Source organism: Saccopteryx leptura, chromosome 9 (genome assembly GCF_036850995.1).
Source record: "Saccopteryx leptura isolate mSacLep1 chromosome 9, mSacLep1_pri_phased_curated, whole genome shotgun sequence".
Taxonomy (NCBI): domain Eukaryota; kingdom Metazoa; phylum Chordata; class Mammalia; order Chiroptera; family Emballonuridae; genus Saccopteryx; species Saccopteryx leptura.
In genome coordinates, this window is record NC_089511.1 from 72,386,961 (window position 1) to 72,937,943 (window position 550,983).

A 550,983-nucleotide genomic window follows, 5' to 3' on the forward strand; every position below is an offset into this window, starting at 1 on the left:
TCTGCAGCTCCTGGGTCTGCTGGCTTCTGGCTGGGGTTGGCCAAAGGGAGGCCCTAGTGGGAAACCAGAGAGCTGGAAAAGGGAGAAGCCAGGGTACCTCTTCTGCACACTTGGACTTAAGCAGTGTCTCTGGCCATAGTGTCTCTGGTATTTCCAGTTCCCATCAGACAGGTCCCCTGTGGTTCCATCTTCCAGTGCACGACCCAACATGGTAACTCTGCTTCTTCCTTTTGTCCCTCCAGCCTAGGGGGAGTACATCGACTTCTTGCTGTTGCTGAACTCTGGATACCTCTCCATCCTTTGAATTCTCAGCTCTTTCATTGCTGTGTGACCAAAGTCACTTTGAATTCATTATGTCTGTTACACACCCAGAGTGATTCTGTGGGCTGGTTGCACCCTGAGGGACACCCCAGTTCTCATGGTGCTTGGCTCAGAGTGGGCACTCAATAACTGTTTGTGGAATAAAAGTGGTTGCTAAAGGGGTCCTATGAACAGAAGTATGGCGCCCACATCAGAGGAGGCGATGATCTCCCTGAGCTCAGTGCTGTTTTGTTCACATGTAAAATTACTTCAGTTTGGGAGTCATAGTTTAAGAGAGATAGATGGTGGCAAACCAGAAAGAAAAGATTTTAGGATTTGAGAAACTTCAAAGAAAACATGGATTAGTATTTTCATTTTATTTTTTTATTATTTTTTTTTTTAATTTTTTTTTTTTATTCATTTTTTTAGAGAAGAGAGGGAGAGACAGAGAGAGAGAAGGGAGGAGGAGCTGGAAGCATCAACTCCCATATGTGCCTTGACCAGGCAAGCCCAGGGTTTTGAACTGGCGACCTCAGCATTTCCAGGTTGACGCTTTTATCCACTGTGCCACCACAGGTCAGGCAGTATTTTCATTTTATTAATGAAACACATGAGGCCAGGAGAGGTCCAGTGTTCAGCCCAAAGCCATTCAGGAAGAGAGTATTCTATTATTCAGAACCCAGACTCCTACTCATGGTCCCACCATCCTCTCTAAAAATGTGGTTTCCTGAGACCTTTCCTTTCCCTTCAAGCTCCAGACTCTTGTGTTCAATGGGCTACTTAACATCTGCACTTACTCCCTGCACAGGCCTCGCACACTCAGCATGTCCCGAGAGAACCCTTGCTTGACTTCGCATGGGGCCTCCTCCCGAGATCCCGTTTCAGAGAACAGCACTCTGCCCATCCACATCCACAGTCGGAAATCTGGGGTCTCCTTGATACTCGCCTCTATCTCACTCCGGAATCATACTCCCTCTCCTTGTTCTGTACATTTTAAAAATCTCCTGAATGTCCCTTCTCTCCATTTCTGTCTCTAGTCCAGGCCTCTGTCACCTGGAGAGTCAATAGCCTACAGAAAGGTGAGCACCAGGGGGGCATGGGTTTGTGTGCCTTCATTTGTGTGTGTGTGTGTTTTGTTTGCTGATGTATCCTAAGTGTCTAGATTCACAGATGTCAGCCAATCTTTTCTGTAAGGATTCAGATAGTATATGTTTTAGGTTTTGTGCCCATACAGTCTGCTGCAACTCCTTAACCCTGCAGTTGTGGCATGAAAGGAGCCATAGCAGGACGGGCATGTTGGTGTTCCACTAAAACTTCACTTACAGAAATGGGCGGCAGGATGGATTTGACCAGAAGACTGCAATTTGCTGACCCTAGATCTTGAAAAGTTTCTGGCACATAGTAGGTGACAAGTAAATATTTTAAATCAAATTGGTCTCCTCCTATCATTTATTGCCTCCAAATTAAGTTCCCATTTTTTCAAATATAAATTAGATTATGGCAGTCTCACCCCTCTATCTCTACCCCAACTACTTGCTCCAAAGATTCAACTCTTCAAGATCAAGCCCACATTAAAGCCAACATGCCCTAACAGTCTGGCCCTGCTCCCACTCCAGCATCCCAGCTGTTCTGTCTCTCTTCACTTCCTTATATATGCCAGTTCCTTCCCACCACAAGGCCTTGGCATATGCTGTTTCTCCTCCCTAAAACTCCAATCTCTCTCTTTCCATTGCTTATCCTTCAGATTGCAGATCTCACCTCCTCCAAGAAGTCTTCCCGGATCCCCTCAGCCAAGTGCCATTAGAGCACTCTTCTTCCTAGCACTGATCTAGCTGTAATTTTACCTGTTTATGTGTTTTATTGACTAATAATGTCTGGTTCCACTAGAGGAGCTCCATGAGGCACAAGGACCAAGCTTGTTTTCCCCCATGTTCTCAGAACCTATTTCAGTTAGCTCATAGTAGCAACTAAGAATAAATGAATGAGTGGATGAATGAATGAATAGTAGAGAACTGGAGCTTTGAAGTCAGTTTCTAGGTTCAATATCTGACTCTACCATGCAGGCAAGTCGCTCACCTCCTTAAAGCCCATTTTCTTACTGTAAAACCAGAATAAATGATAAGACCTACTAGAAAAACTGAGTTGAGGATAGGTGAGTTGAGGTGGGAAAAGTCTCAGCTCAGAATCTGGCTCCAGGTAGCTATTGTCAATATGCTGACTGCAACAGTGACAGGTCCAGAATTCCTGTCACGTGAGAAATAGTTATGGAAACTCAGAGTCTTTAGCTTGGGAAAGTAAAGCTCAAAGTCAGGGAATGACCCTCTCCAAGTCCCTAAATAGGGCTTCCTCTGAATCTAGCGGTCTAGAAAAGTCATGAAGTTTCCATAACTATAGGTGTGCAAAGAGAAGCTGGGAGACCAATATGCAGGGTGCTGCAGAAGGGTCTATGGCAGGGGTCCCCAAACTTTTTACACAGGGGGGCCAGTTCACTGTCCTCAGACCGTTAGAGGGCTGGACTATAAAAAAAAACTATGAACAAATCCCTATGCACACTGCACATATCTTATTTTAAAGTAAAAAAACAAAACGGGAACAAATACAATATTTAAAATAAAGAACAAGTAAATTTAAATCAACAAACTGACCAGTATTTCAATGGGAACTATGGGCCTGCTTTTGGCTAATGAGATGGTCAATGTGCTCCTCTCACTGACCACCAATGAAAGAGGTGCCCCTTTTGGAAGTGCGGCAGGGGCGGATAAATGGCCTCAGGGGGCCGCCTGCGCCTCCGCAGGCGTAGTTTGGGGACCCCTGGTCTATAGTATGGATGAGAGTAACCTCAAGGGGACTTTCCAATCCGGCGCCCTCCACTTAAAGCACTGGAAGCATTTTGAGCTCCACTGAGCTCCGGAGAAGGCACAGATGGGAGCGCACGACTAGGGTGGGCAACAGCAGCTGTTTGAGGGAAGCGCCGCCAAGCAGCCTCAAGGACTAGAGGGACCTAGCCCCGCTCGACCCTCAGCGACTCAGAGCAGAGAGGGGGCGCTTAAAGCCAACAGATGGCGCAGGCTCACCTAGGCCGTGCTCCTGCTCGCTGGCCCCGGCTTCCCGGGAGCATTTCACCGTTCTGCCAGAGGAGCGGAGCAGGCAGGAGTTGGCCGGGCCTCCACCCCTCTTCGTGCCCTTCTCCGGGACGGCCCGCAGCCCTGAGGGGCACGGCTCCAGCGCGCACCTGGGGCCACCTCCGCGGGCTCGCTCCTTATCCCTTTGGGGGTTTCGTCGAGTTGCCACAGCAGCCGGTGCCATGACATCGACAGAGGGCAGCTTCACCAGCACTGAAATATTCATGCCCTGAGCGCCTGGCCAGGCCCCGCGCCGTTCCCGGGGGTCCGCGGGGGTCCAGTTCTGGGGGCACGCAGGAACAGTGGCGGCCCACGGTGGAGAGGGGTGGGCAGCGAAGGAGCGGCCGGTGGGCAGGGGACTGGGCGAGGCGGGAGGGGAGGGAAGGAGCGTTAGGAGGCGGGGTCTGTGGCGGGGGCGAGCGGGGCGGAGGAAGCGAGGAAAGTTGATCGCGCACTTGAGAGGCGGCAGCGGCTCGAGAGCACCGGGCGCGGGCTGCGGGCGCGATGCTCAGCGAGAAGACGTGTCCGACGGCTACCGGGCGCTGAGCCGGGGGGCGGGGCGCCGGCCCCGGGCATGGGGCGCGGGCGTGCGGGGCCTCGGGACGTTTGCAGAGCGCCTCGCGCGCCTGAAGTTGCAGCCAGCAAGCGGCCAGCGCCCAGCCGACGGCCCAGGGGGACCCCGGAGCGTCCGGCTCGCGGCTGATGAGCCTTCGCGCCGGCAGCGAGACGCGGCGGTGGCCAGCATCCGAGCAGGCGGCCCGTGGGGGCCGATCCGGCGGAGAGCAGAGCCCGCGGCGCGGCGGAGCGCCTCTCTGCACACGCACACGGTACCAAGAGCCGCGCACTGCCCTTCCCCTCCCCGCTCCCCTCGCCTCCACCGCGCCGTTCACCCGCCACGCGGCGCGAAAGTTGAAGCAGTGGGGTCACGACCGCAGCGCTGAACCACTTGTTCCCGGTGCGGCCATCGCCTGCGGCAGACGCCGGGGGCCTCTTTCCACCCCCGGCCCCGGGCTGGGGTGCTGAGCCGGGCTCCGAGCCCGCGGCCAGGCGCACGGCAACTTTGATTGCCGGGAACTCGAATTTCCTCCGCGTCGGCTTTGGGAGTGCAGGCACTCAGTCCGCACTCCAGCCGGGTTCCTAGACCCGGGAACGCTCGAGCGCTCTGCTCTCCCCGCCTCGCGGAGGATTTGGGTTTGGGACGGGGAGAATTTCGGGGATAAAGAGGGCAACAGGACCCGATCCCGTCCACTTCTGCACCCTGGGTCCCCATTTGGACAGTGAAATGGGGTGGGGTGCAGCTCCGCCGCAGATGGGCAATGGCGCTTGAGGGACCTCAAGTCACGTAGCTCTGCCATACCCTCGTCACCTCTCATTGCCCGCAATGGACGGACCCCTGGGGACTCCTGCCACCTCCCCAATTCGGACAGGCTACGGGAAGACGCTCGCCTTGCGGAGCGGGGATCCTTGGGCGTCTCGTGCTTCGCCTTCCCGGTCCCCTGGCGGGTCAGCCACGGGCGGTGCTGGCTGTCCCCGGGATCCTGGGTCTCATCTCCCCTTCAGGTCAGCCCGGGACGCGTGCAGAGCCCGCGCGTTCCAAGGAGGTGGCGGCACTAGCCGGCGGGCTCTTGTCTTGGTCCCTTGCTTCCCCAGAGTGGGCACCTAGAGCCGCTGTCTCTGCTGCAAGCGGAGATCTGGTGCCCTCACCGCTGGTCGCCACCCCACTGTTACCCCAGTGCCTATCCCTGGTGCTGTCAGTGGCCCACGGGAGGTAGGAGGATTAGCCCTTCCCAGTAGTAACACCTCCCCAGTAATCCAGAAAGCAGCACCTGCCTGTACTTTGCTCTCTGAGACAGAGCAGGCACTGACCCTTGCCTTCCAGCCGCTTTGCAAGCACCCCCAACTCAATTTCGATTTTGAAATAAGCTCAAGAGGCACATGAGGATAATGAGTGTGTGTGTGTGTGTGTGTGTGTGTGTGTGTGTGTGTGTGTGTGTGTGGCTGGAGTCAGACCCTTGCATAGGGAAGAATTTGGCTGGGCTTGAAGAGTCTGGTTAGGACCAGGTGCGGAGGTGCTGATGAGTCAGCCAGTGGTGGGGAGAGCTGGCTTGGAGTTACTATTTGGTTCATGGTGTAGGGGTAGGCACGCTGTGGTCAGCACCCATGGGAGTAGGGGACCAGATGTCATTACCCAGGAGGGGCTGGGAGGGGGCCTCTTGGCTAGGGGAATAGGAATGCTTGGTGCTGTTTCCCCGGGGCTGGAGAAGGTCAGAAGGAAGAGTACCTGCATGGCAGGAAGTGCGAGTGTCCTGTGGCCTGGAGAGGTGGCACTACAGAAGTGACTGGTGTGAACCCGGAGGCTCTGCTGTGGGTGGTGGAGGAAAGCAGTGAGTGGGTGGGACACCCAGAACTGGCATCCTGGCCTTATCTGGGCTGGTCTCCCATACACATCTGTCTTGTTCTTTGTGACCCCTAAACAGTGGGGCTGCTCACATCTGCTTACCAAAGGGCTTAATTTGAGGGTTATGTTGGCAGATGGTTGCCTCCCAAATAGTTCCCCACCCCCTGCAGCTACCTTACCTGCAGTTTTACCATTTGAGGTTCATTTCTTTGAGCTTAGTATAAATATTTTAAAAGGCACCTTTCTAAAGCCCTAATTTAAAATGCCCATACTTCTGGAAGATGAAGGTCTGGTGAGGCTTTGCTGCTCCAGCTGTGGCTAGTGGCCATGGAGCATTAGCAGCACTGGGAGCTGGTTGGAAATGCAGATTCTGGTGCCCCACCCAAACCTCCTGAATCAGAAACTGTATTTGCCAGGGTCTTTGAGTGATTCGCTTGCTCAGTGAAGTTTCAGAAACCGTGGTCCACAGTGCCTTCTAGGAAATGAATATTTCACATCCTGTTGGTGTGGAAAGTGTCAGATAGAGAGCAGTGGATAAGAATGGAGGGGTGAGCACGAGACTGGAACTTCTTTTTCTGAATGGTTTTGTTAGGGTTGGGTTAACAGTCTGCTGCTGTCAACCCTCGGGAATACCCCTTGCTAATGCCCGAGGTGCTTGTGTTGGGGATCTTCGAACAGATTCAAGTAGCAGCTCAGCTTTCTGAGCAATTAAAACCTTGCAGTGTATGCTGCATATGGGCTAGTAGGAAGTGGGCAGAGAGGGCGAGGTTCCCGGGATGGCAGATGCTGCTCTGTCTCTTGGATGCCTGGGGCTGGGTGGATGCTTGCCCCTCAAGGGGAAGGGATTGAGTAACTGTCCTCCACATCATCTGACCCTCCCAGGTGGGTGGGTAACTGATTGATAATACCTCTCAGTGGCTATAGGACTTATGCAAAGGGAGCTGCGTAAATGCTAGTTTGAGAGAGCCTGCATATGGAAGGACATCCTAGCTGGCTGGCTATCTCACTTCTGCTACCCTGGGCTCATGGGAGGCCACTAGCCCCAACACAGTAGGATGATGCCTAGGCATGATGACAAGTCACCTGCCTCGTCCTCTGGAAGAATAATGACCACCCTGAAGCCATCAAGGCTGGCTGAGAGCGAGGACCTGAAAGCCTTTGGAGGGATTTGGATTAGAAAACTGATGGGGCCAATGGTATCACAGATAAAAGGTCATGGCATGACTCACACCTCCTAGCCTTGCCAAAGAGGCCTGTTTTTCCCCTAGGCTGGCTTCTTTGCCAGGAAGAGGGTCAACCCCGTCAGAGTGTAGAGTGGCAAGGAGGACCTGTGGGAGTCCATGGATGAGCTGGTCGTGGGCCTTATGAGCAGTGGTGCTGATGTGGCAGCCTTCTTTCACCAATGAGTTAAAAATAACTAGGGTAATAAATGCCTTACTGTTTTCTTGACCCTCAGTTAAAAAAAGAATCTGCCAGGATGCAGAGCAAAGAATAGAGCAGGGCCAAATATAAGCCCATAGGGAGTGGTGGGGACAATAGAGAACTTAAGTGTGCAGGGCCCATATAAAAGGAGCAGCTGTAGGCAAACCCATCTATGTAACTGAGTCAGAATGGTTACTCTAGGACAGGCGTCCCCAAACTACAGCCCGCAGGCTGCGTGTGGCCCCCTGAGGCCATTTTTCCGCCCCATTGCACTTCCGGAAGGGGCACCTCTTTCACTGGTGGTCAGTGAGAGGAGCACTGTATGTGGCGGTGCTGCAAAGCACGAGGTCGCTCACGTACAGTACTACTTCCGGTGATGTGGGGCGCACGCGTCACGGCTCTGGAAGCATGTCATATCACTTGTTACGGCTAGCAGTGACAAATATGGAACCGGACATTGACCATCGCATTAGCCAAAAGCAGGCCCATAGTTCCCATTGAAATACTGGTCAGTTTGTCAATTTAAATTTACTTGTTCTTTTTTTTTTTTTTTTTTTTTGTATTTTTCTGAAGTTGGAAACGGGGAGGCAGTCTGACAGACTCCCGCATGCGCCCGACCGGGATCCACCCGGCACGCCCACCAGGGGGCGATGCTCTGTCCATCTGGGACGTTGCTCTGCTGCAACCAGAGCCATTCTAGCGCCTGAGGCAGAGGCCATGGAGCCATCCTCAGCGCCCGGGCCATCTTTGCTCCAATGGAGCCTCAACTGCAGGAGGGGAAGAGAGAGACAGAGAGGAAGGAGAGGGGGAGGGGTGGAGAAGCACATGGGCGCTTCTCCTGTGTGCCCTGGCCGGGAATCGAACCCGGGACTCCTGCACGCCAGGCTGACACTCTACCACTGAGCCAACCAGCCAGGGCCAAATTTATTTGTTCTTTATTTTAAATATTGTATTCGTTCCCATTTTGTTTTTTTACTTTAAAATAAGATATGTGCAGTGTGCATAGGGATTTGTTCATAGTTTTTTTTATAGTCTGTCCCTCCAACGGTCTGAGGGACAGTGAACTGAGCCCTGTGTAAAAAGTTTGGGGACTCCTGCTCTAGGGTATAGTGACTGGGGCTCAAGGAGTGCTTCTGGAAATTTCTACATCTTGATCTGAATATTGGCAACAGTGGTGAGTGATCACTTGTGAAGAAAAGGATTCAGAAAAATTAAAGCATTTATGGACCATATTTATTTTGAGTCAATATGAAAATAGCTTTCTTGAATCCCATAGGGCAGAAAATGCATATTCTTACCAACTTTATTGGCCAGAATGGTATCAGTGAGAACTTGGCATATTTAAGAAGTAGACACATGGAGACAGCTTTCTATCTAGTTTTTCACTGTGAAATTCAATCTGGCTCTGTGCTGGGGAGTGGGGCGGGCTCCGGCCGCTGGCCCTTGCCGGGCTGTATATTTGGATCTCGGGATTCATGCTTTTGGGGGTCCATCTGACCCCAGCAGTTAAAGTCTGTGTGGCTCATTGTTTTGTCGAGGGGGATGGGAGTATCAGGGATCTGTCCTCAGCCTTAGGGGCATCAGGCTGTGTCACCAAGGATGACACAGCAGGCTCAGGTTTAGCATTTGTATTTTTTACATTTCGTTTCCATAGACTAAAGCTCTATGTAACTGTTGGTTATTGTTATGACCATAAACTCATTACTTTTGTGATTATTGTAAGGCAGCATGGAGGCAGACAGTGCTGGGACTAGACACTAGTTCTTCCGTTTTTGAGCTCCGAAGTCTTGGTCTGGCACGTAACCTTGCCCAGGCCTTAGTTTTCTCATCTGTTAAAGGGGAATAATTTTCAATTACATTGTAGACTTGCTGTGAGCATTAGTAAGATGAAAACTGTAGAAAGCCCTTGGTGTAGTACTGCACACAGTACACATGCATAATGCATAATGTAGCAGCTTTATTATTATTGTCCTTTTGACTGAGTCATGTGTTAGGTACATTGCATTCTAGCAAAGAGGTGAAATCTACTTTGAGAGCTTGACAATCTATAAGTTTATAAATTGAATTCTGTCTGAAGATGCGTATGTGTCATTATGGTTGTGGTTTTTCATTTTGAATTAGTTACTAACAACATTAAAAACAGAATTTTTACATTGAAATCTAGACTTCTGGCATCTGACTAGAATTGGCAACATTAGGTCTATGTTCCCAATCAGCAGTTGTTGGTTGGGGTTGTGTTGTAGTGACCCTTTTTTTTTTTTTTTGTATTTTTCTGAAGCTAGAAACGGGGAGAGACAGTCAGACTCCCGCATGCGCCCGACCGGGATCCACCCTGCACGCCCACCAGGGGGCGATGCTCTGCCCCTCCGGGGCATCGCTCTGTCGCGACCAGAGCCACTCTAGCGCCTGGGGCAGAGGCCAAGGAGCCATCCCCAGTGCCTGGGCCATCTTTGCTCCAGTGGAGCCTCAGCTGCAGGAGGGGAAGAGAGAGACAGAGAGGAAGGAGAGGGGGAGGGGTGGAGAAGCAGATAGGCGCTTCTCCTGTGTGCCCTAGCCAGGAATCGAACCCGGGACTCCTGCATGCCAGGCCGACGCTCTACCACTGAGCCAACCGGCCAGGGCCTAAAAATTCTTTGACAATTACATTAATACAATAAGTTAAAGAGATTTTAAATGAAAGTGGTGAGTTTTCCTGTATGTTTCAACCTGTGTAACTACCACCTGAGTTGAGATGCATTCCCAGCGCCTGTTGGGTCCCTCTGGCCCCTCCCAGGAGTGTCATCCCACAATAACCACTACTCTGCCTCACTCAGACGTCTATCCCACAGGATGCATCTTGCCTGCAGTTCTCCTTTTAGATTTAGCTGCACCAATAGCCTTCAGTTCTCCATTGCTTCCACCATTCCCTCTTGTCTTGCACTTGACCTGCTTTAGTCATTTGCACTACATCCTGGCCCCTTTAGTCACCTGAGTTTGTGACCTCTATTCCAAGGGCTGGAAGGGTCCTTAGAGGCTAGCTAGACCTACCATGTTATAGGTGGGGAAACTGAGGGAGTGGGCTTGTTCTAGGCCCTGTCCCTGGATGAGGTGGGCCTGGGTGGTGGCCAATCAAGGGCAGAGCTCTGCTCTTCCTGCCCCAGCATGAGGTGTGCTCAAGAAGCCAGTATGGCCTTTGTCTCCTGGACCCCAGCAGCCCGTGGCTGTCCTGCAATCACAGTCACCCCGAGCCTCCCGCAGGCTAAGCCTAAGAGGGATGGAGCCTCTTGTGCCTGTGCCTTCCCAGAGAGACGTCTTCCCAGGCAGGCTGTTAGCAGCAGGCACGGCTTTCCTCTTTAGAGGCCATTCTCTATTCGGAGAGGACCTGAGATGCCATTTGTGACAAGGGCCCCCTGCACACCACCTTGATTGTGTCTGTTTCTGAAAGAAGGCTGTAATTTGGGAGCCAGTGAAAGCGAGAGAGGGAGGGAAGTAGAGGAGAGAGCAAGGGAGGAAAGGGAGAGAAAACAAAAGGGGTGGCTAGGACCCTGTCTCGGCATCCATTTGTATCACTGGTCCTGTCCCCAAGAAATGCTGCCTTTTCCTAGCTTCCCCAGGGCTTCGGTCAGGGTGGGCTGGGTCCCCCCAGGGGTTCCTTTGGCTCTGCCCTGCTTCTCTTCTGTTCTTTGCTTACAGAAATAGAAGCCTTGTTTTCCTGCCCCAGGCTTACCCATGGCTTCATTCTCCTCCGGCCCTCTGTATCCTTTCTGCTCTGATCTGCCCTGGCCCTGGAAGGAGGCTGATCTTGACCTTCCCTTTAGGTGCTATGAGAGCCAATACCATCTCCAGGATACCAGTGCTTACAGAACTCAGCCAGGCCTCTGTCTGCCCCTTCTATGGAGGTTGGAGGGTTTGTCTTAGAGCAGGGGTCCCCAAACTACTGCCCGCGGGCCACATGCGGCCCCCTGAGGCCATTTATCCGGCCCCGCTGCACCTCCGATAGGGGCACCTCTTTCATTGGTGGTCAGTGAGAGGAGCACAGGATCCATCCTCATCCTGTGCTCCGGGAGTACTGTATGTGGCGGAGCCACAAAGCGCAGCATGGCTCACGTACAGTACTACTTCCGGTGACATGGGATGCACCCATCACGGCTCCGGAAGCGCATCATATCACCTGTTACGGCTAGCAGTGACAAATATGGAACCGGACACTGACCATCTCATTAGCCAAAAGCAAGCCCATAGTTCCCATTGAAATACTGGTCAGTTTGTTGATTTAAATTTACTTGTTCTTTATTTTAAATATTGTATTTGTTCCCATTTTTTTTTACTTTAAAATAAGATATGTGCTGTGTGCGTAGGGATTTGTTCATAGTTTTTGTTATAGTCCGGCCCTCCAACGGTCTGAGGGACAGTGAACTGGCCCCCTGTGTAAAAAGTTTGGGGACCCCTGTCTTAGAGGGACGTGCTTGGATGGGCTACCACAGGGAAACCAGCACACATGGTCACTGGGGACGAGGTCCTTCCACGCTCATCTCCTTTATGTCTTCGGGTCCCATGTCCACTGTTGGGGCAGCTTTTCATTCAACCATTCAGTCTACCAATAGTGAGCATCACCCATGACCCAGGCTCTACCTGGTTGCTGAGGATTCATGCTGAGGTTTATAGCAGTGCTGTCTAATAGAAATGTAATGTAAGCCACATGCGTAAGATTAAATTTTCTAGTAGCCACTTTAAAAAAGTTAAAGGAAATAGGTGAAGTTATTTTTGATAATGTACTTTATTTATCCCAGTATACCCAAAATATCATGTAATCAACATAACAAATTATTAATGAAATATTTTACATTCTTGCCTGACCTGTGGTGGCGCAGTGGATAAAGCGTTGACCTGGAAATGCTGAGGTCGCCGGTTCGAAACCCTGGGCTGGCCTGGTCAAGGCACATATGGGAGTTGATGCTTCCAGCTCCTCCCCCTTCTCTCTCTCTGTTTCTCTCTCTCCCTCTCTCTCTCCTCTCTAAAAAAAAAATGAATAAATAAAATTAAAAAAAAAAAAAAGAAATATTTTACATTCTTGTTTTGGCATTCAGTCTTTAGAATCTGATGTGTATTATACATTTACAGCATGTCTCAATTTGGACTTGGCATATTTCAAATGCCCAGTGGCCACATGTGACTGGTGGCTACTGTATCGCACTAGTAGAGGGATAAATAATACATAGACATTCAAGGCAATTACAGATGGTCATGAGAGCTGCCTGAGAAAATGGGGGTAATTGACATGCTACCCTGAAAACAGGGAGCTGGGGGAGGCCTCCTGGAGGATGGAAGATGTGGTCCTTCAGCATCTTCCAGCTGGAGCTGGGGAGCGGCAAGGGGAGGGCCCCTACGTCCACAGCAGCCTCCACCAGACACCACGCTTACCCAGCACTGGACACCATATCCCCTCTCCACAAAGGACCTAAGCAGAACTTGGAATGGATGCAGTATATTGGGAACGCATTTTGTGCCTGGCGTGCGTGCATGTGTGGGCTCCCCCATCTTCTCTGCACACTCTCCAGGAGAAAGATAAGGATGGAGTTCCTCTTCCATTGCTTTTTACACTTGGGACTTTTCCACACAGGGATGAAATTGCAGCAACATGGGACATTTGGGGTCATGTGCTCTGGGGAGAGGGTCTGGTCTGTTTAAAGTAGAGGGACTTGGATGCCAAGGAGTGTCGGGTGCTTAGCGGACCTGCAGGCCCCTTTCCTCTCCAGGATGTGGGGTAGGAGGAGGACTGAGAAAAAGTGCCCTTGGGCAGATTGCTCTGAGCCTGGGTAAGTGCCTGTCTCCTGTGCTGTGCCGTCTGGACTTCACCTGTGACTCATCCAGGCCAGGGTCAACGGCAGGTGCCTACAACATCACAGCAGCTGATGTAAGAGAGTGAGGCTGGCTGAGCAGGCACTGTGGCAAGCTGCACATGCTCGTCCTGTCCATAGGAGGCACCACTGCTACCATGCTTAACTGGGTGTTAAGCAGGCATGCAAGATGTGTGTGGCCAGATACTTTGATGTTTCAAAATTATCTAGGAATCCAGATTTTAAAAAAGACAAAATTTTCTTTAAATGTTAGCAACTAATTCAAATATTTAAAAACACCATGAGGCCATTTATTTATTTATCAAATTTTTATTGAGCCCTTACTGTGTGGCAGGCACTGCTGGAGGTGTCTAGGGTCCGTCAGTGGCTCCTGCCCCTGTGGAACATATATCGTAGGGAAAATCCTTTGGCAAGCTGCATATGGGCCATGGATGACCAGTATATGTATGACCTCTGTCATAGACTTAGAGTATGAGGGCTGGCAGTAATAATGGGAAACATTTATTAACCCTTAGTGTGTGCCAGGCCCTGGGGTTAATACATTACATAGTCTCTCACTTAATCCTGAAACAACCCTGTGAGATAGGGACTACAAACACTTGTCTTTTGCACATCTGAAATCTGAGGCACAGAGAGGGTAAGCAGTTTACCCAAAGTCACAGAGGGGAGGTGTAGGGGTAGAAACTGAGTCAAGCAGTCTGACTCCTTAATCTTCACTTTGTTTTTCACCTGGTACCACACTTGGAGGAAGCCAGAGCCACATCCCTGACTGTACAGATGGAAACTGTGTCCAGAAAGGACAAGTGACCCACCTTGGGTCTGCAGAGAGGCAGTGACAGGGCCGGACTTTCAATCCAGGCCTGTCAATTATGTTTAGCGCTGCCTGGACTTCACCTGAGATCGACCCTGGCCTGGGATTGGTCACTCAGGTGCCCGTGGCACCCAGGCACTTAATAAATAAAGCTTGGCAGTGATTTAAGTATTCATGGGAATGAACAAGGGGAACATCTCATCAGCTTAGAAACTACAAGTCATCTACCCTGACCAGGTTGCCCCCATCGGGGAAGGCCACGTACCCCGTGCTCTCTGTACTTGCTTCAACCTGGGGACCCAAGCCAGACCCTTAGTTCTTCCCTCAGGTAAAACCAGGGGGTCAAATGCAATGACTCCTGTAATTTAGTGCCAGGCCTGCACCTTTCCACTGCTGTGGCCCAGGCTGGCCTATGAGCTACCGTCAGTATTTCTGGCCAAGTGACCTCATCCTGGACTCTGAGTCCTGGCCTGAGTAACCTCTCTCATGGAGGACCACAGATTCATTTTGTAGTATTGTCCCCCACTGATTTGAGAGAAGAAATGGGGGGGAAGAGAGCTAGAGAAAGAGAGAGAGAGAGAGAGAGAGAGAGAGAGAGAGAAGCATCAACTGTGGTCCCACTTAGTTCTTTAGTTGTGCCCTCATTGATTGCCTCTAGCACATGCCCTGCCTGGGGATCGAACCTGCAACCTCCGTGCACTGGGATGACGCTCCAACCACTGAGGCACCCGACCAGGGCCATCTTTAGTTGTCTTATGTTGGTGTATGCATGGTAGCCATGAGGCAGGGAGATATGTGTGAATGATGAAGAGACCCATGACAGGTATGTGAGGACTCCAGTTACAGTCCTTGTATTGACTCAAGTGCTTTTATTCTCTGGACCACAGTTTTCTCATCTGTGAAGTATGGGAAAGCCTTCTGGCCAATCCAGTTGATTCAGGAAATAGGGGGGCTCTCTTGAGATATATGACAGTGGTAGGCAAAATGAGTTGTGAGATATACAAATCACAATAAAAAAGAAAATAGATAATGTATGAGTTACTACTATGTAGTATATGTATCACTATGACTTGACCTCTGCAGGATTACAAAGATGTGTGCAGGTAGATATTTAAATAACATGAAAACCCCTAAACCCAACAGCAGTGTCTTTGAAAAGCTTAATGAGTTATGCCCACTCTACAATTTGACACCTATCTTTTGGAGAAGGTGTACAAGTCAACAGATATTTATTAAGCACTCACTGTTTGCAGTGTAGTGTGTAGGGCACAGTAAGGTACAGAGATCAGTAAGCCGCGGCCCTTGTTTTCCATGAACTCTCACACTTAGTCAGAGGGCCACAGTTGGTAGAGCCAATTCAGAATGTGTGTGCGTGTGTGTGTGTGTGTGTGTGTGTGTGTGTGTGTGAGAGAGAGAGAGAGAGAGAGAGAGAGAGAGAGAGAAGCAGGCCCTGAAGCTCCCTTTGGAAATTTCTGCCTCTCGTGCCTGACTCAGCCAAGGTTTTCCTTCTTTGCTCTTCCTCACTGACCCCGAAGCTCTCCCCTACCCCTGAAGTGCTGTGTGGCTGCTGGGGGTGAGTTAGCACAGGGAGGGCTGCATATTAGGAAGGGGGTAAGAAGGGCGTGGGGTGTAAAGAGTGGGGGTTGCCATAGGCTACACGTGCTGGGCTAGCTGACCTGCCAAGCCAAGCCTGTGGGCTGTTGGAAACTGGAGCTCAGGCCAGAAGAAGGGAGCCCATGAATAATACAGCAGGAGGGAGTCTGCTAACTAGGTGACCTCGTTGCACCTGCGTGTTTCACAGCTTCCTGAGGAGCCACTGTGGAGGGCCCGAGTGTCAGAGGGGAATGGGAAAGGCCGGGTGGAGAACAGCACCTCTGTTTTCACCTTACTTCCCTTTCAGCTGTCGGCTCAGAAGCTCTTTGACTACAGCTCTCTCTCCTTCTGGCTTTGACCCAGGTGGCCTTGGCCGTGTCTATGTGTGATCGCGTGCATGCTCACACACAGGTGTACTGAAGCCGGAGCACCTGAGGCACCTTAGCAATGGCTGAGTGTAAACGCGGGGCTCTCGTGCTGTGCTGTACCCCCTAGGCCGGTTTCCAGGTCCGTTTGCTGACCTGGGAGTCAGGCCTGCCTCAGTCTCTAGTGCACATGTGCTGTTGTTACCTTTTGTCAAGGTGGCCCCCTCTCTGGACTGCTCTGGCCACCATGGAAAATGCAGGCTCCTGGGAAAGATCCCAAGACTTTGACCTCTGACAAGGGGAGCACCATTTGATGTAAGTGGGGGGCAGGTAACCCTTGCTTTTTCTTATGCTGTGGTTTTTGTCATTTTAAGTGTTTGTCACTGGAGCCAGGCTACAACAGTCTGGACCTGCACAAAGGAGCCTCTGTACCCCCAAACATCCCCAGAAATCAGACAGTTCTTGGGAAGAGATGAGGGTCTCACTAGGCCAGAGCAAAGGGAGATGGGCTTAAACCGCAGCAGCAGAGCTTAAAGGCAGACCCAAGGAGAAACTGGCTATAAGTGTACAGTGTGTCAGATAAGGGATGTAGTGTGCTGAGATGCTAGAATTCCTGCCCAGGGGAAGCTGGCTCTACCTTCCAAGGAGCTATTTCCAGATGTTGGGAAAACAGCTGTGTTAGGCTTGCTCACCGGTTTCCTGGCTGCAAGCACTTTGCATGATTAGTGTATGAGCACAGGGCAGAGCCACGTGTGTGTAGCCTATGTAAGGCTCTGGGTGCTGTCCTTGGTGCGATTGTCTGCCCACCACCATGAGGGGCCGTTTGGCAGATCACTTGCCCGCCACTCTGAGGGGCTGTTTTGCTGTTTGTTCACCTGCTGCCTTGAGAAGTGGTTTTCCTTGCCTGTTTGCTCATCTGCCATTTGGAGAAACTAGTAAACAGGAATGGCCCAGCGCTTTCCAGCCCCGCAGCCCGCAGTCCCTCTGCCGTCTGCCCGAATACAGTGTGGACCTGAGTGGCCTCTGCAACCAGCATTACACAGACTCCTGGCTTGGGGGTGGGAAACAGAGGGTCCCTGGCCAGTGCCTGGAATGGGACAGGGGCCCTGCCCCTACTTCCTCCTTTGTCCTGAGTGCTGTTAGCAGGAGCTTGACTCCTGAAAGATCTCAGGCCATCTTCCCTAAGGTTGGGAAGGGTCTTTCCATCGAACCCATGCTGTAGCTTCCCCCTGCTTCCCCAGGCTTAAGAGCCCTGGCCCAGTGGCCTGGGACTGCCGGCTATCCTCCGGTCTTAGAACTAGGCCTTCAGAAGGTTATTAACCTCCATATGCACCTCATTCTCTGTCCAGAGACAGACACATCACTTCCCTGGAAGACATGGGGGCATCTCTCCATTTTTGCCTGGTCCATGTGGGTGTGACAAGGGCTCCAGGCACCTGACCATTCAGGATTGAATCCTAGCTCTGATAATCATAGCTGTGTGACCCTAAGCAATTTAATTCATCATTCTGTTCTTCAGTTTTCTCATCTGGAAAATAAGGATGATAACGGTACATACTTCAAAGGGTTACTGGGAGGTTTAAATGAGTTACTGCATGTAAAATGCTTAGAAAAAGAACCTGCCATATTGTGAATGCTCAACAAATGGTGTTATTCATTACTCTCACTAGTAGTTACTATTATGCCTCTGTTATCCTCAGCTCCTGCATTCTTTTTTTTTTTTTTACAGAGGCAGAGATAGACAGGGACAGACAGGAACGGAGAGAGATGAGAAGCATCAATCATCAGTTTCTCGTTGCGCGTTGCGACTTCTTAGTTGTTCATTGATTGCTTTCTCACATGTGCCTTGACCGTGGGCCTTCAGCAGACCGAGTAACCCCCTGCTGGAGCCAGCGACCTTGGGTCCAAGCTGGTGAGCTCTTTGCTCAAGCCAGATGAGCCCGTGCTCAAGCTGGCGATCTAGGGGTCTCAAACCTGGGTCCTTCCGCATCCCAGTCCGACGCTCTATCCACTGTGCCACCACCTGGTCAGGCAGCTCCTGCATTCTTGAGGCTCAGTCTTGCAGGCTGCCTAGAGGGTGGTTAGGAGTAACCATGAGACAGGCTGTGTAGGTTCAAAGGAGAAGGAGGGGGGAAGTGAGCACTCTTGGAAGTCTTCATGGAGAAAGAGGCCCCTTTGCCCAGGGGCTATGGTTTCTTCTATGCCCACAGTGCTCCTGTGGGAGGAGGGCGGGAAGAGAGGTAGGGGTAGTATATAGTTAAGGGCACTGATGGTGCCAATCCAACTGGGACTTCTTAGTCAGCTTTTTAATTGCAGTATAACACATAGAGAAAAACGTGAAAATCATACGTGTACAGCTTGAGTTATCCCAGAGGAACGCTCCCATATAATCACTACCCAAAGCAAGACAAAGAAATGGTCAGAAGCCATCTCCCTGTCATTAGTCCCAAAGGTAACTCCTATCCCGACTTCTAATATCCTACATTTATTTTGTGTGTTTTGAACTTTATAGAAATTGAATTATACAGTGTGTTCTCTTTGTGATGTGTCCTTCCACTCACATTATTTGTGAGAGTTGCAGCTGTCCATTACCGTGTAGTATTCCATTATGCACATATACCACAATTTACCCATTCTATCTTGGATGGACAATTAGTTTTTTTTCAGTTTTTGACTATTACAAAAAAGGCCATCACAAACATTCATTATGTGTTTTTTGGAGTATATATATATGTGCATGCAATTCTGTTGGGTATATTTGACTCTCCTTGTACCAATACAAGCTTTATACTGTAATTACTATCACTTTCTATGTGTGAACTTGCTATCTGGTAGTGTAAATCCTCCAGGTTCATGCTTCACACTTTTGTTTACTTTTGGCACTTTGCTTTTCCATATAAATTTTAGAATCAGCTTTTGAAATTCCACAAAAACCCTGCTGAGATTTGACTGAGTGGATCAAAAGTATGTTATGTCCATTTGAAGAAAATTGACATCTTTTCAATATCAAGTTTCTGATCCATGAACGAGATCTACTCCTCCATTTTCCTAGTTGTTAATAAATTTCAAGAATGCTTTTTGGTTGTCTTTGTAAAGACCTTACGCTTCTTGTATTAGATTGATTTCTATGTGTTTTATGTTTGTCGATACCATTATAAATGATACTTAAAGTTTTTTCATTTCTAGTTATTTGTTTCTAGCATATAGCAGTATAATTGATTTTTTAAATATTGACTTATATCCAACAACCTTGTTAAGTTTATTATTCTGATAGTTTGTCTATAGAACTTTTTAATTTTTACTACATAATCATGTTTTCTATAAATAATAATTTTATGTCTTCCTTTCCAATGCTCATATACTTTTTCTTGCCCTATTGCAATGACTCAGATGTCCAGCATACTATTGCATAGAAGTGGTGATAGTGGTTATCCTTATTTTTATTCTTGTATTGAGGAGAAAGCTTTCAATATCTCACCATAAAATATTACACTTGCTGTAGGTTTTTTGTAGATGTCATTTATCAAGTTAGGGACATTTTTTTCTATTACTTTTTTTTTTCAAAATCAGGTAAAATATGCATACCATAAAAGTAAGCATTTTAACTATTTAATTTCAGGGGAATTAAGTACATTCATGATGTTGTACAACCATCACCACTGTCCATTTCCAAACTTTTGATCATCCCAAACTGAAATTCTGTAAACTCTGTCTGTACCTATTAAACAGTAACTCCCCCTTGCCCTGGCCAGTTGGCTCAGTGGTAGAGCATCGGCCTGGCATGCAGGAGTCCCAGGTTCGATTCCCGGCCAGGGCACACAGGAGAAGCGCCCACCTGCTTCTCCACCCCTCCTTCTCTCCTTCCTCTCTGTCTCTCTTCCCTTCCCACAGCCAAGGCTCCATTGGAGCAAAGTTGGCCCGGGCGCTGGGGATGGCTCTATGGCCTCTGCCTCAGGCGCTAGAATGGCTCTGGTTGCGACAGAGCTGCACCCCAGATGGGTGGAGCATCACTCCCTGGTGGGCGTGCCGGGTGGATCCCGGTCGGGCGCATGCGGGAGTCTGTCTGACTGCCTCCCCATTTCCAGCTTCAGAAAAATACAAAAAAACAAACAAACAAAAAACAACAACAAAAAAAACAAAACAAAAACCAGTAACTCCCACTTTCCTCTCCATTCAGCCCCTGGTCACTGCTATCCTATTTTCTGTTTCTATGAATTTGCCTGTTATAGGTGTCTTGTATAAGTGGAATCATACAACGTTTGCCCTTTTGTGTGTGGCTTATTTCACTTAGCATGTTTTCAGGTCTCATTCATGTTTATCATGTACCAGAATTTCATTCCTTTTTAAGGCTGAATAATATTCAAATTTATGTATATACCATATTTTGTTTATCCAATTATCTGTTGATGAATATTTGGATTGTTTTCACCTTTTGGCTCTTGTCAATAATACTGCTTTGCATATTGGTGTACTTGTATCTGTTTGAGTCCCTGTAATCAGTTCTTTTGAGTATCTTTCTAGAAGTGAAATTCCTGGATCATATAGTATTTCTACATTTAGCTTTTTGAAGAATCATCATAAAAAAATCATCACTGTTTTCTATAATGGCTGCTTGATTGTATATTACCACCAGCATTGCACAAGAGTTTTAATTTCTCCTTATTTTCACCAATACTTGTTATTTTTTAATAATAGCTATTCTAATGGGTATGAAGGGACATTCCATTTTGATGTTGATTTCTATTTCCCCAATGGCTAGTGACGTTGAGTATCTTTTCATGTGTTATTCTCTATCTTTGATGGAGAAATGTCTATTCAAGTCCTTTGCCTATTTTTGAATAGGATTGTTTTATTTTTGTTGTTGAGTTATAAGAATTCTTTAATATGTTCTGGGTATTAATCCCTTATCAGATATATGATTTATAAATATTTTATTCCATTCCATAGGTTGCCATTTCACTTTGTTGATATTGTCCTTTGATGCATATAAGCTTTTAATTTTGATGAAATCTAATTGTTTTTATTATTGTTGTTGCCTGTGCTTTTGTTTTTATAGCCAATAATTCATTGCCAAAACCAATGTTATAAAGATCTTCCCCTAAGAAGTTTATAGTTTTAGTTCTTACATTTAGACTTTGATTTATTTTTAGTTAATTTTTATAGATAGTGAAATTCAGAGTCTAAGTTTATTCTTTTGCATGTGGCTATCCATTTTTCCCAGCACTACTTGTTAAAAAGACTGGCCTTCCTCTATTTATTCCACGGATCTATGTTCCTGTCCTTACCTGCCAGTACCACACTGTTTTGATTAGTATAACTTTGTAAAATTTTCAAAAGCCTGAAGTATGAATCCTCCAATTTTGTTCTTATTTTTCAAGATTGTTTTGGCTATTTGGGGGTCCCTTGAAATTTTATTTAAATCTTATGGTGGATTTTTCTATTTCTACGAAAAACACCACTGGCATTTTGATAGAGATTACATTAAATCTGTAGATTGCTTTTGGTATTATTGTATCTTAACAATATCAAGTATAGTATTTTAACAATCTCAAGTCTTCCAATCCATGAACATGAATGCTTTTCCACCTATGTATGTCTTTTTAAATTTTCTTTCAGCAATGTGTTGTAATTTTTAGTGTACAAGTCATCTGCCCCCATGGTTAAATTTATTTCTAAGTATTTTATTCATTTTGATACTATTATAAAAGAAATTATTTTCTTAATTTTTCTCTTCCAAGTTATAAATTACTGTATTATAGAAATGCAACTTATTTGGGGGGAGGTGTTAATTTTGTATATTATAACACTGCTAGAATTATTTACTAGCTCTAACAGTTTTTTAATGGACTCTTTCAAGTTTTCTACATATAAGATTATATCATCAGTGAATGGAGATAATTTTATTTCTTCCTTCCAACTTGGAATTGAAAATTTATTGCTTATTACTCTGGCTTGAACTTCCAATAATATGTTAAAAGGCAGTAGTAGTAGTGGGCATTCTTGTTTTGTTCCTGACCTTAAGGACATCTTTAGCCACTGAATATGATATTAGTTGTGGGTTTTTATGTATGGCCTCTTCTATTCATTTTTGCTAAAAGTTTTTATGATAAATATATGTGGAATTTTATCAAATGAATTTTTGCATCTATTGAAATGATCATGTAATTTTTTTTTTTCTGTTTATGGTGGTGAATTATATTGATTGATTTTCAAAAGTTAACCAACCTTGTGTTCTTGGAATAAATCTAACTTTGTCATGATGTATTATTATTTTCATAATTCCTTGTCTGCTATTGGAATAGCCACATCAGCTTTCTTTTGATTGTATTTTGCATGGTTTATGTGAATTATTCATATGCCATTTAAGATTTTTTTATCTGTGTTCATGAAAGAAATGGACCTTTTTGTGATATTCTTGTCAGACTGTAGCATCAAGTTGTGAAGTCCTCATAATATGAATTGGATACTGTTCCTTCATTTTCTGTTTCTCTGCAGGAGTTTGGATAAGATTTGTATTATTTTTTCCTTAAATATTTAGGAGAGTTCAATTGAGGAGTCTTGTGAACTTATATTTCTTAGTATAAAGGTTTGTGAGTACATTTCAATCTCTTTAGTAGAATAGGACTATTTATATTTCTATGCTTTTGTGTGTCAGTTTTGGTATGTAAGTGGTATTTTTTGAGGACCTTATCCCATTTTATATAAATCTTTAAATGAATTGGCATAAAGACATTCATAACATCTCCTTTATTGTCCTGTTGTAATCTCTGTGCTTTATAGAATCTGCAGTGTTACTTTCTTTTCCAAACATGATGTTGGTAAGATGTGCCTTCTCATTTTGTTCATTGTCTTGCTGGTCACTGGATTTAGCAATTTTGTTAGTCTTTTCAAAAAAACCATCTTTTAGTTTACTGATTTTTGTCTATTTAATGTTGTTTTTATTTCATTAATTTCTGCTCTTATTGGGAATTTTAAAATTTCCTTCTACTTTCTTTGGGTTTAATTTACTTCTTAAAAATACTTTTTGAGATAAATGCATAAAATATTATTTTTTAGATTTTCTTCTTTTTTAAAATCTGAATTTAAGTCTATAAAATTACCCTAAGCACAAAATTTGTACTATGTCACAATTTTTTTTTTTTTAAATTTCTGAAGTTGGAAATGGGGAGGCAGTCAGACAGACTCCTGCATGTGCCCGACACGGATCCACCCGGCATGCCCACCAGGGGGCGATGCTCTGCCCATCTGGGGTGTCGCTCTGTTGCAACCAGAGCCATTCTAGCACCTAAGGCAGAGGCCGCAGAGCCGTCTTCAGCGCCCGGGCCAACTTTGCTCCAATGGAGCCTTGGCTGCGGGAGGGGAAGAGAGAGACAGAGAGGAAGGAGAGAGGGAGGGGTGGAGAAGCAGATGGGCACTTCTCCTGTGTGCTCTGGCCGGGGATCGAACCCGGGACTCCTGCACGCCAGGCCGACGCTCTACCACTGAGCCAACCTGCCAGGGCCTATGTCACAAATTTTGATGTCATATTTTTATTATTGTATGGTTCAAATATTTTCTATTTTCTGTTGTAGTTTCTGCTTTGATTTATGAATTTGGTTTTGATATTTGAGAAGTGTATTGCTTCATTTCCAAACATTTGGGGATTTTCTCATTTTTTCCATGGTAATTTTTTAGCTTAATCTGCTATGATAAAAGAAATATACTTTGAATGATTTCAATTTTTTGAAGTGCTTTGAAAGGTACTTTATGGCATGGTGGATTTTTATAAATTATCTGTTGCCTCACAAGAATGTTTATTCTGTTATTGTATGCAGTGTTCAATTTTGTCAATGAGGTTAGATGTGTGAATCATGTTGATCAGATGTTGGTATCCTTATTTATCTATTTTCTGCTTTTTCTATCAGTTTCTGGGGAAGGTGTGCTGAAATCTTTCTTTATGATTGTGGATTTGTCTGTTTCTCTTCCTAGTTTTCCCCATTCAAAGTCTCCAACCAATAGAAAAATGGCATTGGAGGGTCACCCAGATTTAAAAAGCCACTTGAATTTGTATGTGGTTTTTAATTCTCCTTATTTTCCCCAGTATTTTATTATAAACATTTTCAAACATGCAGAAAGGCTGGAAGACTTATACAGTGTACAGTGGAACACCCACATAAGCACCCCCAGGATTCTAGAATTTACGTTTTATTGTGTGTCCTTTATCCTCTATCCATCTATCAAACTATTGATATTTGGGGCTGTGTTTCTGAGTTGGTTGTATAACAGTTCCTTTCACCTCTACACACTTTAGCATTAAGTGTATTAAGTGATCATCTCTGCTAACTTTAAAATCAGAAGGGGCGACCTTAAACTTAATTCAGGCATGAGGAGAGCTATTTAGGGGAGAGTGGACAGAAGATGGTGTCATCAGAAGAATTTCACCTGGAAGACCTGGGACCCAGGGTCCCTGTCGTCTGCCCAACTGCAAGGCTGGGGTCTGTCGTGGCCTCTATTGAATGCCTTGCACCCTGCAGCTCAGGGCTGGTGCTTAGAATGGGTTTGTTGAGTGAATGAATGAAGCGTTCCAAAGGGCGGGAGTTTACTGGGTAACTCTGGAAGCCCAAAGCCCTAACAGAGAGTGGAAGTTACTGGAAGCCAGCATGGGGTTATTAAAAGAAGAAATTTATCTTTGTCTTTTTTGAAATACCAAGTAATCTTATTTTTTAAAAATTATTTTTGGGCCTGACCAGGTGGTGGTGCAGTGGATATACTATCGGACTGGGACGCGGAGGACCCAGGTTCAAAACCCTGAGGTCGCCAGATCATCTGGTTTAAGCAAGGCTCACCAGCTTGAGCCCAAATGTTCACTTGGTCTGCTGAAGCCCTCCCGTCAAGGCACATATGAGAAAGCAATCAATGAACAACTAAGGTGTCACAACAAAGAATTGATGCTTCTCATCTCTCTCCCTTCCTATCAGTTTGTCCGTTTCTTCATCTCGCTCTATCATAAATAAATAAATAAATAAATAAATAAATAAATATTTGCGTAAGTAATAATGCACATGTAGAAAATTCAGGAAGCTCAAAATGGAATACCGTGTAATAATCTCTCTAACCTCTCTCCTCCAGCCACCTAAGTTTCCCCCACAGAGGCGGTCAGTTTCCAGTTTCTTCTCAACTCTCAAATAGTCTGTGTATACACATTATGATGATGATGATGTCACTAATAATAATGCTTACTGAGAGCCTATGGTGTGGGAGCTTGTATCCTCAGTATTCTGTATGCATTACCTCATTTGATCTTCGTCACAACCTTATGCGGTAGGTGATTCCTCTCTCCACTTCAGAGGTGCAGAGACGGAGACCCAGGGAGGTTGCATCGCTCAGGCAAGCGCAGATACCGACACAGGTGGTCAGGGTGTGAGTGTAGCCACCTGGCTGCTCTCTTGACGTCTTGCTCTACTCCTTTCACTGTTTCTTGGCACCAGCTGTCAACAGGTGCTCCCACTGGCCAGGCAGCAGGGCCCTTAACAGTGCACCAGCCTGGCTGATGAGGGTGTGAGCTCTGCATTCCTGGAGGGCATTCAACTAAATGACCTCCCCCCAAAAGGCTTCTCCACAAATTACCTGTGTTTGTTTCCCCTGTTTTGGCTTCGGCTGCTCCCCCACCTGTGGGTCTGTCAGTCCTCTCTCTGTCTGTAGAGGTCTCAGGCGCTTATCCTGCTCCCTTGAACCCCGAAAGAGGATTCCTTTTAGCATTTTATAAGGATGAGGTCGGTCCTCCCCTCCGTGTTTGCAGGAAGTTGTGTGAGGCACAGACTGAGCAGTGGGACTGCTCAGTCACAAAGCAAGGCTGTTATCTGTCAGGAATGGTCTTTCTGCGCCTTTCCTGTCCCTGCCTGTCCCCAGGCTTACCTGGCTTGTCTCTGCCCTTCACCGCCACCTGAGGCCTGGCATGGGGAGAACCTGTGTGCCTGGAGAGGTGGGTGGGGGGCATGTGGGAAGGAGCTCAGTAAAATTCTTCACTAGGAACAAATCTCATTTTCAGGAAAGTCTTGACAAAATGAGGCATTAAATTACAATTTTTCGGAGAGCATCGTAATTCTATTGCAGACAGCCCTTCATCATGGAGTCTGAAAGCTGGGAAATACAAAACTCATTAGATTAAAATAAACCACCTACTGCTCTGGAGAAAAGCTTATTTATCAATATCAATTTACTTATGATTACTTTGACCTGCAATTTGTTATTTTTAAGAATTATGATTTGTGTATTGCTCATATAGATGTGAAATATTTTTCTTAAGTTGAATTTTTTTAAAAAAGATATCTTTGTCCTTAGTAAAGGTTATAAAGTGGCTATTGAGGAAGGGAGAGAGGAAGTGTCAGAAAATAAATTTTAAAAGGTTAGGATGGGGGGTGGTGAGGAGGTATGTGTGTGAGGGCTGGGTGGAAGTGGATGTGGACAGAGGGAGCCTGAATAACGTGAAGCTGTTGGGTCTTTAAAGGAGATTCTTGACTCATTAAGGGGAAGGCCATCCTAATGAACCAGCTGTTCAAAGGATGGGATGCGGCCTGTGTAGGTAGTGAGCTTTCCATTGCTGGAGGTATGCAAGTTCAGGTGGAAGGTCACTGAGGAAAGATGTAATGGAGTTAGCAGTCTGGTGAGGAACCAAGTCTTGTCCTCTCCAGCCCTGGTGTTCAGTAGTTCTCTGGGTCTGGAAGGTAGGGCAGTGTGGGGCAGCCCTGCGGCATGTAGAAGAGAGAGCACTGGATTGGGAGTCACAGGACCTCCGTTTTGAATTCACTGGCCCTGGTGCTCCTGACCCCAGGGTCCTAGAGGCAGTGTGTCTTGGGTTCGAAGCCTGCTGCCATTACTTTCTGCTATAGGGTCCCAGTCAAGTTGTGGATACTCCCTGAGCTCCAGAGTCTTCATGTGAATAATGGATCGGTGAGGTCCCTCACAGGCAGTAGTGAGGACTTATAAAGTTATATAGAAAGTCTAGCACATAGTAGGCCCACTCAACACATGTGAACACCTTTCCCACCTCCCTCCTGGGCTTCAGTTCCCTGTCTGCAAAATGGACAGCCTGCTGAAGATTTCCAGGTTTCTTCTAGCTTGAGATTTCTGCCCAGTTTTCAGTGTTCCTGGTGTGAGGGAGGGAGGTGGTAGGAGTTAGCAGCTAGACACCTGGGGCCTTAAGGCCTCCACAGACCTGTCCAGCAGTTTGGGCACCTGCATCCTGGCCACCTGCTCTGATGCAAGTGGTTTTTGTAGCAAAGGATCTGTTATAAGTTCTTCATGTACTTGTTCTGCTTTTGGGAAATTGGATCGCCATTTCATAGATAGGAAAGTGGAGGCCCAGAGAGGAGAGAAAGAGTATGCTCATCTGCTTCCCCCATTGCCTCGTGTCCCCTACCCTTGCCCCCATTTCCCGGGAAGCTCCATGCACAGGTGCAGGGGAGCAGAGGGGGAAGCCTCCAGAATTCTCGGGAGGGTTTGGCATTGGAGCACCCTCACTGTGGTCTGTCTTCGGCAGAAGCAGTTATGTTCTGGTTTCCTTCTCTTCATCTTTCCTTCCTTCCCTTCCATTTACTCTTTTACATTTTTACGCCGAGAAATGTACATTTCAATACCTCCTATGCTGTAACTGTTCCTGGGTTGGGCTCCGAAGCACCCAAGGCGAATAGCTCCAGGCTCTAACTCTCAGGGATCTCAGCATGAGTGAAGGAGAGAGACATGTATGTACGTGTTGTTCATGTGTACACATACAGCATACAAAGAGCTCAGATGAGGGAATGTGTTTGTCAAGGGCACAGTTGGGTGGAAGAAGTCATGCAAAAGCCTAGCTGGTGAAATCAGAGATATTCTAGAGGAGAAGATGGCCCACCTACCTGTGAGAAGGAGGAGGAATTTGCTGTGGGTTTTGTACCCCTACAGAGGCAGTGCTCAGTGACACCCACGTGGTCAACTCCGCATTGCAGCTGGGACTGGGTTTGATTCCCCTCTCGTTCCCTGCCAGTTCTTTGCCTCTAGAGAAGGAAGGCAGAATAAGAAGGCCCTCCTTGGGTGGGCTCCGGTGAAGAGCACATCTAGGCAGAGGTGAGCGATGGACAGGCAGAGAGAGAACCAGCCAGTGGCTCCAAGAGGGCCGTCCGGCCTCTTTGGGTGGGTCTGCTTGCTGGGGAGCAGGCTCAGGGGAGCCAGGAGGGGCTGTGGCAGCTTCGGGGCTCACCTAAACTTCAAATTCCTAGTTCCATCAGTTGTACCGAGGTTCAAGCACTTCAGGGCTTGGGGTTATGAATTTATCCTTTCTGAGATTCAGTTTCACCACCTGAAAAAGGGGGTGATGTTCCCTCCTTCACGGCAACACGAGAGCCAGATGACCTCAAGAGCTGGGCGGCATGGTCGGGCTGGGCGGCACTGCACTGGGCGGGCTGGGCGGTGGCGCTCTGCTCCGCTCTTGACAGGGCAGTGTGGTCTGGGGTTCTTCCCCTTTCCCTCCAGTCCCCATCCTGCCTGCTCCCTCCCAGGGTGGGTGGAGGCTGGTGGCTGTGATTAGTGTGACAACAGTGACATACTATACATGTGTAGCAAGGCATTGCTGTTGCTACTACTGTGGTTCGTGTTTTGTGAACTGCGCAGAAAAGATGGGGGCTGAGAATAGGGCATGGTGAGAGGACATGTGACTCAACTGCATGTTCACCACTTGCTAGGTGAGCTTGCGGGCACTCCCTTTTAATCCTCCTAGCCTCCCTCCCAGAAGGTGCCCTGTTCTCCGTTTGTATGGAGGGGGAACTAAGGCTGAGCAGGCGTCTGACCTGTCACTCCAACCTCCTGGTGGTTCCTTGCAGAATTAACTCTTCCTCCTGCCCTCTGATGGGAGAGCCTCGTGGAAGTCATGTTCCTTACTCAGTTCTTGGTTGAGGGTCCACAGCTCCTTCCCCACCTAGACCCTTTCTCCCTCGGGAGCTATGATATTAATAAGCATAAAAACAATTGAACAGCTTCTCACACAATTATGTGGGGAAAGCTGCTGTCAAAGGCAAAAAGATTTATCTATTTATCACTTAACTTAGAGGGAGAAGTATCCATTTACTGTTAGAGAGCGTGTGCCTTGCCCTTCCTCCTTCTTATTCCCTGGGGTGGGAACACAGCCCCCCATAGTGGGGATTCCCCCCTTCCCCCACTTGGCCTAAAACATCTTTCCTGCTGGCTGATGGGGCTCCGGCTTGGGTCTTCCAGGTACCATAGCCTCAGGCTGTTCAAGCTAGAAGGGCCTCATTATTTATTTGTTCATTCATTTATTTATTGACTGCTGACTGTGCACCTACTATGTGCAGGCTCTGGGCTGGCTGAGGAGGAGCTCTCAGCAAGGTTAGTAAAACCATCATATACACTCAGAGCTTGCATTGCTCATGTCAAGAGCTCTAAAGCAGCATTAGTCACATATTAGGGATCTCAGACAGAGGCTGGAGGGAGTGGTTCTGCCTGGAAGGTTGAGAGGGCCACGGAACTTCAGGATGGGCTCCTCAGGGAAGGTGACATTTGAGTTTCTTCCTGATGATTGTGCCCCATATGGCCAGGTGGGAAGAAGGGTCTCTGCCTTTACCTGGGCAGGTCCAGGTTAAGGCAGGAGCTGTGAAGCCCTAAGTGGCATTTTGCAGACGAGGACACTGAGACCTGGCGAGACCTGGTGCCTTCCTAACTGTGATGGGGCTGAGAACTCCCATTTGTACCTAAGGACCAGAGGAGAGACTGAGCACTGAAGGGGTGTTTCATGAGCCTGGAGAGTGTCATGGAAGGCCTGGAGGAGGGAAGGGTGAACGGGGAGGGAACCAGTTTGGCTGAAATCCCAGTGGACGAGAGAGATACAGAGATGGGAGTGGGAGAGAATGAATGAAATGAGAATGAATGGGTGCTTGGGTCATTAAATTTCAGACATGGGGATGAGGAGCATGGCAGGGGCCTTTGCCCAGGGGTGTGGCTGGCCTGGCTCCCTCTTACCAGTCCCCACCCCAACTCATCTGCCAGGACAGCACTGGCCCTGAACTTTAGGGCTCCTGTGTGGGTGAGACCACAGCAGCAAGTGGAAACCTGAATGCTCTTTCTCTCATGTTCACTCCCTGCGTCCCACCTCCTCCGGATCCTGTGCCAACGAGGCTTTCTGTTCTAGTGACAAGCCCAGACTCTACTGCTGACCCCTGACCAATATTCAGCATCAAATTGATCCTCTTAATGCCAGTTTTCTCATCTGTGAGTCTGTGAAATGGGCATAACATCAGCCTAAGTTTGCAGTCACGTTTGTAGAAAACCTTTGCAGAGTTAAAGTCAGCAGAGAGACGTTCCCTTGGAGTGGCCTCAGCCTCCCCTCCAGTTCCCTTGCCCACCTGCATGGCCCCTGAGCAAATGGTCTTGACGGGTTGGGGTCAGTGTCTGAGAGGCGGAGAAGAGTAGAGCCAGAAATGCCTGGGAAAACCAAGTCCACCTTGCACTTTACAGAGGAGGGCCAGGACTTTCAGAAGGGCCACCCAGCACGTGAATGTGGGGACAGGCTCCAGACCTGGAGTCTTCACTTCCATCATTGACTCCTGGGCTGAAGGTCTGAAAATGGAGAAGGTGGCCTCTGTGCACCATTCCCTTGCCTGTACAATGAGCTACCTAGCCCAGCCTGGCTCGCTATGGGGAATGGACGTCAGGTGCAGTGCAATGGGGCTGGGTAAGGCTGAGCTGCCTCCTGGTAGGAGGTGTGAGGCAGGGCCCAAGGAGGCAAGTGGAAGGGTCTGCACCACAATTGAACTTGGCAGGCTAGCTAGTGTTATTTTGAGAATTTCAGTTTCTACACTAGTTTTATATATTTACTTATAAATTTATTTTAATTTAAAAAAGAAAGCATTATTGAGGTGTAATTTAAATATGATACAACTTACTTAAAGTATAAAATTCAATAGTTATGCTTATACAGTTGTCCTCAGTATCTGTAGGAATTGGTTCCAGGACGCCTGCGGATACCAAAATCCTCAGGTGCTCAAGTCCCTCTTGTAAAACGGCATAGCATTTGCGTATAACCAATGCACAACCTCCTGTACATTTTAAATCATCTCTAGATTACTTATAAGACAATGTAAATGCTATGTAATACAGAGTAAATACTATGTAAATAGTTGTTATTCTGTATTGTTTAGGAAATGGCAAGAAAAAAAGTTTGTACATGTTCAATACAGATGCAGTCAGTCATAGACCTGACTACGGGGTACATGTGAGCAACAATGTAACATTTTTTAAAACTATTTGCCCTCATTGGTTAGTTGAATCTGCATGTGGAAATTTACAGAAAAAACGGAATCATCACCACAGTGTATTTTGGAACGTTTTCATCCTGTCAGAAAGAACCTTCCCCCCCAAAAAAGAAAAAAACCTCTTACCCACTATCACCCCCAGTCCTAAGCAACCCCTAATCTACTTTCTATCTCTATAGGTTTACCTATTCTGGAAGTGTTATATAAATGAACAAATATAATATGGGGTCTTTTGTGATTCTTTGATTTAGCATGAAGTTTTTCAGATTCATCTCTATGGTGGCATGTGTTAGTATTTCATCTTTATGCCCCCAAATATCCCATTGTCTGGCTATCGTGTAGATCCTCAGATAATGTCATTTCACTCAATGTCATTTCGTTATACTGTTGATGAGATGCTGTAGGAGCTTAACTCCTGTTTATATCAATTAGCCTATGGTAAAATTGGTTTCGTTACATGTTTCACTTAAAGTTGTAGAATCTATTGACAATGTTAAGTGAGAACTTACTATACCACATTTTGTTTATCCATTTGTCCATTGATGGACATTTGGGTTGTTTCCACTTTTGGCTATTATGAATAATGCTGATATGAACATAAATGTACAAGTGTTCGTGTAGACATATGTTTTAATTTCTCTTAGGTATATACCTAGAAGTGGAATTGCTGGATTGTATGGTAACTCTTTAATTGTTTGAGGAACAGCCAGTTATTTAAAAGTAGCTGCACCATTTTACATTCCCATCAGCAATGTAGAAAGGAGGGTTTCACCTCCACATTCTCTCCAGCTCTGTTATTATCTATTTGATTAGAACTCTACTACTAACGGTGAAGTGGTATCTCACTGTGTTTTTGATTGACAGTTCCCTGATGACTAATGATGTTGGACATTTTTTTTCATGTGCTTATTTGGCCATTTATACATGTCCTTTGGAGAAATGTCTATTCAGACCCTTTGGCCATTTTTTAAATTGAGTTATTTGTCTTTTTAATATTGAGTTGTAAGAGTTCTTTATATATTCTAGATATAAGTCCCTTATCATATGTATCATTTGCAAATATTTACTCTCATTTCTGTAGGATTGTCTTTTTCCTTTTTGATAGAATCCTTTGAAGCAAAAAAAGTTTTACATTTTAAAGTCCAATTTATCTATTTTTTCTTTTGTTGCTTGTGTGTTGGTATTATATCTAAGGAAACATTGCCAAATCCAAAGTCATAAAGATTCATACCTACTTTTCTTCTGAGAGTTTTATAGTTTTAGCACTTCTATGTAGGTCTTTGATTCATTTTTAGTTAATTTTTGTATATGGAGTGAGGTAGGGTCCAACTTTTTCTTTTGCATGTGGCTGTCCAGTTGTTGCAGTATCATTTGATAAAAAAGACTGCTTTTTCCCAGTTGAATGGTCTTGGCACCCTTGTTGAAGATCAGTTGATCATGGTTTGATTTCTGGTCTCTCAATTGATCTCTATGTCTATCTGTAGGCCAGAACCATGCTGTCTTGATGACTAGAGTGTTTTTAAATGAGATATCTGGGCCCTGGCCAGTTGGCTCAGTGGTAGAGCCTCAGCCTAGCGTGTTTGATTTGTCCTGGGTTTGATTCCCAGTCAGGGCACACAGGAGAAGCGACTCTCTGCTTCCCCACCCCTCCCGCTCTCCCTTCTCTCTCTCTCTCTCTCTCTCTCTCCTCCTCCTCCCCCTGCAGCCATGGCTTGATTGGTTCAAGCGAGTTGGCCTCGGGTGCTGAGGATGGCACAGTGGCCTCCTGGGCCTTGCCTCAGGTACTAAAATAATGGCTCGGTTGCTGAGCAACAGAGCAATGACCCCAGGTGGGCAGACCATTGTGCCCTAGTGGGCTTGCCAGGTGGATCTCTCTCGGGGCGCATGCGGGAGTTTGTCTCTCTGCCTCCCCTCCTCTCACTAAAAAAGAAAAAATATGACCTATCTGTTACTTTATTTAAGCATTATTAGTAACCCAGTGGCATTAGCTTAGAATATACAGAAAAAACAGTAAGGATAAAAGAAAATTATCTCTCTACTCAAAGATATAATAAGGATGCAAACATGTTGTTTTATGATTTCTGTACAGATATATACATATGTGACTTATGGGTTTTTTACAAGATTAGAATACACTATTCATATATATTCTTGTAGCTTGTGTTTTCTAACAATTTGTCGTGAACATTTTTCCTTGTCAATAAATGTTCTCTGAAAAACATGATTTTCTTTGACTACCCATAATCTACTATATGAATGCACTGTAATTTGCTCATGTAAACCTCTATTATTGATTGTTGAGTTGCCTGCTTTTATTGGTATAAACAATGCTGCCATGAACATCCTCACACCAGTATTTGTGCCGTGATTTTGGTGACTTCTTTAGGGAATTGCTAAGTCAAGGGGCATGAATGTTTTAAGGCTATAGTTTTACTGTACCAAATGGCCTTCAGAAAGCTGTGCCATTTATGCTAGAGGAGATTTCCACAAACAAATTACTACATGGAGCAGTCTGATCGAAAAGCAGGAGGATTGTGTGTTTGGCTTTTTAGGGTCTCTTTCTGTTGTCATATTCTAGTTCCTGCATTTGAGGAGGCCGTTGGGGGGAGAGGCAGGCATATTGAGAGATATGCAGAGAAGGTTTTTTGTTTTTTTTTTTAACTTTTTTTTTTTAAGATTTCTTTTTTTTTTTAATTTTTTTTTTTAATTCATTTTAGAGAGAAGAGAGAAAGGGAGAGAGAGAGACAGAGAGGGAGAGAGAGAGGAGAGAGAGACAGAGAGAGAAGGGGGGAGGAGCTGGAAGCATCAACTCCCATATGTGCCTTGACCAGGCAAGCCCAGGGTTTCGAACTGGCGACCTCAGCATTTCCAGGTCGACGCTTTATCCACTGCGCCACCACAGGTCAGGCCAGAGAAGGTCTTTAAAGGGAGCCCGCTCTGCCAGAACTCTCCCCTGGGTCAGCACCTGGCTAGGGGTTTGTGTTCACTCAACCTTCTGTGACTTCAACTAATGGTGTGGGGAGACAAAAGATTACTCTGTACCTACAAAATGTGTTCAGCTCTGTGGAAGGCAAGCACAGGGCGCAGTGAGAGCAAAATAAGGATGACCAACTGTACTGACTCCCTCCTTAGAGGAGGCCCCCTGAGGAGGACATGCTTAAGCTATGTCAGAATAGAGGTTATAATGCAGTGAAGAGGGGATGGTGTGTGTGGTGGCTTGGTGGATTTTCAGTTGGTGGTCCCACGGTGACTGGGCTGGCCCCTGCTGTTCTCTGTGTCCCCTGCTCTACATATGGCTTATTAATTTTTATTTTTTCATAGTAACATGAAGTGAGTGGTGGCCTTTTGTTTTCTGTATTAGTCTAAATTTATATGTAGTGACAAAATCTACCAAATGTGAAATTTGCCATTTTAATAATTTTTTAACATTTTGATTGCAGAAAAAATAGACATAAAATTTCCCATTTTCCCATTTTCGGTGTGTAGCTCAGTGGCCTTAGCACATTCACATTGATGTGTAGCCGTCACCAGCGTCCATCTCCACAACTTGCTCATCTTCCCAAATCGCAGCTCTGTGCCCATTAAACACTAACTCCCCATTCTCTCTCCCCAGAGCCCGGTAAGTGCTCTTCTATTTTCTGTCTCTATGAAGTTGACTGCTCTAGGTAATTCATATAAATGGAACCATAGAGTAGTTGTCCTTTTGTGACTGGCTTATTTCACTTAGTATAATGTCTTTAAGCTTCGTTCATGTTGCAGCATGTGCCAGGCTCATTTTTTAAGTCTAAAATATGTTCCATTGTCGGTATATACTATATTTCGTTTATCCATTTGTCCATTGATGGACATTTGGTTATTGTGAATAATGCTGCTCTAAACATTAGTGTACAAATAACTACTCAAGTCTGTTTTCAATTCTTTTGTGTATGCACCAGAAGTAGAATTGCTGGATCATATGGTAATTCTATGCTTAATATTTTGAGGATTCACCACTCTGTTTTTCATAGTGGCTCTACCATTTTATATTACTACCAGCAGTGAACAAGGCTTCCAATTTTTCCACATCCTTGCCAACAGTTGTTTTATGTTTTTTTTTTTAAATAATAGCCATTCTAATGGGTGTGTAGTGTTATTTTATTGTGATTTTTATTTGCATTTCTCTAATAGCTATTAATGTTGAACATCATTTCATGTGCTTCTTGGCCATTTGTATATCTCCTTCAGAGAAATGTCATTTAAATCCTTTGCCCATTTCTTCCTGACCAGTGGTGGCACAGTGGATAGAGTGTTGACCTGGGACACAGAGGTCCCAGGTTCAAAATCTTGAGGTCTCTGGCTTGAGTGTAGGTCCATCAGCTTGAGGGGGGGGGGTTTACTGGCTTGAGTGAGGGATCATAGACATGACCCCATGGTCACTGGCTTGAGCCTAAAGGGTGCTGGCTTGAGTCCAAGATTGCTGGCTTGAGCAAGGGGTCACTGGCTCTGCTACAGCCCCCTGGTCAAGGCACATATGAGAAGCAATCATTGAATGACTAAAGTGCCACAAGTATGAAGTGATGCTTCTCATCTCTCCCTTCCTCTTTCTCACTCTCATGCAATAAATAAATAAAAATAAGAAATAAATCCTTTGCTCATTTTTGAATCAGATTTTTTTTTGGCTGTTGAGTTTTAGGAATTCTTTATATACTTTAGATATTAATATTTTATAAGATATGTGATTTGCAAATATTTTCTGTGAATTGCTTTTTTACCTGTTGGTAGTATCCTGTGATGTACAAAAGTTTTTCATTTTAATGGGGTAAAATTTATCTGTCTCTTTCTATTGCATGTGCTTTTGGTGTTATATCCAAGAAATTATTGCCAAATTTAACATCATGGTTTCCCTTTATGTTTTCTTACATGGCTATATCAGTCACTTATTGTCTTAATCAAGTTGCATAAAAATTACTGCAATAACTATTTACCTACTCTCACTCATGTGTAGGGTCTGTCGGCTCACTCTCCCTGGGGCATGTTCTTCTCAGGTTAAAGGCAGGAACTCAAAATGTGGTCCCCCTCCACACAGGAGTCATCTTCTGCTAGTGTGGAGATTGGCCTACACTCCCATCGGTCAAAGCAAGTCACATGGCCAAGCCCAGCATAAAGGGTAGACAGCATACTTTGTCCACCATGAGATCCCAGCTGGGGCATACATGTGTAATCTTATGCAGAGTACAGAATTGGGACACAGTGATCAGCCACGGAGATGGCCAAGGGGTGGAAATGAACTCAGAGGCTGAGAGAAGGTAGTGTGCCTGAAATATGCTGATCTGAATGGTAAGGAGGAAAGTGTCACTTCCTGGATACATGAAAGTGTCAGTTAACTGAATTAATCAAAATAATTTAGCAATGGAGGTGAATTTACGGACATGGGATAGGCAAAGACAGGAACCTATTGGAGAAGAAACTGAATTACTTCTGGAAATGTTAACTGTTAGAGGCAGCCAGGAAGAGAAATGGGCAAATGGCTATAAGAGGTAAAGTAGACTTTGCTTGCAAGGAGTTGAGGGTCTCTTGGGAAAAGGATGATGTATGCGTGTCTAACTAACCCATGTAGCTGGGATAGCTGCCTCCAAAAATCTAAGAAGGTAAAGGGAAGCTGAGGATCCCAGTTCCAGCAGGAACCCAGGGTGGCTTCCTGGAAGAAGTGGCTTTAGAACTGCATCTCAGAGATGGAGCCAGATGGTGCTCCAGACAGAGAGAACAAGTGGCCAGAGCACAGAAGGAGAACATAGGTGCTGTGCCTGGCAGTGACCCCAGTAATGGGGAGGGTGCAGATTTCAGCGACGTGCCAGAACTGGGAAAAGTTCTGTTGGCTATTGCCTTGCTGGTAAGTCGGGGGGGGGGGGGCTGTTTGAGAGAGCTGGCCTTGATCAACCCCATTTCCTCCATGCTCTGCTGGGGCTGGGACTCGGGGATCAGGAGCCCCAGCTGCCTTTCCTGGAACTTAAAAAAGAGTGAGTGCCCAGTGTTGGCAAAGATATGGGGACACCAACCCCTTCCTAATTGGTGAGGGGAGCGCAGCTTGATGCAGCCCCTTTGGAGTTTGTCAACAGCTAGAAAAATATGAAGGCACATATGAGAAGCAATCATTGAATGACTAAAGTGCCACAAGTATGAGGTGATGCTTCTCATCTCTCCCTTCCTCTTTCTCACTCTCATGCAATAAATAAATAAAAATAAGAAATAAATCCTTTGCCCATTTTTGAATCAGATTTTTTTTTTGGCTGTTGAGTTTTAGGAATTCTTTATATACTTTAGATATTAATATTTTATAAGATATGTGATTTGCAAATATTTTCTGTGGATTCTTTCTTTCTCCCCTCCTCTTACCAGTACAGTTGGTCATCCTTATTTTGCTCTCACTGCGCCCTGTGCTTGCATAGGGCTCATAATAGCCAAAAGTGGAAACAACCCAAATGTCCATCAATGGACAAATGGATAAACAAAATGTGGTATAGTAAGTTCTCACTTAACATTGTCAATAGATTCTACAACTTTAAGTGAAACATGTAACGAAACCAATTTTACCATAGGCTAATTGATATAAACAGGAGTTAAGCTCCTACAGCATCTCATCAACAGTATAACAAAATGACATTGAGTGAAATGCCATTATCTGAGGATCTACACGATAGCATACAATGGGGTATTTTGGGGGCATAAAGTGCTTGACTACAAATGTAGTCATATGTGTATGTAGACATAGTAACAGAGGATATCCATTGTGGCTTTATTTTTCAAAGGAAAAGATTAAAAACAACCTAAAGGTCCATCAGCAGAGGACCTTTTAAATAAATTATGGTCTCCCCATACAGTAGAACACTCCACAGCTGCTAAAAAGAATGAGGCTGCTCCGTGTATACTGAAATAGAACAGTCTTTGGATATATTGTCATGTGAAAAAGCCAGGAGTAGGATACAATGAATAACATTTGGAGATATATATACATTCTTTTTTTTTTTTTTTTTTTACGGGAAAAAGAAACCTATATGTTATATCCTTATATATACATACAGTACCTGCCTGGCTTACCTGCCCGGCTTACCTGCCCACCCCCACGCACCATCACTCAATGGGAGCTTCCAGGAGGGATCCAGAGGTGGTCATGAGAACAGAATGGCCACAAGGTGGTCTTTTTCCTCCTTTTAGGTTGAGTCCTCCATAGTGACCCTCCATCACAGCAGCCTCTCCACCCAGCAGCCTGCCTCGTGTGGGCTGTGAAGCATGGCCATTGGTGGCTGACAGTGGCTTGTCCATCAGCAGCCCCGATGGTGTCGTCTGCAGGTGCCTCCTTGCATGCATGAACCTCTCTGTGTTTAGTGGTGGTGAATAATCCCCAAATTGTATTTGATTTCTGCAGTGTATTTTTGTATTTCTATTCAAAGTTGAGTGCATCTGATTTTATGGGAATTTATAATGGTTCCAACTAAATTGTGGCACCCTGCGGTGAAAATCTCTCACTGCTGAGGACCTGAACTGCCGCTCAGATGTCCCCTCCTGCCCTTTCCCTCCCTCAGCCCTGTGCCTTGCTGCACCTTTCTGCCTTGCTTGCTGGGACAGAAGGCACTGCCTCTGGCCGGGCAGAGCACACCCTCTGCCCCTGCACCTCCTGTCTGGGCTGCAGAGAAGAGAGTGGTGGGACACAGGGACCGTGAGGGTCCTGCCCCAGGGGTTGACCCAGAACGGGCTGGTTTCCCAGAAGAGGGGTGTGTGCTTTGCTCTAGAAGCAACAAGGAACGAGCTTTCCAGTCCCTGTCCAGGAAACCAGCCTGCGGCGGGCTTCATGTCGGGTTTGGTCTGGCAGTGTTTGGTCAGACCCCTACGGACCAGGAGGAACTTTGCCAGGACCCTGGCATCCTCTAGCCTGGGAAAGGAGTAGGGACAGGAAGGAGGGGCCCCCCAAGATTGGGCTGGGGGACCCAGCTGGGCAGTGGGCATCTGTGGACACCTCACTTGCAGGGGCTCCCAGAGCCCAGTTTGTGTATGTGGCCATTTGAACACACACTGTTCTTTTAAACTGTTAGTTCTTACCAGAGAAAGGAGAGCCCTCAGTACAGGGCTGAGCTCAGACCTGGGGCTCATTTCCAAGGCCATACTTCTAGCCGATGCTGTTGCTCTGGGATCCTCATGGGTGGAGCACAGGGAAGTCTTCCTGGTGATGGGAAGACCTCCTGCTCCCTCTCTGGGAAGGTAGTGTGGCTGGGCTGACAGGGCCCAGAGGCAGGGCCTCTGGCCTGGGACCCACTGCCTGGGATGGAGGAGCCCCCTACCCTTAGAAGGGGTTCAGCATAAGGGTGCGGTTAGCCAGAGAGCCATTGAGGACCTTCCCAGTTCCTCTGGGATTCCGACTTGGGACTGTGGGCTTGGGGATGCTCAGAAGAGTATAGAAAAGAACTTTTTTTTCTTTAAAAAACATATTTATTGAGGTATAATTGATATTTTATTTTTTTATTTTTATTTTTTATTTATTCATTTTAGAGAGGAGAGGGAGAGACAGAGAGAGAGGAGAGACAGAGAGAGAGAAGGGGGGGAGGAGCTGGAAGCATCAACTCCCATATGTGCCTTGACCAGGCAAGCCCAGGGTTTCGAACCGGCGACCTCAACATTTCCAGGTCGACGCTTTATCCACTGCGCCACCACAGGTCAGGCATATATAATTGATATTTTAAAACCTGCACATATTTAATATATACAATTAGATGAATTTCTACCTATGCATTCATCGGTGAAAACCATCACCACAATCAAGGTAATGAACATATCCATCACCTTTATTTTTTTGTTCTTTTTAATAATTTCATTTAGGAAATAATTTAATGGGGTGACTTTGATCAATAGGAATACACAGGTTTCAGGTAAACATTTATATAACATTTGAACTGTTGATTATGTTGTGTACCCATCACCCAAAGTCAGATCATTCACTGTCACTGTATATCTGTCCCTTTTTACCCCACTCCGTAACCAGTTCACTTTTATCTGTGTCCACAAGTCTCAGTTTTATGTCCCACCTATGTGTGAAATCATATAGTTCTTGGCTTTTTCTAATTTACTTATTTCACTCAGTATAATGTTCTCAAGGTCCATCCAATTGTCATAAATGGCGACATGTCATCATTTCTTATGGCTGAGTAGTATTCCATTGTATATATGCACCACATCTTCTTTATCCAGTCCTCTATTGAAGGACACTGTTTTTTTTCATGTCTTGGCCACTGTGAATAATGCTGCGATGAACATGGGGGTGCATGTGTCTTTGCAAACCAATGTTTTCAAGTTTTTTTTTGGTAGATACTCAGTAGAGGGATTGCTATGTCACATGATAATTCTATTCTTAATTTTTTGAGGAACCACCATACTTTCTTCCATAATGGCTGTGCCAGTTTACGTTCCCTCCAGCAGTGAATGAGGGTTCCTTTTTCTCCACGGCCTCTCCAACACTTGTTATCACCTATCTTGTTGATAACAGCCAATCTAATAGGTGTGAGGTGGTATCTCATTGTAGCCTTGATTTGCATTTCTCTAATAGTGAAAATGAGCATCTCTGCATATATCTGTTGGACATTTGTATGTCTTCTTGGGAGAAGTGTCTGTTCAGGTCCTCTCCCCATTTTTTATTTGTATTGTTTGCTTGTTTGTTGCTGAGCTTTGTGAGGTCTTCATATATTTTGGATATTAACACCTTATTGGAGCTGTTGTTAGTAAATATCATCTCCCATTTGGTTGGCTGCCTTTTTGTTTTGTTGTCAGCTTCTTTTGATGTGCAGAAGCTTTTTAGTTTGATACAGTCCTATTTGTTTATTTTTGCCTTTTCTTCCCTTGCCTTTGGGGTCAAAATCATAAAATGTTCTCTATTGCCAATGCCCATAAGTTTAGTACATGTTTTCTTCTATGTAATTTGTTGTTTCAGATCTTATATTTAGGCCTTTGATCCATTTTGAATTAATTTTTATGCAGGGGGACAAGGTGTTGTCAAGTTTTATTCTTTTGCATGTGGCTTTCCAGTTTTCCCAGCACCATTTATTGAAGAGACTTTCTTTTCTCCATTGTGTGTTTTTGGCTACTTTATTGAAGATTATTTGTCCATATATATATGGTTTCATTTCTAGGTTCTCGATTCTGTTCCATTGGTCTGAATGTCTGTTTTTCTGGCAATACCATGCTATTTTGATTATCATGGCTTTATAGTATAATTTGAAGTCAGGCAGCGTGATACCTCTCTGGTTTCATTCTTTTTCCTCAGGATTGCTTTGGCTATTCAGGGTTTTTTATGGTTCCATACAAACCCGGTAATTTTTTGTTCTATTTCTTTAAAAAATGGCATTGGGATTTTAATGGTGATTGCATGAAGTTTGTATACTGCTTTGGGTAATTTAGCCATTTAACTTTGTTGATTCTTTCAATCCATGAATATTTAATGTTTTTCCATTTCATTATGTCTTTTTCAATTTCTTTCAATAATGCTTTGTAGTTTTCAGTATATAGGTCCTTCACATCCTTTGTTAAGTTATTTCTAGATATTTTGTTATTTTGTTGCAATTGTAAAAGAAATTTTTTTTTAAAGTTTCTTTTCTGAAGTTTCATTTTGGCATGTAGGAAAGCTGCAGACTTTTGTATATTGATATTGTACCCTGTGACTTTACTATTGGTTTATTGTTTCTAGTAGTTTTTGGGTAGAGTATTTGAAATTTTCTATATACATGATCATGTCTTCTGCAAAAAGTGATACCTTTACTTCTTTTTTCCTGATATGGATGCCTTTTATTTCTTTCTCTTGCCTGATTGCTCTGGCTAAGACTTTCAGTATTGTGTTGAATAAGAGTGGAGAGAGTGGACAACCTTGTCTTATTCCATGAAATTAGAGAAAAAGCCTTCAACTTTTCACCATTTAGTATGATATTGGCTGATGGGTTGTCACAATGGCCTTTATTATGTTGAGGTACTTTCCTTCTATACCCATTTTATTGAGTGTTTTAAACATAAATGGATATTGTGTCTTACTTTTTATTAAGTGAGAGGCAGGGAGGCAGAGACAGACTCCTGCATGTACCCCAACTGGGATCCACCTGGCAAGCCCCCTGCTGGGCAATGCTCTGCCCATCTGGGGCCACTGCTCTGTTGCTCGGCAACTGAGCTATTTTAGCCCTTGAGGAGAGGCCATGGAACCATCCTTAGTGCCCAGGCCAACTTGCTCAAATCATTTGAGCCATAGCTGCAGGAGGGGAAGAGAGAGAGAGAAGGGATAGAAGGAGGGGTAGAGAAGCAGATAGTTGCTTCTCCTGTGTGCCCTGACTGGGAATTGAACCTGGGACTTCCCACATCGGGAAGCCAAGTGGCCAGAGCTAGATGTTGTGTCTTATCAAAAGTTTTTTCTGCATCTGTTGAGGGAATCATATGATTTTTGTCCTTTGTTTTGTTGATGTGGTGTATTATGTTGATTGATTTACATATATTGAACCATCCTTCTGTTATTGGAATGAATCCCACTTGATTGGGATGTATTATTTTTTTAACAAATTGTTGTATTTGATGTTAGTATTTTGTTTAGGATTTTTGCATCTGTATTTATTACAAATATTGATCTGTAGTTTTCTTTTTTGTGTGTGTTGTGCTTGCTGGGTTTTGGTATCAGAGTCATGTTGGTCTCATAAAATGTGTTAGGCTGTATTGTATCTTCTATTTTTTGAAGGACTTTGAGAAGGATAGGTACCGAATCTTCTTTGAATGTTTAGTAGAATTTATTAGTGTAGCTATTTTGTCCTGGACTTTTCTTTTTGGGCAGAATTTTGATAGTTGTTTCTATTTCTTCTCATCTTATGGGGCTATTTAGGGTTTCCAGTTCTTTGTGACTCAGTCTAGGAAGATTGTATAATTCTAGGAACATATCCATTTCTTCTAAGTTGTTAAATTTGGTGGCATATAATCTTTCATAGTGTTCTACTATGATCCTTTGTATATCTATGATTTCTGTGGTAATTTCTTTCATTTCAGATTTTGTTTATATGATTTCTCTCTCTTTTCACCTTAGTGAGTCTTGCTAAGGGTTTGTCAATTTTATTGATCTTTCAAAGAACCAGCTCTTTGTTGTATTAATTTTTTCTATAGTTCTTTTGTTCTCTATTTCGTTTAGTTCTGCTCTAATTTTTACTGTTTCCTTCTGCTGACTTTGGGTTACCTTTGTTCTTTTTTCTTTTTTTTAGTTCGGAAAGAACTTTCTAATCAGAGTTGTCTGTTCAGAGGCTGCTGGGCTGCTGGCGCTGTTTTGGTTGGGTGGAAATAAGCTAGGCTTCTGGTCGTAAAAAAGTTGGGTGTTTGTTATAGAAAATTTGGAAAATGGAGAAAGTATGTAGAAGATAAAATCAGCTATAACCTCACCACTCAGATAAAACCCTTTTCAGAGAACAGTCCTTTCTGTTCCACCCATTTGCTCATATGCCTGTCCACACACGAGCCTCTGTGTGCCCCCTGTGGCTGTTCCACAGGGGAACTAGTCCCCTGCTGGGTGTCTGGGCTAGTCTACTGTCATAACTGATGTCGCAGTGAACATTTCTGTGGCTTAGTGTCCACACAGGACAGGATGATTTCTGCAGCTAATATTCTGTAAGAGGAATGGATGGGCCACAGAGGTGTCACATTTTGAGGCTCTTCACACAATTTTCAAATATTGATTGATTCTTAGCCAGGTTGCGTCAATTTTAGGGTTTGGGAACCTTGGGAATCTTGTCCCTCTGGTGGCTCTAAGTACCCCTTACATACTGGTGACTCCCACATTTACACCTCCAGCCCCATCTTGGGCTTGGACTCTAGTTGAGGGTCTGTTGTTGTCCTTGGCCATGGCAAAGTCACCATGTCCCAAACTGAACTTCTGGTCTTGCCTCTCATCTGGTTCTACCTGTAGCCTTCTCCCATCCTGGTTAATGGCAACTTCATTCTTCTAGGTGCTTGGGCCAAAATCCTCGGGCTTGGCTCTTTCTAGCACAGCCACATACTCTTCAGTAGGACACTCTCTTAGCTCGACCTTGAAATATGCCCAGAATCTGCCAGGTCCCACGCCCCATAGTCATGTCCCCGCTCCAGCTCCTAGTCATCTTTGGTCCACATCCCTAGAGTGGCCTCTGTACCTCTCTGCCTACTCGCCCTTTGCCCCTACAGTGAGTCCTCAGTTCACTGTAGGCTGGAGAGCTTCTTTAAAACTTGACTCATTAATGTCACTGCTAGGTGTTGAAAACCATAGCTCCCAGTTTACTCACACCGATGGTCTACAGTGACCACCATGGGCCTGTTGTCTCTCTGATCTCATTTCCTGCAGCTCTCCCCACTGTGCACCCTGTTCCAACTATACTGGCCTCCTCCCTGTTTCTCAAGCATGCTAGCACGCTCTTACCTCAGGGCCTTTGCACAGGCTGTCCTCTTTGCTTGGAAGGTGTTTCTCCCAGATATCCATGTGGCTCACTTTCCTGATTCCTCAAGGGTTTGTTCACACGTCACCTTCAGTGATACTCAGACCACCGTGACCCTGCTCCTTTCCTCCTTCCTTAGCACTTATCATCCCGAACACCCCGTGCAATTCGCTCACCCTGTGGAACTGTCTGTGTTCCTCTTTTCCGGGAGTGGCAGCTCCTCCATGGCAATGTCTTCAGTTTGTTTTCTCCTTTACTCTGGTGTGTCGCACAGTGCCTGGCACATTGCAGAATGTCAGGGCAGCTGTGTACAGTGTGGCCAGAAGCAGCTCAGCAGCCCCTGGGTTGTAAGTGGAGCCAGAGCAAGAACAAGACCCGGGATGTCAGGGAAAACCCCGCAGCAGGATGGGCCCACCACTGTGGCCTGGCTATTTTGTTTCTCCCTTTGAAGCTGTGCCATCTCATCTTAGTGTCTGTGCCACCTTGCCTCAAGGTGAGGCTGGAGACTCATGATGGAGTGAAGAGCAGCCCTGCTTCTGGTGGCTCCGGAGGTGGTCCTTGCTAATCTTGCAAAGTTAAGACTGTGTTTGGCTGCCCTTGAATGACAGATGGGAGCACTGAAACAGTGTGATCACCTATGAAGGGGAAAGGAGATGAACAGGCATTTAAGAAGAGAAGTTGGAGTGTCCCTGGCAGTGTCAGAGCCTCAGCCAGCACTGGGGAAAAGAGATGCATTATGCAAGTGTGTGTGTTGTGTGTACATATTCACTTTTTGCAGACATTGATCACGTGTGCATTGTGTTGGGGGTGTGTATTGAGCTCCTGAGGAAGGGGCTGTGCCTGGCCCTTTCATGGATTAGGAAGTGGGGTGGCAGAGTGGGGAGACAGCAGAATGGTGTGATGGAAATAATGTGGGACTTGGTTCTAATCCTAGAATGACCCCTCTGAGTCTTAATTTCCTTATCTGTAAAATGGGGACAATAATATCTATGTCATAGAAATATTTTGAAGGGTTAAATAAAAATAATACCTTCTGACAATCCCCGACCTGTGGGAATTTTCTAGTAAGTTCCCTTCCTTCCTGGTTCCTCTGCAAACTTCCTGCGTACCCAGCAGAACTGCGTGCACCTACTCCCAGGCTATTTCTGGATGATGTTCTTAGCAGATGTTGTTCAAGCCTCATAATATCTGGTTTGAAAGGCAGAGGGCTGAAGATTTTTTTTTCAAGAACACTAAGACATGTCAGATTGTCACTTAATTGTGCTGTGCCTCAGTTTCTCCATTTTTTTTTAATGTGAGGAGGAAAGATAGACTCTTGCACACACCTCGCCTGGGACCCACTGGCAAACCTCTGCGGACAGCAATGCGCTACCCTTGTGGGCATTGCTCTGTACCTGATCCGTTTCCAGCAGCTGAGGCGGAGGCTCCATGGAGCTATCCTTAGTGCCCAGTGCCAACTTGCTTGAACCAATTGGGCCATGGCTGCAGGAGGGGAAGAGAGAGAGAGGAAGAGCAAGAGAAAGGGGAGGGGGAAGGGTGGAGAAGCAGATTATCGCTTCTCCTGTGTGCCCTGAATGGGAATCAAACCTGGGACATCCACACGTCGGGGTTGCTCTTCACCAAGCCAACTAGCCAAGGCCTCAGTTTCTCCATTTGTAAATCAAGGATAATTATGGCATTGCTGGCTAGCTTTTTAGCAGGATATAGGAAAATAATGCAAGATAACAGATGGAAAGTGGTTTGCACATTTAGAAAAAGGTGTCATGCTCAAACCTCACTAGTAGTTAGGGAAATGCAAATTAAAGCCGCAATGCTGTACTATTTTCCAAGCATCCTATTGGCAGCCACTTAAAAGAGGGATCACGTCCAGGTAGGCACAGAGGCCCTTTCATACCCTGCTGGAGGGAGTGGGAACTGCTACAACCTTCCCGGAAGGTAATATGCCAATGGCGAATGTAAGCTTACATACAGCTCCGTGTTGGATTTAATTGACCCAACAATCACACTATTAGAGAATCAAGCTCAAGAGCCATCATAGTTCCTGGGTACTACATTTATCAGGATGTTCACTTCATAAGTTATATAAATAAATGTCCAGTCCCTGGGTTGTGCACCTGAAACTATTATTATATTGTATGTCAAGTCTAATTGAAAAATAAAAATTATTTAAAATATAAAAATAAATAAAAACATAAACCCCTTCCAATAAAAATTTAGGATAAAAGTAAGAGCCATCAGAGTTCCAACACAATTATATGCAGAGATGTGCACTGTGGTGTTGCCTGTGGCGGCAGGAAGCTGGAAGCGTTCAAAGGCCCAGTGGGAGATGTCTGCAACACGAAACATCATACTCTGAACTATTACTTAGCTCTCAAAGAGAAGTGGTGGATTTAGCAGTGTTGACCTAGAGGCTTTTCTGTGAAATTGCGACATGAGAAAAGCACGTTGCTTTTGTGCACGGTGACTCCATTATCCTGAAGCTAAGCAGCGGCCTGCTGCTCCACGCGTGTGTAAGTGAACGTACTTGCCCGGGAGCAGAGGCAGGCCTGGTAGGAAGCAGGCCAGGCCCAACCTACCACTCTGGCCATCAAACCACTTATGTTTGGCTCACAAAAGTTGAATTATTTGCCAACATTTAAAAATTGAATTCATATAAAAAGCCAAATTTCCAGTTTTTCATTGAGAAAAATCAGAGTCTCTGGCCACCGGGGCCCACATTCCCTCTTGGCGAGACACATGAGCAGCTGTCACTTTTGGACAGAGCACATGGCCCCAGAATGGCCTCCGTCCCCAGCCACCCGACATCCTCCTCATTTACAGCAACTGCTGGGCCCCTGTAGAAACTGCAGCTTTTTCCCGGGGGCAGACTGTTGACATTCGGAAACTCAAGGGGGCAGGGATGCAAAGACATGAGGGGGCATTTATCTTTATCGGAATATATCTTAGACCCTTTTATTCTTCAAATGGCTGCTTCATCTCTAGTACTTAGGACATTAAGGATAATATTAGAAGGAAAGCAAAAGGGTGCCATGGGCCATTGCAGTGTATATGGGTGCAGAACCTCTCGGTGGGGTCACTGCCTTGTCCCCTCAGCATGACGTTGACAGAGAGGGGGCCCCCAGGTGTGGAATATGGGGTCTGACCTCCTGGCTTTTCTGAATTCCTTGCTCTTAGATCTTGCAGAGATGGGGAAGAATCTAAAAAAAAATTTTTTTAAATAAAAAGTCCTTCCCTTCAGTTCCTTGCACCTCCCCCTGCCGTCCCTGATGCTGAGCCCCAGCACTAGTCAGGGACCTCTGAGAGGCTCTCGGCCTCCGGGCCCCACCTGTGTACCGGGCTGGGTGATTCCACCCCGGCAAGGTGCCCGGTGTCTGCTCACTGCAGGGTGCTGTGCTGGCTCTCGGTTTGGCCCTGTGGAGGATATAGAGGTGAATGGGCCAGGTCTCTGCCCTGACAGGGCTGACAGTTCATCGGGGGCAGGGGTTAGCTGTTGAGCAGTGTGGGCCCCGCTTAATGTCCCTGCTGGTCACCGGGGAGGCCCGCTCCTGAGGATCACAGCCCTGCTGTAATGGGGTCAGGTCGGCCACGGCCATGGTGAGAGGGAGCAGCCCACCCTTCCCGCCACTCGTAGAGATGGGATCTTGCCTTGCTGAGCCTTGGGTAGGTGGGTCCCAGATCTCCCCAGAGCTTAGCTCTGAGGCCCCACAGTTTCCACTCCAGCTTTCCACAGACTTGTGTGGGGCCCTGGGCATGTCCACTCTCTTTTCTCTGCCTCTTTGGACCCTGTAACTTACTGCCCCCTTTCATAGCTGGTATTTTGGGATAATATGATAAATATAAAAACACAAGAATAAACATGCTTGTTGGGCACTTAAACTGGAGCAAGGTGGGGGTAGTGAGGCTGCCAAGCCCTCTCTTAGCCCCTGTCTTTCTACTCAGCACCCATCTGCTATCCTTGTCCCCAGACTACCCAGGCCCCATCACCCACCCAGATGCTGACCTGGAGAATGGAGGCAGCCGCTCCTCCGACCCCCACGGAGGCCAGAATCTGTCACGATCCATCCCTGTGCCCACTGCTGACCTCACCCATGGCTGAACAGCCAGCCCCACAAGGGCAGAAAGGGCATGTTGCCCCTACCCCTGCCCACTTACTCTCAGGCTGCTGTGTTATGCCCAGGATTGGACTACAATAAAATTCATGATACAGACCCTTCTTTCCCATATCCTCCCCCTTGCCCCCTCCCCCCATTTGAGTTGATTCCCTCTCTTCCTTCTGCCCGGAGCTGCAGGGGTAGGGAGGTGCTAGTGGGCCTTGAAGGACAGACCCGCCACCAGCAGCTTCTCATGCCCCCTTCTTTGTGTCCCCAGGAACCATGAGGTGCCACGTCGCCACCAGCTGCCACGTGGTCTGGCTTTTTGTGCTGATCTCTGGATGCTGGGGTAAGTTCACTCCTTTCCCCATGGCCACCGTGGGAGGCCAGGCTGGAGGGTGTGTGGGCAGCTGTTGGGGTCGGTGCTCTGGGGCCGGAATTGGGAGGGGGCTGTGCTGGGACTTTGGAGACCCCGCCTGGCTGTGTGACTGGGTGCACACTTTCCTCTCTGGGCCTGGGCTGCTTTTGCAGCGCTCATGGGGCTGCAAATACCCATCTCCAGGGCCTGGGACCCTGGAAGGGTGGGGGGATCCTTGAGAAATCCTTGAGCTGTAAGGGAAGGAGACATCTGTGACCATGAACTGTCCTTCTAGGATGCGGGACTGGCCACAGTTTTCCAGCTGTCTTTTGAGCACCTACTGTGTGTGTCTCTGGGGGTGTGGAAGAAACGACTCATCACAAGGAGTTCAGAGTCTAGCGGGTGAGACAGATGCAGGATTTACTCAGATGCAGGGTGGAGACTGGTCATATAGGATGTACGTGGCTCCAGAGAAGCTGGTCAGGGAAAGTGTACTCAGGTCTGTGGAGATGGAGGCACCCAGCCAGAAAGGAGACGTTTAACCTGGGCTTTAAAGACTGAGAGGTCATTTTAAAATAGGGGAGCAGGCAGAAGTGGATCCTGCAGGAGGGAGCAGCTGAGCAAAGGTGCAGAGGTGAGGGGCCTTTCTCTTTGCAGGGAGCCAGCCTCCTTCCCCTGGTCCCTGTGGTAGCTGGGTCAGGACCAGCTCCAGTGCCCACCGAGGAGCCCAAGCAAGGCTGCGGCATTTGCCGCCCCTGGACCGCAGGATCAAACAGTGCTGGTCTGATCGGAAGGAAGGCCAGAACAGCAGGCATAGCTGGTACCATGACCCTGGGGGCAGGGGTGTCCTTGGGGGAGAGCTGTGGGTATGGTGTGCCAGGCGACAGGCACACACAGTCCTGAGGGAGGCAGCTTCTTCTTCCACTCGAGGGACCGAGGCCTCGAAGCAAGCCACAGCACCAAGCTTGCTGGGGTGACGCTGGATCCTGCTGCCTGGAAGTCCCTTGACAGTCCCCTCTCCTGGTCTCCATGCTCGGAGGGATCTTTGCTGGAATGCTCCTGCAATGGGGAGCTCACTGCCATCCAGGCAGCTCAGGATTACGACATAGTCACAGAGACTGTCAGGGGCAAAGCCAGAATGGATCTCAGACCCTCTCTCAATGCCCAGCCCGCATTACAGAAGAGAAACTGGTGCCTTGAGAGCAGCTGGCCCATGTCACTCAAAGCAGGGCTCAGCTGGGCCTCGACTCAGGGCTCTGGTCTTTCACAGGGCTTTTGTTGAGATACTAGTCCTGCCTGCTTCCCCCCGGGAGGCCTCGCTGGGGGCCCCTGGGACCAGTTCTGACTCTCTGGGCTTGCTGGATGGTGGCAGTCAGAACACTTTGCTCAGCCTCCTCAGGGACTCTGTGACCTTGGGCACTCATGCACCTACACTCCTCCCCAAAGAAATAGGTATGTAAAAATAAAGCAGGTGCCCAGTGCCCAGCTGCCTTCCTCCGAAGAGGTGGCAGTGTCCCCTTGAGCATTCAGATGCATCCAGAGTGGGCACAAGGGAGCAGCACAGAGCCAGGACTCCTGGGTTCCCATCCCATTTCTCTGGGGGTCCCTCGGGCAAGTTCCTTAACTTCTTTGTGCTTCACCTTCCTTTTCTGTAAAATAGGGGGGACAGCAGGACCTTGCTCCTGGGTTGTCCAAATGATCAGATGAGTTAATATATACATATCAAGCACTTAGTAATGTCAGGCGAACATAATGTGCGAAATATTATTAGCTCTTGTATTATCAGCTGTATCTTCCTCTAAGGAGAGCAAAATGGGACACAGAAAGCAGGTTAAGTCAGTTGCCTGGGGCCACCCAGCAATTCTGTAGCCAAACCAGCCAGCCATGGTCCAACCTGCCTTACATGTATATGTAAGGGTCTCTCTCTTTTTCTCTCTCTCTCTCTCTCTCTCTCTCTCTCTCTCTCTCCTGGTCCCCATCTGAAACAGCCGATATTGCTCCTTTGTCATGGGGCAGCAGCTGTCCTTCAGGACGGAAGGGCAACATCTCCCATCATGCCCTTTCAATACCTGCCTCCAAGCCCAAGCACTTGTCCTTGTCCCCAGACCATACCACACGCCTCTCTCCTTTGTCTCCAGCTGACCCTCGGCCCCTGTTGATCTCCTCTCCCATCCCTGGCAGTCAGAGATGGGTCAGGCTCAGGGACAAATGTTTCCTAGATGTCAAAACACCCTGCCAGCCTGTCATCGTTCTACCCATCTCTCCTCTGGCCTCAGTGCACTCCTGGGTACTTGTTACTCTTCCCCCGTGGGCTTGTTGGGAAGGCAAGGGGCGGCAGCCTGCGCAGCCCCGCGGAGGCCCTCCGGCTGGCCCGGCTGGGGAGTGTCTGCTGGGTCGTGGGGGCGGTCTCCAGGCACAGGGCATGGGGAGCCCCGACAGGCTGCCCAGCGTCTCCCTGACGTAGGTGTGGTGTGTCCACTGCAGTCCCACCTCACTGGAGGCCTCAGAGCTCCCCACGCAGTGGTTTGCTTCTGGAGGACACAGCCTTCATTGTCTTAAAGGTGGTTTTTAAAAGAAAAAGTGACCTGTCAGCATGCCCCTTTCCCTACCCCCTCCTGCCTGCCCCCTCCCAGTCCCCAGGTGTCACACTGGCAGCCCAAGGCCACCCACCAGGCCTCCAAGGGTGGCAGGTCTAATCCAAGAACACGAGTCCTACTTGGTATGTGGCAGGCGATGCGTGTCCCCTGTGCTCTGCCCAGCTGCCCGTGTAGAGCTCTCAGCAGCTGATTATCGGCAGGTCCTGTAAAATAAAATTTAAAAATGAATGTTGCTGCTGCAGGTGATTTTTTCCTCGCTGGTTTCCCTCCCCACCAGCCCAAGCCTGCCACTGAATCCCCCGGGCCTGCCTGAGCCTTCTGCCTTTGTTCAGTCCAAGCCCCCCAGCAGGGATCAAAAGCATTCCTCTCTGGCTGAGCAGGCAGCCCTGTTATTAATAAAGGCTACTGTTTAGCAAGTGCTTGCTATGTGCCGGAACGGCGCTAAGCGCTTTATATACATATAATCTCATTTAATCCTCAGGACAACCATGATCCTATTATTATCACTCTTTTACATATGAGTAAACTGAGGCACAGGGAGATAGGTTCAAAGCAAAAGCAGAGGCAAGGCCCGTGACCACCAGCCTCTTGCTGAGACTAAGGTGTGTGTGAGCGGCTGCCAGTTCCTGATGTCAAAGGGTGGATGGGGTATGTGCGGATGCATTTGCATAGTTGAGGTGGTCAGGGAGAGCTTCCCGGAGAAGGGGCATCCAAGATGAAACCTGAGGATGAATAGGAAGTTAGCACATGAAGGAAGAAGGAACAGTAGTCCTGTCCAGTAAATGAGAGGCCACAATGTTCAAGGAGCCAGAACTGCATCACCCTGGCTACCTGGCTGGTTCTACCTGGTCCCTGTGAGGAGGCCTCTCAGGCAGGAGGGGAAGTACCCCTTGTCTTCAGCCTTCTATGAGTTGACCTCAGTGTTCTTGAGCCTGGCACAATCTCTGAGGTGGCCCCAGGCTAGCAGAGATGAGGGGAAGGAGGGCTGCACCCCTGCCTACATTCAGGACCCCTGGACGACCCAGCTGGAGCTGCTTACTGCGAGGGCTGCACAATGTTGGCCCCCTGCAAGAAGGATCAGTTCTGCTGGTTGGCAGAGGCCCAGGGAAGTGCCCTCCCCTGCCTCCTTCTGGGTGTTTCCTAGCACCGACACCCAGTTCTCTGGAAACCAACTGCACATCCAATAATTTAATTCTGACACTAACTACCTGAAGTTAGTATCAGATTCCACAGATTTAAGGGTGTAGGCCCCCACTTCAGGAGCCTGTCACAGGTCCCAGGCTACCTGTACTTTTGACCAACTGGCTCTAAATTGGGGGTTCCCATGACCTTTCTTCAGGTTCAATTATCTAGAACAACTCACAGAACTCAGAGGAACACTTACATTCATTGGTGTGGTATAAAGCAGAGGTCCCCAACCTTTTTTGGGCCATGGACTGGTTTAATGTCAGAAGATATTTTCACGGACCAGTCTTTAGGGTGGGACGGATAAATGTATCACGTGACCGAGACAAGCGTCAATAGTGAGTCTTAGACGGATGTAACAGAGGGAATCTGGTCATTTTTTAAAAATAAAACATCGTTCAGACTTAAATATAAATAAAACGGAAATAATGTAAGTTATTTATTCTTTCTCTGCAGACCGGTACCAAATGGCCCATGGACCAGTAGTGGTCCGTGGCCCTGGGGGTTGGGGACCACTGGTGTAGAGCGTACCACTTAGGAACCCCAGAAGGAATAGATGCATTCGAGCGGCATGGAGTGAGGGTGGGTTCGGAGCTTCCATGCCCTCTCCAGGTGTGCCACCTTCCTGGCACGTGCACGTTCACCTCATCTTTGTGGTGACCAGCTCCATCCTGAGGCTTTCTAGGGGCTACACCCCAGATCACCTCATTGGCACAAACTCAGGTGTGGTCAAAAGGGACTCCTTATGATTAACAAAAGACATTCCTATCACTCTAGAACTTCCCAGTGTTTTTGGAACTCTGTACCAGAAACTGGGGACAAACACCAAATATATTTCTTATTATGCCACACTGTGAGAGGGCTCAAGGGACCCATGGAGACAGACTCAGAGTTATTGTGGGGGGATTTCTGGTATCAAGAGGCTTTTGTAGGTGTGAAGTTGCTCAGCCCATGCAGGTATGACCCGACCCCTTCCCATACCGGCCCCTACTCTGAGGAGTCACAGTGATACAGGCTTAACTGTCCCAAGTTGTCATACAGCCTTCCACTTACTGACTGCATGACTTGGTCAAGTTCTTACTTATCCCCATAAACCTCATTTTCCTCAACAGTAATATGGGGCTGTGTATACCCTGCCATCCCATGAGGGTTGATGGCGATGATATAAGTGGTTGGTGCAGATAAGGGGTCCACAGATGGCAGCCATTATTATCATTATCATTATCATTGGCAGAGGGCCTTCTTGATGCCATGCCGTTTCCTGGGCACCAGGGTCACAAAGCAGACTGCCCTTGTCCTGGTCACACTCACATCCCATCTGGAGCTGGGCTGCCCAGTAGAAATACAATGTGAATTACATGTGTGATTTAAATTTTTTCTCAGAACTGCATTAAAAAAGAAATAGGTAAAATTCATTTAAATAATATATTTTACTTAACCCAGTATATCCACAGTATTATCAATTCAACACACAATATAGAAATGAATGAGGCATTTTACACCCCCTTTTTCTTATAAAGTTGTTGAAATTCTGTGGGTACTTTATTTTTCAGCTTATCTCAGTGTGGACCAGGGCTCAGTAGCCACATGTGGCAGGTGGCCTCACTGACTTTATAACCTGACAGCTGTCTGCCTGTCTGCTGGCATTATTTTATTTGCCTTGAGGAAGGTTATGGCACCAGACAGAGATTCAGTACCCACTGCAGCCCCAACAGCAGGAAGCTGGCATGAAGGTACTTGACTGATTCTCTTGTGCTCTTTCAGGTCAGGTGAACCGGCTGCCCTTCTTTATCAACCACTTCTTTGACACGTACCTGCTGATCAGCGAGGACACGCCCGTGGGTGAGTTGGCACAGGCCTGGTGGGCATGCCAAATGGCATGGGGTGGGCGCCTTGCCCCACCCCATGAAGGTGATCTGAGAGACAGATCATCTTCCACCCATTATTGGAACCTCTACCATGACAACTCTGATGGGTGTTCATATGGCTTCTGCTTTGCTGCCTCCAGAAAAGAGGTACTCAGTACTTCCCACAGTGGCTCGTTCAAACAGAGGGGAATTCTAAGCATCAAAGAGTTTATCACATTGAGCCCAAGTTGCTTGACTTTCACGTCTGCATGAGTTTTCTTCTACTAAGTGTTTTTTTATTCTTCCTTGAGAAAATTTGAAGATGGAAGCTATTGTAGACTTTGCTTTATACCTTTTATACTTTTCTGTGATTGTTGCATTGTCTGCATTGGGTATGCCTGTTTTTGTCGTTAGAAAAAAATGAACTAGTTAGGAGGTGATCATGAGCATCCTGGTGTTCTCCTCTTGTCCCTCATCTTGTCCCTCATCTTGTCACCTCGTCACCCAGGCTTGTCCTCATGAGCCCCCTCCCAAGGACCTGGCTCCTACGCCTGTAGCTGGGCATCCTGCATGCATAGGCCTATGGCCTTAGTTCAGCTCTGGGGACCCAGAGGCCTCTCAGGAAATGGGAGTTGAATTGAATGAACTTGTCCACAGCTGTGCTGATGGGAAGGCACTCTTTCCTGTGAGCATGCCTGCAAACAACAATGTCTGGAAAGGTGCCACCCACCTCCACAACACCCTCCTCTGTCCTCTCCTTCTCAGAGGCGTCATTTTAGGGAAAGTGACTGTAATCTGGGGCTTCCGAAACTCCGGTCTGCCCGCTGTGGGTGCAAGGGCGGGGCTTGTGCCAAATATGACGTAGCCCAGGGGTCAGCCTGGTCCATCTTTCTAAAGGTGTATCATTTGTACTTAGAAATGTAGCAGGTGGTTCGGAGAGAGGAGAGGTCTTAAGATATTTACCTAATGGGTAATTTAAAACACTACATAAAACCAAATGTAGGTGTGTGGTAGAGTAGATATAAAATTCTTCTAGGAAAACCTGTGCTTGAAGAGGGAGCCTTAGGCAGGCCCAGGCTCTCCCCTGCTGTTTGTGTGGGCAGGCACACAGCGCTTGGGGGTCTTTTCTGCCACTCTTCACGATGGAGGCTCTTCCGCCCAGGAAGAGCCTGTTGGGGCAGCAGCTGTTTCTGACTGCTGTGGGGATTGACCCCATGGCCCAGACACATTTCCGTTCTAGGGGCTGTGGAGGGAGACCTCTGTGGTCACTCCTTTGGTGACTAGCAGCCCCCACGGTCTGCATTGAGAGGCTGAATTTGGGGCCTAGGATTTGGGGATCTGGGTGTTGAAGGAAGGACTATCTAGGAGAGGGATTGCCTGTCTCTCTGGATGTTTTCCGGAAGCTCTGCTCACCTTCTTGGGGGGAGAGGAGGTGTCTGCAAGCCTCTGGGGACCGTGCCGAGCCCTTTCCTCTCCTCTGGGTTGGACTGGGGGGTGTCTGTGGGCTCCTGGATCATCTGTGGCTCCTCCCTGCACCCAGACGTGGCACGGGGCTGGCCCGGAGCCAGCCGAGGGGGTGCCCAGCACACATGTACAGGAAACCACAGAACGTCAGCAGCATTGGTCACTGCTGGGGCTCTCCTCTTCGCAGCTTTCCCATCATTTCACCAGGGAGATGGGGTGCCGGCTCTGGGCCAAGCCTGGATGCCGTGGACCCAGAGGGGAATTTAGTAAAGGAATAAAGAAATCGGACCTGGCCAGTTGTGGCACAGTGGGTAGAGTGTCAACCTGGGACACTGAGGACCCAGGTTCGAAACCCTAGAGGTCACCGGCTTGAGCGTGGGCTCATCCGGCTTGAGCGCGGGCTCACCCAGCTTGAGCGCGGGCTCACCCAGCTTGAGTGTGGGCTCATCCAGCTTGAGCACGGGGTCACTGGCTTGAGTGTGGGATCATAGACATGACCCCATGGTCACTGGCTTGAGGCCAGAGGTCTCTGGCTTGAAGCCCCCCAAGGTCGCTGGCTTGAGCAAGGAGACACTGGCTCGGCTGGAGCCCCCCAGTCAAGGCATATATGAGAAGAAATCAATGAACAATTAAAGTACTGCAACTATGAGTTGATGCTTCTCATCTCTCACCAAAAAAAGGGGGAGGGGAGAAAGAAAGAAGAAATTGGTGTGGGTAATAGGGGCTGGGCTGGTGAGGAAGGATCATTTCTATGGGGTAGAGCAGTGGCAGGAGGCTGCAAAAGAGGTCTTTGGGAGGTGGTGACAGTTGAGCAGAGTTCTAAAGGAGTCCCTTCCCATTCCTTCACACACTATTTCTTATGGCCAATTTTCATTGATGTCTGTTTTAACCTCATGCCCCTGGAGACCCCTCTTTTATGGAAGAAATACACTTGGGACAGGCAGGCCATTGAGCAGAGGTGTGGCAGCCTCTAACTGACCAGAGCTGCTGGCTCTGGTGCTGGCTTCATCACCTCGTCTGTGACAGCACATTGCCCTGCTTGGACCTGAATGTGGGGTCCTTGGAGGCCTGTGGGGCAGGGAAGGTGATGGGTGGAGTGGGTGAGTATTGCTTTGCCAGTGCTGACAGTGACAGGCTCCAGGCTGGAAGCCTCCAGTGAGCCCTCTAGCAGGCCCTGACTAGCTGCCTTTGGGTTTGGCTCCGGCTCTTGATCGCCTTCTGCAATTGCCGGCATTGATGGGCCTCCGGAAGTAATTCCTGGGACTCAGCCTGTTCAGGCTACACTTGGTGGTCACAGCGGTGGTGTCTATCTGTGCAGTGGGGGTCAGTTGTGGCTCTAGGGGGCTGTGAGAGAGAACTCAGTGAGCTGGAAGCCAGCTCTGTGCATCTCTCTGGGCCCAGGTTAGGTCCTGAGCTGGCCCAGCACCCTCCTGGCCTCCTTTCTTATTGTATCATGAGGGGCCAGCACGTATGTTCCTTGCTGTGTGACCCTGGTCACAGCACCTCCACTCTCTGGCCTTTTACCTCCCAATCTCACCGATGAGATGGCGTTAAAAAGGTGGGACCAATGTCCTTGTTTGGGGCAGCCCAGCTGGTCTCAGATATCTCTGGGTCCTTGACGAGACAAGCCTGGAGATCTCCACTGAATGCTGTCACCTACATGGATGGCTCCGGACAACTCAGAGAGTGAATGGGGACTTACGTGGACATGACAGGGTGCAGGCCTCTGACCAGCAGTGGCCAGGGTAAGAGAGTGTTGAAACAGCTTGTCCCTTTGCCTGCCATGTGGAACGGGGTGGCCTAGAGGCATGACTTTGAAATGTGGCTCTCACTGACCCTTTGCTTTCTGAATCTGTGCTCCAATCTGCAAAATGGGAATGGGGTAACCCCATCTCTGGATTGTTGGAATATTTACATAATATTCTGTTAACTCTAAAGCCTCCATACCTGAAATGTTCTATTGTCATAAAGGCTAGGCTATGGGTGGCCAGGGAGGGCTGGATGGGCTGTCCTCCCAACCATGGTCTTGCAGGGGGGCAGACAGACACATGGATGAGCTGAGTCCAGTGTGGTGGTCAATACCAATGGCCAGAAGGATTACCCAAACCAGTCGGAAAGTGTCAGCTCACGCGAGAAGGAGGCCAGTGCTGTGGGCAGACTAAACTTCCTGCTCTGGGGATGATTATCTCCTAAAGCTTGGACACCCAGTGATGGGAGCCATCACCTTACATGGCAGCTCATTTCTGTGCTGTGAGATAGTTCTGGGAGTGAAACATTCTTCCTGATATTAATATGGAATCTGTCTCCCTGGTACTCCTACTCTTTGACCGCTGTAGCCTTACAGAATAATAATAATGGATCATATGATATACAGTATGGATGTATAATATATATATTATTATAATAATATATATTATTATAATAACATTTATTGAATGCTCAAGGCAGTGTCCTAAGTGTTTTAATTATTTTGCTTTTGAGATTCCATTTAAGAGTTGAAGTAGAGTTTGGCTGTAGGCTCCATCAGTATGTAGTTTCTGTGAATGTGCTCTCCTGGGTTAATGAGCAGGGTGTTTATCCACCCCATACCTTCTGAGTCTTTTCATTTTTAATGCTTTTGCCTCAATCTCTGACAGCGGGCCAGTGGCCCTGTGCCCAGGAGCAGAGTGGGAGGACCCAGCCCGCCATCTGAAACCCCTTGCAGAGGCTTCATGCTCTGTTACTATCTCCTCACCTGTCTCAGGTTCCAGTTCCCTCTGTGTCATGTTAACACTCAGGGCCCCCTTGTCCCTGTGTGTCTCGCTCCAGGTGTACACATCAGTCGTTGTCAGCAAATCCTGGCCTGGGCAGGGCAGAGTAAGGGCAGATCAAGGACTCCATGTCTGGTCTAGTTAGTTGGCATTGCTTACACCTTGGCCCTGGCTATCAGCAGTAAATGGCCACGTGGCACCTTTAGGATAAAAGACAGGTGCTACAAGGGTGTTGCCTCCAGATCATCTCCTGAATCTACTCCAAACACTCCACCAGTATTGCTTAGGTCAAGATCACCAATGACCCCATATGGCTAAGTCAATGGTTAGTTCTCAGGCCCCTGACCTTCCAGCAGTCGATCATTTTCCCCTCAGGATGTCACCCCTGGCTGTTCCTCCTCAGTCTCTCTGGCTGGTTGCTCCTCCTCTCCTGACGTCTTTGCATTGGAGGCGTGGGGCCCACTCCTAGGCCTCCTCTTCACGCCCTCTCTCCCCCGACCTCCTCCAGCGCAGAGCCGTAGGTGCAGTCTGTGTGCTGACGACTCTGAGATGTCCTTCTGCCTGGGCGTCCTTGCAGAGAAGACTCCAGACTCATGTGTTCACCCCGACTCGTTTCCGCTGGGATGTCGGGGGGCTCTCTGCCTTACTGTGTCTAAAGCCAAACTCCTGATCTGCCCCCAGAACACCTGCTGCCCCGGCGGCCTGCCCACCTCATAGGTCACAACTCTGACCTCGTAGTTGCTCAGGCCAGAAGCTTGGGGTCATCCCTCACTCTTCCCTTTCTCCCTCATCTCTTGTCCAGTTCATCTGGACAAGAGTGTGTCCTGTTGGCTCTAGCTTCAAAATATTTCCAGAACCTTCTCGTCTCCCGCCCCTTCCAGTCCTACCCCTAGGGTCCAAGCTGGGATTACCCCAGCAGCCCCTAGTGGTCTCAGTGGTCTCCCTGGGGCAGCTTCTTCTCACCTAGCAGCAGCCGATGATCAAGCAGTTCTTTTTAGCCGGTGACAGAGCCTGTCATGAGGTCTGCTCAGGTCCCCCCTCCCTCTTAGAACAAAAGCCAGCATTCCTAGAAGGCATACGGGCTGTTTGCAGTCTCGCACCTCATCCCACCCCACCCGCCAGCACTTCACTCCAGCCAGGCCGTCTCCTTGCAGGTCCTTGAGCAGGAAGGGCAGGTTCTGGGCCCTCAGCCTTTGCAGGTCCTGCTCCTGCCACTTGGAGCGTGATCAGCTTGTGTTGGGCAGTTAAGTCGGGTCAGAGACCACCACCTCCGAGGCTCTGCAGGCAGGGTTCATATGCTGCTTCCCTCGCCGGTAGTCCCTGGTGGGTGCTGATGTCCCTGTGTTGCTCATCTGTGTCCCCTTGTTGCTCTGTGAATGCTTCCAGATAGGCAGGGCCATATCTGTGTCCCCAGAGCTCAGGCCTGTGCCTGGCTTGTGTCTGGAGCTTGGGTGCTTTGGGGAAGGAGCAGAGTCTGGAGTTTGTGAGCCTGTGGAGGAGTCTTTGAGGCCGGGGCTGGAGATGGCTCCATGCCTGCTTGCCATTCCTCCTGGAGTCTTAGTCCAGACACTCCCCTCCCAACGATGTGTGTCAGCAGTGAACTGCTGGTGACAACAGGGAAGGCTACCCAGGCAGTGGGCCCAGGAGAACTTGTTCCCATATGGCAAAGACACTGTCCATTCCTATGCTTGTAAATGGCAAAGCCTCGCCGTACCAGAGGTCGTGTGTATCACCCCAGCTGCCTGCCAGAGTTCTGTGTGGTGTATTTTCTTGGGACCGTTGGGGTGCTGAGCCCTGGATGGCTCCCAGGGACACAGAAGCAGCAGCATGAAGTCTGGCTTGGAGGCACTGCGCTGACTGAGGAGCTCTGAGAGGGACGGAGCACATCTGGTCTATCTACCTCAGCTGACACCAGTTCTCACAACCGGGGTCCTGCTGGGGGTGATGTCCCTCAGGGCAGGTCATTGAGGTCACTCCTTCTACCCCAATTCTAAACACCCCTGGCCAAAAGCCTCCCAATTGCCTACAGGAAGGAAGGAGCGCTCTTTATCATAGCCTGTCACCCGCCACACCCCGTGGGCACCCTGCTTTCTAGCGTCCTAACACCACACGCTGTCTCACCACTGTGCCTTTGCCCGCACTGTCCCCTTGGCTGGGGAGCCTGGGGAATTCCTACTCCTCTTTCAGGGTGGAGCTCAGATGTCAGCTGCACTGGGAGCCCCGCAGCCCCCCCTGCCTCCCACCCCTGCCTTCTGTCTGCTTTGTGTTCACCTCTGTGAAAGCTCTTAGCGAGTTGTCTTCCTATTTGTATGGAACTCCCCATTGGCTGTTCATTTTTACTTATTACTTTTATTACTATCGACATTACAATTAATTATAATTTTCACATTTATGAATACTATTGGATTGTGAGTGATAATACTAGTGAGTGTTTATTGACTGCCAGCCTCCTGTTGGGGCCTCTGCTAAGCATTTTAAATGCACGGCCTCCTGTGGATCTCCCAGTGACTCTCAGAGAGAGATGTCATCATCTCCATTTCACAGCTGAGCAAGCTGAGCCTCCGTGTCCTCAGTGCCAAGCACAGTGCCTGGCACAGGGGGCTAACCAGATGGTTGGATGAGAAGCAGACTGAACGCAGGAATAAAAGCATGTGTGGACCGGGAATTCCTCGCCGATTCCCCTCCCCTTGTTTACCTGTCCCTCTGCATGCCACCCTAGATGGGTACACATGGAGCCACGTCCCTAGGCAGACCCCCCAGCACTCTCAAAGCATCTTGAGCCACAATTCAGATTATAATGCCCACACTAATCACCTGCACAACTGAATTAGTCTTGTCAGGAGCCATTAAGGCGGGAGCTGGGATTCATTAGGATGGATCGGGCCCAGGCAGCGCCTGGCACTGCTGCCAGTCAGTGCTGATTAATTTCTCTGCAAACTCCATCAATGCCCAGCTGTTTCGTCTGGACCCGGGGAGAGCAATTTTCAGGTGGGCTGACCCTGCATCAGCAGTCTCAGCAGATGGAGGAGCTGTGCCTCCCAGAAGCACGGGGACAGCTCCCCGCTGGGGCGGCACCGGGGGTGCAGGGTGGGAGACTGACGTGAATGGTGGGCTGTGTGGGCGGCAACCACGTGGGGATGGGGTTCTGGAGCAAGTGGAGGTGAATGGGGGTCCGGGAGCTCTCAGTACCTCGTGTGTTGAAAGGGGCTGTCCCTCCTTCCCTGTGCCTTTCTCCCATTGTTTCTATAAAGGGAAGAAATCATCTCTCAGGAGAGGATAGAGGGTGGGAATGACTTTTCTCTTAACCAGGAATTCCTTAGGACTGACACAGGGGACGGGGGCCCATCTCCAGAGCCGTTCCTCAGCAAGGAATTGTAAGGCCAGAGGGACGTGAATGTGAGGAGTCCAGTGGGACCCGGCATGAGCCAGGTGTGTGCTCCGGGCATGGTTGGGATTCCTGCCGGCCACCTCTACAGAGGCAGTATAGCCTGATAGCTAATAACAATGCAAAAATATAGAGTATATTAGATAATAATAAGTGCAAAGGAGAAATGATCATTTTTGGTTGAAGTTCAGGTCAGTGAGAAAGATTAGAGCTGTGACAGCTTGTATTGCCCACCTCACCTTGACCTCCCTGTCCCCAAGGAGCTTCAGAAGGCTATGATGAATCCCCAGGGCCTCCGGATGACCACGGTCTTAATCCTGATGACCACTATCTTACAGATGGCAAAACTGAGGCCCAAGAGGGGGTTTGCTCAAGGGCCCCAGCAAATTACTGTTAGATTCCAGACCGAAGCCTTCCCTGAATTCACACACCAGATCCCAAAGGGATTCAAGTGGGCTCTGCCCGTGCAGGCCTGTGCTGCCTTGGGGCCTGGGGAAGGAGGGTGTCTTGGGTTGTTGAGATAAGTTCATTCTTGAATAAAGGGTTCCAGTTGCCTCACAACTTTTACAATTTAGGGGTAGAGTGCTTAAGGAGGGGAAGTAGGATTAGCCCAGAGGCTCCCTGGGGCTGTGGATATTGGGGCCAGGGGCATGGTTTTAGAGGAAGGAGGTGGTCTAGGGTCTGCTCAGATGGTCAGGTGCTGGGACCCAGAGGCCTGTGGCCCTGGGTCCTCTTCCTTTTGGGAGGTGGGGGGATGACTCACAGGACTCCTAGAGTGTCTGGATGCTTCTGGCCTTGCCTCCCTGCCTTTCCCCAGGACATCATAGGCCCTCCGAGAGGGCCATCCCACAGATTAGCACACTCTTGCCCTCTTGAGGGATCTTATAGATTATAGCCACTCCCAAAAGGCCCTTGCCTGGGCACATCAATAAACCCAGCTGTGGATTGCTCCTCAACACACAGGTGGGGGTGGGGTGGGGGTTTTGGATGCAGTTATAATACACTAATGATAACGATGATATGCCACCTGTCATGCAGGCAGACTGTTCATTATCTGTGCCAGGCTGTGTTAGAGAGCGGGGTGGGGACACGCACATTAAGGATACCTGGGAAAATGATACTGATTTTTCATTACGCCCCTACTCTGTGTCTAGCTAAGCTCTTCCTACACATTGCTTCATTGAATCCTTGCAGGAAACTGAGACAGTGGTCCTCATAACCTCCTTCTACATAGGAGGAAACAGAAGCTCTGGAAGGATAACTTGCACAGGGTCACATATCTTGTATAGCCTGGAAACTGGACTTGAACCTGGTACCACCTGCCTCCAAATCCTGTGCACTTAACCACAACTTTGGGATTCCGTGTGTATGTCATTGCTTTTAAGGAGCCCCCGGGTGGAGTGGGGAAGAAAACCAATGGTAATGCCCAGCAAACCCCAGGCAAGTGGGAGCATGAGCTACAGAACACTGCACATGCTCAGAGAGGAAGGAGTCTGTTCTGGGCACAGGGCGGAGAAGGCTCCAGAGCAGAGTGCATCGAGCGGCTGGATGTTCACAGGCTGAAGCCACAGGGGCATTTCAGAAGGCAACAATAGTGGGGCAAGCGATTTGTGTTATGTTTTGGATGACAGAAATAGGTTGTTGTGGTTAAAAATAATAGTAGGAATTATTTAGTATTCGTGTTTTACTAGTTAGATGACCTGCATGATCTCATTGACTCCTTAACAGCAATGACGGGGAGTCTGTTCTACTATGATCCCTGTGTTACGGTTCAGAGGGATCAAGCTGCCCAGCTCCCACCGCCAAGGCAGGATTTGAATTCCAAAAGTAAAACTCCAACATGCACCACATACTACTACTGTGCTGCCTCTCAGGGTTGTGTGCATGTCTGTCCTCATCCTGTCACCAGGAAAGGGCCTCAGTGACCACGGCTCCACACTGGAGAGACGCTGGGCCAACGGGAAGATGCTCCCAGGGTGGGGAGAGTGGCCCGCACAGCGTGGTCTGAGAGCACAGGCCCAGGACTTGCCCAGGTGTCTGGGTCCCGGGCTGGCTCTGCTCCCACAGTGGTGTTGAGCGTGGGTAGGTCGAGTTCCCTGTGTGGGCTGCTTCCCTACGTTACTGAGAAGAGTCTAGCCTTTGATGTAGTACTACACAGAGTTGGAATTACTGCTGAAAAATGATTAAGGAAAAAGAGACTCAAGTGTGAGATTAGCCAGGTTGCTTGCTCCTGGGCTTGCCGGGCCTTTCCCAGTGACCAGCTGTGTTGTGGTCAGGCAGCAGGCACCTGCTTTGGGGGCTGGCAGACGAGTTTGGCTCATCCATGTCCATGGGTGAGTATGTGCTGAGCTGGCTGCCAACTGGGAACACTTGGGCTCACTGGGAAGCAACCAAAGGTGTGCCTCACAGGACCTGAAAATCCTGCAGCTGCCTGGGGAGATGACAGCAGGCAGAGCAGACAGAGGACATCTAACTCGGAACTTGCCATCACTCTCCTGCCCCGACTATTGTTTACATGGCTCAGGGGACTTATGAGCCTGACTGTCCGACTACGTTTAGCCCGTAATAGGAGGTCAAGTCTTTTGGCCCTGGCCGGTTGGCTCAGTGGTAGAGCTTTGGCCTGGCATGCAGGAGTCCCGGGTTCGATTCCCGGCCAAGGCACACAGGAGAAGCGCCCATCTGCTTCTCCACCCCTCCCCCTCTCCTTCCCTCTGTCTCTCTCTTCCCCTCCCACAGCCAAGGCTCCATTGGAGCAAAGTTGGCCCAGGTGCTGAGGATGGCTCCATGGCCTCTGCCTCAGGCACTAGAATGGCTCTGCTTGCAACTGAGCAACACCCCAGATGGGCAGAGCATCGCCCCCTGGTGGCATGCCGGGTGGATCCTGGTCAGGCGCATGCGGGAGTCTGTCTGACTGCCTCCCCGTTTCCAACTTCAGAAAAATACAAAAATAAATAAATAAATAAATAAATAAATAAATAAAAGGAGGTCAAGTCTTTTTGTCAGCACTTGACCAAGAAAGGATTTGGATACCCAGGAAAGTTGTCTGTTGGTTCAGGATCACCTTGCTGGTCCCTTCACCTGCATGCTTCCTCTTTCCCCTCTCTCCCATCTGTGCAGCGTACACCAGGCACTGGGAGTGGAAGCACATGGTACAGGTCTCATCCAAGCTCTACTACTTATGAGCTCTGTAACCACGGGCACGTCCCTGATCCTCTCTGAGCCTCCTTTTCTTCCCCTGGAAATGTGGACAATCATACTTTCTCAGATGACTTTACAGTGAGCTTTATGGAAGAGCTTTGAAAACTAAATTGCTTTACAAAAAGTGGACATCGCTTTTACTGAGCCATTTGTCCTTAAAGGCCTCCTCTTCCAAGAAGCCCTCTGCTGCATCTTAAGCAAGTATGGACTGTTTCACTGATTACCTATCTTCTCTGTCTCAGTTTACTCATTTGGAAAATGAGAATGATGATCACACTGTGTATACTCATAGACTTGTGATATGCTTGGCACTAATAGATGTTAACTATTATGTTATCCTTGACTAGTGCTTTTCCAACTGGCTGAGAGCAGCTTAGGACAGGAATGATGCCCTGAGTGGCCAAAACCCACTGTGCTCAACATGTGAATATTTGGTGTGGTTTTTATGTGTTACTCTAACAAGGGGCATTTTCACTTTCCAGGTGGAAGAGACTGAGAGGTCCCTGGTCCACCTTTTAGCCTGACCGGGAATCCACTGGGTACAGCTATCTGCAACAAGTAGTGTAGGCGGTAGAGGGCAACTCCCTGTATTTCCAGGCAGTGGGCACCACCTGCCTAGTAATGGGCTGTCTGCCTCCTCCTGCTGCTCCCTATTCACCCTGGTCTGCCTAGAGCTCCGTGGAGTCAGCCTGTCCCTCTTCACATGATGGTTGCCTGGGGTATGAAGCCAGAAGCCTGCCCCGTCGTCTGTTCGCTCTCTGGAGGTCCCCACCTTCCATAGGCAGCCCTCAGACTCCGGATAGACTTTCCTCGCCTCCTCCCTCCCTTTGCTGGGCCAGGCACTACACTGAGTGCTTGTCTTGCTCCTCTCATCCTCAAGCTTCCTGTGAAGAGCTGGTGACTAGGCCCATTTACAGATGAGAAAACTGAGGCCTAGGGAGGTTGTCAGCTGCCACAGAGTTCATCCTTAAGTTGCAGAGCTGGAGTCAAGCCCATGTCTGTCTCCCTCCACAGCCAACACTCTACTCTCCTTGTAGGTGAACAGATCAGAGGAGATGGAGAGAGAACTTCCCAGCCCCAGGGAGGCTTGCCGTCCTCACCTACCCTCTGGCCTCTCTTTTGCTGCCATCGTCTGCCTTAATACAGTGGCTGGAGGGGACAAGACCTCACACTGGGCCTTCCCATCCCCTTGCCTCAGCCACCTCTCTTTGTCCCCACTCAAGGGTCAGGGCATGCTCTTGGACCCTCCTGTCCCAGGCTCACTTGGCAGCAGGACCGTGTGGGGCTGGAGCCCTGACATCTCCTGGATTGATTTGGTCTTTGAGGAGGATAATTCAGGATGAATATGCTGGCGGCTGGCTGGACTGAGGTGGAGGGATTCGTGAGCATTGAACCTACTTCGCCACATCAGCTGCTTTATGAGCTCACAGAGAACCCTATGCTGTGGATAACTCAGCCCTGACAGGCAGGGAGGCAGCGTCTGTCTCCGCATTCCCTAGGTGAACAATACTGATGGGCCCAGGTACCTCGCTCACTCCGTCTGGGTGTCTAGAAGCAGCTTCTGGCCTCATTGCAATGAAGGTCATTGTCCCACACTCCTCATTCATCTTGTGCTGACCCAGACATGGGGTAAGGGCAGTGGTGCGCACCTGGGGGGTCTCCGTGTCCGCCTCTGGCTCCAGGCTGCCTTGGACAGTCCAGGTGGAATGAGAGTGAAGGGGCCAGAGCCTGTGGACAAAGCTCTTTGATCCCTGGCAGCCTGCTGCCCCTGGGGCAGCCCAGCCTTCTCTCTGGGGACACGGGCTCTGCAGGTTGACAGGTTCCTCGGCAGATCAGAGTGGATCTGTGTGTGGTCCAGGGACTCTGTATACTACGGGGGCGGTGTCCTCATGGCATCAGCCTTGCCCAGTGTTGACCCACAAGGACACGAGGTCAGAGGAGCAAAGCCCCTCGTGAGGCCCTGGCAGCTCAGCTCAGCTGCGGGTCCTCGGGAGTCTGTCCTGCTCGGCCCCTCCTGTGGCCCTGCGGTGCTCCAGGGGCGCTCTCGGGTGCAGTCAGGCAGCAGACTATGCTGTCAACTTTCTGAGGGCAGAGACTGTGTCTTAAAGCCTTGCTCCATGGCGTCCCCTGGAGTGTACAGTAGACTGGCAATGAGCACCGGTGGCCGTCCTTCCTCAGTGTCCCCTGTGGAGCCCGGCATGGGGAGTGTAACACAGGTGGCACACTGCTATATGTAATGACTTATATGTGTCTGTCCCAGCCCAGGACCACGTTCTTCCCTGGGCTGTGACAGCCTCAGGTCACGAAGGCCTTTCTGAGGGAAAGGCAGCCGGAGGGAAAATGGGGGCACACTACACACAAGGGACAGCTTGGGGATCGGAGGGCTTGGGTTTCAGGGACTTCCCTGCAGCAGGGTCCAGCGTGATAACTAGCAGTTGGTGCAAAGGAGGGGGAACCAGCACTAGCACCAGCGTGCTGTCATTTTAACACAGTCCAGGTCTCCTCCTCCATCCTCTCTTCTCTATACCCTGTCATGTCATGGGACTCAGAGTATGGCACTGACTTGTCATGAAAGCGACTTACGGACCCTGTGCTGGGTTCCAATGCAGCTGATCCTCACAGTAACCAATAAGAGCCAGTACTGCCCCCACAGTATAGATGACAAAGAGTTAGTGACCTGTCAACAGTCAAAGGACCCATTCAATATCAATGCCAAGGTGAGCCCGACCACCTGACCCCTCAGGGCACACCCGGCTCCATTCCCACTGTGTGTCCTTGAGTAAACTGCCTCAGTTTCCCTATTTTATAAACTGAAGATAACAGGCCTCTCCCAGTGTGATTTTTCCCTCACACCAGTAGGGCAGAACCCCGGGAGGGCTTGTCACACACAGATGGCCGCCCACACACCGAGTTTCCAAGTCAGTAGGTCTGGTCTGGGGCCTGAGGATTTGCATTTCTACAAGCCTCAGGTGCAGCTGCTGGCCTGGGACCCCGCTGTAGGGCCGCAGCCCTGGTGCTGTCTGCCCTGTGGGCGCTGGGCTGGCTGCCCTGGACCTGCCTGACCATCTCGCAGGTCCCCCGCCTAAGACATCTCTGGGGCTCTCTACAGCTCAGCTGGGACTCATCCTCAGGTAACAAATACGTGAATTAGGAGGCAGCCCGAGGAGGCACAGGCCCAGCAGAGCTGAGGGGCCCAGACGCCCAGCATGTCTTGCCCGGCCCCACCTTTTGTGTTTACACGGAGTGGCTGTGCAGAGGCAGACGTAGTTACTCCCTTTGGCCTTCATTAAAAGCTCTGGAGCAGTTGACAGTCAATTAGGGGAAGGGAGCTGCTTCCTTCCTCAGGTGCCCTAACTGCCCCCACCCCACCCCGCGTCCAGGAACTCCTCGTCTGGGAGATGTGGGTCTGGTGGAGGGGTGGGTTCAGGGCCTGAGCAGGGAAGAGGAGGAGGGGGACCCACTGTCTTCACGGTCAGCAGGCTCGTCATTCGTCACCAGCCTTGGCCGAGCCCTCCCAGTGTGGGGTGTGAGGCCAGAGCCATGGAGGAAGGAGCTCTGGCCCTGGGACTGCCCCCCCCCCCCCCCGTGCGGAAGCTTACCCTAGGTCCTTCCCCTCCAGGAGCCCCAGTCCTCTCATCTATAAAACGGGTCTGGCCCCGGTACTTTCCAGAGCTGTTGTGATTGTTGAGTGAAATGATGAATGTGGTGAGCACAGGGCCTAAACTCCATCAGGTGCTCAGGAATGGTAATTCCTCTTCCACCGGGAACCCTCACCTGCCCCTGCCCGCACAGGTGCTTTCTAACAGAGCCTGTACTCCGTCAGGTGCTCAGGGATGGTAATCCTCTTCCACCGGGAAACCTCACCTGCCCCTGCCCGCACAGGTGCTTTCTAACAGAGCCTGTACTCCGTCAGGTGCTCAGGGATGGTAATCCTCTTCCACCGGGAAACCTCACCTGCCCCTGCCCACACAGGTGCTTTCTAACAGAGCCTGTACTCCATCAGGTGCTCAGGAATGGTAATCCTCTTCCACCGGGAAACCCTCACCTGCCCCTGCCGCACAGGTGCTTTCTAACAGGGCCTGTACTCCGTCAGGTGCTCAGGGATGGTAATTCCTCTTCCACCGGGAACCCTCACCTGCCCCTGCCCGCACAGGTGCTTTCTGAGAGCAAAAGTCTGTTTAGATGGTGGCAGCCCAGTGTCTCCCTGAGTCTGGCTCAGGCCCTGCCATATTCTTTGGACATAGGAAAGCAGAAGACACTCATGCCCTGTGGCACCTGCCCTCTGTGCAGGACCTCTGATATCAGAACTTTGGGTCCCTATCAGCCAGTTTAGGAAAACTGAGACATTTACCAGCAGTACTCTCTCTGTCTAAGTGGGCGATAGCCTCATGCGCTGCAGTGAGGCGTGCCGTCCTAGGGGCAATAGACAGAGTTGCTCAGCGCAAGGTGCATTTCACCCTTTACCTTCACAGATTTATTTTTCAACTCTCTCCTGATCTTGTATAAAGCAAATAAACTATTTCATACTTTCACTATAAAAAAGTAACAAGCCCTGGCTGGTTGGCTCAGTGGTAGAGCGTCGGCCTGGCGTGCAGGAGTCCCGGGTTCGATTCCCGGCCAGGGCACACAGGAGAAACGCCCATCTGCTTCTCCACCCCTCCCCCTCTCCTTCCTCTCTGTCTCTCTCTTCCCCTCCCGCAGCCGAGGCTCCATTGGAGCAAAGTTGGCCCGGGCACTGAGGATGGCTCCATGGCCTCTGCCTCAGGCGCTAGAATGGCCCTGGTTGCAATAGAGCAACGCCCCAGATGGGCAGAGCATCGCCCCCTGGTGGGCATGCCGGGTGGATCCCGGTCGGGTGCATGCGGGAGTCTGTCTGACTGCCTCCCCGTTTCCAAACTTCAGAAAAAAAAAGGTAACAAAATAGCTTCATTGATTGTCATGAGGACAAGGGGTGGGGAGAAAAATGTGTATTTTTACAGTTTAGATTATTTACTTTATCGGCTAGAAACATGTCAGTGATGAAAGTGGCATTGCTTTTTAGTTCCAAAGATATAAGTATGTGAGTCTATTTGAGGAGCGGCAGTCAATAAGGAGGCTATGTTCTGGAACTAGACCAGGGGCCACATTGAGAAGACAGGCTGCCTGTGAACCACGGGGTGCTGTCTCTGCTCTACCTGGTCCCTCATTTGGTGAGATGACATGTGGGCTGTGACGTATGACACATGTGGGCTGTGACGTATGACACATGCCCAGTTCAGAGCCTGGCGTACCATCAAGACTGGTTCATCCCAGCCTGCCCTCACCCATTGGCAACAAGTGTTGCCTTTTCCTTTCTGGTTATTTTTTGTCCAGTTCTCTGTCATTAAAAGAATAATGAGAAATGAGACCAGGGTCACCCTCCTTCCTTCCCACCCCAATTCCTCATCCTTGGGAGGTTTCCTTTCTCAGCCCCCTCTCTGGCTCTGGGAGAGGTGGGTAAGTGGCAGAGAAGGTGGACAGAAGGTGGAGGAAATGAGAATTCTCTTACCAGCCAGCTCCCTGCCAGAGTTTTCTAGTCCATAAATCAGGGTGTTGATATGACTAAGCATCGGTGAGAATGAAATCCCCGGGGTGTCCAAGAGCCAGGACCCTTGAGGTCAAAGGTGTCTTTATGTTAGAACTGCTCTGTTTTACCCAAAGTTCTGCTGTGTTCCTCACTTTCTGTCCCTTTGCTTTGGCCAGGGCAGTGTCCTGCCATCAACAGATCAAAACCCGGACCAACTGGGGTCTCTCAGGTTGCCACTTCTCCATGGGGCAGTTGTAGACATGGCCACCCACTGCCCTATCTTGGAGGCTCATTAAAACATTTTAATTTAACCAACATACGTAGTACTTATTCTGCATCAGTAACTGCTATAAGCTCTTTTAATCCTATAGCACCCCTCCCCAAGAAGGGTGCTATTATTATCATTGCTACTTTATAGATGGGGAAACTGAGGCAAAAAGCTGCAGTGACATGCCCAACGTCATATAGCTGGTGAGTGGGGGTGGAGCTGGGATTTGAACTTGGGCAGTATGGCATCAGGAATGAGCCTCTTAACCAGTGTGTTCTGCTACTTCTGAATAAGAGTCATGACTGTCGTAGTCATGGCTTCTATTTATTGAGCATCTCTGAGGTGCCAGGCACTTTATGTACATTATTACATCAAATCTTTGTGATAAACCACCAGGTAGGTATTTATGTCCATATGTAGCAAATGAGGAAACTGAGGCTCAGAGAGAATAATTAACTTGCCCATGGTCACAGAAGTAGTGGACAGAGAAGCAAAACTGAAATCCAGGGCAGCCTGTCAGTGAGTCCCTGCTCATCCTGCTGTGTCTCCTAGATGCTCTGGCTCCAGAGAAAATGGGCCTTCTGAGCCCCACCAGTTACTGGCGATGAGGACTCGTCTCATCCAGAAGCAATTCTGCTCAGCCCCACTGGGTCAGAGTCTCTGCAAAGGACTTGCCTTTCAGTTCTGGGTGATGCCCAGAGTGTAAGGAATTGGGGTCGGGGAGGGGGACGGTAGAGGAGAGGAGAAGAGTGGTCTTAGGGCAGTTGACTAGGACCTCTCTTGGGTAGTTAATTGCTGACCTTGGTCTTGTACCCTACGTGTGCCCCTCACTGGTGACAGCTGGCTCTCCTTGCCAATTAAACTGAAAACTAGTGACAGGAAAGCAAGTTAAAGTGCCTTTCAACCCTGACACTCCTGTATTCAAATCACCTTCCTTCTTGTTCTTCTAACTGTGTCCCATAGAGCTAACGAGAGCTGTCACTGAGGGAGGGCCAACCAGGTGTCGAGACTATGTGCATTATCTTACTCAGTCCTCAGAACCAGCCAGGATGCGGGCACTATGATCATCTCTCCATTCTTTTCCATATAAGATACTTCAAGCACATGGAACAGTATAATGCTCATTATCCAAAACAATGGCCACTAGCCACATGTGGCTATTTAAAGGTACATTAATTACAATTAGATAAAAATATAAAACTCAGTTTCTTACCCACATTGGCCACATGTCGGCTGTTTGGTGGCTGCCTGTGGGAAGTGGCTGCTGTGTGGAGCAGCACAGACAGAAGGTCTCTGTGGTCACTGCAGACTTAGTAGGACAGTGCTGGTGTAGAGTTGCTCAGTTTTCAAATGAGCGCCTGGGTGCCCATAGTCACTCAGCTGGCCACGAGCAGCTCCCCTGGAGACCACCCGGGCTCTGGACCACTGTTCTCCATGCCTGGCCATTATCCCCGCCCTGATGGCAAGAACATTCTCTTCAGGCAGCAGCTTAAGGTACAAAGTACAAAGAGGCAGCATGACCTACTCAAGGTCGAGAGGCTGGAGTTGAGGGGTAGTAGCTACTGAGGGCCCTGAGTCATTGAGTGCCACCCAGCTCTCTGGACCTTAGCTGGGCCAGCTCAGAGCCCAGGGCCCGTGGGCGATATGCCCACTCTTGGCAAGAGGCCGCCCTGCTGGTTATGAATTTTTACAGCTGTTTACGTGATATTGCTTCATCTAGGAATGAAATAACTCTCCCCATGGCCACTATGAATTCTTCACTTCCCTGGGGGAAAAAAAAAAGCCAGCCCCTGTGATTGGAACATTGTCTGCAGTCCTGTCAGGTAGCTGGTGGTGAATGGCAGGTGAGAGAGAGCAAACGGCTGAAAGCCATTACCCTCTTACTCCAGTGGACTTGGAAAAATAGTCATAAATTAGTGCCGTGTGCGGAACAAGGGAGAGAAAGAAACAGAAAAAAATAAAAAAACCCTCCTCTTGGAGAAAGTCGTAATTTTTCTCCCCAGGGTGGGAGGAGTCGGATGTTCAGGAGGTGAAGTCTCAGAAGAGCCTGCACGTCCCCCTGCCTGTGCCACACCCCCGAGTGGAGAACGGCGCAGCCATGGAAGCACCGGGCTGTTCAGTACGGCAGGGGAGCTAGCTTCCCCTCCTCCAGGGCCGCCCCTGCAGTGGGTCCCGTGTGAGTGTGTGTACTGATGCGTCTTTGTGTGGGGTGGTGCCCTGCTTGTGAATACACCTCTCTCCTTGTGGTGTGTGTGTGTGTGTGTGTGCGTGTGTGTGTGTGTGCGTGTGTGTGTGTGTGCGTGTGCACGTGTGTGTACATGGGTCATAGACCACCTTGCAGGCTGGCATCAGGGAAGAGCAAGAGGATAGCTTGTGCCCTGTAGAGAGCATGTGCTCTGGGGCCATTACTTAAAGGACATTGGCTTTCTGTCCTTGTGGTGTCCTCCCCAAAGGTGTTTCTTTGTAGAGGGCAATAGAAGGAGGTGTTAGAAGGGGCTGTGGAGCAAAAGGGGCTCAGCAAGCCCTTTGTGGGCCCCAGAGAAGGGGTGAGATGGATACCCAGATCGGGCTGCTGGAAACAGTCATCCAATCTCAGCATGTTAAGCTTATACACACAAAAGTGTGAACTTGAATAAGAACATTTTGTGGGTGGATAGTGTATCCTGGGGTCCGTAGCTGCATCCAAGTCCTCTGGAAGGCTTGCTAAAACAGCTCGCCGGGCCCGTCCCCAGAGCGTCTGATGCAGCAGGTCTGGGGTAGGGCCCAGGAATTTGCATTTCTCACCAACTTCCAGGGGATGTTGCTGCTGGTCTGGGACCACCCTCCCTTTGAGAACCAATGACGCACGTCTTCAACAAAGTCCTGTACTGAGTCCTTGTACCACAGCCCACGAGGTTGGCGAGGAGGAAGTCGTGCACCGTGAAGAGCACGCAGCAGACTGCTGGGTTCCACAGCCTGACTACTACCTGTTACTACTGTGGGCCCCTAGGCGGTGGCTCAGCCCCTCTGTGCCAGGGCTTCTCATCTGTGAAGTGGGATGATGAGGATATCTAGCACACAGGGGTGGTGTGTGGAAACTGAGTGTACATTAAAAGCTTACAATAGTGCCTGGAACCTAGACAGTACGATGTGTATTGGCTAATGTTATTCTCCCCACTTTGCAGATGAGCAAACTGAGGGTTGGTGGCATTCCAAGGTCACACTGCAAGTTAAGGCAAACCTGGAACGAGAACCCAGGCCTCCTGACTCCTGGCCAGTTCCCCTATGCCCCCCCCCCCCAGGCTAATCAAATTCTCTTTACTGGGGGCCCTTGCTTCCAAATGACCCTGGTTTCCTGGCCCATAAGGTTCATTTCCTGACCCTCCGTTCAGCATGGCGGGAGGCAGACTTGTACTCCTTCCCTCTCAGGAAGTGGGGGTAAAACTAAGTCTGACAGCCAGCTCTGACCTCTGCCCCCACCAGTGTGCGCCCCGATGCCCACCTGTGCCTGGGCCTCCACCGTGCCCAGCACTGCAGCTGCATCACGTTAAAGCCGAACTTGGAACTCACCTGCGACTGGAGCAGGGAAATAGAGGCGTTCTGGATGAGAAGAGTGTGGGGAATATTCAGGCGTGCATGTGAATGTGCACACACACACGCACACATGCCTGTGCAAACACCATCGTGGGTCAGACATCTAAGTGTCCAGGCAGAGGAGGAAGCTTGTCAAGGAGTGGTTTACAGCCAGCTGTCAGCAGCTGTGGACCAGGGCTGATCTTTCCCCTCTGCCTCAGCCTCTGTAACTCACCTTACGCCCTGTAGGACCTTCTGGGGCCCTTCTGTGAGGCAGGATCTTTCTGGCAGGGGAGCAGGGAGGTGCAGAGAGCTGAGCCAGAAGGGCGGGTCCCTGAGACTCCCATTCACCTTGTCTGGGATTGTCCTGAACCTGGGGCTGGAGCAGGTTTGTGGTGTGCCCTGGGCGGAGGGAACCTGCACTGGAAAGGCCGTCTTGGCCCTGGGAAGTGAGACCTTGGGGGAAGTGAGCATCCTCTGAGGGCTTCCCAGTGTGTCCTGAGCACCCACTGTGCTCTGGGGATGCTCAGCAGACCCAGTGGCCCTGGCCTGCCAGGGCTTTCATTGGACTGGGAGGGTCAAATATTTTTCAGCCACCCATGACCACCCAAGCTGGACATGGCTGGTAATTCGGGGCAAGCTGAGAGAGATGGGGGTGGGCACATGAGAAAGTCACACCCCCCAGCATGGGTCCAGGCACTGCAGTCAGGCAGATCCCAAGCTTCTGTGTATGCCCCTGAAGCATGCACAGGGTTCTCGCTGGTCTTTCTTGAGGACGGAGGGAGCCACTGTGTGTGTCTGTGGCGCAGTACACGGCATGGGCACTTGGATGAACACTGCTGGGGCAGATTTTACACAGGAGGGGAGTTGAAGGCAGGTCCTGATGGATGCTGGACAGAGCCTCAACGGGCCGAAATGCCGAGGGAGGGTGATGACTCAGAGGTAGGGGCTGGCCCAGGGTCCTCCTGCTACCTGTCCCCTTGCTGACACTCCACCTGGGGCTGTCACCGAGACTGGCAGGCGGCAGCGGCCACTCCTCCTTGGCCTTCTGATCTCATATCTGTTTCACGTTTAGCACCTTGTGTTCAGCCCTTAGTTCCATATCCATCCTTGCTCCTCCCCAGAAGGGGCTGTTCCCAAGGGAGGGACTGTGACTCCATCATTCTGGTCCCTATTGTCAGCTCAGAGATGAACCCAGATGTTAAACTCGGTTACATTCTCACAAGTATCCCTTTTTCTTTACCTCTTTCTCTCCTCCCTGCTCCATCCCCTCCTTCCTCTCTTCTGTCACTGCTCATCTTTCTTCTCCCAGATGTCTGCATTTTCCACTGGGCCCTGTCTCCCCAGTCCACAGGACCTCTTGGCAATCCATTTGGTGGCGCTGGAGGAAAGGGGGCTGTTGTTGCTCAGAGGGGCTCACTCCTCTAAGGACACTGTCCTCCCCCCAGAGGCATACATCCTGCCCCTGCCAGGCCGCCCAGGCCCCGCACAGAGGCCTCCTGCCCCTGCCAGGCCGCCCAGGCCCCGCACAGAGGCCTCCTGCCCCTGCCAGGCCGCCCAGGCCCCGCACAGAGGCCTCCTGCCCCTGCCAGGCCGCCCAGGCCCCGCACAGAGGCCTCCTTCCCTCCCTCCTTTTTCTTTCTTCTCCTTCATCGTCTAACCTGCATCCTCTATTCTTCACCCTCCATCCAAGAGCTGAGCTCTGTGCTAGGCACTAAGGGAGTTTTCAGTTTATAGTTAATATTAACAGAAGTTTTCAGTCTATTGGGAGCCAAGGCCAACCACCTGAACAGAAAGATTTCAATAGCCCCAGAGTTCAGTAACCTAGAGAATTTGTCATGGGAGTTGCTGAGTCCAAAATATACGATAGTTACAAAGAAGACATTTAGAGAAGGGCTCATCACTGACACAGAGAAATAATAAGGGTAATGACAATGAACAGTTATTGGATGCTTACTCTGAATGGCACTCTTTTGAGACGTTCTGTGTGTTAACCCAATCCCCGTCACAGCCTTCGGTATACAAGCCAGGACTCTGAGGAGCAGTGATGTGTGTCCCAGACTAGTGTCACCCAGGTGAGCGGTGGGGCTGGACAGGACTGGTACGTGGTGAGCACTCCCTGTCACCTTCACGAATGAACGAGGAGGTATGTGGGACAGGTTCCTCCAGGAGGAGGAGGAAGGTCGGACTTCCTGTCCCTCTCCCTCCACCGTCACCCATCCCACCTTCATCTATAGTGTTCGTTTTAAAACAGATCATCGTGACCCTTTCCAGCATGCAACCCTTCCTGGGCGTTCCCTTTTCGTTAGACTAAGCCATGCTGGTCCCTTGGCCTGCAAAGGTCCGTACATCATCCCCTGCCTGTATCTGACTTCCTTTCCTATTATCACCTTCTCCCTGCTCATCAGGTCATTCAGCTTATTCAGCTCATTCAACTTGCCTTTGGTCTTTGTACAATAAAAGCCAAGCATATTTCTACCTCAGGGACTTTGCACTGCTGTTTCCTCTACCTGGAATGTTTTTCCCCTGGGTCTTTTCAGAAGCCTTCCCTGAGCACTCCCTTTAATGTAGCCCACCCTTTCTTCAGTTTACCCTGCTTTGTGTGCATTTAATACCTCACATCTGAAAGTACTTGTTTTTTATATGTGTGTTGTCTGTCTCCCACCCTTCCCCCTCTCCCACCTCTAGCTCCATGAAAGCAGGGACTTAGTCTTTCAAGGCTGTGTCCCTGGTGCCTAGCTGAGGGCCTGACACAAAGCAAGCCCTCAATGGATGTTTATTGAATGAATGAATGTCAGAGTGCACAGATCTCTAGTTTAGAGGAGAAATGACAGTGTTTGGGTACAAGAATACTGTAAGCAGAGTCAGAGAATGGTCTTTGTGCCCAGGGGGATGTCGGTCAGCCGGTCTTGAAGGGAAGGGTTTGAGGTAGGGAGTCATGGTAGAAAAAGATGGTGTGAAAAGACAGGGTCCCAGTATGGGGGATGCTGAAGCCAAATCCTCATCACCTGGACCTGAACCTAGGTAATGGTGAGCCAGGGCTGATACTTGAACAGGATAAATGCTTGGGCATGTCACTCCTTAGCTCAACAACCTTCAGTGGCTCCCACTGCCTGTATATCTGTCCCAGCACTTGGTCTACCAGACCAGGACATTTATAGTTGGCATCAGCACCCTTCCAGCCTGTGTGGGTCCTTGCTTCTCCTAAAAGCATCCCTCATCCTTGCTCGGGACTGCGGTATCGCACAGCTCCAGGAGGCATCATTTGGGCAGTGTGGCTCCAGGAGGCATCATTTGGGCAGTGTGGCTCCAGGAGGCATCATTTGGGCAGTATGGCTCCAGGAGGCATCATTTGGGCAGTGTGGCTCCAGGAGGCATCATTTGGGCAGTGTGGCTCCAGGAGGCATCATTTGGGCAGTGTGGCTCCAGGAGGCATCATTTGGGCAGTGTGGCTTGACTGTAGTTGCCCTGCACTTTTCAGCTCTGCCTTCTGCCCCTGCTATCCCTGCCGAGTTCTTTTCCACAAGATCCTCCCTGATCTATAGCTGGCAGTGGCCTCTGGCTTCCAGGAACCCTCCATGTGTGAGACTCCCACACCCTTCCTCCTTTACAGTGATTTTTGTCCCCTTGCCTGGAACACTGGGTCCGTAGTAAACAGGCTGCCCTACACAGTCACCACACACTTCTACTGCAGGAGCTGGCGGGAGGGTGGGGCGAGGCAGGGAACTCAGCGCTCACACCCTCAGTGCCTCGCCCCCAGAACATTCTCCTCCCATATAGCCCTTGCTGAGGTCCCCTCTGCCTCAGGGGGTTGTCTCCCCTTGTGCTGCCTCTCAGGGATTCTCTTTCCCCTGGGCCCGAGGAAGGCTCCACAGACCCCGGGCCACACAAGGGCCCCGAAGCAGGCTCATGTTCCTCTCATCCTAAAACACAACCCTCCTGGACCCAGTATTTTCCTCCACCAACTCTCCTTTTCCATTCAAGCTCCTTTTAAAACACAAACTGTTCTACAGTGTTGTTGGGGTATAATTAGCATATGAAAAACGATGCCACTTAAATTGTATAACTGGTAATTTTGAGATATGTACCATATTTCCCTATGTATAAGATGTTCCCATGTATTAGACGCACCTTAATTTTTGGGGCACAAAATTTGAAAAAAAGTATTATATAAAGTTATTGAATTCAAGTTTTATTCATCATAAAATTCATACAACTCCTCATCACTGTCGAAACTCCCATCCATTAATTTATCCTTATCTGTGTCTGATGACGAATCACTGTCTTCATATATGGTCCTCAGTTCCATCTATGACATTTGAAATGCCACAACCACTGTATAAGACGCTCCCAGTTTTTAGACCCCAAATTTTTCGAAAAGGGGTGTGTCTTATACACGAGGAAATACGGTATATATCCTTGAAACTGTCACCACAATCAAGATAGCAAACATACCCCTCAACCCCAGTTTTTTCGCACCCCTTAGTAATCTTTCTACCTCCCATGCTCCTGCCCAGATGACCACTGACCAACCTTGTGTTTCTATAGATCAGTTTGAATCTAACAGAATTTTATGTAAATTGAATCATGCCAAGCGTACTCTGTCTTCTCTCACTCAGCATTATTTTGAGATCCGTTCGTTTTGTTGCGTCTGTCAACAGTTCATTCCTCTTTATTGCCGCATTGTATTCCATTGTAAAACTATGCCACTGTTTATCCGTTCACCTGTTGATGGACATTTGGGTTGTTTTCAGTTTGTGGCCATTCCAAATAAGGACATTTGTGTACTTTATATGGATATAATGCTTTCATTTCTCTTGGGAAGGTGTCTAGGAGTAGGATTGCTAAATCTTATCTGTATGTTTAACTTCTTAAGAAACTGCCACGCTGGTTTTCAAAGTGGTGCTCCCATTTCATATTCCCCACAGCCACAGGAGAGTTCCAGCTGCTCTACTCACTAGCACATGGCATGGGAGGTCTTTGTTTTTTAAATGGTAGTAAATATGCATAATATAAAACTTGCCATTTTAAGCATTTTTTAAAGTATGCAACTTAGTGGCATTTATTCACAATGTCATGCAACCATCACCACTACTATTTCCAGAACACTTTCTTCATCCTAAACAGAAACTCTGTACCCTTTTTTTTATTATTATTATTTTATTTTTCCGAAGCTAGAAATGGGGAGAGACAGTCAGACAGACTTCCGGCATGTGCCCGACCGGGATCCACCCGGCACGCCCACCAGGGGGCGCTGCTCTGCCCACCATGGGGGGATGCTCTGCCCCTCCAGGGCGTCGCTCTGCCGTGACCAGAGCCACTCTAGCGCCCGGGGCAGAGGCCAAGGAGCCATCCTCAGCGCCCGGGTCAACTTTGCTCCAATGGAGCCTCAGCTGTGGGAGGGGAAGAGAGAGACAGAGAGGAAGGAGAGGGGGAGGGGTGGAGAAGCAGATGGGCGCTTCTCCTGTGTGCCCTGGCCGGGAATCGAACCCGGGACTTCTGCACACCAGGCCAATGCTCTACCACTGAGCCAACCGGCCAGGGCCAGAAACTCTGTACCCTTTAAACAATAACTCTCCATTCTCCCCTCCCCTCAGCACCTGCCAACCTCTATTATGGAGGTATTTTAAATATTAGTTATTCTACTAGCTGTGTGGTGGTAACTCATTGAGATTTTAATTTGCATTTCCCTAATGACTAATGATGCTGAGCATCTTTTCATGTACTTATTTGCCATCTGTATATCTATTCTGGAGCAGTGGCTATTCAAATCTTTGACCATTTTTGAAAAATGAGTTGTTTGTTTTCTTATTATTAAGTTTTGAGAGTTCTTTTATATTCTGGATGGGAGTCCTTTATCATATGGATGATTTGCAAATATTTTCTAGTCTGTGGCTTGTCTTCATTCTCTCAGCAGTGTCTTTTGAAGAGCAGACGTTTTAATTTTACAGATTGTGCAGCCAGGCTTTCTGCTGGAGTGGTCTTGACCTCCCTCCCCTCCCCTTCTCAGCCCGACCCCTGTGCCACGTTCCCCGGACAGGGCTCACACTGAGGCCAGCCAGTGGCCTTCCCCTTGCTCAGTCTAGCGCACTGTGTTCAGACCTTAGCTCCTGGACTCTCTCCTTGCTGTTTGACCTTGCAGGTAGGTACTCACAACCTGGCTCTTCAGGCGCTTGCTCCTCTCCTTCCTCTGTGATCATCCCTTCTTGCTCTCCTCCTCCGACTCAGCAGTAGCGCTTGCTGGGAAAGTGCCCCCTCCCCCTTTACCTGCGCTCTGTGGTAGGCTCTCTGCCTCCACCTGTGTCATGACCACCCCTAAGCCAGTGAAACCCCGGTCGCCACTGGCAGCCCAGTCGCCTCTGCAGGCTCAGGATGCATACACCCAGCTTTGCCCTGGCAGCTACACTGGTCACATCCCCTGGTGACTCCTTGAACCTGCCTGCCCCTGCTGTTTTCTGCCTCAGCACCTGTTCATACGTCCCTGCTGCTCAGTGTGCCCTTCCTAGCTCCCCTTTCCTCTTTTCTTTCCTCCATCCATCTCATGACGTCTCTCTTCCAGGAAGCCTGCCTGGAGTTCCTTCTTTGTGTTCTGCCCTCTGGCTTCTCATGGCCTGTGATATAGCCTAGCACCTATCACATTACATGGAAATGATCTGTTTATGTGTTTATTCGCTTCACTAGGCAGTAATTGCTTTGAGGGCTGATGCGACTTCTAATTCATGTTCATGTTCCCCACGTCCATAGGTGTGCCTGGAAATGGATCTAGTGTTTTGACCTCAGGTCCATCCTGGCCTTCTCCAGCTCTGCCCTGAATCTGAGGGAGACGTCCCTGGGGGCTGCCTTAATCAGCCTCCTGGCACTGCTGGCTTCCATCGGGGTGTAGACAACGGGAGGCCCCGGAGACTGCGCAGCAAGAAAAGAGAAGCCAGGGTATTTCACCCTCTCATTCTCTCCTCAGGTGGTGGCTCCAGCTCCCACAGGGGGACTAGAGCCCCTAGACTTTGTCTCTTGTCCCTCTGGTGCAGGGCTGCTGTTTCTGATCTCTGGGTCACCCTCCCCTGCTTGGCCTCTTAACTCCTCTGTCACTTGTGTGACCGAATCCTCACACTGGACTGATCTCTCTTCCTGGTTGGACCCTCTCAGACTGTCAGGGAGCTGGGAGCCAGTGCTGAGCTGCTCGCACTGAGGACTGGCCTAGGGATCGAAGGCGTGGACGCATGGCAGACACACTGGTCAAGGCTCAGCTTGCTCTGTCCCCAGCCTTTGGCCCTGAAGGTTCTGCTGGATCCTCCCCAGCTAAGCAGGTCCTGTGTCCTTGTGCTGGGCCCATGGAGGGGGTGGCCAGTGTTGGATTAAGCAGGCTGGCAGTGCCACTGCCTCTGTGCTCCTGGCACGGCCCTTTGTCTGTTAAGCCTACTGAGTGGTGAAAGCCAAAGTAGCCCCAGGTGGTGGGATAATAGCATCTTTAATTGTGCTTGAATGAGATTAACTTCTTATCTGACAGTTTGACATCTTTATTGTTATTAATGCTGGAATAGTGCATTGTTATTTTTATAAACTCCATGGTGGCAAACATTTTCCTTTTATTTGAATTAAAAATAGATGTATCTGTTACTTCTCCTCGTTACTTGGGGCGGGACTCAGGGTACCTAGCTGAGGAGCAGGGACTGGGGTGAAGGGAAGCCACGTTCACCTAGTCACTTCCCAAGGGGCCTGAGAGAAGTCACCAGAACCGTTCACTTGGCAATGACATTAACTGGGCCTGGGCCAGCGAGGCCTCTAGGCCTCCAGTCACTTCCTAGAAGGCAGGGCTGCCCCTGTTTACCCCCAACCCCCATGAGTCAGGCAGAATTATGGGATATAGAGTCTGGAGACTGTCCTAGGATTTTTAGAAATGTCTTAGGGCCCTGGCTGGTTGGCTCAGTGGTAGAGCGTCAACCTGGCATGTGGATATCCTGGATTTGATTCCCAGTCAGGGCACACAGGAGAAGCGACCATCTGTTTTTCTACCCCTCCTCATCCCCCTTCTCTCTGACTCTCTCTCTCTCTTCCTCTCCTGTAGCCATGGCTTAATTGGTTCTAGTGTATCAGCCCCGGGTGTTGAGGATGGCTCTATGGAGGCACTAAAAATAGCTTGGTTGTGAGTATACACTCAGATGGGCAGAGCATTGGCCCCAGATGGGGGTTGCTGGGTGGATCCTGGATGGGGCACATGTGGGAGTCTGTCTAGCTCTCCTCCTCACTTAGAAAAGAATTTAAAAAAATAAGAGGAAGAAGAAGAAAGAAGAAGGAGGAGAAGGGGGGGAAGGAGAAGAAGGTGGAGAAGAAGAAGGAGGAGAAAGAGAAGAAGAAGAAGAGGGAAGAGGAGGAGGAGGAGGAAGAAGAGGAGGAGGAGGAGGAAGAAGAAGAAGAAGAAGAAGGAGGAGGAGGAGGAGGAGGAGGAGGAAGGAAGGAAGGAAGGAAGGAAGGAAGGAAGGAAGGAAGGAAGGAAGGAAGGGGAGGAGGAGGAGGAGGAAGAAGAAGAAGAAGAAGGAGAAGGAGGAGGAGAAGGAGAAGGAGAAGGAGAAGGAGAAGGAGAAGGAGAAGGAGGAGAAGGAGAAGGAGAAGGAGAAGGAGAAGGAGAAGGAGAAGGAGAAGGAGAAGGAGAAGGAGAAGAAAGAAGAAAGAAGAAATGTCTTAGTGTCCCAAATTGAAACTTAGGCTCTCCATAGAACTGATTAAACTGAGATAATGTAAAAAGTAAATAACTGTAAGCACTCTGGAAGATTCCTGGGTCCCCTCTGCTTATTCATTTGCTCATCATAGGTGTGTTGATCACCCAGGTGTTCCTATCTGTGCTGGCCTCCAGGTCATTGTCTCCTTGGAGGATGGGTTGAGGGAAGGCCAGGATAATACAGAGTTCCTGAGCATGGCTCTGGAGTCAGAGTGCCTGGGTTCAAATCCTGCTATACCTGTGTATTCCAGGGGAAGTTACTCAACCATCCTGAGCCTCAGTTTCCTCTTCTGTAAAATCAAGGTAATAGAAGTATTTGCTTTCAGGGATTTTAGAGGCATTAAATACATGTGAAAATATTTAAGACACTGGGGCACATAATAGCCACACAATATTAAAGGTAATTATAGTTGAAGTCTCATTGGCCCTTGTGCTGGCTGTCAAGGGAACTGGTCTGCCAGGCAGTTCCAGTGGTATCTCTGGGATGTCTGCAGAAGAATAGCAGGAGGGTCAGGTGAGCCCTGGGAGGGAATATGCATGGCCCTGCCCTCAGGGCTGAGAGCTGGAGGGACAGTGCCCTGGAGAGTCTTGTGTTCCCTCCCCTTGACCCTTTGCCCACTCCCAGGCCTCCTATCACCTAGACTTGCCCCGTCAATAGTCCTGCTGACAAGGTCGATAATGCCTCTGCCTTGAAGAACTGGCGCCAACATCTTTATCAAAGCCAATATTAATTTTCACTAATTAGGAGCTGCCGCTAATGAGCGTCACAGCTAATTTAGCTCATCTGTAACCCGGGAATGGTGCCGCTCCCTTGCCAGGCTCTGGAGTCCAGGATGCTGGCACCCAGTGTTTTCCACGCCTCTGCGCCGCAGTGCGGGGGTACCAGCTGCCGGGGCAGCCTGCGCTGCCCAGTCCCTGGGCAGCTTGTTTTGCCCAGGGCCCAACACCCACCCCTACACACGCACTCTCTCTCCGGAGTCTCCCAGGTGGAGCCAAAAGGGCAAGTCCCTCAAGGTCAGAGTGTGTACCTGGCAGCCCTGAAACTGAAAGGCTTCCTGTTTCGGAGGTTTGGGCTCTATTCTAATGCCTCTGCCACCTCCCCCAGGAAGCCTTCAGAGACTGCCTCAGCCCAAGGAGTCCTTCATGCTCTTTGAGAGACTAGCCCTCACTAACTAAATATTGGCAACTAATCAAGGCCCATCTATGATAGTATTTGTCAGGTTGCCATTTTCTGGGAGACAGTAGAGCATGATGGTCAGACAATGGGCCCCAAATTCTAACAACTAGTGGCTGGTAGACCAATGCCTCACCTTCCTCTTTGGTAAAATGGGGAAAATAATATATTACTCCCAGGGTCATTGTGACATTAGCTGAGATCATTGCTCTTTCCTGCTGTGGTTCAAGGGTCCACATGCTTATGTCGTGCCTTTTTGTTATGCATTCTTATTTCCCCTTGTGCAGAGTACAGGGCTTTCCTTGGAGCAAGCGTGAGGCAAAGAGCCTTGCCGGCTGGCTAAGCCTGCAGTGTGGCGCCAGTAATAGTCCAGTGACTGAGTGCACTTGGACTCGTATCTCTTCTCTGAGCCTTAGTTTCCCCATCAGAAAATGGGACCGTTGGCTTGGTCAGCCTCTCAGTGCCCTTTAGGCTATTCTATTCTGTGACCCTCCAGGCTCTGGGAAACTATTTGGTGAGTAGATAGATGTTGATCTCTACCCTCCACTGGGAAGACAGAGTGGTGACTTGTTTCCCTCCAGGCACCTTGGGTCAGCTTCTACTTCTCACATGTGTTCTGAGGTCAGACTGTGGTCTGGACTGGGTGACCTCAGAGCAGGGTCGCTTTGCCTGCCAGGCATAGTTCTGTTCCCCTCACCATTTCCCAGACCCAGGCCCTCACTGCCAGAGAGCAGAGAGGTGGTTTGTGTGGTTAGGCTTCGTGCCCATGTTGGTATCCCCAGGAACTGCCCTGGAGCATGCTGGGTTCCCCTGGCACCTTCCAGCCATGTTTGAACACATCTGAGGACCTGGTGTGGAGGGAGGGGGGAGGGAGTGTGTGGCTGAGGGGCTGAGACACTGTTTGGAGAACAACTTCCATTCCTGCTCTGTTTTCCCTGATTCCTTCTGTGAAGCCTGCACTCTTGCTTGGGATGGGGAGGGCCTAGGAAGGTGGGTGAGGACATCTTTTTTGCACTTATCACCTCCGAAAGCGACCTTCAGGCTGAGCCAACTTTGGGGGAAATGCCTTCAGCCGTGACAGATTTGACTATAAATCTTTGCTATTAATGCCTGGTTCCCAAGGTCTGTCATTCTGTATGCCCGCATGACAAGCAAAAACAGTGCATGGCCCATTTGTCACCCAAGGGGTCTCCGCCCCCAGCTGGCTTTACCCGAGGAGGGGTGGCGGGCAGGGGGAGGGTGTATGAAGGAGAAGGAAAAGGGTGGAGAGGATCTGGCCAGCAGCAGGTGAGGATGGCAGCTGGAGGCTTGGAGTCGGGACCTGAGGGGCAGAGGCTGGACTCTCAGGGAGAAAGGCCCTGGCTCCCTCCCTGGGTTCTAGAAGCCGGAAGTGGGCGGCAGCAATGTCAGCCTGTGCGCTGGGGCCTAGGCTTAGCTCTAGCTCCATTATCAGTCTCCTGTGGAGCCTACGCAGGTTGGCCATCCTCTCGGTGTCGGCTTCTGCTCTTCAAAATGAGGGGTGGTGGATGATTCCCGACATTCTTTGCTCTTCTGGCCGTGGACATGGAGTTCCCACCCCCAGAGGTTTGCACGCCTTCAGTGATTGGTTTAATGGGAACTGAGTATAGCTGTGCACAGACAACCACACACACGGCAGGCGACTGTGTGAGAAGCCATGATGGGGAGAAGATGTGTCCCCAACTCCAGTTGGCTTCTCAGGGTTCTCTGGAGAAATTTGGGGCTGTAACAGTCATTTAATGGCCAAAGGGGAAACCACTGACTTGGCTGAGGGGACAGAGGTGGCATCGGGAGGGGACACTGAACAACTTAGAGAGTGTTTGCTAGGCCTTTCTCCTATGTTCTAAAGTTCATTTAGACCTCTATTTTGAAATATATTACATAGACGAGTGTGTAGACACTGACTATATAGGTTAAAGAACTATGATAAAGCAAACGCCTGTGTGAGCTCACCCGGGTGTTGCCAGGACTTCCAGCACTACTCTGCCCATGCCTGCGTGGCTGCTGCCGTCCTTAGGAGTGGGGACCCCCTTCCTCTCAGGGCGCCTTCAGAGTAAGGATGTTCTGCAGAGAGCCTGAAAGGTGCTCTGACAGAGAGGAGCACTGGAAACATTCGGAACACTTTATTTATTTTTCACCTTGAATGAGATGCTCTGTGTAGCATCCCCCAGGGCTGGCCTCTCTTCATCCTCTCTCCCGGGGCTCCCGTCCTACTCGTCTGACCACTTTTCTTGGCCTTCCTCCCTGGCTCTGAATGCGGGTACTGCTCAGGGTGCTGTCTTTAGCCCCCTTCTCCACTCCATCTGCAGCCCCTTTTCTGCTCCTCACCTCTCCCTTGGCTTCCATTGCTACATGAGAGGTCCAGCTTTATAAACCACCTCTGGTTTACCTCTTCTGCCAGAGTTCTAAACTTGTATGTTCCCCTGGACCTCATCTGAGATACTCCTCAGGCACCTCCAACACAGGTCTAAACCAGGATTTGTCTCGAACCTGTCTTCCAAAATTTAGTGAGTGGTTCCAATTGCCTTGGCCAGAACTTTGCAAGTCCAAGTCCCTGTCCCTAAGCCTGTTTGCTAAATAAGTCACTAAGTCTTGCTGTTTCTTCTCTGAAATATCTCATACACACTGCCTCTTCCTTTTTTTTAATGCTGGTCTGTTATCATCTTTGCTTAGCCTGGGATTAGTAAATCTCTAGCATTCATACTATATGTCTCTTAGTCAGTGACTGTGTTAGACATCATTAGTCAATTGTTGTACTTTTTCTTTTCTCAACACAGTGCCCCAGGCAGCCACTACCAATCTATTAGAATTGGTGTATGAGATGAAAGTGATTTGCTTCCATGGCCTGGGTTTTAAAATAACACCCCACCTAGTCTCCTTGCCCTCAGTGTCTATCCATACAAATCTACCTTCAACACGACTGCTAAAGAATATTTTGAAAAGTTCAAATGAAGCTAGGTTACCCTTCCACTTAAAAACCTTCCATATCTACTATTTAATGGGTATAGAGTTTCAGTTTTGCAAGATGAAATGAGTTCTGGAGATGGATGTTAGTGATGGTTGCACAACAATATACCTAATGCTACTAAGCTGTACTCTTAAAAATGGTTAGTTAATCTGGTAAATTTTATGTTATGTTTATTTTACCACAATAAACAAATTGAAGAAAAAAGTGAAATTCTGATGCATGGGTGAAGCTTGAGGACATATATTTAGTAGAATAAGCTAGTCACAAAGGGACAAATAGTCTATGATTTTACTGTTTATATAAGGTACTTAGAATAGTCAGTTGCGTGAAGACAGAAAGTCAGCATGGTTGCCAGGACCTGGGGCGGGGGCAGAATGCGGAGTCACTGTTTAATGGGTACAGTGTCCGTGTGGGATGATGACAGTACAGAGATGATTAGTGCTGATGGCTGCAGACACTGTGCGTGTGCTCACTGCCACCGAACTGTCCACTGAGACGCAGTTGGAGTGGAAAATTTTATGTTGTGTGTGTTTTACCATAGTTGAAAAATACTCTATATACTGCTCACAAAATTAGGGGATGTTTCAAAATGAATATGAAGCGATAAAATATCCCCTCATCTTTGTGAGCAGTGTATATTATTATGTATAATATTGTTCATATATATTCTATATAATATAAAAAAATTCTTCTATAGCTCTCAATTGCCAATAGGATAAAATAATAGCCTCTTAGCATACAGGGCCCTTCATGATCCAGGCCCTGCCTACCTCTCTCAGCTTCTCAGCCTCATCCCCCAGCACTGCGTCGGTGCCCCTCCCCCGTGTCTGCCTTGCCCCCTCCCCCATGTCTGCCTTGCCCCTCCCCCGTGTCTGCCTTGCCCCCTCCCCCATGTCTGCCTTGCCCCCTCCCCCATGTCTGCCTTGCCGGGGGATCTAGGGTTCTATTGACAATCCTGCAACCTCCTGCCTCTTGGCCTTTGCACCCGCATTTCTCTTCACCAGGAACCCTTCCCTCCCCTGCCTCTTGCTACTTCCTCATCCTTCATGGCCACCTTACCCCATCACAGTGAGTTGCCTCTCTGTTCTCCTGGAGTGTCCTGAACACCCTTGCTTACCAGAGCTTGTCACCAGGGTCTGTGTGCAGCTTCGACTGTTTCTGACTTGTCTTGACAATCTCCAGGACCCAGTGCTGTCCCAGGCCCATGTGGTTCTCCAGTGTCTCTGGGATGTTGTTGGAGCAGAGTTTCGGATGCCATGCTTTGCCTCTTCCGTGTTTCTCACCGGTCTCTGACTCCGCTCTCCAGCGGAGGGTCAGCCCATGTTCAGCAGTACGTCAGTAACCCCACTGGCTGAGGGGAAATCTAAGAGCCTATCCCCAAAACTTGAAATATATGTTAAACATTTTTCTATTTTCTAAGAGCTATTTTTCAACAAAGGACCAAAAAATAAGTCCTTTTTATTTTCCTCTCCTTTTTTACTGGAGAGGTCGGGTAGTCAGTGGGCCGGTTTATCTGTCCCGTTGGTTCTTACGTCTGTTCACTGGTCACATGCTTTGGGTTGGGGAAGGGAAGGCAATAGTTCTTTTCTGAGTGTCCACTTGAAGGCAGGGACTTGCAGATATGTTTATTTAGTTCTCAGAACAATGCTAAGAAGCAAGAATGATTGTCCTCATTATATAGATGAGGCTCAGAGAGATTAAGTGCCTTACCCAGTGTCACACAGCAGGCAAGTAAATGAGGCAGGATTCAAACATAGACATGGCTGTCTCCCAGACCTCTTTCCTGGGGTTAGGACCACTTTCCAACCTGCCCACGTGCAGGGAGGGAGGAAGGGAAGGCTGTCGCCTCTGTGCTTGTTCTTCCATCCCCATCTCTCCTCTCTCACACAGTGCTCTGTCTCTCCAGGTGTCTGGGCAGGCTGCAGGGTGGGAGCCTCTGGGGACTGGTCTGAGGAGCAGGGACGGGGGTGAGCCGAGTCCCTTCAGAGAGCAGGACTAGGGGAAGGAGATGAGGCCAGGGGTGAGCCTGCCCTTCTGCAGGGGGACCTTCGTGAGGGGCAGAGTGGATTCGGAGGGACCAGAACAGGTTCTCCTGGGCCAGGAACATGGCCCTGTTCCTGCCGGTGCCAGAAATGCTACCATTAGGATGTCTTTAATATTTTGATTCTTTAAAAGATCAAGTGCTCCTCAGAAGCGTCACTCCTTGAATCGTTATTGGGTCACACTTCAGGTGAGGGCCTGTGGGGGGGGGGCAGCACGTTAGAGAGTGAGGAGCCAGGTGAGGATCAGGGCAGGGGACAGGGATGGGCAGGGAGACCCGAGGGCCTGGACCAGCGTGCAGGTGAGGATCAGGGCAGGGGGCGGGGTGGGCAGGGAGACCCGAGGGCCTGGACCAGCGTGCAGGTGAGGATCAGGGCAGGGGACAGGGATGGGCAGGGAGACCCGAGGGCCTGGACCAGCGTGCAGGTGAGGATCAGGGCAGGGGGCGGGGTGGGCAGGGAGACCCGAGGGCCTGGACCAGCGTGCAGGTGAGGATCAGGGCAGGGGGCGGGGTGGGCAGGGAGACCCGAGGGCCTAGACCAGCGTGCAGGTGAGGATCAGGGCAGGGGACGGGGTGGGCTGGGAGACCCGAGGGCCTGGACCAGCGTGCAGGTGAGGATCAGGGCAGGGGACGGGGTGGGCAGGGAGACCCGAGGGCCTGGACCAGCGTGCAGGTGAGGATCAGGGCAGGGGACAGGGTGGGCAGGGAGACCCGAGGGCCTGGACCAGCGTGCAGGTGAGGGCACCAGAGGCACACATTGCTATGCGAGCAGCATGAGAGGTTCAGAGAAGTCACATGTGAATCCATAGGGCCCGCTCTCGGGGCGTGGCGAACCACTAGTATGACTGAGACCATGTGCTTGTCAGTCTCATCTCAGCGCTTGACACAACAGATTTCTTCTCTTTCACACAAATGCATCTTGGGTGATGCTCTGGGCACCTGGCCTCCACACGGGGGTTCAGTGACCCGGCCTGCCTCAGTCTGTGGCCCTGAAGTGTGGCCTTAGCAAGTCGGTGGCCTTGGCAAGTCGGTGGCCTTGCTAAGTGTCCACCCGTGGCCCTGGTGGCAGCTTCATTTTCTCAGTCAGAGGCCTGGCCCGTGGTCTGTTTGTGAGTACTCTGGCTGCTTCTGGGTGTCTACAGGGCCTAGCACAGCCCGGGTCATGCTTCAAGGCTGGTCTTTGATGAACAGATAGTAAAAGGGAGAAAGTTCTCCCAGAGGGTACAGAGCATCTGGGACAAGTGAACTTGGAGCTTACCTAGAATAGGTCTATGGCAGATGGTCACATTTGGAAGTAAGGAAACAAAGGACGGGGTATGTGTTTTAGGGGGAGAAGGGCCCTCATAGCCCCAGGGAAGGGCAAAGGGCTTGCAAGAGTATCTGAATGGCACCTCTTCCTGGAGTTCACATTAGATAAACTAGTTCTTCGGTCCCCCGGCTGCCCTGGGCCAGGCCCTGACCTGCCACATCCTTTCATTTGGGTGCCTGTCAGCAATTAGTTTGGTCACTACCAGTATCTGTCCAAACAATGGACAATAGGGCCAGGGAGCAAAGCTTTTTAAAATGGGGAGCTGGGAAATCCCTGGAGAGGGCAGAGAGGAGGGAAGGTCTTCTCGACTCAGTTTCTCCTCTGTGTTTTCATCCCAAGCCAAGCTCCAGGGACCAAAGATTCCTCTCACTCTCTCAACTCTGGGGAGGTGGCTGTGGCAGCGACCTCGGGGGCAGCCCTGTGTCTGGCTCTGCACGGGGCCTTGCCAGCAGAGGTAAACCAGCTCCCGCTGCGTGGCAGCGGGTGGGATGCTCTCCCAGGCAGGGAGGGGGGTGCTCTGCATTGTTTGGGGGGCCTGGGGGTGCCTCTTCACTGTTTGGGCAGCTTAGTTGCTGAGTGGTGCGCAGAGAGCCTGGGCTGCTCTTGTTGGGAACTGATAGGAGCGGCAGGAGCTGGCCTGAGTGCCCTTCTCACTCACCGTCCCCCACAGAGCGGGAGCTGGCCTGAGTGCCCTTCTCACTCACCGTCCCCCACAGAGCGGGAGCTGGATCCAGGCCCTTTGGGGGGAGGAGGAGGGGTGCTGGGACCTGGCTGCCCCCACTCTGTGTGCTCCCCACGCCCAAGGCCACATTGCAGCGCCTCTGGGCTTTCAGGCAGGAAGGCCCCTTCCTTCCCTCTCTCCCCCTCTCTCCCTCCTTCTTTCCCTCTGCACTCCTCTGTTTCCTCTAGTACTGAACTTCCAAGTCCAGTCTGACATCAAGGGCCTCAGGTCCCAGAATCGCTGACAGGTCCACCCTCCCATGACATCTTCTCCGGCCCCACGAGAGAAACCTCTCTGTCCTCTTCTCTCAGTCACAGTACTGTTTCCAAGTTGATGCCAGAAATTTGTGGCCCCTTGGAAAGTTTCCTCTCCTCTAAGCTGGGGTGGACCCACAGGCAAGGTAGAGGCTGCCTTCTCCACCCAGGAGGACGTTGTGTGGCGGGACTCCGGGGCTCGGGACATGCAGGCCAGGCCACACCTCAGGGCGGTAGAAGGCAGAGTACCATCCATGCTGCTGGGCTGGCTGTTTATTTTCATTTTTTTATTCTCAAAAGGACCTGGGAGGTGTGGAGGGTGAGGGCTTAGCAGGAACACCCCAGTGCCACTGGGGACACAGGGATAAGCATTTCAACATATCCAGGGAAGCTGAGGGATTAGGTGATTTCAGGTGCCAGTTGAGCAGATTACAACATTTGGGGGCATTGCATTTGGCCCTAAACGTCCTGATGGTTAACCAAAAGGAAACGAACAGGGGGTGTTTCCAGGCAACAGAGAGCGGGCCCATTAATCTAGGGAAACATTTTTTCTTCCTGGGAGGAAATCTCAAGCAGGAATTGATTATGTGGGTCTTAGTGCAAAGGACATTGAGGGGCACAGTCCCCAGTGTCTTCTGCAGCAGTTTCGCACAAGATCTGAAATGCTTCTCAGCGCTGCTCACACGTCCTGGTGTTGACCGTGCACGAAGACAGGACCTAAGGATAAATCACAATGCAAGAGCTGCCCGGCTTCCAGGAGGGGCTGGGGCCTGGCTTTCTGAGAAGTCCCTTGATGCTTGGTAGTCCTTAGGGCTTGGCGACTCACCCTGGCACCACCACCCATTGCGCAGGCTCTGACACCAGACCTTCTCACCTGCCACCGGTGAGGGTCAAGGCGCTTCCTGACTTTCCCAGCACAGGACGTTGCCCGCTGGACAGCTGCTGGCCTGCCGTGGTGCTGGAGCAGGTCCACAGAGAGCCCTCTGGCGGCAGGTCTGAGCTCTATGGGAGGGGAGGGGAGGGAGCACCTGGAGCAACAGCTCTTTATCCGTTGGCACGGGATGTTTCAGTGTTTTAACCTCTGGTGTGGCCATGCAGGGGCATCCCAGCCGGTCCGAGCCCTGCCCCTTCTGTCCCTCTCTGTGCTCTGTTCCCGGCATCCCTCCCAGACCCTGGGACCCAGCACTCTTCTTCGCTTGGGCACTTTCTTCCAGGCACCAGCTCCCACAGCAAGTTTGCCTCAGTAAAGCCCACAAGGGAAGGAGAATCTCCCCGCCTTGCCCTGGGCCTTGTCCTGGGGCCAGTGCCTGGGCTCAGCCCTTTCTGTGGGTTACCTGACTTAATCCTCCCAGCAGTTTGCACGCTGATGTGGTCATCCCACCCAGTCCGCAGGTGAGGGCACTGACGGAGGCTCGGGTTTCCAGTCCAGTCGCTGAGGGAGGTTTGTGTTCACTTACACACCTTACCTGTGTTTCCGTGTTCATGCTCCTGTGCACAAGCATGTGCACACTCAAGCGCAGGTATACGTGCACATGCACACACACACACACACACACACATACACACATACACACACTCTCTCTCTCACATATGCAGTTTCGTGTCCTCCTGCCTGAGCGCCCAGGGGAGGCCCTGGCTCTTGTCCCCCAGCCTGGGCGCTCCTGTACAAGTCACAGTTCTGGGATCCCCTGCTCTCCCACACCTCCCGACTACAGAGCACGGCTGTGGTTTCCCAGGGCCCATACCTGGGTGTGGGGGCCAAGGGCCCACGGCACAGCGGCCCCATCACCCACTGGTGGGAGGCTTAGAGAACAGTCAGGCCGCTCTTAAACATCTCTACACGTCGTCCTCATTAATAACTGTAATGCCAGCATCACTTGCTCTTAAATAGCCTCATTTATCAACAAGCAATTTGCCGTGGCGAGGTGTCAGGGACGCAGATAAGCAGACGGGGCCGAGGTGCTTGTAAGACACCTGCCAAGTATCTTCCCCTCTCCTCCTCCATCTCTAGGGCAGCGGAAGAAGGAGGAGACAGTGGGCAGAAAACTCAGCAAGAGGCATAGTCCAGCCTAGAGAGGGGCTTTCAGAACCACCTCTCTTCCCAGACGCTGAGGAGAGGACCAGTGTGGAGCAGGCGTCAGTGTGGAGCAGGCGTGGCTGCTGGCAAGGGCCTCGCCCCTTCTGGGCCTGAAGGCTTCATGCTGCGTTTATAGGAGGTCCTCTCTCCTAGAGACACGTGCCTGTCTTACAGCTCCTTCAGCTGAGAGCAGGGCTGACAATCAGGTCAGGTCCGGGCCCTGCTCTGCCCCCGCTCGGCAGTGACCTTGGGGATACAGTGGGACCGCCCAGTGTGTCATCTAGAAACATTAGCCGCAGTGGTGTGCATCCTTATATCTGATGTTAAGGGCCCCTTGTGTAAATCCTTTCTGTTAAGTATAAAACCTGCTGTAGGTTTTTGGTATATAGATTCTGTGGAGTTAAGGAAGTTCCCCTCTACTCCTAGTTTGCTGGGTTTTTATTACAAACAGGTGTTGGTCTTATGCATTGATATGCTTCATCTGTAAAAATGGACACCTCGCAGGCATTGTGAGAACTGAATGAATAATTTACACAGATGTTCTGTACACTGTGAAGAGCTGTATTGTTTAGGTGTGTATCTGGCTGCAAGTTACAGAAAATTGGCCGATAGTGGTGTAAGTGATCGGGGCCAGTGTTTTCCGAGTAACGAGGGCTAAAGGTTGGCAGCGGCTGCAGTTGGTTTGTTAGTGGATGAATGACACTATCAGAGACCCAGGCTTTTTCTATCTTTCACCATCCTTCCTGCAGTGACCTTTTGTCCTTAGGCTGCCACAGCTGTAGCCGCCACCACCTCTGCCTCTTCGTTCTGGGAAGAAGCAAGGGAGAAGAAGCCAAAGGCCTTTGCTTTGCCTTGTCTTTGAGAATATGGTCCCACTAGCTGTCAAGCAGGCCTCCTTTATATCTCATGGGCCAGAATCAGCTAATGGGGGTGAGACTGTTTGACTGCTTTAGCTTAATCCTGATTCTGAGGCCAGTGGGATCAAAGGTCCCCACTGGTTGCCTGAACAAACTGAGGTTGTGCGGGCAGAGAAGCAGTAGGTGGAGGGGTGGGCATGGTTGCTAGGTGGCACGGCCTGTTGTCTCTTGGGTGGCAAGAACTGGTTTGGAACCCATTGTGCTAGGGCTGATCTCTTGGCAACCCTGTGTTCTGCTTGCCCCTGTGATGCTCAGAGTTGGTGACAAAGCCACAGAAACAGAAGGTGTCATCTGGGTCTCACTCTGGGATACATGGACTCAGCTGGCACATAAAAAGCCACCAATAAATCTGACTTACCTTCCTGGAGTGCTGATTTTATTTGACATTGGAAAGGAGAAAGAAAATTTTATAGTAAAATAAACATGAATGTATTATGGAGTAGAAAGCAGAGTTTACATAGATTTTCAAGACAGTCCATTGGACTCTAAGTTCCTTGAAGACAAGAGCATGTCTTCCCCATTCAGTTTTATGTAGGCACTCATTGTACATTTACTCAATGAATAAATGAGTGAATTTTTACTTGTAAATAAATAAAATATTAAACATAAGATTTTAAATTAATTTCATTTTTGGAGTTTGCTGTTGTAGGCTAAATATCGCCAGGGTCTCCCAAGATACAAGTTCCCTTTCCCTCAGACTCTAGGGATATTTTGCTGTGAAGCACTGAATTAATATAGTATTTGGTGGAGACTCCAGGTGCTCTGAGAGTATCGAGGAGAAGGAGGCAGAGTGTGGGAATATGAAGGAAGACTTTCTGGAGGAGGTGGGCCTCGAGCTTGGAAAAATGGGATAGGAGAAGGGGATGAGCATGCATGGTGACCCAGAAATGGGAGGAGTGGGGTGCTTTTATAGCCCGGGCCAGCAGAGGATGGGAGAAGAGGACTGAGGTGGTTAAATGGCAGGGACTTGGTTGCTTAAAGTATCTATACTATTAACCAACGTTGAACTACATATCATCTTATACGATGTCTCCAACAGGTTGGGAGTATCGTAGTCCTCATTTTATAGATAGAAAATGGAGGCTCAGTACCTATCCACAGCTACATGGGGAGTAAGGGGCAGCTGAGTTTGAACCTGGCATAGCAATCTCCAACTCTCCTATTCTTGGACCACTTCTCATTGTCATAGGCAGGTTCCCTAGAAACAGACTGAGATGGAGATTTGCATGCAGCAGGTCTATCGGGGTGTGCTGGAGAGAGGGGTGCAGGGTTGGGCAGGCAGAGAAGCAGGGCTGTGCCTCGGCTGATCCTCAGGGGAGCTCAGGGGCTGGATGATCCAGATGGGGGCAGGGAGCCAGGCCTTTGCAGCCTCCATCAGTCACTCACTGGGCACAGACTGTACCGGGAGGGGGCATATCCTTGGTCAAGGCTGTGCTCCATGCCCTCCCCTGTTGGCAGGAGCAGCCTCCTCATCTCCCTAAGGTGTATCTAGAACATATTGTCCCTCCTGCCTAGAATGGTTCTCTCTCCCTGTAGAACTCCAACTTATCCTCCAAGGCCAAGTTCACATATCATTTCCTTTAGTTCTAAAATCTACTGTAAGAAATATAGCAAAGTGCAGGATAATAGATTACCACCTGTGTTTTTAAAAAAGAGAGAGGAATAAAGTATATATAAATGTATATGTATATAAGTATATACACATATTTGCTTGGGTATGTGTAACATACATCTCTGGAAAGATACATTAGAAACAGCAAACAGTGATTGCAAGGTAAGGACTGCGTGGACGGGGGCTTTTATGCCTTTTGAATTTTGAATGATGTAAATTAAATTAATTATTTCATAAAGTAAGATGAATCATATAATTGTTAAAAACACAAAGAAGGAAGAAAGCGTTTCAATCATTTGGTAGGTAGAGCCTAGCTGCTTGCTTTCCTCCACATGGCCCTCCCAGAACTGTAATTAATTCATGGAGCAATTATTTATTTAGACTCCATCTTCACTCCCAGATTGTAAGCTCAGTGAAGGCCGTCTTGTCTGCCATGGTAACCCCGTGCCTAGCACACTCTAACGAGAATTTGAGACTATTCAGTCTTAATCCTTAGGCTGGCTGCTAATTCTCTCTCCTTCACCCACTCTATGCATAAAAACAGCCTGCTTTCTTCCCATTTTTCTTTTTTTTTCTTTCTTTCTTTTTTTTTTTGCTAATTAATGTTCTTTATAATCACTTATACAACCTGCCTAGAGGTCCTTTGCCTAATATATCTATGGGTGGGTCGTTTGCATACATAATATGCAGGAGTCTGCATTTCCTGGGCCATGGTCCCTGGCCCTGTCCGTGCCTTCCTTTAACCTTTGTTTTACTATCCCTGGGTCCCTACCCCATGCCCTGCAAAGCAGCCAGGGTCAGGCTCTTGAGGGAGAGGGAGGATGGACTCCAGACCCATATTTCAGTTAGCCAAGTGCATGGCCCAATAGCAGTGAGTACAGTCATCTTTGGAGGTGGGTCAAGGGAAGGTTCCCCACTCCCCTCACTCAAAAAGGTATCTGGGCTGAGGTGTGGAGGAGAAGGCATTTACAAAGAGAAAGGAGGCGAGGGGTCTCCCAGACAGAGGAGTTTTGGCCTGACCCCTTCTCCTGAGTACAGGAGACTATGAGATTGGGTATAGGGCTCAGAGAAAAAGATGGGACCTCTTCCCTATAGGAATGAGGGCTGGACTGTCTGCCAGTCCTGGGCCTCAGGGACTGCTGGGTTTATCAGCAGTCTTTTTCTAGTGCTGCCCTGGCTGCTTTGACATTTCTTACCTTGTCATTTGATTAGTCATTTGTCTTTCCCAGCTAACAGTATGTACCAGTGAACCACTTGCTGCATTCAGTTCCCACACCTGCTTTATTTGGCCCACACAGGGTTTCTTTAAACATCTGATCGGTTGCCAACATTTAAACATTGGGAGATTTTGCCTCAAAACTTGAATTTCCAGTTTTTGTTGATTGGATCTGTCAACAGTCAGCTAGAATTGAGAAAGCTGCCCCTTTAGAGTCTTTCTTCATCTGTTTTCTACCTCACCTCTAGTGACATTGAGCTTATGACTTTGTTGATTCCTAAAGAGACGAATTAAATCAGGGGTCTCAAACTCGCGGCCCACGGGCCGCATGCGGCCCACCGAACAATTTTGTGTGGCCCGCAGACTAATTGAGACCCCTGAATTAAATAGTCTGAATGGGCCTGACCTGTGGTGGCGCAGTGGATAAAGCGTCGACCTGGAAATGCTGAGGTTGCTGGTTTGAAACCCTGGGCCTGCCTGGTCAAGGCACATATGGGAGTTGATGCTTTCAGCTCCTCCCCCCTTCTCTCTCTTTGTCTCTCTCTCCTCTCTAAAAATGAATAAATAAAATAAAATAAAAATAAATAAATAAATAGTCTGAATGAGTCTTCATTTCATTCTTGTTCTTAATAGGTATTTTTGCCTAATAGATATTTCTAGGTTGGCATTTACTTCTAACTCAGCACATTGAAGACATCAGCCTATTGACTTTGGCATTCATCTGTTGTTGTCATTGAGAAATTAGTTCTCAGTTTAAAAATGTTGGTTCTTTGATGGTAGTCTGTTTTTCTTTTATTTTAAGATATTCCATTTTTCTTTGGTGTTTTGAAGTCTTGCTAGGACTTATCTAGTATGAATTTCTGTTTATTTTTCCAGTTTGGGTTTCATTGGGCTTCTTGAATCTATAGTTTGGAGTCTGATCAATTCTGGAACATGCTCAGCCATTACCTATTCAAATATTGCTTCTGTTCATCCTTTGCTTCTGGAATCTCAGTTAAATACAGGTTAGACCTTTCAATTTTTTCTTCATGCTTCTTAGCCTCTCTGTCATATTTTTCATTTCTAATGATTTATGCTGCATTTTGGACAATTTTTAAAAAATTTTATCTTTCAATTCACCAATTCTCTTTCTGGCCATTTCTAGTCTTCAGTAAAACCAACACATTTGAGACTTTAATGATTATATTTTTATTTCTAGGCACTCTTTGATTCCTTTTTAAATTCCCTTGCTCTTTATTCATATTGTCAAGCCTCTCTTTTGGTTCCAGAAGCACATGTTAGTAAACATATTTTATATTCCACGCCTGATAATTCCAACATCTGACGTGTTTGAGGGACTAATTGTGTTGTCTGTCTTTTCTTAGGTTTCCAGTCGTGGTGTGTTTAGTTTGTATGTTAATTTTGACTGTGAGTTGTTATTTGGCTGGAAGGGGTAGGGGAGGGGTTTTTGAGATCTGAGACCTTTAGTGGGTCACTCCAGAGAGAATTTGTATTTGTTTATATTAAGCATTTAGGCTTACTACTTGTCTGGGAGCATTTGGCTTAAGGATTTGTAGACATACAGGCACTGTGAACTTGGGGCTGCAGATGCCTGTGTAAGCCTTCTTGTGATGTGAATCCCTAAGGGCCATATTCCCCTTTCTGTTCAGCACCACAGTTTCAGAGAAGTGTATATATTTAAGATTCCTGGCTCCCGTGGGAGTACATATTCATGTCTAGTTCACCCTTATACTTGGGGTTCCTGCTTTGGTGGGGGTGGTTTCTGTTGGACTCCCTACCTGAGTGAAGCACAGTGGGCCCTGGGCTTCTCTTCTCTGATCTCTGGGGACTGTGACCATGGAAACTCAGGTTTATTGGTTCAATAACTGACCCTGAGGCATGAACCAGCCTCTCTGGGTTTCTTATTTCACTTAGTATTTGGCCTGAATATTTCTTATCAACTTACATATTTATTTAAGAAATTTTAAAACATTTTATCTGGTATGTTTAGTTGTTTTCCACTTTCAGCTTGATGTAGGTATCTATACCATATTACCGGAATCAGAAACCAAGACCATATAAACTATAGCCTATTTGAGGATAAGGTTTTTTAATATTACGACTTTTCTGATTCTCACCATCTAGTTTTATGTCTGGAACACATAACGTGGTCACATGATAGATATTCCATAAATGTTAATTGAGGAACAAATGAAGCCTGACCAGGTGGTGGCGCAGTAGATAGAGCCTCAGACTGGGATGCGGAGGACCCAGGTTCAAGACCCCGAGGTCGCCAGCTTGAGCGCGGGCTCATCTGGTTTGAGCAAAGATCATCAGCTTGGACCCAAGGTCGCTGGCTCGAACAAGGGGTTACTCGGTCTGCTGTGGCCCCACGGTCAAGGCACATATGAGAAAGCAATCAATGAACAGCTAAGATGCCACAACAAAAAATTGATGCTTCTCATCTCTCTTCATTCCTGTCTGTCCCTATCTGTCCCTCTCTCTAACTCTCTCTCTGTCTCTGTAAAAAAAAAAAAAAGTATAAAAGAGGAACAAATGACTGAGTAGGTGAGTGACTAATGGGTGGATTGGTAGACAGGATGGAAGATCATATTACAGACAAGGAGACAGAGACTAAGTGACTTTCCAACACAATAGTTGATAGCTGAACCAAGGCTACTTGAATGAGTCTTATTAAGGACAACCCGGTATACATTACAGTATTGTTAACTATAGTCACCATGGCTGACTATACTCACCAGACTAACTCTAGTCACATTAAATCCCCAGAACTGACTTATTTTGCATAACTGAGATTTTATACCCTTTGACCAACATCGACCAACCAACCAAAATTTTTGGTGCCATTCAGAAACCCCTGTGGCCAGAGGTCCCAAAGACATGGATTGAGTGTGTGAGATGAGGTGAGGCTGCCAGCCCCTTGGGTCATATGATCACAGCTGGGTTCAGACTTGATGGAGGTCTTCCCAGAGGGTTCCCCTCAGGATGGCTGTGGGGGAGGGGACGTGGGAAAGATTTAATTACTCTGTTTCTGACGGCCCTACAAATCGCTCATCTTAGACAGTACCCCTTCGACAGAAACCGTGCTGGAACTCTCTCTGCCCGTCATCTTTGCCCACTGTGAGGCTACGGGCAGAGGGAGAGGGGGGCTCTGGGAGGAGCCCGGCCCCCTGCCTGGAGGGAGCAGGCTCATGGAGCTCGGGCCTCCTTTCTGGTCCAGGCTGGTGTCTGAGAGGTGCCCCTGTGGACAGGGGCCGCGTGCTCCGTGGTCCAGCTGTGTGTGGTCCTCGGGCATCTTTAGACTTTGCCCCTGTGCTACCTTCCCCCACACCACTGACTCCCCTGCTGCCTGCCCATGACACACCCTAGGGAACATCAGTCACCTTGAGAAGACCTCGAGGTCCCCAATCCAGTAAACAGACTTGCACAGTCTTCAGCACACAGCTGAAGTCCACAAAGTGTCACCCTCCGAACCTGCCCTTACCCTCAGCACTCAGTCACCATTGTGGTGGAGGTTGATTTGACTGAGTTGCTCGTAGAGTAGTTGACTTCTTTTCTGAGTCACAGTCTGTGCCCTTCATTTGTGATGCAATCAGAAATATCACATTTTGTTCTCTGATGTCTTGATATATTCTGTATAATCTGTGGGAGGAAGGAGGCACACCAAAGTTGATGATTAAGGAGAAAGGAATTTTGGAAGAGATAAAGTTAAAAAAATCACTTAATGGTGAGAGAGAGAGAAGGATTTCAGTCCTGCCTCCATCACTATATTTTATGGTACTTCAACCAGCCCCCAGCCATCCCTGAGCCTCCGCGTCCCTATAAGTAACTCAAGGGCACTGCACAGTGTCTGAAGCCCCATCCAATGAAGATATTTCTGTGGTTCCCACTGGAACCAAAGGACCCTCTTCTCCCCTGAAACAAGGGCAGGTCCGGGCCACAATAGCCCAGAGGCCGTTCTCAGGGGCTCCTTGTCCCTCTGTGCAGAAGTCCACATGGTACCACATCAACCCTCGGTGAGGTGGCAAAGAGAAGGCAGCCAGTGCTTCCTGCATTTGCCTGGTGGTGGTGGGAGGTCGCCGGCATCCTCTGACATGCTTTGGTGGGGAAATGGTCTTTTGGGCCCTGGCTTCTCAGCCCCAGGCCCTGTCTGCAGTAAAAGGCAGAGGGACCTAGAAGCGATAAAGTACATGTCCTCTACCTGCCTTTCTAGGCCTCTTGTAGCAGCAGCAGGTTTCAGAAAACAACTTAGAGAAGATCAGCCAGAGAGAGAGAGAACAGAAAGAGCCCAGAGTCTTGCCCACAAGTTCCTAGAAGTGAGTTACACCCATAATGTTCAGAGATGAGGGTACTGAACACCACGGGGTGACAGGTATAGGTGCAACAGTATGTAAGAAGCCAACTTCTGGGCAGTTCCTTGGCTAAATGGCAAGGGGACCCCCTATAGCCCCCCCTCAACTCTTCACTTAATTGAATTCACTTCTACACACCAATGTCTCTCATTTCCACGATGTGGGGCCTGACAGCTTTCAGCTCTGTCTGCAGGGGAGTGGGAAGAAGGAGCCTGATTCAGTGGAAAGAGGACTTACAAGGACTCCTGAAGTTAACTCTCTGCCTAATTCAGCACTCAGCTTTCCCAGTTAAAGAACATCCTTCCAGTCAGGCAGTACTGCAGGCTGGGCACTGAGTAACCCTCTGCCTAATTCAACACTCAGCTTTCCCAGTTAAAGAACATCCTTCCAGTCAGGCAGGTACTGCAGGCTGGGCACTGGGAAACTTGTCTGGCTCTTGCTTTCTTCTCTCTGTCCCTCAAAGACAGAAGACACTCCTTAGGATGGAGTCCTTGGTATGGCTTTTAGCATTATTAGAACCACATTTCTGCAAACTCTAGAACTGTAGCACCTGTGTTTACATGGTGATTCATCACTTCATTCATTTTTTTATTCATGCATTTAATCATTCATGTGTTCAGTAGACACTGACAGAAGGCCTGTGCTGTACCAGGCACCGTGCCAGGCTCTGGGGACACAGTGTGGAGCACAGAGCACAGTCTCTGCATTCAGGGGACTAACAGTCAGATAGAAGAGTCAGACCAGAGCAGCAACTAGTTAGGACACGGGGTGTCTTCAGTTGAGTCTGCTGTGTGGGAATTGAAGCCTTTTGGGGATGTCTGGGATTTATGAAGTGCTTTCTCTTCCGTCGTCTGATTTGACCCTCGTCACAGCCTTCTGAGGCAAGAACAAGGTCACTGAGGTAGTGCAACTTGCTTAGGTTACACAGATGGCAGTGGGAATGGGATCTGGGTCTCTAACTCCCACAGTGGTTGACTCTGGACTCATGACTTACCTGTGCTGAGTCATAGTCTCTCTTCAATGTTAAGAGACGGCGTAGTCCCTACCAGCTCCCGGTGTGGGGGGGTGGCAGTGGAAGACCCGGAATCGGTGGATGTAAAGTTTTTCTATGTCCTGGGCATCATGCACATATTTAGAGTTAGTATAATTATTATAGTAGGTGCTTGGGAATTTACCTGAGTGAAAAGCAGCCCACCTGCCAACCAGCTAAGAAGGCCCATGTTCCCTACTCATGAAACAGTGACTTACAACCTAGCAGAGAGAGGGGCTGAACCACTTGGAGGAATGGTCTCAGACTCTGTACTCATATGTCCCACCACCCCAATCTCAGAGGTTGTGATATGAGAGGTTCTTATATGCTCCTGGGATGAGGACAGCTTATTCAGTCATTTGTTCATTTGCTCATTTATCCATCTATCTACCCATCATCCATGCATGCATCCATTTATCCACCCATCTACCCACCACCCACACATCCACCCACCCATTTACACATCCACCCATCTACACATCTATCCATCCACCCATCTACCCCCACCCACACATCCACCCACCCATTTACACATCCACCCATCCACACATCTATCCATCCACCCATCTACCCACCACCCACACATCCACCCACCCATTTACACATCCACACATCTATCCATCCACCCATCTACCCACCACCCACACATCCACCCACCCACCCACCCATTCACCCATCCACACACCTATCCATTCACCCATCTACCCACCACCCACCCACCCACCCACCCATTCACCCATCCACACACCTATCCATCCACCCATCTACCCACCACCCACACATCCACCCACCCATTTACACATCCACCCATCCACACACCTATCCATCCACCCATCTACCCACCACCCACACATCCACCCACCCATTTACACATCTACACATCTATCCATCCACCCATCTACCCCCACCCACACATCCACCCACCCATTTACACATCCACCCATCCACACACCTATCCATCCACCCATCTACCCACCACCCACACATCCACCCACCCATTTACACATCCACACACCTATCCATTCACCCATCTACCCACCACCCACACATCCACCCACCCACCCACCCATTCACCCATCCACACATCTATCCACCCACCCATCTACCCACCACCCACACATCCACCCACCCACCCACCCATTCATCCACCCATTTACACATCCACCCATCCACACACCTATCCATCCACCCATCTACCCACCACCCACACATCCACCCACCCACCCACCCATTCACCCATCCACCCACCCATTCACCCATCCACACATCTATCCACCCACCCATCTACCCACCACCCACACATCCACCCACCCACCCACCCATTCATCCACCCATTTACACATCCACCCATCCACCCACCCACCCCAAGAAAAGATAGGCCTGAGTAAAAACATTCAGAAAGTTCTTATGTTTCCCCTATTATTTTCTGAACCACTAATGTTCCTTTGAGATTTTCTTGGAAGAAAGGGTTTCTTGGCCAAATATCAATAAATAAATTTGGGGAAAGTTATATCTTCTCTACCACCTTGTAGGGCTTCACAATGCAGGTTAGTGTAATGAAGGCTCCAAGAAGTTTTGCAGGAGAGAACCCTGTTTAAATGTTTTAAAAATGCAATGTTCCCTAGACCTTTTTGACCAAAGGACACTTTTTCACCGAGTACCGTTAGCCTCCAAGGGAATTAATGACTCGTGAAATACACTTTGGGAAGCATTTCTTTAAGCACAAAATCTTTTTTTAATTATAATGACTTGCCTGGAATATTCTTAAGATCTATTATATAGTACCTGCCTTCTTGCATGAGGATGACTCATCACTTAGCACTTTCTTGGCACATCATTGAACACATCACCAGAATAGCTCTTGGTGATGATGCATTGTCATTGACAGGAGCTAGTGAAGGGACTCCGATTATTTTAAGTTCTTACTTTTCAGAGAGTTTTGATCTTTCCCCTTTGTGAGAAAAAGCTGTTGTTTATTACTTCCTGTTATTGTTCATGTATCTACCTGATATTTCTATGAATTGAAGAAACAAAGAAACAATGTAATTGCATGTAAAGTAAGAGTAAATAGGCTCTGAGCAAGCACCTGACCACTTCTCTCTTCTTCATAATGAGCTTGAAATTGAGTGCATAGCTTTTGTAATCATAACTTTTAATCGCTCCGAGCCCTTTGAGGCTAGTTTCCTGCTTTTCATCAGGGTTCTGGATAACTGAGTATATGGGACGTGACCCTTGGAGCTGTTGAGTGTTACTAAACCCCCTGAAAAAAAGAAGGCCTCCTGTGAATCACATGGGGCTGGTACTGAATAAGAACATTATCTTCAGGGTCACACGGTCCTGGTTTGAATCCTAGATCTACTTCTTCCTACCTGTGTGATCTTGAGCAAGTTGTTAAACCTCCCCGAGACTTTATCTCTTCATTTGAGTGTGGGAAGACCTTCCTCACGATTTGTGGTAAATACATATTAAACGAGATTGTGCATGTGAAGTGGTTAACAGGGTGCCCGTCATACAACAGGTGCTCAAGAACTGGTAGTAGTGACAAGGCTGGGACTAGGGTGAGGCCAGGGAGGTACCCAGGGCACAAAGTTAGGGGACACTCTGAGAGTCGTGTAAGTGCAGGGCCAGCATCAAGAGTGAGAGCCACCGCAAGTGCCGCATCCTGGGTGCCTCTCCTATCTCATGCCCTGGCTCGTGGGATGTGTCACCCAGAGCTGCCGCAGAGACTGAGGGCCAGAAAGCCCTGATTGGATGAGAGAGACCCACACTCCCCCAGAGAACCAGCCTTGCCACCTATAACTGCCTTCCTCCCGGAGACTGCAAGTGAGCCTGCTGAGAAGACTGGCCCAAAAGAATAAGGGTGAAGATGGGCTGGGTGGGGGACAAGCCAAGTGTCTCCTGCGTGGGGAAGGGGTTTGTTCACCTGGCATCTGAGTACAGGAATCGCCACAGGCTCCCTTCCTCTCAATCCCTGAGTGGAGACAGGGCCTCTGCCAGCTGGGCTGGACCCTCACTTTCCCATCAAAACTTTTAAAAACACCCCTGACCAGGCAGTGGCATAGTGGATAGAGCATTGGCCTAGGATGCTGAGGACCCAGGTTTGAAACCCCGAGGTCGCTGGCTTGAGCTCGGGCTCACCAGCTTGAGTGTGGGGTCGCCAGCTTGAATGCGGGATCATAGACACGACCCCCTGGATGCCAGCTTGAGCAAGGGGTCACTGGCTTGGCTGAAGCCCCCTGGTCAAGGCATATATGAGAAAGCAATCAATGAACAACTAAGCTGCCACAACTATGAGTCGATACTTCTCATCTCTCTTCCTTCCTGTCTGTCTGTCTCTCTCAATCTCTCATTTAAAAAACAAAGAAAGAAAATAAACTTTTAAAAACACAAACAGGCAAACATGGCATTTGCATAAATCTCATTAGAAAAAGTGCAAGTTTCATAAATCTTGTGATAAATTAGTGTGATATCATTCTCAACGTGATGTATTAATTTTAGGGCAAAATGAATGGAGCTGTGATCACTGTGGGTAATTATGAGCCTCCACAAAGAGGAGGTGATTTCCGGAGGGGCTTCTCCAGCCTCCTTCGCAGAGCTAGGTGGGAGGGAGAGCAGGGGGGAGGGCAGGGGGTCTTCTCACCTGTGTTTCTGGTCTCACCTTTCTGAGTTCCTTCTTTTCTTTCCACTGCAGACAGGTGAAAAGAGGCGGCCTGGCTCTGGCTAAGGGAGGGACAGTGGGGCCCAGGAGGGGAGGGGATTTGAAGTCAGGCATTGAGGTCCAAATTACCTTTGAAAAGAACTTGAAGTGGCCAGGACCTAGACCCATGGCAGCTCTAACCCTGTGTTTCTCAAAGTGATGGCCCTCAGCATTGCCTGGAAACTTGTTAGAAACGCACATTCTGGACCAGCAACTCTGGGAAGGGCTCACGAATCTGCCTTTTAAATAAGCCCTGCTGGTAATTCTGAGGAAGGCTCAAGTCTGAGAACCATCCTCCAGCCCAGCGATGCTCATCTTGGCTGCACATTGTAGTTACTCCTCCAATAACATCATTTCATTGTGTTCTTTCCTTATAATGTTGATGAGATGCCATAGGAACTTAACTCTTGTTTACGTCAATTAGCCGATGGTAACATCGGTTTCATTATAGTTTGCTCAGTTAAAGTCACAGAACCTATCAAAAACTTTAAGAGAAGTCTACTGTATAACAAAATACTGATGTCTGGACCCTGTACTAGACCAATTAATTAAGACAGAATTCTTACATGGTAGCCTGAGTATTTTTATTTGTAGAAATTCCCCAAGTGATGCTTATATGAAATCGAGTTGAGATCCACTGCTTCAAAGCCATGAATTAACTTTTTAAAATATTGATTTGGAACATTTTGGACACAGGAAGAGGCAACAGACCAAATCATTTTTTTTTTCTTTTTCTGACCCACCTGTGGTATTGCCCCAGCTGAATGTGCCTAGGACCACCCATGTATTTGTGGGTGTGGGGTCTTCTGGAGGACTGTTAGGAAGCTGGTCAAGTGAAAATGTCACTTAGAGCAGTGGTTTTCAACCTTTTTCCACTTAAGGTCTGGTGATAATAGAATTATTTCAGGGACTGCTAAGGCAGAAATCACCCTGAGCATAAGTGAATTTGACTAAGATCATTGGATCTATAATCTTCATATAACATCAGGGTGGTTAACTCTTTTGTGGACCAGCACGAAATTTTTGGAGAGCTGGTCCACAGATGGGGGGTGAAAAACACTGCCTTAGACCAATTAATCACAACCTTGGGGTGCGGGACACGGGCACAGGTATTTGAAGCTCCAGGTGATTCCAAAGTGCTGAAAAGTTTGGGAACCACTGACCTGTGGGTTTCCCTACATTACAGTTTCCTGGATTAGTCCTGAAGATGGAAGGGTCCTCGGGGATCATCTTGATCTTCGTTACCAACTTGGGCTGCCCTTGGGGATCTTCTGGGACTTTTGTGTTTGTTTGTTTTTAAAAATTCTGATGCTTGCATCCCTCTTCAGAGATTCGACATCCCTGGTCTGGGGTACAGCTGGGCGTCTGCAGGTGTGACAGTGACACAGGTGCACCTGAAGTGCAGCCAGGCCTGCGACCCGTCAGCTGCAGCAGAAGGAAGTGACGCTGGGAGACAGTGGTCTGTTAGCAGAGGTTGCCCTCCCTGGGGTTGCTCTGGCCCCTGCCACACATTCATTCATGTTCACACTGGAGGCCTGTGACGATGGTGAAGGTCGCATGGCCTCTTTCTGAGCGAGGGGGAGTGTGAGTGGGAACAGGCAGGGTGTGCAAGTGCAGGACAGGAGGGAAGTGCCAGGGCCCCTCTGAGCAGGAGTCAGCACGTGCCTGCGAGTGTTTGGATAATCTCTTTGTGAGCCTTTAATGGCCTGCAGTGCTCTGTTTATTTTAATGATAATGTCAAGTTCAATTTGCCATCATTTTTCCACTTTTCCTTTTGTAAAGTTAATTGAACAGTTCATTGAATTGAAAAGTTTCAGGAGAAGGGAAAAGAATACCCACCCCTCTATTATCACTGTTATTAAATCTGGTAACTACCACTTGGCTCTCCCAGCTCCTGTGACAGGACTTCAGTCCCTGTGGGCCTGGGAGCTACAGCAAGGACTCAGGAAGGTCAAGTAGAGCATTTCAGAGCCTCTTTATTCCTGGCTATCTCAGGCTCAGGTTGCCGTGCCTGAGCACAGGGAGTGTCCAATCTGGCCTGGCCCCTGGCTGCTGGGCCTTCGGAGTGTCCCAACCAGACTGTGAAGCCTGCTGCCAGGCTGAGTCGTCTGTTCCCTTTGCTCCTGCAGTGTCGCTTTGTACACTGTCTGTGTCAAACAGACTCATAACCTTATAGATATTTCAACTGGGTGGGACCTTGATGTGGTGTAGTAGGAAGGACATGGGGAGCTGGGGACCAATCTGAGTCTCCACTCTCCCACCTGTAGCTTTAGCTGGGTGACAGCGGACAAGTCACTGAGCCACCCAGCCCTGCTTTCACCTTTGTGGAAATGAGCTTGTTGACCTCATCAAGAATGCAGATGTGTGGCACACGTACAGCTGCCCCTGTCACTACTCCCACTGGGTGCTGCCATGGACCACAGCATTCTTCCCCCCTGGCTCGGGTGAAGCCTTGGCATCCTTCTCCACACATTGCCCACAGAACTGTGACCGGGGACCAGCATGGGTATATGTCCCACAGCCTGTTTGTCAAGCTTGGATTCTATTCTCCTCAGGACCTCTACGCTTTCACCATTGACATCAGTCCCTCATGGTGTCGGTGAGGAATGGAGGCTCAGAGTGGTGAATGACATGCCCATAATCACCAGGAACTCGTGCCTGAGTGCCAGCCAGTGTCAGCCATGTTAGTCCTATGCCTGACTGCTTCTCTCTGTTAGTAGAGGAATTTTACTCGGGCTGCCTTTCTCTCGAACTTTCTTCTGGGTCTTTTGATCCTATGTCCCAAGTCCTCAACTCCCCACCAAAATGAGGCATACTCATACTGGGGGCGGGGGGGATCACAGGCTGTGAACTAGGTGAACAACGGGAACACATTCTTCATCCATCTGGGTGGGACTAGACCCCAAGCTCATGCTTCCCAATGAAAGGCCAGAGAAAGGCCAGGAAAAGCATGTGGCATAGTGGAAACGGAGCTCTGTACACTGACTGTCAGCTCCAGGAGGACAGGGACTTCTGTCTGTCTTATTCATTGCTGTATCACCGGTGCCTAGAGCAGTGCCCAGGATAGAGCAGGTGCTCAGGCAAGGTTTGCTGAGTAAGTGAAAGACTGTAATGGCAGCATGGGATTCGAAGGATTATTGAACAATCCCAGCTCTGCCATGTGCTAGCTGTGTGACTTCAGACAAGTTACTTAACCTTTCTGTGACTCATTAGATTATAGGGGCTGAGAACACATTGGTGTGTGCTCCTAGGCTCAATGGCCTTGACAGTGATGGTTCTCATTTCTCTGCTGTGCCAGAAGCAGAACAGTATCAGGTTTCTGAGACTCAGGGCCAGGTCCCTCAAATAGTGGTATTTACTGTCTGATATCTCCTCTTGTGCATTAGTAATTTAAAACAACATGTAGCTTCTACTACTCCCACTACCAGAGCCTCTGAGGTTATATCATCCTGTTCTGTTTGTGTCTCCTTCTTCTCTGGTGAATTAGCTTGTCTCCTTGGCCATCTGACACCTGTATGCTCAGGTAAGCCAACCACTTCCCTTCTCTCACTCTCAAGAGAAAATTACCATGTTGCTGGCAGGGGATGAGTGGGCCGTGGAAAGCCAGAATGATTGAGGGGACCCCCCCCCAGTCTCTGACTCAAGAGCACTCACCTTTAGGTCAACTGAGTAACCCAGTGGTCCAGAGCTGCCTAAAACATGGGGGTCTTCATGGGGGTAAGTCTCTGAGGGGCTAGCAGAGGCTGTGTTTAGCTTGGATAAATGGCTTAGTGATCAATGCTGTGAGAGTTGTGGAGGGAACGTGAATTCTGAGTCAGACAGAAGGGTTCAAATCCTTATAATCTACTTCCTAGCTGTGTGACCTTGGGTAGGTCACTTTACCCCTCTGAGCCTCAGTTTTCTCAGTATGTACTGGGGACACTAGCCCTTCTCCATAGGGCCATTGTGAGAAGTAGACGATAGAGAATGAAAACCACAAAGCATGATGCCCAGTGTGTGTGTGGGGCTGGTACAAACCTTCCTCTACCCTCAAAGTTCAAACAGACATAAGACAGATTACATTGGGAACAAAATTTTTGTTGCATCCACAAAAACACTTGTTCTTACCTAATTCGAGTGTGCTGATCTCAAATCTGACATTAGTTTTTCTCTGTAAGCTACAGTTTTCTTGCAATTCAAGATTTTAGGTTTTCATCTTATTGTAAACTTTTCAACATTTAGTTTAACATAATGAAGTAGAATGTCTTCTTAGGCATCATCTTTGTGAAAATATAATAATTTATATAATGCAGTAAATACACTAATACACTAAAAGATATGATTGCATCAGAATTTGTCTACAATTTTGAAATAGAACATATTAAAACACTTATTTTAATCATAAAATTTGCACAAAACTTATTTAAATTCTATTCAGGCAAAAATTTGCATTTGTGTACTTGTTGAGGACAATCTTGTTTGATGCTCCAGCAGTAATCTGCTCATCACTAACAGCTCCGAGATTTTTGGGAAACTTATCAAGTTGATTGTTCAGAAAGTGAATCTTAACGCTCGTGTTACATCCAATGTCGTGGAAAGCCAACAGCATCCTTTGAACCAGAAGTTCATAGTTTTCTGCTTTTTTGTTGCCAAGGAAGTTTTTTGTAACTGCCACAAAAGACTGCCATGCTGCTTTCTCTTCCTTATTCATCTTCCTGGCAAATTCTTTGTCACGTATGAGGGTTCGAATCTGAGGTGCATTGAATACACCTGCTTTTATCTTCTCGAAAGACAAGGCAGGAAAAGCAGAAATAATATATTGAAAGCATTCACTTTCTCTATTCATAGCCTGAACAAACTGCTTCATTAAGCCAAGTTGGATGTAAAGTGGGGGAAAATGATCCTGTCTCAATTAACTACAGGTTCATTCACAATATTTTGCATCCCTACTTCCAGAGTTTCATGTTTCGGCCACTCCTTCTGTGTCTAGTGTTTCTCCCAAGCTCGGCTGTCCCACAAACACAGAAAGCAAGGATACTTTGTGAAACCTCTCTGTTGTCCTAGCAGGAAATTTACCATTTTAAGATCCACACAAATGATCCAGTTATGCTCCTCATACTTCAGAAAGTCGAGGACAATTTTTATGTCATTATAATCTTTTCGCAGATGAAGTGAATAACCAATTGGAATCGCTGCATAAACATTACTGTTGTGTAGGAGAACACATTTCAGACTCCGTTTAGAGCTGTCAAGAAATAGCCGCCATTCTGTTGGACTGTAAGTGGTAACACCTAGCTGGCTGAGAAGACTACTGATATCATGACAGTAAAAAAAGTGTTTGTCTTCGGAAAAAAGTCCACAAAAATTTGTTCACGCTTCCTGAAATGGGATACTTTAGCTCAGGGGTCGGGAATCTTTTTGGCTGAGAGAGCCATGAATGTCACATATTTTAAAATGTAATTCCATGAGAGCCATACAACCACCTGTGTACGTTATGCATTATCCAATAAAAATTTGGTGTTGTCCCAGAGGATAGCTGTGATTGGCTCCAGCCACCTGCAATCATGAACATGAGTGGTAGGAATTGAATGGATTGTAATACATGAGAATGTCTTATATTTTTAACATTATTATTTTTTTTTCTGAAGTTGGAAACGGAAAGCAGTCAGACAGACTCCCGCATGTGCCCGACCGGGATCCACCCGGCACGCCCACCAAGGGGCGATGCTCTGCCCATCCGGGGCGTCGCTCTGCCGCAATCAGAGCCATTCTAGCACCTGAGGCAGAGGCCACAGAGCCATCCTCAGTGCCTGGGCCATCTTTGCTGCAGAAGAGCCTCGGCTGCGGGAGGGGAAGAGAGAGACAGAGAGGAAGGAGAGGGGGAGGGGTGGAGAAGTAGATGGGCGCTTCTCCTGTGTGCCCTGGCCGGGAATCTAACCTGGGACTCCTGCACACCAGGCCGACGCTCTACCACTGAGCCAACCGGCCAGGGCCTACATTATTATTTTTTTTAATTAAAGATTTGTCTGCGAGCCAGATGCAGCCATCAAAAGAGCCACATCTGGTTCGCGAGCCATAGGTTCCCGACCCCTGCTTTAGCTGACCGGTGAAGTACATTCTTTTCTTGAACCCTGGAGACTAATAACTCAGCTGCTTTCTTTGACAGGCCCAAGTCTCTTACTAAGTCATTCAATTAGGGTTGGCTAAACTGCTGAGGGGTTAATGACTGCTTGGCATCAGAAGACCCTTCAGATTCTACAACCATTTCCTCATGCATCTTATCAAAATACATTTGATCACCATGTTTACTTTCTTTGTCCTTAGAAGAAATAAAACCATTGAAAACTGGAACTGGGAGTATCTCAGAGTGTGGGATAAGGTCATATTGCTGAAGGAATATTAGGATATGTGATCATATGCCGTTTTTTCTTGCTGATGTCCTTTTATGGATCAGACAGAAATAACAGTCACTGCTGTGGTCCTTAGGTTCACGCCAAACCATGGGAATACCAAAAGGTATTCTTTTGTATTTCCCTTTTGTCCAGTCACGAAGCATTTCCTCACAATTATGACACACAATATGAGGAGCCCAATTCTTGTCCTGATCGCCAAGGAGAACTTGAAAATAGGCAATATATGCACGTGTCACAAATGATGAAATATTGCGCCTTTGACGTTGAAGTGTGTAACAGCCACATATATAACAGAAGGTGTCAGGACTATTCTTACATTTATGCCTACTCGAAGAAGCTATGATTCGATCTTAAAACAAAATAAGAGGGTGTTTTTATCAGATAATATTTTTTTACATTTAAAAACAACTACAGTTATGTAAAAGTGATGTTTGTAAAACATTAATTGCCTTGTGGTTATGTTCAATCCAAGAGTTGTTGGCTTTTAACTTCCAATTTAAAAACCAATGCATGCCATTAACTATAACAAAAAGAAATTAAAATGTCATAAAAACTAGAGCATGCACCAAAAAACGGATTTCAGATTTGGAATCAGCGGTGCAGAAATATATAGAAACAGTTTTAAAACCTCATGCAACAGGAAATGAAAAAAAAAATTTGTTCCCCAGTGTTAGCAAGAGAGAATAACTGAACTTAATGCATGCATATGTATGGGAATCCTGCCTGCATGAGAGTCAGGGACACCATAGGCAGGAGCAGTTCAGAGACAGGAAGAGGGTTGTAGGTGTGTAAGACTTTCAGAGCGAGGGAGGAGGTAAGGTGCCTTGGGAACTTCAAAGGGTCATTGCAGGATGATAAGAAGAGCAAACGTTTAGTAAATAAAGGTTTTCCCTGCCACATAGGTAGGTCAAAAAGTTATCTGATAATCTCTTATTATGGGAAAGACCCCTAATTTGAGTTCTTCTAGGCAGTTGAGTTTTCTTAAACCTGAAGCTAAAATCACCTGTAGCTCAAAACACTCCTCCTAGCACAGAGAGCATCTTTGGTTGGCTTGTTCTGAAGCCCCACAGGTGTGTCACGAATGGTGGTTTCCTTTCCTTGAACAGTTCATGCTGTATACCCATGTGAACTGAGCTGCAGGAGAGAGGGTATGCAGATGGCCTCTGGCTCTGGAGACAGAGACAGCTCCCTTTATCCGGGGCAAGGGTGTTCAGATGAGAGTGAGGACGCTGGTCAGTGCAGGGCAGGCTTGAGGCTACCTGTCTCTCAGGAGAGAGGGGCCAGGGCCAGGTCTCACTCTGGTTTCCACTAGGAGTGTGTAGACAGGGTCTAGGACACAGAAAAAATATTGGCTCCCCGAGGTCAAACCAAGTTCAAGGTCCAGAGTAACTAGAGGGAAGGAGCCTGACTGAAGGCAGGGGAGCAGGACGAAAGGACCTAGACAAATGAGATTATTCTCAGGAATCAAGGCACTTAACTGGCCTGTCTTATCCCAGAGGGCAGACAGATGAGATGCAGGCTCCAGGGCCAGCCCCGGCTCCGGGAGCTGGCCCCAGGTGAGGGGGAAGGCAGAGCCCCTGGCTCTAAGAGACCAAGGCCAGAGCAGCCAGGCCCCTTCGGACTCGGAGGAGGACGGTGCACTTCCCTCCTGGTGGTGGTGGAGGGTATGTAGCGTCCTGATGCCATGGGGTGGGGGACGGGTTAGTCTCAGAAAGACCTGGTCATAACCCCTGGCCTATAGTCTGCGACTGGGGCTGGGGGCTTGCCATCTGCGGCTCCTTGGCTCAACTACTCACCAATGGGCAGTCCCACCCAGTGGTGGGATTCATACAATTTAACAACTGGTTCTCTTCCCTAACAACCATTTTAAGTATAAAAAAAAAAAAATGTACCGAAAGGTAATTTATTATTTCATGCATTTAATACTTAAATAAGAACAATAAAAGAGGTACACAATATGCTGTGGCACAGATGAATGTTAAAAAAAGAGTAAGGAATGTAAATTTGTGATTTCCACATTGGGCGGCTGCCCAGGTGCCCACCTTAAAGAGAACGCTGATTACAAGTGCCATTTTAACAACTGGTTCACCAAACTCAACAAAAAGTTAGGTATCTGTTCTGCCAAACCAGTGAGAACTGGCTGAGTCCCAGCACTGGTCCCATCTCAAGCAGCCTCTCCCAGCCAGGACGCCTGAGCCGCCCTCTGCAAAACGAGAGGCGTTTTTGTCTTTTTGGTTCTCTCTTTAGCCATACTAGTCCCTGTTTCTAGCTTGCCTGTAGTCTTCTAGCCTGATTATCTCCTTCCAAAATGCCCTGAGCCCAACAGGCACAGAGCTTGGCCCTAGATTCTTGGCCTCTGGATAGGAAAGGACAGCAAATCAGGTCTGATGTGAAGTTCTTTTAGGTCACAGATTGTAAAAGGCTTACTCTCAGATGCCTAATAGGATTGATTAATAGTGACTGCATGCACCCAGTATTGTGAAGGATTCTGAAGTTGGCTATAGACTCAACAGAAAAGGGACCTGTGATTGATTAGAAATGTCTATATGGGCAAAGGAATTAACTACTAGCTGGTTGCCACCAAGAGAGGGGCCATAGTTAATTATGGAGGGATGGGGAAATTTTTCTAGTGTATCCCAGAACAGTCTCCACCTTCAAGAGGTGATGGTCTCTCTCTGCTGTGCAGAGGTACAAACAACGGATCAGGGAGCAAGAGAAGAGATAACTTTGTGATGGAGATGGCATCTGAGCTGTGCATTTAAGGGTGACTGGGATGTGAGAGGCAGTGAGAGGAGGAAGGGCCTTCCAGGCGGAAGGACCAGCAGTGGCGCAGGTGTAGAGACTATGGTGTCTGGAGGGATGAGAGCAGTCTGGCGGGCTGGGCGCGGGGCTGCCCTGAGAAGAAGACTGGCCAGGGATCCGGGGGGTGACAGACGGGAGGAGCACTGGCCGTACTGGTAAGGAATTCAGTTTTAATTCTGCAGGAACTGTGGGGGAGGGGGATCTGAGGGGAGGTGGCACGAAGGTCTGCTTTAAGACGATGCTGCCTCAGGAAGGAGACGTGGTGGATTCTCCTGACCCTTTATTCATTCTGTAGCATCCTCTTTGTGTTTTGGGAAGAAACACAGCTTTCAGCCTTTCTCCACTCAGAAAAATAAGCCTTGCAGTCTGCCCCTGCCCTGCCTCAGTGTCTGGCCCACCCCAAGCCTGGCAGGCAACGACGCCCAGCTTTCCAGGAGCGCACGGCACAGCAATCCCAGCAAATAACAACAATAATAGTAATGACAGTCATCGCGGCGACCAGCATGGGCCCAGCAGGGTTGCAGGGGAAGCTTTGATTGTCCATCCGTTGCCTGGAAGATGGATGTAGCCTGCCTCTCAGGGACTGAGGCCACTGTGGGGAGATGAGTTGTCAATCCTGCACCTCTCAGGGGTGTTTGCAGCCCACTGAGATCTGCATCCCAACCTGGGCCCCTGGACTCCAGGACGGGGTACGCTGTCCCGGGATGGGATATTGGGCCTCCAGATGGGGTGCAGGGCCAGATCCTGAGAGAATGGAGCCCAGCCAGTGCCTGACTATGATTCTGTCCACATCCGAAGCCAAGTGCCCCTGGTTTGAGCATTATTAGGTTTTGATTAGACAGGCTTTTTCCTGTCCATTAGTGTACATAATTAAGAATTAACTTGCTGTACTCTCTCCTCTAGTCATGGCTCAGAGATTTTCATGACTTTTGGAGGCTATCTTCTTCTAACACCTCTAGGCAGTTGGCAGATTTTATTTATTTACCCACTGGCTCTTTATTGAGTACCTCAGGATGCCAGCCCCTATGTTACTTACCATACAACAGGGAACCTGAATGCCAGGCTGCTGCCCCGGGGTCTTGGGGCAGGCAGGCCAAAAGCAAGTGAAGAAACAAGATCAGCTCAGGAAGGAGAGGGCTGTGGAAACAGTAACTCAGGGCGCAGGAACACAGAGTGACTGGACGTCTCTTTAGATAGATTCTGTGTGATCAAGTATTTGAGGAAGGCCTCTCTGAGAAGGTAATTTTTGGCCTGAGAAAGGGTTAATGAACAGCATGGAATGACTGCAGGTTGGAACATTCCTAGCAGAAGGCGCAGCCAGGGCAAAGGCCCTGAGACAGCCACAAACTGTTTAAGAACAGAAAGAAAGCCATAGGAACAAGGCAGATAAGCCTGTGGAACCTGAATGAGAGGCAGTGGGAGGTGTGGTCTTGGGCTAGTTCACTAGGACATGTTTTAAGTTTTTGATTTAAATTTTTTAATTGTGATAAAATACACTGCATGAAATTTACCATTATAACCATTTTTAAGTGTGCAGTTCAGTGAAGTTAGGTACATTCACATTTTTGGACAACCAGTCTCAAAAACTCTTTTCATCTTGTAAAACTGGAACTCTGTGTATATGTTAAACAATTCCCTGTTACCTATTTTCCCTGGTTCTAGCAACCAGCCTTCTATTTTCTGTCTCTTTGGATTCCAGAGAGGTGGAATCATACAGTATTTGTCTTTTTGTGGCTGGCTTATCTCACTTGGCACCATGATGAAGGTTCAGTAATGATTGAGCACATGCCAGAACTTCCCTCCTTTTGAAGGCTGAATAGTATTCCGTTGCATACATATACCACATTTTGATTATTCATTCTTTTTTGAGGGATCCTTGGATTGCTTCCATTTTTTGGCTGTTGTGAATAATGGTGCTATGGAAATAAGTATGCAGCCATTTAAGTTCTTTAAAGTTTCACTTTTCTACCCATGAGGTTAGACCGGGTCTCAGCCTGGACCGGGTTGGCATAGAGTGGAGGGGCTAGCTAGCCTCACCGGGTTCCCTTCCCGGTGAGGGTAGGGAGGCACAAAGCAGAGTCCTCGGGCAGCACTGATTGAGCCAAGAGCCTGAAGACTTAGCTTTTAAATCACCCTGAGGCCTGAAGGGCTTTTCTCTGCTTCTAAAATGTGAGCCGTAAACCAGACTGACTTACAGGCAGTACTCACAGGTCTTATTGTTTATGGCCAGCATCCTTCTGATTGGTTGATGCCTGTGCTGTGCCCATTGTTAAGTATTTGAATACCATCCTGCTATAAACCAGTCCCAGGACTTCCAAGACTGGCTGTGTGGCAGAGTCTCTTGCAGAGAGAGTGGGGGCTACTGTTTAAAAGTTAACACTCTGCACTCCCCTCCACCAGGCAACCAAGTCAGTGGGACCTGCAAGTCCATATTGTAACAAGCTCCCTGGATGGTTCTGATGCCATAATCTTAGGGCGTGTCTTATGTGGGTTCCCCCGGAAGCAGACCTTGTGATGAGGACTCAAGTACAAATAGCTTATTGGGGAGGAAATTCCAAGAAACACAATTGGGGCAGTGAGGACATGAGACAAGGAAGGAAAGGAAGCCATCAAGATGCATTATTGAACAGTCAACAGTGTGAGAAATTAGAGGTGAATCCTGTTGGGGAGACGCTGAGAGCCAGTGTAGACATGACGTCTGAGCTAACCCCTGAGAGGTGAGGGAGCTGGTGTTTATCCCCCATCTCACATAGTCATTCTTTGAGTGCTGCCACCCGGGACATTTCCCTGCCACTTCCGGTCTGTCCTGTGTATGGGAGGAGCAGTCACTGATGGTGAGAATCCGTCAGGCGAGAGTTCTGGGGCTAGCAGTGGGAGGCTGGGTCATGTATGTGATAATGGTACATGCTAAGGCATGGTAAGTGTTATACCAATAGCATCTACTATGTAGTACTGCTCCATCTCTCCCCATACAGGGGGCACCTAGCCCCTGGGAATCATTGAGTGTCCTCCTATGTCCTCATCTGTTGTAGGTAGGAATGCAAATGGTGCAACTGCTGTGGAAAATAATTTGGTGGTTCCACAATGAGTTAAACATAGAATTACCATAAAACTCTGCAATTCCACTCCCAGGTTGATACCCAAAAGAATTGAAAACAAGTGTTCAAATAAAACCTTGTCCACAAATGTTTATAGTAGCGCTATGCACAACCTCTAAAAGGTGGAAACAACCTAAATGGCCATCAACTGATAAATGGATAAACAAAATGGGGTATCTCCACACAGTGGAATGTTAGTCATAAAAAGAGATTATGTGCTGATACGTGCTACCACACGGATGAACCTTGGAAACACGCTGAGTGGAAGAAGCCAGACACAAAGACCCCATATGACTCTATTCTAGGAAATATCCAGACAAGGCAGATTCATGGCAGACAGAAGATTGGTGGCTGCCAGGGGCTAAAAGAGGACAAATGGAGGGTGGCTGCTTCCTTCTGGGGTGATGAAAATGTTCTGGAAACAGATAGTGATGATGCCTGCACCACATTGTGAATGCACCTAATGCCACTGAATTGTACCGTGTAAAATGGCTTAAGTCAGTGGTTTTCAACCTTTTTACAGTGAAAATAGGAGAATTATTTCAGGAACACTAAGGCAGAAATTGCCCTGAGCATAAGTGAATTTGACTAAGGTCATTGGGTCTATAATCATCACACAACATCAGGGTGGTGAACTCTTTGGTCGACCAGCATGAAACTTCTGGCAGACTGGTCTGTGGAAAAACACTGGTTTAAATGATGCATTTTATATGTATTTTACCATAATGAGAAAGAAAGAGAGAAAGGAAAGCAAAGAGATGGACTCTAGCTATTGCATAGGCTAGGCTGCTGGGCGTACTGTGTTTGTCTCAGGTGGGAAATGAGCCCAGAGTGTGGCATGTGTGCACCAGGGCCACACAGTCAGGGATGGCTCTCCCGAGTGGCTGCTTCCATGGGCACTGGGCTGTAGTTGGGCCTCTCATCTTGGCCTCATTTCTGTAGGAATGGTACAGACACAGGCGAAGCCAAAGCCATGCCCAGCTTCTGCAGAGTGGCAGGACAGCGCTGGGTGGGGGAGTATGTGCCCAGCTGGAAAATTGCAGGGTGTCTTGTCTTAAATATAATATTAAATCGGTACCTTTAATTAGTACACTTAGAAAAGGTCACTGGCAATTACCTGGGACACAAAGAAAGCGTGAGCAGGCAGGAGCCCGTGAGAAAGCTGAAAAGGACCATTTTGAGCAGCACATAATTGAGGGGAAAATGGATAAAAATCCAAGAAATTACAGGGTGGGTGACAGCAGCTGATGGCCCCATCCCTGTCCCTCCCAGCACCCCCTTCCTTGGGAGGGCCTGAGATTCAGGCCTCAGAGAGCCGTTTGAGATATTGGGCTGAGTAAGGAAACTTTGGCTGGAAGGCCGTTGTGGCTCTCAGAATCCCATTGGCCAGCCGGGAGCTTGGCCCCACACCCCAGCTGGGCTGGACCCTGAAGGAGGGTGGCAGGTGAGGCGTTCAGTCCAGGGGCTACTATGGACTCATTGCTGCACTGTGGATAAGCAGGGCCCCTGTGGGCCTGTTTCCTCATGTGAATTTCCCCAAGGCATTGGAAATAGCTCAGTCTTCCTCAAACTTTGCCTCTAAAGGACCCTTGAAGGTAACGAAAAGGAAAGATGTATCCCTGAAGTCTGGGGAAGATTGGAAATTCTTTTACAGTTTTAGGTTGTGTCTTTATAAATAAATGTTACACTGTGTTCTCAATATATGTATTTCTGTTTGCTTTAGTATAAAATAATTGCTTTTCATTGAGCAACACAGATGCTCTGGGAAGATGTGCTTGGTTTCTCCATGACCTCACAGTCTGCTCCTTTCTTCCCTGGAAAGAGCACTGTCCTGGGAGTCTGAGGGTCTGAGAGTCTGGAAACCTGAGTTTCCGTCCTGACTCTGTTGCTCACCATTGTACTTCAGGAATACCTTTCGTTTCCCCACCTTAATGTGGGAAGATTGAGCTTCTAAAATGGCCTTTAAGGTTGTTTCAATGCTGTTTCATGATTTTGTTCCTCCTTATCCCGCATGTCACCTCCTCCCATCACCTGGGATGCTGGCCTGTCCTACTCTGCTGCTGTGTGACCATGGAGAGGCTATTGACTCTCTGAGCTTCAACTTCCTAATCTGTAGACTTGGTGTGAAGATGACTACCAAACAGTTGCTGGGAGGATTTGTGAATGGGCTAGCACCGTATCTGACATATGCTAGTCCAATGATTGCTCCATATCTTCCTTTTCCAACTGTTGGGCTGCAGTGAGGGTCTGGTAGGGTAACGTCTATGGAAGTCCTGAATCTTGAGTTCACAGATAAAGTGTTGAGAGATGGAAAGTTACGGAAACAAGCATGGACTCTGGACCCAGAATGCTGGGATTTGAATTCATTCCCTGCCATATGTAACTATGTGGCTGTTGCAAGTTACCTGATCACTCTTTGTTGCCTTGTCTGTTAAATGGGGAGACTGGCAGTAGGGATTGAATTATATAGTACACAGAAATCCTTTAGCCCAGTGTTTGGGGTATGGTTAGTACTCAGAAAGGTTAGCTATCATTGTCATGTTAGAACTGTCCTTTTAAAAGTTCACCTAGGAAAGCTCATTAGTGTTCTTTTCTAGATAACACTCTCAGAGTTTGGAATCCCTCCTTTCTTAGCTTGATCATCGAGAGCTATTCAGTAAATATGACAGTCAGTATTTGCAGAAGAGTGTCCGTCCCATTTCATAGCGTAAACTGAGGCTTTGAAAGAAATGATTTGCCCAAGGCCGTGGTTCTAATTTAACCAGTCCTTTAAGAATCAGATGAAGACTATAGACTGTCTCTGCAGAATATAACACATTATTTACTCTTAACATTTTGCACATTTCCTGGGGGTATGAAGGCCTCCTGAAGCTAAGGTGACCAGCTGATCCAATTGCTCTGGACCTTCTGGTTTTAGTATGTGTTCTGCCTCAGACCCAGACAAGCTGGGGTGGCTGGTTACCCTGAGGCTACCTAGGGAGGCTGCGAACCCCAGGAGATGATACACGATGCTGGGACTTCTTAGGCAGGGCGATAGGCCAGGCGTCCTGATGCCCAGGGCGAACTCTGGCCGGGCTTTATGTCCTGGGAAAGAGTGATACCTCAATCTTTTCCTCGTGAACAAGAACTAGACTTTGTCACCCAGTGCTAGGCTGGAGCTCCTTGAGGCTGGGCCACATCTTCCCACCTCATCACTTTGAATGAATGCCAGGTTTTGCAAAATATTCTGAATTATAAAGGGTGCTTCCATTTGCAAAAGACTGAAATCCAACTCAACTGACTCAGGCAGAAAGAAAACGTGGGGAAGGGTACTGGTTCCTGTAGCTGAGAAGTCTGGAGGATGAATGGAGCCAATATCAGGCACAGCTGGCTGCAGGCCCTCACACCATCAGGAGTCTCTGTCCCTGTACCCTTTGCCTCAGTTTCCCCCTTGTTGGCCTCGTTCTCAGGTGGGCTCTTCCTGTGTGGTGCCAAACACTGCAGCCAGCAGTGCCAATTTTGCAACCCCAGTGGAAGGAGAGCTCCTTTTCCCCGGTTGTGCCAGCAGAAGTCCCAGGGTTAGCTTCAATTGGCTGTCTTGGGCCACATGCTTATCCCTGAGCCAATCATTGTGACCAGGCAGATGGAATGCTCTCATTGGCCAGAGCTGAGTTGTGTACCCACCTTGGAACATAACCACTGAAAGGTTGGGGACCTGTTTTCATTTGAGCCACTAGAAGAAGAGGCTCTCCAAATTAAAATAAAAGGGGGGGGGCAGGTGGAAGTCATAAGTGTCTACTACACATCCAGAACATGGTGAATGATGGTTCCCTGTTACTGGCACGTGCACACTGTGACATGTGGCTAGGGTGGAGGTGGAGAGCCCTGGGTCAGAGCCAAAGATGCACAAGGCCTGCAGTGGTCAGTGACCTGCTGGGGCTCTCTTGGTTGACTGTGCCCTGCTGGGATTCAGCATACTGAGTATGGTTCTGAGCACTGGACCAGCCTCCCATTTTTGCCTTCTGCTTTCTCCCTTGGATACTCCAGGTTCCTCTGTGACACAGTTGCTGGCCCGAGACATGGACAATGACCCGCTGGTGTTTGGAGTGTCTGGTGAGGAGGCGTCCCGCTTCTTTGCTGTGGAGCCTGACACTGGTGTGGTGTGGCTCCGGCAGCCGCTGGACAGAGAGGTATGACCCTGCCCTGACCCCTGCCTCAGTGCTCTCCTGGGGGGGGGCAGACTGTGGGGGAGGAGGTATGGCTGCCCTGAGCCCTGCCTCAGTGCTCTCCTGGGGGGGGGGGGAGACCGTGGGGGAGGAGGTATGGCTGCCCTGAGCCCTGCCTCAGTGCTTTTTTTTGGGGGGGGCAGACTGTGGGGGAGGAGGTATGGCTGCCCTGAGCCCTGCCTCAGTGCTTTCCTGGGGGGGGGCAGACTGTCGGGGAGGAGGTATGGCTGCCCTGAGCCCTGCCTCAGTGCTTTCCTGGGGGGGGAGAGCAGACTGTGGGGGAGGAGGTATGGCTGCCCTGAGCCCTGCCTCAGTGCTTTCCTGGGGGGGGGAGAGCAGACTGTGGGGGAGGAGGTATGACTGCCCTGAGCCCTGCCTCAGTGCTTTCCTGGGGGGGGAGCAGACTGTGGGGGAGGAGGTATGGCTGCCCTGAGCCCTGCCTCAGTGCTTTCCTGGGGGGGGAGCAGACTGTGGGGGAGGAGGTATGGCTGCCCTGAGCCCTGCCTCAGTGCTTTCCTGGGGGGGGCAGACTGTCGGGGAGGAGGTATGGCTGCCCTGAGCCCTGCCTCAGTGCTCTCCTGGGGGGGTGGAGACTGTGGGGGAGGAGGTATGGCTGCCCTGACCCCTGCCTCAGTGCTTTCCTGGGGGGGGGGAGACTGTGGGGGAGGAGGTATGGCTGCCCTGAGCCCTGCCTCAGTGCTTTCCTGGGGGGGGGGGGAGACTGTGGGGGAGGAGGTATGGCTGCCCTGAGCCCTGCCTCAGTGCTTTCCTGGGGGGGGGGGCAGACTGTGGGGGAGGAGGTATGGCTGCCCTGAGCCCTGCCTCAGTGCTTTCCTGGGGGGGGGCAGACTGTGGGGGAGGAGGTATGGCTGCCCTGACCCCTGCCTCAGTGCTCTCCTGGGGGGGGGAGCAGACTGTGGGGGAGGAGGTATGGCTGCCCTGAGCCCTGCCTCAGTGCTTTCCTGGGGGGGGGGGGAGCAGACTGTGGGGGAGGATGGGCATCATCTTTTAGGGGCTTCCTCTGAGGCCCATTCTGACCCTACAGCAGTGTCTACCTGCCTGAATGGTGTCCCTCTTCACAAGCCAGTGCTGATGTTCAGACTTGGAGTTGGAACCGGGTGGTCGGGTATCTCCAAGCCAGGGGCAACATTGTGTAGGAAAGAGGGACAATGATCCTGGGTTCATCCCCTATAGAATGGGGGCTCCATGGGGCATACAAGTCTGCCCCTGCCCCAAACAAATATCCCCTCAAAGGATATTTTTCAGAGATGTAGAAATTGACTCTGTAGCCCTTAGGAAATTAAGGTAAGAACTTGAACAAAACTCCAAACCCTGCTCTCTCCTTACATTTGAGGAAGTGGCCATAGAGGTATTCAGTGACTTGTTCAAGATCACACAACACTTTAAGGACAGAGTTCAGCTTAGAACCCAGAACTCCTCACTTCCAATCTATTGCTCTTTTATGGAAAGAACCCCTATTCTGAACCTGCTTCCCCAGCCCAAGGAGCAATGCTTGCTTTTAGGGAAGGCTTTGGTTGCCCAGTCCCAGACCAGCTCCTGGGGCGATGCTGGAGGCCTCCAGCCCCACGCAGGACTCGGGACTCAGGACCTCAGCACATCTCTCTAACTCTGCCCTCCTCTCTCCCTTTTCTTTCTCTCAGACCAAGTCAGAGTTCACAGTGGAGTTCTCTGTCAGCGACCACCAGGGGGTGAGTATCCTCTGAGCCCCTTCTGCCCTGGGAGGATTGTTCCTGCATCCCTTGGGTGGAGAGAAGCCAGAGGCCAATGCCAAAGCTGACTCCCCACCCTTCTGTTGGCAGGTGATCACACGGAAGGTGAACATTCAGGTCGGGGACGTGAATGACAATGCGCCCACATTCCACAATCAACCCTACAGTGTTCGCATCCCTGAGGTAGGAACTGCTGGGTCACACTAGGGGTACCTGCTGCTGGGAGTGGAGTGAAGAGTCACTGGGGCAAGGGCGTGTCCATGCCCACACCTTGGCTCAAGTACCTGCTCTGGGCAGGTCGAACATGCTGGCACTTCTGTGGGTATGGGCCCGTCTGCTGGTCAAAGAGAGTGGGTTGGTGAGAGTCTCATGCCCAAGAGAGGGCCAACCTTGGATGAACCCCACAGCTCCAGCTGGAATCAGGGGCAAGATAGAGGTTAGGAGGGACAGATGTTACCCCTCTTTTCTTCTATTCCTAGCCAGTGTGGGCCTCAGGCAGGCTGGTTGGAAGCCCCAGGCCTTCCTGCTTTGGTCAGAACAGCAGCCCTTCCCCACCCCCAGAACAGAGGGAGTATGTAGTTCCAGGAAGGGACTTGCTTTCCCTAGTCTAGCGCTCGCCGCTGTTTTCCTGGTCCTTGGCTCCTTTGGGTCATCTGTGTGCTCTGAGTGTGTTTGCATGAGTGCATGCTTGTAAAACCCAGCCATTGCTGGTAACTGAGAAGTACAAATTATTGCATTACAAACGGTTCGTTAATAAACTGGCTGGGGGCTCACCATGGCACCAGGTTTCTCATTGCTGGCTGTCGCTCTCCCAGGTGGCTGATGGCAGTCTTCTGGGCTGGCAGTTAGCAGTTCAGAGACCTTGAAGGTGGTGGGTAAAGAGCGTCCCACCAGACACACCTCAGGCCTGTGTTTTGGGCTCTGGGCACAGCTGAGCTGGGGATGGGGGGACGGGAGTCCCTGGAGGGAAGCGGTTGGCACCATGGCGTTTCAGTCCCCGCCCCTTGGTGTCATAGGTCACTGGATCAGGGAAACTGGAAGAGTCTTTAAAAAATACCTGTTCCGTTGATAGAGGAGAAAGCTGAGGCTCAGAGTGCTGGGGTGATTTGCCCAAGGACACACAGCCCATACTTTGTGCTTCCTGACTCCCGGCACAGCCTCAGATTCCCTCAAGGATGAAGAGACTTTGTTTCATGCTCCTCAAGTTCCTGTTCCTGGCCCTCCTTGCTCAGCTGTGAGCCAGGGGTCCTGTGTTTATGCTGAACAGAGGGAAGTGAGGACAGGTGTGAGGGTGGGGACATACCAGGGCTCCTGTGCCCATCCCCTGGAGGGTCAGGATATAGTTAGGGAGAGCCACAGCCCCAAGCATGGGACATGGTGCCCTGAGCTGTGGCCAGCATGCCTGGGGCTGCAGCTTGGCCCTGGGCCCCCTTCATTTGGAAGCATCCCTAATTAAATTAAGGGTCTCTACGTGCCAGCCTGCACTACAGGTCGGACTCAGAAGCCAAGGGCATGGCTCAGAGTTAATGAGCCTTGGACCCATTGCTCATCTGCCATCCTGGCAGGCATGGCTGCCCTCTGCCTTCCCTCACAGGGGCAGCAGGCTGCAGGGACAGCACGGGGACAGGAGGTGGTAGTCCGCCTCCCCGGCTCTTGGGCTGGGGCCAGGCTTTTCCTCTCTCCCTGCCAGGAGATGCGACCTCCAACACCACCCTGTTAGAATCTCCCGGGATTCTCCACAGATCTCTGCTTCCAAGGAGAGAGCCTCTTCTGTCATTCATTTATTTAACAAATATTTATTGAGTGTCTGCTGCAGTCCTGGCACTGTGCCAGGCCTCACTGCATGAAGACGTGGGAGGCCTGAGGAATGTGTGATGACAGGAACCAAACTAGCAGTAAGAGACCTTAGGCTCAGCCCATGCTCTGCTCCCTGATTGCTGGGTCCGTTTGGCCGTGTCATTTAACCTCTCTGGGCCATTGCCCTTCCTATCTAATAAAAACATAAGACAGGCAAGGATAAAGTGCCCTGTCTCCTGCCCATCTGATGAGGTAAGGGTGTACCGGGAGGGGCCAGCTGCAAGGACATACAGTCCTTGGAGGAAGGCCCGTGTGGTTTACTCTCTCATGTGTAAACATCCCTGGGTCACTTTGCTGGCCTGATACTCGATCACGGATGCTCAGTGTGGCCAGTGGGGATGTGGTGTCAGCTGGATGGAGGTCAGGCCACTCCTGGCCTGAGGTGGCTTGGCACTGACCAGTCCTTGCCTAATGTGGTCACCTGAGCTGGAACTTAGCTGCCTGGCTCAATCCCCAACTGGGGTACCAGGAAAGGACCTGCTGACCCCTGGCCTAGAGTTGAATCAGGGCCTCCTCTTTGCATTGAGGTTACCCTGACAACCCCGAGCACCAATCCTTGAGAAGCTCTATTTGTGGAAGAGGCCTTACAGATTTGAACAGAGTAAGAATGCAAACCAGAGAAACGGGGACACAGTAGAGCCTGCAAAGCATCGGTGCCAAGGGGTTGCCAGTGATCAGAGAAATCTCAGCAGGCTTCTTGGAGGAGGTGGGTTTCAGCAGAATCTTGCCAAGGTGAGCAGTAGAGTTCCTGTGTGTGTCTAGCGGTCAAGACACCTGGGTTCTAGTCCTGATGGTTCCAACAACTGGCCAGGTAAGACTCTACCACTATCACCGTCCCTCCACTGGCTTCAATTCCAATGGCTGCTATACTAGGAAGTTGGACCAGGCCCCCTTCTAGGCTAACATCCACGATCTGAGAGTAAATGCAATCGGGGAAGTGCCTTCTTGTTCCTTGAGGCTTCATTATTCCTTGAGTGACAGCAGAGAAGCTCCAGTATCTGCCTCCTTGCATTCAGCTCCCTTCTTGGCCATCCCAGCCACCTGCGTCTTACCCCTTACCTTCCCAGCCTCCACTGTCCCCAACCATACCGGCCCTAATATGTTGGGTCTGTTGTGCTCAGAACCCAGGGATAGGAGCAGGTTACAAGGAGGCAAGGTCAGTATAAGGATGAACTTTCTAAGTAAGACCCCTCCTTCCACAATCTACTCCCCTGCCCTGCTGAGGATGTACTGAGCTCCCTAGCCCTGGAGTTATGCAAGCAGAAGCAGGAGAACCATGTGTTTCAGAAGCCATTCAATTCTGAGTGTTGAAGAAGTAATGAGTCAGAGGGTCCCCAACACAACCCACCAGAATTTCTGGGAGGACTACAGTCAGTCCCCAGGTATGAACAAGAGAGGTTCTGTAGGTTTGTTCTTAAGTTGAATTTGTATGTAAGTTGAAACAGGTACATTTGCCTATTAAATGCAATTTAGACAGGTGTTTGTCTTAACATAGTATTTATTTTTCACTTTCTGTACATGTAAATACTTAAACACTTTCAAATACACCTTAACAACCTTGGATAGCGCAGAAGATGATGGACTAGTTGGAGAAGATGGGACTGGTGTTAGAGAGTCAGGTTTGATTCTGCACTGGAGTCAGTTTCTTGAATTAGGCATCAGGGAGGTTTGTACAGAGCTCTTTTCTTCCTCATCATAAATGGCCCTGGTGCACCGCGGCCTTCTGTAACTGTACGGTAAACTTTGGTGAACCTCTCTGTATCAGGATCTTGCTCCTCTAACTTTGCCATTCCTGCTTCAACCAGATGAAAAGCATCTAACTCTTTTGTGGAAAACTTTTTTGGTTCTGGAGTTTTGTAGAAAATTTGTAGGTCCCTGTTTTCTTCCCTAAATGCTGTCGTCAGCTGCTCTAGTTCCATGAGGTCTTCATGGGCTAGTTCTTTGCTATGGGAGTTGAGTAACTCTATGATATCGTTTTTGCTGTTATCCAACTGCACTTGATCAATGTAGCCCTTATGGTGCTGCATTCTTAAGTACGAGTTGCACGTTAAGTTGAACGTTTGTAACTCAGGGACTTATTATAGTTAGGATGCATATGTATTCCTGGGTCCCTGCAATTCTGAATCAGTAGTTTGGGGAGAGCCAGCCCAGGAAGCTGCATTTTTCACGAACTTCCCTGGTGACAGTGAGCCCTGGAGGATGACCTCTGTAAGTCCTTCCCACCAAAGGGTTTCTGAGAAGCTCTGGAGCAGCCCATTTTCAGGGAGAACTTTCAGCCTGCCCATAGCTGCCTAGACATGACCCTTGGGGCTCCGTGTCCTCAGGCCTGGAACAGGAGTGAGTGGGAGGCGGGTCAAGGCCAGGCACCGCCCCTCCCCCCGGGAGAGGCTCACCTGCCTGAGTCCCCTCCCCCCGGGAGAGGCTCACCTGCCCAGGTCTGCCCAAGCCAGCCCCTCCCCCTCTGAGAGCCCCTGCCTGGCCTTGGGAGAAGCCAGGCAGTGTGTTTGGGTTTGTTTGTTCTTGATTACCCTCTCTCCTCCCCTTCTCTCCTCCCTAAGCTGTTCTCCGTGTAATTATCCATTTTATCAGGGTGAAAGGCCTGGCAATTCACTTGTCGAAGCCCTAACAAGGCAGCGTGGATGCTTCTCAAGTCTGTAAAGAAAAGGGAAATCCTACTAGAATTGGCAACTTAATTCCCCAAGCCAGCCTCGCCAGACCTCATTAAGTCCCCGTGTATTCATTTCAGGCTAATGGCTGTCATGCTGACTGCTGTTTGATTTGCTGTAATAGACTTTTATGTCGTTCCAATTTGCTCAAACGTGTTTGCCTATGTCTGCGCCCAGCAGTGCTGCTTCAGTACCTCTGTTCTGGGTGCATGCCCACCGTGCTGACCTTCAGTGCTGCCCATCCCGCCCTGTCCCCCTCCCCGAGGGCCATGCCTTCAGCCCTCCAGCTGTGCCCTGGGGAGCTGACCCTGGAGCCAGCACGCTTGGGCTGGAGGATGGGTGTGAGGTGAGCAGTCAGATGATGCCAGATGAGCATTGGACCCATTGGCTTGAATCAAGAAGTCAAGGTGGGTCTTTGGAGTCTCAGGGATGGCCGTGTCCTTGGAGTTCTGACATGTTCAGCCGCCTTAGCTGGGCAGTTGAGGCTTTTATCCATCTGGCCTCAAACTACATTTCCCAACTGCCTTCACTGAATGCTCCTGTCAGCCCAGGTGTTGATGCCATGTATCCGAGCTTGTGTCTGTCTCTTTCTCTCTTTTCTCACACTCTGACACACATACTGTACCATTCTCACAAGTCCTAGAGTGGGTTTTTTTTCTCTCAGCCTAACTCAGTTCTGCCTGTCCTTCAAAGCCCAGATTGATCCATTATGCCCTCATCCACTCAATTATTTTTAAATGAACACAACAAATGTTTGTTGACCAGCTATGGAGTAGGGCCCAGCGATTCTAAGCCGACCTGGACGTGCAGGGTAGAGAAAAAGGACTCTTCCCTTGCCGGTGACCACTGTTACCCTTACGGAAATAAAGCTGGACTGGAAGGAGGCTCCCTGGGTCCCTCCCCAGGGCTTACGGCAGGCAGGTCCTGCGTGGATCTTTGTCATTGGTGGCTTCAGGGGACCAGCCATGAGGTCAGGACGAGGCTGGAAGGGGGGGGGGCTAGAGCTGGATGGGAAGACAGTGGCCTTAGGGACTGAGAGTCCCTGCCTGAGCCTTAGAGCTGGCTGGGGGTAGAGCCAGACCCAGGACCTCAGGCCTCCTGGCCCCCCAGGCTGCATCCTCTCTCCATGGTACTTCATAAACACAAATAAAAGTCCCTTACTCCCTGTACTTCCTTACTAGGGATGGAAAGCAGGGAGAAGAGTATTCTAGGTGATCATTTGTCAATGAAAAAAAAAATGACTTATTTCTAAGATAATAATAATAAGTTGATGTTGTTGTTACTGAGTTTCCTGTGTGCTTAACGCTGTGCTTCTCATGCAGGCACTCAATGAGCCCTAACCACCTCCTCATGAGGGGTCACTCTCTAGTCCCATCCTGCAGAGGGGGACATCAAAGCAGAGAGGTTACTTGCCCAAAGCGAGTCAGGAATGACGCCCGGATTAGGAGACAGGCGTGAGTATGTGCCTGTGGCAGGTAGCTCCACCACTCCTGAATCTCAGCGTGCCCCCTCCTGTGCAGTGAGCATGTGGGGAGCCCTGGAGTGGTGGCCAGGCGAGTCCGAGAGCATGCAGAGATAGACTTGGCCAAACTTATTAGCACCTGCTGTGTCCAACAGCAGTGCCCCCAGCTGCCCTCCTCGAAGCATGCCCTCCAGATACTGAATGATTTATAAACCGCATCCTCAGGTTGCAGCAAGAGGTGGGGAGGGGGTTTGGAGGGCTCCCACTGACTGTGCCCACCATTCCCCCAAGGTGTCAACCCTGCTCATGACAGACCATATTAATTTATTCCTCGGGGCCATGGTGCCCAGTGCCCCCCTCTGCTTCTATAACCACCCGCCTATTGATCTGGAAGAGGAAGACCAATAAATCATCTCAGGGGCTCTGGGCCTGCTGGCCAGGGACAGAGCAGTTTGTTCTAGCGAGCGGCAGCCCCAGGCCATGTTCTGTGTCCTTTATGAGCACCCTGAGGTGCTCTGGTCTCCTCTCACTGTCAGCAAGTGACAGGAAAAATAGCTCCCCCCTCCCAGCAGGTAGGGGCCATAGCCTGCACTGCACGGACTGCAAGCTCTGGGCTTGCAGCAATGGAATGACATGTGCACACGGGCAGAGCAACAGGACCACCTGCTTCGTGCATAGTCTTACGGTGCCATGTGTGTGCGGTGTGTGTGTGTGCGGTGTGCTGGCTGTGCGTGTGTGTGCGGTGTGCTGGCTGTGCGTGTGTGTGTGTGCGGTGTGCTGGCTGTGTGTGTGTGTGTGTGCGGTGTGCTGGCTGTGCGTGTGTGTGCGGTGTGCTGGCTGTGCGTGTGTGTGTGGTGTGGTGGTCGTGGTGTGTGAACTTATTTAAGTACTAGCTTCTCGCTATCTGACTGTTTTCTCTACCTTTCGTTTGTCTTTATGACAACTCTCTAAGTTAGGGAAGAATTATTCTTCCCATTTGAGAAATGAGAAAAGCTGAGGCCAAGACAAGTTTGCCGATGTCTCCACATCCCCAGAGTCAGATATGTGTACAACTAGAGCCATAGTCTTGTTCTTGCTTGTTTTTCAGCATTCTTACATGTGTTTTTTGCTCCAGCCTGCTAGGAATTTTTGAAAAGCTGCAGCAATGAGGCTTTGCCACAGCTTCACCCTGGGCCTCACACACAGGATAGGGGCTGTCACACACCTCATACATCGGCCTGCAGGGCAGGTGGGGAAACTGCACTCAGAGCCCACTGCCCACTCTCTGGAGTGAGGACCACCCTGGTGGTCGGGACCCAGCGTGGGCATAGTGACACCCTGTCCTGTGGCCTTCAGGGTTAGGTCACCCACAGAGACGGCCTCTAGGACTTTGGTCCCTGAATGTGCATACCACATTGCTCATGAGAAACAGGGCGCCCACTCACTGCGGTAGTTGTCTTCCTTCCTGCATGGAAGATTCAACATCTTTCTGCCACCTCCTCGTGGGCCGCAGGTGCTCAGGGGTGAATAAATGGAGTCCCACAAAGCCAAGGCACAAAGAGCTCAGTTCACCCAATCCTCCGAAGCTCCTTGCACCCCCCTCCACTCTGTGGAGTGAAGCCAAGTCCCCCAGGCCCCCCACAACCCCTGCAGCATCTCCTCATTCCATGTCCTTAGGGACACGTGGGAGCAGGAGAGGGAAGGAGCCCAGATGTAATTAAAATTATTATTTTGTTTGAACGGGAACAGTGTTCTTAATTACATCAGTTTCCTCACCGATCCTGTGGGGAGTCTTTGGGGACCCGTATAATTCTATTGCAACGACTGCTGGACCCTCTGCCATGAATACGAAGCAGGGGACTGTGTGTGGAGCCCAGTTCCCCTGCAGTACTGACTCCCTGGCACGGGAAGGGGCACCTTTTGTAGTGCCCCCACCCTCTAAGTAAATGAGCTCTAAGTGGAAGGAGATGACAGCTGCCGGCTAGGAGCTGCCCCCGCTGCATTGTTGGGCTGTCAGCTCCAAGCTCATCCGTTGTCTTCCATCTCTCTCTTAAATGTTCTTCCCCCCCGTGGAGCCTGTTGAAGGAAGAGGGCAGGTTTCCTGCCTGTACCTCTTTTCCTCCTGCCAGTGGGGTCTCCTCAGCCCCTGCGTGGGGGTCCGGCTTAGGACACTGATGGTCAAAGAAGGCTGCACACACAGTCAGGGCCAGCTCCGGCTTTACTGCATGAGGATTCGTGCCACACCTGTGACTGGGGCACCCAGACCCCTACTGCGGCGTGGCATGATGGAGCCACACTAGGCTCCCACGTCAAACTGGGAGGCCATGAGCAAGGTGCTAGCCTCTCAGAGACTCGGTTTCTTCATTTGTAAAACGGGGACACGTTGGGGTTGCTGTGGTTTTACTGGCAGAGCACTGTGTGGAGCACCACACGCCGGGGAGCTGATAAGTATCCCCAGGGTATGAGAGGTTCTTGGAGAACTTTGAGAAAGTTGATTGAAGTCCAAGGAGCTTGACAGGTAGGCTCTGTTGCTGTGGACTGATTGGTTAATATTGGGGTTTTAGTGATCAGGAAGCTTATAGTCCAGTAGGAGACAGGAAACGTGTGAAAAACATGAAATGAGGACATGACAAAGAACAAATTGCAACAAGAGTCACCTGGAAATAACTAGTAATAGGCCGAGAGCATTCCAAATAGTCCTTAAAACCGGCACCAGAAGGGCCATCAAAGTGACTTAATACAACTGCACATTCTATAGAGGTCAACAGAACTTGAGGGGGTAAAGTTTTGCCCAAGGTCCCTAGTAAATCAGTGGCAAATCAGTAAAGACTGCAGGTAATCTAGAATGTTCTCAGGAGAATGGGGTTCTAGAACCCCTGAGGCTGAACCCATCCCTGGTCTAGAGGCACATGCTGTTGCTCCAGGTGAAGCCTGATGTCTAGAATTGAGGTGGGAATGGGAGGTGCTGCCCCCTGGGCTCCTGCAGCCCCTCCAAGCCCACACGCAGTGTCCTGGTGGCTGCCCCTCCATGTAGGGCACAGGACCCACACGAGCATGTCCCTGGCCATCAGCATGCCACTGCCATTTCTCCTGTTTGCAAGGGCTCTGGGCTTTTGTCTTAACCCCTCTACTTACCAGAACAAGTTCAAATATTGTCAAAACAGCTTGGGGACAGGCCTGGCAGCCCCGTAACATCGAGGACCCCCCACAGTTGGCTTGTTTTGATGTGCTTGCAGGCTGCCAGACCCATCTTGTTTTCCACCAGCAGGGGAAGACGAGAGAGACAGAGAGCTCTTGGTTGATGGAATTATTATAATTTCTCTGATTCCTTAGCAGTCTTTAATTACTTTGCAACTTTGTGGTGCTGGGTGGAAGCCGGGAGTGGTTGGGCTCTCCCTCTTTATAATAACCTTAAGTGGAAGCCTCCCATCCGTCTATGAAAAAGCCCACTCTTGTCTCCAGATGTGATAACGCAGCCAAGAGATTTCAGCCAGGCCATAATCACTAGATACAGTGTAATCGTCTCCGCTCACTGTCTTCATCAGTCAGCCAGCCCACCTCCCAGGAACGGGGACAGCCGGCCTCAAAGAGCCGAATGCCCAGTCACATCCTTGTCCAGGAGGGTCACAGGCTCAGGCTGATCCCCTCTCCCAGTCCTGCCCCTGAGAGGGAAATGGCACAGAGGCCTTTGCACTGACCCCTTCCGCTGTAGGTGCCTCGCCCCATTCCCATCGCAAACCCTATATAATATCAAATCCACCCATTCGGATGGCTTTCCTGTCCGTAATCCTCACTATAGGTGCTCACTTTCCTGCCACTGGCCTTTGTTCATGCCGTGCCCTCCCCCAAATTGCTCTCACTCAATCTCACTGCACCATCTTCCTTCCCACCAGTTAGCAAAACCCTAGCCTTCCTTCCTCAGAGCAGGCCAGTGGGACAGGGCCGGGGCTGGTTGTTCCTCTCTGTTCCCATTTTATAGATAAGAAAGTCAAGTGTAGAGAAGTCAGAGGACTTGCCAAGTTATTCCCTTTGGAAGTAACCAGCTGGGACCTAATCCCAGGCCCTTCACTTGGTCTTCTCTCCATTGGGCCTCAGGGCACAAGCCCCCTTCAGTCCCTGCCCGTGGAGCTGCTCCTTATACCACTCCTTCACACTGGCTGCCAAACCTCACTCCCAGGCCACCCTCTGCCTCCTGACCTTGGCCTGGCCTTTCCTCCCTGGAGTGGCCCCAGAACCCCACTGTGGGTAGGAGAGGCCAATGGGACCCAGGTGTTGGGTGTGGAAGCTTCACTGGCTGCCTCAGCCAGGGGCAGTCTCTCGTCTGCTCACCTGTCTGCTCAGCTCTGTGTGTTAGAGTGAGGTGAGCTCTCACCTGGAGAGGGCCAGAACCCCACCATCTGGGGTTGGCAGGCTTAGGTGAGTTCCCTCTCCCTTCCAGGGCTCAGTTTGCCCCTCTGCTAAATGAAACTGTTAGTCCTGGGCCTGCCTACCCATCGTGGGGCTCAAGGACAGTACAGCCAGGAAGGCCTTGAGCTTAAAGCCTCACGCAGATGGGCCAGATGAACCTCTGAGTATTTTTTCCAGTGCCCCTGGTCTGGCTTTGTGTGTGTTTCTTTCCTCTGGGGTGGGGGTCTGTGCCTCACTTAAGCGTACTTACAGAGAAGGGAACAGCACAGGTGTTCAGCTTTATGAGTTACCGCAGAGCGCACACTTGTGCAGCCACACCTGCACCAAGCCACCCCCTGTGATCCTTCCGGCCCCACCCCTCTCCACAGAGGATAACACTGTCCTGGCTACTAAATCCATGGATTACATTTGCCCATTTTCACTTTATTATATACATTCTGGTTGGTTTCTGTTATCACCCAAGCCCCTGGAACTGACAGCCGACTTCCTCTTAGGGGTGACTTCCCACAGTGGTGCATAGTGGTTAGTTTAGTGGTTTAATCTTGGTCTCACTGCTCACATCTTGGAGTCCCTGGGAAACTTCCTGTCTCTGCAAAGAATGGATGTGGTGCTGGTGCAGGGTTGTCACCATGCAGATGGCACGAGACAAGACATGGTGATGCTCGGTCGACAGCCTCCGCATGGTGAGACTGGAGGGACTGTCCCCTGTGAGCGTTACTCTTGACAGCCTCTCTCTGGTCAGGGGTCATCTCTGCAGGTGAATACAGAGCTGCCCAGATGCTGGGACAGGAGGTTGCATGGGGGGAAAGGGAGTCACAGTGGAGTGGGTGAAACATGGGTTGACAGGAAGGGGAAGGGAAAGGGGAAAAAAGAGGGTCCCCTTCCCCATACTTCTCCTTCGATTCTCTCATGAGTCCTTCACGTTGGTTAGAAAAGTATGACTGTTTTCATATTATGTCTGGAGAAATGGGCCCAGAGAGGTTAAGTGACTTGCCCAAGGTCACACAGCTAGCCCCAGATTTTGTCTTCTTTGTACTGCCCCCAAAGTAAGTCCAAATGTATTTTATCCACCAGCATATCCACTAAGGGTTTGGGGCTTACAATAAGTCTGCTGCCTTCAGAGGGGCAGCCCTGGGTCTAGAGAAGGTAGAAGGGGGAAGGTGTCTGGTAGGGACGAGAATTTTTCTGAAGTGACCTTTATTGTGTTTCAACGCCTCCCGCCTCCCACAAAGCTGCAACTCAAATCAGCAACCCAGTGTCAGGCCTGCGAAGGAAAACACAAAAATCTTTAAATGTTTCTGAGCAGCTTGAAGTGACTGGGTTTATGTTTTCCTTTGGCTTTCTTGGTCAGGATTGGGGTATGGCCAGGGCACTGGTGTAGAATAATAAATTCTCCCAAGGACTGTCTTTCTCCCCACCTCCCCAAACCACCAGGTCCCCCAAATTCAGGGGCCCCAGACCTGAAGAAAAAAATCCACCCAGCACAGCCCAAAAGATGGAGATGGAGGGAAATGCAACAGCAGCCACTGGGGCGGAAAGCCCTAAATGGTGTGGAAGTAATGCCTAAAGTGTGCTGGCGATTACAGACATCTCCACGGAGCCGCGCTCCTTGGGCTGCACGGGTCGGTGCCGGTGGCCGTGGGGAAATGAGTAAGTGAGCAAGCCTCAGAGAGCCTGTTAACTGTTGCTGTGCAGATGGGGCAGGTCACTGGTGAGGGGCAGAAGGAGGGTAGACAGGCTCATTCATCCATTCTTCCCTCCATCTATTCATTCGGTTGTGCTGAGTCCCTGTGAGGTACAAGGGATGTTGCTAAAATTTTTCCATCAGATTCTGAGACTGGTGGCCAGAGTCCCACAGGCTGGCAGGGCCTGACCCCACCCCCCTCTCCAGCCTCCTGTGGACTCTGCTTTCTATGCCACAAGGTTTTTGGATAGTCATCCCCTCCCCCCTTTTCATGAACTTCTACATCGCCTGTGGGCTTCCATCCTCCTTTGATCCCTCCAGCTAGTATAAAACAGATCCTTGTATTCTGGACCTTCAGAGTGCCACAGCTACAGTCTTTTTTTAATTTTTTTTTAAGTGAGAGGTGAGGAGGAAGAGACAGACTCCTGCATGCGCCCTGAACCCTGGTTCACCCGGCAAGCCCCGGGATGCTCTGTTTACCTGGAACCACTGCTCTGTTGCTCGACAACCAAGCTATATTAGCACCTGAGGCGAGGCCATAAAGCAGCGGTTCTCAACCTGTGGGTCGCGACCCCGGCGGGGGTCGAACAACCAAAACACAGGGGTCACCTAAAGCCATCGGAAAACCGCTGCCATAGAGCCATCCTCTGTGCCTGGGGCCAACTTTGCTGGAACCATTCGAGCATAGTTGTGGGAGGAGAAGAAAGCGATAGAGAGGGAGAGGTGGAGAAGAAATGCTCGCTTCTCATGTGTTCCCTGACCAGGAATCGATCCCAGGACTTCCACATGCCAAGCAGACACTCTACCACTGGGCCAACCAGCCAGGGCCATAGCTACAATCTTGGGATATAATTACTCACTTCTTTGCAGGACTATCTGTTCCCTGGTCTCTGCAGGGAACAGTGGGCTCCATGAGAGCAGGGACATGTCCGTGTGGCTGTCTTTCCACCACTAGCCCCTCAGGACCTGGTTTTCAGGGGGGACTCAGTAAAGAGTTGTTACACAGTGCAGTTTATAGCAACTGTCTTCAGGTGGCTTCTCCTCCTCCTGTTCTCTGCAGCCTCACTCCTTTCAGAATGAAATCACAGGCCTGGTCCTGGGTGCGCTCTGGTCCCAACGCCCGCTGCTGAAGGCATCTCAAGAGTGCTGGCAAGTCCCCACCTAGCCCCTCCGGGAAGCACCAAGCCCTGTTTCAGCAGTTTGCAGGCAGGCAGCCAGCCTCACTTGGGGCTGCTGGAGAAAAGGGTGCCTTCTAAAGGGGCTGGAGAATGGTAGGCAGAACAGTAGCCCCAAAGATGTCCATGACCTAATCCTGGGAACCTGTTACCATGTTGCCCCATGTGGCAAAGGGACTTTGCAGATGTGGTTAGATTCATTCCTGGGGAGATATCCCAGTTTATCTGTGTGGATCCAAAGTGATCACAAGATCCCTACAGAGGGAGGCAGGAGAGTCAGAGAAGGAGCTGGCATGGAAGCGGAGGTCGGAGAGAGGCTTGCGCTGCTCCGCTGCTGCTCTGGCCAGGGAGGAAGAGGCTTGAGCCAGGGGATGTGGGCAGCCTCTGGAAGCTGGAGAAGGCATGGGGACTGACTCCCCCCGAGCCTCTGCAAGGCACGCAGGCCTGGACCCCTTGACTTTAGTCCAGGAAGACCTATTTTGGACTTTTGGCCTCCCAGAACTATAAGATCATTAACTTGTGTTGTTTTAAGCTACTGAGTTTGTAGTAATTTGAAATAGCAGCAATAGGAAATTGATTACAGGGGTACTTTGAAGGCAGAACAATAGGGGCATGCATCCCACAGGGCACCCCTCCAGCACTTCCACACTCTTTACTCACTCCTTGGGGCCCTTCAGGCAGCAGGATTGGTGCACCCAGAGCTGGGTTCTCTGGTTGTAGGTGTGAGGCTGGTGGTTTTAGGGGATGGTCCATGAGGGCCAACCGTGGCTTGGGAGACCTGGAGCTGGGGAGGGCAGTTGGTTGGGTAGGGGCCCTGCAGAACCAGGAGGGGTGAGGTGGGAAACCACAGAGCTCATGCAGTGGGTGTGGAGAGAGGGAGAACTTGCAGATGAGGGGTGGAGAGTGGTGCTGAAAGATGCTGCATTCAAGAACTGGTTGCCATGGCCATGGCTGGTTGGCTCAGTGAATAGAGCATCTGCCAGGCATGCAGATATCCTGGTTTGATCCCCGGTCAAGGCACACATGAGAAGTGACCATCTGCTTTTCTCCTCCTCCACCTCCCCCTTTTTTTTCGTTTTCTCTTCCCATAGCCAGTAGCTCGGTTGGTCTGAGCATTGGCCTTAGGCACTGAGGATAGCTTTGTTGATTCGAGCATTAGCCCCAGATGGGGGTTGCCAGTTGTTGGGATGCTGGAGCACGAGGCTGGCTCACGTTCTCCCAATCGGCTGTGCTTCCATCTGCCTGGCCAGCTTATATGGGAGTCTATCTCCCCTTCTCTCACTTAAAAAAAAAAAAGAACTGGTTGCCATACAGCTGAAACCCTGGGAGGACCTCCCCGTTGCACAGAGGAGAGCATAGCAGGCACCTTATTGCTGGTGACCTTGCTGGAAAGCTCGGCCTCTTGGCACCAGTCGGCCTAGAGACCAGAGAGAGGAACCTGCTTTGCTTGCCACCAGAGTGGTCCTGGAAGGCAGGAGAGTTGTTCCAATGGCCTGACCCCACCCTCCTTCCTTCCTTCCTTCATTCATTCATTCACTGACTCATTCATCACACATCTCCTGGTGCCTGCTGGGTGCCAAGCCTGTGCTGGGTATTGGGGACACAGAGAAGTGAGACATGGTGCCTGGCCCCCAAGAGATCCTGATTGGGCCCTGCTCACCCACAATGCTGCCCTTTAAAACAGCAGACCAGTACTTGAGGACCCTGGCAGCCACCACCCAAAGCTTGGCCCTCTCTTGGTTGCTGAGGGGTGGAGCATGGCAGTTCACCCATCCCAGCGTTAGTGCTACAGGGAAGCTCGTCCTTGCCCCCACCCACCCCAGTCCTGGCTCCCAAGCCCCTGGTGGCAAGTATCAGTATAAAGCACATCTCCCTCCAGGCAGCAAAATTGGACAAATGAGCTCTAAATGAGCTTGGCAAGTTGGTTTTCTCTTCTGTCCCACTCCTTCCCCACCCGCCCCACAGCAGCCTGGATTCACCTGCTTTCAGTCTGGGGGGAGAAAGGAAGGAGGAACTGATGTGGGTCTGGGGCAAGCAGAGAGGCCTCCCCCGCCTCTGGGTTCCCCATCTGCTTCTCTATACCTGAGGTGGGCGGAGGTCCCACAGGATGGAAAAGGCCCTCCTGCAGGGTTCACTGCATTGCCGAGGAAGAGGCAGGGCACAGGGCCCTTCGGAGGCCCCGTAGGGGCTCAGAGCCCACATCCTCCTTTGCCCTCATGGAAATGTCCTAGCTTCCATTTATGCCATTTTTCTGGTATGCAGCTCCTCCTGGTCCTAAGTTCCAGGATTTATGACCTGATTCAAGATGGGGTTTATGTCTTATAATTCCTTGAACCCATATGGTCTCATGGTACTGGGCGTAGGGAAAACTGAGTAACAATCATAGCGGTAACAGAGACCATAATGTGTTCACTTGTGTACTTTTTATAACTAGTCTGTGATGCAGGCACTGGGATTATCCCCGTTTTTAAGGTGGGGAGTCTGAGGCTCAGAGAGGTTGTCAGTTGCAGAGCTGGGGTGTGAACCCAGGCGGTACACCCTCAGTGTCCCTCTGTGCTACACCTGTTGACAGTGGGTTGAGGGGTTGGACCGAGAGGGTGCTCGTGCCTTGCACATGGAGTGAATGTGCCCTGGATACACAGAGAACCCAGCAGGTAGCAGACCCTTGTGAGAGGGCTACTAGGCTCCTATGGCAGGAGTTCTGGTCTGTGGCTCCTTGTAGCCCTCCTAGATTCCCCTCATGCTCCTCTCCCCAGCTCAGTGCCCAGTGCCATGAGAGAGGGTGGGAATGCCAAACACCACTCCCAGTCCTAGAGAGCCAGGCTGGGCAGCGTGCTCCTGGAGAGACAGCCCTCCCACCCCTGCACCAGTGCACGCACGCCCCTCAGGCGTGACGGCAGCCCTGCCTCCTTCTGTCCCGTGTGTCTCCCTCACGGGTCAGTGCCCTGGAGTGGTAAATCATGAACAAATCGGCCTCAGCCAGCAGGAGGGCAGGAGGACGCAGGGAGGGGATGCTGCCATCAAGGCCGTTAGCACTAAGCTGGCCAGGCAGATGGAAGCACAGCTGATTGGGAGAACGTGAGCCAGCCTCGTGCTCCAGCACTGCTCTGTAGCCCTGTAAGGTGTGACCTGGGATGGGGCACCCACGTGGAACATATGTGCTCACTGAGAATTCACTGAGCGTGCAGGATTCGTGGCATGGACACTTGGTTGTGCCACCACCACCCCCTGCCTGCAAGGAGAACAATTTTCAGATGGGAACAATCACTTCACATGTCGGAGAGTAGAGAGAAGTGGTTTCTGCCTAGATTCTCTGGACTGGAGCAGACCTTGTCCTCCTGTCCCCATGGCAGCAGTGTATCTTAAAGGAATACTAGACTGGGATGCTTCCATATGTCTTTGGGCCTCTCCTTTCTCCCCTCCTTGGCAGTGGGGTTAATATATGGTGGGACTCAAATAATTTAACAACTGATTCTCTGTCCTAATGACCATTTTAAGTATAAAAAAAGATATACCGAAAGGTAGTTTATTATTATTTCATGCATTTACTATGTAAGAACAATAAAAGAGGTATACAAAACTAGATTATAAGTTTTAAAATGTTAATGAAAAAATATTAAATAATATCTGACAAAAACAATAAAACTGTTATTTAAGATATTTCCATATTGCCTCTTAATTGGCATCCTCACTTGCAATTTTTTTCACCTATGGATGGAATGAACATTATTACAGGCTCTTAGAACATGCTGTTTCGCAGATGAACGTTAAAAAACAGTAAGGAATGTAAATTTGTGATTTCCACATTGGGCGGCTGCCCAGGCGCGCACCTTAGAGAGAACCCTGATTTCAAGTGCTATTTTAACAGCCGGTTCGCTGAACTCAACAAAAAATTAGGTATCGGTTCTGCCAAACCAGTTTGAACCAGCTGAATCCCACCACTGGGTTAATAACCTTAGCTCTGGCCAGCTTCCTGGCTAGTCAGGGTTGTTCTGGGAAACAGATGAACCACTGATGAAATGACATGTAAACTAAGATCCAGTTCCCCAGGACGCAGCTGAACTGTGGCCACCAGGCCCTGGCTCTAAGAAGGGTCTGGGTGGCATCTACGGAGCATGGTGCTCTATGGGGCCTCCCAGGACTTGGGGCTCTGTTCTCTCCCCCAAGTTGAGGGTCGTTAGTCCCAATAGTTGATGAGCAGAGGTGGGATGTGTTTGGTAAACCGAGGCCTAGGGTCCCAGGGTCCTGTCTTGGGAGAGGCCCCTTCCCAAAGCCTCACTCGGAGGGCTATGGGGCGAGCAGGCCTGTGCCTTCTGCACGGCTGGCCTTGCAGCTGGCCTGCAGCAGACACGGCTTTTTTGTTTTTGGTTAAAAAGCCTCATTGGAGCGTTATGATATTGGAATGTGAAGGGTAATTGAGCTGAAAGCTATTCTCTTCCTGTGACCAGCGCGATAGGAGTGATTGAGGCGCCTGGGCCTGCGCACCAGCCTGGGAATCCTGATGAAAGGTTTGTGCAGAGAAGGGGGTGGGTGGGTGGAGTGGAGCCAGGCCCCCAGAACCCTTGTTCCCCACCTCGAGGCCCGGCCTGCCCCTTCCCGTGCTGCCCTGGCATCCAGACCTGCCAGGCCAGGCCTCTGCCCACCTGGAGGGGTTGCCAAGGCCCCTGCTGTGCTGAGGATAGTGGATGGTCTGTAATGACAGGTACACGAGGAAGGGCTGGTACTGGACTCAGACAAGCAGAACAGCGATTGCCTGCATCCCCACCCCTCCTCGCTGCGTAGCCTTCTCCTGCGAGGACTCACCTCCTGCCCTGCTCTGCAGAGGGCTCTCTTTCGCTGCTTTCTGCCTCTCCCTCTTCGTGTTCTCCCTGGCCTCTGCCAATGTTTGGACGGCCCCAGTGTTCCTAAGCCATTCTAGTGCACATGTGAATCACCTGAGGATCTTGTTACACTGAAGCTCCTGGTTCAGTAGGCCTGGGGGGGTGGGGCGCTGAGACTCCATTCCTGCCAGGCTCCCACATGGTGCCCATGCTGCTGGTCCTCCCAGCTCTAGGGCCATGGGCCAAGCAAGGTTGTCAGTATAGGGCCTGGCAGTGAGGAGATGCTTAGGGGAACAGTAGCCAGTTTATGAGCAAGGTTGTCCTCTGCGGTTATGCAGGAAGTGTAATGAGCAGGGAGAATGCTAGTGAAACCCAGCCCAAGTGCTGCTTATGAAATGGTGTGCACTGGAGCTGAGTGGCATTGCTGTGTTTTTCTTGGCACAGAGGGATGGTTTGGTCACCAAGCTATGCACTCAGAGGGCAGGATCCACTCTGAAGGGACGTGTTTTCTAATTTTGCACGAAGGCACCGTACAGGCCTTGCTCCCAAACTTAAAGCTATTGCTTTGAGCCTGCTTCCGTATACCCTCACTCCTGCTCCATCACACTTCCCAGTCTCACAGCTTCTCCCGCTGGCATGTGGAAGTCCAATGTGAAGAGAGATCGCATCAGGCTCATGCTTCAAGATTCAGTTTCTCCCTTCCGTTGCTTTAGCCCCATCTGGGTGGGGGATGGACTCAGGCCTTCTGGAGCCCAGAGTCTATGCCAGGTCCTTTCCTCCCTCCTGCCCCCTGCCCCCTGCCCCCTCCTGGCCCGTAGAGCTCAGCTGGAGGGCTTAGGCTAGGACAGGCCCCTCTCTCCCACCCTGGGGTGGGCAGGCCTGCTGCAGGGAGCGGGTATCCTTGAGGAAAGACACTCTGGCCCACTCAAACCCAGACTGTGCCCTCCGCTGCAGCATGTACACACACATGCACACACACCAAACTCAGTCCCTCTGCCTGGCCCATTATTAATTGCCCTGCAGGCTGAGCTGAATGAGCCCCATTAATATGAGCTCTCACGGTTCCAAGGAACTGGGGTTTATGCTGGGGCATTGCACCTTATCTCTCTCGGCCAGGCTGTCCCTGCACAGGACTCCACTGGCATATAACGAGCCCTCCTTGGGGGCTCTGGGCCTGTGTGCCAGGCCCGGCAAGGAGAGTGAGGCACATCTCTTCCCCGGCTTTGCCCCACCGGCTCCCAGCTGAGCCCAGGCCTTCCTCTCACCCCAGTGGTTTCTGAAGGCTGGGCTGGGGCCCTCAGCAGTGGGGACAGAGTCACAGGACCAGCCCTGCAGGCTGCCACGCCCTTTCCCACTCCCCACCCAGCCCGAGTGCCCCTTTCCTCTTCACTCCCCGCCCAGCCTGAGTGCCCCTTTCCTCTTCACTCCCACCCAGCCTGAGTGCCCCTTTCCTCTTCACTCTCCGCCCAGCCTGAGTGCCCCTTTCCTCTTCACTCCCCGCCCAGCCTGAGTGCCCCTTTCCTCCTCACTCCCCGCCCAGCCTGAGTGCCCCTTTCCTCTTCACTCCCCACCCAGCCTGAGTGCCCCTTTCCTCTTCACTCTCCGCCCAGCCTGAGTGCCCCTTTCCTCCTCACTCCCCGCCCAGCCTGAGTGCCCCTTTCCCACTCCCACCCAGCCTGAGCGCCCCTTTCCTCTTCACTCCCCGCCCAGCCTGAGTGCCCCTTTCCTCTTCACTCCCCACCCAGCCCGAGTGCCCCTTTCCTCTTCACTCCCCGCCCAGCCCGAGTGCCCCTTTCCCACTCCCACCCAGCCTGAGCGCCCCTTTCCTCTTCACTCCCCGCCCAGCCCGAGTGCCCCTTTCCCACTCCCGCCCAGCCCGAGTGCCCCTTTCCTCTTCACTCCCCGCCCAGCCTGAGTGCCCCTTTCCCACTCCCGCCCAGCCCGAGTGCCCCTTTCCTCTTCACTCCCCGCCCAGCCCGAGTGCCCCTTTCCCACTCCCGCCCAGCCCGAGTGCCCCTTTCCTCTTCACTCCCCGCCCAGCCCGAGTGCCCCTTTCCCACTCCCGCCCAGCCCGAGTGCCCCTTTCCTCTTCACTCCCCGCCCAGCCTGAGTGCCCCTTTCCCACTCCCGCCCAGCCCGAGTGCCCCTTTCCTCCTCACTCCCCGCCCAGCCCGAGTGCCCCTTTCCCACTCCCACCCAGCCTGAGCGCCCCTTTCCTCTTCACTCCCCGCCCAGCCTGAGCGCCCCTTTCCTCTTCACTCCCCGCCCAGCCTGAGCGCCCCTTTCCTCTTCACTCCCCGCCCAGCCCGAGTGCCCCTTTCCTCTTCACTCCCCGCCCAGCCCGAGTGCCCCTTTCCCACTCCCACCCAGCCTGAGCGCCCCTTTCCTCTTCACTCCCCGCCCAGCCTGAGTGCCCCTTTCCCACTCCCACCCAGCCTGAGCGCCCCTTTCCTCTTCACTCCCCGCCCAGCCTGAGCGCCCCTTTCCTCTTCACTCCCCGCCCAGCCTGAGTGCCCCTTTCCTCTTCACTCCCCGCCCAGCCTGAGTGCCCTTTCCCACTCCCCACCCAGCCCGAGTGCCCCTTTCCTCTTCACTCCCCGCCCAGCCTGAGCGCCCCTTTCCTCTTCACTCCCCGCCCAGCCTGAGTGCCCCTTTCCTCTCCACTCCCCGCCCAGCCTGAGTGCCCCTTTCCTCTTCACTCCCCGCCCAGCCTGAGCGCCCCTTTCCTCTTCACTCCCCGCCCAGCCTGAGCGCCCCTTTCCTCTTCACTCCCCGCCCAGCCTGAGCGCCCCTTTCCCACTCCCCGCCCAGCCTGAGCGCCCCTTTCCTCTTCACTCCCCGCCCAGCCTGAGTGCCCCTTTCCTCTTCACTCCCCGCCCAGCCTGAGTGCCCCTTTCCTCTTCACTCCCCGCCCAGCCTGAGCGCCCCTTTCCTCTTCACTCCCCGCCCAGCCTGAGCGCCCCTTTCCTCTTCACTCCCCGCCCAGCCCGAGTGCCCCTTTCCCACTCCCGCCCAGCCTGAGCGCCCCTTTCCTCTTCACTCCTCACCCAGCCCGAGTGCCCCTTTCCCACTCCCACCCAGCCCGAGTGCCCCTTTCCTCTTCACTCCCCGCCCAGCCTGAGTGCCCCTTTCCTCTTCACTCCCCGCCCAGCCCGAGTGCCCCTTTCCTCCTCACTCCCCGCCCAGCCTGAGTGCCCCTTTCCTCCTCACTCCCCGCCCAGCCTGAGTGCCCCTTTCCTCTTCACTCCCCGCCCAGCCTGAGTGCCCCTTTCCTCTTCACTCCCCGCCCAGCCTGAGTGCCCCTTTCCTCCTCAGACCTGACTTCCCTCATCCCACAGTGTCGCTACACCAAGGACTGCAGTGGTGTTGTCGTCCGTCTTGCCTGGTTGGCCTGTCATCAGTGGGTAGGCGTGCAAGTCTGGGTCTTTGGTGGTCTTGCAGGTGGGCAGAACCATTACATTTTCCCTTCCTCCCGCTTTCCCAAACACCTACCTTCCTGACAGCTGTTCATCTCACACGCCCCTGACTAGGGTTGCCACTCGTGGCCCTGTGACCATAGAAGAGGGAGCAGTCTGAATGCTCATTTTCCCGCCTGTCTTTCCCCTCACTGAATAGAGTAATGTGCACGGTGAATGCTTATTGGACAGCTACTGCTGATCAAGCACATCCCATGTGCCAGGCACTGTGCTCAGCACTTTCTAGGCATCATTTCATGGTTAGACTACCCTTGAGAAGGGTGTGTTCACTCTTCTCATTACGCAGATGAGGAAGCAGAGGCCCAGAGGTGTTCATTGATTGTTTAGTGTCACACAATTGGCTAGCAGACACCACAATATGCACAACAAACATAGTGCCTCTGGACATGTTCCCTGGGGTCCTCCAGGACAAGTTCAGGCATCTCTAAATTGTAAGAAAAGTCTTCCTATTTTGAGCTGGACTGTGCTTGCCTCCCGCTGTGCCCCATGGATCCAGGGTTGGTGGCCGGGATTATGGTCCATCTGGTAGTGCAGTGTGGGAGGTGGCCGTGGGTCGAACCCACTCTCCGGGTCCATTAGCACCAGCATGTGAGCCTTGTAAGGGCTTGTGAGGAACACGAGGACCTCAGAGAGACCCCTTCTTCTCTAGAGCTTCCCCAGCTGTGGACCCTCTAGCTTTTTGTTAAAGCGAATATTCAGGCCACCTGAGCCCTGGCGGTCCTATGCCCACTGTCCCCTCTTCAGGATTCTGAACCCCATTTGTTGGGGGTTCCCAGACTCCATTGGCACTAACACAACTCCAAAATATTGTATTTTTTCCATTCAAAGATGCCCATTTGCCCCTCATTTAAAAATATATGAAACTGAATTAATCTGAATTAGTCGCAAATAGTGAGCACAGTCACCTCACCAGAGTCTGGCTGCTCTGTGCTCCCTAGCTCTGCTGCCCAGCAAGTGACCCAGGGCCTCCGTCCTTGGAACGTCTTCCCAGCCTGGGGGGTAAAGCCGGGCTGAGTGGGGTTTGGGAGCTCAGGCAGCGACTGAGGACCAGGGAGCCTCCAAAGGCCATCACCACCCTGATACTTTTAGCCATAGATGACACCTACATGTGGCACTGTCTGTGCAGGCCACAAGTGCTGCCAGTTTTAACTCCTCCTCTTGACCTGACTCAGCTGCATGGTACCTCAGCACCAGCCCCTTTGGACCAAGATTTTCTTCACCCTCTGACCTCTGAACATTCAGGGCAGAGCCAAATTGGGGAGCAGCACTATAGGTTTTGCATCTGCTCACAGTTTGGCTTTTTAAGGAGTTGAAGAGTTTTGAACTGAACAATCAGAAGAGCCTTAGTCCTCAGGGAGACTGCTAGGCAGCCCCTCTCAGAAGGGGGAGTCCCTCTGAGAGACCCCTGGGATCCACAGTAACGGGCAGAAGAAGCTGCCTGGGCGGCTGGGCTGAGACCCCTCCAGGGCGCTGAGACGTGGGGCACTGAGTAGCGTGAGGCATCAGGACCTTCTGGAGGGAAGCCAGTCGGCCCCCTTCCTCCCTCACCCCACCTTCCTCGAGTTCTCAGGCAGGGAGGTTGTAATTGATGAACTTGTTCCTCTATGGCTGTCACAGGCCTTCAGTTCATTACAGCCCATCTGCCTCTCACTGGGGCCCTCTCCTGCCAGCCTCCGGCTGTGCCGCAGGAGAGAGCACAGCAGCCAGAGCGTCTGGGATCTGCAGTCCTCACGATTACCTTGGAGAGTCCAATCAGGGTAATGGCAGGTCTTCTTCAGAGAACTGAGTGTCAGGACAAGGCTGGTAGAGGGGGTGGAAATGGAGGAGGCACATTAACCGTTACCCTTTGAAATCTGGACGCTGAGGGCCACCGCCAGGCACACCCCACTATGCAGTCCTGCCAACGGGCCCTCTCTGGGGTCCCATTGGAACACCCTGGGGTCTGGACTGAGATTCAGCCAGTCCACCACTATGAATCCCCAACCCTGAGCTCTTCTTACAGTACGCACTGGAGTTCAGATGACTAGCATTAAGTTTGATGGCCAACAAGTACCCATTGTCTCTCTGTGTCCAGCACTGCGCATAGCACTGAGGGGCAACACGCCCTGAGGTTCTGGCATCTGCTGGGGGGTGCGCCAGCTCTTTGTGGAGCGTGGTTTCTGGTATTGCCTACTCAAGATGACACTCAGCAAGGGTGTCCTGAGAGAATGGGTGGAAGAGCAGCACATTGGGCTCTGGAGTCACAAGACCCCTCTCATTCTAGTCCTGTCTCTGCCACCGGTCAGGTGACTATGAGTGTCATTAACTGTGGAACTTCCACTTCCTCATTTGCACAATGAGGATATTACTACCTCCCTGCCCACTGCAGAGGGTTAGACCCTGGTGTGCTGTATTTAGCCTTCAATTTTATGCATAATATTCAACAAATACTTATCGGCTCCTAAGATATGGAAGACACACACATGCAGCACCACCCTGCTCTCCAGGAGCCTCGGTGTAAGGAGGGAGACGCTGACCCACGCTGCTGGACAGGGCACATGCCAGCACTCGCCGGCGCCCCAGAGGCGACAGGCCTGGGTGGCAGAGGCAGCCCCTGCACTCGCTGACGGGCTGAGGGGAGGGGAGGGCTGCTTGGGTGAGGGTCAGCCCGAGGGAAGGCGTGGGAGCCAGAAAGGTCCAGGTACAGAGGAGGATTGAGGTCAGCTGAGACCCAGGTGCAGAAGAAAATATTGGGCCCCTTGTCATTAGAAAAAAGTGTAAATTTGGGGTTTTACAGGCCCTTCAGAAGTTGGGGCCCAGGACATGTACCTGGTGCACCCGCTGTTAAATCCGCCTCTGTCCAGGCGTGCCTGGGGGGAGTAAGAAGAGGGTTTTGGAACAGGCCCACTGGACATAAGGTAAAAACTTAGGTTGACTGGAACCACGTGCTATAAAAGACCTCAAAGGCCCAGGCAGTAGTTTGGACTCTCCTCCCAGGCAGGGAGGAGGGCTGTGGAACCTGGGAGGGGCGCAGTCCTAGCTGAGCCTGTGGGAGGGTTCTCTAGGACTGCAGAGAGCACAGGTGGGGTGGCAGAGCAAGGCGGGCAGGTATTCTCGGCCCCTGCCCTGCCGTCCTCACAAACTGCCTGCACCCATAACCCTGTTTTAGAAGAGGCGTCCTGTCCCACTTCTCATTGCCCGGCGTTATTTTTTCCTGAGGTCTCAGAAAGCATCGCCTTTGCAGCTCCCACTGTCCCTCCTCATTCTCGGTCAGGCTCTGAATTTTAATCATTCTATTTTCTTTACCGATTTTATGATAAATAGCCCAGTGTTTTTGTCGCTTTTCCTAAGTGTGTCAAGCCGTCCCTTGAGGCACTGATGCGTCCCTTCACTCTGAGAGGCCCACTCTCCCTGCCACCCAGACATGTGATTGTTGCCAGATCCCACTGGTTTTCCAAGTGGCCGATACGTCTCCACCCCACCCCAGATCCATAAAATTTAGGGGCAAGTGTCCATCATCTCAGACTGAATCTGGGTCATAAACTGGCTAATAAACTAACCCACAGAGCAGGCCCCCTCAACTCAACCAAGGGGCATCTGTCCTGATTTTATACATTTTCCTGCCACTTCCGCGTCTGGAAGCACTGGCTGCCGTAGCAACCACTGAAGTGCCGTCACTCTGCTGAGCAAGACTTTCCATCTCTGTGAGTCCCCCCAGCGCTGGCGTGGCTGCTGCCCGATCCCAATTCAGTCTTTCCTATTGCTGATACAGAAATGGAATAAGTTTATTTAAACCTCTCTGAGTGGGTACTTTTTAAAAATTGCCTCTTATTCTTAGAGTTCAGAATTATCTTGCCAGCTTGACAAGCATGCCCATCTCTATCCCCCCCCGCCAAATCCTGTTACCACCACCAGCTAGGTCAGAAGCAATAGTTAACCTCATAGGATGGTCAGACCAGGGGACACAAAGTGCTAGAGCCAAGTAACATTTAAAGGTTATTTCCACATCCATCCTGAGGGTGGTAATTGCCACCTGTGCTGGGTGCCTAGGTCAGGGCAGAAATAAACACTACCACAGGCTACTTTGCTTGGAAACAAGGAGTGAGGCTTGGGGGTCTATGGGATTTGCTTTTGCTCTATAATCCAGAATCCCGGAGGTTTCACACCCCCAGTTTAATAGGCAGAGGGAAGAGGTCCATTCAGCCAAGAAAGCCAATAGTTCTGGCCTGATGCCGAAAGAGCCCCCATCTCCCTCCCTGCACAGGTGTCCAGGAGTGGGCCCCTTGGGCTGGGCTCACTCTACTGCCGACCTGTGTCCTCTGGGGCTCTTCAGGGAGCTGTGGCCAACTGCCTGTTCCATGCCCAATCTCTTCCATCCAGACTGCTCATTGCCCTTTTTATGGCTTGGAGCTGGTGGTTTATGGAGCAGGAGAAAGACAGCAGTAGAACTGAAGGAGGGCAGACCAGTTGGAGGCGGGGTGGATGGTGTTTATAACCTCTGGTTAAGCCCAAAGACATTGCATAAATTATGGCCCGTGTCTTCCTTCATCTCCACTTTACATTCCCAATCAGATGGCCGCTATCTGCTAGGAGAGGGGTGAGCTCCAATCCCTCACATGGGAGGTCCAGGCCCCTGCCTTCCTGGGGCTTGTGCCAGGTGGTGAGGAGTCTTTAAAACTGTAGACATCAAGGTGTTGGCTGGCTAGCTCAGTTGTTTAGAGCAGTGGTCCCCAACCTTTTGTGGGCCACAGACCAGTTTAATGTCAGAAAATATTTTCACGGACCTGCCTTTAGGGCGGGACAGATTAATGTATCACATGACCGAGACAAGCGTCAAGAGTGAGTCTTAGATGATGTAACAGAGGGAATCTGGTCATTTTTTAAAAATAAAACATCGTTCAGACTTAAATATAAATAAAACGGAAATAATGTAAGTTATTTATTCTTTCTCTGTGGACCGGTGCCAAATGGCCCACGGACCAGTACCGGTCTGCGGCCCGGGGGTTGGGGACCACTGGTTTAGAGCATTGTCTGGATATACCAAGGTTGTGGGGTTTAATTCCTAGTCAGGGCACATACAAGAATCAACCAATGAATACATAAATAAGTGGAATAATAAACTGATGTTTCTCTCTCTCTCTCTCTCTCTCTCTCTCTTTCTCTCTCTCTCCCTCTCCCACCCCTCCTCTCTAAAATTAAGAAAACAAACAAAAAACCACTACAAGGACCAAGAGCCTGCTGATTTTTCAAGTTGACTCTGACTCACAAGCATCAGGGTTCATGGCATCATAGAAGGCTTTGCCCCACATCCTGGTAGTCCAAGAAAGTTGTCTCATGTTAAGGTCATTTAGTGGGTCTTAAGAAACAGAAAGAAAGTTTTGTTGATGGGCAGATACCCTTCTTTTTTTTTTCTTTTCCAAATGAGAAGAGGGGAGATAGAGAGACAGACTCCCACATGCGCCCTGACCAGGATCCACCTGGCAACCCCTGTCTGGGGCCAATGCTCTGCCCATCTTGGGCCATGCTCACAACCAAGCTATTTTTAGTGCCTGAGGCAGAGGCTCTATGGAGCCATCCTCAACGCCCAGGGCAGATGTGCTTGAACCATTTGAGCCATGGCTGTGGAGGAAGAGAGAGAGAGAGAGAGAGAAAGAGAACAGGGGGAGGGGAAGGGATGGAGAGGCAGATGATCAATTCTCCTGTGTGCCCTGACCAGGGGAATCGAACAGGGACATCCATACGTTGAGCCGACGCTCTACCACTGAGCCAACCAGCCAGTGCTGGCAGACACCCTTCCTAATGGGCATTTATTGTAGTGGAGGAGCTCTGTAGGGTAGGAGTTGACCTGTGTTCTTCCCAGTAGCAGCTTTTGTGTTCCTCATGCCTAGTGGCATTTGCATTGGGGCTGGCTAGCTGGCGAATGCCCTCAGGGCAGGGACTTGGTGAATCAGGCCAGGGCAAAGCTGGGGCCCACACGCACCATTGTGCTCTGGGTACAAGATGATTTATGCCAGGGAAAGGGCATCACATCTCCACTTTGTCATCACCCAGAAGTGCTGACCAGGCAGCTTTCTGCATGTGGCATTGAGTTTGGACACTGCAGAAAGTGCCCATAACCAAAACAGACAATGCCTGTCCCACACAGAGCCATCACCAAGGAAAGAGGACATGCTCTCAGCTGAAGGTCTCAGTCTGCATGTCAAGAGACTGGCTGCCACAGGCTCCCCCTGGCTGCACGGCAGGGGCAAGGCAGGAGGTCAGCTCCCTGGGCCTGGATGTGGCCCCTGCCCTCAGGCACCCCATATCCCCATCACAGGAAAGAGATTCTAAAACAGAAAGACTAAGGGGGGTAGATAATTACTCTGGGGTATAGGCTATGGGTGCTGAGGAGGAGACAGAGAGTGGGGAGACCTGTGAGGTCTGTGGGAGCAGAAGGGCCTCTGCAGAGGAGGACTTGAGGTGCCCTTGAACACAGGGCGAGGTCTGAGCAGATGCTGAGGTGATGAGGAGGCACATGCTAGGAAGCGGGCAGAGGAGCAGTGGTGGGAAGGTGTGATTTGGGCTAGTGAGGAGGAGCTGGTGGGACAGAATCAGCAAAGGCATTCAGGGACGAGGGACAGGTGGGCTGGAAAGGAAGGCCGTGGAGGGCTTTGAACAGCACGCAGAGCATTGGCTCTGATGCAGGGGAAACAGCCTCTGAAGGGTTAGGAGTGGTGGTGGTACTGGAGCAAACCGGCCCATCGCTGTCAATCAGTCACAGAGATGGATCTGAGTGATATAAGAACGTCTTTTATTTAGATTGCTATTCACCTGAGAAGGCAGGGGACTCTCGCCCAAACGAACGGCCTTCCTACTCTCCTGGTGCTGGCTGTTTTATATAGGGTTCAGGGACAAAGCCTGAGCAGTTAGTCACATAACATATGCAGGAGGTGAGGGTTCAGTTGCAGCAATGTCTCCCCAGCAAGTTTTTCTGATGTTGACACAGGCCCAGTTAGCACGGTCCTATCTGGTGTCCTTGGTAAATCTTGAAGACAGCCAGGGTCAGGTGTCTCCCAGGGACGGCCTGGACCTGGCGCCTCTGAGGTCCTCAGCCTTTGGGAATTACCAAAAAAACCCACAAAAAACTCCCTTTTCCGTTAGGAGAAAAAGTAAATATTTAAGATTTGTGAACTAAGTTTCTAATTAATTTATAGGTCGTACTTTTTCACAGTAAATCCTATGGCCAGGCTTTTACAAACAACTATTATGATTTAAACTTGTCTAATCTTCAGCCCCCCCCCCCATGTAAGCTTACACACACACACACACACACACACACACACACACACACACACACATATTCTTGCAAAGATAAACTTTTCACTACATTTCGAAGTAAAGGCCAGGGAGCCATTAAGAGAGAATAGCAAGCAGATGAACTATTTCCTAACCCTTACATATCTCCCATTCATTACAACTAAAAGCTACTATTACCGAAGCCAAATTTCTAACTTTTGGACTCCTGCATCAGTGGCAGGACACAATGAGAGTGGGCTGGAAGACTCCCGAGACAGGAAACGAGTGAGCAAGCCACAGGGACTTGGGTCACAGCTTGAGTCTGGCATGGGGCTGGAGACTCACCTTTGGGCAGGGCAGAATTGAAGACAGTGGGTCATGGAAATCCACCAACAGTAGTCCTTCTACTCCATCCAGACCCCAAACAGGCCCGTGGGGTAAGCTGGGGCATGAGATGTGGCAGAGGGAAAGGTTTTGGGACGAGTGTGAAAGCAAGGCAGAGACGTGGGGAGCTCATGCGGTCCAAGACGGTGCAAGGGACTCATCAAAGAGTGATGGGAGTGGAGGGAGGACCATAGGACATAAAAGGGTGGGCATCTCAGCCAGGCTCCGCACAACACAGGAGTCCCCACTATCTGGGAAGGTGGTTAGTCTGACCTATAAAATTGGGACGAGAGTCAGGACTGTTTGTATATTTGTTTGCATATCCGCTCTTGAAGGTTCCATGTTCCCTGACAGAACCGCTGCAGAAGCCAGTGTTGACCACCCAACTGTCCCCACCCTCCATCCACATCTTCCTGATTTCCACTAGGGCCACAGCTGAGGGCTTTCGGGCAGGAGCAAGTGGCCACTCTTTGGGGCCATCAGCCCCTATTCCCCAAGCAGAAGAGTGGCTCCATTCGCTAATTGATAATGTGTGGAAATAATGGGGTTTCTCCACAACCATTGGTTGGTTATATTTCAGAGTGAAATTGTAAGGAGAAAGTCATTAGTAGCAATAAACACAGCAGAGAGGATTAGTCAGGTGCCTGGCAGAGGACGAGGTGGGGGTGGGGAGTCATCATTTGTGTTTTCGTTAGCTAGCAGAATGTCACCAACCCTCCCTCCCCGCAAAAGAAGTCAAAATTCACAAAAGCACATTAATCCAAAGGATTTTTCTCCTGATGCAAAGGACAATGCAGACAGTAATAGCTTTGCCTCTGCCAAGTGGCTCTTTGTATTTCCTTAAAAACTGAGTATTATCAAGGTAATTTCCACATCCCATCCTTCCTACTTTGCATGCCCCAGAGGAACCCAGTAATGAATGAACTCCACCTGTGCCTCAGGCTTGTCTCTGCTTCCTGCTCATTCCATCAGTCTTGCTTTCTATCTCCCCAGCCCACCCTAGAAAGATCCAGCTGACAGCCATCTCAACCATTGATCCCGTCCCATCCTAGTACCCCAGACTGTTAGCCACCATATAAGGAAACTTTCCTGTGGGCCAGCACTGGGACTGATTTCAAATATCATTCTTTTTCTTCCTCATGACTCTTGAGATGATGGTGTGACTCTTATTCCACAAATGAAGAGACTGCATTCCAGGAAAACTGACATCAACTACTCAAATTCACTCAGCTGGTGTAGGGCAGAGCTGGGCTTCCAACCTGTGGTTTTCCCACCTCATTCTCTACAAAGTGGATGCCCAGTAAGTGTTGGTGATTTCTCCCAGGGCTCTCTTGAGAAGGCAGCATTGTCCTTATCCTGGGTCCTTTTCACAGATAGGAGTAACTGAGACACTGTCTGGGCCAATACTATTATATAGCATATTATATAGCAGGCGGGTGATATAGCAGGCGGGTGAGAAGATGAAGGAGCCTGTATTCCTCCTGCTGGCCCTGCCCCCATGTTGTTCAGGGGAGTAACTGAGAAAGTGATAAGTGAGTTAAAATTTAAATACACTAAGGGTTCCCCCAAAGCTGTAAACTTCTCACTCCCTCCAGCATGCATCTGTAACTTGCCACCAGGTCCCCCAAGGAGCCCTGACAGTGAAGGTCTATGTCAGTCTGGTGCCTAGCTATTTTCGTACTTTGTAGTATAATCACCATCAACTTCCCAGAATTCTGGGGCTTTGGCTGTCAGAATTGGAGAGACCTATCTGACCCACCCCTCACTTGACATTTTGGGAAACTGAGGCCCAGAAAAGGAAAATGACTTGTTCTTGGGCACATGATTGGCAATCATTGGCCTCCCCCCCCCAAAAAAAACCCAATTTCTCTTCTGCTTTTCTGTCATATCCAACATACTTTTTTTCTGATCCTCATTGATCTGATTTCAGCAAAACAAAATAGAAGTCAGGTGCATCGAGACTGTCTGATGCTCAGGTGAATATATTCTGGCAAATGACAGACAGCTACAAGAACTGGCTCCTTGGTGGAGACAGCATTGATGAACTCCTAGGAGTTAGCAATCAATCGTAACTGTTGGTATTTCCTTTAAATGAGCAGATTTGGGTTCTGAAAGTGTACCAGGTGCTTGTGCTTGCCCTGTTCTCACCAAAACCTTGTGAGGTCGGCAGGGTAGGAGTTCTTTACAGTACAGACAAGGAAACTGAGGCTGGAGGCAGTGCTGAGTTCATGTGGTGAAAGGTAAGGAGCAGAAACTGGGAGACATGTGGCACTTGGGTGGACGGTGCCCCAGGCCAGGACTGACTCCTCTCCTGCCTGTCCCACAGGTAGCTTGTAGCTTGGCACTTCATGGCTTCTGGCTCCTGTGAGCAGGAAGTCAACTCCTCAGGATAAAAATCAAGAGCGCCAGCTCAGTGCTCAGAGCCAGAGGAGGGCCACTCTCCCAGGCTCCCTCCATTTCTATGCCTCTCTCTTTCCAGTATCTTCCTTTCCCTGCTCGTGGCTTTGTTTGTGAGACACATGTCAAGCCTGCTGTACTAAATGATGCAAAGCTGGAGACATAACAGCCCCTTTTATCTCTCATTTCAAAACCCAGTTTGTTCCTGCTGTCTCCTGAGGGCTGCACGGCACCCCAGCCTCTCTCCTAGCCCAGAACCCCACCTGCTCCAGGCCCCTCGCACTCCCAGCCTGCACACCCAGCCTCTCTCCTAGCCCAGAACCCCACCTGCTCCAGGCCCCTCGCACTCCCAGCCTGCACACCCAGCCTCTCTCCTAGCCCAGAACCCCACCTGCTCCAGGCCCCTCGCACTCCCAGCCTGCACACCCAGCCTCTCTCCTAGCCCAGAACCCCACCTGCTCCAGGCCCCTCGCACTCCCAGCCTGCACACCCAGCCTCTCTCCTAGCCCAGAACCCCACCTGCTCCAGGCCCCTTGCACTCCCCGCCTCTTGCTCCCCTCCTATCTTTTCCCCTCTTCCCTCTCTTTCCTCCTCCTGTCTCTGTCTCTCCCTCTTTCCTCCTTTCCTCTGTTTATCCCTTGCTCTGATTCCTTCAGCTTCAGTCTCTGTCTCTCTATTCCTTTCCCTCTTTGTGCTTCTCCTGCTTGTCCCCTACTCATCTCCCTTTCCTCTCCTTGGGGACAGGCATGTGTGTTTGCCTTCTTCCTGTTAAATGATAGAAAAACAGGTGCGTCTACAGCCGTACCACCCTGAACGCGCCTGATCTTCTCGGATCTCAGAAGTGTTTGGGTTCTGAAAGTGTACCAGGTGCTTGTGCTTGTCCTGTTCTCACCAAACAGGTACGAAGCAGGGTCGGGCCTGGTTAGTTCTTGAGTGGGAGAAAAGCAGGTGTGCTCGCTGGTGACACGAATGGCAAGGAGCAAGTTGGCTTCATAACCCTTTCTTTGCTGCCTGAATCCTGGCTGGGGAGTCAGGGCCTCTCTTTCAACAGGAAACCCCTGGGTTCTGAGGAGGGGCCCACCCCTCCCCCAGGGCAGACCAGGACTTGCTCCTCTTCGGAGTGTGGAGCACCCATCCACCATCTCAGATGCTGAGTGTTCAGGTGGTGTGACCTTCCTCCTCTCTCCCCACTCCGACAGTCCTGGGCGATGTGGTGGGGCTGGAGAGGGCCGAGACCCCCTGACAGACCAGAGTCCAGGACCCTCCTGGGCTTGTACTGGAACCCACCCCTTAATCAGCCCAGACCCAGGGGCAGAAAGCAGCTCCTTGTCCCCCCCTCCCCCACACCTCACCTGGCTGGTTACTCACGGCATGGTGCTCAGCAGCCTGCAGCCTGCGCAGTGCCTATAATGGGCCAGTTACTTGACCTGGTCATGGAACATGCTGCCCACCCCAGCCTCCCAGGCTCATCGCTGCCGGCCCACAGGGACTGACAGAAGAGCAGGGATTGCTCTGATCCCCCTGTGCAAACCACACCCATGCTGTTGGTAATGACTTCACATGGTCTCCACGACCCCAAGAGGATCCCTGCATATTCCTCCAAGAGACTGGGGGCGGGATTACTCCAGTTCACCCCTTCCCTTTGGACAGAAAACCGGGAGGAAGGCCCTGACCTGGGGCTGGAAAAGGCCCTTTCAGGAAGGAATGCCTCTTACCTTCCCCAAGTTGTGCTGCCTGGGCCCCCAGCCCAGGAGTTCCCAGCTCCCCAGCTTTGTGCTTCTCGAGTTCCCATTTGACTTCCCACGACCTTGGAACTCCCTGGGCTTGGTGATGGCAGGCTGCCATGGGAAGGGCTTGCCCAGGTTGGCACAGCAGACCAGGCTGCTGCTGGCCCTGGGACAAGCTTGTCTCCTTGCCGTCTCTGGGCTGGGTGTATACTTGGGATGAGGATCACCTTCACATACCCCGTTCTTTCCACCCCAAGGCCTGGCTCTTGGAACAACAGGTTATTGGAAAGGAGACCCCACCTAACCCCATCTACCTGGTGGTCAAGAGGAGAAGGATCAGCCCTGCCCAGCCGCCCAGCCCGGAGCCCAGCCTTCCCTTGCACTGGCAGCCAGAGCTCTGCTCCTCCTGCACACAATTCTCATGCAGCTGATGGTCCCCTTGGAAATAGACAGTCATCAGACTCATATGGATCTTTCAAACCCCCTTTTCTCCCTAATAATCCCTCCTCTGGGGCGGTATTGATTCCTAGCTGCCGGCAGCCTCTTGGTATGCCAGGGCCCAGTTTGGGGTGGATAAATCGCTGCGCTGTCATTTTCACACAACAATTACCAGTGCTGATTCCGCTCCTCCCAGCCCCCGCACGGCCACGGGGCACCGCTTATTGGCAACACACTCAAGGCTGGGCCCGCTGGGCAGGGAGCCGAGGCCCCGTGAGCCATGAGGAGGTGGCAGGAGTGGAGACTCGGGGAAGGCAGGCCTGGGACGTGCTGTGGGCTGGAGGGCCGGTGGGAGGCCGGTCCCCAGAGCGTTGGCAGCAGTGGGGGGATCTCTGCACTGCAGACATGGAGGAGGCCCGGGCTGCAGGTGGTGGGGCCAGCATTCACGTGACTGCTCTCGTGCACCTGTGAGGAGTGCTCCCAGCAGGAGTGGCTCTGCCCAGTTTCCTCCCCTAGCTTCTCCACCCCTGGCTGCTCCGTGGGCTCGGGCTCCGAGCTCAGACCCAGCTCAGGCTGTTCCAGCAGAGCTCACCAGAACTGTTCCGTGAAGGGTCTGTGGGCCGTATTTCAGGCTTTGCAGACCACACGGACTCGGTGGCAACGTCTCAGTTCTGCTGTGCCACAAAAGCTGCTATGGACGACACGAGAATGTGTGAGCGTGACTACGTTCCACCATGACTTTATGGTCATTGCAATTTGAATTTTATGTAATTTCACACATCACGAAATATTATTCTTTTGTTTTTCTCCCCCCAAACAGTGAAAAATGTAAAAAGCATTCTTTTTGTACAGCTGTCGGGCTATCCAAAAAGAGGCAGCGACCGCATTTGGCCCATAGGCCGTAGTTTGCTGGCCCAAGTTAAGTTTAAAAAGGGCTGTAAATATTGTCTACTTACCACCCTCCTCCTATCACTTTCCAGAGGAGGAAATCGAGGCTCTGAGAGGAAGCGTGTTGGCCTCATGAAGGAGAAAGGCTCGTTGTAGCTAGAGGTCTCTCAGCGTATGAGGACCTGTTGGGAGCCTCCATTAGCTTCCTTGTGAACAGAGAGGCGCATGGCCTGGTGCAGGGACCTAGTGCACAGGTCCAGGTGGGCGACCAGAGCACCACAGCCTGGGGTTGGATCTCAGCTGTCAGCTCTGTGTGACCTTGGGCAAGTTACTCATTTCTCCGGAGCCTCCGTTTTCCCATATGGAAAATGCAGAAGAGTGGGGTCAAGGATAACATAGTCCCTAAGTTTTTTCCTGTGCTAAGAATAAAGATGAATTTGTGATTGTGATTTTCAACCCTTGTTCCTGTTTTCAGGGTCTTAATGTGCTTAGCGATTCTTGGTCTTAAGGCCTTCCCTCTTCTGCTGGGACTGGAGGTCCAGCCGCCCTGCCTGCCCAGCAGACCTCAGCTCTAGGGCCCTCCCTTCCCATAGTTTTATCCCTGAAACAGCCTTTCGCTGGGCTTTGCAAGGAGGCTGAGCTCAGCAGGCACCCACTGGGGCAGGAGGCGAGGAGATAAGAACAGCTAAGGCCTGGCCACTGACACCTGGCGTGAAATTGAAAAGCACCAGATTCCTGCCTCCACAGCCCGGTGCCCTGAGTGAGAGAGGGCTGGGATGGTGACTGAAACCAAGCCACCCCCTGCCTGGCCGCTGGGCTGGCCTCTGAGCTGCCACACTTCAGCTCCCCTTACCCCTTCTCCAAGCAAAAAAGTGCAGGAAGAGCAGCTACTTCTATGTTTAGCTTCTTTGAGGATGCAATGGAGCCCCTTTCAGTGTGCTTGGAAGGCTGTGGTGGGCCTGGGGCAGTGGTGGGATTCAGATGGTTTGCACCAGTTCAGCCGAACCGATACCTCATTTTTTTGTAGAATTCGGCAAACCAGTTGTTAAAATGGCACTTGTAATCAGGGTTCTCTCTAAGGTGGGCACCTGGGCAGCCGCCCAATGTGGAAATCACAAATTTACATTCCTTACTCTCTTTTAATGTTCATCTGTGCGACAGCGATTCTAAGCACCCGTAGTAATGTTCATTCTGTCCATAGGTGAAAAAAATTGCAACTGAGGACGCCAATCAAGAAGCAATATGGAAATATCTTAAATAACAGTTTTATTCTTTTTTGTCAGGTACTATTTAATATTCCTTCATTAACATTTTAAAACTCTTTCTTATAACATAATCTAGTTTTGTGTGCCTCTTTTATTGTTCTTATTTAAGTATTAAGTGCCTGAAATAATAAACTACCTTTTGGTATATCTTTTTTTATACACACATAGAACAGTCATTAGGGCAGAGAACTGGTGGTTAAATTATTTAAATGCCATCACTGGCCTGGGGGTTTTAGTGGGCCTCGTGGCCTTCTGGTTTTGGAGGGCACGGGAAGTCTCTGGAAAAGGGAGCTGCTGAGTGTGTAGACTTTGCCCTTGTGTCTACCCAGAACATATCAGGACAGCTTGGACACACAGACTCAGACGCTGCTCCTCCAGTGGTCTCATTCAACAGGTGAGGGCACCACGGCCCCAAGGGCATAGAGAATCAGGTGGGGGCCCAGCCTTTGATTCTGGGGACAGGGCTCTCACCTCTTCAGTCCAGCATGATCCAGAATGGGTTACTTTCTGGGCCTCTTGCCCTGCAGATCTCTGTCATCTAAAGAGTCCTGGAAGAAACATTGCTATAGTGGACTTGAGGATAAGGCCCAGAGCAACTCTTTTCTCTTCTTACCCTCACTGTCAAAGCATCCAGAGAGTAGGGCAGATATTGGCAATAACCTCTTCAGGGTGTAGCTTCTGGTGCGAATGGCATCAGAACTACATGCTTATTATGGTTCATACCCAACTGATGCTGCCCATGCTAGGTGAGTGAATACATGCTGAGTGATTTCCGGTAGAAGCACCCAATTCCTCATATACAACAGTGTGAGCAAACAGAAGGGAAGATCACCATTCCACCATTCTTTCAACCAGTAACTTGAATTTTATCACAAATCCTGGCACTTCTTCTGACCACTCTGGCAAGGGAAACGATTCTCTCATCCCATTCGACGGATGGGAAGATAGAGGCCCAGAGGGGTACTCTGATAACCCTCAGGTCCTACAGGAGTTTAGGGGTCAGAGTGGAACTGAACTCCCCACCTAGCATCCTATTCTCAGCCCCCCCCCCCATGCTGGAGGAGGGGAGGGTCCCAAGGCTGTGGGAGCTGTTGCTTCTGTGTAACATGGTTCTTCCAAAAGTGCTGAGTACAGGAAGGCTGAGTGAAGACTAGCAGATATGACACTTAAGCCCCTTAGCTGGGAAAAAGAAAAAAGGTGAGAAGAAGTAAATTGGAGGCGAGAGCAGCCTACATTTTCTGCCCAGGCCACCATCTCTGCTGTGAAGGGCCCGCTCTGCTCTGTGGGCTGGGGGCAGGGCGAGGAGGCAGGCCTCTGCTTTTCCTCAGAGCTGCATTAGATGAAGCTTTTACATCAGAGCTGCATTAGATGAGGCTTTTATTATTCACCTGGCTTTATTATAGCTATTTTTACTCTAAGGTTAGAAGTTAATTTTCCTGTTTTTCACTGAATTCTGGTCTGCATGGCTACCATAGACACAGGCAGGGTGGATACGGGTAGAGGAAAAAAGGGAGGCAGGGGGAGAAATCAAATAGAATAACTTCACCTCATCCAGCGGACCAAGAGAATGGACAGAAAACAGCATTAATAACAGGGGAAGTTTCCAGAGGTGGGAGCAGGCTGGTGAAATCAGGCCTAATCAGCCCTAGCAGGAGGGGTTCCAATCACCCCAGCGCCACCAAGGGCAGGGCAGAGTGGAGAGGCTCTGGCCGGAGTGGAGGGCGGCCGGGGCTGGAGGGAGGGGCAGTCCGGGCCTCCAATCACCCCAGCGCCACCAAGGGCAGGGCAGAGTGGAGAGGCTCTGGCCGGAGTGGAGGGCGGCCGGGGCTGGAGGGAGGGGCAGTCCGGGCCCTGTGAGCAAAGCCTGCCTGCGCCCTGCTCCCATCCCTGCTCTCTGCTGTTGTTGGTGTAGGTGTGCTGGCAGAGAGGTTAACTTGTTAGTGGCCATGTGAAGGAGAGGAGTGACTCATACTCCGGACCCAGGGTCCTGGTGCAGTGCCCCTGGGAAGTATGGCCTGCAACCCCAAACCCCTCCCCTGTTCCAGCATGAACCCATGTCACAGACAAGCCCATGAGGCAAAGAATGTTGGCCACAGATGTCTGGGGGAAGAAGATAGGGCTGCTTTTCCTAACCCTCTACCTTCAAAGGGAGTCGTATCATTTTAAGTTGATTTCTCGGCCAGCCTATCAAATGATGTTCCAATTACTTCCTAGTTTGGGAGTCATTTTATGGCTAGATTTAGAGGTTATGGGGTGGCCTGTGATAGAGTGTGTATCCATTCATGTCTGGGGCAGTATGTGACCTGTGGTCAGCCTGGGGCAAGGGGCAAGGCTACCCCCTCTCGCCGTAGCAGCAGCAGAGAACGAGCCGTATCTGCCTTATAAGCTGCTGCCGCAGGGAAGACTCAAGCCACTAAACAAAGCCGTTAGCCCTAGCGCACCAGATGCAGTGGCTTGAGACGGCACTTTTCACCCCAGCCTTTCCTGGCAATTGATCGTTTAATCTCTTTCATTCCCACCGAAAGGAGGAAAAAGGCTGCGGAGAGGAGAGGTAAGACTGAAGAGGCACGGGTGCCCCCCAGTCGGCCAGCTGTATTGTGTCCAGAAAACCCAGCCACCAGCAGGGGAAGGAGGAGTGACAGGGAGGAGGGTGATGGAGCAGCTGTCCCTGACAGAGGCCAGTGGCCTGGAGAGAAACCCATTAGGCTGTTCTTATCTACCCTTGTGTTTTATTAGAAGTGCCCATGAGTTCACACCTTCTGCTCCCAGGTTGTCACCAGCGAGCGCTCACTGTATCTCCTGGTCAGGGCTGCAGGCAGGTGATCTCTGTTTGCTCCACAGACAAGTCCACAGGGGATCTGGTTTTTATTCTCTACCAGTTTTGTACTTTAGGCTAGTAGGAGTTAGATACCACCTATCATCCTCCTATTCCTTCATTCCATTCATTTCATCCATCCATCCATCCATCCATCCAAGAAATAGTTCTTGAGGGCCTACTGTGTGTCAAGAACTGTTCCCAGAGCTGGGGACTTAGCTAAACAAAACTGACAATGGTCCCTGCTGTTGGCAACTTCCACCTAGTGAGGAAGATGGACAACCCACATGCAAATCTGTGTCTGTGTCGGTGATGTGGGTTGTGGAGAAAAATAAAGCAGCCGACGGACTAGACAGAGCAGGACCTGTGGCAGAAAAGGCCTCGCTGAGGATGTCTGAGCAGGGAGCACGTGGGAGTGAAGCACATGCCCTCAGGGACTACAGCGGTCCAGACAGAGGGCAAAGCGATCGCCGAGGCCACCCTGCACCCTAGAGTGGGGCGCTACAGGACGGCATCTGGGAGTTGTGTACACCAGAGGGAAGCTCCAGAGCCAAAAAGCAGAGGGATTTAGGTTCTTGAATGACTGGGGTGTCCAGCTGGCCTGTCTGGGGACTTCCGGTCCTGCAGCCTCATTTCCCCACTGACCCAATGGCTGTGGCACTCTCAGACGCAGGGCAGGGAAAGCCCAGCTTTCCAGCTTGTATCTCCACCTACTGTCTTATCTCAAAGTCATCCCCTCCTCTCCATCATTGCCATGGCGTGCTCAGAAGTGCCCCTTCTCCATGTTTATTCAGCCAACTGCACCTTGGTCCAAAGTGCTTCCACAGCTCCCTACCTATAGAGCTTTTGCAGACACAAGTGGAAGAAATGGAGAAATTTGTTCATGCTGAAAATATATATCCAATGGCTGCTGTGGGCTAGGCAAAGGGGCACAAGTGAACCGAGGGTCCTACAGTGGGCAAGACGGTCACGGTGTTTTAATGCAGTGTGATAGAGGGAGGCACACTGCTCATAGGGTAGCCCATAGGATGGGCACCCGCCCAGGTTCAGGAATTAGGGAAGGCTTCCTGGAGGAGAGAGAATGAAACTGAGACTGAATATGTGTAGGAGTTTGCCAGTGTGAGCCTTGAACCTAGAATAATGCGTGATGCATATTAGATGCTCACTAGTTATTAGTTGAATGAATGAGGGAATGAGAAAGAATGACCCAGACTGGGGAAGAGCATGAGCAAAGACCAGCAGGAGCTGGTCCAGCAGATGGTGAAGCAGGAAGCCAGAACTCGCGTTCAGCTCCTGCCTGCCTATCACTGATACCCACAGACTTTCTGACGGCATGCCCCAGATGGTACCTGTCAGTGTATCTTCACCACCTGGCAGAGTCTAGAACATACAAGATGCTTGGTTTATGTCTGTCGAAGGACCAAAAAGGAGAAACTTTGGAGCTGGCATTTCCCAACCATCTGGAGAATGGGGAGAGTGCCAAGAGAGGGTGCCCAGAAGATCATGTATTCAACAACTGTTCATTCAGTACACAGCCACTGTATCCCTGGGGGCACAGTGAGCAGAGGCTGATGTGGCCCCTGCCCTCCATGGGCTTACAGTCTAGCTGGGGACAGATGGTCGTCAAAAAGCCACATAATTACATAGTGAGGAATATCTCAGGGGGCTCTGAAAAAATATAACCAAAGGTATGACCCAGACTAGCGATCAAAGAAAGCCCTAGAGGAAATGGGACTTGGTTGGAATGTGAAGGCCGAGTGGACGTTAATTGGGGTGAAGATGAGAAAAGTATTCCGGTGAATGGACAGCACAGGCAAAGGCTCGCAGGCAAAGGGGTACGCAGTTCACTGGGAGGTGGGAAGAAGCCAGAGCGGCTGGAGTGCCAGCAGAGGAGCTGTGGAGGGGAGCTGGGGCCACACAGGGCTGTGACATACGTTCAAATACGTATTTTAAAAGTTCATACCAGCCACCGGGGAGTTCCCATGGCGGGGCCCCACTAGGAGGCACTGCCTGGTCCAGGTGAGAACCGGTGGGGGGCCGGGAGAGACAGGAACAGGAGGATGTTTGAGAGAAGAAATTGCAGGGAGAACTCTGGTTTCTGGCTTAGCGGCTGGATGCAGAGGGAATGCGTTGCTATTCCCAGAGTTGAGTCTAAAGCATTTTTGCAACATCCATGTGGCGATATCAAGTGGGCGGTGGCTTGTTCCCAATCCAGAGGGGCCTCCACTGGAGGTTGTGGGTTCCTGGGCTGCTGCGGCTGGGGTTAAGAAGCAGCTTGGCCTGTCTAACCCCTGTCAGTCATGGTGCTAGAGGAGAGGCTCAGTGGGGTGGGGTCAGTCAGAGGCTGGCCACCGTGTGCCAGCGGGCTTGGAGCCTGTCAGGCGCATGGTGACGGAGTGCGTTTCTCCTCGCTAGAATAGATTTGGGCTCAGCAGTTGGCTGTAAGTGCTTTTTGCCCTGACGTTTGGAAACGAGCGCTGTGGGCAGCGGGAGGGCCGGGATGAGGAGGGAACCCAGGGGACGTGAGCCGCAGCCTGCTGGGGCCTGCTGCTTGCCTGAATAAATACATGTTTACCGGACAGCCACACAGGGGCCTCACATTCCACACTGTCACCCTGCGGGATGGAGCGGGTGACGGTGAGAGAGCAGAGAGGGGAGAGTGTGTCTGTGGTGGTGGTGGCAGGTGATGGCCTGTGGTTTGTGCTCCAAAGCCTAGTGGCCTTGTGTCCTCGGAGGACAGGACTATCTCAAGGCCCAGGTGGATGGACGGAACCTGACAGCTTCTTCCACCTTCCTCGCCTTCCTTCATTTAGCAAAGGTCTCGGTCAGAGGCACCAAGTCTCCTCCAGGTAGGGTCATTAGGAAGCGGGGGAAGCAGAGTCCGGGATAGTGCGGTGGCCGGGGAAGAGGCATATGGAGCCCCTGAGTTGGAGAACCAGAGGAAAATATAGTCCAATGTGTACTTGCAGCCTCCTCGTAGATCTCTGGGGGTGTGACGCCAAGCCTGGCCAAGGAGGACACCGTGTACAAACTGAGAGACACAAAGAAGAAGGAAGAAGTACAGTGCCCAGGGAAGTAATTAGTGGTTGTCATTTCATCTTTTAGGGGAACAAGGGAACAACTTTTGTATAATAAAGATTTTATTTAAGATCAGTATTGAGCCACCCCTTATTAGGTTGTCCCCATGAAGAGCCACTGCCTGTGTCCCATCCGTCGGGTGTAGCCTCAGCCCAGGCAAAGCCCTCTGAGCGTCCTCAGGAAGCCAGCCTTGAGCCGGGCTAGGCCTCCTCCATCTGGGCTCGGGAGAAGTGACAGCCTGCCTGCAATCACCATAATTGATAGCTTGTGAGGCAGAGACAGTAAATAATTGTTCCACAAGTTCAAGAGCAAGCGTAATTAGTACAGTTAACAATCTTAGGTGATTAATTGGTTCATTCAGGACCAGTGTGAATGGGGGAGAACATGAGCAGGCGAGGGGCTGGAGCCCCAGTGGTGCCACAGTGAGGGCTGCAGCCCAGTGCTGGTCAGCCCAGCCTCGCTGTGGGATAGCATCTGATAAACCAGGGGCCTTAACTTCTCAGAAGCAGGACTCCTGGGGGAGGGAGGAGGCAGCTCACAGGGCAGGGGCCAGCAGAGTTTGGCCACATTAGCAAATTCTCAGGGTGGAAAGAGATGATTTTGGTTTCCATTTGTTTCACCTGTTAGTCGAAGGTCAGAAAGCTGTTGTGCATGAGGTCAGACTGGCTGATTCAAGTGGGAGGGAAGAAGCAACTGACACGGAGTTTCAGACTCCCCAGGTTGGAGGGACCCTGGGAGGCCATTTAGCCAGTGTCTTGGCTACTGAGCTGAACTGCTCCTGAGCATCACCGTCAGAGGATACTGGGTCCTATTTTAAAATTTAAAAAAATTTTATTTTTTTTCTGAAGCTGGAATCGGGGAGGCAGTCAGACAGACTCCTGCATGCGCCCAACCGGGATCCACCCAGCACGCCCACCACGGGGCGATGCTCTGCCCCTCCGGGGCGTTGCTCTGTTGTGACCAGAGCCATTCTAGTGCCTGAGGCAGAGGCCATAGAGCCATCCCCAGCGCCCGGGCAAACTTTGCTCCAATGGAGCCTCGGCTGTGGGATGGGAAGAGAGAGACAGAGAGGAAGGAGAGGGGGAGGGGTGGAGAAGCAGATGGGCGCTTCTCCTGTGTGTCCTGGCCGGGAATCGAACCTGGGACTTCCACACGCCAGGCCGATGCTCTACCACTGAGCCAACCGGCCAGGGCCCGATACTGGGTCCTATTTTAAAGTCCTCCAGGGAAAGAGGCCCTAAAACAGGGATAGCAAAAAGCATTCAGCTCACATGCCAAGTTCAATCCATTGATAGCAGCTGCTTAGAGCACTGGGTTGGGAATCCCAAGGCTAAGCCTGGGGAAGAGAGCTGTGTCGCTTAGCATTGTCTGCTCTGAGTGCAGAAGGGAGGAGAGGCAGCCGGCATGCCGAGGATTTACAGATCTAAATGCGCCTGTCACCCAGACCAGTCTGACAGTCTCCTCCAGTGGGTTTCCTGGAGTCTCGCTTGTTGCCCTTGAGAAGCAAAAACAGCCTTGACCTCAACTCCTGGGGACTGAGAGGGTATGAGAAACAACCAGGGTGATGGCTGTAGACCTATCTTGTTGGGGTCTCTTTTTTTCCATTGATTTGACAGAGGGAGAGAGGGGAAGGGGGAATAGGAAGGGAGGGAGAGAGAGAGAGAAGTTGTGCCATTTAGTTTTGCCTCGTTTGCTTCTCATCTGTGCACTGACCAGGGATTGAACCAGCGACCTTGGTGCGCTAGGACAACGCTCTATCCACTGACCCACCCAGCCAGGGCTGAGGACCCTTTCTTACCTGTGCGAGATTATGGCATGAAGCTCTGAGCAGAGGGGTGAGAGTCGTCAGGACAGACCTGTCAGTTCATCCAGGGTAGATCCTGTCTCTGCCAGGGTACTAACCCACCCTGGGCAGGGGGTGGATTCACCCTGCAGAGAGCTGGTGCAGGGAGCTTTGTAGAAGGCAGAGCTTCCTCCCAAGCTTGGCCCTCCCTCACTCAAGCTGTGAATAAATTCACTCTCCCAAAACCCATTTCCTGCTCTTTATAATGGGATGAAGCCTCCAGGACCAAGGTGAGGACTGAAGTGGAGAAAATGGAAAAAAACCCTAGCACAGTGCTGTTCGCTGGACATCTGCATTTTGTCCCCAAGACCTTCTGAGGCTTGGGGTGAAATAGGAAGACCAATCGATGTGGGAAACCTCTCAAGCAAATGGCCAACCTCCACCCCAGGGCTCCTGTTCCTCCCATACCTCCCCCCCACCCATCCTCCGGGACAGACAGTGTGCACTAGGGGTGCTGGATTTGGGGGCCAACCCTAACCACACTCCTGACAGGGGGTCACTAAGCCTGGGGAAGGGCTCTGGGAGAGAAGGAGTTCTCTGGGGGTTGAGGTGGGAGGAAGGAAGGGAGGAAAAGCAGAAACAGAAAAGTCTAGAAAAGGCTCTCCCTCCCAATACCACAGAGCCAGCTCTGCTGCTGCCGCCCCCAGCCGAAGGCAAAGACACACTCATAGCAGAAAACATGTACACATATTTGCAAGCTACAGTACAAACGAGCGGCAAACCTAATGATTCGTGATTATTATTTGAAGGGTCCCACTGTTACAGATTTATTTGTCATTTCTTGTAATAACACCGACGGTAATGAATTCATTTGTATTAATGTGAGTGTCACGCGAACTTCCGTTGAAATTCTGCATTAATTAATGTACCATTAAAACAAAGTGTCGCCCAATTAATATCAAACAGAGGTAAGGCTGCCAGGGTCCTCTTCATCTGGGTTTCATTTGTAATTCATGGTATTGGCACCCTGCTTAATGAAAGTCATTTGCAATTTCTACCCATTGTCTCACCTACTTCCTGGGGGAAGGCCAGTGTGCCCTAGGAGCTGCCAAGCCCTTTCCTTCACTGGTACCCTGGGCCCAGGAGGAGGAAGGGTGGGCAGGATTGTTTCTTGGTAAAAATTGGTCTCCAGATTTAAAACTCTAGGAGAGGCTTAGGAAGACTCTTGAAACTTCCTGACTAGGTTGGTCATCAACTTAAACCACCCAGGGAGCGCATGGAGGCCACTTTCTCTGGGTTCTTTTAGGGAATAGACGTCGATTTGTTTCTTGGTCAAGTCTGGGCTTAACAGATGAGGCCATGGTTGCCCCAGCACAGCCTTCAAGCAGGATGCATCTAGGATTCGGGGTGTCCCTCTTTCCTTGGGGTCAGTCTCATGGTCTCTGTGTGCCAGGACTTCTGGCTGTCACTAAAGCCAGTGGTGGAGCCTATGGGCCTTTGTCTACTGGGCACAGCAAACCAAAGAATTGAACCTCCCGCTCTATTCCGTCCACAACCTCTTTGCTGGGTCCCCCTCGCCAGAGCCTTGGGAATAGATGCTGAATCTCACCACAGCCTTTAGAGCCCTATGACCCCTATTTTGGGACAGTTCTCAAGGGGAACATAACAGGGCACCCTCCCTCCCCAGGTATGTTCCTTGGATGATTGGATCTCCCTGGGCCATCCCCATCTAAGCAGGAGAATGTGAGGCTGCCATTACCTGCCAATAATGAGGTTTGTCACAATGATGGCAACCGCTGCCACCATTACTGTGGATCAGGTACTAGGCTTAGTTGTTTCATAAAGTACTTCACCTAGGACCAACAAAGGCAGGAGGCTGGTGGTTTTATTCCCATCTTACAGATGAGAAAACTGAGGCTCAGAGAGCTTCCATCCTTGCCCAAGGTCACACCAGATTGGAAGAGGGGAGCAGAACAGGCATCTTGAATTGTTGTACTGATGTCCTTCCATCCTTTCACGACCGCTTGAGAACTGGTGAGACAGAGCCACAGGTGTGCAAGGCCTCTGGCCTGCTGGTGCAGGTGCCCTTGTTCTTCTCAGAATGTCCTTCCTCAGCTCAGAGCCCCCTCTCGGTCTGCGCTCTGCAGCACTAGCACAGGGCGAGCACCCGAGGCTGGCGGTGGACACTTGCACCTGCGTTCTGTCCGTATGAGTATGTTACGGATCTCAGCAGGGTGTGAGGCATTAAGAAAAGGAAAGGGAAAGGGAAAGATATTGTCAATATTTGTTTCAGAACATCCTGCCTTTCTTTATATCTTCTGAAGACAGCCCCAAGCCAAGGGGCTGGCTCTGTAGCAAGAGAGCCTTGGAGTACATTTCAGGAAGGACTTACAGTCACACCCCTGTAGAGCAGGAAGGGAATGTGGAGACAATGTCATCCAGTTCCCTCATTTGGCAGGTGAAGACCTAGAGGCTGAAGAGGTTTGTAACTTGTCCAGGATCCCACAGAGATCACACTGATCCAGGTCTTCTGCCCAGAGCCCTTGCTCTTGCACTTCCCCGTGACGTGTGTTCAGGGAGGTACCTTCCATCCTTGTTAGGACAAGGAGGGGGGAGGTCTGCCACCACTGACCATCTGTGTGGCTTCGGTCAAGTCCTGTCCACTCTCTGGGTCTCAGCTTTCTCATCCACAGAACTGGGTGGATGAGTGGCTGGGTGGGCAGTGCCTCTCTGACCTGGCTGTGTGTGAGGATTCCTCTGGGAATTTCAGAAGCACAGAGGCTGGGCAGGCCCCGGCACTGCAATGGTTTAAAAGCTCCCAGGTATTCTCCTGTGCAGCCAGGGAAGTGAAACATGGGGCGGGGGGGACTTCTATAGTCCTTTGTAGTCGTGACAATTCCAGACTCCCTACTATTGACGCTAAAGCCGTGTCCTGAGGCCCCCCAGGCCCAGTAAGTTCCTGCAGCTGTCCTTTCTCTCTCTGCCTGGGTCCTGGGCCCACCAAGCCCCCTCGCTCAGGCCTCACCAGCCCTCAGCTCCCTGCAGCCACATGTGCAGCCTGCCATCCCTGCAGCCTCCACGCTCCAGGTGATGGATGTCACTTACCACAGCACGAGCCCTGAAGGGCCGGTGGCAGTAGCCATGGGGACTGGGGTCTTAGAGGGAAACCCCACTAAGGGTTTACCAGGCCTTACCCACTGCTCATGCCTGCCCAGGCCGCTGCTGTCTCCTCCATCCACCCCTGCGGAATGCACACCCTGGCTGGGGACAAAGGGGCACCCCGGTGGATGGAGCCCAAGGGGCAGAGAAGGAGCGATGAGCTGAAGTTGCATCGCTTGAGCTGTCTTCTTGTTCAGAATCCGTTTATTCATTTTAGCTCCCCATGGATGTAAGCCCCCCCTAAGGAGATTTGCATATTCATTTTGTTTAACATGATTCATCATCATGTGGGGGAATGGATTCAGGGGTTGGGAGATGGAGCCCCACTTACGAGCCATGGAGCTGTGCACAGAGAGCTCAAGGCAGCTTCAGAGTTGCTGCGCACCCAGAGTAGCTCCAGTGGGACAGAGGTTGGGGAACATGCCACGGGGAAGGCTCCCCTGCCCAACCCAGCTGGCCCTGTTCCCTGGGCCTTTTATCCCTGCTGAGAGCAGAGTGAGGGCCTCAGCCTGCACAGACTTCCCCCCCTTCCAGACCTCCCCACCAGAAGTGACATTTGCAAAAGACTGTATAGTTTATAGACCCTTACACCTGCTCCATGAGGTAATACAATATGACAGAGTCTAAGATTTATTGAGCACCTATTATGCCCTAAGCACTTACCATGTGTTAGCTCTTGTAAGCCTCACAATAGCCTCATGAGGCAGGTTTTATTGTGCCCATCACACTATAAGGAAATTGAGGCTGAGAGAGGCTGCCTAACTTCCCTAAAGTGACCGAACAAGTAAGGGGTGGAGCTGAGCCTCAAGCTGCAAATGCCCCCAAAGCTGCCCTTATTGTGTCTATTTTCCTCCCCGTAAAGCAGTGGTTCCCAACCCCCGGGGCCACGGACCGGTACCGGTCCGTGGGCCATTTGGTACCGGTCCGCAGAGAAAGAATAAATAACTTACATTATTTCCATTTTATTTATATTTAAGTCTGAACGATGTTTTATTTTTTAAAAATGACTAGATTCCCTCTGTTACATCCGTCTAAGACTTACTCTTGACCCTTGTCTCGGTCACATGATACATTTATCCGTCCCACCCTAAAGGCCGGTCCATGAAAATATTTTCTGACATTAAACCGGTCCGTGGCCCAAAAAAGGTTGGGGACCACTGCCATAATAATTCTTATAATTGCTCCTAACCATTTTGCTGTTGTTGGAAAGATGAGAAGTGTGCGGTCAGCTCAGCTCATGCTGTGTTGCTCTATAAACATGTGTGGGATGGACGGATGACAGCTCCTAATACTGACTCCGCCACTGCCAGCACCCTCCTGGGGACGACTGACACCTGTAACCTTATGGTTCTGGAACCTCTGGGTGGCCTAAGTCATTCTGTGGCAATGCCCTTAAGCATCGTTAGTAGAATCTGGCACTTAGCCAGAATGACAGGATTCCAATTTTTCCAGGTCACTTGGCTCTACCCTTGCCTCCTGGACCTGGTCCACTTTCCTCACTTATCTCTGAGAACAGTACAGCAGGGGAGTTAACAGCTGGGGCCCTGGAGCAGCTTGCTTGGGTGCAAATCCTGGTGTTCCCGCTTCATATCACATGGCCTGGGACACCTGGAAAACAGGGGCAGTAATAGGGTCTGCTGCACAGACTGTGCTGAGGATTGTACGTCTTGCATAGAAAGTCCTCAGAACAGGGCCTGACACGTAGGAAGTCCTCAGGAGTATGTTATTGCCCTAGATCCAGAAGTCTTTTCTCTTGTTGGTAACATTCTGGGAGACTCAGCGTATCTATTGGTTGCCACTTCCCAGACTCTTTCAAGTCTCCAGACCACCTCCTGCATCCACTGACACTGTTTCTGGCCTGGAGTCAGGAACTGTGTCCTGGAACCCAGCTACCCACTCCAGGGTGGCTTTTTAGAGAGAATCCTTCTACAGGTTCCACCATACCATTTCCTGCTTTTCTTTCTCAGAATACTCTGCCTTTGCAGAAGGTGGTCATTTTTGTTTTGCCATTGGAGTTTGTAAAGTGCTTTTCCACCGTCAACCCATTTCATCTCCCCTGCAGTTCTTTGTGGAAGGCAGTGCAGGGTTTGTTATACTCATTTCCTCAATGGGGAAACTGAGGCGCCAGACATTTGCATTGATGCTTTGTAGCAGCAGAGAAGTCCTTCAAATTGGTATTGAAGAGCCGGAATATGACCCAGAATTTCCAGAGTTGTTTCTGGTTTTTTCTATCAGGTCAGTGTGCAGGATGGGTGATCACCTCTGAATGGATTCTTCCAGAAACTGTTTTCCAAGTCCCTACTGGGGGGAGGAAGGAGGGGAGCTCCCAGAAGCCAATCAAAGTAACTTCTCAGGTAGGGGAAGAGCTGGAGGGTAAGACTGGACAGCTGAGGTCTGGATTCATGCCTCCACTCTGGTCACCCCTCCCATGCCATAATGAGGGGAGTGGGAGCCCAGCCCCTGGGAGAGGGTGAGACTGCCTGACGTTGAAAACGTCATGTCCTGGGGCCAGGGGCCAGCATGGTCCCCAGGGCTGCTCCACCATCTGTCCCTTCCTGTCCTCTTCTCTCTGTGTGTGGCCTGCAGCCAGCTGGGCACTCTCCATGATGCATAATGCCTGCGCTGCCCCACACCCCCGCCCTCAGCTCCTGCAAGTCGGCAAGTGAGAAGGCGGAGATGGTGTGCCTGGGCGAGGCAGGTGCTTGCCAGCCCTGAAATGTGGGTGCTAGGGGACCGTGACACTGGGGGGAGGACCTTGGAACTCTGCTGTCACTCCTTCTACAGGAAGGTCACTGGGCTGGGGTGGGGTTGCTGCAATGAGGAGGGTGAGAAAAATTGCCTGGAATCTTCTTAATCCCCAAATAAGGAGCTGGGTCATTTTACACTTGGGTATCACACCTGGAAAATCAAGCTTCTGAGAAAAGGAAGGGAGTCCCCAGATGTAAGTGCAGGGCAGGAAGAGGGTGGCTCAACCCAAGCCTGGACATGCGTGCCTAGAAACCGGGGGGAGCTGACAGACTCTTCTGGAGAGGGAGGGACGGTCAGTCCCTTTGCTGGCTGATGACACCTGCTCCCCAGGGAAAATAGAATACATTCAGTGGAGAGGACAAGCACCATGAGCAAAGACCTAGAGGTGGACCCCACTCTGGGCGCTGCTATGTAGAACAGTCCAGCAGAAGCCCGGAGTCTTAGTGGGGCAACAAGGAAAGAGGAGTTTGGAGAGAAAAGCTTTGGTCAGACTATGGTGATGTTCAAGGCCCAGGAAACTTTGCCCTGGAGGTACAAGATGAGCCAGCATTAGTGTCTGAGGGTGAATAAGATGGGAGGCGGTGCTATAGGACAGAGACTTCCCAGGGTCAGTTCCAGAGTCAGGGCGGAAAGTGGGGGGCCACTTCAGTGGTCCAGCTGTGGGGATACTTTTTTTTTTCAATTTTTGTATTAATTTTTATCAAAGTCTTATGTGTGAGCTTAGAAGTCAGATAGCAAAGCTGGGCTTTTAAATGGGAACAGCAGTGTCTTGCCTCATCTTCCCCCACTCCCGATTCCTGCCCTGGGACGACCTTGTTCAATCTCTGGTAGTTACCTTTTTGTTTCCAAATCACACGCTTATAAATCCTTCAGTTTGGGACATTATCTACTGACTTGCAGCTATGAAGATGAGCGTTGCCCTTTAGCATCACCTTCTACCTCGTCTTTGCTACATACACACACCCTGCTCTTAGTGGGCTTTACCATCCCCCACCATAATTATATCCCTCCTTTTAGCTCAAACAGCATTTAGTGTGTGCAACTTTATGATTATGTAAGTATTCACAGCTGAGCCTCATAGTGTCCTGTAAATATATTCCCTTTTGTTGTTTCCTCTAGAATTAATATTTCTTTTTTGTTTGTTTGCTTAGAGGTCTACGAATCTATTGCTTATTCCCAAATATTCTCATATAATTAAATACCTCCTCTCAGTATATTAAAAGTATGTTGATTTTTTTTTAAGGCTTAGTTATTTATTTATTTATTTATTTTATTTATTTATTTTTTACAGAGACAGTGAGTCAGAGAGAGGGATAGACAGGGACAGACAGACAGGAACGGAGAGAGATGAGAAGCATCAATCATTAGTTTTGCGTTGCAACACCTTAGTTGTTCATTGATTGCTTTCTCATATGTGCCTTGACCGCTGGCCTTCAGCAGACCAAGTAACCCCTTGCTGGGGCCAGTGACCTTGGGTTCAAGCTGGTGGGCTTTTGCTCAAACCAGATGAGCCCGTGCTCAAGCTGGCAACCTCGGGATCTCGAACCTGGGTCTTCTGCATCCCAGTCCGACGCTCTATCCACTGCGCCACCACCTGGTCAGGCAAAAGTATGTCGATTTTTAATTTCAGTTTGAATTTTCCTGTCAACTTCACCTGGAGCATCCATTCTTCTGCTCCAATCCAAATAGGCTGTGCTCGGGCTCGCTTGCCGTTCTGGAGGCTGAATGGCCTGATGTGGGTGGGCAGGGGGGCGAAAGGCAGGTTCACCCTAAGAGTTCCTTTGTCTCCTATATCAGGTCCCCTGTACACAGGTGTCATATTTTCCTCTTTCTTAGTTTATACCCTCATTTTGGTAGAATACATTCTTCAGTAATTTTCTGGAAAATGATTAATGAAAAAATTTTTTACTTTGTATTTATTCTACATTGTAGAATAAAAAAAAATGTGTTTATTCTACACTCATATTTGTTGACAGTTTGGCTGGGTGTAGAATTCTAGAATGAAAATAGTTTTCCTCATAGTGTGAATTTCTGTATTACTAACCTATAAATACTACTGTTAAGAACTTCAATGCCATTTTGATTCCTGATCCGTTGAATGTAGTCTTTTGTTTTCCCTCTGAAAGTCTCTGCGACTAGGAAAAAAGTTCTTAGTGTTTTGAAACTTCATAGTTTTGCACTGTGGGTCTCTTTTGAACAAGTAGTGGTCTCTTCTGATCTGGAAATGTGTCCTTCTGATATGGGAGATTTTTTTGTACCTTACTTCTTGGCTAATTTTCTCCCGTTCATTTGCTCTGTTTCCTCTCTCTGGAATTCCTCTTAGTTGAGCAATGGATTTTCTGAATTGCTTCTCTAATTTTCTTACCCCCCCCCACTCCCGTTTTCCATCTCTTGAGTTTTGTCCTACTTTCAGAAAAATTTCTTTGACTTTATCTTCCAGCTCTTCTGTTGAGTTTTTCATTTCTAATAGCTCTTCCTTTTCTCTTGGAATGTCTTTATTTCAAAGATGCTATGTCTTATTTCTCTAAGGATATTAAAGATACTTATTGTTGTTATTCTTTTTTACTATCCCCCACACACACCCTGCACACACACACACACACACACACACACACACACACACACACACATACACGCACTCGCAGACAGACACACACACAGAGTCTTTCACATTAGAGGCTCTTATCAAATGTTTCAGGACCCTCAGTTGTCTGTTCATATTAAAGAAGGAGTCCACATTTGGCTGCCCGGAAGCTCGCTGTGTATGGTAGGGCAGGGTAGGATGGGCTTCACTATGGGATGATTATGTGAGGGAACAGCTCTCTTCATGGAAATTCCAACACATGAACGTTGTGTTTTCTCTTGGACCAGTTTTCAGTCTCCTGCCTGGTTGTCGGTCTTCAGGAGGCTGACCAGCTAAAGAGGACTGATAGGGGATAGGAGTGGAAGGGAGATGCAGATTTGCACTAAACCTCCCCTTTTTCTGTGCCTTGTCCAGCTTCCAGTCTGAGTCAAGAGTCTGATTAACTCAGCCCCTCCAGAAAGTAAGCTTCCTGTCTCCTGTAAGAGCTGGAGAGAGCATCTCGGAATCTTACCACTCTTCTTAATGATTTGCAGTCTTCAGTGTTCAGCATCGCATGGTGTCTCCAGTTTCCAAGCTTTTCTGGGGTTTTGAGACACCAGCCTATTGACTTTCCTTTCTCTCCTAAGGCAGTTTTGAGTTCCATCTGTTTTGTTTCCAGGATTTTGTTGACATTTCTCATCTTCTGTTGTCTCTTCTCCTGTTCTTTGTGCCTTGTGGATTTATGCGCTTTTAATTCGCATATTGTCATTTAGTGTCCTGTGGTGAGAAGCTGGGCAGAAACAGAAGTAAATAGATGTGTTCAATCTACCATGTTTAACAGGAAGTCCTGATTCTGTTAAAGCATTCAGTGAGTGCCTTCTATGTTCAGATGACAGTGCTAGCTTTGTAGAGGTGGCCAGGGTAAATGATGAAGAGAAAGGGAATACTTGGGAATGTTGAAGCAAGAAAGAGGGCAAGTCCAAGATCATTCCAGCAGGTGCAGACACTGGCAGACATCAGGAAGTCATGAAGTGAATTAGGTAAGCACTTTGATGAATGTCTTCCTGGGATCCCGAATGGACAGCACACAGCTGGAGGCCGACGAGGAGCAGGGGCTCGGGATTGGGGAGTGCTAAGCTGGCTCCAAGGAGATGTGGATCAGCTGGGGAGGCCAGCCCAACCCACAGAAGTTGCTCAAGCCAAGTCAGGGTCCGTGGGCCTCAGGACCCAGCCTATCAGGACTCCTTCAGCCCAGAGAGCTGGCACCTCCACCTGACAGCCCTCCTGAGCTCTCAGAGCAAACCCAGCACTGTTTAAAGTCCAACACTCATCATCCAAGTAAGAGCAGATTCTGGTCAAAAGAAGGGATGTTGTGATACCATCTCTTCCTGACTTCCCTGCAAAGAGAGGTGCTGGCATATGTGTATGTCTACATGGGGGGCTTTGCACACACAGCTGTGCTCTGTCCCCAGCCAATGGGACCACTGAGACATCCGTTGAGGCCCCGTGGACATCTGCCTCCACCGGTTCTCTTCCTGCACGGTTTCTCTCTTGGGACCCTGCTCTCCGCTGATGCTCATATTTCCATAGACTCCATTTCTCCTCCACCATGAGATAGAATGCCACAGGCTTCTAAAACTTCTTATGAGGGGGTAACCCCCTCCCCAGCGCCTGCCCTGCCCAGCAGGGCCTTGCGTCCAGAGTCCAGTGAAGAGGTGCCTGCTTTGGCACTCAGCGGAAACCAGAGGCTTCTCCCATTTGCCCCAGGCAATCCCTTATCAGAAAGGCCTTCATCTCTAACTTTAACTCTTCTTGTCATAGTGAGAGTATATTTCCTGATCCCAAATGAAAGTATGCAAATTTTTTTGAAATATCTTCTTTCTCCTTAAACTTATGGGGGGCCAAAGCTCCCCATTAACCCTTCTCTGATCTAAGTAACCTGAAGCCCCCAGCCCTTCTGTAAAGGGAAGTGAATGAATCAGCCCCGCGAGAACAGGGACCCTGGGCCTCCTCTCCACTCTCATCTCCAGGGTCTTCAGAGGTGAACTGAATTCGAATCCTGATGCCACCACCACTTGTAAGCTGTGTGACTTTGGACAAGTTGCTTAATTTCTCTGAGGTTCCACTTCCCCTATGTGGGAAAAAGAAGTGTTATGGAGGGTTGGTCCCCTCCCCCCCCCACCTCAGAAACTAGCAGCCCAGCTTCTGAGCAGCAAGAATGCACTGCAGGAGGGTCCGCTCCTCACTGGGATCCACAGAGGTGCCCACACCCTATTGAAACTCTATCTATCAGGAATCTATTAGGAATGCATTTTATAACAGGCTTTTATAATAAGATATTAAAGACTGTGGCGGCATCTAGCAAGCATTCCATAAATATTAATAATGCCTTTAGAGATGGCACCGACAGTGGAAGCGGTGGGGCTGCTGAGGTTTGTCGAGAGCACAGACTCTATCTAGGAGGGTACACCCAAAAGGTGGGAGCTGTGGCTGCATTTCTCCTTTCTCCTAGCTTCCTTTCTCTGATGGCAAATCCTTACACTTCTTTTTTTTGTTCACAACTTTGCCTCTGTAATTTCTTTTTTCCCTTTAAGTTAGTCACTTTCTCCTCACCTTTCTCCTTCCTTCTCTTTTCTCTTACAAACTCTCTCCCCCTCATTCCCACCTCCCCTTTTTTCCCCCGGTTCTGCCCTCTCATCATCCCATCCTAGGTTTCTTTGTCCCCTGTCACCTCCCCTTCCACCCCTTTCCTCGTGGTCCCTGCCCCTGCCCCCCACCCTCCCTCCTGGCCTCTCTCTGTCAGGTTCTCCCTGTCCCGCGGTGCAGAGCGCACCCCCCCACGTGTTCCCGTCAGCACCCCAGCCACCTCTGTAGAAGCCTGGAGTGTAATGTAACTCACACTGCATGTGAGAAGTGAGCTATTTATCATTATTATTAACGAACAAGATCCCTTGCACGGCAGAACTTTCCCAGTCTATTCCCTTGTCACCCCAGGAGTAGCAAAGAGATTTATTTGTCTGTGAATTGCACAGGGTGGCCCATTTACAGCAGGTTCATCAGAAGTGACATGGAGCTTAAATGGGCACTGGAAGAGGCAAGGGCCAGCCCTGTCTGCCATTTGCCTATGGTGGGCTCCTTGCTGAGGGAGCACCTGGGCAGATGCAAGGGTTTGGCAGAGGACGTGCCTCAACACTCTCCCTGACTCCCAGGAAGTGTGAGTGGTGCATTTTGGTAGATTTCCATTGAAGTGGCCCAGAAGCCATGAGGAAGTGGGTGGGACTGGGCAGAGGGCGCCATGAGGAAGGGGCACAGGAAGCAGAGCTGGGGCGGAGCACTGGGCCCAGAAGCCTGCCTCAGAAGCAGGAGTAATCACGCCCCCTGGGGCCTTTCATCCAAAGACCAGCTGCTGCTTTCCAACAAGAAGGTAGACCCTGAACCCGTTTCCACAATGCATATGTAGAGAGAAGTTGCCCTCGAATGGAGCAGCCCTATCCCCAGCTGAAATGTGCCTCTGGCCCTTTCTCCGTGGCCCAGGCCTACCTTGGTGATGTTTCTGTAGACCCTGAACCCCAAGCCCAGACACCAGGGGCATCTTCTCCAGGTAGGCGGGGCCTGGCTCTGTGGGCCGTCCCTCTTTGAGGGCTGTTGTTACTGATTGTGTCACGCCCATGACTGAGCTGTCCCCTCCCACCTCTGCCACCCCCACATGCATGCTGATCTTTGCAGGGACCTGACTGGATTTTTATGTTAAAGAAGACACTTAAAAAGAAGAAGGAGCCAGATTTCATTCATCCAGGACACTTTTTTCTCCCCATTATCATCACCTGAGCCCTCAGCAGTCTGGGCTCAGTGGCCAAGAGCTTTGCTTTCTGCGGCCCAGACTGGGCGTTAAAGGGGCGGGGTCCCAGCACAGGAGGGTGAGGAAGAGCCTGGGCCGGGAGGGCTTTCTCGGGGCTGGATGGATGCATTCTGGGGGCCAGGGGAGAGTAAGACGCTGAGATCCATGGAAATCAGCATGAGCAAAGGCGGTCCCCACACAGGACGGACGGACTAGATCGGGTCTCAGCACCACAGCCAGGGACAGGAAGTGACGTCCAGGCAGGGTGGTCCCCACACAGGAAGGACAGACTAGATCAGGTCTCAGCACCACAGCCAGGGACAGGAAATGACGTCCAGGCAGGGTGGCTCCCAGAACCCCTCGTCCCTGCCTTTCTCCCTCACTATGCTCCATTCTTCTCGTGACGGGCCTCCTCAGCCTGCCATGGCTTCTCTGCCACCCTGAAATCTGTGGCTGTATAGCTTCGGCCTGTTACGGTGCCCACACCAGCCCTAACCAGGTAACAAGAATCTTCTTCTCCAGGTTCCCACAGAAAATTGATTTAACTTTCAAGGCCCCATCTGATTGGGCTATTAGAATCAGGTGGTCACCCCTGGATGAGTCAGAGTGGCTTGGGTCTAAAGTCACTTGGTACAAACTGGCCACCTAGAGCCCTCCTCTTGAGCAGAGAGAGATGAGGGTATAAAAGCATGTTTACTTGGAAGGAAGGTGAGTGGGAGAGGTGGTGGTTGGCATCTCTGGGTGGGGTGACAAAAGCACTTGATTTCCAGTCACAGCTCTGCTGTGAACCACCTGTGACACTTAGAGCAGGCACATTCCTTCATTTTCCCATCTGTAAAATGGCTGACTGGCTAATCCGCAAGGTTCCTTCCAGCTTCCTCATCCAAGCGTTCCCTAAGTTGTGCATGGGCAGGCCTGGCCTCTGCTGTGTTCAGGAGCTTCCTGGGCCTCCAGGCACCCTTCCCACCCCTACATTGGATCTCACCCCCATGTTGGATCCCACTCCCCTCTCACAGACTATCCAAACCCTTGTTGGAGGGTCTCCATAGGTTCCCCCATCCTGACAACCTGACCTTGTGTGCAGCAACCATGAACCACTCAACGAAGGTGTTCTCTCTCTGATTCTTTTTTAAGTGAGAGGAGGGGAGATAGTGAAACAGACTCCTGATGTGCCCTCACCAGGATCCACCCAGCAACCTCTGTCTGGGGCCAATGCTCAAATCAACCAAGCTATTTTTAGAGCCTGAGGCTAACTAGGAACATCTGAGCTAGCCTCAGAGCACAGGGCCACACTCGAACCAATTGAGCCACTGGCTGGGAAAGGGAAAAAAAGAGAAGGGGAAGAGAGAGGGGAAGAGAAGCAGATAGTTGTTTCTCCTGTGTGCCCTGACCAAGAATTGAACCTGGGACATCTGTATACTGGGCCGACACTCTGTCTGCTGAGTCACTGGCCAGGGCCCTCTTTCTGAATTTTAAAATGCCCATTCATCTAAGTTCATGATGAAGACATTAACTGTTTACACTGTTTCTAATACACCCCTCTTTAAACAGGGCTCATCTCAGGCTGCCTGTGAGGTATTTTATTACCGTAATAATAATTACAATGACCATTTATTGAGTATTGCTCAATATTGCTGTGTGCCTGGCTCAGTGAGCTTTTTTTTACATCTTATCTCATGCACTCTTTCTTACAACCCTAGGAGGTAGGTACTGATATCAGCTTCACTTTTACATTTTCTTTTATGTGAGGAAACTGAGCCAAAAGGGAAATTTAACAGCATATGTCTGAGGTCTCCAGCCAGAAAGCAGAAAGGCTGGGACTCAAACTTGGAGTCCACACTCTGAGCCACGAAGTTTTACTGCCTGCGGTATACTTGGAAACCCAGGTGCGCCTGCCCTGTGGAGGAAATCTGCTTGCGTAGACCTGTGAGCACATCTGCACATTTCCATGGAACAGCAGCTGGGTGCTCAGATGTGGTGATTGATGACTGTCCCCTCACACCTCATTTCCCTGACAGAGCATGGCGTCCAGGACCCAAAATGCAGGAAGTCAGCATTCTCTTCTCTCCAATGGCTTGTCCCTTCTAAGAATATGAGTGGCTCTTTGCCAGGCCTATTTAAAACCTTTTCTAAGTTATGCAGAAATTAAATGGGTTTCCACTGCAGGGCATGAAACATAAAAGCCAAGAAGGTCAGACACAAGACCATCCCTTCTTTTTTTTCCTTTTCTTCTGTCTTCTCTTAAATCTTGCTCCTAAATCTTCTGATCAGACGCTCAGAGAGCCTTTGCAGAGGCTGCGCAGTGCAGAGGGGTGAAATGCCCTCTCCTACCGGAGGCAGGGGCCAGAGAGCTGGGTCTCTCGGAAACCGTCCTGGATCTCCTCTGGGCACCAGCTCATGTGGGATGTGTTTGAAATGCCATCTAGTGCCCCACAGAGGGCTGGCTGCCGTGAAATCAGAGCATGCCCTTCCCTCACGTGGCAGGAACCACAGGTCCCAGTGGAGTGTTTTGTTCTGGAGCGTGGGGCTGGCTCCGGCACTGTTGGATCTGGGGGTGGGGGTGGGGAGGGAGAACTGTAAGTCAGCTGAGAACATTATAAAGATCTCGATATGAGTGCCACCGTTGTGGCATGCCTGGGCAGAGGCTGGCCTCTCTGAGCCTGGCACCAGGGGAGTTCAGTCTTAGGCTTTACTCACGGTGGCTCTGGGGATGTAGTTGCAGAGTGCCTATATCCATCAGGGTCCCCCAGGGAACAGTTCAGCTCAGATAGTTCCAGTAAAGGCATTTCAGTGAAGAGACAATGGGTGCTCAGAGGAGGGGTAGGCATGGCTGTGGCATCAGAAGATGCCAACACATCAGAGACTAGCAGCAGTGGGAAACTGGAACTGCCCATGGGGCTGAAGAGGGAAGGGGAGGGGAGGGGAGAGGAGGGGAGGGGAGGGGAGGGGAGGAAAGGGAAGGGAAGGGAAGGGAAGGGAAGGGAAGGGAAGGGAAGGGAAGGGAAGGGAAGGGAAGGGAAGGCGATAGTGCCGCCAGAGGCCACCAGAAGCTGAGCCAGGGAGGAGGGGCTACTGAGCTGGAACTGGGGGAGTGGGGAAGCGATACCCCAAACTATTTCTCTTCCTGACACCTCCCCAAACTCTGAGCTCTAAGCAGCACCTGCCATTGGCAAAAGCCAGCCAGCAAGGGGGCCTGGAATGCAATGAGGCTGCCCTAGAGTGGGCAAGTGGAGGGGAAAGGAGAGGCAGAACAGGGTACTCCGTAGATCTGGGGATTACAGACAAGAAATACCCAGCACAGTATCATTAAAATTCATAGTGCTTCCTGACAACTTTCTGCCCTTGAAGGTGTTCTTGTCTGCAGTCCTTTAGAAGGTGTTCCGACAATAAAATCACAACTGCCATCTTTGAAGTGCTTATTATATGCTGGGAAGTTTACACTCATCAGTTTCTGTACTCTTCGTCCTAACCCTATGAGATTTTATTAACTTCAGTGTACAGAGAGGGGATTAAGGGTTGGAGAGATTAAGTAACTAGTCCAAGGACACACACCGAGGCTGGGGTTTCATCTGAGGTCTGTCCATCCCTGAAACCTCACCCTTGCTGCTCTGCCTCCTTGCACACCTGATTTTCTATTGGAGGGAAAGAGAACATCTGTTTTCCAAGCCACAGAGCAGGGAGAGCAGACCTAACAAAGGAAAAGCACGTCAGAAACCCAGAAGTATGAGGGAGCGTGCTGGGCTTAAGCAGCACAAACAGCTCTACCGCCAGGAAATAGTAAACGGGTAAGAACAGATACTACCCGTGATCTTAGCTAAAAAGCCAAGAAGCCACACCTCCCAGGAAATAACGTGTGAAAGAGGAGACAGGGCCAGACCACGAGGGCCTGCATTCTCTGCAGAGTGGCACTGGGGGTCATGGGTGTTGTGGAGGGAAGGGCCTCCCCTGCCTGCCGCCTGTCCTCAGGGCTGGGGGGGAAGGACAGGGTCTAAGCCTGTCTCCCCTGTCTGCCGCCTGTCCTCAGGGCTGGGGGGGAAGGACAGGGTCTAAGCCTGTCTCCCCTGCCTGCCGCCTGTCCTCAGGGCTGGGGGGGAAGGACAGGGTCTAAGCCTGTCTCCCCTGTCTGCCGCCTGTCCTCAGTGCTGGGTGGGGAGGGACAGGGTCTAAGCCTGTCTCCCCTGTCTGCCGCCTGTCCTCTGGGGGGGAAGGACAGGGTCTAAGCCTGTCTCCCCTGTCTGCCGCCTGTCCTCAGTGCTGGGTGGGGAAGGACAGGGTCTAAGCCTGTCTCCCCTGTCTGCCGCCTGTCCTCAGTGCTGGGTGGGGAGGGACAGGGTCTAAGCCTGTCTCCCCTGTCTGCCGCCTGTCCTCTGGGGGGGAAGGACAGGGTCTAAGCCTGTCTCCCCTGTCTGCCGCCTGTCCTCAGTGCTGGGTGGGGAAGGACAGGGTCTAAGCCTGTCTCCCCTGTCTGCCGCCTGTCCTCAGGGCTGGGGGGGAAGGACAGGGTCTAAGCCTGTCTCCCCTGTCTGCCGCCTGTCCTCAGTGCTGGGTGGGGAGGGACAGGGTCTAAGCCTGTCTCCCCTGTCTGCCGCCTGTCCTCTGGGGGGGAAGGACAGGGTCTAAGCCTGTCTCCCCTGTCTGCCGCCTGTCCTCAGTGCTGGGTGGGGAAGGACAGGGTCTAAGCCTGTCTCCCCTGTCTGCCGCCTGTCTCCAGTGCTGGGTGGGGAGGGACAGGGTCTAAGCCTGTCTCCCCTGTCTGCCGCCTGTCCTCAGTGCTGGGTGGGGAGGGACAGGGTCTAAGCCTGTCTCCCCTGTCTGCCGCCTGTCCTCAGGGCTGGGGGGGAAGGACAGGGTCTAAGCCTGTCTCCCCTGCCTGCCGCCTGTCCTCAGTGCTGGGTGGGGAGGGACAGGGTCTAAGCCTGTCTCCCCTGTCTGCCGCCTGTCCTCAGGGGGGGAAGGACAGGGTCTAAGCCTGTCTCCCCTGTCTGCCGCCTGTCCTCAGGGCTGGGGGGGAAGGACAGGGTCTAAGCCTGTCTCCCCTGTCTGCCGCCTGTCCTCAGTGCTGGGTGGGGAAGGACAGGGTCTAAGCCTGTCTCCCCTGTCTGCCGCCTGTCCTCAGGGCTGGGGGGGAAGGACAGGGTCTAAGCCTGTCTCCCCTGTCTGCCGCCTGTCCTCAGTGCTGGGGGGGAAGGACAGGGTCTAAGCCTGTCCATTGAACCTGACACTCCTCCAGAAACAGTGGCAACTCCTGGCCGTTCCCCCTGGGGGCCCTTTCCAGACCGACTCCACACCTTATTGAGGACACCCTTCCCTCGAGCAGATAGACCTGGAGGCTGACTGTTTGCACGCCCAACCCAGGTCCTCAAAGAAGCTGCTCAAGATAGTGACACAGGGTGCAGGTCATGGCCAGCAGCATGGAGAAGGGGATGCCCTTCTTGAAAAGAGCCCTGCAGGTGTCAGAAGGGACCCAGTCATTGTCCCAGTTTAAAAAAGAGCACAGAGGAGCAGAATCGTTGTGTCTCTCCCCTCAGGGAGCTTAGAGCCCAGTCCCATGGTCCTGCTAGAAGGTGCACACATGCTGGCCGTGGACCTTAGCGTCACACAGAAGAGTCAGGGGAAGAATTGCCATCGATATTTTCGAGAAGCGTTTGGTATAGAGCTTGAGATCATGGGCTAGCCCCGAAGTCAAGGCCTTCCACTTCCTAGCTCTTGTGACCTGGGCAAGTAGCTTGACTTCCCTGAACCTCATCTTCCTTTTTGAAAACTGAGAAATAGCTAGCTACCACCTGGAAAGCTACTTGTCGCAGAGCTGACAGGTGCAGCCCCAGCTCAGGAGCTGGCACATGCTAATCCGTCAACAGGGGCGTCGAGTTTTACCTTATTGTCTCCGCGAAGGGCCTCATTACACTGTCTATCTTCAGCTGTGTTCAGGGCGCACTAAATTATGAATAAATTAACTCACCCAACAGTTAGCAGACAGGGCTTACCAACCAGTCTGGTGGCGGGCACTGCGCTGATGAAAGCTGACCGTTGGGCAGCAGATGCGAACAGATACTCAGAATATAATGTGCTAAGTGCTATTGCAGAGAGATTCCTTCACGTCTTCCTGGGGGATACTCATAAAGTCTGACATGTGCCCAGCACTGTGCTAGGCAAGGCAGATAGAGCCTGTCTTCCGTGGAGCACATGGGCTATAAGGGAAAATAGGCACTGACCATGGAATTACAGCAGAAATGTGGGGGACCGTTAGTATGAACAATGGCGTGGGGGCACCTAGTAGAGACTGCCCTGACCTAAGGGTCTGGAAGATCTTCACGAGGAAGTTGCATTCAACCAGAAACCCCAAATCATAACGGGGCAGGGGCCTATACCCATCGCTTGGCAGAGGCAACCACAGAAGGCTCCCAGGACATGGTAACATTTGAGCAGGCCTTGCGGGCCCCTCTTATGGTGGGCACCATGCCCCAGGGATGGCGTGTGTGTGCCCACCCCAGGGCAAGCCGGGTAGCCTCTGTGCTGCCAGGCAAAGCCCCAGGACCCCTGCCGTATGCCTGTTGCACACGCCTCCCAGCTCCCTGCCCTTGACGCCTCCCGACTGCAGACGCACGGTGTCCTCCAGAGCAGCCCTGGCCCGAGGCTTGGGCAGCCGGGGTGCGCTCAACAGAGGAAGCGAAACTGCCAAGAAACGGGTTTGGGGACTGAAAGGCTCTCATCCAGAACTCCAGGATGAGCAGATCATTTTTGGAACTGGCGCTGTTACAGCCACCAGGAGGCCATCAAAAAAAGGGGGGGAAATAGATACTGCATCTTAAGTTCCTCTGAACCCTCTTAGAATAAAAATGACAAGGCCGCCAGTCTGGTGGCTGCAGGACCGTGGTTAATGGCTTTGGGGGATAGTCACTGATGAAGGCAGCTGCTCTGAGCTCCACTCACCCTTTTATTTGCTTTACCTCACCCCAGGACACACCGGTGGGGACACCCATCTTCATCGTGAACGCCACAGACCCCGACCTGGGTGCAGGAGGTAGCGTCCTCTACTCCTTCCAGCCCCCTTCCCCGTTCTTTGCCATCGACAGCGCCCGTGGCATTGTCACGGTGACCCAGGAGCTGGACTACGAGACCACGCAGGCCTACCAGCTCACCGTCAACGCCACGGTGAGTCGCCGTGCTGGGCCCCAGGCAGCCAGATGTGGCCTCCTCCCACCTTGGGAGAGTGGCAGAACATCGGCCTAGTGCCTGCCACTCGAGGCTCTGTGATCATGATGTGGGTGATAGCAATGGTAATAACAATGGCTGACGTTACTGAGGGTTCATGTTGTGTCGCTGACATTGTGCCGAACACTTAAATGAATTGTCTTTGTTAAACCTCACAAGAGTCCTGACTTATAAGTATTATAAAGATACCTGGTTTACAAATGAGGAAACTGCTGCAGGACAGAAGCCATTCGCTAACTCGCCCATAGCCACCCCGCAGCTGGACTCCAGTGCCCGACGGGTAGCCCCGCAGGACATTCCTAGTGCAGGGCAGCCTCTCACCCTCTGGGACACAGACAGAGGTGGGGCCCCAGCTGGGTCCTGACATTCCTAGTGCAGGGCAGCCTCTCACCCTCTGGGACACAGACAGAGGTGGGGCCCCAGCTGGGTCCTGACATTCCTAGTGCAGGGCAGCCTCCCACCCTCTGGGACACAGACAGAGGTGGGGCCCCAGCTGGGTCCTGACATTCATAGTGCAGGGCAGCCTCTCACTCTCTGGGACACAGACAGAGGTGGGGCCCCAGCTGGGTCCTGACATTCCTAGTGCAGGGCAGCCTCTCACCCTCTGGGACACAGACAGAGGTGGGGCCCCAGCTGGGTCCTGACATTCATAGTGCAGGGCAGCCTCTCACTCTCTGGGACACAGACAGAGGTGGGGCCCCAGCTGGGTCCTGACACCACCCAACACACCAGAGGCAGAGGAGTCCAGGCCACTGCTCTAGAGTGGTGCTACACCGTAGAGAGCACCCGCCTGTGCCAGGATGCCGGTCCTGGGATTCCAGGATGAGTTAGTCAGGAGAGGGAGGCGGGAAAGAACTCGTCATCCCGTTTCACGGCTGATGCTGTCGAGACTCACAGTGATGAGTGTAGAGGAGCAAGGACCAAAATCAGGTTGTCTGATGCCCAGTCCAGTGCTCATGACCAAGAGTCTCTGAGTCTGCAGACCATCACAGCCATTTTCCTTTGTCACCAGCTGTTTGCTAGGGTCTTGGGGACATCCAAGCCATACCTTAAATTTGATCCTACCCCTGCCCTCCCCTCTTTCCCGCCCCTGGTCACTGCCTCCGGGCACAGCTGGAGCCTTCAGCTGGGGGCAAGGAGAGTTGATTTGTTTACAAAGCTCAGGCCAAGAGTGAAACAACTTACTAGAGTCCCTCTTGACCCTCCAGGACCCTTTCGCCTGACACACGGCATCTACTCTTCGGCTCTATGTCACTGCAGTGGGGGCTGCCAGTAGTTCTGGGGGCCCCACTTGGCAGGTCACGGAGGCCAAATCTCTGGGAAAGACACATTGGTTTTGAAAGATGGGCTTCCTGGGCTTGGTCAAGATGCAGTGGCCGCTGGAGAGCCCACTGCAGACAACAAACACCCTCACTCTTGCTTTTTGCCCTGGTTACATGTTAGTTGTCTGGGAGGAGTTGTGTGTTGATATTCACAAAGTTGACTTTAGGGATCAGGGGACTCACAAGGCTCAAAGCTGCTTTGCACATACCTGTGCCCGTCCACGTGCCCCTGCACCCACACATGGATGGTGCCCTCCCCCCACCCTGCACCCACACATGCATGGTGCCCTCCCACCACCCTGCACCCACACATGGATGGTGCTCTCCAACCACCCTGCACCCACACATGCATGGTGCCCTCCGACCACCCTGCACCCACACATGCATGGTGCCCTCCGACCACCCTGCACCCACACATGGATGGTGCCCTCCCACCACTCTGCACCCACACATGGATGGTGCCCTCCCACCACCCTGCACCCACACATGGATGGTGCCCTCCCACCACCCTGCACCCATACATGGATGGTGCCCTCCCACCACTCTGCACCCACACATGGATGGTGCCCTCCCACCACCCTGCACCCACACATGGATGGTGCCCTCCCACCACCCTGCACCCACACATGGATGATGCCCTCCGACCACCCTGCACCCACACATGGATGGTGCCCTCCCACCACCCTGCACCCACACATGGATGGTGCCCTCCGACCACCCTGCACCCACACATGGATGGTGCCCTCCCACCACCCTGCACCCACACATGGATGGTGCCCTCCCACCACCCTGCACCCACACATGGATGGTGCCCTCCCACCACCCTGCACCCACACATGCATGGTGCCCTCCCACCACCCTGCACCCACACATGCATGGTGCCCTCCCACCACCCTGCACCCACACATGGATGGTGCCCTCCCACCACCCTGCACCCACACATGGATGGTGCCCTCCCACCACGCTGCACTCACACATGGATGGTGCCCTCCCACCACCCTCCAGTCGTCCACACCTGGGCCCAGAAACACACAGATGCTTGCTCTCCTTCTCACTGTGAACCTGTTCGTATGGAATAATTGTCACGCACCATAAAAATGGCTGTGGGCAAGTGAGGAAGAGACCAGAACAGCGCACAGGCGTGGATCCGAGGGGTGGGGCCTATGAAGAGGCCTGGGCTCAAGCTAGGATTGTGTATATAACTAAACTGCTGTTAATCTCCCGCCAATCAGGCCTTGAAGTGGGAAAACAGGAGGAGCACAGAACTCCCTTTGGTACTGATGGCTCCCACCCCCCGATTTACAGGCCCCTCTCAGGGCTGGTGCTGTGCCCGTGGCCACTGGGCAGTCCGCCAAGGAGATTCTGCTACATGGCATTGCAGAGAGCAGTGTGGGTCCCGGCCACCCCCGAATTAGTGCCAGGGTGGGAACACATGAGGACTCCCCTGGGGACAAGCTACTGAGAGCCAGTGGCCCCAGAGTGACAGCTGGCAGCCTGGAAAGGTGCCAACCCTGCCAGACAGGCCCACTGTCCTTCCCTTTCTCTAGCTGTGGGTGCAGTGTGGCCTGGGCGTGGGTGTCTGTGGCAGGAGCAGGACTCAAGCCATAGTGAGGGACGGGAGGGCCAGGGCCAGGCTGGACCAAGCCATCTGCCAACAAAAGCCTGGTAATGGCAAATCAGAGCTCCTGGCAACCCCGCCCTAAGAAATCACAGGACTTCCTGCCAGGCCTCCCCCCGGCCCTGTCTGCCTGGTGGCTGTGCACGTCCCTGGCTGAGAGCTGTCACACGGCAGCAGTGGACACCATGGTTTTGGAGCCTGGGAGACTGCCTCCCCTGTGGGCCTTCTCAGCTCCTCCTGCCTCCAGACTGCTCGTCATTGCTGCACCCGCTCTCCATCCTGAAGGCCCTCTGCTCTCTCCTGGCCGCCCCCAAGGACTCTTACGACAACAGCCTTCCTTCTCAAAGGTCCTGCAGCTCTGTCCGTACAGGGCGGGAATAGGCAGTACGTTTGCACTGTTCAGATCACCCCAGACAAACCAAGGCAAGTCTAAGCCGAGGACCCTTGCTCTTCAAATCCCAGCCCAGAGAATTTACAAGCCAAGAGTCCATTGAGGCCATTCTATTGAGCCCTTTCATCTCACAGAGAAGGAAATTGAGGCTCCAAGAGGAAAAAGTACTCATTCAAGGTGACCCCGCAAGTCAGAGACTGAGCTTAGGTTAGGGCCCCAAATCAAGAGAGTTAAGGGACGATTTTTCTGTCAAAAGGACCTGAGTCCTGGCTACACACTTACCAGCTGTGTGACTCTGGATAAGTTACATAACCTTTCTGAGTCTTTGTAAACTCATCTGACTAATGCACACTTAGTACCTACCAAAGCAAATGAGGTGTCTCGCACAGTGCCTGGTATATGACTGTATTAGCATGGAATTGCTATTCTATTAACTATTGTTATTCAGTAGTAGTAGGCTATTTCAGTGGGCTGTGAATTTTACAGTAATAAAATACAGGTTTCCTTTCTTGGTGAACTTTCATAGGACTAAATTTCCAGCTAACGAGGAGAATATAAACATTGCCTGCCTGGCCACAAGGCCTGTGATCTCTCAGGATTCCTTCCTGGAGTTCCCCAAATGTCATAGGCCCTGGAGCTCCCCCTACTGGTTCTACTGGGAGCATTGCTTGATCGGTAAACCCAGAATGCAGAGCAGGGATGCAAGTCCTTGGAGAAGCCCCTTTTGGGCTCCAAGGGCCTTTCTTCTGAGAAACCCGCATTCTAGTCATACCCTTGATGCCCGGGGATAAAAGAGGGGAGGAAGTGGGCATGGAGAGGGGCAGCGGCCCCCTGGCTGAATTTAGGAACAGAACAAAGGACAGTACCATCTCTTACCCCAAGCTAGTCATCCCACCTACCATATATCCAGGGCGGTCAGGCCTTGGGTGGACTGAGGGCAGGAGACTGGGTTCTACTCTGGGCTGGTTTGTGGAATTGATAAACCACCTTCCCCTGGGCCTTGAGGCCCTGTTTGTGCTTTTCTGCACAGGTCAGAGGTCATGGTGGGTTCTTGAATTCTTGAACTTCCACATACTAATGCTCTTCCCTGCAGGAGCACATGTGTACATGCACACACATACATGTCTGTACACATGAGTTTCATGTGTGTGCAGTATGTTGTGTACAAGTGTGCATGTCTACAACCTCACTTAACCTAAAGCTGTGTGTACTTTCATCCTCTAAGGATCAAGACAAGACCCGGCCTCTGTCCACGCTGGCCAACTTGGCCATCATCATCACAGATGTTCAGGACATGGACCCCATCTTCATCAACCTGCCTTACAGCACCAACATCTATGAGCATTCTCCTCCGGTAAGACCCTTCTGGCCCCTGGGCAGGCTCCTCCGTGGCATTTCCTACTCCCCCAGTCCCTGTGCATGGCAGTGATGGGTGTCATAGCACAGGGAAACACCCAAACCCTCCTCACACAACACCTCACCCCACCTCCTCCCCAGAGAGCTCCGAGTGACCAAGAACAGAGACTTGTCAGGGCAAGTGAAGGGGAGCAACACAGAGAGAGTTATGTGGGGTGATGGGGACACCTTTGGAAAACCCATTCTGGGCTGGAGAGCAGCTTTGGACTCAGCCAGGCTCACCGAAACATCAGTGTGGCCCAGCCGTGTGTCCCCAAGGCCAATAAGTCAATCTGCTTCTCTTGCCAACCAGCACTGCCCAAGGTGGCAGCAGCGTGCCCTCCCCTGCAGGCCGCTCTGACCTGGCTCTTCCTCGAGAGCTCACTGCTCCAGCTGCCCTCCCAGATGCCCAGGCTTTAGGTTTCTCAAGTCCGGGTTTTCGAGGGAGACACCTGGTTATCTGTGCTTGTGATTTTTGTGCCCTATCACAAGGTTAGAGATCACCAGCCAGCCTGCACACTGGCTGCTATTGGGCCATGTGTCCACCTCGGTTCAGTCAGTGGTGACTAGGTGTCTTCAAGAACAAAAAACATGCTACTGCCCTCTCAGCTGTGGGCCAGGCAAGCAATGACCTTGCCTGGTAGCCACCTATGCTTTTGTACAACTGGGATAAGCCATCCACTCTGGGCTAACAAATTAGAAAAAGGCAGCTCCTTTAGGCAGATGAAACCCCTGGACAAGCAGCTTAAGGAGCAGCTCTGGTGGAAAGAAAAATGTGCCTTTCTGGCCCTGGCCGGTGGCTCAGTAGATAGAAAGTCGGCCTGGCATGTGGACATCCCGGGTTCAATTCCCAGTCAGGGCACATGGGAGAAGCTACCATCTTCTTCTCCCCCTCTCTCTCCCCTTCTCTCCTTCTCCTCTCACAGCCAGTGGCTCGATTGGTTCAAGAGTGGCCTCAGGCCTGAGGATGACTCCGTTGGAGCACATCAGCCTTAGGAGCTAAAAATAGCTTGGTTGTTTCGAGCACTAGCCCCAGACAGGGGTTGCGGGTTGATCTGGGTCAGGGTGCACGCAGGAGTCTGCCTCACTATCTCCCTTCCTCTCACCTAAAAAAGAAAAAAGTGCCTTTCCTTTTGAGAGGATTCAAGGATTCAGTGGGCTTAGAAGAAAGACATACAGTTTTGAGAGCAGAGTGGGGCACTGACCTGAACAAGTGGACATTCAGGGCCCCACCTGCATAAGTGAGAGGCAGGCTTCCCTGACCAGGCTGCAGACTGTGCCCCTGGGCCACCACAGTCCAGGGAAACCTGACCTCCAGCTTGGAGACTGGGTCTGTCCTGGCTGTCACTCTATGCTTCAGTGTCCAAGTGTGTAATGGTAGCCACTTCCTTCTTGACCCTGAATATGGACAGAGGATCTAACAGGAAGATCCTTTTGGCTTCCTGTGGCAGGTATCTGAAGCTGCTTTGAGGGTTGCGGGGACCACTCAATGCTCCCCACCAAGCCATCTCTTTCTCGGTGGTCTATTTACAGCAGAAGCTCTAGCTTTCAAGGCTGAAGGCTGTGTCCCCCCAAACATCGTTGCTAAGCTCACATCTTCTTGCCCAGGGAGGCTTTCCCTGACTTTTCTGATGAGGCTGGCCCTCCCATATACCCTCTGCCCCTGGAAACCCCCACCTTAGTTCTCAGTGCTCCTAAGCAGCCTGTTAACCTCTGCTTCTCTGATGGACTTAAATATGTCTCAGCAGGGATGTGTCTGCTGTGAGCATGGCACAATAGGGATGCTCAGGAAGAGTTTATGGGATGAAGGAAGGAAGGAAGGAAGGAAGGAAGGAAGGAAGGAAGGAAGGAAGGAAGGAAGGAAGGAACGAATGCCTTGGTCATACCAGCCCTCTCACCCTGCACATCATTTCTCCTGCCTGCTCACCAATTCAAAGACCAAGCATCTGGCCACTTTTCCTAGAATTTTCCCCCGGCTTTATCCTCACTGCCCCACAAACATAGCCATCCCTGTCCCCTCAGCTCTGGTAGAATTGACTCTCCCTGAGCTACATAATTTACCACTAAATTATAGCCACACTGTAATGTTCACTGATGTGTAAGTGGACTACGGTAGAGTCCCCAGTAACCAAAATGCCTGAGTCTCTGGATCTTGTAATAGGCTTCCTGTGGGTCTCCCAGGGCATCATGCCCAGGACCAGATGCAGAGAAGATGGGCAAAGCCAACTCGTCGATTGAAGTGAGGATGTGATGGTGGCTGGGCAGCCGGAGGAACTTGGAGAGGTTTCCTGTGCAGCCACACACTCACCTTGGCCAAATCACACACTCTCCAGATTGCTTCCTCATTGGGAAACGAGGGCTGATAATGTCTCCAGTGGTCCTCTCTCGCCGGAGGGTTTTTAGCACTTGGGGAGAGCACTTAGCAAGTACCAGCATCGCAGACGTTCAATCATGGAGGTTCTGAGTCAGCTAGTCAGCAGTTACGGAAGTTGGAGTGGGTGGGGTCCCATCTTCGGCTTCATCTCAGAATCCTGATAGTTAGCAGGAGACGTGTTGACGATGTGAGTGTTCCCCGAGACCCTCAGGTGTGTTTTCTCTGTCTTTCCTATATTGTAGCTGAGTAATATTGTTTCAGATCTGCATGTTTCTGAATGTTTCTAGTCCTTCATTCTGTGTTCTCTTCTTTTATTAATAACCTAGATACTTACTAAGCCCTTCCAGTGTGCAGAGCCCTGTGCTAGGCCCTCTCCTCTCCAGATAACTCCACGGACCCCTGCCAGGGTGACCGCTCAGGGCAGGCTGACAGGGCCTTTGCCTCCCTTGGCTCCTGCTCCTCTGATACTCAGGTTCTAAGCGTCTGCTATGTTCCCTCTCAGGCTCTGGGACCTGCTGTCTCTTTGCCTTGCCAGGACTGTCCCTACGGGACACTGAAGCCTTCCTTCCTTTCTTCCTTCCTAAGTTGGAGGTTTGGGGCTCTCCTGGGCACTGGCCTGGTCCCCGAGTGCCACAGAGGCCTGTCCATGCCCACACACCTCTGCCCTTCCTCTCTGTCCCCACGCGTGCAGGAGTTCTCCAGTGTCCCTTGCTCTTGCACAGACAGCATTTTCCCGACAGGCCAATTCCCACACACCCAAGCCTGATTTTTCCAGGCTTCGAATTGGTTTCTGTGCCTTGGTTCAGACACTCCATGTTCCTTTGCAGTGTGGAGCCCCGACTGAAGGCAGCACCTCCCAGGCCGGAGCAGGGCTGAGGAGCAGCACCCCCTGTCTCCTGGGTGGGAGGACCCCGGTGTCCCCACTCCCGGCCCGGCCTCCGCTGGCCTGGGGCCTCCATGCAGACCCTTGTCCACTCTCCCTGGCTCCCCATCTTTATCTGCGGCTCCCAGCATGTATGCCTCTCTCTATCAGAGTATCAGGCCAGCATGCCTCATCTAAAGTGTATATATTACCTAATAAAATCCTTCTTATTTGGGATTATTGCATCAAATTTTCATTTCCTCACTCGGGCAGCAGCATGTCGGCCTGCCCGTCAGTGAAGGGCCGATGGAAGGTGAAAAGAGTGGATAAACTGCACAAATTACTGCCAGCCGATGCCTATCGGCCCTTTGACTGGAATTGACTGGAATTAAGAACTGAGAAATAGGATTTTCTGCCTCAGAATCTGCTGTGGCAGCTCCTGTCAGGAGCCCCTTCAGCCCCCACCGGCCTCCTCCCAGAGACGCCTCCCACTCCCGGAACCATGTCCACCGTCCAAGTCCTTAATCCTGTGGCAGTCGGGGCGGGGTGGTCCTAGCTGGGCTGGCGGGAGGGAGGTAGACCAGGACCCCGAGGCCAGGCAGAGCCCGGTCTGGTTCTGGCTTCAGCTGCTCCTGGCCAGCTTCTGTGGGAGGAGGCAGGCCTCAGAGGGAAGGAGAACCACACAGTCCTAGAAAAGTCCCAGCTCCGCCGGACTTTGCCCCGACATCCCTATGGGAACCAAGCCTCATAGGCTCCTAGCTCACCCACCCCTCACCTTGGCACACCCACCCAGGGCCACCCCCACACTGCCTTCATTCCCTGGTCACCCTCACCTCACTTTGTGACCTTAAGCACCTGAACCCTCAGAGACCGCTTCCTCAGAAACACCACGACTGGAGGCTGTGATGAAAAAAGTGAGGGAGCCCATGTTGGGTGCCCAGCATAGTGCTTGGCACATAGTAGGTGCTCAATAAATGCTGGCTTTCCCTCAGAGAATGCCTTATCTCTAGGGTGGGAATTGTTAATCTGGGGTGCTGGGGAGTCTGAATGTGCTAAAATTGTTTGGAACGTCACATGCATTCTGGGAAGAGCCACCTCAGTGTTCATCGTATGCTCACGGTGGGCCCAGGCCCATGAGTAGCATTTAATAGCATTTGCTGTGTCCCAGGCGCCCTCCCCAGTGCTTTACATGTACCTGTTGCTGAGGGATGGGAACTATCATTTTTTAAATTTTTTCTTAAATGGGAAGTGGGGAGGCAGAGAGATAGACTCCCACATGTGCCCTGACTGGGATCCACCCGGCAAGCTCCCTACCGGGCGATGCTTTGCCCATCTGGGGCCGTTGCTCCATTGCTCAGCAACTGAGCTATTTTAGCACCTGAGGTGAGGCCATGGAGCCATCTTCAGTGCCTGGGGCCAGCTTGCTCCAACTGAGCCATGGCTGCAGGAGAAGAGAGAGATAGAGAGAGAGAAGGGAGAGGAGGAGAGTGAAGAAGCAGATGGTCACTTCTCCTGTGTGCCCTGGGAATCGAACCTGGGACATCCATATGCTGGGCCAATGCTCTACCACTGAGCCAACCGGCCAGGGAGGGAACTATTATTACACCCATTTTATAGAAGAGGAAAACAAGGCAGTGAGAGGTTAAGTAACTCAAAGGATTTGTACCAGGCAGTCTAGCAGACCTTGACCCTGTTGATGTAGTATTCTTCACCACAAGGAGTCGGGACCCCACAGGCCCATGTACCTTTCTGGGTCAGGGGAGCCTATTTCCCAAGAGGCCACCTCCTTACAACATGGGTTCTGGTGAAGGAAAGGAGCCCCGGTCAGGGTGAGCCCCATCTCTCAGCCCTCCTGAGCCCTCCCCTTGCTCTCCTGGCCACCCCCGAGTGCACCCAGCTGGGTCTGTCTCAGGAGAGGTGCCCAGGCCCAACCCCCAGTCGGGTGCCCGCTCCAGGTCAGCACAGGCCTGTCTTCTCCGTCTCCTCGTCTTTGCAAATAAGTTTCAGTATATTGAAAATATAATCTGAAACACGATCCATGGGTTCCCGAGAGCCCCCATTCCTCCCTGTTAATTCCTTCTCATAACATTTCTAGTCTTTGTGGCTACACTTGTATTAAAAGCTCAGGGTTTTATTAAAAATGGATTTATTTACCCAAAAAGAGATGAAATCCCAAACTTTGTCAGGAGCCTTTTAGAGCTGACTTTGTGGCATCTCAGGTGTGGCTCTTCCTGGGGAGGCCAGCCTCCTGTCACCTGGGGAGAGCCAGCCTCCCGTCACCTGGGGAGGCCAGCCTCCTGTCACCTGGGGAGAGCCAGCCTCCTGTCACCAGGTCCTGGGTTGACTATGAGACCCCTCCGATCCCTGCTCACCCAGGTGGCTCCAAGCACCCAGGCAGGTGTACCCACTGGCAAGATACACTCAGGGCTGTGGGGGCTGAGGGTTCTCCGGCCACCAAGTCCCCTCTCTGCACAGGCCAGCGATGCCCCCGCCCCAACCCTATCGTCCTTCAGAAGCCAGGAGCAGCCCAGGGACCCTCAGGCCGGAGCACATGTGGAGCCCACACCGTTGGGGCTGTCAGAAAGGGAGTTGTCCTCAAGTCCAGAAAGCCTGTCCTGCAGCCAGAACCTTTGGCCAGAGTCCTATACCCTCAGGGCCTCCCGGGGCAAGTCCAGGCCTCTCCTAAGGGGCGAGTGACCCAGGGTCACAATCTTCCTGGAGGGTAATGTTGGTGGGAAGCAGTGTAGACCTTAAAGTCTAATGCAGTGCTTCCCAAATGACCTCCCACTGATCTCCACGCCTGGGCTATTAACAAGTGTTACATGAACGAATCTGTCTTCAGAACAGTAAGTCTGGGGACCAAGATTAGCAGGTTTCTTTACCACTTTACTACTTCCAGGAGCCAGTGATGCCTATTGCGCATCTCCAAGGGAGGTATGGGCTAGGTATGTCTTCCCAAATCTGACATGAGTAACGTTTATAAAGTGCTGACTCAGGCTATACACATTGCAGCAACCCCTTTCGCAGGTAACCCTTGTTACCTGAACCTGCTGCAGAGGCAGCATCCCCGGAGGGAGCCCAACTACCTGGATTTGAGTCCTGGCTTCGTCGTTCACTTGGAAAGGCTGCTTAACTCCTGTTCCTCAGTTTCCACTTCTGTGCAGTGGGGCTGTCTCGGGTAGTTGTGAGGTGGAATGAGTTAGTGCATAAGAGCATCTGCAGCAGTGACAGGCACAGCGGGAGTGCTTGAGACAGGGCCGCTCTTGCTGCAGTGGCTGCTTCATGGTCGCTGACACAGCGCGGGTCCTCAGAACCCACTTTGTGAGATGCTCATTAATGGCATCTTACTCTGACTTCTTCAGAACAGTCTGCTTCTCCCAGGGGATCTAGCCAGAGCTCCTCTCCCAAGGGGAAGCGGCCCAAAGAAGGGGCCTGACCTGCTTTCTGCGCAGCCTGGGCCTCTGGACCGTGTACGTCTCTCTGTGGGAGTTTCTTCTTCTGGAACATCCTTGCCTCTCAGCCCAGCCTAGAGGTGTCTGACCCGCTGCACAGCCGGGCCCAGGAGGGGGTGGAGAGAGGCTGTGCAGGGCAGCAGGGACTGGGGAGGGGGGGTGGCAGGCGCCCCTCCTGTGTCCTGGCAGTGAGGACAGGAGAATTTGGAGGGGAGGCACCTTGCACCCCACAGTTCCACCCTCCCAGTCAGAGGGCCCATGTCAGGGAACAAGCCTCTCGCCACAGGAGAAAGGTACTCAGGTGGGGATGCAGGGTGCAGCCTGTGGGACTCAGCCTTCAGATGATGAATGGGTGAGAGGCACCAAGGCCACAGGGCCCTCCATTTGCAAGCAGATGTCAGGACTGATATTTCCCTAGGGGACAGGGACACTCTGTCCTGATGTCTAGTATGCAGGGAAAACTGCAGCCTGGGCCAGAGCCTGAGGTGGGCGTTGCATAGTGGGCAGGGTGGCTGGACAATGGCGCGATGGGGCCTGGAGCGCAGAGTGAAGGCTGCTGGGAGCCCGGGGCGACTCAGCACATGGTAGGATCCTCTCATTCATCTGTTCATTTATTCAGCCAAGCACTGATGTTTGAATGTGCCTGTTCAAATAGAGCTCTTCCTAGAGAAAGCAGTGCTTCCAAGTCCCTGCCCGTGCCGTACCTTTTACCTGGGTTACCTTCCTCTTCATTCTCTCTCCCTGGTGAACTCCTGCCCATTCTTTATGACCTCATCCTAAATGTCGCCGTACATATACATACAACCCTTTGCCAGTTCCTCCAAGTGGACATCTGCACTTTGGGGTACATTTCTGTATCTAAGTATCCCCATATGTGTCTAGCAGTGTCTGTGTATATGTCCTTGACCCCATACCACAGACTCTATGCTCCCCAAAAGCAGGGACCCGTGAATCCCTATCCTGGTAGTCCTAGCTCCTGGCCCCTTCTCCTCCAGTGCTACGGGGAAAATAAGTGGGGTGTGGGACAACCATTTGAGGTAGGAACTGCCAGTTGCAGTGCTGGGTGAGGCATGGTTCATAGGGCCATGGTGGCCTCCAGGATTGCCACAGCCATCCATAGAGATAGTTGCTTTCTGGATTTATGATGCCTTCATTTGTAATTAATCAGTGGTATTCTCCTTTACTCAGGTCCTAGTGAAAACAAGACCCCAGGGTTCTTGCTGTTATTCATTATGATGGGGCAAACTGAGACCTGAGAGGTGCAGCAACTTTTCTGAGGTCACACAGCAATTTGATTGGTGACTGAGATAGAGACCAGATCTGTTGTACCCAAACTGGCTGCTCCTCCATCAGCTCTTCTTTCGTGGATGGTTCAAACAAATTATGGGAGATGGGGAGGGGAAGGGAGAATGAGAGTATCATCAAGGTTGGGCCTCTCCGGAGGACACAGGTGTTTGTCTACGGGCCTCAGTGTATGTCCCAGGGACGGGGACAGCTGAGGCCTGAGCACTCAGCCCCGACTTCCTTGACTGACTGGCAGCCGGGCATCCGCCTGGGAGAGAAGCCCCAGCCAGGAAGCTGGGCAACCACACTCAAGTACCTTCTTTCCCTACCAGGGCACAACTGTGCGTGTTATCACCGCCATTGACCAGGATAAAGGACGTCCCAGAGGGATTGGCTACACCATTGTCTCAGGTAAGGCCTAGGCTACTCCTGGTCCCTCGCCACCATAAAAAAGAGCCACTGCAGGAGTGTCAGGCTCTGCGGGTCTGAGGAGAGGTCCAGGGGCATGTAGGAGAGTGATATGAGGGGTCCTGCCCCCCAGGGACAGCTCTGGCCAAAGGACCTGGGAAGGAAGCGGACTGCGTGAGGAGAAGGAAGCAGGGGAGGAGGAGCAGAACTTGGGAGGAGGCTAAGCCATCTGGGGCTGCGTGGGTGATGCTGGCACAGGAGCGTGTGCCAGCTCCTGAGATCTGAGGCATCCGGGCATTTCAGGGCTCTGACCTGGATCATCAGTAACCTCCTCCAGGGCTCTGGGTTTTCTTTGTTTGTCTTTTCCTGATGAAAAGATAGCAGTTTTGACATTGTTTTAGAACAAGTAGGGCTGCAACTTCAGCTAGTTTCATGTTCTTTTCATATTTCTGACCATTAGAAATGTACGTGTCGCCTTGAACATGGCGGGGAAGACCCGTAAGCCCTCCTGTCCCACACTGGGCTCTTGTTGAACGGAGTAATGACTGACTGCAGAGAAGGCTCTGGGCAATGGATTCCCTCACCCAGGCTTCCACCCACAGCCTGGCTGAAGCAGCAGCTCTGTTTGACTGTACAGGGCTGAGTGGCTTAGGAGCACAGAGCCGGGGAGATACCCGTGAGAAGCTGCTCAGTCACAGGCAGATGCTGGTTCTGTCCCTGTCCTCCAACCACCACGCACGCATTGCATTCCTGTTCTGTCCACTAGTCAGTGAAGGGTCAGCCTGGCGCATCTGGGCAGGCCAGACTGGTAGCTGAGAAGATGACAGGCCACAAGGCCAGTGTTGACCCCATCTCTCCTCTCTACCACCCCCGAGGATAGGGAATGGCATTTGGGGGGCATTTTCTCCCTAAAATTCAAAAGACACCACAGCGTAGTGATCAGGAACATAGAAGATGGAGTCGTGAGCATATTGCCTCGGCTGGGTTCCTAGACCTCCTCTTCTCACCCATAAAGTGGAAGCAGTAAGACTACCTACTTCGGTTGGTTCAAAAGTCAGAAGACAATGTATGTAAAGAGCTTAGTTGATGTATGTAAGGTATTTTGTGTTAGCTGTTACTATTATTATTACTGCTCAGAGCTCATAATACCTGAATTTAAAACCCAGGGGTGTGCTGGTAGGAGGCAGACCTCTCACATCCTCGGAAATGCAGGAAATCAGGGGTATTATGGACTCCCTATGATTGGTAGCTGCCGGCATGGTTACTATTGTGCCTCTAAGCCCAAGGTACCCAGGGCCCTGTCAAATGCCAGACCAGCTCACGTGCAGAGCAGTAGCAGTGTGGGTTTGGGCCTGTGCCTCCCCAACTCTGCTTTCCCATTCTAATACCAGCAGAGAGTAACCCTCAACATGTATTCATTGAATGAATGAATGAATGAATGAATGAATATTACTTTAGGATAGTGGGTTTTCAAACTCTAGTAAGCCCAAGAATCATCAGAGGCTCCTATCAAAGATGTAGAATCCTTGGCACTGATAGAAATTCTCATTCTGTAGGGCTGGGGTGGTGACTGGGCATGGTCCGTCCTCGCAGTACCTCAGGCGGTTAGATGCAGGTGGTTCTTAGGCCACGATGTGGGCCAGCCGGTCCCAGGAACCCACTGTGCAGGAGGCAGGGTTCCCTGGGAATTGGGAACTCGTCCAGCGGTCAGAAGAGGAGAGCGGCCCAGGCTACCGCTGGTCTCTATGAATGCTTCAAACTGGGAAGTAAAGCCAGTAGCTCCTGGTGACAAGTACCTGCACTGAAGATGAGAGGGAATACCAGTGAGCCCCATTGATGGAGCTGGGGTGGGAGTTGGCCAGAAGAAGGTAGCACTGGTGCAGGGGAGGGGACCCTGGTGGTGTGGGGGATTGTCTTCTTATCTCATTGCCTCTGGGTGGGGAGCAGAAAGCTAGGGCTTGGCCTGGGGTCAGGGCCAGACCAGAAACTCCTGCAGGGACTCCGGGAAGCCATCCTGTGGGGCACTGGGCCATTCCAGGTCCATCTGGTCTCCAAGTCGACCCTCCCAGATGCCCAGGTCTTCTCCAGCTTTCAAAGATGGCCCCAGCCAGCTCTACTTCCTGACCCCCTTCACTTGGGGCAGGAGGTCAGAGGGTGCAGCTGCTGAGCCTCTGGGGTCTGAGCTGGGCTTGGAGCTTTGAAGCTGGGGGCAGTTTCCTGGGGCAGCATCCTGTGAGTGTCCAGGGTCATACTTTCCTGGACCAAGTTCCAAGTGCAAACAACAGGATGAGAAGGGAGACTCAGGATGTGAAACTAGAGGTAGGGGCTGTGAGACTGGGCAGGAGGTAGAAACTTCTGGGAATTGTGGAACACTTCGCATAGTTTATAGGATTCCCACTGCCAGCACAGATGTGCCTTGGGGGCTTTCAGAAAGGATGACAAATGGGTTTCCTCTCACACGCCAACTTTGATTGATTGGTAATGGCTGCCTGAGAGGACCATGAAGCCAGGCAGACTCAGTGCTGCATTCAGCTGCTAGAACCTGTTATGGGTGTGGAAAGGAGAGGGCTATACTTGTGATATGTATCTGTCATCCTTGAGAAGATGGCACTTGGACCACATCGCAGGGTAGCCTCCATGGTCCTTGTGTTTATCACTATTTGATCCCACCCGAGGCCTTGCAGTTTGAGGAAAAGGCAGTCCTCTTTTTCTTCCCTCCCTATCCTGAGCACCCCGGCTCACCTAATTGCCCACCCACCTGTCCCTGCCTGCCCTCCTCTGCCCTGGGCTGGCGTGGTCTCCCTGTGAGCCAGCCTCCATATGAGCCTACAGTAGTTGATGGGCAGAGTCCCCAGGGGAGCAGGTGGACAGAAGGCTAAGGCTTGGCCCTCTTTACTCCCCTCGGCCAGTGCAGACAGGGATGCAAAGAATACTGTCTGCTGAGGGTCTGGCCTCACACGCCAGAGTCTCTTGCAACGTTAAGTCCCAGTCCTTTTGTGGGATGTTTGGCCAGTTCTTATTTGGCTTGAAGCAAGAAGAAGGGATGCCCACAGGGGCACCTACATGCCGACTGTCCCAAACTGGTCCTAAGTGCCTAGTGGGGCCTGATGCATCCCCAGGTGGTCTGGATCTGTTTTCATTTGAAAGACAGAACTGAGGGCCTCGGGGGCTCCCAGAGCCAGGTAGGAGTCCTTAGGGCCACTGTAGGTGACAAGTCTCTAGGTGCCTCCAGGTCCTGGGTAGGGGGTGGCTCAGTCTGCACACAGAGGGACACAGGCCTGAGCCCACAGCGAGCCATGGCACACAGTTACCTGCTGGCTCCCCGAGGCCTCGTCCCCTCCGGGCTGTTTATCGGCCCTGCAGTGGGGGGATTTATGTGTGCACACCAGTGCTCTCCCCATTACAAATGACCCTCTGTTTTGCCAAGAACAAAGAGGCCTTCAGAGGTAAGTTATGGCTTTATTTCCTTCAATTTGTTCTCAGCCTCTCGTGGCCAACCTGAGATTGAAGAATGACAAGAGTTCTTTCCTGTGGAGGACCTGGCGTGGGCCCCATTCTCTCCCTGGCCTGGGCCTGTCCTGCCACTCTCCAAGGGCATCACTTCCTCTGGGGCCCAGCTAAAACAGGCTCTGCAGCCTCTTCCTCTGGGACTCTGTCCCCAGCAGCCAGCCCAGCCCAGCCCATGGTCTGAGCAGACACCCTCCTTTGCCAAACAGAGATAGTCCTGCTTTGAGGGGCAACCACGCCCCACTTCACAGCAGAGCACTGGACTTGGAGTCCTGAGGTGTGGGTCTAAGGCCCAGCTCTGCCACTTGTAGCAGTGTGGCCGAGCAAGGTCCTCAACCCCTCTTAACACCATAATTCTCATCCAAAGAACAGGATTAATAATCTCCATGACAGATAAGATGGTACCAGAGGGACTCTAAAGGGCCATAAAAAATGAAGCATTATTAATTATCAAGGAAATATCAAGGCCAGGGTCCTTGGGAGTCCTGTTCACTCAGTTCCTCCTTCACTCATTTCAGTAGAGGTATGGTTGGGAGTACAAGGTCTAGGGACCTGTCCAGGGAGGTGACCACTAGCTGTGCTATCTGATACAGTCGCTACTGAGTACTTGAAATGTGGCTAGTCTGAACTAAGAAGTGCTATGACTATAACCCACAGGATGTTGAAGACTTAGTAAGTATGGAAAACAAAATGTAAAATATCTCATTAACAACATTGTTATGTTGAAATGACATTTAGATATACTGAGCTAAATACAACATGTTATTAAAATTAATACATCTTTTGATATGTTCTTTTCATGTGGCCACTAGTGTTTAAAATAACACGCGTGGCTTACATTTTATTTCTATGGGTAGCTCTGTTCCTGAATTAGCCAGTCTTGGCATGCCTTCTACCACCGACCAGCTATGTAACCTGAGCGTCAGTTTTCCAATCTGTAAATGGAGGTAATAATAGCTCATGCCTCACAGAGATGCTCTGAGGATTCAGTGAACTAGGACATCTTAGCACTTAAAAGAATGCCTGAGTTCACAGTAAATGCTCAGCAAATGAGGACTCTTGATAACCACCCACTGTGGATTGAGGGTCTTTGCTGTGCCAAGACCTATGCCAATGTCCTGAGGGCTTGGGGTGGGGGAGGGAGACACCGTATCTGCCTCAGGAACTTCAGTGAGTTGGGGAGACAGACTGCGACGCCCTGGTGGGTGGGAGGCTGTGAAGAGGAGCACAGACTGTGTTGATAATTGTTGACATGGAGGGATGGTTCCCAAGGAGCCTATTAGACGATTCTTCTACTTTTGTGTGTGTTTGAAAATATCCATAATTAGAAGTCAGAAATCATTTATGGGGGGCCATCCCCGGGGTGGGGAGACACACAGAGCTTCTAAGCCACCTACTGATGGGCGAGCTGGAACCAGCTGGGAATAGTGGAGGGAGGGTCTGTTGCAGGCAAAAGAGACAGTGTGGACCAAGCGCGAGAGTAGGAGACAGCACGGCACGTTGAGAGGACTGCAGTAGTTCCACATGGCTAAGCGGAGCGTGCAAGAGAGGCCGTGGGGAGAGGAGGCCACAAGTGGAGGAGGGACTGGCCACGTAGGGTGTGGAACGCCCTGCTCTGACCTTGACCCTGAGGGGGGCAGTGTGGTCAGAGGAGTGTTGTGTGCAGCTCCCTGTGGTCTGACTGGAACCAGCGTGTTGGAGGACTGCAGGAGAGAGCACGCAGGCTGGCGGGAGCTGACCTTTGTGTCCTGTCCCCCAGCGGGCAACACGGGGGGGGGGGGGGCAGAGACAGAGCCATGGAGGGTGAAGAGGCCAAGCTGACTGGGATGTCACTGGCAGGACAGGTGGTGTTGGCATGGGAGGAGCCCAGAGTGGGCCTGCGGTGCTTTTAAAGACCCCTTGGTCAGGGAAGTTGCTTTAATTAAACTTCCAGCTACTGTTTGTTTCAGAGAGGTATCTCTCTCTTCTCACAGGTGACTTAGAGTGAATGATCAAAACTCTCAAAGCATCAGTTTTTCCATCTTTTAATTGGGGCCAGTGCTACCTTTCTCACAGAGTTGGGAAAATAAAACTAACTGAAGCCATTCTGTGAAGCTAGTGGCACTGGGTGAGGGCCCGCCACAGGCCAGCACACAGCGAGCCTTCCACAGGTGCCAGCCGCTTTGCCCTGCCCACCACCCACCAGGGTGGGGGGAGAGCAGCACGTGTCACTCTGCTGGAAGTCTGCATAGCTAGCTGAGGCCAGGCTCGCCCCGGGGGGCCAGGAGCCCATCAGCCCCACCCGGGGGGGCCAGGAGCCCATCAGCCCCACGGGTGCCAGAGCCCCGGATTCTGTCCCGTGTCGGCTCCCACAGGCACCAGACTTCTGGTCTCGTCTCAGTCACCTGTCACAGGGAGCCCGTCTCCCGGAGGCTGGGCAGCAGGGGTTCTCCAGGTGCAGGCCTTGGACCAGCAGCAGCAGCATCACCCAGAAACCTGTCAGACACACAAATGCTCGGCCCCCCATCCCCGGAACTACTGCATCAAGACACACAGGAGGGAGGCTAGAGAACTGTTTTAATAAGCCCTCCAGGTGGTTCTGATGCTGTCTAAATCCTTTTTCCTGTATTGGAAGCGGTCACATTTGCCACAAATACTAGACTGATAAGTTCTGTCATTTGGTTTTCTCCTTGTCTTCATTGATGCTATGGACTCCTCTCTCGTGTCAGAAGGGTCCTCACCACCTGGGGTACGAGGATTTGGTGGACGAGCCCACTGGCACTTCCCACTTCGTCCTGCGGGACAGCCCCCACCTCAGCTGTGACACCACTCCACTGTCCTCTCTGCAGGCTGACGAGACCTAGCCTCTCCCGTCACCTGAGCCTTGCAGCCCACCTCCCTTTCCCCACCTGACCCTGCTTCCCTGGCCTTCTGCAGCTCTGCAACATCTCCCAGGGTGAAGGGAGGGGAACCCCATTATTCGGTGTCTGCTGCTTGCTGGGCACTGGCTGAACATGTCTATTTCTACACTAGTGTGTGAGGGAGACAGTTACTCCACTTTGTAGACAAGGAAAGCAAGGCTGAGAGAGTTTACATAGATTGCCCAAAGGTCACAGCTGCTAAGCAGAAGAGCAGTGATTTGAACCCAAGTCTCTCCGCTCTAAAATACGCCCAGTTTCCATGATAACAATAAATCACAAAGTATGATCCCTGGACCAGCAGCAATCGTGTCACCTGGGAATTATAAGAAATGCAAAATGTTGCACCCTGCCCTCACCCTTCTGGCAGGGCCCAGGGGGAGCTGCTGCTGCTGCTCTGAGGACCATGTTGAAAAGCGCTCGTCTAGAACAGCAGTCGTCTGGAACAGAGAGAGCCATGAACGCCGCATATTTTAAAATGTAATTCCATGAGAGCCATACAACGACCCATGTACATTATGCATTATCCAATAAAAATTTGGTGTTGTCCTAGAGGACAGCTGTGATTGGCTCCAGCCACACGCAACCATTAACATGAGCGGTAGGAATTGAATGGATTGTAATATATGAGAATGTTTTATATTTTTAGTGTTATTATTTTTTTTATTAAAGATTTGTCTGCGAGCCAGATGCAGCCATCAAAAGTGCCACAGGTTCCTGACCCCTGGTCTAGAAGAACACATGTTGTTTAATTAAATTCTTTTTTTTTTTTTAAATAATTTTATTTTTTTAATGGGGCGACATCAATAAATCAATATACATATATTCAAAGATAACAAGTCCAGGTTATCTTGTCGTTCAATTATGTTGCACACCCATCACCCAAAGTCAGATTGTCCTCTGTCACCTTCTATCTAGTTTTCTTTGTGCCCCTCCCCCTTTCCCTCTCCCTCTCCCTCTCCCCTCTCCCCCCGTAACCACCACACTCTTATTAATGTCTCTTAGTTTCACTTTTATGAAGTGAAATAAGAAAATCAGAAAAAACCAGGAACATATGTTGTTAATAGGAGAGAAATCACTCCCAAGGGGAACAAAAATTTGTTCTGAGGGGTAGAAACAGTATCTTACTGTTTTCATTCATAAAGCATAGATAGACGTACAGATGTTGTGTCTGTGGTACTGAAATTTCAGGCAGGCTGAGGGGAAATGGTTAAGAAAAAGTGTCTCAAATGGAGGGGGGAGGGGCACAATGAAGAAAAGGTTGGGAAACATCAGCCTAGAGTAAAGAATAGGTGAGCGGCGTCAGGGCCAAAACCCCTCACCCGCCACGTGACACTGGGGCCTGCCCAGGGATAATGCTCAAGGATGAGCCCTCGCTCGCCACTCTTTGGATTTTACTTTTAGTGCTTGCTACCAAGTGAGGCATACACTGAGTGCTTTGAGGGAAGGCTGCATGTGTGTGAGTGTGTGTGTGATGTATGTGTGAGGGCATGTGTGTGTGAGGGCATGTGTGTGTGTGTGAGAGAGAGAGTATGTGGAGAGAGGGAGAATAATCAGATACAGTCAGACTTGCATATGCCAATAACTGAACCAGGCCCTTGGCCGCAGCCTGGTGGGGGGCAGCTATCACAGGAGACTATCATCTGAAACACATCAAAGCCCTTGTGATTAAGCTGTTTGGCATTTTTCTCTCCCCCAGAGAAGTGAAAACTCAGGAAAAAGCAGACATGCTTTGGATATCTGAGCCGCATGCCAGAGCTCTTGTGGGGTGGCACAGTGGGTGCCTGGGGCCCTGGGAGTTTCAGGGCATCTGGCCGACACAGGGTGGAACAGCGCCTGGCTGGAGCCCAGTGGGGGCCTGGGAGAGGTGAAGGGCAGATCAGAGGGGGGGGGCATTGGCCGAGGGCACAAAAGGGCAGAAGAAGTGGGTTCTCGAGCAGGTCTAGGGACGGGAGGGTGAACATGGGGTCATCAGAGACTCGCCTCATGGCAGTTCTGGATGATTGGAGCAGGAAGCACTGGAGCGAGGGCAGTCTGCTAGTTGGCTGTTGCAGCAGTCTTGGGAGGACAAGAGGGGCCGGTGTGGGGACGCACAGGAGGAAAGTCGGCAGGCTCTGGTGATGCACTGAAAATAGATGGTGCAAGAAAAGGAGGACACAAAGAAGCTTCTATCTTCTGAGTCCGGGTTTTGAGGTTCTGGGGGTGGCCTAGGCAGAAACGGACGTATTCATAAGGAAAGCCAATCTATTTACACCTGTGGCTGGCTAGGCCCATGTCCTCACATGTGCAAGAACTGCCCAATCCCATACCAAGGCAGGCATCACTAACTGACCCCAGCACACTTTCCCACTGAGCCTGGATGGGCCGCCCCAGCAGTTGATGGAGCTGGAACGAATGGATCTGAGGTTTATCCCATTACATCTTATGGCTCTCTCCTTTCCAAAATCTCTAGGGACAGTGAGTGGCTCTGGAGGGTTTTTTATATTTAATTATACAAATACCCTGGCAGAGCTGTCTTCTACCACCATACCTAAGCAACAATGAAATACCACACCGACACTACATTCCTTCTGGTGAGCCACAGGAAAGTCAGCCCTCACTCTGCCCTGGTCTCTCCCTCCTCTCAGCTTCTCTCCTGCTCCCACTCTCTTCTGTGCACGCCCTTGTGATAGCCAGAGAGTCTGTCCTGTGCTCGTCCTTTCTCCTTGGCTCACGCCCTGTTGCTCTTTGTTGGTGGCTGTGGCTTCCCTCTTGCTTCTTTCTCATGAATAACAGTGCTCAGTGGACTTTCAAGAGGTTTCACTGCCACACCAACTAAGACCTCCTTTCTGCTTCTCCTCTCTCCCACACCCTCTCCATGGGCAGGAACCTCTGTCCCCTGCTTGTGACACTGTGTAGCCTCCTGGGTGGCCCATGTACCCCAAGACCTCCCACTTAGGCCCAATCAGAACGTCTTCTGCTACACCTTGGCCCACATCCCCAGTGGGCAGGGAATGGACCTCAGCTCCGCTCAGTGAGCCAGTCCTCTTCCGGTGTGCCTGGGGGTTAGTAGGTAGTCAGGGCCGAGGTTGCTTCTGGGGACTGGGGGGGGGGGGGATTCTAGTTCGTGCCCAGAGATTACCTGGGGAGGAGTTCTAGTCTGGTTTCCCTATGTCAATCAGCATTTATTTTATTTTAAAACTTGGCTCCTTTCCACTTTTTTCTCATCTCTAAAAGTATTGCTTTGTATTGGATTCCCAAGGGGCTTTGAGATCTATGGAGAATTATGAAATTGGCCACAATTTCTTTTGCATTTTCTTTCTCTTAATTTGGCATATTTCGGACACATTGAACTGAGTTACACATAATTCTTGGCTCATGATCAACATTGGTCCATGTGTGGTCTCTTTAGTTTCGTTATTAATTTTAATGCTATTGTGGACACCTGTGAGCCCACCCGTTAATCCCAGAGGTAGACTGTCACCCATACCTTACATGTGGCTGGGCCCCTCCCCCCGCCCATTCCCGTCCTTCTGTCCACATAGTCATATCTTTGAGTCCTGCGTTTTTTCACTCCTTTGCTTTGAAAAACTATTTTGTTATATATATATGGATTACATATTACTTAGATTTAGTTGTCTCTGAACTTTATTTTAAAACTACCATGTCATGCAGATTGTCCTGGGACTTGTGTTTTCTGTTGAATATTGTATATTAAGATTCAGCCATGTTTTTTTGGTGTAGCTATCATTTGTTCATTTTTCTTACTACATATCATTCCACTGTGTGAAAATACCACAGCTAATCCATCTTCCTGTCGATGGGTGTGGGAGTTGATTTTTGCTCTTACAAACTGTGCTGTGAACATCTTGAATGTCTATCTCTGAACACATGTGAGAGTTTGTCCTGGGTTACATACATCATCTCTTACCCCTGTAACAACCCCAAAATGTGGCAGGCTAGAGTCAGTTCACAGAGAAGGAAACTGAAACTCACAAAGCTAATGAAACATGCTTAGGGTCACAGGGCACACAAGTGGTGAGCCCAGGATTCAAATCCAATACATTCAGCTCGAGAAACCAAACGATCTGTGCCAATCCATGGTCAGTGTGCCGGACTGGAACCCTAGGTCTAGGATGTGTTCATTCATTCATTCATTCATTCATTCATTCAATTAGCCAAATATTGAGTGCCTACCGTGTGGCAGGCTCCATGCTGGACACTGAGGACCGACTGTGAAGGGAAAGCCACTATCCTCACTACCCTCACAGAGCTCACATTCGAGTGGGGGGAGAGAGAACAAGCCAGCAAAGGCCGCGTTCGCAGACTGTCAGCAGCTGGAAGGAAACACCAGGGTGAGGAGAGAGTAGTGGGTGAGGAGCATTAGGAAGGGGGGGCGTCAAGGCTGGCTGGGCGACAGACACTTCAGTCACCAGCCTCAGCCTCCCTAGGCTGTGGATGTGGGAGGAGATTTTGTTCCTCTACCTCAGAAAAGGTCTCAGACATTTTGGGGGGACTTTAAACTTGAGATGAGCCCTCCTAAGCAGCTCTGATTCCTAGCTTCCTTTTTCCTCCAACCTGGGCCACTGCTCGGCTTTCAAGGCAGCCCCCCGCCAAGGCTAATCTGAAATAAAAGTTTTTATTTATCTAGCTTGATACCCTGTGCAAGGTTAAATCATACAAGAGAAAAAGCAATAAAAGAGAAAGATTAAGCGTAAGGCGCCGTCTTAGGCATGCCCTTTTGCAATATGGTAACAAAGATATTAAACCTGAAGTCCCCCACAGCCCCACACTGCTGTTTTCCTGTCTCTCTGAGCGGGGCTCAGCTGGAGCAGGAGGGGACACCCTGGGGTTCCCTGCAGGGAGGGTGAGGAAGCAGGGATTTCTACTGGCTCAGCTCATCGGCCGCCTCCTGCCCCAACACAGCTCTGATTCATGACTTCTAGGGGGTAAGGGGGACAAAATAATGTTGACATCTGCACCTACATTTCCATCAGTGTTTCCTGGTCATCAGCATTTATTGTGTGCCTGCTCTGGGCAAGGCACCGTGGGGAGAAAGAGACTGGGAGAAGGCTTAGTCACACCCCCTTCCATAGCCAACCTGGCTCATGTCCGGGTGACCTAGAGCAGGTTATTTCTCCTGTCTGTGCCTCAGTCTTCTCATCTGTAAAATGGGAGTATTAATAGGGTTTAATCTATTAATCTAAAAAATATATGGTCTGGTTGATGACCACATATAAGATACTACGGTTCCTCGGCATGTAGGTGGTAATGGAGTTTTTAAAAATATAAATGTCTCTGGCTCATTCCTGTACTCTGCCTGCAAAACCCATCTTCCACTCTCTGCAAAATCTCCAGGAGTTTCAGGGTCCTCTGTGGGGTGGGGAGGCAGACATTTCCCATGTGCTGTTTAACCGACCTGGTCTTTTGCCCCTGACTACTTGTGGGTGTCCCCTATTCCAAGCCACTGGAGGTAGGTAACTCCCTGGGGCCCCCCCATAGCTGCTGGGATGACCTGGCACCCCCTGGGCACTCCCTGACCCTGGGACAAAATGGACTGTGGGCAGAGACAGGGCCTCCTCTCCCCACCAGCTCCAGCTTGTAGTCCCTTCTCTCTGTGGGGCCCAGACAGGGCCACAGGGGCACCATGCCACCCTTCCCACCCCTATCTCTTTTACAGAACTAATGTTTTAAAGCAATTTAAAACAAAATAGGGAAGGGGCCTTTCTTTTAGCCAAAATGTCAGCCACTGAAAGCCCACCCACCAGTTCACCAGACACATGCAGTATCGGTCCCCAAGCAGAGCCCAACTGCACAAGTAGTTCACCGTAAAAGCCTAAAGCACCAAGAACACACATAGCAAATACTTTGGGAGAGCCACCAAGGCAGTCTCAAGGGATGACTGGAAAGGCCGTGCGGAAGGGCGGAGCTGCCAGCCATGGGGAAGGGTGTGAGCACATATTCAGGGGACCCTTCTTTCCAGCCCTGTTACAGTGTAAGACTCACTGGGAAATCTTCAGCTGCCAGACTGAGGACTGATAATAACATAGCAATAGAAGCTAATACTTCTTGGGCTTAGGAACAGATCAAAATGCTTCCACCTGCAACTCTTTAATTCTCCCCAGTAACCCCATGAGCTTGGTACTACCATTGTTATCCTGTTTTCCCAATTCGCTGGAGTCACATGGCTGATGAGAGATGAGCAGTCTGGCTCCAGAACCCACACTTGTCTAGCGCCTCTGGCCTCTCTCCTCCCTCTGCCCTGGACACTGGGTGGTATTGCCCGGGTTTGGGATTCACCAGGTCCAGCTCTGGGCTCTGCTGTCTTTCTGTGCCCCACCCCCCAGCCTCTTCCTCTGCCTCTCTGTCAAGTGCTCTGCCTGAGTCAATTAACTGCTTGCCCCATTCAAATATTTGACCAATATCCTGGAAACAGAGATTCCAGGGCAGATATTTTTCAGACGTTGATTGAAGTGAACAAACATTCTGGCATAAGAATAATTTATTGCTCATAGCCTTATTCTGCTGGGCCCTGCTCCATCCTGACCCCAGCCCCCAGGGAGTGAGAAAGTGGGGTGGAAGCAGGCTGTGCTGTTTTCCAGCTCACTGCCCCTCCCAGGCCTCCTGCTGCCAGTGCATGAGGGCCCCACTATGAGGACCACATCAGGGAAGCACTTTTGTATCAGTGGAAAGCAGGGTACTCCGCAGCAACGTTCAGCAGAGCAAAGGTTATATTAGGTGGATCCCTGTCAGGGCACATGCAGGGGTCTGTCTCTCATCCTGCCACCTCTCACTTAATAAAAATAAACCAGGGAGGAAGGAAGGGAGGGAGGGAGGGAAGAAGGAAGGGAGGGAGGGAGGGAGGGAGGGAGGGAGGGAGGGAGGGAGAGAGGGAGGGGTGGAGGGAGGGAGGGAGGGAGGGAGGGAGGAAGGAAGGAAGGAAGGAAGGAAGGAAGGAAGGAAGGAAGGAAGGAAGGAAGGAAGGAAGGAGAAAGAAAGAGAAAAGGAAGTTGCTCCTCCGTCTACCCAGCATTGCTGAGTGGCTGGTGCTTTCAGTAAGTCCTCAGAGACCAGGGAGGCCAGAGGGCTAGGGGATGGGACCGGGGCAAGGACAGCAGCTTCACCTGGACACTGACTTCCCAGAGAGATGAGTTTAAGTGACTCATGGGTGGGGCATGAAATGACATTGAATCACACAGTAGGACAGTTCTCCTCCTCAGTTCTCCTTCAGAATTTCTATCACTGTTGGTTCTGTGCAGGAGAAGGTCCGGCCGGGTGCTCGCACCTTTACCACCTCTCATCCTGGCTCCTCACCCCATTTAACACACAGATGACCAGAGCCGTCAGATATGAAGCTGACGCAGCTAAGCTCTACCCACTTGGGCTCATTTTATCTACTTTACAACCACCCTCTATTTTATGGCCAATGAACTGGTTATCCATTGGTTTGTCCTCCCTTAAATATATTTCTTTAAGGATAATGGTTAATAGAATAAATTTAATCAGATTAAAGAAAAATAGTAAATAGTAATAATTCAAGTTGTACACAAATATGGCAAAAATTTGGAGGATGGCACCCAAATGGCCGAAGATTAGGCACAGTTGACACGGGAGCAGCCTGACCTGGGCCTTCCTCACTTCTCTGTAGGACGAGAGGGATGACAGAGCTCACAGGGGTCCCAAGAGTTGTAGTAATATATGGAGGGTGCTCAGAACAGGCCTGGCACCAGGCAAGTCCTCCGGAAACACCAGCCCCCTGTTGAATAGGAGCACATTCATGCAGCGACCTTGAAAATGAGGGAACACTGGTGCCCACAGGGGTGTTATTAGTACTGCTGTTGGGATGAAGGAAGGGAGGTTTAGCAGGGAGGCACTCGGGACGGGGGACCAACAAGAAAGAAGGCCTAGAGGGAGGACTACTCATGAGAGGTCTAAAGGACAGCTGGGTAACCAAGTAGGCTGCCAAAGAGGAAAGGTGGAAGATGATTTGAAGGGCCTTGAGGGTCAAGCTAAGGAATGTGGATAGTTCTTCTCAGGGTGTCTGTGGTTCCTGATGGTTCTTTTCAAGGGCTTCCTATGAGGCTGCAGGGTTTCTGCAGGAATCCAGGGCAGATGTCCTCAGATTCAGGGCTCCTGGGATGAGGCACTGGGACGGTCAGCTCAAGCACACTCCTTTTTTATAGCATCTGTTTCATTTCCTATGACCATGGCAAATAAACAAAAAAAAAAAAACAATCACAAACTCAGTGGCTTCAAACCACAGAAATTTATTCCCTTATGGTTCTGGAGGCCAGAAGTCCAAAATGAGTCTTAAGAGCTAAAACCAAGGAGGCAACAGGGCTGGTTTCTTCTGCGGGATTCAGGGAAGAATTATTCCATGCCTTTTCCAGTCGTGGGGCTGCCAGCATCCAGTGGCTGTGGCTGCATCACCCCAACCTCTCTTTCCCTGGTCACATTACCATCTCCTTTCCTGGAATCAGGCCCCCTCTGCCTGCCTCTTTAAGGTCCTGTGATTACATATAAGGAACAGATAATCTCCCCATTTCAAAGTATTCAATGAATCACAATGTGCACAAATATGGCAAAAATTGGGAGGATGGCACCCAAAATGGCCGAAGATTAGGCACAGTTGACACGGGAGAGGCCTGACCTGGGCCTTCCTCACTTCTCTGTAGGACGAGAGGGATGACAGAGCTCACAGGGGTTCCAAGAGTTGTAGTAATATATGGAGGGTGCTCAGAACAGGCCTGGCACCAGGCAAGTCCTCCGGAAACACCAGCCCCCTCATAAGTCCCTTTTGCCATATAAGGTAACATTCAGAGCTTCCAGGGATTAGGACCCAGGATGTCTTTAATGGCCATTATTCAGTCTACCACAGCATCTTTGCCTCTCTCTGAGCATTTGCCCCCCTATCTCTTTCTACCCCACCAGCTCCCTCGTGTTCTCACCTGGTCCACCGGCTCCCTCGTGTTCTCACCTGGTCCACCAGCTCCCTCGTGTTCTCACCTGGTCCACCAGCTCCCTCGTGTTCACCAGCTCCCTCGTGTTCTCACCTGGCCCACCAGCTCCCTCGTGTTCTCACCTGGTCCACCAGCTCCCTCGTGTTCTCACCTGGCCCACCAGCTCCCTCGTGTTCTCACCTGGCCCACCAGCTCCCTCGTGTTCTCACCTGGCCCACCAGCTCCCTCGTGTTCTCACCCGGTCCACCAGCTCCCTCGTGTTCTCACCTGGTCCACCAGCTCCCTCGTGTTCTCACCTGGTCCACCAGCTCCCTCGTGTTCTCACCTGGTCCACCAGCTCCCTCGTGTTCTCACCCGGCCCACCGGCTCCCTCGTGTTCTCACCCGGTCCACCAGCTCCCTCGTGTTCTCACCTGGCCCACCGGCTCCCTCGTGTTCTCACCTGGTCCACCAGCTCCCTCGTGTTCTCACCTGGCCCACCGGCTCCCTCGTGTTCTCACCTGGCCCACCAGCTCCCTCGTGTTCTCACCTGGTCCACCAGCTCCCTCGTGTTCTCACCTGGTCCACCGGCTCCCTCGTGTTCTCACCCGGTCCACCGGCTCCCTCGTGTTCTCACTTGGCCATATTGCCCCTTCTCCATCACAACCTCCCTTGCTTGAAATGTCCTTGTGTCTCAGCTGTCAATCATCTCCATATGCTAGCTTTCCAATTCCAAGTTTCCCGGAGTGGGTCAGATTGGCCAGCTTATCATTGCAAGTAGAGTCCATAAGTTGTAAGTTGCTTACAGCCTGAGATGGTCTCTCCCCAGGCAGCCTGTACACAGAGGGCAGCAGGGCCTTGAGTGAAGCAGCCCCCAACCCATTTAGAACATTTCTAAAGATAGGCCAGTGGGACAGAATAGTGCTCTTAGAAACAGATCCATGTATAAATATGGGGACTTGATATACAATAAAGGTAGCACTGCAAATCAATAGGGGGGAAATAACTTATTTAGTAGCTGGCAGAAATCCAGGGCAGATGTCCTCAGATTCAGGAAAACTAGCTCAACATGTGGTGAAAAATAAAGCAAGATTCCTACTCTATACCATATATTAAGGTGGACTCCAGATGGATTAAAGTCCTCAATGTGAAAGGTAAACTATAAAGCTCATGAAAAGAAATGTAGGATATATCTTTATGACATTGTAGTAGGAAAGGACTTCTTGGCACCCAAAGAACACAGGCCATAAATGAAAAACGATCTTGCAGCAAAGGATTTCCAATTCAATAGCAATATATAGACAAAGTCAGCAACAGATGACATGTGGCAAGATTTTTGCAATGATTAAAACCAGCTTAGCCTGATATAAGGAATTCTTATAAGTTAATGGAAAAAAGTTGGAAAGGTCAATAGAAAAATAGGCAAACGATATTTACAAAATGGGAAGCCCAGTGACCTGTGGAGATATGTAGAGGTACTAAAACTGACTAGAAATCAGAGAAATGCAAGTGGCCAGGGCCGGGACCAACCTGTTCACACCCCACATGGACACGTAGACCAGGCCTCCAGCTGCCTGTTTTCATGTGGTCTGTGAGCTAAGAACAGACTTGAAGGATGAGTACTTTTGCAGCTGATTTGATGGTAGTAAGCACTGTCTTTCAACACTTAAGTGAAATATTATTCCCTGCCACCAAAATGTCGTTCTTCTCCCTTGTTGACCTGTATGACAAAAAATTGTGCTCAATTACTGTTCTATTTCTAATTTCATCAAAAAGTTCTGCGGAAGATTGTTTTCTCTCTCGTTAAATAAGTATCAACACAATATCCTCTATTTTGCCTCTTGGAGTCTAAAATATTTACTGTTGCCTTTTACTAAAAAGGTTTGCCCACCCCTACTCTAAAGAATACTCTACATCAGTCAGAAGCCATATACTATTAGGTTAAATCATATAAAATCACCACTTTTGAGGTCAAAAATGGTCAAATATCAGTCATTTCATATTATTCAATGTACTAGATGTGCACACAGAAAATAAGATAAATCTTTAAAACCTAGTGTTTCAGTGATGGAATAGAATGGGAAAGCGTGCTACCTGTCTGCAGTAAATATAATCAATAGCAGCTGGCAACTGTAGACACTTAACGACAGTATGTGCACATGCAGAGACATTTAGCAAAGCACAGAATTCGAACTTCTTTAGGAGAAGAGAGCGGGTAAGGTGGAGGGTGTAAAAAGGAAAACCCAACGTTAATAGCACTGACTAACATTTATTGGCTAATTGCCCCCTGCCTGACCCTGCTTTAAGTGATCTGTCACATACATTAACTCACTTACTCCTCACAGCACCCCAGTAAGGAAGGCATGATCATTGTTCCCACTTTATAGATAAAGAAACCGAGCTCAGAGAGGTTAAGTAACTTTCCCAAGGCCACTCAGCTTGTAAATATTAGACCCAGGATTTGAACCCAGGTAATTTAGGATCCAGTTTTGGAGATCAAAGCTGAAGTCCAGTGGGTGACTATAGTTCAAAGGGATGTAGGGTACCCAAGAGATCTGAAAAGCAAACTCCTCTTTTACCTAAACCCTACATTCACTCCATGTCCAGGAAATCCCTGCTGTTTCTTTCCCACCCTGCCTCTCCAGAATTCAGAGCACCTGCCCTAGCCTCTGGCCAGCCTACAGTCACAGTAGCCAAAGAGTTAAGAGGGATGGAGCCTGTCCCTACATTGACTTGACCTGGAGTGATGGGATGTGGCACCCGCAGGACAAAATGACCTTCTAGATGCCCCTTGGGAAATGACTCCCACATTGCTATGCTGAGGCAGCAGCTCAGAGCTTTGCATCAGATAGGTCTGAGTGTAATCCTGGCTTCAGGTTCAACTGCCTAGGAGACCTTGACAGACCACTTTTGTAAATAGAGGTAAAAACACCTGCCTCAAAGAGTGGGCAGTGCACTTAGCACAATGCCTGGCATACGGTAAGCGCTCCGTAAACTATTGTTGTTCCCAGGTTCCTTGACATCACCCAGGGACGTGACTGCTTTTCATTACATCTTCTTGAAAGAAGGGCACTGGGGAAGAGCAGGGAGGAGCTGGCATCCTCCTCCTCACCTAGTCTGCCTGTTTCTCCTTTATCCATCTTTCTGCACCTCTCCCCTCCTGTAAACCTTGTCTTACCACTCACCGCCTCCTACGCCTTTCCTGAGCACCCAGCTTGCATTGCCTGCTCAGCGGATGGGAGCAGGTTGGTCATGCCTGTTCTGTTTCTATGAGGAGGTTCATGCTCACCAGCCAGCTCAGCTTCCATTTTCTCTCTGACCTGCCATCCCATGCCCAGGGCTGTAACTGCTGGGCTTTTGCTGCCTGGTTGGCTCAGGAGTTCACAAGCATCTGCCTCCTTTGCCTCAGTCTCCCCTCGCCATCATGGTGATCACTGAATCCCCTGGAACTCACATATCTCAGGTCCCTGAGATGTGAGCCGCTGAACCCCAAAGGTCTGCTTGGGCCCCAGCCAGTCACCCCCAGAGAGAAGTCATCCTTTCCTGAGGACTCAGGGCCCCTCACCTAAGAATCCACCACCAGGACGATGCTGCAAGGGAGGGATGCAGGTCCCATATCCAGAACCTTCCTTTTATACCCCACCACCTCTGCCCAGAGGCGATCACCTGATAGCCACATTTTCACCATGAAACCCACCCCCAAACATTTGCTATTTTTCCGGGAACCGAAGCCACACCAGCCACCTTCCCTCCGTGGCCTTGTGACACAGGATAGCCCATTGGGGCTTGGCCGGTAGGGAGCCCAGCTCTGGGCAGCCCGCCTGGGACCAGCACTGACTTTCTCTGACTCCAAGAACGGGGCCTCCTGCTTGGCACAGCGTGGGCTCAGCGGGGGAAAGGGCTGCCTCAGGGTGAGAGCAAAGGACAGAAAGCCACTGGGAGCCCACTTCTCTCGCAGCAGTAATTAGTATGACAGGAGAATCACCCCTAGGATGTCATGCAAGGCCTTTTCCAGAAGTGGCATCTTATGTGACAACAGCACTGTTGGTGTCCCCATTCCACAGATGAGGAAACAGACTCACAAAGCTTACATACCAGGAAGGGTCATGCGAGGCCAAGAAGTGGCAGGTCTGTGTGAATCTAAAGTCCACGTGTTTCCCCAGGGCCACCTTGCCTCACTGGATTGTCATGACAACTCTCACGTACAGACCCTGCCTATCTTTTTATAGATGGGTAAAACTGAAGTATAGAGATCTCAAGAAACTCAAGGTCCTATGGTTGGTTAAGTGGTAGACTGGCTTCTGGCCCAGTCTTTATTCTGTCCACTATACAGGAACCTTCCCACCCATATCAGTATGAGGCAGATGGGAGGCCTGGTTTTGGAGGGGTCAAGAAGGGTCAAGTTGCAGAGTGTGGGAATGTAGGTAGACTTGTGTGTTGGGCAGGAGGGACCCATACAGGGCCTTACAGGAGGAGTGAGGTGCTTAGCTGGGATATTCCAGTGCCCACCTGTGCTGCCCCCACCCTGTAGCCTGCCTCCCCCCCGGGGGCACACCTCCATACCACTCAGTGCTTTCTCCTGTGCAGGTTGGGGACCTTCGGTAGCTGAGGTCAGGTCTTTGTTTGAAGGACAGATAATTAATCCCACAAAGTAATCCCAGCACACTTTGGCAGATTTATGGAGATCACCTCTGTCCCAGGAACTCTGCCTTATCATCTTTCATTTCTCAGGCAAAGCGAGTGACGTGTTATATCACAGGCCCCGTGCCAACAGGAATTTCATTTAGGGAGTCTCCAGGTGGAGGGAGATTGATAACACCGGCCTGGCAGGAATGCATGGCAGAGCTGGCGCCAGAGAGGGTGGGGGCAGGACAGGCACCATCACACCTCCCTCCCCTTTGCCCATCTTCATCTTTCTCTACTGGGGGTCCAGTTTCCTGGAGATCCCCTGTCACAGGCTGCAGGAGCCCAGATATTGTCCAGGTCAGACTTCCCAAGTCAGAGGTGAGAAACTCGAGGCCCAGAGTGAGGGAGGTACCTGTTTCTCAGCCTAGCCTTTGGGCTAAGCTGCCTCTGTTCTCTCTCCCATCATTACTGCGTCCCCCTCCTCATCTGCCCTGAAGCTGCCAGGGTGCAGGAAACTGTCACAGTCTGTCACTGGTATGGGCTCCTCAACGCCCCCCAGGGTGGTCCTTGGAACCTGCCTCCCAAAGGAGCTTTTGTGGTTGAGGGCGGGGAGGAGTGGGGGCTGGCAGGGCCTGGGAATGGGCCGTGCAGAGAGGAGGAGGGTACGGGGTCGTCCTGGAGGCCAGGGGTCTCTTCCAGTCTATCGCTCTGCCTCTCACTGGCTGGGCAGTTTAGGGGGCTCTCCTTGTCCCTCTTTGTAACACAAAGAGTTTGAGCCAATTTTATGGTTTAGAAATATTTATCAGGCACCTCTCATGTACCAGTTTCTGGGTATATAGCTGTGAACAAGACAGATAAAGTTGTTGCTCTCGTGGAATTTATAGTTTGGTGAGGAATATTGACAAGTTACTTGCAAGAAAATAAAGTGTGTGTGTGTGTGTGTGTGTGTGTGTGTGTGTGTGTGTAATGATGCATGACTGAGCCCAGGTGGTTGGAGAAGGCCTCTTTGATACGCCACACTTGAGAGGGGCCTGAGCAGCCATGTGGAGCTATGGAGAAAAGACATCCAGGCAGAGAAACAGCATGTACAAAGGCCCTGAGGTAAGAATGAGTTGGATATATTTAAGAAACAGAAAATTAGAAAATGGTTCAATGAAGCTAGAGTGTGGTGGGGAACAGAGGATTAGCGGTAGGCAGTAAGCTCAGAGAGGTGGACAGGGACTGACCATTGAAGGTCTTGTAGACCAGGATGAGGAGGTGGAATGGTTCCATTTGTCCTGAGAAGACATTAATAATGGAGTTGCCTAGATTTGCATCAAGCTTTTCAAAGATCACAGAGAGATCTGCTGGGTGGAGAATGGCTGGAGTGAAGGCAGGGGGAGAGGCAGGGAGAGAGCAAGCAGCAGGAAGGCTGTTGGTGAGCAGGGAGACGATCCGGGATGCTTACCATGCTCTGTCTCAGGCTCAGTCCGTCTGTCTGCCAGCTGCTCACACTCTTCCTCACCACCCCCAGCTGCTTTGGTGACCACCCTTCTCCTTTAGGGGGCCTTGGTCATGATTCCGAGCCCCCTGACCCCCGTTAGCCTGACCTGCTCCTCCCTGCCCAGGACTCTCTCCTGTGTCCCTCCTGCATCCCTCCCACGCCCTCAAGGTAATGCCATCTCGTGGGCTGGCCTCGGAGCTGCTCTTTGCACACACCCCATCACGTCCACATTCCTGCTCCACCCCACCCTTGAGGGCAGGGGGCAGGCTGTGGGCACCCCAGAAGGGAAGGGAGGTCCTGGTCACCTCCCAGAGACTGGGGACAGAATGGCAGCCTGCCGGACCACCCTCTCCAACTTGGCAGTCTCTGTCAACAGGAACTGAGCCCGGTGGGGCCGGCTCCTTCCTGAAGCTCACACCCGGCCACAGTAATTAAAGCCATAAGTCATCTTTCAACAGGGAGCTGCAGGCTCTGGCTGCTGCAGCTGGCATTGCTTGGGGCTTAGTGCTGGGAGGAAGAGTGGGCACATCTGGTCAGAGGTAGGGGGGTCTGAAAATCGAAGATTGCCCTCCGTTCTGATTTCGCTGGGTGGTGCTTGGGCTCTGAGGCTCTACTCATGCCAGGGGCAGTGCCAGGAGCTTCTGCCAGAGACAGAGGGCTCACTTCCTCTTTCCCATGAGTACTGAAAGTCAAGCTTGCAAATCACCCCCAAAAGATGCTATCTGTCTCCAGCAGGTTTCTTTGCTCCCCTTCCAGAAGTATCTACTCACAGGGCTTGGAGTGGGGTGCCACAGGGTGCCCATCCTTTTGGCTATGCTGGGGAGCTTCTCAGAGAAACTGCCCTCCTGCCAAGACAGGAAGGATCTGCAGCCCAGGCCAGTCCTTGTGGTGGAAAAGGACCCCAGGCCATAGCCTGAGGTGGCCCAGTGGGAAGGACAGTGAACTTTGACCTGTGGCCTCTCTTTAAAATAAAAAAAGTAGCCAGAGGCTTTGAAAATATTTTGGTTGCTGATCCTCCTCCCAGGCCAAACAGGCAAGGACTTCTCTCTTTCTCCTGCTCTTGCTTGCTCAGCAGAAGTCCCTGCTGTGTGAGCCAAGGGGACAGGAACGTCCTGGGACACCCCTCCCTGTCTGGCTGTGCTCACTCATCAAGCATTCTGAACGCCCACTTGGTTTGGGGCACTGGGCCAGGGCCTAGGACATAATGTGACATCTGGGACTAATGCTCGAACTGGGAAGATGTGGACATTCTGGAGGCCAAGCTGTCAGGATGAAATGACCACCCATGCCACCCACCCCACACCACACACACCCCTGTCCAGGACCCCTGGGCTTCATCAGATAGGCAGGGCCAGGGTCACTGGCAAATGTGAGAGATTATTCAGAAAAGTACAGAAACTGATATAATACCGCCTATTATGTGTTCACCCTCCCAATAACATTTGTTGACATTTCACTATATTTCCTTCTAATCTTTCCTGCTCTTCTTTGCATTCTTGTTTAAGAATTGAAGCTACAGATGTTGTCATAGGCACTTCTTTAATTTCCAATGACCTCAGATGCTTAGTCTCTGAGGACTGAGTAGAAAGGGCTAAAGCCTCTAATCCTAATGTGGCTTCACAGATGGGGTCTGCGACTTGAATGTGGTCTGTGGTTTTTAGGTGACATTAATATGTATGATAATGACAGGTTTCAGGCATTTCAGAAGTACTTATAAGAGATGTAGACAGTATTTAAGAATGAACAGGAATTTGCTCTAACGACTCCAGAACAAAGTTGGGGGTGAGTTTAAAAGAAAAGGACTGGCAAAATGTTGACGATTGTTGAATCTGGGTACCTGGGACTTCATTGTACTCGTCTCTACATTTGTTATGTATGAAATTTTACATAGTAAAACTTTAGTTTGTGTGGTCCCCAAAGTTGGACCCACCACTGGTCTGGGATGTGCATCTGACTGCGGCTCGCAGGGGCAGCCGGACTGGAGGCTGACTGTCTGGTGCCAGCTCTGCCTTAACTTGCTGTGTGATGTTGGCCAAGTTACTCCCCATCCCTGAACCTCAAGTCTCCAGGGGAGAAAATGGTTGAGCTCCATGGGCCCTAAGCACCTTCCGATTTTCATCTCGGTTCCCAGACATCTAGCTTACATGCTCAGAGCAGCTCTTCTTATACCTTCACCTTCCTCTGTGGGTTTCTCATGCCACCCTTTGCAAAAAGGTTCCTGTGCCAGATATGTTGGAAAGACACATCATCACAACATCCTTGTCCTTGTGCAAATCACAGTGCACATTGTCTTATTGAAGGCTCTGACAAGTCCTGTAGTTAAGAGACCTTTTCAGTGTTTCCTAAATTTATTTGACCACAGAGTTTTTTAAAGTTGGCCTTTCCTTTACTCCATGCATTAAAGTTCTGGGGGTACCCCCTGGGAAACCCTGACCTTCCTGTTTTCAGTTTTGGGGTTCCTGCCCCATAGGACAAATTTGCCATCTTTTGTGGTGAACATGAGATGATTCTGACTCATTTTCAGTAGAACACAAGACGTTTTTGTTGTTTTCCACATAGTCCAGTGGGTTTTGTGCTTAACTAAATCTGTAGTTTTGTCCCTCCGTCATTGCCTCCCTGACCAGAAACATCTGCTTTGATGTTGCACTCTGAGTCACCGACCAGATGTCAGAAAACCCTGCAACATCAGGATACTGCGCTGGGCACAATCTGGGACTTTCCTGGTGGGGCCTTTAAGAAGCAATGTTTCTAGGGAGGAGTGGGAGAAAGAACACTGGCTTTGACACCTAAGGCTGTAGGTTCAAATTTCAGCTCAACTGCTTACCAGCTATGTAACTTAGAACAAATTATTTTGCCTCACCTTAGTTTACTCACCAATGAGGTAATTGTAAGAATTAAGCAGCATGGTGTGTCTTGAGTACCGAGTTTCCCTCCTTCTCCAAAAGAATTTATAATAACTAGTATTTATTGAGCACCTACTATGTGCTGAACTAAAAAGGTGCATTGCCTGCTTTCATCTTCACATCAGCTCTACAAGGTAAGTAGTATCCCTTCCCTTTTATAGCTGAGGAAATGAAAGCCCAGAGAAGGTAGGTAACTTGCTCACAATCACTCAGCTTATAGGAGCGGTGCTGAGATTTTAACCCAGGTTCTAACCACTACGACATCTGCCTCTTTCAAAAAGAACAGAACCAGATGAAGATGTGTTCATTTGTGGAAGCTCAGGAACTACCTGCCTGACCAGTGATTCTTAGTCCTGGGTGTGACCTAGATGGCATGATGCCAGGCCCTTGGCTGGGCACTCACAAATAACCATGGAACCCTAACACTGAGAGTCCATGAAGACGTTTAGGTTCCCTGAAGCCCAGCCCCCCAGTTCCTTCCCTCAGGGCCCCGTCTGGGACTCCCGCTCCTCCCTCCTTATCTGCTTCAGCCAGGGCTTCTAGCTCTGGTTTTGGCTATTTTATATACTGGGGTTTTATGTAAGATTTCTTCTGATGAGAGGATTTTCTACTAAAACAAAGACATTTGAAAACCACTGCCACAGAAAAGCCCCCTCTCCTCTTAAACAGGGAAGGACCCCGAGGCACGGCCGCGCTGAGGGTGGTTTGCAGCCCCCAGGGAGCCTTCAAGGTCAGTCATCTGGGCCAGTTCTGCTAGCTGGTGGCCAGTTTCTATGAAGATAACTGTGTCTGAGGCTGGCTCCCTGAACCTCGTCCGACCACATCTATTTCTGGGCTGCAGAGCCCTGACGGAGCACAATTTGATTCATAAATTACCCAGCTCAAGGTGTGTGTGATGGGCTCTCCTTCACAGATTTGAAAGTCATTCGCTCTGGAACTGGCAGCACTTGGGGCAGAAGGGTATGGGCAGCTTTGGACTGTTGGGACCAGCACTCCCGGAGGGAGAGTGGCAGGGGAGATGGGGAGGACTTGGGGAATTAGGGAGCACTGCTTTGTGCCAGTCCTGCACTCATTGTCTTGTTGAATCCTTCCGACAACCCTAGGAGGCAACTTCTATTATTATCATCCCTGTTTGGCAGGCGAGAAAACTGAGACTCAGCACTGGCCAGTTGGCTCAGCACTAGAGCATCGGCCCAGCATGTGGAAGTCCCAGGTTCAATTCCCAGTCAGGGCACACATGAGAAGCGACCACCTACTTCTCCACCCCTTCCCCTTTTCTCTTTCTCTCCCCACTCCCGCCTCTCACAGCCATGGTTCAATCGAGCAAGTTGGCCCCAGGCACTGAGGATAGCACTAAGGACTGGCCTCAGGAGCTAAAATAGCTCGGTTGTCGAGCAATGAAGCAACGGCCCCAGATGGGCAGAGCATCACCCCCTAGTGGGCTTGCCAGTTGGATCCAAGTCAGGGAGCATACAGGAGTCTGTCTCCCGGCCTCCCCTCCTCTCACTTAATAATACAAAATAAAAAAAAAGGAAAGAAAACCGAGACTCAGGGAGGTGAAGCCACTGGCCTAAAGTCACATGGCTACAAGTAGTCAAGCTAGAATTCGAACTTAGGGCTCTGTGATGCCGAAGTTTCTCCCACATGATAATGATGATGGCAAGACAAAGGAATGGAAAAATGCCCTCTCCAGGAAGCAGTTGGGCTCTGGGAAATAGGAAGGAAGGAAAGGTTCTGGGGTAGCAAGCCTTGCCTTCCCACAGCTCTCACTATACAACCACAACGCGCATCCCAGCCCACCTGCCCACGTTGCCACAGTCTTCTTCATCTAACATGATCCAGCATCAAGGGCCCTGTGAGCAGGACAGGTGTTCTCACTGACAATAAGGAAACTGAGGCTCTGAGAGGCCCACACGTGTGAATCCCATCTCCTGACTTCAGGTTGGGTGCTTTATGAATTCTTCACTCATCTTCTTTACACGTGTCTTTTGTTCTTTCCCTGGGTGGCCAGTCTCCCCACTCAGATGGCTCCCTGGGGCATTGCTCACGTCCCCCCACCTATGCCTGGCACAGAGAGGCCCAGTTTGGGGTAGGTGGTTGCTGGTGCCCCAGTCCAGCACAAGTGCGGAGGAGGGGTGACACCCCGCAGGGTGACAGACAGGGCATACTCTCATTCTGTGCTTCCTTCTCCTTGGGCGTCTGATCACTGAACTCTTTGTTTTCTTAAGTGTCTCCCTTCCTCCTTCCCCCCTCACACTCTCCTTCCAGGACAAGGCCTTTCAGATCATTGAATAGCAAACGCATCTTGTTTGAGGGCTGAGATGGCTTTATCGGAGCCCATAAATCTTCCAGAGCCCTGACTCTCTCTTAAGTGCCAAGCCTTAAATGAGTTATGTGGGCCAGGCCCAGCAGCGGGCAGAACAGGTGGCCCTCTAGGGAACATGGCATACCTCGACTCCCACCTTGGCCCAAGCAGGGGCTTCAGTTGAGGATGGACAAGGGTATTCTGGGTCCACGTGCCCCGGGCCCTGGAGTTAACCAGAATCCCGGCAAGTTAGCAAATGGGTCCCTGAGGGATCCACAGCCCTCTGCTTTCCTTCTTCTCACCTTGCTTACAGGCTCTGGAGTCGGTCAGCTTGGCCTTGAGTCCTGGTTCTGCCACTTACCAGCATTGAACTATAAGCAAATCACTTATTTTATGTGCCTCTGATTTCTCACTTGTAACATGAGAATAACAATAATAATGGGAATAATAGAGATGCGGGTGAGGATGCTCTGCAGATGGCGTTGCCATGAAGAGCAACTGACAAACGCATGGCAAGAGCTTAGAGCCGGGCCTGACACATAGCACACAGTGGGCTCACAGGCAATGGCCCTTGCGATTGCCCCTATGCCCACTTCTATCACTCAGTCCATGTCCCCATCGCCATGGGCTGCCCTCAGCAGGGCTGGGCACCATTTTGGCATGGGTCCTCTTTCTTCATCTAGACTCAATGCCCCTTGGGAGCAGAGACCTCGTCTTACACTACTCAGCCTCTCCAGCACCTTCCAAACTCCTCTTCAAGCAAATCCCTTTCTTTATTCCGGCCGATGTAGCAGTGACCAAGGAGGAAAGGTCCCTGTCCTTGGGGAAATTAACTTCAGCAGATTGTCATTAGTAATAATGGTAACCCTGTAAAGGAAGAATTACTCATTGAAGTGAATTCATTTCCCAACCAGTCTGTATCTAGCTCCAACTTAGAAAACATAGACACATATAATCAAACCTTGGGAATTTGTTTGTGGTAAAATATATATAACAAAAAATTTACCATTTAACATGTATACTTCAGTGGCATTAGCTACAGTCACAATGTTGCACAACCATAACCACCAACTAGTTCTAGAACTTGAGGGATTATTCTTTAAGGGAACTTGTATTAACTTTTTAAAAAAGAAATAATTAAGTCAAATGGGAAAAGTTGAAATGACTCTAGGATAATGGTTCCCAACCAGGGGCGATTTTGTCCCCTGACCCAGGGAACGTTTGGCAATATCTGAAGATGTTTTTGGTTGACACAGCTGGGTAAAGGGGTGTCCTGGTATCTAATGGCTAGAGGTTGGGGATGCTGCTCACACCCTACAGTGCACAGCGCAGTCTCCCTCTGCGGAGGTCAGTCCAGCCCAGGTGTCAGGAGTGCTGAGGCTGAGAACCCCGTTCTAGCGTCACCACTCAGACAGTCTTTAATATGTTGTTAACATTTCATTCCTCATTCTATGCTGGGCATTCAGGCATGGGCAAAAGTAGGTTTACTGCTGTGGGTATGCAAAACACAGGGTTTATTCTGGTATTATCATTTATTAATTGTTGTATTATTTTCCATACCAACATCTGCAAACCTACTTTAGCCCACCCCTGTATTTGTAAACAACAAAAAATGTGTCTTACAGAACTATGGTATTTTGTGACTCCTTTTTAAAATGTCTTAAACATCTGTCTTTTCAAGTCACAAACTTCTCTTCTGCAACATTACATCTAGTGGCTGGCCAAACTTCATGTTATAACTTATTTAACCAATCCCCTCTTGTTGGACATTTAGCTTGCTCCTAACTTTCCTTATTAAACAGCACTGTGTTGAGCATCCTAGTAGGTCCATTTGTGGGCACAGCCATGATTATTCCCTTGGGAGAAATCTCCCCAGTGGCAGAGTAAAGGTTTTCAGGACTTGGGGAAATTCTTATCTGAGCCCTAGCCCCTGGCAATGCCTTGCTGGTCCCCATTACACTGTCCTCAGAAGACCAGAGACCGCCTGCCTAAGGCTCCCTGTTTGCAGGAAGCCAGGTATGGCTGTTTGTGAGGGGCATGGCTTGGCCCTTAACAGCCCTAACATAATAAGCTTTACTATCCTTGGCTACTCAGGTTAATATTTTATAAACTGGAGCCAGTTATTAGCAAATTAATCAGAGTCCAGTATGTGGTCTTGTTAGGCGAGGTAATTGTTTGTTGGTTTAAGTGAGCTTGATGGAAACCGTCGTTCTGTGAAATGCCAGCCAGATGAGCAGACCCCAGTGTGCAGCTACCTGAAGGACTCAAGGTTGTCTCCCCTGACTGGACAGCAATCACTGTAACTACCTGAGCTGTGCTCAGCTCGAGCAAACATCACCGTGGTACACTGGGATGTCTGATAGCCCCAACTGGAATTGCTAACTGGCTGAACCCACTCATGACCCTGGCACAGTGTGACATAAATCACCCAGTGCCATTCTGCCCTGTAGACTTTTACACAGCCTCAGAATGGCCCCCAAGACGTCCTGCTTCAACCCATTCGTTCATTCAAGAGCCATTTGTTAAGCACCTACTTGAGGGAACCCATCCCGCCCCACGGAGGCTCACATTCCAGTGGTGGTGACAACTGAGCAAACACAGGAACAGATGGAAAGAGAGGTTCAGAAACTCCAAGTGCTTTGAAAGAAGGAAAGCAGAACAATGGAGTAGAGAGTGACGGGGTGACAGTGAAACGGCGAGGTTGTTAGGGAGGGCTCCTCTGAGGAGTTGACATTTGAGCTGAGATCTGAATGCAGGGGAGGCACCAGCAAAGATCAGCAGGAAGAGGCTCCAGGTGGCTTCAGGAAAAGCTTGGGGGAGGGGTGGACCTAATCCCCCACCCACCGCGAGGGTCCAACGTGGGGGAGACACACATTCTCAGCCTATGTTCCCGCCCCCATTGAAAGCGAAGGTAACCCACACCGCTGGCTACCATATGTTGATCACAAAGCTGTTGAATGCAGCCCAGCCCAGATGCCACCCAGGATGCTGGCCCCTTTTGTCAGCAGGCAGCTAAGTAACAATTTTTAATTCATAAGCTATCTTCCAAAGCCTGTATCTCAGACTGACTCCCAATTTCCATTAAGTGGTAATGCAGTTCTATACAGACACAATTCTGTAGTCCCACTGGATGGTGTTAGGTGGCTTAGGCTGCACAAGCACTGCTTAATGGGCTCCCCCTGGCGGTGGGGAAAGGAACATCCCAGGGCCTTTGGAAGGACATGAATTCTTTAGCTTGGTGAGAGCTGAGTAGAAGTCCTTGCTCACCCCTCACTGCCTGGGTGACCTAGTGCCAGTCATTCTCTGTGCCTCAGTTTCCTCATCTGGGAAATGGAGGTAATAGGATCTGTCTCCTGGCAGTTTTGTGAAAATTGAAAAAGATATGCGTGCAAGACACTGTGCCAGGCACAATACACATTGGCTGTTGGTAGGAGAGCCTCTCATGACTCATTCTGGAAGAGATGGGCCACAGTTGAGACTCACCTGGTCTGATTTCTCTCCTACTCAGAAAGCAGGCACAACAGGGAAGGAAGGAATGGGGGCCAAAATATGCACGACTGCGCCAAGCATCACAATAGGTTGCTACAATCGGGATCACGCCTGAGCCTCCCCCCGCCCGCCAAGGTGGGAGCTGTTACCCACACTGTACAGCTGAGGAATGGGGCTCAACGGAATCCGAGGTTTGGAAGGGTCTCACAGCTCTCAACGGCAGAGCTGTTGTTGGCACCTCTATCTTTTTCCAATATGTGAGTTTATGCAGAGGCAGTGGTCCCCGCTTGGGTGTTGATGTGATAGGTAGACTCCAGGGGGAGACCATGACTAAGAGAGAGACCACTGGAGGGAGGGAAGGGAGTACGAATGCCACATCTGCTCACTTCCCTGGGGAGGGCCCCTGACCTGGGACCTGAGAGGGCCAGGCGAGGGATCAGGGTGCCACCGGTCAAGTCACCCAGCCTCCTGCCTCCATTCAGGGTTTGCATTTGAGTGGATGAAAGCTGAGGCCCAGAACTCCTACTAGATCATGAGTTCTCTGTGAGCACTGCTTTCTTCTTCTGTCTCCCCCACAGCCCCAGCACAGGCCAGACCGAAAGGATGTCTGTGTGTGCTCATGAACCCTTCCTAACTGCTGTAGAGGGGAAGCAAAAGCAGACCACCCAACAAATACATCATGAGCATTGTTGTGGGTGCCACAGAGCAGGGAAGCAGGAGGCCCCAGCCCTCCTCCTCAATGGCGCAGTGGGTCCCTGGGCATGGAAACAAGAGCAGCCCCTCAGCACGGGGCAGTTCTGAGAGCGCCAGCCCTGTGCTGGGCTCGAAAGAGTGAAAGATGGCACAGCTTCCACGACTGGCTTCCCAAGGCTGGCAACATTGGAGGTAGATCTTGAGGACGGGAGGGCCAAGGTGGGAGCCCTTGGTTTTCCTTTAACTCGGAGGGTAGAGAGAGCAGTCGCTGTTAGCCCAGCAGAGCAGGCAATGCAATTGAAAGTCATCAGCCTGTGTTCTCACACGCACCATCAGCCACTCACTAAACTGCTTTTCACTGAGACCCAGCTCCTCTGTGGGTCAAGATGCTGCTGGCGAGATAACAAGGGGACAAGATGTAGGACTGATGAGATTTGGCAGGGGCCAGGAGGAGGGGAGCCGGGGAAGGGGAGAGCTGCAGCCTCGGAAGGAGGAGGAGGTGGGAGGGTGAGCCCCATGGTCCAAAGAAAGAGCTGCCTCCCTGTTCATAAGCCTGACCATTATCTGCCTGCATCCCTGTCCAGGTCTGTCTCCCACTGCTCCCCTCTGCCCGGACCATCTATCTGTGTGTATAACACAAAAGCCCTTTGCTCGGCTCTGCGGCGCCCTCTAGCCGCCACTCTGCCTTTTCCTGTTCTTTACACCAAACTCCGGGCTGCAGCTCCTGCACCCACTGTCCCCACTTCTGTTCCCCACCGCCCTCCGACCTCCGTCTGACCTAGCTACTATATTTTAATAAATAGGATAAAGAAGATTATGACTTCCCCTCTGCAACCTTTATGCTTTTGCAGACTTGCGTCTCATTCTTTCTTGCAAATCTAAAGAGCACCGACGCCTAAAGCTTCTAGTGGAGGTGGCTGCCCCCCCAAGAGAACCAGCAGGAAGAATAACCTGCTTCTTCTCTTGTGTGAATGCCTTAAGCCATCAGCCCCCAGAAGCCTCAGGACACTCAGGGTGCAGCCCTGTTCCACCCCAGAGCCCCTCACTGCCAAGTATATTCATACACCCAGGACAGCACCTGTCGATCCAGGGGAAGCAGCTGCCCTCCTGCTCAGCAGTGGGGGCTGAGCAGGTGAAAGGCGCCCCTGCTGAGCCTCCCTCAGTCCTCTCTCTGCCTCCTGTCCCCATGGGACTTAGGTAAAGAATGTCAGGAGACCAGAGGGCTGACATGGTGGTATCAGCTTCTAGGGCAGCAGAGAAACGTGTATGTGTGGCTGCCCAGCTCAACGCCCCACAGGGAAGAGAGAATAGTAAGGAGGGAAGGATAAGGAAAGGGAGCAAGGAAGTGTGACCACCGTGAGTGATACAAGAAGCAGAGGCCAGAGCCCCGGGTGCAGTGCTCTGTGGACCTGAAGGTTTTGTACTCGGCCTTGACCTCAGAGCTGCCAGCTTGTACACATGGCCCTTGGTTGTGAGGCTGTCCTGGTAAGAAGATGGGGTTGACTTAGTGTTCCTGCTGAGCAGATAGCTCTATGCACAGGCTTCTTGGGGGGGGGGGGTAGAGGAGGTGAACCACAGTGTTGAGAGTTTCCTATGGGCCAGATACTGTATTAACTCATTTAATCCTCACAGCAACATGGTAACTATTAGTAACTATTGTTACCCCCATTTTACAGACAAGGAAACCAAGGCCCAGATGTGTTAGATAATGTGACCAAGGTCACACAACTAGCAAGTAGAAGAGCCATGATCTGAACCCCTTCAGCCTGCTTCTAGAGGGCATAATCTTGACCATCTCTCTACTCCACTGTGTTGCTCTTGGGAGCTTTAGCTCAGCAAGTATTTATACATTCAATAGTGTAATTATATCATGAATGATGATCTTTACCGTGAGGCTGAAGGCATGAAACTGGCCTGCTTTTCTCTACTGTTCTCTAGCACCTTGCACACAGTAGGTGCTCATTATGAACACAAATGGAGTGAGCTAATCAATCAGTCTTTAACACCTACCCTTGCCCCCTGCCCCTGCCCCAGCCAGCATCCTAGTGAGTGCTGATGTTGCCATGATGACAGTAGGAACATCAGGGAGCCTGTGTCTTACTCTGGTGGCCTTGTCAGTTCTCTGGGCATAACCCTTCTGGCTGTTGGTCCTGGGAGTTAGTTATTTGGCAGGAGTTTGGGAGGTGAATTCCACACAGAGAGATGTATAAAAAAGAAGTGTGTGTGCGCGCACATGTGCGTGTTTGTGTGCGTGTGTATGTGTGTGTGTTAAGGGAGGGTCCCCGTGTTTGAATGTGTACCAGCTGGGGGATATTTGCCTGCAGGTTTGTTGGAGAAGGTGTCTGGGTTGGAGGAGGAGATGTTTTATATCCTGGGAACAGACTCTGGGCTTGATGGGCAGTGTGGTCACCTGTAGCGTGAAGGTGCCGGGTGGGCAGTCCCAGCTGACTGTGCCAGGGTAGACAGCCCTGTTTTCCGAACTAAAAACCAAGCACATTGTTCACCAAGGTCTTCTGGTTTGTGAATGATTTATAGGGAAAATCTTGCAAAGATAAAAATTGAATCACATTTAGTTAAACATTTGATAAGTTCCTTTATTGGGAAGAATAAATTTATATGAAAATCTGGAATGATGGGATGCTGGAGGTGGGAGGTGGGGGGGAGTCCCTGCCTGTGTGTGTGTGGGAGGGGGCTGGGCAGCAGCAGGCCCTGAGGTCTTGCCTCAGGAAGCCCCCCAGCCCAGCATCGGGAGGGGGCTGGGCAGCAGCAGGCCCTGAGGTCTTGCCTCAGGAAGCCCCCCAGCCCAGCATCGGGAGGGGGCTGGGCAGCAGCAGGCCCTGAGGTCTTGCCTCAGGAAGCCCCCCAGCCCAGCATCGGGAGGGGGCTGGGCAGCAGCAGGCCCTGAGGTCTTGCCTCAGGAAGCCCCCCAGCCCAGCATCGGGAGGGGGCTGGGCAGCAGCAGGCCCTGAGGTCTTGCCTCAGGAAGCCCCCCAGCCCAGCATCGGGAGGGGGCTGGGCAGCAGCAGGCCCTGAGGTCTTGCCTCAGGAAGCCCCTCAGCCCAGCATCTAGGGTCTGAGAGGAGCCAGCCCCCCGAAGGGCCCTGCGATGTGTGTGCTTCATCCCAGCTCAGCACTGATCATCTTGTAACACGAATGCGGGGTCGAGGGCTGCATCCCCCACTGGAATGTGTCGCTGAGACATTGTAGGGGCAGTGTGTTGGCTGGCTTAGCTAATGATGGGCAGATAAAGCATACACCCTCTTGTTTCCCAGCAGCAGAACGCCTAGCGAAAGAAACTCCCTGTAGTCATGTGCGGATAAGCCTCCTGGCAGCCCTGTCCTCCTCACGACACAAACAGCAGGAAGGGACCCAGGTCTTTCCATGGCCACAGGAGGAGGCTTTAGGCAAGGGGGAGGCTGGAGTCACATCCCCTCCCTGGCCTGGCCCCATGTCAGAGTCCCCAAAGCCCAGGGTTTGAGAGTGACGAGACCTGACTGGGCCCTGCAGCCATCAGCTGCCCTCCCCACAGTGGTGGGCTGGAAGGACAGGTGGGAGCAGGTCTCCAGCCAGCAAGCAGGAAAACGCGGGCTGCCTTGGTGACCAGCACAGGGTTAGCCAAGAGCAGCCCCTGTCCCAAAGTCTGAAGTTAGAAGAGGAAATTGCCCTCTACTTTTTCTCTACTTAATCTGGGTGATAATACAATCCCCTACTGTGTGCAAATCCCTTTAGAGCTGGGGAAAGGGAGGAACATGGAGATACAGCAGCTTCCACGCTGACCCCAGTGTCTGCCTGTGAGTGTTGAAGGCCTGGCGTTATTCCCTCCTATGGAATCAGTATCTGTCTACTCCCCTTCCCAGTTCTGCCTGCCCTCCAGGACCTAGCTCAGCACTTACTGAGTACTTACTTGGTGCCATGAGCTGTTCCAAGCTGGCATATATACATATTTTTTCCACTTTCACTTAATTCTCATAGCCCTACGAGGTAGCTCCATTACCATCCCCATTGTATAGGTAAGGAAACCAAGGCACAGAGGGGTTAGGTAAGTTGCCCAAGGTCACACAGCTGTACAGTGGTGTAGGCAATCAATGCCACCTCTTCCATGAAGTTTTCCTTGTGTGAACAGCCTCACTCTGTGATGAACTGAGAGATGCTGATTCTTGTTAGTGTCAAAGCTCTCTTACCAGGCTGCAAGTGCTATAGAATCAAAATCCCTGGCCCTCCACAATGCCAAGCACAGGGCCCAGCCCTAGGTGAGTGTGCCAGGGGATTGCTGACTGTGTGAACGAATGGCAGTGAGTGAGTGTGTAGGTGAACCAACACAACAGTTAGTGAGGAAGGGAGAGGAGTGGAATTGGGATTTTTCTCAGGTAAACAGGTCAACTCACAGCCTGGTGGGGAAGGCTCAAGGACAAGTTACAGGGGTCCAGGTGGGCTGGGAGCAGCCATCCTTCAGGAATGTGCTGGCTGCTGGATGTCCAGCACTGGCCAGGGACCTTGAGGAATACTGTAAAAACCCCATCTTCAGGGAGCTTTTAGGCTGGCTGGGAAGATCACATGAACAGAGAAAGCCACGGAAGAACAAACAAAACTGTGGCTGCTGCTCGCAGGAGAGCAGAGGGCAGAGGGGTGAGCAGGAGAGGTGGGGCTGCCCTCTGGGGAGGGGCTGGCACTGGGCGGGGAGGGGAAAGCAGGCCCGGAGCGGAGGTGGCAGGCACGAGCACGAGCACGTGGCTTAGGGGGTCTGGGAAGCCGCCCGAGGGCACAGGGTGCTTATGGGGGATTATAAAATGAGGTCAGAACAGGAGAGAGGGGTGGGATGCAGAGGCCTCCATCTGAGCCAGTGTCATTGTGTATGATTTTTGCTAGTACTCTGAAAACACATTTTAAATTTTAGTTAGTACTTACTTATTCTTAAAATTGAATTATGTTTTAACTTACTTTTATCATAAAAAGAAATTTTACATCATTGCTATAAATAGAAAATTGAAATAGAATAGAATGGAATGGAACAGAGTGGAATGGAATGGAATGGAATATGACCATAAAAAATAAGCACAAAGGAAACAAAACAAGGTTACTGCCTTAGTTCATTGAGGCCACTGTGACAAAATAACAGACTGGGTGGCTTGTAAGCACAGAAACTTCTTTCTCACAGTGCTGGGGTCGGGAGGTCTGAGAGAAGAGTGCCACCACGGAGTGCCATGGGGTCTCTTTTGTAAGATACTCTTCCCATTCATGAAGGCTTCACCTAGCCACCTCCCAAAGGCCCCGACTCCTAGAACCTTTGCTTCAGAGGTGAGAATTTCACTGTATAAATTCTGTGGGGACAAACATTCAGACCATCACATTACTGAGTCCTAGCTGGGAACTGCGCCCTTTGGAGGCTCTGAGTCTGAATCCCACTTTCTGTTTGTTAAAAAGAAAAATAAGCGAGTGTTCAGGAGGTGTTACCAACATGTTAACACCAGACCAAGACTTTCTCCTGGACTCAGCGAGACCTGAAGAAGACTGAACGAGCATGATGTTCTCATTCTGTGATTCAGTGCTGTCTCTTGCCCAGCTGTGCTCTCTGGAACTCCTTACCTTCCTCCTTGAACCAGTCTCCATGACAAATCATCAACTCATCCTTGACACCTGGAGAGGAACTGAGGTCCCAGCCCCACCTCCACCTGCCCTGGGCCCCTGTCACACCCAGAACGTGTCTCTCCCTTGCAGGGAATACCAACAGCATCTTTGCCCTGGACTACATCAGTGGAGCGCTGACCTTGAATGGCCTGCTGGACCGGGAGAACCCGCTGTACAGCCACGGCTTCATCCTGACGGTGAAGGTGAGATCTGGGGACCTCCATCTGGCCGGAGGGGATACCCACGCCGCGGGGCCAGCCTCCAGCCGTGTCCGAGGTGGAGGCGCCCAGGAGGCACGCTGCTTCTGCTCTCTCACCCTGTGCTGATTCCTGGGGCTTGTGCCGAAATGTCTCAGAAGGAGGCCGTGTCAGGGGTCTTGCTGGGCACACACAGTAGGTGCTCATCTCATGGTCCTTACTCTTCTCTGTAATTCCAAGTTCTCTGCTGTAGCTAGCTGAGATTCTTAAATTTACCCCATTTCTGGGTTTTGCCTCATTTCTAATTCTCACGGCTTCTCTGGGGCTATTACCTTGTTAGGAAATGACAGTGCAGTGGGGTGGGCGGCAGCTGCAGGGTCCCCACCCCAGAAGGGATGGTAGAGACGCAATCCTGTGCCCCTGCCTCCTGTAGCCACCTGCCACTCATGACTAGTTTTAATTAAAATCAATGACTCTCTGAGCCATTCGCAAGGAAACCCATTTGGGGCATGGATCCTGCCTGGGCCACAGGGGTCTCCCCAGCCCCCACCATCGATTGAGGGGTGGGGGTGGTGTAAAGCCTGAGGAGAGCGGCAGGGGAAGGAGGGAGCTGGCTGTCGGTACGGGGAGGACACTGCAGTCCAGCCTGGCTCTTAGCTGCCCTCCTTGACCTTGAGAGGGCCGGGAGCAGGGGTGGGTTAAGTGGCCCCCTTTCCCTCACTGGCTCCTTCCACTCTCCCTGATGTGCCTGTGCGGGTCCCCTGGGAGAGGGCATGCGGACACCGCCTTCCCCCCAGCCAGCACCAGTCCAGCGGGCCCCCGTCTGCCCTTCTCTCTATGGAGCGGCAGCTCCCGAGTCCCACTGCAGCCACCAACTCAGTGTGGGACCCTGAGCTCCGTTGTCTATCTTTATATAAAATGTTAGAGTGAGTTTCCAAACTCAGCTGTGAATCCAAATCCCCAGGGGGAGCTAGTGAAACATCCCTAGTCCTGGGCTTCTTGCCCAGAGACACTGGTTCAGAGGTTGGGATGGGAAGGGGTATTTTGGGGCTGGGGGCTCTGATCCAGAGACTAGGCACCCTGGTGTCTGAGTCTTTCTGTCCCTGAGTCTTACCCAGACCCTCACAATGCCTAGCACAGTGCTCAGTCCATTGCAGATGAATTAAGTCTTGATTACCTACTAGCACAAAAATTCTCGGCCTCAGTTTTGTCATCTGCCGAATTGCATAGACTTTCCTTTGCCCCTTGATGAGCCCCCATCTGTCCTGTCCTCCTACTTCACCATAGGGTCTAGAATCCTACTGTCTGAGTTTGACACCTTCTCTGCCTGTGAGCCCTTCGCATGTTACTAAACCTCTCTGAGCCTCAGTGTTCTCATTGGTAAGTGGGGGTCAGTAAAATTGGAATGTTAATGATACACTCTTCCTCCTGGGGCTGTAGTGAGGATGAGATGGGATAATTCACATAAAGCGCCATGTCTATCATTGAGAAAGCCCTGGTAAATGATAGCTATTATTGTGATCACGGCTGCCTTCGTCCTGTAATGCTTGTCCTCTATCTGCAGGGCACAGAGCTGAATGATGACCGCACCCCCTCCGATGCCACAGTCACCACGACCTTCAACATCCTAGTTATTGACATCAATGACAATGCCCCAGAGTTCAACAGCTCCGAGTACAGTGTGGCCATCACTGAGCTGGCGCAGGTCGGCTTTGCCCTCCCCCTCTTCATCCAGGTGGTGGACAAGGACGAGGTGAGTCCCTGGAACATACGGGTCGACCCACCTCCCTGCCTGGGATGTGCAACCCTGGGGAAATCACCAGGTATCTCAGTACTACTAGGTCTGCATCTGTGAAACAGAAACAGACATGGCCACATCCCCTCCCCGGCCATGCTCTGAGGATAAATAAGGCTGCAGAAAAAAGTCTCTAACTTTTAGATTACCCCCATACCCTGCAAAACATGTTTTAGTATACACTTCTAATATGTATCATTTATTTAGAAGCTGGATACAGGATTGTTCTACTAATCTAGTACGTGCACTATAAAACATACACCAAAAATAGACATTTCTACAGGTAGAGGCTTGTGTATAAATGATGACCTTGGAAAAAACTCTTATTCCTGCTTTCAGTATAATAATAACCCCTCCTTTTCCATGTGAAGACCCTAAGTGCCTTCAAGGGGATCTCAGGGCATAAGGAGACTCCAGAGGGGTCTAGGATGCCTGCATCCCTTTGCTGAAGGGCCTGCCTGGCCGAGGCCAGTCTTAAAAAGAAGGGACACAGGCCTCAAGTGAGTAAGAGGTCGAGAGGGACGGGAGGGAGGAGGCTCCAGGGCCAGGCTGCAGCCCCCACGAGCCCTGGCAGGCCCTGTGTCATCGGCCAGGGGCCCAGCCTGGATGAGATAGGCTTCTATGTAGGTGGGACTGGCTCAGCCTCTCTCCTCCCCCAACCCCTGGTCGTGCCCCACCCCCTCTGCCCGTCACAGCCACAGTCATCAACAGCAGAGGTCCCCAACCTTTTTTGGGCCACGGACTGGTTTAATGTCAGAAAATATTTTCACGGACCAGCCTTTAGGGTGGGTCAGATAAATGTATCACGTGACCAAGACAAGCGTCAAGAGTGAGTCTTAGACGGATGTAACAGAGGGAATCTGGTCATTTTTTAAAAATAAAACATCGTTCAGACTTAAATATAAATAAAACAGAAATAATGTAAATTGTTTATTCTTTCTCTGCGGACCGGTACCAAATGGCCCAGGGACCAGTGCCGGTCCGCGGCCCGGGGGTTGGGGACCACTGATCAACAGGACTTGGATTTGTCACCACCGCTCCCTGGGCTGCTCTGCTCAGGAGTTCCGTGGGTTTCCCAGCCTGGCCCCAGGCTCTGCTTCCTCCTCGCTCCTCCTGCCCCTCTCCACCCTGGCTGCTCTGCTCAGGAGTTCCGTGGGTTTCCCAGCCTGAGGCCCTCCTCTGCTGCACTCCTCACTCGGCTCCTGAGCTGGCCTGGCCCCAGGCCCTGCTTCCTCCTCACTCCTCCTGCCCCTCTCCACCCTGGCTGCTCTGCTCAGGAGTTCCCTCGGTTTCCCAGCCTGAGGCCCTCCTCTGCTGCACTCCTCACTCGGCTCCTGAGCTGGCCTGGCCCCAGGCCCTGCTTCCTCCTCACTCCTCCTGCCCCTCTCCACCCTGGCTGCTCTGCAAACTGCCCACTTGCCCACCCAGGACCCCTTCCTCCCACACCCCTCTTGTCTCCTGGCAGCTTCTCCCGATGAGACATGGTCCTGCACAAGAGCGCCGGGCCCCACAGGCAACTTAGTCCCTGTGTGTGTGTGTCTGTGTGTACGTGCACACGTGTGTGTGCGCGTATGCATGTGCACGCCTCCCTCTCCTGCCAAGACGTTTCAGACCCACCTGTCTGCAATAACTAAAGTATGTACTAAGCACCTACTGTTTATAAGGATCTATATTTGGCCCCTTGAGGGAATCCAAGAAGTATAACTTGTGGTCCCTATCCCAAGGACCCAAGGGTGTTAATGCAAATGCCGTATGAACCTTTTAAACATATACAAAAATATAGAAAGGTTAAAAGATGGAGATAAACAGGTTTAACGATAGCGCAAGAGAACGGAGGCACTGGGACCAGTGATGCATGAGTGTGGAAGGGGGTTCCCCAGCTGAGGGATCAGGAAAGGCTCTCTGGGAAGAGGGGAACCAGGGCTGAACCTTGGGGCATCAACCAGATGGAGAAAAGGAGCGCAGGCTGGCCGGTGGGGTGCAGCACCCCAGAGAGGTCCCGGGGGGAAGCCTGTAATGGAGCCAGGGCAGAGGGGGTGGCTCTGGTGACTGATGCAGGTTTGTGTCGGGCTGTGGGAAGGTGCGCTGGGGCACAACCTTGGAGGGCCTGGAAGGGCTTTGAATGCCAAGCCAAGTAATCTGGGTTTGCTTTTGGAGGCAACCCAGAGGAGAGGCAGCTTGTATAGAAGGTCACGGCCTAAGCTCTGGAATCTGACAGGGCCTGTATTCAAGTCCTGCCGTGCCATTTGCTAGTTCTGTGACCGTAGGTGACTCATTGGCCCTTTCTAAGCCTCTCTTCACTCATCTATGTAAAAAAAGATATAAAAGGAAAATATATCCATTACTATTGCAGTAATGATTTTAGTACTGAAACAAGTTTATTTCCCACTCGGACTGCTTGTCTGGCCTGGGCGGGCCGGGGGAGCCGCTCTCTGTAGGCATTCAGGTGCACAGTGTAATTCCACTAGTCCCTGCAGCAGGGAGGAGAGAGCTGGAAGGTTAAGCACCAGCTTCTCTGTGCTTCGTTCCAAAGTGGGCCCATTGGCCAGAACTAGCGGTGTGCCCACGTCGCTGCCAAAACTGCAGTCTGTGGGAAAGCAGCTCTCTGTGTCTGCCGCAGGGGAGACCGACAACGATGGGGAAGGAGGGAGGGGTCCCGTGACTTGCACATAGGACCTGGTGCAGTGCCTGCCGCACACAGGGGGTAGCCAGAGCGGTCCAGGGAGCATCGCCACCAGCAGCGCCCTGCTCACCGGGACTGGCAGGGGAATTTCAAAGTCACCCTGACCCTTTACGTTTTATCTCAGACTCTCTTTGCGGGAAGCCCTGTCTAAAGTGTCTACAGGAATGCTGAGGGGTGTCTGCGTAGTCTGCCTCTAGTGACTGCTACCCACCCAGGCGCTGGCATCAGCATGCCTGCTGTAGATACGCTATCCACGCAGCACTGCCAGGGACCCTTCTGCTGTTTTCCCCAGGGAGTTGGCCACTGTCTCTGACAGTAGAGGACTAGCCTCCTCCCCCAGGGCCCCACTACTCTAGGGCACAGTGAGGGGCAGGAGAGAACGACCCCTGATGAGTGACAGCCCCAAGGCCAGGCTGCCCCACCCTAAGGCTGTTTGGCTCAACCTCCAGCTCCCAATAGAGCTGCACTCAAACCACCCCAGATGTGGTCCTGGGCTGCTTTCTAAATAAGAGGGAAGAATACAGTGCTTTCTAAAGTGCCCTGCTCTTTTTAAATTTCCTTTGTTTTCTCCACTCTCCAAAATTCAAGAAGAAATCGGATTTGAACGTGTAACTGCTCCCAAGGCCCAGGCGTGGGTGCTGAGGGTCAGGCCCCAGGTTCTCAGGCTGGTCTTCAGCCACGTTGCCATCAGGAACAGAAGAGACAGAGCCCCTGGCCCTGGAGCACTGCCCGAGTGTCCAGTATCTGGGGAAAATAAGGAAAACTCAAGAGACATCAGGCAACTTTTGTAAAAGAGATTTTTCTTTTCTTTCTTTTATTTTAGCAAGAGAGAGACAGGAAAAGAGAGAGATGAGAAGCATCAACTTGTAGTTGCATCACTTTAGTTGTTCAGTGATTGCTCCTCATATGTGCCTTGAATGGGGGCTCCAGCCAAACCAATGACCCCGTGCTCTAGCCAGCGACCTTGGACTCGAGTCAGCAACAGAAAGGGGTCATGTCGAGGATCCCGTGCTCGGCCGGCAATCCCGCTGTATGGCCAGTAGTCGCGACCCTCACAACCGCTGCCAGGCAGGTGCAGGTGCAGGTGCCCATTAGATTCGGACAGACGGTAATGAAAATGCGGAGCCAAAAACTGATGGGCCACTCCTTTATTCTAGCCTCACAACCAGCCAGCAAGTAAAACACACAAGGCACCAAAACCCACTCACACATTCTCTGGTTCCACAACCAGGAGAATCTTTTCCAGTTTTCCTAGAATCGAAGGCCCCCCACCAGCTCAGTCACCTCTGGTTCCCCATCTGCACACCTTCTGCCCTCTCTGCACAAACTGGCTTCTCCTTCAGCACCCGGCCGTCTTGGCTGCTTCTCCTCAGCACATTTATTCCTTGCTCTCACTCCGCAAAAACATGGCCTCCTTCTTCTTCCTTCTTCCTCTCTTCTTAAAATTTTTTGGTGTTAAAACCCCTCCTCCAGCACACATTAGCATAACAAAGCCCCTTCCCAAGCAGGAAGGTAATTAGCAGTTTCACCTGGCAGCACCATTCATGTGGGCAGTGGCCATTTTTAACAATAAAAGTGAGCAAAATCAAATAACACAAATTTTACAGACTTATTTACCCAACACCCGCATCCAAGGAGGTGACCTCAGGGTTTCAAACCTGGGACCTCAGTATCTCAGGTTGATGTTCTATACACTGCATCACCACCGGTCAGGCAAGATTTTTTTTTTAATTGTCATATCATCCTGTTTCCTTTTTGATGGGAGAATATGTCTGTTGGGATTTGTGAAGGTGACTCGCTAGATTTGCTAAGTGTGGCAGAAAAATGTATTCATTGAGCAAACTCGGAGGAAGAAAGGGAGCATGAGGAGAAGCGAACTCCCAGTGTCGCTGCTTCTGCAGAACCGTGAGAGTCTCCCTTGCACTCACCATGACTGTGAGTTTGCATTATTAGCATGACGATCTAGTAATATCTGTCTCATGATTAGACTGAATGAGCCCATGCAGGGCAGGTCTTCTTCTGCTCACCAGTGTAGCCCAGTACCACATACCCTGCCTGGCAGTTGGGAGGCACTACAGAAATATGTATTGGTAGAGTTAAAGCATGATTAAAGGATACAGTCTTCCAAACTGATTGTCAGTCAGCCCTCTTGGGTTGAAGCCCAATTCCCGCCAAGTTTGCATACAAAGGTGACCCCAAAAATCCACTGTGGGGCAGTACGGGGTGCTGATGGAAAACAGAAAGGGAAGGAGGAAGCAGTTTAACCTCTCAGTCAGCACTTTGTAGCCATCATTCCTAATTAGGATGCTAATCTAATTCACAAAGACTAGATGATGTCTCCCATCCTCTCCAGATCTAAGCTTCTACTCAGTTTCTTGATGCATCTCAGCCTCTGCCAGATCATCCAAGACAACAAAGGTGCTTGAGAGAGGCCCTCCCTATCTCCCAAGGACTCCGTCCTCACTGTCAAGTTTCTGGGAGTAATTTCTTCTCATTTTCCTAGCTATACAAAACTCACGGAAGCCAGAGAAGGAAGGGATGGGGTGGGCTGAAACCAACAACAACCCATTTGTACTGTGTGACAGTTGAGATGCAAATAGATGGTTGTAATGCAAATCACAAAGAAACATCTCAAGGCGAAGGCCCCAGGAGTCAGCTTTGGTGTGGGAGCTCATCTCTGAGTTTCAAATTAAAGTATGTGGCAGCTCCATCTCCACCCCACCCCCATCCCGTGCCTGGCTGCTGGCGGTCTCTTGTCTCTTCCTTGGAGGTCTGGGAGCCAGGGGAGGCAGACAGCGTACTTGTTCCATATCCTTACCCATCCCTGCCTGCAACTCATTCTCTGTGTTTTCTCCACTTAGTTACTTTCCTCTCCTGATCCTGCCTGTGGCCTTCCCCAGGCCCCCTACAGCTGTTGCAGTGGTTGGAATTTTCTGTGCATTTGTTCCCCAAACCCTATTCTACTCAGAAGTGAGTGGATTATCTGTGCTCTGCATCTGCCTCTGAAGGACTGGGGGAGGAGGCAGGGAATGTGGGAGACCATTCATGCCTCTGGCTGCCTCACAACTTCCAGGGACAGGGCTTGTTTTTAAATACTGCTTTTGCATTATGCACGATTCCTCCCAATCCTGATAGCTACACACTGACAGTCCTCTCACCCGCCTGCCAATCAGAACAAACACCTTTGTGCACATCGAGTCCTCCTTCTCAGGGGTTGGGGGCATTTGATCCTCCTTACCTCTGCTTCATTTCTGACCCACAGCTTCTCAGGATACATTTGCTGTTGCCTTTGAGACGTTTTTTGCAAAGGAATAGGGTTAGAGTGAGGAGTGGGGGCCAATACTCCCCCTCTACCGCCTGGTTCCGACTGCTTCTGGAAATCGGAATAGTTTCAGGATGGCCTTCAGATCTCACTGTCTTGCCTCCCCCGCCCCACTTCCCTGGCACCTTTCTGAAAGACTGTGTTGGAATTTGCACAGGTTGGGGCAGGGGTTGGGGGCTATGCATTCCCTCTACAGACATTACTGTGCACCTCCTCTGTGCCAGACACGGGGAGGCAGTACTGAAGTGTGCTCCCTGACCTCCAGGCACTCTGCGTCATTTCAGTGGGGAAGCAGAGGATTGGGCAGCAGCAGCATTGCCGCTGGAAATGAATGTCAAGAAGTCAATAAACAGGGTGAGTGAGAGGTTAGGGTAGGGGGCTGTCTCTGACTCAGTGGTACAAGAATGCCTTCCAAGGAGGTACCATTGAGCAGGGGTATAGGGTGTGGAGAGGCAGCTGTGGAGAGCTGCAGAGGGAGAACATTCTCATAGCGGGTGCTCCCCTACAAGGGCAGAGGTCCCTGGAAACTGCTGGCATCTTCAGTGAGCAGAAAAGAGGCTCATGGGGCTGGCCAGGGGGAGCTTCAGGGAGCAGTAGAGGTGAGGCTGCAGTCATCAGCAGACACCAGACCAGGCCTTGCCAGCCACAGGAAGGGATTTTTCTGTTACTCTGAGCTCAGGGAGAGCAAGGGAGTTAATATGTTCTGAGTCATCTTTCTTAAGAAGCCGTCTGATTGCTGTGTTAGAAATGGACTGTGCAGGGCCAGGGTTGAGAGCAGGAAAAGGGAGTCAAGTCCCCACACAGAAACTTCCCCACCTAGCCAGCGGTGCTTTCCAGCATCTAACTTGAGGCTCTTTTGCAGTTGAGCCATTTTCTTTTCCAGGTGTTTGCAAGAAGCCAAGAACCCCAAATCCCTTATCCTGAAACCCGAAAAGTCCAATAGGAACTGCCCTCAGAACTCTTCCCAGGAGGACATGGAGTAGCCACCTTGAGTCTTTATGACAGAGGCTCTCCCAAGTGAAATGGGCCCAAGGATTTGAACTCTGACTACAGTATGTGCTGCAGACCTACCCCGCCTGCCCTTGGAGGTGGTAGACAAAACACAGAAGCCAGGTCCCACCTCCGTTCCGAAATCACTCTCAGAGTGATTCCAGGCAAGTCCCATCCCCACCCTGTGCTCAGCGTTCACTCTGGAAAACCATGTGTTGGAGCAGTCATTCTTATGACTCCACATCCGAACACTCTTTTGGTCCAAGAGGACCTGGGTGCAGAGGGGTGGGTGCCACCTGCACTTTCCTCTTCACTCTGCCTGACAGTGGCTCATCCTCCCCTCCCTGAACTTGCTCCAGCTGACTCTGCTCCCCACTAGGGGCCAAGGGGCCTGGCATGGCTGTGGGCCCCTTTCCCTACCAACCTCTCCCAGTCTGTCCACGTGCTTGTTTATTTGGTACCACAGGTTAGGGGGAGAGAGGCAGCTAGAGTGATTAAAAACAGAGACTTTGAAGCCAGACTGCCTGGGTTCAAATCCTGCTTCTGCCACTTCCGATCTGTGTGACCTTAGGGGACTTATGTATCTTCTTTGATTCAGTTTTCTTATCTGCGAAATGGAGACAGTAATGGTATCTGCCTCACGAAGCTCTTAGGAAGATTAAAGGCATTAGTACATGTATGTAGAACAGTGCCTGGCCTATAAAAAGCTCTCTTTAACTTTTAACTATTTTTATTATTCCCAGCCCTGAGAGATATATGTAGTATTGTGTCCTTTTCAAAGAGGTGGAAGTTGAGGCTCAGAGAAGTTAAAGGGCTTCCCAAGGTCACACAGACAGTGGGTCTCAGAGCTTGGCCTTGAACTCAATCCTGTGCTTCCTGCATATATTGTAGGGCTCCCTGTTTGCGACCATGCTTCCCATTCTCCTCAAAGACTTGATTCGCCAGTTGGGTGGGTTCGCATCTCGAGCACTGCTGGTGGGAGGCAGAGGGGGAAGGGAAGGCAAGGGGGGGTGCCTGCACCACAGAGGTGACCGGGGACACGTCTGTCAGGAGATAATTCCTATTTCAGGCAGAACACGATTCATTTGTCTGAGGGGCAAAGGAAAAATAGAGAGAATTACCCACCTCCCCAAGGAGAAAACGTCACCAAATAAATAAATCAAGGCAAGCACAGACTGGAGAAAAGCGTCTTCCGGGATACCGGGTTTATTCGCAGGGTGGGAAGCAGGAGTGGGACGGTGAGAAGGGAGCTGCTGCTCTTGTTCTCCTGCTGGTCTGGGGACTGGCTTACCTCACCCTCGTCTTCCATTCCACATGTGTTCCCGGCCTGTCAGGGAGCCCCGCAGCAACTTTGTGTCTATTTAAATTCATTTACGTATTTGTTTCCGTTAGTCAGTCTGCCCAGACTGTGGCTTCTTTGACTCCGCTCTTCATGGAGCCCTCAAGGTCGTGTGGCTGCAAGGCCAGGGCCCCTCCCAGGCTTCCCTCGGCCCAGGGGCTCTTGACCCAGGATGGGGGTCCACTGAAGCCCCAAGGGGTCCATGAAGCTGGATAGAGAAAACTCTGCATCTCTATTTGTTCTAATCTCTCACTGAACCTGAGCACTCCATTTAATTGTGAAAAATGAAACAAACCAACAGTGGTATTAGAACCTGTGACTTTGACCCCAAGAGAAATTTCAGATATTTTCACATCATATTACAGGTGTCCCAGGGATCTCAGAATGTCATTTACATTCATCACTACTTCGAAATTACAGCATATATTAGACCTGCTGCCAAATCTCACTGTTTAGTGCATTAAAAAGCACATAATTCTACTATACTTTAAAATACTTTGATGACTGTATTTCAAAATAATTAGTTGACTTTGTGGTCCTTCATGTTTTATTTTATACAATTAAAAATGTTATTCTGGGAAGGGGGCCCGCGGGCTTTCCCATACTGGTAGAGGGGTCCATGGTACAAAAAAGGTGAAAACCCTGTTTAATCTCTGTGCCCACTGACGGCCACCCTCCAGCCCAGCTCCCTCCTCAGGCCTCTGCCCCAAGGCTGACACTGCACAGCTCTGAGTGGGGTCCTGGGCCACACCTCCGTGCCAGGCAGGGTTGGGATGGGAGGGGGAGCAGGGAAGCTGTTTGCTACACATCACACATTCTGCTGAGCCGTTTGCCGGTTCTGGCCCCTCCCAGCCACTGTCCCACTGGGCCCCACAGAGCCATCCCCGCATCCCCTCTCAGCAGAGACACAGGAAATGCACATCCCTGCCACCCTAGGGGTAATTCCAGCTGCCTCCGACTCTTCCAGCCTGCCTATGTGACCCAGGGCATGGAACTCTGCTTTCCTATTTCTCCAAAGAAATTCAAACTAGAACCCAAACTTCAGAAGCAGTGAAGAGAGGTGGGGGAGAGTGGGGAGGCTTGGCTGTCAGCACCCATGGATGCAGATGTCGGTTCTTGCATTCTCTTTGGATGTATGATTACCTAACCAGCCAGATCCCTCTTTCCCCTTCATTAGGGAGGTAACTGGGATCTGGCTGGAAGTCACCCACCTCCCACTGAATCACCCAGGAGGCATACGGGAAGTGACCAAAATGCCCTCAACATTCTGTACCTCTCACCCAGTGAAGTAAAGCTGAGAGGAGGTAAGGGGTGAGGGCTCTGGCCCAGGAAGCAAACAAGGCAAGGCGCGAGCAGAAATGGAGATCAGCATTGCCTTACCCCCATTGGCCCACCCAGAGTGCTCACCCTGGCTGCTCCTGTTTCTAAAAGGTTCTCTGGTGGTTCTGTTGCATAACAGGGGTTAAGTGTGCACCCAAAGCAATGTCAGCATAGCTGGTACCTAGAATTTATGGTACCTTTGTTGCCACCCACTTCTGCCCTGGCAGTGGGCAGGGGTCTGTTTGCAAGACCTCTGTGGCCTCACAGCTTCAGCTCACATTTCTAGGGTTTCTCCCGCAAGATTAGGCTCTCCAGGAAAACATCTATCATTTCAAAGCAAAGCTGCTCTGGAAGGGAAGCCTGGTGGAGCAGGAGCCCTGCTTTTTCCATTAATTTCTCCCCAGTTGCCTTCACTGCTGCTCTTATTATGACGATGATGATTATGAGGATTTTTCTGTGCGTGGCTGCATCCTGTGGTGTGATTCCTCTTATCGTGCTAAGCTCCAACCTCCCTGAGGACCAGAGGTGTCCTGGCATGATTCAGACACCTCTTAATTTAGTCTCATTCGTAAATCTAATTAGCATGCTGTTTACAGGCCCCTCGTCTGGCCGGGTGTGAAGCGGCAGGGACGCCCGTCCCTCACTGGCTCCCTGCCCGGTGCCTCTGGCTCAGGCCCCTCCAGCCGCTGGAGGTCGTCGTGCATATGGGATTGGGGGTGGTCGCCTTCCCCGTGCCCACCACCACCCACGCAAGGGAGCAGGACTGGCATGGACGGGAGATAGTGGGGGTTGTTTTATCACGGAATCACACTCCCTAAAAGCAGCGGCTGTTCTTCCCGAGGCCCCCCCTGGGAGCAGAGCAGAACAAACTTCATTCTCTGTCCCTTTTCCTCTCTCCACCACCTCTTGGCTGGTTCGTGTCCACTATGGTGCCCCTCTACCATGGGCACCGGCGAGCCCAATCCCACCCTAGAATGTGTCTTCTTCCTCCCACACTGCCCCGCCTGCTGCACTCACCACCTCTCAGAGTCCCCCTGACAGCCATAGATGGTGTCTGGTTTGTCTCCCTATCAAAGGGTCAGGCTAAGCACAGCTCAACTGGGAGTTGTGCCTAAGGGTCTTACCCCTTCACTGTGACCATGGGCTGTGGAACATCCTAATCAGCAAGTCACAGCGACTGATGAGTCCTGCTGGGCAGCTGTGGTGAAGGCGGGCCACCCAGAAGGGCACAGAGCCTTCCCCCAAAGGCAGCGTCCAGTCCTGCTCTCCTGGGCCCCTGCTGACTCTGTCCCCTAGGAGGGGAGGTCAGTGCAGGGGTACGGGCGGGCGGGAGGGGGTGAGAGAGGCAGAGAGAGGCACTCTGTGTCAGGCAAGGTTTCGTGGGGGTGTTGTCACTCTGTCCATGAAATCCTTCTACCTCTCCAGGCCTGTTTCTCCATCTGTTACCCACTTTATTTAAGAAGGAATTTTCAAAATCAAGGTCGTCACATGTTTACATGGGGGTCAGCTAGTGCCGAGCACGTTTTCCGCTCTTTTGTCCTGACAGGTGCCGAATCTAGTGTCAGCAGGCAGGTGGCGCTGCTCTCCTCACCTGGGCACAGCTAGGCTCAGGGGAACCTCCTACAGGAAGTCACAGAGCAGGACTAAAGCCATAGTGTCTGGTGAGGCACACAGGGCAGTAGGTGCTCTCAGGCCGGGGCCAGGGAAGAGGCAGAGATGCCCTAGGGGGTCTCTTGCATTGAGTGGGAGGTCAGAACTGATCCATTAGTTCATTTGTTCAATAAATATTTATTGAGAAACTACTGTGTTCTAGATATGATTCTAGGTACATACTATTCCTCAGTGAACACAACTCAAGTTCAGCCCTCGGGTAGTTCCAGTGGAGGAAGACTAAAGAAACAAATAAGGAAATAAATGTATAGTGTTGTCAGGTGGTGATGAGAGCCATGGAAAAAATAAAGCAGGGCAAGGGGTTAAGGGAGTACTGGGAAGTGGGAGGGGGTCAGAGGAGCTTCTCTGATAAGATGACATTTGAAGAGAGATCTCAGTGAAGTGGGGACAAGCCATGTGGGTATTTGGAGGAAGAGCATTCTAAGCAGAGGGAACAGCAAGTACAGTGGCTCAGAGGCAGCGGTGTGCCTGTACATCAGTTGAAGAAGAAGAATGAGGAGGCACATAGGCTACAGGAAGTCAAACAGGCTGGGTTTTTATCAGGACTTGGTGTTCATAGGAGTGACAGGATGGTAAGCAAGGAGCAAGTGACTTGATCTGATTGAAGTTTCATAAGTATCCTCTGGGTAAACAACCCAGGTGCCCATCAAATGATGAATGGATAAAACAAAATGTTTTACCTCCACACAGTGGAATATTATTCAGCCATTGTCATAGTGAGGTTCTGGTAGATGCATGCCACCACACGGTGAGCCTGGGAAACATCATGCTTGGTGAAAGGAGCCGAACTCCAAAGCCACATGGTGTATAACTGTGTTGATATGAAATACCCAGAAGAGACAAATCCACAGAGACAGAAATCAGATTAGTGATGGTAGGGACCAGGGGAAGGGAATGAGGAGTGACTGCTTGTGGGTGTGGTTCCTTTGGGAGTGGTGAAAACGTTTAGGATCAGATAAAGGTTGTAGTTACATAATATCATGAATATACTAAAATCCCCTTGATTGTATGCTTTAAGATAGTCAAAATAGTGAATTTTATCTCTAACAAATTTTTTAGAAAGAATGCCCTGGCTGCCCAGGGTGAACAGAGAAGACAGGGCAGGGTCCCGACTCGGAGGGAGGACGGTGACTGGGGGTGCTCCGGGGGAGTGAGAGGGGGTCAGTCCCGGGACCTGTTCTGAAGGGGGAGTCAGGAGGGTTTGCTGAGGCGGAGGGAGGGGGTGGAGTGAGAATGACCACACAGGGTGTTTGACCTGAGCGGTTAGAAAAATGGAGTTCTTACTTCTGAGCAAGTGAAGCAATAGATTTGGTGAAGGGAAGGTGGAGTTCAAAGGTTAGCTTTCAGCATATTATGGGGATATGCTTGGTAGACATCCAAATAGAAGTGCTAGTGAGTGTCCAACAGGCAACTCTGGGGTGGGGGAAGGGCTCCTCATGTGTAGCATTTGATGATTTCTGTGACGTAGATACCCTTATAATGGCCGAACGCCAGCCACTGATGTGACCTCACTTGCTCTCTTAGATTCTGGAAATCTAACAGGAGCCTCTACGGGCCAAGGAGACTCCGGCCACCACTCTGTGGCTCTGGCTAGAGATGGAAATGTGAGCATGGCCAGGCCGGCGTCTGGATTGTATTTAAAGCCTTAGTCTAGCGGGACTCACCTATGAGGAGGGTGTGGGTAGGGCAGAGAGCAGCCCAGGAGCTCCCCACTGTTAGGGGAGATGAGCATGAGCCACAAAGACACTGAGAAGGAGCCGCATGAGGGAGAAGAAAACCAAGAGGGAGCACGGGGTGGGGAGGAGAAGGATTGAGGTAGCGGGAGGACTGCGACTCTTAGCAGTGAAAGGGGAGGACTCAGAAGAGGGAGGAGGCAGCCTGCCCTCACTCCCAGCAATAGTGGGCAATTAGTATTTGAATCTATGTTTACTTTTCTGTTTTCAGCATAATAATTCTTAATTGCCCTCATTAGGGAATGTTCAAATCCCTTAACATTTACAGAGCTGGCCTACCAGGCTTTTTTTTTTTTTAATCCACTTGACCTTCTCTCATCTGCCTTAAAGCCCTCACCAGCACATCCTGGGCTCGGCCCTGAGAGAGACCCTCCACAGCTCTGCGGTCAGTGCATATGCGCTAGCTCGGTCCCGTACCCAGAGGGACAGCACTGTGCCTAGGTGAGCAGGCCACTGAGGGGAAGTGGAAATCAGGGCATCTCAGAGGCATTATCCCGAAAGCAGCTAGTCTCACAGGCTGCATCCTGCGTGATTCCATGACATTCTCAAAAATGCAAAACTATAGTGATGAGGACCAATTGGTAGTGAACAGGGGTTGGGTAGCAGAAGAGTGATTATAGAGGGGTAAAGCAAGGAATTCTTGGGGTTATGGGACTGTTCTGTATCCTGGTTGTGATGGGGGTAAAATGAATCTATCCATGTATTAAAATTCATAGAACTGTAAACCCCAAAATGTCTATTTAACTGCATGTTAATTATAACAATTATAAATTATTGAAGTCCTTTTCAGTAACCCAAACTCCCACCGCCCCAAAAAGAAGTGAAAGGTGCCAGCATAAATAGCAGCACTGGTGGACTGTGAGACTCAGCACCGTCCTTCTGTCACTGTCATCTCATTCCAGGAGTATGTAACACACCCGACTAGAAAGCCAGAGAGGGGGCTGGGGGGGCCTTGAATGCCATAATGAGTTTGAACCTAATTCAGCAGGCAAATGGGAGCCATTGATGGTTCTTGGGCATGAGTGATATCCTCAGTGCTTTCGTTTGATTAATCTGGACACCAGGAGAATGAAGACAGTGACTGAGGGTGATAGCAGACAGAATGAATGGGCAGGGACTGCATGCGGGGTCTGGGGGAAAGGCAGTGGTTGGGACGAGGCTGCAGTTTGGAATCCCAGAGATGGAGTGGCAGGCTAGCGGAGGAAGAGAAGAGGGAGCTGCCACCGTCTACCACCACTCAGCTGGGCAGTAGCCAGGCTCTGCTGGTTTCATTACCTCACTTTAGTTTCTCCTCTGAGGGTCCTGCACTGTTCTTGCTCTCTCTCTCTCTCTCTCTCTCTCTCTCTCCCCCTCTTTCTGTCTCTGTTAGTTTCTCTTTGAATGATTATCTTCTTGCCCTGCTTCCCGCATTTCCTCCTATCTCTGTCTTCTCTCTGATTTTTTCACCCCTACACATTCACAGATACACACATGCCCATTCATTCGTGCATTTATTTCTTTGTCCATTCAACCGTAGTTATTGTGTGGCCTTGGGAGGTGTGGACTGTGTCAAGTGAGAGCGGTGTTTTGCGGGCCTGGACTGGGAGGTGTGGACTGTGTCAAGTGAGAGCGGTGTTTTGCAGGCCTGGACGGCTGTGCCTGTACTAGACTCTGGGGTGCCCAGGGGCAGAGGGACACGTGGGGCTATCACGAGGCACGGTCATCCATCTGCCCAAGCTCAGCACCCTGTCTCAGCCCAGGACCCACTTCTTAGGGCATTTATGGTGTCTTTGTTCACAGGGAAGGGGCCCCAGCTCTGGGCAGAGGGCAAGGAAGGGAAGGGAGATGAAATCACCCACTTTCCCAGGACTCCCCAGGAAATTACCCAGGACTCTTAGGTTCATGACCTCTAAATAGTTGTGAGCTCTGTCCTCCAGGCCTCCTGAAGGCAATGGGACCCCTCATTTTGAAAGGCAGCCCAGAGAGGGCAGACAGTTTACCTGAGGTCAGGACGCGTGCCAGCTGCGGGCTCCCTTCTCTCCTCCCCCTCCAGGCTCTCAGCCCCTCCAGGCCGGGCAGAGGCACAGGGAGAGGTCTGGCTATGGGCCCCTCCAGGCTCTCAGCCCCTCCGGCCGGGCAGAGGCACAGGGAGAGGTCTGGCTATGGGCCCCTCCAGGCTCTCAGCCCCTCCGGCCGGGCAGAGGCACAGGGAGAGGTCTGGCTATGGGCCCCTCCAGGCTCTCAGCCCCTCCGGGCTGGGCAGAGGCACAGGGAGAGGTCTGGCTATGGGCCCCTCCAGGCTCTCAGCCCCTCCCGGCTGGGCAGAGGCACAGGGAGAGGTCTGGCCATGGGCCCCTCCAGGCTCTCAGCCCCTCCGGGCTGGGCAGAGGCACACAGGGAGAGGTCTGGCTATGGGCCCCTCCAGGCTCTCAGCCCCTCCGGGCTGGGCAGAGGCACAGGGAGAGGTCTGGCTATGGGCCCCTCCAGGCTCTCAGCCCCTCCAGGCCGGGCAGAGGCACAGGGAGAGGGCTGGCTAGGGGCCCCTCCAGGCTCTCAGCCCCTCCGGCCGGGCAGAGGCACAGGGAGAGGTCTGGCTAGGGGCCCCTCCAGGCTCTCAGCCCCTCCCGGCCGGGCAGAGGCACAGGGAGAGGGCTGGCTATGGGAGAGGCAGAGGAATACCAAATGGAATTAGCAGCAGGTGGTGTCCCCTCCTGATTTCCATAAGGCGGTTAGATTTCTTTGCCTGGTCACACATTTCTCTCTCTGCGGGAACAGGGAAATAGTTTTAGCATGGTAAGTAGACAGAGCTGGGCAGCTGCTGTATGCAAGGCCCAGCTCCCAGCTCTGCGCCCTGGCCCTCCCTGCTCCTCTGTCAGAGGCCCGGAGGCCTGGACAGAAAACGGAGGGCTGGATGCCCCCTTGGCCAGTCATTGAGACTCATCCTCTTTCTGCAGGGACCCTGTCTCTCAGGTCACACGTTTCTTCCCAGACAGAGTGCCGCAAAGAGAGGGGACAGTTCTGAGCTTGGGACAGACTGGGATGCACACCTTCTCCCCTGCATTTTGTACCTTCCTCCTGGCACCACTAAGTACACATACCCCACTTAGCACCTTGCCCTGACCCCAGCCCAAACTTCAGCAGAATTTGATGGTAGAGTGAAGGAGGGCATTGAATCAGGTATGGGGGTGCGGTCCAAGTTGGCATATGCTGATCAGAATGGCAGGCCTTGAGGTTAGAAAAGTGGCCACTTGTGTTGCAATGGGTGCTTGGGTTACAGAATGGGTCCATGAGGAAGGAATTGTTAAGCTTTCCACTTGGGGTGCCTTTCCAGTAGGGGCAAATGCAGGAGGGAGAAAGGGAAGAAAGAGGGGGGTATGGCCTCACTCCCTTGGGATCTTGCAGGAGGGGGGACATGTTGTCCTAGAATTAAGAGCTCAAGCCTTATAAATCCTACATTGCCCCTTTGTCCTTTGTGTGAATAACCAATCCAGGTGGCCTATGACAGCAGTGGGCCCGGAAAGGTCCCTGTGACCCAGGGCCTTCCACATAAAGCTTGCCACTTGACCATGCCCACAGGCACTGTTAAGGAGAGCTTCGCCTTCCTGTCCAGTCCCCCTAAAGCCACCTGTTTCCATAAGTACCCACGGGCTGATTGCTCTGGAGGTCTAGGGCAAGCCAAAGACCGACTCCTATCAGAAATGGCTATTTGCTTGAGGCAGAAAAATGGAGTCAGAGTTGCCAATTCCAACTCTGGGAGTGGATACAGTTAGCTTTGCTGTATCTGGTGGACACAGGTGACACCTATGACCCCCTCCCAAATGGGACCCACCTAAAGCAATGGCCACCAATGCTGAACAAGAGCCGCTCATCAGCTGTGCACCTGTCCTCACTGGTGAGGACCAGGGTCTGTGTGGGAGCTGTGTGAGGACTGGAGCCCTGCAGTCAGCGCAGCCTTTGGGGAGTACCTATGGGACACGGCCCAGTGTGCTTGGAACTACATGCTGAGAACCCCTTGTTTACCACACAAGTGCATGACCCTCACGCCTGGGCAGTGGTGCCCATTGACCACTGCTAGGCTCTCAGACACAGCTGGTAGAGCTGGGGACCAGCTCTCGTGGTTTGCCTGAGACTCCAGGTTTTAGCACTGTAAGTTCTAGGTCCTGGGAACTCGCTCAGTCCCAGGAAAACTGGGACATTTGGTGCCTCATCATCTCTGATTCTGGCCTGAGAGGTGGCCGCTGCCAGAGTAGAGAAACTGAAGTACTGAAGCAAACAAGCCTGGAATATGGAAGAGATGACAGGGCTAATCTACCACCATGTGACACGGGCTTTGCTGGGGCCCTGGATTTGGGACTCTGCCCTTGAAATGGGGAGAGGCAAGGAGAGAGTCGGGTGGTCATGTATAGCAGGGCTTTGGAAGTGTGAGGTTCCCATAGTGCACTGTGGTGGTGGGCTGCAAATTGGGAAAATAGAATTTGAAAGCACCTGTTTCTCACTTACCTTAATGCAAGTACTCAATGAACCTTATAATTCATTTCCCAGAAGAGCTGGCACCAGCTGACCGGCCAATGGACAAGATCCTTTCTGAGGGTGGGAGGGAAGGAGAGGGAGGCGCACATGTTTAGGTGAGGAGCACCTGCTCACCTCGCACCCCTTCTATAGACACGTCTTCTATACACACATTCGTGGGATGGAACTGACAGCTCCCTAGTATTCTTTCCCCAAAGTGCCAGATGCCAATCGGATTGAATTAGATTTCACAAGGGTTTTTGCAATACATGAAATTCACCAGCAAATTACTCTTAAAGAGGGAAAATCAATCATTTGGAGCAGAGATAAGCTGAAGGCAAGGCAGCCTGGGATTGATCCCGTCTGTGCAGGCGTGTGTGGAATCCAACAGATAACCTGGGGGCGGGGAGGAGTCTGGCAGACAGGCGGAGAGGCGGGGGAAGGAACAGAGAAGCAGACCAGGAGTGGCAGGGGAGGAGAGAGGAAAGAGATGGAGGCAAACAGTGAAGGGGAGAGGAGGAAAAGGAGAAGTGAAAAAAAGGGGGAAAGAGCAAGAAGAGGGATAGAAGTAGGCAAGAAAGAAAAGAAGAGAAGAAATGAGGGAAAGAAGAAGAAGGAAAGACAGAGACGAGAAGGAAAGGGAAAGGAAGGCAAAGGAGAAGACAGGGGGGAGAGGGATCTTGAACCGGAGGTGTGGAAAGCAGTTTGGGAGAGCACAGCAGGCAGTGCTGGGGCCCCACAGAATCACCCAGCTCACACTTCCCACTTTGCAGATCAGGAAACTGAGGCCCAGAGAGAACAGAGAGTTGCCCTGTCATATGGGGATGAATGACAGATCCAAAGAAAACAGGTTCCAGACCTTAGGCCCATGCTGCTCAAGGACCCAAACCACAGAGGGGCTTGGGAAGAGGGTTTAGGTGTGCAAGAGCCTGAAATGGGGTTCAGTTCCTGCACCCTGCTGCAGGCCTGAGAGGTGGCCCACCCCCACCTCAGGCTCCCATGGCTAGACAAGCCTGGAATGTACGGAGAAAGAGCAGGGCTGAGCTTCCACCATGTGACAGGGGCTTTGCTGGGTCCTGGAGTTGGGATTCTCTTTTTTTTTTTTGTATTTTTCTGAAGCTGGAAATGGGGAGGCAGTCAGACAGACTCCCGCATGCGCCCGACCGGGATCCACCCGGCATGCCCACCAGGGGGCGACGCTCTGCCCACCCGGGGCGTCTCTCTGTCGTGACCAGAGCCACTCTAGCGCCTGGGGCAGAGGCCAAGGAGCCATCCTCAGCGCCCGGGCCAATTTTGCTCCAATGGAGCCTCGGCTGCGGGAGGGGAAGAGAGAGACAGAGAGGAAGGAGAGGGGGAAGAGTGGAGAAGCAGATGGGCACTTCTCCTGTGTGCCCTGGCCGGGAATCAAACCCGGGACTCCTGCACGCCAGTCTGACGCTCTACCACTGAGCCAACCGGCCAGGGCTGGAGTTGGGATTCTGTGCCTAAGAACAAGAGGAGAAGAGAGGAACACAAGGAGATGGTCCCTCAGCAGAAGGTGGTCCCTCATCCTGGAATTGCCAGGGAAGTGCCAGCACCAGTTCTCCTAGGCTCTGAAACTTGGAAGGGCCCTGGGGGTTGAAGCAGGGTTAGGGAGCGGTGACCGCCACAGGGCTCCTTCCTATTGTCCCCTGGACTCCAGCTTCCCAGGGGCCTGCCTGGTGACTGGGCATGGGAAAGCTGCCCTGGGAAGGCAGGACCAAGAAATGTGGCACCCCCCTTAGGTGAGAGGGTCTGGAGCGAGAAGCTGCAAGCTTTCGGGTGAAGGGGTGAGGAGAGGCCGGCCTCCTGCCAGGGTTCACGTGGGCATGTCTGATTGGGGTTAATTAAGTGAAAGGATAGACAGAGGAGTGATAAAGAATCTTCAGTGGGGTTCGATTTTCTGCTGCTCAATAGCATGGATTAGACCAACAGAGCACTGGAGGAGGGAGGGAGACCTGGCCCCCCACCCAGGATGGGGACGTCCCCTCACCCCTGCACACATCCAAGCCTTTGCTTCTTCTCTGCCTGCCCCTCTCATTCCTGGCCAGGGTCTATAAATCAGCCTGTCCCCAACCCCTCCCTTCTAGAACAATAATAATAACTCTTTTTTCGAGCACTTACTCTGTGCCAGGCACTTTACCAAGACTTTTCAGCTTACCCATGATAGCCCCTATCAAGCAGCCTTTATTCTACCTATTTTGCAGATGAGGAAATTGAGGCTCAAGGAGGTAAAATTCTTTGGGCAAAATCACCCAGCTGAACAGGGCAGTGCCCAAATTTGGAGTCAGGCCCAACTCCAGGGGTTGTATGTCTTGAGCCACCACCGAGGCTCGGGGCTTTAGTCCCCGACATCACTGCTCACAGGGCTCTTCCCTGGAGGTCCTGAGTTCTGGGAAGGGCTTCTGTGGGGGTGGCACTGACCCTGGGAGCCCCGCTCCAGGTGGCCAGCCCTGCTCCCAGGTTGGGCTACGGGTGTCCTGTCAGCCCACAGCACTCTGTGGGTGCCTCACGGGGGCCTCGGCCCATCTGTCTTGATTCATTACACAGCACCAGCCCCCCAGTGTGAAGACCACCTTGGTCCTTGCTGCCCTTCCCTCGTCTGCTGTGCATTTGCATTTCCCTGGTCTCTTCTGTGAGAAGGAATAAAGGTCTCCTCCAGGGCTCATTGTAGGTCACAGGCTGGGGTGAGGGTCCTTTAGCATTTGGGGTACAAAGAAAAAGGCACTCAAGGCTCCTGCATTTGGAGAGTCTCCTGTCTAAGGTAAGAAAACGTAACTCAGATGTCACCCACCAAAGCATGGTGGGGCACAGAGATGACCTGCTTCTTCATCCTATGGGCATGCCTTATTCTCCCTACTTCACAGAGGAAGAAACTGGGGCTCCAGGAGTAGAAGTGAGGTCACACAGTAGGAAGTGACAGGGCCTATTCCCACACCCTGAACTCGACTCTCCACTGCATTACACCACTGAGTCACCAAACCAGCAACCCCCGGAACGAAAGTGAGGAGCACTGAACATTTCCACGTGGCTAACTGGTGCCTCGGGGTGGGGAGAACCAGGCAGAGCGAGGATGAAGGAGGCATCTGCAGATCTCACGCGGAGGGAAGGAGTCTGGGGTGGGGGGTGCAGGCCTTCCTCCCTTCAGGGCACTCGGCCATCTGTGGAGGGAAGTGCCAGTGTCCAGAGCATGCAGGTGGTGGACACTCCGGCCATAGCCGGAGAGAAGTCAGGCCAGGATCTGAGAGAAGCCAGGACATCCCACGCAAGCCCACTCGTAGGGGCCAGCCTGAATCTAGATCTCTAAGAGGAGGGACGTCCCAAGTGCGGCAGTCCTTAGTGTAAATCTCAGAGTCAGTGTGAGCATTCAATGAGCTGCCGCCCACAATAAACTCAATCAATAGTTGAAAAACAACAGGGCAACTCGCGGAGCCACTGTGATGGGCACTGCAGAGAAACAAGGCGTAGTTTCCGGCAGTGAGGGCCTGCTCTGAGGGCCTTACAGCAGTGGGGACAGGGTTTAGGGCGCAGAGGGGCCCAGGTCCTTCTGGCAGCAGCTGATAACATGGGGGCTGTGGTGCGGCCCTCCACGGGGTGGGGGTGGCGAGACTTCAGTCATCAGAAACGAAGCACGGCTGGCTGCGTGGGGTGGGGACCCGCGGGGATGAGGAGGGTCCTTTCCCCTCCCAGTAAGTAAATAAACCAGCCGCAGCCGTGGCAGCCACCGCCCCCAGCCTGTGAAGGAGGACGGTGCTGCTGCCTGGCTCCAGGACCCGCAGCTGCCAGCTATCAGCCTTCTCATCGCCTCTCCCAGCTGGAGGAGAATTTAATCCACCAGGTTCCTCTCCACACACCCCGGGACTCCTTTTGATGTTTCTCTTTATCTCCCTTCCCAACAAAATTGCCCCTCTCCTGTTCCAAGAGGGCCACCTGCCTCTCTCGCCTCCCTCCCTCCTCACTCCACCGAGCAGCCCTCAGCCAGGCCTGGCAGTGAGCAAGGGAGGGCGGGAGGAGGCCTCCAGGGACAGGGACAAGCAGGGCTGAACCTCCACCAGCCATAAGCTCGCCCTTGCTCCCTGACCTTGGGAGAGGCGCTATTCAGAGAGCTGGAGGTGTCCACCAGCACTCTCCTTGCCCGCATTTGGAGCGGCATTTTGCGGTGGGAGGTACGCTGGTGAGGCAGCAGAGGGTGATTAAAGAGCTTAGACTCTGCGGGAGTCAGACTCTTGATGGCAGCTGTATGGCTTGAACAAGTGACGCTCTCTAGCCTCAGTTTCCTTCTTCATAAAGAGGGTGGCCTGATATTGTAAATGATACTGTCCCATTGTCGTCGTGAAGGTTCTGGTTAAGGTCTATGTGAGCGTCTGGTTGGTGCTTGATAAACGGGGATGGTTGTTACATGAAGCTCCCACCAGGGCTGCAGTCACTAGGGGTTGTGCCCAATTTAGGGAACTGGTGGGTGAATATCACAGCCACACATCCTGAGGGGCCATCGCAAGCCAACTCTCAGCAGGAATTGGACCTAGGAAGGTTCTGAAAGGGCAGGCTAAGCATATGAGGGCACTTAGCCAGAAGGTGGTTCTGGGGACTCAGTATAGCCATGTGAGGGGTCCTAACATCTGCAGAGTCTGGCCTGAGGGAACTTCCAGCCCCTGGCGGCAGGTCGAGGGAAAGCAGCAGACCTTTCCTGTTGAGACTCGGACACCTGCCTGAAGGGGCCAGGAGACCCAGTGCTCCTGCCTGGCCAGGTACAGAAGCTGCCTCCACACTGAGCTCAGCCCCACCTCCCCAGGCACCACCTCCGTCCCTCGCTCTCTGCCTGTGCACGGCACCCCGCCCCCTCCTCCTCAGGTTTTAACTCCGTATTCCTGGGGGAGGGTAATAATCTAGTTTACAAAGCCGCCAGGTGATTCTGATCTACCCTAAGGACTAGAACGTGCGTAAAGCTACCTGGCGTCCCTTCTCTGTGCATCCATTTTCTTTCCTCCACTCCTACAGCTCCCCTTCCCAGGGCAGCCTCCCCTGCTTGGGCTCACCCGCTGGACTTTTTGTTTCAGCCCTGAGTGCTCAGCCGTGCCCTGTCAGGAGGCTCTGCTAGCTCATACTGCAGCAGAGCTGCGTTTGGGGGACGCCCGCCTCAGGCCCTGACCACTTCCTTAGGCCTGGAGGCACCCAAGCCGGAGCTGACCCTCGCTGGGCCACCAGCCACCTGTGCAGCCCTGGTTGGCCTGTCCAGCCTCCCTGAGCCTCATTTCCTCTGTGGGTGCCCAGGCCTCGGCCCTGTTTCTTCTCCACCCTATGGCCTATGGGAGGAGGATGCAGAGTGATGGGCGAGGAATAACTGCTGTCGCCCATCACTCTCTGAGCACCCACTGTGTGCCTGCTCCCCTGTGAGTTTACACCGCCTGAGGCAGGCGTCCCCAAACTACGGCCCGCGGGCCGCATGCGGCCCCCTGAGGCCATTTATCCGGCCCCCTGCTGCACTTCTGGAAGGGGCACCTCTTTCATTGGTGGTCAGTGAGAGGAGCACTGTATGTGGTGGCCCTCCAACAGTCTGTGGGACAGTGAACTGGCCCCCTGTGTAAAAAGTTTGGGGACCCCTGGCTGAGGCATGGTCTGTGGCCTCCAGGGGCTCCCGACAGCCCACAGTAGCTACAGAGGGTTCTCCTGAACAGTTCTGGCAAAGAGTAGGTGCCCAATAAATGCGTGCTGTGTTGTTATTATTGTTAATATCACTGTTTATTTGTACTGTTATGGAACAGTCTCCAAGACATAGCTTTAAGTAAAAAAAAAAAAATTCAATATAGAGCAACATGTATCACGTGCTTCTGTTTGTGTCAAAAGGGGAGGTATACAGACACAATGCTCGCGTATGCTTGGTTTCCAGGAAAGAGGCTGAGTACTGGGCGTGGTGAGAAGGCCTGGGAAGGCTCTCAAGTGGCTGGGGCAATGGAGAAAGGAAGATGGTTGTGTGCCCTTTACCTTTTTGAACTATGTGGATATTTCCCATGTCTGTGTATCGTGTCTTTAACATTTCCTATATAAGGAAACTTAAAACATGACCATGCTTGGGATCATTTCCTGCAAGGGTTTTGTCCGGGTTCCTGGGAGGAGGACACAGGGACATGGTCCTTCCTCTCCCAGCCTGCCCACTCCCCTCCCCACTCCCTCTGGGTGAGGACTCTGTGAGCTCAGGCAGACAGCCCGGTCTTGCCTCCTCCTCTGTGGCCTTGTACCTCTTCCTCTGCACCCCTGCCCCTCCACCGGGCGTGGGGCTGCCCCTGTGAGCACGCACACGCCCTCCTCGGCCCCCGAGGCTGTCACCCGGCAGAGACAGAGAGGGCCGTTCCTCTGGGGCAGGGCGTGTTCCTTAGCCTCTCTCCCTCACCCACACTGGATCTCACCATCTTTTCTCTCTGGTTCCTTCCTCTTCTCCATATATCTCCGGCTCCTCTCTGTCTCCATATCCTTTGACTGACTGACTCCCACTGATAGAACTTGGTAAGTGAGCCTGGAAAGGGCTGGGGCTGGGGAGGCTGGGGGCCGAGAGGAGGGGGCTCTGCAGGGGCATCGCTCCACCCCCTGAGCACAACTCAGCCTGACCCCACCCTCCCAGGCCTCCAGGTCCTGTGATAGAGGGGCCCAGTCCAGGGGACCAGGGGAGGGAGAGACGTTAGTGTCACCTGCTCAAAGCTGTCACACTCCGCCAACTTGGACTATTAGTGCCCCTTCGGGCATTTAATTGATCCCCTCCATCTGACAGCAGGATTGCATGCCAGGGACAGCTGGAACCTGCCCGGCCGGACAGGGCCAGAGGAGTGTTGCCTGTACAATCAATGGGAGCCCCCTCAGGCCAGGGCTTGGAGGCCCTGCTGCTTGCCGAGACTCAAAGGGAACAGGAGAGGCTAAAAGTGCTCCCTCTCCACTTGGGGTCACTGGGACAGAATAAAAGGAGCAGGAGATGAAAAATGAACCAAACCACTTGCAACAGATGCTGTGGGCATCCGATGGGTGATGAAGGGAAAAAGCTGGAGGAGAGTCCCAGAGGGCTGGACACAGGCAGGAGGGGCCGGGAGCTGGGCCAGAATCACTCAGTGGGAGCCGGGGACACCGGGGTCAGGGGCCAGGCCCGCCCCGCCCTTCTCCTCCCCTGCTGCTGCTTCACCTGCTGCGCCAAGCAGCTCTGCCCCTCCAGCTCACTCCAGGCCTTGGCCTCCTGCACGCCTTCTGACTGGTCTCCTCCCCCTTCTTCATGCAGGGCCTCAACAGCATGTTCGAGGTGTACCTGGTGGGGAACAACTCCCACCACTTCATCATCTCCCCCACCTCCGTCCAAGGGAAAGCAGACATTCGCATCCGGGTGGCCATCCCCCTGGACTACGAGACTGTGGACCGCTACGACTTCGATGTAAGACCACTCTCACGATCTTGGCCGGGGGGGGGGGGGGATACCGTCCCCTTAAGTTCTCCCTCCCACTTCTACCCACCCTTCCCTGTGGACCTGACGCACTGAGCCATGGCAGGGGCTGGGCTGAGCCTCCCTTTTCAGGGACGATAGGGAAATGTCCAGGCATTGAGTGGAATTTTACCAGGCGCCAACAAAGCCTCAGCAGCTTGCCAGGACCCTGCCAGCCCAGCCCTCTCAGCCACTCTCGCCCAGCAGAGTCCGTGGACACCCTAGCCCTATGGCCAGTGATGGAGGGACGCACAGTAGCGCACACTTAGAATGGGCAGGGACTGACAAGTGTGCTGGGTTGGGACCAGCAGAGACCCCAGGGGGACTCATGGGGATGAAGGCTCTGGAAGCACTCGGGAGCTCACCTGGGCCCTGCTCTTCACACCCAGCTCTTTGCCAACGAGAGTGTGCCTGACCACGTGGGCTATGCCAAGGTGAAGATCACCCTCATCAACGAGAATGACAACCGGCCCATCTTTAGCCAACCACTGTACAACATCAGCTTGTATGAGAACGTCACCGTGGGGACCTCTGTGCTGACGGTTCTGGTGAGTCCCCACTCTTCTACAGGGCCACTGAGTTCTGGGACCAGCCATGGGGAAGCAGCCAGAGAGCTTTTGCCCAAGGAGTCTGGGCAGTAAGGGAAGGGATGCCCCACGTTGTCAGAGGTGGTGGTGGTGGATTAAAGCATCTTGACTCTTCTCAGTGGGACTCCCTTGGCTAGGGCGTAGTGTGGAAGGGGTCAACCTGAGGGAGACTTTGGTTTTCAGCCTTGTCTTTGAGACAGACAGTACCTGGGTGAGCCAGGAGCCCGGGAGCATTCTCTAATGGGGAAAGGCACCAGCCACCTCTGAGGATGATGGCCCTTTCTATCTGAGCACAGGCACCATGGAAGAATTGGCTACTTAAGGGCACTTAGCATCCCCAGCTGCCCTTGGTTTGGGGCTTTGATAAGGGACCCCTCCCAGTGTCCATTTGTACTAGTCAGTACTCTTGGCTTCAAGGTACAGAAATTTGTGTTTCAAGAAAAAAAAAAGGGAATAGCTCATGTAACTCATAAGTATAAGTGATTTCAGGCATGGCTGCATCCAGGCATTCAGCTGAGCAGAAATTTGACTTCAACACCAGGTTCTGGCATTTTTTGTATTGGCAGAAGGCAACACCAGCACCCCTAGGCTTACTTCTTACCAATTAATCAGCCCTAGTGGGAAAAAATATATTTTTCAGTGGTTCTAGCAAAAGTCCCAGAGCTGCTTTTCACTGACCCAGCTTGTTGTCCCTCCTGATATACTGGATATACTGAAATCTAGACGTGGGTCATACTCCCCATTGTGGTACCAGGGGTTTGGTGCCAGGGGTTGGGGTTAGCTCATGCAAATTATACGGGCTGAAAATGGGGAGGGGCTACTTCAAAGGGGGCTTTGTTATAAGGCGAAAGAGGATTGATTGCTGAACAGATCAAAGTAGTAGATGTGTATTATACAAGTTCAGGGGTTTGCCCTTAGTAGATGCTCAATAAACATTATGAAGTTTTACTCACTACTGCCCCTCCCTACCCACTCTGAGGCCCCTGGAGTCCTCGCTTCTATTTCTTGCTCCATCCTCATGCCAAGTGGAGACAGGGTGTGCTGATCGCAGGCCCCCTGCTCTGAAGCGTGTTTACTCTACAGACAGACGGTATGAAACTGTATTGAGCCCCTAGGCCCTTCTCATCTGACAGTTATTAATATTTCAAACAGATGTTTAGCTAGGCAGGCCATCATATGGAAACAGTAAGTCTGCCGTGGCTGCTTGCTTCCCCAGCCCGTGGCTTCGTCGGCTTTCACAGGGTGCTTCTTGCAATCAGTCACCTGGTGCTTGAGGCCCCTGGACCCTCCTGCAGCCCCTAGAGACTGAGCCTTCTGGACCCACAGAAAGCTGCTTCAACCCTCCAGCCACTTTTGAATGTCAGGGTGAAGGACACCCAAGCAGCTTGTGCTTCAAGGATCTCACAAGGGGAAGAGGCCCACTGCCACAGGCCTGGGACCATGTGGCAAAGAATTCACGCATCAGGTCCAGACTTGGAGGAGATCCAGGGATTCCTTCCTGGTATTCTTGCTGGGGACAGAGAGTCTCACTTTTCAGTCCCACGTTAACCCTGGCCCTGGGGGAGGGTGGGGGAGCCTAGGGAGCAGGGTCACTTCTTGATTGGTCACCAGTTGCTGGTGCCAAGGACTATGTGTCAAGCCTGGTCCCATCTGAGGTTGGCACAAGAGAGAGAGTAGGTCCTGAAACTGGGTTTCCTCGAGCACCAGAGCCATTTCTGGGCCTGCGTGGACCCTGCTGAGTGCCCAGGACCCTCGGGGTAGTTAGCAGGTGAGTGCAGCCTCCTCCGTGGTTGCCTAAGGGTTTCTGTCCAGAGCTGGCTCATTAGTCCGCCTCCAGTTCCTGAGCGTGTCTGTCCAAGCCTTGCCCACCCCCTAATCAGCTGTCCACTGCCAAGGTTTGTGGAATCGGACAGACATGAGAAAGCTGTTTTGCTCAATGATAAGCTAACAACAGGGTTGTGCATCTAAAGGGGCTCAGGATCTAAAGGGAACACTGTTGTGGGCCCTGGTCTCCCCGCCTTTGCTGGGTGCCAGTCTATCCAGGTCATCTCTCAGAGCCTTTATTTCCTCATATGCAAAAGGGGTGTGAGAACTCCCAAAAAACTGCTGTCAAGATGTGTGAACGATGGGTGATGGATGTAGAAGTATTTCCTGTGTAACCCCTGCCAGTCCCCATCTCTGATTTTCCCGAGGTGCTTCCAGAGCTCCTAGCAGAGTGGGTTTTGTGGCCATCCCACCCGCACCCAGCAGCCTGCTCTCCCCTCCTCCACCCTGCCGCTCTCTTCCCAGACCCTGGGTCAGCAGGCTCTCTCCACCCCCCGCGCTGCAGGAGGCGCTGAGGTTACAGCTGCTCGGGGACTGTGACATTCCTTCTCCCTGACCTTTACTGAGGCATTATTAAAATGTTTCATGGGCAGTTGTGTCAGGAAAAAATTATGAAGAAAAGGAAAATGTTTTAATTTGCACTGAAGTCTGGGGCAAAGCTTGCTGAAAGGGGCCTCCCCAGCCCCACCCGGCAGCCTGCTGCCAGGGGCCTCCCCAGCCCCACCCGGCAGCCTGCTGCAAGGGGCCTCCCCAGCCCCACCCGGCATGGCCCTGTTTCTGTGGCTCACTGCCTGTCTCAGGGGAAGGCAGCGGTTTCACAGCGGCATCAGGGAGCCAGAGTGTGAGAGGCTGTCACCTCCAGCCTGGGCGTTCCAGCGAGGAGGACAGGCTGGACCGTCTCATCTCCCTGCTCCCTGGACCTCCCCCAACCTAGGCTTTGGGGTCCTCACCGCCCCCCAGTTACAACGAGGCGAGTTTCCGCTGGTGGAGGGGAAAGCGAGAGGACTAGAGTTCAAAGGCTCCACCAGAATTGACTCCTGGGATGACTTGGGCAGAAAATGCTTCCCTTAGCAGCACCTCATCTGTAAAGTAAACAAGGTGGATTAACATGTGTCTGTGGTCCTTTCTAGACCTAGAGCCTGGGACAGTCGTGCCAGAGGCAGGGGGAGGGCTGAAATGACCTGAGGATTGGAGCTACTATTGCTACCACTGCTGTAACAATCATTTCAACAGCTGGCATTATCAAAGACTGACCGTAAACCGTGTGATGTTATTTCCAGCCTAAGTATATAGATGCTGTCGTTCTCGTTGTACAGATGAGAAAGGTTTAGGGAGATTAAGTAACTTTCTCAGGGTCCCAGGGCTAGTAAGTGTTTGAACTGGAATTCACAAAAAGACTGCCTGGCCCCAAGTTGCAGGCTCTTAACCCCTAGGCTACCTATCTGGGAGGCTCTGCGTTGGACCATTCAGCCTGTCTTTTCAATAATGTGCAGAGCTGAGGGTAAAAAGTGCTCCCTGCGGGACCCAGGTGGACAGGCCATAGGGTTGCTCTAGGCATTTTGTCTCTGGGCAATGCTCTGGGACCCTAAGACCCTTCTGGCACCATCAGGCGACTGCCCAGCTCTTTAGGTCCCAAGCTGCTCAGGAGTCAGGGTTAGGTGAGCAATATTTCATTCATGTGAAGACCAGGTCAGGGAGACTGGAGCACTTTGCCCAGCGAAGCAGGAGTCCCAAGACACCCAGAGCTGTTTTCATTAGGAAAGGCTTCCTGGGAGGAGGGGAGATGGAGGAGGAATGTCGGTGGAATCTGGCCCTCTGAAGGGTGACCACACAGGAGAGAGATGTGCAGGGGCACATAGACCTACATGTGTGTGGGTGGTCATGTGAGGTAAGTCTGTGCACACTCATACACAGGCATGCTGTCATGTCTGTGCCTGTACCTGTGTGTACAACTACATGCACTCGGGTCCGTGTATATAATACATTTGTGTGCATCCAGACTCCTGTGTGGTGGTGGTGGCTCCCATTCTCTAGGTTGTGCAGTTTGTTCCCCAGGCTGTTCTGATTCTCACCTCCCAATCCTGCCTTCTGGCCTGACAATGAGAGTCAAGTGGGAAGACCATGGGGTGTCTTCATGGGATTCTGCTGGGCTTGGGGCAGCCCACAGATCAACAAATTGATACATGGGGCAGAGCAGTTTGTGGGTGCCATTAGACAGTAGGAGAGCAATCGAACCATTCACTTATTCAACACAAATGTTTGAATACCTACAATGTGTCAGGCACAAGACCATGGGGACATAGTAGTGATGTGAGTCTTGCCCTCACGAAGTTTATAGTCTCCTGAGAAAACCTGATGTTCACACTAACAAACGAGTCTTATGTTAAGTATTACTTGCTATTGTGGATAGATCAGGGAGCTATGAATACCTACAAGGACACCTAAGCTTTACTGGGGTAGGGAAGGCTTCTCTGAAGTAACAGTTGAGCAGGCATTAACCAGGGAATAAGGAGAGGGAAGCACATTGGAGAAAGCAGGAATGGCATGTGCAGAGGCCCTATGGCTGGACTGTGGTGAGGGGGGGGTGCTGTGCAGGAAGGTAGAGTCCTGTTCTTATGAGGCAGATGGGGTTCAGTTGTCTCTCTTCCTCCTGAATTGCCACCTACCCCAAACATAACCACTGGGCTGCTGTTTGGATAGTGGAGAAGTCTGGTATCAAGTCATCCACATTCTCTTACCTGTTCTGTCCTGGAAGCCCATGGCAGGCATTTGGGAAACAGCTGGCACAGGTTGTAGTTGGGATATACAAGGAGCCAGCTGGGCCTCCCGCAGTGTAGAACCTCTGTCCCCAGTTTAATAGTTCTGTGTCCTAGGGCCGCGAGAGCAGGATGCTGAGGCGGAATGGGAGCCAGGGGGGAGGGTACACCTGGGGCAGGTCTTACTGCCCTCCGAGACCTTCTCTCCCCGCTGCAGGGAGGTAGGACACAGCAGGAATGGGCAGAAGATGGGCTGTCAGACAAGACAGGCTTCTTCTCCAGGCAGAGAATTCAAAGCAAGAAAAGGCATATAACAGCCCTGGCTGGGCAGGTGTGGACCTCAGGGCCACCAGCTCATGGCTGGCTCAGCCCGGGGACAGGTACCCGCCGTTAGCTCTAGGCAAGCAGAGTGGCCTTCTGGGAGCTGAAAGGAATGGCTCCCCCCACACACTCCTCGCCCTCCTCCCCATCCCTCTCCCAGCCTGTCCTGGGGGGCTGTACCATCTTGAACAGGGTCCATCCTTCTCTGGAACTTGGTTTTCTTCCCATAGGGTGGGAAGTGTGGCGGCTGCCCAGCCTGTATGGCTAGATTGTTAGGAGAACCCATTGTGAGGACGTGGATGTAACTACAGGGTCGGCAAAAGTAGGTTTACATTTGTTCATATGGAAAACAATACACTCAATAAGTAATAATACAAGAATAAATTGTTTCACTTACTCATAGCTATAAACCTACTTTTACCCCACCTTGTTTTTAGCTGACAGGCTAAAAAAGTGGTTTTTATCATCATCAGCCTTCAAGGGCCCCAGTCTGTCTGCCCTCCACGCCCTGTCAGCCTGTGTGAAGCCCAGCTCTGCTGGGGGCAGGGGCCTCGGGGGGCCACTGAGTGTTCTCCTCCTCTGAGATGGGAGTGGGGGGGGGGCACCTTGATCGGATCCTGTCTGGGAAGGTTGTTGTGAGAATTGAATGACTGGTTCGTGAGGGCATTCAGCACAGAGCTTGGCCTGGGACACACTCGGAGTATTTCAGAGTTGTGCTGAGCCTCCTGGCTGAGACGTCGTGGATGGTGACACCATGCTCAAAGTCACGGCTCTGCCCTGGGCGGCCATGTACCCTGGGGGATTCTCAGGGAGCCCCAGTGTCCTCGGTGTGAAGTGAGATGCTTGGGCTGCGTTCCGCATCAGGGCCTCTGGCTCCGTAAGGTTCCAATTGCAACTCACTGTGCTGAAGAGGAAAGGGTGTCCCTCTGTGACGCAGACCTACATCCTGCCCTTTGATGGTCCCTCACTCACCTGCTGGCCAGCAGGGCTCCCTCACCTACCATGCCCCTCCTCCTCTTGCCCTGAATGAAAGTTTGGTGAAAATTTCCGAAGCCTTCACCTCCCAGCTCCTAGACCTAACCAGCTTTTCCTTCTGGCCTCCCTCCATCCCCATGTCAACAGACACCGCCCTGCTGGTGCTCTCTCCCCCCTCCACCCACAGTGACGCCCCTGACACCAGGGGGGAAAGTATGTTGTGATGTCACTGCCCCCCACCTGGCTCAGTCCTGGTGGATATAAAATGCAGTGAGCCTCTTCCCCAGCTCCGTACCCAGGGCTCCCTCATCCTACAAGCTTAAGGAACACACACCACACACCCCACCATGCCACTGAGAGCAAGGAATTGAACATAAGCTTCATCTGGCTTCTAACCTAGAGCCCAGCCAGGTGGTCAGGGAAGCCAGTCCCCTGCATCAGCCTCAGGTGGTACTTACTCCATCGTCCCTCTGGCCCCGTGCAGAAGGGCGTGCTGCCCTGCAGTGTGAGCCTGGACTGATGCTTGGCTGTGTCTAACCTCAGTCACCAGAGGTCACTATAGGCACGGTAATATTTTCTGCCCCATGTTTAAGAGGAATGGGGCGTTTAAGAGCACTTGGTGCATTAGAAAGCAGTGGGTAAATGACAGCTGTGATTGCTGGTGCCATTGTTGGTATTCTTACCCACCGTGAAGGCCCATCTTATTCTGGGGTCAGTGACTCTGAAACTTTGGCATCTGAGTTCCTGGATTGTCTGCTTTTGGCCCTGACTTCACTGGACACTGGGTCCTCTGAAGGTGACACACTGGTTGAATTCTTATTGTGCCCAACTCTGGGACTCTGATGACACTCAGGCCCCAGCCTCAAGGAGCAGAATCAGGAGAGGATTATATAAGGACACAGAAGAAGGCCAAGACTCCTAGAGGGAGGCAGACAGCTGATGCGGCAGAAAGACTGGCTTCATGGGTGTGCAGCCTGGGCATTATTTGCTCAGGGATCTGGACTTAGAAGGTCCCATACTTGACTTGTTGCTCTGCTGTTACCATCTTGAAATTCTCAATTTTTGACAAGGGGCCCCATGTGTTCATTTTGCACTGGACCTTACAAATTACATAGCTTGTCCTGACTGTAGGAGCCCCAAAGCACATGGGGTTCTCCACTGCTTCCCCTGTTCCCACATTCAGTCAGCACTCAGTCATACTTGCTTTGTGCCACGCTCTGGACAAGGGCCACGAGCTCGTTTCCATAGGCGTAAGCTGTGTGGCCATTTCTGAGCCAGCCTTAAAGTCACACAGCATCGTTTCTGGTGAAGTCTGTTGGTTATAGTGACTCAGTAAGGCAAGTTCAGATTCAGAGGGAAGGGGTGTAGATGTTCCCTCAACTCTCAGTGAGAAGAATGTCAGAGTATTGACACAAATGTAGCTGTTTTGCAACCACTCAGAGATCATTGTAATTCTTTACCCTTCACTGAGGTGTCGCATGTGAGCACGGTGCTGGGAGACGAGAGGTCCCTCTCCTCCTGCATGTTGTGCAAAAACAAGCGGAAGAGCAGGAGGAAACCCTTCAAATCCCATTTTCATCCTAGTAAAAGCTCTGCATGAGTAGTGGTAGGACAAAGGTAATTTTCTGCGGGCCCCAGACTCCTTGTGGCCAGTCAAGTTCCAGTGTCCTAGGCCTAGATTGGTATTTAAGGCCCTCACACCCTGTCCCTAAGCTTCTCTCCAGCCCTCTGCCCACCCCCTCCTCCCCCTCCTCCCCTTCCTCTCCCTCCTCCCTTTCTGCCCCCCCTCTGCTCTTCCCCCCTTTCCCCTCCCTCCCCTTCCTCTCCTTCCTCCCCTTCCTCTCCTTCCTCCTCCTCCTCCCCTTCCTCCCCCTCTTCTCCTGCCTGAGGCTCCCCACCTAGCTCTCTTCCGTCTGAGACTGTCCAGAGCCTGCTGACCCTAAGGGCCAGCCCAGTTGGCAGCCTTATAAGAAGCCCTCCCCACTGAGGGGCATGAACCCGCTTTGTCTGAGATCTTCCCCTCCTTGCTAGCTCCCTGCAAGCCCTCTACCTAGCTTTCTCTGGCTGTTCTCACCATTTATATTAGGGATTTTGTGGCTGATGTCTTTTTCTCCCCATTCCACTGGAGACTTCCCAAAGGCAGGTGCTCTCTATTTTGGGACTCCCATCCCTGAGGTGGACTGCACAGAGTAAGTCTGACTCCTGGGGTCCAGAGTGCCACGAGAGGATAGACTAGATGCTCTCTGAGGGTCCTTCCTAGGCCAGGCAGGTCTGGGGATGCGGACCCCAGCCCAGGAGCAGAGGCAGGGGACTGGGAGTTACAATGGCCACCAGATTCCAGGATGCCCTGGCCCCCCTGATCCTAATCAGGGCAGATGATTGCAAGGTCAAGGCTGAAGTGCAGCCAGGCCATCAGCCTGGCTCTGCAGACAGGCGAGCAGGAGCTGACCCTGCTTCCTTAGCTGCTGCCGGGCAGGTTGGTGTGTGTGTGTGGGGGGGGGGTCTGTGAGCCCATGTGTCTCTGCTATAGAAGCCGTCCCTGCTGTCCCTCAGAACAGGACTCTGCACTCTCAGCCCCCCAGATGGCACTATCATCCTCTTTCGTTCAGTGACTATCCAGTGCCTGGGGTGACGGCAGTGAACAAGGCAAACAGCCATATACAAGATAAACAGAGAAATACAGAGCATGTCAGATGGGGATAAGCACTACGGGGGAAAACATGACCGGGCAGGGCAGGGGTGTCGGGCTGGGGGTGTTCCTGTGTGTTACCAGGTGGTTGAGGGTGCAGGTGGATATAGAGACAGGAGGAGGGAGAGGTGACTAACTAGGACAGAGAGTCCATCAGAGGTGACTGCTGCGGGAGACTTGATGGACTGCTGTGGCTGTGAGGTAGGGGGTGGAGGGCCACAGTGGGGCAGGGTAGCTGGGAGACCAGGTGGAAGGTGCGGGCTGCAGACGTGCAGGTGGCCACGGAAGTGGGGAAGCGGCAGATGCAGGAGCACCCCCTGCCCCACCCCTCCCAGCTCACGCCTGGGTCTGAGCACTGGCTTCCCTGTTCTCCTCCCCAGGCCCAGCAGGGAATGCCCATCACATCTCACCCTGACCGCCAGGTGGCCCTGCACCTCTGCGAACACTGAACTGGGCAGACAGCCTTGGGTTGGCATCCTGCCCCAGCCTCTTACCACAAGTTGGCCTTAGGCAGGTAGCTGTCCCTGGGCTCCAGTCCCTCTCTACAGAATGGGGGGGATAATCCTCATTTCAGCAGTGCTGTGGATTCATCTGTGGAAGGGCTGTAGTCCCCAGCCCCCACACAGCAAATGCCCTGGTAGCGGTGCCAGCACCTGCTGCGCGCTGGGGGTCCACCCAGGGCTATCCGTACTCCTCTAGAACAGTGGCCTCTCCCTCTTCTGAGAGCATTGGTTCAGTTTGAACTTGTAATTGTATAACACTGATGACAGAAATCGCCAACATGAATTATTAGTAAGTCTGGGAGATGGTAACACAACCAAATGAGTAGGTCCTGTCCAGAGACTTGAGCAAAGCCCAACAGAGACAGGTTAGTGAACGCAAGAGTGGAAGCTGGACTTCCCCTTCCTGAGCGCAGCCCCTGCCCCCCTGCTCTGTGCCCTCTCCCCCACTTCCTCCTGACACCCCTCACCACGGCCATCTTAATTGATCTCATTGTTCTGGAATCCCTTGAGACCTGAGACTCCAGCTGTGCTTAAACAGAACAAAATCTCTTCCAATTTCCCCACCGTTTAAAAGAAAATTGAATTCTTTATCTGCAGCCTGGGGAGGGGAAGAGGGGGGCTGGAGGGAGAGAGGCACTTGTAAATATATGAGTGTCACCAGCCCTGCTCCCAAACTGGCCAGGAAGGCCTTTGTAGACACACCCTCCCCCACTCTGGGGGTGTCCAGGCTGTACTTCTGGTCCCTTTCATCTGCTTTTGGGTTCATTCCCAATGAAGGGGCCAGTTTGGTGCTGGCCCGGAGCTGGGAGGTCGCTGAGCTGGCTGACGGTGATTGACAGTCTGAGTTCCTCTGTCTGTCAGGCCTCAGTGCTCCTCACTGTGTTTATTCTTTTAATCTAAATATCAATCCGTAAAACCGAAATGGGATGGAATGAGAGGTAGGACAAGTGCTAAGGAGAGAGAGAGAGGACACAGCTGGCTGCCGCCTGCCTGCCACCACCCTGGGCTTCAGGAAGGAGCGCGGGCAGGGCGTGTGGGGTGGGAGTCTGCAGGAGGCTGCCCTTGTGGGCTCAGGCCCGGGTCAGGATGGAGGGCTGTGGCTCCCACCCCTGCTCCTGGAGCAGGTTTTCCAGGATTTTGTCTAATATCTGACAGTTTCCAGCCATTTAGTCACTCAGCTAATTGATTTTTGACAAACTGACCTGAAGCTCCACTGCCTGTGGAACCTTGGAAGCCTCCCTACTGGTGCCTCCACAATTCCCCATTCCTGGCAGAAGCAGCCCTGTCTGCCACCAGCCTCTGCCTCTTTTCCAAAGGAAACCCCAAGAGGACAGTGTTGTCCATCACCACAGCCCTGGTGAGTGGGTGTTGTGAGCTTAGTAAGTGCCAAGCATTTTACAGTGTTATTCATCTCTTCTGTGCCCATTATACAGAAGAAAGAAACAGAAGCCCATAGTGGTTAAGTAACCTGATCAGGGTCAGCCAGCTGGTAAGTAGCCAAGCCAGGATCCAAATCTAGGTCTGTCTGACTCCAGAGCCCCCAGACCTCCCCCCTGTTCGCTGGTCACCATCAGGTGCCCATTGACACACTGCCTCTAGCCAGTTGGAATCAGCCATCTTCAGAGACCAAGGAGATGGTTGAGTGCTGGTCTGGGAGGTGGGAGCTGTTCAGTCACTGGGTGACCTTGAGCTCCAGGGGCCTCTGTGTCCTCATCTGTAAAATGAAGGTGTTCTGCTGGACACTCTCAAAGCCAACAACACGTGACCACCTCTCCCCAGACACTCCCCTTCAGAGCGGAGAGCCTGTGGTTCCCTGCACTCTGCACCCGTCAGAGCCACCCTTCAGTGGGTTAGCTGCTGATTATTCCTGCGCAGGCAGCTGCTCGGAGGACACCAGAGCGAAGAAAATGGACCCCCTGGGTGAGGGGACAATGGGCCCAGGCCAGAACAAGTTCCTAAATGTTCCAAACCGAAGGCCTGTACAAAGTCCACCTGTGCCCTGTGCTCGGAAGGTCGTGAGCCTTGGGATGGGAGGACAGTGGAGGGATGAGCCCATCCACAGCCACCAGAGCCCAGGCCTGAGGGTTTGTCCCGAGAGCAGTTGAGAGACAGGCTGAGTGAGCACAGAGGGGGTCTGGGTGGGAGTCAGCGCAAAAGCTTAGGGAGAAATTGAACTGGGCCTATGGGTTTGGGGTGACACAATCTTGCATAATCCCTGTAGGAGGGAATGACAGTTTAATCTGGAGGGGCTCAAAGTCCCATATGCCCATTGGCTTATTTAGTGTTTCCAAAATTTTTTTTCAACCATGATATATGATAAAAATTACATTTAACCTCATAACCCAGGACATATACACACATTTGTATCTAGGAGAAAATAATATTTCCTTGCTGCATGCAGTAATATACTCTAGTATTTTTTATTTTATTCTAGATTTTATTTTTTATGAATTTTTAAGATTGACTCCCTTAGCGATTTTCACATATACAACACAGTATTAACTAAAGTCCCCACACTGTACATTACATCCCCATGACATGATTACTTTGAAACGGGAAGTTTGTACCTTTTGATCACTTTCACCCATTTTGCCCATTCCCACACCCACCTCTGACAACCACTAATCTGATCTCTGCATCTGTGAGCTCAGTTCTGTTTTGGTTTTAGATTCTACATATAAGTGAGATCATATGGTATTTATCTTTCTGACTTATTTCACTTAACATAGTGCCTTTGAAGTCCATTCATGTTGTTGCAGATGGCTGATGGACACTTGGGTTGTTTCCTTGTCTCGGCTATTGTAAACAATGCTGCAATGAGTGTGGGGATGCAGATATTTTTCTGAGTTAGTGTTTTCATTTTCTCCAGCTAAATACCCACATGTGGACTAGCTGGGTCCTATGGTAGTTCTAATTTTTAACTTTCTGAGGACCCTCTATACTGTTTTTCATAGCGATTGCACCAATTTACAATCCCACCAACAGTGCACAAGAGTTCCCTTTTCTCCACATCCTTGCCAACATTTGTTATTCCTTGTTTTTTTATAATAGTTATTCTAATAGTGTGCAGTGATATATCCTTGTGGTTTTGATTTGCATTTTCCTGATGATTGGTGATGCTGAGCACCTTTTCATGTCTCTGTGGGCTCTCCATATGTCTTCTTTGGAAAAAATCCCTGTTCAGATCCTCTGCCTGTTTTTTATTATATTGTTTGGTTTTTTGCAATTGAGTTGTATGAGTTCTTTATATATTTTAGATATTAATCCTATAAGAGATAAGTGATTTGCAAATATTTTCTCCCATTCAGAAGGTTGCTTTTTCATTTTTATTGATTGTTTCCTTTGCTGTGCAAAAGCTTTTTATTTTGATGTGGTCCCACTTGTTTATTTTTTACTTTGCTTTTGGTGGTAAATTCAACAAATCACCACCGAGACCAATGTCAAGGAGCATAGCGCTTAGGTTTTCTTCTAGGAGTTTTATGTTTTCAGGTGTTCTATTCAAGTGTTTAATACAGTTTGAATTTATGCTTATATATAAGATATATAAGTGTAAGATAGTGGTCCTGTTCCATTCTTTTGCAGGTGGCTGTCCAATTTTCCCAACACTATTTATTGAAGAGGTTGTCCTTTCCCCACTGTATATTCTTGGCTCTTTTGCCATGGATTAATTGACCATACATGCATGGGTTTATTTCTGACTCTCTCTTCTGTTCCATTGATCTGTGGGTCTGTTTTCATGCCAGTACCATGCTGTTTTTATTTGTGATATAGTGTGCAACCAGGGGTGTGATGCTTTCATGTTTGTTCTTTTTTATCAAGATTGCTTTGGCTATTAGCTACTCATGGTCTTTGCGGTTCCATTCAAATTTTAGGGTTATTTGTTCTGTGTCTATGAAAAATGCCATGGAATTTTGACTGAGGTTGCTTTGGGTAATATGGACATTTTAACAATATTCTTTCAATCCATGAGCATAAAATGTTTTTTCATTTATTTGAGTCTTCCTCAGTTTCTTTTATCAATGTCTTATGGTTTTTACTCTACTACTTTCTATTTTATTCTACTAGATTTTATTTTATTTTTTAATGTAAGTCATGACCCATTAAATTGATTTCATGACCACTAATGTCTGGTTACTTAGGTTAGAACATCTCTAGAAGGAGCATTCTGTGCTTTACTAGGTGATGATAATGGTGATATCAACTCATGTTCTTAAGTCCTTACTACTGGGGACAGAGTGGTAAAGACTCAAGATTTCAGACTTAGGCAAAACTGTGATTTATCCTGAATCAGCCATTTCTGAGCTATTAAACTTCAAATAGATTACTTGTATCAGCAATAACTCAATATAGCTACAAGTGATAGAAACCCCTAAACAATATCAAGGGGTATTTCTCTCCCCTATACAAGCAGTTGAGATGGGAAAAGCTACCCTGGCCAGTTGGCTCAGCAGTAGAGCGTTGGCCCAGAATGTGGAAGTCCCAGGTTTGATTCCTGGTCAGAGCACACAGGAGAAGCAACCGACCATTGGCTTCTCCACCTCTCTCTCTCTCTCTCTCTCTCTCTCTCTCTCTCTCTCTCTTTCTCTTTCTCTTTCTTCCATTCTCTTCCTCTCTCTTCTCCTCACTTCCTCTACTACAGCCATGGCTCAAATGGTTCAAGCAAGTTGGGCCCATCCACTGGGGATGGCTCCATGACCTCTCCTCAGGCACTAAAATCGTTCAGTTGTCGAACAGTGAGGCAGCGGCCCCAGGTGGGCAGAGCATCTCCCTGTAAGGGGCTTGCTGGGTAGATCCAGGTCAGAGTGTATGTGAAAGTCTATCTCTCTGCCTCACTGCTTCTCACTTAAGGGGAAAAGAAGAGAGAGAGATGGGGGAAAAGCCTTCCTTCATGCTCTCTTCTCCACAACTCCTAGGGTATAGCCCTCATAGTTCAAAATGGTGGCCAGCCGTCATCCATATTCTAAGTTGCAGAATAGAAACGTGTAGAACACTCTCTCTCTTTTAAGGAGACTTCCTAGAAACACCTTGCAAACTGCTGCTTTCATCTCATTGGCCAGAACTTAGTCGTGTGGCTGTACCTGTCTGCAGAGGAAGCCAGAAGTGTAATATTTTAGTCACATAGTGTCGTGCCACCTAAAAATCACAGTTTCTGTGAATTTGAGAAAGAAGTGTGGATGTTTAGTCTCTTCTGGAGCATGGTGATGGTGATAGTTCCTTAGAGATTTGTTGTGGGGGTTCAATGAGATAATATGGGTAAAGAACTCAGCACAATACCTGACACAGAATAAGTGCTGAGCAAATAATAGGAACTAATAGGAAGCGTCTGGCACCAAACTGAGCCCGTACATGTGTTATCTCTTTGAATCCCCACAGCAACCTGGTGAGGTAGAAATTAGCCTCCCCATTTTATAGATGAGAGCACTGAGATTCAGAGAAGGTAGGTGTTTGCCAGAGTTCACACTTGTGGAAAGGGGCAGAGTTTAGACATGAACCTTAGCTCTAGGACTCCAAAGTCCTTTCCCTTAACTGTGAGACAACACAGCCTCCTCGTGGAGACTACTAAACCCCTCCCTGAGAACCTGATGAAACTGTAGGGCCAAGAGGGAGGTCTGAGCAGATGCAAGCTTAACCGAAGGCCAGAGCTCCCCTGCCTGCCCAGCCACCTGCAGAGGGTATACCCCTGGCCAAGGAGAAAGAAGGCCAGGACAAAAGACCCCTTTAGGCATTTAATATAACAAGACCTGCAAACTTGGGGCTGGAATTTCAAGGTCTTCAATTCACTGAATGACCCTGGCCAAGCGCCTTTCCTCTGCAAGCCTCATTTCTTCCACCTGCAAAATGGAGAGAGTGCTGCTGAACCTTCTCCTCTCTCTAGGGGCATTTTTAGAACAGTATGGCCAGAGTGTCTTGAACTCCTTGGTATGCACGTTTTTATAAATGAAATATGGTGCTCGCCTCTCAGTGCATTTCTCACTCTGTTAGGACATCCCGACGACTTGGGGGTGGGGTAGGCGGGGCAATGCAGGAGCCAGTCATCTGTGCGCAGGGGCAGGTCTCAGGCAGGAGTCCCCCAGCATGACCCTCGCCCCCACGCTGCACTCACATACCACATCTGACTATTTCTCCATCAAGCCCTGGCCCGGCCCGGCCCAGGTGAGAAAGGGGCTGGGGCTGCAGCCCTTTGCTACTTTCAGAGATCATGGGTGATTTATAGTTTCTACATCAGATTTTGACCTTAATTTCTTCTGTCATGAGGCTGTAAAACTCATTAGGGACCCTCAGGCAGAGTGATGGAGATGTCAGGTGGGCAATCCTGTGGGTATTTAATCTATCAGATGTGTGGCTTGCCGTTTAGGGAGACAACAAGATGTGGAATCAATACAGTTCATTAGCGAGGAGCACGTACCAGGCCTATCACGCATGCCTGCCAATGGCAGCGAGCACGGGGGTCACTGCTACCTACGCTCCAAGTCCCTTTGGAATGAGGACATATCCTGGCTCATAGGTGGGACCAGCCCACACCCTGGTACATCTCGCACCTTCCCAGTAGACCTGGAGCTGTGCCCCCCCCCCCCCAGGGGCAGGGGAGAAGAGGGAGGTGACAGACTCGGGGTGGGATACAGTGGTGAGAACCAGCAATGGGGGGAGGTGATCCCAGCCATGTTTTGGCTGCACCCCCAGGGGGTTGATTGGACTGTCTCTTCCTCCTCCTTCCATCTCCTCCGCACATAAGGTCCCCTCTAATTGAGCCTCATCCACAGTGTCTGTCCCCACGCCTTTCTGACACTATCCCCTCCTCATCTACCACGTAATCCCAGCTTGATAACTGGCCCCAGAGAGACCCCGTGCCCCTTCTGATTACGAATGTCTATTCATCCCCAGCCAGCCAGCCCCCTCCCTCCTGCATCCTGGGAAAAGGGCTTTCTGCAACCCAGTTTTCTTTATTTGATAGTCAGATGAGATTTTTTTATTTATTTATTTTTTTGGTCACTCAATCGAGTCTTCCTCAAACCCAACAGCATGAGAGAATAGACAATGTTGCAAAGGGTTCAGAGTGGGACTGCTTTTTTCTCTTTGCTTTGTGTGAGTGAATCTCAGGCAGACTGACTGTGGGACCCTGAGCCATTTGCAACTGTGAGGGCAGGGAACATACTGTCTAGCTCAGCACTGGGCCCCGTGTCTGGTCTGAGGTCTGGCTTCCCGACAAGCAGGCACTGACACAAGAATTCTGGGGCAGGTGATTTACTTAGAAAGTGACTCCAGGAGACACAAGTTGGAGTGAGAAGTGAGACAAGGTCACTGAGGGGCATCATGAAGCCAGTTACCACAAGGGGGATTGCTGGAGCTTGTTCCACTGGGAAATCTGGGGGAAGAGGCTGTGCCTGAGTCATCCCACCTCAGGGCCATTGATCCATCCACTCCCAGCCCCCACTGGAGTGAGACACCCCACCATGCCACCTGCTTCCTTGAAAAAGAAAGCCCTCCGGCTGCGAGAGGCGCAGGCAGCCGCTGGCAGGTGCGCTGAGCGGGGTGGTGGGCCGTGCCGCACCAGCAGCGTCCTCCCGTCAGGCACGCTCTGCAGCCACAGACGAGGGCAGTATGAGTTAATACTTATCTCCTAGAGTGGGGGCGGAAATAAAATGTGTTATTCCACACTGATGTCTCAGAATAATGCCTGGAAGCCAGTGGGTACTAGACAAGGGTTATTTTGCAGCAACCACTTTTGTACACTTATCAACTGGAGTTGCTTCCTCTGTAAAATGAGATTGAGAACCTGTCTAGATGGTTGGCTTAGGACAAATCATGTCAGGTTCCTCACACTGTGCCAGGCCCAAGGTGCCACTCAGCAAGGCGGTGGTCTCAGTTATCTGGTATCGGAAGGGGCCCCCACTGAGCCTGCAGGCGGACTGCTCTGCTTCTCCCCAACGGGGGCTTGGGCACCCCAGACAGCTGCCAGCCACCCTGCCAGCCTTTGACATCTCTGTGACTGCTTTTCCACGACGACTTCTTTAAGCACAGGACTGCTGGCCAGAGCGGTTGCTCCCCATCAATTTTTATTTCCAGGTTTTAAAATAAAATAAAGAGAAAAAATAAGGAGGGGAGGGAAGCCAAGAACAACCACCGTGGCTGTAATAACAAGCAAGCTGGGACCTTGCGCCTTGAGAGCACCTGTCAGTCTGATTTGCATGCCTCCTCCCGCAGCCACAGGCTGGCACACTCACGCATGGGCTCCGCTGGCTCCTGACCGAGTGCCCCCTCCACAGCGTTCAGAGCTACTTCCTTTCCTCCGTCTGGCCAGCTGCTGGGGCCGCAGTCAGAAGAAAAGAGCAGTAAGAATTGGGAATGGGAATACTAATACTGGCTTCACTTAGAAACGGAGACCCTGTACCAGGCATTGGTCTGAAGCATCTGACAGGAGTCCCTTCTTCAGTCCTCACAGCAGTCCCGATGCGTCAGGTAGTGTCGTTAGCCCACTTTATAGAGGAGGGAGCTGAGGCTCTCACTGGGTGTTCCTGTGGTATTCCTTCTCCTCCTCTTCCCGTGGTCTCTCCTTCCTCCTCTTCTCTCCCCTCCTTCTTTTTTCCTCTTCCTTCTCCTCTTTATCCCTTCCTTTCCCTTCCCACTCCACTCTTTTCTCTCTCTCCCCCTCCCTTTCTTCTGCGGTTTTGCTTACCCCTCCCCACCCCCATCATCACCCTTCTGCTGCTCTTCCCTCCCTAGAAGTCCATCTACTTAGGATTTGCTATTGGTTTGTCACTGGTAGAAAGGACCCATAGTCATCATGTATAATCTCCTCACTCATTCATTCATTCACTCATTCATTCAGACCCTGTTTTTGAAGACCCCCAGCACTGGGGACCCACAGGGAACAAGCCAGACTCAGTTCCTGCCCTTATAAGCTCACATTCTAGTGGAAGGGGTTAGCCAGTAACAGTCGCCCAGATGCTCCTGCCAAAACCATGCTCTTTTCCCCACCCCCTCCATCGAACAGTGTGACCTCTCAGCTCCAGCTGAGTCCACCAGTCCCAACACAGCCCTGACCACCTGTCCAAGGCCCCGTTACCTCTTACCACTGCCTATGCAACTGCAAGGACCCCTCAGCTCCTAGTTCCTGTTCCTGTCCCAGGAGTCCGCTACCACAGCAGCAGGCAGAGTTACTTTTTTTTTTTTTAAGTGAGAGGAGGGGAGATAGTGAGACAGACTCCAGCATGCACCCCAACTGGGATATACCTGGCTACCCCCTGTCTGGGGCCAATGCTCAAATCAACCAAGCTATCCTCAGTGCCCTGGGCTGATGCTTGAACCTATCAAGCCACTGGCTATGGGAGGGGAAGAGGGAAAAAACGGGGAGAGAGAGGGGGAAAGAAGCAAATGGTTGTTTCTCTTGTGTGCCCTGACTGGGGATCGAACCTGGGACTTCCATACGCCGGGCTGACACTATCCACTGAGCAACCGGCCAGGACTAGAGTTACTTTTAAAGAGCAGATATACTTACAAATGTAAAGGAATTCCTGTCTGCTGAGACCCCAGGAGAGGGAAAGAGTCTACCTCAAGTGCTCTGGGGAAGAGCATTCTGGCAGAGGGACCATTAGTGCAAAGGTTATAAGGCAGGAGGAACAGGCTTAGCCTGTTAGGAACCTAAAGACTGAAGGAGGAAGCAGAGTAAGGGAGCAATGAGTTACAGAGGAGGTCAGCAACTGCAGAGGCTGGTCCACATCAGGCCTCAGGGGCCATGGCAGACAGCTGGGATATTGTCTTAAATGCTCTGGGACACCCCTCTAAACTGGTGAAGGGTGTCTTGTACTGTGAGAGTCTCCCTCTGGTCTGGTGAGGGTGGGCACTTGGTGCCAGAGCAGAAGCAGGTAGACCCAGAGCAGTCAGAGGCTGTGCAGCCCACAGGCCCTCAGCCCAATGCCTTTCTCAAAGTCCCACAGCTGGATGGCTAGGCAGATGCTGGACCAGAACCCAGATCTTCTTGCCCCATTTTGGTGGTATTTTCGTGATTCTGCACTTAGCCACAAATCCTTTTTGAAGCCCTTCTTGCCTGATCTTGCACTGTGCCCCCCCCCCCCCCCAAGGAGAAGCATGTTTCTGACATTTCAGGAGCAGTGAGTCCAACAGGGATAGTAAAGAGTGTGTGTGTGTGTGTGTGTGTGTGTGTGTGTGTGAAGATGCTCTAGACTTTGTTTTTATTAAAGTATATTTGACATACAGTGTTATATTAGTTTTGGGTATACAGATAGTGATTGTATGTTCATATTTCTTATTACGTGATTACCATGGTTAAGTGTAATAGCCATCTGTCCCCATACATAATTATGTTGATATTACTATTTTCCCTAGACTGTACATTACATCCCTGTGAATGTTTTTCCTAACTGGAAGTTTGTACCTCTTATTCCCCTTTATCTTTTCTGCCCGCACACCCCTCCCCTCTGGGAACCGTGAGTTTAGTCTCTGCACGCATCAGTCTGTTTTTGTTTTATTCATTTGTTTTATTTTTTTAGATTTCACATAAAAGTGAAATCATATGGTATTTGTCTTTCTCTGTCTGACTTATTTCACTTAGCACAATACCCTTTAGGTCCATCCATGTTGTTAAATATGGCAAGATTTCCTCTTTTCTTATGACTAACATTCCACTGCATATATGTACCACACCTTCTTTATCTACGTATCTATTGATGGACACCTAGGTTGCTGCCATATCTCAGCTATTGTAAATAATGCTGCAGTGAAAATATAAGTGTATGTAGCATTTTGAATTAGTGGTTTTGTTTTCTTTAGATATATACCAAAAAGTGAAATTGCTGGGTTGTATGGTAGTTCTGTTTTTAATTTTTTAAGAAATCTCCATACTGTTCTCCACAGTGGCTGCACCAGTCTGCATTCCCACCAGCAATGCAGGAGGGTGCCCTTTTCTCCACACCCTCGCCAGCCTGGCTGTTTTTGTTGGCTTTTTTATAATAGCCATTTGTCAGGTGTGAAGTGATATCTCACTGAGGTTTTGATTTGCATTTTCCTGATGATTAGTGATGTTGAGCATCTTTTCCATATGTCTGTTGGCCGTCTGTATGTCTTTTTTGTAGAAACATCTGTTCAGATCCTCTGCCTACTTTTGATTGGCATGGATAGCAAAGAGGCTTTGACACAAGTTCCAGGCAGTTGGTTGTTAGTTGTAGAGAAAACGGGCCTTCTCTATATTGAGTACCATAATTGACTAGTTATGTCTGCCATGGACATGGGTGTCCATCCCAGGTCCACAATGGAGCATGAGAGAGGAAAGGCCCCCTTCTCTTCCTCTGCAGCCCCAACCACCAGTTGGGTCCCCACCCTTCCTAGCTGCCCCCCTACTCTGCTCCTCCACCCTGTCATGTGCTCTCTGTCCTTGGCCTCCAGCCCCAGCATCCCCAGTAGCACCCTCTGCCCTAGGCCCTTCTATATGCTCAAAAGACTGAAAGCACAACCCGGGGGCGCTCCTGAATGTATCTTTCTTCCTGTGCTCCACAGTTTCCCCATGAGTTCTCCTGTACCCTATTGCTCACTTCGTGGTACCACTGCCTACCTGGAACACTCACTCACTTATCATCTACAGCAGTGGTCCCCAACTTTTTTGGGCCACGGACCGGTTTAATGTCAGAAAATATTTTCACGGACCGGCCTTTAGGGTGGGACGGATAAATGTATCACGTGACTGAGACAAGCATCAAGAGTGACGGATGTAACAGAGGGAATCTGGTCATTTTTTAAAAATAAAACATTGTTCAGACTTAAATATAAATAAAATGGAAACAATGTAAGTCATTTATTCTTTCTCTGCGGACCGGTACCAAATGGCCCACGGACCAGTACCGGTCCGCGGCCCGGGGGTTGGGGACCACTGATCTACAGAATATAGCCAGCATCATTTTTCTCTTCCTGAGAACGTGACTATTCCCCCTGGCCCAGGGAGCCACAAGCAGCAGCTTCCAACTGAATTTAGCTCTGCCCCCTAACACCCACCATCCCTAGCTTCCTTCTGAGGTGACAGGGGAAACTGAGGCACCAAGCATTTCCCCAGAAGTGCGGGGCAGACTAGGTGGCCATTCGCTTTTACCTCTTATCCCAGAGAATAGCTGAAATCTGAAATCCGCAACCACGACGCCATGGGAGGGAGTGTGGGAACGGGAGAGGACCAGCCCTCACGGGTCCAGTCAGAACGCGTGGACATCATCCCAGCCTCTGGGCTTCTGAGTTCCTCTAGCAGTCTCTCCCGCCTCCCACCAGTCACCTCAGCTCCCAGAGCTTGCAAGAGTGCACTTAATCTCACGTAGTTTAAGGAGTTACTCAAAGGGGCTCAGCAAATGATGAATGTGGAAAGCATTACCAGCGAAGGAGCGGGGCTCCGTGGAGCTGTTTAAAAATGCATTCTCCCATGTAAATTTCTGCTCCATCAATCCTTATGACATGTCAAACATTGCTATTGTTTCCTGAACAAATTGTACCTCGTGCCCTTCTCTGCAGATTTGTGCAGGGGAGCAGAACTGCTCGCTGGCGCCCACAGCCTGCCACAGTTGCTGGGACCTGGGGCTGCTGGGGGGGCTGCTGGGGAGGCAGCTGGGCCCGCCTTGCTTCAGAGCAGAAGCCCCATGCAGGGTGTCTGGGCGAGCGTGCGTGACGAGGCTGCGGGCACTGTGGGGAGTGATGGAGTGTGTGCCTGCTGGTTGCTCGCCTGCAGGGAGAGGCACACAGGTGGCTGCAGAGGGGATGTGAAGGGGCCACAGGGGCTGAGATGGAGATAGGGGGTGCTTGGAACTGAGGGTAGGTGTGAGCATGTGTGTCTGTGTATGGTGTGTGGCAGGATGGGGTCTTCTGAGCCAGATACAGAGAGGAGAAGAGGTTTCTATTACTATATGCGGGGACAAGGAGGCATTGGGGGCTGTCTGAGACATAGAGGAAGAAAGAAAGTGTGTGTGTGTGTGTGTGTGTGTGTGTGTAGAAAGAGAGAGGGAAGTATGAGGACCTGGGAAGAGAGAAGACACAAGGACAGGACTTTAAAGCTATAAAGAAGAGCAGAGGGTGTTTAAAACTGTGAGAGAGGAGGGTGTCTGTCCCCAGGGAGGGGTCGGCGGTGTCTGGGTCCAGCAGTGTTCAATGTGCTGTAATTTGGAGGGAGATGGGGGGAAGGCCAGGCAGGCGGGAGTCAGGCTGGTGCATGAGGCCCAGCACCAGCAGAGGGGCATCTGCAAGGCCACTGTGAAGGACAGCGTGAGGTGCAGGGATGCACCAGGGACAATGTGGGTGAGGCAGGCACTCTGACTAGGAGAGCATGAGAGAGTGACTGTTTATTGTGAAAACAGGCTGGGTCAGAGGGGGCTCTTGGGAAGGGACAAAGAGACAAGTGACCCTGACCACTGTTGAAATGATAGGCCTCCTGAGAGTGGGCATGAGCTATTGGGATGAGCATCCGAGGGTAGAGTACAGGGAGCTGAGCTGGCACAGAGCCCTGGCATACAAGTTATAGGGAGAGGTATATCCAGAGGCTGGGTTGGGAAGGGCTCCCACAGCCAGCCAGGCTGTACTGGCCTTCAGCAGGTGACAGCCTCCCCCAGTCTGGGCCATGAGCCACCTGCACACACCATGATCAAGTTTGGGGTAGGAATGCGGGTCCTTCTTTGAGGATCAAGTGTCTTGGCTAAGAGCGTACGTTATGGGAAACACAGCCAGAAATCCCTGCCTCCTCTGCTGTGGGGCCTGGTCAGTGTTGCTGGGGCCTACCCTCTCTGGGCAGAGGCTGGGAGGACAGCTCCGTGGCAGGAGGAGAAAACTGCCTGTGGGTGTCCATCTGGCTCCTAGAGGGTGAGGTACCTGAGAGACACACTCTGGGTCTCCTGGCTGAGCTCTCATACTGGAGGGTGATAACTTGATCCTGGCCCCACAGCAGTGGAGCAGGAGATGGGAATGGTTAAGAGCACTCTCTCGCAGTCGATGTGTTGAGTTCACATTCCAGCACTGTGGCTGTTTGACCTCGGGCAAGTTGATTGACCTCTCTGAGCCTCATTTCTTTCCATCTGCCAAATGGGGATAATATTAGTACCTAAGGCTGTTGAGAAAATGGAATGAAATAAAGCATGAGAGATGCTGGGCACAGTGCATGGCACATAGTACATGCTCAAAGGGAAACAGCAGGGCCACCATTGTACCCCTCCCTACCTGACAGCCAGGGATGGTGGGCATTTCTGACTCGAGCCTGGCCATTCTGGGGTTTGACTGTTTCCCCACTGCAGGTTCACCTTGTCTTAACCTTTGGAATTTCCCCCCCGTGTGTATTTATTTTTTTCCTTTTTGTCAGCAGAAGAAAATTACAGTTCTGCCGGCATTGTCCATCACGGAAATAAGCACTTGCCGATGCAATTATAAAGGCCCAAATGAGGGAATTAGTTTTGCTAGTAATGCCAGTGTTGGGAAGAATCGGAGGAGACGCCTTATAAATCAGCACTTGGCAGCAGCCAGTCCTGGCCCCTCTCCCATGCACTGACCATGGGGATAGATGCGGACCTGCTAGCCTGTCTTCCGAGACCGCCGAGCTTCCCCCAGGGAGGTGAGGAGGGAAGCAGAGAGGTTCTGAGCTCCCTCCTCCCAGGCCCACGCACCTGCAGGAGGACAGGTCTCACCAGAGGCCACCTGGGCATCGCTGTCCAGCCAGGGACTAGACGATAGACCCAGTACCCCTGGCCAAGGTGAGTTCTTCTCCAGGACTAATCCATCTAAGATAGCTACCAGTCACTTACTAACCCATTTTCTGCTGTATTTTTCTCACAGTTCTTACCACTGTCAGTCTGAAAGTGTTATTTAGTTAGTTTTTTTCTCTCCTGTTTGTCTCCCGCTTCCGACAGTCACGTTCCAGCAACAGCGTTGGCATGCTTAGGCTGTGACTTCAGTGCTGGGCACAGTAGCAGGCGCATTGGGAAAGCTCAGAAAACAGTTCCTGGACATGTGACTGAGTGGGAGTCTGGTCCCTGTCTTCCTGAAAGTTTCTTCTGTGGTGTCCCAGGCATCCACCGTCTGCCCCTCCAGACCCACGCGGCCCTTCTCACCCACGCTGTGTGTGCCTGAAGGGTGACAGCGTGGGCCGTTCAGTGAGTGCCGCCCTCTGTGTGCCTCTGAGGTTTGGTCACTGGGGAGCTGGGATGGGAGGCCAGAGCTGGGAGACTCAGACTCGCTGGAGAAGCTGTGGTGAGCAGAGCAGCCTCCCTCTGGTGCTCACTGCCCTCCGTGGTGTCTGCTGAGAGGGGCATCGGCCCCCCGGAAGGAAGTCAGGTTGGCTCTCAGTGGCTGACGATGGAAGCCTCAGATTTTACTAAATTTGGCAACGATTTTGAGCCCTGTGCCGGGCATAACAAAGGATGCAAAAAGGAATTAGGATTAGGCTTCTCTGGCAAGGGGAGGACACGGGGCACGCAGCCATTTTCAGTCATGGCAGATTGTGCTGCGTGTCCCAGAAAAGGTCCAGCGAGGGACTCTTGGGTCGGGAGCAGTGAGCGGTCAGGTGCTCCCTGAGGAAGGGGCACTTGAGGTGGGCCAGAACGTGGACAGCAGCCACAGAATGAAAGGATGGCGTGACCAGGCAACGGAAGAGCAGTTGGGTGCCTCTGGGAGAAGCGGGTAGAACACCCCCAGGCCTGCCGGGCTGTGCGGAGCTGGAGGCCGGTGCTGGCCAGGAGCTCTCTCAGCAGTGACGGGAGCACTGGAGCTCTCTCAGCAGTGACGGGAGCACAGGAGCTCTCTCAGCAGTGACGGGAGCACAGGAGCTCTCTCAGCAGTGACGGGAGCACTGGAGCTCACTCAGCAGTGACGGGAGCACTGGAGCTCTCTCAGCAGTGACGGGAGCATTGGAGCTCTCTCAGCAGTGACGGGAGCACTGGAGCTCACTCAGCAGTGACGGGAGCACTGGAGCTCTCTCAGCAGTGACGGGAGCACTGGAGCTCACTCAGCAGTGACGGGAGCACTGGAGCTCACTCAGCAGTGACGGGAGCACTGGAGGTCTCTCAGCAGTGACGGGAGCACTGGAGCTCTCTCAGCAGTGACGGGAGCACTGGAGCTCACTCAGCAGTGACGGGAGCACTGGAGGTCTCTCAGCAGTGACGGGAGCACTGGAGCTCTCTCAGCAGTGACGGGAGCACTGGAGCTCTCTCAGCAGTGACGGGAGCACTGGAGCTCACTCAGCAGTGACGGGAGCACTGGAGCTCACTCAGCAGTGACGGGAGCACTGGAGGTCTCTCAGCAGTGACGGGAGCACTGGAGCTCTCTCAGCAGTGACGGGAGCACTGGAGCTCACTCAGCAGTGACGGGAGCACTGGAGGTCTCTCAGCAGTGACGGGAGCACTGGAGCTCACTCAGCAGTGACGGGAGCACTGGAGGTCTCTCAGCAGTGACGGGAGCACTGGAGCTCACTCAGCAGTGACGGGAGCACTGGAGCTCTCTCAGCAGTGACGGGAGCACTGGAGCTCACTCAGCAGTGACGGGAGCACTGGAGCTCTCTCAGCAGTGACGGGAGCACTGGAGGTCTCTCAGCAGTGACGGGAGCACTGGAGCTCTCTCAGCAGTGACGGGAGCACTGGAGCTCACTCAGCAGTGACGGGAGCACTGGAGCTCTCTCAGCAGTGATGGGAGCACTGGAGCTCTCTCAGCAGTGATGGGAGCACTGGAGGTTTGGAACAGAGCAGGAGCATCTTAGCCATTGGCTTTGACTTCTTGCCCCGGGTTTCTCGTGAGAGTGGTGGCGAACAGGACAGCATGCCCGTGAGTGCTCTCCAGCCCGGACGGCTGTCGAGGGGGCCGAGGCCCCAGAGGGAGGGCCTGCAGCACAGTGAAGTACTCTCTTGAGCCAGGTTTGGCATTTCCTAGAGTCGCCAGGTACAAAATGAGAGCCACCAGCCTGGCAGCTGGCCATCCTCCCTCCATCCCTGCAGCCGTCTGACCGCCGGTGACAGCCCGGAAGTCACCTGCAGGGAGAGGGGCTGCACATTCCTAGAATGTGGCGGGAGGGAACAGGTGTTCATGACCTGAGAAGGACATCTGCTCTCTGTGCACAGGCCTCTGGCCCCTCCTCAGAGCCTCTTTCCTAAAGTGGGATCAAGGCCCACTGTCTGTTTGGCACTTGATTTGTCTGTCGGTCTTTTAGTTGCTCAGGCATGCAGCAAGTTTCTGGAAGGAGGTTGCTTTTAAAAACGCCAGGACACACTGCGTGGAGCTGGGATGGAGCCCCTCGCCGGCCCCAACAGCGCCCTCTCCTGGGCAGGCTGGCATCGCAGAGCTGCCTTGGGCTGTCTGTCCGTCCTGCACAGTGCTGCATGTTTCAAACACAGGGACTAGGAGGCCAGCTCTGCCACTTACCAGTTGTGAGATCTTGGGCGAGTTACTTAACATCATTTCCCTCTGTTTGTTAAAGTCAGGGAGCTGAGATTACAATAATACCTTCCTCCTAGGGGTGTGGTCAAAATTGAACAACATACGCATTAATACTGTTACATAGGAAGACTTGACTTGGGGGAGTAAACACACAATATGGTGTACGAAGACGTGTTGTAGAATTGGGCACCTGAAGCCTGTATAATCATGTTGATCAGTTACCCCAATAAATTCAACTAAAAAATACCGTTATGTAGGTGTGGACACCCATGTAGCTCTACACAATAGCGGGAACAGGAGCTGGCTTTATGACCCCACCCTACCCTCAGGGAGCCAGAGCTTTAGCTCCAGAGTGCAGCCAGACTGCAGCGCCCAAGCCTGACCTCAGGAAGTTGGGAGACAGGAGCGGGCAAGCCAGGTAGAGGAAGGAAACACTGACACAGATAGGGGCAGCTGTGGGCAGGCACCCAAGTCTCAGCCTGGGTCAGGGAGGAGGCTGGAGCCGGCAGCAGGCTGGGGATACACACAGAACAGGAGGGACTGTCCCCCGAGGGCACCAGAGAGCCCAGGAGGGCCTTCAGCAGGACTGCCCAGCAGTTGGATTGGCTGCCTTCTCGCCGGCACAGGGCTCCTCACCAGCCCCGCCGCAGCCTGGCACTGGCCCTAGAGAGACCCTCTGGGCTGGCCGCACCAACCCTGGCAGGGCGCCAATACCTTATCATTCTGCTTCATGCATTTAAAAAATGAAAAGTTCTCCCTTTCCCCTTCACCAGGCGTACATATTTCATACGATCATTAGACAGCAGCGCTAAAGGACTCACAAATCTTCCCTGGTCAGCGGACTGATGGGCAGGGAGAGGCTCCCGAGGAGTGGGGTCAGAGGGGACCCGTGGCTGTGCCAGCTCACCTGGTGGGGGGGTGAGGGTCAGGAGTGGCAGCCGCCGCTGCCTGGGGAGAGAGACTGTCCTAGGGGAGAGACTTTCCTAGGGGAGAGAGACTGTCCTAGGGGAGAGAGACTGTCCTAGGGGAGAGAGACTGTCCTAGGGGAGAGAAGACTGTCCTAGGGGAGAGAGACTGTCCTAGGGGACAGAAGACTGTCCTAGGGGAGAGAGACTGTCCTAGGGGAGAGAAGACTGTCCTACGGGGGAGAGACTGTCCTAGGGGAGAGAAGACTGTCCTAGGGGAGAGAGACTGTCCTAGGGGAGAGAGACTGTCCTAGGGGAGAGAGACTGTCCTAGGGGAGAGAAGACTGTCCTAGGGGAGAGAAGACTGTCCTAGGGGAGAGAGACTGTCCTAGGGGAGAGAGACTGTCCTAGGGGAGAGAAGACTGTCCTAGGGGAGAGAAGACTGTCCTAGGGGAGAGAGACTGTCCTAGGGGAGAGAAGACTGTCCTAGGGGAGAGAGACTGTCCTAGGAGAGAGAGACTGTCCTAGGGGAGAGAGACTGTCCTGGGGGAGAGAAGACTGTCCTAGGGGAGAGAAGACTGTCCTAGGGGAGAGAGACTGTCCTAGGGAGAGAAGACTGTCCTAGGGGACAGAAGACTGTCCTAGGGGAGAGAGACTGTCCTAGGGGAGAGAGACTGTCCTAGGAGAGAGAGACTGTCCTAGGGGAGAGAGACTGTCCTGGGGGAGAGAAGACTGTCCTAGGGGAGAGAAGACTGTCCTAGGGGAGAGAGACTGTCCTAGGGAGAGAAGACTGTCCTAGGGGAGAGAGACTGTCCTAGGGGACAGAAGACTGTCCTAGGGGAGAGAGACTGTCCTAGGGGACAGAAGACTGTCCTAGGGGACAGAAGACTGTCCTAGGGGAGAGAGACTGTCCTAGGGGAGAGAAGACTGTCCTAGGGGGGAGAGACTGTCCTAGGGGAGAGAAGACTGTCCTAGGGGAGAGAGACTGTCCTAGGGGAGAGAAGACTGTCCTAGGGGAGAGAGACTGTCCTAGGGGAGAGAAGACTGTCCTAGGGGAGAGAGACTGTCCTAGGGGAGAGAGACTGTCCTAGGGGAGAGAAGACTGTCCTAGGGGAGAGAGACTGTCCTAGGGGAGAGAAGACTGTCCTAGGGGAGAGAGACTGTCCTAGGGGAGAGAGACTGTCCTAGGGGAGAGAAGACTGTCCTAGGGGAGAGAAGACTGTCCTAGGGGAGAGAGACTGTCCTAGGGGAGAGAGACTGTCCTAGGGGAGAGAGACTGTCCTAGGGGAGAGAGACTGTCCTAGGGGAGAGAAGACTGTCCTAGGGGAGAGAAGACTGTCCTAGGGGGGAGAGACTGTCCTAGGGGAGAGAAGACTGTCCTAGGGGAGAGAGACTGTCCTAGGGGAGAGAAGACTGTCCTAGGGGGGAGAGACTGTCCTAGGGGAGAGACTGTCCTAGGGGAGAGAGACTGTCCTAGGGGAGAGAGACTGTCCTAGGGAGAGAGACTGTCCTAGGGGAGAGAGACTGTCCTAGGGGAGAGAGACTGTCCTGGGGGAGAGAAGACTGTCCTAGGGGAGAGAGACTGAGACTGTCCTAGGGGAGAGAAGACTGTCCTAGGGGAGAGAGACTGTCCTAGGGGAGAGAAGACTGTCCTACGGGGGAGAGACTGTCCTAGGGGAGAGAAGACTGTCCTAGGGGAGAGAGACTGTCCTAGGGAGAGAGACTGTCCTAGGGGAGAGAGACTGTCCTAGGGGGGAGAGACTGTCCTAGGGGAGAGAGACTGTCCTAGGGGAGAGAGACTGTCCTAGGGGAGAGAGACTGTCCTAGGGGGGAGAGACTGTCCTAGGGGGGAGAGACTGTCCTAGGAGAGAGAAGACTGTCCTAGGGGAGAGAGACTGTCCTGGGGGAGAGAGACTGTCCTAGGGGAGAGAGACTGTCCTGGGGGAGAGAGACTGTCCTAGGGGAGAGAAGACTGTCCTAGGGAGAGAAGACTGTCCTAGGGGAGAGAGACTGTCATAGGGGAGAGAAGACTGTCCTAGGGGAGAGAAGACTGTCCTAGGGGAGAGAAGACTGTCCTAGGGAGAGAGACTGTCCTAGGGGAGAGAAGACTGTCCTAGGGGAGAGAGACTGTCCTAGGGGAGAGAAGACTGTCCTAGGGGAGAGAAGACTGTCCTAGGGGAGAGAGACTGTCCTAGGGGAGAGAGACTGTCCTAGGGGAGAGAGACTGTCCTAGGGGAGAGAGACTGTCCTAGGGGAGAGAGACTGTCCTAGGGGAGAGAAGACTGTCCTAGGGAGAGAGACTGTCCTAGGGGAGAGAAGACTGTCCTAGGGGAGAGAAGACTGTCCTAGGGGAGAGAGACTGTCCTAGGGGAGAGAAGACTGTCCTAGGGGAGAGAGACTGTCCTAGGGGACAGAAGACTGTCCTACGGGGGAGAGACTGTCCTAGGAGAGACTGTCCTAGGGGAGAGAGACTGTCCTGGGGGAGAGAGACTGTCCTAGGGGAGAGAAGACTGTCCTAGGGGAGAGACTGTCCTAGGGGAGAGAGACTGAGACTGTCCTAGGGGAGAGAAGACTGTCCTAGGGGAGAGAAGACTGTCCTAGGGGAGAGAGACTGTCCTAGGGGAGAGAAGACTGTCCTAGGGGAGAGACTGTCCTAGGGGAGAGAGACTGAGACTGTCCTAGGGGAGAGAAGACTGTCCTAGGGGAGAGAGACTGTCCTAGGGGAGAGAGACTGAGACTGTCCTAGGGGAGAGAAGACTGTCCTAGGGGAGAGAAGACTGTCCTAGGGGAGAGAGACTGTCCTAGGGGAGAGAAGACTGTCCTAGGGGAGAGAGACAGTCCTAGGGGACAGAAGACTGTCCTACGGGGGAGAGACTGTCCTAGGAGAGACTGTCCTAGGGGGGAGAGACTGTCCTAGGGGAGAGAGACTGTCCTAGGGGAGAGAGACAGTCCTAGGGGAGAGAGACTGTCCTAGGGGAGAGAGACTGTCCTAGGGGAGAGAGACTGTCCTAGGGGAGAGAAGACTGTCCTAGGGGAGAGAGACTGAGACTGTCCTAGGGCAGAGAGACTTTCCTAGGGAGAGAAGACTGTCCTAGGGGAGAGAGACAGTCCTAGGGGAGAGAGACTGTCCTAGGGGAGAGAGACAGTCCTAGGGGAGAGAGACTGTCCTAGGGAGAGAAGACTGTCCTAGGGGAGAGAGACTGTCCTAGGGGAGAGAGACTGTCCTAGGGGACAGAAGACTGTCCTAGGGGACAGAAGACTGTCCTAGGGGAGAGAAGACTGTCCTAGGGGAGAGAAGACTGTCCTAGGGGAGAGAGACTGTCCTAGGGAGAGAGACTGTCCTAGGGAGAGAGACTGTCCTAGGGAGAGAAGACTGTCCTAGGGGAGAGAGACTGTCCTAGGGGAGAGAGACTGTCCTAGGGGAGAGAGACTGTCCTAGGGAGAGAAGACTGTCCTAGGGGATAGAGACTGTCCTAGGGGAGAGAGACTGTCCTAGGGGAGAGAGACTGTCCTAGGGAGAGAAGACTGTCCTAGGGGATAGAGACTGTCCTAGGGGAGAGAGACTGTCCTAGGGGAGAGAGACTGTCTTAGGGGAGAGAAGACTGTCCTAGGGAGAGAGACTGTCCTAGGGGAGAGAAACTGTCCTAGGGGAGAGAGACTGTCCTAGGGGAGAGAGACTGTCCTAGGGGAGAGAGACTGTCCTAGGAGAGAGAGACTGTCCTAGGGGAGAGACTGTCCTAGGGGAGAGAGACTGTCCTAGGGGACAGAAGACTGTCCTAGGGGAGAGAGACTGTCCTAGGGGAGAGAGACTGTCCTAGGGGAGAGAGACTGTCCTAGGGGAGAGAAACTGTCCTAGGGGACAGAAGACTGTCCTAGGGGACAGAAGACTGTCCTAGGGGAGAGAAGACTGTCCTAGGGGAGAGAAGACTGTCCTAGGGAGAGAGACTGTCCTAGGGAGAGAAGACTGTCCTAGGGGAGAGAGACTGTCCTAGGGGAGAGAGACTGTCCTAGGGGAGAGAGACTGTCCTAGGGGAGAGAGACTGTCCTAGGGGAGAGAGACTGTCCTAGGGGAGAGAGACTGTCCTAGGAGAGAGAGACTGCCCTAGGGGAGAGAAGACTGTCCTAGGGGAGAGAAGACTGTCCTAGGGGAGAGAGACTGTCCTAGGGGAGAGAGACTGTCCTAGGGGAGAGAGACTGTCCTAGGGGAGAGAAGACTGTCCTAGGGGAGAGAGACTGTCCTAGGAGAGAGAGACTGTCCTAGGGGAGAGACTGTCCTAGGGGAGAGAGACTGTCCTAGGGGACAGAAGACTGTCCTAGGGGAGAGAGACTGTCCTAGGGGAGAGAGACTGTCCTAGGGGAGAGAGACTGTCCTAGGGGAGAGAAACTGTCCTAGGGGACAGAAGACTGTCCTAGGGAGAGAAGACTGTCCTAGGAGAGAGACTGTCCTAGGGGAGAGAAGACTGTCCTAGGGGAGAGAGACTGTCCTAGGGGAGAGAGACTGTCCTAGGGGAGAGAAACTGTCCTAGGGGACAGAAGACTGTCCTAGGGAGAGAAGACTGTCCTAGGGGAGAGAGACTGTCCTAGGGGAGAGAAGACTGTCCTAGGGGAGAGAGACTGTCCTAGGGGAGAGAAGACTGTCCTAGGGGAGAGAGACTGTCCTAGGGGAGAGAAGACTGTCCTAGGGGAGAGAGACTGTCCTAGGGGAGAGAGACTGTCCTAGGGGAGAGAGACTGTCCTAGGGGAGAGAGACTGTCCTAGGGGAGAGAAGACTGTCCTAGGGGAGAGAGACTGTCCTAGGGGAGAGAGACTGTCCTAGGGGAGAGAGACTGTCCTAGGGAGAGAAGACTGTCCTAGGGAGAGAAGACTGTCCTAGGGGAGAGAGACTGTCCTAGGGGAGAGAGACTGTCCTAGGGAGAGAGACTGTCCTAGGGGAGAGAGACTGTCCTAGGGGAGAGAGACTGTCCTAGGGGAGAGAGACTGTCCTAGGGAGAGAGACTGTCCTGGGGAGAGAAGACTGTCCTAGGGGAGAGAGACTGTCCTAGGGAGAGAAGACTGTCCTAGGGAGAGAAGACTGTCCTAGGGGAGAGAGACTGTCCTAGGGGAGAGAGACTGTCCTAGGGGAGAGAGACTGTCCTAGGGGAGAGAGACTGTCCTAGAGGAGAGAGACTGTCCTAGGGGAGAGAGACTGTCCTAGGGGAGAGAGACTGTCCTAGGGAGAGAGACTGTCCTAGGGGAGAGAGACTGTCCTAGGGGAGAGAAGACTGTCCTAGGGGGGAGAGACTGTCCTAGGGGAGAGAGACTGTCCTAGGGAGAGAGACTGTCCTAGGGAGAGAAGACTGTCCTAGGGAGAGAGACTGTCCTAGGGGAGAGAGACTGTCCTAGGGAGAGAGACTGTCCTAGGGGAGAGAAGACTGTCCTAGGGGAGAGAGACTGTCCTAGGGGAGAGAGACTGTCCTAGGGGAGAGAGACTGTCCTAGGGGAGAGAAACTGTCCTAGGGGAGAGAGACTGTCCTAGGGGAGAGAGACTGTCCTAGGGGAGAGAGACTGTCCTAGGGAGAGAGACTGTCCTAGGGGAGAGAGACTGTCCTAGGGGAGAGAGACTGTCCTAGGGGGAGAGACTGTCCTAGGGGAGAGAGACTGTCCTAGGGGAGAGAGACTGTCCTAGGGGAGAGAGACTGTCCTAGGGGAGAGAGACTGTCCTAGGGAGAGAGACTGTCCTAGGGGGAGAGACTGTCCTAGGGGAGAGAGACTGTCCTAGGGGAGAGAGACTGTCCTAGGGGAGAGAGACTGTCCTAGGGGAGAGAGACTGTCCTAGGGGAGAGAGACTGTCCTAGGGGAGAGAGACTGTCCGAGGGGAGAGACTGTCCTAGGGGAGAGAGACTGTCCTAGGGGAGAGAGACTGTCCTAGGGGAGAGAGACTGTCCTAGGGGAGAGAGACTGTCCTAGGGGAGAGAGACTGTCCTAGGGGAGAGAGACTGTCCTAGGGGAGAGAGACTGTCCTAGGGGAGAGAGACTGTCCTAGGGGAGAGAGACTGTCCTAGGGGAGAGAGACTGTCCTAGGGGAGAGAGACTGTCCTAGGGGAGAGAGACTGTCCTAGGGGAGAGAGACTGTCCTAGGGGAGAGAGACTGTCCTAGGGGAGAGAGACTGTCCTAGGGGAGAGAGACTGTCCTAGGGGAGAGAGACTGTCCTAGGGGAGAGACTGTCCTAGGGGAGAGAGACTGTCCTAGGGGAGAGAGACTGTCCTAGGGGAGAGACTGTCCTAGGGGAGAGAGACTGTCCTAGGGGAGAGAGACTGTCCTAGGGGAGAGAGACTGTCCTAGGGGAGAGAGACTGTCCTAGGGGAGAGAGACTGTCCTAGGGGAGAGAGACTGTCCTAGGGGAGAGAGACTGTCCTAGGGGAGAGAGACTGTCCTAGGGGAGAGAGACTGTCCTAGGGGAGAGAGACTGTCCTAGGGGAGAGAGACTGTCCTAGGGAGAGAGACTGTCCTAGGGGAGAGACTGTCCTAGGGGAGAGAAGACTGTCCTAGGGGAGAGAGACTGTCCTAGGGAGAGAGACTGTCCTAGGGGGGAGAGACTGTCCTAGGGGAGAGAGACTGTCCTGGGGGAGAGAGACTGTCCTAGGGGAGAGAGACAGTCCTAGGGGACAGAAGACTGTCCTACGGGGGAGAGACTGTCCTAGGGGAGAGAAGACTGTCCTAGGGGAGAGAGACTGTCCTAGGGGAGAGAAGACTGTCCTAGGGGAGAGACTGTCCTAGGGGAGAGAGACTGTCCTAGGGGAGAGAAGACTGTCCTAGGGGAGAGAGACTGTCCTAGGGGAGAGACTGAGACTGTCCTAGGGGAGAGAAGACTGTCCTAGGGGAGAGAGACTGTCCTAGGGAGAGAGACTGTCCTAGGGGAGAGAGACTGTCCTAGGGGAGAGAGACTGTCCTAGGGGAGAGAGACAGTCCTAGGGGACAGAAGACTGTCCTACGGGGGAGAGACTGTCCTAGGAGAGACTGTCCTAGGGGAGAGAGACTGTCCTGGGGGAGAGAGACTGTCCTAGGGGAGAGAGACTGAGACTGTCCTAGGGGAGAGACTGTCCTAGGGGAGAGAGACTGTCCTAGGGGAGAGAGACTGTCCTAGGGGAGAGAGACTGTCCTAGGGGAGAGAGACTGTCCTAGGGAGAGAGACTGTCCTAGGGGAGAGAGACTGTCCTAGGGGAGAGACTGTCCTAGGAGAGACTGTCCTAGGGGAGAGAGACTGTCCTAGGGGGAGAGACTGTCCTAGGGGAGAGAGACTGTCCTAGGGGAGAGAGACTGTCCTAGGGGAGAGAGACTGTCCTAGGGGAGAGAGACTGTCCTAGGGGAGAGAGACTGTCCTAGGGGAGAGAGACTGTCCTAGGGGAGAGAGACTGTCCTAGGGGAGAGAGACTGTCCTAGGGGAGAGAGACTGTCCTAGGGGAGAGAGACTGTCCTAGGGGAGAGAGACAGTCCTAGGGGAGAGAGACTGTCCTAGGGAGAGAGACTGTCCTAGGGAGAGAAGACTGTCCTAGGGGAGAGAGACTGTCCTAGGGGAGAGAGACTGTCCTAGGGGAGAGAAGACTGTCCTAGGGAGAGAGACTGTCCTAGGGAGAGAAGACTGTCCTAGGGGAGAGAGACTGTCCTAGGGAGAGAGACTGTCCTAGGGGAGAGAGACTGTCCTAGGGGAGAGAGACTGTCCTAGGGGAGAGAGACTGTCCTAGGGGAGAGAGACTGTCCTAGGGAGAGAGACTGTCCTAGGGAGAGAAGACTGTCCTAGGGGAGAGAGACTGTCCTAGGGAGAGAAGACTGTCCTAGGGGAGAGAGACTGTCCTAGGGGAGAGAGACTGTCCTAGGGAGAGAAGACTGTCCTAGGGGAGAGAGACTGTCCTAGGGGAGAGAGACTGTCCTAGGGGAGAGAGACTGTCCTAGGGGAGAGAGACTGTCCTAGGGGAGAGAGACTGTCCTAGGGGAGAGAGACTGTCCTAGGGGAGAGAGACTGTCCTAGGGGAGAGACTGTCCTAGAGGAGAGAGACTGTCCTAGGGGAGAGAGACTGTCCTAGGGGAGAGAGACTGTCCTAGGGGAGAGAGACTGTCCTAGGGAGAGAGACTGTCCTAGGGGAGAGAGACTGTCCTAGGGGAGAGAGACTGTCCTAGGGGAGAGAGACTGTCCTAGGGGAGAGAGACTGTCCTAGAGGAGAGAGACTGTCCTAGGGGAGAGACTGTCCTAGGGGAGAGAGACTGTCCTAGGGGAGAGAGACTGTCCTAGGGGAGAGAGACTGTCCTAGGGGAGAGACTGTCCTAGGGGAGAGAGACTGTCCTAGGGGAGAGAGACTGTCCTAGGGGAGAGAGACTGTCCTAGGGGAGAGAGACTGTCCTAGGGGAGAGAGACTGTCCTAGGGAGAGAGACTGTCCTAGGGAGAGAGACTGTCCTAGGGGAGAGAGACTGTCCTAGGGAGAGAGACTGTCCTAGGGGAGAGAGACTGTCCTAGGGGAGAGAGACTGTCCTAGGGAGAGAGACTGTCCTAGGGGAGAGAGACTGTCCTAGGGGAGAGAGACTGTCCTAGGGGAGAGAGACTGTCCTAGGGGAGAGAGACTGTCCTAGGGGAGAGAGACTGTCCTAGGGGAGAGAGACTGTCCTAGGGGAGAGAGACTGTCCTAGGGGAGAGAGACTGTCCTAGGGGAGAGACTGTCCTAGGGGAGAGAGACTGTCCTAGGGGAGAGAGACTGTCCTAGGGGAGAGAGACTGTCCTAGGGGAGAGACTGTCCTAGGGGAGAGACTGTCCTAGGGGAGAGAGACTGTCCTAGGGGAGAGAGACTGTCCTAGGGGAGAGACTGTCCTAGGGGAGAGACTGTCCTAGGGGAGAGAGACTGTCCTAGGGGAGAGAGACTGTCCTAGGGGAGAGACTGTCCTAGGGGAGAGAGACTGTCCTAGGGAGAGAGACTGTCCTAGGGAGAGAGACTGTCCTAGGGGAGAGACTGTCCTAGGGAGAGAGACTGTCCTAGGGGAGAGAGACTGTCCTAGGGGAGAGAGACTGTCCTAGGGAGAGAGACTGTCCTAGGGAGAGAGACTGTCCTAGGGGAGAGAGACTGTCCTAGGGGAGAGAGACTGTCCTAGGGGAGAGAGACTGTCCTAGGGGAGAGAGACTGTCCTAGGGGAGAGAGACTGTCCTAGGGGAGAGAGACTGTCCTAGGGGAGAGAAGACTGTCCTAGGGGAGAGAGACTGTCCTAGGGGAGAGAGACTGTCCTAGGGGAGAGAGACTGTCCTAGGGGAGAGAGACTGTCCTAGGGGAGAGAGACTGTCCTAGGGGAGAGAGACTGTCCTAGGGGAGAGAGACTGTCCTAGGGGAGAGAGACTGTCCTAGGGGAGAGAGACTGTCCTAGGGGAGAGAGACTGTCCTAGGGGAGAGAGACTGTCCTAGGGGAGAGAGACTGTCCTAGGGGAGAGAGACTGTCCTAGGGGAGAGAGACTGTCCTAGGGGAGAGAGACTGTCCTAGGGAGAGAGACTGTCCTAGGGGAGAGAGACTGTCCTAGGGGAGAGAGACTGTCCTAGGGGAGAGAGACTGTCCTAGGGGAGAGAGACTGTCCTAGGGGAGAGAGACTGTCCTAGGGGAGAGAGACTGTCCTAGGGGAGAGAGACTGTCCTAGGGGAGAGAGACTGTCCTAGGGGAGAGAGACTGTCCTAGGGGAGAGAGACTGTCCTAGGGGAGAGAGACTGTCCTAGGGGAGAGACTGTCCTAGGGGAGAGAGACTGTCCTAGGGGAGAGAGACTGTCCTAGGGGAGAGAGACTGTCCTAGGGGAGAGAGACTGTCCTAGGGGAGAGAGACTGTCCTAGGGGAGAGAGACTGTCCTAGGGGAGAGAGACTGTCCTAGGGGAGAGAGACTGTCCTAGGGGAGAGAGACTGTCCTAGGGGAGAGAGACTGTCCTAGGGGAGAGAGACTGTCCTAGGGAGAGAGACTGTCCTAGGGGAGAGAGACTGTCCTAGGGAGAGAGACTGTCCTAGGGAGAGAGACTGTCCTAGGGGAGAGAGACTGTCCTAGGGGAGAGAGACTGTCCTAGGGGAGAGAGACTGTCCTTGGGAGAGAGACTGTCCTAGGGAGAGAGACTGTCCTAGGGGAGAGAGACTGTCCTAGGGGAGAGAAGACTGTCCTAGGGAGAGAGACTGTCCTAGGGGAGAGAGACTGTCCTAGGGGAGAGAGACTGTCCTAGGGGAGAGAGACTGTCCTAGGGGAGAGAGACTGTCCTAGGGGAGAGAGACTGTCCTAGGGGAGAGAGACTGTCCTAGGGGAGAGAGACTGTCCTAGGGGAGAGAGACTGTCCTAGGGGAGAGAGACTGTCCTAGGGGAGAGAGACTGTCCTAGGGGAGAGAGACTGTCCTAGGGGAGAGAGACTGTCCTAGGGGAGAGAGACTGTCCTAGGGGAGAGAGACTGTCCTAGGGGAGAGAGACTGTCCTAGGGGAGAGAGACTGTCCTAGGGGAGAGAGACTGTCCTAGGGGAGAGAGACTGTCCTAGGGGAGAGAGACTGTCCTAGGGGAGAGAGACTGTCCTAGGGGAGAGAGACTGTCCTAGGGGAGAGAGACTGTCCTAGGGGAGAGAGACTGTCCTAGGGGAGAGAGACTGTCCTAGGGGAGAGAGACTGTCCTAGGGAGAGAGACTGTCCTAGGGAGAGAGACTGTCCTAGGGGAGAGAGACTGTCCTAGGGGAGAGAGACTGTCCTAGGGGAGAGAGACTGTCCTAGGGAGAGAGACTGTCCTAGGGGAGAGAGACTGTCCTAGGGGAGAGAGACTGTCCTAGGGGAGAGAGACTGTCCTAGGGGAGAGAGACTGTCCTAGGGGAGAGAGACTGTCCTAGGGGAGAGACTGTCCTAGGGGAGAGACTGTCCTAGGGGAGAGAGACTGTCCTAGGGGAGAGAGACTGTCCTAGGGGAGAGAGACTGTCCTAGGGGAGAGAGACTGTCCTAGGGGAGAGAGACTGTCCTAGGGGAGAGACTGTCCTAGGGGAGAGAGACTGTCCTAGGGGAGAGAGACTGTCCTAGGGGAGAGAGACTGTCCTAGGGGAGAGAGACTGTCCTAGGGGAGAGAGACTGTCCTAGGGAGAGAGACTGTCCTAGGGGAGAGAGACTGTCCTAGGGGAGAGAGACTGTCCTAGGGGAGAGAGACTGTCCTAGGGGAGAGAGACTGTCCTAGGGGAGAGAGACTGTCCTAGGGGAGAGAGACTGTCCTAGGGGAGAGAGACTGTCCTAGGGGAGAGAGACTGTCCTAGGGGAGAGAGACTGTCCTAGGGGAGAGAGACTGTCCTAGGGGAGAGAGACTGTCCTAGGGGAGAGAGACTGTCCTAGGGGAGAGAGACTGTCCTAGGGGAGAGAGACTGTCCTAGGGGAGAGAGACTGTCCTAGGGGAGAGAGACTGTCCTAGGGGAGAGAGACTGTCCTAGGGGAGAGAGACTGTCCTAGGGGAGAGAGACTGTCCTAGGGGAGAGAGACTGTCCTAGGGGAGAGAGACTGTCCTAGGGGAGAGACTGTCCTAGGGGAGAGACTGTCCTAGGGGAGAGAGACTGTCCTAGGGGAGAGAGACTGTCCTAGGGGAGAGAGACTGTCCTAGGGGAGAGAGACTGTCCTAGGGGAGAGAGACTGTCCTAGGGGAGAGAGACTGTCCTAGGGGAGAGAGACTGTCCTAGGGGAGAGACTGTCCTAGGGGAGAGAGACTGTCCTAGAGGAGAGAGACTGTCCTAGGGGAGAGAGACTGTCCTAGGGGAGAGAGACTGTCCTAGAGGAGAGAGACTGTCCTAGGGGAGAGAGACTGTCCTAGGGGAGAGAAGACTGTCCTAGGGGAGAGAAGACTGTCCTAGGGGAGAGAGACTGTCCTAGGGGAGAGAGACTGTCCTAGGGGAGAGAAGACTGTCCTAGGGGAGAGAAGACTGTCCTAGGGGAGAGAAGACTGTCCTAGGGGAGAGAAGACTGTCCTAGGGGAGAGAAGACTGTCCTAGGGGAGAGAGACTGTCCTAGGGGAGAGAAGACTGTCCTAGGGGAGAGAGACTGTCCTAGGGGAGAGAGACTGTCCTAGGGGAGAGAGACTGTCCTAGGGGAGAGAAGACTGTCCTAGGGGAGAGAGACTGTCCTAGGGGAGAGAAGACTGTCCTAGGGGAGAGAAGACTGTCCTAGGGAGAGAAGACTGTCCTAGGGGAGAGAAGACTGTCCTAGGGGAGAGAGACTGTCCTAGGGGAGAGAGACTGTCCTAGGGGAGAGAAGACTGTCCTAGGGGAGAGAGACTGTCCTAGGGGAGAGACTGTCCTAGGGGAGAGAGACTGTCCTAGGGGAGAGAGACTGTCCTAGCCTGTGCCCAGGGGCTCGACACTTCCTTTCTCTCAGCCTCAGTGCTCTAGGCCCCAGGTGAACATCTCTGTGCAGGGGGTTTCAGGAGGCCTTCCCACCCTGACAGTCTCATTGCAGTTCTGAAGGCCCCCAGGGTACAGAAGTGACTGTTCGGGGCAGGGAACCCGGCCCCGTGTGCCCAGGCCCCTCACTTCCCACACAGGCCGCCCTCTGTCTCCCCAGATTCCCTCTGTGCTCCTAGTTGCTCTCCTTGCCTTTTCCTGGTCCCCTTCTCTTCGCCCCTTCTGCTCCATTCCCTCTCTTTCCCTTTGAATCCTCTCTCTCCCTTGCCTTTGCCCCCATCTCTCCACCAACTCCCTTTCTTCTCTCTACCACCCCCTTTTTTCCTCTCCAGCATCCCCTTATTACTAGTATTCATTCATTCATTCATTCATTTCCCAAGCATTTGTGAAGCCCTGCTATGTGCCAGCCATTGTCCCTGCTGGGAATTGAGCCTGGCAGGTGTGGCCCTGACCTCCTGGCTTCCCCAAATGCTTTTCTTTGATAAATGAGGATGCTGAGGCCCCAGGGGTTGCTGTTTGGTTACAGAGTGACCTGGACTGTTGACACTGGCCTGGAACTGAGTTTTTTACAGCACAGTGACCCTTGCCCTGGGCTCCATGGTGTCTGGTCAGCTCTTCCCCAGACTAAGCTGCAGTTATTATAGTCTAATAATATCATATATGGTGAGGGTTGTATGTCAGTGGAACAAAAGAGAACTTTAGGGCTTCTCCCCTTCCCTTCTCTTCTAGTCCCTGAAGGGGAGGAGAGGGGAGGGTTTATTATGAGGAGCTTTGGACTCCTTTCTCCTGGAATAAACAATAACTTGCTTCTGAGAACAAGCTCTCCTCTTGGTTTAGAAGCAATAACACATGGGGACTAAGGGCAACATGGCCTGGGGTTCAGCTCCACCCCCTTTTTTAGCTGAGAAGCCTTGGGTGAGCCATTTACCCGCTCTGTGCCTCAGTTTCCCTGTTTGTCATAACAGTACCTACTTTTCAGGGTTGTTATGAAGATAAAATATATAATAAGTGTAAGACATCTGTAAGCCACAGTGTCTGGAGGCGTGGCCGGGGCGGGGGTGGGGCGTCCAGGAGTCAGTCCTGAGGCAGAAGGTGAGCTCCGGACTCGAAGCTTGGCATCTTCCTTTTCACATATCTGACGTGCATCCCCTGAGCACCTGTGATGTCCTCAGAGCCTGGCTGGGGCAACGGGAGGGACAGGGCTGCACAGTCTCCTGAACACAAACAGTGGGGACACTGAGTGGGAAGTGGGTACAAGAGACCACCCTTTCACAAGTATGCATATATCAAGTCATTACATCATGTACTTTAAATATTTTGTAATTTTTCAACCATACCTCAGCAAAGCTACAAAGTACAGTAAACAGGAAGAAATATTGACATATTTTAAGCCGCTGAACTTTATCTAATTATGATCCTACAGAGAAGCCCTGAGTGTAAAACAGGTGTAAATGGACCCCAAGGTCAACCCAAGGCCTTGCCCTCCTGGCATCTGGTGGCAGGCAGCAGCTTGCCCATCTCTAGGACAGTGGCCTAGGAAGGGAGGAAGTCACAGTGCCTGGCACAGAGTGTATGCTTAGTAAGTAACTATTAAATGAATGAGTGAACTATGGTATTTGGCCTGCACTGTGGACTGTCCCTGGCCAGGGACAATGCAGAAGCCAAAAAGACCCAACCGCAAACACCAAACTTCCTCTAGCATTGCCCCCGTCCTGGAGGGGAGCCGCACTCGGGGGCCTGAGGAAGGAACCTGAGGCTGAGAGCAGCAGCCCAGCTTCTGCCCCACCCTGTTTATAATGTCCAGGAGTGGTGACAGTTACGCTGGGCCTGTTTTCTGATCTTTGAGATGGGTGGAAATGTCTGTCTTCCTCATTGTGTTGTGACAATTGTGAGGGTAAAGTTAGGTAATGATAAACATGGATGGTCTTTGAACATGTAAACAGTATGACAGCACAGACTGGCGCTGGTCAACATTGCCATTGTCACCAGCACCAGGCACGCCTCTCTCCAGTCTCTTGACTACAAGTGACAGCCAACTTGAATCAGCCTGGGTAAAACAGGTCTCGTTGGACTCACAGACCGAGCGGAGATGGGGAGGAATGTCGGAGATGGGGAGGGATGTCGGCTTCGGGACTCTGGAGTGGCCGGGCTCAGCCCGCGTTCCAGCTCTCCGCTGGGGCACCTTTGTCCTCCCCACCCCTCCAACAGCTCCCAGTTCACTCTGTCCCAGCTTCGCTGCTTTGAAGGAAAACTTTTACCCCAGCAACCATAGATAGAATCCCAGCAAAGGATTCTGATAGCCCCAGCTGCAGTCCAGGGCCACTCCGGCCCAGTCCTTGCGGTCAGGGGCAGAGCCGGCGGCTCCCACTCAGACGTTTATTCAGGCAGAGAGGCGCCAGAGAAGATGGGAGGGATGGGCAGCAGGCTGTCTGTGCAGAAGAGCTTGCCAGTCAGCAGTCTGCCCTGTGCACGGGATGGGTTATTCCCGGGGTTCAAGAAGCAGAGGCACTAGAAATCCCCCCAAGGTGCCTCTTTCCATGGGTAGCACATCTGACTTGGAGTCTTTGGAGACTGGGGGGGAGAACCTGGGAGAATCCACCAGACACTGAACCTATCTTCACCTTCATTTGTGATATAGGTCATGACACCATGCTCCCAAAGATCTGCAGAGAATAAGCCTGACCAGCCTGTTATGAGTCCAGGAAGGGTGGTTTCACAGAGTTGGAGTTTTAGGTAAAAGATAGAGCTTCCAGTACCCTGCTGTCTCATATACATAAATTTACATAGCTATCTGTGAGTGGCAGCAACCATATTTAAGTTCCCTGCTCTTGGAAACTCGGCCTGGGCCGGAGGAGCTGTGTGGGGAACCAGGGGCTTGCTGTGGGCCTTTCCTGGTGAACTGGTGAGCCTCGGCTGGGTCTGGCAGTCACAACTTCTTGTTCTCACCTTTGCAGGCAACGGACAATGACGTGGGCACCTTCGGGGAAGTCAACTACTTCTTCAGCGACGACGCTGACCGGTGAGACCCTGTCCCAGCTTCGTCACAGTGGCTCTCTGCCACTCATGTGATAGGAAAACTTCTCAGTGCCTGCATGGCCAGGACACGGGCTGAGAGTGGGAGCCCAAGGGCACCATGGCTGGTTGGGGCCCTGATTGTGGGACAGTCTTGCTCAAGTCCCCTAACCTCTGTGCAGAGGCAGATTAAGGTCAGTTGTTGCCCCAGCCGCAGAAGAAAATATTGGGCCCCTAAAAAAAAGAGAGACAGGGAAAATAAAAATACACGTTAACCATATTTTTAAATAAATAAAAAATATTATGTGCTATTAATGTTAACATTGCATGTATGAAACCAAACTTGGTGTCATTAGAAAAAAGTGTCAAGTTGGGGTTTTGCGGGGCCCATCAGAAGTTGGGGTCCAGGGCGTGTGCCCCATGTGCCCGCCATTAAATCTGCCTCTGCCTCTGTGGGGCCTAGTTTCTTTGCCGTCAAGGATAGCGTTTGTAGCTTTGAAAGAACGTTGATGATAGCACAGCAGGGGCGGCAGCCAGCATTCTTGAAGCCCTTACCATGGGTCAGGCTCTTTGCTGACTGCTTTATATGCGTTATCTGGTATACTTCTCCAAACTGAATGCTGGAGGAACTCAGTGCTAGGCATTCTGGTCATCCCCACTTTACAGATGAAGAAATTGCAGCCCAGAGAGAGTCAGTCACTTGCTCAGAGTCACACGGCTGGTCAAGCACATAGCATGTAGGGCCAGGCCTCTGCATGTGGTCTTCACCACCAGGATGCATGGCCTCCAGCAGGGGCGGCTTTGAATGTGCTGCAGCCATTAGGCAGGCAGCATGCCTCACCACCTGGCATGCCTGTCACTCACCATGCTTCTGGGGCATCTCTCTCCCTTGTCTTCAGTTAAGCTGAGCCCAGGGGAAGTCCTCTCAGTTTTAACATGATCAGAAGCCACATGAACTTCAGAGGGCAGGTCTGCTTCTAAGTCTGCAGTGGCTGATGCATCTGGAAGCCCCACAGGATGGGTGCAGCCTGTGGCCATCAGATTGGATTACGGGACTGACTGTGTAAATGACTAGAAAGAGACAGATTAGTAGGTGAATTCAGCCATTCTCTGCCACTCTGGGCTGGGGCCTCAAAATGGGAGAAGGAATCTGCAGTGGGACAAATGCACAGGACACCGCAGACCCTCAGGAGGCCTGTGTTCATGTGGCTTTGTTCTGGTCATCTAGGGTTGCATTGTCTCTTCCCATGTTCCGGGCCAAGGGCTTTCCTGGTCTCAGAGCCAGGATCTTCGGGGCCTGGTGGCTGGCAGCTGTGGAACAGGCCAGGGCCCACGAATGTCAACTGACAACTAAGGGGGCACAATCCCACTGGACTTTGCTCTTCCCCAGGAAACGTTTGTTGGGCTTAGTCCCTTGAGCAGAAGATGAGGTCTGTATCCTGAGAGAGGACCAACCACACCTCCCCCTGTTGGATGCTTTGCTGCCTGCTTAAAACATTTTGGTGCAAAACCATCTGGATGGCAGAATTTGTTTTATTGCCCAGATATATGTGTGTTTTTTATTGAGATATAATTGGCCTGAACGTTATATTTGTTTCAGGTGCACAGCATAATGATTTCATACTTGCATGTATTGTGTAATGATTACCACAATAAATCTAGTTCACATTTGTCTCCATATGTAGTTATAAGTTATTTTTTTGTGGTGAGAACTTTTCAGATCTACTCTCTTAGCAACTTTTGAATATGCAGTACAGTATTATTAACTGCAGTCACCATGCTATACTTTACATCCCCATGTCTTACTTATCTTGTAACTGAAAGTTTGTGCCTTTTGACAGTGGTCCAGTTTTACTCTTTTGCAGGTGGCCGTCCAGTTTTTACAGCACTATTTATTAGAGACTGCCCTTTCCCCATTGTATATTCTTGATTACTCCTTTATCATAAATTAATCGACCACCTATGTGTGGATTTATTTCTGGACTCTATTCTGTTCCATTGATCTATGTGTCTGTTTTTATGCCAATACCATACTGTATTGATTACTATAACTTTGTAATAGAGTTTGATTCAGGAAGCATGTCTCCAGATTCATTGTTTTTCCTCAAGATTGCTTTAGTTATTTGGGGTCTTTTGTGATTTTATGCATATTTAAGGATTATTTGTTCTATTTCTGTGAAATGCCATTGAAACTTTGATAGAGATTGCATTGCATCTGTAGGTTGCTTTGGGTGGTGTGAACATTTTAACAACATTAATTCTTCCAATCCATACGCATGGAATATCTTTTCACTTCTTTGTGTTGTCTTAAGTGTCTTTTGTCAGTATCTTGTAGTTTTCAGTGCACAGATCTTTCACTTCCTTGGTTAAATTTATTCCTAGGTATTTTTTGATACAATTATAAATAGGGTTGTTTTTTCTATTTCTTTTTTTGACAGTTCATTATTAGTGTATGGAAATGCCAAAGATTTTTATATATTGATTTTGTATCCTGTAACTTTACTGAATTCATTTATTAGTCCTAATGGTTTTTTGGTGGAATATTTATTTATTTATTTATTTTTAATAAATTTTTATTAATGTTAATGGGATGACATTAATAAATCAGGGTACATATATTCAAAGAAAACATGTCTAGGTTATCTTGTCATTAAATTATGTTGCATACCCCTCGCCCAGAGTCAGATTGTCCTCCGTCACCCTCTATCTAGTTCTCTGTGCCCCTCCCCCTCCCCCTAACTCTCTCCCTCCCTCCCTCCTATGTCCTCCCTCCCCCCACCCCTGGTAACCACCACACTTTTGTCCATGTCTCTTAGTCTCGTTTTTATGTTCCACCAATGTATGGAATCATGTAGTTCTTGTTTTATTCTGATTTATTTATTTCACTCTGTATAATGTTATCAAGATCCCACCATTTTGCTGTAAATGATCTGATGTCATCATTTCTTATGGCTGAGTAGTATTCTATAGTGTATATGTGCTACATCTTCTTTATCCAGTCTTCTATTGAAGGGCTTTTTGGTTGTTTCCATGTCTTGGCCACTGTGAACAGTGCTGCAATGAACATGGGGCTACATGTGTCTTTACGTATCAATGTTTCTGAGGTTTTGGGGTATATACCCAGTAGAGGGATTGCTGGGTCATATGGTAGTTCTATTTTCAGTTTTTTGAGGAACCTTGGTGGAATATTTAGTGTTTTCTATATTATAGTATCACGTCCTCTTTCCTTTCTGATTTGAGTGCCTTTTTTTTCTTGTCTAATTGCTGTGGCTAGGACTTCCAATACTAAGTTGAATAAAAGTGATGAGTCTAGGTATCTTTGTCTTGTTTCTGACCTTAGAGGAAAAGCTTTCAGCTTTTTACCTTTGAGTGTGATGTTAGCTGTGGGCTTGTCATATATAGCTTTTATTATATTGAGGTGCATTCCCTCTATATCCAATTTGTTGAGAGTTTTTATCATAAAAGGATATTAAATTTTGTCAAATGTTTTTTCTGAATCTATTGAGATGCTCATATGATTTTTATCCTTTAATGTTTTATCCTGGTAATTGATTTGTGGATATTGAAACATTCTTGCATCTTTTAAGTAAAACATGTGATTGTGGTGTATGTGATACTTATAATGTCTTGTTGAATTCGGTTTGCTAATATTTTGTTGAGGATTTTTGCATCTATATTTATCAGGGACATTGACTTGCAATATTTTTTTCTTGTAGTGTCCTTATCTGGTTTTGGTATCAAGATAATGCTGGCTTCATAAAATGAGTTTGTAAGTGTTTCCTCCTCTTCTATTTCTGGAAGAGTGTAAGAAGGATTGGTATGAATTTGTCTTTGAATGTTTGGTAGAATTTACCAATGAAGGTGTCTGTGGTCCAGGACTTTTTGTTGGGAGGTTTGTAATTACTGAATCAATTTTGTTAGTAGTTATTTGTTCAGATTTTCTGTTTCTCATTGATTCTAGGAATTTATCCATTTCTTCTAGGTTGTCCGTTTGTTGGCATATAATTGTTCATGCTAGTTTCACAATCCTTTGTATTTGTGTGGTATCAGTTTTAAGAACCTCTGACCACTATCATTCTCTAACACCTGACTGTCCATTAGGCAGAAACTCCTGTTCACAGCAAAGGAGAGTCGTTCTTACTGAGTTTCCTCTTTGAGCAAGTCAGTCTGTTCCTACCCTTTCAGTACCTGACCATTTTATCTCCCTTGTGGTCCTGATTCCTGACCACCACCTCCCACCTGACCCCCCATTAGAAATAGATTTTCTTATTTAGGGGAAGTGAAAAAGAAGGCAGATTTCAGATTCATTTATTTGTACCTGTTTATCACCTTGAGCAAGGATAGGCTGGTAAACGCAGGCCCTGTCTACAAGTGCTTCACACCAGGGTATTGTCTCTCTTCCTCCGTCTTGCCTGACACAGGTTCTCTCTGGACAAGGACACAGGACTTATCCTGCTGATTGCCAAGCTGGACTATGAGCTCATCCAGCGCTACACACTGACAGTCATCGCCCGGGATGGGGGCGGGGAGGAGACCACAGGCCGGGTCAGGATCAACGTGCTGGACGTCAATGACAATGTGCCCACCTTCCAGAAGGATGCGTATGTGGGCGCCCTGAGAGAGAACGAGCCTTCTGTCACACAGCTGGTGCGGCTCCGGGTAAGATGTCAGGCGTTCTCGCAGTCCACCCTTCTCATTGTACCTTCTGCCTGACTGCTCCCCTGGGAAGCCACTGCAAGAGCTGCTAACCTCCCATCCACAGAGAGGTCTACCCAGATTGGGGGTCACATTCTTGGTCCGTGCTAGGCTTCCTCTGAACATCACCTCATGTCCTTGGTTACCAACTGCAGCTAGTATCTGTCTCAGCTTAAATTTTGGCCACCATTCAGCAAAAGGACACTTTCTCATCTCCCTTGGAAAGCGCTGAGCCCTCTAGTGGCTGCTTAGAATCAGGAACCGGAGTCCACAGGTGCTCCCACCTCTCAGGAAGGGAAACAGGCAGAAAGAGGCCGGCCCCAGAAGGCACAGTGAATGAGCAGGGCCATAGATACAGGACTGGAACTCAGGACTCTATACCCCAGTGTCCTCCTGCAGTGAGTCTCCACTGGGCAGGGCTGCGGAGGAACGTGGGGAGTGGGGCCGGGGCACAGCCAGGAGGAGCGTTGGCGGGCGGGGGTTGGGTGGCATGCGCCAGTGACCTCTGACCGTGAGACCGCTCAGTGTCCTCATGCCCCTTCCTCACTCTGCCCACCCAGTGACAGGGCCCAGAGCCTTCATTTATAACTTGTTTCTGAAGCAAGGTGGAGGAAGTAGGCAGAGGAGCCACAGAGAAGGCAGGATTGTGTGGCTACCCAACATTGGCCATGGCTCCCCATAGCACCCTGTTCTCCCTCTCCTCCCTGCCTACTCAGCTCCTGTTATACGCAGGTGGGCCACCCTTTAACTCTCTAAAGTCAGACACCTGGAAAGAAGCTACTCAACGCAGCCTCCCCAGAAGACAGTCAAGGGGAATCCAAGTGCCTTCTTCCCTCCTTGCATTCGTACAACATGCATTTATTAGATACCTACTGTGTGCCAAGCACCATTCTAGACTCTAGGTGTGTAGTTGCAGTTAAGATACACAAGGTTCCTGCTCTCATGGAGCTAACAGTCTAGGTGAAGCAGGCAGAAATTAAACAAGAACCTGGGAAGAGCTGATGGGGTACACAGCACAGGGCCCTAACCCAGTCTAGAGGGAGGGAAGGCCCTGTGGGTGGGACCGAAGGGCTAGGAGATGGTTGTCCCAGGTAGAGCGGAGTCCTCTCCATCCCCTGGCTAAGGCCTGCTTGCCCTGTTCTCCCTAGGCCTCCAGCCTTCCTTGTAGATTCATTCCCTAGGATAGCTCCACACCCCAACCTGAGATATGTCTGCTGGGAGCCAGACAGTAGCCTCCAGCTGAGAGGCCAGAGGGTCTGGATCACGCAAAAAAGAGGGTCTGAGAGGGAACCAGCCCTCGCCTCCCTCTCCTTCTTCTGGCCCCACCCCTGAGAGCTCACAGGGCCCTGTCCATCCTCTTCTTCCAGGCAACAGATGATGACTCCCCTCCCAACAATCAGATCACCTATAGCATCGTCAATGCCTCTGCATTTGGCAGCTACTTTGACATCAGCGTGTACGAGGGCTATGGAGGTACGTAAGGAGTGGGACCGAGGGCACAGCCAGGAGGTACGTAAGGAGTGGGACCGAGGGCACAGCCAGGAGGTACGTAAGGAGTGGGACCGAGGGCACAGCCAGGAGGTACGTAAGGAGTGGGACCGAGGGCACAGCCAGGAGGTACGTAAGGAGTGGGACCGAGGGCACAGCCAGGAGGAGGGTGGCAGGTGGGAGCTGGGTTGCATGCTCACGGCCCTCAGGAGGGGTCCCTCTGTCTCCTAGACACCTGGAGCACTTGGGAAGCTCCCCACAGCTTCTGTTGTCTAGAGCAGCATATAGCAGGGGGTTGCCCTCCCATAGGGTCAAAATATATGTCTCAGATCAGCCAGATCTTTCTCTGGTCTTTGTTCCATAGCCAGCCAAGCTTCTGATGTTCCCACAACCTGAAGGGCCCCTATTTCTTTCCAAGGCTTTCAGGGAAGATCTGTGGGATGCAGGCTTGTTAGCCAATCCTCCCCATCCTTTGGCCTGCTCTTGTCACCTCCCTTCCCTCCCAGGCCATGACCTTTCCCTGCTTGGCCTGGGTGCATTTCCATACTTTGGTCCCTGCCCTGCCTGCCCTGCTGTGAGTCCTAATCCCTACGGCCTGTAAAGGGAATAGCAGCAGCAACCTCAAGCTCCAAGACCCCAAGAGGCCACCTTTTTCAGATGTGGCAACTGGGGCCCAGAGACAGGGAGTAACTTGCCTGAGGTCACACAGCAAAGCTGTCCAGGCAAGCCCTTGTGATCTGGCTCTTGGTTGCCTCTCTAGTCTTGTCTTCACTCATTTCCCCACCCATCACCAGAATCCAGCATCTTTGAACCTTGCAACACTCTATCCTCTTACATAGTCACTTCCATGTCCTTGCAAGTTAGGACTCTTCTCCTTTTCCCCTGCCTCCCTTTTCCTCTGGCTAGCTCCTCTTCTGGGAAGCCTCCCTAATGCTCGGAAATGTGGTAGGTGCCCCCAAGGCAGAAGGGACATGCGTTGGATGGCTCTTGGGTCCGGTGCTTACTCCTCCTGCCACCCCACAGGGTGTCAGAGAAATACAATCGTAGAAATTACAGTCCTGACTCCAGATGCTGCAGCCTGATGTTCTCCATCAAATCTGTCCCCCTTTAAAATAATATAACAGCTTCATGGCTCTGCCCACCCTCATACCTCACCTTCCTCTCAGCTAGAAGGACCTCCCTTAGGTTTTATATTACTAAAGCAATAATTTGATTTCTGTTTTCCAAATGGAGAGTGGCAATTTAATATTGTTTCAGTGCCTTTGCCGACTACCCACCCCAACTTTCAAGCCAATATGCCCTTTCACCCAAAATTGAGAATCAGTAGCTTAGCACAAAAGGGTATTCGTGGTAAGAGTTCAGACTGTGCAGAGTTGGGGATGTTTGAAGGCCAAAACAGCTATCTTAGCTTTGCCCCAGATCATGCCTCTCCCTATCCATCTACCTTTGGTGCTAGGGTTCTTCACCCACCTTCTAGCAGAGTCTAGCAGACCCAAGGGGTCTAACAGTGCCCTGAGCAGCACTGGGCAGGCATGAAGAGCCTGTCAGGGTAAAGGGAGGAGGGAGGAGGGAAGGGAGAGAAGAGAAATGGGGAGAAAGGCAATGAGAGGAAAAGACAGGGCCAGAGGAGGCTGGTGAGGGAGCTGCCATCGGTACCCTACTGTCTGCCCCGCCCCGCCCCCTGGCAACCTGACACTGGGTAGTAAGTACATGGGTGAGCTGTTTATCTGGGGGGTATCGAGAGCAGTAGTATCAGGGCAGGATTGGAGGCCTGGGGCATGATGTCCTCAAGGCTGACGGGGAGTGTCAGATAAGTGGGTGAGACCAACAGATAGAGAAGTGGGGGTAACGCCTGCCGGGGAAGACCCTGGGGCCTTCTGTCTTGATTTGGACAAACCTGGGCTCAAATTCTGGCTCTATTAAATTTCTAGCTGTGTGTCTTTGGGCAAGTTACTAAACCTCTCTGAACTTAGTTTCTTCATCTGTAAAGTGGGGCTTACGTTACACCAGAGTATTTACTAGCTGGTGGACTCAGCACTGGGCCTGGCACATATCAGGCACTCAGGAAGCCTAAGTCAAGACCTTGAGGATCCAGGAGTCCAGAGGCAGGAGAGGAAAACAAAGCAGAGCTGGCCTGGTCATGCCAGCGTTCCCTTTCTGCCCCAAGGGACCTAAAGTCTGCTTACAGGGCCCTCGGCCTGTTCCTGTCGTTTCAGTGATCAGTGTGAGCCGTCCCCTGGACTATGAACAGATACCCAATGGACTGATTTATCTGACGGTCATGGCCAAGGATGCTGGCAACCCCCCTTTGAACAGCACGGTCCCTGTCACCATCGAGGTGTTTGTAAGTACCCAGGGGTGCTGCCCTTCCAGGATGAGGGCTGATGAGTGCTTCTGAGGATGTCAGGGACCCTGCCTGAACCTGGTGTCCCCAGACCCTTGGCTGTCCCCACAGCTCAGGGCTTACCTGGCAGACTGTCCCAAGGGCTTCCTAGCAACCCCTGCCGGTTGGCCAGGGGAGGGCTGGGGTCCTGGGATGCAAGAAGAGCCTGACTCTCCTGCTCTAAATTCATTCACGGGCCTCAGAACACACTCCGGGGCAGAAGAGCTGGGAGGGAATGTCCGGGGTTCCTTCCCTTGTAGCCACATCTGAGAAGTTCCAGGAAATTCCTGGAAGACCGTCTTCTCTCCTGTCTCTCTGTCTCCCTCCTTTTTCCTTCTTTTTTTCCACTCCTCTGAAGACTGGAAGGGGCCTGAAACCAAACCACAGCTTGTCTGACATGAATGTCATGCACACCTGTGTGCTTTTCACATCTGAAATGATCAGTCTGACTCTCTCCACACTGGTTCACTGGCCCTGTGCAGCTCCCCCAGATCCCGGTATCTGACTCTCTCCACACTGGTTCACTGGCCCTGTGCAGCTCCCCCAGATCCCGGTATCTGACTCTCTCCACACTGGTTCACTGGCCCTGTGCAGCTCCCCCAGATCCCGGTAATGAGATGGGTGTGACGACAGGCCTTGCCTCCCCAGACCTTCCAGCCCTGCACACGCAGAAGCATACTGTCCCCACATCTCACAAGGGCTGCTGCCCACAGGAGAGGGTGAACACGTGTTGATGGAAGAGTTAGCACATTACCGATTCCAGGAGAATTGGATCAGATTGTCAGGTTAAGAGATACACTGTGAGTTGACATGCTCAAGAAAACATCTCACCCAGAGCAGGTTTGCTGGATGACCTTCCTGTCCCAGCTGGCTGTGCCCACAGCCCCCGGCACTGCCGGACACCTGACTTTAACGAGGTCTGTCCTTCCAACCTGAGGCTCAGGCTGCAGGCCCAGCTCCCAGGTGGAAAGGTCCTCGTCTTGCTTGCAGAATAGGATGGGGCTGGCAGTGAAGGAAAAGTCGAGAGTGGGCACGTGGGAGCAGGGTTTAGGGGTGGCAGAGGAGGGTGAGGCAATGCAGGGCCACGTCCCAGAGGGAAGGGCAGAGAGTCTGTGGCCTTATATCTGGCACATCAGGCTTCAGGGGTGGCAGGGGAGGGGAGGGAAGAAGAAATCCATGAAGCCTAAACACTTGCCTGCCTTTCAGCCTGTACTCTCCCACCTTGAACTCCAGGGTCACACTGGAGAACTAGAATGCATTCCCTGCCAGTCATAACCACGTCCTGGTACTCTTTTTAACTTATTTTTCAATTACAGTTGACATACAATATTTTATAACTTTCAGGTGCACAACATAGTGATGAGACATTTATATAACTTACAAAGTGAGCACCCCACTGCCACCATACATAGTTATAATATTATAATACTCTTGACTAGATTCCCTCAAAGCTGGCATGAGGGTCAGAAGGGGCTCCACACTCTCCCTCCAGGTCTTCCCTGGCCCCTGGCAGGAGGAGGGTCTGGCACCTGCCACCTTGGCTGTGAGTGAACATCATCTCTTGAGCAGGACTTTTAGATGGTATAGTCACTTCTGTCTAAGGACCATACTTGAAAAGGTCACTGCCTTTGGGTTGATTTTGCAGTGGGTGATTTTTAAGTAGCTGTCACTTGTCTAAGCTGCCTCCTCCCTCCACTAAGCAGTTGATGGCAGCACTTATGCACAGGATGGGGGTGGGGAGAGGCAGATCAAAGCGACAGGGTTCTGGAAGAAGGAGGGGTAGGGTGAGAGGGGCCAGGTGATTCCTTTTCATCCACTGCTTGTTGGTTTTTAATAAAGAAGTCAAACTCGGTTTGTAGATTTCCCATTAGGGGACAATAAGCTTTTGTAGAGGGAGCTGCTGAATTAGAACTAATAGCGAATGCAGCGCCAGGATCCGGGGAAATATCACCGCTAATAAGTTTCTGCCTCATGCTCTGTCACTGACATTCTCGGTGCCGCTTTGTGCAGCCAAGCAGAAGGCTTAAATAGACACACATATGGGGCACTCGTGCCGCGCCAGGGGATACCAGGCATGCTGTTGGGACATCAGCTGTCTGGCGACCCTTCCCACAGCCAGCTCCCTGAGATCGAGGAGGGGACGGGAGCATCAGCCAGTGTGCGGTCCAGAGGTGGGGGCCATATTGGGAGAGAAGAACATTCCTTTCTGGGCACTCACAGCCTCAGGAGGAAGGACTCTCTGAAATCCCAAGGGGTGGAGAGCCAGCTATCATGCCTCCCTCACTTTCACGTTTGTTCAGCCAGAAGTGACTCCAGCAAAAGGGGTTTACTGCAGGAGTCTTCCGCTTAGGAGGCCCTTGGAGCCTGCGTTTGTGCTGGGCTTGTGGGAAAAGGAGAGATGGCTCTGAGACGGGCAGCGAGGCTTCCACCAAGAGGGCAACAGGGACAGATTCTTGTTGAGTGATTAGAAAAGGCAGTGGCTGAGGATGAGAGCCTTAAAGGGCAGGAAAGCCTCCCCTGCTAGTGGAGGGAGAGGGCATGCGGAGCAGCAGGAGGAGACAGGGGCTGCCCCGGGCTCCCACCGTGCTGGTCAGCCTCTCAGCCCCACACCAGCCCCTGACCTGTGCCTCTCATGGTCACGGTGGAGGCTGGGCCAGAGGAGGGCTTGCTTCAGAACTGAAGGTGGCGGGATCTGGGCCGGGATGTGCTCGGAGGTGGAGGAACCGTGTCCGTGGTGTGTGCAGCGGGAGCTGGGAGTCAGGCCTGGAGGAACCGTGTCCGTGGTGTGTGCAGCGGGAGCTGGGAGTCAGGCCTGGAGGAAGCGTGTCCGTGGTGTGTGCAGCGGGAGCTGGGAGTCAGGCCTGGAGGAAGCGTGTCCGTGGTGTGTGCAGCGGGAGCTGGGAGTCAGGCCTGGAGGAAGCGTGTCCGTGGTGTGTGCAGCGGGAGCTGGGAGTCAGGCCTGGAGGAAGCGTGTCCGTGGTGTGTGCAGCGGGAGCTGGGAGTCAGGCCTGGAGGAACCGTGTCCGTGGTGTGTGCAGCGGGAGCTGGGAGTCAGGCCTGGAGGAACCGTGTCCGTGGTGTGTGCAGCGGGAGCTGGGAGTCAGGCCTGGAGACCACCTGGTCCCCTTTTGCTTACTTCAGGGTCTTCTGGATTGGGCTGCCAGTTTCTCCCTTCGTTTCTAGGAAGGCTCCTGGAATCTTCCACCATCATCTTGGCAAAGCTGGGGAGAAGGTCCATGCGGGCATCCCCACCTTGGGGGCTGATGAGCTCGAAGTGGGAGAACTGGGGGAGGTTGGGCTCTCGGCTGGAAGACTGCCGGGAGAGCCAGGGAGCTGGGGGTCACAGGCAGTTCCAGATGCTGCCTTCTTTCTCTATCTCCACAGTCCTCACTGCCCCTTCATGACCCCTGCGTTTCTCCAGTGCCTATCCCACTTCCTTGGACTGCAGCCTAACCAGAGAGACACCTGGCCCCATGTGACCCCCACCTGGGTTTTACAGCAAGGCCACGTGCCTCGGTGTCAGCCATTCCCAGCCTCCCTTTGATACCAGCACGGGATGCTGGCCAGCCCCCACTGCCTCCCCGGCTCCTTCAACCTGTCTGTCTTCCTTCCAGGATGAGAATGACAACCCGCCCACCTTCAGCAAGCCTGCCTACTTCGTCTCTGTGTTGGAGAACATCATGGCAGGTACGGGCCCAGGCAGGGGAGGGCATGCAGGGACGCACTGCCCGTGTGCAGACCTGACTTTGCACACAGGTTTGGGAAGATCATGGGTCTCCTTGTCTGTTTCTCATGACCAGTGAGGGGAGCCTTTAGAGACGTCCAGTTCTCTGCCAGCCGACACTTACAGAGCACCTACTATGTGCAGACCCTCTGCCGGCATTTGGTCTCTGCTCTCCTGCAGCTTGAGTCTAGCAGGGAAGATAGTAATGACTGATGTTTAATTCAGCAGCCTTGGTTAAGTAAGAGTGTGCAGAGAGGTTCTGAGATTACAATGCAGTGAAGCAAGTCCTACAGGCCATGTGGCCAAAGTGGTGGCCTTGGAGGGTGGCGTGTGTTCCAATGTGTGGACAAGAATCGAAGGCTAATCCCTCGGTCATGTCTCGGTGCCAGGGATCAGCTTGTAGACCCGTGGCCATGGCTCCACACTCAAGATGGAGAGGACCTTTCTGTCCTCAAAATAGAGTGGTAGCTTCACTGTTACACCCAGAGTGGACGTTCTGTAGGGGAAATGTCAGGAATTGCTATAGCAGCCAGAGGCATCAGGCACAGCTGGAGGCATCAGGCACAGCTGGAGGCGTCAGGCACAGCTGGAGGAGTCAAGCACAGCTGGAGGCGTCAGGATTAGCTAGAAGACTCAGGAACAGCTGGAGTAATCAGGGACAGTTGGAAAAGTCAGGGACAACTGGAATAATCAGAGACAGTTGGAAGAGTCAGGGACAACCGGAGTAATCAGGCACAGCTGGGGGAGGCAGGGACAGTTGGAAGAGTCAGGGACAGCTGGAGTAATCAGGCACAGCTGCAGGCATCAGGGACAGCTGGAGTCAGGGGTGACCTCCCTTGGCACCTTCTACAGAGAGCCTCCCGGTACCTCGCTGCTGTCTGATGATTTGCTGGGCAGGTGCCACACTGCACGCAGCCCCCACTCCCCTGGCCCGGGCTCAGACATCCCCTGGAGACTGGCGCTGCTGAAGCAGCCCCTGCATCTCTGCCACCCCCAGAGACTACCAAAGGAGACACCTTCATCATGGCACTTAACCTCTTCAGAATGAGTCTGCTTGGGTAATGGGTGTGTCTGGACACATATATCTGTCCTCATGCTTAGGGCAGGACAGGGAGTCAAATGAGAGGCCCCACAGCTACTGGAAGGGGCCAGAACGACCTCCCTGACCCAGCAGGCTGCCTGTTCATCAGCACAGTAGTAACCACGACCTGCAGTTCAGTGAGAGCCACCTGGCCAGGCCTGTGCCCTGCATGCTTTACAGTTGGATCTTCACCAACTGCCACAAAAAGGCTTCATAATTAGACCCATCTGACAGGAGAAGCTGAGGCTCAGACCAGTTAAGGCACTTGCTGGAGGTCCTGCCAGATTCCAGCCTAGGTGCCGTGACCCTAGAGATCCACACACTGACCTCCTCACCCTTCTGCCAGAACTGGAGCCTGGGTGCCGTGACCCTAGAGATCCACACACTGACCTCCTCACCCTTCTGCCAGATTCCAGCCTGGGTGCCGTGACCCTAGAGATCCACACACTGACCTCCTCACCGCTCTGCCAGATTCCAGCCTGGGTGCTGTGACCCTAGAGATCCACACACTGACCTTCTCACCCTTCTGCCTGAACTGGAGCCTGGGTGCCTAGAGATCCACACACTGACCTCCTCACCCTTCTGCCTGAACTGGAGCCTGGGTGCTGTGACCCCAGAGATCCACACACTGACCTCCTCACCCTTCTGCCTGAACTGGAGCCTGGGTGCCTAGAGATCCACACACTGACCTCCTCACCCTTCTGCCAGAACTGGAGCCTGGGTGCCGTGACCCTAGAGATCCACACACTGACCTCCTCACCCTTCTGCCAGATTCCAGCCTGGGTGCCGTGACCCTAGAGATCCACACACTGACCTCCTCACCCTTCTGCCAGATTCCAGCCTGGGTGCCGTGACCCTAGAGATCCACACACTGACCTCCTCACCCTTCTGCCAGAACTGGCATTAGTAGGAGGGCACCGAAGCCCTTGCCGGCTAGGTTACAGGGCAGGCTGCTGCCAGGGCCTGGCCAGGGCAGCTGGAAAGACTGACACCCTGACCCAGGAGTCCACAGAGAAAGAAATGAAGATGAGGGTCTAAATTGCACATTAAATAGAAAATAAAAACCCTTATAAATTCCCCTCGTGAACAAGATAAAACAAGACTGAAATGGAATATAATAAAGATAGAATAATTTAGTATGGAGTTTCATTTCTTTTTGACTCAAAGTCAAAGTTGGTCAATCTGAGTGTTTTTTTGTTTTGTTTTGGTTTTTTGCATTTTTCTGAAGCTGGAAACAGGGAGAGACAGTCAGACAGACTCCCGCATGCGCCCGACTGGGATCCACCCAGCACGCCCACCAGGGGCGACGCTCTGCCCACCAGGGGGCGATGCTCTGCCCATCCTGGGCGTCGCCATGTTGCGACCAGAGCCACTCTAGCGCCTGAGGCAGAGGCCAAGGAGCCATCCCCAGCGCCCGGATCATCTTTGCTCCAATGGAGCCTTGGCTGCAGGAGAGGAAGAGAGAGACAGAGAGGAAGGTGCGGCAGAGGGGTGGAGAAGCAAATGGGCGCTTCTCCTGTGTGCCCTGGCCGGAATCGAACCCGGGTCCTCCGCACGCTAGGCCGACGCTCTACCGCTGAGCCAACCGGCCAGGGCCTCTGAGTGTTTTTAATATGGTGGCCAGGCGATGGTAAGCAGCATATAACAACCCCCTCCCCATCTCCCGGAAGGAGCCACGGTGCTGTTCCTGAATGCCACGGACCTGGACGGCTCCCGGGAGTATGGCCAGGAGTCCATCATCTACTCCTTGGAGGGCTCCTCCCAGTTCCGGATCGGTGCCCGCTCAGGTGAGCCCCATGGCCCTCATCTTCTGCACCGCAGGCTGGCTCTCGTGCCTGGCCCAGGGCCTGCCTCTGGGCCAGGACCTCCTCCCTTTCACGGGAAGTCTTGTTTTTGTTTTGTTTTGTTTTTTATAAATAAATTTTTATTAATTTTAATGGGGTGACATCAATAAATCAGGGTACATATATTCAAAGAAAACATGTCCAGGTTATCTTGTCATTCAATTATGTTGCATACCCATCATCCAAAGCCAGATTGTCCTCCGTCACCTTCTATCTAGTTTTCTTCATGCCCCTCTCTCTCCTTCCCTTCCCCCCGCCCCCCGTAACCACCACACTCTTGTCCATGTCTCTTAGTCTCGTTTTTATGTCCCACCAATGTGTGGAATCCTGCAGTTCTTGTTTTTTTCTGATTTACTTATTGCACTCCGTATAATGTTATCAAGATCCCACCATTTTGTTGTAAGTGGTCCAATGTCATCATTTCTTATGGCTGAGTAGAAGCCTATGTTTTTGAGCAAGCCAGCTTTGAATACCTAGTTTCATCCCAGAAACATTAATTTCAGTAAAATTACTGATCTTACCCCCCAAAATCACAACATGAATGTATGCACTAAAGAATGTCCTTCAGTGGTGAAGAGTCCTGTTACACTTACCAAATGTCCCATTGTACAGGCCCTTCTTCAAGAACACCTTTCTTCAGCTGAGTACCCCCTCCCTCAGCCGCCAACCTCACTCCTGAGTCCTGACTCCTCTTCCTAACAGTGTGTGTGCCTTGGTTTCCCCACCTAAAAACGATGATGATCATATTAGGGCTATTGTGTGAATTCAGTGAGTCATTATAGGGGACGCTCCTAAAGTCATCCCTGACATAGTGAGTGTTAACAAAATTAGGTTATTATCGTTGTTCTGCGCTGTTCTTTACACCCAGGGGCCCACATCCTGGTCTCTGCTCACCCATGTAACTCTCTTCTCTTCTCCATTTCTCCATATGTCTCCTTTCAGCCTTCTCTCCTCCTCGAAGCTGGGAGGGAAGGGGAGCAGAGAAAAGCAGAGACCCCAAGCTTTACATACAGAAGCTGGGAAGGACTATGAGGCCCCTGGACATTTGTTCATCTATTTATTCAGATATCAGTGGCTATCTGCTAGAGCAGTGCTAGGGTCTGGGCCATAGAATGGAATAAAACAGGGCCTGCCCTCACAGGGTTCTAAGTCAGCTTGGTGGGCACATAGGACATTCCACTTTAAGACCCATTTCTGTATTAGGTAAGGGAACTGCAGATGCTAAACAAGCAAACCCTGAAATCTCAGTGGCTCAACACAATAGAAATGCTAACTCCACAGCAGTCTGGTTCCATGTTCATTGGTCAGCCTTCTTGTGGTGATTCTGGGACTCTTGCCCCTTCCCTGTTGTGGCTCCAAGTTCACAGCAGAAGGGAAAAGAGAGCATGGAGTATTGTGTAAGGAGATGTTTGTGGGCCAAACCTGGACGTGACGCACATCACTTGTGACCACATCCTATTGGCTGTGGCAATGGCCCTGCCTAGATGCAGGGAAGATGGGGACCGCAGTCCTTGGCCTGGCAGCCGCTTTGCAGCAATCATCGCAGCCTGAGAAGGGGGCAGGTGAATACTGGCCATCCCCACCAGAGGCGGTCAGGGGCCAGCGGGGCACTAAGTCTTCCTGTCATGCTACCTTTCTGGTCGAAGTCTGCCTTCAACCTCTTTGGCCGTCTTTTTCTGGAGCTTCGGGAGCAGTGGCTGGTGCTGATGCACAGTCTGCACACGTTCGGGGCCATCCTTAGCCTCTCTCCACCTCCGACACAATGGAGCCCTTCCTCCCTGCTCTCGGGAGCATCCCCTCAGCGAGCCCACGTTTCCGAGGGCTCGGGGTAAGATGGTTAGCTTAGCACTGTTGTAAGTGCTCTAACATCATCCCGTTTCATTTTCTTCACAACTCTATGAGGCAAGTACTAACATGATCCCCATTTTCCAGATGAGGAAACTGAGGTATGGAGAGGTTAAGGAACTTTACTGAGGACTCACTGAACTTCTTACTGCAGATCCCAGACTTGAACTACTGCACTATATATAGAAAGCCACGTCAGAGCTTGGTGCTGCCTACCAGATGCCGGCAGGCACTCTGACCTTTCAGCACCCGCCCCGCCTCCCCAGCCAGCGACCCCATCTCCACCCCAGGGCCTCTAGTAACAACATGGACATTTTCTTTCTCTCCAAAGAAGTAAGCGTTTTCCTTTTAGCTCTTCGGTCAAATTAGCCAAGCTTGCTTCACAGAGGTGGCCTTAATTGGATCTAATTTCCCAGACAGGAAGAGCCATCTATCATGCCGACAAGTTCATGTTTAAAACTTTTTAGAGATTAATTTCTTCCTTGCCCTGCCAATTAATTGACACCACCCCACCAAGGATCGTGTCTAGGTGGGAAGACCTCTGCCAGTCTCTCATTCCAGGCCAGGGGTCTCAAACTCGCGGCCCGCGGGCCGCATGCGGCCTGCTGAACAATTTTGTGCGGCCCACAGACTAATCCACGAAGTTCAAAATATTTTGGATAAAATTAAGTAAGCCTAGGGGATTAGTCTGCGGGCCGCACAAAATTGTTCGGCGGGCCGCGAGTTTGAGACCCCTGTTCCAGGCCTTGGATCTGGCTGCCCTGTCCCCCAGCCCCAGCTCCTTCTCAGCCCTGCACGGGCCAGGGGACAGGCCAGCATGGGAGGGAGGGCAACGGGGCAACAGAGGGACCCAGTGACCAGCTGGCCTAGCTGCCTTGTTTCGTGACAGAATAAACCGAGCACAGACAAGTTCAGGAACTTGCCCCGAGTCACACTGCTCGGGCAATGGAGATAGAAGAATGGATAGCACACAGTTTCTACCCTTGGAGAACTTTTGCAGTCCCTTTGAAGAAAGTGAGCATTTTCTGAGTATGGGGATCTTTACCTATAGCTTTTAGTCCTCGTGAGAGCTCTGATTCAAAGGCACACTAACCTCCATCTTACAGATGAGACAACTGAGGCTCAAAGAAATTAAGTAATTTCCCAAGGCCAAGCATCCACAAAGGGCCATAATCAGAATCCAAGTCTGGGCCTCACTGTCCTCAAAGCCTAGGCTCTTCTCCACGGCCCATGCAAGAGGGCAACTGCCCCTGTTGGTTCTGGCTCACACCTGCTGTGCTGGCCAATTCTGTGTACCTCTTCCCAATTCCATGTTAAACGTCATCAAGTTGCTAGTTTTAAAATGGATGGCAGTGGGAATATTTACACCGTGGAAAGTGCTAAATGCCTTTTCTCTTCCTTTTGGTGTGCTGGGTGTCAAATAGTTACCAGCACACTACTACCAGGGTGACTGCCATATTTTTGTTTGACCGAGTCACAGAGAAACAGGCTGACAAAAGTTGTGGTCTATTCTGAATGTTTATCTTCAGTGGAATAACTAGTTTATATGCTAAAAAATGTCAAAGCAATATAATTATGTTACAAGTAATTTTAAAAATTATTTTATAACTATTAATTCTTGGTGCACTGTAGGTTGAACCGTCCAGTGATGAGTCACAAGTTGGAACATGTGTGAAACACTTGGTGTGTTTCAGTCTTGTTACCGTATTTCTGTGACTATATGAATAAATAGGGCCGGGCGCTGGTCTAAGTTTTCCGTGATTACGGAGTTAACCCACAGCAGCCAGATAAAGTAGGTCTTATTATTGTTGCCTCTGGACTAGATGAAAAACTGAGGCACACAGACTTTAACTATGTAGTTCTAAGAGATAAAGCCAGTGAGATAATGTCAAAAGTCTAAGTGAGAGGTCCTTGTGTCTGAGCTTGAAGCCAGATGTCTGTTCTGCCCAGCCGCCAACCCCAAAACTGGCCTCGATTTTCCCACATTTGAAAATACCTCCTCATCATGGAGCTACCTGGCCCAGCTCCGGGATCCAGTTCCCCAGGCCTGGACGCTATCCCCTCTCCCTCCGTGAGCACCATCTCACCACCCCGGCACGCATGCGCACACTGCAGACCACTGATCTTACAAGCATCTCTTTCATGCTCTCCCTCTCTATTCTTTTCCTCTCTCCCTCCTTCCCCAACCTCCCCTTGGCCCACCCAAACCCTATCTCACGCACCCCTCTCTCCTGCAGGTGAAATCACCACCACTTCCCTGCTCGACCGTGAGACCAAGTCTGAATACATCCTCATCGTCCGAGCAGTGGATGGCGGCGTGGGCCACAACCAGAAAACTGGTATCGCCACTGTGAGTGCCCAGCCCTCTGTGCCCCCAGCTCCTCACGTGCCACGCAGGCCACTGCTCCCAGCTCGTCTTCACACGGCACCTCTAGACACTTTGTCCTGAGGCAGCGTGGCGCATTGTGGGAGTGGGTGAGGGTGGCAGCTACCAATTTGCTGTCAGCCAAGGTCCACCCTAGGGCCACGACAGCTGTGGGCAGAAACACATCCCCACCTGGGACATGGGAGCGCTGTCCCCCAAAGACCAGCTGGTCAGGTAGGAAAAGGCATGAGACCCATGGGCTCCTACAGGAGCAGGTACTTCTGCCAGGAAGAGTAACTCGGAGCGGGAAGCAGGGCCCTTGGGGGGTCACTGGGGTTGTCACCACCCCACTCCTCACCCCTGTGGTGCTGAGAAATGATGTCTGGGTTTCCTTCCCATGAGCAAGTAGGACCCACGGAGGCCCAGAGCCCCCATCCAAGCCTGGTCAGCCCACCGAGGTGCCTCAGAGAAGCTAGGGGAAGGATGTTGAGGTCCCGACTGAGCTCTCGGCTGCAGAAGAGAGAGGGGGAAGGAAAAAGCAGGAGCCTCTCTGTGGGAAAGGAGGCAGGAAGGCCGCTACAGGTCACTCCAGTCTCTTCCCCTCTTTGCTCTTTATTCGCATCCTTTGGCTCTCCCTCAGGCCCCTCCCCCGACTTCTCCCATTGCCCTGCCCTACCCACAGCAGCTGCCTCCAGCTTCTGCCCCCAGCCTTGCCCAGAACGGAGAGGCTGAAATTGGTATTTCTTGGCAAAAAACCCTCAGTGCCTTATTCAGTCGTGAGAGGCCACTGCTAATAGGATTCTGAGCTCTATAAATAATTTACCTGGTGACAGGTGAGCGGGGAAATTGCTTGGCTTGTAGCTGAAACTGACTGGGACGCTCAAGGGATTCCATCCAGCTCTCCACCCTAAACCTCCCTCACCCTGCCCGTCACCTTCAGTAGAGACCAGGGGTGGGTGGGACAAGGCCCAGATCACAGGAAGGGTTTCAGGGAGTCATCTCATGTGTTCCTCTGTCTCCTGATGGGACAGCTTCTAAGCCCTCTGCAGGGTCCTGGCTTCCTCCCGACCTTGAGCGCTCAGGCCCTGACCTGAGGCCCCCAAAGTGGCTGGATCTGGTGGAATCAATGCTGAGATGCCCCACAGGCCTCTGAGTCTGTCCCCCTTGTAGGCACTGTCCTTGTGCAGCCCAGCTAGGTGGGACCCACAGTGCCCCTGGTGGCTTCACAGGTCAACATCACCCTCCTGGACATCAATGACAACCACCCCACCTGGAAGGACGCTCCTTACTACATCAACCTGGTGGAGATGACCCCTCCAGACTCTGATGTGACCACGGTAAGCGGTGGTGGGACAGCGGAACTCCCAGTTGGCCCTTCCAAGGGGCGTCTGCCATTCCCACAGGAGCTCTGTGGGCCTGCCCGTACGGGCTGACGGACTTCATGTTTCCCACCAAGTAGAGTTCCAGAAGCTGTCCTGCGTGGTGAAAAGTAGTCAGAGGTCCAGGGACAGCCCTCACCCAGCCCTCAGGGACACTGGGCTTCAGACTTCGTCCCGGGGAGAGTTCCCGAGGAGCTAAGGCTGGTTCAGCCTGTACCCTTAGACCCCAGGACTATGGGGACACCCTCGGAGAGCACCCACTTCCCCTGGCAAGACACAGGTCCCTCCCTCAAATTGCACAAGCTTCAGCTCTGCCCTCAGAACCTTTCCTTTGCTGCTTCTGTCACCAAAGCCACCTGGGTCAGCTGGAGGGCTGCTCCAGAAGGGGTCTGAAGTCACCCAGGGGTTCTCTGGCATGGGATATTTCAGGTGCACAGACCCCTGTATGTGCTGCGTGTGTTTACATCTCTGTGCTGAGCATGTGGCTTGGGGCGGGGAGGGAGAGACATGGCCAAAGCCTCAAGGTGTCTAGAATGGAGACCAGTGTCCAGGGGAAGCTGGGAAAATCAGGAATGAGCACCCCACTTTTGTGGGGCCTTTCCTCCCCCCATACTTGTGACCCATTTGGTCTCATTTGGGGAGGTTTGTCCCCAATGTCCAGCCCCTCAGCCACCCAACCAGCCCCATGATGGACATGAACCTAACAGCTCATGGCAACCCCGTTTACTAAATGTCTGGAATGTGCCAGGTCCTCTGCTGGGGTTTTCTCATGAATTCTCTTCTCCTCATGACAGTTTCACGGGCAGGTAGACTCATCACTCCATTGCTATGGTACCGAGAGAGTTTCAGGGGTTTGTCCAAGGTCCCAGAACCAGGACTCAAACCCAGGTCTCTCTGACCTTGAAACTACCTGGCCCAGCAGCCCTTATCCCTCTGCTGGTTCAGGGGTGCCCTGGCAGGTGGTCCAGGTTGTGAGACTCTGAAGAGCTGGCATGGGATGGGGAAGGGGTGGCCACTTTCACATCCAGCTCTCCAGCATGGCTGCCCTAGCCTGAGCTCAAGAAACCTTGGACTGGAGAGGCCTAGCCTGTCTGCGCCCACTCTTCATCAACCACAGCCATAGTGGCAAGGTCCCCTGGAGCTTGATGGGAAAGGATGTCAACTAGGAGAGAGGGAAGGGAAGGGAAGGGGAGGGGAGGGGAGGGGAGGGGAGGGGAGGGGAGGGAGGAAGGAAGGAAGGAAGGAAGGAAGGAAGGAAGGAAGGAAGGAAGGAAGGAAGGAAGGAAGGAAGGAAGGAAGGAAGGGAGGAAAGAAGGGAGGAAGGAAGGGAGGAAGGAAGGGAGGAAGGAAGGGAAGAAGGAAAGGAAGGAGAGAACCATCACACCTGTCCTATCCTCTTTTCTATGTGTTCAAAATCTGAATGGTTCTCAGCTGGTGGGCATGTCCCCTCCCAGAGATCCCAGTAGGGTGAGGATGAGGAATCTGGAATCTGTCGTGCTTCAAAGCCTGGGTGGGAGAGGGGATTTCTTTCAGCCCGGGGCCAGGTTAGGAAACCATTATCCTGGGCCATTTCCAGGCACTCCTCTAAGACTCCAGCTCTTATGGGCACTGTCTGCTGCCACCTTGTGGGCACTTGGGCTCTAGCTCTGGACAAGCCCAGCCAGGACCCAAGAGCTGGAGTTGGATGCCCACCTCTGAACACCTGTCTGGTCAACTCTTACCTTTGCCTCCTGTATCTGAGAGATTTCTAGCACAGGGAACTGAGGGGCAAGTGAGGGAGGTGTCCCTGGGAGAAGGCGGTTGCCTGCGTCACCAGTCAGGAATGCCATTACTGAAGAGTCCACTGGCTGGACAGAGCTGGTAGGTAGGTCAGCTGCTGGGACCGCACTTGGCCTTGGGTTTTCCGGGATCTGGCCCCCAGTAGCCTCCTCTGGGTTTCCAGCCTGTTCTCACATCCTTCTGAGCCATGAGCCGGTAGAGACAACAGGCCAGGGGCCGGCTGCCCAGCAGCTCCTCACCCCAGGAACCCGCCCAGACCCGCAGTGACCACCTCCTGTGCGCCAGGCCCCGTGCTGGGCAGGCTCAGGAGCGTGGGGGCAGCAGGGCCCCTGCTCTGCCCGCAGGGCTTTCAGGTCACCCTTGTAAAAGCCAGAGTCCCTTTGCGACGCACTGGCCACAGGACCTGCCCTGCCTTACCTCTGGGGAGACGGGCATGGGAGGCCACCCTTAGTACCGAGTGCCCGCCCCCCTTACCTCTGGGGAGACGGGCATGGAGGCCACCCTTAGGACCGAGTGCCCGCCCCCCTTACCTCTGGGGAGACGGGCATGGGAGGCCACCCTTAGGACCGAGTGCCCGCCCCCCCTTACCTCTGGGGAGACGGGCGTGGGAGGCCACCCTTAGTACCGAGTGCCCGCCCCCCTTACCTCTGGGGAGACGGGCGTGGGAGGCCACCCTTAGTACCGAGTGCCCGCCCCCCTTACCTCTGGGGAGACGGGCATGGGAGGCCACCCTTAGGACCGAGTGCCCGACCCCCTTACCTCTGGGGAGACGGACGTGGGAGGCCACCCTTAGGACCGAGTGCCCGCCCCCCTTACCTCTGGGGAGACGGGCGTGGGAGGCCACCCTTAGGACCGAGTGCCCGACCCCCTTACCTCTGGGGAGACGGGCATGGAGGCCACCCTTAGGACCGAGTGCCCGCCCCCCTTACCTCTGGGGAGACGGGCGTGGGAGGCCACCCTTAGGACCGAGTGCCCGCCCCCCTGCCCCCACCCAGCTCTGGGCGGCCACAAGATCGGGGCCATGAGCTTTGCAGTGACCCATGGTTGTGTTTGAGACCTGAAAAATAGGAAATGATTCCAAATTCAAGAAGAAAGGAACAAAATCAGAACTAAAACTTAAACAGCTACCAAATGTATTATGACAACTTTAGTGATTATGAAATTTAGTATTCGTAAAAATTTCATTACATTTGAGGGCAAATTATAGGTTAGATTTTTTAGAATTCTTGAGAATTTTCCAGAATTCTCTGGAATTTCCAGTTATGTGTAATGATTGCCAAGAAACCAGAAGTCAAGGAGCCCGTACATTAATCAAGTTTGTCAGAACAAAATAATTTTTAAAAGAAAATTTATAAAAATTCTTTCAAATTTTATAGCCATGAAATAAATGTATGCATATATATGTGAGTGCGTTTTCGTACCTTTGAGGGGACACCCTGCCAAGGCCTCCCATGGCCCTGGGTGAGGCAGGGGCTGCTGCTGATGTGTGAAGAGAGAAGACGACAGGGCAGGGGACAGCTGCCTCAGGGGTGACATCAAGGCGATGATATTGGACCCACATCCTGACTTATCTCCCACCACCCCTCTCACACCCCCCACACCCACCACACCCTCGCCCCCAGGCCACACACTGGCCTTTCAGTTTCCTGAACCCCGCAGCTCCTTCCTACCTCAGGGCCTCCACACAGCTCTCCCTCCCTCCCAGCCTGCTCTTCCCAGGCCACACACTGGCCTTTCAGTTTCCTGAACCCCGCAGCTCCTTCCTACCTCAGGGCCTCCACACAGCTCTCCCTCCCTCCCAGCCTGCTCTTCCCAGGCCTGGCTCATTCTCCTCCGGTCTTCCAGGTTAAAATGCCCCGTCCACAGGGAGGGCCTTCCTAACTGCTCCAGCTAATGCCGCTCTGCACCTCTCCACACTGTTTCTTTCAGAGCCGGTCCCAAAGCCCATGCTTACTTGTTTATTAGGTTCCTTGCTTATTAAAAGGCAGGATAGTTTAGTGATTTAATGGGCAGCCAAAATGCCTCAACTCTAATCTTAGCCATACCACTTACCAGTTGTGTGACCTTGGGCAAGTTACTTAACCTCTCTGTGCTCCAATCTTTTCATCTAGAAAATGGGAGTGGTGAGGGTCTACACCTGAAAGAGTTGTGGTCTGTACTTAATGAGCGTGCACAAAGTACGCTGGCACGTGTCACGTGGTCATGAATGATAGCTGTTGTCGCCATCGTCTGTCCCCTTGCCGAAATCACGTTTTATTCACTGTTGAACTCCCGTGCCTCGCGCAGTGCCAGGCACATTGTAAGTGTTCAAAATATTGGGAATGAAAGTTCTTGAGAAAGACTTAAAATTGCTTTTCTTCCCCTAACTCTGCCAGGTTGGGTTGGGTCAGGTCTTCAAGGGGGCAGTGGCCCGGCCCCTGGAGTCAGGCAGGGGGCAGGCTCCACGAGTTTGCAGAGCTTGTGTGCAGACGAGTGTGTGCCTGCATTCAGGCGCCCCGGGCTTGGCCAGGCACGTGTGTCTGTGCACACACTGCACACCGACAGTGTCCACAGCACAGGCATGAGTGTGCAGTGACTGTTCTCTGTTTGCCAGTGAGATTTTGGTCCCACTCTCCGTCCTCACTCCTGCAGGCTGCTTCAAGGACCTGGCTGATGGGCATTGATTTAGAGCCTTTCAACGCTCTCCAGCAAAATAAAGGAGAGGGCAGAGGGAGAGAATTAGTCCCGTCAGGCCAGGAGAAAAATGACGAGTGCGAAATGGGAAATAAATGAGGGGAAAACGGTGAGCTTCTACACAATCACCCAGCAGGGAGCCCGCCGGGGTCACAGCCTGCTGCACTCTCCTGTGCCCACCCCTGCCCCGGGGAGTGGGCCAGGGGCCGGACATCACCCCGGTCCCGGGGAGTGGGCCAGGGGCCGGACATCACCCCGGTCCCGGGGAGTGGGCCCAGGGGCCGGACATCACCCCTGCCCCGGGGAGTGGGCCCAGGGGCCGGACATCACCCCTGTCCCGGGGAGTGGGCCCAGGGGCCGGACATCACCCCTGCCCCGGGGAGTGGGCCCAGGGCCCGGACATCACCCCTGCCCCGGGGAGTGGGCCCAGGGCCCGGACATCACCCCTGCCCCGGGGAGTGGGCCCAGGGCCCGGACATCACCCCTGTCCCGGGGAGTGGGCCCAGGGGCCGGACATCACCCCTGCCCCGGGGAGTGGGCCCAGGGCCCGGACATCACCCCTGCCCCGGGGAGTGGGCCCAGGGCCCGGACATCACCCCTGTCCCGGGGAGTGGGCCCAGGGGCCGGACATCACCCCGGTCCCGGGGAGTGGGCCCAGGGGCCGGACATCACCCCTGTCCCGGGGAGTGGGCCCAGGGGCCGGACATCACCCCGGTCCCGGGGAGTGGGCCCAGGGGCCGGACATCACCCCTGTCCCGGGGAGTGGGCCCAGGGGCCGGACATCGGTGCCACCTCCTCTGGTGTCATTCGGAAGCAGCTTCCCCAGGTGCCCTCAGGCTCTTAAGGGTTGGGAGAGGGGAGAGAAGAGAAGCACCCCCACCCCATGCGAACTTCTCAGTGCTTTCAGCAATAGGCTGTTGGTCTGAAACAGGTTGTTTAACTGTATCTCAGTTTCTCCATCCAGAAAAATGGAATAAGAACTATCTCCCTCTTGTAATTAGAAAATGTTGTAGAAATGCAGGGTGTGCTGGTTCCCTTTATCCACCCCCAGGATGACTGTCTGACTAAAATGGTGTCTGGGGTGCCGAAGAGCCCTGTCTCATGTTGTCAACACAGGAGTGGTTGGATTCCCATTATAGAGCTGGGCAGGCTAAGGCAGCTTGCCAAGCACACTGAGGGCTCGGAAGGCTGCCCCCTGCCCCCACACTGGCCCCTCGGTACAGCCAGGCTGGGGAGGGAGGGGCTGGCTGGGCTGGGAGGGCAGTAGGGTTCTGTCCCTGCGGTGAAGCAGAGCAGCCTCGAGTGGCTCAGGCTCCCGCCAGCAGCGGCCTCTCTCGCTGGCCTTCGGGGGCTCGGGGGCAGGTGGGAACCCTTGGCCAGAGTGGCCCATCTGTCTGTTCTGGTCTGGTGGCCCCAGAGACGCCTCGGCTGGGGACTAAGCCAGAGGAGGGAGCGATTGTGCCGCCAAAGCACAAAAGGCCCACATCAAGTAAGACAAAGATGCTGACAAGGCTGGACTGTCACCGCCAAGTGTCCTAGAGTGAAAATGACACTGTCCTGATGCGGCCCCAGGGACTGCAGTCACCCTCTGCCCCCGCTGATCTGGTTCACCTCTGGTGTCACAGTGGTCCTATCGCACAAGGCCAGGGCTGAGCTGAGTGATGGGGCCACTGCTGTCCTGGGACCCCAGGGAGCCGACTGGGCGGTCCCAAGGCTGGTGCTGTGTGACCTTGACGGTTCCCCTCATGGGAGGGAGGTGGCTGGAGAAGTCCCCTGCAGAGCAGAGGAGGGCGGACAGGGGAACTGAGAGAGCAGGCTTGGGGTTTGTGGCCCTGGGCTAGGACAGCACTGAGGGTACTTGTATCCTTCATGGGGTACGGATACAAGTGAGGAACCAAGGGAGGGGGCTGGAAAGTTAAGGGGCCAGAGTGTCTGGGACCCCTGTCCCAAGACCCTTCCCCCTGGGAATGGTGTTACCCACCTCCAGGCAGACTCAGCCCGCTCCTCCTCCACCCACCCCCCACCCCCGGCTCCGTGACTGTCCCAGCTTGCTGGGACCCACCCTCCAAACTGAGTGGCTTGTCCATGGCTCCCGTCCCATGCCTGTCATCCTTGATGTCTCAGAGGCCTAATTCTTTTCAAATCACCTCACGATCAAAAGCTCTAAAGGAATGAAGAGAGGATTTGATGAGGAATCCAGTTTCCAAAATCCAAGGTTTCAGTTACTCCCAAAATCTCAGCCAAAGGTTTCCAGCCCTTCCCAGCCTCACCCTGAAGAACTCCATGGTCATGGACCTCCTGGGGCCCTGTCTACCCAAAGCCCACAAACATGTTCCCCAACAGGTCTGGAAAGGAAGGCTTCTAAGAAGTCTGGCCATGAGGGACCCAGAGCTACTCCCTTGCTCGGACACTGGGAGCCTTGCTGGGCCTCATCTGTGAAATGGGTTTAATTATAGGTATCCACCTCCTAAGACTGTTGACAAGGTTTGTGGCATTGACAAGAGGACCTGGCATTTATGAAATATTGGGAGCCTCCTATAAACTGGTGTCTGCTAGGTGCTGCTTTTAAGATCAGAAGACCAGGCTGAAGTGGGGAAAGGGTCTTTCCTGAGGTCGACACTGAGTAGGTAAAGAAGCCAAGGAGCCTAGGACTTCTACTGCTGATTTGTCTTCTGTCCCTTCTACCTCCCGACCCCCATGCTGGAGCCAGTGGGGAGCCCCACTGCCTGGTCTGAGTGGGGTGCCCAGAACTGGTATATGAGCTCAGACAACGCAGACAGGCAGCCTAGGTTCAGAAACACCGCCCTGGCCGGGGCTCAGCAGAGGGTCAGTGCCTCCCTCCCGGCAGGTGGTGGCCGTGGACCCGGACCTGGGGGAGAACGGCACCCTGGTGTACAGCATCGATCCGCCCAACAAGTTCTACAGCCTCAACAGCAGCACCGGCAAGATCCGCACCACCCACGTCATGCTGGACAGGGAGAACCCCGACCCCCACGAGGCGGAGCTCATGCGCAAGATCATCGTCTCTGTCACGGACTGTATGTGCCCCTCACGGCGCCACACCCCTGGGCGGGGGCCCGACACCACCTTTGTCCTCGGGGGGTCCTGGGCCTCCTTAGGAGGGCTGTGTCTTCATGATTAAGAATGGAATAACACCCACTTCCCAGTTGAGAACCCCCAGAACACCCTCAGGGAGTAGAGGTTGAGGGTGCAAGGCCCAGGCTGCTCCCTGGAGGGACTGCAGGGATGGAGGGTCACTGAGCCTGCTCCTCTTCCCCACTCATCTTCTCCTTCGTCCTTTTTCTCCTGCACCCTTCTTGTCCCCTCCCTGGTCCCCGCAGGTGGAAGGCCCCCTCTGAGAGCTACCAGCAGTGCCACAGTGTTTGTGAACCTCTTGGACCTGAATGACAATGACCCCACCTTTCAAAACCTGCCATTTGTGGCTGAAGTACTTGAAGGCACCCCTGCGGGGGTCTCCGTCTACCAGGTGAGCATCTTTTCCTGACCTGAGGCCCTGCTCTCTGTCTCCATCCCTCCTGACCAGCCAGCAAGTAAGCAGCAGGTGCCGAGCCTCATGCTGAGTACTTTGCAGGGGGCAAGTCAGGGGAGACCAGCCTAGACCACAAGACAGGGCACAATCTATGCCAGGCTTAGAGAGCCAATGTTCTGAGAGATGGTGATGATGGAAGGCTTCCTGGAGGAGGAGGGGCTAGAGCTGGGTCTTGAAGGACAGGTGGATTTGGAAAGGTGGAGGGAAAGCACCACAGAAGATGGATAAAGGCAGAAACAGAGAGGGAGGCAAATAGAATTCTGGGAAGCCAAATCAAAGAGTTTCTCTGAGCCTGATTATAGAGGTTTGGACCGAAACAAACCCTCAATACCCCAAGGCTGTAGGTGGTTCTAGAATACAGAGCTCAGGTAAGTTTAGCACCTAAGCCCTTCCTCCATGGGACAGCCCCCTCTCCCGTGCTTTCCTGTAAACCCCAAGGCAGCCTCACACAGTAGGTGGGATTCTCTCCAATTTGTAAAAACCTTAATTTGCCCAAATTCCTGTGGTCAAGAAGGGGAGGGCATAATGTAGAATCCAGCCCCTCTGCCTGCTGCTCTGTTACACTTCTGGTCAGGGAGGCCCTACGGTGCTGGTGTGGGGGAAATTATGCCTTTTTAGAAACTCTGGAAGACCTTTGCAATTAAGAGCATGAGATTTGGAGTCTGACCCAAATGGGTGTGGATCCCAACTCCACTGCCTATATGCTGGGTGACTTGGAGCAAATGACTTAATCTCTCTGGGCCTCAGTTTTCTCACCTGTGAAATGGGGATCATAATAGCCCTGTGTGGCTGTGCTGTAGGGATTCAGTCAGACCCAAGTGTAAAGCAACCTGCGGTTAGACTGCAGGAAGTGCACGGGAGCCGATGTGTTCACCCTGCGTCTATCGTGAGAATTTATACCTGGGAGACAGGGTCGGGGCCAAAGGGTGAGCCTGATCCCGTTCAACGTTATACAGGGTGTTTGACAAGAAGCCAGAGTGGTACCTTTGGCGATGCCTTACAGGCCCACTGTGCCTCAATTTTTTGTATAAAAGGAGATTAGTAGTATTCTTTTTTTTATTTAGAAATTAAATTTAATGGGGTGACATTGATCAATATGAGCACATAGATTTCAGGTGAACATCTCTATAGTAGTTGAACCGTTGATTGTGTTGTGTGCCCATCACCCGAAGTCAAACCGTTCTCCATCACCCTTCTTTACTCCTGTCCTCCCAACCCCGCCCCTTGGATAACCACTTTCCGTTTATCTGTGTCCATGAGTCTCAGTTTTATATCCCACTTATGTGGGGTATATATTTGTCCCTCTTTACTCCCCTCCCTGCCATCCCCCCACCCTCCACCCCCAGTAACTACTTCACTTTTATCTGTGTCCATGAGTCTCAGATTCCAGGGAGCGTTCTGTCTCTCCAGCAGAATATTCTCCCAAGCTCCAGCAGGGGGAGCCTCTGTCCAGAGAACAGCTGCCAATCCTCGAGGAGGAGCAGTGAACAGGAGAGGTGGGGGTGAGAGAGCGAGTGAGCCCCTAGGCCTGGTTCTCTGGGGACTGACGGACAGCAGTGGGAGGAAGTGCCCACCAGCACCACTTCTGAGTTCACAGAGGAACTGGCTCAGAATCATGAGAAGATTGAAGGAGCTGGAGTGTTTAATTTGGAAACTGTCTTCAGATACAGGAAGAAGGTTCTTTGTGGCTCCTCGGGTTCCCTCTAAGACCTCGACCAATAACAGTTTCTGCCGGGAGTGCAGAAGAACCTTCTCCAGTGACGAGGGCTATGTGCAGATTAGAAATAGTGGGCTCCCCATCCAGGAAAGCATTGGCTTGATGCAAAACTCTTATTTTAATTATTATTACACTTTTTTTTTTTTTCAAATGTCTTGAATCCTCAACGTACTAAATTTTTCAACGTACCTGGGAGGGTCTTCGGTCCGGACCTCTCTCACCAGGACTGGAGGTGCCGGTGAGAAGGGGGAGGGGAGGGAGCTTGCCTACATGTGGCCTCAAGGTGCCTTTTTAAAAACAATCAAATCCTCAAGTAACTTTTAAAAATGGATCCTTAATATCATTTTATTTTTGTTGCTGTCTTACAAAGCAAAACAAAGCAGAAGAGGAACTCCAGTAACGGAGCGTTCTCTGTAGTTGAGCACCGTGTGATGGAGGGAGTCTGAGCGGCAAGGACTGCTCCCAGCAGCGTCGTGCGGGCTGCAGGGCGGGGGCGCTGCTGCAGCAAGGCTGACTCTGGAGGCCCTGAGCCAGTGGGGGAAATCCGGGAGGGCTTCCTAACAAGGAAGACAGGGTTCTGAGGGGGACGTTGGGACCAGGGCTCTTGTTCTAAAGCGTCCCTTCCCTACCCCACACACGGCCCCACTTGGTGCAGTTGGCACCTTCACTCTGACTGCTGCCCCCTAGAGAACATCTGGCAGGTGCACTGGGGACAGTGGCCTGGCCTGAGCCGAGGCAAGGAGGCAGGCTGGAGCCAAGCACAGGTCACTGGGAAGGAGGGAAATGGGGGGCACTTCTCAGGGGAGGAGCGCCAGTCCTGGTGTGCCCGCTCCTCACTCGGCCCTTCCTCTCCCTCAGGTGGTGGCCATCGACCTGGATGAGGGCCTGAACGGGCTGGTGTCCTACCGCATGCAGGTGGGCATGCCCCGCATGGACTTTCTCATCAACAGCAGCAGCGGCGTGGTGCTCACCACCACTGAGCTGGACCGGGAGCGCATCGCCGAGTACCAGCTGCGGGTGGTGGCCACTGATGCGGGCACGCCCACCAAGAGCTCCACCAGCACGCTCACCATCCGCGGTGAGAAGGGGGTCCCTGCTGCTGTGTGCTGAACACACGGGCACGGTGGGGAGCCCACGCGTACTCTGTGGTCTGCTAACGGGGCACCCACCTCGCTAACGGGGCACCCACCTTGCTAACGGGGCACCCACCTCGAACCATTCAACACAGTAGAGCCTCCCCTGTCAACACCAAGTCACAAATGCCAGCGAGCCTTCTCCCCATCTGGCCACTGCCTTCAGTGCCCCAGAGCCCTTGGGCAGTAGCCTGGACCCATGGCCAAGGTCCCCTCTTTGACCCCAGCAACAGCAGAGACGGTTTGAGCAGGGGTAGGGTCCTCAGGGTCACAAACAGTCTGGGGTGGTGGCAGACTTTGTCTCCTGTGGAGGCCAGAGATGCAAAGAGAGCCTACCCTTCCCATGTGCCCAGAGTCTCAACAGAAGGGTGTCCCCCTGGGAGGAGGACAGCGGGATTCCCAGACTCCTGGAGAGTCCTCCTTCCCCAGGGACCTCTTCACAATTCGCACGGTCTACTCTACACCCTCTAGTGGGATGGGGCCAAGGAGGGCTCCTGTCTCTCATCCACTCTGGCTCAGTCTTTAATTTTCAGAACAAAACTGGGACATTGACATGAGCTGTTGCCAAAAGTCCAGAAATGGCCACTGAAAAGTAAGTGTAGAGTGGAATGGCCTGCTGTCTAGGACAGGCCAGGGCCCCTCCCGGCTCCTGCTTGCCTTTATGAGATGCGGGCGGCCAGCTCCGCACAGGCACAGACATTCACTGTCCTCGGCCACAGCCTGGGACGGTGAAGACGAGAGAGCCGAGCATTCTCTCTCCTGTTGGTCCAAGACCCGCCTTGCTGGTTCCTGGAGCCAGTTTGAGGACCCATTTCTGTGCCAATGATTGACAGGGAGGATGTCCAGTCCTGTCAGAGAGGACCCCAGAAGATTGATCCCCAAGACTAAACAGAAGCCATGTCACTAAATAAGCCCATCATTTTTCCTGGTGAGATCATGAAGAGTAGCCACTGTGGGGTGGGAGTCATTTCACGTGAAGGCCCTTCCACGCTCCATCTGCTAGAGGAATAACGGCCTGCATGTAGAGCTGCAAAAACTAATCTTTAAGGGAAAGTAGATTTTTTTGAGGAGAAAGGGTCCTCAAAGGAAATTACTTTGCCTGGGCCCTCATCACAAACTGGGACCAGCCTCCCTAAGACCACAACCCCATCATTCTCTTGCTGTGTGACTTTGAACAAGTCACTCAACTACTCTGAGCTGCCTCCTCCTCGTCTGTACAGTGTGTTTAATAATGGCTGCCTCATGAGGATGTTATAAGGAACATGTCTGGTCCTGTGTACGAAGCATGTAATGTGGGAGGAGCTGAGGAATGGTGACTGCTACCATCAATCACTGTTGTCATCAGGCAAACACTGGAAAGAGGTTCTAGGGTGTTCTCCCTTAGACAGCATGAGCAGCAACAAGCCACTAGGGGAACAGGGGCCATGGGAAGGTATGGAGTTTGGTCAGCTTTGTCCTGGCCCCAGCCAGCATGGGGACCCTCAGCTCACAACTGGGAAGTAGTGACTCCCAGGAAATCTGTTGGCTACTGGTCTGTGGTGTGTGCCACTCCTTTGGAGCGAGTGGTTGCTGAGGAAGCCAGACCTAGCCCTGTGTGCCGGCTCTTCCCGCAGTGCTGGATGTGAACGACGAGACGCCCACCTTCTTCCCGGTTGTGTACAATGTCTCCGTGTCTGAGGACGTGCCGAGGGATTTCCGCGTGGTCTGGCTGAACTGCACTGACAACGACGTGGGCCTCAACGCTGAGCTCAGCTACTTCATCACAGGTGTGGCCCTGCCTCCGGCCCTTCCAGATATGCAACCTGCCTGGGGTGGGTCCAGGGGAGGGGGAAGAGGTCTAAGTCGGCCATCAGGATCTAGCCCCTGCTAGAGCCCCCTGAGGATTTGCTCCTGGCTTTTCCCTGGGGCTTTGGAGCTGGGTCTCTCTGGCCTGGCTCCCCAGGAGCCTCCCAGATTGGGTAGGAGTGAGGGGACTAACCAAGGGTCAGTCCTGAGGGAGATGGAGCCAGCGACTACTGGGAGGAGCCCTGCCCCACCCCCCACCCCATGTTAGGGTGATGAAGCAGACTAGAAGAGTGTGGCATTGTCCGTCCCCGGGGACCCTCCACTTATGAAGAGAATTCCCCTCTGTTTAGAGGCAGATGGTTTAGATCTCTCTAAATGAAATAGTTTTAGCTCAAAATGTCGAAAAGCTACCACCTGAAAAGCTAAGCAGAAATATTATAAAGCCATGTCCAGGCTCAACAGGTGAAAGGGAGCTGTGATCGATTAGTGATGTCTGCCACAACAGTCAGCATGGGAGATGGTGACAAACATGCCACGTGTTAGTCATTCCTGGATTAGAGCAGTGTCCCAGCATTCTGCAGTCTGTGGTACTCCTGAGAGGTGCTGGGATGTGTGGGGTGGGGGATAGTTCCTTCACGGTCCTGAGCCCTCCTTTGGTCACTTACTGGCTCTGTCCCCTGTGTCCATGGCCAGCCTGCAGCCACATCACACACATGTTCATGTGCACATGTGTGCATGCACACGCCTGCAGTGCACATACCAGCATCCCTGACACCTCTCCCCTGGACCAAGGAGTCCCAGGCTCCCAGCCTATCTGCATCTTGCTGCAGCCAAGGAGACCCCCCAGCCCCCAGCCTCTGCTTTTCAGACGCTTTCCCTCCACTCCCTCCATGAAGGGGTCCAGCAGCCCTGGGCCAGCTCCTCCTAGTCTGGTCCTCAAGACTGCCCTGGGAAAGGCTTAGTTATTGAGACTCCCACATGGCACCAGCACTACTTGTGTCTTAGCTCCTCCCTCAACCCCTGGGAGCCAAACTGTGTCCCTTACAGATGGTGCTTCAGACACTGGGGGGCAGATACTGGAGGCTTGAGAGCAGGGGCCTTTCCCCAAGGGCAAACCGGGTCAGTCTATGGCAGCATCCCCCAACAGTGGTCGGCAAACTCAGTCAACAGAGCCAGATAGCAACAGTACAATTGAAATTTCTTTTGAGAGCCAAATTTTTTAAACTTAAACTATATAGGTAGGTACACTGTTATTAACTTAATTAGGGTACTCCTAAGCTGGCCTTTGCTAAAAACGTCCTCAATCTGATTGAGCCGCATGTGGCTCACGAGCCGCGGTTTGCCGACCACTGCCCAGGATGAGTTCCCAAGACCTTGAGGTGGCCAGTTCCTGCTCACTGGAGAGCCCTCCCAGCCCTGGGATTATGAGAACTTAATTTGGCAGACTCTGTGGAGAGCTGTGCAGACCCAGGTAGTCCAAATCCAGTGCAGTGGCGCCCTCTGCTGCCCAGAGTACCACACTGCCCGCCAATAGCAGGGGAAGGGTCTCCACTGGGTTCTGATGAAGTCCTTTCCTGGTTCTGGTCTACTTCAGGAAGGTGACCCTCATAATTCCCACCTGTCTTACTCCGTGGAACCTCTGGGAGTGCCCACTCAGGACCTGAGATAAGGGATCTGGAGAATGCTCAGCCAATCCCAAAGACCGCAGACACATAAAAGCCCCAGCCCGGGTTAACTGCTCAGACATTCTATAGAACACGCAGGTAACAGAATAGTGAAGGACACAGGCTGGGGAGCAGACTGCTGTGTTGGAGTCCTACGCCCCAAATAGATGACTGTAACCCAGAGACAACCTCACTAAAGGACCGTTTTCCTTGTCTGTGAAATGGTCCACAGTAGGTGCTCAATGAATGTTAGATAGACCCTTATGGTCTCAGGCATTCAGCACCCCCACCCGAGCCCACACAGGCCAGTCCTCACCGGAGGCCCTGGCTCAGGCAGGGCTGAGTGGGAGCGAGGCCTCTCGTTCCTGGACCAGCTCTAGAGTGTGCAGGAGCCCCACTTCCTGACCAGAGCAGCGATCTCTTCTGCCCACAGGTGGAAACGTGGACGGAAAGTTCAGCGTTGGCTACCGTGACGCGGTTGTGAGAACAGTGGTGGGCCTGGACCGGGAGACTACGGCCGCGTACACGCTCGTCCTGGAGGCCATCGGTAGGCACGCCCCTCCCTGCAGACCAGTACACGGTTGCTTTGGGCAGAGTTCACACGAGGCCTCCCAGGAGCCAGCTGGGCCTGAACCCAGGACCCAGGCCTTGAGCCAAAGGCTCTGCCCTGAGGCCAGTGGAGAAAGGGTGACCAGACATCCAGCATATTCCTGAATACTTTTCAGGCCTGAGGCTCAGTGCCCAGTGCCATATGCATGCCACTAAGATGGTATGGCAGGAGTTCCATGGAAGCCAAATGAAAGGCTAACATGGAGACAGATCACTGCAGAATCAAGCAAAACAAAGCAGAAAGGGAGAGGGGATGACCCAAGAGTAGCATACAAAGGTGGTGGAAACATGGTAGAGGCATGGGGGTGACCAAAGAAGGCTTCTTGGAGGAAGTGGTATCAGAGAACACCTTTGGATCAGTTAGGACTCTTTGGATGCAAATTTTAAAATAATAAGCTGATTAGGATTATGGGCTCACAGGACCAGTTTGCTAGGAGATAGATGGAGCGTCAGGTATGGCGACTTGGGGCTCGGGGTTGCCACCCGGCCGCAGTTTCGGCGTTGGCTGACTCCGCCTCCTGTGCACTGTGTCTGCAGCCCCAGCTTTCCTCCTCTTGGGTTCAAGTGTAGCAGCAGGAAGATAGCACTTGTCTCTTTCCTGGTCTCCCCAGCTGACGCCTAAGTTGAGCTCTAATTAGTTCCTGATTCGTTCCATCTGCCCATTGCCCGTATCTGAACCCTGGTCATGGTCAAGGACAGTGAGATGTGCCAGTGGCTCAGGCCTAAATCACAGGCCTATCCCTGGAGCTGGGGGGCAGTCAGACCCACCTTGAGCCGCAGCCCTCAGAGTCAGGAAGGGTGGGTTCTTGGAGCTAACTTCAGGGCATAGACTCACCTGCTCTGAGGGCCAAGTGAGGTTTTAGTATGAGAAGCAGGGAGGGCGTTTCAGGCAGAGGAAGCAGTCCACACAGGACCTGCAGGAGGGAGAGAGCCGCACATGCATCCCTCCGCTGCCCCGTAGAGGGGTGTAATATGGCGGCCTAAATGTCGGCTTGGGAGATCAGTCTTTGGTTTCCAGGCAGCAGGAGCCCTTGAGGGCTCTGGATAGAAAGAAGTGTGTGATGAGACCTTTGCCCCCGGATGGCCCTGGTCCTCCCAGAAGCTCCCAGTTCAGTGTTGGCAGAGAGTCTGGGTGGAAAGGGAATGAGCTCTCTGTGTCTCACTCTTTCTGGCCCTCAGTCCCACCCCAGCCTGCCCACAGGTGGGCGCGCGCACACACACACACACACACACACACACACGCACACACACACACACACACACACACACACACACACACACACGCACACACACCTCTCTGCCCTGCTCTCCCCCATCCTGGGGCAGCCACACTACCCTCTGGGGACCTGTCATCCCCACTGAAACCAGGCTTCACGACAAGCACTGGCTTTTCATGAACCTGCCAATTCACACTGTACCCGGTGGGACCAGTAAGCAGGACCCCCAGGGCGGCGAGAGGCTTGTCCTGGAGAGGAGCTTCCCAGGACAAGATGACTCAGGACAGGCGACTACTCCACCCTAGCGTGTGGTCAGTTGGCCTGGGGAAGAAGGGACAGAGTCATGACTGGACCTCAGCCAACTCTAGCTGCCTGGACTCCCCTCTGGGGTGCCTGGACTCCTCTCTGGGGTGCCTGGACTCCTCTCTGGGGTGACTGGACTCCTCTCTGGGGTACCTGGACTCCTCTCTCAGGTGCTTGGACTCCTCTCTGGGGTGACTGGACTCCTCTCTGGGGTACCTGGACTCCTCTCTGGGGTGACTGGACTCCTCTCTGGGGTGACTGCACTTGCCTGAGCATGCAGTGCCTTCCTCCAGGGAAGATGACCCAGCAGCTGCCCCTGGTGCTGAGCCACCGCCCCAGCCCCAGGAGGGTCCTGCAGGGGGAAGAGAGGCAGAGCCCTGGCAGCCTGGGGCTTAGAGGTCACTCAGGGCCCACATCCCTGAGTGTAGGGGGCCCACAGGCCAAATCCATCCCATCGTGTTTGACCATCTCATGTTTTATAATGAATGACAGTTGTGAACATTTAAAATCAGATTTTATTTAGAAGCTCATGTTCAGTTTCTCTTGAAGACCAAGACCTAGTGTCACTGAGCCCCATTCTGCCTGCCCATTGGAGGCTGGAGCAGAGGACAGCAGCCCCTTGAGGTGGGCCTGTCCACTGGGCACCCAGGGACCTTGCCCGCCTGGCCCTGAGAGCGGGTGGGTTTGTGATCTCACACCTGAGTCTGTTTCCTAGGCCTATGGTAACGAATTACCCACAGGTGGTAGCGTGAAAGAACTGGAGCTCTGGAGGCCAGCCGTGAAATGAAGGTGTCTGCAGGGCCGCACTCCCTGTGAAGGCTCGGGGAGACCCTTCCTCAGCTCTTCTGGTTTCTGGTGGCCCTACGTGGTTTTGGCTTGTGGCCACAGGACTCCAATCTCTACCTCCGACTTAATGTGGCCTTTCTCTGTCAAACCTCCTTCTGCCTTCTCTTATAAGGGCCCCTGTCATGGGACTATGGCTCACCCAGATTTTCCAGGATATGTCATCTCAAGATCCTTAACTTAACTGCATCTTCAGAGACATTTTTCTCCCCCAATAAGCTTACACTGACAAATTCGCAGGGATTTGACATGGGTCTATCTTTTGGGGTCCACCATTCAATTCCCCTCATGCCTCAGTTTTCTCCTCTGTAAAATGGGGACAGTAATAATAGCACCTGCATCACAGGCTATTTAGAGAGAGCTAGACTAGTCCCTGGGATGCATTCGATGTTGTTAGTGTCACTCCTCATTCGGAAAGGAAAATGCCGCCCTGCAAAGGCCACAGCAGCGGGGCTGAGCCGGGCACACGCCTGGGAGGCCTGCCCTCGGCCGCTGACAGGGCCCCCTCCACCACCTCCACAGACAACGGCCCCGTAGGCAAGCGACGCACCGGCACCGCCACCGTGTTCGTCACTGTCCTGGATGTGAATGACAACCGGCCCATCTTTCTGCAGAGCAGTTACGAGGCCAGCGTCCCCGAGGACATCACTGAGGGCCACAGCATCGTGCAGGTAGGTGGCCACGGCCCCCTGGGGTGGCTGGTGGGCTGGGGGCAAGCAGGGTCGTAGTCAGGGCTGAGCACACAGGCTCAGTGGCATCGTGGCAGGGAGGGGTGGGTGGAAATAGGAGAGGGCCCAGCTGCCCCAGGGAGGGATGGATGGAAACAGGAGAGGCCCAGCTGCCCCAGGAGTAACCAGTGCTATGGGCAAAGGGGGGCTCAGACCCCTCCTGCCTCCTGGGGAGAGTAGAACCCTAGGTTATATAGTCAGGGATAGGACCCTAGCTCCCCCCAAAAAATCAGATGGCTTTGGCCCCTCTTTTCCTTCCCTCCCACAGCTCTCTCCTTGTCCCTCACCCCACCCCACCCAGATGGGCCTTTCAGGGCAGGGAGGAGATGGCAATGTCCCATTTTCCCGGAAAGGAGCTGAAGAGCAAGCCAGGGCCCGGCGGGGCCCAGAACAGAGAGGCATTCATGGGGCCCTTGGCCAAAGCTCCCTCCTTGGGAAGTAAACAGGCACAAGAAGAAAGGGAGCAGCCTCAGAGGGAGAATGGCGAGGGCCTGAAAACGAGGCCCGTGCCCTCCCCCAGCTCCCGGAGGCCTCCGTTGCGGGTGGGGAGCAAGGCCAGGGATGAATTGCCCTCTTCATCAGCTGCGAGGGTTTCCAACCTGGAGGCTGAGCCAAACGCAGCATATCTGGGCCTGCCCACTGGGGCAGCTCCGGGCCTGGGCAGCTGGGAGTATGCCCACCACCCTGCATTGGGACCAGGAGGGAGGCAGCAAAGGGCGGGGGCAGGGTGCTGACTTCCAGAGGCACCAAGAGTACGGAAAATTGAGGGAACTTGCAAGGGGCTGGGGCTGGTTTTCAGAACGAGGGAGGGGGTTCTGTCCCTCTGGATTTTCGCTCCTGGGGGCTTGGAGAGCCCTCTCCCCTCACCTAACACTGGCCACCCTGGCTCACTGACGGGTCTTCCAGGAACAGCCTGGGCACATCCCTGGGGGTGTGGCCAGGCCACGGAGAGCCCCTCTCCATCCCCAGCCTTCCCTTCTCCTTTAGGCCTCAGGGCAACCTTACCCGGCACCTCTGGTCTCCAGGAAGAGAACACTGGGTGCCAAGCAGGGCACCCGGCCAGGGAATGACATGGGTGACTGGCTGCAGGAGGAATTCATCCTGAGATGTCCCAGGGAGGGCCAGGGCTGGGAGGTGGAGGAGGAGAAAGCAGGAAGAGGCTAACAAGCTGGACGGGAGAGGGTAAAAGCCTATTGGGAGAAGGCCTGCCACACTTTCTAAACCCAGAGTTGGTTTCTATTACACAACACAACTCAGACAGGGACCCTAGACCCTGCCAGTACCAGAGGGCAGCCCTGATTCTCCTCATTTCCCGGAGAAATTCAGGCACTAGTGACTGGTCCTGAAAGTAAGTTTCTGTCCAAGCAGAACTCACTCTTCGACGTCATACTGACCTGGAAGAAGGGCACAGCGGGCCTCTCCAACACGGTCTGCTTAGAAAGCTTCTCTCCAGGGGTGTCCGAGGGAAGAAGAGGAAGCCCTAGGCTCTGTGGGTGCGGGGACGTACACAGGAGGGGCCTCCCTGCACTCATGCAGAGCCTCACACCCCCGTGCCCCAGCTGGTGGGCAGACTGAGAGCTGGACAGTCACAGAGGGAGGGAGGAAGACACCAATAGGCAAGGATGACACGCACTGCAAGAGGGTGTGACCCTGTCCTCACTCCCCGCGGTGCGCAGAGCACGGGTGGTTCCAGGCAAGGGGTGACTTCCAGCTGGAGAGCAAAGAGGGGTGCCTTGTGTAACATGAGGCACAGTCAGGAGAGAAAGGGAATTCAGTTTGCCCGGTGTCTTGGGTCAAGATGAGGCTGGAAAGATAGTTCAGAGCCAGTTCCCAGAGGGCACTGAACACCAGACTACAGAGCTCTGGCTTCATCCAGCCAGTGTTAGGGGGCGGCGATGGCTTGGGAGCTAGGGAGTAGTGAAATGAGAACTCACTCTATGGGAAGACCTGGCTAGCTGCCCTGTGGGTCACACAGGGTGAGGTATGCAGCCCCATGGCCGAGCACAAAATGACCCTGGCCAGCAGCTCAGACTGCCCCCTGCCTATTCTCCCAGTGAGGGACCCCACCAAAGTATAGAGCCCTGGCTTTGTGAGGAGAGGTTAGGGGTTAGGGATTCTGAGGACCCTGCCCTTGGTGGGGTTGCTTTGACAGGTAGCCAGTCAATGAAGCAATCGCCAAAAAACTAGAACAGTTAGTGTGGTCTGGGCTTATAGTTCCACAGCTGTCCTAGAGAAATCTGGACCCTCCCTCAAACCTAACAGAGCCTTCCCTTCCCTGAGTGAGGCATAGAGCCACTACAACAAGTCCTCAGAGTGCAGGCGGCATCACCTTCAGCTGCTGGCAGAGCTTCTTGCCACTCTGTCACAGAGCCAGTCCTGGCCTCTGCAAGGAGTTTCTTAACCCAGCCTCAGCCCCTTCCCAGCCCACACCTGTGTGGGCGCATTGAAGGCGGACAGCCGAGATCACGTCTGGCCAGTTTTTAGAGTCCCGCTTGCCCGGGTCCCAGGCATCTGAGCCCCCACAAGAGTGCTGGCTGCTCCCAGGGAGTACCAGGTGGATGCTGACAGGCCCAGGAAATCCCAGAGGAGGCCCTGGGTTCCCTTTTGCCCTGGGCTGACCAAGGGCAGGGCAGTCCTGTGACCCCGGTGTGGGCTGAGTCTTCCCTTGGCTGGAGGGAACCTTGGGCCACTTGACAGCTCTCACTGAACTCTGAGCTGGGTCTGGCATGGAGGGTGGACATGGCTCTTGTTGGGAAACAGGGGCCCTGCTCCCTGAAGGTGGTTACTGTGCCTGGTTGCCAGAGAAGAGCTCTGGGGCCCCGGCTGTCCTCTCCAGAGCCTCAGACCAAGGGTCCAGACAGCTGCAGGTCCTCCACACTGGTCCAGCCGTCCTTCAGCCGGCAGCAGCTGGAGCGTCTGCGGAGAGGAAGGGATTCTTCCAGGGCTTCTCCGGGGAAAGGCCATGGGCCTGGGCACACAGGGGGTTGGGCCACTGCCTTCCTGCAACCCATGGTGCCAGGCTGTGTCCAAGGGCAGAGGACCCAAGGGTAGGTCCTGGCTGGCGGGGAACAGCCTATCACATTTTGGTAGATTCCGTGCAGTCCCGGTCATGGTTGTCATCCCCGTCGGGCAGGGAGTGTCGAGGTACCTGCCGGCCGCGTCGGAAGCTGTGCAGAGAGCGGCGCAGGGAGCCCAGGCGCTTCCAGAGCCGGAGCTGGGGCTCACTGGGACTCCCGGGGTGGTGGGGCATGCACTCTCGAGCCTGGCGGCTTGGGTCCAGTGTGGCCGGTTTGCAGAGGGTCATGAGCAGCAGACAGGAGGCCAGCAGGAAGAAGATGCAGGCCAAGGCAATGAGCACGGGGAGAGGGTCCACTGCCTCCACAGGGCTCCCCGGAGTGACAGGGGTCATGAGGAGGCTGGGACCCTCTGTGCTCATGGCTCCTGCAACAGGAATGAGACAGAAGCTATGAGGCAAATCAGCGGGACCCAGGGCTGGGGACAGGAACACTGATGGGGTCTGAGCACTGCCAAACTGGCAGCGGAATGCATCAGAGCCATCTTACAGGTTAGAACAGAGTCCCACAGAGGGGACAAGTCCAAGGTCACAGCAGAAAAACGATGGAGCTGGACCTGAACTCAGGCCCCCTTCCCGCTATGTTTCCGCCCACCTGCAGTGGAGGAACAGGGAAGGTCATGCCTTCTGGCATTTTAAAATCAATTCTCATGAATTACAATGGAGTCTTAGACCTGAAAACCTGGGACCTAAGACCAGCTCCATCCACAACTTGCTCTGTGAGCAGGATTAGGATGCTGGAGCTGGCAAGGACCCTAGCAATTATCTGATGCCAAGGCTACAAACTGGGGGTCTACCAACATGTTTTGTTTGGTTCTTGCAGTATTTTTATAAATTTAAATTGTGATTAAAAACCACCAACAAAAAAATCCAAGATATTTTACATAAATATCCAAATGTCTAGTCTCTTGAAATTTAAGAATTTCAAAACTGGCAGCATGAGGCCAGCTGTGCTAGGCACCCAGTGGCTGGAGCTGAGCAGCAGCTGCTTTCTTCTTATTTTTAAAGATTTTATTTATTCATTATAGAGAGGGGGGAGAGAGAGAGAGAGAAGGGGGGAGGAGCAGAAAGCATCAACTCCCATATGTGCCTTGACCAGGCAAGCCCAGGGTTTTGAACCGGCAACCTCAGCGTTTCCAGGCTGACACTTTATCCACTGCACCACCACAGGTCAGGCTCTTCTTATTTTTATTTGTTTGTTTATTTTAATTTTGACAGAGAGAGAGAGAGCAGGAGGGAGAGAAAGAGATAGGAAGGAAGGGAGAGATGAGAACCATCGACTCACAGTTGCTTTCACTTTAGTTATACATTGAGTTTCTCATACATGCCTTAATCAGGGCCATGCCAGTGTCCCCTAGCTTAAGCCAGCAACCTTTGATCTGGTGAGCTCTGGGGTCGTGTGGACAATCCCTGCTCGAGCCAGCAACCCCACGCTGACAAGCCCACTCTCAGAGCCAGTGACCTTGGAGTTTGGAACTGGCAGCCTCAGCGTTCTAGTCGACACTTGCTCCACTGCGCCCCACTGGTCAGACAGCAGCTGCCTTCTTTAGACAGGGCACTGGCCCCAGCTCCCCACACTTCACAGGCCCACTGCAGACCCGTGTCACCTGCCTGGCCCCACGGGCATCCTGTAGGTGCTCCCCAAGACAGTCCAAGCCGCTCCCATGACAAGTGAGGAACTGAGGCCCAAATGAGTACTGTATAGGCACACTGTGAGCCAGTAATCAAATACAGGCCAGAACCAGGTTTCCTAACTTGTGGCCTCATGGCCTTGCCAACCCTCTGGCTCCCAACCCTCTCCCAGGGCTCACTGAGCTGCTCCGAGAACAGGTGGAAAATAACCCACTGAGAACGACAGATCTGACAAAGTGGGGCTCAAGTCCCACAGAAACACCAGTCACCTGTGACCGCTTCAGACCATCCCACTGGACTAGAGGGAGCACAGCAGGTGGTCCTTATAGATGAGGCTGAGTTTTTGGTTACAAATAAAAGTGTTCAGAGAGCCAGGCTGACGGCTAACGCGTGGCCCAGGGGAACGGGGACAGGTCCGCTGGGAGAGCTCAGGAGGTGTGGGTGCCAGGCCAGGCGGCGGATTGCCAGGGGACAGGCCCAGCGCAGTCGCCTCCTCCAGTTTCCCAAAAGAAGCCAGAAATCTGGATTTTTAAGCAAACTTTCTTGATGTTTAAATGTTGGCAACTAATTCAGATTTGGTAACCGTGAGATTGAGAGCAGGGTGAAGAGGGCGAGAGAGAAAATACTTATACCAAACAAACTCCGTCCCAAAAAATTTGGATGAATTTTCAGATATTTTAAACACTATAGACAGCCACGCAAAACACACCCAGCTCTGAGGGCCGGCCTCTGTGATCTTTGTTACAGGCACAGGACAGGAAGCCCCCAGAGATGATCCAATAATAATCATCTCTTTCTCTTTGATCTTGGAGACTTCGGTGAGACTGGGGAAAGCAGATTTCCCTTCTTTTCACTCACAGTCCTGTTTCTGCACCTACGCTCAGCAGGGGGCGCTGCAGGGGGCTGCAGAGAGCCCAGGTCTGCAAGCAGCAGGAAGGAGAGAGGGACCCCCAGCTCCCACCCTCCTGAGCTCCCGGCCCCAGGCACTCACCAGCGGCCATAGGACCTAACTCACCCCCAGCTCCCACCCTCCTGACCTCCCTCCCCCAGCCCCGGCCCCAGGCACTCACCAGCGGCCATAGGACCTAACTCACCCCCAGCTCCCACCCTCCTGACCTCCCTCCCCCAGCCCCGACCCCAGGCACTCACCAGCAGCCATAGGACCTAACTCCGGGCTCCGGTGCTGGTGCTGTCCCGCTGACAGCCTTGCCCTGGCCTGCCGCTGCAGACGAAGGGCACACATGCAGCGCACCCCACCCCGCCTCCCACCCGCACCCTACCACCACTCCTTCACATTTCCAGGCAGAACAGAACCCCTCCCAGCTCCCAGCTGGAAACTCTGATGTCGTCTAGCTGCCCAGGGCCTTGGCCTTGCAGGCGACGCCTGGGAGTGCTCTGGCCAGGCAGCCACACATGGGTTGATCCTTCCTTGATTTTGAACGGGTAGGAGAGACGGGGTGTGCCCAACCTCATCTCCCCTGGGAAGAAGACTGGCTATGCCTGGATCCCCACCTGGGCTGAGCTCAGCTGGGAGTAGGAAGGGGCTGTCTGAAGTGGGAGAATTCTCGTCCTGCTAATCCTACTGTTATTTCAAGGCTTGTACTTGGATTGGGAGACCTTATCAAGATAGCAAGCAGGTCCTGGCTTCACCCTTGGGGAAGCACTTAATAAAAAGATACATGAGGCTATAATTAATACCTGAGAAATATTGAAATCTCTTGGAAGCAAGAGATTCTGAAATGCTTGAAAATATCGAGCGACCCTCCCTGGAACGCAGAGCAGGTCGGCTTCGAGGCCCCTTGCTGCCCTGGCTCTGGAAGCCGCCACCAGATCAAGTCTAGGAATCACCTGGAGGGCAGGTGAAGTCTCTCCTGCTCTCCTGGAGTCCAGGGCACCCCACAGGCCCTGCTCTGGAAATAGCTCTGTAAGCTTAGTCTAGAGCCTTTATTCTTACCTCAGCGCTCCATAGAGCGGGACCTCAGAGCGCACCTTGTTGTGAGGCCTCAGGCTAGGCATTGCCCCTCACTAGGCCTTCTACTCCCTAAGAAGCAGATGGAGTCCCAGGTCCAAGCACCCCCTCGCCCCCCCAGAGCACCCCAAGGGCCTGGCCCTCTGTCCCCCCTTCTTCTCCCACCCCCAAGCACTGACCTCAGAGCCAGCCCTCAGCAGTCCTGGGCTGGGTGGAGGGTCTTCTCAGCTGTCCAAAGGCCACCCAAGGAGCACCAGGGCCACCTGTGACCCCGACCCACCCTGGGCTCTGCAGTGCCCGTGTCCCTCAGTCAGCAAGGCTGGGCAGAGTGGGTCGTGTTCCTTTCCTCTCCTGGCTTTGTCTGGAAGAGTTTGGGCCCTGCCTGGGGGGAGGGGACACCCAAGAGGGTAGGGATGGCAACTGGGTTGGGAGAGGGGAAGGGAGCTGTGTTCCTGAGCCCTCCCAGGGCCTCCCTCCAGCCTGTCTCCTTGGAGCCCTCTCGAGGGGCAGAGGCGCTGGGGAGGACACTGGGGGAAAGTTTTAATGCCTCTGCGGCCCTTCCCCCACTGGACGTTGAAATGGTATGGTCTGCACCAGCCAGCGGGTTGCTATTCAGAGCCTGCCAGCTTCCAGGTTACCAGGGAGAGGGGCTCACGAGAGGGGGGACCAGGCAGAGGGATGGGCCCTGGCAGCCCCTGAAGCCCCTCCTCCCTCCCGAGTCCCTGGGCCTCTCACCTTCCAGGCTTCTCCCTCAACTTCCCAGAAAAGTACTTTCTCTTTGAAGGTGTCTAGCTACAGAAGTGAGGGGTAAGAGGCATTTTTAAAGATTAAAGAGTTCACAGGGCAGAAGCCCTAAGACTGAGGGACACTATTTGGTGGGCCCCGGAGACCCCGACAGCAGCTTTCCCCACACAGTGTTCCCACACCCCACCCACACACGCCCCTCCCCATACACACAGTCACTCCTCCCCCCCCTTCCTGAGCCACCGTCCTGAGCATCTTCTCCATCAAGGGCCCCAACTCCCAGAAATACAACACAGGGGAACTTGTGGCTCTACCCAAGACCTGAGCCTGGGGCCCACCCCCTTTTTTGGAGCCCTAGTTTTTGGCATTTAGCTTCTTCGTCCTGCCCTTAGTCGGTGACCACAAAAGAAGCATTCTCTGCACAGTCCCAAATGGATGGAGGCCTTCCATGGGCTGTCAAATCCATTAGATGACTGAGGAGTCATCTCATCCAGCCCCCTCTCTCTCAGATGATAAAACATCTGAGAGGTGTGGCCTGGCCTGGGTCCACCACCCACCGTCTCCCCATCCTCCCCAAGAACCTGGACGGGGATCAGAGAACAGAGCAGGCAGACCCCACCCCACCCCACCGACAGGGCAGCATGGAAACATCAACAGTCCAGTATCCTCGTGGGGATGAGAAAGATACATTCCTCTCCTGTTCTACACTCCAGCCCCTGCAGGCAGCCACAGGTTCGGGCAGGGCAGGTCGGGTGATCTGGATGGGCGGAGAGGGACAGCACAAGCCTCTTCTCTCCCTGTGGGGTAGAATTCAAGGGCTGACCTTATGTCCTTCTTTCTCAGCTACAGGCCACAGACGCTGACGAGGGCGAGTTTGGGCGCGTGTGGTACCGCATCCTTCACGGTGAGTGGGCTGCCCGAGGACAGCAGGGCTGGCCCCTGGCAGAATTCTCCAGGCTACCAAGGGTCTGGGAAGTGAGGCCCAGGAAGCCCCAAATACTCGACACATGGTGGGCCAGAGGGAGGGTTCAGGGACATTGTCCAGTCCTTTGCACCAAGTTGGATATCTTTTAAGTGAAGGTGCTACATGTGACGGCTGTGCTTCTGAAGTTCCTCATGTCCCACACACAGTAAGACATCACCCTAACAGAGGCAGTCTTAGGGACCAGGGCAAGCTCTGCAGGGCAGTGCCTCCAGCTTCCCAAAATGAGTCTCATTGGCCAACTAGAATCATGTGACCATCCCTATCCCCGAACCAGTCACTAAGGCCAAAGACTAAAATATGCTGATCTGCTTGTTCCTGGAATCAGGGTGAAATCACCCCTACACAAAGCAGATCCCAGAGGAAAATTGGGGTGCTATTACCACGAGACATGAGATTGGGTGCTGGACCAACCTAGATACGTCCACCAAATCCCAGCTTCAGTCACCCACAGAGAACTCAGTTTTGGTTCCTCTTCCAACTGAAGACCCAGATCCCTCTGAAATATTGAATCCGCTGACACCTGGGATCTCAGGGGTTCCCCAGGGTTCCCATTAGGAGAGTACAGAGTAAATATCTCTCCCTCCCCTCAAATCCTGCCAGGCCAGGGCAGCATGAGGCAGAGGCCTACTTGCCACCGTGGGATTCAGCCAAGCTCCCGAGACCTCTGGGAAGAGTCAGCATTCTAGGGGGCTGGGCCCACTTCTTCCCCCCTCCCACGGTCCCACGAGTATCAGCAGTTCCAGAACAGAGCCCATGCATCTCATCTGTCTCTCCACACAGGTAACCATGGCAACAACTTCCAGATCGATGTCGACACCGGGCTCCTGATGCGAGGGCCCAAGCCCCTGGACCGAGAGCAGGACTCATCCCACGTGCTGATAGTAGAGGCCTATAACCATGACCTGGGCCCCATGCGGAGCTCCGTCAGGGTGAGGCCAGGGGTGGGCTGCGGCCCCTCTCAGATAGCCAGTCAGCAGGTCGCGAAGCCCCACACCCCCTCCCACACTGACCTCAGGGCCGGGCCAAGGCCAGAGCTGGACTGGGGATGCCACCAGCTGGGGCCTGGAGGGGCAAGGCTGCCACTGACTTAGGTTCTGAACGACACCTGGTGCTGGGAGTGCCCAACTGGGGATCTTGGATGTGTCGTTTTGCTCTGAGCCAGTTTCTCCAGATGAGGACGGGGGTTAATAATGGGATGAAAGAGGTATCTTTATCATACTAACCGCTAAATCCACACATTCTCTAAGGTGAGCCGAGGAAATCTCAGGTGTATGATCTCAGAAATGTAGCTGTTGCCCACTTCATTTTAGAAGGAGGAAACTGAGGCACAGAAAGCCATTAGTGGCTGACCTCAGAGGCCAGTTCTTTTGAGTCCCAGTTCAGTGCTCCAATGAAAGTGTCCCCTAAATGTCCCAGTGACTACTTCCAGCTGCCCTGTCAGATGTATTCTTTTCTGCCCACCCTCACTTACCTCAGGCCTCTCTCTTAGGCAACTAAAATCGAGTCAACCTTCATCTTTCTGAACAGTCAAAAATAGACACGTACATATTCCCACTGGCTGGGCCAGGTTATGCACCCTCCTGCCCAGTGACAGGGGAATGACCGAAATGACCTCTCAGTCACCCCACTCTACCCCCACTGCACACTCAGCAGCTCGCAGCCTCTTCTCCTAAACCAGGTGGAAAGTGAGTCAGCCCCCAGAGGTGAAGAGTAGGAGGGAGATGGGAAGAGTCAGGTGGAGGGACTTTCACCAGCTTCTTATCAGCCCCATCTCTACCTGCTTCCCCTAAGCTGGAAACAATGAGCAGAGGCCTGCCTGGGTCCCCATCACTCGGCGGGGCTGGGGAACAGTGACTCAGCCTTGGCCCATCTCCTGCGGGTGCCCGTGAGGCTCTGACCCAGGAAGAGATGGGAGCGAAACCTGTATCCTTACTGCTGCCCCTCCAAGTGAGATTTGCTCCCGAGGAGACGGCAGAGTGGGGCAGACCCCTTGGGTTTTCACACCTGGGGGGTTACGATTCCAGAGCCCTGTGACTGAGGGTGAGACGGTTATCGGAATGTGCACTCGGGCAGTCCCACAGGGCCATGCTCACCTGCACGACTGTGAAGTGCTTATTCGCATGATCAACGCACTCACATCAGAGCCTGCCCTTTGTGGGGCCACCTCAGGCCACAGAATGACTGATGTCAGCATAGCTTGTGCCGGCTCCTGGGCCTCAAGCTGTCTAACCATAGTCCTCTGCATGGGCCCTCACTGCTCAGCTTCCCAGGAGCCGGTGAGCACCTCTCCAGGGCCTGCTCCTGCTCGTGCCTCGGCATTGTGGCTGCAAACTTTTTTTAGCCACAAGTCTTTTTAAACAAAATAGTGTGCAGCGCCCCGAGGTACCGTGTAAACCAGATCAAAGCCAGGCTGTGCAGACTGGTGCAGGGCTGGGACCCTCAGAGCCGTGCCTGCTCAGGTACCTCCTTGCGCTCCTCTCCCCAGGAACCGTAAGGATTAATAAACCCTCACCTAGTACTTAGTCTGTGCCAGGCACTGTTCTAAGTGCTTTGTGTACTTGAGCTCCTTTAATCCTCATAACAGCCCTATGAAGTAAGCACTGTTATTATGCCTGTTTTATAGGTAAGGAGATTGAGGGGGAGATGAGGATTGGCCAATGTGTTTAGGGTCACCTAGCAATAGAGGTAGACCTGGGCTCCATACCGGACAGTCAGCCCAAGTCTGTTTACCTAACCACTGCCCTACACTGCCTTACACAAGGCTCTTCAGAGCACAGAGATCCCTGCTGCCTTATCCCCAAGAGTCATTTTTAAGGTGGGAATTTGGGAGCTGGCCCCTACAGCAGGGACTGGGTGATCCTTGCAGTACACAGCCCCCACACTCTGAACCCCAGGGAAGCGAAGACCTTTCTGAAGACAGTGTGGAGACTTTAGCTTTGCTCTGTGCTCATTTTCCCAGCGGGAACCATCCACATTCTCCAGTTCCTGCTTCAGAGACCAGGGACAGCCCAGATGGAAGGGCCAGGGAGCTCAGAGTGAAACAGTCCTTGTAAGGACTGGCGACTCACATGCACACACACACATTTCCTGTCCTGTCCCTGTTGGAGGGCACAGCACTGGACAGAAAGTGGGGCTGGTTCTCCAGGGAGCCTGGCAGCTTCGTAGCTGAGCCCTCCTGCCCAGCAGGAACCTGGCAGACCTGTGTGTTTCCTGTACATCTGTGTGTCTCAGGTTTGTAAACCACACACCATTTTGTCCCCGGTCTCTGCTACTAAAAACAAGGCTGAAACCAACAAGAGGAGAGTGGCAGGCAGCCAGCCTCGTGGAGGACGGGCCACACCCACGCTCTCTGCCGCCTCCCTCCTCTTCTTATCACACTCTCAGACTAGCCCTGTTCCCCCGCTTAACCTTTGAACTCAAGGTCCTCTGGACAAGCAGATTCGGGAAGGGGAAGGCCCACAGTTCTGAAAGACAGATGGTTAGTTTCTGTTTATGAAAAGAGAGTTCCCGAAATCCATGCAAATTCCCCGCAGTGCCCACCCCACCCAGGATCTCCCCAGCCAAGTTCTTGGGGACGCCAGACTTAGGAGGTTCGGCTTGTGAGCAGCTGCGCTCTGGGGTGGGCACTCTAGTTTGCATAGTGGGTTCTGGGTGTCTGGACAGGAAAATGCAGTGACAGCAGGGCTGCAGGAACCCCTGGAGCAGGGAAGTAGAGAACCTTGACCCCCATGTGCCTCTCCTCCCCTTGCCCCCCCAGCTCTCCACCAATCAGCCCACCACTTCCACTTCTGCCAACAGAGGCCCCTTCACTTCTCTCCAGCTAATTCCCAGCTACACCCAGAACAGAAGCCAGGACCGACACTAGTGGCTGTGATCAATCAGAAACCAAATATCCGTGCTCTCGGGCAGTCTGCCGCCCCCCACCCCAGTGCGGTGACCACGTGTGAAATCTATGTTGCGCATCATTGCCCCGCCCCGTGGCTCCCTCCCTCTGCTGGCACGTTTGCTGGCCCTGGCTCTGTTAGACTGCAAGAAGGTGTCTCTCCTGTTGGGGGCAGCTTATCCCCAACAGTGGGAAGAGCTGTAGTGTTAGGAGACTGGGAACCAGAAGGACCCACCCTCTCTGTCCAGCCCTCCCAGTTACTGTGAGGCCTTGGCAAGTCCCTCTGTATCGCTGGGCCTCTGTTTCCCCATCTGGGAAAAGAGGCAGGAGCCCTGGGCCTCCCTACAGCTCCTTGAGCACCAGTGCCGTTGGTACTTGTGGCTGTAACTCCCCTCCCCGCCACACGGTCCTTCTGAACATAGCCCAGGGCCTGCCCCCAGCGGGGCCACACCTCCTCAGGCTCCCGGGTGTATGTGAGGGGCAGAGGCAGGTGGGGTGACAAAAAGAAGGGGGTGGTGCTGGTCTCTAGTTGTAAACATCTTTTAAATGGTTTTCTATTTGTTAACTTAAGACATCCGTGTTCATTAAAGGGAAATTAGTGCAGGCAAGCAGCCTTGAAAATTATGCATAAGTCCACAATTCGAAAATAGCCACTGTCTTCGGCCAGGTCCCCAGAAGCAAATCTTGACACAGGATTGGTGTGAAAATGATTGCTAGGAAGTGCCCCCAGGAACAGCTGGGAGGGTCATGGGACCAGAAAGCAAAGGTAGCCAGCCAAGGAACAGAAAGGGAACTTTGACTCAGTCCCACAGGGAGCTCCGGAGTCACCTTAGCTGCCCCGAACCAGCTCAGGAAGCTGGAGAGTCTATACTGCTCACCCGTCAGTCAGCGGCAAAGGGCTGCCCCGGGGTGTCATTTCCAGGCACTGGAGGCTCTCTGGGTGTGCAGGTGCCAGCAGCCTGGCAGGTGCTGGGCTAGCAGTAAGAGCACCCAGGCAAGGTGCCTGAGAACCCACAGGGGTCTGAGCAATAACGTCCTCTGCTGCAACCACAATTGGCATTTTTATGTCTGTTCTCCCAGACACATTTTAATATTTGAACGGGTCACTTTAAACCTATTCAAGCACTTTTGTAGGGCCTGGCTCATTTTGTCTTCATAACAACCCTAGGAGTGACATGGGTCATGAATTATTATATCAATGTTACTGTTTCACAACTGAGAAATGTGATGACCCAAAAAATTCACTAGTTAGTCACAGGTTTAGTTGCAGAGCCAAGAGTAAGATAAAGTTTGTTCCTTAACAAAAGATGTTGGAGCACCTGCCATGTACCAGGTGCTGTGCAAGGTGGGGGGGGCACAGTACCCAAGCAGCCCAGAGGCCCTCTCCTCCCAGCTCCCCGCTGGCCCAGCAAGCAGTGACCACACAGCCAGGCCCGGGGCGGGGGGCCCAGCTCGTGCCCCCCCTCCTGACTGCCGCCCCTGGGCTGCTCCCGCTCCTGCAGGTGATTGTGTACGTGGAGGACGTCAACGACGAGGCCCCCGTGTTCACGCAGCAGCAGTACAGCCGCCTGGCGCTTCGCGAGACTGCAGGCATCGGCACTTCGGTCGTCGTCGTCAGAGCCACAGACCGAGACACTGGTAAGGCCATCAGGGGAAGGCGGGGCGTCCCATTCCCCAGGGGGACCCTCCCCAGCTGAATCTCTCATTCCTGCAGGGCCTGGCATCCTCAGGACCCCTCAGGCTCCCCCATTCAGCAGCTCCCAAGACAGGGAGAGGCTTCTGGGACAGTTTTGGTGGCATCCTCACCAGATGGCCAGGACTTGGAGGGCTGGAGTCAGGGAGTGTTGTCACAACCTCTGAATGGAGAGGTCACAAGTTTAGGAAGTCCAGACTTCTCATTGCAGGACCCAGCAACTCCCAACTGGCCTTTGGCTGGGAGCTGAGCAGGGCTAGGAGAGGTAAAGGCCTTGTCAGGAAGCTGCCTGAGGCCTGTGTGTCCAGCCAGCCTGGGCTCCGGGCCTGGTGCACACAGGCTTTGCAGGGTCAGTGTGCCCTGCTCTATAGGACGGAGGTCTACACTGAAGGGAGCCCCGGTCTTGCTGAGGGCCCTGGGCCCCAAAGGTGGCCACAGTTAGCAGTGCAAAATGAAGGAGAACGTGCCAGGCCATTGTAGCCCTCTTTGTGGGCCTGGCTGTCTGGGCCAGGGATACGGCCAGAAAGGAGCTCGTTTCAGGGCTTCTGCTGCCCCCAGAGAGGCTCCCTGAACTTTGTCTAGTTTCCCAGTTCCTGTGCTTCCTTCATGTCAGCTTTTCTCCAGCCCAGCCCCTGTCAGCAGCCCCGGCCACCCTGGGGCACAGGATGGGCCACCCTGGGGCATGGGATGGGCCACCCTGGGGCACAGGATGGGCCACCCTGGGTGCACAAGATGGACTGAACACTCTCAGGTGGATTGCTGTCTCATTTATACAGTTCGGGTCACATACACCCCTGTGGTCAAGTGGTTCATGACCTTTTCTGGGTCAGGAATCTCTCTGAGAAATGAGTAAAAGCTATGGTTTCCTCTCCAGAAAATGCACATCCATTCAGAGTTTTGCAAATAAGTTCAAGGGAGGCTGAGATTTCCTGAGTGGTTTAATGACCATTCCCCTGTAAGCCTATGGACTTCAGCTAAGGAATTTGACCTCTAGCTCCTGGCTGAAGAGTATATTTCAAGACTTAGGGATCTGGGGTAAAGAAGTTGGAGAAACAGGAGAAGGTCTCCCTGCTACTGAAACCCTTTGGCTGTAGGGACCAAATGAAGACTTGGTCGCCTATGAAGATGCTGCCCCTGTTAATCAAACACTTTTTAGATCAACACGCTCTCTACAAGAGTTCCCTACTTGTCCCACTCTTTGTGTCCAAATACCCAAGGGCAGTGCTTGAGCTTAAAATTTGGAGCTCCCTCTGGGTATATCTCTCATACCCACACCAGAAGGGGTCAACAGTGTGTGCTGGGCCTTGCCATCCACATCGACCTTGACCCTGCCCTCTGCTGCATCCCCTGGGATGATTCAGCCTGGGGGGGGGGAGCGGTGCATGCTGGGTAGGCCAGCTACGGCTCCACACCCTGTCCCTCAGGGACGCGTCGGGTGTGCTCTGGGCAGCTTGGGAAACCCCACCCCATCTGGGACTGCACAACCTCTGTGTTCTCCTGTAGGGGATGGTGGCCTGGTAATCTACCGCATCCTGTCGGGCGCAGAGGGGAAGTTCGAGATTGATGAGAGCACGGGGCTTATCATCACTGTGGATTACCTGGACTACGAGACCAAGACCAGCTACCTGATGAACGTGTCTGCCACTGACCAGGCACCCCCCTTCAACCAGGGCTTCTGCACTGTCTATATCACTCTGCTCAACGAGCCGGATGAGGGTGTACAGTTCTCCAATGCCTCCTACGAGGCTACCATCATGGAGAACCTGGCACTGGGCACCGAGATCGTGCGGGTCCAGGCCTACTCCATCGACAACATCAACCCGATCGCCTATCGGTTTGACGCCCACACCAGCTCCCAGGCCAAAGCCCTCTTCAAGATAGACACCACCACGGTGAGGGAGGCCAGGGGCAGGCACAGCAATAGCAAGGGCTCTCCCCAGGAGCACGGAGCTCAACCCTTTTAAAGCTAACTAACATTTATTAAGCTCCTTCTATATGCATGGCATTCTCTTCTTATGCAGTATCTTTGAGATAAACAGTCCTGTAATACATCACTTTTAATATTTAGGAGTAAGGTAAAGTTTATGCCTAGGCAGCCTGGTGTTCTTCTTGTTACCAGACGATGAAAGATATTCAAGTGATCATGTTTCCTTTTTGCCTTGGCTGTTAAGAAGCTCCAGTATAACTTTTGTGCTTCATTGCAATAGCTACAATAGTTTTATCTAGGTGGCTGATGCAGCTAGCTTTCTCTTACTAATTGCCTGGCTCTTACTCATTTATCTTTGTTTTAGTGTGTTTTTTATTAAGAACCCCTTCTTTGAAAATAGGCATGGTAATGATCAGTACAGTGTACCAGGCCTTGTCCTGGGGCCTACTGAGGACACAAAGATGAACGAGATCCTTCCCAGCTCCCAAGAGGTCTCAGGCTAGGAGTAGAAGTAGGAATAATCAAGGATAACATCGGAGCACCACAAAGGAAGATGTAAAAAGAACTACAATGGGGCTCAAATAAGAGTGAGCATACCCAGCTGGGGAAGCAGGAAGCCTGCATGGAAGAGGTGGCATCTGAGCGGGGCTGAAAAAACAGCAGGATTTCAACCTACAGAGCTTCACGGGAAAGTTCTGTCAGGCGGAGGGAGGGATGTGGAGGTGGGAGAGTGGGCAGCATATTCAGGGTTAGTGAGGAGTCTGGTTTGACTGGAGCATAGGACTGCTTGGGAGAGCACAGGCAAGGTTGTCACTCACTCATCTGGACCCCTCCCTGCAGGGTGTGATCACAGTCAAGGGCCTGGTGGACCGGGAGAAAGGTGACTTCTACACCTTGACAGTGGTGGCAGACGACGGTGGCCCCAAAGTGGACTCCACTGTGGTGAGTGAGTCCCCGAGCGAGAGCCCCATGGGTGCAGCCCATTACCTCCCCAAGGCGACCCCAAACCCACATCTTCACCAGCGACCCAGCATGCAGGCCAGTCAGGAGGTGAGGGTTTCGACAGCCCCAGGGTGGCATTGTGGCCGGTCATGGCACACCTTCTGGGGCAGCCTGGCCAAGACGAGACCTCAGACAGGTGGAGTGAGGGGAATCCTTGACAGACCACTGCTTGCAATGGGGGCTGGCAGAGCTACAGACTACTAACCACCTGCATCTTTGCCTTTTCTCTCCTGGGGCCTTTTCTGCTGGCTCTGCCTACAGAAGGTGAGTAGCCTGTGGACGGAGACTCTCCGCTGGGTTCCTGGCTGTGGCCCGTGCTGGCCGGGCCCTGAGTAGCGCCGGACCTTCCTGCCTCCCCTGGAGAGAGGACACGTTGAGCAAGTCCCTGGTCAGACCCTTCACAACTGCCCGGTTCATCCACTCCCTCACCTGAGCCCAGGCCTCGCTTGGGCATGCGCCCTGTGTCCAGCTCTGCCCTCTCTGCCCTCCATGTCCTGCTGAGCCTCCTTGGGGTCCTGGGGTGTAGGGCGCATTGACAAGGAATAGGTGGAACACACAATGAAAGGAACAGTGAGACCTCATCCCAGCTCTGCCTGTCACCTGTCACTGACTGTGTGACACAGGCAAGTTGTTCAACCTCTCTGTGCTTCCTCTCCTCGGGTCTAAAATAAGGATCAGGCCAGCAGCCCTGCCTCCTTCAGAGGATGTGAGGAGGACAGTAGAGGAGGTAGTGGCTAGGAAGCCCTTTGTGAACTAGTCCCGGAGAGGTGTGATGGGAGTGGCATCTGTAAAGGGCCCTCCCCCCTCGGGGGCTGGTGTAAGAGGCTGTCACACTGCAGTATGTGAGAAGGGAGCACAGGGTCAGGGCCTGGGGAGTGCCGACCAGGACAGCCGTGCTCATGGTGTGACTCCCTGCCCTCGAGGACTCTGAGTGAAGGCAACAGAGATCATGTGCTGGGGACACTTCAGGGAGGGTGACCTTTGAAGTCAGAGTCTCCTCAGAGGGTAAGAGACGTGGGAGAGGCGAGCAGGTGACCTCAGGCTGCGGTTGAAATGGGAGTGGGTCTCAGGGAGGATCCACTGATGTGGCATCTTGCACTGAGAATGGAAACATTTAGCCATAGTCTGGCTTGAGCACTAGCCAGTCTGGGCTGAGGCCATCTATAGACCACATGACGTGTCCCGCTCATCATTAGCCATGGTTACAGCCCCATTTTCATTACTCACTGAGTCCCTGTCACATCAGCCTCCAGGGACAGGAACCAACTAAATATCCAAGCTAAAAGCCCAATGAAGCTGCTCGGGGTCCTTCACCCCTTGAATCCCTGCCAGGGCCCAGCTCCAGTGGCCCTACTTGTGACTTGGCCCTGCCCCAAAACTCCCTCCATCCGTGGGACCAGCTTGGGGGTGAGTGAGGTCACCAGCAGCACTGCACCTGCACAGACAGCGCCCCATGGTCCCCGGGAGTCCCAGAGGGCAGTCGGGGGCAGAGCCCTCGGGGGTGGGTGACGGCCGGCGCCATGCCTGCAGCTCCTGGCCCTCCCCTGCACGGGAGCTAAGTGAGGCTCAGGAGGTTACACTGAGCCCTTTCCCTGGGCCTCAGCAGCCTCACCTGTAGAATGGACCAGCTGTTCCTCACCCCTGCTGCCGTGAGAAGTCCAGGAGTTGAGGACAGGTAGAAACTGACAAGCAGTTGGGATGCTCCCTCTGAGAGTGGCTGAGCCCCTCCCTGGACCCGGCCTCCCACTTCCTGTGCAGGGGCTGTTGAGGACATTTCAGAGCACACGGTTCTGGGCGTGCCCCTGCGTCTCCACCCCTTTGCGCTGCTCTGGCTTCCTCCCAGTGGCTCCGGAGACACTGCCCCAGATACGCCAGCCCTGTTAGCCCCAATCCTGCTGAAGGTGCTGGAGTGGAAGAAGGCTGACCAAGTCCTCCATGAGGCCGGAACCCCAAACCATACCTCACCTACACCTGCCTTCTCCCTGGGTCCCGGAAGCCCCAGGAGAGCTGGGGAGGCTGCAGGCAGGGGCAGACTGGAGACAGGGGCTCCACTGTAAGAACTGATAAGTGTAATACCCTCAGGCCTGCAGGGGAGAGGGTAGGAAGATTTGGACCAGGAAGTCCTGAGTGGGGACACAGACCCAGGTCTAATTCCCATAAACCTTGCCACCTACCCTTTCTCTTCATCTACTGGCACTGACTCCCTGCTACCGGGAGAACCTCACAAACATTATGATCATCGGAGCAATAATCATAGAGAGAGCACTTATCACGGGCCTGGCTCCAGGCTAGGCTCCGGGTACAACAGGAAACCAAAGTCAGACACAGCTCCTGCCTTCACAGGAGTAAGGTATAGTAGAGGAAAGACACTGTTCAAATTAGCACACCAGTAAATGTGTGCCGCAAGAGAGCCGACAATACAATGTCAGGGAAATCAAAGATGGCCTCTCTGAGGAAGTGACTCAAGCTGAGATTCCCCAGGAAGCGTAGTTTACACAGTCAAGACATAAGAGCATTTCAGGTAGAGGAAACAGCATGTGCAAAGGCCCTACGGTGAGAGGAAGCATGGGGAGCCCAAACAAGGCCTTGACCCAAGTGGGGGAGTTTGGGAAGGATCAGATCACAGAAGCCTTGCTTGTTTTTGCCCTGAGAACAGTGTGGTGGGCATTATTATACCCATTTCACAGGGTATAATAATTTCACAGATGAGCACACTGGGGCTCCAGAACTTCATGGAACTCCCTGACCAAGATTGGGGATGGATGGGCAGAGTCTTGGGGAATGAGGTCACGCCTGCCCACCAGGCAGCAAGCAGGACAGGGACCATGCCTCAGCTTTTTGCTTGCTCATTTATTCCCCCCAGCAGATGTTCTCATTCCTATTTTCAGCTGAGAAAGTGGAAAATCAGAGAGGTTGAATAACATTTTCCAAAATCACACAGCTAATAAGTGATGAGGTTGGTCCTGCTGCGAAGCTTGGGCTTGTTGCCTTGTGGTTTGAAAAGCTGCCTAAAGATAGAGGAGTGTGGCTAGGGCTGAGGAGAAGGAGAGAAAAGCCTGATTAGGAGGGAGGATGAAATTAATCTCTCTGGCAGGATGCAAGGTTCTACAGGCTCCCTCTGGGGTCCTGGGGAGGCAGGCCTGAGAGCTCTGGAATCCCAGGTCCAAGGAAGAAGATGAGGTTTGACCTGGACTGGGATTCCTAACATCTGAGCTGCCTCCTGCCCTACCCCAACCCCTCGTCAGTGAATCTAAGGGGCACTGGTGGCTCTGCAGAGCCTCATGCTGGTGGCCGTCAGCCATCTGCCATCCGCCACCCATGAGCTGGAGGCCGTGCCCAGGCAGGGCCCTCTCTCCGGCTCGCCATTCTGACCCTGCAGGAGAAGCCAGAGCTACAGACACTAAACAACATGCTCTCTGCATGTAATGTGCATGCTCCAGTCTGTATCTGGGAGCTGGAGATCCCTCTCTTTTCCCCATCTGCCCCCTCCCCACAGGGTCCACCAAGCCCCCTGTAGCCTCCCTGCTTCTGAGCCCTGTTTCCTTCCCTCTAACCCAGATGTGCTAACGAAGAGACCTTCAGGCAGCTTCTGGCTGCCAGATGTGTTGTAGCCAGCCGGCACTTAATTTTTTCTTTAATTTTTATTAATTATCACCTAATTCCACATACACAGAAACCATGTGTATTCCTAGTTCTTCATGAGAACCAGGAAGCTGTGCTGGGGCCAGGCTGGCACTCTACACGAGTCTGGAGCTGAGCAGGCTCCACCCCCTTTAGTCAGGGCCCATACCTTCCAGTCCCCCCCATACCTTCCAGTCTCCCCCATACCTTCCAGTCTCCCCCATCCCCGCCTCTGAGGCTCCCCAGGGCCCATACCTTCCAGTCCCCCCCATACCTTCCAGTCTCCCCCATACCTTCCAGTCCCCCCCCCCCCCGTCCTCACCTCTGAGGCTCCCCAGGGCCCATACCTTCCAGTCCCCCCCATACCTTCCAGTCTCCCCCATACCTTCCAGTCCCCCCCCGTCCCCGCCTCTGAGGCTCCCCAGGGCCCATACCTTCCAGTCCCCCCCCCGGTCCCCACCTCTGAGGCTCCCCAGGGCCCATACCTTCCAGTCCCCCCTGGTCCCCACCTCTGAGGCTCCCCAGGGCCCATACCTTCCAGTCCCCCTACCCCGTCCCCACCTCTGAGGCTCCCCAGGGCCCATACCTTCCAGTCCCCTCCCCTGGTCCCCACCTCTGAGGCTCCCCCACCCCTCCCCCACTGTCCAGCCCCAGCATTTGAGTGTGTGCAGCCCTCCCCACCAGATTCCTAGGAAAACAGTGTGCTCCGAGCCTTTCTGTAAAGTCAGGGTTGGCCTTGGTGGGCTCTGAAAGCTAGCTGATGTTCCGGAACCGAGTGGAGGTCTGGTCCTGAGTGGACCCCCCATGGGGGACCCTGCTGTTTGGGGGCTTGGGAGGGGAAGGAGGTAGGAGGTCTCTAGTAACCCCCCTGCCCCCACTCAGGTCTACATCACTGTGCTGGATGAGAATGATAACAGTCCCCGGTTTGACGTCACCTCCGACTCGGCCGTCAGTGTGCCCGAGGACTGCCCCGTGGGCCAGCGTGTGGCGACTGTCAAGGCTCGGGACCCTGATGCCGGCAGTAACGGGCAGGTGGGCATCACGTGAAATGGCCCAGATCTCCCTCCCAGTTGGAGGGCGCCATGTACACCACCCTATCACTGAGCAGGAAGCAGGCGTGATCCGGGCTCTTCCCAGCCCCAAGCAGGACCACCTTGCCCCCATCCCAGTCCGTGTCAGAGAAAGGAGGCAGAGTGTGCAAGTAGTTGACCTGCCCGAGTTGAGTGAACACGGACCTGAAGGCCAGTCACAGCTCAGCCACCACAGTGAACTAAAGGAAGTGGGGACTCAGCTTTCCCACTGACTCCTCCATCACCTTCTTCCACACACCACACAGCACTTGGCCCCTGTGTGCCAGCGTGGGGCCAGCCCTGAGTTGATGTGAGGTGTGGAAGAGCGCACACTCTCCCTGCTTCTCAGGCCCCACCCCACAGCACGAAGCACTCCCCACACTCCAGGTGTGGATGCCCCTACAGCACAAGGAGAGATGAGAGAGCATGCCAGTCTTTGCCCTGCTTTGATCCGTCTAATGAATGGGGTGGCACAATTCAAAAATACTAGCAGACCTCCGGGGGACTGGGAGACACTGGCTTTGGGGTCAGAAGCATGTGAGTTCTTTGGGGGCACTTGCAAGCTGTGTGGCCAGCGGTGTCATGTTTCTGAGCCTCCTGTCCATGAAGAGAGCTCAGCCTGTGACAGGGTTGTTGTGAGAGCCAGCGTTCATGTCACACCAGGCCACGTGCCTGCTTCTAGCGGGGTCTCCAGAAGTGTTCATACTTCCCAGCCTCTGCCCTGGGAAACGTCAGTGCATGTGACAGCTGCCTCCTGGCCCCAGTGTGCTGCTACCCCCACCTAGGAACCTGCCACCCCCATTTTGATGGACATAACTATGCACTCTCTTCTCCGATGCCTTTGCTGAGCAGAGGGCCCAGTAGTTCAGGGGAGTGCCCCGTGACCTGACCTGAGCACCTGTCTCCTGCTTCCTGGCCACTCACACCCTCTCCTCCCTGACAGGTGGTTTTCTCCCTGGCCTCGGGCAACATTGCTGGGGCCTTTGAGATCGTCACCACCAATGACTCCATTGGCGAAGTGTTTGTGGCCAGACCCCTGGACAGAGAAGAGCTGGACCACTATATCCTCAAGGTGAGGCCCGGCCCCCTCAGGGTCACCATCCAGGAGAGCACTCGGCCTGTCAGCGTATCTGGTCTGTCACCGAGTTCCGTAAGGCAGGCAGCAAGCACCTCGGAGCCAGGAGCACGACCTGGGAGGGGGCGTCCTGGGAGGGGGCGTCCTGGGAGGGGGCGTCCTGGGAGGGGGCGTCCTGGGAGGGGCTGGAGCCAGGGCAGGAAGCCGCAGAGGTTTCTGTCCTCGCGAGGAGAGCCAGGAGAGAAAGCCTGGCAGAGCCCTGACTCTTCCACAAACACGGTGTGGCAGCTGTTTACTCTGCCTGGGCCTCAGTTTCCCCTCTTATGCAATGGGCAGGAAAACCTCTGCCTGGCCTGCCTCTGCTGAGTTGTGGAATCACAAAGGCCACCATTATTGCTGAGTTGCTGGGGCTGGCAGGTTCCCTGACGGTCCTGGGGACCCTGGGGCTGTGCTTCTGCAGAAGCCAGAGCCCTGGAGCACTTGTGCTGCCCGCGAGCCCCCGGGACTGCTGGGTCTGTGGTTAGGACTGCTTAAAAGAGGGTTTGAGGTTCTTTCTCTGTCTGCCAGAATTCCGATTGAAGTGCGTGGACCAGGAGCCTTTGAAACTAAAGGCAGGAGCCCTGGGTCTGGTCACAGGCCTGAGGTCTTGGTCAGGGGCTGGCACAGCCCAGAATACACTCAGGTGTAGGATTGGGAGGTGAAGACTGGGCACAGCCAAGTCAGATTACAATGAGATTCTCAGGTCAGACAAGAACTGAGTAAGAATTGTTTGTGGCATGAGGCAGAAGGGAAAGCCTTGGGGAGATCACAGAGCTGGTGGACACCCCCCACCACCACCACCGCCCCCGCCGCCCAGGGCAGGGATGCCCAGCAAGTCTGCCTGCTTCCCCAGCCCTCTGTACTGAGTAGATAGCCCTTTGGGACTCATATTCCTGATCCTGACCCCACTCTTTAGCCCTGACTCCACTCCTCCCCCTCCTCGTAGGTTGTGGCATCTGACTGTGGCACCCCTCCACGGAAGAAGGACCACATCCTGCAGGTGACCATCCTGGACGTCAATGACAACCCCCCAGTGATCGAGAGCCCCTTTGGATATAACATCAGCGTGAACGAGGTGAGCACAGCTCCAGCTCTCAGACAGACAGACAGCTAGCACCTGTTTAAATGTCTGCCTGGTCCGCTAATCTCTCAGATCTCAGGGGTGGGGACAGGGGCTCACTCATTCATAGTTCTAGTCCTCATGCCTAGGCTAGGTCCTGGAGTGCAGTATCTTTTTGCGGTAGGAGTGAGGAGGTGAGGGAAAGAAGAAAATGGTGTTCACCACCAACAGCAAACCGAGGTTTCCCCTGGGAGAGCTGTTTTGAATATATCACCTCACTGATCATGCAGTCCTAACACTGAGCCCCTCCCGGAGAAGTCTTGCCCTGGAATTGCTGGGTTTTATGCCAGACTGGATGCTCATGAAGGCAGAATGGCATAGGGATTAAGAGGCCAGCTCTCGGTCAGCCTCCTGCAATTCAGACCCTGGCTCTGCCACTGACGGGCGTGTGACTTGCATGCATTTCTGACTTGCACCTCAAGTGGGAATGACACCAAGACCTAATGTGTAGGGTTGTAGAGCAAAGTCAGTGAGTTGACACGGCCCTGGAAGGTAGTAGGTACCCAGGAATGCTCACCACCCTCACCTTTACCTTCTCCTCATGGCACCACCATAGACAGGGAAGCTTTCTGGAGGCCCAGCTGAGGCTGCTGGGATCCCAGGAGCAGGTGCTAGGCTCTGCTCCCATTGAATCCAGGATAACCACTTCCGTCTCTTCTCCCAGAACGTGGGCGGGGGCACTGCTGTGGTCCAGGTGAGAGCTACTGATCGTGACATCGGAATCAACAGCGTTCTGTCCTACTACATCACCGAAGGCAATGACGACATGACGTTCCGCATGGACCGCATCAGCGGTGAGATCACCACACGGCCCGCCCCGCCGGACCGCGAGCGCCAGAGCTTCTACCACCTGGTGGTCACTGTGGAGGACGAGGGCACCCCCACGCTGTCGGTGAGTGACAGGAGCGGCCTTGGGGCAGGAGGGTGGGTAAGGGGCAGCTGTGCCTTCTGTGGGAGGGAACAAGATGGGAGGGGATGGTGCGCCGTGCAGGCGGTCAGTCCTTGACAGCTCCTTATTGTGCCTTTAGTGCATCGGTTTGGGAGTATTTATGGGGAAACGTGCAAAAGCTAGGGTCTCTATTTAGTCTTCTTTACTCACACAGCTTTATGGGATGGTACGAATTGAGCCTGTACCTTGAGCCTTGGCCAGACCCCCTCTACTGGCCAAGCCGGGTGCCTGTGGGACCCCGCTAACCCATATGGTGGTGCATCTGGCCTCTTTCCATGTTGATGTGATATGCCATCGCAAACGTCTGGTCTAATGCTTGCGTGGGCAGGGCTGCTGCCCACGGCAATGGGCAACATTTAAGACTTGCAAGGTTGGAGAAGGAGGTGGGAGCCTGCGGGCTGGTTGGAGAGACAGTCTGGGGGTCATGGGCTGGGATCAGAGCAACTTGCAGATTGAGAATGGAGAATTGTTGGTACTATGAGCTGTCTATATGATCGTGAGCAAGTCAGAACCTCTCAAAATATCGGTTTTGTCATCTGTAAAGGAAATGATGTCTCTTTCATAGGGTGTTTATGGAATTGAATTAGCTCATGTCTGTGTGGAAGTACCTGGAAAACCATGAGGAGGAGGAGGGTTGTATCAACTGTCTATCACCGCAGTAATGCTGCCTTCAAACCAAGCCAGACAGTGGAGGCAAAACAACCACTGATCTTGCTCCATTCCGCAGGCGGGCAATGTCGACACAGCTTAGCTGGGAGAGGCTCCTGCTCTCGGCTGTGCTCCCGCATGTGTGGTGGGCAGCTTAGCTGGGAGAGGCTCCTGCTCTCGGCTGTGCTCCCGCATGTGTGGTGGGCAGGTTAGCTGGGAGAGGCTCCTGCTCTCGGCTGTGCTCCCGCATGTGTGGTGGGCAGGTTAGCTGGGAGAGGCTCCTGCTCTCGGCTGTGCTCCCGCATGTGTGGTGGGCAGGTTAGCTGGGAGAGGCTCCTGCTCTCGGCTGTGCTCCCGCATGTGTGGTGGGCAGCTTAGCTGGGAGAGGCTCCTGCTCTCGGCTGGGCTCCCGCATGTGTGGTGGGCAGCTTAGCTGGGAGAGGCTCCTGCTCTCGGCTGTGCTCCCGCATGTGTGGTGGGCAGCTTAGCTGGGAGAGGCTCCTGCTCTCGGCTGTGCTCCCGCATGTGTGGTGGGCAGCTTAGCTGGGAGAGGCTCCTGCTCTCGGCTGTGCTCCCGCATGTGTGGTGGGCAGCTTAGCTGGGAGAGGCTCCTGCTCTCGGCTGTGCTCCCGCATGTGTGGTGGGCAGCTTAGCTGGGAGAGGCTCCTGCTCTCGGCTGTGCTCCCGCATGTGTGGTGGGCAGCTGTGTGTGGGCTGGACGGCTCTGCTCTGGGGTCAGTCGCCCGTCAGCTGGGGTGACAGGGCAGCTGCACTACCTCTCCCTCCTCCTCCAGGACACTAGCCCACGCGTGTTCACCTGGAGCTAGACAGGGTCCAGGAGGCACAGCAGAGCTTGCAGAGGCTCTTGAGGCCCAGGCTGGGAACTGGAACAATGTTACTTCTACTATATTCTGTGGGCCCAAGCGAGTTACGAGGCCAGCCCAGAATCAATATGTGGGGAAATAAACTATCTTTTGAAGGAATGAGCTATAAAGTCACACTGTAAAGAGTATGGATACAGGGGCAATTTTGTAACCTGTCCACTGTAGGGACCCTGATTGTAAATGAAGCTTCAGCTCTGAACTTCTGCCCCCAACAGGTGTCTCTGTGAGACCCCTCCCCTGTGTCGCCGGCACTGTGAGCTACAGGGTCAGAGCAGGTCCTGGCTGGGCTCTCTATCTGACGCGTCTCTGGGAAGGCTGGTGGAATTGGGCCAGTCCTAGGAAACCACATTCTGAGCAGCCCAGGAAATGGAACTGGCTCTGGGCACCCAATGGGCATCATCAGCCATGGCTGGCCAGTGTCACCACTAGTCACTCCAGCCATATCCAGCAAGCCAAACAAAGGCATATTTACAGGGCACATATAACTAATTGACAGGAGAGGGTGGGAAGTAGGGTATAATTTTGACGTAACACCTCTAACTGCACCTAGCTTTAGGGTGAATCATCTGGGTCATCTCTCCAATAGCATTTAGAGATGTGTTTGGCTACAAGTAAGAGAAACTTAACTATGGAGGCATAAATAAATCAAAATGCACTCTTCTCACATAACAAAAATTCTGGAGAGAATTGCAAATGTTGATTTTGTGCTCCGTGATGTTAGAGCTAAGGCATCTTTGTCTTTCCTCATGGTGCAAGACGGCTCCTATAGCTCCAGCCATCGTGTCAGCATCAAGTCAGGAAATGACAAAAAGGCAAAGAGCTATACAAGCCATTCTGCCCCTTTATCAGGAAAGCAAAAGGTTTTCCAGAACTACTTTCTAGAGCTCTGCTTATGCCTCATTAGGCAGAAGAGTTTCACATGGGCACTCTAGCTGCAAGAGAGGTTGGGAAAAAAATGACAGGATTGTCAGGATGTGCTTATTACAAGAGCAGGGTTCTGTGTGTGAGGAAGAGGTGGAGAACAGATTTGGGGTGGCCACCCGACAGCATTTGCCTCATCATGCTCTTCCTCCTCCTGCCCTAGGCCAGTGAACACACCGCCCTCTCCCACAACCCACAGTCCTCGAGTTTCCCAGGGAGGCAGCAGCAAGACCCATGACATTCTAAAACCCTGAGTTTTAGCGACAGCATCTGGTTTCCTTTTGATCCCCAGAAGAAGTAGGGATTTGAGAACTGGGAGATTACCCTAGCTACATTTAACCACCCAGAATATGTCAGTCACTACCCATGAAGTCCCTGCAAAACTTGGGACCGGTCCACATGGCCAGAAGGTTCCATCTTTTGACGAGACCCTCTGTAGAGGCCTAGCCTGGCCCAGGGGAGACCTGGGAGCACTGCCTTTACACACCCGGTCCCTAACATGCTGCCTTCCCTAAAGCAGGTCTCAGCTGTACCAGCGCCCTGGTTGAATGTGGGAAGCTGGGTGGTAAGAAATGCTGTCTCCCCTTCTCTGCCTTCCTCGTCCTGGCGGTTACCAGCACTGCTCCCGGAAAACGCCTACAGGATGAGTGGGGTCGGGGATGCGGTTCGCTGAGGCCATGTCTGGGGGAGTAGACAGGGCTGGGCAAAAGTAGGCTTACAGTTGTGGGTATGCAAAACACAGACTTAATAATACAATAATTAATAATGACATAAGGATAAACTCTATCTTACATACTCACAACTGTAAGCCTACTTTTGCCCAAACCTAGGCTGTAAACCACAGTACAGACAATCAGCATCAGGTACCAGTTAGAAAAGATTTGTAGGAGAAAAATTTTGAATCAAAAAGAATCTATGCTTTCATTTTTTTTCTGTTCCTTCAGGTTGGGAAAGATCACTTTTATTTGATTTTTGTAGGGGACACCAGTAAAGAACTGCAGTGACAGTTCCAGGATATAGTTCATTTATGGTTTATTCATTCATTTATTCATTTATTCAGCCATTGTTCCCCAAATGCCCGCTGTATGCCAGGTGCTAGAGATTACACCTGAAGGCAACATGGTCCCTGCCGCAATGAAATGCAGCTGAGTGAGGGATGCAGCAAGGATAGCCACGTGTGGGGCCAAGGTGCAGACGGGGTGCTGAGGAACACTGGCAAGGGTTTGGGAGAAGCTTCCTGAAGGAGCTGACACCTGGCTACTTGTCTGTCAGTCATAGCACAGCAAAGCGGAAAGCATATTCTGGTTCCAGGAATCAGCCCAAGCCTAAGAGCACGTGATGATCAGGGCTGGGTTTAGGGAGCCACAGGCAATTCAGGCTGGCGGCACATTCAGAGCTGGGCTCCCTCTCTACGCATCCTCCCTATGACCTCTGTCCGGGGCATGCCCCAAGGGCTGCTCCCACTAATTTCCTACGTGTCCCCTCTACTTCCTCCTGGCCCAGTAAGCCAGGATAAGGATGGGGCAGAGCTGGCAAGCTAGGGCCCTAGAGCCAGTGTCCGGTCAGGATTGGCATTTGCCTCCAAGGAACACTAGATCCTGGAAGATTTGCTTCCATTGACCAGACTCTCACCTCTGAACAGTGAATACCCCAGGGTCACGAGTGCCAGAGGTAACCCGAGGTGGGCTCTTTTCTGCTATTGGGCAGATTCACTGGATGGGTATTCGAGGAAGTAGCTCTCCCAACCCCTCCCGTGCCAGCCAGAGCCCGGGCAGCATCAGACCAGCCGTGCTGAGGTTCCAGGAAAGGTCACCATGGTCTAATGGGGGGAGTGGGCGGACACAACCCTGCATGTACGTATCTGTCTAGAGACACCAAGCTGACCCCCCTACCTATATTCCCACCTACAGTTCTCTGCCTGGTTTAAGCCAGCCCTCGCTGGCACAGGACCAACCTTCCTATAGGACAGGGGCAAGTAAGAGTCATTCCTTCCTTCATTCATTGCCAGATACATGCCAGGTCTGTGTTAAAGGCTGTGAAGTCAGAGATGAGTTGGGCATAGTTTTGCCCTCAAGGCGCACACAGTCTAGTGGAGGAAATGGACATGTAACAGAGTTGACACTCTATGATGCGATAGAATGCTAGGAGTTCACAGCCAAGAGCCAGGGAAGGTTTTCTGAACAAGGCATCATCTGTATCCATGTCTTAAAAGATAGGGCTCTGTAAGTAGGGGCCCTGGGATTCGCCTACCAAAGGCCTCCCCCAACCCAAGAGAAATCCTGTATCTGAGCCCTCACATCTCTACTTCTTTCCCTGGGCCATCCACCGCCCAGTTTCCTGAGAGCTGGACATTCCTGTGAACAGCCTAGACTGTCCCCACCCAGCTCTCAGCCCTATCTCGCCCAGAGCTTGGAACAGCTATGCGGCAAAGGGCATCTGGGCCAGCCCAGGCCTGTCACGCAAGAGTGTGTCACCCGGCCGGGGTAGTTATTGTACATTCCCAGCCCTCAGGGGTAGGTAGGTATTGTACATTCCCAGCCCTCAGGGGTAGGTAGGTATTGTACAATCTCAGCCCTCCGGCTAGCTGCACAGCAGGAAGGCTAGGCTTGGGGGCAGGGTCTAAGTGGCCATCAGGGAGGCCCCTGCAGGAGGAAGGGCTGGGCCCAGGGTGGAAGGACGGAAGGCAGCTGTGAGGTCAGAAGCTGAGCCCCAGCCACAGGGGCACCTTGCAGGGGGCTGGGGAGAGGGAGGACCTGAGCAGGCCTTTCTGCCACACAAATCACAGCCAGCAGGCTAGAAAATCCCAGATAAGCAGCCCTAACTTCTCAGGCTGGTGGGATCTGCAGAAGTCACCTATCCAGGCAGAAGGATGGGGAATCTACCTACTTCTGGTTCAAGAATCACCAGCAATAGCCCCATGAAAGTCTGTGAGCTGGGGACACTGCTCTTGGCAGCTCACCTCATATCATTAGGGCTGAGGGCTCCTCTGTTTATTAAATTTGAACTTTGCTTCTGTTTGGGAACTCTGCTTCCCCTGGCTCAAGCTCAGGAAACCCCAACCTGGGTCCTTCCCTGTGCTGCCCTCCAAGTAGGCTGGCCTTCGCTGGCCCAGCATGATTAATCTCACACCCTTCCCTTAGCCCTGCTCCTTGAGAGATGTTCACGCAACTGGCTCACCTGCAACTGGCTCAGTTCCTCCAAGAAACACAGGGACTGTGCAGATAGCTGAGAGTTTCTCCCTTTCGCCACCCCTGCTGCAAGCGAGTAGGGTACATGGGCCACCATGCTTGCCTGCAGCTTCAGGGTTGCCAGGCAGAGAGGGGTGTGGCAAGAACTGATGTGAAAGGAATGGAGCCATGGGCCTGTGGGCACAGACACCGCCCCCAGGGCTGTGGTATGCAGGAGAAGCAAGCCCAGTGCAGCCCTGTAATGCCATTCTGTTCAGTAAAGAGGAAGGAGCGCAAGCCTGGGAAGCAGGAAGCTGAGGCTTCGTCCCAGTTCCTCATTCACAAACCTTTAGAAACCTCAGTTTCCCAATGCAATAAATGGGGACAGTAAAGCCTCTCAGGGTTTTCTGGTCTGTGAGGGGGTAATCAAAGAAGTAATCACACATCGGAACGTGTTTTGAGAAAGCATGAAGTAGTAAAACAAAGGGCACAGATATGGCACATCCTGCCACTTCTCTGTCCTGTGCCCGAGGCAGACACTGCTGACCCAGGTCAGCACTTTCTCACTAAGCCATATTGACACCTCAGAATCCCTCTCAACATGCGTTCTAGGAAGCCATGTCAACAGATCAGAACTGCAAAACAAAATGAGCCCTCTTCCTCCTGGCCTGCACGGGCCCAGGGAGTGGTCGCTGTTGAAGGGACCACCAGGCCCAGGCACAGCTGCTAGTGGCTAGAGCTGGTGGGAAATCAGAGGACCCTGCCAGTTGTGAGTGCTCCAAAGAACAGAACTCGGGCGTCCTGGTTCAACCCATCACCCAGTGGCCATGCTTCAGTTATCAGTTCTGCCATCGAGTTCGAAGGGCAGGCCGTTATTGGACACCCAGCATCCTGGAGCACACCATAACGCTAACCTCAGCGTCCAGGCAGTAAAGAAAGGCAACCGTGCAAAGCGGTACAAGGGAAGGGGCTAGACAGTGCGTGCTCTCTGTGCGCTCTCTGACAGACGCTCAGCTGGGCTGTGAGGATCCGCTTCTTGGGAGGCCTTTGTACCCAGCATCCTGGCTAGCAACCCCAGTTCCTCTTTCTGCCCACTGTTGTGCCCTTTGGGTTCCCTGAGCAAATCATAGCCAAGCCTCAGCACATTCAGGCCGGCCCTGGAGAGCTTGAACTGACACCAGTAAGGCTTCTTCCAGAAGGCAGGCTGCAGTGTGCACACTGGGATGGAGGGTTACAGGACCTCTGCAGCGCCCAGCCCGTGTCCTCCAGTCTCCTCCACTGCAGACTGCTCCCTCAAGAAGGCAGCGCACAGCTCCTCTGCCCCGGCCGCCGCCTCCAGCGGGAAGCTCTGGCCAGGCAGAAGTGAGGGCAGCCTTTTGAGAAGCAGGCCCAGTGGTTCTGCACTGCATCCCAGAGCCCGTCACCACAGACCCCCTGGATGGGCCAGCCTGATCCAACAGCAGCAACTCCAGCCGCCTTTGTGGCCTATTTCAAGGAGTGTCAATCCCAATCCCTTAGAGGGACTAGAAGCTGGTCCTCATTAAATGTAAACGTAGGGAGATGGGTTACAGCCCCCAAAATTCCTGACACAGCTCTTCCCAATGACTTACTGCCTAACAGCACAGTTTCCCTCCCAGAGCCTCAGACGGGGCTTATGCCTGAGCCTCCCGCCCTGCAGCCGACTTCTGGAGGCCCCAAGCTCCTCCCGGCTCCCTGGGAGGCAGGCACCATGTTCCCACTCCCCTACTCTGCCCCATGCTCCCCAGCTCACAGGTGCTGAGCCAGGGCCCCTAGGGACCAGCCACCGGGGCTGCATCTGCAGAGGCCACACTGCCCCAGGGGTGAGCGCAGAGGCCTGGTCTTTCTTCTATCCCAGCACCCCCCTCCCCGGCAGCAGCAGGGAGTGGACCTTTAGGGCTGCTGGGGGTGGGGTATGTGGTCATGGATGAAGATGGAGCCTGGAGCTCAGAGTAAATTTCACTGAAAACAGGAAACCACGAAACTGAGGTGCTGGTGCTTAACTTGTAAGGGTCCAGAGAAGAAGGGCTCGAGGCCATGCAGGAGGAAGCTGGGGAGGAAGTGTGGTGGCTTTCTGCTCTGGGGCCTCCTCCCTGCCTCCACACAGCAGCCAGCCTGGGTCTGGCAGCCAAGTTCTCAGAAGTTATCTCTGCCTCCAGGTCATAGGCTGAGGCTGGGCCGGGCCAGGCTCCCTGGAGGGCGGGAGCACCCTTCCCACGTGAGGAAACGGGAAGTTTGGTCTGTGGGCTTGTCCAACTCCAGGGGTAGCCCGGCTCTGCCTTGAGGTGTCATCCTACCCATCCCTGCCCCGCGGACCCCCACAAGGTGTGAAAACAGCACCCTCTTTCTGTGGCAGTGGGCACTAAGTGTTCATGGGAGCCGATGGAATAGAAGAGGGGACCTCCCAGGGACAAAGCCGGAGCCTGGGCTGGGGTGTTCTTGCCGCTGGAGGTGTCAGTGAGGCCTCAAGGCCCGTGCTCACCTTCTCCTCGAGGCCCCCAGGCTCAGCAGGGTGCTCGTGGCCCGTGCCCTTGAACATGACCAGGGGAGCTTTGGAAGCAATGCCACACGCCCAAGCAGCCCTCTGGTTCCAGCGCAGGCCTGGAGCTCACTGCAGCTGGACAGCCTGGAGCTATTCCTTTCTTCCACCCTTCCCACTCCCCGTTCCCCCTACCAGGTGATCAAGCCAGCTTCTTCCTGCCTGCTGGCCCCTCATTCAGGCCTGAAGTCCTGTCCTGTCTCTAGGCCCAGCCCCATGGAGTCAATGTAGGCAGCTGGCAGAAGAATGCCGAGTGCTGGGTTGAAGCTAAGCCCTCTGCAGTCAAGTGCCGGGCTCCCACCCAGCTCAAGTTTGCCCCTCCCCCCTTTTAGGTCCCGCCTTCCCCATCCCCTGAGTGTACAGACCTCCCCACTTCTCTCCATGCTTTACAGCCCTTTAATCAAAATTCCACAAAGGACTTCCCTTGCGTGCATGTGTGTGTAAAAACAAAGGAAGTTACGCCCTGAAGCAGGAGGTGGGGACAGAGTGAAGAGCGGAGTGGATACAAACCTTTCTATGGTTTGTCCTGCTCTTCCCCCCTGACGGGGTCACTGCAGTGAACACCCAGCTGATTGAATGGGACAAAGAACAATGGGGGGTGGGCTCCTAGGCCTCAAGCATCTCAGAAGCTGAGTAGGAATTTAAACCCAACCCTTACAATCTGTCCATAGGGTTGGCAGCTGGTGCACATGTCATTCTAATAGCACCCCCTCCCTCTTCACTCTTAAGTGTCACAGTTTAGACAACCCGTTATGTGGTCACCTTCTCCATTGGCCACGCTGAGCAATGGAGGAGGCGGATGACGAAGGCAGGGTAGTGGAGCCCTCCCCACTCACCTTCCCAGCAGGCCCCTGGGCCCTTGCTCACCCCCAGGATGGGTGTGCAACCTCTGCCCCAGCCTCCATTGCCCAAGATGCCAGTTGGCTCACAACGCCCACTGTCCCCCAATGTGTACTTCCTCTTTTGGGGCCTCTGGCCAGAGAACTCTGGAGACCACAGCGCAGGCAATGGGAGCCCCAGATTTGTTTAAACTGTTGGCAGCTCCTCGGAGAGGTTACTGGTCGGAGGCAGTTGGGGAAGGCTCCCATAGCCACGGGGCAGGCAGGCCCAGCCCCAGAGCCCCAGGGTTACAGAGTGAGTCTGACAGACGAGCACCCCAGGCAAGATGAGGGAACGCATCCAATGCAGTGGGGAAGAAGCTCTCCACATCTGGTCCTGCATCTCATTCCTGGGTGGGGGGCACTGGGAGGTCCGCTCAGTGCCCGTTTTGTCCCCTCTGTCCTGTCGAGTCCGGAGCTCATGTCCCAGAGAGGCTGCCACAGAGCTGGGAATCTGGGGCTTCCAGGATATAGGTCATTTGGCATCTGTAGCTGATGAACTTCAGGTCCCTGGGGTGGGATCCCAGCGCCCCACCATTCTTGAGACAAGAGGCTGAGTGATCCAGTACTTCTCCTTCTGCCGTGCAGCATCCGGAGGGGTTAAGAATCTGGCCATCAGGGTATCTCAAAGAGTCTGGGCTCAGAGCGGGGGGCGGGGGGAGCCAGGGCCGAAGCCAAGGGACCACTCACGGGGCCGCCTGACCCAGATGCACCTGCCACTGGCCCCTAGCTGGCCTACATGGCCTCAGAGTTTGGGGAGTCAGGGACGGGGTCTGCAAAAGAGAGGAGAAGCAGAGTGAATGGGGGCTCCTCTGTCCTTCACCCCCAAACCACACCAGGAGACAGTGAGTACTCCCAGAGAGGGTGGGCAGTCACGCTGATACTGTGTAGGTTAAGAGGAGGCCATGACCTCACAGGCCAGAGTGTTGGGAAGCACTCACCTAGGGATGGGAAGAAGACATCTCCGGGGCCCGGTGGAGACAGAGGAGTGTTGGGCTCCGAGAGCAGGTGCCGCCCAGACTCAGAAGGCTGTCGCTGGGCCATGTAGGACAGTGGGGGCCTGGGCTTGGCCTCCGGCATTCCCTGGGTGGGCGAAGAGACCTCGAAGCCTGGGTTTTCAATTCCTTGAACGTGGCTGCCAGAGAATCGGAACTGGAGTCATCTGTGCTGCCTAGGGGTTTGGGCCTCTGCCCTCCCACCTGCCCTGCTTCTCTGCTCCGTCCCGTCACCTGCCTTCCCACTTCCAGCCCCAGCAGCCTCTCCCAGCAGGAAGGACGGACCCAGGGCCAGAGGGAAAAGGCCGGGGGCTACCCTCTACCCTCTGTTCTGAGCTGAGGGCATCTGACCCCAGCTCTACCCCGTAGTGACTCTGCCCTCGGCCCTGCCAAGAAGCACTTCTAGCACCCCAGCCTCAGGAATCTGGGGACAAGTTTCTCTTTGGTCAGTAGGGTCAATGGCATTAGGATTAAATGTCCCCACAGCTGGTCTTGAGCTAAAAGGAGGGGTTCTCTTAACCCTCTTCCCTCTTCTGAGTGAGACAACCTCTAAAGACCCCTCCACCTCTTGAGATTTCAGCAGGATCACTAGGGCTTTCTTTGACCTTCCTTGAAAAGCATCCCTTTCAAACACCCAGAGGAGCTCTGGGTTTGGTACTGGAGGTACCAGGACCAGTTCCTGAGTGTGGCTCATTCCCAAGCATGCCCTCCATGCCAGGTACAGTGCCAGCTTCTGCCCAGGGCGCACCAGCACACACCCCCTATCAACTCCATCCCTGACCTTGCACCCCACTTTGAGCCCGGCCAGCCTCTGCCCTATGGGCAGTAGCCTGACAGCCTTCTCCTGGGGGTGCCCTGCAGGGAGGGGCACGGGTCCAGGTGTGCTGCCTCTTTGCATGTTTCAGGGTCTGCCCAGCTCAGCTGCTTCCTCCCCTCCCCCCCACCCGCTGACCACTAAGACCCGAAGTGGTGCATGGTCTGTCCCAGCAGGGTAGGAGCTCAGCCACTGGGTGAGGGGTGGCAAGGACAGCCAACCCACACAGATGTGCAGGCCTCGGCGGCACATGCTCTTCCAACCAGCTGTGCTAGGCAGCTAAACAGGGCTGCTTCTACCCAGAAATATCTCCTTCCTGACAGCTGGCCCAGGGCACAGGGAGGACCAGGAAGGCTATGTCTGTGTTCTGACACCAAGGAAGAGAGAGGAAAGGATCCTGGCATAGGGGTGGGGGGAGAGTCAGTCTGTCTTGGTGGAAAGCTACCCCACCCCTTCTGCATTAATTGAGCCACAGTTCAGGTGTAGACACACTCCTACAGAGCCACAAGCCCCAGAGGTAAGAATAGAGAAAGCTGCCAAGCTTTGAGTCAGGGTGGGGACAGCAGCAGAAAGCTTTCTTAGAGAGGTCTACACGGGCCTTACCTGTCCATCCGCACCAGCTCCTGGGCACCTAGGGACAGACAGAGAACCTGGTCACAAAAGGAAGGCCTTCCCAGACAACACCCCTGCCCCTGCTGGCAGATGTGCCCGGGGGAACAGAAGCAAGCCCAGGCAGGGCTGTGCTCAGTCCCTGCTTCCCACGCCTGTCCATCAGGAGGCCCATCCGGCAGGACTCCATGGAATCCCGCAGGTGAGGCCTCGGTGAGTGCCGCATTTGACCAGTGACAGATGAAACTTGGGCTGCGTTTTACAAGTGTGTAGGACAGCACTTGTCCCCAGGAGATCAAAGGCAGCCAATGCTTTCTCCTATGGCTTGACTTAGGCGGCCTTAGACATTCAGGATTTACCAACCAAAGGCCTGGCTCCTGAATTTGGTATTTCCTGTTTGGACATTGGCTGCAGTCTGGTCTTTCTCCATGATTTACTGGGTGGAAACACTGCAAGGTCAGTTCTTATTTATGGGGTTCCTGGGCCTCTCTGCCCCATCTCTGCATTGCATAATAGGGTGACTTCAGAGGTGACATTTCTTAAAGGAATATTAGGGGGCCTGAGACCCCATCACTTCCCAGCCATTCCAGCACCTCTTCTCTCAGCCACGCTGCTGCCACCCTGCCCTACTCTTGGAGTGCCCATCCCCAGACTGGACACCAATAGATGCAGTGGCCCAACTTCCCTCCTTCTGGCAGCTTCCCACGGAGCCTTCTTGTTTTTAAGAGCTTTTCCGCTGGTGATTATGGGGAAACATGGTGGGGGAGGGGCACGATAACAGAACACAGGGAAGTTGCATAAAAGTTCCAAAAGTCTCTGTGGTGTTAGAATCATGGTACTGTTTATCAGGGACCCTGTGTGTGCGGATTCTCTACGGTCCCTCTGTCGTCCTCTCCGCCACCCTCCGGGCTAAGGACTGGTGGTCCCACTTCAGAGCTGGGAAACCAGGCTCTGCCTCATACTGGATCAGTTTCCACACCCGTCGGCCTGTGCAGCAGACTGCCCTCCTCGGTGCTCCCCACACTTTCTCTTTTCCTGAGTGGGGCTCATTCCTGAGCACACCCTCTGCACCAGGCTCCGGGCCACGCGGCCTTTGCCCTGTAGCCCGACTCCTGGCATTTCCCAGGTGACTTCTGTCCCCTTAATTCCAGCAGCTGCTTCTCTAGAATCTAAGTTAAAAAAAAAAAAAAAAAAAAAAAAGGCCCAAACCTCCGCTCTGTCTCCATCTTGCGCCTGCTTTCTCTGGCTTTGTCCCTCTGGCACTTTTGTGTCTGTCTCTAACGACAACTCATTAGTTCTTCCACTTTTTTTTTAAGGGGTGGAAGGACTGGCTTCAAAGTACTTCTATCAAAAGATAAATTACTGACACTTTCCTACTACTGCATATATTAAATTGAGGGATGAGGAGCTATGACGTGGCTGCCCCTAACAGAAACGGGGTGTGTTTGGAGTTTCAGGAATGTGCTCCACCTTGGTGATGGCAGCCCCAGCTGGCGCCATGTGCCCACTCACTCCCTGTCCTGGTCCAGTTCTCAGCATCCAGTTCATCTGTCCCTTCCTGGTCCCTCCCTCTGGGACGCCCTCAGAGGTGTCCCAGTGCATGGAGTGAAAGATATGGGGGCTGACCCTCCTTTCCCCATATCCTCAAAACACCCCCAAAGTGTCCTAGCCTAGGGATGTCCCCCCTCTGATTTTCCTCCCTCCAGCCGGGAACAGGGGCTGGAGTCGGGGCAGCCCCGGGGACTCTGTGAGGAAGGCTGTGCGGCAACAAGAGCAGGACCCACAGTGCTCCCCAGTATCCTCCGCCTGGAATCTGCTCCCCAGTTCCTGCTCCCTGGTGGAGGCAGCCCTGTAGTCAGGAGAAATTACCCAGAAATCACCTCTTTATCCGGAGCCGAGCCTAGCAGAGTATGTCTCTGTCCTCGTCCCTCACCCACCCTCAGAGAAATGCCACACAGATGAGCGGGAGCTGAGGGCGGGGTGCAGCGATCTCTCCTCCTGGCTGAGCCCCCACGTTCCTCTCTCTGCTCCCCACCCCCAACCTCAGGGTATTTTGTAGGTGGGCTGTGGTGAGTTCTGTGAGATACGGATGACCTGAGAGTAAGGGCGAGGTGGCCACCACCCCCGAGTGACCCACTCTGGAGCTCCATGTTGGGCCCCAGGAGAGTGGGGTACAAGTTGTTACAGTTCAGCCAATGGAAATCAGGTGTGATCCAAAAGCCACCTGGTGACGGAGCAGCTCTCCCTCGGTCACCTCAGGAGCCGAGCAGAGGGGAAGATGTGGGGAGGGGAGGCGAGGGTCAAGTGCAGAGGGATCCCCGCTCTCTGGTGCCCGGAGGACTCAGACTGGCCAAGGCTATGGGTAGGGTCAGAAGAAGGGCAAAGGGCACTGTCACCTGCAGAGGAGTATGCAAAGGTGTCTGTGGCCCTGACGTGAAGTGTGGCTTCACCACTTACTCGCTGTGCAGCTCCTAAAGCACAGTACTTAAACTCTCTGCGCCTCAGTTTGCTCAGCTGTAAAATGGGGACAATGGAAAAACAAACTCAGTCGTTATGAGGATCCAGTGGGGGTACAGGCTTGGCGGGGTTCCAGGCACAGTATCCTTGCCAGTTAGGGTTGTTCGCGGTGACGCTCTTGCTAATGAGCATTTTTATTATAGGGTGGGATTATGTTCCCTGGAAAAAGCATGAGTTGAAAGCTCCGAGTTTGAATCCCAGCCTCTGCTATTTACTAAATTAAGAATCATTTGGTTAATTATTTAAGCCTGTAGATTTTAGGTCTCAACTGTAAAAGGAAAGAGTTGAACTAAATTATCTCCAAGATCCCTCCCGGTTAAGATAACCCAAAGGTCATTTTTGTCCCAAAGATTGCTATGCTAATAACAAAACAAGCCCACCTGTACATTAAAGCAGGTCTCCAAAGGATCTCTAAGTGGTAGCATTTTATAAACCAATTTGAACTACTCCATATGATTACTCACTCATCAACAGATATTTGAGTGCTCAGCCAGCACCAACTGGGACTGGTGGGCACTCAGGCCCTGCAAATGGCATGTCTACGTCCTCTCCTGTCCCCCACTGAGCTCAGCTCCTTGCTAGGCCTGCAGTAGCTCCCACCTACCGAGCAGAGGGCACTTGTGCCTGCCTCTTCCTTTGCTAATCCCCGGGCTGAGCTGGCAGCTGGGGCGGGTCGCTCACATCCCACCCCAGCCCCGTCCCAGGAGGGCAGGGATACTCACGGCGGTTGGAGGCCACCTGCCTTTGCTTGTAGACCAGGAGCAGGATGAGGGGAAGGCAGAGGATGCCCACAATGCAGGCGCCCGTAGCCACGGAAGCAGCTGTGATGTCTGAAAGGGCAGAGAGGCAGCCAAGGTGAGGCCCATTCCCATCGTTTCTCCTGAGGGGAAACTAAAGCCCAGAGAGGGAAGGACAGGCATCAGAGGGACCCACCCAGGTCTCATACCCAGACCATCCGTACCCTGCAGAGGTAGGGAAGGCCTAGGGACCCCTTTCCAAAGAGAGCCCCATGCTTTCTCCCCAAGTGGACCCAGAGGACACAGAAGTGAGGCCAGGCACTTACAGCTGAGGCAGCTCCAGGGAAGAGGGTGTCAGCCAGCCACTGGGGACAGCTCAGCTGTCCCGGGCCACAGGCTGTTCCTGAGGAAGGGGGGCAGGCCCTTCACCGACCCCCACGCCACAGAGTTCAAGGTCATAGGGAGCCCAAGTGACGGAAAGCTTTGGAAAATAGTGGCGATGGCTGCACAACCTTGGGAGCATAATTAATGCCCCTGGACCATACACTTAAAATTGGTTAAATGGGCCGACTTTATGTTTTACCACAATAAGAATAAATGAGTAAAGAACCACACTGATCTCTGCCCTTTGGCCCCAGGGCAGAGCCTCTGGAAGGGACCTCATACTTCTAGTCATGGGGGAGAACTAGAGAAACAGGAGTCCTTGTCTGACATTATAAATTTTTAAACTTTCTAAATTACAAAAAAGTTTAAGTTAAAAATTATTTTGAAGTTTCTTCCTCCAAAGAAGTAATCAGTGTCCGCAGTTTTCTTGTGCATGGTTTAGCTATGTTCTCTGCATATACGTCATATATATTTATATAGATCTATGTATATATACAGCTTTTTCATGAGACGATTGCTCTTCCCGCTTAGCATAGCTTGGACATCTCTCTGTATCGGCACAGAGATCTCCTTCATTCTGCCTAGGGCTTTGTCATGTGGCTCACCAAAAACGAACTGAAACATTCCCCTACAGTGGACATGTAAGTTACTTCTATTTTTCAACATAGCCAATAATGTAGCAATGAACTTGTGTGTGAATCTTTGCTCACTCGGGCAAGTACATCTGTAATAAATTCCTAGCAATGGTTTCTGCTGAGCCAAAGAGGACGTGCATTTTCTTTTCCTCTCTCTGAATTACCCTCCGCAAAGGTTGTAACACTTTGCGATCGACCAACAGCCCGGGAGGCTTGCTTTATTTCAGTAACTCTGCTGAGTCCAGGCGTTTAGCTGGGAACAGACGCACTCTCAGAACCACAACCAGCGTAAATGCATTTCCTTCCCAATTTTAGCCCTTCCCAAAAGATGGGCCAGGACACGCTGTCACAGTGTCAACTTGGCCCGAGGGAGCTTTGGGAAGGTGCGTGGGCTGTGGTGTCAAGGTTGCATTTGCACCACTTATTTGGGTAAGAGCTGTTTTCATCTCCTTGTATTGCTAAACAACACGATGGCGTAAACAAGGTTTCAGGGGTTGGTTCACACCGCAGAAGAGAACAAACTGTTTCCAGGTGCTCTAGAAGTACCCGCTAGTGCAGGAACAGTGGCTATGCTAATTACAAAGCAACTTCACTTCGGCTTGACTTCGTATTACAGCAGGCTCCCCTGCAGGCCGGAGCAAGGGTGCGTTTTGACGTGGAATGTTGAAACTAAAAACATTCTGAAATTCAGACGTATGAGTATTTCTAAACCCCATCACAGGGCCTTATTGTGGCACTAGCAGAGCGCTCATTTCTAGTCATCAAAGCAGGTCTTCACCAACTGGTGCTAAGTAACTTTTGATGAGGTTAGTCAGGTGCTCACTAATTCCGGCTCCCTCTTTGCCCAACCACCCCGCCTTAATCCTGCCCCCAGGCAAAGGTGCCCCATCTGCAGCCCCTCTAGGGAGTCAGGACTTGGTTTGCATACAACTTGGTGTTAGAATTAAGGCTAGGATGAGACAGGGAGGGGGGGCAGGAGTTTGGGGACTCGGTTTGCTCTCTGAATCCATGGGCTCCTCTGCAAAGCCCAGTCTCATGACAGCTCCCCACCCCTCCCCACAAGCACAGCCAGTACATTATGTGTGTGTGGTGGTGGTGGTGGGAGGCGGTTGTTGGTTTCTGCTTAGTAGCCATCCAGAGCTAGGCTTATCCTGGGAAGGTGATCAGACACTGGCAAAGGCAGCTGCCAGGCCAGCACTGAGGACTGTGCCAGGCCCTTACAGAGCAGGATGGAATGGGAGGGGCCTGCCTGCTCAGGGCTCCCAGCCCTGCCAGTACCCATGGGCATATATAGAGGAGGGAGTCAGGCTGGGCTACCTGGTTCCCCAGGGAAGGGTCTGGATAAAAGCAAACCCAAACATTCTGCTCTGTTCACGGGTAGGGAGATTGCTTCCAGGCAGGGGAGATGGGCTGCCCTTCCCTGAGGTGGGTGAAAAACCACAGCCCCTAGCAATCTGGGGCTCCTGGGGCACCAGCTTCCTCATCTCACCCCTTTCTTGTGCCTCCCCTGACCTCAGGCTGACTTGGGCTCTCATATGATTTCATAGACTAGCTGTCCTCCTACCTCCCAGAGATCACACTAGGAAACTGGGTTGCAGTGAGCAGGGAAAGCTCAAGAAGCCGGAGCACCATTAGCTGATCATGCACCAAAGCCAGCAGGGCCCTGTGTCAGAGCAGGGACTGGGATCTTTCCAAAGGTAACCGGCAGCAGTACCCAGTGGCCAGCCCTGAAGCCCACTGAGCACCTGGGTCACTAGACAAATGTTTCTAAACCAGTAAAAAACAGGATGTGTCCACTGTCGGCTGTCACATACTTGCCAGACTGCCTTGGGACTGGAGAATGGCTGAGTTGACTTTGGAAGCCAGGCCTACAATTCTGCCTTAAATGTAATAATAGTCAGCACTTAACATAGCACTTACTCTGTGCAGGGTGTAGTTCTTAGCCCTTTACATATTGAACTTCATTTTAGCCCTGTAACAGCCTAGAAAGTGCAATTATAATCATCTCTGTTTTACAGATGAGAAAACTAAGGCACAGAGAGGTTAAGCAACTTGGCTGATTTCAGGGTCTGTGCTTGTAAGCACTTTACTATACTGCCTTTCACTGGAATGACCTCCACATTTTAAATTGAGAGTTCACATAATATCCGGACTTCTCACTTTGCTAGAAAATTTAGTGGCTGTGGCAACCCTGGGCCCCCCTCTTGTCGTGCAGCAGTGGGAACTGTACTTATAGATTGGCAGCTGGGTGCTAGCCACAGTCTCCACCCCTCTTGACTATCTTATTCACCAGCTCCTTGGTCCTGGGGGCATTTGAGTTTTTGGGCCCTGAATCAGCTCCTTAGATAATACTGACTTGCCCCTCTGTGAGTAGGAAAGGGGCATACTTGCTCCCATCTCTCAGGGCACACATGGTACCCAGAGAATGGACATGCTGTCCACCCCCCTCCCCCCACCCAAAAGTACAGCTGAGTTTCTTCTTATATGAGACAACACCTGCCATAGTGCCAAAGACTCCACCACAGCTGTAGTCTCCAGACCTCCAGAACCAAGAGTCTGGAAGGGGACTGGGAGCGGACGCCAGAGGTCATCAAAGCCATCCTCCTGCCCTCAACAGCTGGGATAGAAGCAAACACTGCCTTTGGCCCTCAGGGAAACATTGTAGACAGAACCGGGGTGAGGCAGCCTATCTCCATGAATTAGAGGCAGTGTGAAAACTTGAGAGCAGAGGTGCCCAGCAAAGGAAGCCTGACCCACTTCTGGCAGTCAGATTCAAGGTTCTGCCTCACCCTCTGGCTCTTGTTGGCTGGACTACTAAGATTTCCCAAGTGACTTCCGACCCTGTATTTCTAGCAGCTGCTTCTCTAGAGTCTGGATCAAGAAACATGAAGCCAATGTCAGCTCCCTCTCCATTTTGTTCCCGCTTTCTCTAGCATCGTCCCCTCGGGCATCTCTTGTCTCTCTCTCCAAGACTTAACTTGTACAACTAATTTCAGGAATTCAGTGTTGACAGCGGAGGGCAGCCCAGCACCCAGGCAGGGCTTGCACCCTGAGAATCGGGCGCTCTGGCATCTCTTGGCTCTGGGTCTGAGAGACTGGGAGCATGTCCCTGCACCAGCCCAAACCTCAGTGTCTCCCCCTGTGAGATGGGGAGAGTGGCGGAAGTGACTGCAGTCAGGGAGCTCTGCGGGAGCTCCTGGAGGGAGAAGTGGGACTAGGAGGGTGCTCAGGGTGGAAGGAGCAATGGGGAAGTGACACTCATGCGCCCCGCCAGGCGCAGCCACCCTGCCCTGTACACAGGCACGCGTGTCTGCTCAGTCCTGAGACTGCTACCTGGGGAGGAAGGAGCCACTCAGAGGCCCCTCTGCACCCTCACCAGGGAGTCGCTGGTGGAGGAAGTGAGGACAGTAGTGGCTTGGTGCAGAGTGACATGTGAGCTCCGGGGTGTGCAGGAAGAGGGCCTTCAACCAGAGAGTTTCTTAATTCCATGTAGGTCTGGCTCAGACCAAAATGCGTGTTCTAATTTTGTTCCTGGCTGGTCTATTTTGGTTCACAAAAAAAGAGGAGTTCGAGTAAAAAGTCACAGCAGCCTTCGCTCTGGGCTTTGGCTGAGGCAGTCGTTGAGCGGCTCCCATTCCTGGCTTGGTCTTTGTCATGTGCTCCTGGATGGCAGGGAGCAGGCCTGTACTTCTGTATCTCCAGGGCCTGGCCAGGGCTGGTCCACACTGGATGCCCAATAGAAACTGATGGATAGGAAGCTGTGGAAGCCAAGACCCTCTCCTCAGAAGAGTGGGGCGCTCCAAAGATGTCTCCCTTCTGCCTCCCGTCTCCAAGCTGCTAGGCATTCTTGCCAGGTCTCTGAGTGCCCACTGTCCCCTTCCCCCACAGGGCACTTCTCTGGGCATACACCAGGAGGCTGTTACCCACTGCTCTACACACACCCCTGAGCTGGGAAGAAGGCGGAGGGAAGTGCTACCCTTGCTGACTATGTGAATTTGGGCAAGTCAAGTTGCCTCTATGGGCCCCCATTTCCATGTCTGTTAAGGGAAGATGGTGATGCCTGCTTCAGTGTTCTTATGAGAATCTACTGAGATACCAACACTTGGAAGGATTTAGCACAGGGCCTGGCACATACAGGTAGTAGGAGATCCAGGAAAGGTAGTCTGTCTCCTTGAGCCTCTCCCTCCTCCCTTCCCCATGCACAGAACAAGGAAATTTTAAGTAGTTGAATCCAAGCCTTTAGGACCCCTCCCCAATAGCTCTCTGACATTCCCATGTGGCAGAGGGCTGGTGGGCAGGAGGCGGACCCACTGAGAACAAGCTCAGCAGCCTGTGGCACCCAGTACCTGTCAGGGAGCACTTGGCCAAAATCACCACCAGGGTACAGGCCCACCAGGGAGCCAGGAGCAGGGACCCGTCAGCCTGCTGGCTCAGGTTCTGGGGCTTGGAAGGACCTGGGCTCCCGCGGGCTGCAGCCACGCGGCTTGGGTGAAGGAGGAAGCGCAGGGAGGGCAGCAGCGGAGGAGGCGCAGTGGGCTTCAGTGGGCTTGCGTGGCGAGATCAGAGTTTAGGATGCGGTCTAGGTCCAGGAGGACAGAGGAGAGCAGAGAACCCAGAGGGGCGATAGGATGAGAATCTACTGGTGGGTGCAAATCCCTTACTTTCACTTTCCCTGGGGGAGGATGGGTATGCGATGCACTTGGGTGGAGCTTCATTCCCTGTAGGAGCAAAGAGAGGGGTGTTTAGGGGGCTGTCAGGCCCAGGATGCCAGTGGGGCATGTCCAGGCTGGGGTGCCCCTCTCCCATCACAGCTACTCACGCTGCTGCCCACTCGGCAGCACTGCCGGGTGGAACCTGCACACACACACGCACATGCACGTGCTCACACACACAGGCACATTCTTCCTGTACACCGGGCATGCCCTGCCCGTTCTCATGCCACCCCAGGAGCGTGTGAATACCTGCCCATGCCCACACCTCTGTCCAGTCCACTACCCCTTGTGCTCTCACCTGGACAGAGACACTCATGTAAATATTTCCCAGTAGCCATTCAACCACTCACCAACTCACACCCCAGGTCGCATTTCACGGCCACGGTACTGTAATGAGCAGTCACTCTCCCAGTTCATACACACTCTTCCATTAAAAAGTCCCACTGTCACAAACAGAGCCACATCTACCTTCCTTCTCCATCACACCCAGATGGCTAGGGTACTGACACCCTGCTCCACGCACCACGGCCACCCCATCACACACACACCTGGAGGGCCACTGCGCCCATATAGAATCACACCCCCTTCCAGACACTGTCACACATAGTCACACCATCCTGCACGCAGCACCACACCCCTGCAGCCGCACTGTCCTCCTCTCTGCCTACCCTTCCAGATGGACACACGTGCCATCCCCACAGGGACCAGCCCCCAGGGTGTCCCATGAAGGAAGTCCTCACCTCTCTGGACCTGCAGCTCCATGGCACCATTGACCCTTTGCTCGGAGTGGTGGTGCCTGATCTCCACCACGAGGCAGCAGTAGAGGCCGCCGTCCAGGGAGGTCAGGTTGTGCACAGTGATGGAGAAGTTGCCGTGGTGGTCAGAGACCGACTCTAAGCCGTGGTGCTGGGCCAGGTCCCGGCTGGTGTTGACGGTCTGGTGGCCGCCGTGGTACAGGTGAAGATCGTGGAACGTGAGGTTGCGGATGGGCCGGCGGTCTAAACAGGCCTGCACCTCGCCCCGGGAGCTGCGGTACCACGTCTTGTAGAAAGTCACATCATGTCCTTTGGCCATGGGGCCCAAGATTCTGCAGGTGAGGGTGACATTTTGCCCCTCAGGACACACGTACAAGGAATACGGCGTGGCGACCTTGAAGGCTGTCACTAGACCTGCTCAGAGAGATAGGAACCTGTCACCTCCTGAGTCAGCACCACGCTCAGTGCCTGCAGAGCGGGGCAGAACCTTGACCTGGGGCTCCGAGATGTGGGTCCCCTAGCCACAGGCCCTGGGCAGGCCAGCTGACCTCCCCGACATTTGCTTGTTCATGAACCTGCTCTATCCCAGACTCTGTGGGAAGAGCCATGGGAAGTTCCTGAGCAGGGTGTCCCCCCACCCTGAGGACACTGGCCAAAGATGGCAGACGGAGCCCAGCCAGCATGTGCCTCTTCTGAGTGTAGCACCCACCGCTGCTCCAGCCCCCCCCCCACCCCTTCGGGCCCTGTGGCAGTGCTCGTGGCTGCTCCCGGGCACGCTGGCCTCTGTGCCCAGCACTGTCAGGGGGGAGACAGGACCGGAAGCAGAAAGGCTCTTTGGGAACAGCAGCCCTTTGTCCTGGACCAGTCTACTGGGGACCATCAATACTTTTGACCCTTCCCCCTCCTGAGGCTAGAGTGCCTTCCTACCTCCTCATCAATGAGCTCCACGGCGAGGCCTGTGCCAGGTGCAGAACCGCATCTGCATGCTGAACACGTGGCCTCCCCTTGGGGGGTTACAACGTAGGTGGGCAGACAAGCCTGCATTCACAACGAAGCAACCCCACTGGCTAAAGAGCAAACTGGTGCCAACCTCAGGGCACTGGGAGGAAAAAGGACACAATCTTCCTGCAGATGGTCAGGAGACTTCTTAAAGGAGGGAGGGCCTTTGAGGTTGATGGACAGACAGGGTTTCAGCAAGTAGAGAGGCTGCTCTGGGCCAGGTGGTGGGGAAACAGGAAAACCCCAGCTGTCTCAGGGAAGAGACTAGGAACGCATAAAAGGCCATCTCATCCATGCACCCGCCTGCCATCCAGTCTTCTTAGAAATACTTTTTAGTTCATTTTATTTTCAATAAGTCAATGATATAATCCCTGGTCCTCTTTATCTTACCCCAATCCTTCATCATTTAACTGTATTGACCTTTAAAAACACTGGCCCTTGAAAACAGGGCTGGAGCCTGACTGTGGTGGGCAGTGGATAAAGCATCGACCTGGAGCACTGAGGTCACTGGTTTGAATACCTGAGCTTGCCCAGTCAAGGCAAGCTACTACTTGCCCGGCCAAGGAAGCAACTACTGCGACTACTTCTCTCCCCTTCCCCCTCCCTTCTCTCTAAAAATCAATAAATAAAATCTAAAAAAAAAAAAAGGAGAGCAGGGCTGGAGTCCTGGCTCCTCTATCCTGTATGAGCCCCATTTTCCTCGGTGTGCAATGAGAAAAGTATTACCCGCAACACATGGTTATGAAAGGGCTGAAGGAGGGAAAGATGAGAACAGAAGATGTGAGCTCTAATGCTCTCTGCAGAGACAGCTAGGATTGTTATACATTAGTGATATTTTCATTTTAACTGGCATTTCATTTAACTGGAGTAGCTATAGATCAGGCAGACAAGGAAAGAGAGTGTGGAAATATGTACAGAATCCAAACAGATACGTCCTTTTGTTTGCCATTGCCTGAACTCAAGAAAACACCATTTCCTTCCGATGCCCCTCCCCTGCCTTTAGAGCCTGGGACCCACCTGCTGATCTGAAAGCCTTGTCCCAGTTAGGAAGGAGGCAGCCTGGCGTAGGCTTGGAGTTGGACCAGCCTGCAGTGGAGTCCAATACTCTAAGTTACTTAACCTCTGAGCCTTGGCCTCCTCGTGGTGCCCAGCATATTTAAAGCAGAGTGTGGGGAGACAGCAAAGCCATAGATCCCAGACAATATGTCTGCAAGGGTGGCGTTTCGGGCCCCAGAAGTTAAGGAAGACAGAACACACAAGAGCCTCCAATTCACCAGCCACGAGTGAGAGGGAGCCATGTCTCGGAGCCCCAGATTTATAAAATACAGTCATTGCTAAGGTAAACAGAAATCTCAGGACTTCTTTTTCAAAATGCTGATCTCCTTTTCAGGCAGAAATATAGAGGCTCAGAAAGGGAAGGTGGTTTGCCTGAAGTTCTGGAGGATATGAACTCAGAGCCTGGAGAATGGGGGTTTCAGTAAAGCAGGATCTAGTTAGAACTAGAAGAAATAGAATGTATTGTGTGCCATGCTAAGTGCTTTATGGCATATCTAATAACCCTATAAGGTGGGTGTTGGGGTTTTTTCCTATTTCACTGATAAGGAAATAGGCACAGAGATGTTAAGTAATTAACTGCAGACCACACAGCAAATAAATACAAGAGCAAGAATTAAATTCAGGCAATTAGAGCCTGATCTGTGGTGGATGAAGTGTCGACCTGGAACACTGAGGTTGCCGGTTCGAATCCCTGGGCTTGCCTGGTCAAGGCACATATAGGAAGCAACTACTACGAGTAGATGTTTCCTGCTTCTCCCCCTTCTTTCTCACTCCCCCTCTCTTTTTTCTCTCTCTTTCCCTTCTCTCCAAAAATCAATTTTAAAAACATTCAGGCAATTAGACACTGTACTGGTTGAAAAAAAAAGTTCAGAAACTGGTAGCCCACAGACCACATCTAGCCTTCAGAAATATTTTATTTGATTCTCAAAGTATTTTACGTTTTTTTTTAAGATTGCCATCATTGAAAAACCAGGAATTTGATATGAAAATTCTGACTCTTAGCTTCTCTTTGAAAAGTCAGAAAATTGACCCAAGCCAGCTTTCCTACAATGCTAAAGTGGAGTAGCAGCCTCCCATTAAGATGGTCCTTCGGCATTCCGGTTTACCACAGTCCTTACTATTCCCTAATGTTTGTACCTGGCCTGCTTCATTCTCTCACCGTATTGGCAGGGCCCTGTGGACATTTGAGCTTGTGACCCATGAGTGTGGCTCCTGGGGCTAACCCGAAGGGACTGTCTGCCCAAGCTCATCACATAGAGATGCGTCCCTCAAGCCCAAAGGGGATGATCCACCCAAGGTCCCCAGTGGAAGTCTGGCAGAGGAGGGACTGGCCAAGTCTCCCCCAGCTGCCGACTCATTGCTCTCACCTCCTCAGCAGACCTAAGGAAAGAGGAGCCCCAGCTGCCCAGCTGTGCGCTGAGCCTGGACGCCCCTCACAGGCCTGGGCAGCAGTGACCTCACAACAATGGCTGCGCCAGTAAATGGAGGTGGGAAGTGGCTAGGGAGAGGACCCTCCCGGGTGCTCCCAGGAAGAACAAAAACACACCCGCAGCGTAGACCCGGGAGCTCTCTCTGCCCTGTGCGCCCCCTGTCGCCAACAGGCCACATAGTAGCTCCCACCAGCACCTCACCCAGCTGGTGCCCAGGCTCTCTTTTCCCCAAGCTCACTCCCAGCCTCAGAGCTACCTCAAGGCTGGAGCTGAATGCAGACCCGGCCGCCTGTGTAGGAGCACACACACCTGGGGGGCTCTCAGGAGGGCTGGTGCAGACTTGGAGCCACACAGCAGAAGGGGTGGCAGGGGATAGGCAGAGTAGAGTGGAAGCAAGAAGAGGAGCACAAAGCAAGCCAGGTGGAGACCGCTGAGGGGACAGAGGTGTGGCTGGTTGGCCTCGCTTGTGGTGGGGTGGGCGGAGCAGGGTGGGAGCAAGCAGCAAGACCTCCAATAGGGGCAGCCCAGAGCCTTCAAGGTCCAAGCAATGGTGTGAATGACCACAGAATTGCCCAGACAGCAGTGAGTGGGGCTTTTCAACCCTAGAGGCAACTTCCTTGAAAACCCACAGGGGGCACAGAGAGAACTGGGGTTCAGAGGCCATGGGAGGAGGGGCATTGCTCAATCGCCAATCCCTCACATACCCCAGATGAACCTCTTCCCCTTTTAGAAAAAAGGAAAAGCTAAGATTCAAGTTTAGGGGGTGTAAGGGGGAGTGTTCAGTTTTAACAAAAGAGCTATATGGGAGTGGACCAAGGGTCCACAGGGGATTGTCCTGTGTGAAGAGAAAACATCTCGTTTGTTGTGTCTGAGACTCAAGCCAGATCAAGGTCGAGGGCAGCGTGTCCTTTGGGAGGGCACTAAAGGGCGAATAGTGAGCATGCCCCGTGCCATCCACAGCTGCACATTCGCACATGTGTTTTTGGGGGGGATATATAGTCCTTTGGTATTCCAGAGCCCAGCTGGAAGTATAATTATTTGGCAGGAGGATGTTGGTTATTGTCCAAAGCAGATTCTTTTGGACACCTGGGTCATTGTCAGAGAATGGGGAGAGTGGGTGGGGAGGAAGGCCCCTGGCTCCAGGGTGGCGGAGAGTATGTACACAGGAAAACGACCTGGGACCTGAGCCTGTGCCCGGGGAGGAACCGTCCAGTCATTGTGCTGCCCGTGGGGCCCAGGCCCACCGCCACGGGTAGGAAGGCAGACACCACCTGGAGGAAGAATGCTGTGAACCTGGGGAATTCCAGGTCTCAGGGTTAAAATCTTGGTCTGGGCAGTCAAATCCCTGGGCCCCTGTCCCCACTTAGACATGCCCCTACTGTGTGCCCTTGGGAAGGTCCTGTTCTCTGGACCTCCCGTTCTTCTTCTAATCTAGATAAGATTCCCCAAGTTCCTAGCACTCCCTCTACCCCCCCCCCCCCCAGCTCTGAAACCCTGCAGCAGGAGGGAAAGCCTGTCTTTCCTCAGGACAGAGCAACAGGGCAAGTGAAAAGCCAGTAGCCAAGGCCACTAGCACAGCCGCCTGGCCCATGTAGGTTCGCATTTTATTCAGACAGACGGTAATGAAACAACGGAGCCAAGAACTGGTGGGCCATTACCTTTTAATCCTAGCTTGCACCCGGCGGGCAAGAAATACACACAGTGGGAAAACACTTCCCTTTCCATTCAGGGCTCCCAAAGCCACTGACTTATCCGAGTTTCCTAGAATCAAAGATTCCTACCTCACCAGCCTTATTCACCTCTGTTCCCCATCTCCTTCTCTCTGCACAAACTCTGCACAAACTGGCTTCTCCCTCAACATTCCGCCATCTTGGCTGCCTCTCCTCTCCTCTTCTCCACGTGGCCTTTCTCTGCTCTCCTCTCTGCTCTCCTCTCTAACGCTAATCTCAGGAACCGAGAGAGAGCAAGCTCCCTCTCTGCCCCATTTTATAGTGTAGAAATCAAAACCTTTAATCCAATATACAAACAAGGAAGTCTCTGATACAAAGTCTCTTATCTGAGGCATAAATGGGATTCCTCATAAGAGTGCACCACCCCACATCATGCAACAGTCAAGGGTGTGGGGAAAAGCTTAGTCTTAAAACTAAGCCTTGGGCTATAACCACCCTGCCTGCTTACAGCCTGTCCCCCACACCCAATGCAAACTATAAGCAAGCAAACATATATATCATATTTACAAACTTATTTGACCGACAGCAAGAAATAGGCCACAGAGGTGATCACAGGTGTTTTGAGTACTCTTTCTGTGTTAGGATTTGTTGAGCACTTATTTAATTCTCATAACACCCCCTGCTGTAGACATTATTATCCCCATTTTATTTTATTTTATTTTTTTGTATTTTTCTGAAGCTGGAAACGGGGAGGCAGTCAGACAGACTCCCGCATGCGCCCGACCGGGATCCACCCGGCACGCCCACCAGGGGGCGATGCTCTGCCCATCCGGGGCGTCGCTCTGTCGCAACCAGAGCCACTCTAGCGCCTGGGGCAGAGGCCAAGGAGCCATCCCCAGCGCCCGGGCCATCTTTGCTCCAATGGAGCCTCGGCTGCAGGAGGGGAAGAGAGAGACAGAGAGGAAGGAGAGGGGGAGGGGTGGAGAGGCAGATGGGCGCTTCTCCTGTGTGCCCTGGCCAGGAATCAAACCCGGGACTTCCGCACGCCAGGCCGACGCTCTACCACTGAGCCAACCGGCCAGGGCCATTATCCCCATTTTAAAGATGAGGAAACGGACTCAGACGAGTCAAGCAACTTGCCCAAGGCCACACAGCTCCATGTGGCTGAGCGGAGACCCATACCTTAGACACAGCAGACTGCAGACAAGACGAACCCCCATCTCTCCAGTGGACAAGGCTGACACCTCACCCTCCTGAGACCTTGAGCTGACCTCGAATGGACTGCTTTCCACATAGCCGCCCTTCCTCTGCCTTGGGCCCAAACTGAAAACATCATTCTTGCATTCCACAAATATTTATCAAGGTCACAACAAGAGGCAGGCCCAAGGCAGAGAGGCCATGGGAGTACAGTGTCCAAAAGGGACATCTGCCCAGAATCTAGTTCGGCTCCTGCTGCTTTCTGGCTGTGGGACTCTCAGCCTCAGGGTGGGGTGGGGGGTGTTCAGCCTCTGATTAAAGGTTCCGTTCCAGTGCAGGGGAAAGGACCTCTTGTCTGGCTTCCGAGCTAGTTTTCGTGACCTTCACCTCTTTCCACCCAGCAGGGGCCTCGTGAAACCCTGTGGGCGTGCACGGGATGGGTGTGTGTGGGTGTGGACAGGCTTGTGTATTTTCCCTGACAGGGCAGAAGCTTAGCTCCCAGTTGCTAAGGCAACGCCCCAGCCTTTGGAGGTGGGTCCTTTATCTTGACTGTTTGGGCCAGAGGCGCCACCCGAACAGCTGAAGTCTGTCCAGCTACTAGGGCTTGTATGTAAACAGTTACTGACCACCTGCTGTTGCTGGCTTTGTAGGAGATGCAAGGCCAGGGCCTTGCCCTCGAGGGGGCCCTCCACAGACATGGACTTGGTCTCCAGCTCCCTGCCAGGCTCTGTCCCCAGGAAGGGTGTAGGGAGAGACTAGCCTCCTTCACCAAGATGCAGAGCACAGAGGGAAACGAGGCAAGGACCAGTCAGGACTGAGTCTGCCAGTGCTCAGCTCCAGGATGTGCCCTGGGAGAGGGGCTGAGGGCCTGAAGCCAGCAGGCCCACCCTTGAGGCTCTGTGGCCAGCGAGGACAAAGGACATCTCAGATGTGTTTATTGATACCTGCCCCCGCAGGAAGTGTCCATTCACAGGGGACCAAGGAGTCCCGGAAGGGGAAGCCAGGCTCTATTGGAGGAAGCAGCACTTACAGCACCTTGGGAAAGCATCCATGTATCCGGGGCTTGAGGCTGGAGGCCAGCCTGTCTCCTAGGGAGGGCCTGGGCACGGCTGAGACCCTGCCAGAGATGCTTCCCAGGCCCCTGGCCCTCCCTGAGGGTGACTGTGTGCAGCCCAGACTACCTGCTCTGGCCAGCTACCCTCCAGATCACGTGCTGTGGAGACTTCCAAAGGTTTGGGTTCAAGTCTTCTCTTGCCCTACCATCAGTGCAGGAGGCTCAGTGGGGTAGTAGAAGCTGGTGCTCACTCTGTGCCGGGTATCATTCTCGTCATTGTTATATGGATTCCCTTATTTAATCCTCCCTCTCTATGAGGTGGGTACTGTTATCATCTCTATTTTACAGGTGAGGGAACTGAAGCACAGAGAGCTTAAGTAACTTACACAGAATTCATGAAATGTAAGTGTTGGTGCCGGGATTTGAACCCAGGTAGTCTGAATCCAGAGGTCTGGTGCCATGAATTATGTGTACAGGTAGCCAGGGACTGACTGGAGGCCCCGCCTCCTTGCTGCTGATGGACAGGGGCCTGACCCATGAGGACCTAGCTTGCTTAGGCCCCTGCCAGTGAGGCTGTAAGCTCCCTCTCCCCCTAATGGTTATTGGGGTGGCCCGTTGGCCCTAGCATAGAGGAGGACCTGGCTAGAGCTTCTGTATTTATCTGAGGAAGGCAACAGGGGCTGAGAGAATTTGGGGCTGGAAAAGCCCAGAAAAACCCTCTGGGTCTGCACTGGCCTCTTTCCCTCCCTCCAGGAGAGCTGACCTGTCCCCTGCCACCAGCTAACGCTCCTCACACTGAAGGATCTGCTTTTGTGACTATGGAGAGGAGCTGACATTTACACACAGGTAGCTTTAATTTTACAGCATTAAACACACTGAATCTCCTCGAGATGTTATTCCCTTTTTCAATTCTCTTTCAGTCCTGATTACATCAAAGAGAAAGTCCCAGTTTTATGCCAACATGTCCACATGCCAAATCATTTGCTAAGCTCCTTTAGTTTTGGTTTGGTTTTGGGGTTGTTTTTGTTTTGTTTTCTGCAAAGGACAGCAGGTTTGGGGCTTGGTGCCTTCCCCAGGCTATAGTTTCTAACTGGAATTTAATACCCTTATTTGGTCTTTCTATTATATACTTTTATGATTTTGTTCTATTTATGGCAAGTAGTACTGGCTTCCCATTTATGGCAGTGACATAAAGTTTCCTTTTAAAACCTATTTACTTAAGTAAAAAAATGAGTAGATTTAAAGAAAAATAAGTATTATGATGACAGGCAGCTACAGAAATCCCAAAGGTGATAAACAAATGATTGAGGTTCCAGAAACACCCTCTCAGAACGACCCTTCAGGAGGGAGCAAGCAGCCTCGCTGAGACCACCTTCCCCGCTGCCCAAGCCTCACGTCAAGGGGGGATGTGTGCTCGTGTCCCACAACCCCGTGTCCCCATGGGGAATGAGATCCTTCGTAGGAAGCTTAAAGGGCCTGGACTTGCTTGATCAGTAACTACTGAGTTACTGATGGGCATGATGGTGGCCACGGTCTGTCTTCCTGGGGATGGTCAGCCAAAGCAAACAGGACGAGTGTCAGATCAGCTGCAAGAAAGACTTCACTGAGCCAAGCAACCCCTGAGCCACACTTGCCTTGAAGTTGACAAGTTCCCCAGAGATTGAAAAGCCCCTGTCTCTGGGGAACTTCAGGAAGAGAATCTCCATCTAAAGTGGCTGACCCAGCCTGTGCACCCGTCAGACCTCCAGGACTAGAGTCCAGTCCCAGTGAAACCAACCAGTGCCTCCCGTGCCCTGGCCATTCCACGGGACCCCGCAGGCAGCAAGGAGCTCAATGCAGAGCCAGGGGCATGTGCCCTCTGGAAGCCAGAATACTATGATGCCACATAGTATTCACCAGGTGCCAGAAACAGTGTTAAGTGTTTGTGCACTGACTTGGCACAGTACCTCTCAGAGAGGTACTGTCATCACCCCCGGTTAAGAGATGAAAGAACTTACTCAGAGATGCTGAATAACTTGTCCAAAATCACAGTAATAAATGGCATCTTGGGATCTGAATCTAGGTCTTACTGACTCCCAAAGCCACTGTTAAGTAGCAGAGCTGTACAGAGGTCCTGGCAAGCAAGGCACACACTACAGGGCCCTTCCTTTGCTGCTCCCACACAGGGTACCACGGGGCACGCCCATGCAGCTAGGGGGACCCGAGGGTCAATCGGAAGCTGCATTCCCCATCCCCAGCTCACCCTCCCCTGGCGAGGCCAGACTGCTCCTGGATGAATAGCTGCCCTAAAACCTGGGACCGCAACTCCGTATGTGGGGCTCGGTCAGTGCTGGCTGGAGGGGCCATTGCCACAGGCCTGTCTGTGTATGCATCCAGGGAAGTGGCCTCTCAGCTGCCCAGCAGTGCTCCTCCCCTTTGACCTGTCCCAAGACGTTCAGGCCCCAGGAGGGAACCTTTTCCCTGCTTGGAGAGAATCAGGAGCAGCCAGCCCGGCTCAGAGAGGAGCTCCCCGTGTTACTGGACGCCCCTGGCATTGGGTAGATGTTCCCTCGTGCCCACTGGCTGGCCCGCAGGCTGTTTCTCACCACCCCATGGCCTCTGGGCAGAGGGTCGTAGATTTCCCCAGAACTGACCACTGCTGAGTCAGAGGCTTGCACCATGAGATTGCTCAACAAGGCCCTGCAGCTCCGTGTACCTTGAAGGGGAAGGTAGGGTCTCTCTTCCCTGGCCCCAGTGCACTTCCGTGTGCTAGCCCAGAGTTCCGGTCAGCCTGGGAGGAGGCGGCAAGGACAGTAACTGTCATAGGTCTTAGGACTGCCTACAGGGGACAGAGAGGCTCAGCCATCCTTTGGGTCTGCTGGGTCCTGGCTCCCTGGGTGCCTCCCTACAGCCATGTCACCCTGAGCCAGACCAGGAAAGGGGTCTCTTCAAATTTCACTGGGCTCCTGAGCACCATACTCACCACCACCATTCTCCTGGGTGATGGTCCAGCCGCAGAGCTGAGAACAGGCCTGCACCAGCCACTGCATCTGACCTTCCCACACATGAAGACTTTGACTTGAGCAATCCTGCCCAGGGCAACGTAGCACCTTAGCTGCCCGGTGAGCACATCTTTCCAACTCATAGACCCTCCTGATCGCACCTGCAGCCAGGCCTCCCATGTGGCATCTCCCTGGTACACTGTGCTAGGCAGTAGGGTGAATAGTCATTAGTATGCCCAAATTACAGTTAAGAGAGCTGAGTCTCAAAACAAGGGGACTCCTTTCCATGGAAGCTGCTTCAAGCACTAACTATCTCCCTGAGCTGGGCCCAGGAAGAGTGGAGTACCAAGCTATGTGAGTAGCCAAGGCCGCTGGGGATGAAGGCTCCTGGCTATATACATAATACCGAGGGAGGGGCTCTGCGCCTCTCTGCTCCTGGCTGCTCTGCAAACTGGGTCTCTAAGTCCTGGTTCTCTAGAACTCAGTTTCCCAAACTGGGGCTGCTGACCAGGGAGAAGCCCAGCAAGGGGAGGGGAAGGAGAGGTTAAAAAACGAAAGGGCTTCTCAGGGTCACTTGGAGAGTATGGGCTAAGGCAGATGGAGCCTTCTGGAACCCAAGTCCTGACACGAGCCATGGCTTTGGTGCCAAGACTGACACCCCTCCCCCATACTGTCTCCCCGGGATGGAGAATCCAGGCTGGAGTTCAGGCAGCTCTGTCTGCAGGCTCCCTCACCCTTGTCAGAGGCCCAGGCCAGCATCCAAGTACAGGATATCATGCTACCTGCAGGCACCCACTTGTTTCTGAGGTGTTTTCCAGGTTCTCCATCCCCTACTCTGCCTGTTACCTTGTCCCTCCTCTCCTTCTGACCCACTCGCTGGGTCTCTGTGCCAAGTTCTCCTCCTCCCTCCTGCCTCCCTCTGACTCCTTGCATGACTCACACTTTCCCTGGGCCCTCTCCATAAGGTTTACTTCCACAGGCCGCCTGCTGGCTGCCTCTTCCCTGGAGATCCAGCCTCTTCAGTGCTGGGCAGACAAGAACCAGAGGCCAGGCTGTGAGTACGAGGACCTCTGCCCTCCCCCAGAAGCTCCTGTGTCCTAGGCAGGATACCACCTGGAGTTGTGACAGTCTGGACTTTGAAAGAGGAAAGTAGCACCTCCGTGTACAGTGCTCCTGCATTTGAGCTGAGCCATAAGTTATCCAAGGACCCAGAAGGCACTCAAGGCCAAGCTGGGAAAGTGTCCCATGTTCCCTCCAGCGCCTCACATGGGTCCCTGAGCCCAGCTTCTCTAGGGTGCCAGAAATCAGCTGACCACTCAACTCTCAGCCATCAGACCCCTCTAGGATAATAACAACATGGATGCCCACATCTGGGAGTGGACCAGTGCAAGGCTGATCCGGGAATGTAACTGGGGTCAGGGTACAGACTGAGAATACCATACCTCCTGGAGGAGCAGGCAGGTGCCACAGGTGTCAGAAGCCAGTGGCATCCACTAGAACACACTGGGGCTGTCCTCACACTGTCCATTTCCTGTTCTGCAGAAGCCCCTCTCACCCTGGGCTCTCTGGACAGGGAAGGGTTGGATAGGTAGCTGCTTAGACAGCTGTCAGAGCACAGAGAGATGCCCACCGCCCAGCCAGGGAACTTGGCAGAGCTGCTGCTGCCCCTGCCAAGGCGTCCCAGCAGCCTCCCAGCCACGGGTGGGCTGCACAGGAGGCTGAAGGGGATTCCCAGGGTGTCCCAGCAGCCTCCCAGCCACGGGTGGGCTGCACAGGAGGCTGAAGGGGATTCCCAGGGCGTCCCAGCAGCCTCCCAGCCACGGGTGGGCTGCACAGGAGGCTGAAGGGGATTCCCAGGGCGTCCCAGCAGCCTCCCAGCCACGGGTGGGCTGCACAGGAGGCTGAAGGGGATTCCCAGGGCGTCCCAGCAGCCTCCCAGCCACGGGTGGGCTGCACAGGAGGCTGAAGGGGATTCCCAGGGTGTCCCAGCAGCCTCCCAGCCACGGGTGGGCTGCACAGGAGGCTGAAGGGGATCCCAGGGCGTCCCAGCAGCCTCCCAGCCACGGGTGGGCTGCACAGGAGGCTGAAGGGGATTCCCAGGGTGTCCCAGCAGCCTCCCAGCCACGGGTGGGCTGCACAGGAGGCTGAAGGGGATTCCCAGGGTGTCCCAGCAGCCTCCCAGCCACGGGTGGGCTGCACAGGAGGCTGAAGGGGATTCCCAGGGCGTCCCAGCAGCCTCCCAGCCACGGGTGGGCTGCACAGGAGGCTGAAGGGGATTCCCAGGGCGTCCCAGCAGCCTGCCAGCCCCCCCCTTCACCCACTGTGTTCTCCCGTGCCCCATGCCCAGGCTCCATTGACCTTACCTCCGGAGGCAGCCAGGAAGAGAGCTAGGAGCACAGGCCCCCAGCACCGGCCGCCAGCCCCCGGGACTGTGGGGAAGCCCATGTCACCGTCGGGCCGGGCGAAGCAGCGTCCGGGGCAGCCCAGCAGAAGCAGTGCTGAGCACACGCTGGGAACAGACACGGCAGGCTAGGAAACCTGCCCAGCCAGTGAGTGAAGTGAGTGCAGGAGAGCCCGCAAGTGAAAGCAGCCTTCGCCAGAGAGCCGCCTACTCAGCACCTCCCTCGCAGCGCCCTCAGGAGGCCGTTGGAGGCGCTGCCCACAGGGGCCCCGCGGGAGGGACTTCCCGCCCACTCGCACCACAGAGGAGCCAGCCAGTGTCACAGCGAGCCAGCTCCAGCCCTTTCTACCTTCCCCATTCCTCTTTGGAGAGGGTTACTCTTGTTGCACAGCCTGAGAAGCACGTCAGTGTGTAACTTAGCATGATACATAGTCATCAGGGATTGTGTCTGCCCTTACCTACCTTCGAGTTGTCTGGGGCAGGGGCTTGTACCCTGCCTTCTCCAGCCCAGCCCTGGACCTGGTATGTGGCAGGCACACCCAGTTGTGGAATGAATAAATGAAAAAATCTAACTTTGGAGCAGATTTGACTAGATTCCAGGGCCTGCAACACCCTAGTGCATGTGCACACTGCACACAGATGTGGCACTGGTGCAGGAGTACACAACAGGTGTGACACATCCTTAAACTAGGACATACACATGTGTGTGCATAGCATCTGGTAGTGTGTCCGATAGAAAATGATCCGTGCTCCTCTCCCCCCAGGCCTAACTTCCCTTCCCACTGGCACCATCTCACTCCCTGAGCCGGGGCACCCTCACTTCAGGATACTCGGTCACACCCCCACCGCCAGTAACCTGCTCTTGCACCCCACTCAGCACGCTGGCACCACCAGCGATGTCTCTATCCCCTCTTCTCCAAATTCTTCTCAAGTCCTTTCCCTTCACAAAGTGCTCTGAACTTCCCCTGAGGGTCTCCCTCCATTCTTTCTATCCACACCCCTTCAGCTATCTCACCAGGCCTAGGTTGGTATCATCTGTGCTCATTTGCCCTTCTGAGCTCAACCATGAGCTTTTGGGGACGAGGTCCACTCCTTGATGTTCCTGAGTCGCTGGCATAAAACTGGGCATGGAGAAGGTGTTTGATGCATCCTTGTCTGAGTGAGCGCACTGATGAACAAGGGAGTAAGTAGTTTTCTAAGTGGAGGAGCGGAGATGACAGTGACTGGGACCAGGGGTTGGCAGGAGGGGCACAGCCATTGCACTAGTTTACTCCAGCCTGACTGAAACTTCTAGGAGCTTTGCCAGCCCATTAGGGGTCTGGAACTCACAGGCAACCCCCAGGCTGAATGACAGGTGACAGCAGAGGCCATCGGCATTGGGAATCATAGTTGTGGGGCTCAAGGATAGCCAGGAATGCTGGGTGCCCTGACCCAAGTCAGAGCTCTGTGAGAGCTCTCAGCCCTCAGTGCTGGAGCAGGAGAGGCTACAGCAGAGGAATACTCTTACTACCTTGTGCCAACCCAGGCCCCTTGGAGCGAGGGAATCCCCCTGGGCTGGGAGCCTCAGACGCTGCCAGGACATAATCCAGGTCCTTGGTCATGGTCCTGATCTTATGACCCCACTCAGGAGACAGTCTGGGCCCTTCCTGCTGTCAGTATGTGCTCTTCCACCACAGACGGTGCAGCACCAGCTGAAGTCAGGCAGGCCCTCTCCCCACCCTGGCCATCCTCTGCCAAAGGTGGGGTCCGCAAGGGTGAGATCCTGGAGCACCTGCCCCCCACCCTCCATTTTTCCTGGCCTAGCCTTACCCAAACCACCCTTGAAACCAGACTCCCTCTGCCCCACGGCCTAGAAGGTAGGAGAGGAGAGCCTGGGATTAGGGAGAGGGAACCAACTGCCCTACCAAGCCCTCCCCTAGAGGCCAGAGCACCTGAGCCAGCGTGATGTCCTCCTCCACTGCCTTCCTGGGTTTGCAGCGGGGTAGAACACACAGGCACTGCCCAAGGTGTGCGCATGGTCCAGAAACCTCAAGCACAGTTTCCTCAGTGTCAGGGCAGGAAGGACTCAGCTGAGAGGGTCTTTGAGGCAATAACTTTCTCCTCACCCCGGAGGCCTGAAGGAGTCATACCACCACCACCACCACTACCACCCTCACCCTCACCCCTACCCCCGAGCTCAGGCCTGGTCTCAGAGAGAAGAGGCTCCGTGGGGCAGCTCCATTAGAACCCCCACTCCCAGTCCCTGCAGCTCCACTTCCTTAGCTCCACTTCCAGGAGTCTGGGAAAGCGAGGAAATCTCAGCACTGCCACCCGCATGGGTGAGGCTAGAATCGGGCCCTTTCCTACAAGGGGGTGCTCTTGTGCTTATGGAATGGTTTGTATCAGTCGGGGTCTGGGCCCCAAAGAGATGGCACACTCAGGGCACAACTGAAGATACTTCAGTGGAGGGCCTGTTTGCAGAGAGCTGGTGAAACTCCCTAAGACTAGCAGCTGCAGGAAGCCATGACCCCTCACACATCCAAAGGACAAGAGGCGGTGAGGTGGCTGGAGCTGTGAAAGGGGAGCACCAGCAGGAGGCACACAGCCACTGGCAGAGCTACAGGGAGGAAAGGAGGCCACAGGGAAGAAACGCACCTCTCTCCTCCCTCCCCAGTCTTCTGCCAGGACCTCCCATTGGCCAAAGCCATCTGGAAGCCAGATGACAAGGGAGCCCAGGTGAGGCAGTCCCCAGGGGACATCCTCCAGGTGGAGAAGCAGAGAATGGAGGGGAGATGCGGTGAGGAACAGAGAAGACCGACACGTGGCTAACTTCCGTGTGTCCGCTCTGCCGTGCAGTGCCCTGCCAGCCGTTTCTCCGCGGTGCTGATCGCTGAGTTCTAGTTGGCTAAACGTTATATGTGGCCCAGCTGGACTCATGCATCAACCAAAAATGGCCAATCACAGGAGAGCATGTTGCAGACATTGTTCTCGCAGTGACACATGTTCTGTGAGCTTTGTTTGTCATAGCTCAACAAATTCTGCCCGTGAAATTGCCCCACATCCAATGTCCTCCTTTTTAAAAATGCTGAAAATATGTATTTCTTGCATTTACATGAACAATGAGTGCAGCTTAAATACTGTGTTGGGTTGAATACATCACACTCTAGCCTTTTGTAGTCTGGACAGAGGCCCAGGGTCAGTAAGGCCCTGGCCCAGGCAAAGCTATGGACTTGGGGTGATTGCTGGGGTTCATTGTATTGGCAATTTTAATCACTGGGCCTCTGGGCTAACGAGAATCCTGAGGCTACATCTGGCCTCAACAGTGCCATGATTGATTAATGATGTCTGCCATGGGAATGGACATAGAAATGGTGTTGCAAGTGCTGTCTTGGACCTAACGAGTGATCTAGGTAGCTTTTGGTGGGGCTTCTGTGATGGCCTCCTCTGCCAGCCCGTGACTTCCTTCCCTCTCCTCCTGCTCCCTTTCCCTTGCCATGCTGGATCATACTGAGTAAGTTCAGTCTGGAGGAATAGCCAGCTGGCTCCCCCTCAGCCTCTCCAGCCAGCGGACCAAGGAACCTGACCACGTTCTTCTCCACAGGCCACCACTCACGTGTACGTGACCATCGTGGACGAGAACGATAATGCACCCGTGTTCCAGCAGCCCCATTACGAGGTCTCACTGGACGAGGGCCCAGACACCGTCAACGCCAGCCTCATCACCATCCAGGCACTGGACCTGGACGAGGGGCCCAACGGCACAGTTACCTACGCCATCATCGCAGGCAACATCATCAACACTTTCCATATTGACAGACACACGGTCAGCAGCTGATGGCGGGGTCTAAGAGGAGGGTTATCTGGCCAAGGGGATTGGAGAGGAGCTCAGTGACATCATGGGGGGGGGGGGAGAGCAGAGATGGAGTCTGGGAGGAAACTGTGGGAACAGCCAGGGCGGTGGAATGAAAACCTTGGGTGGGGTGGCAACAAGAGTTTCTCGTCATGGACAGGATGTCAGGACCTACCTGCTGGGAGGGTCAGAGAGTGCCCCATGTAGCAGCTGGTCCCCAAGGTGTCCCAGACCCACTACCCATTGCTCCACCCTTGCTCCTTCTGTGTATCTCCCAGGGAGTCATCAGTGCTGCCAAGGAGCTGGACTACGAGATCAGCCATGGACGCTACACCCTGATCGTCACAGCCACAGACCAGTGCCCCGTCTTGTCCCACCGCCTCACCTCCACCACCACGGTGAGTGGGTGGGTGGGACCTGACCCCAGCTTGGGGGTATGGGGAGGAAGGAGCCCAGAAATCTCAAATGTGGAAGAGGGTAGGGAAAGATTGCCCAGGAGAAGCACCTAAACCCAAGAGCCCTGTCCTGGTCTCAGCAACTCACCCAAATTTGCTGTGTGATTTTAAGGAAGTTAATGAACCTCTCTGTGTTGCATCTATCAGATAGATGATGACATCTGCCTTTCTCTCCTTTAGGGGAAAAACATAAACTCTGGTCAAACCAGCAGGGGTTGATCTTTCACTTCCTAGCTGTGTGATTCCGGGCAAGTCATTTAACCAGCCTGAGCTCCACTTTCTTTCTTTGTGAAGGGGGATCATAAAAACTTGCAGAGTGTGTGAGGAGCAAGTGAGACCATGCAAAATGACCATGGTATAGTAATAAGTATAAGTTCAGAGCATTATTATAAAAAATATGAGTATTCCTGTAAGAAAGGCTTCAACAATGACGATAATTCACCCATGAATAGTTTAAAAGGCCCCTCCCACACCTGTTACCTGGTGGTTCTTGCATCAACCCCATGCAGCGGGATGATTGGATCCAGTTTCCAGACGGGAACTCTGGGCCCAGCACAGAAGCAGCTCAGGTATGCCACCAGCTGAACTTGTCTACTCTCTCAGGTGCTTGTGAACGTGAATGACATCAATGACAATGTCCCCACCTTCCCCCGAGACTATGAGGGGCCATTTGATGTCACTGAGGGCCAGCCGGGGCCTAGAGTGTGGACCTTCCTGGCCCATGACCGGGACTCGGGCCCCAACGGGCAGGTGGAGTACAGCATCGTGGATGGAGACCCTCTGGGTACGTGGGCTGAGCTGGGCGGTGGGGGCAGCTCCGCCCGAGGGCCGTGTGACCCCCTCGCTCGCACTCAGGAGCAGATGGGAAAGGAGGCCGCAAGGCAGTGAGGCCACCACTGTGTGATCTGGCCCTCTCTGGGCCTCAGTTTCCCCATCCATAAGATGATGACAATCATCTTCTCACATGGATATGCTGAGACGGTTCTGAAACCGGAAACAGAAGCTGGTAGCCTTGGAGGGTCGCAGCCACCTTTGAGAATCAAGTAGAAAATGCCCCTGTGTCACACCCAGAGAAAAGGCTCCGAGGCAGAGGAAGGACGGGCGTCCGTGCTCCAGACCTTCAGCCCCAGGTGTCCCCACACATCTCATCGTCACCTGCCCACAACCTCCACAACTACTTGGCTGTTCTCGCTTGAAGAGCAGGGTTTATGCCAAAGGGAGTTTTCTCAAGTACATTTTTACTCATTTCTGTAGAGTAGGGTTCCCAAACTCAAAGGCCTACTGGGCTTCTGCAGGGAATATACATCAGAGAAGGGGTCTAGGCAAGACAATAAGGCACAGTGGGGGCTGTGGCAGCCACAGCTCAACTCCTGCCAATTGTAGCCATGTCTTCCCATGTTTAAGACCTGGATGCTAGGCCTTAAAAGAAAATGGAAAAATGTGGAAATTTAAATCTTTGTAAAACATCCTGATTTTTAACTGATCTTTTGATAGTTATTGAGCACCTACCATATGTCAATCATCCTCCGGGTGCAGAAGATACAGAACAGAACAGAACAATGCAAACCCTGCCCTTACAGACAAGGCTTCTAGCTGGAGGGCGCAGGAAATGAGCAGCACTGGTTACGCGGAGGCCTAGCATACTGGTGGGGGCCACGTGCTGTGGGGAAGGCTAAGGCTGGAGCTGGGGTGCCAGGGTGAATGAAGCCTGTGATGTTCGATGGGGCGCTCCAGGACGACCCGCCCCAGGAGGTGACAGCTGAGCAAACACCTGAAGGAAGTGAGGAGTGGGTCATGTGGACACCCGGGGAAAGCATCCAGGCAGAGGGAACAGCCACTGCCAAGGTCCTGAGGCTGGAGCATGCCTAGAAACCCAGCAAAAAGGCCTGTGGCTGACACGAAGGCGGGCAAGGGGACAAGCAGGAAGAGGTGAGATCAGGGAGGCAGTGGGGCCAGATGTTACTGAGCCTGGAGGCCATTGTCAAAACCTGACTTCTGCTTCGAGCGATGTGGGAACCACAGGAGGGCTTTGAGCAGAGGAGGGACATGGTTCGACTTAGGCTTTACCGGGACCATTCCAGCTCTTGTGCTCAGAACAGAACATAGGAGGTAAGGAAAGGGAGTGGGGAGATAAGGTAGGAGCCATAGCAACCACGCAGGCTGGGGATGGAGTAGCCTAGACCAGAGTGGTGACACCACCAAAGATGGTGAGAGGTGGTCGCCTCTAGATGTGAGAGAGGTCAAGGATGACACCGAGGTTTGGCCTGAGCAGCTGGAGAGAGGGCATTGTCATTAACAAATGGGAAGACTGAGGCGGGAGCAGGGGTGGGGGAAAGAGAGGTGGGGGAAGGAGAGGTGAGGCTGCGGGAGTCGGGTAGGAGCTGGGTGTACAAGCCAGTTCAGGAGAGAGGTCCGGGCTGGAGAGAAGTATCTGAGGACTGGCAGCACAGAGATCTTCACAGCCACGGCCTGAGAGAACACTGGGGAAGCCCACAGTGGGGAGGGCCAAGGCTAGAACTGAGAGCCTGGGACAGATTTGCAACTAAGAAGCAAAGAAACACAATCACTGTCTGAAGCCAGACCTTGAGCCCCCTGTGCAGAGTTTGTGGTGTGTTACTCTGTTGTAACATGCCACCTTTTCATGTCCCAATCCTCTCTGGCCAAGGACTGAGGAAGGGTCTTTCCCCTCTGCTATTTTCACAAGCACGATGTTTTTTAATTTCATGGGGTCCTGCTCCTGTTCCAGAGAGGATGCCAAAGCCTGGCTGAGAGCTGGGTGCCGGGTGGGCAGCTGGGCCGCCTCCCATTAAGGCCCTTTCTGCAGGCTGCTCCGTGCCATGGGCCCTTGGAGTCACGAGTGACACCTCTTGGATTAAATCCACATGTGATCAGCGTCAGATTTAGGAATTTGGGGTCTCATGGGGTATCCTAAGAGACTGAGAGGTCCTAGAAGGAGTGAAAGAGGCCTGGGATTTTTCTGCGGGCTGACCTGGCCTGGGGCCCCCTCCCCCACAGGAAGGAGAAGCAGACACCCAGAGCCCAGGATCACCCAGCCCTGCCCCTGTGTCAGAATAGATGAGTGGTGACCTAATGGTATGCTGGTGGGGCTCACAGGTCGGATATCCACTCCCCACATCTCTTCCCACCGTCAGTTCAGTGACACCATGTTGGTAACTAGAAAAACTGACAAATGCCACCGATCAGAGCTGTGTGCTGTGGAGAGCCGGTTTAGCGACTCACCACGGATGAAGGGACATGCCCCAGGCTACTCGGCCTCAAGGCCACCTTCCACCATGGCAGCCTAAGCCTGGAGGGTGTCCCTGTCGGTGGGGAGACATCAGGGATGACAAGCTTGTGCAAGTCCCACTAAGGGTAGGAGGAAACAGCTGGGAAACAGGCCTCGTCTTCTTGAGCCTTTCCCGCTGACCCAGCCTTCTCAGCTATTCCTTCCGGTCTGACCCACCACTTAGACCCCTTTCTTACACCTCCTTCCTCCCTGAAAGCCCCCGTTCCTTGAGACAGCTGCCGAGGCTCGCTTTCAGAGTGCCCCTGAGGAAACCAGGGGCTGCCATGGATCTAGTACACACGGGGTGGAACAGCCTGTCCAGCCCAGCACCACCCTGCCGGCCCCTCTTTATCAGCCCATTTTCAAATGAGAACATCAAAGCACTACTCGGTAACACGACCAAGAGTGCAGAGTGAAATCAGGGTGCAGCCCTGTACCTGACTTACCTGACTGACGGAAAACCTCTGCTTTGAACCCCGTCTCCAGGAGTGGTGTGGTAGGGAGTCCAGGCCCAGGACGTCTTCAGGAGTGGTGTGGTAGGGAGTCCAGGCCCAGGACGTCTTCAGGAGTGGTGTGGTAGGGAGTCCAGGCCCAGGACGTCTTCAGGAGTGGTGTGGTAGGGAGTCCAGGCCCAGGACGAGCTGCGAAGGAGGGTAATTTACTCTGGGGGCTCATAGCCTCTTCACTTCCCCCACTGAGCTGATTGATTAGCTATCTAGGCTGGGCACAGCCCTAGAGCCTCAGGCCTGCTCCTCTGAGCCTTCAGGACCTCTTTCTTTCCTTCTTTAAAGAGGGTGGCTGACTTTGGAGAGAGGGCAGGAGGCCATCTGCTTGCACATGGCAAGCAGCTGAGGCAGGGCTGGGAAACCCCAGAAAGGGAATCCTCATTTCTTCGGAGAACTTGGAGCATCAGGCTCAGGAAATCCTAGTTGAAGCAGTCTGCGGGCTGCTGGGAGGGAAGAGCTGTGGGGAATCCCGGCTGCAGGGGAGCCCGGAAGGGGCTGTTTTTAAATCAGAGCAACAGGAGCAGTAGGGCAGGGGATGGTGAGGTAGGGTGTGGAGGGGCAGGCAGGGAAAACTGTTGAGAGCTTGGGCCTCTGCCTTTGCTGTGCCCTCATGTGCTGTGTGTTCCTGAGCCCTACTCTGGTGTCAAAAGGGAAAGGGAAAGAAGTACTTTTCTCCCTGTTCCCAATTCCTGGAGGAGTACATACAGGTAACCCCCTCTTCCTTACCCTCTTCCCACCTTCTTCACTCAACTTTCCTCCCCTTTCTTCTATCCAGCTGGGCTCCCACTTGGTCCCCGGCTTCTTGCTCCTCTGCTCTTCTCCTCTAGGCGGCCCCCAGTCTCACCCCTCCCATTCCTCACCCCTCCCTCTCCTCACCTCTCCCTCCTGCTCCTCCCACCTTTTCTACTTTGAGTGGTGGTGTTTGGAAAGACCACAAGGCCCATGGGATGCAGTGGGCTGAGACCCAGAGCCCTGGCTTGGAATTCTGGTCTGTCATTAACTTGCTGGTATAGCTTAGACAAGTTGTCATCCCTCTCTGGACTCCTGTTTCATTTTCATTTATTTGTTGTTTGTTTATTGCTATTATGTTGTATAAGTTCTTTTCATATTTTGGATCTTAATCCCTTATCAGATATATGATTTGTAAATATTTTCTCCCATTCAGTAGGTCGCCTTTTCATTTTGACGGTGGCTTCCTTTGCTGTGCAGAAGCTGTTCAGTTTGATGTGGTCCCGCTTGTTTACTTTTGCTTTTGTTGCTTTTGTTTTTGGTGTCAAGCAAAAATGCATGTGAAGGTCAATGTCAAGAAGCTTACCGCCTATGTTTTCTAGGAGTTTTATAGTTTCAGGTCTTACATTCAAGTCTTTGATCCTTTTGAGTTAATTTTTGTGTATAATACAAGATAGTGGTTTTGATTCATTCTTGTGCATATGGCTATTCTTTTTCCCAGCACCATCAATTGTTCTCTCTTCATTGTATATTCTTGTCCCTTTATCATAAATTAATTGACCATATATGTGTGCGTTTATTTTGGGGCTCTCTGTTCACTTCCATTGATCTATGTCTGTTTTTATGCCAAAACCATACTGTTTTGATTACTGTGCCTTTGTAATGTAATTGGAAATCAGGGCACATGACGCCTCCAGCTTTGGTCTTCTTTCTCAGAATTGCTTTGGCTATTTGGGGTCTTTTGTTGTTCCACACAAATTTTTAAATTGTCTATTATATTTCTGTGAAAAAATGCCATTGGAATTTTGATAAGAATTTCATTGAATTTGTAGATTGCTTTGGGTAGTTTGGACATTTCAACAGTATGAATGCTCACCCAAGAGCACAGAATACCTTTCATTTATTTGTGTCTTCAGTTTCTTTCATTAATGTCTTATAGTTTTCAATGTACAAGTCTTTCACTCCCTTGATTAAATTTATTCATAGGTATTTTATTTATTTTTTGATGCAATTGTAAATGTGAATGCTGATAGCTCATCATTACTTTATAGAAACGCAACAGATTTTTGTATATTGCTTTTGTATCCTGCAACTTTACTGAATCCCACTTTTTCAATGTGACCATCTTACCCAGGGTCTGTCCCTAGCCTGCCCACAAGCCAGGAAAGGAAACTGTCCTGGCATCTCAGGCACATCAAGGCCTGAGTGGGCTACACCCACCTGCACCCAACAGTTATCTGTTCCCCTCCTGCACTTCCCAGATCTTGCAGGAGGTCCCATGAGGATCTGCGGCTGGGGGAACTAGAGGACCCACACCCCAGCTGTCCCCACCCCTGGCGACTAAGGCTTGCTAGAGGAAGTAGGGAGAGGCCTGGGTTCTCCACCACTCTCGGCCATTCCCAGCTAACTCTGGCCTCCCCTGGGTGGCACCCAGGGGAATTTTTGATCTCTCCTGTGGAGGGCGTGCTGCGGGTCCGGAAGGATGTGGAGCTGGACCGGGAAACCATTGCCTTCTATAACCTGACCATCTGTGCTCGTGACCGGGGGGTGCCCCCTCTCAGTTCCACGGTGAGTCTGGGGCCTAGTTCCAGTGGCTCTCCCTTGCTGCCCTTTGAGCCCTCCATAGACATTCCTGTAAACACTACCACCCAAGTCCGGAGAGGCCACATGCTGCTCTGAAGTCAGCCCAGGCCCTCGGGGCCCCTAACAGACTTCCGAGTGCATCCTGGGGCTCACCCTGGGAGGCTGGACCTGGAGCCTGTTGCCATGGCCACGCAGAGCCCCTGTGCTAGCTCTCTGGGGAGGCTGCCTTGTAAGCGGGCCTCTGCCCCGTCAGTGCCATCTCAGCCCCTCTGTGCCCCTCTGCCTCCTTACCTTTTCTACCTCCCGCTCATCCTCATTTTCCTCTTTTGCCTTTTTCATATCGTTTTCTTCCTCCTCTTCCTCTGCCTTGTCCGGGGTCAATGCTACCTTCTTCCTCGATTCCCACCCCTTTGCTGTCTCACTCATCACCCCTCCTTGGCTACCAGGCTCACCATCATTTTTTCTTTCTTTTCTCTCTTCTCTGTCTCCCCCATGTCCCCTTTCCTCCCTGACCTCTCCTTCACCTCTTCCTCCTCCTCCCCGACACGCCCCAGATGTTGGTGGGGATTCGGGTGCTGGACATCAACGACAATGACCCCGTGCTGCTGAACCTCCCCATGAACGTCACCATCAGCGAGCACAGCCCCGTCTCCAGCGTCGTCGCCCACATTCTGGCCAGCGACGCCGACAGTGGGTGCAACGCCCTCCTCACCTTCAACATCACTGCAGGCAACCGGGAGCGGGCCTTCTCCATCAACGCCACGGTAGGGCCGGACTGACCCCAGGGATTGTCCTAAAAAAAGGAGCCTGCCCAAGAGGCTTTTCTATGCCACTGTTTGGTCTCTTTCTGGTTCCATTCCTACCTCAGGTCTCCTCCTTCCCCTGGGACTCAGAGTGTCTGTGAGCAGCATGGAATCTTAGATTCCTGGCTGAGCCATCTCTGGGGTCCCTGTCACTCCAAGTCTTGTCAAGTGCAGATTTGGGGCCAGAGCCTCAGTACCCCTTGATTTGTGAAGACACCCCAGGAAGTCTTCAGTTGACATCTTGGAGTCTTACTGGCTGCTGGCACCACGGGGTCTCCGGGAACTCGTGCCCTTGAGACTGCAGCAGCTGGGCATGGGTGTTGACCTGGCCATCCCGTTCGGCCTCATAGACAGTATATTTAGTGACTTAGGGAGGGAACTCACAGCCACTTCTGAAGCTGCAGGCTGCGCAGTTGGGCATCTGTGGTCCCAGAGCCTAAAGTGGGGAACAGGTCGCTGCCCAGCTCACCAACCCTCCATATCCCAGACAGGGATCGTCACCGTGAACCGACCCCTGGACCGGGAGCGGATCCCAGAGTACAGGCTGACCATTTCCGTGAAGGACAACCCGGAGAACCCACGCATAGCCAGGAGGGTGAGGCTGGAGGGCACAGGGTGGGGTGGGAAAAGCTGGGCTGAGTTCCAGAGACGCATGGGTGGCCTGGCCAGGGGTTAGATGCCCAGGCCTTGCAGTGAGCCAGTGCCGGGTTCAGACCTCGGTTCTGCCTGTCACTGGGTATGTGACTTGGGCCAGTCAAGTTCTCTCAGCCTCCATTCATTTTTTCTTCTGCAAAGTGAAAACCACACCTACCCAAAGTCGTGGAGAGGCCTTGAAGGAGCCAGTGCCTGTAAGGCCCTCAGCACCGTGCCTGGCACAGAGCAAACACTCACTGACCTCGGCTATCATCTTTTCCCCTCCAACCCCTGACGCTCGGGCTCGCCCCACACTGTGTCCGCATGTGGCCTGCAAACACTCACTGACCTCGGCTATCATCTTTTCCCCTCCAACCCCTGACGCTCGGGCTCGCCCCACACTGTGTCCGCATGTGGCCTGCAAACACTCACAAACACAACTTTGAGCTTCTGAAAGGGTTACATTTTTCCCAAAAGGGTGGCTTCTCCCTCAAAAGCCAAAGAAGTTGTTTCTCTTTACTAAGAGGAGGTAGGTGTTGTAAGCAAACAGTCCCTGTTGGGGGCAGGGGTCAGCCCTCCCTTCCTAGCCCGGGAGGTCTCGGGTAGGACCTGACCAAGAGTCACCGGGTCTGGCTTATGTCCGCTCTGACTCTGACCAGGTGCGTGGCTCAGCCTGGGTGCTACCCTTTCTGGGCCTCGATTTCCTTATCTGTATAGGCCAAGGAGGCCTCAGTCTAGAGGTGTTTCTAAGCCAGTGGTCTCTCACTCTGTGGCCTCTCTTTCCTTCTCCTTTCCCCATTCCCCTTCGCTCTCCTGCTCACAGTCTCTGTCCTCTGTGCGCTAGGAGGCCTGGGGCACCCTGGGAATCAGCAGCATAGAGTTGTGGTAAACAGAAGGCTTGGGGCCAGTTTCTACTCTGCTGCTAACTTGCTGTGCAGTTTTAAATAGTCACCTCTGGGCCTTAGTTTCCTTGCCTCTTCAGTGAAGGGTCTGAGAGATCAGAACTACAACTGGTTTTTTGGGGGGGAGGGGGTATTTTTTTTTTTTCCAAAAGAGAGAACAAGAGAGAGGAAGGGAAAGAGATGAGAAGCATCAACTGGTAGTTGCAGCACTTTAATTGTTCATTGATAGTTTCTCATACATGCCTTGACTGGGGAGGGGAGCTCCAGCCAAGCCAGTGACCCCTTGCTTAAGCCAGCGACCTTGGGATCATGTCAGTGATCCCACACTCAAGCTGGTGACCCCATGCTCAAGCTGATGAGCCTGCATGCAAGCCAGTGTTTGACCTTGGGGCTCTCAGCCCCCACTGGCCAGGCTATGACTGGCTTCTGAAAAGCATGAAGTGTAGTCCTGGGTGGGAGTTTGGGTGAACTCTGATGTGATGGAGCATCAGACAGGCCTGGACAGTTTGAAAACCACATTTACCTTCCTGCCTGCAGTCCTTTCTTACCATGATTCTTCTGTGAAGGAGCTAAGATCCCCATTTGCCAGATTGGAAGACTAAGGCCCAGATAGGGGAAATTATGTGTTTAAGGCCACACAGTGAGCTGCTTACACAGCAGGAGTTTGAACCCAGGTCTCTGGACCCCATACATGGGCTTTTTAATCACCTACCCTCAGCCTTCCTCCCAGTCTCCACCTTCCTCCCAGTCTCTGCCTTCCTCCCAGTCTTGGCCATCCTCCCAGTCTCCGCCCTCCTCCCAGTCTCCGCCTTCCTCCCAGTCTCCGCCTTCCTCCCAGTCTCCGCCCTCCTCCCAGTCTCCGCCCTCCTCCCAGTCTCCGCCTTCCTCCCAGTCTCCGCCTTCCTCCCAGTCTCGGCCATCCTCCCAGTCTCCGCCCTCCTCCCAGTCTCGGCCATCCTCCCAGTCTCCGCCCTCCTCCCAGTCTCCGCCTTCCTCCCAGTCTCGGCCATCCTCCCAGTCTCCGCCCTCCTCCCAGTCTCCGCCTTCCTCCCAGTCTCCGCCCTCCTCCCAGTCTCCACCTTCCTCCCAGTCTCTGCCTTCCTCCCAGTCTTGGCCATCCTCCTACTGGAGCACTTTGAAAAAGGCCTACAACCTGCCCTCCCTTTATACCTCCCCCAGGATTTTGACTTGCTGCTGATCTTTCTTGCGGACGAGAATGACAACCACCCCCTCTTTACTGAGAGCACCTACCTGGCAGAGGTGATGGAGAACTCGCCTGCTGGTAGGTGCTGGGCCCACCTGGGAACTCCTGCTGCTACCAGGCACCACCGAGTGCCAGATGCCTGTGGACCCACCTTATGCCTACAGTGGGCCAGATTAGGCCTGGCTAGGGAGGCAGCCGCACCACGTGGTGGACCACAGAGGCTGCGGATGCAAAAGGGTGTGGACAGGAGGGAGGGGAACAGCTCCGAGAGGCTGTTGGGCCTGGGTTGCCAGGCCTCCTAGAGGCCAACAAAGAGGCCATAGGTCTGGTTAGAAGTGGTCACTGGTCCTCAAAATGGTCTGAGGGCAGCCCTACTGTCCCCCAACAGGGGCAGTGAAATGGGAGCAAGCCTACCCTCCATGTTCCCACCACCCCAGGAGCATAGAATATTCTGGAGGCTCCTGGAAGCTTCAGTAGCATTTGTAATCAGGGGTGGGGGCCAGAGGTCCCGACGTAGGCCACCACAGCTCTAGCCTCCACACATGCACTGAGCAGTCTCACCTCCCTTCAGAGGGACGAACCTCCTTGGTACTGTCCCCCAGGGAGGTCTCCTCCCTCTTCCTCCAGCCTCCTCAGCCCCTCAGACTTGGACTGTAAGTCAGAAAGGGATGAACTGAGCAACTGCTTGTCTCTGGCAGGTACCCCTCTACACGAATTTATTTCTTAGTCTGGCCTGTGTGGATGCTCATACAGGTGCCAGTACCTGTTCATGTCAAGGTGTGTGTGCAGGCTCCCACATGTGCACAGACACACACAGGCATGTGGGTGCCTGCACAGTGCTCCCCATGTACAGTGTTACCCCGCAGAGGCGGACAGGGCAGACCAGGGGCATCTGGGACTGCGAGTGCTCTCATGGCCTCATGAACACCTGCACACGCACGTGGACTTCTAGTCCTGTACAGACACCTGTATAGAGCATGTGTACACACACATGCTGACAGACTGGGACGGGTGTGCCTATGTTGATAGGGCCCACACACAGGGAGAGGGTGTCAGGGAACCCCCAGACCTCCCTGGGAGTGGCCAGCCTCAAAGGCTGCTGGGAAGGCAGGCGTGCTCCTGGCGGACCAGAGGGGCTTGCTCACCACTGTTGTGTTTTCTCCCCAGCAGGGCTTTAAGGCCGCTCCCCAGGCATCTGCGTCAGTCTGCCAAGGCTGTCGCGCCCGGTCCAAGGCCTCCCCACCCCGTCCACCCCACCTCCCTCCCTCCCTCTCATCCATCGTCAGCCATGGCTCACCGGGAAGGGGGAGGGGGCGGGGGCGGGGGGCAACATTGGCCCTGCAGTGACCCCTCTGCCCCTGGCTCAGGGACACCCATCACGGTTATCAACGGGCCCATCCTGGCCCTGGATGCAGACCTGGACGTCTATGCTGTGGTGACCTACCAGCTGCTAGGGGCCCAGAGTGGCCTCTTTGACATCGACAACAGTACGGGTGAGTCCCCTGCATGCCCCAGCAGGCTCCAGGCCTTCCAGCTGGCTGGGAATGAGCCCACTGCTAGATCTAGGGCCTTCCTTCTCAGTGCTGACTCTGGACTCTCTAGGGAGACCCCATTCCTCAGATCCCCCATACTTCAGATAGATTAGGCCACCTGGGGGACAGGTGAGAAGACCCAGGGAGGCTTGGGGACAATACAAGGGGCTGATAGTGCATAAACTCTCAGCCTAGACAGAGAGCCCTCCAACCCACTCCCTTCATTTCCCCGTGCCCAGGCCAGAGACCCAACCAGAAGCAGCCAAAACTCTGTCCTCAAACCAAACCCAAAGCTCCCCAGAAACCATGTCACATCAGTCTGGCCCTAGACAGTAGGCCAATTTGGGGACAGGTGACACCAAGGAAGGATATACTAGTGCCTCTCTCAGTAGAGCAGGTCAGTTCTCTACCTTGGGTCACTAATCCTAGGCAGGACTTGTAGAACTACAGAGGGCACCTGGGGAGGGAACAGTCCCAGGAGATTGGCACCTAGGGGACCTCCCTGAGCATCGGCTATTGAGCCTTTGGGGCAGAAAATCATGTGTTCTTTCTCTGCTCCTCTGTCATCCTTCCCACATTGTGCTCGGGTCTTTCAATGTGCCCTCCTGGTTGGCTCTTGCCCTCTTTCCCCACTGTACCCCTTTTCCTTTGCATCTCCTGGGTGTCAGGCGTGGTGACAGTGAGGTCAGGTGTTGTCATTGACCGGGAGGCCTTTTCACCTCCTGTCCTGGAGCTGCTGCTGCTGGCTGAGGACATTGGGCTGCTCAACGGCACAGCTGACCTGCTCATCACCATCTTGGATGACAATGACAACTGGCCCACCTTCAGCCCTGCTGCCCTCACTATCCACCTGCTGGAGAACTGCCCGCCAGGTAAGCAGGGCACAGGCCTGGCCCCAGGCAGGAGCTGGTTGGTAGTTGGTGAGGATTGGAGCCTCCCAGGTTGGGGCAGAATTTACATCCAGAGGGAGAAGGACAAGCAACAGAATGGGAGGAGAGAGCGCTGGAAAGAGAGTCAGGAGATCTAGATCCCCTTACTTCCCTTCTCTGATTCACGGTGTCTTTTCTGCAAAACAAGATTATTACCATATGTTCCTGGATGAAAAGATGGTTTTAAAGGATTAATGTGATTCCCACTGAAATGAAATAAAATAGGGGTGTGTGTGTATATTTGATTCTGAAAGTCATCTGGAAGAATGAGAACATTTTGGGAAAATAAGCATAATACAGCCAGATTTCGTGGTTCAGTAGGTAGAGCGCTGGCCCAGCATATGGATGTCCACGAATTGATTCCCAATTATGGCACACAGGAGAAGTGACCATCTGCTTCTCCCCCAACCCTCTTCCCTTCTCTCCCTCTTTCCTTCCTGCAGCCAGGGGCTCGACTTGTTTGAGCATGGCGCTGGGCACTGAGGATAGTTTGGTTGGTCTAAGCGCATCAGCCTCAGGTGCTAAAAATAGCTCAGTACTTGAACATCAGCCCCAGATGGGGTTGCCATGTGGATCCCAGTCAGGGTGCATGCAGGAGTCTGCCTCACTATCTCTTCTCCTCTCACCTAAAAAAAAATAAAATCAGTAAAGCCAGATTTGCCTTACCAGATATTAAAACATATTATAGAACTACAGTATTTAAAACCATGTGATATGAGCACAAGAGTATGGAACAAAGTAGCCCAGAGACAGATACGAGTAAATTAAAGAATATAATACTAATGTGATAAAGGAAACAATGAAACCAGTAGTGAAAACTAATTATTTAGTGTACAAAACATCTATTAATATTTAGTATAGATTCTAACCCCATGTAAGACACCAAAATGAAAGCCAAAGACATTCTAAAGAAAAGATTAAAAAGTAAAAACCATTAAAAAAATAAAAGAAAGAAGCTTTAAGTGAGGATTTATGACTTTAGGATAAGAAGGTTCTAAGCATACAAGAATCAGAAGAACTTAAAAAAGGAAAAATATTCTATTTTAGTACATATAAATTTAAACTTTACATCAAATAATTATAACCAATATTGAAAGGCAAACAACAAACTAAAAAATTATATTTATCACAAGTTATCACAATTATATAATTTGTATAAATTGACAGAAAAATGGGCAGAAGACAAAAGAATACAATTTGCAGAAGAGAAGATAATCATTTAATTTTTTTAAATTGCTCAATCTCACAAATAATCAAAGAATGTAAAATAAGGTACTGTTTTCCTACAAAATTACCAACATGAGAAGTATATAAAAGATATATGCTGTGGTGGGAAGGGGCCCTTGTGAACCACCAGCACATGTGTGTCATTGTGATGTTTTTAGAAGAGACCACTGTGCTCAGCTACACCCCATTCCTGCCCTCCAGGATTCTCGGTCCTTCAGGTCACAGCCACGGATGAGGACAGTGGCCTCAATGGGGAGCTGATCTACCGAATAGAAGCTGGGGCTCAGGACCGCTTCCTCATCCACCCAGCCACAGGGGTCATCCGTGTTGGCAATGTCACCATCGACAGGGAGGAGCAGGAATCCTACAGACTGACAGTGGTGGCCACTGACCGGGGCACTGTTCCTCTCTCTGGCACGGCCATCATCACTATCCTTATTGATGATGTTAATGACTGCCGCCCAGAGTTCATCAACCCCATCCAGACGGTGAGCGTGCTGGAGTCAGCCGAGCCAGGCACTGTCATTGCCAATGTCACGGCCATCGACCGTGACCTCAACCCAAAGCTGGAGTACCATATCATCGGCATTGTGGCCAAGGATGATACTGACCGCCTGGTGCCCGACCAGGAAGATGCCTTTGCCGTGAACATCAACACAGGTACAGGGCCTGCTCCCCAGTCGCCCTGCTCCTGACTCCCGGCCCCAGCCTCCTCTGCTCTGTGCCTTCTTCCTCACCCCCCTTCTGTATTCTCTCTCTCTGCTCCTCCCTTTCTCTCAGCTGCTCCTCTGTCTACTCTTCTCTCCCCTGTTGACTACTCATCCTTCCTCTCTTTCCATCTTTCCCTTTGTTCCTTCCCTCTCTCCTTTCTCTTCTTCCTTGACCAGCTCCCTCTCTTTCTGACTCTCTCAGTCTATAGTGTTGTATGAGAGTGCCCGTCTCACCGCACTCTTGCCAGCATTAAATAGTCTTCATGTTTGTAATTTTCTAGGAAAATGGTACCTTGTTTTAATATGAATTTCTTTAGTAACTAGTTAGTCAAATACTTTCTTTATATTTCTATTGGCCATTTAAATTTATATATTACTATCACAAAACAAAAAGAATTGTGGCCTATCTTTTATGACTTATGCAGCTTATTATAATTTTGATGGTTTTACCATTTTTCCAAAAGTTCTTTTGCTCCTCTGGGGAGTTAGGCAAGGAACATGGGATTTCCCACATATACTTGAAGGTCCAAAGGAGTAATAGAAAACTAACATAGCTATTACAAAATGCATAAAATTGTTGTTATTTGGAGAATGCATAGTAAAACAGCAATGAGATATCAGTTTTCCAGATGTGATTAGCAGATAATAAGATGCTGGACAATATTGCGTATTGGTGATAATGTAGAGACCTCGGAACACTCATGCACTAGTGTAGGAGTTCAGACTAATTCCACCGACTCAACAGCAATTTAGCACAAAGTACACTCATACCTTATGACCCAGCAATTCTGCTCCTGAGTAGAATTTCCCAAGGAAATTATCAGGTCAATAAGGGAATTGTCTGAGGATGTTCACTACAGTGTTGGTGGTAGGAGTTGGAACTACCTGGGCACTCCTCCTTGGGAGATAGAAGACTAAAGCATTGTGGGTACACACCATGGGATACCAGGGATCAGTTAGAAGCAACAGATTAGACTAACACACAGTAAGGTAGGTAGACCTTAAAAATAAGAACTGACTGCCTGACCAGGCATTGGCACAGTGGATAGAGGGTTGGACTGAAACGTGGAGGACCCATGGTCACTGGCTTGAGCATGGGCTTATCTGGCTTGAGCACAGGCTTACCAGCTTCAGTGCAGGGTTGCTGGCTTGAGCATGGGATCATAGACATGACCCCATGGTCACTGGCTTGAGTCCAAAGGTCACTGGCTTGAGTTCAAGGTTGCTGGCTTGAGCAGGGGTCACTCACTCTGCTACAGCCCCCTAGTCAAGGCACATATGAGAAAGCAATCAGTGAACAACTAAGGAGACTAAGGAGCCACAATGAAGAATTGATGCTTCTCATCTCTCTCCCTTTCTGTCTGTCCCTGTCTGTCCCTCTCTCTGTCCTTCTTTCTGTCTCTGTCACAAAAATAAATAAATAAATAAGAACTTACTGAAAAGAGAAATAGGATGGGATATATATCTATATCTATCTATATCTATATATCTATATCTATATATATATCTATATATATATCTATATATATATATATATATCTATATATATATATATATATATATATATATATATATATATATAGATAGATATATACCACAATTCCATTTGCATAAATGTAAGAGACAATACCCACAAAACAATATGTGATTTTGAATACATTTCAATGATGGCCCTAGAGGTGAAGGGAAGGGGTAAGCAGTATTGTACTAAAAAGGGAATAGATACATACATAAAACAAGAGTAGTGCCAAGATCATAGTGTTCAGTGAACCAAAGAGGTTGATTAACTCATTCTGCATCTGAGGCCTAAGGGAAAAAAGAAAGTCAGGAAAACCATGAGCACTAGAAATCAGATAAATTAAGCCGTGTCCCAGGTTAGCAAAATTTCAGCCACAATGGTTGGTCAGGACCATGGAGAGCTGCTCCACACCCCTGCCCAATTTGATGCTGTACAGTGCTGATGCCTCTACCACTTTTCCCTTTTCTGGTCTCTTTCCCTCTGACTGACTCTCTCCTCTCTATTTTTCTTTCCAGTGTCTTCTCTGCCCCCTCTTCCTCATGCCCTCTCTACCTTTCTTGCTCACCTTCCTTCCCAATTCCTTTCCTACCAGATGGGCTCCCTCTCCCTCCCCTGGCTCCCTTCCTCTGCCTCTTATCCTCACAACCTCCCTCCCGAATCTCCCACCCTGGTCAGCTCTGAGCCCCAACGCCCCCCATGCCCTGCTCCGCTCCATCCCCTGCACCCTGAACTAACTGACGATAACCCTCTTCTCTCTTCCTCACGGCTGGCAGACCCACAGGTTTGAGCTCTGTTTCTCTATCACTTCCCACCTCATCTCTGCTTCACCCCATTGCCTTCCTCCATATCCACTGCACCCCTACCACCTTTCCCGTCCTGTGGGGCCTGGCCAAGGCTGTGGCCCAGCCTTTGCAGACTGAATGCAGCCACCCTCTCCCCATCCTCGCTCCCCAGCCTCGGGGACGGGGAGCGAGAGTAGGAAGAGGAGGAGGAGGAGGCAACAGCCCAGGGTAAGTGCCCTCCCCATGGCTGGGGACCCAAGGAGGACAGAAGCTCCGCAGGGAGATCTGCTAAGGGGGAGGCAGTCCCAGAGACCTCAGCGCCTAAGAGCTGGAAAGAGAGAGGAGGTTTCATCCTAGGGTGAGGCAGATGGGAGGAGAAGCTGCCAGACCCAGCAACAGGCAGGAAGCAGAGGGGTCCCCATAGAGCAGCCCTGAGATCAGCCAAACTAGATCTGTCCAGCCCAAGCCTAAATCTCTGGAGGGTTCCTCTATGATTGGGAGTAGGCAGGGGTTCTGGGAAGCAACAAGTAAGAGAGAACACAACTCCTTGCTAGTTCTAACATAGGGCCACGCCCTTTTCCCGCCATTAGTCCATATCATGGCCGACTCAATGGACAAAGGAGTGGTCCTGCCCATCCAGCCTGTTCTACTACTGTCTCTCCCAGAGAACCCTCAGCAGTCTTAGTGGCCTTGAACTTCCTTTATACTTGGTCTCCATGAAATGCAAGCATTCTTTAAATAGTGACAAAATACACATAACAAAATTGACCACCTTAACCATCTTTGAGTGTAGTGTTCAGTATACTCACATTGTTGTGGAATACAAGTGTTTTCTTAACAAGCAATTACATGGCATTCTCTATGTGCCAAGCACTGTCCTAAGCCCTTTACTCTCATTTAATTGTTATAATTGTCAAAATGGCCCCATGCAGTAGGTACTGTAATTATCCTAATTTTACAAATGAGGGAACAGAGGTGCAGAGAAGTTAAATAATTTGCCCAAGGTCACTGCCTAGTAAGTAATGAGTGATGTGCCCCAACTTGCAGATGGCTGTGGTCTCATCCCAACCAAAGATGAAATCAGCAAGTCTTTTGGGACCATTACCCTTGGTGGGGACTGGGCAGGCTGGCGAGTAATGCCCTTAGGAGGCCCAGGTTTTAGGGGGTTCCCATTGGGCTGAACCTGACCTGATCTGGTCTACAGGGTCTGTAATGGTGAAGTCCCCCCTGAACCGGGAGCTGGTTGCCACCTATGAGGTCATTCTCTCAGTGATTGACAATGCCAGCGACCTACCAGAGCGCTCTGTCAGCGTGCCAAATGGTAAGTTCCCCACAGGCATCTCCCATTGGTTACTCAGACTGATGAGAGCAAGAATCAGGCTGGGAACAGCACAGGCTTGGCAGCAGGGAGGGAGCAGCAGGACCCAGAGGGATGTGAAGGATAGCAGCTACAGTGAAGGCCAGGGTGGCCTTGTTTCTCAGTTATTAGGCAGAGCTCAGCAGGGGAGGATCCAAAGCCCAGAATTTAGTGTGTTCATGAACCCCACGGTTCAGAGTAGGAAAGAGGCTTGGTGGAGGCTGGACAGAAACTGAGAAAAAGATGGGTTACAGAGACTTGGGTTGGAATCCGTTGGCAGAATTGATAACCAGCATGTGGCGGGGATGTGAGACAGGAACCTCAGATCTGTTAGGAAGCCACCGGGTCAGCCCAAAGGAAGGAAGACACAAGGAAAGATGATTTGAAACCACAGACACCACATTGGGGTGCACAGGCACTACAACAGAGAAGAGAGGGGCTCGAACGTACCTTTCGCACGCCAGGCCAGCTTGCCTGCAGCCAGAGCCGTGAGCTGCGAGGGGCTGCTAGAGGCATGGATCTTGTGTGGGAAAGGTGGGGGGCAGGGAGGCGGCTGTAGGGATGGGGTAGCCTCAAGTGGCCTCTGCCTTAAGATAAGAACAGCTGCTGGGGCAAGGAGATGGGCCTGGCAGATGTTGTCTGCTTATCTTTACAGCCCAGAGGACCAAGTTTTCCAGAGGAAAGGCAAACTTGGTCATCTCCTACATCTTCTACACTTAGAGGGCAAAAGGCCCAGACTGGTTATACAGAGGGGATGACTCAGATGGGAGACAGAAGGCTGACTAAAAAGAGTCTTTTTAAATTTTTTTATTTACTTTTTTAGATTTTATTTATTTATTTTTATTAGAGAGAGAGGGGAGAGAGAGAGAGAGAGAGAGAGAGAGAGAGAGAGAGAGACAGAGAGAGAACAGGGGGAGGAGCAGGAAGCATCAACTCCCATATGTGCCTTGACCAGGCAAGCCCAGGGTTTTGAACCGGCGACCTCAGTATTCCAGGTCGACGCTTTATCCACTGCGCCACCACAGGTCAGGCTAAAAAGGGTCTTAAAGGTCATCTTAGTTGGCCTGCCTGGTGGTGGCACAGAGGAGATAGAGTATCATCGTGGGACACTGAGGTACAGGGTTTGAAATCCCGATGTCACTGGCTTCAGTGTGGGCTCATCAAACTTGAGTACATGATCACTGGCTCGGCTGGAGCCCCCAGTCAAGGCACATATGAGAAGCAATCAACGAACGACTAAGGAGCAGCAACAAAGAATTGATGCTTCTCATCTCTCTCCCTTCCCCCCCCCCTCAAAAAAAATCATCTTAGTCTATCTCATTGGACAGATTAGGAAACTAAGGCACAATAGGACTAGAGGTTGCACAAGTTTACTCAGCAGCTGGTAGAGCCCAAGCTCCTTTCCCTACGGAAGAAGGAGAAGCGAGACCAGAGGAAAGGGTCATGTGCCACTGCTCAAGGGCTGGGTCAAGCAGGAATCCCAGGAGTGCTGAGCTGCTGCCACCCTCTCCAAGCGTAGCTGAGACTTAGAGAGGCCTGGCCCAGTCACATCGGTGACCCCCACATCCCCTGCACCCCTTGCCTTCCCCCAGCCAAGCTTACAGTCAATATCCTGGATGTCAACGACAACACGCCCCGGTTCAAGCCTTTCGGGATCACGTACTACACAGAGAGGGTCTTGGAGGGGGCTACCCCGGGCACCACGCTCATCGCCGTAGCAGCCGTGGACCCCGACAAAGGCCTCAATGGGCTGGTCACCTACTCCCTGCTGGACCCCAGGCCCCCGGGCTATGTTCAGCTGGAAGACTCCTCAGCAGGTAGGTGGGCCATCTGCCAGGGGGGTCTTGGGGATGTGTATGCGCCTCTTTAACCTCCGAGAGTGACCATGGCCTACTTCCCACCCTTCAGCTGCGGCCCCACTATGGCCTCTCAGTGGACGGGCCAAAGCCAACATGGCCAACATTCCAGTCACTCCCAGATACTCAAACTAGAGGAGAGGACAGAGTATCTTGTCCTAGGTTGGAATGGAAGGCTCCTTTGAGGTCTGCTGGAAACCTGGAATATTCCACACCATTACCACCCCCAAGCTTATACTGCAGTTGTCCCTTGGTATCAAAGGGGGGTTGGTTCCAGGATCCCCCACGGGTACCAAAATATGGGACAGATGCTCAAGTCCCACAGTCGGACCTCCACCCATATCCACAGTTGCATAGCCATAGGTTCAACCAACAGCAGATTGAAACTGAGGATATGGAGAGCTGACTATATTAGTTCCACTTAGGAAGCAAAAAGGCCAAGAGGAGCGTCTCAGCGGAGGTCCTGGCATGTTGATATCCATCTGTTTGACTTGTGAAAAGCTTTCTCACCCCTCCAGTAAGGAGAACAGCTGGATGCAAGTTGTTCTCAGCCCCCTGAGGCAGTGCTGCCTGTCCGTCCTCCTTCAAGGGACCACCTCACAGAGTTCTAGATCCTTCTCTTCATATTTGGAGTGCTTTCTGAGTGAGGAATGGCCAAAACGGCACTATTTGTACCTCTGTGTCTTAGGGAAGGTCATTGCCAACCGGACGGTGGACTATGAGGAAGTACACTGGCTCAACTTCACTGTGAGGGCTTCAGACAACGGGTCCCCTCCGCGGGCAGCCGAGATCCCTGTCTACCTGGAGATTGTGGACATCAATGACAACAACCCCATATTTGACCAGCCTTCCTACCAGGTGAGTGGCCAGGCCAACAAGTTGGGTCCAGGACCTGTGCTCATCCCTTGGGGCCTTTGGTCCTGCTGGCCCCTAAGCCTCATGGGAGAGACCATCCCATGATCAACTCGATGCCCTGGCTTTTCTGTGTCAGTGATTTTATAGAGCAGGGGCATGGATGGGGCATTGATGCTGTCCTCTCTCTCCCCGCCCACTGGGCTCCAGGAAGCCGTCTCTGAGGACGCGCCTGTGGGCACTGTCATCCTGCGGGTCACTGCGACTGATGCTGACTCAGGCAACTTTGCCCTCATTGAGTACAGCCTTGGAGATGGAGAGGGCAAGTTTGCCATCAACCCGACTACGGTGAGCAGGCAATGGAGGGCATGGGTTTGGGGAGTGGGAAGGGCTCGGGGTCACAGGCTGGGAAGCCTCCAGAAGTATTGTAGTTATCTCCCCACTTCTGGGTCCTGCCCCTGGAGATCTGTAGCTGTGGAGGCTTTTAGCCAAGTCAGCAAGTCCTGTTCTCAGAGTCCCAGACACCCTGCAGGCCGAGGCCTTTCTGCCCAGCAGACATGGAAGGAAGTAGCCCAAGTCTTTTGGAATTAGTCCTTTGCGGGCCAAAAACTTCTGCTGTGTCCCCAGCAGACTAGAAAATTTGATTCAAGTCCATGTGGCCACTTTTTGTAACTGTCAAAAGAGAGGCAGGAGGCAAGCAGTGTCTGAGCACCTCCTGTGCCCGTGGCCCCACACTCACTGCATCCTCCACCTCCCCTAAGTCTCAGAGAGCCCTGTGGCCTGGGGTGGCCCCACACTCACTGCATCCTCCACCTCCCCTAAGTCTCAGAGAGAGCCCTGTGGCCTGGGGTGGTTGGTCAGGTGGGGCCTTCCCCAGGGGCTGGGCTGAAGTGGACTTTTCCTCCCATTCCCTCCCCTGCCCACAGACCCCTGCATTATGCCTCTCGACAGTATTCTGTTCTCCCTGCTTGTTAAGAACAATCAGACATGCTCCTGGCCAGGCACTTGAACAGCGGATGTTTATGGCATACTGCCGTATACCTGGCCAGGCAGTGAGCTCCAGCCTGGGCTGTTTATCCGACTCCAGGTGGATTGGGGTGGTGAGGGCAAGAAGAGCCACTAGAATGCGAGCTTCATGGGGCCAGGGACAGTTGTCTCTTCTGTTCAGTGCTGTACCTCCAGAGCCCAGAGCAGGGTCAGGCCCACAGCAGATGCTCAGTAATATCTGTTGGACTGATGAAAGACTTAACTTCACCCTTCTCCTACTAGGGTGACATCTATGTGCTGTCCTCTCTGGACCGGGAGAAGAAGGACCACTATATCCTGACTGCCTTAGCCAAAGACAACCCTGGGGATATAGCCAGCAACCGTCGAGAAAATTCAGTGCAGGTGAGGAAGGCTAGCCTCGGCCAGGGACACCAGGGACACCAGGGCCTGGGGTTGTGGAGGCAGCAAGAAAACCACTTAGAGAATGGCTACTGCGGGACCACCTGGTCCCCTCAGAGACGTGGTGGCAGGAAAGAAAAGGCAAGAGCTTAGCTGGGTCACAATGGCTATGTCTTAGGGAGAAGGGGACTTTAGCAAGAATCTCTTGTGCCAAATCTCTGAAAAAGCAGCTAAATATACCTCAGTGTAAGCCAAATAAAGCCTGGGACTCCACATGGCCCACTGTCCTAATGGTATCCCATTGAAAGAAATACAGTCCAGCCTGACCAGTGGTGGTACAGTGGATATAGCATCAACCTGGGACACTGAGGTTCCCCGGGTTCAAAATCCCGAGGTTGCCAGCTTGAGCACGGGCTTACCAGCTTGACCGTGGTGGGTCACTGGCTTGAGCCCAAACGTTGCTGGCTTGAAGCCCAAGGTTGCTGGCCTGACCCCAAGTTTGCTGGCTTGAGCAAGGGGTCACAGCCTCAACTTGAGCACCCTGCCCCAGTCAAGGCGCATATGAGAAGCAATCAGTGAACAACTGAAGTGCTGCAGGTACAAGTTGATGTTTCTCATCTCTCTCCCTTCCTGTCCACTCCCCCTTCTCTTGATAAACAAACAGACAAGCAAAAAACACAAGAGTCCAACAAGCAAACATAATTATAAAGCAATTATCTGTATTTATGAGTCTGAAAGAATGTTAATGAGGGATTAGATACACAAGCCCAGTTCTAGCGTCCACACAGTTTTGGCCAGTGTCCTGCCCTCCAAGCTCCCTGATCTCTACCCCAAATCCTACTTCTTCAGGCTCTGTTTTCTCTTTCTTTGTTCCCCTTCCTTCTGCCTTGTCCAGTCATGTCTTTCTGCATTCCTTTCTCCAGTTCTCCCCACAATAACCTAGCCATATAAAAAAAGCTCTGCTGGATAAGGAGGGGAGACCCTGGGTGGGCAAATTCTCTTTAGCAGATGGGGAAGGGCTGGGGATGCTCCCACACATCTGAGTCCGTCCCAGCCACACAGTCATGTGCTGTGGGGCAAAGCACAGTATTTAGAGTCAAAAGACTAAGGTTGCCTCCTTCCCAGGGCAGTGGTGAGTCAGGTGGCGGGACAGGGTTTGGAAAGTGTTATGTGTACTGAAAGGGGCTCTTAAAATCACTGCTGTGAGTCCCTGGCCGGTGGGTTCAGTGGTAGAGTGTCGGCCTGGTGTGTGGATGTCCTGGGTTCAATTCCTAGTCAAGGAACACAGCAGAAGCAACCATCTGCTTCTCCATCCCTCTTCCTTCCCCTTCTCTCTCTCTCTTTCTCTTCCCCTCCTGCAGCCATGGTTCAAATGGTTTAAGCAAGTTGGCCTCCGGTACTGAGGATGGCTCCATGGAGCCTCTACCTCAGGTGCTAAAAATAGCTCAGTTGCAAGCATGACCCCTGATGGGCAGAGCATCGGCCCCAGATGGGGGTCGCCAGGTGGATCCCAGGTTGGGGCACATGCAGGAGTCTGTCTCTCTCTATTTCCCCTCCCCTCACTTGGAAAAGAAGGGGAAAAAAATCACGGCTGTGAAAAGTTCTGGTGGGAGTGCAGCCAGTGCAACAGCAGGTGGGGGTGGAGCATTCTGGCCTGGTGTGTCCATAGGACCTGCCCCGGGCTGTGGGGTCAGCAGAGAGAGCCAAGTCCCAGGTCAGATACAAATCCCAGTCACGAGGGGCCCTTCGGAGGTGGAGGAGTTGCCACCCAGCGTTTTGTCCAGAGATCAGAGTGAGATGTATGGGGCCGTGGTGGGGAGGAACACAGGACAAAGTAGGAGGCGGGTTTGAGGCCCTGGCTTTAGGGTCCAGGCACAGATCACTAGGTACTCACAGTGCTAGCTGCAGAGAGTGTCCTCAGGCCAGTCACTGCCACATGCCATCACAGGTGAGCCTCACACACCCCTGAGAGAGAAGATATATTGTTCCCAAACTACAGCTAAGGAGACTGAAGCTCAGGGGGCCTCCGTGTGAGGTCAGACTCCAAGAGTGGGCACTGTCCACCTCTGCTTGCTCCTCTGTGATGGGTCACCTGAAGTAGCCCCTGATATGCTCCTGACCTCTGACCTCGACTTACCTCCCAGGTGGTGATTCAGGTGCTGGACGTCAATGACTGCCGGCCACAGTTCTCCAAGCCCCAGTTCAGCACGAGCGTTTATGAGAATGAACCAGCAGGCACCTCAGTCATCACCATGGTGGCCACTGATCAGGATGAGGGCTCCAATGGGGAGGTGACCTACTCGCTCGAGGGCCCCGGCGAGGGTACGTAGCGGGCTCCCCACCTGTGACGCTTTGAGGGGTGGGCGATGGTGAGGACAGGCTGCACGGGGAAGGCCGTCTCAACCAGAGCCGTGCCCTCCCTGCTCTCTGCCCCACTGCCAGAGGCTTTCCACGTGGACATGGACTCCGGCCTGGTGAGCACGAGGCGGCCGTTGCATTCCTACGAGAGGTTCAATCTGACCGTGGTGGCCACAGACTGCGGAGAGCCTCCACTCTGGGGCACCACCATGCTCCTGGTGGAGGTCATTGATGTCAATGACAACCGCCCCGTCTTTGTGCGCCCCCCCAACGGCACCATCCTCCACATCAAAGAGGTACCGCTGTCTTCCAGCGCCTCCTGCCTGCTAACACGCCCATTCCAATATCCAGCCCGCTTCATCCTGTAGTCATGCCCGGGAGAGTGAAAGGGTGGGCCCCCATTGTGAAGGTGGGGAAACTGAGGCCAGTGTAGGAACCAGACTGTTTCAGTGCCACACAGGGTAGTACTGAACAATGGTTAGTAATACGGGCTGTGTCAGCAAAAGGTCTTGGATTCAAGTCTAACTCTATTGCTCACCAGCCAAATTATCTTCTCTGAATTTGTTTTTTCATTTGCAAAATGGGACTATTAATAGTAGGTGCCCCATCTCTTGCTCTTAGATGTCTGCCAAGGAGGACAGTCTCCCCAGAAACCCACTTCCCTTATACTGTGTCAAAATAAACGTACAGGCCCCGCCATCTGTCTGTTCCTGCTGATACCAGGGGGGAGACAGCCTGGGAGCTGAGGATGGGCATCAGATGAGAAGCAAGGGGAAGTGGCTGAGCTTCCGGACCTCTCCAGTCCTTTCATTCCTTGCTCTAAATCGCCTTGTAAAGACAGGGAAGTCTTCCTCTGTCTCCTACCCTTCCCCTCCTTCCTCTCAGTGCTCAGGCCCAAAGTGCCCCTTGGTGGCTCATTCAGGGTGTCTCCCACTTGATCTTTGCTCCCCAACTTGAGCATGTCTCTGCATCTCAGAACATCAGCCTTAAGTTCTTGTCGTCACACTCTCTCTTCTTTGAGGTCCAACGGAAGACATTTCTGTCAGGGCTGAGCTCTGGGGACACTGTGCTTTTATACTGTGGTTTGCTTTTACCTGTGTCCGCTGTAATGACTAAGTGGTCCTCTTTGCTTTGTCCTCTTGGGGGCTCAGAGCGTTTGACCCACCCTGAGTGGCCCTCAAGGGTCTTAGCATACATATCGTGCCTCCCATCCCTCAGTTCCCATTTTTCTGCCAACCATTGCTTTTCTATGCCCTGATTTGTTTTTTTATTTGTTCATTGTTATAATTTATACTTTCTTGTAAGCTGCTTTAAATCCTCTTTGTGGAATGAAGCAGAGTATACATTTATAATAATATAGTTTTTTTCCACAACAAGGCCCCATCTACTAACTTTTTCCCTTTAAGCGCTCCGTATTTTGAAAGAATCATGTCTCCCAAACAACCAGCATGTGTTAGTTACCTGTTTGTCATCTCATTTCCTATTAATTAGCTGCAAGTGTCATTCAGAGTTTCTGATTGTCATAATGAATAGGATAAACAGTGAAACCAAGCTAAGCTGGTAATTTTTCAACTAAAAACAAACCTGCTCTTTTGCTTGTGCCCTGAGCAGCTTTCTCACGCGTGAGTCAATGTATGACATAAGTTAGGTTTTTGATATATTAGACTTAACTGAAGGGGTTCAGGAGACTGGGGCTCAGAGAGGTGAGGTGGCATGTCCAGGACACATGGTCTTGGTAACAAACTAGAACCCAGGTGTCAGTCTGCATCCACCGTGTCACCCCACCTGCCTGTCCCCCGTGCTCAAGTACCCCACTGAGGACATGGTGGTGTTTGGGGATACCTGGAGCTCCTATGACTGAGGTAGCAGAGAGCAAGGCAGACCGGGGAACAGAGGGAGGCTGTGGCCTCAGGTTTTGGATCCCTCCTCTGAACCGTAGCATGCAGTGGGGCGGGAGGGGGAGGGTAGCCCGGGCAGGGCGCTCACCCTGCGAGAGTGTGGAACATGGCGGATCCCAGGCTGACCCATCAATGGGCGGTGGCCTTGGCTAGGGGGTGGGGTGAGGGGATCGTCTATGCTCAGACTCCAGAGAGCCCAGACAAGCAGGTGGCCCGGCTCCTAAGGATGCTGAAAGGTAGCAAGGTCATTCTGCTACAGGAGGAGAAAGAATGGGAGCTCTGTGGGGGCCCAGGGGCGGGGATTCTCCCAGCTGTCCCAGGAGCCTCACTCCCACGCCCCCGCAGGAGATCCCACTGCGCTCCAACGTGTACGAGGTCTATGCCACAGACGAGGACGAGGGCCTCAACGGGGCCGTGCGCTACAGCTTCCTGAAGAGCACGGGCAACCGGGACTGGGAGTATTTCACCATCGACCCAGTCAGTGGCCTCATCCAGACTGCGCAGCGCCTGGACCGTGAGAAGCAGGCGGTGTACAGCGTAAGGGGGCGGGGCCTGGCTTGAGGAGCGTTGCTGGGAAGGGGCTTTTCTCCGCGTGCAGGGCCACCACCTCCACACCTAGATGTCTTCGAGGGTGGTGACTTGGACCCTCGTGGAGTGCCCTGCTGGGGCCTTTTGTCTCCTCTGATTGTGCTTCTCCACCTCCAGCTCATCCTGGTGGCTAGCGACCTGGGCCAGCCAGTGCCATATGAGACGATGCAGCCGATGCAGGTGGTCCTGGATGACATCGATGACAATGAGCCCCTCTTCCTGAGGCCTCCAGTGAGCTCTCACCCATCCCCTGCAACAGTTACACCCACACAGGAATTCCCTGCCTGCAAGTACACACATGCACCCTTTACCATAAACATGTGTGGCTGTGCACGGAAACCCGTATACACTTCATAGGACAAATATTTATTGAGCAGTTACTATTTCATGGCACGAACCAGCTGTCAAAAAAGCAGACAAAAATACTTGATTCCTAGAGCTGACATTCTCCTAATTGCACAGACTGTACACAGGAAGCCTGACGGTCAGCTCTGTTTTGTTGAACTGGGGCTGGGTCCCTCCTGTGGACTCAGACTCTCTGACTTGGTGGTTTTTCCTTCTTTTGTGCACATGGGATCTGATGTGCTCTGTAGATTCTGTGTGAGTGTGCACACTCATGTGCACATGAGAGCATATGAGAGAGTGAGATCCCTTGTTCAAACACCTATCTGGGCGCTGGAGACTTCAGAGAATGTGCCAAGCCCAGCCCTGTCCTCATAGAAGATGTCACTGGGTGACAACCATGAGGACAGAGCTGGAGTTACAGCCATTCCACTCACCCCATAGGTTGTGGATGATAAACTCCCTAACACCCACAAAAGCCTTGCCTAGAGCCAAGCCTCCCCCTTGAGCTCCTGTGGTGACATTCCTCTACCCCTGTAGAAAGGCCGCCCCCAGTACCAGTTGCTGACAGTGCCCGAGCACTCACCACACGGCACCCTCGTGGGCAACGTGACAGGCGCTGTGGACGCAGATGAGGGTTCCAATGCCATCGTGTACTACTTCATTGCAGGTGAGGCCAGGTAGGCTAGTGCCCTACCTACCCTGGGGCTGAAGATGACCCCAGTTTCCCCTGCCCTGGCCCTGCCCCTCATCCTGTGCTGGTCCCACCTTCAGCTGGGAACGAAGAGAAGAACTTCCATCTTCAGCCTGACGGGCGTCTGCTGGTGCTGAAGGACCTGGATCGGGAGCGCGAAGCCGTCTTCTCCTTCATCGTCAAAGCCTCAAGCAATCGCAGCTGGATACCACCCCCTGGGCCCTCGCCAGACCTGGACCTGGTCACTGACCTCACCCTGCAGGAGGTGCGCGTCGTGCTAGAGGACATCAATGACCAGCCGCCACGCTTCACCAAGGCTGAGTATACCGCAGGTGCGGGGACTGGAGCTTGGGCACGGGGTGTGGAGTAGTCCCTGCCCGACTACTTACACCCACCTGCCCATTCTGGCAGGAGTGGCCACTGACGCCAAGATGGGCTCAGCGTTGATCCAGGTGCTGGCCCTGGATGCAGACATCGGCAACAACAGCCTGGTCTTCTATAGCATCCTGGCCATTCACTACTTCCGGGCCTTTGCCAATGACTCTGAAGATGTGGGCCAGGTCTTCACCATGGGTAGGGGCATGGTCACACATGTGTGGCCTCCAGCTAAGACCTCTGTCACTGCATGAACTGTAATCTGAAAAAGATGGGAGTGGTCTTTTTGGGCACCACAGAGTATGGGTGGCCAGCCATGTCAGTCCTTCCATTCATTCGCCCATTTATTTATCATTCATCTGTTTAGCCAGTCAGCTATCATTTATTAATCCTTTTATTCATCTACCTATCCATATCTACATCTACCCACCCACTTCCTTTTTTTCTTTAGCTTCCATTTTCTCCTCCATCATTTTTCCATTCGTCCGTCTGTCCGTCCATGCATCCGTCCACCCACCCACCCATGCCTCCTGTCTTCTCAGAGAAGACAGGGCTGTACCTCCTGCGGTCATCTCTCTGTGTCGAACTCTGAAGTGCATTGTGAGAGAGAGGTAGACACTAAGGAGGCTCAAAGGAGCCCAGCAGGGGACACTAGATTCCTCAGCTCATTATCCTTGGGCCAGTACACCCCATAGTTGTTTTGTTTAATGTGCAGAATATTTAAATAAAAACGTAGGTCAATACTTAGAAATCGGAGGTTCACTAGAAATCTGTAGAAGAGGGTCAGGTCTGGCAGGACAAGCTTCTGCTCACACAAACACAACAGTCAGCCAAGCTGAGGCGGCACTGGGCTCTGCAGACATCTGCGTCCCTCCCAAGTCACTGAAGGCTCTGCTGCCTCCCTCAGTGTGTCACTCGCCCCTGGGCGGCCCTGAGCTTCTCCCTGTCCGTGGGCTCTTCCTGCAGGGAGTGTGGATGGCATCTTGAGAACCTTCGACCTCTTCATGGCCTATAGCCCCGGCTACTTTGTGGTGGACATTGTGGCCCGGGACCTGGCAGGCCACAACGACACAGCTATCATTGGCATCTACATCCTGAGGGATGACCAGCGTGTCAAGATTGTCATTAATGAGATCCCCGACCGTGTGCGTGGCTTTGAAGAGGAGTTCATCCGCCTACTCTCCAACATCACGGGTGCCATCGTCAACACCGACGATGTGCAGGTGCCCGCGGAACCCCCTGGGGCTGGGGCAGTGGAGGGAAAAGCGGGAATAGGCTACAAGGAGGGACAGTGCATTGTGGAGAGGTCAGGGGCATGAAAAGGGGTATCTGCTGTCTCAGTTATTTCCTACCCGCATGGCCCTGAGAACGTTCTTCCAGGTCTCTGGGCCTGTCTCCTAATCTGTAAAACGGGGCTCATGATAGTGCCCTTCACAATGCTGTGGAGTGATGGGCAGCAAGCTCGGTCCTCGCTGAGCACTTGGTAGTGATGGGTGTACTGGTAAGGCAGGGCCAGAGGGGCTCCTAGGAGAGGCCTGCCCATCCCTTTGCCCCTGTCACACCCTGTGACACCCCTTCTTGCCCAGTTCCATGTGGATAAGAAGGGTCGAGTGAACTTCGCACAGACAGAGCTGCTTATCCATGTGGTGAACCGAGACACCAACCGCATCCTGGACGTGGACCGGTGGGTAGGGCTCTGGGCTCAGACTGTCAGCCTGCCTGCCCTGGAGCTGGGGAGGGGACTCCCCCAAGAGAGGCATAGATAACACCATCAGGCCTGCTGTGTGGCACTCTCCCCAGGAAGTGAGCAGGACTAGTAGAAAAAACATGGTTTGTGTGTATGAGCAGAGCTCTGCCCCCTCAGCCTTACTCTTCCCATCTATAAAATGGGAGTATTATACTGATTGTGGGGATCAAACAGAATTCTGTATGAAGTGATGGTGAACCCTGTAAGATACAAAGCTATCCTAGCTGGGTGGGCTTGGGGAGACAGGTGAACTTTGGGGGTCCAAAGCAGGGCAGACTGGCCTGAGTGAGGCAAGCTTTGGGGGATGGCTGAGGATGGCAGCTGAGGCCCCTGCCCCTCACCCAGAGTGATCCAGATGATTGACGAGAACAAGGAACAGCTGCGGAATCTTTTCCGGAACTACAACGTCCTGGACGTGCAGCCTGCCATCTCTATCCGGCTGCCTGATGACATGTCTGCCCTGCAGGTACCCCTGGTGGCACCTGCGCCACAGCCCTGCCTCCCTGAGTGCCCTCGCCTGCCCTCACCTGCTCACGCCTGGTCCTGTCTCCCTAGATGGCAATCATTGTACTGGCCATTCTCCTCTTCCTGGCTGCCATGCTCTTTATCCTCATGAACTGGTACTACCGGACTGTGTGAGTGACCCCTGCCCTGAGACTGGCTGACCCTGCTCCTGGGATAGATACGGAGGCAGGGAGTGCCCTGAGATGCCAGCCCCCACCTCCCTCACCAGCGCTGCTTTCTGCTTCTCTCCAGACACAAGAGGAAACTCAAAGCCATAGTGGCTGGCTCTGCAGGTGAGCGGGGGCTGTGACGGGCGGGGAGGTGATAGGGCAAGAGGGGCTCTTGGGGAACTTCCAAGGCTCCCCAGCCCCAGCAGAGCAGCCCCCTCCCCTCCATGCCCCACCGCTCCCTGCAGGGAATCGTGGCTTCATCGACATCATGGACATGCCCAACACCAACAAGTATTCCTTTGACGGGTGAGTAGGGTCCCCGAGCCTTGCCTGGTGCACTTTGGGAAGGCCTGCCAAAGACTCAGCTGGGGTGACTTCCCAGAGAGGGCACACGGACTGGCTGAAACCCGGGTGAGCGCCCCCTGGTGGGCCAACCACCCAGCTCTCCACCCTCAGTGTCACTGAACTGGGCTCCCCATTCTTGAGGAGGGAGTTGACTTTGGTCAATGGGTAGAGAGGGAGGTTTCCAAGCCAGACCTCCTCTGGACTGACATGTCCTGCCTTGGTTGTAGTGGGATCCTAGGGGGAGGATGCATCCAGAGTGCTATGGGGAAGGGACCTCCTTATCCCCCTTCCCCGCTGCACCCCTACTCCCACTCCCAATTCTGTGAAAGGCACTGCAGTTGATCAGGGAAACGGAAAGGGGTGGGGCTGGTAGGGCATCTGTCTACTCAAGCCTTTCGTCCTCACTCCATCTCACCCCCACCTGCAGGGCCAACCCAGTATGGCTGGATCCTTTCTGCCGGAACCTGGAACTGGCTGCCCAGGCCGAGCACGAGGACGACCTGCCAGAGAACCTGAGTGAGATCGCTGACCTGTGGAGCAGCCCCACCCGCACCCACGTGAGCCCGGGCCAGAGTCAGATACTGGGCGGACAATCATGAGGGGCGGCTTAGAGGTAGGGTAGCTCTTTGCCAGCACTGGCCAAGGAGCTAGGTTTCCTAATGAGTGGTATCCAACCTGTGTGTGTGTGTGTGTGTGTGTGTGCGCGCGCGCTGTCTACCTCTGGTTCAGCTAAATCCTCTCCCTGCAGGGAACTTTTGGACGTGAACCAGCAGCAGTGAAACCTGATGATGACCGGTACTTGCGGGCAGCTCTCCAGGAGTATGACAACATTGCCAAGCTGGGCCAGATCATTCGGGAGGGGCCCATCAAGGTGAGCCCGTCCCAGAGGGTCCTGCACCCCCGCCTCCAGAGGCCTGCACCAGACCCTAGTTAAGTTTGGACCTGCTCCAGAGGATGCAGGGAGGGGGGAAGCAGCTCACTAGACCTGCTCTGACTGGGGCAGGTCTACCAGGACAGAAAGTGGGACCTGGACCCTGGAGCTTATTAGGAGCTGCTTCGGCCTGTAGTGCCCTTAGGACCAGAGAGCCATCATGAGCTGTCACCAGCCTCTGCTCCTGACCCACTAGGATTAGAGGCCTTTGCCTCCTGGACTCCCAGTCACCTTCCATCCACCCTGAGTTATGGGAGTGTGATGGGCGGTGGTGGGGGTTGACCATCTCCCTCTCCCAGGGCTCGCTGCTGAAGGTGGTCCTGGAGGATTACCTGCGGCTCAAAAAGCTCTTTGCACAGCGGATGGTGCAAAAGGCCTCCTCCTGCCACTCCTCCATCTCCGAGGTAGCAGGGCGGGCAGGGGAGCTGTGTGCCGTGCCCCAGCCCTGGGGGTGCTCTCGCGTGCTCTCTCTCTGTCCTGCTGCCCTCGTCCTTCTGTCTTGAGTTCAGCAGCCAGGGCCAAAGAAAGCAATAGGTGGGGGTACAGAAGTCAAACAGTGGGCTCTGCTTTCTGGGTTCTGCAGCTGGCTTTCCAAAGATGGGATGCGGAAGGAAGTTTCTCAGATTTGTGGAGCCCCATGGAAATACTTTTATGGGGTGAGGTCATTTAAAGAAACTGGTTGTAGGGTCAAATAGGTGTACCTATGTTTGTTTGCCTGCAGTGATGTGCCAACATTTAAAAAGAATATCTAAAAACCCACATTACCAGCTGGGCCACCATTCTCAAGAGAAATGGGCTAAAGCTGAGTTGCACAGAATAGAAGAGCCATCTGTGAGTCTCCACCATGCCCTTAGTCCCCTCCACCTTCACCAGTGGACCTTTGCACCTGGCCACTAGTGTTGACCTTGCTCGAGGCCAACGTGGTAATCTACGGTCCCCCTTTGTACTGTCTGAGAAACGCTGTTGGAGGTTGTGACAGGTCCACCACAGCATGAGCTAGGGATCCTTGTACCGTAGGGAGGAGACAGGCACAGAGCAGGTAGGTCTGGGACCACGCACCTGCTCAGCCCTTAGGCGTGGCCCTGAGCGTGTGGGGGTGCTGGACTCTTGCAGCTGATCCAGACTGAGCTGGAGGAGGAGCCAGGGGAGTGCAGCCCGGGCCAGGGCAGCCTGCGCTTCTGCCACAAGCCGCCGCTCCCGGAGCTCAAGGGGCCCGATGGAATCCACGTGGCGCACGGCAGCACGGGCACACTTCTGGCCACTGACCTCAACAGTCTACCTGAGGATGACCAGAAGGGTCTAGGCCGCTCACTGGAGACACTGACAGCTGCTGAGGCCAGTGCCTTTGAGCGCAATGCCCGCACGGAGTCTGCCAAATCCACACCCCTGCACAAACTTCAAGATGTGATCATGGAGAGCCCCCTGGAGATCACAGAGCTATGACTGCACAGCAGCACCGGTGTGAGCAGCACCAGGACCGCGGGCTGCGGCCCCCCAGGCAGCCCCGGCTCCCGACCTGGGCTGGCCCCGTGGCGGCAGCCTGCATCAGCAGCCCCGATCCTCTTCTGCCAGGCGCTCATTCAGCATCTGATCTCTACCTTCACAAAATGTTATTTTTTTAAGAAAACCAAAAAATTTTAAGTGTCTAAAGATGAAGCAAGCAGCATCATGGGGGCCCAGGAGTTTTAAGGACCAACTCCGCCCAAGCTGAGCTCAGAGGCCAAGGAGGCCTCTTCCCGCCCCTCCCACCAGGTCGCCAGCCCTGGCCTGGCCTCGACTCCAACTTCCGTCCAAGTCTCACCGCATTTCTTTACATCCCTGGATGGATACCCAGGAGGGGGCAGTGGTGACCCCACTTCCCCACACAAACATGTTATCACCCACGAACCACGTTCTCTCCACTTCATGGCTTCCCAGATGTACCCGGCTCAAAAGGAGAAGTGACTGATGTTTCCTTGGGTTTTGAATGTAGAGTGTTCTTGTGTATTCCGTTTTAAATTAAGTTATTCCCTCAATATTTTCCCCTTGCTTTGTTGCACTAGTAGTCACTGAACATTTCTGGAACCGTCTGAATTTTAAAAAGAAAAGCAACTCACAAGGAACTGGCGGTCCGCTTTGGTAAACGACCCGTGCAGCTGGCTTGGGAGGTGGGAGTGGGGGGTGAGGGGCATGTCAGCCCTGGGCCCGACCCAGCACTGGGGGTCTCAAGGAGGACCAGGTGGGACATTCTTTACCTCCTTTGCCACCTTTCTGTGACCAAGAGGTGTCACAGGACAGGTGAACACATACAGGCCTGGCCTGTGGCCAAGGAGCTAATCAGAAACCAAACTTCTGGCTAGGTATCACAGAAACACTCATCTGATTGACAGACTTTATTGTTTTCACAGACACTTGAGTGCAAAACAAAAAAATCGTTAAGTCCGTTTAATGGCAATGCAGGTCTTGCTGTCTCCTGGCAACCAGGAGTGCATCAGAAGGTTCAGCCAAATGGGAGAGGAGGCAGGGCCAGGCCCCTGGACTGCACACCCAGCAGGCCCTCTGCCCGGAGCCAGCGGCTTAGGAGCCTGCCATCCACATTTATTTCAAGGTCAAAAAGACTATCCAGAAGTGAGGGCTGTGACTGCCCAGAGCACCATGGGCCCCGGGCAGCAGCGCAGAGGCACAAAGCAGGCCTCCCAGTCAGGCAGACGCTGGAGCAGGCATGAGGCGGTCACCACCGTCCACACGTTCACACACAAAGCCAGGCCAACAGGACATCCACAGAGAGCTAAGCAGGCTGCATTCAGGCAGACTTCCCCCCTCCCACCCAAACCCACAGAATCCTAAACAGGGCGTCACCAGGGAAGACACAGGAAAAGTGGATCAAAGGTTGGCCCAGGGACAGGGACCCTAAACCCCACCCAGGTCTCCTGAGCAGCCACTTCCAAAATCTTTCAAACTACACAGCTTTAAAAAGCCTAAGTATTTTAAGCCTCTAATCTTTCACATAAAGCTGCCTTTGTTCCGCTTCTTTGTGTGGCAGCCCAGAGGCCCAAGGGGGTGGGCGTCCCTCCTCAGGATAGGCGGAGGCCTCGAAGCAGGAGCCCACCAGCACCCATGCCCTGGGCAGGACTCAGAGCAAAGCCCCAGCCAAGGGGACGGATGGCCTTCTGTCAAGAAGCTCTGGCTCCTGGCGGCATCCAGAGCCCCCTTCCTCATCCAGGTAACCGCCACACAAGGCTGAAGACCCCCAGGGCACAGCATATCGTTAGCAGGGAGCAGAAAGAAAAGGAACACGAGCAGCTGAGAGCAGCTCTGTCAGCTGCGGGCTGGGATCCCCAGCTGACAACGAGGCTACAACAAGGGAGAGAAGACACAGCGGGAGGGAAAAGGAGGGACTAGTTTTTGTAACAAAGTCGACAGATCTCTGTTCATTCCCCTAAACATGTAAGTAGGAAAAGATGCTGTGGTTTCTCCAAGATGGAGTTCTAGTTCCACACATGACGTCTGCAATGCTCGACAGCCTGACAGGAGAGAGAAAACAGGTTAGTCTTCAGATGACAAACTCCATGCCTGCCTCTTCGTGCATCAGACATCACTCCACAATGGAACCTGCCAGTCTTGTCCTAGGTCAGCTGGATGGCGCCAAACCCTTAAGACCCAGGGCAGTATCTAATTTAAAACCAGGGGCACCCGGTCCTCAGCTGGGGACTAAACAGGCATGTGTCCAGAGCAGCAGGTGCAAAACACTTCAGTTCTGCAGATGAGCACCCACTCAGGCAGCGCCCCAGGACCCTTCCATCTAGTCACACGCTGAGGCACCAGGTCAGCTGACAGGCTGCACTGGAAGCCCCAAGGGGGACCTCCTCTCCCAAGAGTCTGAAGTACACACAGCTCAGGCCTTGAGCACTGGGCCCACAGGCACATTCACCCAGGACAGCAAGAGAACTCCTCCTCCACCGACAGGCACAAGCCGGGGCCTAGCTGGAGGAAGGAGGTGGACACGCCCAGATGGGCTTCGCCACCCATCCCTGCAGTGACCCAAAATGACACAACCTCCCAAAAACCAGCAGTCAGGCCCCACTGGTCACGAGGAACCTCCGTGAGGAAGAAGTTGTGCAAAAGAATATTAAGTAACAGAGGCTGGTCCAACACCCCCAACCAGCAAAGCAGCACAGGTCACCCGACTGGTGGCTCCCCAGGACGGTGCCCACAGCACTCTGGGGCCACTGGGCAGACGCTGACTCCCAGGGCCTCTCAAGAACATCTGCTTAGTTTTTGGTGAAGATTCAGTCCAGGCTTCAGCCAAGGCAAAAGTGACCCCTGAAGGGCATGAGCACTTATGCAAGAATTGGGGAAATGTATCCAATAGGCCTTGTGCAATCCCTGGAGAGACCCCGTGCAAACCTGGCCTTCTCAAAGGGAACTGCAGGCAAAAGCAAGAAAGCAGAAACAGATATTAAAGAATGTATACCCTTCACTCCTCAAAGACAAAGCCACAGCTACCCTGTCTTTGCTGGGCAGCCGCGGGGAAGCTGAACTGCCTCTCTTGGCCTCACTCTTTTCACTAACATGAAGACAGGACAGAGCGCAGGTCCCTGAGGCTCCCGCCAAAGCACGGTCCTCCCGTGAGCTATGACTGGCGAGGCAGACCCGCAGAGCAGTCACTGAGCTACTCACGTTGCAAAAGGCTGCCGTCTCCATGTTCTGGCACCAGTAGCTTGGGCCCCAGACACACTTCTCTGTTCCCAAAAGAGGCTTACTGGCTGCAGGGCAGGCTCCAACTTTCTATATGGTTACAAAAAAAGGGGGGGCAAAATGGGGGAGAATTTGATCTGTTTATTCCTTTTCAAAATTGAGATTATCAGCTTCTAGAAGCAGTGATCTAAAGTGCACTTTCAAAAAACATCCGGGTTGTTAAGTGGCAAAGCCTAGAAACCTGGCGCTCTATCTTCTGGCTCTCCCACGCCCCATCTCCAGACTCCTCCCCACGGCTAAAAACCTGACGGGAACCGCCCAGGGCCCCAGGAGCCCCTCCCAGGGTGCAGCGCCCAGGAGCCCCTCCCAGGGTGCACCGCCCAGGGCCCCAGCAGCCCCTCCCAGGGTGCACCGCCCAGGGCCCCAGCAGCCCCTCCCAGGGTGCACCGCCCAGGGCCCCAGGAGCCCCTCCCAGGGTGCACCGCCCAGGGCCCCAGCAGCCCCTCCCAGGGTGCACCGCCCAGGGCCCCAGCAGCCCCTCCCAGGGTGCACCGCCCAGGGCCCCAGCAGCCCCTCCCAGGGTGCACCGCCCAGGGCCCCAGCAGCCCCTCCCAGGGTGCACCGCCCAGGGCCCCAGCAGCCCCTCCCAGGGTGCACCGCCCAGGGCCCACACCGCTTTGTGGCGCTCACCGAGCACACATAGGTTGGCTCCATCACCTCCACCAGGATTTCTATCAGCATGGGCTCGTATTCGGTCACAAACTGATCACACTGTGAAGTAAACAGGGACACGGGTCCAGGTCTAGGTGTGCCCAAGCAGAGTGGGGGCACAGAAGGAGGGAGCTGGACATCTCTTCTACAAGAATTCCTGACACTGCCAGCCCAGTGGCCCCAGCATCTCCCTTCCCAGATGCCCCACCCACCCACACTCAGCCTCACTGGATATGGTATCCCCCCCCCCCCCCGTGGCTGCATTTGAGCCAACAGATTGCCTCTGAAAAAATGTCACTGTACTCCACGCCTACAGGCAGAAATGGCCCCCAACTTCAGTCAAGGGTGCCATCGGTGAACAACTCAGCCTCGGCACTCGCCAGGCAGGTCTGACTCTGGCAGGAGGCAGCCCAGGGATACCTGCTTCTGATATGGGTCAGGCAGGAAGCTACAGCCTTTCTCAAGAGCATCCAGGATCTCCTGCTTTGTGCTGTTTTTCTCCAGGTTGTGGTCCAAATAGCCAACCAGCTTCTTGCACACCTCACAGAAGCCACCATCCGTCTGCTGAGTCACACGTGCTATGCAGGAAAGGACAGGCTCAGCGCTGGCAGGGCCCTCCCCAACCCCAGAGGGCCAGCTTCCGCGCGGGGCTCACCGGTCAGGGCGGGCAGCCCCTGGGAGGTGCAGAGCTGGAGCATGCTGCACACCAGCTCGGGGCTCGCCTCCTGCATGAGGATCGACAGGATGGAGCGGCCGTAAGTGTCCACCACCTCCTGGCACTCTTCAGACATGGACGCGGGCAGTTTTGAGCACAATTTATCAAAAGTGTGAATTATTTCTTCCTGAAACACAAGAGGATCGTGTGAGAAGATGGAATGCTGGGCAGGGGTGGGAGAGATTCTGAAAATACTAACATGACCAGGAAACCAGTCGACAGCAAGATGCTATTTCCCCTGCAAAAAAACAGAACTACAGAGCAGGGCCAAGTGGAGGGGTCCACTGGTGGGAAGTGTCACACAGGTCCTCAGGCTGACGCCCAATCCCAGCAAGGCCAAGCCCACCTCCTCTGTGGGGTTTTCCCGCTGGGCCACTCGGCCTAAAGGGGCAGGAGAGCCCCTCCCTCTGCCAGGAGGGCAGGGCACCTCAGTCCTGGAAATCCACTCACCTCAGTCCTGTTGGTGTCAATGAGCTTGACCAGCTCCTTCACCAGGTACTCGCACACCTCACAGTAAACACTCGACTTCACCTGGACCAGGTCCTTCTGTTGAGAAAGTGAGGAGAACACTTGAATGCTACGACCATCACCTCGCCCTTTATCCAGCTCCTTTAACGGAGAGCAGATAGAGGCCACGGACAGGTTAGCACCACAAAGGACCGCTTCCTACTGAATTCAAAATGATGTGTGGCTGCCTCCCAGTGTCTAAGTTCCAGTCCCTGTTGTTACTCATACTTCAGCGAAAGCAGTGAAACTGTCCCCCCACCCCAAAGAGCCACCCATGTGATATGCTTGGTTACAATTCATTCATCATTCAGCACCCATCCTAGAGAGTGGATAGGGAGCAGAGACAAAGTTAAGGATTCACCATTATTTAGAAGCCAGTTTTAAACACATTTCAGGTCTGCTCCTGAGTTTCAAGTCTCATTAACACTGGAAGCTGCTTTCTAGAGCCTGTCTTTAATAAAGCGATATTGCTGAATGGGACTCTCCACGACACAGAAACATGCTCTGTCTCTACTGTCAAATATACTAAGCCACGTGTCCACTGAATCCTAACCAAGGACTGAACTTTTCAAATTTTATTTTACTTAAACTTAAGTAGTCACGTGATCAGAATACAAGCAATAACTCCATTTCTCTGGACATTAACTCTGTCAGCCAGTGGGCCAGGGCCTATGAGCATCTCGACTGCAACGAGGGGCAGGCGGCTGTGACCCCCTGACTCTTACATCTTCTCTTTTTTTAAGATTTTATTTATTTATTTTATAGAAAAGAGGGGGGGGGGGAGAGACAGAGAGAGAGAAGGGGGGAGGAACAGGAAACATCAACTCCCATATGTGCCTTGACTAGGCAAGCCCAGGGTTTTGAACCAGTGGCCTCAGCATTTCCAAGTCGACTCTTTATCCACTGCGCCACCACAGGTCAGGAACCCTGACTCTTGACACCTTAACCCTTCCTGTGGTCCACACACTGCACATGCAGAGAGAGGACAGGAGGAGGAGACAAGAAAGCCAGAGCAGAGTGACATGGGAGGTTCTGGGACAAGTGCATGCATGAGCCATGTGGTAAGACATCACGTGGCCTGGGCCCTTAAGAACTAGACTGCAAGCCCCATGAACACAAGGACAATCCTGTTCACCACTGCAGGAGGGCTGTTGTAGGCCTGAGCTCCAAAACAATGCCTGGCCCAGATGTGCTGAAATAGTTATTATGAAATAAAGGAGGCTATTCGCCAAGTGCAACAAGACACCGTATGTGCAGACAGCACATCCAGAGAGGCTTCTGCCCCATCCCAGGGCTGTTCTGAGAAGACCAAGTCTGCACTATGGCTACAGTGTGGGGAAGCATGTGGGGGAGGCCACAGAGCACATCATAGAAGGTCAGGGTGGCGTCAGCCAGCGAAAATGATCTAGAACCAGGTGCTACAATGCAGACTGGATCCCATGGACTCCAGGGTTTATAACCAAGGAAATGTACTCGGTACGGCACTGGCCAGTACTGAACAATGACAGCAGGTACCTTAATGGGCTCCACCAGTTCCAGGGCAGGGATGATGTTCTCTGGGACCGCTATGGCAGGGATCAGAGGCTGCATGGGCATCTCCGTTTCCTGGTCACAGAACCCGACCAGGCCACAGATCTCCTGGGGTTGCTGAAGAGAGCACAAAACAAGCAGTCAGAGGCAGGCCCACACTAGCCACCCCTAATTCCCACTCTCTGTACACAAAGGTCAGGGTGCTAGAGGGCACCCTGGTCCCAATATCAGGCTGACTGTCCCCCCTTCCCCAGGTAAGATTCCATATTAAATCTAAAAGAGCTCATGCACGTTCAGATGGACCAGTCCTAGGTAGGAGAAAGGGCCGTACAAAGCTCTGAGGGAAGATCAGACAGAGCCTCCATCTCTGCTCCCAGCAGGGAGCACCCAGGGAAACAGGGTTCCTAGCACCTTTAATGGGCGACCAATCATCGCCGAGGACACTGTCTTCTCTAGAACCCATTTTCCAGTTGAGTTCAGTAGGAAGTAAGCTCTATGTTCTTTCTAGAGGAACTACTATGCTCATAAACAGAAAGCTAAGTGTGTTAGAAATAAAACCACACCAGACCAGATCATTCAATGGTAGGGCCATTTAAAATGATGCATTAAGGGGAAATGTTAGCTTTTTAAAAAACCACATTCTATGTTCACAGTTGCACAAACAGTACACATGAAAACCCAGTCCCCAAATGAATGAATCTTTTCAAGTCACCAGATTGATCCCCTTTCCCAACCAGATACCAAACTGCAGAGAACTAGATAGTTTGGACAACATCTTGACCATTTCACTGTATGATGGCCAAGAGCAGGGAAAGTATACATACTTTGTATACTTTGTAAACTAAATGCAACCAGCAACTAGCTCGGAGTCTGGTGTCCTCTGCTTCCTGCCACCAAGCCACAAGCAGCGGGAACAGGCCTGCTACAAAGGAGTTAAGGGAAGAGACCTAGACCCGGGCTACAGTTCATCTCATTGTAACACTGAGAAGACTCCCCTCTCCCTTCCTGTCTGCCTGCCTGCCTCTCTCCCTCTAAAAAATAATACTGAGAGGTTCTAGAATTAATTAAGTTTGGGGGAGTTTGAAGGTATATCTGCAGTAGCCTATCTTTGGCACACTTTAAGAACGGGGGGGGGGGGGGGGACGGACAGCATAGGGACAAAGATACAGCAAGCTGCTTAGAAAAAAGACAGACTTAGGAGGTACACGGCTGCTTTCTCTTAGATCAGCTTTGTTCTGACTCCGGGAGGCAGCCTAAGTGGGGATTCAGGTAATTCACCTTCTCCTACTAGACTTCAAAAAAGTCCTTTGAAAAACCTTCAGTTCTAGTGCTTGAAGAGGACAATCTCAGTACCGGCCCTCAAGGGCAACTGGCTCAGTGCCCCACTTCATGCCACGGGCAACTGAGCTCTCCAGCTGTCTGATGTGCTCCAGGGCCTGCGGGACCCCCTCACACAAAAGGGCAGAAGCTACAATTGCGAGGTTGTTTCCAACGCTTTGGATCCATGAGACGGGAGTAGCCTGCTATTTGTAGGTGATTTGCTCGTGCAGAAGTGGCATTTCCAGGGTTACGGGAAATGTCTAGAGACATGCAGTGCTCTCGAGTCATGACAGAACGTGGTCCCACTGGAAGTCAGGCCCATGTGAAGGAAGCTGAGGCATCTCCGGGACCACCCGTGGCTCCCCATCACCTCACTGGTGGCCTGCATTTGGGCACTGATCTTGCCCAGGTGCAAGGCTCCGCTCGCTCCATTTTCTAACGATCTGAAGGGGAGATGAACCAACACCTTCAGTGCTGAACCCCAGGGAAGAGATGCAAAAGGTCCCCTGCCAGCCCAGAGAGAGAGCCCTGCCGTTCAGAACCCTTCCGTGTGTCTGTCAGAGGTCATGCCATACAAAATAGATGAGCAAAAGAGCTACAAGCAGCAGCAGCAGACTACAAGCAAATCCCCCATCACATACCTGATCCTGCTGTTGAACAAAAAAACAGGAAATTGGAGAGAAAGGAAGGACACAACAGTTAAGAAAAAATTAAAATAACAAGCAGTGAACCAAGTATCAGGACATCAACAAAAGTTTAGGGAAATGCCCTTACACTCCCAAATCCGCCACCTCACTCCTCCTACTGAGTGCACACTGGCCCTGGACACTCCTCCGGCCTTCCTTCACGGACAGACTGCTCTGCACCTTGTGTGTGTGCACTGTCTCCATGTCCCTGACACTGAGTCATGTCCAAGCTCGGGTCCCCAGAGAACGCACACTACCCTATCCCAGAAGCCTAGCCCTACCCTGCCTGCGAGCCCCTCCCATCAGGTTGGTGATCAGCGCAAAATGGAACACAACACAGGCTGCCAAATCAGGGGTGTATAAAACCCCCTGGAGGGGTTCGGGGCCAGCCACTCGCCACTGCCCAGGCCTCCAGGCAATCTGCCGCTGGGTGGGTGGCCAGGTGGCCTGGAAGGCTGGTTCCCACTCTATCAAACACTTTGCCCTTGGGCTCAGCACTTCCAGTTTTAATTACCTCCACTGAGGGGAGGATGGGTGTCTGGTTGTAAGGGTGTTCTCATGCTCTCTGTCCCAAAGGCAAACCTGCAAACAATCTAAACACCCAGCCACAGGGAACTGGCTACAGAAATTATATTCTAGTCACACACTGAATTATTATGCAGCCACTTAAAAATCATTTGTACAAAATATTTAGCGACCAATATAATTTTAGATTAAAAATGCAAACTACAAAATTTGAAGTAGTATGTAAAATATGACCTCACTGATGTGTTTTTAAAACCCCAAATGATTTTTGATTTGGGAAGTATTATCCATATTTTCAAATAATTTAAATGCAGTATAAATTAAAAAATACTTTAGTTAGCTATAAGGAAGCATTAACTAGATCAAGTCACATCAAAGGCTTATCTTTTCCTACTCAAGCTGCATGTCTTTGTAAGCTGCCTTAGGACAAGGCGCGAGGTGAGGCATCTTCCCACACAAACTGCTGTGCTGGGTGGAGCCCCAGGTGGCCAGAGCAGGGCCAGGGAGTAAAGGCCTTGCAGGCATTATGGTCTCTGCTACTCTGCTGCTGTAGCACTGCACGGGCACTGCTATGCCCCATAAAACTACAACCAGCCCCCGGTCAGAGAATGAACTCAAGGACTGCAGGCCAATCTCAGCAGAATCCGAAGCAAGCATGACAGAAAGAAAAAAGTGCAGTGCAGCCCCCTCCCACCCTGCAGACTGGGTCTCAGGAAAGCAGAGCGTGTTCCCAATGGGACGATGCTTGACCCACCCCTCTGTACAACAGTTCCCTGCACAGAGCTGGCTACTGACGATGTCTATCTCTAATAATCCAGGATGCCCCTACCACCTGGATAAGTCAGAGGCAAGTGCAAGAGTTCTGGACCCAAGCACCAGCGACAGCTAACACTGCTGCAGAGCGCAGGACCAAGGCTAGGAAGTGGGGTTCTCCCCTCCTCAGAACCCGGGCAACTCTCAGGCCTGGCCTCGCCAGCGCAGACTGTTCCCCCGAGGCCCAGAAAGCCAGATGCCAGCAGTGTGGTGGCCAGCTCGCTATGCACAGGCAAACGTCCCACCAGGAAGGCATCAGGCAGTGGTGAGGGCAGTCCAGCAAAGATAAGGGGAGGTGGGAAGTGACCGCAGGTGGAGTCAGCTGGTCAAAAAGGGCTTCCTTTGGTCCAATCAGTACTCAAAGGTAAATAAGGGAAACTGAACCATATACTTTTCAAAATTCCTAGAGATCACTAAATTTGAGAAAAAGAAAAATGCTGACAAGGAACCTCCCCTGCCACTTACCATATGCATCATCATCTGGACAGCAATGTCAGAATACTGGCTGATGTAGTTCTTACACTGGGGACAGAGAAACAAACTGGTAGTGAAATTAACTGCTACAGCATACTAAAAAAAACCCGTATTTCCAATCCCAAGAGTAGAGTCTTGTAAATGTCTGCTCTGGACAAGTTTTATTAAGAAAAATGGCAATTTGGTTCTTCAATACCTTATAGAAAAATGTGTGCAAAAGGTTTTTAAATAGGCCCTTAGAGATAAGGTCCTCCGATCTCATTTGCCCCAAGCTTGCCCCAAGGTCAGTCACTACTCAGTAGCAATTAAGAGTGAGAGTGTGGCTGCTAGCTACACTGTTGGAACCAGAGGTGACTTTTCAAATCCATAAACACATTCTTGGATAAGATTATAAAGTTGAAATCCAGTGAAATAAATTTAGAATGATCTTCAACCTGCCTGTTTTTATACACATCTAGGTATTTCCTGTAGACTCTCAGAGAACAGGTCATAACTGGACAGCCTCCTCAGGGAGAAAGCCAGGGGAAGCATGACAGCCCTCCACGCTGGAGAAGCCCATGTGCATAGACACTTCAATGAGGGTAAAAGATTCCCAGGCTTTCAAGAGAGGAAGTCATCAGAGGAGCCCTCACCTCCCAGAGCCACCACGGCCATCAGAGACACCGCTCTAACCCAGACCAAGGGGTCAGGACACCAACTTCCCTACAGCCAGTATGCTTTTTGGCTGTTAGGTACTAAACTGGCATTTTGGTTTTACATACCAATCTCTTGAGTGTGGTTAACGTGAACAGGGCCCAAGAAATAAAACCCCTTATTAAGGGGCTAACAAAATGGGTTTCTCAGCCCACAGGACTAACATTCACCAAGGTAAGGAAGGCATCCTGGGTGAACCTCCTGTAAGCCAGTCACGTGGCTTCCCATGGAAAGCACCTGCTGGCTGTAAGGAGAGCACACTTAGAGTTATGAACATACAACAGCCAGGCTTTTAAAAACAGAGTTATAGCCTGAGCAGGCAGTGGCACAGTGGATATAGCGTCAGCCTACAACAAAGAGGACCCAGGTTCGAAACCCAGGTCACCAGCTTAAGCATGGGCTCACCAGCTTGAGCCCAAATGTTGTTGGCTTGAAGCCCAAGGTCATTGGCTTAAGCAAGGGGTCACTGGCTCAGCTGGAGTCCCCTGGTCAAGGCATATATGAGAAAGCAATTAATGAACACTAAGGTGCCGCAGCAAAGAATTGATGCTTCTCATCTCTCTCCCTTCCTGTCTATCCCTTTCTGTCTCTTTCACTAAGAAAATAAATAAATAAATAAAAACAGGGTTATAATTGGTTCTAGTGTTGTTTCTTATCTACTGCTCACAAAAATTAGGGGATATTTTATCACTTCATATTCATTTTGAAATATCCCCTAATTTTTGTGAGCAGTATACAAATGTTTACTGGGAGAAAAAGAAATCTTCACAGAAGTGGTCTCCTTCCACTATTTCATCCCATGAGTTTTCTAACATATGCAATTGCAATTAATCATCAAGGTACTTAAGCACCCACCACCTACTCCAGTTCGTTCTAGTTAAAAGGAAATGGACGTTGTTGGAACATCTTCCTCAAAGCCCTGAGGATGGAAGGTAAAGTAACGCCCCCGGAAGTGAAGTTTTCTTGGTTCCCCACTCCTGTCCCCAAGCCCATAGACAGACAAAGCTCACCATGTCAGCCATGCCAGGCCCCAAGCGGTCGCACTGCTCCTTAGCATGTTCCAGCAAGTCGGGGACAAAAGTGGTGTTGGTCCTGACGGCAGTCTGGATGTCAGTTACCAGCTGAACGCAATCCTGGCAAACGTCCCCATCAGCCTGCAGAGACAGGGCCGTCAGGCGGGGAACACCACAGACCCTATGAATACTAAGATTCAAATTCTTAGGGAAAGCTCCTCAAACGCTCATGACTGCAGCACTGGGGGTGACTCCTGAATAGTTCATATTGTGTCTTTACAGGCTTTAAAATTATCAACAGCTCTAAAATCAATGAGACACTGATTTTACTAAAACTTAATAGGAAGGGGGAATTCTTTGCATATTTTTTAAATCCCTGTTCTAAAATGTAGTATAATTTACTGTACATACCCAGGTTCCTCAGGCACTAACGGCACAGCCATCTGAAGGCTGGCAGGTGTGCGTGCCCCGTGTAAGAACCGCACACACCGCCTCTTCCCTGTCTCCTCTCCAACCCAGTCAACCACGGGGCCCAGCGCGAGGCCCACCGCCTCACCTTCGGCTCGGGGTCTTTGCTGGGGCCGTCCTGAGGGTAGAGGAGGAGGGGGATGTTGGCCATGAAGGGAGCCACCACCTCGGCCACGTCCAGTTCCGGGATCTTATTGGACTCGAGCTGCTTCTGGTGGCTGAGCTCCGCCAGGTGCCTCTGCAGAGACTCGCAGAGGCTGAGAGCGGAGCACACCTCTCCGGGATTGCTCTGCCGGGAGAGACCAGCTGGAGTGCCTCTCCCAGGGAAGCAGGCAGCCCCCGGTGCCTGAGTCAGCCCCTTCCTCCTCTCTCAGCCCGACTCACACATGCATTCCCAGCTCCCAGGCACCGCAAACAAACCACCCAGCCCACTCCCCTCTTCCACCTCCATTTTAACAATGGCCTAAGTGCCATTCTCCTTGCAGTTCAATTCAAAAACCTGGAAAATATCCCTTCCGACAAGTATAGTCTATTTATCCTCTAAAAACAATACACATCTGTCCACCTTCACTGCCCCCTGGACATCAGACATCCTGCCAGCTTCCCTTCTTTCACCTCCCAATGGGGAGACCTAGACCCAACCCCCTCAAAAAGGTACCTGTGATCAGGACACTCCTCTCCCTGAAACCCCCAAGGACTTCCTGCTGCACTTGCAATCCTTACACATGCCCTAAAAGGTCTTGCATGATGTAACGCCACATCCCTTAACCAAAATCCTGGTTCTGTCTTGGGACAGTGGCCATTTCAGTTTTTTAAGCACCTGTTATTTCTTAGGGTCTTTCCAAATTCCACAAACCTGGCCCCTTGCTCCTTGCTGAAAACTCGATCTCTGGCACATGGTTTTTACACAACAGATACTTATCAAATGAAAGTTGAGCATCCTTGCTGCTGAATCCACAAGTACATTCCCTGACTTACTCCTTAGGATAAAACCACAGAAATGAAATGAACTGCTTGCTCAAAGGGACACTTAAGGATCCCACAGGAGTTATCAAATCAGCACCTATCACTGTTATGTCAGTTTACATTCCTTCAGTAATTCTACAAGGTCCTAGTTCTTGTGCCCTTCCCAACCCTTGAAAGTTTCAGGCAGTGTTCAGCCAAGCCAGAGCCACTCTGGATGTTAGCACTATAGCAAAGAGCTGCTGAGAAACCCAAACGCATGCACGCACTTTCCATTTTCACCGCTCTATTCTGGTCTGGTACTTCCCCGGATCCCAGCGATGCCCTGAAGGAAGACTTATCCTCCACCACCTACCATTTGTCCTTTAATCATGTCCAGGATGACTGGGAGGTAGGAGTCCACAATCTCCTTGCACGAGTCAGACATGTCTGGCCTAGGAAGCCAGTCACAGGTCTTCTCCAAGTACACGAGGATCTCTTGCTAGAGAGAACACAGCAAGCGGTGGGTCAGGATGCACTTCTCCACCAATGGGCTGAGAGCAAAGGCCCTCTACAGCTCCCAAAAGGTGAAGGCTGAAAAACAGCGACCCTCAGGGAAGAGGACCTGGGACAGGGCGAGTGGGCGCCACAGCTCTGTTAGATCAATGGGGCAAAAGGCGATGCTCTGGTCTGCAGTGTCTCAGGCACAGGAAAGTCCCAGTGAGCAGAGAACCAAATGGACCCGAAGTCAACCCTGGCACCGCCCACCTGGGGGGAGTGGGGCAGCAAATTAGACCCAGAGTCTGTTCTGGTGCAACTTGTGGCAGAGAGACTATGTGAGAGAAACAGTATGTGGCCCACATGACCTAATTATATCCTACCTGGGCCAAGACCACTCCTAATTAAGACACTCCCCACCCCAACCCCAGCCACAGCTTTCATCAGCCACTGCAGGTAGCCACAGGCCACCACTCACAGTCACACACACCTGTGGTGGCTTACCTCGGTGGCATTGTCTTTCAACATGTTGCCTGCTGCGGTGATGACATCTTTGCATACATCGCAGGGAAGGGATTTCTAAGAGGAAAGAACACAAGGGGGAGAGATCGTGTCTGCAGGACAACTCACACCACACAGTGAAAACCCCCTTGGCCTTTTCTCATCATCTCTAAGCAGGGTCTGATCACAGCCACATCTGACACACAGGCTCATCCTGGCTCCCCAACTTAAACAAGAAGCACTCGGACACCACCGAGGAAGGATTAGGTGTGACTGAGCAGATACTCTGTGCTTTTGCCAGACAGACACACTTTTCTTGCACCCTTCACCGTGCAGCACCTTACTCAGTACACACAGAACAGGCCAAAGTTCATATGCATGCTCACCACAGCTCTGTGAGGAAACAGGCTCAGGAAAGTGAGATCAGAGCAGCGGAAATCGGAGAAAGCCATTAACAAATGGCAGCATCCCCGGGGACCAACATAATCGTCATCACAGAGGCAAAGGGGGAGGGGCACAAGCCCCGGCCAGACAGCGGTGCTTATGCACACTCGCTCTGGACTGTCCCCTGTGCCCTACCTTCCCCTTCCTGCCCAGCGATGTGTTCCAGTGGAGGCCACGCGTTCCCACTCCACAGCTCAGAGACCTGACACCAGTCTTCTGACAAGCCCAGGCATCCAGGGCCTCACAGGGCCCAGGACCATGGGAAAGCCAGTTGGTTCTCAAAGCTCTCGAGGAGCTCACTTCTTGATGGCAACTGACTTTCAACCCAAGAAGAAGGCACTAACATGTCTGGGTAAGGTTAAGGAACACCTGTGAACTTAGCTGCACTCAGAGAAACCAATTTGAACCTTTGACCTAGTCAGGCTAATAATGCGCACAGGCCCTACCAAGAGACATTCAGTCTTCATTCATGACACTATCCTTTCAACAATGAAAGATCTAAAGTCCTCACTTGGCATACATTAAATGTGGATATGTGGATAGAGGAAGCAGTATTAAAAATAAAATCTGAGGCAAATGAGAGACCAAATCTGAAAGTGGCCACAGGGGGCAGTTTTCCAGTGAATCCAGGAAATATTTCTGAAAGAGCAATGTTATTTAACTATTCTTCTCTCACGGAGTTCTATTGGCCACTGACAAGTCTTAGAACTTGAACTCCACTCAAACCTGGCCCGGCCCGCGGAAGCAGCATGTCCCAGAGTGAGCCGAGAGCGCGTTCTGCAGGGGCAGCCGGCAGAGCTGGGCCACCTTGGGAGAGGGCTCAGGTCATGTGGAGAACGCACTCGAGGTCTGTCATCTTAGAGTGACCCCCGTGAGTGTTGAGAGCCCCACGTTAATATGCTAGATTTAACACTGTTTAGATGAGGGGGAAATGGCATCTTTCCCAGTTTGGTTATAGCTAGAAGTAAAATTCTGAACGTCTACTAAAGCTCTTGGGTCTGAATCAGTGTCAGAGGCAGCCGTCAGAGAGGCAGAGAAGGAACATCAAAGGGGGAAAGAGACCTGAAAAGCTTAGCATCTTTTTGAGTGACCAAGGATGAAAGCCATCCCCTGTGTGCCCAGTTCTGGGAATGGGAGCTGGGACCCTGCTGGCCCCGTATTTGGGGTGGAGGGGTGGGCTCTGCACAGGGGCTGGGGGGCAGCATGGAACAGAGCGTGGGCATGGGAGGACCTCGTCCTGTCTCTGTCACCAAGAGACTGGGTGATTTTGAGGGAATGCAACTTAATCCCCCCTGCTCCATTCCCTCTGGGGTAAAACGAGCACAGCTACCAATGAGTCATGCCTCCCTCACAGGGTCATCGTGAGGAGCAATGGGGCAGAGAAAGCCCTGTGCATGGCAGTGGTCCCAGACAACGTAAAGGCACTGAGGACGGAGGAGGGCACGCACCACCGTGGGCTTGCTCCAGACGGTCTGCAGGCAGTGCTTCACAGCGCCGCAGTCGGCTGCCGTCTTCACGCTCTGGCACCACGTGGCCGAGCCTCTGCTGCATTCTCTCAGGCCCAGGACGGGGCTGGCGACAGCTGAAAGGAAAACACTGTGAGAAGGTGGCTCCTTTCCCACCCCGCTCCCCTCACTTGTTTACCGGGCTCGGGCTAGCCCTGGCACTCAGACGGATACTCGTGCTGGGACCCTGACCCAGCCACATGAAACCCAAACCACAGAGGCATGCTCAAGACAAGAAGCTGTGTTGTCACAGAAGTCACAGGGATAGAAGGGACTACTTTATCTAGTTCACATTTTTCCTCTCAAACTATTTTTAAATCATATTAGGGAATATCAGACATTTTCATCTTTGTAACTTTTTTAAAAATTCCATGAAGTAATGAAAGAAATCACAGGAGACTGACATTTAAATATAGACTTTAACTACTATAGAATAAAAATTAGCCAGACCCTGGCCGGTTGGCTCAGTGGTAGAGCGTCGGCCTGGTGTGCAGAAGTCCCGGGTTTGATTCCTGGCCAGGGCACACAGGAGAGGCGCCCATCTGCTTCTCCACCCCTCCCCCTCTCCTTCCTCTCTGTCTCTCTCTTCCCCTCCCGCAGCCAAGGGTCCATTGGAGCAAAGTTTACCCGGGCACTGAGGATGGCTCTATGGCCTATGCCTCAGGCGCTAGAATGGCTCTGGTTGCAACAGAGCAACGCCCCAGGCGGGGAAAGCATCGCCCCCTGGTGGGCGTGCCAGGTGGATCCCGGACGGGCACATGCGGGAGTCTTGTCTGACTGCCTGCCGGTTTCCAACTTCAGGAAAAAAAAAAAAAAAGCCAAAGAAATCATATACCAGTTCCCAGATGGCCTAGCACTATAGTCTGGGGGCGGGGGTTAGAAACTGAATCACGGAAGTAAGGGCTCTGGGGAGTGTGGGACACGAATGGGAGCCCCAGACCTGGCAGCTCCCACCAGCACCTGCCATGCTCCTCCCAGGCACCGGGGCCCCAGGACTCCTGAAAAGCACCCACTAAGCTACATTACCTGATTCTACCAACAAAATTTAGAAGGAAGGAGCCAGAATAATGAACAGGAAGCTACAAAGAGTCTCTGGACAAAGGAACACACAGTGATATGCAGGGAACCAGCAAGAGGATGGACATCAGCAGACAGAAGCAGGGCCCGTGTTGGTCCTCTCCGCATGAGGCCTGACCAGCATTCTTCATTCTTACAAATAGTCAGGTGGAACTCTGATCCAAGGATTTTCCCCAACCATCCCAGCCAGAGACTGGCTACAAATGATCAAAATCTATCAGGTTCAGGGAATGAAAGGCAACATCATAGGCCTGAACAGCAAGAATACTTTGTAGCTTATTTACGCCTTCTAGAAACTTGAAACACTGATCATTTGTAATAATGACTTTGTTATTTGTTTTGGCCAGATTATTCTGGACTAAAAATCATCTGGGTAGTCCCTTTTAACTGAGATTGGCCCGGCTAACAAACCCAAGGCCATTTCCCAGTCCAGTGACTATTAATCAAGCAAGGCAAGCCCCCCACCTCAGAACTAGAGGTAAATGACATGCAAGGTGGCCAATCTGGTAGATCTACAGTCATCAAAGTCAAGCCTAAAAGAGAGTTCATGGACACTGAGAAATGAAACTGAAGTCCCAGCTCCTGGAAATTCAGTTCTCGGCAAGACATCCCCACTTACCTCCAACCTAAGCCAAATTTATAAAGGTACACATTATAAAAACTGTGGTGTACAGCAGATGTGACTCAATGCACACTGACAGAGAAATAACTGTGTGTCCTCAGGATCAGTAATGCAAGGCTGAAACAGGAGCCTGGGTGACACCAGTGAGCTACCTGCTGAGAGGTCCAGGTGCTTATTCTGGGAGCTGATCTGAGCTGAGGGCAAACAATGGCTGAGAATATGTGGGGACAAGAATACTGTCCCCAGGAAGTGTATTTATACTCAAATCCTCACACGAATTCAGGGGACCTCTAGGGCACCATGACACCTGGCCAGGGACCCCAGCTGTGCACAGAAAGCTGTAGAGGCAAGCATGGTTTTTCTCCACAGAAGTGTAAAAACAACGAAGATGAAGGCAGGATGCCCAACTCCACTGACTGGGCCAAGTTCAGGACCCTCAGAGGGGAGACCAACGTGAACAAGTGTGGGCTCTTTGCCCCCACAGCGGGAGAGACAGATACAACAAATAGTAACACAGGGAGCCACATGCACAGAGCAGCCAAGAAAATGGCTATCTGCCTACAGGGAGCTAGAGGTGGCATCTTCAAAATGAAATGTGAACTAGCACCTACAGGACAGAGGAAACAAAGGCTGGCTAAGTGCAGAGGGCATGGGGAAACTCCCGAACATCCAAGGCCCAGGTCTTCTCTTTGTCAGAGGGGAAGAATCCCCCTTTGTCCCTTCGGAAGTAGAGCAAAGGAGAGTGGCAGGAGCCAGGCCACGAAGACAGGCCTCAGGCACACCAGGACAGATACCATCTGACACACTCATCCCCACAGGCAATAGCTTATGTGAGAGTCTTCACAACCAGGCCTGACAGCAGGGCTGAAAAGGGGGCGGGAGATTCAGATGGCAGGGCTCCTAACTGGAGTGAAGAGCACATTCCAAACGTCTAAGCAAGAAGCGGTGACAGCAAGGGCTGAGAGAGACAGACAAAGATTCCAAACAGCATGAGAGTCAGGAAAATGAAACAGGACTGAATTGAAACAGGAAGTATCTCCGGCCAGCAATTTTCAACTGGCATGCATCAAGAATTTTTAAAACAATACCTATTAAGCCAGGGGTCCTGACCTCTCTTCCCTTAGATTGTCTAGATAGGTAGGTAGGTAGACAGATAGACAGACAGATAGACAGACAATAGATAGATAAAAGACAGCAGCCAGCACAACAATAGCCCTCCAGTGTGAATGCCCCATTTTTTTTTTTCATAAAGAACAAGTAAATTTATTTATTTTTTACAGAGACAGAGAGAGAGTCAGAAAGGGATAGATAGGGACAGACAGGAACGGAGAGAGATGAGAAGCATCAATCATTAGTTCTTCATTGCGTGTTGCAACACCTTAGTTGTTCATTGATTGCTTTCTCATATGTGCCTTGATGCGGGCCTTCAGCAGACCGAGTAAACCCTTGCTGGAGCCAGCGACCTTGGGTTCAAGCTGGTGGGCTTTTATTCAAACCAGATCAGCCCGCGCTCAAGCTGGCGACCTCGGGGTCTCGAACCTGGGTCCTCTGCATCCCAGTCCGACGCTCTATCCACTGCGCCACCGCCTGGTCAGGCGAATGCCCCATCTTGAACCATCAACATGAGCTGCACCTTATTGGTCATATCACGTACTAAGGTTACATCTGATTGGTTACTTCTTGGTACCAGAAATCCTTATATATAAGTACAGGCAACTGATTTTTTTTAAAAGTCACTTTGGAGAACAATGGGTAGGTAATTACTATTAATTAGTGTGTGTGTATGTGTGTATCAATTAAAATTATACCTATTGCCCTGGCCGGTTGGCTCAGTGGTAGAGCGTCGGCCTGGCGTGCGGAAGTCCCGGGTTCGATTCCTGGCCAGGGCACACAGGAGAGGCGCCCATCTGCTTCTCCACCCCTCCCCCTCTCCTTCCTCTCTGTCTCTCTCTTCCCCTCCCGCAGCCGAGGCTCCATTGGAGCAAAGATGGCCCGGGCGCTGAGGATGGCTCTGTGGCCTCTGCCTCAGGCGCTAGACTGGCTCTGGTCGCAACAGAGCGATGCCCTGGATGGGCAGAGCATCGCCCCCTGGTGGGCATGCCAGGTGGATCCCGGTCGGGTGCATGCGGGAGTGAGTCTGACTGCCTCCCTGTTTCAGGCTTCAGAAAAATAAAAAGATAAAAAAAATTTTAAATAAATAAGTAAATTATACCTATTTTTTTTGTCAGATCGGCAAAAATATATTTTTGGTATGCTGCAGAATTTTAATTAGTTTATGTGTGTCTTGAGATGAAATAGGGTGAAAATCACTGTCTTATGCTAAAAGAGGAAAGGAAACAGTAAAAGCCAACCAAAGAGGGAGGTGTGGTCACATACTGCACTGCCCAAACCAGCGTGAGGGGAGGACAGGGCACAGGGCACAGGAAGGGCAGACACACCTGCACACTGCTTCCTGTGAGACCACAAGCACAGCAGGTCGGCAGGTGAGGGCATACGACAGCATTCCTGAGTTCCCCAGAAGACTGGAAGTGTTGAGCTGGGAGAGTGCTTTAGAGGTATACAGCCATCTTCACAGGTAAAGGCACCTACTTATCACACGAAAGCGGATCTGTTCTGTGTGGTCTCAAACCCCAGGCCTCAGTCTGCGGCCACACCCCCTGAACATGTCCAGTCTCATCAAACCCCAGACCTCAAGCAATGAGCAGAGGTTAACAGGCAGACCACAGCTCAAGGTAAGGAACACACTTAACATCCTCAGGAATAAAAAAAGGAATGGTTTCCCTCATTAAGTAATGAGCTCTCCAACAGCAGTAGCAACCATGCAAAACAAAATGCCCAGCCTATAAGGAATTCTGAGTAAGAGGGATCCTGAGTGGCGAGTGGGGCCAAAAGACCTCTTAGGGGCTAAGTCTTAATTCTTATAAGAGTGAGGCAAAGGACATTTGCAGTATTAATACATAACCAATATATAAAAATTACCTTAAACCACTTTCTGATGAGTTATTTCTCAAAACACGTTCCCAGCAAAGCTCTCATCTCTATTCTCATCCTCCCACATTCTGTCCCCAAATTCCAACTTCCTTCTTGGAGGTGGTATGTTGAAATCTAAGAAACTTCTTAGAATGTCTGTCTGACCCCTGGAGATTTCTGATTAAATGTGTCATATTAAGACATGAACGCTACTCAGTGAAATCAAGCACTACACTTCTCAGTTGAAGGGCCTAGCATTTGAGCCCTCAGTGACAAAACTGGTAGGCTGAAATTAGAGAACTTAGTGTTTCAGAGACCCTGAAACCCTCCAGGCAAGTTTCAGTTTATTAAGATAGCTATTTTCAAAAACTTCAACCGTTTTTCCCTAAGAAAGGCGTGGATGCTGTTCCCTTTTTACTCTCCAAGCCTAAAGAAAATACAGACATGTTCTAAGCCAGTGTGGCTTTCAACCTTTTTACACTGGGGACTGGTGAAAATAAGAATTACTTCGGGGACTGCTAAGGCAGAAATCACCCTGAGCATAAATGAACTGGACTAAGATCACTGGGTCTATTATCTTCACGCGTCAGGGTGGTTACCTCCTTCACAGACCAGCACAAAATTTCTGGCGGACCGGTTTGCAGACCAGTAGTTGAAAAACACTGTTCTAAACCATTCCGCATGTAGGTTGCTTACCAAAAATAGGTTATAATGGAATTGCACTGTGTTGCGAACGGTTGCCACAAAGGGGACCAGCCTGTCGCCATGGGCTGTGGCAGCTCTAGATGCTAAACAAAAGAGCTCAGCAAGCCTGGGAGGGAGTGCGAGCTCGTTACAGCCCAGTGTTTTAGGTGCCCTTATGGCGACGTTTTGTGAAAAGGAAATAACTAAACCTTGAGTCTAGAGTGAGATGTCTATGGCAACTTACCCACCATCTAAATTAAATGTTCTTCAAATATGGCATACTGAAAAGAAGATATGATCTGCCTCCAAGTCCTGTCCAAATGACCTGAAGCAATTCACGGTCCTGCTGAGCCTGTTTTTCCATTGATGTCACTGGGAATCAAGATGACAACTACGATATACTTTCAAGTGCCAGAAAATACTGCATCTCTCCACCATTACACCCTTCCCATCACCTCTGTGGTATTTTAATGTATCCACATATCTCAACTGCCCTAGCAGATCAGCTCTGAAATCAGAAAGTCAACAGTTCAGATCTTGGCTCCACCACTTCTAGTCATGTAACCTTGAGAGGTCAGTCTTCCAATCTGCAAAACAGGTCTCTATAGCTAGTACTCACTCCTAGAAGTTTGGAAAAATATGTGTAAAACAGTGCAGTGCTGGCGTGCTACAGAAGTCCACTTCAGCGCCATTATCGTCATCAGCATATGTAGTGGCAACAGGAACTTTCTCTGACCCATTATCCTGCCCAAGATGGGTGCTCCATAAACCACTGAATCAGGACTGTTCTAGTTTACATTTAATCAGGGAATTAACTGGCAGCTCAAAGACCTGGAGAGCTGTGTCCCAGCAACCTTAGGAGTTGTTTGTTACTAAATGCAAGACCCAGGAGTCACAAGCCACACTGTAATGAGCTCAGGAGTTGACACCATGTACGTAGGTGCTTAACAAGCAGTCCTGCATGAGGAAGAACGAGGTGCCCAGAAAGAGACCAACAGGACCACAGGTGAAATGCTTTTAGTAGTTCATGAAATTGGAGCTACAGGTTGATTTCCCCCCAAGCCCCATAATGCTGCTGTTCAAATTATTTTTGGAAGGCATCTTTTAGAAGAGCCGCCTTAAAACCTCCTTTACTAGAAGAGGGAGGAAGCAACATAGCACCAAGTTTCCTTCTCTGAAAGTTGGGGTACAGGCCTGACTGCACCCCTGCTCTGCTGTCTGCCAAGCTGAGACTCTGACAATTCATTTACACCACAATTACCTGTAAAATGGGGAAAATCAGAGTGCCCCTTTCTCCTGAACGCTGTGAAGATTAATGAGAAAGCGAAAGCACTGAGATTGCCCATTACCCAGGAAGCTGATTTACACATCACAGCGGTGAGCTGGAAGGGACAGATGATAAGGAGAGGCAGTCACATTCTAATTTTTATACTTTGGCAAATTTAATTTTTTCTCCTATTACCTTTACAATCAGAAAAAGGAGCCCTGGCCAGGTAGCTCAGTTAATTAGAGCATCATTCCCAAAACGCCAAAGTTGCAGGTTTGATCCCATCAGGGCACATACTACAATCAACCAATGATGCATAAATAAGTGGAACAAATTAATGTTTCTCTCTCTCTCCCCCTGCTTCCTCTCTCTAAAATAAATAAATAAGAAAAAGAAGTTAAACATCAGAGTCTGTTTGAGGAGACAATGATTGCCCAGCGTGGCAGAGATGGCAAGTTGCTCCCTGCATCTATTCTTCACTCAGATACACACATGGCTATCAAGATTGAAAATGTTTCCCAGCCGCTTCTGTAGCATGCTCTGGCCACGAAAACCACATGCTGACTGATGAGGTGTTAGTAGAGGTTATCACACCTTTAAAGACAAGTGTGGCCTGGCCGGTGGTGGTAGAGCAGACAGACCATCAACCTGAAATGCCGAGGTCCCAGGTTCCGAACCCCAAGGTCACCGGCTTGAGTGTGGGATCATCAACATGATCCTATGGTTGCTGGCTTGAGCTCAAGGTCACTGGCTTGAGCAAGGTGTCACTGGCTCAGCTGGAGCCCTCTGGTCAAGGTATGTATGAGAAGCAATCAATGAACAACTAAAAGTGACACAACTACAACTTGATGCTTCTCATCTCTCTCCCTTCCTGTGTGTGTGTGTCTCTTATGCTCCAAAAAAGAAAAAGAAAAAAAGAAAGACAAGTGGGCCTTTAACAATCATGACAGACCAGAAACAAAGGGGCTAGAGCTCAAGGACGCGGAACATCAACCTAGAAAAGGCTCCAAGTTCGTCTGGGAGCAGAACCACCGTACCAGCCCTGGACTGCCTGGCTCCTAAACTTTCTATGACAGATAGGAACAGTTCTATCATACTTAACCTCATTCTAGAGCTCATTGTTGTCTGCAGTCAAACCTAAGCATAACTAAACACCAGTTTAATCATCTACCTCATTTACCAAGAGTCTCCAAATGACAAGTCTTTACTAAGGCTTACCTCCAGTGAGGATATTTAAAAGCCCTGCGTATACAATGTATTTACCAAAGATTTTGAAAGCAATCTCACAATAAAGGGGACCTTTTCTAGAAGACAGACCTTCGCTCTATTTCTTAAAGCAATCAGTCTTTTTTTAGCCATACAACATATGGTTTTCCTTTTAAATATTTTAGGTAATATGTGCTAAATACTGCTCAAGTCTGGCTACCAAAGAAAGGATAACAGAAATGCATGTAGCCTCCCAGTAGCAACAAGCAGAGCAAACATTCCAAAGGCAGTGGATCTGCCCTCTGGGTAATGTATCACCATGGCAACAGGCAGGTTGCTAGGAAACCAAGAGAGGATAACCCCAGGAGAGGCAGCATCTACCTAAGGTCCCCTGCATTCTGACATTTTCTCTGAATTCATGCACTTAGATCCCAAAGAACAAGAGATAGTGCAACACACTCAACACTGACTACCTGATCCTAGCTGGCGCACAAGTACATTCCACAGCAAAGAGCACTTGTCTTTTCTTTACAGGATCTTGCTTTTGAAAAGCATTCTGCAGAGGAGAATAAAAACACTGCCCGTTTAATCATTCGGAAGAACATACCCTCAGAGGCAGCCTGCCTTGAACTGGAGAAAGGTCCAAATATTCCTCTTATCACAAGAGAAACCCACAGCAATAAGCTATCAGGCTCACTAGGCTGACATCCCATCACTTCTGGCCCAGATAAGCTATATTTGTTATTTAAGACAAGGGTTCTTTCTTCCCTGCTCCTCCTCTTCCACTACTGCCTTGCTTTTTAATTTTCCTCACAAAGATCATTTTAAGGCAAGAAATCTATCTACGTGGAGAAAGCAACAGAGTCCTCAGGCAAATTACCTTGTGCATTAATTGAGACACCGAGGAACAAGAATGCAATCTTTTTTTTTTTTAGTATTTTTCCGAAGCCAGAAACGGGGAGGCAGTCAGACAGACTCCCGCATGTGCCCAACCGGGATCCACCCGGCATGCCCACCAGGGGGCAATGCTCTGCCCATCTGGGGCGTTGCTCTGTTGCGACCAGAGCCACTCTAGCACCTGAGGCAGAGGCCATGGAGCCATCCTCAGCGCCCGGGCCATCTTTGCTCCAATGGAGCCTCAGCTGTGGGAGGGGAAGAGAGAGAGGAAGGAGAGGGGGAGGGGTGGAGAAGCAGATGGGCACTTCTCCTGTGTGCCCTGGCCGGGAATCGAACCTCGGACTCCTGCACGCCAGGCCGACGCTCTACCACTGAGCCAACCGGCGAGGGCTAAGAATGCAATCTTATTAGCTGTTATATAGCATAATTAATTTTCAGAAAAGAAACACCTATCTAGTTTATTTAAGAGTATTCCACTCCAATATACACTCCTGCTAGCAAAGTTTTTCTTCCAAAATGTCAACCTATCAGGTGATGATCAGAGGTAAACTTAAAATCACCCTTAGTAAGAGTCTACCACAAAGGGACCCTGAAGAAGTGACCCCTGGCAGTATTGCTCAGGGTCCAGTCAGGTGAACAGGTATAGGCAGGGGTCATACACACACCAGCATGGTTCGAGACCCAGCCCAGGATGCAGCTCAGGGTGATGCAGCGAGCCAGAAACTGCCACAGGCCCTATCTGAATGCTGCTAAATGGCTGCGTGGTCTCTGAACACTTGTAGAAAACAATGATATGCTTAAAAAAAGGATTTCATGCAAACCCCACTAAAGAAATTCAGTGTTCTGGACTGGTCCCACATGACTGTTTATTAGTTTCAGATACATGTGTGTCTACTATACATGTCACTTCTGACAAACTTTAGTTACTACTTAATTATACTGCCTTCATTTACAATGCCAAAATGTAAAATTCAGACCACAGCATGAGTGAGGGCAGATATTAGACTGCCCCCAGTATTCTGGTGTAAGATTAAACCAATGTTAAGCAAAATGCACTCACAGCAAGCAGTGCTGGGTACACAATCAACTCTCAGTGTCAGGCATTATGATGCCTGCAGTTCCCACACATCAGCTACACCAGTGGTCCTAAATATGGTGCAGAGAACCCTGAGGGTCCCAGAGATCCTTTCAGGGGTCCCTGAGGTCAGAATTCTCGTACCACCACCAAGATGTTAGCTGCCTTTTCACCCATTCATTCACAAATGTGCAGAAGAGTTGTCCCAAGGCATGTGACATGTGACACTGCAACAGAATGAGCGCAGAAGCAGCTGAGTCTAGCCAGGTGTCAATAAGATTGCAAAAATGTAAAACAAGCCAATCTTCTCTCTACATGTGATTGTTTTAGAAAAAAAGTTATTTTTCATAAAAATTATATTAAATGTTATGGGTTCTTTGGGTGATGAACACACAATATGGTGTAGAGAAGATGTATTGTGGAACTGGGCACCTGAAACCTGTACAATTTTGTTAACCAGTGTTACCCGAATAAATGCAATAAAGAGGAAAAAATATATATCAAATAAAACAAAAAAGTTATAGGCTCATCATTATTTCCAAAAAATTTCTGCCTGACCAGAGGTGGCCTGGTGGATAGAGCGTTGACCTAGGATGCTGAGGTCCCAGGTTCAAAACACCAAGGTCTCCAGCTTGAGCGTGGGCTCATCAACATGATCCCATGGTCTGGCTTGAGCCCAAAGATTGCTGGCTTGAGCAAGAGTCCAGCAGTGGGCTCAGCTGGAGCCTCAACCTTCGTGTTATTCTGTCCCTGTCTGTTCCCCCTCTTCTTGCTAAGAAAAAAAAAGCAATCTCATCAACTTAATTTATGAGATGGTAAATATCAACAGATACAGCCCACACAAACAAAAGCTCTTTGGGGTCCCTCAATCCCTTATATGTATATAGGGATCCTGAGAGTGAAGCATTTGAGAACCACCAAGTTAAACACTTACAAATAACTTCTGGAAAAAAAGGGAGAGGAAATAGCTTCCTCAATTTATAGCTGGGTTCCCTTTTCAGATTTATCTCAAATCAAAGCCACCAGAGTATCTAAGTCATGTTAGATTCCTGTGTCCCTACCACCCACAAAAAACCCTCTCCCACAGTTTTTGAGGTCCCTCTAACTAGGACATGAACTACTAGAAAGCCCAGCGGTCATACGAAATGACCGCTGTTCTAGATATTATAAATTGTAATTAAAATGATTTGTGCAAAGGTGTCTGCTAAATCAAACTGAATTACCCAGGGCAGGCAGCGAGGACGCCCCTTTGCTTAGTGCCCCACGGGGTTTCCCCCTTCTACTTGCTTAATTGCTTAAAGTAGAGTGCAATGAAGGAAACCACTTGCAACATTGAGAAAATCCTTTCTTGCCACAGTCAAATCGATTAGTTTCTAACTTGAAGTTTAAGGACTGACAGTGTTAACATTTAATATTCATGTCACCAGAGGAATGCTCAAAAATTAAAGTTTCTCCGTTTGAAACTGTTTTAATCCTTTTTGTGTTTCGGTCAGCATTACTCTGTCGTTTTTTTTTGCATTTCTCTCCTGCCTTTGTTCAAGGGACTCATTTTGTTGAGACAGGCTTTTTTGTCTTGCATCTGAGGCAAGCCTTGTTTCTCTATGCTCATCAGTCTCATTTTGCCGAGAAAGACGCATTTGCTCTGCGACTGAAGCAAGCTTTGTCTTTCTCTGCTCAGTGGTTTCGTTTTGTCGAGAAAGCCGTTTTTGTGCAGCTTTAGCTCCTTTTCTCTCCTCTTCAGTGCTGTATTTTCTAGGAGGCATTCTCAAAAGAAATTACGTTAAGACGTAGTTTTTATGTAAAACAAATGATTGCCAATGCAAACAAATGTTCACCTTCCCCCTGACCGTGGCAACTTCACCCCATTGGCTAGTACAGTTACGCAAGCAACCAATAAGCTATCAGCGACAAACAGACACTTAAGCCGCATATAATAATAAAGATTAAAAATGTCAAAGTTTCACTTCACCCGAAGTCACCCTTGATTTGTCAACTCTTAAACACAATTTCTTAAAATGCATGTCAGTAAATTAAATGCTTTCATTTACCTGTGATACAGACTTGGCATTATTAACCTTTAAGCGTTATGCACACCAACCTACCAGCACCTCCTGAGTGAAGTCTACTTGGCTACACCTCACACCACCATTCAGTAATGCTGAGATCTTACTGTGCTGAGCACTGTTGTACATGCTGCAGATAAAGCAAGGGATCAACAGCAAACAAATGTACCATATAATGTGAGAGCTATGAAGAAAAACGAAGCAAAGCCAAAGAAGAGCAAGACTAGGGCAGGATGGCATGACCATCACAGATAGAGCAGTAGGGAACTCTGCTACAGCAATATCTGAGCAGAGAGCTGAACGGAGGGAGTAAACCACGTGGGTTATCTCAGACAGAACACAAAGTGCAGAGCTTCTGAGCAACAATAAGGCACAGGGGTAGGCGTGGGGGCTGGGCAGCAGCCCTGATCTGATGGGAGGAATGGAAGTCAGTTCTGAACGCCAGGGCCAGATGTCATGTGACCTTGCAGGACAAACTTCAATTTTTTCTTTAATTTTTATTTTTTTTTAGAGAGAAGAGGGGTGGTGGAGATACATGAATTTGTTGTTGCACTGGTTTATGGATTCACTGGTTGATTCTTCTACATGCCCTGCTGGAGATCAAACTTATAACCTTGGCATCTTGGGACAAACTTAACAAACTGAGCTACCCGGCCAGGGATCAAACTTTAAGTTCTTAACTAGTGAAATAAGAAACTACATGAACCTACATACATAGGACAGTATGCCATTACAGCTGCTAAAGGATATTTTTTTTGCTATAAGTGACATCTCTAAGATTGGCCAAAAGAACTTCCTAGAGTATCTCCTTAACCTTATTTATGAAGTTTCAACTAATGTAAATTATTTCTTTTCAAAAGCAGTATCTATCCAAATTTGGCTAGAATTCAATTTTAAAATTTAGAAATGTCATTATAATTCATCTCACTTCTTGAGACACAGGAGTCCATCAACAGGGCTAAGCTAAACTGACACATCCATACAATGAAATACTCTGCAACTACTTTTTAAACAGCTAGGAGGCAGGAGGAGATTAAGAAGATATGACAAGGCCGGTTGGCTCAGCAGTAGAGCATTGACCCAGCATGTGGAAGCCCCTGGTTCGATTCCATATCAGGGCACACAGAAGTGACCATATGCTTCTCCTCCCCCTTCTCTCTCTCTTTCTCCCTCCCACAGCCATGGCTCGATTGATTCAAGCACGCAGGCCTCAGGCGCTGAGGATGGCTCCATCAAGCCTCCACTTGTGCTAAAAATAGCTCGGTTGTGAGCATGGCCCCAGATGGGCAGAGCATCAGCCCCAGACAGGGGCTGCCAGATGGATCCAGGTCAGGGCGCACGACGATATGACAATAAGTGCAATGCAGTAAAGTGAATTGGATCCTGGAACAGAATATTAAGTGAGTGAGAAAATTTGTAAAATCCAAGTGAAGTGTGCAGTCTAGTGAACAGTACTGCCCTGATGTTAATTTCTCCTGACAAACACACACTGGTTATATAAGATGTGAAGAGCAGGGGAAGCTGGGTGTAGGGTATAAGCAACTGTACTATCTTTGTGACTTTTTTGTAAATCTAGAATTATTCCAAAATTTGAAAAGTTTTTTTTACAAAGGTAGTTAACATAGATCTATCTGGATTAGCACCAAATGACCTCTAAGTATAAAAAAAAAAGAAATGCAAATGAAGACAACTCCACCACTTTACTCTTATCAAACTGGCAAAGTTTAAAGTTTGACATCAAATGTTAACAATTCAAGTGAAAAATGCATATTCTGTGGGAATATAAATTGTCAAAATCATTTCAGAGACTAATTTGGCAATTTCTAGCTAAGGTGAAATACTTACACTCCACAACTCAACAATTCTGTTCCTAGGTATAGGAATGTCTGTTCATGTGCTCAAGAATATTTATAGGCCCTGGCTGGTTGGTTCAGTGGTAGAGCGTCGGCCTGGCGTGCAGGAGTCCCGGATTTGATTCCCAGCCAGGGCACACAGGAGAAGCGCCCATCTGCTTCTCCACCCCTCCCCCTCTCCTTCCCTCTGTCTCTCTCTTCCCGTCCCGCAGCCAAGGCTCCACTGGAGCAAAGATGGCCCGGGTGCTGAGGATGGCTCTATGGCCTCTGCCTCAGGCGCTAGAATGGCTCTAGTTGCAACAGAGTGAGGCCCCGGAGGGGCAGAGCATCGCCCCCTGGTGGGCATGCCGGGTGGATCCCGGTCGGGCGCATGCGGGAGTCTGTCTGACTGCCTCCCCGTTTCCAACTTCAGAAAAAAAACAAACAATAACAACAAAAAGAATATTTATAGAAGCAGTTTGTAACAGAAAAACAAAACAGTAATAATCCAAATATATGTCTATCAACAGAATAGAGAATAAGCATGATATAAATGGAATATTATACTGTGGGGGAAAAGAAACATTTATGCATTATCAACATGGATGACCCTCACTAGCAAAAAAAAAAATACTAACCCAAGAATATATACAATATTTGTAAAGTGTTTTACATATCCAAAATAAAACTATACAGACTACTGAAGGTTACATTATAGCTATAAAGACTTAACCTAGGAACCAGGTTAGTAACAAGAGGCCTAGAATCTAAGAATTCAAGTTATCAGGAGCCAGCCCTGATCTGCTCTAGTAAAAGCCGAGTTTGGCTACCTGTAGAACAGACTCCCACCACCCTAATAACTGCTAACTACCTACCATGGTTTGTTTTCCCGGCCCACTATTTATGTCCAGTACATGTATTTGTAAGCCAATTTATTTTTGTTTTATTAAATTTACAATATCCTTCAAAATGAAAGACCAGGAGATATTACAAAATCAAGGACAGAGAAGGGTTGCTGTGCTGGTGGGACATGGACATTGACAAACACAATATTGTTTTTATTTGTGGTACAGCAGCCAACCTTACAGAACTCACCATCTAAGCCCTGTCATACAGCAATTTATTAAAATCTCCCTGCAACCCCATTATATAGGCTTGATTACAGTCTCATTTACAGATGGGGAAGCAGTTTAAGTAACATGCCCAAGGGTATACAGCTAATGTCAGTGATGTGATCAAGTTAAAACATCTACTCCACAGTGTCATCTCAGTCCTATCATAAAGAATTACAAATTCCACAAGAAACATGAAATTTGGGTAGATTATTTTTCAATGTACAAGCTATTATGCATGGCATAATTCAGTTATTTTCTGGAACTTCATGGAACAGAAAGTAAAGCAGTTAGTACTTCTGCAACAACCAAACTCTTCACCCTGATCACTATTGTAAGGTCGGTGGATAATGGGGGATGGTCACTTGGGAAACTCAGACCTGCGAACTTTGGCTAGGACCGCCCACAACCAAGCACGCCAAAAGAGGCTTCACAGGAACCGTTTGGAAAAAAGCGACCGTCTACCAGCCAGTGGGATTTCACCACGTCATGTTAGCCCGACTTCCCTAGAGGGACCCCTTTAAATATCTCCCACGCGGTTTAATCCGTGCAACTTCCTTGGCCTCCATCTTACCTCGGGGCCAGGGAACCTTGCCGGGAGGGTTGCGAGCTCTGTACTCAATAAAACCTTTTGTTATAACACACTTGGTGGCTCCGAGCCCCTTCCTTCCTTCTCGGTGGGGAACAATACCTTACAACTATTACTTACCACTGTTTTAAAATGGTTAAAAACAAAAAACTACCAGGCAATGTAATTAGTATTCTCTTCTGTTGATTTAAAAAAAATAGAGAACTTTCTTTGTGGTGGCACAACCAAACTGGACCCAGAGAGCAAGGCTTAGGGCCTGACACCCAGTAATCTAGAGTGCCCACTGTAGAAGGCTGCCTCTAAAAGCCATGGCACAAGAGCAGCTTGGTTTTGGCCTTGAGAGCGCCCCGTGCCTTATTCGGTGGTTTTCCAAGCCAACAACACTCTGTCCACCCTTCCTTCCTCTTCTCCATTGTCAAGTTCCAGCCTGGCTATTCCAGTTTTTTTTTTGTTTGTTTGTTTTTGTATTTTTCTGAAGCTAGAAACGGGGAGAGACAGTCAGACAGACTCCCGCATGCGCCCGACTGGGATCCACCCAGCACGCCCACCAGGGGCGATGCTCTGCCCACCAGGGGGCAATGCTCTGCCCCTCCGGGGCATCGCTCTGCTGCGACCAGAGCCACTCTAGCACCTGGGGCAGAGGCCAAGGAGCCATCCCCAGCACCCAGGCCATCTTTGCTCCAATGGAGCTTTGGCTGCGGGAGGGGAAGAGAGAGACAGAGAGGAAGGAGGGGAGGGGGAGGAGAAGCAAATGGGCGCTTCTCTTATGTGCCCTGGCTGGGAATCGAACCCGGGTCCCCCGCACGCCAGGCCGATGTTCTACCACTGAGCCAACCGGCCAGGGCCTATTCCAGTTTTGAAAACCAAGAATATGGAGGAACAAGTTCCAAGTTCTCCTTCCCTTATTCTTTTTTTTTTTTATATATATTTTTTTGACAGAGACAGAGAGAGAATCAGAGAGAAGGGCAGATAGGGACAGACAGACAGGAACGGAGAGAGATGAGAAGCATCAATTTTTTGTTGTGGCACCTCAGTTGTTTATTGATTGCTTTCTCATATGTGCCTTGACCGTGAGGCTACAGCTGACCAAGTGGACCCCTTGCTCAAGCCAGCAACCTTGGGCTCAAGCTGGTGAGCCTTGTTAAACCAAATGAGCCCGCGCTCAAGCCGACAACCTCGGGGCCTCGAACCTGGGTCCTCTGCATCTCAGTCCAACGCTCTATCCACTGCGCCACCGCTTGGTCAGGCTCTCCTTCCCCTATTCTTAAAAAATCCACTCAATCCAATACCTTTCAACTCCCATAGGAGGTACAGGATATACTTATCAAATGTAATTAAATCACTTACCAAGTCCTTGACTGGTTAATATAAATAAACCCTTCATGAATTTTCAGTCAAGCTGATTTTCGACTGAAAACTGATAAACAGGGTATTTATCCAAAATTACCTGGCAAGTGAGAACTAGAATTCTGCAGCTATTCAGCAGACTGACATAAATTCATGTCTTGGATCATAAACAGCAGTAACTATCAAATGAATATATATTTGTACATAATACATTCTAGCTTCCCTAGAGAGCCTCCCTGCCTGTGTTGGGCAAACACCATCCAGCTGGTTAGCCGTCACATGAGCGACAGTAGCAATGGCAGCCTGGTTCAATGAACAGGTCCCCCATCCCCCGCACAGAACTGCTTTACTTATGTCCCCTCATTAACCCTGGACTAGCCATCTTAGCTCCAGGAATCACCCAACAATACAGCCTTACTGTATGAGTCCTTAATAGGAAGTTCAAAAATAGCAGATAAATGTTTACATCTAAGGTGCTAAAAGCTAACAAAGTTGTTTCCTTTGGGGCAAGTGAAACTGCAGTGAATGGAAAGACAAAAGGGACTCTGTTGCTGCTAATGTGCTACATCCTTAACCCTGGGGGCTGCTTATGGTGGTCGCTCTAAGTTTGTAAAAAGTGAGAAGGCTGGTGTCCATGGAAGGATATGGGAAGAGCAAGCACTGTTAGGAGTCCTGGGTTCTAATCCTGACTTTGCCAGTAAACAGCCTATGATTTAGGCAAGTCACTTCCGAGGGCCTTTGAAGCCTTCATTCCTTAACAAAGTGGTGAGATTAGTCTCAAATTCTTTCAGTATACCATCACTTCCCTTTTTTTCCAAGTAGGGAAAAGGAAGGAATGGCTGCGTCTCTACCATGAGGATATCATTAAAACACAAACCATACAGCTTCTCCGATTCAGAGTGACACTGTACTATACAGCAGCACCATGTTGGAATGGCGTGTTCTAAGTACCTCTCAGAGAGCAGATGGCTGCCATCACCATGGACCTTCATTAACAATATCAACAATAGAAATTTTAGAACAACACTTCCAAAAAGTCAGTGGAGTCAGCTCTGTCAAGCCAAGTCAGCATCCATACACTGTTATTAGCACGACCTTGGCATAACTCGCCTAACCGAATGGCAGCAAGCAAGGCCATTATAACACATTCCCATTTATCTCCATACTCAGGGAAATAGGACTCGTGATCTGGTTAATATTCTGATTAGCTAAATTCTCATATATACCAAAGGAGGATTTTATATTTCCAAGGAATCAATTAAGTCCCTTTTGGGTGATCTGAGTGATTCAGGACTCTTAAAGGTCTTGTGAGGAGTGACTCACTGCCTAAGAACAATTATTTGATACTGGGGGGAAAAAACTGTTCTCAATCAATATAGAAAATTTAGAGAGTAGCATTAATTTATTACATCTACCATGAAATAATAACAGAATCAACCCCAGTGAGAAATAAATTTTCTTCATTGACTATCAAACCAATAATCTTTCTTTATAAGCAGATAACCTTTCATAGTCTACAAGTAAAACTAATTTAAGAGCTTGGTTTAAACCCTGGCAGGGCAGCTCAGTTGATTAGTGTCACCCGGATACACCAAGGTTGTGAGTTTGATCTCCAGACAGGGAATATACAAGAATCAACCAATGAATGAATAAGTAAGTGGAACAACAAATGGATGTTTCTTTCTCCCCCTTCCTCTCTCTTAAAAAAAATAAATAAAACCAATCAAAAAAAGAGCTTGATTTTCGGTTAAAACACATCTTGTGAGTTGCTGAAAGCTAACATGAGGAAATACCTTAAACCTACTTCATCTGTCAGTGTCTTCTAAATTCTTTGGTTTTCCATCAACTCTCAGCCATTTTGTTACTGTTCATTAAAATTTGGATGACAACATGATAGCATGGCTAGTCTCTAAATTATGTAGTTAATAAACAAAAAGTGAGGTTGGCCCTAAAGATCAGGATTATTTCCCTCACTGAACTATTATCTGAAAACACTCAAACCTGTTTAAAAATTAAAATCAACGTTACATAAATTAAAATCTGGCTCCATGACTATCAAACTACAGAATTTTGATTAAATATTTCAACCTCACACCTTTCCCTGTACCATGATGCTTTTAAATGTGGGTAAGATGTGAAGCCAATAATTAGGGGGAAGGGAAGGTCACAGTGGCTTGGGGAAGGCACGCAGGCTCCTCTGAATTCCAGAAAGACAGTGCAGCTGGTTCCCGTGCGTTACCTTCACAACCTGCAGTGATTTTAACAACCAGTACTATTTCAGGGCAACAAACAGGTGTAAAAATACTCCTATGGCCTGACCCGTCGTGATGCAGTGGGATAACGTGTCGACCTGAACACTGAGGTCGCCAGTTCAAAACCCTGGGCTTGCCTGGTCAAGGCACATATGAGAATTGATGCTTCCTGCTCCTACCCCTTCTCTCTCTCTCCTCTCTGAAAACTGAATAAAGTCTTTAAAAACAAACAAAGACAAGCTTGTACGAGTCTTTAAAATAAATATACTTCCCTTTAAAAAAAAAGAAAAAGAATATTCCTGTGCACCTGCGTTGCAAAATCATCCGGATCAAAAAACCCGTATGATCTTCAAGATAGAATCAAGAGTAAACACATACATGTACAAAGATAAACATCAACACAGATGGTATAGTGTACTTTTATGCTTCCTGCAACTTCAATACCCTTAAAAACTAGGGCAACCTCATGAGGTCGACGGACAAAGTGTGTCCAGCTAAATGAGGCTCTATTCCATTTCAATCACGTGCGCCCAGCACAAGAACAACACAGCTGCTGGAGGGCTCACCCTACAGACTCACCCCCATAACTGGAAGGGCAGCCTGGAGGCAAGGCCCAGGGGGCCCTGCCGCCCCGGCACCAACTGGAGCCCTGAGGGAGAAGCCACCAGCCTCGCCCACTCGCCCCGACCCGATGCCTAGGCGTCCTAACCCGGAGCTCTTCGCCGCCCGTCTCCCAGCCAACTCCCCCGGCCCTCTCGTCAAGCAGCAGGTACCGGCGCAGCGCACACGCCTGCGCAGTGCGCGCCCCTCGCCAACCCCGAGGGGGAGCGGAGGAGCGAGGCCCGGTACAGCCCGCTCTAGCCAACGTTCTGCAGGGGCAGCCCTCTCCGGGCTGGGGGTCCAAGGGCTTACCCGCGCCCAGGAGGCTGGCCAGGAGGACGAAAGCGTACATGACGACGCTGGACTCCGCAGTCTGCAATGCAGAGCGTCAGCTGATCCTCCGCGGATATAAACCTCCCCCGCCCCGCCCCGGCCCAAGGCCGCCTACTGCGCAGGCGCAAGCTCCGCCCCTGCCGGGCCCTCCGGAGCTCTCCCTGCAGCCTGACTCAGCGTGGCATATGGCGCTTGCGCGAGGGCAAAAAAGGAAGAAGGAAAAAAAAAAAAAAAAAGGAAGAAGGGAGAGGGTCACGAGAGGATGGGAGGGGGACTGGAGAGGGTAGGGAAGGGAGAGATTGTGAAAATGAAAACTAACAATTGAATAAGTCAGCGTTTGGGATTATATATTTAAAATATCTTTTAAGCCTCACTTTTTTTTCTATGGGTCACCATTTTCTATTAGTACCATTTTTCAGATGAGAATCTATCCTCAAGAAAGTTCTCACAGTCAGAATTCAAAGTCACCACTCAACCCACACTGATGATTTTATAGTATTTACCTGGAGGGGTCAGTGTGTAGCTTCCTTCTGGGCCCTGCCTTTCCTCTTAATATTTCATACTTAAGTCGCTTTTCTTTCCCATGAGTCCCAGACAGTCTTCTCAGTATCAAATACACTCCCTCCCAAGATAATACCATGGTTTGTGGACTTGGAGGAAGTGGAGGAACGAGATTGAAGAGTAAGACAGAGGATAGGGAAATCCTCAGCCACCGGAGAAAGGAACAAGAGGTGAAACCTGAATTTGAGAACCCTGCTAAAAGTCAGCCAGGGGCCTTGTTGAAGAAGGAAGAGGCCTCATCCTGTCCAATTCTTGTCTTATTTCAAGATAAGAAAGACCTGGGCGACCTACACAAAACCACTCAGCTTCTACCTATGGCTGACCCTGCCTAGTATGAGCAGAGGGATAACATCACCACCCCACCCCCACCACCCAGGGACAAGTACCCACAAGCCCCAGGGAGGGAAAAGAGGGAAATACCACCTTTAAGGGAAAGCCTTTAAAGGTCAGTTAGTCCCAGTCCATAATTATGCCAAAAGGGAAATAGGCCTAGAAAGGAAAATAGATTTAATAAGGTCACAACCTACCTGTTCAGGGCAAACCCACGGGTTCCATCCACCCCCCACAATCTGTAACCTCTGTCAGGGGCAGCTCACAGAGGTCTCAGAGGCGTTGGTTCCCCTCTTCCCTGGCCACCCCCAGGTTGCGGCTCTTCCCACTGCAGAGCTGGATGGGGAAGTATGCACCACAGTGGGTGATGTGAAAGGACTGAATAAAACTGGGAAGAGATTTAGTCTAGACTGGACACCTCACCGGTTGGCCTCAGTGGCCAGATAAAGACTGCATTGCTGCCTCACCTGCAGGCTTTCTAAATCATGAGGCAGACCACCCCCACTGCCAGATAAACCCAAGGGAGGTGGGCAGAGGCGGATTAAGGTCGGTTGAGGCCTAGACACAGAAGAAAATATTGGACCTCTTCAAGAAAAGAGAGAGAGGGAAAATAAAAATACATGTTAACCATATTTAAATAAATAAATAAATATTATGTACTATTAATGTTAAAATTGCACATATGAAACCAAACTTGGTGTCATTAGAAAAAAGTGGAAAGTTGGGGTTTTGCGGGGCCCTTCAGAAGTCGGGGCCCAGGGCACGAGCCCATACGCACGCCATTAAATCCGCCTCTGGAGGTGGGACTCCAGGATACAGCCTGTTTCTCAGCTCCATGCTGCAGAGGCAGGCAAAGCATCTCAGTGTTCCATGCCAAGGTTACAAGACTCCAAGCTAATAAAAAGGAGGCATAAAGACCTTCAGATTGTATGCTCTCACCCTGGAGGAGTTACTGAGCTCTCAGAGCTACTTAATGACAGAACCTGACCCAACCATGACTCCTTTTTAATACACCCCCCAACTAGAGGGGTATGCCAGTGCTTTTGAGATGAACATTTACTGCCTTTTATTTGCACACCTGGATTCAACAGTAATATCTTTCTTCATCCACCTCCTTCCCATAAGGACAGAATTTTAGTAAAGAATATAAAAACAAATATATATATAACAGTAAAAGAATTATTATAACTTTTTACCAAGTCAATAGGTGCTTAAATCCTCTTAAAATACCTTCCTAACCATCTGTGCATAGGCCACAAGAGCCATGAAGCTATTCAGACCCTTTGATCCTATCATACCATTCCTACTTATATATCCTCCAAGGAAATAACACAGAGCTAAGAAGTATTTCACCCAAAGTGTTCACAGAAGGGCCCTTTACAGCACTGGAAACTGGACTGCTCCCATGTACTGAACAATGATGGGCTCAGACACCAGCCTGCACAAAGCAGTGGTACTCCAAGCAGCTTTGGAGCGTAAGGAAGAAGCAGCAAGCACTGGTGTGCAACAGGCCTGTGAGGGAAGTGGATTCCAAGAAATGGGGGCCGAGAAGTCCAAAGGCCCGTCTTCTAGTTCAAGCCCTGCCACTGACTTCCCAGAGCTGGTGAGGGAGCAGCGGGTCCTCCTGCCCGGGCAGGTGCTGCCCTGTCTCTCAAAGGTACTGGGTTTTCAGTGAGGAGAGCAACAGAGAATTGGGAGTGGGGAGAGAGTCTGTGAGTCAATTTGTCTTGACATTATTTTATTCATCACAATGTCCACATGTTACTTTGTACTTTTTTTTTTTTTTTTTTTCATTTTTCTGAAGCTGGAAACAGGGAGAGACAGTCAGACAGACTCCCGCATGCGCCCGACCGGGATCCACCCGGCACGCCCACCAGGGGCGACGCTCTGCCCACCAGGGGGCGATGCTCTGCCCATCCTGGGCGTCGCCATGTTGCGACCAGAGCCACTCTAGCGCCTGAGGCAGAGGCCACAGAGCCATCCCCAGCGCCCGGGCCATCTTTGCTCCAATGGAGCCTTGGCTGCGGGAGGGGAAGAGAGAGACAGAGAGGAAAGCGCGGCGGAGGGGTGGAGAAGCAAATGGGCGCTTCTCCTGTGTGCCCTGGCCGGGAATCGAACCCAGGTCCTCCGCACGCTAGGCCGACGCTCTACCGCTGAGCCAACCGGCCAGGGCTACTTTGTACTTTTTAAAGAAAGAAATTATAGGAAATTTTACAAGAGAAAGGAAAATCCCCTTGATTTCCTCCTGTGAGCTCAAATTTTCAGGGAACCGAAAAGATATTTTTTCCTCAGAAATGTGAGCCATACTGAAAGATCCCGGCAGAGTTCCTGATGGCTTTCAAGTTCTGAGTTCCAGTTCCTCGTGAGGCCCCGCTCCTAGGACCTGATATCTCTTGAAACTTCCACCTGCCAGCCTGTCTTAAATCCCCCTGTTGGCATGTCCTCCTATGGGCATGCCCCCTCAAATCTCCTTTTCTTTTTCTTTTTTTTTTTTTTTTTTTTTTTCACCACTAAGTAAGAGGTCTTTTTTTGTGGTTGTTAATTTTAATGGGGTGACATTGATCAATCAGGTTACACAGGTTTAGAGAAAACATCTCCAGGTTATTTTGACATTTGATTATGTTGCATACCCTTTTCAAGTGAATTTTCTTTCTCTTAAACTCTAAGATTCCCAGGAGACTTGCAGCCAGGGGAGCAATGGGCAGCAGCAGCTCATCCTGGACTCAGCCCCTGAACCTGTCCCCAAGTCCCCCTTTTTCCTGACTCTTCAGTGAGCTGACAGCAGCCCTGCCGAGGCTGTTGCTTCTTCTATCCTAGGCCTTTCCTTGTTTCACTGTCCCAGCTTTAGAGAGACAGAGACAGGAAAAGGGAGAGATGAGAAGCATCAACTCATAGTTGCAACACTTTAGTTGTTCATTGATTGCTTCTCATAAGTGCCTTGACCAGGGGCTCCAGCCAAGCCAGTGACCCCTTGCTCAAGCCAGCAACCTTTGGCTTCAAGCCAGCGACCATGGAGTCACGTCTATGATCCCACGCTCAAGCCAGCAACCCTGTGCTCAAGCTGGTGAGCCCATGCTCAAGCCAGTGACTTCTGGGTTTCTAACCTGGGTCCTCAGCATCCTAGGTCGATGCTCTATCCACAGCTGGTCAGGTTGATTTCTTCTTTTCTATCTCTACCTGCCCTGTGCTGAAGAATCAGCCACCCCAGCCAGCCTCCGCAAGCCCTCTGTGCTACTCAGCGCATATTTAGCCCTCCCACACAGCTTAGTCTGCTATTGTCTCCTAATATCATTCATTTCTTTTTCCTTAATCTTGATAGTTAGTAAACTCTCTCTTTCTGGCTGGGCACATGGCCACCCAGAACAAAGGCTACATTTCCCAACCTCCCTTGCAGTCACAGGACTTCATTCTGGCCATTGCGATAAAAGAACAAGTTCTTGTTTTGTGAGCTAGGTGCTGTTTTTGAAAGTAAGATACATATCCAGTGCAACTATTTTACAACTGGTACTACCAGAACACTGGCCATACTGCCGGAGGAATGTCTTGAAAGATCCCAATTGAGCCAGGTCGTTGTCTTGGAGGGTTGGGTGGTCCCAGAGAATGAGCAAGCAGAGGAATGGGCATCAGTGAGTCAGCTGCTATTCGCCAGCTGGTACAGAAGTATTTCAATTATTTTACTACTGATGCAGCTCTACTGATCTGTACCAGCTAAGTGTCAGTCCTGACTACAAACTTTTTTCTTCTTTATGCTGCTTGGACTGAAGACATAATAGCAGGAGCTCAAGCATCCATCCTGGACCTTGAGGTAGAAGTCTTGTTAACGATGGCAGTGCAAAAAGATAAGAGCCTGGGTCCTTGATGATTATATCTGCTCTAGACTATCTGCCTCCAGACTTTATGCGAACACACCCATATCTTATTTAAGCTTTCGTTGTCTTGAGTTTTTGTTTGAGTTCAGATCTTCTCAGCAATGCTCAAGCACCACCCTCACCTTTATCTACATTACACTTATTTCCTATTTGACCTCTTTCCTTCTGTCTCTAAGGAAAAAATGTCTTTTCTTCTTTTTGTGAGGCTAAATTTTATTTATTTTATTTATATATTTATTTTTTCCTGAAGTGAGAATCAGGGAGGCAGAGAGACAGACTCCCACATGCACCCAACTAGGATCCACCTGGCAAGCCCACTAGGGCATTTCTCCGCTGCAACCAGAGCCATTTTAGCACCTGAGGTGGAGGCCATGGAGCCATCCTCAGTGCCTGGGCCAACTTTGCTCCAATGGAGCCTTGGCTGCAGGAGGGGAAGACAGAGATAGAGAGAAAGGAGAGGGGGAAGGGCGGAGAAGCAGATGGGCACTTCTCCTGTATACCCTGGCCAGGAATTGAACCTGGGACTTCCACACACTGGGCCAATGCTCTACCACTGAGCCAACTGGCCAGGACCTTATTTTATTTTTTGTAGTGGCTGCCAAGAATACTGTTGTGAGAGTGATTCTGAGGTCACTGCTGGCTCAGCAAAAATGCATATATTGATTAATTAGCAATATCTGTTCAGAGTCTAAGAATTAAAACTGGTGCTAAAAGTGACAAATATTGTTCATTCTGGGTTAGATGCTGTTTATTTTCCACAGATGGCAGAATCAGGATGATTAGATAAATACTCCAGGAGTTATATTGTGGCTTAATATAACAATCAGTGCTTTAATGATTAAATAAGTTTAAAAAGTGAATTCAGTTCTAGAGTCCCTGGGATAGGTGACTATCTCTCCTTAGAATAAAAATATTAAACATTATAGACACTTTCCACTCTATGATTCTAAACTTGTAGGAAGTAGTTTATTAAAATGACCAAGACATGGTAAGGAATTGATTTTATTTATTTTTAATTGAATTTATTACGAATGACATTGGTTAATAACATTATATAGGTTTCAGGGGTACAATTCTATAATGCATCATCTGTATACTATATTGTGTGTTCACCACCCCAAGTCATAGGAGGCTAAATTTTAGCTGCTACACCCTACTACGCTTTAGCTGATCAGCTCCTGTGACCTCTAGGATAGAACTGATAGTCTGTCCATCGGTTTTTGTTCATCGCCTGTGCCTTAACAATTGTTAGATACTTTTAATATCATCCCTCTAGCACTTTGCTCCATCAATTGTCCTTTCCCTCTTTATACCTTCAGTCCCCCCTTGCCATTGATTCTTTCCCCTCAGATGAGAAATATATCCAATGCTCTCCCACCCCAAAGAAATTTTTTCTCACCCAAATTTCACTTAAATTAGCAAGGTTTCTCCAGCCTTCTCTTCACTGCCATATTCTTTGAAGCAGTTCCCTACACTCGCCATATCTACTACGCCCCAACAGACTAACTCCTACCTGTCCATCAGTCACTAAATGGCTTTTTGAAAGTAGATAGTGAATTCCTACATGGAAAGTCCACCAGCACCTTCCCGATCCCTCCAGCCTGACACTTGATCGGTTCCTCCTTCCTACAACGCATCCCGCCCTGAGCTCTGTGACACAGCTCCGCTTTTCAGGATGTCAGCTATCCAGCACTCCAGCCCCTGTGTGTCTGTTTCTGTGTCAGTGTCTGTTTCCTCACCCAGGGCAGACACTGCTAGTAGAAATTGACATCAAAACCTCCCCAGCGCAGTACAGGCAGGCCTGGGAGGTATTGCTGGCTCCATTCTAGACCACCGTGAAGAGCAACGATCATGATCAAGCAAGTCATCTTTTTGCTGGTGGAGGGTCTTGCCTGGAGTTTGTAAAAAAAAACACACCTGTGAAGTATAGTGAGATGGGGTAAACCTGTACCCCAGTACTGGTACCATCTAGTTCAAGTTGGCTCCTAGAGGGACACGACCTGTCACTTGTCCTAGCTGGGGTTCCGTGGGAAGCAGCTCTGAGGCTGAGATGCGTGGGCAGCAGAGTATTAGGGCATGCTGTCAGGATCACACCTACAGAGGGGAAATTGCATCACAGAGAAGTTGCAACAGAGGCCTCAGCCCAGCCCAAGTGGCTGGGATGGCCCTGCAGAATTGCCCTCAATTGAGGCAAGGGGAATGGCCTTCATACCTCAACATAATATTTCCCCGGGGGAGGGGTGTAACCTCGGGCCAGGGGCTCCCTTTGGCTCAGGGCAATTCTTGAGGAGGAGCTGTTATAGACGGACTGTTTGTGTCCACCTTCCCACCAACTCCCATCCCTACCCCTAGTCTTAATCCTTAGTGTGACTGTATGTGGAGATGGGCCTCTGAGGAAGCAAAGATGGTTAAATGAGGTCTTACGAGTGGGCTCTGATCCCATAGGATTAGTCCTATAGGATTAGTCTATAAGAAGAGGCACCGGAGAGCTTGTTCTGTCCCCACTGCCCCCTCCCGACCTGCACACACTGAGGCAAGTCAGAGGCACACAGCAAGCAGCTGTCTGCAAGCCTGGAAGGAGCCTTCACCAGAAACCAAGTCAGCAGAAACCTCCAGAACTGTCAGAAAATAAATGTTGTTTCAGGCACCCAGTCTGAATTCTGTCATGCAGGCCAGGCCCAGACAGGTGCCTCGCCCGAAGCCCTCAGCGGGCAGCCCTCCAGGAAGGGGGGTGGGGGGGGTAAGTTCCTCGGTGCTGAAAGGGTGGCCTAGCAGGGCTCTGCACATGCCAGCCCTCAGCTGTCCCCCCACCCACTCCTCTGGGCCCTCCTGCAGCTCTGCAAGCTCTGTGCCCTTGCTCCCAGCTTGCCCTCCATCCCATGACTCCAGCCACACTGCCCCACTCCTCTACTCTTGTCTAAATAGCCACGCAGTTTCACATCTATGTGCCTGTAAACACCTCCTTTCCGTACCCCAAACTCATTCCCTTTTCTACTTTTTTCCCTGGTGAACTTTTATTCAACCTTCAAGGCCCGGTTAAAATGGTACCCCCAAGGGGAAGGCTGTCCTGCTGTAGGAGATCGCAGAGGCCCCTCCTCACCACCCCACTGTTCTGTTTGCTGCTTTGCTTTACTTCAGTGAACTCAAAGAGGGGAAGTGATTTAACCAATCACAAGCCAGAAAATAACAACTGAGTCCAGAACCAGCTCTCGGAGCTCCGGGCCTCTCAATGTATTAGCTTAATCTCTCTGTCCCAAGTAACTGCTTCTCAAGCAGCTGTCTTGTTCATGTTTTAGCAAGACATTTCTTTTTTCTTTTTTTTTCTTTTTTTGTATTTTTCTGAAGCTGGAAACGGGGAGAGACAGTCAGACAGACTCCCGCATGCGCCCGACCGGGATCCACCCGGCACGCCCACCAGGGGCAACGCTCTGCCCACCAGGGGGCGATGCTCTGCCCCTCCGGGGCGTCGCTCTGCTGCAACCAGAGCCACTCCAGCGCCCGGGCCATCTTTGCTCCAATGGAGCCTTGGCTGCAGGAGGGGAAGAGAGAGACAGAGAGGAAGGAGGGGGGGGGGGGTGGGGTGGAGAAGCAAATGGGCGCTTCTCCTATGTGCCCTGGCCGGGAATCGAACCCGGGTCCCCCGCATGCCAGGCCGACGCTCTACCGCTGAGCCAACCGGCCAGGGCCGCAAGACATTTCTTGAGCACCTAGTGTATACCAAGCATTGTCCTAGGGGCTGAGGACACTGAATTGAAAGACACTGGCTGATTGGGAAGGTCACACAGAGGCCTTTTGTTATCTTGCCCCTGTGGGGAAGCCACAGTGCCCTCCAAGCCCACAGCTCCCTCCAGGTTTAGTGACCACTGCCCCCGTTTGGATCCTTGAGGCCCTGCCACTTCCTGGGCTGGGGATGAGCACTTCCTGGAAGTCAGTCTACTGTGGGGCTGGCCTGCTCCCAGGATAGGCCAGGTCTCAGAGCCCTACCCACAGGGCAGTCATAGTGGACTGTGCCTGGCTGGGCCAATCAGATGCCCTGTGGGGAGCTCCAACAGGAGCTGCTCAGAGTGCGTATTGGTGAGTCAGCAGAGCCCATGTAGGTGGGGGAAGGAGGCTGCTGAGTCACTGGGAGACTGGCAGGCCATGACGTCAGAGCCCTTTTGAGAATATGCTGACAGCTTGAACAATCTGCCAGAAAGTGCTCAGAGAAAGCATTTTGCACTGGTTTGGGGAGGCGCTCAGACCTCCACAGTCTATTTGGAGTGTCTGAGGCAGAACTTCAGTAAACACAAAGAGGGAAAGCAACTTAACCAGTCACATGGCCAGGAAATAACAGAACTGGAAACCGAACCAGCTTTCTGGGATTCCAGTCCTCTCAGGGTATTTGTTTAATCTCTCTAGCCCAACCCCAAGCAAAACTGAAATCATGAGGCTTCATCTAGGGGAAAAAAGATCAAGATTTATTCAAGGGTCCTAGAGTTTACAAACCAGATATATAGCTAGACAATACCCAGAGGGTTTTGAAGAAGAAAGATCTAAGGGTTCATAGAGTAAAAAGTACAATTTTGAAAAGAATCAGTTCTGAAATCAGCTTTTGGATTGGTCAGAGGTAGTAATCCTGACTGGTGATCTGGATAACAGATGTCAGGTGGTCTGGATATGTGAACATTCTTTCTCTAGTCCTTCTGGATGTTTGGTGTGCTGAATATTCAGGGATTGATACATGACTGGAAAGTTAAAAAGTTTAAGTTCACAGGCTAGAGAAAATAAGAATGGTTTCCTCAGGCCCCAATGTCCTTGATTTTAATAACTTAGCTGCTTGACTATACTGACTCCATTTTATTTCTTCGCTCTATTCCTTACACCTATCAACCCCCTCCCACCCCCACCCCCACCTATTTCAAGGTTCAGCTGCATTTCATCTCCTGGGAATCCTCCCTTCTCCCTCTAGCTTCAGACATCTTTTACTCCTCCAACTTCTACAGTACCTACCCTCAAGCCCTTGGCCAAGCTTGGAGGATAAACAATAACAAAGATGAAATTGGTCCAAATATTTTCTGAGCCTGAAAGGAAAGCAAGAACTGGGTTATAAGCAAATTAAGCACATTAGCGTACCTCTGAAAAGCAAACCTTCCTTAGGAGCTTGAAATTTAAGGAAGGGACAAACAGAAGAATCAAAAAGGCAAATTGGCATTATATAATAATAATAACAACAACAAAACAATGACAACTGGCATTAACAGACAGCCTGTTGTATGCCAGGCTCTCTACTGTTGACTTCATATACATGATCTCATATCTCTAAATCAAAGATTGATTATGTCCATTTTACAGACAAAGAAACTGTGTCTCAGGGAGACTGACTTGCCTAGGATCTTCCTGATCCTGGCAGAAACAAGATCCAGGCCCAAGACAGCTTGGAGGCCAATGTCTATGATACACTGCCTCCTTCGAGAACACTCAGAATTATCCAGAGGTGCACTGGCTGGAACACTCACCTAGATGCCCAAGATAGATTGTTTAGAGCCATCATGGCCCGATACCATCAAACAACCACGGTCTATGTTTAGGTTCTACACACCCTGATCGCAGGGTGATAATGCACTCTTTTTTTTTTTTTTTTTTTTTACTGAGACAGAAAGAGGGATAGATAGGGACAAACAGACAGGAGCGGAGAGATGAGAAGCATCAATCATTAGTTTTTTGTTGCGCATGGCGACTCCTTAGTTGTTCATCGATTGCTTTCTCATATGTGCCTTGACCGCGGGCCTTCAGCGGACCGAGTAACCCCTTGCTCGAGCCAGCGACCTTGGGTCCAAGCTGGTGAGCTTTGCTCAAACCAGATGAGCCTGCGCTCAAGCTGGCGACCTCGGGGTCTCGAACCTGGGTCCTCTGCATCCCAGTCTGATGCTCTATCCACTGTGCCACTGCCTGGTCAGGCTGATAATGCACTCTTGACTGGGCACATTATTTTATCCATGTGACAGGGTTATTCTACACAGTAAAGGCTTTGCTGTTGGGCTTCTGGTCAACATGCGGAGTAGATTCTCAATGTTAACATCCACCTGCTCTGTAAGGATCTCCCAGACTATATATTCATAAGGACCTTATTTTGCTTCTTCCCCATACCCACCTCCACCTCTGCTCCCAACCCAGTAAGCTATGCGTGTATGAATACTTCTGTAGTATAAAATGGCTCTTGATAGCAGTACCTGCATTCAAATCATAAGTGCAGCTCTTTGTGGTAAACTCTTTGCTTAAGATGAATGCTAAGGGGAAAGAATCTGTTCCCTACAATTTTAATTTAAGAACTTATCATGAATCCTAATTACACTGTTATTAGTTAAAAGACTTTAAACAAGTTACTTAATTTCTCTACATTTCACATTCACTATGTGTCAAATTACAGAGTGCAAAAGATACCTTCTGGTGTTGTCATGGAGCTGAAAGGAGGGTTAGGCACAGATTCTGACCTGAGGTTTAGAATAACATACAACAGATAAACATTAATGATTGTCACTGTTTGGAGTGTACTTCGGATAAGAATATTAGTAATGCATTTACTTGTGTTGTTTTTAAATTTTAATTTGACATTCTTTAACTTTCCTCTAGAATACTGTAAAGCCAGTAGCCATGGCCACCATCATAGCCGCCTGGCCCATGCAGGTTTGCATTTGATTTGGACAGATGGTAATGAAACAATGGAGCCAAGAACTGGTGAGCCATTAGCTTTAATCCTAGCTTGCACACAGTGGGAAAACACTTCCCTTTCCATTCAGGGCTCCCAAAGCCACTGACTTATCCGAGTATTCCTAGAATCAAAGGCCCCACCAGCCTATTCACCTCTGTTCCTCATCTCCTTCTCTCTGCACAAACTCTGCATAAACTGGCTTCTCCTTCAGCACCTTCAGCACTCTGCCATCTTGGCTGCCTCTCCTCTGCAATGCTGATGGCAGGAACCCCAGTCTGCCTTATTTTATAATGTAGAAATTAAAGCCTTTAAGCCAATATACAAATAAGGAAGTCCCTGAGGCAAAGTCACTTACCTGAGGCATAAATGGGATTCCTTATAAAAGTGCACCACCCCACATCATGCAACAGTCAAGGGTGTGGGGAAAAGCTTAGTTTTGAGAAGATCTTAGTATTTGAAGGGTATTAAAACGGTGGGAAAGGCTTAATCTTAAAACAAAGCCTTAGGTGCCTGACCTGTGGTAGCACAGTGGATCAAGTGTCGAGCTGGAACACTCAGATCGCTGGTTCAAAACCCTGGGCTTGCCCAGTCAAGGCACATATAGGAGTTGATGCTTCTTGCTCCTCCCTCTTCTCTCTCTCTCTCTCTCTCTCTCTCTCTCTCTTTATCTCTCTCTTTGTCTCTCTTCTCTAAAATGAATAAATAAATTAAAAAAACTAAGCCTTTGGCCAGTGGTTCTCAAAGTGTGTGCCAGGGTGCACTGGTGTGCCCTAGAAGATTTCCAGGTGTGCCCTATGGTATTCCAGAGAAATATGTGCCTGTTGGGGACCAAAAAACCAACAGGGATTTGGAGTTTAGATTTCTGGGGAACAGAGGTGTGGGGAATTGGCTATAAGCTGACAGTCTGCCCAACCCCCACCTCACTTGCCTGATTAGGTTGCAAAAGGCTGTTAAGCTGTGGTGCTGGATTGTTTACCTTACCTGAGAAAATAGGCAATCCTCAATCTCCTAAGCAATCATGTCCTGCTTTTTTTGTTGCCCCTGCTAACATTCTAGAAAACTCACCCTTGCCCCAAATCCCTCAGGAAGAGAGCACCACTGCTATGAGGCCCTGGGCTCCTCAACTCCATGGACTGTTTCCCTTAAATAAAGGGCCTCAAACATGTTACTAAATTGTATTAGTTTTGTCATTTGACAGTTCTCAAAGGACTCCTCCTCCCTCTATCGCCCCCTCTGAGTGGGGCTCCAGCCCTCCCTGGAGCTGGGAGCACTGGCAAACATGGCAGTTTCCCCTTCAAAACCTGGTCACACAAAACTGGGGAAACAGTGAAAAGACCAGTGGTAGCCATGGCGGAGGGGGGTAGAGGGGTGCATAGCAGAAGTAATCTTTAGGGCAATGAAACTATTCCGTATGATATGATCATAGTGGGTATGTTTAAACTTGAAGGGTTCAGAGCAGGCCTCCCCTGCTCTGAAGTAGCACAAAGATGTGTTTCTTTGGCATTTGAATTATTTTGAGCCAAAGGCAATTGAGACCCTACAGGCCCAAAAGAAACTTTTACTTCTCCCTTAAAGCATTTAAATTGGTGGCCTTACCCATAATAAGCATTATCACCAGAAATAACTTTCTGTGACCTGTCTGTAGGGCAGGGCAAACATCTAATCACTGAACATCTGTTCTTCTTATCACCTTCCTCAGGCTTAAGCTCAGAATGTCATACATAACTATTTTAACTTTCTGTCTCTGGCCTGCTTATGGCTGCAGGGTTCCCATGTGTACGTGTGCAATTAAATTTGGTTATTTTCTCTTGCCAATTAATCTCACATTTATTTGATTATTAGATCAGTCAAAAGAACCTTGAAAGTAGGGAAAGTCTCTTCTCTACCTACCCCCAACATTATGCATTTGTCCAAACTATAATGCAAAAAGTAAACCCTAATGTAAACTATAGACTTCAGTTCATGAGAGTGTATCAATACTGGTTCATTAATTGTAACAAATACAAATGCAAAATGGTAATAATAGGGGAAACTGGGGAGGGAGGGAAGGAGCATATGGAAATTCTATCACCTGCTCAATTTTCTGTAAAATTACAACTGCTTTAAAAAATAAAGTTTGTTAATTAAAATAAAACAAACCAAATCCTACCTCAGAGACTAGACTTTAAAAGGCTTCCTGGATTCTGGTGTCAGAAATGCTTGATTTAGCCTGACCAAGTGGTGGCACAGTGGATAGAGCGTCGACCTGGGACGCTGAGGACCCAGGCTTAAAACTCTGAGGTTGCTGGCTTGAGCCCAAGGTCTCTGGCTTGAGCAAGGGGACACTGGCACACACCGGTCAAGGCACTTACAAGAAGCAATCAATGCACAACTAAAGTGAAAGCAACTATGAGTTGATGCTTCTCACCCTCTCTCTCCCTTCCTGTTTCTCTCTTTCAAAAAAAGAAAGAAAATAGTTTCCATATGTTGGGCAGATAAAATATATTATGCTCACTTTGTTAAGGATGGCACTGCCCACGTGGGAGCCTGTCACCCAGGTGATGATATTAGTTGCCCTTCTTGCTTGGGATGGGTGTGATTATATTAATGTGTGATGGGGGCGGGCTGTGGGCGGGCAGGATTCTTGTAGCCTGGGGCTTGGTTTTGAGACTAAGCCTTTCTCACCCTTTTTGATGTGGGGTGGTGCACTCTCATGAGGAATCCCATTATGTCTCAGATAAGTGACTTTGTATCAGAGACTTCCTTGTTTGTATATTGGATTAAAGGTTTTGATTTCTACACTATAAAGTGGGGCAGACCGGGAGCTTGCTCTCTCTTGGTTCCTGAGATTAGCATTAGAGAAGAGAGTAGAAAAAGGAGAGCAGAGAAAGGCCTCATGAAGGAGGCCAGGAGAAGCAGCCAAGATGGTGGAGTGCTGAGGGAGAAGCCAGTTTGTGCAGAGTTTGTGCAGAGAGAAGGAGATGAGGAACAGAGGTGAATGAGACTGGTGAGCTAGAAACTTTTAATCCTAGGAAAATTTGGATAAGTCAGTAGCTTTGTGAGCACTGAATGAGTGGGTTTTGGAGCCCAGTGGGTGTTTTTACTTGCCCACTGGGTGCAAGCTAGGATTAAAGCTAATGGCCCCCCAGTTCTTGGCTCCATGGTTTCATTACCGTCTGTCCGAATCTAATGCGAACCTGCATGGGTCAGGCAGCTGTGATGGTGGCTGTGGCTACTGGCTTTACACCATAAAAAATTATTTTTTTTTAAGAAATGCCTAAACAATCTAGGCCCTAACATGTCCAGAAAAAGAGACACCAGGGTCCAAATCCCAGGTCTACCAATGGCTGTACTAACTGTGACATCCTGGGCAGGTGACCAAGTCTCAGTGTCCTCCTCCAGAAAACGGGGAGAATGACTGGCCCTTTGTGGCAGGGCCATTGTGAGAATTAGAATCAGGCATGTGAGGCGCCCAGCTCAGGCCCCGTGTGTGTTAGTCAGCGTTGCGTAGACAGGAGCTGTGAGTAGGAGGCTGTCACCGAGGGTGTGGCATTTTTGCTTCCTTCTTATTTATTAAGAACAGAAGGAAGAGGTTTCCTCAAGTGGGCAAAGAAAGTGGGAAAACTGCCACACAGCCTGCGTGTGCCTGGGGACAGTTACTCTTCAAACTCCCATCCCCCATTGGAGCTATATCTGCTCCACATTTTGGATTCTCTTAAAAGCACGATTTCTCCTCCCCTATCATGGTCACCATGGTTACCTCATCCCCATGCTGGTGGCTCACAGGGATCAGGGTCCTGCTGTGTCTGGAGCGGCAGTAATGCCAGTGCTGGGGAGGGAGAGCGACCCTCGCCCACTGCCACTCACTGTCCCATACCAGCTGCTCCAAGGTTGCTCTGTGGCTGTGGGCTGGGCTTCTTCTTCCTGTCTACCCACAACTCGCAGGTGCTCCTGCAGCCGCCCAGCCCAGCCATCATGTGCAAAGACTCTGACAACATCCAGAGTCAAGCAGCCTGCCTCTGCTTCCCCAGGGAGCTTTTCCTGGCCTACAAGGTTGTGGCCCACAAAAAGGGCCTCAATAGGAGCCAAGAGACCTGGTTCCTGCTCCCTGGCCATCACCGTTGAGCCGCAGAAGCTTGGGCAGGCACTCTGCTGTGCTGGCCCAGCACCAGGGGACGGTCAGAGGCTGCTTGCAGGCTGTCCAGGCTCCATCCAGTTCTCAGCCCCCCTGGGGGCATGGTGGCTAGGAACCCCAGGGCTCCCTGGGAAGCAAGTGTCTTCAGTGTCACTGGGCATTTACTTGAGCAACTGTGATCTTAGTATGTGCTGGGCTCTGAGCCCTGTGCACACTTCTCATTGGAACTTTCCTGGCCTGGGGGCCAAGTGTGAGTAGGAGAGCAAGTTCATCCAGGCCCTGAGGCTGGCCCTGTGCTGGGATCCTATCCCACCTCTACCACAGACTAGCTCAGTGATCTGAGCAGGATATTTAAGTTCTCTGAGCCTTAATTCCTTATTTGTAAAATGGGACTAATAAGAGCACTGTTATGAGAATTAAACTAGTTAATACATGTAATGTGATTGGACTGACACATGTTAAATTCACAGTAAGGTTGACTTATTATTTTCATTTTATAAGGAGCTTGGGGCTCAGAGAAGCTAGGTAACTTGGCCAAGGACACACAGCTAGGAAATGGTGGGGCTAGGCTTTCAGCACAGGTCTGTCTGACTCTCAAGCTAATGTCCTCTCCACCACCCAGCACGGGGCTCCTGGTAAAACATCCTGAGATGAGCAGAGTAGTGGAGGCTGATGGCTTTAGGAATGGCATTCAAAGATAATAACAGGCTTCCTGCCCCGTTACTAAAGTGGCTGTATATAGAGCCACTGTCAGCAGTTGTGAGTGGAACATGAAAAAGCATAAAGAGGATGGTAAAAAGCCCTTTTTCCTCTTGGCTTTATACAGTTCTCTGGAGGACTATGAAAGGGAGGGAACTTTCAGGGACCTCAAGCAAGGCCTCCCTGAAAGGGGCCCAGGGGAGATACTGCCAATACACACCCACCTCGGGGCAAACGCAGCCTCTCCTGGGCCCTCTTCCACCACCCCCCCCCCCAGGGCTGCCGGGCCCCCACCTGGGGTCACAGCCATGAGGAAGTACATGCAAGACACAGCCTGCAGCTGCTGGGTCACGCAATTCCTTTCTAGAAGTCTGGTGGCCTAGAAGGCTTGGAGTCAGTCACATGCTGAGACACAGATATGAGGGCAAGGTCTCCATGCCAAATATCACTTTCAAAAAATGAGTGACAAGCAAAACTACCTTCACCGTTGGTTCCTGGCCTTGGGCCATCAGCAAAGGCCTCACTGGTGCTCTGGCTGGGGCCCTTGGGTGGCAGCACAGAGCTGGGACCTTGACTTTGAGACACCAACACCAATTAAGAGAATTTATAGTCTCTTAAAGAGCCTCTGAGGCCAATTGTCTTCTGATACAGAAAGGGAAACTGAGGCCCAGAGGAGCAAGAGATCCATCCAAAGTCACCCAGCAAGGGGCTAGAGCTGAGGCAGAACCCAAGTTTCCTGAGTGTACTACTTTGGCCTTTTGCCCTGGAGATAATCTTCTAAAAAGAAGTGGGATCTCATTTAATCTCTAAGGCCTAAGAGAGGTATTTCTGGAAAAGGCTTGATGTTCATGGGCATTAACATGAGCATTGAACATGGGCAGGTCGGGGCATGCAGGTGTGCTGGGGGTGAGTCAGCTGCTCTGGCATTACTCCTTCAAGTTCCCCTTCCCGTTCAGGATGACGCTGGGTTTTAGCTTCCATGGGTCTTTAAAGGTACGGTGTGGGTGAGTCCTACAGCCTGTAGTGGAAACCCCATCTAATTTGTCATTCTGACCAGGACTTTTGAGGGTCAGTCAACATGGGGGTTAAGGACCCACTAGACATGGGGTCCACACCTGATGGGATACAGAAGCTGAAGTCCCTATCCTGAGAAGTCTCTTTCCCCAGGGGGTAGCTTGCAGCCTTGAAACCTGAGAAAGTAGAACTGAAACCAGCAAAGCCAAAATGGCCCTTCAGGATGGACCTCTGGACTGGTCTAGATTATTGTCCTTGTAAACCAATGAGAAAACAGAAGCTCAGGGAGGCCAAGGGCCATGACCAAGGTCGCTCCCCCAGAAGATCAGGGATTCAAACCCAGATTCCCAACTCTCAGCCCATTGTGCCACCCAGATTCCCTGCACCTGAAACCCCTCCTCCCTCCCCTAACACAATCCTATTCAGAAGCTCTGTGCACAGTCTGGAGCTGGTTAGTGTTGACTTTTTAATACTCTTTCTTAACCTGGACTGGCACGCGCGCGCGCGCGCGTGTGTGTGCGCGCACGCGTGCAAGCGCATATGTGCATGCATGTGTCTGTGGCTTCCCAGATCTGCAGCCCCCATGGGCAGGCAGGCCCTGCACATAGTAAGACTTTGGGTACCAAGTAGGTCTACATTCTTCCCATTAGAACCTCAGCATCATGCCTTCAGAGGTCAGCATGGCACACAGAAGGACCTCAAGAGAGGAAACTGAGGCTAGAGGTACTATTGGGAAGGAAAAGCAGGTTGAAGCAGGGCTGTGTCAGGGCTCCCAGTGCCTGATGCTTTTGCTTTCTGCCTGTCCTCTGACCTGTGAATTGGGCTGTGCAGATGATGATTGAGCAACATCACTGACTAAGAAAATGCCCTCACATGGTACACTTGAGCAAAGGGAAGCTCAGACAGTGCCAGGGGTGACAGGAAATCAAGCTGGGGTCCTGAGTTCCCAATCCTCTGCGCCCAGGTCTCTGGGACCTTACCCCAGAGGCTAGACAGTGATCTCCCAGGAGCCTGGAATGCCGGCCCTTCCAAACCCATCCCCTCTCCAGCTCACATTTACGAGGCCCTGACAATTAGACAAGTTCAGGCTAACTTTTCCTACTTGATAAATAAGCCCCGCAGAGGTTCAGGGACTTGTCAGGTCACACAGGTCCTTAGTGGTTGGATTGGGCCTTAAATTCCTAGATCTTTGCCCTTTGCATGGGGCCTGGATGTAATCACCTTTCCAAAAAAGTGTGCCAGACACTAGAACACAGGGGCAGCCAAATATGTATTTCCTGATCAAAGTCACCTCTCACTTCCTCCACTACTACCACTTGGCCCAGGCCACCTCCCTTTTCACAGAATGGTCAGTGCCTCTGGGGGGGTCTCCAGCCTCCTCCTCATCCCCCTGCTTTCTATCCTCCATGCCAGGAATGTGGGTGCACTGATGCAGATTTCGTAAAACTCCCCCTTCAAGCCGTCTGTCCATGCCCACATCCCTGGATACACAGAGGCGTCTGAGCAGTTGCCGCCCATCCACCCATTTTCATACTCCACACAGGAAAGGTGCACCTTCCACCACCCATGCAGGGAGGTTTTATTGTCCCATGAAACCTCCCTGCACCCAACAAAGGGGCAGTTTGGGGCCACCTTGAGGCAGAGCTGGGGCCCTTAGCGCATTGGTGAGGGCAGAAATGAGGGCAGCACTCACTGGGCCCCAAAGGTTCCTTTTCCTGCCATCTCAAAAGGGTCTGAGCTCAGAAACTGAAAGGTTGTCATGGGGACGCATGCTTCTTTGAATTCAAAAATTGAAGTCGGGTCTTTTCTGACACAAAGTAAGTCTGCCTTGGCTGACTGCAGTGGCCAAGAGACATGTGGCAAACAGTCTTTTCAAACTGAAGGAATTAAATCTGCAGCCCCAACTTCAGGTGAAAAAATATTTTAAAACGGTCTACAATATACAGCAAGCCACAGAATGCATCATTTGCAAGTTTAAATTTATGATTAAAATTGTTTTCACATGAGTTTTAAAAGGTGCCTATGGAAAAAAAAGTGTGAAGGTCATTCATTGTCTTTTAAAGCTATCTTTTAAAATGTGGATCGGATCACGGTTTGTCAGCTCAAAACCCTCCAGGGGCCCTGAGCAGGAACATGAGTGCCAACAGTAGACAATAAACTTTTATGTAATACAAAAAAAAAAATCTCCAGCGACCTTTTTATTTGCTCCTCCTTAAATGTGCCCAGCTCATTCCCACCTGGGCCCTTTGTTCTTCCCCCTGCCTAGAACACACCTCCCCAGATGTTCATTCTGGTGTCCCTTCCCAGCCCCATGACCAGAGTGGCCTCTAGCCTGGCCCTGTGACTCCGGGCTGTTGTTTTGCTCCTGGCGTTGCTGGGAGCGCTAGCACATGTTTATGACCCAGCGGATTGAATGTCGGTGAGCAAGGTAGGGTCCGCACTGTGCTATCTGCAGCCACTAGACACAGAACGGGTGCTCCGGAAACATTCTCCAAAACCGCAGGCGGAAAGGGAACATTTGGGTTCAGTTAGGGCCACAGAAAAGCATTATCTGAGGAATGACTGAGCAAATAAGTGCAGGGGCAGAGGAACGTGGATCTGGATGCCTGGGACGCCTGAACCGTTTCCCTGTATGACAAATCCTCGCCCACGCTTTGCAACCCCGCTCCAGCACGACCCTCTTTAAGGAAAGCTGCCTCAATCCCGCAAAGGAGCACATTCCACGTCATGTACTGAACAACCTCGGTGGGGCCCAATCTGCATTGCCAGTGCCCATACCAGCTGCCTCCTCTCACCCCCGGCCCGGCACCTGGAGCTCCGGAGGTCCTCACTGCCTGCATCCTGGACCAACGGATGGCACGAGGAAGGAGAGACCCATGACCCCATCCTGCTGCTCCTCCCAACACTTTGAGCACCTGCTACATACCACATACTGAGCCCCAAATCTCAGCCTCCATTATGTGGAAACACTTCATACCATTTATATTTTAATGTTAACCCATTCACTTATATAGCTTGTCAATTTTTAAAAATGTATATTTTAAATGGTTTTCAAAAGCATGTTCATTGGGAAAAAAATGAAAAACAGAAAAGTATGCCTAGCCTGTGGTGGATAAAGCATCAACCCGGAACGCTGAGGTCCCAGGTTTGAAACCCCGGGCTTCTCTGGTCAAGGCACATATACTATAAGTTGATGCTTCCTGCTCCTCCACCACCCTTTCCCTCTCTCTCTCTCTCTCTCTCCCTCTCTCTCAAATCAATCAATAAAATATTTTTTTTAAAGAAAAACAGAAAAATATAAGGAGGAAAAGTACAATTCCCCTGTAACCCTGTGCTCCATAGGCTTACGATCAGCTCCGGCCAACCTGACATGATCTCACCTTCACTCAGGTCCCAGACAACCACCCTTACCTCTGGACTTGTGGCAGGAAGGAACAGGGACCTCCTGGGGACAAGGTTCTAGAAATATAGAAGTGCAATGGAGACAGTTTGTATCCAGTTTGGGCCCCAAACAAGCATTACCAGTTCCTGAGAGGCCTCTGAGCGGTTGACTCCAAGGGGCCAGGTAGGCCTCACCCAGTAAGGACCTCACCTTGAGTCCCAGGAAGGAACTCCAGGTGGGCATTATCTCTAAGCCACAGGAGTCACCGAGAGCTGCACCTGTCCCAGTATCTGTGGGCTGACGTTGACATTGCAGACAGTTATATCCTCAACTGTCTAGCTGAGGGCCCAGCTGGCACCCATGTGGGCGGGTGCTGGGTAGTGGGAGGGGGGACCCCCGGGGCTACAGCCTTCAAGAGATTCTCAAAGGAAACTGAGGCTCCATGTGGACCAAGAGATGACCACATTCTCCCTGCCCTGTCCACTTCCCTCCCCCACCATCTCTAGGGACTTCCTAAATCTCAGATATCATTGTCATCTTCGTGGTCACTTCCCCAGCCACTGCAGGTGGCCTTACATAGCCCACCCTCGCATACAAAGACCATACGACCTAAGTTTGTTATCAGGTTGTTGTTTTTTTTAGTGAGGGGAGAGGAGATAGAGACAGACTCCTGCATGTGCCCCGACTGGGATCCACCTGGCAGCCCCATCTGGGGCTGATGATTGAATCAACTGAACTATCCTCAGTGCTTGGGGCCGACACTCGAACCAACTGAGCCACTGGTTGCCAGAGGGAAAGAAGGGAGGAACGAGGGAGAAGGGGGAGAGGGAGGAGAGAAACAGATGGTTGTTTCTCACATGTGCTCTGACTGAGGATTGAGCCTGGGACCTCCTCACATCAGGCTGATGCTGTATCCACTGAGCAAAGCAGCCAGGGCCATCAGTTGTTGTTTTTAGAACAGACATCAGGTAACAGAATCGTGTTAGTCACAATCTATGTTCACGCACAGTCTTCACTGCAGGCTTTGCGGATGGGAATAGTGGGAGGATCTTTGAGAATAGCGCCTGTGTCCATTGTGAATGCCACTGACTTCCCTGGGCTCAGGACAATGTCCAGAAGGAAGGAGCTCAACATTTTCTGTTGAATACATGAGACTGGAGAAGTTAGAAAGATCTGCTGGTAGAGACAGGGTTTGAGCCCCGGTGTCCAGGCTGACTGTCCACAGCCGGTCTCACCACACTTGCTGACCGTGGTTGCTCAGGAATTTTCACTGGCTCCCTACAGCCCCCGGGACAGATGCCAAACCCACCCCCTGGGCAGACTATGCTAGATTCTCCTTCTCCTCCCCTGTCTCTCACTGACTCCAGCAGGCCCCCTCCTCTCTGCCTCTGTGCCCACAGCTGCAATGCCCACCTTTCCCACCACCCTCCCGTCCAAGGTCTCTATTCAGCCAAGCACATCTGCTCACACGTAACATGCTGTGCACCCTCTGGTCTCTGCTCGGCCATCTCTCACCAGATGCCTTTCTTCCCTCTGCTCATCTGATGCCTTCTTGCTCTACACATACAGTTCCCATCCCACCTCTTCCAGGACATCTCCTCTCATCATCCCAGCCAGTGGGCTCCATGCTTGAGGTCTGCACCTTTCAGAGGTTCACACTTCACACTGTCTGCTGCTCCTACACCCAGATTTTCACTGAGCACCTAGCATCTGCTGAGCATGGCTTTAGAGGAAACAGATACAAGGATCAGGAAGACAGACACCATCTCTGTTCTTAAGAGGCTATTGTCTGAAGGGGCAACTTATAAGAGCAAAGCCTGCCGAGCCTGTGATCAGATTTAAAGGGAAGAGCGGCCTCAGAAACACACAGGGTCACCCAGTCCAGAAGGAGACAGTCCTGGAAATGCTTCTGAGAGAAGGTGCATCCAAACTGGGACCCAAGGGTAAGTAAATTTAGCCTGGCACAGAGGACACAGCATGGGATGCTTCCAAGCGGAGTTCCAGGAACACCAGGTGTCTGGTGAAGGGGGCGGGGGGCGAGGTGGAGGAGGCTGGGTCACACAGACCTCTTTGCAGGCTGAGGCCGCTCGGATGAAAGGGCCATGGGAAGCCTGAAGTAGTCCTGCCCTCCCTCCCTCAACATGGGGCTCTAAGGGGCAAACACTGGGTCCTGGACCCCTCCACTCCTTGACATTGTGCAGGCTGCACCAGGCCAGGCACAGTGGGAGGCAGGAGGCCTCTGCCAACCCAGCGATTATCTAACTAATGAGTGAGCTAGATGCCTGGGGTCTGGAAAGCATGGTCAGGTGCTTTATCCTTCAAGTCACATGAGAGAGAAGGCAGGAACTAGAGAAGGAAAATGGAGGCCCGGGGGAGTCAAGCAAACTAATAAATGCGTGCATGCGTGCATGAAGGAGCGAGTGAGTCCGGGGCACCTAGAGCTGTTTCCCTGGGCCTTCAGTAAGGCTCCACTGTGTCTCTGCACAGACCAAAGCGGAGGAGAGTCATCTGCAGCTTCTCTGTACTGCTGTGCAAGAAAGAGCAAAACAACTGTCTCTGAGCCAGAGAGCCCTGCTTTGTCTCCTGGGGAGGATGTCCTAGAGAGAAGCAGGGAAGAAGGGAGTTTGCAATTGCTATGGTCCTGGGGAAGATACCAGGGCACTCCCCTTGTGAGTGAGAAAGCATTTCCTGCCAGATCCCACAGGAAGCTTGGAGGAAAAGATTTGGTCCTGTTCTAGGGAAGAAAAAGCACAGAAACACCTGGCGCCTGGAAAGCGTGGTCAGGGGCTCTATCTGTAGGCCATGGGGAAGGAAGGCCACAGCTAGAGAAGGAACCTGGAGGCCCAGAGAAGTCAAGGGATTTTCCCCAAGTCACGAGGCCAGTCACAGGGCCAGTCATGATTTGAACCCAAGTACCCTGCGCTGTCCAATCCCTGCACAGGACAGAGGACAAAGGTGGAGAAAGCTGAGTCTGTCTCAGGAAAACACAGAAAGGCATTCAGGAAAGGAACTGGCTTTATTAGCAAACGAAATGGAAATCTCTGTCTGGCAGGCAGTTCCCGTGTGGCTGGCAGAAAGAAGTAGACAGGCGCCAGCCTCAGAGAGCAATTTGTCAAGGGGGCCTTTAAAAGTGGTCCTGCCCTTCAGTCTAGTAATTCAGCTGCTACTGGAAATGAATCCTAAGGCCTAAGGATAAGGAAGCATTACGTATAAAGATGCTTACCACGGTATTAGTCACAATGACAGATATTTAAAGACATTCCAAATATCTGACAATAAAAAAATTACTAAGAAAATCAAGAAAGCCATTGCATACTACACAGTCTCTGACAGTGCTGCTGAGAAGGCCTTTTCTCAGTGAGGACAGTGCTTGCAGGACAGCGTAAGGTGGAGGAAAAGAGAATGTGAAGTTATTTATGCCGAAGGTGACCATCTACATAAACAGGCCTAGGATAAAACTCAGAGGCAAGGGAGCCGAGTGTCACTGCAGCAGCCTTCACGGGACTGACCGGGGCAGTGCCGGCTCTGGCTGTGCCTCTCTGTTTTCCTAATAAATATGTACTGCTTGTAATTCTTTTCTTTGAAAAACTTGAGAATATTTTACACTCTTTCATATTATAAAATTAATACATTCTGACAATAAAACAATTTTTAACAATATAGATACATATGAAAGTAAAAGTGATTATAGATAGAACAAATTGATGGTGTCCCTGTAGGAGTGGGGCTGGGGGGATGGGTGAAAAGGTGAAGGGGTTGAGAAGTGTAGACTGGTAGTTACAGGGTACTCAGGGGAATGTGAAGTGCTGCACAGGAAATATAGTCAATGATACTGTAACAACCATGTATGGTGTCAGACAGGCACCTACCAAGGGGATCACTTTGTGAGTCATATATATGTTCAATCACTATGCTGTATGCCTGAAACCAATATATGTCAACTGTAATCAAAAATTAAATTTTAAAAAACATTGAAAAGGCCCTGGCGGGGTGACTCAGTGGATAAAGTGTCAACCCAGCACACCAGAGATCATGGGTCCAACCCTTGGTCAGGACATGTATGAGAAGCAATCAGTGAGTACACAACTAAATGAAACAACTAAGTGAAACAATGAGTTGATGCTTCTCTCTCTTGCTTCCTCTTTCTCTCAAATCAATGAAAAAAAAATTTTAAATAAAAAACTTTGAAAAAAGTGAAAGAACCTTTGTAATTCCACTGGTCAGAGATAACCAGTGTGAATAGTTAATATCCTCTTGGTCACACATACACACATCTACACAAACATACATATATATATATATATATACATACACATACAAATATTGATCGACTTACGACCTATGCAACTTACGACCATTCGAGTTTAGGACCACAATCGCTAGCCACGACTGCTCCGCATCTGGCAGCGCAAGCGTTGCCCAGCTGGGCGTACAACAGTGCGGACCAGCTTCCGGCAGCACTACCATCTCTGCATGCACCTGTTATTCCAGACTCGGTACAGCAATTTGTGTTTTGTGTCTTGGATATTTTTCATCAAACCCCTCCCAAGATGTCTACCAAGAGGAAATTGTCTTTGCAAAAATATTAAACATTCCCGGCCAGGGCACACAGCAAAAGTGCCCATCTGGGAGGAGACAAGATGGCGCTGGAGTAGGCAGACGTACCAGCATCTACCTCCCAGAACCAAAGTGGATTACAAACTAATTTTATGAACTATCATCTGGAAAAACCAACTTTGGACTAAACTAAGAGGACTCTTCAACCAAGGAACACTGAAGAAGCCCACCGAGACTGGTAGGAAACGCGGAAACGTGGAGAGGGCCACCCAGCTCCTCAGAGCGAACGGCAGCAGGGAGAGACTCGCATGGCAGGAAGTGAGTTTAGCAGAGGGGAAAGGGTCCTGAGCCCCAGGAACAAAGCCCCAGCCTGCAGCCCCAGAGCCCAGAAGAGGCGTAAGGACAGTATTTAGCTGGAAACAAGTCAGGATACTGTTTGTGAGAGAGTCTGATTTCTCAGACCCAGGATCCTTCTTAAAGGGACCGCGCAGAACATCTCTCTCAAAAACAATCATCTGGGGCTCCTGGGGACGGGGAGAGAGAGGAGAGGACCACAGTAACAGGAAGAGAGTGTAATCTAGGAGGCATAGGGAGAAACATTTTGGGAGATAGCCACCCTAACCCCTGGGACGAGTCACTCCCCAAAGCTGAAGTGAATATTGCCCCCGGAAACAGCAATACCAGCAAAGGGAAGCAGGAGAGCAGCCAAACAAGCTCCCCCGCAGCATTCAGAGCAGAGTCGCATAGAAGGAGGGAGCTTTTGGGTCTACAGTAGTGAGTCTTAGGATCCGAGCTGCAACGCCCCCACCCACGCTGCTGAGGGCGCACAGGAGAGTGGGCGGCAGCGGGAGACAAAAGCGCGGTTCTGCTGGCAGGGGCGGAGGCCAGCTGGCCACCACTGGGCTCAGGTGTGAGCTCAATCTTGCCCGGCTGGGGAGAAGGGGCCGTGCAAAAGTGGTCAAGCTCAGCTGCCGGCAGCCTGTAATCCAGCCTCCGGGAGAAGGGCGGGAACCCCGGAAAGGGTGGAGACCAGCCCCTGAGCAAGGGCAGAGGAGCACAGCCCTGCCCCGCCCGTGCAACCCAGGCTTGCGGTCTCACTTGGTAGCCGCCTCCTCCCGCGGGGGTGGAGCCAAAAGCCCAGAAGAGATGGAGTTCCGCTAGGGAGCTGAGCTTGGGCACACAGCCCTGCCCGGCAGTAGAGCCAAGGCTAGCAGCTGTTCCTTGAGTGGGATCCTCCTGCAAGGGCAGGGCGAAAGCTCAGAAACAAGCGGAGACCAGCAGCTGAGCAAAGGTGCTCACCAGTGCCCTCAGGACCGAGCATAACGTCACACACAAGGGCGGGGCAAAGGCCAAGGCCACCAACCCTTGTGCACTCGAACACGTGATCACAGCCACCTCGTGAAGAGAAAATGCGGAGGCAGAGAAATACAACACAATTAAACCAAGAGAAATCCCCAGAAAAGGACCTAAGTGAATCAGATATAACCAAATTACCAGATGCAGAGTTTAAAATAACGATTGTTAGGATGCTCAAAGATATTAGAACAACCATAGATGGCCCTTACGAAAACCTAAATAAAGAGATAACAAATATAAAAAAGGACATTGAAATAATAAAAAAGAATCAGTCAGAAATGACAAATACAATATCTGAAATAAAGAATACAATGGAAGGAATTAAAAGCAGGATGGATGAAGCAGAGAATCGAATCAGTGAGTTAGAGGACACAATAAATAAAGGCACGGAAGCAGAGCAGAAAAAAGAAAAGAGACTCAAAAAGTCTGAGGAAACTCTAAGAGAGCTCTGTGACAACATGAAGAGAAATAACATCCGCATCATAGGGGTTCCTGAAGAAGAAGAGAAAGAACAAGGGATAGAGACTTTGTTCAAACATATCATAGTGGAAAACTTCCCCCAATTAAGGCAGGAAAACATTTCACATGTTCAGGAAGCACAGAGAACTCCATTAAGGAGAAACCCAAAGAAACCAACACCAAGACACATCATAATTAAAATACCAAAGCTAAATGATAAAGAGAAAATATTAAAAGCTGCTAGAGAAAAAAAGACTATCACCTACAAAGGAGCCCCCATAAGGATGACTTCTGACTTCTCAACAGAAACACTTGAGGCCAGAAGGGAATGGCAAGAAATATTCAAAGTAATGCAGAACAAGAACCTACAACCAAGACTACTTTATCCAGCAAGGCTATCATTTAAAATTGAAGGAGAAATAAAAAGCTTTACAGACAAAAAAAAAACCTCAAGGATTTCACTGCAACCAAACCAAGGCTGCAAGAAATGCTAAGGGACCTGTTGTAAACAGATCAAAGGAGAAAAAGAATATAGCAAAAGAGAAATACAGTTTTAAAGAAAAAAAATGGCAATAAACAATTACATATCAGTAATAAACTTAAATGTTAATGGATTAAATGATCCGATCAAGAGACATAGGGTAGCTGCGTGGATAAGAAAACAGGACCCATACATATGCTGTCTACAAGAGACACACCTTAAATCAAAAGATGCACACAGACTGAAGATAAAAGGATGGAAAAAATATTTCACACAAATGGAAATGAAAAAAAAGCTGGGGTAGCAATACTTATATCAGACAAAATGGACTTTAAAACAAAGACCATAGTTAGAGATAAAGAAGGTCACTACATAATGATAAAGGGAGCAATCCAAAAGGAAGATATAACCATTATAAATATCTACGCACCTAATATAGGAGCACCTAAATATATAAAGCAGACTTTGATGGACTTAAAGGGCGAGATCAACAGCAATACTATAATAGTAGGGGATTTCAATACCCCATTAACATCATTAGATAGATCCTCAAGAAAGAAAATTAACAAAGAAACAGCAGACTTAAAGGACATATTAGATCAACTCGATTTAATAGATATCTTCAGAACCTTTCACCCTAAAACAGCAGAATATACATTCTTTTCAAGCACTCATGGTACATTCTCTAGAATAGACCACATGTTAGGGCATAAAAGTGGGCTCAACAAATTTAAGAAGATTGAAATCATATCGAGCACTTTCTCTGATCACAATGGCATTAAACTAGAAATCAACCACAATTGAAAAATTGAAAAACATTCAAACACTTGGAAACTAAATAGCACGTTATTAAACAATGAATGGGTTAACATTGAGATCAAAGAAGAAATTTTAAAATTCCTAGAAACAAACGATAATGAGCATACATCAACTCAAAATTTATGGGACACAGCAAAAGCAGTCCTGAGAGGGAAGTTTATAGCATTACAGGCATACCTCAAGAAGCTAGAAAAAGCTCAAATAAACAACTTAACCCTGCATCTAAAAGAACTAGAAAAAGAACAGCAAGTAAAGCCCAGAGCTAGTAGAAGGAAGGAAATAATAAAGATCAGAGCAGAAATAAATGACATAGAGGCTAAAGAAACAATACAGAGGATCAATGAAACCAGGAGCTGGTTCTTTGAAAAGGTAAACAAGATTGATGAACCTTTAACGAGACTCACCAAGAAAAAAGGAGAGAGGACTCAAATAAATAAAATTAGAAACGAGAGTGGAGAAATAACAACTGACACAACAGAAATACAAAATATTGTAAGAAAATACTATGAAGAATTGTACGCCAAAAAACTAGACAACCTAGATGAAATGGACAAATTCCTTGAATCATATAATCTTCCAAAAATCAATCTGGAAGAATCAGAAAACCTAAACAGACCAATTACAACAAATGAGATTGAAACAGCTATCAAAAAACTCCCAAAAAAGAAAAGTCCTGGGCCTGATGGCTTCACAAGTGAATTCTACCAAAGATTCAAAGAAGAACTAACTCCTATCTTTCTCAAGCTATTTCAAAAAATTCAAGAGGAAGGAAGACTTCCAAACTCCTTTTATGAGGCGAGCATAATTCTGATTCCCAAACCAGGCAAAGACAACACAAAAAAAGAAAATTATAGGCCAATATCCCTGATGAACTTAGATGCAAAAATCCTCAACAAAATATTAGCAAACCGGATCCAGCAATATATGGAAAAAATCATACACCATGATCAAGTAGGATTTATTCTTGGGAGGCAAGGCTGGTACAATATTCGCAAATCAATCAATGTGATTCATCACATAAACAAAAGAAAGGAGAAAAACCACATGATAATTTCAATAGATGCAGAAAAAGCATTTGATAAAGTCCAGCACCCATTCATGATCAAAACTCTCAGCAAAGTGGGAATACAGGGAACATACCTCAACATGATAAAGGCCATCTATGACAAACCCACAGCCAACATCATACTCACTGGGCAAAAATTAAAAGCAATATCCTTAAGATCAGGAACAAGGCAGGGGTGCCCCCTTTCACCTTTCACCACTCTTATTCAACATAGTTCTGGAAGTCCTAGCCACAGCAATCAGACAAGAAAAAGAAATAAAAGGCATCCAAATTGGAAAAGAAGTAAAACTATCATTATTTGCAGATGACATGATATTGTATATAGAAAACCCTAAAGTTTCAGTCAAAAAACTACTAGACCTGATAAATGAATTTGGCAAGGTGGCAGGATATAAAATCAATACCCAGAAATCAGAGGCATTTTTATACACTAATAATGAACTGTCAGAAAGAGAAATCAAGGAATCAATTCCCTTTACCATTGCAACCAAAAAAATAAAGTACCTAGGAATAAATCTAACCAAGGAGATTAAAGACTTGTACTCAGAAAATTATAAAACATTGATAAAAGAAATCAGGGAAGATACGAATAAGTGGAGGCATATACCATGCTCATGGTTAGGAAGAATAAACATCATTAAAATGTCTATATTACCCAAAGCAATTTATAAATTCAATGCAATACCAATGACTTACTTCAAAGACATAGAACACATATTCCAAAAATTTATATGGAACCAAAAGAGAACACGAATAGCCTCAGCAATCTTGAAAAGGAAGAAAAAAGCGGGAGGTATCACACTTCCAGATATCAAGTTATATTATAAGGCCATTGTACTCAAAACAGCATGGTACTGGCATAAGAACAGGCAGATAGATCAATGGAACAGAACAGAGAACCCAGAAATAAACCCACAGCTCTATGGACAACTGATATTTGACAAAGGAGGTAAGACAATACAATGGAGTAAAGACAGCCTCTTCAACAAATGGTGTTGGGAAAACAGGACAGCTACCTGCAAAAAAAAATGAAACTAGACCACCAACTTACACCACTCACAAAAATAAACTGAAAATGGATAAAAGACTTGAATGTAAGCCGTGAAACCATAAGCATCTTAGAAGAAAACATAGGCAGTAAGCTCTCTGACATCTCTCACAGCAATATATTTGCTGATTTGTCTCCACAGGCAAGTGAAATAAAAGACAGGATAAACAAATGGGACTTTATCAAACTAAAAAGCTTTTGCACAGCTAAAGACAATAAGAACAGAATAAAAAGACAAACTACACAATGGGAGAATATATTTGACATAGCGTCTGATAAGGGGTTAATAACCAAAATTTATAAAGAACTTGTAAAACTTAATACCAGGAAGACAAACAATCCAATCCAAAAATGGGCAAAAGAAATGAATAGACACTTCTCCAAAGAGGACACACAGATGGCCAACAGGCATATGAAAAAATGTTCAACATCACTAATGATTAGAGAAATGCAAATTAAAACCACAATGAGATATCACCTTACACCAGTCAGAATGGCGCTCATCAATAAAACAACACAGAATAAGTGCTGGCGAGGATGTGGAGAAACGGGAACCCTCCTGCACTGCTGGTGGGAATGCAGACTGGTGCAGCCACTGTGGAAAACAGTATGGAGATTCCTCAAGAAAATAAAAATCAAACTGCCTTTTGACCCAGCTATACCACTGTTAGGAATATACCCCAAGAACACCATAGCACTGTTTGAAAAGAAGAAATGCACCCACATGTTTATGGCAGCATTGTTCACAATAGCAAAGATCTGGAAACAGCCCAAGTGTCCATCAGAGGATGAGTGGATTAAAAAGCTTTGGTACATATATACTATGGAATACTACTCAGCCATAAGAAATGATGACATAGGATCTTTTACAACAGCATGGCTGGGCCTTGATAACATTATACTGAGTGAAAGAAATAAATCAGAAAAAACTAAGAACTAAATGATTCCATACATAGGTGGGACATAAAGATGAGACTCAGAGACAGTGTTGGGGTTACAGGGTGGGGGGAGGAGAGGGAGGGGGTTTGGGGAGGGGAGGGGCACAAAGATCATGGCCTTTCAGCATTTGCCATGTTCCCCCCTTAATCTGTGGACAGACAGCAAATATTTACGTATGGTGTTCCCAACTGCTGTCTTAGGGACAAATGCTGATAAACTGTTTCAGCAGTTCCTCCTTCTTCGGGGGCTTGTATGTCAACATAGAGCTCCATGTTTCATAGGACATACTCAAGCTCACTCCATGCTCCCTGGAGCTTTAGCACAAGGGAATGCCCCCCCCTTTTTTTTGTTGTTGTTTTTGTAGTATTTTTTCTTTTATTTATTTATTTTTTGTATTTTTCTGAGGATGGAGATGGGGAGGCAGTCAGACAGACTCCTGCATTCGCCTGACTGGGGTCCACCTGGCATGCCTACCAGGGTGGAACGCTCTGCCCATCTGGGGTGTTGCTCTGTTACAATCGGAGCCATTCTAGTGACTGGGGCGGAGGCCATGGGGCCATCCTTAGTGCCCGGGGTGGCTTTGCTCCGGTGGAGCCTTGGCTGCGGGCGGGAGGAGAGAGACGAAGAGGAAGGAGAGGGGGAGGGGTGGAGAGATAGATGGGTGCTTCTCCTGTATGCTCTGGCCAGGAATCGAACCCGGGAATCCTGCACACCAGGCCAATGACTCCGACGGGTCTACCATATCATGCTTTTTACTTAAAAAAAAAAAAAAAATTACATTTCTTCTGAATGCTGATGAACAGGAGACACCAAATCTTTTTCGCCTGCAAACTACTACCTTCTTTATTGGATCCAGCTAATAACACTGTTTTGTCTTTTTCCAAATAGCCCCAGATATATGGAAAAAATTTATATGGGCGGATGGGGATCCTCAAACCCCTCAGCGAGATCTTCTGAGAATGGCTTTTAAGATACCTAGAGGCAGAAAAAGCCCAATAGAGATTAGGGGAACTACCAGCTTTTAGGATACACCCTTAAAGGCTCCAACACCCCAAAGGGGTCTCATAGGATGCCATCTGGGTCCTGCTTCAATAGTGGAAAGGAAGGTCATTGAGCTAAGGCCTGCCAGGCTTACACGCCTCTGCTGTGAGGAAACAGGGACACTGGAAGGTGGGCTTCCCCCTCACTCCTCTAAGGGAGGGTTCAGTCTCTTCCAGCCCTGCTCCAGCCACCTATGACCTAACCTTGACCAGAAAGCTGGGGTTTGCCACTGGGGGCTGAATGTGCCCAGGGCCGTCGGCCCCATCTACGACACTGTGGACGAGCCTGGGGTGTTTCTTCCGAGAAGCAGGTAAACTGATCTCATTTGCACAAGGGCCACTTAACTATGTTTTGCCTGAATAGTCAGGTTTTTTATTCTTCCCTCAAAGATCTCTGTTGTGGGTGTTGATAGTCCTATTTTCTGCTGCTTTGCTTAATATATGGTGTTTCCTTTATCCCTTCTACCTCAATGCCCCACTCATATTTCAGGCTGGGACCTACTCCTAATTTAGAGCTCTCTTTCCTCCTTTTGCCAACTTGTATTATGAATTTACCTTTGCCCCCCAGCTTAGTGTAGCCCAAGGTTCTCTTTACCATGCCACAGTCACAGAGCTCCAGGGAAAAGCAACCTGGTCTCAACTCTCCAGGCAGAGGAGAACAGAAGCTCCATATCCACGCATGCTGCAGATGGCTTTTTCCAGTCTACCTGAATCATTGCCAGCTAGAAGCAGCGGTCATTGGGACTTGGACATGAGCTGCAAAGTATAGAATGGTGACAACAATTCCAGTGCCATGCGGACTTTTCCTGTGGGGAACTTTCCTGGACTCCTGCTCCCTGTGACAGCTCCTAACAGACTGAACTGTGGTTGGGTTGCATTTTTCAGGGATTGGGCATGGTGATGGGGCCAACTTGGACTTGGTGAACATGTTAAGGACACTACTCTTTTATGGATTCTTGCTGTATTGGCCAAGAATTTGCTTAAAGGCTTTTAATCACTGTAAAAAAAAATAGAGGACTGGATGAAGAAGATGGGGCACATATACACCATGGTATACTATTCAGCTAGGAGAAATGATGACATCGGATCACTTACAGCGGAATGGTGGAGTCTTGGTAGCATTGTGCGGGGTGAAACAAGCGAATCAGAAAAAAACAGGAACTGCAGGATTCCATACATTGGTGGGACATAAAAGCGAGACTAAGGCATGGACAGGAGTGTGGTGGTTACGAGGGGTGGGGGGAGGGAAGGAGGGAGAAGGGGAGGGGGAGGGGTACAGAGAGAACTGGATGGAGGGTGGCGGAGGACGATCTCTCTTCGGGTAATGGGTATGCAACAGAACTAAATGACAAGATAACCTGGAAATGTTTTCTTTGAATGTATGTACCCTGATTTATTGATGTCACCCCATTAAAATAAAAATTTATTTATAAAAAAAAAAAAGTGCCCATCTGCTTCTCCACCCCTCCCCCTCTCCTTTCTCTCTGTCTCTCTTTCTTCCCCTCCCGCAGCCGAGGCTCCATTGGAGCAAAGATGGCCCGGGCGCTGGGGATGGCTCCATGGCCTCTGCCTCAGGTACTAGAATGGCTCTGGTTGCAACAGAGCAACGCCCCAGATGGGCAGAGCATCGCCCCTTGTTGGGCAAGCCGGGTGGATCCTGGTCAGGCGCATGCGGGAGTCTGTCTGACTGCCTCCCCGTTTCCAACTTCAGAAAAATACAAAATAAATAAATAAATAAAGTTCTTGTATAATTAAAAAAAAGATTAAACCAGTTGTACTGGTAATGCAGTGTTTTACTTAAACCTGACGAATATAAAAATAAGAAACAAAATGGTGTAGAGATGATACAAATGGCATAAAATGAACAAAGAAAATTATGATATATAACAATAATGAAATAAAATTATGATAAAATATGACTTAAAGATTTTTATAACATCATTTCACAGTACTATACATATAGCCTACTCGATTTACGACCAAATCGTGTCGGAACCAATTGTGGTCGTAAGTCGAGCACTAGCTGTACATATATAACAGATACACACACTTGTATACAGACATACATATATATACATATACATATTCATGCACATGGATACATAAACAAATACACATATTTATTTACTTTAATGCCAAACTGGGACCATGTCCAGTTGGAGGAGGGCTCAGCACAGGAAAGATGATACTTTTAGCCATGCAGGGGGTTCCTGCTGCCCTCGCTCTGAAGCCACACAACTCAGTTTCTTTCTGTATGTCTCTGGTGCCCCACAAGCCACTGTCACTGTGCTAGAGCCCCAGTAACTCAGATTCATTGAGAAAGAAAAGAAATGCACATGAGTAAAATTAAAGAGGAGGAGGAAGAGTATAAATATAAGAAGAATCACTGAGGTTGCGGGTTCGAAACCCTGGGCTTGCCTGGTCAAGGCACATATGGAAGTTGATGCTTCCTGCTCCTCCCCCTTTCTCTCTCTCTCTTTCTCCTTCACTCTTTGTCTCTAAAAATGAATAAATATAATCTAAAAAAAAGGAGAAGGGGGAAGAGGAAAGAGGTGGAAGGAGGAGGAGGTAAAGAGAAGCATTCATAATTCCTCCACCCAAAGAGAACTTCTATTAACATTTTAGGGTGGCCCTGGCCAGTTGGCTCAGTGGTAGAGCCTTGGCCCAGTGTGTGAAAGTACTGGGTTCAATTCCCAGTCAAGGCACACAGAAGAAGTGACCATCTGCTTCTCCCCCCCCCCACTTCTCTCTCACTCTCTTCCCCTCCTGCAGCCATGGTTTAAATGGTTTGAGCAGGTTGGCCTGGGGCACTGAGGATGGCACATGGCCTTGCCTCAGTGTTTGTTTGGTTTTTTGCTTGTTTGTTTGTTTGTTTGTTTTTTAATGTGCCTTGACCACGGGCCTTCAGCAGACTGAGTAACCCCTTGCTTGAGCCAGTGACCTTGGGCTCAAGCTGGTGAGCTTTTGCTCAAATCAGATGAACCCTTGCTCAAGCTGGCGACCTTGGGGTCTCGAACCTGGGTCTTCTGCATCCCAGTTCGACGCTCTATCCACTGCACCACCGCCTGGTCAGGCGCCTTGCCTCAAATGTTAAAAATAGCTAGGTTGCAGAGCAATGGAGCAGTAGCCCCAGATGGGCAGAGCATCGCCCAGTAGGGGATTTGCTGGGTGGATATGGGAGTCTGTCTCTTTCCCTCCTCACCTCTCAATTAAAAAAAAGGGGCATCTCCTTATTTTTTTCTGTAAATATACAATAAAAATTACAAGAATGGATTCACATTGAAAAAAAAATGGGACCATATGCAAACACTGTTTAGAATTTGCTTTTTTTCATATAGTATATCCACTTCTCTATATCAATGTACTTAGACCAGCCTCATCCTTTTTGATGATTGCTTAATATTCCACTGTGGGATGCAGAATGATTTGTTTTTGCAACAAATCCTTTATTTCTGGATCTTTATGTTGTTTACAATTATTTTAATCATAATAAAAATGTAATAAACACATTGTACATATATTGGCACATGCAATTTTCCTAGAAGTGGATTTGCTTTGGCAAACATAATACATTTTATAAATGCTTTTGATCTATGTTACCAAATTTCCTCTAGAAGATTATATAGGTACCAATCTAAAAGGAGTACCCAGCACACAACACAATCAACAGTTCAAATGTTATAGAGATGTTTACCTAAAACCTATGTACTCTTATTGATCAATGTCATTCCATTAAATTTAATTTCTAAATAATCAATAAAAATATTAGGAGAAAAAAGAGAAATAGTTATGAGAGGTTGTTCTGAGATAATACATCAAGTAGAAAACCATTGAGATTTAAAATATCTGAATATGGTTGGGCCTGAAGTCTAAATTTATATACTAAATGTATCAGCTATGAAGTATGAAAAAATAAGATAAAATAAAAGGAGTACCTATTTTCCGGCATTTTTGTCACATTAAGCATTTAGTTTTTATCAATGATAGGGCTGGGATGGTGCTTCATGGTTGATTTAATTCGTGTCTCTTTAAATCTTGGTGAGATCCCTTTATACATGTTTGCCCCTCTTTTGGATTTCTTCTTTCGTGAATTGCCTGTGCTTGTACATTTTTTTATTCTTATTTATTTGTCATAACCTTGTCTTAATTGGAAAGCAGTATGTCTATTTATTTTTAGATTTTTAAAAATTTATTCATTTTTAAAAGGAGAGAGAAAAAGAAGGAGGGGGGATGAGAGGAAGCATCAACTCCCATATGTACCTTGACCAGGCAAGCCCAGGGTTTCGAACTGGCCACCTCAACATTTCCAGGTCAACGCTTTCTCCACTGTGCCACCACAGGTCAGGCCTCAGTAGTAAAAGTCTTCATTTTAAAATAGAAAGCATATCTTGTTGCAAAAGGTAAGATTTCCTTCTTTTTCACGGCCACATAGTTTCCATTGTGTATATGTACCACTGCTTTTTAATCCACTCGTCCACTGACGGACACTTGGGCTGTTTCCAGATCTTGGCTATTGTAAACCAATGCTGCCATAAACATGGGGGTGCATTTCTTTGTTTAAATCAGTGATTTGGTATTCTTAGGATATATTCCTAAAAGTGGGATGGCTGGGTCAAAAGGCAGTTCCATTTTTAATTTTTTTTTTTTTTTTACAGAGACAGAGAGAGTCAGAGAGAGGGATAGACAGGGACAGACAGACAGGAACAGAGAGAGATGAGAAGCATCAATCATTAGTTTTTTGTTGTGCATTGCAACACCTTAGTTGTTCATTGATTGCTTTCTCATATGTGCCTTGACCACGGGCCTTCAGCAGACCGAGTAACCCCTTGCTTGAGCCAACGACCTTGAGCTCAAGCTGGTGAGTTTTTGCTCAAACCAGATGAGCCCGTGCTCAAGCTGGCAACCTCAGGGTCTTGAACCTGGGTCCTTCCGCATCCCAGTCCGATGCTCTATCCACTGTGCCACCGCCTGGTCAGGCTCGTTTTTAATTTTTTGAGGAATCTTCATACTGTTTTCCACAGTGGCTGCACCAGTCTGCATTCCCACCAGAAGTGCAGGAGGGTTCTCTTTTCTCCACACCCTCGCCAGCACTTATTATGTGTTGTTTTGTTAATGAGCACCATTCTGACTGGTGTGAGGTGGTATCTCACTGTGGTTTTAATTTGCATTTCTCTAACGATTAGTTATGTTGAACATTTTTTCATCTGCCTATTGGCCATCTGTATGTCCTCTTTGGAGAAGAGTCTATTCATTTCTTCTGCTCATTTGTGACAACATGGATGGACCTGGAAACTATTATGCTAAGTGAAATAAGCCAGGCAGAGAAAGAAAAGTATCATATGACCTCACTCATTTGAGGAATCCAATGAACAATGTGAACTGAGGAGCAGAATAGAGACAGAGGCAGGATCAAAGGGACCAGAGGGAAAGAAGCAGAGGGAAAGGGGATGAGAGGATGGGATCAGAGAAGGGAAAGAGATTGGTGAAATTATATATACATAACACAGCATGATAGAGAGCAGGAAAGCAAATCCTGGAGGGAAGGGGGGAGGGCATGGGGGGGTGGGAGAAAGGGGGAGGTTGAGGGGAACACGGGGGTGGGGGGAATGTACTCGGTAGGACACTTGAATCTATGTAAACACAATAAATTAAAACAAACAAACAAATAAATAAATAAATAAAAGAAAACATATCTTTATACCATGATCTTCAAATTCAAAGGCAGAGAAAGTTGCAAAAAGGCACACACTAAAAGGGTGGCCTGAGGGGCAGAGCCTGGGAGTGGCAGCAAGTTCCCACCTAGCGTGGCTTTGCCCCTGCCTGCTGTGGTGCTCATGGGGCCACCCACTCAAGGTACTTGGGGCCTCTATGTCTTACTTTAAGGTCACTGGCTTTTAAAATCTTAGAGTGGATCTTCCCTCCCCCCACCCCATGATTGCACAGTGCTTTTTAATCCTGGTTATGCTTTAGAGAAATCTGAGGAACTTTAAAAAGTAAATTTTCATTTGCCTGACCAGGCGGTGGCACAGTGGATAGAGTGTCAGACTGGGATGCAGAGGGCCCAGCTTCGAAACTCCAGGGTTGCCGGCTTAAGTGCAGGCTCACCAGCTTGAGCATGGGATCATAAACATGACCCCACGGCTGCTGGCTTGAGCCTAAGGGGCGCTGGCTTGAAGCCCAAGGTCACTGGCTTAAGTCCAAGGTCACTGGCTTGAGCAAGGGGTCACTTACTCTGCTGTAGCCCCCCAGTCAAGGCACATATGGGAATGCATCAATGAACAGCTACGGTGCCGCAATGAAGAACTGATGCTTCTCATCTCTCTCCCTTCCTGTCTGTCTGTTCCTGTCTGTCCCTATGTCTCTCTCTGTCTCTCTCACAAACAAACAAACAAATATACATTCCCAGTGCCCACTCTAGAGATCCTGATTCAATGTTGTAAAATGCCACTGGGTGACTCTTATGTGCAGCCAGGGTTGAGGACCCACATCAAAGCAGGTGTGCTCTTGCCAAACCAAAGCAGACCCACAAACTTTGCTCAGTCCCCTCCCCAGCAATCCCTAAGGCCACTCCTGAAAACACAGGGGCTCCAAGAAAATGTGGAGAGTCTTTGAGGCAGCAACTTCACAGCTGGAGAATGGAATACTATGCTGCTATCAAAAACAACAAGGAAGCCCTGGCCGGGTGGGTCAGTGGATAAAGCGTCCTCCCAGAACACCAATTACAGGGGGTTTTTTTGTTTGTTTTTTTGTTGTTGTTGTTTTTACAGAGACAGAGAAAGAGTCAGAGAGAGGGATAGACAGGGACAGACAGACAGGAACAGAGAGAGATGAGAAGCATCAATCATTAGTTTTTCATTGCGACTCCTTAGTTGTTCATTGATTGCTTTCTCATATGTGCCTTGACCGTGGGCCTTCAGCAGACCGAGTAACCCCTTGCTTGAGCCAGCGACCTTGGGCTCAAGCTGGTGAGTTTTTGCTCAAACCAGATAAGCCCACACTCAAGCTGGAGACCTCAGGGTCTCGAACCTAGGTCCTTTCACATCCCAGTCCGGCGCTCTATCCACTGCACCACTGCCTAGTCAGGCCAATTACAGGTTTGATCCTGGTCAGGGCATATATGAGAGACAATCAATGAATGCACAGCTAAATGGAACAACTAAATAGAATGGCAAGTTGATGCTTCTCTCTCTCTCTCTCCCTCTCTCTCTTTCTCTCTCTCTCTCTCTTTCTCTCTATCAAATCAATGAGGGAGGGAGGGGAACAACAAAGTAGCCTGCATGTGCCTGTGACATCTTAGGACAAGCGGTGCAGGCCACTAGCCATGAAAACTGAGTACATCCAGTACATGGCTAGAGGAAAAAAAAAAAAAGATAAAAAACCGTTAGAAATGTAGACCCAACATCCTGCATTCTATGAGTCAGAGATCCTTATCAGAAGTTTATGTTTGAAATTCTCCACTGAGCTATAACCCCCCATTGCTATGCTGCGTTTGACCTCCCTAGCAAATAGCTAACTGCCACATCTACTTCTGTATAATGCCTGCTCAGCCTAGATAGCCACCCTATAAAAAGGAGCCATTTTAGAAGCTTGGGGCTGCAGTGCTCCCTTGCGTGGGTTGCCTGCAGTCCCTGTGCAGGTTTGCAATAAAACTTATAAAATTCACTTTGAGTTTGCTGTGGTCTATCTCCTGGGATGTAACAAATGGAGGCCCCAGCGAGATAGGCTGTGTAAGACCCCTCCTCACGGAGTGGGCTGCAGCAGACGTTGGTAGCTGGCCAGCCTCCGGCAGTTGCCGTTTGGAAACTGAATTTGGCTGATTCGAAACATTTGGAGTCTCGAGACTGTTTGGTAAGGAAGCTTCCTCTTTGAATATTTGGAAACAGAGCTCTAGTTAGAAAAGGGTATAGTGGAGCAGGCGGGACGCCACCTGATTTCTCCCCACCCAGTTGGTCGGGGAATGCAGGATGCTGCCTTCTCCCTTTGGTTTTGGTTTAGAAGTTTTGTTTGTTTTGTGTGCATATTTGGTTTGTTCGCCCATTGCTTCGCCCATTGCGTCTGCTTGTTTTGTGTGCATATTTGGTTTGTTTGTCTGCTTTGCCCATTGCTTCCTCACAGGATTTCTTCAAGAGTCAAAGAAAGGGCCATGGGTCAGGGGTAATCTGCTGCCCTAATGCCTCTTCAGTACTTGCTTGATAACTTTTCTGATTTCTCTCGCAGGGCACAAGACTATGGGACTCCTGTTGATTCCGCCACATTGCGGACTCTTTGTGAACTAGAATGGCCAACTTAAGAGCAGACTGACCAAACCAAGGATTGCTAGACCCATAGAAAACATAGAGAGTTTAGCGTACTATCACCAGCACCCACCTGCAGGCAGGTGGCACGGTCAGTATGCAGCCCAGTATAGCAGCAGAGGTAGAGAAAGAAAAGGCAGCCAGCTGCAGCTTGGCTGCAGGAGAAGTGGCAGAGAAAAGAAGCAGCAGGCTCCCCTCACAGTTTCAGGCACTTGCCCCTCCCCCTTGGGCACCGGCTCAAGGGCTGAGCCACTGCTTGGTCAGGCAAAAGATAACAGTGCAGTAAGCTAGAGGTTATCATCACCTTGCTACAGCCCCTGCCCTCCTCTGCTTTGGCTCTGGGAAATCTCCGCCTCCATGTGGAGCCAGACCAGAGGAGAAGATTTAGGGAATTATAGGGTTACTATGTCCCTGAGAAAATTGAGGACCTTATGTAAACTAGAATACCCCACTGTTAAGAAAATAAGTTTAGCCTGACCTGTGGTGGCGCAGTGGATAAAGCATCGACCTGGAAATGCTGAGGTCGCCAGTTCGAAACCCTGGGCTTGCCTGGTCAAGGCACATATGGGAGTTGATGCTTCCAGCTCTTCCCCCCTTCTCTCTCTCTGTCTCTCTCTCCTCTGTCTCTCTCCTCTCTAAAAAATGAATAAATAAAGTAAAAATTAAAAAAAAATAAACCTTCTTAAATTTGGAAAAAAAAAAACAAGAAAAAAAAGGCAAGGTTTAAAAAAAAAAAAAAGAAAAGAAAATAAGTTTATAAAATTGTGTGTTTTTTTAGTTTACTACCCCGACCCTTATAATGACTTAATGTTGTAAAGCTCTATAGGTCAAAAAGAGGGTTAGCATCTCTTTGCCAGCTGAAAAGCCACAAAATAGTAACTACATTTTGACCATTCCTTATTTTTCTCTGAAAATCAGTAGTTCATTAGGAATAGTAGTTTATAATCTCTTATTGTAAATTGTACTAAATTTAGGATCTGTTGTTGTAAAAAAAAAAAAACACAAACATTTTCTATGTTAGAAAGGTATGTTATTTCAACAGTCTTTTGTTAATTCTCCTTTTCATTTGCTATTTCATAGCCTGTGATGTAAAATTTTTAGTTTAAATATTAGGGGATATATAATAATTCAGTGATTGTTAATTGTTCAGTGTTAGGTCACAAAACCCAGAGTAACAAATATTACTATTGATTGGCTTAATAGAAGAATTCTTAACATAATAGGTAGAAAGGAGAACTCTAGAGACATAATCCTGAACCTCCACCTGATTTCAGACCCTCCACAGTCTCCAACCACCTACCACCACAGATCAAATCTTTTCTTTCCTCAGTCTAATAGGTTTCTTTAAATACAGGATTCCCAATTTTGTTCTCTTAGTCAAGCCCCTCAGTGAGATCTTCTGAGCATGGCTTTTAAGGTCTATAATGACCAAAGAAATAACAGAAAAGGCAAATAAGGCCCAAAAGAAGTCAGGAAATACCAACTTTTGGCTCCAGCACCCTAAGGGGCTTCATAGCATTTCATCAAGGCCCTGCTCCAGAGTGGAAAGAAAGGTCATTGAACTGAAGCCTGCCAGGCTTCCCTGCCCCACCGGTTGACACACCTGTGCTGTGGAAAGAGGGACATGAGAAGGTAAGCTGCCCCCTTGCTCCATGGAGGGAGGGTTCAGTCTCTTCTAGCCCTGCTCCAGCTACCTGTGACCTGACCTTGCCCAGCGTGCTGGGAATTGCCACTGAAGGCCCAAGGACATCATTCACAAGCCTAAGGTATTTCTTCCAAGTAGCAGATAAGCTAATCTCATTTCTTGTAAACACAAGGGCTGTCTACTATGCCTTGCTTGAATATTTAAGTTTTACTTATCCCTCAAAGATCTCTACTGTGGGTATTGACAGTCTGATTTTATTGCTTTATTTAATGTTTAGTATCTCCTTTATTTCTCTTATCTCAATGCCCCATGCCTATTATAGGCTGGGACCTGCTGCTAATTCCAGCTAAAAGCAGTGGTCACTAGGACTTAAACTTTAACTGCAAAGTGTATAAATGTAACACCCTTTCCCTAAGTACTTGCAGGTTTTATAGGTTACTCAGCAAACTGTTCAAAGACTGTCCAAGAGGCACTTCTAGCAGTACACCACCCAACGACTGACTCCCACGTAGATGAGTCCACACACCATGATCCTGACCACCCCCACTACTGCCAAGGTAGAAGGCATACCCGCCTGGGTCCACCACAGCCAGCTGAAGCTTGCAGTCCCAGCAGAGACACCTTTGTGGACAGTGAAGACTGACCCCACCAACCCTTGTAAACTGACCCTGAGAAGGACAGCATGCCCTGCTTCAGCCACAAACCAGAAGTTAACTGGTCCACGCATAGCTAATGCCTAGAGAAAAAAAAACTAAGGACTCTTTTAATCAGACTTTGGGGAGGGAGGGAAACTAAGGTAAAGGAAAGCCAAGTAAGTCATCTTAAGGTTTGATGCATGTACTGCTATTAGTCATATAGAAAGGGGATGTAGGTCACTTGGCTGAGAGAGAAGCTACAAGGTAAATGAAAATTATATATGTGCTCATAGCTACCACTATAGAATAACCTATGAATATTGGTCATGTGTCCAATAGGCTACTTAGGAAAAGGACACCTCCAAAAAGCAATCTTTAAAAGAGGATTACTTATGGCCCTGGCCGGTTGGCTCAGTGGTAGAGCGTCGGCCTGGCGTGCAGAAGTCCCAGGTTTGATTCCCGGCCAGGGCACACAGGAGAAGCGCCCACCTGCTTCTCCACCCCTCCCCCTCTCCTTCCTCTCTGTCTCTCTCTTCCCGTCCCGCAGCCAAGGCTCCACTGGAGCAAAGATGGCCCGGGTGCTGGGGATGGCTCCTTGGCCTCTGCCCCAGGCGCTAGAGTGGCTCTGGTCACAACAGAGCGACGCCCCGGAGGGGCAGAGCATCGCCCCCTGGTGGGCAGAGCGTCGCCCCCTGGTGGGCGTGCCGGGTGGATCCCGGTCGGGCGCATGCGGGAGTCTGTCTTACTGTCTCTCCCCGTTTCCAGCTTCAGAAAAATACAGAAAAAAAATAAAATAAAATAAAATAAAATAAAAGAGGATTACTTATTACTAACTTAGTCCTCGCTGAAGGTTAAGGTTTTTAGGAATTAAGAATTTTGATTAGTTAGAAAGGAACTGTATAGTTTTAATAATAAAAGGTATGAGGTGTAGAGGTACTTTTGAAAAGAAAAGGAAAAAGTAAGTTGTTGTGAAAGCTGGTTATACATGAATAGTAAAGAAAGTTCATGAAAGTTGAAGGTTTATGTAAGTTGCAGAAGGTTTGTGCAAGTTGTAAGAAGTTAGTACAGAGAAGAAAAATGCAAGGCAGAAAGAAATTAGTCCGTAAAGCTTGTAGTACTAAGGGCACACTATCAGTGTGCCAGCACGTACTAGGGAGGACCCTTGACCCAATTAGCTTATAGCTACAGCTAAAGTAGAAAATTCTCATGACCCTCAGCAAACCTAATCTTGCTAGCAAAGGCAGGACACGTTCCTTGTGTATCAGCCCTGCAGATATTGCAGGAAAGTAGTTTATTATCTTAAAACAGTGTGTGCTTGTGTACTTTTGCAAAGATATTGTACAAATGTGCTGAAAACATTGTAACTTTATAGGTTTCGCCTATAAATACCCCTCTCCCCCTGAGCTCATCGCTGACCATTGTGAGAGGCGTAGTAGGCTAATCACTGGCCAGTGTATAAAACCCAATTGATTACATCAGTTTAGGATCCAGTTCCAGTTTGTTGCGGTTGCACCACAGCATTTGTTATTATTCCCAGTTTGGATGAGCAATACCAAAGTTCAATGATTTGAACTAGTAAGAAGAAAACGGGGGAATGTGACATCTTAGGACAAGCGGTGCAGGCCACTAGCCATGAAAACTGAGTACATCCAGTACATGGCTAGAGGAAAAAAAAAAGATAAACAACCATTAGAAATGTAGACCCAACATCCTGCATTCTATGAGTCAGAGACCCTTATCAGAAGTTTATGTTTGAAATTCTCCACTGAGCTATACCCCCCCCCATTGCTATGCTGCGCGCGACCTCCCTAGCGAATAGCTAACCGCCACATCTGCTTCTGTAAATGCTTGCTCAGCCTAGATAGCCACCCTATAAAAAGGAGCCATTTTAGAAGCTCGGGGCTGCAGTGTTCCCTTGCGTGGGTTGCCTGCAGTCCCTGCGCAGGTTTGCAATAAAACTTATAAAATTCACTTTGGGTTTGCTGTGGTCTATCTCCTGGGATGTAACAGTGCCCATTGGGAAATATCCCACCATGTATTTTTAAGTGAGAAAGACAAGTTATGGAACAGCATGTATTGTGTATAATCTTTGTGTTTTTTAAAAGCCTACATATACAAAATTGTGTGCATGTTTGTACATGCATATAAAGATTCTGACACATCAAACACTCAGTGCCCTTATCACAACGTGTAGTTATGCATTTTATTTGTTTTTCTATTTATTTGTCAAACTCCCTCCACTCACTAGACAGCAAGCTCCCGGGAAGTGGGGACATATCTACTCACGAATAGATTTCTAGAACCCAGAACAGTCTCTAGAACATGATCAGTGCTCAGGAAATATTTGTTAAAAGAAAAGCATACCAATCGAGAAAGAGAAAGGAGAGAGAAAAGGGGGGAAAGAAAGAGAAAAAAAGAAAGTGAAAAAAACAAACTTGTTGGAAAAAGGAAAGAAAGGAGAAATTAGAGTTGAAATTTCACTTTTATAACATTAATTTGTTGACTATTTTAAAAAATACTTTATTGTAAAATAAAATACAGACAGATTACTAATAACGAATCACATGGTGACACACAGAAACCCAGAAAGAGAACTTGGCTGGCCACCCACATGCCTCTCCGCAGTCGCCACCTCTCCCTCCTTCATCAGCAACAAGCTTCAGCCTGAGTTAGAGGCACAAAGACCGCATTTCCAACTGCCAGTCTGCTGTGGAGGCCCTAAGCGAAGTTTCTCCTGCCTTTGGGGCCCAGCCCCCTCCACTGGCACCCCAGTGGTGGGACTCAAATAATTTAACAACCGACTCTGTGCCCTAATGACTGTTTTAAGTATAAAAATATATATACAGAAAGGGCGTTTATTATTTCATACTTAAATAAGAACAATAAAAGAGGTACACAAAACTATATTATGTTATAAGGGTTTTAAATATTAATAAAAAATACTAAATACCTGACAAAAAATAGTAAAACTGTTAAGATATTTCTATATTGCTTCTTGATTGGCGTCCTCACTTGCAATTTTTTTCACCTATGGACGGAATGAACACTACTACGGGCACTTAGAATACACTGTTGCACAGATGAACGTTAAAAAAGAGTAAGGAATGTAAATTTGTAATTTCCACATTGGGCGGCTGACCAGATGCCCACCTTAGAGAGAAGCCTGATTACAAATTCCATTTTAATAACTGGTTCGCTGAACTCAACAAAAAATTAAGTATTGGTTCTTCCCAACAGGTGCAAACCGGCTGAATCCCACCACTGTGACACCCCCCCCCCCCTACACACACACACACTGCAGCTTGCGCCAGGCCTGCCATGCCTCCACAGCCCCCACTGGCCCAAATCCATCTTCATCTGCTTTCGAAATGCAATCTTATGCAACCCTGGCGGAAGGAGCTTCAAGCTTCCTGAGAAACAGAAGCGAAAGAGGATCAGAAATCATGCGGTGAGTGATTTCAGGCCCAAGGGACATGCAGAGGGGAGGGGGGCCCAGGGCCTGAGAGGCAGGGAGGGGAGCCGATAGAGCCTGTGAGCGGGTACCTGCACATGTCCCTGGCGAACCGGAGAAGCAGCAAATGTGGACCCCTTGAGGATGGTGCAGGGGTCCAACTGGAAAAGGAGTCAGTCAGAGGACTAAGTTTTCACTTCACCCCTTTCCAGAATGATTGATTTTAACATCACACACACACACACACACACACACACACACACACACACACACAAACACTCCTGTCTGGCCTTTGGAGCTACCTCCTCCAAAAAGCCACCTCTCTCCCCCAGCTCCTCGGTAATTTCCTCTCCCTGGAGCTTCCCCTGCACCAGGGATGCCTGGGAACCCTAGGCAATGCTCCTCTCCCCTGGGCCTCAGCCCTTCTCCGTTGCTGGGCACAGAATGGGGAGTGCTGAGTGCTGAGACTGACCCTGGCAGGTCCTCCATTCCCGGGCACTTCCTTCCACATGGGAGGAGGCCCAGATTCAACCCTGTCTCCTCCCTTCCCCACTCAGGCCTGCCACCAGCCTGCCGTCTCCCTGGGCAAGTTACCCCTTCCACGGTCTCCTTCCTCAGCCTGAAAGCCAGTCGGAGAAGCTGAGGAATGCCTTATAATGAGTAAATATGATGGGGCCTACTCCTGGTTTCTCCCATCTGCTTCTCCCCCCTCCCCAACCCCTCCTCTTCTCTCTCTCTCTCTTTCTCTCTCTCTCTTCCCCTTCCACAGCCGAGTCTCGGTTGGATTGGTTCGAGTGCATCCAGACACTGAGGATGGCTCTGTGGAGCCTCTGCCTCAGGAACTAAAAACATCTCGGTTGAGAGCCTGGCCCGATGAGCAGAGCATCGGTCCCAGATGGTCGGGGTGCTTGTCGGAGTCTGTCTCTCTACCTGCCCTCCTCTCACTTATAAATAAAATAAAGGAGACAGCTTTGCCTCAAAGCGCCAGCTCCCCGCTCCCCCTGAGCCCCGCCCTCGTCCCCTGCCTCCCCCCCAGCCAGGCATCCTGCTGGACAGCGTCCCCTAGCCCAGGCCAGTGGGTGGATGGCTGAGGGGCATCTTTAAATCGATGAGGAAGTCAGTTGGTTAGCTAAGCTCCAGACCTGTGGCCACTGAGTCTATCCCCTTGAAGGACGTGTTTGACCTTCAGTCTTGAAGGAATTATGCTTGGTTTTGAAAAATAATTTCAGTTGGTTGGCAACACTTAAGATAAAGTACGCGGAGAGTTTGGGCTGATTTCCCGCGTGTTACAGTCACCCAGCCGAGCCCTTCAGTGTGCCCACATTTGGCTTCCAGGAGCCCCTATTGGCCTTTGAAATTCCTCCTTTAAGCCAGAGAAATGCACAGCAGGGGGGCATGGGTGGGCACGGCACAGGCTCAGAGGTGGGCACAGCAGGGGGGCATGGGTGGGCACGGCACAGGCTCAGAGGTGGGCACAGTAGGGGGCACAGGTGGGCACAGCAGGGGAGCATGGGTGGGCACGGCACAGGCTCAGGGGTGGGCACAGTAGGGGGCACAGGTGGGCACAGCAGGGGGGCATGGGTGGGCACGGCACAGGCTCAGAGGTGGGCACAGCAGGGGGGCATGGGTGGGCACGGCACAGGCTCAGAGGTGGGCACAGTAGGGGGCACAGGTGGGCACAGCAGGGGAGGACTTTGAAGCCAGGGACCCTGAGATGCTACAGACAAGGAAGAACTCTGACAAAGGCCAGGGCCAGCCTTGCCCAGAAAACATCGCAGCGGCCTCTGGTCTCAGCCGCACTATCAGTGCAGTGGTGAAAGGAGCAGGCTAGCAGCGGCCTCTGGTCTCAGCCGCACTATCAGTGCAGTGGTGAAAGGAGCAGGCTAGTCTGAGGGTCCCTGTGGACCCAGCGCTTCAGTTGTGATGGTTTCTTGTTTTGTCCTCGAATGGAGGGTGCATTCCTCAGGCAGATGGTCAGCCTATTGTCCTAGAGTCCTTGGGGCCCTGCCCTGCCCTGCATCTTGCTTCCTTCCCTCCAGCCCTCTTCCCCCCCCCCCCCAACACCTTCCCAGCCTCTGCGACTGACTCCTTCCTCCACAGGTGCTCTTCATCTTGCCCTGACTCCCCTGCCCCTGAACCCCATCTCCCACACTCAGGAGCCCCAATCCCTCAGGGGAAGCTTTTCATAGCTTCTCTCTCTTCACACTGGCAGGGCGCCAGGTGTGGGAATGCTGCCCGAGTCCCTCCCTGGAAGGGGGGAGTCTGTGTTCCGCCATCTAGCCTCCCACAGCCCCGCAAGCGTGTAGGGCCTTGTTCTCCGAGCTGCCCCAGCCACTTCCCATAGTTCATCTCCCCAGAGAAAGTTCCCTCCAGATCCACTGAGATTACCCACACTTCTCAGCCTACTTTAATCACTGGCCTCGTCCAACAGTCCCCAAATATTATTAACCACAGTCACTGGCCCTGTGTTAGGACTGTAGGGTCTCGAGAAAATGAGCTATCCTTCCCTCTGCGAGCTTGCAGCTCTGTTAGAATGTAAAATGGAGGGCCCTGGTCATGTGTTCAGTGGTAGAGTGTCAACCGGCGTGTGGAAGTCCCAGGTTTGATTCCCAGTCAGGGCACACAAGAAAAGTGATCATCTGCTTCTCTCTCCTCCCCCTCACCCTCCCCCTTCTCTCTCTCTCTCTCTTCCTCTCCTCCAGCTATTGCTCAATTGATTCAAGCACATTGGCCCTGGGTGCTGAGGATGGCTCTGTGGAGCTTCTGCCTCAGGTGCTAAAAATAATTCAATTGCAAGCAGCCCCAGATGGGCAAAACATTGGTCCCAGTTAGGGGTTGCTGAGTGGATCTCAGTTGGGGCGCATGTGGGAGTCTGTCTCTCTACCTCCCCTCCTCTCACTTAAAAAAAAAAAAAAAGAATGTGAAATGGTGCAGCCACAATGGGAGAAAGTCTGAAAGTTTCTCAAATTGTTAAATGGAGTTAAGCAATTTCACTCCTAAGTACATGTATTATATATCCAAGAGAAACGAAGGCAGATATCCAACAGAAAAACCTGTACACCCAACCTGTACATCCAACATGTACACAAATGTTCATGACAGCATTATTCACAGCAGCCAAAAGTAGAAACAGCCCAAATGTCCACTAACTCATGAAGCATTAATAAAATGTGGTATATCCATACAATGGAATATGATTTTGCGATAAAAATGAAGTACTGATACATGCTACAACGTGGATGAACCCTGAGAGCATTGTGCGAAATGACAGGAGCTAGTCACTAAAGACCGCATATATTGTATCATTCCTTTATGTGAAATTTCCAGAACAAACAAACCTAAAGAGACAGAAGTCAGAGTGGCTGCCTAAGGTTCGGGTGGAAAGTGGTAGTGGTAACAGTTAAGGGATGCGGGTTTCTTTTTGGAATGATCAAAGTGTTCTAGATTTGGATTGTAGTGGTGGTTGCACAACTTTATAAATATATTAAAAATATTGAATGGTATGCTTTGAATTATAGTTCAATGAAGCTGTTTTTAAAAAATCTACAGTACTTTTTAAAAAGCTGGGATTAGATGGAGGGAAGTATTGTATTGGGTTGGGGACCCTGCCCTCTCGTGGCCATTGTAGCATTAGCATCGGGGAGACAAAGACACTGGTATTTGCTATCCTGACACAGACCACAAGAGGGCAGAAGAACACAACATTTGCGGTGCTGACCCTTGGTCGGGGTTACCCTGCTTCTCATCTTTTGAAGCCTCACTCTCAGCCGGAGGCTGACAGACAGGGGCAGGGAGTAAGGAAGAGCCAAGCTGGGGCAGGAGTAACATTATAGAGTTTCCCATAGTGATGATGCCCTAAGTGCCCTTATTAACAGGTTAAGCTGTTATCTCTGGCTTCTAAATAAACCCACAGCTGCCCTAGAAAGGGGTACCCCAGACCCTTAAACCCAAAAGCGCGAGCTAAGGAGAATGCATAACTGGGCAACAATGACCCAGAAAGTTATTGAATGCTGGCCAATAATGTGCTTGGCTCTTGGAAAATGATGCATATAACTTTTAGTCCCCAGTAGGGGCTTAATTAAACCATTCATTCATTCATTTAATCAAGGAAAGATATTCAAAGTGCCAGGTACTGTACTAGTCACGAGGACACAGTGATGAGCTAGAGGGGTCCAGGCCCTCCCTGCCCACATGGGAATTATAATTTAGTAGGGAAGATAGACCTGGAACAGAACTTCTCTCTCTCTCTCTCTCTCTCTCTCTATCTCTCACACACACACACACAGTCAAAGTTTTTAGGGCTATGAAGGAAGATGTGGTACTCTAAGAGCACATAAGATAAGGATCTTGTTTATCTGGGAATGAAGAAAGAAACATAGAAAGTTTCTTTGGGAGCTTATTTAGGGACAGAGAAAGAAGAGCTTCAGGGAGAAGAAAAAGTCTGGACACGGGAAAGGTTTGGTTCCCTCCAGGAACTGAGGGAGACACATTTGGTTGGAATATTATCCAGCCATAAAGAATAAAGCACTCACACATGCTACAATGTGATGAACCTCAAAATATCGCCTGACCGGTAGCACAGTGTCAACCTGGAATGCAGAGGTCACCACCTGGAAACCTGAGGCTGCAGGCGTGAGCTTGGGCTGCCAGCCTGATTGCTGGTCCAGTTCCAGTCACGGCACCTATGAGAAGCAATCAATGCACAACTAAGTGGAGCAATGAGTTGATGTTTCTCCCTCTCTCCTTCCTTCCCTATCTCTCCCTTCCTGCCTCTCTCTAAAGTAAAAAATACAATAAAGAATAAAATTACCTTTACTAATAAGATATTTTTTAAATAAAAAAGATTATGCTAAGTGAAAGAAGTCAGTCACAAAGGTCACATGCTGTATGACTCCATTTACTGTATGAAATGTCCAGGATAAGCAAACTCATAGAGACAGAAAACAGGTCAGTAGTTGTGAGGAACTGGGGAAGGAAGACTTACATAAGTCAGAGATCGAGTCCCCATTGTGTCCCCACATCCTGAATACCTCCTAGTCCTATTATTGCTTCTTATCTATCCTACCGTATCACTTTGTCCTCATGGATGTGCGGCTGTCTGCTAATGTTTCTCTTCAGGGCTGGTGTCCAGAACTGAACCCAACCCGCCCAGTGTGGCCTGATGAGGACCAGAAAGCACCGGCCTCCTCCTTTGTTCTGCACACCTCGTGTTCCTATTGAGCAACCCGAGCACCCATCTGGAAGCCTCTCACACAGCTGACTGGTCAGAGTGGACCCCAATTCAAGCCCTGAAACCTTTTCTTCTCATGTTCTCAGTCAAACCACGTCAACCCTGTCCTGTAGTTCTGTGTTTATTTTGTGGAGATTTGGGGCCAACTGCATTCACCTCGCTGGGCCTGGGCCGGTGTAAGTGAGGAGCAGCTGGCTTGGCTCCGGGTCTCCCCCTCAACTGTGTGCTCCTGGGCAAGTCACTGGCCCTTCCTGGAATGGCCAAATAGCCACCGAGCTGGAGGATCTGGGTTGGAATCTGGCTCAGCCTCTCACTTGCTATGTGACTTTGGGCAAATGACTTTAATCCTCTGAGCCTCAGTTACCCCATCTGTAAAATAGATTATAATAGTGCTCACCCCATCAGTGTCAAAAATGAATTAAATACTGGGTGTAAGTCCAGCACACATGGCTATAGGAAACTGGATTCTAGCTTCATTCCTGGCTGAGTGATTTTGCATGACCTTGGGTAAGTTGAGCTACCCCTCAAAGACAGGTGACAGATAGGGATCTTGCCTTCATTCAACAAACACTTCTTGGGAGCCCACTGTTGCCCAGGCCTGAGCAGGTGTGCCAGGAGCAGGACTGGGGCCCCATCTTCAGGTTTCCAGTCTGACAATGCAGCTGGACACAGTCATGAACAGGTGGCCATCCCACCACCACCCGAGGGACCTAAGAAGGCTCAAAAACCAAATCCTGAGGTCCCAGCTCCAAACCCCTGGGCTGCCAGCCTCTCTCAAGGCCACGACCTGCTTGCGGTAGCTGCCAAGTCTGGGGCAGGTGGACAGTGGCCAGCAGCCTGGGGACAGAGGAGATGCACAGACACCCTGCCCTGGGCCATCCCTCGCGGTGGCGCTGGGCACAAATCCACCTAATATCTGTGAGATTTTGTCACTTGGTCTTTTTTCTTGAATGTGACCACAGGGAGGACCATCATGTGGCTGCTGCAATTTGGCCCCCACATCCCCCCCTTCCTCCCGCCTCCCATTTGCAGAGCTCCTGACACAGTTTTTCCATGGCAGCAACTGGGAATTATTTTGAATCAGGTAAGTGAAAAACCAATGTCCACTGTTGGAAGGGGAAAAAAAAAAAGAAGAAGGAAAGGAATGCCACCCTCATCCAGCTCCTCAGAGAAAACAGAATATTTTTGAAAATACCCTTCTAGCCTGACCTGTGGTGGCGTAGTGGATAAAGGGTCGACCTGGAACTCTGAGGTCACTGGTTAGAAACCCTGGGCTTGCCTGGTCACGGTACATATGAGGGATGATGTTTCCTGCTCCTCCTCCTCTCTCTCTCTCCTCTCTCTCTCTCTCTCTAAAAATGAATAAACAAAATCTAAAAAAAAAATCCTTCTGTCATTCATAAGCATGATGACTGGTATGGGATGTATCTCCCTCAAAGTGCCTTGTTATGACATCAGCACATTACCTGTTTGACATTAAAAAAAGAAGAAAATATCCTTCTAGTTCTTTTTCTTTATGTGCATCTCATTTTTTAAACTGATACATATTTTTCTGCACTGTGGTCACATTGTATATACTGCTCTATAATAATTTTTTCTTCTCCCCCTGCTCCGCCCCCACCCCATATGCAAGTCCCATGTAAAGATAGGGAAACTGAGGCAGAGAGCATCCAGTAACTCTCAGAAAGAGTCAGGGGCTCAGAGTGGGACACAGAGTAGGAGATCTGTGTCCTCCTGACTCTGAGGGCCATGTGGGCTGCCCTGCGTGGGATTCTTGGAGCCGTCCTGGGCCCAGCTGAAGCTCAGAGGGCGGAGACCTGACTGCCCCTTGGACAGCTGCCCTGCTCACTTCCCCCCCCCCCCAGAGCCTCTTTTAAGGGCTTGAGCAAAGTGTCCCAAGTCTTTTCCTCAATAACTGAAAAATAAGGGGGAAAAGAGCCTCAGTCTCCCCACCTGTAACAGATACAATAGTGCTCACGTCACTAGTGTCAGGACTGGATGGAATACTGGGTGTAAAGTCTGGCACAATTTTAGGTCAGGATTTATAGCTCTACTTTATCCTTTTAAGTCACCACATAGAATTCCATTATATAATATATGTGTTATTTTCAGTTTTTCCATATTACAATGTTGCAATAAACATTTACATCTACAACTATATGTTTGCATCAACCTCTAACTGATATTTTCAGGCATGCTATATTTCTATATGATTCATTCCTAAAAGTAGGATGACTAATTCAGCCAAGCATGTGTGGAATACAATTTCAATACTGCCGTTAAATTACTCTTGTAAGAATCCATGCCGGTTTCCAACCCCACAAACAGAGAATGAGGTGCCTGTCCCCACGGGCTCCCAGCAATGGGGATGATCAGGCCGTAAAATGTCTGCTCACTTTTCTCCTTCACAAAACCTGAGGTGCCGTGGTGGAATGGGAGGAAGTGGCACGGTTGGCTGAATGATGCCCGTCCAGGATGTCCATGTCCTGATCCCCAGGTCCTGGGGTTACCGCCCAGGCAGAAGGGCTTTGAAGAGGTAATTACAATTATGCACCTTGAGATGGGAGACCACCCTGAATTGTCTGGGGAGAGACTCATCTCATCACATGACTTCTTACATGCGAGAACCTTTCCCAGCTGTAATCAGAGGAAGATGTGATTTTGGAAGATGGGTTAGAGACATGTGAAGTTGCTGGCTTAGAAGATGGAGGAAGAGGCCGTGAGCCAAGGACTGTGGGTGGCCCCTGGAAGCTGGCAGTGGCTTCTCCCCTGGGGTTTCCAGAAGAGAATGCAGTTCTGCCAGCAGCCTGATTGGAGCCCAGGGAGACCCATGTCAGACATCTGGCTCAAAGAGCTGTAAGAGGATAAATTTGTGTTGTTTTAGGGCACTGGTCGGTGATAATTTGTTGTGGCAGCACTAACAATGAATGCAGAGGGCAAACATGGAGCACCGAGACCCTCTTCCTGGGGAGAACCCTCTCCACACTCTGGTGTCCTTACCACACCCAGAACCCACAGGGTTCCTTCCTGCTTCTGTGTGGTTCCCCACCCAAAGGCCCTGCTCCCTCTTGAACTGAACCCTTCCCCTCCCTCACCACCTGCTCTGCTCACACACACTCCTTCACTCCGAGCCTTCTGGAGCCCAGCAGACAGCAGAGATCCTGTCTTCCTTTCCCATAGTTCACCTCGGCTCACCTGGACCACCTGGGTGGAGAAGACAAGTGCATGTGAAACAGTCTTTGCTCCTTTGACATCCGGACCCAGCTGGGAAGTGCAGACGTGGAGAACCAGCAGCTATGAGTATGCTTTGTGCTTCACTGGCCATGAAGGGCCAGACTGCATTGTTCCTCTGCATTCAGGAGCTTTTACTTGATTAGGGCAATAGGTACATCTTGCTGCTAGGTCCCTGGGTGGGGCAGCCTGGAAGTGAGGAGGCTAATGCCTCTGAAGCAATCCTCAGCCTATTTGGGGAGGGGCCAGTGGCTGACTGCTCCAGCTCCCACCACCCAGTGATGGCCATTCGGCCGTTTGGGATGCCTTCTGCAGGAGACCAGCTCCTCTGCCCCCAGCAGTGACCTCAATATTGCACCTTTCACTAGCTTTCCCTCCTCCCCCCTTGCATTCCTTCTCTTCCTCATCCCAATAAACTCCTGCACCTGGGTCCTTGTCACAGGCGGTGCTCTCAAAGGAGCCCAAACACAGAAAAGATTGCAAGTCAAAATCTAGTGTGGAGGCACCAAAGGCATGCAAACGAGGGGCTCTGGGACACAGCAAAGTCACTGCCGTGACAATCAAGGTTGGGGACTATTTCAGACTAAACAAGACCAGGGGGACATGACTGGGTGATTTAAAAAACAACAGAAATGTTTCTCACAGTTCTGGAGGCTGGCAAGTCCAAGATCAAGGCACTGGCAGATTTGGTGTCTGGTGAGAGCCCGGTTCCCTGTTCTTACACAGCTGTCCTCACTGTGTCCTCACATGGTGGAAGGGGCAAAGGAGCTCACTGGACTCTCTCTCTTTTTTTTAATTAATGATTTTAATTTATTGTGTTTACATAGATTCAAGTGTCCCACTGAATATATCTCCCCCACCCCCGTGTTTTCCTCAGCCTCCCTCTTTGCCCCCTCCCCCAGTGCCTTCCCTCCTTCCCTCCAGGATTTGCCGTCCTGTTCTCTATAACGCTGTGTTATGTATATATAATTTCACCAATCTCTTTCCCTTCTCTGATCCCATTCTTTCATCCTCTTTCCCTCTGGTCCCTTGGACCCCACCCCTGCCTGTTTTGTTCCTCAGTTCACATTGTTCATTAGATTCCTCAAATGAGTGAGGTCATATGATATTTTTCTTTCTCTGCCTGGCTTATTTCATTTAGCATGATAGTTTCCAGGTCCATCCATGTCGTCGCAAAAGGTAAGATTTCCTTCTTCCTCACAACCCGTAGTATTCCATTGTGTGTATGTACCACTGCTTTTTAATCCACTCGTCCACTGACAGACACTTGGGCTGTTCCCAGATCTTGGCTATTGTAACAATGCTACAATAAACATGGGGGTGCATTTCTTCTTTTGAATCAGTGATTTGGTATTCATAGGATATATTCCTAAAAGTGGGATAACTGGGTCAAGGAGCTGTTTTGTTTTTAATTTTTTAAGGAATCTCCATACTGTTTTCCACAGTGGCTGCACCAGTCTGCATTCCCACCAGCAGTGCAGGAGGGTTCCCTTTTCTCCACACCCTCGCCAGCACTTATTATGTGTTGTTTTGTTGATGAACGCCACTCTGACAGGTGTGAGGTGGTATCTCATGGTTTTAATTTGCATTTTTCTAATGATTAGTGATGTTGAACATTTTTTCATATACTTATTGGCCATCTGTATGTCCTCTTTGGAAAAGAGTCTATTCATTTCTTTTGTCGATTTTTTTGATTGGATTGTTTAACTTCCTGGTGTTGAGTTTTAGAAGTTCTTTATAAATTTTGGTTATTAACCCCTTATCAGACGTATTGGCGAATATGTTCTCCCATTGTGTGGGTTGTCTTTTTATGTAGTTAATGGTGTCTTTAGCTGTGCAAAAGCTTTTCAGTTTCATGTAGTCTCATTTGTTCTTCCTGTCCTTTATTCCACTTGCCTGTAGAGATAAATCAGCAAAAATATTGCTACGAGAGATATCGGAGAGTTCACTGCCTATGTTTTCTTCTAAGATGTTTATGGTTTCACAACTTACATTTAAGTCTTTTATCCATTTTGAGTTTATTTTTGTGAATGGTGTAAGTTGGTGATCCAGTTTCATTTTTTTGCAAGTACCTGTCCAATTTTCCCAACACCATTTGTTAAAGAGACTGTCTTTACTCCATTGTATGCTCTTACCTCCTTTGTCAAATATCAATTGTCCATATAGGTGTGGGTTTATTCCTAGGTTCTCTGTTCTGTTCCATTGATCTATCTGTATGCCTGTTCTTTTTTTTTAAAGATTTTATTTATTCATTTTAGAGAAGAGGGAAGAAAGAGAGAGAGAGAGAGAGAAGGGAGAGAGAAGGGGGGAGGAGCAGGAAGCATCAACTCCCATATGTGCCTTGACTGGGCAAGCCCAGGGTTTCGAACTGGCGACCTCAGCATTTCCAGGTCGCCACTTTATCCACTGCACCACCACAGGTCAGGCTATATGCCTGTTCTTATGCCGGTACCAAGCCATTTTGAATACGATGGCCTTGATGTCAGGAAGTGTGATGCCCCCAACTTTATTCTTCTTTTTTAGGATTGCTGAAGCTATTTGTGTTCTTTTTTAGTTCTGTATAAATTTCTGGAATACTTGTTCTATATCTTTGAAGTATGTCATTGGTATTTTAATAGAAACTACATTGAATTTATAGATTGCTTTGGGTAATATAGACATTTTAATGATGTTTATTCTTCCTAATCGTGAACACGGTATATGCTTCCACTTGTTTGTATCTTCCAATGTTTTATAATTTTCTGATTACAAGTCTTTAACCTCTTTGGTTAAATTTACTCCTAGGTACGTTATTTTTTGTTGTTGTTACAATAGTGAAGGAGATTATTTTCTTAATTTCTCTTTCAGACAGTTCATTATTGGTGTATAAAAATGCCACTGATTTCTAAATATTGATTTTATATCCTGCCACCTTGCTGAATTCATTTACTAGGTCCAGTAGTTTTCTGACTGAGACTTTAGGGTTTTCTTTGTACAGTATCATATTATCAGCAAATAATGATAGTTTTACTTCTTCTTTTGCAGTTTGGATGCCTTTTATCTCTTCTTCTTGTCTGATTGCTGTGGCTAGGACTTCCATAACTATGTTGAATAAGAGTGGTGAAAAGGGGCACGCCTGCCTTGTTCCTAATCTTAAGGGATTTCTTTTCATTTTTGTCCACTGATTATGATGTTGGCTTTAGGTTTGTCAAAGATGGCCTTTATTATGTTGAGGTATGATCCCTGTATTCCCACTTTGCTGAGAGTTTTGATCATAAATAGGTGCTGGATTTTATCAAATGCTTTTTCTGTGTCTGTAGATATTATCATGTTATTTTTGTTCTTTCGTTTGTTTATGTGTTGAATCATATTGATTGATTTGTGAATATTGTACCAGCCTTGTCTCCCAAGAATAAATCCCACCTGATCATGATGTATGATTTTTTCATGTATTGCTGGATCCTGTTTGCCAGTATTTTGTTGAGAATTTTAACATCTAAATTCATCAGGGATATTGGCCTATAATTTTCTTCCTTTGTGTTGTCTTTGCCTGGTTTTGGAATCAGAATTATGCTTGCCTCATAAAAAGAGTTTGGAAGTCTTCCTTCCTCTTGAATTTTTTGAAATAGTTTGAGAAGAATAGGAGTTAGTTCTTCTTTGAATATTTGGTAAAATTCACCTGTGAAGCCATCTGGCCCACAACTTTTGTTTGTTGGGAGTTTTGTTTGTTTGTTTGTTGTTTTTTTACAGGGACAGAGAGAGAGTCAGAGAGAGGGATAAACAGGGACAGAGAGATGAGAAGCATCAATCATTAGTTTTTCGTTGCGCATTGAGACACCTTAGTTATTCATTGACTGCTTTCTCATATGTGCCTTGACCGTGGGCCTTCAGCAGACTGAGTAACCCCTTGCTGGAGCCAGCGACTTTGGGTCTAAGCTGGTGAGCCCTTGCTTGAACTAGATGAGCCCGCGCTCAAGCTGGCCACCTCGGGGTCTCAAACCTGGTTCTTCGGCATCCCAGTCCAACGCTCTATCCACTGCGCCACCACCTGGTCAGGCTGTTGGGAGTTTTTTTGATAACTGTTTCAATCTCATTTGATGAAATTGGTCTGTTTAGGTTTTCTGATTCTTCTATATTGATTTTTGAAAGATTATATGTTTTAAGGAATTTGTTCATTTCATCTGTTGTCTAATTTTTTGGCATACAGTTCTTCATAGTATTTTCTTACAATCCTTTGTACTTCTGCTCTGTCAGTTGTTACTTCTCCTCTCTCATCTCTAATTTTATTTATTTGAGTCCTCTCTCTTTTTTTCTTGGTGAGTCTGGTTAAAGGTTCATCTATCTTGTTTACCTTTTCAAAGAACCAGCTCTTGGTTTCATTGATCCTCTGTATTGTTTCTTTAGCCTCTATGTCATTTATTTCCACTCTGATCTTTATTATTTCCTTCCTTCTACTTCCTCTGGGTTTTAGTTGCTGTTCTTTTTCTAGTTCTTTTAGATGCAGGGTTAAATTGTTTATTTGAGCTTTTTCTAGCTTCATAAGGTATGCCTGGAGTGCTATGAACTTTCCTCTTAGGTTTGCTTTTGCTGTGTCCCATAAATTTTGAGTTGTTGTATGTTTTTATTTGTTTCAAGGAAATTTTTTATTTCTTCCTTGATCTCATTGTTAATTCATTTGTTATTTAATCACATACCATTTAGTTTCCAAGTGTTTGAGTGTTTTTAGTTTTTCTATTGTAGTTGATTTCTAGTTTCATGCCATTGTGAACCGAGAAGATACTTAAGATGATTTCAATCTTCTTAAATTTATTGAGACTTGTTTTGTGCCCTAACATGTGGTCTATCCTAGAAAATGTACCATGAGCACTTGAAAAGAATGTATATTCTGTTGCTTTAGGGTGAAAGGTTCTGAAGATATCTATTAAATCCAGTTGATCTAGTGTGTCCTTTAAGGATGCTGTTTCTTTGTTAGTTTTCTTTTTTGAGAACCTATCTGTAAGGTATTTTTCCCTGCCAAGAAGGAAGGAATGGGGCTCGGAGCCACAAAGTGTGGAATAACAAAAGGCTATATTGAGTACAGAGCGCGCATCCCGCCCGGCAAGGTTCCCTGGCCCCGAGGTAAGATGGAGGCCAGGGAAGTTGCAAGGATTAAACCGCGTGGGAGATATTTAAAGGGGTCCCTCTAGGGAAGTCGAGCTAACATGACGTGGTGAAATCCCACTGGCTGGTAGATGGTCACTTTTTTCCAAACGGTTCCTGTGAAGCTTCTTTTGGTGTGCTTGGTTGTGGGCAGTCCCAGCCAAAGTTCATGGGTCTGGGTTCCCCACGTGACCATCCCCCACTATTCACCAACCTTACATTCTGACCTTTTGTGTTAAATAGAAAAGGGGCGCCATTTATTCGTCTGGCTACTTTCTGCTGATTAGGGGCGTCGTGGGGAGGGGGAGATCAGAAGGTGGTGGCTTTGAGGGGTGTCAGGAGGAACATCTGTGTGGCCTTGAGTTGAGAAACTTCGCAGATGCGGTCCTGTAAGGATTTTTTTTTAAAAGGAGTAATAGGGGGATTTGTAGGGTCTAGCCTTTTGGTGAGCTGGAGATGGATGAAGTCCAGTGATTCCGACTGCCAGTGGTCCTGTAAGGAGGCAAGCTTGAAGAAAAACTGCATGTCAGGAGTGGCGTAAAAAGGGGAAAGGAAAAGGGTCCCATCCATTCCCATAACCGAGACCTGTGAGGGAACTAGAGGTCTAGAGTGTGATGGCAAAACAGAGAAGGTAGCCCCCGTGTCCACAAGAAATGAGATGGACTTACCTATTTGTTGCAGCATACCCTGGGTTCTCCGAGTCCAGGCCGTGTCCTAGGAGTTTGAGAGATGCACCCACCTGGCTGGATTGGCCTTCCCATTCGGGCAGCTTGTCCTCCACGTAGAGGCGCTGAGGAAAAGCCTGTTGCCCAAAGGGGCAATTGCTCCACCAATGACCGGGCTGCTTGCAGTCAGGGCAGGGCTCAGTGGGCAGCCGCCAGCAGGGGCCCTGCAGGGACCAGTGGTCCTGCCTGCCACACTTAAAGCAAGCTGCTGGTGGCTCTGCTGGTCTCAGGGTTGCCACAAGAGCCAGGGTTTGGTGCGTTACCTTCTGCTGCATGCAGGCCTGGAGAACAGCCTTGGCCTGTTTCTACTAGTTGGGACCATTAAAAACTTTAAATGCTGTGTTCACAGGTTCCGGATAAAGGTTTAGGGGATTGGGAATAAGAGGAGGAGGGCTCGTGCGGAGCCCGGCAACCAGATCCCGCAGGAAATGCTGGAGCCAAAGGCAGGACAGGGCCAGAACTTCCTGCAAGAAAATTGGGGTTGGACATCCTGAAAACCAGTGTACAAGCCAATGCCAGGCTGAGAATGGCCTGACGGGGGAGGGACTTAAGAACACAGTGGAGAAGGGAGGGGCCCCTGGCCAGCAGGGGAGGAGAAAGAGAATGGTAGTGGTGAATAAGAAACAGGTTTTTGTAAAGGGAGGGGAGGGGGCTCTCAGAGGGAAGAGACCCGAGCACAAAAGAGGTCCACAGAGGGACCAGAGAAAAGTCCCGAGAGAGGGACACCCCCGGGGGTCAGACAGGAGGGAGAGAGAGTTGGGAGTCCACGGAGAAGGAAAGATCAGGAGTGGAGGTTTTAGGTGAGGTTTCTCTGGCCAGAAAAAGGCCTGTGTGGTGGAACAGGCAGCATAAAGATTAAGGACAGGTGCGTGAATAATTAGAAGCCGTGTATGTAAGAGATCTCCAATCAGTTCCCAGCTTTTTTGGCGATAGTTAAATTGGTGAGGGTGTTAACACCAAAAGTCCCTTCAGGAAGCTAATTCAGTGGGTTCTGTGGCCTGGCCACAGCAGAGAAGAAGAACAGTTTCTTCTTCTTTAGGGAGAGAGATTCCTGTGCCCCCACGGCCACCCTCAGTCCTCAGAGTGGTCAGTATTGAGTATTAGCGTCCTAAAAACTCAAGGCCTGGCCACAGACGGAAAAGGTAAAGTGGATATGCTCCGGACGTCTCCGAAGCACACGCACTCGGACGGACAGAAAAGACTTCACTGACGTAGCTACGGTTTTGCTCAGGGAGTCTTGGAGGAAAGAACTGGGAGGAAGGCGGAGGCAGGGGATTTACCGCACCGTGCGCCAAAGTGCGTGGAAGGTCGGAGATCCTGGTTCTTTCTCCTGGTTCTTTCTTGGAGGGGATGAGGAAGAGGAGCGGTCCTTGCAGACTTCTACTCCTCCCGGGTTTTCGGCACCAAAATGTAAGGTATTTTTCCCAGCCGAGAAGGAAGGAACGGGGCTCGGAGCCACAAAGTGTGGAATAATAAAAGGCTTTATTGAGTACAGAGCACGCATCCCACCTGGCAAGGTTCCCTAGCCCCGAGGTAAGATGGAGGCCAGGGAAGTTGCAAGGATTAAACCGTGTGAGAGATATTTAAAGGGGTCCCTCTAGGGAAGTCGGGCTAATATGACAGGGTGAAATCCCACTGGCTGGTAGATGGTCGCTTTTTTCCAAACGGTTCCTGTGAAGCTTCTTTTGGCGTGCTTGGTTGTGGGCGATCCTAGCCAAAGTTCGCGGGTCTGAGCTCCCCACGTGACCATCCCCCATTATCCACCAACCTTACACTATCCATTGATGTTAGTGGGGTATTAAAACCCCCTACTATTATAGTATTGCTGTTGATCTCTCCCTTTATGTCCATCAAAATCTACTTTATAAATTTAGGTGCTCCTATATTAGGTGCATAGATATTTATAATGGTTATATATTCCTGTTGGATTGCTCCCTTTATCATTATGTAGTGACCTTCTTTATCCCTTACTATAACCTTTGTTTTAAAGTCTATTTTGTCAGATATAAGTATTGTTACCCAGCTTTTTTTATTTCTATTTGCATGAAATATTTTTTTCCATCCCTTTACTTTCAGTCTGTGTATCTATTGTTTTGAAGTGGGTCTCTTGTAGACAGCATATGTACAGGTCCTATTTTCTTATCCACATAGCTACCCTATGTCTTTTGATGGGAGCATTTAATCCATCTACATTTAAGGTTATTGATATATAGTTGTTTGTTGCCATTTTATTCTTTAAATCTACATTCCTCTTTTACTAGATTCCCCCCCCCCCTTTGTTCTGTTTATGGCAAGCCCCTTAACATTTCTTGCAGCATTGGTTTGGTTGTAATAAATTCCTTAAGGTTGTTTTTTTTGTTTGTTTGTTTGTTTGTTTTTTGTTTTGTTTTTTCTGGGAAGCTTTTTATTTCTCCTTCAATTTTAAATGATAGCCTTGCTGGATAAAGAAATCTTGGTTGTAGGCTCTTGTTTTGCATTACTTTGAATATTTCTTGCCATTCCCTCTGGCCTCTAATGTCTCTGTTGAGAAGTCAGATGTCATCTTTATGGGGGCTCCTCTGTAGGTAATTGACTGCTCTTCTCTTGCAGCTTTTAGTGTTCTTTCTTTATTTCTTAATTTTTGTATTTTAATTATGATGTGTCTTGGTGTAGGCCTCTTTGGGTTCATCCTTAATGGGATTCTCTGTGCTTCTTGAACTTGTGTGACTTTTTCCTTCATCAATTTAGGGAAATTTTCAGCTTTGATTTCTTCAATCAGATTCTCTATCCCTTGATCTTTCTCTTCTCCTTCAGGAACCCCTATAATGCAGATGCTGTTTCTCTTCATGTTGTCACAGAGCTCTCTTAGAGTTTTCTCAGACTTTTTGAGCTTCTTTTCTTTTTGCTGCTCTGCTTTCGTTTATTTTGTCCTCTAAATTGCTGATTCGATCCTCAGCTTTATCCATCCTGCTTTTAATTCCTTCTAGTGTGGTCTTCATTTTTGATATTGTATTTGTCATTTCTGACTGGTTCTTTTTTATTATTTCCATGTCCGTTTTGATACTTGCTATCTTTTTATTTAGGTGCTCATTATGTCCATCCATTGTTGCTCTAAGATCTTTGAGCATCCTAACAATCACTATTTTAAACTCTGCATCTGGTAATTTGGTTATTTTCATCTCATTCAGATCTTTTTCTGGGGATTTCTCTTGTTGATTCATTTGGGTTGCATTTCTCTGCCTTCCCATTTTGTCTGTGTATAAGAAGGATGTGGCCACAGGAGCCCAATGGGTGTGGCCTCTGTATCCCCTAGGTGTGGTCTGTCTGCAGTCTCGCCACCCCTGCTGCTGCCACCTTGGGCGTTTGGGCACGAGCATTGCCGGTGCCTGCCCACCGCTGCAGTCGCTGTGGCTTCCACCTCGCCTCTGTGGGCGGGACTGCATTTGCGTGCCTGGGCTGCAAGCCCTGGCCAGCCCCCAGCCTCCGCCCCACTCTCACAGGCGGGACTGCATTAGCTTCTGGGGCCACAAGCCTCGGCCCTGCAGGTGGGGCTGTGCTCATGTGCCCAGCCTCAAGCCTTGGCCAGTTCCCCAGCTTCCACCTCATCCCTGTGGGAGGGACTGCAGGCAGAACTGCTCTCATGTGCCCAGCCCACAGCCATGGGTCAGACCGCTTTTGCATGCCCTTTCCACAAGAGCAACTGGCCCCCGGCTTCCACCCCCGCCGTCAGGATTGTGCTCACATGATCAGGCTGCAGCCACGGCTGTGGCCGGCTCCCCATTTCTTCCCTGGCCAACAGGACTGCACTCCTGCATCCCACCTCCACCTGCCCTCTGGCAAGCACTCAGCAGTGTGGGGGTGGTGATACAGCTCAGAACTTAGCACTCAATACTGTATCCCTGATGGCTCCCTGCTTCTAAGCGATTCTTTGCTCTGACTGCAGCAGGAGAGCTACCCTTTGGCTGGTAATCTGCTTCCTTTTGCTGGTATTGCTGGTTCCAGGAAAAATATTCACTTTAGATTTAGTGATTCAGCCCAAGGGTTAGGGTGGCTGTCACTCAAAGTGTTTCTCCCTGCGCCTCCTAGATTATACTCTCTTCCTGCTACTCCAGTCCTCTCAGCTCTCCCCATCCCCTGGAGCCCCAGATGAGTGGTTGTGAAGGAGGTTTTCTGCATGGTCCCTTTAAGAAAAATCATGGGTCTGAGAAATCTGTCTCTTTCTCACAAACAGTATCCTTACTTGTTTTGCAGCTAAATACTGTCTGTATGCCTCTTCTAGGCTCTAGGGATGCAGGTTGGGGCTTTGGTCCTGGAGCCCAGGCCCCTCCCCTCTCAGGAAACCCCTCTCCCACCACATGAGTCCCTCTGGGTTGCCACTCGCTCCCGGGCGCTGGGCAGCTCTCTCCACGTTTCCGCTTTTCCCACCAGTCAAGGAAGAAATCAGTCACAAGGGGTATGAGAAAACCCTTGTAGGTGCGTGACAATGAAAGCAGAACATATGAAGATAGACGGGAGGTGGGAGGATGCTATTCACGTCCTCCAGTGAGAACAATTTTTTCAGATGTTGTCTTATTCTATTCTCAGATTTGCATTTGCTTCTTATTTTCCCCAGTCTCCTCAGAGTGTGGCCCCACACATGAAGTTTAAAAGTCTGAAGGGGATTTCAGGCTGATTTTGCCCCTCCTTCTGTGGTTCCCACCTTGCTGAGAACTCCTCCCTTCATATCTGGCTGCTTCACCAGCCCTGAATTCCAACCTCTGACCCCACAAGCACTGTGACCACTGTTCCAGTATGTCTGGGACAGCAGGGCCTGTATGTGACCTCAGGGGAAGCTGGAGAACCAGGGGCCTCGCCCCATGAGGACCTTCCCCTCAAAAGTCACCTCCCTTCCATCTTCTTCCTGCCTCAGGTAGCTGTCCAGTGCCTTCAAATTGTTGTTTTTTATGTTTCATCTAGACTTCTCATTGTTATTGGCAGATGTGCTATTTCAACAATAGTGACTGCCATTTCTGGGAGCCCAAAGTCACTCTCAACCTTTGGATTACCCTCTTCCCAGACACTTGCCCACGTGATGCATGTCCCCATGTGCACCCAGTGTCACATAAAGGAATTGTGCATCCACACTGCCAGTGGATTGGCACTGCAGTCCCAGACATAATACCTTCCCACTCCACAGTGACGTGAATGTCTGTGTTAATGTTTCTAGACCTAGACTATCCCTTTTTAGGAGATACAAAGCTTTCCATGGATACATGTAATTTATTGTCCTTATCCCAGTTCAGTACACAACCCAAACTGCATAAAATCCTTTTGTAGACATCTTGTGCATGTCACCAATTCTCTCTTGGGACAAATTCCTAGCAATGGGATTGTTGGTCCAAGACATGCTTCCATGCCCTGCCCCATATTCACATTTTGCATCTTCTGAGCCTATGGTAATCAAAAGCAAAACTAAAAGCTTCCCACCACCTGTGGCCCCAGCCACCCCGCTCCCCTTGCTGGAGGAAACCAATGTAATCAGCCTCTAGGGAATTCTTCCAGGGCATCATGCTTCTGTAGAAAGAGACAGGGATTCCTCCTCAGCCGGCATTTCCCATACATGCTAGCCTACTGTGCACACTGTGCTATTCTTCTAGCACATTTCAAAAGCCAGGATCCTTAAGAAAAATAAAACAACACACTATAAGCTCTATATACAGACCTCAAAGTATTGTCCCAAGATTTTTTTTAATCAGTCCTCAAAGATGGAATGAAAATGAAATAAGCAGCATTAGAACTTCAAATCCTCTTTCTTGCCCAAACTGTCTCTGGACCAGCGGTCTTAACCAGCTGGGCTGTGGCAACCAACAGCTGCTGCTAGGCTGGGCTCTGGGGCCACCCTGCACAGGGCTAGCCCTCTGGCTGACTCCGGGCAGAGGGGTTGCCTTCCTGGAAGCCTGTTCATCCGCAGAGCTACGTGCAGAAGGGAGTATGGCCTTTCCCAGGCCATGTCTGTAGCCACCCCAGTTCTCCAAGGGAAGAGGACTCTTCTTACCTCCCAACTTTAGCCATAGACTATATTCATCCATTCCAATCACCAGTTAGCCTGGCAGTCCTGTAATTTGGGAGCCTTCAACCGCTGTACTATAATTCCCAGGAGACAGTCAGACCTCAGGATGGGCCCTGAACTTGCACTTTGGAGATACTCTGTGGCCAGAAGTCTCTTCTGCAAATTAGGGTCAGGACACGATGCACTGGAGTCAAACCGGGGCAGGAGAGGAAGCTGGGGTCTCTGAATTTTCTGTGCCCACCCCCTCTCCACCGTCAAGTTGGAACTGTCCATCTTGGAAAAGGTGTATGTCATCTCTTCTCAAGGGAGATGGGTTGGTGCCAAGCATGGGGCTGGAGGAGCAGTGCAGCATGGCCATTCGGTGCAGGGACCTTGGTAAAGCACATCCCCCTTCCCCCTCACCTGGTGCACGTTCCCCCGTGGGGCTGGAGGAGCAGTGCAGCATGGCCATTCGGTGCAGGGACCTTGGTAAAGCACATCCCCCTTCCCCCTCACCTGGTGCACGTTCCCCTACAGACATACTGACTTTCTCTGCCATCGTGACATGGTTGTTTGCTCCCCTGCCTCATGGGGAACCCCAGGGGCCACTCTGTGCCATGGTGTCATTTCCCTGGAACCTGACTTCCATCGTGACACTTCGCCAGTGTCCACAAAACCACCCACCTCTTTTGCAAGAGGGAACTGGTATCTTATTGAGAAGTTAACGGAGTGCCCAACATGGGTAAGGTGTTTTGCTTTGATATTTTGGGGGCACGTTTTTATTTATTTAGTGAGTATTCATACATCAGTTTACACAGAAACTTTAACCAAAGGAAAGAAAAAGAAGCCTTCACAACAAAATAAAAGCAGAAGCTCAATGACCTCGTTTGCTACCTGTCCCTCCCTGACACACGTCACTGGCAGTGAGTCTCTGGCTAACACACAGACCGCTTTTCCTGGTGTCATTTACTCTGGATCACAGGGTTTGGTGGTGTTATGTGATCCTCACAGCATCCTTGGGAGGTGGGCATGCTTCACTCTGGTCACAGGTGAGGACATTGAGGCTCAAGTCTGGGCCAGGAGCTTTGCCCAGGCCAGCGCTCCTTCTCCAAACCCCTTATCTATCTATCTATCTATCTATCTATCTATCTATCTATCTATCTATCTATCTCTATCTCTATCTATCTATCTATCTATCTATCTATCTATCTATCTATCTATCTATCTATCTATCTCTATCTCTATCTATCTATCTATCTATCTATCTATCTATCTATCATCTCTTTTTAGTGAGAGAGAGAGAGACAGACAGACAGAAAGGGAGACAGATGAGAAGCATCAACTCATAGTTGTGGCACTTCAGTTATTCATTGATTGGTCTTGACTGAGGGGCTCCAGCCGAGCCAGTGACCCCTTGCTCATACCAGTAACCTTGGGCTCAAGGCAGCAACCATGGGGTCATGTCTACAATCCCAGGTTCAAGCCAGCAAACCAACCCATGCTCAAGCCAGTAACCTCGGAGTTTCGAACTTGGTTCCTCAGCATACCAGGTTGATGGCTCTGTCCACTGCACCACCGCCAGTCAGACTCTGAGTACCTTATATCTAAAGTAACCTCCCCATGTGACCCCTCCCCGTCCCTAGCCCTGGTTTGTATTTCTTCATAGCATTAAACTCTACCTGATATGCCCACCTGGCGTACACACCACACTCCTTGAATCTCATTTTTATTTGAATGTTTGTGGCCTGTGGACAATATTTCTTGGGTTTTCCCATGTTCTCACTAAATGAAAGCCCCTTGAGCCCGGGAGCTGGCCAGCTTAGATCATGGCTGCACCCAGGATGCCTATTGCACTCAAAGGGTTTTGTTGCCTAATTCAGGGGTAAAGCCTAGATTCAGAGTCACGTTCTGCCTAATTCCAAAGCGATGCCGTCAGCAGAGGCCCACCCCTGGGGCATGGAGCAGGCTGAGAAGGGCAGAGAACGGGCGGCGTGGCCAAGGGGACAAACGAAATCACCACAAATTTCCGGTAAGCCTCTTTCCCCTACAAGGCCTTCTGTGACCATCCTAAGCATAAAAGGTTTTTCTTTTCTGTCTTTCTTACCTGATGAGAGTAGTATAAGCAAGAGCTCACTGTGACAGGCTTTGTGCTAAGTGCCAATGCCGCAGAGTCATCTTACAGCAGAAACGGAGGTTCAGAGAGTTCACACAGCCAGCAGGTGGCACAGCTGGCACTGAGCCGTCCTGCTTCGCCCTGCTCGTCTTGCTCTGGAATCCTTATCGCAGGTCTGTCTCCCCACCAATATGCATGTGCCCAGGGACACTGTCTGTCTCCAGCACTGGGGAGAGCACAGGACTGGACGTGTCACGGGTGCCTGGTAAGTATTTGTTGAATAAATGGATAATTGTAAATTGCAAAAGCATTTTTCTGATATGATTATTACTTTTCCCCTCTCCTTTCTTGCCTACCCTTGACTTATCCTTAACAATTAAACCTATCTTTGTGGTAATCCCCAGGCCCCCCAACAGTGGAGGTGCAGGGCACTGCCCCTAGGAGGCAGCTCAGCCTAATGGCTAAGAATGCACTCTTCAGAGCCAGAGAGGGGGTGGATGACTTCTGAGTCAGTTTTCTCACCTGTGAAACGGGGATAATGACAGTGGTGGTGACACTAATAATGATCCTGTTTCAGACACCCCTTAGGTACCACTTCAGATGCTCTTGTCCTCTGCTGTTATTCATTCTAACCACTGTGGTGGCAACTAGCTCTGCGTGGACTCTGACTGGGTTCTCTGACAGCGCCTGGCCCCCTGTCCTGGGCTCCAAAGAGACCACTGAAGAGCAGGATACTACAGAGCCCTGCTTGGCGACTCTTCCTACATAACCAAGGAGCAGGGTATGTGGGGGAGTACGAAGGCCCCTTGTAGACATTGGCCAATGGGAAACAAGAAACTATAGATCAGTTCTTTCTCCTTTGCTCCCCAGCCTAACTGCCCTGAGGTGCATTTTACAGGCCTCTATTTCATAACCCCAGAGACAGAGCACTCAGTCAGCTGCAGCCACTGTGGCCAGCTGGCTCACATACCACCTTCCCTGCTTCACTCCTTGTTCCTCCCGCTGCTCCTTGAGGTCACTCCTAACCAAGCCATGGACAGCAGCCCTTAGCCTCAGGCTTTGCTTTCTACAAATCCAACCAGTATCTTCCTCTACGGGTTTGTGAGAAGGTAAAGCAAGCTCCGTAAGTGAAGTGCTTAGAGCAAGGTCTCCCACTAGTGGGCTCTGTCTTATCACTGCTGGGCTCCTCCCTCTCTCTCTTCCCCACGTCCAGTCAACTAGAGACCCCACTCACTGTGTCTCCTTAACAAACTGTGACTACCTAGGGCAAGCTCTCCCCACCCCCACTGCCACCACCTCAACCCAGCCACCACCAGCTCATCGTCTGGTCACTGGTTGGGTGCTAACTCCAGTCTTCCCCTTGCCAAACCCTCCTCTACTCTGCACCCATGGTGACCTCCCTGAAGCACAGTCCTGGTTGTGCCGCTCTCCTGCTCAAACCCGCCACAACCAGAGGCGGATTTAACGGGGGGTGCACTGGGTGTGCGCCCTGGGCCCCAACTTCTGAAGGGCCCCGCAAAACCCCAACTTTACACTTTTTTCTAATGACACCAAGTTTGGTTTCATATGTGCAATTTTACCATTAATAGTACATAATATTTTTTATTTATTTAAAAATATGGTTAACATGTATTTTTATTTTCCCTGTCTGTCTGTCTCTCTCTTTTTTTAAGGGGCCCAATATTTTCTTCTGTGCCAGGGGCCTCAACAGACCCAAACCCGCCTCTGGCCACCTCTCCAGTGCTGAGTGTGGTAGAGACACACCGCACTCACCCGCACCTCAGCAGGATCTCTCTGCCTTCAAGGGCTCTGCTTGTCCCGTCAAAAACAAACAACATAGAATGAATAGTATAAATAAATCCGACATATCCATTACTCTGCTTCAACAATTATCAATACACAGCCAGTCCTGTTTCTTCTATACTCCCACCCATTCCTCCCTCCTCTTCAGATTATTTGGAAGGAAACTCTAAACATCACTGGTATCATTTAATCTATAACTATTTTATTATGTACCTCCACATGATAAGTACTCTTTTTATTTCTTTACAAAAACAGTATTACAATACCATTATGACATCGATAAAATTTAACAACAGTTCCTTTAATCCGGTGTTTCCCAACGTGGGGCCCACGCTCCACAGGGGGGCAATTCGATAGTTAAGGGGGGCAATTTGAAAATGGACTCAACAA

General features: G+C 51.2%; 5 protein-coding genes and 2 pseudogenes across 10 annotated transcripts; 3 read left to right on the top strand and 4 right to left on the bottom strand.

Annotated features, from left to right (window-relative positions):
* Positions 1-3,915: 3,915 nt before the first annotated feature.
* Positions 3,916-364,239, top strand: LOC136381375 (cadherin-23-like). Its single transcript, XM_066350013.1, has 33 exons — positions 3,916-4,249; positions 48,937-49,008; positions 54,564-54,641; positions 123,226-123,368; positions 125,066-125,113; positions 125,225-125,317; positions 187,955-188,149; positions 192,766-192,894; positions 201,240-201,318; positions 237,851-237,963; positions 239,522-239,710; positions 264,575-264,724; positions 265,162-265,320; positions 308,074-308,138; positions 312,553-312,790; positions 314,194-314,299; positions 316,531-316,658; positions 320,312-320,384; positions 323,173-323,289; positions 327,429-327,541; positions 328,786-328,893; positions 336,236-336,425; positions 336,729-336,874; positions 339,513-339,732; positions 341,401-341,553; positions 343,670-343,783; positions 346,731-346,879; positions 355,198-355,258; positions 356,120-356,268; positions 360,725-360,860; positions 362,419-362,807; positions 363,683-363,784; positions 364,106-364,239. The coding sequence occupies exons 2-33, from the start codon at positions 48,942-48,944 to the stop codon at positions 364,178-364,180; spliced, it is 4,275 nt and encodes a 1,424-aa protein (XP_066206110.1). The 5' UTR covers positions 3,916-4,249; positions 48,937-48,941; the 3' UTR covers positions 364,181-364,239.
* Positions 184,726-184,831, bottom strand: LOC136381569 (U2 spliceosomal RNA; annotated as a pseudogene).
* Positions 346,936-365,558, bottom strand: C9H10orf105 (chromosome 9 C10orf105 homolog). 3 transcript variants are annotated; one of them, XM_066350015.1, is made up of 2 exons: positions 365,457-365,558; positions 346,936-350,377 (listed from the first exon to the last, which is right to left on the bottom strand). In XM_066350015.1, exon 2 carries the CDS (start codon positions 350,370-350,372, stop codon positions 350,013-350,015), a length of 360 nt encoding a protein of 119 aa, XP_066206112.1. In that variant the 5' UTR covers positions 350,373-350,377; positions 365,457-365,558; the 3' UTR covers positions 346,936-350,012. The 3 variants fall into 3 exon arrangements, with proteins under 3 accessions (XP_066206112.1, XP_066206111.1, XP_066206113.1); XM_066350014.1 differs by lacking the exon at positions 365,457-365,558 and adding an exon at positions 364,274-364,336; XM_066350016.1 differs by lacking the exon at positions 365,457-365,558 and adding an exon at positions 353,790-353,942.
* Positions 365,559-368,351: 2,793 nt separating this feature from the next.
* LOC136381374 (cadherin-23) lies at positions 368,352-444,054 on the top strand. Of its 2 annotated transcripts, XM_066350011.1 has the most exons (36): positions 368,352-368,497; positions 369,479-369,607; positions 370,596-370,724; positions 371,434-371,661; positions 409,300-409,521; positions 409,827-409,946; positions 410,607-410,787; positions 416,179-416,312; positions 416,882-417,091; positions 417,618-417,725; positions 419,845-419,947; positions 421,237-421,362; positions 422,070-422,273; positions 423,759-424,217; positions 427,773-427,889; positions 429,518-429,742; positions 430,470-430,639; positions 430,844-430,981; positions 431,903-432,022; positions 434,164-434,341; positions 434,462-434,673; positions 436,621-436,812; positions 436,981-437,094; positions 437,746-437,875; positions 437,980-438,231; positions 438,311-438,472; positions 439,241-439,497; positions 439,861-439,958; positions 440,367-440,487; positions 440,577-440,656; positions 440,778-440,818; positions 440,941-441,001; positions 441,468-441,597; positions 441,789-441,911; positions 442,271-442,375; positions 443,085-444,054. In XM_066350011.1, the coding sequence occupies exons 4-36, from the start codon at positions 371,536-371,538 to the stop codon at positions 443,412-443,414; spliced, it is 5,349 nt and encodes a 1,782-aa protein (XP_066206108.1). In that variant the 5' UTR covers positions 368,352-368,497; positions 369,479-369,607; positions 370,596-370,724; positions 371,434-371,535; the 3' UTR covers positions 443,415-444,054. The 2 variants fall into 2 exon arrangements, with proteins under 2 accessions (XP_066206108.1, XP_066206109.1); XM_066350012.1 differs by lacking the exon at positions 442,271-442,375.
* Positions 380,281-405,926, bottom strand: VSIR (V-set immunoregulatory receptor). Of its 3 annotated transcripts, none has more exons than XM_066348249.1 (7): positions 405,682-405,926; positions 392,917-393,263; positions 392,126-392,182; positions 386,431-386,538; positions 383,186-383,213; positions 381,715-381,908; positions 380,281-381,546 (listed from the first exon to the last, which is right to left on the bottom strand). In XM_066348249.1, exons 2-7 carry the CDS (start codon positions 393,248-393,250, stop codon positions 381,509-381,511), a joined length of 759 nt encoding a protein of 252 aa, XP_066204346.1. In that variant the 5' UTR covers positions 393,251-393,263; positions 405,682-405,926; the 3' UTR covers positions 380,281-381,508. The 3 variants fall into 3 exon arrangements, with proteins under 3 accessions (XP_066204346.1, XP_066204344.1, XP_066204345.1); XM_066348247.1 differs by having other exon boundaries at positions 392,917-393,345; XM_066348248.1 differs by lacking the exon at positions 405,682-405,926 and adding an exon at positions 396,354-396,417 and having other exon boundaries at positions 392,917-393,345.
* Positions 444,055-444,328: 274 nt separating the features above from the next.
* Positions 444,329-480,036, bottom strand: PSAP (prosaposin). Its single transcript, XM_066348120.1, has 14 exons — positions 479,899-480,036; positions 459,937-460,070; positions 458,048-458,122; positions 457,422-457,547; positions 456,192-456,392; positions 455,633-455,776; positions 453,921-453,977; positions 450,097-450,228; positions 448,525-448,620; positions 448,015-448,201; positions 447,780-447,937; positions 447,339-447,419; positions 446,631-446,738; positions 444,329-445,474 (listed from the first exon to the last, which is right to left on the bottom strand). Exons 1-14 carry the CDS (start codon positions 479,936-479,938, stop codon positions 445,439-445,441), a joined length of 1,575 nt encoding a protein of 524 aa, XP_066204217.1. The 5' UTR covers positions 479,939-480,036; the 3' UTR covers positions 444,329-445,438.
* A 52,944-nt stretch (positions 480,037-532,980) lies between these two features.
* Positions 532,981-533,072, top strand: LOC136381687 (small nucleolar RNA U13; annotated as a pseudogene).
* The last annotated feature ends 17,911 nt before the right edge of the window (positions 533,073-550,983 follow it).

Bases quoted from the DNA above. Each gene is read 5' to 3' on its own strand.
- PSAP (XM_066348120.1), bottom strand. From the start codon at position 479,938: ATGTACGCTTTCGTCCTCCTGGCCAGCCTCCTGGGCGCGG. The intron at 455,777-456,191 runs GTGAGGCGGTGG...CTGTCTCTGCAG, and splicing joins GCAAAGACCCCGAGCCGAAG to GCTGATGGGGACGTTTGCCA. The intron at 447,420-447,779 runs GTATCCCTGGGC...TTTACTTCACAG, and splicing joins CTGACCCATATCAGAAGCAG to TGTGATCAGTTTGTGACCGA.
- LOC136381375 (XM_066350013.1), top strand. From the start codon at position 48,942: ATGAGGTGCCACGTCGCCACCAGCTGCCACGTGGTCTGGCTTTTTGTG. The intron at 54,642-123,225 runs GTGAGTTGGCAC...TGGATACTCCAG, and splicing joins CAGCGAGGACACGCCCGTGG to GTTCCTCTGTGACACAGTTG. The intron at 346,880-355,197 runs GTAGGTGGCCAC...CTTCTTTCTCAG, and splicing joins AGGGCCACAGCATCGTGCAG to CTACAGGCCACAGACGCTGA.
- LOC136381374 (XM_066350011.1), top strand. From the start codon at position 371,536: ATGACGTTCCGCATGGACCGCATCAGCGGTGAGATCACCACACGGCCC. The intron at 434,674-436,620 runs GTACCGCTGTCT...ACGCCCCCGCAG, and splicing joins CCATCCTCCACATCAAAGAG to GAGATCCCACTGCGCTCCAA. The intron at 440,488-440,576 runs GTACCCCTGGTG...CTGTCTCCCTAG, and splicing joins ATGACATGTCTGCCCTGCAG to ATGGCAATCATTGTACTGGC.
- VSIR (XM_066348247.1), bottom strand. From the start codon at position 405,763: ATGGGCTTCCCCACAGTCCCGGGGGCTGGCGGCCGGTGCTGGGGGCCT. The intron at 392,183-392,916 runs GTGAGGACTTCC...TTGCTCCTACAG, and splicing joins GGAGCTGCAGGTCCAGAGAG to GGAATGAAGCTCCACCCAAG. The intron at 381,547-381,714 runs GTGAGTGCTTCC...TCTCTTTTGCAG, and splicing joins TGTCTTCTTCCCATCCCTAG to ACCCCGTCCCTGACTCCCCA.
- C9H10orf105 (XM_066350014.1), bottom strand. From the start codon at position 364,298: ATGCCCAAGCGAGGCCTGGGCTCAG. The intron at 350,378-364,273 runs GTGAGGGAGTGG...TTCCTGTTGCAG, and splicing joins CAAGCGAGGCCTGGGCTCAG to GAGCCATGAGCACAGAGGGT.